The following is a 567727-nucleotide window of genomic DNA, read 5'->3' as shown; positions in this document are numbered from 1 at the left end:
GCATCACGTACGGTTAACACCAAAGCTGTGGCTATGTTTGTGATGGGGTCATAGGTAAAGTTCACTAGGTTCCACCGGGATTGGAATTCCTTTTCAAAATCAGCGGCACTGTCCCAAACTATTTTCCGAATCTCAGTAGGAAAAGTGCCTTCTTCACCTTCTCTTATAATCGAGGCAGCAACCGACTGCATCCCTAATTGAGCCTGGATACAGCTGAGAGCTAAAGAAACGTTCTTTTGTGTGGCACCGAGTGCATCAATTACCAATTTGTGATCATTTACGCTTGCTTCCTCCCAACTTGGTAATATGTTTGATAGCAAGCGCTGATGTCTTCCCAAGGCCAATAAGGACGACTGCAGTGGTTGTTGGAATTTGGTCAAATCTAGTGGTGGCAGCCAATGTGTTCATTAATACTTCTGAATCAATGCTATTTAGAATTCCCAATCCTGTTCCCACAGCACCGGTTATGTCTCTTAGCATCCGTCTTTTAGAAGGGTTCCGCTGTCGCAACCAGGTCGTCCAACCCTGAAAAGAAGTTTACAAAAAAGGTGAACAAGCTGGCTGAATTTCTGAGACCTTTTTATGCATCAGCAAAATCAGGGGTATTTAACCCCATCGTTTGGGAATTGGGGAGTGTTTGACACCCCAGGATCTGGGATTTGGAGGGTTTGATCCTAAAATTTGGGGTTCGGGGCTGGGGGGGGGGGGGGGTAGGGCTTGACATCCCAGAGTTTGGGTTTGAGGGTGTTTGACCCCCCCAGTGTTTGAACCCCCAGGATTTGGGGTCGGGGGGAGTTGACCCCAGGATCTGGGGTGTTTGACCCGCTGGGTTTGGGGTCGGGGTTGAGAGCAGAGCCATTTCCTGGAAACAGCGGCGGGACCGGGACTGGGAACAGGATCGGGATCGGGAATGGGAGTGGGATCGGGGTCGGGAATGAGATCGGGAACGGGAACAGAAATGGGAATGGGATTGGGATCGGGAACAGGATCAGGAACGGGATTGGGCTCGGGAAGGGGAGAGGCCCTGGCCCAATAATGGACCCCTCCCCCAGGGAGCGACCCTGCCCCAATCCCGGGATGGAGCAATCCCCTCAATCCCAGACCCCTCCCCAATTCCCAAACCCTCCCCAATGCCAGCCCCTGACCCAGTCCCAGACCCCTCCCCAGTCGCTGAACGGACCCTCCCTCAATCCCAGCCCGCCCCGATCCGGATCGGAGCCATCCCCGGAGCCTCCCCCATTCCCGGACCGGACCCTTCAATCCCTTTTTGGGGCGGCTCCTGCCGCTTCCAGCCCATTTTTGGGGGATCCAAACGGCTCTGGGGACCCTCCCCACTTTGGGGGTGTTGGGGTGGCCCCAGGGCCGCCCCGAGGGCCGAGGGGAGATGGAAACCCCCAAAGCCGGGGGGCTCCTGGGGGTCCCCAGTTCCCCCCGTCCCCACCCCAAAAGAGCTCCTGGCCAATCAGAGCGCGCGGCGCTGCTGGCAACTCAGTTGCCGGGCCGGCGATTTTCAGCCAATCAGCGCCTGCGATAGCGCTGCTCATCGGTTGCCAGGCAGATCAAAACGCTTCTCAATGCGCTAGCCAATCAGAGACTGCGCGGGGCCATTTCTAGCCAATCAGATCGCTTGTTCTCGATGACTCCTCAGTCGCCAGGCGGACCCGCAGCGCCCAGCGCTCCCCGGGAGCGGAATTTGGGGAGGGGGGAGGTGACCCTGGGGATGGGGATGGGGCGTGCGGGGGCAGCTGGGGCCGGACTGGTGGCACTGGTGGTGCTGAGAGCCCCCCCGGCCGCGGGGGTCGCGGTGAGAAGGGGTTGGGGGCCCCAAATTAAACCAAAGAGGGATCGGGACCCCCCCACGGAGCAGGAGGGGCCTGGAACCCCCAAAACCAAACACGGGGGAGGGGAGCGGGGATTGGGGGAACGATGGGGAAGGCGGGGGAAAGAGGGGGATGGGACACCCAAAAAGGATCAAGACAACTTGAGGTGGCCACCTTTATATGTGGATGGTAGCCAATGGTAGCCAATGCTTTTTCCCAGTCCATGGGATCCCAGTCTGTGCAATCCCAGTCGATGTGGTCCCAGTCCATATAATCTCAACCCAGTTTATCCCAGTGTGTACCGTCCTGATCCCTATGGTCCCATTCCATATGGTCCCAGTCCATAGGATCTCAGTCCAGGTGATCCCAGCCCATGTTTGATCCCAGTCTGTGTGGTTCTGCACACACTGCCAGGGTCTGAAATTCCAGTCACCAGCCAGGAAAAAATGTTCCTGCCCTTGAATGTCCTTGCTGTCCTCTCAACGAGTTATAATAAAACTAAAAATCAATAAATTTTAATTTAAATAAAATAGAATAAAAATGAAATTTAAAAATTTCAACTCTTACAACCCTCCCAGGGCTCCGCTGCCGGAATCAGCAGGAGTGGTGTTGGCCTCTTCAGGGGAGTTAGAGTGGGACCCGACCAGAGCGGGGGCCCTTAAACCCCAAAAATCCACCCTGGGGGGCAAAACATCCCCTACAGCGGCTTGGAGTGAGTCCCCCAGAAAAATGTCACTTAAAGCTGTCATGATCACCCCTGAAAAGGGGCTTGTGGGGCTGTGGCCCCACAAACACCTGAAAATGGGGAGGAAAAAACACCCTTGGAGGGGTGAGGTCCCCCCAAACATCCCTAAAAAGAGAAAAACTCCTCTTCAGAGGGGCCTGAAGACCCTTCAGGGCCCTCGAGGAGGGACAAGATCCCCTCCTCTGCTGGGGCCTCTCCGAGCCGGGAGCTCTCCCGTTGGCGGCTGCCCTCGGGGGAGCCCCGAACGACGGCGGCTCCTGGGCTGAGCCCCCCTCAGCCGGGGCTGTGGAGGGAACTGGGGGGGCTGGGACGGGGCCTGGGGGTCCTGGGGTGACCTGGGGGAGCCTCAGTGGGTCCCACCTCCCCCTGTGCCCCCTCTCCCACCCCCTTCCCAATATTGCCCCCAAACAAAAGCTTGTGGCTGTGCCAGCGCCCCCACTGACCTCCAGCCCTGGGAACCTGGAGCAAGCGGAAACCACAACTTTGCAAATGCTACCTGTGCCTGAAGCAAATGGAAAGAGAACTGGGCTGTGAAAAATAAAGCTTGTTTATTTTCAGAAAAACAGCAAAGAAAACACAGAACACATTTACATTGTAAGAATATTTGTAACAACAACTATCTATGGAACGTATATACCCAAGAACATATCTAACAACAGTCTATGAAACGTATTTACAGAAGACACAAAGAAGCCCTAAAACCTATAGCCTAAAGACAACAACAATCTCTACAACGTATGTACAAAAGGGTGGCATCTCTGTCCGGGATCTCCATCGGTCCTTGAGGAAAAGCAAGAGGCACGGTCACTCCAATCAGGCAGAGAGGGCTCTTCCATGTGCCCCCAGGCTGGCCCAGCAAGCGCAGCACAGGCTGGGGATGGCCACCAGAACCCAATGCACCGGGTCCCACATCCCTGAGCAGGGACCACCCAGCCCAGTCCCAGCCTGGCAGCAGGGGACCCGCTCTGCCTGTGGGGACCACATGCCTGTCCTGCTGCTGGTATTGCTCTTCATCCCAAGATCATGGCCTCTTCCTCATCTTTCTCATCAATGTCCATGTCCTCAAGGTACTCTTCCATTTCCACGTCCATCTCCTCTTCCACATCTACCTCCATCTCTTCTTCACCAGTCTCTTCTCCATCCACTTCCATCTCCTCCTCTGGATCCATCTGCATGTCCACCTCCATCTCTTCCTCTCCAGTCTCTTCTCCATCCACTTCCATCTTCTCATCTGTATCAATCTCCATGTCCACCTCCATCTCTTCCTCTCCAGTCTCTTCTCCATCCACTTCCATCTCCTCCTCTGGATCCATCTGCATGTCCACCTCCATCTCTTCCTCTCCACTCTCTTCTCCATCCACTTCCATCTTCTCCTCTGTATCAATCTCCATGTCCACCTCCATCGCATTGTCTCCACTCTCTTCTCCATCCACTTCCATGTCCTCCTCTCTATCAGCCTGCATGTCCACCTCCATCTCGTCCTCTCTCTCGGTGACAGCCTGCAGAGGTAGCAACACCTCAGAGTGGGGTCCCTGTCCCACCCCATCCCCACAGAACTCCAGCCCAGCCGGGCAGCTGGGGGGTGTCCACCTCCATGGAATGGCACTGTACCTTCCTCAGGACAAATGTGAGCATCCTGCAGGGACGGATGACAAAATCCAGGCAACAGAGAGCTTTCAGGACTGATGGGAGTATCAGGGCGCAGGTGACGAGAAGAGTGACAGGGAGCATGGTGAAGGGTGAGCTGGCACGAGGGCTGGCACAGGGTGGGCTGACACAAGGGCCAGTGGTTGTGTTGTGCTCTTTGCTGGACGCTGGAAGTTCCTGCTGGAACATCACATCTGTGACATCACAGTGGATCTAAAGAGCATCTTGTTCCGAGCTGAGCAATCTTCCCCAGCCCATGCTGCTCACAGCCCTGTTGCCAAGGATGGGGCATCCACAGCCTGGGCCAGTGCCTCAGCAGCCTCCGTGTAAAAGAGCAGCTCCCTCAGATCCAACTTCAATCAGCCTCCTGCAGTTGAAAGCCATCCCCCCTTGTCCTGTTGCCACGGGCCCGGCTGAACACTGTCCCCGTCTTTCCTGTGGGACCCTTCCAGTCCCGCAGAGCTGCAGTGAGGCCTCCCCAGTGTCTCCTGTTTCCAGGCTGAGCATCCCCAGCCCCACTTGGACAGCAGTCAGGTAGATCAGGGGGAGTCAAGGCTGAAGTCAAACAGCATCAGGAACTGAGAGGTGGAAGCTTTAGGCCCAGGTTTGCCTCTATAATAACAGTGGAGGGGAAGATGGTGGGACACTGGCTCTGTTCTAACCGCTGATTATTTTCGTTTTTTTTTTTTTCCCCTTCTTTTCTGTCATGCTGATGCAGGTGTTGCTGTTTGCAAGGAAGCTTGGCACATTATCCATTGTCTTCTCCATTTGTGAAACACCGAGCAGAGTCTGGGCAGGCTGATGATGCAGAGCAAAACCTGCAAATACACCGGTGATCCTGAGCCTGGAGGATGCAGCTAAACCCGGCCAAAAATAATTTCTGGAAAGTCAAGCCTGGTTTACATTTTCTTGAGTTTGGCTATTCCTGAACGGGGGGAGAGGGCATTCGGGGGAGGGGGTACCACAGGGGTTCCCCTCCCCCGTTTTTGGGGGGTCTCCCATGGTGCCCCCTCCCCAAAAAGCTCCGCGGGCCCCCTGAAGCGGCTTCTGTTCCACCGGCCGGTGCCCCCTGATCCAGGACTGCCCCCGGTGAGTCTGGGGCGCTCTGGGGGGATTTTGGGGGGATTTTGGCGGTATTTATGGGCTTTGGGGGATTTTGTTGGGAGATTAGGGGGAATTATTGGATTTTGGAGAGAATTACTGGGTTTGTGGGGTTATGGGGGTTTTGTGGGATTTGAGGATTTTGGATTTTGGGGATTTTTTAGGGGTTTGGGGTGGTTATTTTTTGGGGGGTTTATTGAAATTTTTGGGAGGTTTTTTTTTTTTTAATTTTGGTGGGTTCCACTGGGATTTTGTGGGATTCTTTGGTGTTTGGGAGTTTTTAATTGGGATTTTTGGGGGATTTTGGGGGGTTTTAGTGGAATTTTGGGGGGCTTTGGAGTTGTCCCAGGGTGTGGGGAAGGGCTGAGAGGCACCAACATCTGGTTTAAACCCCTGAAAGTCCCAATAAACCCCATGAAATCGCAATTACATTTCACAAATTCCCATTAGAATACCCTCGAATCCCAAAAAAAGCTCACAAAATCCCAATTAAACCCCACAAATCCCCCCAAAAATGTCTCCAAAACCACAACAAGTCCCACAAAATCCTCACGAGACCCAGAGAAATCTTGGCAACACCCAAAACAACCCACAAGCCCCCCCAAATCCCCAGTAAAATAACTGAAAAACTCCAATCCCCAAAGAATCCCACTAAATGCCCCAACAATTCCAATAAAATGCCTCCAAATCCCCTAAAAATCCCAATAAAACCCAGAAATAATTCCAGAGGATCCCACAAAATCCCCACAAAATCCCAGTAAAACCTTCCAAAATTCTAAAGAAAACACAAAAAAAATCAATTAACCCCCAAATACCCCCAGGAAAACAACTTCCCACTCAAAGCACCAAGAAAACCCCTCAAAATCCAAACTCCCAAAATTCCCAAACACCCCCACACCCAATAATTCTCCCCAAAAACCCCAACAATTCCCTGTAAACTCCCAACACAATTCCCAAAAGCCCAAAAAAGCCCCAGATGCCCAAACCCCTCCCGAGCCCTCCCTGGTCCCTCCCGGTCCTGCCCAGGCCCGTCCGGGGCCGCGGCCAAAACTGCCCGGAGCGGACGCGGAGGTCCCGGAGCCACCCCGGAGCCGATCCCGGGCTCGGCCTCGGGCTCGGCCCCTTTGGGGGATTTTGGGCCGAACCGGGCAGGTTTAGGGTGGGCTTCAGATCCCTTGCGGGGATCCCGAGCCTTTTCGGGTGGATTTTCAGCCCCTGTGGCTGATTTGAGGCCGAATCTGGTGGGGTTTAGGGGGGGATTTCAGACCCCTTTGGATGATTTTAGGCCCATGGGGGTGGGGCTGGGGCCCATTTGGGTGAGTTTAGGAAAAACTGGGCCCATATGGGTGAATCCTAATCCTGTGTGGGTGATTTTAGGTCCCTTTTTTTGTGTCTTTTGGGTGCATTTAAGTAGGGTTTTTTGCTGCTTTGGGCAATTTTAGGTTGAACCAAGCCTTTTTAGGGTGATTTTAGGTCTTCTTGTGTTGGTGTCAGGGACATTTTGGTGATTTTAGATACCTTTGGATGATTTTAGGCTGGACCAGATACTTTCAGGGTGGATTTTAGTCACATTTGAAAGATTTACGGGTGATCTTAAGCCATTTCTTGAGGGCTATAAAACACTTGGGGCAGTTTTAAGCCCCTTGGGTTGGATTTTAGAGCCCTCTGGATACTTTTAATCCCATTTGGTTGGTGTCAGGCCGAACCATGTGGATGTAGGCTGCATTTGATGCCCTTTTGGGTGATTTTGGGTCAAACCGGGCTTTTTTAGGACAGCGCGTCCCCCTGGCCCCGCTCCTTTCCCCTCACGGTTCCGCCCTTTCCTCGCTCCTTTCCCCTCATGGTTCAGGATCCCGGAGCGGGGGAGGAGGAGGAGGGAGGGAGGAAGAGGCGCAGCGGCAGCAGGGAGCAGCCGGAGGAGAGGAGAGAAGGAATCGCGTGGCCCTGGCGCTGCCTGAGCTCGCAGCACCCCGGGAGCATCGCCCCCATCCCGCAGGTGCCCAGGGAGGGGGAGCTCGGCCCAAATATCCTGGGGGGTGCCTGGGTTCGGGTTCTTTGGGAGTGATGTTTGGAGCTGGCAGGGCTCCAAAGCCAAGCCGCAGCTGGCCCTCGGGGGGACATCGGGGGGTCCCCGAGAGGTGTTTTCGGGGGATCCCAGTGTGGGTGGCGGCAGAGCCCCGTCGGGGGGACACCGGTTTTGGGGAGCCCCGGGAGAGCCGCGGCTGCCCTGAGCGGGAGCCCCGAGAGAGGAGAGCCCCAGAAGCCCCAGCGGGGAACCCGAGAGGGGGGGACCCCTGGCAGTGCCGGCACCCCGGCAATGGGGGGTGCTGGGGCTGGAGGGGCGGCATGGCCGGGAAAGGGGTGCGGGGCTCCCGGGGCCGCCAGGGGCTGCTCCCAGCAGGAGCCCAGTTGCTGACAGTCACTCCCCATTTTGATACAATTTGCCCCCAGCACTGTTCCCGTTGTTCCCACTTTCATCCCGTGTGTTCCCTGTTCTCCCACTTGCCCCCAGAATAGTCCCAGTCACTCCCAGTAAAACCCCAGTATGAGTCCAGTATGATCCCAGTCTCTGCCAGCAGGGCCCCAGTCACTCACCCTTGTCCCCAGTTTCCCCCAGCGTGGTCCCAGTTGCCCCCAGCACATTCCCAGTGGCTCCATATGTGTCCCAGTCCTAGTGCAATGATGGGGAATACCAAATGCACTTGAGGCATCACGTACGGTTAACACCAAAGCTGTGGCTATGTTTGTGATGGGGTCATAGGTAAAGTTCACTAGGTTCCACCGGGATTGGAATTCCTTTTCAAAATCAGCGGCACTGTCCCAAACTATTTTCCGAATCTCAGTAGGAAAAGTGCCTTCTTCACCTTCTCTTATAATCGAGGCAGCAACCGACTGCATCCCTAATTGAGCCTGGATACAGCTGAGAGCTAAAGAAACGTTCTTTTGTGTGGCACCGAGTGCATCAATTACCAATTTGTGATCATTTACGCTTGCTTCCTCCCAACTTGGTAATATGTTTGATAGCAAGCACTGATGTCTTCCCAAGGCCAATAAGGACGACTGCAGTGGTTGTTGGAATTTGGTCAAATCTAGTGGTGGCAGCCAATGTGTTCATTAATACTTCTGAATCAATGCTATTTAGAATTCCCAATCCTGTTCCCACAGCACCGGTTATGTCTCTTAGCATCCGTTTTTTAGAAGGGTTCCGCTGTCGCAACCAGGTTGTCCAACCCTGAAAAGAAGTTGACAAAAAAGGTGAACAAGCTGGCTGAATTTCTGAGACATTTTTTTGCATCAGCAAAATCAGGGGTATTTAACCCCATCGTTTGGGAATTGGGGAGTGTTTGACACCCCAGGATCTGGGATTTGGAGGGTTTGATCCTAAAATTTGGGGTTCGGGGCTGGGGGGGGGGGGGGGGGGAAGGCTTGACATCCCAGAGTTTGGGTTTGAGGGTGTTTGACCCCCCCAGTGTTTGAACCCCCAGGATTTGGGGTCGGGGGGAGTTGACCCCAGGATCTGGGGTGTTTGACCCGCTGGGTTTGGGGTCGGGGTTGAGAGCAGAGCCATTTCCTGGAAACAGCGGCGGGACCGGGACTGGGAACAGGATCGGGATCGGGAATGGGAGTGGGATCGGGGTCGGGAATGAGATCGGGAACGGGAACAGAAATGGGAATGGGATTGGGATCGGGAACAGGATCAGGAACGGGATTGGGCTCGGGAAGGGGAGAGGCCCTGGCCCAATAATGGACCCCTCCCCCAGGGAGCGACCCTGCCCCAATCCCGGGATGGAGCAATCCCCTCAATCCAAGACCCCTCCCCAATTCCCAAACCCTCCCCAATGCCAGCCCCTGACCCAGTCCCAGACCCCTGCCCAGTCGCTGAACGGACCCTCCCTCAATCCCAGCCCGCCCCGATCCGGATCGGAGCCATCCCCGGAGCCTCCCCCATTCCTGGACCGGACCCTTCAATCCCTTTTTGGGGCGGCTCCTGCCGCTTCCAGCCCATTTTTGGGGGATCCAAAGGGCTCCGGGGACCCTCCCCACTTTGGGGGTGTTGGGGTGGCCCCAGGGCCGCCCCGAGGGCCGAGGGGGGATGGAAACCCCCAAAGCCGGGGGGCTCCTGGGGGTCCCCAGTTCCCCCCGTCCCCACCCCAAAAGAGCTCCTGGCCAATCAGAGCGCGCGGCGCTGCTGACAACTCAGTTGCCGGGCCGGCGATTTTCAGCCAATCAGCGCCTGCGATAGCGCTGCTCATCGGTTGCCAGGCAGATCAAAACGCTTCTCAATGCGCTAGCCAATCAGAGACTGCGCGGGGCCATTTCTAGCCAATCAGATCGCTTGTTCTCGATGACTCCTCAGTCGCCAGGCGGACCCGCAGCGCCCAGCGCTCCCCGGGAGCGGAATTTGGGGAGGGGGGAGGTGACCCTGGGGATGGGGATGGGGCGTGCGGGGGCAGCTGGGGCCGGACTGGTGGCACTGGTGGTGCTGAGAGCCCCCCCGGCCGCGGGGGTCGCGGTGAGAAGGGGTTGGGGGCCCCAAATTAAACCAAAGAGGGATCGGGACCCCCCCACGGAGCAGGAGGGGCCTGGAACCCCCAAAACCAAACACGGGGGAGGGGAGCGGGGATTGGGGGAACGATGGGGAAGGCGGGGGAAAGAGGGGGATGGGACACCCAAAAAGGATCAAGACAACTTGAGGTGGCCACCTTTATATGTGGATGGTAGCCAATGGTAGCCAATGCTTTTTCCCAGTCCATGGGATCCCAGTCTGTGCAATCCCAGTCGATGTGGTCCCAGTCCATATAATCTCAACCCAGTTTATCCCAGTGTGTACCGTCCTGATCCCTATGGTCCCATTCCATATGGTCCCAGTCCATAGGATCTCAGTCCAGGTGATCCCAGCCCATGTTTGATCCCAGTCTGTGTGGTTCTGCACACACTGCCAGGGTCTGAAATTCCAGTCACCAGCCAGGAAAAAATGTTCCTGCCCTTGAATGTCCTTGCTGTCCTCTCAACGAGTTATAATAAAACTAAAAATCAATAAATTTTAATTTAAATAAAATAGAATAAAAATGAAATTTAAAAATTTCAACTCTTACAACCCTCCTAGGGCTCCGCTGCAGGAATCAGCAGGAGTGGTGTTGGCCTCTTCAGGGGAGTTAGAGTGGGACCCGACCAAAGCGGGGGCCCTTAAACCCCAAAAATCCACCCTGGGGGGCAAAACATCCCCGACTGCGGCTTGGAGTGAGTCCCCCAGAAAAATGTCACTTAAAGCTGTCATGATCACCCCTGAAAAGGGGCTTGTGGGGCTGTGGCCCCACAAACACCTGAAAATGGGGAGGAAAAAAACACCCTTGGAGGGGTGAGGTCCCCCCAAACATCCCTAAAAAGAGAAAAACTCCTCTTCAGAGGGGCCTGAAGACCCTTCAGGGCCCTCGAGGAGGGACAAGATCCCCTCCTCTGCTGGGGCCTCTCCGAGCCGGGAGCTCTCCCGTTGGCGGCTGCCCTCGGGGGAGCCCCGAACGACGGCGGCTCCTGGGCTGAGCCCCCCTCAGCCAGGGCTGTGGAGGGAACTGGGGGGGCTGGGACGGGGCCTGGGGGTCCTGGGGTGACCTGGGGGAGCCTCAGTGGGTCCCACCTCCCCCTGTGCCCCCTCTCCCACCCCCTTCCCAATATTGCCCCCAAACAAAAGCTTGTGGCTGTGCCAGCGCCCCCACCGACCTCCAGCCCTGGGAACCTGGAGCAAGCGGAAACCACAACTTTGCAAATGCTACCTGTGCCTGAAGCAAATGGAAAGAGAACTGGGGTGTGAAAAATAAAGCTTGTTTATTTTCAGAAAAACAGCAAAGAAAACACAGAACACATTTACATTGTAAGAATATTTGTAACAACAACTATCTATGGAACGTATATACCTAAGAACATATCTAACAAAAGTCTATGAAACGTATTTACAGAAGACACAAAGAAGCCCTAAAACCTATAGCCTAAAGACAACAACAATCTCTACAATGTATGTACAAAAGGGTGGCATCTCAGTCCGGGATCTCCATCGGTCCTTGAGGAAAAGCAAGAGGCACAGTCACTCCAATCAGGCAGAGAGGGCTCTTCCATGTGCCCCCAGGCTGGCCCAGCAAGCGCAGCACAGGCTGGGGATGGCCACCAGAACCCAATGCAGCAGGTCCCACATCCCTGAGCAGGGACCACCCAGCCCAGTCCCAGCCTGGCTGCAGGGGACCCGCTCTGCCTGTGGGGACCACATGCCTGTCCTGCTGCTGGTATTGCTCTTCATCCCAAGATCATGGCCTCTTCCTCATCTTTCTCATCAATGTCCATGTCCTCAAGGTACTCTTCCATTTCCACGTCCATCTCCTCTTCCACATCTACCTCCATCTCTTCTTCACTAGTCTCTTCTCCATCCACTTCCATCTCCTCCTCTGTATCCATCTGCATGTCCACCTCCATCTCTTCCTCTCCAGTCTCTTCTCCATCCACTTCCATCTTCTCCTCTGTATCAATCTCCATGTCCACCTCCATCTCTTCCTCTCCAGTCTCTTCTCCATCCACTTCCATCTCCTCCTCTGTATCCATCTCCATGTCCACCTCCATCTCTTCCTCTCCAGTCTCTTCTCCATCCACTTCCATCTCCTCCTCTGTATCCATCTGCATGTCCACCTCCATCTCTTCCTCTCCAGTCTCTTCTCCATCCACTTCCATCTCCTCCTCTGTATCCATCTGCATGTCCACCTCCATCTCTTCCTCTCCAGTCTCTTCTCCATCCACTTCCATCTCCTTCTCTGTATCCATCTCCATGTCCACCTCCATCGCATTGTCTCCACTCTCTTCTCCATCCACTTCCATGTCCTCCTCTCTATCAGCCTGCATGTCCACCTCCATCGCATTGTCTCCACTCTCTTCTCCATCCACTTCCATGTCCTCCTCTCTATCAGCCTGCATATCCACCTCCATCTCGTCCTCTCTCTCGGTGACAGCCTGCAGAGGTAGCAACACCTCAGAGTGGGGTCCCTGTCCCACCCCATCCCCACAGAACTCCAGCCCAGCCGGGCAGCTGGGGGGTGTCCACCTCCATGGAATGGCACTGTACCTTCCTCAGGACAAATGTGAGCATCCTGCAGGGACGGATGACAAAATCCAGGCAACAGAGAGCTTTCAGGACTGATGGGAGTATCAGGGCGCAGGTGACGAGAAGAGTGACAGGGAGCATGGTGAAGGGTGAGCTGGCACGAGGGCTGGCACAGGGTGGGCTGACACAAGGGCCAGTGGTTGTGTTGTGCTCTTTGCTGGACGCTGGAAGTTCCTGCTGGAACATCACATCTGTGACATCACAGTGGATCTAAAGAGCATCTTGTTCCGAGCTGAGCAATCTTCCCCAGCCCATGCTGCTCACAGCCCTGTTGCCAAGGATGGGGCATCCACAGCCTGGGCCAGTGCCTCAGCAGCCTCCGTGTAAAAGAGCAGCTTCCTCAGATCCAACTTCAATCAGCCTCCTGCAGTTGAAAGCCATCCCCCCTTGTCCTGTTGCCACGGGCCCGGCTGAACACTGTCCCCGTCTTTCCTGTGGGACCCTTCCAGTCCTGCAGAGCTGCAGGGAGGCCTCCCCAGTGTCTCCTGTTTCCAGGCTGAGCATCCCCAGCCCCACTTGGACGGCAGTCAGGTAGATCAGGGGGAGTCAAGGCTGAAGTCAAACAGCATCAGGAACTGAGAGGTGGAAGCTTTAGGCCCAGGTTTGCCTCTGTAATAACAGTGGAGGGGAAGATGGTGGGACACTGGCTCTGTTCTAACCGCTGATTATTTCCTTTTTTTTTTTTTTTCCCCTTCTTTTCTGTCATGCTGATGCAGGTGTTGCTGTTTGCAAGGAAGCTTGGCACATTATCCATTGTCTTCTCCATTTGTGAAACACCGAGCAGAGTCTGGGCAGGCTGATGATGCAGAGCAAAACCTGCAAATACACCGGTGATCCTGAGCCTGGAGGATGCAGCTAAACCCGGCCAAAAATAATTTCTGGAAAGTCAAGCCTGGTTCACATTTTCTTGAGTTTGGCTATTCCTGAACCGGGGGAGAGGGCATTCGGGGGAGGGGGTACCACAGGGGTTCCCCTCCCCCATTTTCGGGAGGTCTCCCATGGTGCCCCCTGCCCAAAAAGCTCCGCGGGCCCCCTGAAGTGGCTCCTGTTCCACCGGCCGGTGCCCCCTGATCCAGGACTGCCCCCGGTGAGTCTGGGGCGCTCTGGGGGGATTTTGGGGGGATTTTGGCGGCATTTATGGGCTTTGGGGGATTTTGTTGGGAGATTAGGGGGAATTATTGGATTTTGGAGAGAATTACTGGGTTTGTGGGGTTATGGGACTTTGCAGGGTTTTGTGGAATTGAGGATTTCGATGATTTTTTTAGAGTTTTGTGTTGTTTTTTTGGGGGGGTTTACTGAAATTTTTGGGAGTTTTTTTTTTTATTTTTGGTGGATTTCACTGTGATTTTGTTGGATTCTTTGGGGTTTTGGAGAGTTTTATTGGGATTTTGTGGGGGGTTTGGGGGGTTTTAGTGGAATTTCTGGGGGCTTTGGAGTTGTCCTAGGGTGTAGGGAAGGGCTGAGAGGCACCAAAGTCTCCTTTAAACCCCTGAAAGTCTCAATAAACCCCATGAAATCGCAATTAAATCTCACAAATTCCCATTAGAACACCCTCTAATCCCATAAAAGCCCACAAAATCCCAATTAAACCCCAAAAATCCCCCGCAAAAATGTCTCCAAAACCACATGAAGCCCCACAGAATCCTCACGAGACCCAAAGAAATCTTGGCAACACCCAAAAAAACCCACAAAACCCCCTGCAAAATCCCCGCTAAAATTCCTAACAAACCCAAATCCCCAAAGAATCCCACTAAATGCCCCCACAATTCCAATAAAATGCCTCCAAATCCCCTAAACATTCCAATAGAACACAGAAATAATTCCAGAGGATCCCACAAAATCCCCACAAAATCCCAGTAAAACCTTCCAAAAGTCAAAAGAAAACACAAAAAATTTCAATTAGCCCCCAAATACCCCCAGGAAAACAACTTCCCACTCAAAGCACCAATAAAACCCCTCAAACTCCAAACTCCCCAAAATCCCCCAACTCCCTCCAAACCCAATAATTCTCCCCAAAAACCCCAACAATTCCCTGTAAACCCCCAACACAATTCCCAAAAGTCCAAAAAAGCCCCAGATGCCCAAACCCCTCCCGAGCCCTCCCTGGTCCCTCCCGGTCCCGCCCAGGCCCGTCCGGGGCTGCGGCCAAAACTGCCTGGAGCGGACGCGGAGGTCCCGGAGCGACCCCGGAGCCGATCCCGGGCTCGGCCTCGGGCTCGGCCCCTTTGGGGGATTTTGGGCCGAACCGGGCAGGTTTAGGGTGGGCTTCAGATCCCTTGCGGGGATCCCGAGCCTTTTTGGGTGGATTTTCAGCCCCTGTGGCTGATTTGAGGCCGAATCTGGTGCCTCAAATCTGGTTTAGGGGGGATTTCAGATCCCTTTGGGTGATTTTAGGTCCATATGGGTGAATCTTAATCTTGTGTGCATGATTTTAGGTCCCTTTTTTGTGATTTAGGGTCCATTTAAGTAGTTTTTTTTTTGCTTCTTTGGGCAATTTTAGGTCAAACCAAGCCATTAAGGTGATTTTAGGCCAAAGCAGGTACTTTCAGGGTGTATTTTAGCTTCATTTGAGGGATTTAAGGGTGATTTTAAGCCATTTCATGTGTCCTTTAAAACATTTGAGGCAATTTTAGACCCCATTGTTTGGATTTTAGAGCCCTTTAGATACTTTTAATACCATTTGGCTGATGTCAGGCCGAACCATGTGGATGTAGGTTGCATTTAATGCCCTTTTGGGTGATTTTAAACCAAACCGGGCTTTTTTAGGACAGCGCGTCCCCTTGGCCCCACTCCTTTCCCCTCACGGTTCCGCCCTTTCCTCGCTCCTTTCCCCTCATGGTTCAGGATCCCGGAGCGGGGGAGGAGGAGGAGGGAGGGAGGAAGAGGCGCAGCGGCAGCAGGGAGCAGCCGGAGGAGAGGAGAGAAGGAATCGCGTGGCCCTGGCGCTGCCTGAGCTCGCAGCACCCCGGGAGCATCGCCCCCATCCCGCAGGTGCCCGGGGAGGGGGAGCTCGGCCCAAATATCCTGGGGCTGCCTGGGTTTGGGGTTTTTTTGGGAGGATATTTGGAGCTGGCAGGGCTCCAAAGATCAGCCGTGGCGGGCCTTAGGGGGACATCATGGGGTCTTGAGTTCGGGAGCGGCTACACCCGGTATGAGACCAGTCACTCCCAGTATGAGCCTGGTTAAGGTCTTTCAGCTCCTGCCAAAGGTCTGACAGCTCCTAGTGAAGGTCTGACAGCTTCTGCTGAAGGTGTGACACTTCCTGGTGAAGGTCTGACAGCTCCTGTGAAGGTGTGACAGCTCCTAGTGAAGGTCTGACAGCTCCTGGTGAAGTTATGAAACCTCCTAGTGAAGGTCGGACAGCTTCTGGTAAAAATCTGACAGCTCCTGCTGGAGATCTGACAGCTCTTGCAGAAGCTGTGACAGCTCCTTCTGAAGGTGTGACGGCTCATCCTGGTGGTCTGACAGCTCCTGGTGAAGGTCTGACAGCTCTTTCTGAAGGTGTGACAGCTCCTGGTGAAAGACTGAAAGCTCCTCTTGAAGGTCTGGCAGCTTCTGGTGAAGGTGTGACAGCTCCTGGTGAAGGTCTGACAGCTCCTCCTAAATTCTGACCATTCCTGCCAAAGGTCAGACCATTCCTGCTGAAGGTCTGACAGCTCCTACTGAAGGTCTGACAGCTCCTGCTGAATTTGTGACAGCTCCTGCTGAATTTGTGACAGCTCCCAGTGAAGGTGTGACAGCTCCTGGTTAAGGTGTGACAGGTGCTGCTGAAAGTGTGACAGCTCCTTCTGAAGGTCTGGCAGCTTCTGGTGAAGGTGGGACAGCTCCTGGTGAAGTTCTGACAGCTCCTGGTGAACATGTGAAAACTCCTGGTGAAGGTCTGACAGCTCCTGCTGAAGGTCTGACACCTCCTGGTGAATGTTCGACAGCTCCTGGTGAAAGTGTGACATCTCCAGGTGAATGTTTGACAGCTCCTGCTGAAGGTGTGACAGCTCCTGCTGGAGGTCTGACAGCTCCTTCTGATAATCTGACACCTCCTGCTGAAGGTGTGACAGCTCCTGGTGAAGGTGTGACAGCTCCTAGTGAAGGTCTGACAGCTCCTGCTGAAGATCGGAGAGCTCCTTTGAAGGTCTGACAGCTCCTGGTGAATGTCTGACAGCTTTTGGTGAATGTCTGACAGCTCTCAGAGCGTCAAATTTACGTGGCTAGAGGGTGGTGTGCAGAAAGGAGACAGAGGAGTCCTGTAAAAGTCCCTTGATTGGCATAAAGGGAGAGCGTGCATCAGGCGTGTGTCCAACGCAGTCTCCCAATCACTTGGATCAAGTAGCCTTCTTTTCTTCTTTCCCGGCTGCATTTTCTTTCATTCCCTTTCCCCCTTGGCTGAGCTTCTTGGAAGGTACTCGGGACTTCCCGATCTGCCCATCATGTCCCCCTCATTACGTGCCCTCTATAAAACACACGATCCACGATCATTTCAACTAGCTAAATCAATTGATATTTTTAGTGAGCTTTACTAATTGACATGGACTGCTCCTCAGCCAAGGCCATGCTAAACTCCTGAACTTAGGGAAGAAGAACAAAGACTTTATAGGGTTGTGAGAGACGAGGTGACATTTTGCTGAAGCCAAAAGATTATTCAGCTAAAGAATGAAAGCTGTTGGTTCTATGTGTTGTTGTTTGTGGTTTGGATATGTTCTGGTTGGTTTGTTGGGTGTTGCTGGAGAGGGGCGGGGTTGAAGCCCTGACTAAAAAGGAATTCAGATGATGGGGGAGTAGACAGAAAAGCAGGTGGTCAGGAGAGAATGGAAGTGCCCCAGTACCGAGCCAATGGGAAAGGGGACAGGGACTGCCCCAGCCGCGAAATGCCCGAAAATTTTCCACTTTGTTGGAAGGTGTGTGTGTTCTGCTCTCGGGAGGGACATGCAAATTCGGCTCGGCTGAATCGGTATGAATGAACAGTTGTTGCCCTCATTTTTAAAAGTGTTAAGTTTTCTTTTATAGTTCTTTTGAAAGTTTTAAAGTTCTCATAAAACTTCCTTAGCCTTCTGATAATGTTTACATATTTCTACTAAAGTTCTCATGCACTGTTCATGCAAATAATGATTGTTTTACATTCTTCTTTGTGGGAGGAGAAAATTAATAGACTGTTAGTTTGACCAGTGTGGTTACAGAAGTGGCAATTTCATCCTCCAATCTACTGCCACTTTTAGAATTCTATATATTGCAAAGTCAGAAATAAAATTAACTCTTTTTCTCTCTTGAACTCATCAAGCTTCTGTGTACTCCTTTGGTGCCAAATAGCAACAAAGTTTCTTTTTGCTTTGAAGACTTTGTCCCCATTTAATTGTGTCAAAAAGCCTGTTCATTTCTAACAGGATTATAAATATTAAGTTCTTCACCCAGGGCAGATTTAAAGCCCAAACTCCCATGTCACGTCCCCCAGACTTCCGGAACATCGCCAGAGCTCCCCCAAACCCTCCTGTCAGCCCCTGGAAACGCCCCAGAGACCTCCCAACCCCTGTTTCAACCCCACAGTTGTCTGTAACTCCCCCAAAGACCCCACCCCAGCTGCCCATAACTTCCCCAAAGCCCCCCCAAGCCCCATATCACATTCCCTGACCTCAAACAAAACCTTATTCTCCCCCCTGCCCCCCTGCAATTTCACTCACACACGGCCATGGCCTGAGGGGACACGCTGGTGGTCTTCAGGTGGGAGCTGGCCAGGGCATCCTGACCAAAGACCTGCGGAGCTTCAGCCTTTGCAGGGGAGGCTGGCAGCAGCTGCACCCCCAAAACAGCCCCTGCAGCCCCCTCAGCCATGCAGCTGCACTGCTGGATGACTGGCTCTACGTGTCTGGAGGTGCAGGGGGGGCTCGGGGCATCCTAGGGTGGGCTGGTGGGATTTTCAAGAGGCTACAGGGCCAAGGGGCCTGGAGGATCTGGAAGTGCTGGGGGAATTTGGGGAAAGGGGAGGTTGGAGGGTTTTGGAGAGCTGTGTCATGACTGGCTCTATGTGTTTGGAAGTGGGAAGGCGTATCAGGGGGTCCGGGGCAATTTCTCGGGGGGCTTTGCAGGGACTATAGTGGCTGGGGGAGCTTCAGGGCATCTTGGGGGTGTGGGAGCATTTTGGAATGAGAGGGGATACGGGAGGGCTGGGGGGCAACGTGTTCTATGTCTTTAGAAGTGGGGAGGGGACTGGGGGCTGATTTTGGAGCCTCCACTGATTACTGGGTGCCCCCCTCCAGCAAAGGGCCAAGGCTGTTTTCTCCTCCCATCTGGGAGGGGGGGTGAGCTTTGAGGATCCCATCTTCAGTTGGGGGGGTCCCTTTGTCACTGAAACTGTGTGAAAATGAAACATCTCCAACAGCAAATTCAGGGTTAGAGAATCAAAGGCGTTACTTTATACTGGTCAGGACGTGCAACAGAAATCATTGCATCTACACATTGCCCGGGTGTGCAGCCAGCAACACACGGGCAGGAGGACACAGATGGCGCTTCCTGGCTGGGAGAGGGCTTGTGGCCATCCCCAGGCACCGGTCTGACAGTGATCCCCGCAGCTCCAGCCCTGCACAGCCACTCTGTCGCCAGCACAAAGGCTTCAGCAGAACCAGCAAAGGCCAAGGGGCTACTTTTCCCTTCCCCACTGCTGGCCTGGGCCGCTTGCTGAGCACAAGGACCCGTTTTCCCCTCTACCCCTGTGCTCTGCAGACCCTGGGCAGCAAATGAAAGATCCTGGGAGTCTGTCTATTACAATATATCCTACATTTATATGCTAAGGAAAAAGGAAAATAAGGAAAGAACAATGTTGAAAAAATGAAACATTGCTTCTGGCTCAGGTGGCCCCAGCAGACAGAGCTTCTGGGATCAGCTCTCTGCAGAGCTCCAGCAGTGCAGCCAGCCGAGCCCTGACAGACGAGGCCGTGTCCTCCATGCCCTGTGGAGCTGATCATGCAGGCTGTCGAAGATGGAATATCGAGCTCTCTCTACTGCCTGGAGGACGTACAGTGTTTGAATTGCCAGGCTTCCGACGGCGACGCTGATGTCATCTGCCATGCCTTCAAGGGCTGAAAGAGAGAGGAACAGAGCCATGGTCAGTTCCCGGATCTGAGGGGACCCGAGGAGACCCCCGTTCCAGGGCCGTGCCAGCCGGCTCTAGCCATGGCCAGCAGGGAGCAGGGACCAACAGGATCAGCCCGAAGCTGCTGGCCACGAATCCCCCAGGTGGCCCTGACGTCTCTGTGTGCTCTGCCCACACCGCCCCTCGTCCGCACAGGGAGCAGAGCCCTCGGCAGCCGGGGCAGGGCTTGCAGCTCCCCCGCCAGCCCCCGCTGACAGCCCGCTGCCCTCACTCACCCTCACAGATGAGCTGGAGCTCTTCCTTCTTCCCCCTGAGGTGCTGCCCGGCCATCCCTGTGAACACAGAGCCTGTCACGGCCCAGCGGCACAGCTCCCTGCCAGCGGCGCTGCCAGCCCTGTGGCCACACGGCCTCCTGGCCCGGCAGGGCTCAGCCCGGGCCCTTGCCGCACGCTGCCGGCCCAGGGCACGGCTGCGAGAGGGCGGCAGCAGCGCCGAGGCCAGGCGGGGCTCCACGGCGCCGGGCCCGGATGGCGCTGCCGGGGCAGCAGCCGGGGCTGGGGCCGAGCTGCGGCGGGGCGGGGAGGGAAGGGGAGCTCGGGCTCACGGCTCACCGATGAACCTGATGGCCTCCTCTCGCAGGGACTGCTGCGGGCTGTCCAGGTACTGCAGGGCCCGGCGCAGGTGCTCGGCCGCTCGGCTCCTGTCGTCGGCCAGCTGCAGAGAGCGGCAGGAGGGAAGGGTTGGCGCGGGCTCAGCCCCTGTGCCGGGCGCTCCCTGCGCCCAGCCCCGGCCTCCCCTGCCCGCACAGCCCTGAGGCGCGGCCAGCAGCCGCGGGCGCCGGGCTCTGGAGGGGGCAGAGGGGCGGCTGCTGCCCCGGGAGCCGCGGCGCCGCCCCGCCCCGCGGCCCCGCCGGGCCGGGGCTCCATCGGCCCCGGCTCGGGCCCACGGGAGCCTGGAGAAGAGCCCGCGCAGCCTCTGGGTGCAGCAGCGGGCAGGGGCACAGCTGCCAGCCCACACACTGAGCACCGCGCTCAGGGGGCTTCTCCAGCCTGAGGCTGGCACTTCCAGGCCGTCCTTACCAGGCACTCGGTGAACTTCCACAGCTTCTTGTTCTTCACCAGTTTTTGAAGATCCCTCCTCTTCAGGAACTCAGCCACACAAAGCAGCGTTTCCTGAGAAACCTGGAGAGCAGCAGAGATGCGGAGATGGCCCCACAGCCCAGGGCGCAGGACCTGTGTCCCTGTGTCCCTGTGCCAAGGCCTGGAGGATGCTGCAGCCCACGAGGCGCTAGGGCAGGAGGCAGCTGAGCCCCCTCCCAGGGGGACAGCAGCAGCCCATGAGTCCTCACCTGTGCCACATGCTGATTCTCATCATGGCAGTGGAAGAAGAGTGGCAGCAGGCTCTGGCGCACGTGTGTCTTCAGGGCCTTCTCTTCCTTTTCCAGTGGAAGAGACACCAATGTTTGGAAGAGCAGTATGGAGAGCAGCTGCACATGGCTATTGTCCTGTATGAAAGGAAGAAAAAAAGACCTCAGCATCGGCTGCACGGGGCTCAGCTTGGCTCAGGCCTGCAAATCCACAGGGCACAAAGTGTCCAGGCAGCAGTCAGTGGCCGTGGCTGGGGGCAGCGAGCCTTACGTGGTCAAAGAGTGGCAGGAGCGCCTCAACCAGCTGCAGTGCGATGGGGCTGGGTATCAGCATGGCCTTGTCCCAGAAGATAAAGCTGAGGAGCCTGACTGTCATGCTGACTATCTCTCCATCTGCGTCCCACAGGAGCTCCACAAGACTTTCAGTCAGGCTCCACATTTTTTCGCTCTGTGCGGAACACAAGTTTGTGAAACACCATCCTGCTGCCGCAGGGCCTAGAGGCCAAAGGGCTGTTCCGAAGCACTTGGGCAGTTGAACCAGGAGGCAGGAGAGCTGGGAGCAGCTGCCCCAGCGCCCAAAGCCCAGCCAAGCCCAAGCGACTGCATTCCCAAGCGCAGCCTCAGCCGCTGCCCCCTTCTCACCATCAAGGGATCATCGATGAGCACAAGAAGGGCCCTGAGCGCCAGGCGACGCCTCTCCCTGCACTCGCTCCGCAGGTGCCTTGACAAGATTTGCAGGATTCTCTTAGCACCGCGTTCACTCAAGTTCAGACACTCAAGAACCTGAAAGGCACAGGGCAGTGACAGGGGACCTGGCCGGCAAGAGCCCGGAACAGCACAGGGCTGGGCCCAGGCAGCAGCGCAGGGCGCGGGCACCGTCCCAGGCAGCTGCGGCTACGAGAGGGCAGAGAGCTGGGAGGCAGCTGAGCGAGGCAGCGCTGGCCATCAGGCTCACCTCCACAAGGAACGCCAGGGCGGGCAGTTCCCAGCGTGGCTCCTGTGTGCTGAGCAGCCGGAGCAGGTCGCGAGCGATCCTTGAGCACAAGGGGATGGAGACACAGGACATCTCCCTGGCAGGAGAAAAAGAAACCAAGACTTTGGGCCGGGGGACAAACCTCTCCCAGGACTGACTCACAGAGGTCTGGCCTTTCCCCAGCATCCTGTAAGGGCCCTGGGCTATTTGGGAGGTGGCTCCTTGTGGGCCCCCTCCTCTCCCAGCCTTTTCCAGTCTGCTTGGCTGTTCCTCGGTGACAAGGCCCTCTGGCCCACGACCACGGGGACTGTGTGGGGCACCCTGGGCACTGAGCACAAATGTCAGAGGCAGTGGGGAGAAGGGGGTCTCACCTGGCCAGCAGACCCACGGCATAGTGGTGGGTGTCAGCACACAGCAGCGTGTCCCAGCCACACTTGCGTTCTATTGCCACCACCACATCCTCGTGCTGCATTTGGCAGAGCAGGGACTTCAGGGTCCGCACTGCAAACCTGCATGCAGAGCAAAGCCCAGGTCACGCTGGGAGCACTGGCTCCTGCCCTGGGCACCTGGCAGGGACAGGAGGACTGGCATGGAGCACCTGTTGGGGTTGGTGGCAAGGCCGTATTGCTGCTGGCATCCCTTCCAGAAGGTATCGACCTCCGTTGGCACATCCAACGTGCTGAAGAACACTTGGAAGAGCAGATGCACAAAGAGGCGGGGGAAATACACGGTCACTACATGTGGGACACAGGGCATCTGGAGGATCTTCCACATCACCACAGTTGCCTGCAAAGGACAGAGCAGCCCGAGACAGTGCTCAGTGCCGAGGTGTCCGTGTGGCAGGGCCCGAGCATGGGAGGGAGAGGCCCGGAGAGACACAGGGGGAGCACCGGGCCTGGTGGTCCTGAAGCTGCCCCGAGGCCAGGTTTCAGCCCAGCGCCTGAGGCAGGGAGATGCAGTGGGGGAAGGAGGATGCAGAGCTGCTGGACAGGTGGCCTTGGGGCCAGCAAAGGCCAGTGTCAGAAACTCACAGCCAGGACAAAGACACCCGTTTTGTCCCCATCGGAGGTGCACGTGCTGTGCTCTGGCCAGCTCCCCAGCACATCGAGGAGTATCAGCTGCGCCGGCTCCGCAGTCCTGGGCGAGCACATGATGCTCTTCCACATGGTCAAAGCAGCTCTGTGGGGTCAGAGCTCTGTCTCAGAGGAGTCTGGGACACAGCACCGTGGCCTGGGCGGCAGTGGGGAGCTGAGCTGGCTGCCAGCCCTGCCTCTGCCCACTGCCCCTCGCCAGCAGCACCCAGACAGCCCAGCCCTGTGGGGACAGGTCCCTGAGGGCCAGCGAGGAAGCATGGCAGAAGGCTCGGGGGCTGACGTGCCAGGGCTGGCAAAGGGAGCAGCCAGAGGGCACTGGAACTCTCTGTTGGTCAGACACCTGGGACAGGCTGTATAGGCTGATGGGCTGGGGAGCCCTGAGCCCTCTGGGCAGGTGGGCCCCATACCTGTCACAGGATGGGGCCACACGCAGGAGCGTCATTACTACGTCAGCAGGCTGCTCTTTGGTGAGATCCAGCAGGGCCCTGTTCAGCCTGTGCTCAGCAAACTGATTGGCCATGAGCCACTGGTGGATGTACCTCACCATGGCAGGCACCTGGAGAAGGCACGGGGAGACTTGGAAAGCTGCCAGAGGGAGGAATGTCCCCAGCTTCCCCAGAGAAGTGCTTCCCTTGCCACCCCACTGCCATGGCCTCAAAGGCTTCCAGTGAGCAGCAGGCGTGACTTGGGAGGCCAAGCAATTCCTGGGAGGATCAAAGCCTGGCCACAGGCTGCTTACTTGCTTTGGATTGCAAAACCCCTCCTCTACGAGCATATCCAGCAGGGCAGAACAGGTCTTGATTTTGAAGATGTGTGAATATGCTCTGAGCCCTGTGCCCATGGTGCCGGTCTCTTCCTCCCGAATCCTCTTGATGAATTTGCAAACCAGCTGTAGGAGAAGGGCAGGAAGCCAGGGATGTTCCACAGAATGCTCCAAGCGCGGTGCTCGGCTGAGCAGTGACAGCAGGCCCAGCCCAGGTGGGGATGGCTGCAGGTACCTGCGCTGTTCTGCGGAAGAGGCCACGGGTGCGTTCCTGCTCTTGTGTGCGGTCCACGGCTGCATCTGGCAAAGAGCGAGCGCAGCCTGAGCTGAGGGGCTGCGGGAGAGGCCGGAGAACACAGCCCAGCCCTGCGCTCCCCAGGCAGGAACAGCCCCGGGATGTCCCAAGGGATGGAGCACGGCTCTGGGGTGTCTGTTCTGGCCCCTATTCCGTCCTGTCCATGGGCATGTCCCCAGGGGATGGGATGGGATGGGATGGGATGGGATGGGATGGGATGGGATGGGATGGGATGGGATGCAATAGGATGCAATGGGATGGGATGGGATGGGATGCAATGGGATGCAATAGGATGCAATGGGATGGGATGTGGCCAAGCTGGCTGCAGCCACCAGCCCTGCAGCCCAGCAGCCCAGCTCTGCCACTCACCCTCCTGCAGAGGCTTGAACCGCACCACCTCTTCAGTCTCCTGTGCTGGGCCAGCTCCAGGGCCTTCTTTCTCTTCCTCCACCCAGGCCAGCTTGGGCACTCTCGGGGATCTCTGCTCCATGTCAGTGACTGGATTTGTGACGACTCACAGGAGAGATGTCTCAGAAATCTCCGAGTCAGCAAGGCCTGCAGTCGTGTCTGGAAGGCACCTTCAAGAGAGAAGCCTCAGGAAGGCTACAGGACAGCAAGTCCTGCACTCTGGTCTCGAGGGCTCCTTGCCACAAGGACAGGAGACTCCTGTCAAGGATTGTGGTCTGGCCTCGAGGGCACTGGTGGCAGGGATGGGAGATGCCTCTGGGGCACCAAGTCCCACGGTCTGCCCTCGAGGACACCTGCAGAAGAGAAGCCTTGGGAAGGCCACGGGTCACCAAGTCCTGTGGTCTGGCCTCGAGGTCAGCTGCAGGAATAGCACCTCGGAAAAGCTCTGGGTCAGACACGAACAAGTGTGCTGTGCGGGGGCTCCTCACGGCACCGCTCTGTCCCGTCCTGTCCCGTCGCATGCTCCGAGCACTGTGGTGTGGCCTTGTCACCACCAGCTCCTATGTCACCCCGTGTCACAAAGGGCCCTTGGACACGCTGTCCCGTTCCATGCCACGGTGACCGTGCTGCCCCATGTCACAAAGGGCCCCTGCACACACTGCCCCCTGCCCTGGGGCCACCCCCAGCCCACCCAAAGTGGCTCAGGTTGGAAGGAATCCCTCACCCCAAGTGTCTAAGACAGCCCGACAGGATCTTTAGGAGTGGCTGAAACCATCAGCAAACGCTGCCTTGCTCTGCGGGCTCAGGGCAGCAGAAGGAGGCCCCAGGGCTGCCGACGCAGCTGCGCTGGGAAGGGCATGGGGCCTTCCACAGAAGCTGGCACGGCCTCCTTGGGACACGTCCTGGCTGGTGGCCATCCTAAGCGTGGCCGTGTGACACAGACGAGGAACGTGTGGGCCAGGGCAGGAATGCTGCTCTGACCCCTTGCGCCCGGGGAGCGCTGACATCAGCAGATGTGGCAGGGTCCCTGCCCAAGCAGACCTGCCACCCCCGAGCCCTGGCAGCACCAGTGCCTGTCTCCTGCCTCAGAGACCTGTGCCCGTGGGGGGCTTCTGTGCCAGAGGGAGCCAAAGCCCACGTGCATTGGGGGCTGCGCTCCTGCCTGCAGGGGCTGTCGGCAGGAGCACCTGGAGCAACTGCTGGCAACACTTGGGTCTCTGTCAGAAGCTCTTACTCCATGCTGAAATTATCTTCTCATTGAAGTTATTGCCTTCAGCACAAAACCACCTCAGCGGCGAAGGCACAGAAGAATCTGGCAAGTAAGAATCCTCAGTTCAGGAAAGCTTTACTTCCCATTGCTCGACTCAAGTAGTTCCAAAAAGTCGCAAACTTCCCAAATTAATTGGGATGGCCTGAGGAGGTGAAGATTTGTAATTTTGCTTCCCATCTCAAAGCAGCAACTCATTTGCCTTAACTTCATCCACTGAGGGTCACTTTACAGAACATAACACTACACAAAAAAAGGGCAAAAAACAAGGGCCATGCTTTGGTTTTCTAGGAAGGGATGATAATATCTTAATTCTCTTAAGGAATAAAAACTCTCAAGAAATGAGAGTCCACTCAGTGGTACAAAAGTAGCCCAAAGAAATGAGTAGATGGCAAAAGGGCTAATCCTCCCCCGGTACAGATTTCTAAGTGGCCAGTAAAGTACAGCTCTCCCCTCTTGTTCCCTGCAGGAGAATCAGGACCATGAGGAGGAAAAGTCACAGATATTCTTTGTGCCCTCCCTAACCAAAGCTGTGCCAAAGCACAGATGCTGCCTTCAAACTGACTCAAATTCCAGCCTAGACCTCTCACCTTCCAGACAACTCCTTCTCCAACACCCCCCCAACACCAACCCCCCCAGACTCCCACACAGAAGCCCTCAACACCCCGCCAGGAGCCCCAGCTGTCCCCATCCCTCCGCAGAGCTTTCCCACCCTCCAGCAAACGCCCTGGTTCCCTGCAGGTGCCGTGGGATGGCACTCAGGAGGATCTGCTCCAAGGCCTTCCCCTGGAGCACGCTCAGGCTGCCAGGCCTATAGATCCTGGATCATCCTTCCCACCGAGCCTTCCCGTGCACGGCTGTTCCATTTGCACCTTTGCGCTCAGCTCGGACTTCTCCACTTCACCAGGAGTGCTGGGAAAGGATGGAGAGCAGCCGGGCAAGCTCTTTCTCCAGCTCCCTCTTTACCCTTGGGGAGGGAGAACATTCCACAGGAAAGCAACTGGTGCCACAAGGAGCGGGTGGCCTCAGGCACCTTTGGGGATGAAACAAGGCCTTTGTTTGACATAAGTAAGCACAAGCAATGCACATGAGTAAACAAGTAATTAGCACAGACATACCTAAGTACTTAGCACCAGTTAGCATAAGAAAAACCTGGTGGCCTAACTTGACATGAGAGTGACCTGACAAAAAGCTTTAGACACAGTCTACCAGAAGAACTAAGGGCAAGTGTGGAATCAGCCCTGTGCAGGGAAGCTGTGAGGAAGACTTTGTGCTGCTTTGGGGCATCGAGACCGCTCCTGGCCAGCGCCTGGAAATCAGCTTCAAGTTTGGGAATCAGACACAATGTATTTCTAACCCCCTGCCTATCAAATCACCACAGCCGTGTAAAGAAGGACGGTATGTTTGATACATTCCTACATCAACCCACTGAAATTTATATGTGGCAGAGAAACATTTTAGTGGGTGCAGACCCCTGCCCTCCCGCCAGGTCAATAAAAGGGCTTTTGGTAGACCATACATTTGTCTGCCGATTTGTTTGAACGAGGGAGACCCCTCAGGACTGCTGTATCCTGAGGGAACATCATTGGCCTTGGCCTGTAGGCACCTGCACAAGCTTAAAATCAGCTGCCTCAGCTTCCAGGACCTCTCTTGGCCAGCATCCTGACGTGGATGCAGGACTGCTGTGAGGCACTGCTGGGACCCAGCGGGACAGGACCGGCTGTCTCGTGTCCACGCAGCACCCCTCACACAGCCAGGGCCATCCCAAAACCAGACAAACTCTCACGTGTCAGCAGAGGGGAGCAAGGAGCACTGGGCTCCTCTCAGGGTATCTCAGCTGTGCTGGCTCCACAACATGCCCCCACTCTCAGGCCTGCTGATGCCCAGCTGCCAGAAATGCCTACCTTGTTCTCTCCAGGATGCACAGGGAGAGCCAATGAGCAGGACGCCTTGGGAGGCAAACCTTCCCAGCCTTTTCTGAGGCCAGGGACACACCAAGATCAGCCAAGACTCTCCACGCTGCCTGGCCCACACAGCCCAGCTCTGTGCTGGCTCTGGGCCACAGCAGCTTCCACCAAGCAAGAGGCAAATGCACATTGCCAAGAGTTGAAACCCAGCAGACAGGGAAGAGGTGAAAAGTGTGTGTGTAAAGGCCTTTTAATTCACAGCTCTCAGAGAGAGCTCTGGGGCTCACGGCTGGACAGAGATGCTCCTGCTCACGCCTCTGTTCAAAGGGGGAGCACACCCTGCTACAGGTGCCTGGGTTGGTCTCTGCAGGTCCAGGCGGATGCCAAACTCGCTCTTCACAGCCTTCTCCCTTCCCTTGCCACTCTGCCACAGAGAGCCAAAGGGGGACCCTTGCACCTACCTCACTGGGAGCTCCCTGGGAAGCACTTTCCTTGAGAAGCAAGCCCTTTTCCTCCAAAGGCATTTCCCCAAATGAAGCTTTCTTGGGCAACACCAACACACTCTTAAGAAAAGCTGGAAAGGCTTAATGACTTCAGGTCCTTTCAGGACAGGCACTCCAGCTGTAGCTCGTATTCTCCCAAGTGTGTTTCCAGGTGGAGGTTCAGAGGGGCAGCCCCAGGCCCTCTACAAACACAAGCTGCCTGCTGCCTCTTCACCTGCCTCAACTCCTGCCTGCGGTCATGGCACCAAAACCAGGCTGTTCCAGCCAGAGCCCAGAGCCCTGTTCCCGCAGGAAGCTGTTGCCAGCACCTTCCAGGACTCTCCGCTGTGCATGCAGAGCTTTTCATGCCCGCTCCCAACAGGCTTTGGAAGGCAGAGCACAGCCTGGCTGGCTCTGCCACCAACACAGCCCAAACACTGGTGGAGGAAGAAGTAGCAGGGGTTGTTTTGCGGCCATGCCCAAGAGAAACTGGAAGGGTGCCCTCCCTCTGGTCTCACTTGGTTGGCTTTCTGACTGGCTCTGAGCCTGGGGCTGCCATTGCTCAGTTGTGGGGACCAGAACCACACCTGGGATCCCGGCACTGCCTGACCGTGCTCCGGGCACTCTGTGCAGAGATAAACAGTGTGTATCAAGCTTAAAAGGGGCCTTGACCAAAAGGGCTGCTGGTAAGCTGCTCAGAGACATCTGGTGCACAGCTCAGTCCCTGTGTGAGTAAAGGTTTGGGGCTTGCAAGCAGCCGCCAGCCAAGCGTGGCCAGAGGGAGGGGGAAGGGTCCATTTGCCAATAGAGCGGCAGGAAGAAGGGATCCACTAGTGATCCTGGGGGTGGGTCAAGTGAATCTGGACCTTAATGCTGTGATTCTACTTACTGCTATTGTGCGCTTGTGGTGTCTGGACATTGTGGTTAATGTAGGTGGGTTTTTGTGATTGTGTGAGTGAGTGCCTTTGTGGGCTCAGTTATACGAAGGAGGGGGCGAGTGAGTGAGTGTACCCATGGTGCGGGGCGGGGAGGCTCTGCCCACTAGTGAGGCGGCCAAGTGAGGCCCAGGGTGCCGGCTGGGAGGCTGTGTGGGCAGATAGCGTCCTGCGGGGAGGCAGCTGGGGAGAAGCAGAGCAAGCAAAGAAGTGTGGGTGAGGACATGTGGCATGTTTGAATGTGTTTGTGTAGATTGTGCATGTTTTAACTGTGGCTAGACGAACTGAGAGGATTCCACTGCCTCAGTGGTTCGGGTTTGACCCCTGGGAGTTTGTAAATGCAGTGAATCACTGGATAGATAAAGGGGATGAACGGGTTTATTTAGAGGGACTTTATTGGACCTCAGCTAATGGTAACATAAAGGTAATTTACATCGTTTCTCTAGATTGGAAGCAACCCACTATAGAGAATTTAGAAATTCACGAAGGAGTAAGTGGAATAGCCTGCCTTTGTGGGCAATTCTTGGGAGCCTTGGGCACCTCGAGAGACTGGCACCCTCCATGGGCACTATTGCAGTGCGGAGTTTGTGAGAGGTGTTGGTATTGCTGTTCAGCAGGCGGCAGGGCATATGCTCTGAGTGTGGATGGATGTTTCCTAATTGAGCCCATTTTGAACCTCAGATTTTAAAGCTTGTGTGTGGAAAATCACATCTGGTACCTGTAACCTGGGGTTGCACATGGGAGGAGAATTGGGAAAGGACTGTGAGGCTTTGTGAAGAGAGTTTTGGGTGGAAATGAAAAGGAGAAGGAGATAATGGGAACTCACCAGAGCAAAGAAGTTCCCCGAGCTAGCTCTTTGGGGTGTATCTTAACCCACTGGAAAGAAGTCACCAGTAGGGGGGGATTGGAGAACAAGATTTAATCCAACACTGCATGCGGTGGTGGCCATTATACAGGCTGGAAGATTGAGCCAAGTGGCCACCGGCGGGAACTTTAGATTGTAATACCTTGTTGCAGTTAATGCGGTTTTTAAGACAGGAAGGAAGTAGGATGAGGTCTCTTATGCTGATATGTTTCTCACCTTACGAAATCATCTGGAATGGGAGAGGCACTGTGGGCTCAGCGCTCCCTCAGACCCACTGGTGTTAGCCCTTGAGAAGGAAAACAAAGGAAATAGAGGGCAAATTAAGCAATGTTGCTCAGCGTGCAGCATAGGACAGCCATGTACCAAATCAGATAAGGTCTACCGTGCTGCAGCTCAAGAACAAGATGCAATAGATTTGCTGAAAGTGCCTCCTAGGAGACGGGAGGATGAGGATGAGGATGAGGATGAGGATGAGGATGAGGATGAGGTGGACTTTCCAAAAAAAGAGGATGCAGGCTTGGAAGGGACATCTACTCAAATCCACTCCCCTCCTGGCAGTCCGGTTTTGTCCAGAACCAGGAGACAAGCAGTGTTACAGGCCGCTCTGCGAGAGGCAGTGGGACCAGAAGGAGGGAGACTGATGGTTAAAGTACCATTCTCCACCCCTGATCTAGAGGCGTGGGAAAGGATTGCTAAAAATTACCACAGCAACCTGACACTTATTGCGAAGCATTTACGATATGTTATCAAACAACACAACCCAGATTGGAGAGACACCCAGTTATTACTGGATACTTTCACTGAAACAGAAAAGCAGATGATCCTGAGAACAGCAGGGGCTTTGGCAGAGGATCACCGTAAAAGCCAGTGATTGGATGTAAGAGAATTTTTCCCTCTCCAAGGGACCCTAAATGGGATCCAAATATATCGGCAGAGTTTCAGAAATTAGCAGATTATCAAGATTGGATAGCACTGGGAGTGGAGAGAGCTATCCCAAACACCAAAAATTGGTCTGTCCTGTATTCTATTAAGCAGGGGCCTTCCGAGACTCCATCTGAGTTTCTAGAGTGTCTAAGGGATGCTATGCATCGCCATGCATCATTAGACCTGGGGTCTGAGATACGAATTGTGGTGCAGAGAATCACAAATGGGACATCTCGCCATGATCAATATGATCAAGTGAAGCCAATTTTATTGTGCAGAGGCCTGTATTTATAATCAATTCTGCTGTGCAAGAGTCTCTAGCTAATACATGATTGGTTAATCCTAGCTGTTTATGCGTCTAAAATTAAATGCTGGTTGGATCACCCGATTCTTCATGCGTCTTGCTTTGGTTGTCTGGCCCACCCTGAGTTCTCTTTTTTATTTTGCTGACAACTTTGCGGATTCCTCTGACTTCTTTTCCTGTCGTCAAGGATTCACTGACCCCGTTTCTAGAACTGGTTCCTTTGTTACCAGAGGCTGGACTGTGCATCTGCTGAATGTGTCCATTGTCCTGCAAAAAATCCTCAACAGGGGATGTTCTATTAGTTCCAGAAGCAGGGTGAAATCTATTAGGGTGGGATTTACAGGTGCAGTTAGACATTGGAGTACTGCCAGAGGAAGGAAAAATGGTGGTTAAACTTCTCCAATTAACAGAAGAGAATGAGGACAAAATTCATGAGATGGTGTGGGCAAAACCAAAAAATCAAGGTAAATTGAACATGAAACCTGTAGTAATAAAAACAGTTGATGAGAACCATCCAGTTCAGGTATGACAATACCCACTCTCCCTGGAAGGGAGACAAGGACTGCAGCTGGCCACCCAGGACCTACTTGAGTAGGGTGCCTTAGAACCATGTATGTCCCCCATAATACACCTGTTTTACCAGTAAAGAAGTCTGATGGGACCTACAAGCTTGTCCAAGATTTAAGAGAAGTTAACAAAAGAACAGTGAATCAGTACCCAGTAGTGCCTAAGCCCTATACACTACTGAGTAATATCCCCCCAGCACACCAGTGGTTTAGTGGGACAGACCTAAAAGATGCCTTTTGGGCATGTCCACTGGCAGGAGAAAGTAGGGATATGTTTGCCTCTGAATGGGAGGACCCCGATTCAGGGAGAAAGCAACAGCTTCGGTGGACTAGGTTACCACAAGGGTTTTCCAAATCCCCAAACCAAACAATTCTCCATCAAACCTGAGATAAAGATCATCCAGTATGGAGACGATTTGCTTCTCTCAGGACGGGAAGAAAACAAAGTTCGAGAATCCACCATAGCATTGTTAAGTTTTCTGGGGAGCCAAGGACTTTGAGTATCAAAAGGGAAACTCCAATTTGTAGAGAGGGAAGTAAAATGCCTAGGACGTGTGATTTGTCAAGGGAGCCAGTGGCTGAACCCTGAGAGAATTGCAGGGATTGCCTCACTCCCACGGCCAAAATCTAAGAGAGAAGTCAGAGGGCTTTTAGGCCTGTTGGGATAGTGTAGGCTATGGATTGAAGGATACATGCAGGCCATCAGGTTCTTGTTTGAAAAGTTAATAGAAGAAGAGATAAGGTGGGAAGAAGACGACAAGCAAATTTTGAAGCTTTAAAGAAAAAATTAGTCAGTGCAGCAGCACTGAGTCTTCCTGCCTTAGACAAACCCTTCTATCTGTGGATATAGAAAAAGGGGCAGCACATGGAGTGTTAGCACAGGACCGGGGAGGATCCAGGAAACCAGTGGCCTGTTTATCAAAACTGCAAGACCCTGCCAGCTGGGGGTGGCCAACCTGCATTCAGGCGGTGGCAGCGAGCGCCCTACTCGTAGAAGAAAGCAAAAAATTAACCTCTGGGGGAAAATTGAAAATATATACCACTCACTCAGTAAGGAGTATCCTCAGCTAAAAGGCTGAGAAATGGCTCACTGATTCCCAAGTGCTAAAATATGAAGCCATCCTAATAGACAATGGATAATTAGAGTTAATTGTGAGTAACCAACTGAACCCTGCCCAGTTTTTAGATGGAAATCCAGGTGAGGAATTAATATATAATTGCCTAGAGGTTATAAATTATCAAACTAAAGTAAGAGAGGACCTAACACATCAACCATTCCAAGGAGGGAAATGATTGTACATTGATGGATTTCCACAGGTAATCCGGGGACAATGGGTATCAGGATACATTATAGTAGATGAAGAGTTAGTGGCCCTAGAAAAAGGAAAGTTACCTTCCAACTGGTCAGCCCAAGCATGTGAGTTGTATGCCCTAAAGCAAACTCTGGAAATATTAGCACAGAAAAGAGGAACAATATATACAGACTCAAAATATGCTTTTGGAGTAGTGCATACCTATGGGAAAATCTGGGAAGAGTGTGGGCTATTAAATTCAATGGGGAAAGGAACTAAAAACTTATTTTAGAAGTGATAGAAACCTTACAAATACCAGAAGAAGTGGCAGTAGTATATGTTAAAGGACATAAAAAAGGGGTGACTCAAGAAGAACAAGGGAACCATTTAGCAGATTTAGACGCTAAGAATTCAGCCAAATCAGGGTCAGAAAAACTAATGATAGCACTAACCCCTATGGGAGAAATAGAAGAAGTTCCCGTATTCAGTGAGACAGAAGAGAAAGAATTCCTTAAAATAGGAGCTAAGAATGATAACAAAGGCAAGTGGAGATTAGCAGATGGGAGGCAAATGTTGAATAAACTCCTTGCCAGGAAAATGTTAGAAGGCATACATGGAACAACACATTGGGGTACACAAGCGCTAAGTGATCAATTTCTAAGGGACTGGGGCTGCATTGGAATTTTTTTGGGATAGCTAAGCAAGTAACTGAAAGGTGTGTGATATGCCAACAAGTGAGTCAGAAAATCATGAGGAAAACACCCAGAGGAGGGCAAGAACTAGCCTTAAGACCCTATCAAAACATCCAAGTAGACTTTACCGAGCTTCCCCATGTACAACGGTGGAAGTTTTTGCTAGTGATAGTAGGCAACTTGACTCACTGGGTAGAGGCGGTACCCACGGTTAAAGCCAATGCCAATGTTGTGAGTAAAACACTTCTAGAATCAATCATTCCCCAATATGGGATGGTGAACAGGATTGATTCAGACCAAGGAACTCATTTCACCTCTAAAATATTGCAAAAAGTTGTTCAAACCCTGGGAGTAAATGGGAATTACATACTCCATGGCATCCACAGAGTTCTGGTCACACTGAAAGGATGAATCAAACTCTTAAAAGAGCTCTAGTTGAGCTGATGACTGAAACCCGCGTCATAGATAAAATGTCTCCCTTTGTCCTTATTAAAAATTAGAAACCAACCCCGGTCAGATCTGGGGGTGTCACCCTATGAAATGACATTTTGTTACCCTTTTTGACCTCACCCCAGAGCATTGCCATCTATGAGGAAGGGGAAGCCAATGCCAAGAAATATGTTATATCTATAGGAGAAACCTTACAAGGGCTAAGACATAAAGAGGCAATTCCTCAAACTAACACCCTGGATTTCAGAATCCATAACGTTAATTCTGAGGATTGGATCAAGTAATGATCAAGTCATGTAGAGATCAGCCTCTAACTCCTCAGTGGGAAGGTCCCTTTCAGGTACTGTTCATCACCGAATCAGCCGTGTGAACTGCAGAGTGGGGATGGACTCATGCCAACAGATGGACTCATGCCAACAGTTAAAGGCCCGGTAGAAGAACCCAAAGAGTGAACTACAACATCCAGACTGGGTGAAACGAGATTGACTCTTAAGCAGAGACTGAAAGACAACCAGAAAGACACCAAGATGCCCAAAGTCAAGCTTCCACCAACCAGTTTGAGGACTGTCTTTCTGTGTTAATGGGTGAGAATTATCAGCATCTGTTGATGGGAAGTACACAAGGGTCCGTAAAAGGTGATGGGACAGCTTCTTTAAGAAAATAAGACAAAGGAAGCAGGGCAAGACCCCTTTGTTCAATATCAAGAAGACCCCATAGCCCTGCTGTGGGTAGCAACCCCGTAGGCATGGTAAGGTAGGGACAAAAGGCCATATTGGACCTCTGTAATTCCCCAACTGTCTTTGAATACAAAAGGGACTGGAGGGCGAGACCGAGCTGGCCTCTGGACCCCTAAGATACAATGACTATGGGTCGCAACCACATAGGCACGGTAGATGGGAGTCAGAGCCATACTGGACCTCTGTTAGGCCCTTTTGTCCATTCCAAATAAGTGTGTCTAAGGAAAACCTGAGATTTTTCTCCTGTTCCCACTGTCCTTGCCCACATCAACAGATGCTAGTATGACTCATTCAAGAGAGAGAGAATTTTTTTAATGTAATTGTTCAAGCAAAATGACTTACAGAAAAAGAAAAGGGGGTTTGTTATAGATGGGTAATCCTATTGTTGACTCTCACAATTAAGGGGTGAATATTAAGTATATGTTAAGAGAAGTTGTGTAGGTGTATAGTTATCTTTCCCCTCCCTCTTGCATTGTTATCACGGGATGCCCTCAGTAGTCAAGGCATTTGGGAGGGTCGGCTTGTTGCTATGGCAGCGCCTGACCTCCAGTCAAGCTGTAAGAAAGTGATCTCCACCACTGGACAGTGAAGAAGAAGTGGATTGACAAGACTTTGGGAGGGGCTAGAGGTATAAAAGATAGAGCATCCATTTTGTAGATGAGCACAGGGTGACTGAATGCTTTGCTTCTGGCACTGTATTTATTCTTTATTCACTCTTCTGTTGTATTTTGATAAGGTCGTAATAAACCATTTACATTTGTGAAAGTGAAAATAGTTTCTCACATGGGGTTAGGGAATGTGGGGCAAGGTGTCCACACTGGGTCAGACCTCAAGTTAAACTTATCTGACCTGGCCAGACCTCTTTAGGAGCGGCCCTACATCAATATCAATCACAGAATGCTGCAATCACCTCTTCTCTAATGAGAACAGTAATAAAAGACACTCTTTAAAATAGGAATACATATTTCTTAGAAGCTCTTTGAAATATTTCTCCATAACTGTATAAGGAAACCTTCTTAATGAACTACATTAGAGCAGAGGGAAATCAAGGCAGAGCCATGGTTTGTCAGAAGTTGCTTGATCCTAATGAGCCCTGTGGTGCATTTGGAGCTGAGCCCTGGAACCTCAAGGCCTGAGAGGAGATTGCACAAACCTTTCCAGGAGTCAAAGTCAGAGGAAAAACCCAAAATGTCTCAAAGCATTAATGGGTGCCACTGAGGTCCATCCCAAACACAGGCTCCTCATGGACTCCTTGGAGGAGAGAACTGGAGGCCAGGATGGTAAAAAAAAAAGTCTCAGAAACTCAGTGTGGAAAGGAAAATCCAAAGTACCTTAAACTCCTTGAGTATCTCAAAACATCAATGAGCCCCACTGAGTGTCAGTACAAAGCTCTCAAGGGACACGTTAAAGCAGATAATTGGGGCCATGATTGCACAAACCTCTCACAGAGTCTGGATGAAAAGGGAAACACCAAGTACCTTAAAAGAACTGAAGTACCTTGAAGCATTAATGAGCCCCACTGAGTGTTGTTCCTGACAAAGCCTCTCCAGGGACTAATTACAGCAGATAAATGGAGGCCATGATTGCACAAAGCTCATAGAGACTCCAAGGCAAAAGCCAAAGCCAAAGTGCTTTGAAAAACCTGCAGTCCCTGGGAGCATGAAGGAGCCCCCAGGGCCATTCCTGAGCAAGGCTCCCCAGGGACTCCTTCCAGCAGATCCTTGAGGCCACTGGGATGTGGGCTAGGGGGGGATGCTGAGGGCAGGAAAAGGGGGTGACAGTGCCCAGCCTGGCTGGGGCTGTGCCAGGAGGCCCCAGCCTCAGGACAAGGTGTCTCCTCACGGCCCTTGGTGGCACGGCCCTTGGTGGCACAGATGCTGCTGTGCCCCAGGGCACCAAGACTTGGCTTCTCTTTGTCCCCACCTGTCATCAGTGCCTCCAGTTCTCTGCTCTGCCTGGGGCCTGGGGACACTTTCTCAGTCGTGTCCCTCAGTGGAACCCATTAAAAGTCAAAGAAACTTTGGAGCTGGATTCTGTCTTGGAGTTCTGGAGAGGTTTCTGCAGCTCCCTCTCAGGGCCTGATGTTCAGGGCCTGAGCACAAAGCCCCAGAGGGTCATTAAAGTCCTTGTGCTGTGTCTGTGCTGCTGAGCTGGGCCGGGCTCCTGGCACAGAGGGTGATCCTGGTAACCAAGGAGAGCTTCAAAAGCACATTTCTCTGGATGAGCAGCTCTGCTCCCAGCCCAGCAGGGCTGGGGCACTGCCTGCAGCCAGCCCGGGCACAGCACAGAGGCACAGAGAGCTTCCATCAGTCAGGGCTGGGAAGGTGCTGAGAAGTGCCTGGGGCAGAATCAGTGCCAGCCCTTGGCACAGGAACCTCTGGCTGCAGGACAATGCAGCTGCAGCTCCTGGAGTGATTTCCTAAAGCTGGAACATCCCAAAGCCCACAGACCCTGTGAGTACATTCTCTGATCATCTCTTGTGCAGAGCAGCCGGGGGTGCCCAGGGCTGTCCTGCAGAGCAGGGTCCTGCAGCCCAGGGCGCTGTGCTGGGCCAGGGACTCTGCTGCCTGCCAGGGACAGCTCTCAGCCGGCCCGGGGAGCTGCTCCCAGCGCTGGGGGACAAAATGTGGGTGGAAGGAGACAGCTGGAAAGGCTGGAAAGTGTTCTTCTTGTGTGGTGAGGATTCTGTATTGCTCAGGATTGCTCCCAGCATGACATTTACCTCCAGAACATTTCCAAGCATATTAAACAGGGAGCACAGCCAGTCATGGGCTACAAAATGGGAAAATCCTGCATTTTTAGTGTACTGATCTGTGTTGCCTGTATGGGAAATTGCACATAGATATTCATTTCTCAGTTCACCATGAGAAATATAAAAAAATTGTCTCAGATCTGAATAAACCAGGCAGTGACAGAAACGAGCACAGGGCCCCTTAGAGGCAGCATCAGTGCTGCTTTTCCAGCCTCCTCAGGGTTGCTCTGACATTGCCATCAGAGCCTGCAGAGCCAGAGCTGCCCCTGGGCAGTGCCTGAGCTGGGAGGGGTCTGCAGGGCAGAGCTGAGCCCCCAGGGCTGGGCTGGGCTCTGGCAGCACTGGCAGGGCCCAGCCCTGGGCACAGGGGAGCAGCTGCTGGCAGGGACAGCTCCAGGCAGCAGAGCCCTGGGCAGGCAGCGGGGGGAAGTGCCCCCAAGCTGTGCTGGGATATTTAAAGTCCTCTCCAAACCCAACTATTCCATGATTACTTTTATTACAGAACCCCATGTGCAGCCACAGCCAATGTCCAACAGCAGCTCCAACAGCCACTTCCTCCTGCTGGCACTGGCAGACGCGCGGCAGCTGCAGCTCCTGCATTTCTGCCTCTTCCTGGGTCTCTCCCTGGCTGCCCTCCTGGGCAGCGGCCTCATCATCAGCGCCGTAGCCTGCGGCCACCACCTGCACTCGCCCATGTTCTTCTTCCTGCTCAACCTGGCCCTCAGCGACCTGGGCTCCATCTGCACCACTGTCCCCAAAGCCATGCACAATTCCCTCTGGGACACCAGCACCATCTCCTACATGGCATGTGCTGCACAGCTTTTTCTGATTATCTTCTTCCTTGGGACAGAGTTTTCCCTCCTGACCATCATGTGCTATGACCACTATGTGTCCATCTGCAAACTCCTGCACTACGGGACCCTCCTGGGCAGCAGAGCTTGTGCCCACATGGCAGCAGCTGCCTGGGCCAGTGCCTTTCTCAATTCGCTGCTGCACACGGCCAATACATTTTCCCTGCCCCTGTGCCATGGCACTGCCCAGGTCTTCTGTGAAATGCCCCAGATCCTCAAGCTCTCCTGCTCCAAATCCTACTTCAGGGAACTTTGGCTCATTGTGGTTAGTGGCTGTTTAGCTTTTGGCTGTTTTGTGTTCATTGTTTTCTCCTATGTGCAGATCTTAAGGGCCGTGCTGAGGATCCCCTCTGAGCAGGGACGGCACAAAGCTTTTTCCACCTGCCTCCCTCACCTGGCTGTGGTCTCCATGTTCCTCATGACTGCCACATTTGCTCACCTGAAGCCCCCCTCCATCTCCTCACCATCCCTAGATCTGGCCTTGTCAGTTCTGTACTCGGTGGTGCCTCCAGCCCTGAACCCCCTCATCTACAGCCTGAGGAACCAGGAGCTCAAGTTTGCAGTGAGGAGACTGATGACTGGATGCTTTCAGGAACATTAAACTGCTGGCCAATTTCTGCAAATCACTTGTAATAAAAGTTATCTTTGATGCTTCTTGTTGGTTTCATTTTGGAGGTTCTTTTTCTTTGTTTTACATTTTAATGTTGTCCACAAAGAAATGTCCTTGTTTGTGCCATTTCTCATTTTGTTTCTCTCCACCTTCCCTGTGGCCACAGACTGTGTCAATGAGGGGCTGTGCTCTTGGTGGATTTAAAGGAACTAAAGGGTCTGCCAGCAGAGTTTTCAGCAGAGATGCCCTTTTGTTGCCTTCTCTGGAGCTGCAGCAGCAATGTCTGTGTGCAGAGCGGGGGACAGAGTGGCTGGACAGCAGCCAGGCAGAAAGGGACCTGCAGGGACTGATGGACAGCAGGCTGGACATGAGCCAGCAGTGTGCCCAGGTGGCCAAGAAGGCCATTGGCTCCTGGCCTGGATCAGGAACGGTGTGGCCAGCAGGACCAGGGCAGTGATTCTTCCCCTGTGCTCGGCACTCGTTGGGCAGCACCTCGAGTGCCGTGTCCTGGCACTTGGACTTGTTAAACCTCACCTTGTTGGATTTGGGCCCTGGATCCAGCCTGTCCAGGTCCCTGTGCAGAGCCCTCCTCCCCTCCAGCAGATCAACACTCACAGCCAGCTTGTCATCTGCAAATTTCCTGATGGTGGACTCAGTCCCCTCATCCAGATCATGAATGCAGACATTTAAATCCAAGCTGGCTGGCTCTGACCCCTCGGCCATCCTGTGGGTGCCCTGTGATGGCACTCAGGGTGATCTGTTCCATAACCTTGCCAGGCACCAAGGTCAGGCTGACAGGCCTGGAGTTCCCCAGATCCTCCTTCCAGTTTTTCTTGGGGATGGGCTCACACTGGCTCCTCCAGTACTCTGGGACCTCCCTGCTGAGCCAGGACTGATGGTAAATGATGGAGAGCAGCTTGGCGAGTTCATCCACCAGCTCCCTCATCCCCCTAGGAAGGATCCCATCTGATCCCATACACCTGTGAGCATCTGAGTGTCTCAGCAGGTCCCCAGCTGCTCCCTCCTGGACTACAGGGGGCTGTTCTGCTCCCTGTGCCTATCTACCAGCTCAGGAGATTTCTTGTCCTGAGGACAACCTATCCTAATATTGAAAATTGATACAAACAAGGTGTTAAGTTACTCAGTCTTTTCTTTGTCTTTACTTACTATATTCTCCACTGCATCCAATAAAGATGTTCTCCTTATCCCAGATTTTGCTATTAATTTATTTACAGAAACCTTTTCAATTTTTTTCACAGAAGTGGCCAAGTTAAGCAGTAGTTGAGTTTCACCTCTCAACTTTTCTTTCTCCATGACCTAATAACATCCTTTAACACTTCCAAAGTTGCCTGACATTCTGTCCAAAGTTAATGCACCCTCTATTTTTCCTTTGAGTTCCCACAGAAGCTCCATGGGCAGTCAGGGCAGTCATTTTCCTCACCAGCTCATCTTTTGCTACACTGGCACAGGCTGCTCCTTCCCCTGTAAGATTACTTCCTTGAAATGTGTCCATCCTCCCAGGACCCCTTTGTTTTAAAGGGCTGTTTCCCTTAAAAAAATCAGTACCTGATTCGGTACTCCCCAAATCTGCATCCTAAATAGGCCAAAGTCTGCCCTTCCTAATTTCAGTGTGGAAGTTTTGTTGCTACCCCTCCTTCTTTCACAAAACATTGAAATCTTGATTATTTCATGGCCACTGTGCCCCAGGCAGCCTCCGACCCCCACATCTGCCACCAGCGCTTCTCTGTTTGTGAGCAGCAGGAGACAGAGCTTTCCTTGGGAGTGGAGTGTTACCAAAAATTCAGTAAAACAGAAAACTCCTTAACCCCAATGCAGCATTAAGAAGCAGCATTCTTTATTCAGCCGGATGCACGGGGGATAGCTCCTCCCAAAGCCGAGCGTGCTGAGTACAGGAAAGTTTCTGTTCATATTCTGTATTTTGCACACATATTCATTGATTGTCCTGGACTAAACACACATCTGATAATCATTCCCCCAGAATCATTAACGTATTTCCCCTCCCCTTTTGCATGCTCTCTTCTGTTCTGGGGGTCTCTCTGGTGGTCCCTGGTGGTCGTGGACCCCAGTGTTCCAGTGGGCCTGGCTGAGCTGGCAGGACACTGAGGCTGGTGAACTTCCAGTTCCCCTTCTGACACAATGGGCATTGTGTGGTTTCCATAGGCCTGGGGTTTTGGAGAACAAGCTCCGGTGTTAACTCACCTGGTGTAGATAATTTATCATCTGGTAACATGAGGTCACAGAGTTATGTGAGGTCATCGAGCAGCTACAGCATCATAGACTGCCTCTGTGACATCCCAGAGCCTGCTGTGACATCATAGGGCAGAGGTCTGATATCCCAGAGCAGGCTGTGACATCACAGAGGGGCTGTGTGACATCCCAGGAGGGCTCTGTGACGTCACTGGGGTGGTCACTTCGCCCCAGCTCCCCCTCACAGTTTCTCCCAACAAGTCCAATGCTGTTCATGCCCAGCGGGGTCCCTTATCCCCTGGTATCCCCCCGGTCCACCTGGAGCCACAGCCCCCACCAAAGGACATTCCACAGGATCCCCCCCAGAGCCTGACATGGGGAAAAGGGGCCAGGGCTGTGTGACCAGGACATCAAGGACGTGGATTATCCAGGTCCCTGTGGCCTGGGCTGGGTTCCCCAGGGCAGGAAAGATGTCTGGCAGCTGGAGCAGGGTTAGGGAAGGGCCTCCAAGGTAGGGCTGGAGCCCTTGGGCTGTGAGCAGAGGCTGAGGGAGCTGGGCTTGTCCAGCCCAGAGCAGGGAAGGCTGAGGGGCTCCTCATCCCAGCCTGGCAGCGCCAGCAAGGAGGGGATGGAGAACACAGAGCCAGGCTCTTCACCCTAAGACAGCTTTGTGGCTGCCCCGGCTTTGGGATGGGTCCTGGGCCTGGAGCAGGAGCAGCTCTGGAGGGCCCCAAGGCCGGGGCTCTTGTGCTGGCCTGGGCAGATGGGATGGCAGCAGGGGCTGCAGAGCTCTCAGCACCTCAGCCCGAGGGGAGCAGGGCACCCAGGGAGCCTCCTTTGGCCTTGGCCAAGCCCCTTCCCCCATGGCTGGGGCTGAGTCCTGGCTGAGCTGCAGCTGCTGCTGTGCCCTGGCCAGGGGCTGAGGCCGTGGGGCCAGTGGCCAGAGCAGCCTGGGCTGAGCAGAGCTGTGGGGCCAGAGCCGGCTGGGCTGTGCTGGGGAGAGGCCCTTGGTGCTGCACAGAGCTCAGGGCAGCTGGCAGAGCTTGCAGGGAGCTGGGCTGGGCTCAGAGAGCCTGGCACAGGAACCATCAGTGTCCATCCCAGCCTGGCTGAGCGTGCAGGGCAGGACTCAGCCCAGGCCTTGTGGGGCAGGGCCAGCGCCTGTGCAAGGCATGGAAAACAGGCAAGTGTCTGAGAGAGGAGGCTGCTCTGTGCCCTTGGGGGCATGGACACAGCAGGGAGGGGGCCCAGGACATTTGTCTCCGCCCGCCTCTGTCCCCAGCCCTTGGCAGCCCTGGCTGCTGAGCCCAGCTTTGCCCTGGGCTGAGTTTGGCTGTGGCCCAGCTCCATCCTCCTGCGGGGCTCAGGGCCTGTTCCCGGCCATGGCCAGCCCTGGCCGGCCTCTCTGCTGGCCCAGAGGCCGGCAGAGCCCGGGGCAGGGCTGTCTGTGCAGCCCCACAGGTGCCACGGGCTCTGCAGGAGCTGGCAGAGGCTGCCCAGCAGGGAGGCCATGGGGCACAGAGCCCCAAGGCTGCTGTGGGCACCACGGCACAGGGGCCGTTCCCAGCCGCAATGCTCCTGTCCTGGGCTGGGCCTGCACAGGGGCTGTGGCACCATGGCCGGGCCAGCACAGGGTCACAAAGGGGCCACGCAGCCGCTGCCGAGGCTGGCAGCAAGGCCGGGCACAGACAAGGAATTGCTGAGCATGGCCTGCGCTGGCCAGGGCTGACTGTGCCAAAGGCAGAGCTCAGCTGCCCTTGGTGGCTGCAGGAACACTCAGGAGCCCAAAGAGCCTCCATGGCTGTGCTGGAGACCAAGGCTGGAGCAGGGAAATGCAGGCTGCTGCGCCATGGGGAGGGCATTGAATTCCAGCACACACCTCAGCTCTCTGATGATCCCAGCACCATGCTGGGCCCTGTTTCAGACTGGAGCAGAGCAGATGTTGATGGCACAGGAGCCCTGCGGGGCTGGCAGGGACCTGCAGCTTGCAAGGTGCTCTGCTCTCCCTCAGCTCCTCTCTGAGAGATCCAATCCCAGTTCGGCACCTCAGGGCACAAGTGGCACCGCCTGTCCATGGGCACACAGCTGATATCTGCCTGGAAAGGGGCACAGGTTTAAATTCTTGTAAATTTCGTAATATACAAGGACATTTTTATTATCTGGGTCACTTGAGTACTTTTAAGAAATACCAAAGTCTTCCCTCCAGGAATTTCCTGGAAGTGTACTGATGGGAGAAGGAGAAGAAATACTGCTCTTCCCCTTTACTTGAGTCACCAATATTGTTTACTACATCATCTCTCTCTTCCTTCAGGTATTTCCACCTCTTCTGTTGAAATGGCCATGTCTAAGGACATCTCTTCACTAGACCAGCTGGATCTATGTCCTTCCTGTTACTCCCAGATTTCCTCCTCCAGATGCTCTCTGGTCACGCAAGGGCCTCTCAACTGACTGGTTACATGCTTTGAGCTTCAGGGAGTTGCCCAATCTTTAAGAAGTTCAAATAAATATCACATTAATCAACACCTTACTTATATTAATATCTGTCACAGTATTGCCTTTTCTTATGTCTCTGTCTTAAACTGTTCCTGTATGGAAATCCCTTGGGGATGGGGGACATGTCAGATGCTGCTGGGACATCACAGAGAGCTGAGGGAAGATCTGTGATGGTTATTAAACTGTTCAAATGTTCAACTTGTGTTTGTTGGCAAGAAACCTTTCTGTGCTTCTGAGTGTCACCAGTCCCTGAGCCCAAAGGACACAAACCTGATGAGTTGTGGTTCCCTGCAGGGGCCCTTGGACCTTGGCTCTGCCCAGGAGAGCTCTTCATCCACTTTCCCGCTTTTCCTCCCTCTGGGCATGGAAGGAGCTCGTGCCTTCAGTGTGTGACTCGTGTGTGCAAAGAGCAAATCTGGGCAGAATTGGGGCAGGGAGGGTTTGTGGGGGACCTTGGGACCTGTGCTGGGCACAGAAGGTGTTTTGCATTGCTCTGAGTCTGTCTGCTGTGCAAAGTGGATTTAATATCCAGCAGAGGAATGAGTTTTGCATTTGATGGAGCTGTGTCTTCCCTTGGCTTTGCTGGCTGACAAGAAAAGAACATCCCTCTGTGTTTGGGGCAGCTCCTTCTCCAAGGAAAGCAGGTGGGAGTTTGAGCCAAGGAGCTGAAACTTTGGCAAAAGGTTTAATAAGACATTCAATGAACACAAAACACTTCTCAAAGCTGTATATTGGTCCAGTCAACTTCACAAACTCTAAGCCATCTGAGTTTTAAGTTGCTCAACATTTTCAAGAGGTCAGAAATAAAAGAACGAGAGACAGAAATAGAGAATGATGAAAAAGATTTGGAGAAGCACACACAGAGCTACCAACTCCTGGGTTCCAGCACTGTTCAGATCGGAATTCCAAGAGGAGGTAGGGTCAAGATGTGTGCTCGCCTTGTGCTCAGCCTTAAATATCCCTTGTTCTTCCTGGGCCCTTCCCCCAGGTGGGACTTGGGGTCATTTGGTCACTCAGGAGCTGGGCTGGGGGCTCCAGAGGTGGCTGTGGAGCATTGCCTGTGCTGTGCCAGGGACTGGCAGACACTGCTGGGCTGGGATAGAGGCCCTGGGGGGATTGGGGTTCCAGGGCAGGGCAGGGCTGGGGTTCCAGGGCAGGGCAAGGCTGGACCTGCCCCTTCCTCCCCCACACACAAAATGTTTCCAGCCCACAATCTCCTCCAGTCTGTCACAACAGGCAGTGTTGGAGGTGAAATCCCAGCTGTGGCCATGGGCACCTGCAGGAAGAAGGACAGTTCTTTTCCATAGGAATGAAAGCCCCAGTTCTCGGTTTATTTCTGATTTAATTGCCTGGAATTTATTTGGTTTTGTTGTTGCTTTGTTTCCTTTTTTGTGCCTGAAGTGTCCAGTCAGGAGCAGAGTGACTCTTGCCAAGGAACTTTGTGGTGCTGTTGCTCAATATTAAATCTGGTTTTTGCTGCTCCCTTGCTGGGGATTTTTTCAGCGCTCTCAAGCCCTCGTTGGTAACAGGGTGAAGGAGCCCTGGGCCAGGCTCTGGCCCTGGGGGACACGGGGACGCTGCCGGGGGGTCCCTGTCCCCTGTCCCGCCCCCCATGGCCCTGTGTCAGGCTCGGGGGTCGATCTCGTGGAACATCCTCTGGGGGAGGCTGAGGCGCCGGGGGCGGGGGGACCCGGAGGGACAGGGGACCCCGCTGTGCACGAGCAGCGTTGGACTTCTCTGGGGGAACTGGGAGGGGGGGCTGGGGCAGAGTCACCTCCCCAGTGACCTCACACAGCCCCTGTGACGTCACACAGCCCCTGTGGTGTCACAACCCACTCTTGGATGCCACATAGCTCCCTTGTGATGTCATAGGCCCAACTCTGCGATGTCACTCTGTGATGTCACAAAGCTGTGTTGTTACAGAAGATTCTGTGATGTCAGAAATTCACCCTGTACTATGACATCACAAAGTCATCCTGTGACATCACAGTCTGTTCCATGATGTCATAGCCTGCTCTATGATGTCACACAGCCAACTCGGTGATGTCACAACCCACACTCTGATGTCACAGAGCCACTCTCTACATGACGGCAGAGTCTGCCCTATGGCCTCACACTATGATGTCACACCCTGCTGTGTGATGTCACAAGCCCCTCAGTGATGTCACAAAACCCTCCCTGTGATGTCATACTGCCACTCAGTGATGTCACAGCACACACTTTGACCTCACTGCCCGCTCTATGATGTCATACAGCCATGCCATGATGTCACAGCCTGCTCTCTGATGTCACACTGTCCCCTCTATCATGCCATAGCTGCTTGATGACCTCACACAACACGCTCTGTGATGTCATAGCCCAATCTGTGACCTCACACAACCCACGCTGTGCTGTCACACATCCCCTCTCTGACATCACAGCTGCTCTGTGCCTCCATGACACAGCCACAGAGGTGCTGCTGTGACACAGCCCCCTCTGGGACACCCCACAGCCCCTGCCAGTGCTGAGCCCCTGTGAGCTCTGTCTGCGCCCTGCTCGTGTCCCTGCGATGCCCTGGCAGTGCCCCAGCCCTGCTGGGCTGTGCACAGGAGCTGCTCCTGGCCACAGCTGTCTCTCTGCAGCGCTGCCCTTGCCAGGAGCTGCCTCTGGGCCAGGAGCCTGGCCCAGCTCAGCAGCACAGACACAGCACCAGGACGTTAATGACCCTCTGGGGCTTTGGTGCTCTTTGCATCGGACCCAGACCTCAGAGTGTGCTCAAAGAACTTCTCAAGAACTCAAAGTCAGACTCAAAGCCCAGACTTTCTTTAACTTTTAATGGGTCCCACTGAGGGACACAACTCATGTGAAAGTGTCCCCGGGTTCCAGTTAGAGCAGAACACTGGAGGCAGTGATGACAGCTGGGGACAAACAAGGCAAAGGTGTCTCTGGTGCTGAGCAAACCTGGATATCACCATGGTGTCCTTGGACCTGCATTGTCACACTGACCCACGGTTCCATGAGGTTCCCCAGCGTCACCATGGTCACTGTCAGAGGCTGGATGAGATCAGTGTCCCGAGACACCTTGGGTTGAGCTGTCAATCAGTCCCACAGCTGGGACAGCGCTAACCCGGCTCTGAACGCCCGAGCTATCACAAGTCCCAGCTGGGGGGAGGCCCACAAAGGCCCAGGGGCTTAAAACCAAGGAGCACAAGGTCAGCCCCTGCTATGGACTCTGCCTTCTCCTGGGGCTTGTGTCTCACCCACACTGGAACCCCAGGAGCTGGGAGCCACATGTGTGTCTTTCTGTGGAGCTTCTGTCTTTCTGTCTCTCTGTCTCTTTCCTCTCCTTCTAATGCTCTTTCTATGGAACATTTTTGGGTCCCTGAACAACTGAGGTGTTTGAGGCTGAGAGGTCCAGCTTGTTCTGGTGCTTTCCATGGACTGATTGAACTCTTGATTTATGAACCAATGCACTAGATGTGGAATCCTCTACACTGAACTCAGAAACAAACGCCCTCTGTCAGAGCATTTTCATCTTCTAGATCACTTTCAAGATGCCCATGGGGATGTTGCAATGATTTTCACACAGCTCTCCATTTCTGGATGCAGGCTCTGCAGATTCTTTCTCTGCATTCAGTCAGGCTTGCATTCCCTGACAATTCCTGGTAGCCCGTCATGGTTTCTTAGGGCAGAACAGTAACAATGAAAACCTTACCAATGGCACAACTGCCCAGCCCACAAGGAAAAGAAAGAACAAGCTGTCAAGTTCTTCAAACATTTCTCCTGCTGTGCTGCAAGAGTTGAGCTGCACACAAGGTGTGGAAAGCCTAGAGAAGCTGCAGTTGGTGGCACATCTTGTGACAGAAGCTGCACCTCGTTCTCCAGGAAAGGTTCTTGGAAAGAGCAAACAGGAGTGTGGAGAAGATTCTGGGAAAACTGAAACAGCTTTTAAGAAATGAAATGAAAATGGAAAGAAACAACTGAAGATGTTTTTCTCTGTTTATTTTTATGCTCCTCTTTTCCATCTTGCACTACTGCTCCATCCCCTTAATCCAAATAGATCTCATCTCTAAGATCCATTACTTGGCGAATTTTCGACACTCTAAAATACCATGAGCTACACACAGTTTGCCTTCCCCATTTTTTTTTTTTTTTTTAATCATTGCTGGAGAGGTAAGTGCAGTGCTTGGGTCAGGTACAAATTCTGCACTCAGGGAATGTGCCCCGATAGGGTTTGATCCTCAGCGGGGACAATGCATGGCAGCGACCGAGGGGATTCCTGTTCCCCTGTGTAGGAGTCCAGACTCTGGGTCTGGGCTGACCAGGGCAAAGTTCCTGTGTTTGGACAGGCTCAGGGGCTGCCCCCGGGGAGCGGGGGGCTGGGCGCGGGGGCGAGCAGGCAACGGAAAAACGGACACGGGGAAAAACGGCCCCGGAGCTTCAGTTGCAGCGGCAGCAGCAGCGGCAGCAGCGGCAGCAGCAGCAGCAGCAGCGGCAGCTAAAGCACATACTCTATTGAGTCCCTCTCGCATCTCCTCTCCCTCTCCTGCTGTCCCGCACCCTCTCCCGCTCTCCCTTTCCCGTTGTCCCCTCCTCTCCCAGTCTCCCTCTCCCCCTGCCGGGCCATGTCCCCAGCCCGTCCCCGGCCCCCGGCGGGGCTGCCCCGTCCTCATCCCCGTCCCCGTCCCCGGCCGGCCCGCCGGGGTCTCGTCTCCGCCCGGCTCTGGCCGTGCTGGCGGTGGCGATGCTGGGCGGGCATCAGTGCCTGGGGCTGGGGCGGCACCGCCGCCCTCTGGCTCCGCCTGGCCCGAGCCCGGCCCCGGCCCCGACGTGGGCTCCAGTCCCGGCCCCGGCCCCGGCTCCTCCCGGGCCCCGCGGAGGACACACGCGGCGCGGCCGCTCCCGCCGCCCCCGCTGCGGCTTCCCCGGCCCGAGCTCCGCCACTGTCCCGTTCCAGGGACAGAACGCCTGGGGAGGGCCGGCCCGGGGCGCTCGGGGGGCGCTCGGGGGCCGCTCCTGGCCCCGGGCCGAGCGCTGACAGCCCCGTCCCGCCCGCAGGGAAGGCGCAGGAGGAGGCCCTGCAGGAGCGGTACCGGCTGGGTTCGCTGCTGGGCAGCGGCGGCTTCGGCAGCGTCTTTGCGGCCACGCGGCTCTCGGACGGCGCCCCGGTGAGCGGCGGGGCCGGCGGTGGGAGCAGGAGAAGGGGGCGGAGGAGGAGGAGGATTAGCAGGAGGAGGAGGAGGAGGTGGAGGGGGCGGAGGAGGAGGAGGATGGGGCCCGGCAGGGCGGGCGGCGCGCTCAACCCACTGCTCTCTCTTGCTTGCAGGTGGCCATCAAAAGGGTGCCACGGAACCGCGTCCGGCACTGGGGCGAGCTGGTGAGTGAGCGGGGCCAGCGGCAGAAGCCGGGCTGTGCCGGGTGGCGAGGAGCCGGGGCCCGGCAGGGTGGGAGCCGCCGGGAGCCCTGCAGGGAGAGCGGGCATGGGCTGAGTGGGGCATGCAGAGCATCCCGGGCTGGCTGAGGGGTTCCCCAGCCCTGGCACGGCCTCAGCCCCACTGACGGCATCGCGCTCCTCCCGCAGCCCGACGGCACCAGCGCACCCCTGGAGGTCGTGCTGCTGGACAAGGTGTCCTCTGGCTGCACTGGTGTCATTCAGCTCCTGGAGTGGCTTGAGCTCCCTGACAGTGTCGTGCTGGTGCTGGAGCGTCCGGAGCGGTGCCAGGAGCTGTCGGGTTTCCTGGCGGAGCGGAGGTTCCTGCCAGAGGAGGAGGCGCGGGGGCTGTTCCGCCAGGTGCTGGAGGCCGTGCGGCACTGCACCAGCTGTGGGGTCCTGCACAGGGACATCAAGCCTGAGAACATCCTGCTCGACCTGGCCACCGGGCAGCTGAAACTGATTGACTTTGGCTGTGGCGCCTTCCTCCAAGACACAGCCTACACCCAGTTTGCAGGTGAGCCCTGCCTGGGGATGCTCCTGGGCATCTCATGGCCCAGCCGGGGTGCAGCTCCAGGGCTCCCCCTATTGCAGCCAGGATGGGATTAATGCTGGAGCCAAGCTGATTTGGGTGGGGGTGTGAGGGGGCCCAGCTCCAGCCCTGCCGACAGCCTTCAGCACCCACTGTGGCCTGGGCTAAGGCTGGAGCTGGGGCAGCCAGCCTGACAAAAACCCCAGTGGGGGTAGCAGAGAGGGGGGTCTGACCCTGTGCCCTGGATGGTTTGGTGTGCAGGCGAGAAGGGCTTGGACTGCTCTGCTCCCATTGTTTGCATTGACTGGTTAACATTTTTGGGGGGCCGTGCAGGCGGGGAGTAGAGCGGGCTTTCTCCACCACTGGATGAGTTTTGCTTTTGTGTGTCATGGTTGGGCCTTCCCAGGATTTCTGCTGCCCTCTTCCAACACCAGTGGCTTCTTTTCCAGCCCCAAGTCTGTACACAAGTCCCAGGTGCTGGTGAGAGGGCAGCAGTCACCCTGTGTGCCACTGGGGCAGCCCCCACATGCCATGGGGTGCTGGGGCCAGGCTCTGGGAGCCTCAGCGTCCCCCTGATGAACTCTGTCTGTGTTCCACAGGAACCCTGTCCTACAGCCCACCAGAGTGGATCCACCACCAACGCTACCACGGCGAGGCAGCGACGATCTGGTCCCTGGGCCTCCTGCTGTACCACCTGGTCATGGGGAAGCACCCGTTCAGGAGGGGCCAGGAGATCATCTGGGGGCGGATCTTGTTCCCACGACGGCTCTCTCAAGGTGGGTCCTCATCTCTGGCCATGGGGGCAATACCAGTGCTGGGAGACAGCAGCAGCTCATGAGCATCCTGCTCTGGCAGCTGCTGAGGAGGTGGCACATGTCCTGCTCTCCTGCTCTCCTCCAAACACAGAATCCATGGGGAAGTTTAGGCCCAGCTCTGGGCACACCCAGCATGGCCTGGGCATGGGAACAGGGGGGCAACTTCTCCAACTGACTGGTGATTTCTGGTTTGTTTCCCCAGAGTGCCAGGATCTCATTAAGAGGTGTTTGTCCATGCAGCCCTTGGACAGGCCATCCTTAGAAGAGCTTTTCCGTGATCCATGGGTGCAGGGTGGTCTTCTGCCCTAGAAGATGGGAGAGATCAACGTGCACAGTTGGATCCAGGGGCCTGGCAGGTAACAGCTCCACACTTGTCCTGGCAATCAGTGGCAAAGCCAACCAGACTGGTTTTGTCCTGCCTGTGTCACTGCCCAGGGGTCATCAGATGGGAACACGCAGCCCTTGTGCTGGAGCTGAGCTGCTCTGCCCAGCACTGGTGGCCACCATCTGAGCTGGTTTTGCTTGTCCTGGTTCCCTGACAGCTGGGGCCCTGGGCAGAACCTTGACAGCCTGGGCTCACCTCAGGGAAGGAGGAGGCGGCCCTGGAGAAGCTGTACCAGGTGGGGCTGCTGCTGCTGGGGACAGTGAGGACGACATCAAAAATGACAACCTCTTCCTCCACCTGGTCACCGGCAGCTGAGGATGATGGACTTTGATTCTGGCGCCTTCTCCAAAGCCAGGCTCCACAGGGAATTTGCAGGTGAGTCCACACGCAGGGGGATGCTCCCAGATTTGGGCATTGCACAGCCTGGCCGGGAACCAAAGGTTCCCCCTTTGCTGGGGAGGATGCAGCTGATCCTTCAGTCGGCTGCCAGGCTGCTTTTGGCAGGGCTAGGGGGATGGGCTGGGGTGCTGATGAAATGGGAGTGGGCTCCTGGCCCTGCCAACAGCCCCAGCACCCACCGTGCCCCGGGCTGGGGCTGGGGCAGCCAGCCCGACACAAAGAAACCCCCATGGTGGGAGCAGAGGTGGGACTCCAGAACCTGTGCAGGGGCTGCTTTGCTTTGCAGGCAAGGAAGGGCTTGGGCTGCTCCACTGCCCCTGTTTGCTTTGGGATCACCGTTATTTTGGAGGGCAGTGCAGGGGGAAGGGAGAGAGCCTGGGCTTCCCTCACCTGTGGGTGGGTTTTTCCCAGGCATGCAGGGGTTGGGCCTTCCTTAATCCCCTGACAGAGATAAGATTTTTGACCTTTTTTCTTGTTCCCATTTTTGTCTGTAATCTATTTTCAATAATTTGTTGTGTGTTTTTCTAGAGGAAGCGTTCCAGGTGGGGTCCAGTTTGGATGGGGAAATGCTTGGGAGCAGCTGTTGCGTGGATGGGCCGTGCCCTTGGAGAAGGCTGAGGACATCGTTTGGGACCAGCTTTTCTTCCAGCGGAGGATGGCGTGAGGTGGGTCCGGTCTGCTTGGCATGGTGGGATCAGAGCTTTGGGGAGATGGCAGCGAGCACAGGAGCATCCTGCTCTGGGCAGCTGCTGAGGGCTGGATGTGCCGTGGCTTGCTGCAGGCTGGGCACATGTCCTGCCCTCCTGCTCTGCTCCCAAAGGCAGCAGGGATGGGCAGCTCTGGGCACAGCTCTGGGCACGGCCAGCATGGCCTGGGCACCGCGGGCGGCTGGGACAAGGGGACAGGAGCCTTCAGCTGACGGGCGCTTTCTGGTTTCTCTCCTTGCAGCCGGGCTCTGCGGGTTCTGAGGCTGCTCTGGGCTCTGCCAGGGCTCTGCTGGAGCTCAGCACCGGGCCGCAATCAGCCAAAGAAGAAATGGGGTGACCTGCAGCACAGACCTGCTGGAGCATTTCAGCAACACAGCTCAAGGTTGCAGAGTGTACACCTCCAAGGGCAAACATGACACCACCCAAAAATTAAACTTGTTCAATAGCTTCTGAAATGAAATCAATCTGGGATGACCCCAAATGACATTTTGCAGCTTGCTCAAGCTGTAGCTCAGCCCTTCTCTGAACTGTTCTCTCCCCCACCTGCCTTTTACTTCCCAACTGCTCCCTCTTGTCCCCCAGTGAGTTCCCAGCCCATGGCAGTCTCCATCACACTGTTGCCTTCCTTGGTGCCCCTCACCATGAGGAAGGCCGAGCCCCAGGCTTAGGGACTCATCCTGTCACTGGCTGAGGAGCAGCAATGTCTCAGAGCTCCAGTGGGATTTTAGTGTCATTCAGAGCTGCTTTCCAGCCCTCAGCTGTCCTCACTGCTGAGTTCCCACTCCCTTTTCCTCGTCCTTGCAGCAGGATGAGCTCTGTGAATCCCCTTGAGCCTCCCCACTCTTCCCAGCCCACGCACCCACCTCAGTTATGCTGAAGCTGCAGCTTCTCTGTCTCCTGTGGCACACCAGTCCAGTCCCCTGTGCGGGGAGCCCCAGCCCCAGAGCACAGCACTCAGCAGTGCACTCCGGGCTGGAGCAGCTGCCCTGCAGCCATGGCTTGGCTCTTTGTGGCAAGGGAATGCTCCCTGTTTGCAGCTGTCCCTGCAGGATGGCCCCAGGGCAGAGCCCAGCCGGGCTCCCACTGCAGCCCCTGAAGCATGGGGCAGACAGTGGTCCCAGAGCTGGGGTTCACGGGGAGCACCCGGAGCTGTGGCTTTCAGTCAGTGTTGGCAAATGTTGTGTTCTCATCTCCTGCAGCCTGTGGGGAAAGCAGCCTGTGCTGCCAGGCCTGTGTGTGCCAGGGGCTCTTGGATGTCTCTGTACCCATGGACAGAAGGCTCTGTGTGTGCCAGGGGCTCTTGGATGTCTCTGTACCCATGGACAGAAGGCTCTGTGTGTGCCAGGGGCTCTTGGATGTCTCTGTACCCGTGGACAGAAGGCTCTGTGTGTGCCAGGGGCTCTTGGATGTCTCTGTACCCGTGGACAGAAGGCTCTGTGTGTGCCAGGGGCTCTTGGATGTCTCTGTACCCATGGACAGAAGGCTCTGTGTGTGCCAGGGGCTCTTGGATGTCTCTGTATCCATGGACAGAAGGCTCTGTGTGTGCCAGGGGCTCTAGGATGTCTCTACCCATGGACAGAAGGCCCTGTCTGTGCCAGGGTTTCCATAATGTCTCTGTACCCATGGGTATGGAATAGCATGGACACTGAAAGTGTCAGTCCCGTTGCTTGCACGCTCCTTCCTTTGTGCACAAGACACATCCAGGCACATCCCCATGTACAGATACATTTAAAGGACAGGGAGGGACAGAGATTTCCCACAGTACTCTAACTTTGGCATAACTCACCTTTTATCTGGTGGCCAGGGGATTTTTTTTCCCAGCTCTGTGTGAGAAGGTGTCCAGGAGCTGAAGGAGCAGCATTTAGAAGCAGTTTCAGGATTTCTAGGCAGGAAGTGGAGCTGACAACCATCCACGTAACTCGCCGTATTCATCAGGATGTGCTGCTGGTTCTTTGGGAATATGGCCCAATGGAGAGACATGAGCCTTGGAAAAATCCCAGCTCTCTGTGGGTTTGTGCAAAGGGGGAGCAGCAGAAACACTTTGTGTCTGCTTTGGGGACACAAGGTCCAAGGAGCTGCGGTGGCAGAGGGTGACCTGGGCTGGTGGCAGGTGAAGTCCTGGTTCATGGCATCCCAGAGTGGCACAGGACAAAGCTCCAAGCACTCCCAACCCCACTGATGAAGTCTTTGTGATGCTGCACATCCTATAGGAAAAGCTGCTGTCACACAATGCACTGGGATTTCTAAGTTTCATTTTAATTACTTTAGGTCCAAGTTTCAAACTGCAATGTTTTTGTTCTCAAGACACAGTCGTGCACAATCCATCTCTCATCCTCCTATTGCTTCAACACCAATTAAAAAAAATAAATCTTAATATTGGAAACAAAACCCAATGTCTTTAAAAAAAGAATGCTGGGGTCAGTCAGTAAGATGGATCCAGGCCATCAGAACAGGCACAAAGTAAATGAGTTCTCCTTTTAAAAAGATCAGTTACCTCTTAAATCCAAAGTTACAGAATATTTCATTACACATTTGTTTCTTTTTGTTTTCTCTTTCATATTTTTCTCATTTTTAAAATTTTTTTCTATTTCTTTTTAAGTAGATAACACATCATGTAAAATAGGTAAGATTTTTCAGCAAAAATCAGATTTTTCAGCAAAAATAAGATTTACAGCAAAATAAGATACATTTCTGATAAACAATGAAAATATTTACTCCTCTGTTTAATTTTCTCTGGATACCCTGCGGTAAAAAATCTAGCAGATATGAGAAGAGGTGTCAAGTGTTTGCTTTGGACTAAGCTGGAGTTCAGCACTGCTGACATCCTGATCCAGCCAAGAGTTGCAGAATTCTTTTGCACATCCCGAATGTGTTTGCAGGCACAGCACCTGCAGTGCTGACACACCAGTGCACGTGAATAACTCTGTTACTCCCTCACAGAAGTTGGGCTCTGCCCCAGAGCGAGGTGCTCCAGCCCTTTGCTCCTGGTTCCCGTGGGGAGCAGCTCCCTTCCCTCTGGCTGAGCTGCTCAGGCAGAGCCCGGCAGCTCCTGGCCCTGCAGGGCTGAGGCTTTTCCCCGTGGCTGGGCACAGACTGATGGAGCAGCACTGCTGAACACGGGCACACACAGGGACCAGCAGCAGCTGCCTTTGGCCACCTGAGGCTCCAAGGCCCAAACTCAGAGCAGACAGGGCTGGAAGAGACTCACAGGCTCCCTGCTGGCTGTGCTGCCCCACTTGTGCCCACCTGGGAGCCCCCAGGGCCAGCAGGGAATTGAGATGGCAGCCCTGGGCTCCTGGAGCTTGTGCAAGGAGCGGAGCTGGGGACTCCCTGTCCATGGGGAGCTTCCAGATGGAAAAGGCTGCTGTGCCCAGGCAGCTCCAAGGGCACAGAAAGGAGGGTCTCCACCATGGGATCTGTGCCAGTCCCACAGTCCTGGGCAGCAGCCACCGAGCCCTGGGGGAGCAGAGGGCACAGCAAGAGGGACAAAAGCAGGCAAGGTCAGAGACTGGAGAGAGCCAGACCCGGCAGCAGGAACAGCTGCTCCATTGCACTCTTGGAGAAAGCTCTTGGCTGCTTCAGAGCGCTGAAAGGCGTGCAGGGCAGAGAGGAGGCCACACCAAACACTGCTCCTCTTTCCACAGCCTCCCCTCTCCGTGTCCCAGAAGGAATTGGATGGACTGTGCTCTTCTCTCCGAGTGTCTCGTTCAGCACGAGCGGCTGAGCGCCAGGAGCTGAAGGAGCTGAAGCCTCAGGCCTCAAGAGCTGGGCCTGAGGAGACACTGTGAGCAAATGAATGCTGCTAACATGGACCTGGCTGAATGCAGCAGATGGAATCATGGAATCACAGAATCCTTTCTGTTGGAAAAGACCTCTGAGCTCATCCAGTCCAGCCGGTCACCCAGCAGTGTCGAGCCCAGCACTAAACCACGTCCCTGAAGTGCCAAGGCCTGGACAACAGCCCTGAGTGAGGCCCTGAGCCAAAGGTGGCCTCTGGATGAACCTTCCAACCAAAGGTTATCTTTATATCTGCTCACTTGTCACTGTAGAGCAGGACGGGAACGAAAATGACTCCAAATCAAAGGCAAAGAGAATGAACTCCGATCTATTTCAAATGCACCGCTCCATTTATAGAGAACATCGTGTGGACTGATTTCATTGGTCTTAGAGTAAAAACATCTCACACCACTGGTGTGCAGTGAATGACGCACGGTGGCAGAACCTATCTATAAACAATGTGAACAACAAGATAGATTAGAGAATTATTTACATTCTTTCCCAACTGTCTCCCAGGCTCTCGCCTGGTTAGAAAACCTTCTCTTTTTCTCTCTGACTGAACTGAGAATATCCACACCCTGCTTTCTGGGATTTCTGGCCCTGCCTCCTGTCCCAGAGTTTGGCAATTCCCCTTGCACAGCGTGCTGAGCTCTCCATGACCAGCTCAAGGGGTTTCTCAGCTGTTGCGTCCTGTGGCATGGCACAAGAATCTGCCTCCAATTAGCTCGGGAGTGCAGCTCCAGACACATGGGTTTGGTTGAGTAAATGCTATTTGTTTGGTGGGTAATGATGTTTTTCTAAGCTTATGCTTTATTCATAGCATGAGTGACATTTCTGCAAGAGGTAGTGATGTGTCTCTGGGTCTTAGTTCTGTTCTGGTTTTGGAAAATACACTTCAAACAGCTATAGCATTACACATTAGATAACTGGCGTATGAGTAAAATTACAGTAATAACTAGGGGCTTATGAATTAAATGAAATAAATATAGACACTAGGTTTTAAAAACAACAGGCCTTTACTATGATGAAAGGAATAATTTCGATTCAAGGGTGGAATAGATCTTGGGTTTGAATTTAATTATATCTTACAGTTTTGCAATTATCATTGTTGGATTACTCATGGGATTAAAATGCACATCTTTTAAAATGAAAGGTAGAAATATAGCTTTTTAAACATTTCATTTCAAGATCATTAGGTACATTATTACCTCAGCTACAAGACAATTTCATTTTTGCTCTGATGCTCTTTGATTTCTAACAGATAGGAAACAGCCTTCAGTAGTCTCTCTTCATTGTGTTTCTTTTTCTGTATTCCCATGTCTCATCCTAAATTGCTTCTATTGAAGATCTGCAGTGGCCCAAATGACCATATTTGAGCTCTGAATTTGTTGTATTTCTCTTCCTGTTTTTTCTTTTGGCCTGTTTTCAGATTAATAATGTGAGACTAGATAAGCTTCATGGAAAAAAAAGAGTCTATTTCATCATGTTAACCCAATAATACTATCAGGCAGCATCAAACAAAAAAGCTGTGTGTTTCTCCAGAGCCCTGAGATGAATACCTTTTTTGAAACATGGAGATTTATATTCCTGTGGGAATGTAAGTGCTATCAAGGGCAGCAGATTTTGAGTGCAGCTGTTTTTACCATTAACAGAGGTAAGTATTTGAAGGAATTTTGATATTTCAGCCATGGTTTATTATCAAGGGTCTCTTGTGTGAAATATGCCAACCAGAACATAGATGACCATTGATTGCTACATTTGGCTTCATTAAAAAAAAAAAAAAAAAAAGGAAGAAATTTCTTAAATGCATTATGTTTTTAATATTTAAGAAGTAAGTTCATGGAAACCTGGAAACTCATACTCAGGTGCTGTGAATCACAAGAGTTTCTTGTGGAACAAAGCACAGCCATCTATACTGTGTGTGTATCTGAGTGTGCATGGGTTACTTTTTTGTGAATCGTGAATCTTTTCTATCTTTAGATTGTTATTAATAGAAGAACTTTAAAATTCCTTTCACATTGATAGCCAGAATTTTGGATCAAATACATAGAAAGAAATACAGAAGTGTGGGCATTTCTGAGGTTCTAGAGTTCCCCATATGACCAAGCAGTAGAGTTTATAATCTCTGTATTTTAACTTTCCTTGTCCGGTAATATGGACTAGAAAAATAAGATTTGTATATAGAGTCTAAAAGCATAGAAGATTAATAGTTTGAAGTACTGCCTTCAGCTTTCACAAAATTCATGGAGAAGTGAAGACTAACAACATTAAGGAGGTGTTCAATAGCTCTGTGTGATTGACCAAAGCAGTTTCATTAGATTTTCTTTTCCCTCTTTTTTTTTTTTTTTAATAATTTAAGCTGTGCTTTTGCCAAATACCAGTCTCAGAACTTTGCACCCTACATTCTGACAAGAGGCAGCAGTATAAAAGAGGTGGGAAGAGAGGCTTTAGCAATATATTTTCTCCTTTTTCCATTCTCCCAAGGCAAAACCTGGAGTCTTTCTGAAGCCATTGGCCAGCATTTACTCTTTATCTCCAGCCTGTATCTACATATTAATTTTTTAAAAATTGTATTCAATGGATCATGTAAATAAGTCTGCTGTCCAGCAATTATTCATGTAAGATGCAATTCAACCAAATTGTATTGTGATTTTCCTATTGCAAAATCTTGTCCTTTTTAAAAAATTTACTAATATTTTATTTTTCTGAAGGCAGAGTGGATGCAGACAATGTACCTGCCAAAGTCAGAGAGATTGCAGACAGGGTTTCCAGCTTTTAAGTTTCCAGGGCTTTGTGTATTCAGATTCAGGCATTCTAACTTCGAACATGCAGCCATTTAATCTTGCAAAGACAAAGGTTGTATTGGCATGGAAGCAAATACAGAAATGCACTCTGTAAGGCCATGAAAGAATGTCACTGCATTACAGCAGCCTAACAAGGTATCATACATCAGCTGAAGCATTGTAATTGTCTGTCTATGCACTTGAGCTTGCCCAGAGCGAGGTAAACATCGATATGCTCCAGGGATTACTCATTAAATGAAGCATTATGGTTTAGTACTGAGAAATCTCTGCTGTCCTTCCATTATTTTCTACTTAAATGATCATTTTCTTCTGCATAACAGTAAGTTTTAATTATGCGATTTGCTGTGTGTGTGTGTTGGATGTTTTTCAGTTGCTCATGCAGACTGTAGACAAACACATACATGTGTGCACACACAACATTTTCCCTGCTATAATTTGGTATTTCTGGCACTTTGCAATAGTAGGGTCAAAGCCAAACTGTAGCTACCTCTGGAAAATCTTACAAGTAGCTGTAATTGAAAAAGGCAGTATAACTTTTCTGTTTTAAAACCTAGTGGAGACTTTTTTTTGGAAAATGGAAAGTATTTCATCATTGCTTCAATGTGAGTTTTTGATGAAGTTATGGAACTTTTGAATGTGTGTATTTTTTGAAACAATTCTGAAACTCATTAGGCAGTAACAGAAATGCCATTACATTATCGTGATCCACTGCTAACTCAAAATTTGACTTTTGATAGATGTAGTAAAAAGAATGAAATTATTCTGAATTCTAAGTAAGTAAATACAACTAGTTTGATCCTCCAGGATAATTACAGTTTATAATACTGAATTGAAAAGTTTATTGTGGTTGTAAAACAAAAGGAACTTTTTGATAGGGCTTACTGTTGTAGTTCTGTGAGATGTAATCCTTTTGGATATTTCCTACCCCTCATGATTCACTCTGTTGCTAATGAAGCTGTATTCTGACAGGCCTTTAAATTAATGCCTATGCCTGTATGAAGCACAAGTATGGAGTACATAAAGTACAATTGTTTTAAGTATTTATATTTGTCTACTGATGCACTAGAATCTAACAAACTCAAAGGAGGAATCCCTTTCACGAGCTGTAAATTTCAAAAGTTCTGACCTATTGACTTCATGAGAGTAAAAATTCTCCAGTGGGAGTAAGATGTTCATCATGCCTTAACATAAAGTCCAGGAGTCAGGGAAATGCCTGGCTGGAATAAACAAGCAGCTCATCCAGTCTGCCATTCTGGCACCAAGGGCGGGTAAGACCAGATGTTTCAACGGAAGGCATAAATCTTCACAATTTTACTGTTCTGTATTGCAAGATGATGTTTCTTACATCACTCACACCTTGAAACCTGAAGATTAAGAGAGCTTATAACTCTTACTTCCTCATAGTCAGTTTATAACATAAATCTTAAAGCACATTTCTTAAATTATTCAGTAATTTTGAAAGCAGATTTTAAAGATACATTATCAACTGGTGCAAAAGTAAAATGCTTCACCTCCATGCTGCCTTTATTAGAGTAAAAGTTGTGAATATGAGAAATCCTGGTCATTTCAGTAAACTAAAAGTGAATTTTACTGCAGCGTGAGAGAGGCAAAGGGCCTTGTCAAGGAGAGATGTGACAGATCTCCCCAGCTGCTGGGTGCTGGGATGCCTTTTCCATCCTACCTGCCTGCAGGTACTCACCAGTTCATGTGTGGGAACCCTTCTGCTACCAATCCTGAGCCACTGATGGCTGTGAAACTGAAGGGTTTGTCTTTCACTGATCTCAGCTCTGATTTTGCCCCATGTTTGCCAGCCTTGGCAAATGCTTACTCTGTTGAATTGAACTTAGTTTGTTCAAAGCTGATCCTGGATTCTCACCAAAGATTTAGTCGTGAAATATCTCGTCTTGTGCAGTGACCATAGCAAGATATTTCTCTTTGGCAGCAAACACTCATTAGAACTGATGACTACTATCACCTTCTTAACTTTCTCTTGACCAATTTTCACTTAATTTCCCACTCACTCCGTGAGACAATTATACAAAATAAATAATGAGGTAGCATGTGTAATGCAGCTAATGTTGAAACAGTTGGATGAGCATCAAACTAAATCCGAATTTTCCTTTTTTTATTGCCCAATGGGAGCTACTTTCTGGCTAATGTTATGAAGGTAGTGGTGTATGAGGGGAAATTAATACATTATCACATTGCACTATTGGTATTGGAAGTGGTTCTTCACACACTGGGTAGCAGACATATAAACTTGTTTGCCAGATGGTGTTGCAGATGCAAGAATTTTACAAGGGCTCAGAGGGATACTGGACAAGTACTTGAAAGTGATATCTACTTGGGGGTTGCAAAATAGACAGGCCACAATAGGCTCAGGAAATCTCCTGAGCTGAAAATAGATGGAGAGGAGGGGGGGCACTAAGGGTAGGGAAATATCGTATATAAATGTTCTATATTTATTCTTCTTGCTGTTGAAAAGAGACTACTAGACTGGATGAGCCTTTAGTTTTGCCATTACAAACATTTTTATTTTCTTATTTAAGTAACAAGTTGTTGTGTGAGAGGATTTTTCTGGAACAGGAAATTAATGTTGAAGGTGGAGAAAACCCAGAACTGCTTAAATGTAGAAAATCAGTAATATGTTTTGTGATCCATATTGCTAAGGAAAGAAAAATGAGAGACCACTTTAATGCTGAAAGAATATCAAATGTGAATACTTTCTCAGTTACTGACTGCCTAAGTTTGCAGTCTTGCCTTTTTAGCTTTTATATTTCACCTTATATTACCGTCAGGAATAGATCTTCATTGTTTTGTGGTGACTTCTACTGGTAGTTCACCAGGTACATATAGAAGGCATTTTCTGGTCTAGCTGTCTGTCTCCTTCATCCTACATGCTTCTTTCTGTGGTAGAACTTAAGTTCCGTAACTTGCACTACAGTACACATATACTATTGATAAAGGAAAAAACGGCTGTAGCACTATGTCTGCTAAAGATATTCTTCTTTTTCAGAAAGCAGATCCTTATGTGGAACAATTAAAGGAGACATGGTCAAGTTATAGTTCATGGGTCAGTTTAGTGACTCATGATACTGAAATTTTTTATGCACTTACTTTAATCTTGTTTTTTTCATTTGTCTCATCCTTCATTGGGGTTGGCCTTGCATGCTGAATTCTTTTCTTTTTATTGCATTATGGTTTTTAATGTCTGCACAAACTCCTCTGAAAAACAAGAGTGTGGTTGAGGTGCCTCTAAAGAAACAGAGATGCCAGGGCTTGAGTGGGCTTTTTGAATTCACTCACTCTGCATGTCCTGACTACCAGAGCTGGGTTATAACTTGTAAAAGTCACTAGAAACAGCTGACTTTCTTATCATCCATAAAATTTAAATTTGCATCTGGCAGACTTTTTGTTGCCAAAAAAGTTTAGGAAAAAAGTTACAGTTATCATTGTTACTATTGCCCTTCTTAATTTTATTAGGATTAATGATGATGGTGAAAATTATAACTGTCCTTACTCCCAGAATTGCTCTACTTGATATTAAGAAGGCCAAAACTCTGCTGCAGTGGTTTCTTTTGCCTGTTTTAATGTTTTACTGGGTAATATCAGCTACAGACTTTTATCAGCTATCTGAAGTTACTGCTTGCTGATCATTAGCATGACTACAACCCATGAGTTTATAGATATCCTGAAACCATTCAAGAATAAGTTCTGCGAGAAGGTATTTTTCCAGAAAATCTATCTGTAAGAAAAACTGCTTTTTGCATCCTGCCAGTGTATTAGTGGTGTGAGACAATAGCAATTTAACAGTCATTTTCTTGGTACAAGTTATTAGTCATCTTTGTTCTTTTGAGGAGATATTTTCAGTGGTTTGGGTTTGGGGTTTTTTGGGTTTGTTTTTTTTTGGTTTTTTTTTTTTTTTTTGGCATTAATGGCACTTCTGTCACCATCTGGCTTAGTCAATTACAGATCTCCAGAATAACAGAACTCACAGTTTGCATGTATGTCTCTGTTTTTCTTGGGGTCCGGAGAAATGTGACTATTCTGCATTTCCTAGAAAGGGAGTTGTGAGACCTCAGCCCTCATTGCACATTACACAGAAAGAATCTGTAATGAGCTCTTTCTGTGCCTCAGGAGGAGCACAAAGCAGCTGGAGCGGGACTAAGAGTCCAGACAGCTGAGCTCAGTGGGGATGGAGGATGGTCAGCACTACAGAGAAAATGTTCGATAGCTTGTCAATTCATGACCCTGAGGTCCGAGAGGCTTCCATTCCCTCGGACAAATGCTGATCCCCATTAATATGAATGGTTGAACTTCATTTGACATCAGTCAGTCCAGGGTCTGAGTGCAAGTACATTATTCCCCGTGCCATTAATGCATGTCACATACCCCAGCTAGGCAGATAAGGGAAATAGAATTTTCAGTAGTCATTGTTGTTTTGCTTTGCAGTACTGTGTGGAGGTGGTCAACTCCTCATGCTTGATTATCTTCAAGATATTTTTTGCACTTTATAAAGTTCATCGGCAAACTTGTGCTTACTTCTTAAAAGTAGTCTGCTGTGTCATGTAGCCCATTTGACTGGGTAGAAAGAAGCATGTCATGTTTAAGATAGTGACACTGATAATTAGCTGTTAGTATCTAATTCCACTTCTTTTTTTCACTTCAATTCCTCCTAGAATATCTAGTGAGTACATTTAGCATCAGTTTCCCCAGCAGAAATAGTAGGCACACATTTTCTTTACAATGACTCAATGATGTATGTACTAGTTACTGTTATATTTTAAGTTGAATGTATGAAAGGTATTATATAAGTTTTGAAAACTACCTTAATAGTGTTTTATTCTTCTCTAGGCACAGGAATTTTGATTTTGTATTGTGATTTAAATAGACAATAACTAAAAATGAAGGCTTTAGTTTCTTAATTGGTTGTCACATATCTCATTTTAGGGGTGGTTACCATTTAGTTTGGTAAAGGATCTGAAGACTCAGATTCCTTTTGAACAGCTAATATCTAGTTTTTCTGATGATTTATTCATAGCAGTTAGGTTTTTGCAATTCCTGTGAGGAAATTGCCCTTCATAGGATCTGTCTATGTAAGGTTGTTGTATAATGCATGCTCATTTGCTTAGTTGTATTTGTAAGCTCCAGCTGTGCCCATCACTTGCTAAATCTGTCATTAAAGGATTTTGTTTCAAATTCTGCCTGGCTTTGTTTTCAGATGTCTCTGAATTCCTTCCTGTGTTGAGTCACAGCTGTGAAAAGAGAAATCTCCCTCTTTAATTCAAGGGGTCAGTGGTTTTAAAGCACTAAAGCCTGGTGGGGAACAGCTTAAGGAAGGTAGTTAATCATAGTGATCCCAAGACTTCATAAACTTACACAAGGCTCATCTGACAGGCAGAGTCCTGGATATCTTCAAGCCCTGGTTTCTTTGAGGAGTAACTGTTTTGCCAGGGAGTGGAATCCTCTATGGAACAAGCACCAGTGATGGGTCTTTGCCACCTGCTCAGCTGTGGCTATAGAAACACAGCTTAATTTTCTTCACCACATTTCTTTTTCTAGCTAAGCCAGCATGGAGCCCAATTCCTTTCTAGTAGTTTTTTTTCCCTGCAATGTTGAGAAATATTTAATGTGGTAACTACAATGGCTTCCACTTCTTGGTGTCACTGGGACATAATAGACTGGCAGGAAAGAGCTGCTGATCTGGATAGAAAAGAGAGGTCAGGAGGGAACACACAGATGGTCTTGTGTGCTGGGTGAGCAGAAGTCATTGGCGTAGTTTGGGTGTCAATAATTCATCCAGTGGCATTTTTCACCCAACTTCTTCAGACTCCAGTGGGGAAATCTTGGAATAAATCCCCCTCTTGTCTCCGTGCAGGCAAAAGCCTTATTTCACATACCATGTTAATAACTGTGACACTCAGCTGTGGGCTTAGTTTTCACGGGATGGGCAAACCAGGACCATGGGGGTGAACTGTACGTGGAAGCTGTGAGATACTGAATTAAGTGATACAGCTAATGCAGTGCCTGTACCTATGCTGTGTGTACTCCACTTGTCCTATGCACACATTGCTGTTCTTGGTACAGGGGTTGATTATCTGCCTATGGATCAGTTCTTGAATTGCTTCAGCTTTTGGACAGTGTTATAAAAGACAAGTGATCCTGTTTTCAGTCAGATTTTAATAGTGAAGTAGTTAATTCGTAAGCAGCTCAGGTAGACATTGCCCTTATCAGAAGAGTCCTTGGGAAGATAAGGTCACTAGAGAGTAGAAAAAGTCATTTGATGGCTGTCAGACATCCAAGTTTAAGTGGAAGGGTGTTGGATGTTGAGCAAGACCTTCAGTGTGTGATTCAGTTCAGTTATTATTTTGTCCATTAACTGCTAAAGGAAATAGCAGAAAAATTAGGATTGAAGGAGACATGAGGAAGTCATATGATTTTATTTGTATTTCAAAGGATGGATAACTTCTGCTTTGGATTAGATTGCTTAGAGCTATGTCCAGTCAAGCTTCAAATGTCTGCAAAGATGGAGAATCCACAATTTCTCTGAGCTCCTGTTCCAGTGTTGACAATCCTTTCATTCCTTGAGGAATGAAACCTCAGAAGTCCCTCAAGATTGAGATTGCCTCATCATCTTAGGGGACAAATGACTTAGGGGAAAAGGAAATGAGAAGTGTTTTACATCCTGCCTTTTTAATGTTGGACTTCTGATTATGGAAACTAACTGGTTAACCATCTAATTTTTTCCTTTTTTTTCAGTGAAATACTGATTCATCCTTGCACACTGTGTCCTCACAAGACACAGGAAAGTTATTGTGATTTTAAACTAAAGTGGAAGTATTTCTGTGTTGAATGGAGGAGGTGATGCATGAATTCTTGGTTTCTTTTTCAGTATGGCTGTTTCAGATTCCAGGAACTGTCATGATAGCACCCCTCATAAAGCAGCTTAAAAATAGCAAAACAACTGTTGCACCAAATATAAAGTGATTCTTGCTGTGTCACAAACAGAAAGGTTTTTGAAGCTCTGAATAGATAGCAGCATGTTGTAACCCTTGAAAATGGTAAAATTGATGATCAGAGGACACAGGGCTGTTAAAGCTTTGATGACCTGCTGTCTGAACCCATACTGGCAGTGTGTTTTTCCTTACACAGCTCTGTGAAGTTCTTTATAGAAAATGAAACTGTGATTGCTTGTAATTTTCTGCAGTTTGCACAAGCACTTAAATCACAAATAAAACACTGTAAAAAGTGGTATGTGAGTCATGGATCTCCCTGCAGGAGTTCCAAGTCTGTTGTCCCTGTGGAGAAGGTTGGCTGTGTGACTAGGGGGATGTGGGTACTGGTCCTGACGGCTAGTGTGATGTTATCCAAGGGATGTCATCTCCTATGGCAGCATTAAAAGAAATCCAGCTACCTCTAACAAGGATAGAGGGTAGAGAATGGAGACATTAAAGCTTTTAAAGTGCTCAGATGCTGTGATGATGAGTACCTGAGGGAAACCCATCAAGAGGAGCAGGTCCCCATTGAGTCAATGACTTGTGTAAGCTCACAAGTGGGATTTTTTATAGAGGCTCTGCTGATTCTCTGTCACATATACTCCAAATTTAAATGAAATCAAGTGTTTAAAAAAAACAGGAAGAAAGCAAATGTGTTCAGTCTAACAATAAAATAACTGGGTTATTGGGCCAACAGATGATCACTGCTGTGCAGTGTACACGTTCATATGTGTATCAGTTTACATTTTAGCTGCACAAAATGTTGATCCAAAATTAGGTGGACAATGCATTAAAAAAACCCTTCTCCAGTAGACTTCAAGAATATAGTAATGAATTTTTAAATCAATTTGTTGAAAGTGGAAATTAAAATCCTTCTGGCATGTCTTTCCCTATAGTGTAGTTTATATATGAAATCCTGCAGACTGTGCTGCACAGAGTTCACTGACAGTGCATCAAATTATGAGGCCATACGTTGATGAAAGGAATTTTAGTAAAATATGCCATTGGATATACAGCAAACAGATTTGATCAAAGCCCAGCTGCCGTATGAAGTACACATTTTTTTAATCATTACTAAACTGCATTAGCCTGAATTATTTTGAAAGTTATGATTTGACTTCTACACAGCTGACAATAAACTAAATAGTACTGGCAGTTAAGGAAACATGCTTTCAGGATTTGTAAAATAGAAAAAATAAAAAAAAATTTATTATATTAAGATGCCAACTACAACATGCAGTTGCCTCTACTTAACATTTGTAACATTCTGTTTTTATCGGAGAGACTCACAGACTTTAGATACAGCTGTGAGTGCCTGCAAGCATTTACACAAAATTACAAACTGTTGGGCAATACATTAATGCTTACATGAGATAATATAGCTACAAATTTTAGTACAATAAAGCATTAGCTGTGAAATGAAATTTACCTTTTAAATATTTATGTAAATGTAAATCTTTGTTCCTTTATTTCCTTCTGCTTTGGGGAGGGTTTGTTTTAGTGTTGTTTTGGTTGAGTTTTTGATTTAGTAGGGTCTGCTGAGTTGTGACTGTGTGCATGATCTGCAGGTTGTGCCTGCACACACAGTTGGCTGTCTGGTGGTGCCTCAGATGTGTGTATGGCTGAAATGTGTAATCTATTGCTGTATAGTTTGCAATTAATGGAGCCATACAGCACTAGGATCTGGCTGAGGTCTGGATTGCTTGGATCAAGGACAGGAGAGCCCCACCTACTTGCATCTGTAGATGTATCCATGCAGAAACTCACAGGCTGTTCCCTTTCAGAGTATGCACTGCTATCCACCTTGCTGCTGTATCCTGCAGAGCTGTAAGTCTGGATTTGATATATCACAGATTTCACCAGAGTGCTGCACTACTGTCCCTTCAAGCTGGGTTTTTCACAAATGTACAAAAGTCATGATAGGGCAAGTTCAAGTAACTAATCTGTAGAATACCCCATTGCCACCAGTTACTGGTAATGCCCAAAAATATCAGCCAGTTCAGACTTCTGGTCCCTGCTAGAGGACCGATGCTTCACTCCTGCATATTTTGGAAGGTCTCCTATGAAAGGAAATAGCAGAGAACAGTTTTTCCACAGCAAAGCACTGGCAAGAACTCCTGGAGGGGAAAATGAGACTGTAATCCTTCCTTTGTGTTGGCCAAGGTAGGTTTATGTTTCTTCCAGCAGAAGAATGGTGGTTGCAGGGTCAGTGGTTAAGGTGGCTTGACAGTGCTGCCTGAGGGTAATTCAGGCTGCAGCAGGACAAATGCCATCTGCTAGAGTTTAAATGCTCAGGCAGATCTCCCCAAAATGAGCATTTGTTTTCTCTGATGGCCATTGTGACATTTTTCTGGCTTTCCAGTATTTTCTCAAGAGCAGGCCAAGGCTGTTCCACAGGCAGAGCTTCCTGCAAGTGTTGTCTCCTTCACTCAGAGCTGAGCCAAACCGCCCCAAGTGCTGCAGGTGGTGACAGACATTTCAGAGGAAAATTCTCTGTCTCTCTTTGAAACCCTTCAGACGTCACAGTACGTGGTTTTCCATCTAGTCTACATTTTCATTAATGTCTCTAGGAATTTTCATACTACTGCTTTTTTCTTTTCTTGGATACCAGAATTACAAAACTCATCTTAGAATCACTTTTCATAGCGTTAGTGGTTTTTTTTGGTCTGCTGGGGAAACATGCTGTACTTAAAATAATGTAACACAGGTTTGGCTTAGGGCTCCTTTTGATTCTTATGTGTTGCTAAATCGTGCCTTACACTGCCTTCTTCTTTGGCTTGTGTTTGGGTTTTGTTGTTTGGGGTTTTTTTGGTGTTTTTTTTTTTTTTTTTTTTTTTTTTTTTTTAATGATCAGACTCGTAGGGCATTCTCATGTCTTTCTAAATAAAAAGCCTATAGAAAGCTGTTATCATGGACGTAATACCTGAAGTCATAGTTCCTTCCCCAAAGGAAACAAGAGGAAATGAGGAAAAAGAATCCATAAGAGATACATATGCATCTAACTGTAGAGTGAAAGGCATGTTGATATTTCTGTGCAAAGATCCCAGCTTCACATCTGACTTGTGGGACATTTTATTTATGTCCCTACCTCCTCTTGGAAATACAATTTTCAGATGACAAATTGCTTTCCATCCTATCCTTTTTCTTGAACAATAGATACTGTGTTTGAGAAACAGCCTATAGAATGTAGAAAGCAGTGAGTCTGGTTGTTTTTTGGGGGGTTTTTTTGGGTGTTTTTTTTGGGTTGTTTTTTTGGGTTTGGTTTTTTTTTGTTTGTTTGGTTTTTTTTTTTTTTTTTTTGAGGAGACACAATATACAAATAATTAGGGTTAGAGAATAGCATTTGCTTTATCATCAGTCTTGGATTTATGTGTTACATGTCCAAAATATAGAATGCCACAAATAAAATTTCTCAGAATCACCGTTTGTAATGATACATAACATGTCTGTGTGCATGGCTGTCTATCTGTCACTTTCTGAAAAGATTACTTCTGTGTCTGTGTGAAATTTTTGAGTGCAATCCTGACCTCACTGACATTGACCTGAAAAAGATCCTGATATCTTTTGAGGATGTAGTGCTCGTTTCCTATGTGTATAATTTTAGGTGCCCAACAGTAAATTTCATGGTCAGATGAGCTCTTCAGAGCAATGTGACACAGACCATTCTGTAAGGTTTCTACCATTTCAACCAGTGTTTATCTCCAAACAGGCTACATGCCTGTTAGAAATGCTTCCACCAGCAGATTCCCTTCAGAAAGATGCTGAAAAGTATGAAAAAGTAAACAAAGTAAGGGAGTTCCTTCCTCCTTCTTCTCTCATTTCACTTCCTTAGTCACCATTTTTTACTTGAGCTTGAGTTCATCTCAACAAAAATCCAGTGTAATCCTCAAATGTATTTTCTCTCTCTATTGGAGAGCTTTATTTATTATCAGATGGTTCTCTGCAAGAAGATTTTTTTGCTGACTCTGTTCCCTCAATTGTGTCCTCATTGTCTCTCAGACCCTTCATTTTTCTTTGCTAGATTTGGTTTTTCTGAAGTGAGAGTCACAGCAGTGATTTTTCTTGCCAAGTTATTGGTGTTGAATGGATGGTGTGTAAATCCTGTGAGGAGCTCAGTAAAAGTTAAAGCCTTTATAGTTTTGCAAAACTCAGTGTAAGCTGGGTTATGCTTCTTAGGAGTCTCTGCTAATTGTTTGGGTATTTAACAATAGCGAAGACTGCTGCATGGCAAAACCTCATCTAAACCAGGTAGACTAAACCCAGTGATTTATGCAACATAAAATGAAAAAAAAAATCACTTACTGTAGGCTCACATAATGCTTTTTGATTTTACCATTATATTTTCATTCATTAATTTCTCCTGGTGTTGGGAAGTGAGGTAATGCTGATCTGGGGTTTGTGTAAAAAGCAGTATTTTTCTGAATCCTGAAAGGGAACATTTTCTGGACTATAAACAGCACAAAACCTACTTAATAAGTAGGAGAATAGTGATGAATAATACTGCTTACCAGTTCTTGGATGGAGTTAGCTTTAACTGAGATTCCACAATGAAGAGAAAAGCATCTTCTGCCAAATAATAAACAGACCATCTATCTAAGGGCTGCAAGAACATAGTTTCATTATGCTCTGGATCAATGTCATCTTTGTTATTGCAGAACTAAGTTAAGATTGTTAAGTAAGTCTGAAGGTGTAATTTTATTTTTAGTCTATTTGACTTTCTAAGTTACTAATCTAAGCCATGTATGCTTGCAGTTTTCCCTCTTACTAACAAAGGCAATTCAATATCCAGTTCATGATTATAGTACAGTTTTGAACCACACAGTAGACAACCACAGTAATTTTTCTTTTGGAATTTGTATGATAATTTCAAGGTGAGATATCTGCATAATGCATTGGACACACATATCTGTATACTTGTAGTTAAAATAACGTGCTTTAAATTTGTGTGCATATAGATTTTCTACTTGTAATAGTAGAAAATATTCTAACTAAATAAACAGATATTGATCTCTTAATAAAGAGATGATAAAGGGATAATGTACCTTTCAATAAATATGAATCGTAGGTGGGGTAATTTTTGTTTATATTGTAGCTGGTTAGTTTTAAATCTTTTAAAGCAATATATTTGTCTGAAAGGCCACTCATGCTATTTTGCTGATGTCTGGAAGGGACATTTTTTGCTCTCTTCTGACTCCATTGACCAAAATAAAATAAAACCACAAGGTGTCAAACAAGGATAGATGAGGAGAAGAAAGAAAAACTCTTGCATCAGTGATAGAAAATTACGTATTGAAGCTACGTGGCTTAGGCAACTTACTTATTAGGTTTATAATTAACTTATAAGCTTATAGTGACTAGATTTTATAGGCTATAGTGGCTGGATTTATAAGCTTGGAGTGACTAGATTTTATCTAGAGCTTGTAGCTCTAGATTTTCAGTTGTCACAATTTGCAGCATTGCTATTAGATTCACTAAAACTGAGTCACAACTCTTTATTGGAAAATAAAATTCTGAATTTTAAAATGACCTTGGAAAAATAGTGCTGGAAACAGGTTTTAAATTATCCTCCAATTCCATAAAGGCTTTTTTCACAGAATTAACCGAGAGTTTCCTGAATACAGTTTAAAAAGTGTGTGTTTGCAGATGGGTCACAGTCGTTTCAGCTCTGGACGTCTTGACGCCAGGAGAAGTCGGAAACTACACAGTATTTGTGAATGCAAGATTTTGCATTTAGATAGGTTTGGGCTGAACGATCTGAAAAAGCTCCCATAAGCACAGAGCTCCTTACTGTCTGTGTGTTTGAGAAGGCTGAAGAGCTCTGTTTATTGCCACAAAGGGCCTGGAATAAATTATGTTTAGTAAATTGGCCCCAGGTTTTCTTGTTTCAGACAGTAGCTTCGGAGCAATCTGTTTTATAGGCTCCACTAGATGTGACCAATTGCGGGGAGGTGACACCTCGTTTCGGGACGTGCCATGGCACATGTGCCAGTCAGGTCTGGCCCCTCTCTCTGTCAGGATGGCAACCCACCCGCAGCTCCACTTTCTGTCTTCTGGCAGCGTTACCCACAGCCCGGTCCCAATTTATGGGCCCCGCTGGGAGGTCCAAGCAGGATGGAGCCAGGCTGCTCAGCCCCTCTCAGCCTTGTGCCTCCCGCCCCTACATGGGGCAAATAAAAGCTCCTTTATTCCGCTGGAAATGCCCCCTTTTCAGCGAGGTGTGTGCATGGCTTCCTTCCCTGGTCGATCTTGCAGGTGATAATTAACACAGTGCAGTGCTATTTTCTAGCTGAAGCCAAGGTGGGGAAGCAGCTTTAGCCTCGGCATTTTTCTTTTCAGACTCTTTTTCCTCATTTATTTTGGATCTGTTCATGGTGAGGAAGTTTTAGAAGGTGTTGGTCCTTAGCTCAAGTATCAAAGAACTGAACAAACCAGTAATTTTTCCTTCTCTGACCAAATTCTTCTTACTTTTGAGGGGAGGAAGGAACGGGGTAGTAGAATTTGCTTTTAGGATTCATGTTTTATTTCTGCTCATGGGACTGTTTGCTTCGGATCAGTGTGACTGTGGGTCTTTTCAGCACAGGACACTGATTGACATTGCTTATGTTACAGAGAGGAAGGATATTTCCTGAAGATTAATGGCAAGTTAGTTGGCCTGAAGTTCATTAACCTGAGCTAGACTGTTGGAAGGACTCTGTGTGGAAGCTGGAATTGTATTAGAGGATCATCATAAACTAAAAATATATGTGACAATCTGGCCAGATTGCAATGAATCTAAAGACAGGGTTGGCTCGAGCCCACAGAGCAGCTGCCTCCAGTGTAAACTAACCAACCGCCTTGTGAAGGCAAATGGTTTTTCAGAGACATTATTCAAATAAAAGGGAAAAGAGGAAAAAAAAACAACCAAAAAAACCTGAAGGTTCCCATTAGCAAAAAATGCCTAAATGAAAAAGTGAGGTTGTGAGCTATGGCCAAAGGCCTGAGTTTGGTGCTGATTCTCAATCAATTCAGCAAATGACAGTGCATCGACAAAACTGGTTTTTTAGTCAAATTTAGTCTTGATTCTTCACAGTAATTTGCCTCAAGAAAATGAACCCCAAATCCTTTGGTGAATTCCCTGTTGTCTGAGGCCCAGACCTTCAGGCCATGACGTCTCAACATGCTGGCAGTGAGACTGGCTCCCACTTAATTGCTTCATTTTGAAGTATGGTTTGTCACTATCATCCTGCTGAAGATGGACAGGGCTGGTGTCTCACCTTCATATATTCTTCCCCCTCCTCCCCTCCCCCTCTGTTCCCCTTCTTCCCCCTAAATAGATTTTTAAAGGCAGTTTAACCCTACGATAGTCCAATCCACATCAGTCTTTTGTGGTGCACCCTCAAATAGATGTGTTGGCACAGAAGAAGTAAGGGCCTTCTCTTCAGATCTCATTCTGTAATAAAGGGAAGGGAAAGATGAAACAGGCATTTCATGTTTGTCTGTTTTCTCGCCATGTCATCTCATGAACATGCACTCCCCTTGGCCAAGAGTAGTACATTCAGACACTGAATGTCAGTGTTGAAGAGGGGACTGAGAAGAATGAAGCTCAGTGTTCCGCAATAGGAGCTACGCTTTGGGCATTTTACAAATTATTTCCCTCTTTCTCTTTCACCATCGTGCTCTTCTTGCACACTTCTTTGTCTTTTACTATTAACAGAAGTTCTGGAGGCTCAGAAAGCCCAAGTTTCATCTGAGAGAGATTTCCTCTGCTGGAGAAAACTGTTTCCATGCTTTCATGCCATGGTTCTGGGTGCTGCTGTAGCTCAGAGTTGCCTGACCCAGGGCTGCAGGAGCTCAAATGCTAGACCAGGGGCCACGAGCTGTGCTGCATCCCTCATGGGCTTGTAAGGAGCCTCTCCTTCGATGTCTGTGCAAGTGCTGGCTGACGTGGGCGCTAGGATTGCTCTTTTAATCAGGCAGTTCCAGTACCTTTCAGAAAATAATTTTCATGGCAAGTCATGAGCCATTAATCTCTCGACTAAGCATAACATTTCTTTACTCCTTGGTTTTACAGCATTACTCAAACACTGATATTTTTAATTTCACCAGCTGTCTCCCTTGACCTCTAGCATCATGCACTTGCAGGAAGAAGGATCTGGTCTTACAAGTATTTTCATACTCTGATCTCTGTGATTTATTAACCATCAAGTTTTGCCTTCAGAACTCAAGACACCATTTAAAATAATTTCTTGTGCAAAAGTGGAGTTATTGGGCAAAAGAGATCCTTGATAGCTGGGTACAAAGGACACCAGGATTGCTGTTGCTGTTTTCTTTTCAACTACTGTGCTGTGTGACCTTGAGGAAATAGGTTCACTGCAGCTTTATGGTTCTGTTTTTGCATAGGGAAAATAAGGACAGGGATAATTGCTTTCATTTGTAAAACACTTCAAGATTTATGGACTATGAATGACACTTATTAAGTGAAAAGTGCTGCAAAGCTGGCTTAGTTGCACACTGTGCTAACAAAATCTCATATCAGCCCATTGACCCCAGCCTGAAACACTCATTAAAGTTTGTAGGACGTTTTGGTGGATGAGTTGCAGTTATTCTGCTGGAAATATCATACTGAAAGCACTTTTAAATCCATCATCTGCACTGACTTTTTTTCTATTAAAACTAAACACAACTGCTTGTTCTACCCAATTTTCTTAGTTTATTCATGAAAGTTTTGATGGGTATGTACTCATTGTTAACGCTGCTTGTACCCCCATGGCATCTGAGACCTTACAGTTCATTCCAGTCATAGCATAAACATAAAATAGCTTTAGTACTGAGATAAAAAGTTATAAAACATTAAGATATCCAGTCAACTGGTATGAACTAACAAGTTGCGTGGTCACTTTTGAATGGCAAATATTCTTTGTGTGGATACTGTATTAATTTAATTTGTGCTTGAACTTTAGCTATGCTAGACACTGGTGTTGAAAAGTTTACATATTTTTCCAATGTCAAAATGTGTAAATTTAGTATTAAAGAAACAAAGCATTTTTACTTGTACTGGAGAAAAAAAATCCTTTTGTAGCTAAGAAATTAAATGAGCTGCTCTTTAAAGGTAGGTCTGGCTTGCTTACAGAATTATTATTTATGCAGTAATGCAGGTCTACAGATGTTTTCCTTTTTTTCTTCCAGATAAAACTTGGGTTGTTTGAAAAGTGGGGAGATAGTGCAAAAGAAGATGCAGAAGAAGAGAGCAGAATGAGAACTTTGCAAGTGCCACATGCCTGCAGCCTGCTGTCTTTAGTGATGCTGTTCCTTCCAGTCACTGGAATGTCAAAACAAAATATCCCAAGACTGAAGCTTTCCTAGAAAGGTAAACTTTTCAGTGTTTTTTTCTGATTCTGCTGCTTTTGTTTTGATGTGATGTTGCCAGCAGTTCATTTGTATTACTTACCAGGAAAACAAATCAGATATACAAAATAGAAGCCTTAAAGATGGATGAATTCTGCCTAGGGACAGTATTAAATTCTGGGGTTTTTTTTGTCATGTAGAGGCACATGTTTCTGAAATACAGCTGTCTTTTTAAACTATTATTTCTGTTTGCTCCAAGAGGATGTTAGCAGACTACATAAATTAGAGGGGATTTATACTTGAAACACTCAGAGCTGCATTGGAGATATTTCCATGTGGCTGGTGGGGATGATGTGAGACATGGAGGACATTCACGTCTTCCTAGATCATCAGAGAAAGTTGAGAGCGCTGCCTCAAGTGTTTCAAGGGGACTGACATTTATTTTTGTAATTCTTTTTCTATCACTACGTTGGTATGTTAAACTCCACATATGTGGTTTTCTTTCTCCTTGCCTCTTTGGATCACAAAATCGTGTTTCTCTGTGGAATTTCTTAGTCTTGTGTGTAGTTCTAGTTGGGAATGGTATCTGAGGAGTTTCAACACAGACACATTTATGTATTAATGGACAATTTTTTAAAGGAGATAGATTTCATGTTGCTTTGAATGTAGATTACACCTCCACAGGCACAGAGATGTGACACTGATGCTGTCTTCTTTAGCTAAAACAAATGCTCTCCAGTTAGTTATGTTTCATCTATGTCAGCACCCTGCCCTTACGGGAGCTATTTCTGCTCTGTTTTTCAAACTTATGTCTTCCTATGCATTGCAGAATTGCACTCAGGATGGTGTGATGGGACAGGCTGTAAACCCTTCATCGGGGCTTATGATACGTTTGTCATGAGTTTAACACCCAGAGGAATTTATTGAGTAAGCAGAATGACATGCTATTTATTTACAAGCTTCTCTTTTGCTAGATTTGCATGCCACTGTGCATGCTATTCCACTGTGTAGAGATGTGTTTGGATGTGTTTGTGTGAGAGAGACGGAGGAAGCAAGATCAAGGGATCTTGGCAACATTTTTATAAATTCAGGAAGCAGTTGCATTCACTGAAGCCAGTCAATACAGAAACTGAAAACCTGACATGCGTTATGAAAGTTAGCAGTAAAACCCTCCTAACATACAGCCAGTCTTCTCACAGCTAGGCCTTTTGAGATAATTCCCAAAAGCAGCATATACCATATGGCAATGGCATTTATTGTGGATTTGACACTCACGATTAGTGAATTCCTCTCAACTTCAAAAGCAGATAGCCTTTGGCAAAATCCTGATGGATGCATTTGGCAGGTAGAGAGGGAGAGAAAAAAAATTGTTGAGGTCAACACAGGAAAAAAAGAAATGTCTGAAATCTTAGTTTAGAATAGTGGCAGAGACCTGCTGGGAGTGGTTGGGAAAATGCCTGAGCTCGTTCAAAAAGACAATGAGCAGATGATTGATATTTAGGCCCTGACCCAAACTTTTATTAGCAACTTTATAAACCTTTCAGTTTGGCTTGAGAGAGACCGTTTCCTGTCCAAACTTATCCACCTCTATCCCTGTAGGGGGGCAAATCAACAACAGATACAGATGCAAAATAGCACATAAATCTTAATTTGGAGAGCTGTGATGGAACTGAAAAGCCAGAAGAAAGAGAATTACGAGAATTTATTGTGCCTTGTCTTACTTTTCTTGGGGGGGTGGAAGGTGTGTATTTTTCCACATGGATCAAGAAAAAATTCATTGCAGTTTTTCACACTTAGGTATTGTAAATGATACCAGTATGGCTTATCATAATTAAACCATATTTTTGTTGTTGATATCAGGATGTCAGATGTACTGAATATTTAATAAAGTTGTCAGAATTAAGTCCATCTTGCTTCCCCCAAGTGTTTCAGACAAAAATAATTCCAAGGTTTCTGTAAGATGTAGGAGAAATGAGCTGTCTTGCCAGTTCTCATAAGATTGTTAGTCATGTCACTGACAAGTCCTGGCATCTCTGTTCTTTGGAATTAAGACTTGAAATATCATGAGGAGGAGAATACAAGGTTCTTTCCCTTCTTTGTGGGAAACAGACGAAAACTGGCAACATCAGGCAGTTCCAGAAAGCTGGTCACATGTGTGTGTTTGAAGGGAAGTTTTCATTCTCCTCAAGGTGCAGTGTGTTTATGGCATAGATCCATCTTCCCAGAGGAGCTGAGCATTTGCTGGGGCAGGAGAGCTGAAAGTAAGCAAGATTTTGCTCCACAGTTACTGAATCTCCCAGCTGCATCAGTCAATGATGGATGGGGAAGAGGGAGAGGGTGGGGTAGTTAAAGATGTGTCTGTAACTGCAGGAGTGCTTCAAGAAACCACAGCATGTCACAGCTCCTTTGTGTTCAGACAGAAATTAAAATTTTAGACCTTCTCTTAATGGCAGTTACAGGTTTTCATCTTCCCTGGGTTTTCATCTTCAGAAGTGGGAATCTGTGCTGGAAATGTTAAGATATTCCAGCGAGTCATGTGGGGATCAATGCAATACAATGCATTTCCTTTATTGCATGCCCTACTCTAAAAATGTGTTCTAAAAAATTGTGCATGTATAAAACTAAAGCTACACACAACTCAATTGAAATGTGTTGTAATACAGAATCAAAGTCATATATTCTCCACCTCTGTTAATATAATACACTATGATCTTTAATCACATATCCTTTATTCCCACGTTTTCCCTGATCCATTAGTTGAAAAATTCTCTTCTTCACTTATACTTAACTTTTAGATACTGATTCATGTCATTACTATCCCAGAAATTGTCACTGCTTGCTCTTGTGATGTTTTTAGGGTGCTCGCTCTGCAGAGACCTTACTTAATCTATGCATCTTAGATACTTCTACAAGTTTGAGGTGCTTCTATTTTTATGTTATAGCTTTAATATATGGAGGAGCTAACAAACTGTCTTCTAGTAGAAGATTGACATCTTTAGAAAACCAGGGGATGAATTATTCCTGATTTTAATACTCTTTGTCTAGCTCTGCTTTCAGTCTAAGAGAAACTGTGTGTATTTATCATTCATTTTCGTGCACCTGGACATAGCCTGTGACCTTCATCCAAACTGCAGAACTCCTTAAGCACAGAAGTGACATTCAGCTTCCCTAAGAAGTGCATCCTCCTTGTCTGCTGCATCATTTAACGTGCTCATTCCAACGTCTAGAGCAGATGCAGAAGGTTTTCATATACCAGTCTCATTCATTAATGTCATTTTCAGGACAGCATCAGTTTTGTTAATAAAGAATGGAAGAGTCTGTGTCCTAATTCATGTATGTTTAATTCATACAGTGTAGACAGTCGTGTCTCTATCTTCTGAGTAATAATATTTTTTAATTAATTGAGAGGTACTTCCATACATATTTTCTGAGTGTATCTCTAGGTTCTACTTTATAGGGAAAAGTAGACTATAGCCAAACCAGAAGATTAATTGCCGTCTCAGGAAAAAAAAACATTTGCATTTTGCAGCTGTGCTTGCTCTGCTGGAAGAGGAAGCAAAACCAGACAAAGCCCTGCTCCTGTGGTAGTATCCGCAGCTGTAAATCTGAATGCTTATGAAAATCAAGGAAAGTGTGTTGAGTGAAGAAATGGTGTTTTCCTCTTGTTTGTTATTTAATTAATTTTTGGTGGTTTGTTATGTCTCAGAAAAATCTATCTCAGATTCCTTTGTGGAAAAACATGAAGTGTTTATGTGAGAGTGAAGATCCTACTACTGGAAGATTGTATAGTTACGCAAAAGAATTTGCCTGTTTTGTCTCAAAAATGCTTTCTGGAGGCAGTTATCATTGAGACTTATAATATACCCGAGATTGATGATGGATGGGCACTGCTGTCCATGCAAGGAAAGGCTCTCGTATGTGCATAAACTAAACATAAATGTGAAGGCATTTATAAATAGAAAAACCAGCAAATTTCTTACAGACTTTTTTTTTTCTTTTTTTAAGCTAGTGAACTTGAAGGTCAGATCCAACTATATGTTGCATTTTCTGTCATATAATTATCATATATATAATGTCCTGGAGAGCAGCTTCCAGTCACTGACATCAACAGTTTACATAGCAGATGAACTAAGAATAACCTGGGAGAACTGACCCATATCAACCTCTTAAGGGTAAACTGTAGCTCACAACAGTTTTTGTGTTTTCATGGTCACAGAAGGGCCTCGGTTGGGTAAAGGAAGAATTGTGTTCAAAAAACACAGAACTATTCTGCTGAGTGTTCACTTTATTAAATCTTGGAAAATGAGAGGAAACAAATCTGGAAGAGTGATACTTGGCAAATAATTTTTGCTCCTTTGTAAAAAGAAGGAAGGGACAACATCAAAAACAGCTTCCCTAGAAGAATGCGGGGAAGATACATGATAAGTGGCATCAGCTCGGAAGAGAGTTTAAAACTCTTTATTGGAATACTTTTACTAATGACATCTGTTAAGCAAATCCAATTCAGAGCAGTTTTAGCCATCCCAACATTATTCTGCTACACACCAAGGGGAGAGCGTGATCAGCCTGACGTCAGTGTCTGTCTAGCAGTGGCCATCTGTGGTCACGATGCAGGTACTCAAGTCACATCCTGCTTCCCTTTCCTCCCTCCCCATTTCTGCAGTTCCATTTAGAGATGAGTTCCCCAAAGAAAGGTCGAGGAGTATAATCTCTCCTGTACTCACAGTCCTTTGGAGATAAATACACAAAGACATAGCAGAAACAGACAGAAGTTCCTTTCTTAGTCAAAGAGATTGGCTAAGACTGTTTAAGGGAGACAATTTTGAAGATGGTGGGAGTGACAGAGGTACATCTTTGCACAAATTTGAAAACACAGACATTCTGCTTTCTGAACAAAATCCTGGCTATACCAGAATTTTGCACGGTGTTGAACCACAGAGTTTGAGAGCTAAGAGGTTATTGAAGGCATCAAAATTTTGTAATTAAATTATCTGGCCTTTTTAGGATCGTATTAACTCTTCCTGTGCATCATCCAGGCAACCTGGATTTCTTCCAGAAAGAAAGAAATCTCACTAAATCTGTAACAGAGCATTAGCTTACATGACATCCTACCCCAAAGTAGTAAGTATAAATACTACTAATAAAAAATGTCCCCCACCAGTATTAAATAAAAGCCTACACTTGTACACTGAGAACATCCCTGGGTCATGTCACCCAGATTTGAATTTGACAAGGGTTGTGTGTGAGGGTGCTTGTGCCTGCTCTGTCAAGGGAAGCTCTGGTGTTCCCAGGTTCCCGAGGGATGGATCTGCACTTGGTGTCTGTTGGGGCTCGGGGTGCCCAGGGCCACGATGAGTTCCCTGACCGGGCTGGGGACGGCGGGCGGGGCTGTCCTGTGCCGCGCTCTGGGTTCTGGGACATCGCAGGCGCCGTGTCACAATGGGGGCAGCTAGAAAAGGCCCCAGCGGGTGCCGCTGCCCCAGTAGAGCCTGGGCAAGCGGTGAGTGCACAGCAGTGAGGAGACGGGGCTGGGGGCTGGAGGAGGGCTGGGGGAGAAGCGCCGGTACCTGGGGCTGCCCCCGCATCCAGGGCCCAGCCCCGGCGGGAGCGCCTCGCTGAGGGCGCGCTGCTTGCTGGGGCAGCGGTGCAGGCCTTGCCAGCTGCCGGGGGCCCTCTCCTTCCTGCCGCCACATCCCTGCTGCTCCTGCCCCTCATTGTCCCTCTCCATTCCGGCCCCACTGAACCCCTTCTGTGTGTCCTCCTGCAGACCATGGCTTTACTGTCACTGCTCTTCGTGCTCGTGCAAAGCCTGATCCAGTACCCCCAGCCGGCTGGGGATGGGCTGGATGAGGCCACGCACCAGCGAATGAAGGAGCGTCAGGAGCTGCTGGCCCATGAGATGGCTCAGCTGCTGCAGGAGCTGGAGCGGGGGCCCCTGGAGCAGCAGGACGAGGGCTGGGGAGCCGTGCTCTTTGGTGCCCTGCAGCAGTGGCCGTTCTGGGTTCTTGCTGGCGTCCTGCTCTTCTTGGGCCTGTGGTTTAGCTGCAGGAGAAGGAGCTGTGACACCAGCAGCAGCAGCAAGGACCAGAGCTCCTGCAAGACCTTGGGAGATGAGAAGAACAGAGCAGAAAGAAGACAGCACTGATCCAGAGGAAGGTGGAGAAAACACTGATGTGACTGTGGAGGCAGATGACAGCAGCACTGAAAATGACAGAGAAGGCAGTCCTGTGGCTGTAGGTGAAGGAGACAATGATGATGCCATTGAAGGCAATGATGATGTGAAGGTGAAGGAAGATCTTTGAGCATCTGGCCCGAGATCCTGCTGCCCACCTAGAGGCGCTGAAAGCTTATGGTCGGCTGCGACTTCGCCTCTGGATGCTGCTCTCCAGCCACTGAGAGGAGTTCCCTGCACAGAGCTATGCTGGGGGGGTCACACCCGATGGCAGCCACGTGAACGCTGCGTAATTGTTGCATTTGTCACTGGCAATCCTGAAGCTGCTTTCCTGCTCCTGCGGAAGGAAGATGCTGCAGCACATGGATTCGTTGTGCAGACACATCTCTGAGTGGCCTTGCCCTTCACCTTCCAGTTACGACGGTGCTGTTGCCTAAGTCTATGAGGCAGAAACTGGCTCCACCTGCACATCCTCACAGAAGAACAGTGAAGTTGATGGAGGTTGCTAGAAATATCTCGAAGACAGCAACCTAGTCTGTTAGGGACTTAATGTAGTCATTTCATGAGCTGTATCTTTAATTAGACTTGTTTCTTAGCATTCCCTCCAGATGCCCTTTAGTCTTGTCAGTGTATAACTATTCTGCAAAGTTACCCTTAGTGTAGAGAAATACCCTACTGTAGTTGCTTGTCTGCTTTTAAATAATACTTGAGTATCTATGTTTGAGAAATTAATAAAAGAAAATAAGTTTCTCAAATTGCCTGAAATGTGTCATTCTTTGAATTTAACCCTCTGTATTTAGAGAATGTCCTTCCTATACCCCTATCTGAAATAAAAACTTGTTGCAAACAGAGATGTTGGATATATGAAGTATGCTGTCTCTCAAGCATTTCCATAGAAACGCTTGAAGCTTGAAGTGAAAATGCCCTGAAGTGCCTGAAATTTTGCAGCAGAGTACTCCTGAATTTTTAGGAATATTTGGAAAAGTTTTCTTCACACAGTCACTTTTATACGCTCCTGGGGAACAATTCAGTCCTAAGAGTTGAAGTCAGAGAAGTCCCTAACTGCAAAACATGTGGTTTAATACATCTTCTTTTTTGTCTTCTCATAACCAAGGTTTTGGTACAAAATTGTGACAGTAGAAAGTCATTTTTCTGTTTTTCTCTTTTCTCTATTCCTGGTTATCTGTGTCCTTTCAGAGAGGCCCTGCTGGTCTATTAATATAACCTTTTCCACCAGGCCTATATTATATTGTCTAGCAGTGAGAGCCACTTTCCATGCACAGCTTTATCCATGGTCAGATGCAGCTAAACAAAATATGATTTACTTCTTGCCATACATAGTAGAGATTCATGGTAGTTTGGAAGCATTTATTCTCTTTGCCTTTGCACCAACACATCAAAGAACAAACAGTGAGATTGCAGGGTGACATCTCAGAGTCTTCTGTGACATCACAGAGCAGCTGTCTGACATCACAGGGTGACAGCTCAGAGTTGTCTCTGTGACATCACAAGGGCTGTGTGACATCACAGGAGGTTGTATGACATCGCAGGGGCTGTGTGACATCACGGGGGCTGTGTGAGGTCACTGGGGAGGTGACTCTGCCCCAGCCCCCCCTCCCAGTTCCCCCAGAGAAGTCCAACACTGCTCGTGCACAGCGGGGTCCCCTGTCCCCCCGGGTCCCCCCGCCCCCGGCTGTCAGGGTCCGCAAATGCATGCAGGGTCCCTGATAGGTTCTTTTTGGAGATCTCAAAGCACAAAAGACACAGCAGGGGACACAACACTTTGCTTAAACAAAAATGCACTTTTATTTAGTGCCAACAACTGCGATAGTGGGAGAGAAATAAAGAGATAGAGTGAAAAATAGAGAAGGAGGGGAAGGGGATTATAGCTACCAGTCTGAAGAGACGAGGCCCTCGGAGCTTGACGAGATGCTCATAGGCTGTCTTCTCCAGGTGGGGTCCGGACCAAGTCCTCAAAACTCCTTCAGTCTTTTATAGGGTTCCTCAAAGCGGGTGGCATCAGGCCAAAGCAGCAGCTCTCCTAGCTACACGGTGGGTGTGGACTCGTTTTGGGAACCAGTTGTAATCATCGCGTCAATGCAGGACCAAGAGTACAGGACCGAGGGTACAGGACGAACTGATTAGGGCTCAGTCCACCATGACCAGTCCATTGGTCTCGCACTGAGTTCCCATGGCATCGCATACCAGTCCTTAAGGCTTGGCAGATTTTCCACCTCAGCCAGGCTAGAGCTACTTTTCAGGGTCTAGGGTCTCAGTCCTTGGAGGCAGTCGTGAGGCAAACATGAGGGATTTTCGGACAGACCCTGACACCACCCCGTGACTCACGACTGGCGACGAGAGTACTCCATCAGCAAGGTCTGCAGCGTTGTCACAAAGTATTCAGGGCTCGACTCATCAGTGCCTGGAAGCATATATCCCAGAAAAACAGAAACAGAAAAAGATATCGAAGAGGAAGAGAGAAAAAGTAAAAGAAACAAGGACAGGGATTAAGAAAAGATAGAATAGGAAATAATGATCAATATTGATTATAACAATTTTTCTTATAATTGAAACAATTTCTTTGAAAAAAAATCAAAATAAATCACAAAATTCTTTTACAAATTTCTTAAACAAAATCTCCAAACAAAAACTTAATCACAGTATAAAACAAACAATACTAATAAAAACAAACAATGAACAACTAATTAATTTGCTATTGCAGGCCTAATTTTTTACTGCTCGTGTAGTTCTTCTTGTGTCAATAACTCTAGGAATGTCTTTAACAAAAGGGGTTTTTACTGAACTGTGTGCATCTATAATTGATGTCAATCGGGTCAGCTGCCTCATCATTTTCCAATTCAAAATGTATAAAATGGCTGATAAAACAAAACCAATTAAAACCAAGATCAAAAGAACAACAATAGGATGGCACACTTTATTCAGGATGCCTGTAGTAGTAGGTGACCACCCAAAAAGCGTATCCCACCATCTGTGTTCAGCATCCTTCCTTACTCTTTCTAAAACGTGATGTATCTCCTTCACATCATGATGGACTGTTACCAGGGTCTTTTGCCCATTTCTCTTGACCTTTTCTAAAATTTCAATTAAGTCCTGGTGAAGCAACAATTGCTTAATCAAAGTTAAATTCATTCCAATAGAGGCAGGCAATATCTGGTGAATTAGTGTAAAATTGGATTGTAAAAGGTGGTAAGACATAACTGGGACAGTATAAGAAAAATCACATCCCGTAATCGTGGTAAAGTTACAGACACAAAAATTTGAATGATTCTTTGGATTCACTGCTACATTTTCTATAAACACTACATCACAAGCAGTCCTTACACACACACACCCATTACCTATGTACACTAATATTGTTACAGGAGTTTCATCAGGGTGAACTTCAAAATGGCAAATATTCTGCTCTGTGTCCAAACAAATGTCTTCAGCTATAATTGCATTACTTTCACAAATAAAACCTTGTTGCTCCCGGACAATACAAGATTCCAAATTTACAGTTTGCCATTTCTTATCAATTTGATGGGCCCATTCTCTATGCTCGGAAGGATAGAGAATAGCTCCGTCATGATTCAGTCCTAATGCAATAATAGGGAAAATCAAATGCACTGAAGCATTAGATATCGTTAACACAAAAGCTGTGGCTGTGTTTGTAAGTGAAGTTCACCAAATTCCACCAGGATTGGAATTCCTTTTCAAAATCATTTGCATTGTCCCAAATTATTTTTTGAATTTCAGTAGGGAAAATGCCTTCTTCACCTTCTCTTATAATTGAGGCAACAACTGTCTGCATCCAGAGCTGTGCCTGGATGCAGCTAAAGGCCAGTTTTCTTTATTACATATGGTCCGATTTCAAAAATTTTTGGGGTGAGCATAACTGGTGGTTGGGTGGTGGGTATAGTAGGCATTACTACATTAACATCAAGTCTTCCCCAGTATTTAAATCAATACTTTAAACTTAAAATAAAGCACTTCAGTATTTTTGGACCAAAACCAAATTACTTCTACAGTTTGTGTTAATGTGAAATTGTGCCAATAACCCTGTACGCTTGGGTGCGTACAAACCTTTTTGTGCTTAAAGAGATCCTTTCACCTTTTCAGCATGCTACCACAATTATTTCAGACCATGGCCACTCAGCTGGTTTCTGGCCATAGGGTTGTGGTAGGATGCAGAAAAGTATCACCAGTTTTATCATGGATTAGGTGGTCTTCATGTCCCTCGGAGTTCTTCTGTAAAAGTAAACACAACAGAATCCTGCCACTATAGGGCAGAAAAGGTTAGAATGATGGAATTATCCGGCGTGTTTTTATCCAGTGCCGCGGCTGCTCTTTACTTTGTCTGCCCCGGTCAGCTCCCGAATGCCCGGCTTGGGCTTCTCAGCTTTTCGTCGGGGCCGGGGCTCGCCGCAGTTTCCGGGCGCTTTTGCTGTCGCGCTCCGGGGTGGGCTGATGGCCGCGCTTTGCCGTCGGCGCGAGGGAAGAAACAAAGAGGCAGGGAATTCATCCAAATCCGTCCGCGTGGCGGCTGGATGCTTTATTGGCTGCGAGAGCTGCGATGGAAAGGCTGCAGCCGACCCCAGCTTCGCACGGACGCAAATGGCCTCGAGCATGCCGAGGAGTGGGATCAAATAGGGAAGGGACAGGGCGGACGGGGAGTCCTCCCGCCCAATGGGTACAGACATCGCGGTGATGACGTGTACTACAGCGACCAATGGGAACACGGCAGGGGCGGACACGAGACTTTGGGGTGAGTGGCACCACGAGAACGGGAACACAGGCACAGAAATCGCAGGAGTAGGGGAAAACCCGGGGGATGCACGAGGGTACAGAGAACTGGAAAACTAACAAAGGAAAAACCCATGTGAACCTAAACCTGGGATGCAACACAGTGCTCTTTTCCTAGAGCATCAGAAGCTGTCCATGCATGTTTATTCAGAGAGGGTTTTAGCACAAGTGGTACTAGCCCTATAGTAAGGGAGGTCCAGCAGAACAGGTTGGCCAGGGTAATGTGCTGGATTATTAGGATCATCTGGTACACAGCATAGGAGTCAGTGTAGTTACAGACAAGAGAGGTATTCTGTACCTTACGTTGGAAAACACTCCAAACAGCTGTCAGCTCCCCAGCCTGAGCACTGCTTTCTCCCTCAGTAATAATTAGTTCAGCAGAGGAAATGTGGGGGGCTGCTGCCCTGTATCTCCACACCTTCCCCTCTCGTTTAGCAGAGGTGTCAGTGAACCAAAAACTTGCTGATTGTTCAGGGGACAAAGGAGGGGCTACTTTGATTACAGAGGCAGGTTTGTCATGGCTGCTATCCAAGCTCTCAGTTTCTTGGATTGCTATAGTTTTTACATCTCCTTCTGTCATTGAGAAAAAGTTACAGTAATGTTCAGCCTGAGCATACCACTTTCTAACTGAGGCCCTCTGAGCCACCCCGTCAGGAGGGGGGGTTCCACTAGTGACTGTCTTAATAACCTTGAAGGGGCCCCTTAGCAAAATAGGTTGTTGACGTGCTATTTTTTCCACTTCAATGAGAGCCAACCTAACCACAAACAGCCCCTTTTCCCAGGTAGTGTATATTTTCTCAGCGTCTCTGAAACCACGAGAATAGAAGCCCACAGGCCTTGTTGGACCCTCAGGTCCCCTCTGCCATATGTGTACTGACAGCCCTGAGGCAGCAAATCCCCATTCTACCTGAAAGGGATCTGTAGGATGGATGGGACCCAATGCTTGATAAGCTGTTGCTTCAAAAATCAGCAATTGCAATGCTTTCTCCTGAGAAGGAGTCCAATCCCATTTTACCCCTTTCCTCAACAAGTCATAAAGGGGAACAAATGGGTTGTTCAGGTTACTAGGAAATCTATCTGGTCTTCCTACAGGACATACAGCTGCTGTGGTTTTTTGAATTAAAATCACTGTAGGTTTGAGTCATTCTGGAGGCCCTTGAATTAAAGGGGTCATTATTTTGGGCTTCACAGGTAATTGCATCAGGGATTCAAAACCAGGAATTAATTTCTTTTCATGAATCATTTGCAGGCAAACAGCTTTGTGCACACTTTCTAGGAGTTGGTCGGGGGTACTAATTATAGCTATGGGGTCTCCCCTGTCCAAGGGGCTCGTTCCCCCGGCCCAAAAAGCCGCACGCTGTGTCAGGGACCATGGAGCTCGAGTGTTTCCTGTTGTTAAGAAAACTCCATGTCCCCAGTAGCCACTGGCTTCTTGCTCACTTAATTTAATTTGATCTCCTCCAGTGAGCGAGACTCTAAACACATATTCTGTCTCTGATTCTTGAGGGAGACGTGAATATTCTTTCTTTAATTTGGCTAATTCAGTGGCAGTGTATGGTATTTCTTTGGTGGTAATGTGAGGATCAAAATCCTCTTCATTTATAAAATTGTATTCTGTTTTAATGAGAGGTCCCAAATTGGAACAACAAGATTCTCCACAATTTTGTATGTGTACCAATTCTTTCTGGGGGTATATGTGTTTAATGTGGTGTGCTTCTTTCTCTTCTACTTCTTTTGGTGATTCTACATGTTTTAAGTTTTTATCTCTCTCCTCTCTAAGACTTCTTTCATATTCTAGTTCTTTCTGCAAAACTTCTACTAGGGTTTGTAGGGAGCCTATTACTGCTTTTTCTTCACTCATCCGTTTCTCTCTCTCCTCTCTAAGACTCCTTTCATGTTCTAATTCTTTCTGCAAGACTTCTACTAAATTTTGCAGGGAGTCTATGATAGCATGTTCCTCACTTCTTCGCTTGAAGCGAGTTTCTACGGCTGCCATAAGACAAGCTCCCAAAACTGAGCACAAGATGGTTTTATTTTTGCCCAGTTTGAATTTTGTATCATGTTGTAAAGCACATACTCTATCAACGACATTATCCAAAGTAAACCAGTTACTTTGTGCCCATTCTTCTTCTCCCGGAGAAGGTTTGGCATTGTGCTTAGCTAGCAAAGCATAAAATCCAGCTTTAGTTTTGTCATTGAGGTTATCACTCATTTTGTGAAGGGACAAAAACCACTTTCAGGGAGGTACTCTTAAGTTACACACAAGCACAGCTAAAACTGTGTTTCCCTTCGCTTCCCTGGAGTGGGTGAGGGGACCAAAACTGCTTGGGAGGTACTCCTTAGTTACAAATAGTTGTCTCCTCAACTGCACCAAACAGCTCAAAAATACACACAAAAAATAAAACAACAAAGTCCCATCTTTTGTACAAATGAGATCTGCTTAAAAATCCTGAAGACAGGGGATGCTTTTCGCCTGGGTGTATGCAGTTTGTGGGAAATTCCACTCGCCCCCCTTGCTTTCTAGACAGCGCTCACTGGACGTGGCGTGCTAGGTGCGGCTGAAGCGAGGGTCCTTCCCCTGTTACAAACTACATACAACCCGCAACCCTTAATCTGTCTACCAAGATCCTGCCGACTACGCCAATTTAATGTCAGGGTCCGCAAATACATGCAGGGTCCCTGATAGGTTCTTTTTGGAGATCTCAAAGCACAAAAGACACAGCAGGGGACACAACACTTTGCTTAAACAAAAATGCACTTTTATTTAGTGCCAACAACTGCGATAGTGGGAGAGAAATAAAGAGATAGAGTGAAAGATAGAGAAAGAGGGGAAGGGGATTATAGCTACCAGTCTGAAGAGACGAGGCCCTCGGAGCTTGACGAGATGCTCATAGGCTGTCTTCTCCAGGTGGGGTCCGGACCAAGTCCTCAAAACTCCTTCAGTCTTTTATAGGGTTCCTCAAAGCGGGTGGCATCAGGCCAAAGCAGCAGCTCTCCTGGCTACACGGTGGGTGTGGACTCGTTTTGGGAACCAGTTGTAATCATCGCGTCAGTGCAGGACCAAGAGTACAGGACCGAAGGTACAGGACGAACTGATTAGGGCTCAGTCCACCATGACCAGTCCATTGGTCTCGCACTGAGTTCCCATGGCATCGCATACCAGTCCTTAAGGCTTGGCAGACTTTCCACCTCAGCCAGGCTAGAGCTACTTTTCAGGGTCTAGGGTCTCAGTCCTTGGAGGCAGTCGTGAGACAAACATGAGGGATTTTCGGACAGACCCTGACACTCCGCTGCCGGAATCAGCGGGAGTGGTGTTGGCCTCTTCAGGGGAGTTAGAGTGGGACCCGACCAGAGCGGGGGCCCTTAAACCCCAAAAATCCACCCTGGGGGGCAAAACTTCCCCTACAGCGGCTTGGAGTGAGTCCTCCAGAAAAATGCTACTTAAAGCCGTCATGATCACCCCTGAAAAGGGGCTTGTGGGGCTGTGGCCCCACAAACACCTGAAAATGGGGAGGAAAAAACACCCTTGGAGGGGTGAGGTCCCCCCAAACATCCCTAAAAAGAGAAAAACTCCTCTTCAGAGGGGCCTGAAGACCCTTCAGGGCCCTCGAGGAGGGACAAGATCCCCTCCTCTGCTGGGGCCTCTCCGAGCTGGGAGCTCTCCCGTTGGCGGCTGCCCTCGGGGGAGCCCCGAACGACGGCGGCTCCTGGGCTGAGCCCCCCTCAGCTGGGGCTGCGGAGGGAACTGGGGGGGCTGGGACGGGGCCTGGGGGTCCTGGGGTGACCTGGGAGATCCTCAATGGGTCCCACCTCCCCCTGTGCCCCCTCTCCCACTCCCTTCCCATTGTTTCCCCCAAACCTCCGCTCTCCCAGCTGGGTTTGGGGTGCTGCTACCAACACCCTGACCCACAGGGTGTCAGGTCGTATTCTGACTCTGTCAGCAGTTTGGTTTTTTTGTTTGTTTGTATTATTGCAGTTATCTTTTAAGTTTTTCTAGTAAAGAACTGTTATTCCTATTCCCATATCTTTGCCTGAGAGCCTTTTAATTTCAAAATTATAATAATTTGGAGGGAGGGGGTTTACATTTTCCATTTCCAGGAAGGCTCCTGCCTTCCTTAGCAGACACCTGTCTTTTCAAACCAAGACAGATTTTGGTGCCCAACCTGCAGCACGTGGGCATGGAGAGGAAAAGGGAATAACAGTTCTTGAGGAACCTAATTTTTGTGTGCTGCTCTAGAAACCTTGTTAGCTACACCAAGTGGTCCAGCTTACCCTGGTTTGGGTAGCAGCACATGGTTGTGGCTGTACCAGCCCCCCCACCGACCTCCAGCCCTGGGAACCTGGAGCAAGCGGAAACCACAACTTTGCAAGTGCTACCTGTGCCTTTAGCAAATGGAAAGAGAACTGGGGTGTGAAAAATAAAGCTTGTTTATTTTCAGAAAAACAGTAAAGAAAAAACAGAACACATTTACATTGAAGAATATTTGTAACAACAACTATCTATGGAACGTATATACCTAAGAACATATCTAACAAAAGTCTATGAAACGTATTTACAGAAGACAAAAAGAAGCCCTAAAACCTATAGCCTAAAGACAACAACAAACTCTACAAGGTATGTACAAAAGGGTGGCATCTCTGTCTGGGACCTCCATCATCCTTGAGGGAAAGCAAGAGGCACGGTCACTCCAATCAGGCAGAGAGGGCTCTTCCATGTGCCCCCAGGCTGGCCCAGCAAGCGCAGCACAGGCTGGGGATGGCCACCAGAACCCAATGCACCGGGTCCCACATCCCTGAGCAGGGACCACGCAGCCCAGTCCCAGCCTGGCAGCAGGGGACCCGCTCTGCCTGTGGGGACCACATGCCTGTCCTGCTGCTGGTATTGCTCTTCATCCCAAGATCATGGCCTCTTCCTCATCTTTCTCATCAATGTCCATGTCCTCAAGGTACTCTTCCATTTCCACGTCCATCTCCTCTTCCACATCTACCTCCATCTCTTCTTCACCAGTCTCTTCTCCATCCACTTCCATCTCCTCCTCTGTATCCATCTGCATGTCCACCTCCATCTCTTCCTCTCCACTCTCTTCTCCATCCACTTCCATCTCCTCCTCAGTATCAATCTCCATGTCCACCTGCATCTCTTCGTCTCCACTCTCTTCCCCATCCACTTCCATCTCCTCCTCGGTATCAATCTCCATGTCCACCTCCATCTCTTCGTCTCCACTCTCTTCCCCATCCACTTCCATCTCCTCCTCGGTATCAATCTCCATGTCCACCTCCATCTCTTCGTCTCCACTCTCTTCCCCATCCACTTCCATGTCCTCCTCTCTATCAGCCTGCATGTCCACCTCCATCTCGTCCTCTCTGTCTGTGACAGCCTGCAGAGATAGCAACACCTCAGAGTGGGGTCCCTGTCCCACCCCATCCCCACAGAACTCCAGCCCAGCCGGGCAGCTGGGGGGTGTCCACCTCCATGGAATGGCACCGTACCTTCCTCAGGACAAATGTGAGCATCCTGCAGGGACAGATGACAAAATCCAGGCAACAGAGAGCTTTCAGGACTGATGGGAGTATCAGGGCACAGGTGACGAGAAGAGTGACAGGGAACATGGTGAAGGGTGAGCTGGCACGAGGGCTGGCACAGGGTGGGCTGACACAAGGGCCAGTGGTTGTGTTGTGCTCTTTGCTGGACGCTGGAGGTTCCATCTGGAACATCACACCTGTGACATCACAGTGGATCTAAAGAGCATCTTGTTCCGAGCTGAGCAATCTTCCCCAGCCCATGCTGCTCACAGCCCTGTTGCCAAGGATGGGGCATCCACAGCCTGGGCCAGTGCCTCAGCAGCCTCCGTGTAAAAGAGCAGCTCCCTCAGATCCAACTTCAATCAGCCTCCTGCAGTTGAAAGCCATCCCCCCTTGTCCTGTTGCCACGGGCCCGGCTGAACACTGTCCCCGTCTTTCCTGTGGGACCCTTCCAGTCCTGCAGAGCTGCAGGGAGGCCTCCCCAGTGTCTCCTGTTTCCAGGCTGAGCATCCCCAGCCCCACTTGGACAGCAGTCAGGTAGATCACGGGGAGTCAAGGCTGAAGTCAAACAGCATCAGGAACTGAGAGGTGGAAGCTTTAGGCCCAGGTTTGCCTCTGTAATAACAGTGGAGGGGAAGATGGTGGGACACTGGCTCTGTTCTAACCGGTGAATATTTTCTTTTTTTTTTTTTTTTTCCTTCTTTTCTGTCATGCTGATGCAGGTGTTGCTGTTTGCAAGGAAGCTTGGCACAATGTCCATTGTCTTCTCCATTTGTGAAACACCGAGCAGAGTCTGGGCAGGCTGATGATGCAGAGCAAAACCTGCAAATACACCGGTGATCCTGAGCCTGGAGGATGCAGCTAAACCCGGCCAAAAATAATTTCTGGAAAGTCAAGCCTGGTTTACATTTTCTTGAATTTGGCTATTCCTGAACCGGGGGAGAGGGCTTTCTGGGGAGGGGGTGCCACAGGGTTTCCCCCCCCCCATTTTTGGGAGGTTTCCCATGGTGCCCCCTCCCCAAAAAGCACCGCGGGCCCCCTGAAGTGGCTCCTGTTCCACCGGCTGGTGCCCCCTGATCCAGGACGGCCCCCGGTGAGTCTGGGGGGCTCAGGGGGGATTTTGGGGGGATTTTGGTGGCATTTATGGGCTTTGGGGGATTTTGTTGGGAGATTAGGGGGAATTATTGGATTTTGGAGAGAATTACTGGGTTTGTGGGGTTATGGGGATTTTGTGGGATTTGATGATTTTGGATTTTGGGGATTTTTTTAGGGTTTTGGGGTGGTTATTTTTTGGGGGGTTTATTGAAATTTTTGGGAGTTGGTTTTTTTTTTTTTTTAATTTTCGTGTGTTCCGCTGGGATTTTGTGGGATTCTTTGGTGTTTAGGAGTTTTTAATTGGGATTTTTGGGGGATTTTGGGGGGGTTTTAGAGGAATTCTGGGGGCTTTGGAGTTGTCCCAGGGTGTGGGGAAGGGCCGAGAGGCACCAAAATCTGCTTTAAACCCCTGAAAGTCCCAATAAACCCCATGAAATCGCAATTAAATTTCACAAATTCCCATTAGAACCCCCCTCGAATCCCAATAAAAGCTCACAAAATCCCAATTAAACCCCACAAATCCCCCCCCCAAAATGTCTCCAAAACCACAAGAAGCCCCACAAAATCCTCACGAGACCCAAAGAAATCTTGGCAACACCCAAAACAACCCACAAGCCCCCCCAAATCCCCACTAAAATTCCTAAAAAAACCAAATCCCCAAAGAATCCCACTAAATGCCCCCACAATTCCAATAAAATGCCTCCAAATCCCCTAAAAATCCCAATAAACCCCAGAAATAATTCCAGAGGATCCCACAAAATCCCCACAAAATCCCAGTAAAACCTTCCGAACTTCAAAAGAAAACACAAAAAATTTCAATTAACCCCCAAATACCCCCAGGAAAACAACTTCCCACTCAAAGCACCAATAAAGCCCCTCAAAATCCAAACTCCCCCAAAATCCCCCAACTGCCTCCAAACCCAATAACTCTCCCCAAAAACCCCAACAATTCCCCGTAAACTCCCAACACGATTCCCAAAAGCCCAAAAAAGCCCCAGATGCCCAAACCCCTCCCGAGCCCTCCCTGGTCCCTCCCGGTCCCGCCCAGGCCCGTCCGGGGCCACGGCCAAAACTACCCGGAGCGAACGCGGAGGTCCCGGAGCGACCCCGGAGCCGATCCCGGGCTCGGCCTCGGGCTCGGCCCCTTTGGGGGATTTTGGGCCGAACCGGGCAGGTTTAGGGTGGGCTTCAGATCCCTTGCAGGGATCCCGAGCCTTTTCGGGTGGATTTTCAGCCCCTGTGGCTGATTTGAGGCCGAATCTGGTGGGGTTTAGGGGGGATTTCAGACCCCTTTGGATGATTTTAGGCCCATGGGGGTGGGGCTGTGGCCCATTTGGGTGAGTTTAGGAAAAACGGGGCCCATATGGGTGAATCCTAATCCTGTGTGGGTGATTTTAGGTCCCTTTTTTGTGTATTTTGGGCCCATTTAAGTAGGGTTTTTTGCTTCTTTGGGCAATTTTAGTTTGAACCAAGCCTTTTTAGGGTGATTTTAGGTCTTCTTGTGTTGGTGTCAGGGACATTTTGGTGATTTTAGATACCTTTGGATGATTTTAGGCTGGACCAGATACTTTCAGGGTGGATTTTAGTCACATTTGAAAGATTTATGGGTGATGTTAAGCCATTTCTTGAGGGTTATAAAACACCTAGGGCAGTTTTAAGCCCCTTTGGTTGGATTTTAGAGCCCTTTGGATACTTTTAATCCCATTTGGTTGATGTCAGGCCGAACCATGTGGATGTAGGCTGCATTTGATGCCCTTTTGGGTGATTTTGGGTCAAACCGGGCTTTTTTAGGACAGTGCGTCCCCTTGGCCCCGGCCCTTTCCCTTCACGATTCCGCCCTTTCCTCGCTCCTTTCCCCTCACGGTTCCGCCCTTTCCTCGTTCCTTTCCCCTCACGGTTCCGCCCTTTCCTTGCTCCTTTCCCCTCACGGTTCCGCCCTTTCCTCGCTCCTTTCCCCTCATGGTTCAGGATCTGGGAGCGGGGGAGGTGGAGGAGGGAGGGAGGAAGAGGCGCAGCGGCAGCAGGGAGCAGCCGGAGGAGAGGAGGGAAGGAATCGCGTGGCCCTGGCGCTGCCTGAGCTCGCAGCACCCCGGGAGCATCGCCCCCATCCCGCAGGTGCCCGGGGAGGGGGAGCTCGGCCCAAATATCCTGGGGGGTGCCTGAGTTTGGGATTTTTTTGGGGGGATGTTTGGAGCTGGCAGGGGGATGTTTGGAGCTGGCAGGGCTCCAAAGCCGAGCCGAAGATCCAGGGATCAGATCCAGGCCCTGCTGCTGCTCCCCTCGGGATCAGCCCCACTTTGGGTGTTGCTGTCAGGGCCAGCAGAAGCGGTGGCTGGAGCAGCGGGTGCTGACGGTGCCCCAAGCCCCGGGGCTGGAGGGGTCCCTGGGCTGGGGCTGGCAGGGAGCTGCTCCAGCCCGGAGTGCACAGCTGAGTGCTGTGCTCTGGGGCTGGGGCTCCCCGCACAGGGGACTGGACTGGTGTGCCACAGGAGACAGAGAAGCTGCAGCTTCAGCCTTACTGAGGTGGGTGCGTGGGCTGGGAAGAGTGGAGAGGCTCAAGGGGATTCACAGAGCTCATCCTGCTGCAAGGACAAGGAAAAGGGAGTGGGAACTCAGCAGTGAGGAGAGCTGAGGGCTGGAGAGCAGCTCTGAATGACACTAAAATCCCACTGGAGCTCTGAGACATTGCTGCTCCTCAGCCAGTGACAGGATGAGTCCCTAAGCCTGGGGCTCGGCCTTCCTCATGGTGAGGGGCACCAAGGAAGGCGACAGTGTGATGGAGACTGCCATGGGCTGGGAACTCCCTGGGGGACAAGAGGGAGCAGCTGGGAAGTAAAAGGCAGGTGGGGGAGAGAACAGTTCAGAGAAGGGCTGAGCTACAGCTTGAGCAAGCTGCAAAATGTCATTTGGGGTCATCCCAGATTGATTTCATTTCAGAAGTTATTGAACAAGTTTAATTTTTGGGTGGTGTCATGTTTGTCCTTGGAGGTGTACACTCTGCACACTTGAGCTGTGTTGCTGAAATGCTCCAGCAGGTCTGTGCTGCAGGTCACCCCATTTCTTCTTTGGCTGATTGCGGCCCGGTGCTGATCTCCAGCAGAGCCCTGGCACAGCCCAGAGCAGCCTCAGCACCCGCAGAGCCCGGCTGCAAGGAGAGAAACCAGAAAGCGCCCGTCAGCTGAAGGCTCCTGTCCCCTTGTCCCAGCCGCCCGCGGTGCCCAGGCCGTGCTGGCCGTGCCCAGAGCTGTGCCCAGAGCTGCCCATCCCTGCTGCCTGTGGAAGCAGAGCAGGAGGGCAGGACATGTGCCCAGCCTGCAGCCGGCCACGGCACATCCAGCCCTCAGCAGCTGCCCAGAGCAGGATGCTCCTGTGCTCGCTGCCATCTCCCCAAAGCTCTGATCCCACCATGCCAAGCAGACAAGACCCACATCACGCTGGAAGAAAAGCTGGTCCCAAACGATGTCCTCAGCCTTCTCCAAGGGCACGGCCCATCCACGCCACAGCTGCTCCCAAGCACTTCCCCATCCAGACTGGACCCCACCTGGAAAGCTTCCTCTAGAAAAACACACAACAAATGATTGAAAATAGATTACAGACAAAAAGGGGAACAAGAAAAAAGGTCCAAAATCTTATATCTGTCAGAGGCTTGAGGAAGGCCCAACCCCTGCATGCCAGGGAAAAACCCACCCACAGGTGAGGGAAGCCCAGGCTTTTCTCCCTTCCCCCCTGCACTGCCCCCCAAAATAACGGTGATCCCAAGCAAACAGGGGCAGTGGAGCAGCCCAAGCCCTTCCTTGCCTGCAAAGCAAAGCAGCCCCTGCACAGGTTCTGGAGTCCCACCTCTGCTCCCACCATGGGGGTTTCTTTGTGTCGGGCTGGCTGCCCCAGCCCCAGCCCCAGCCCGGGGCACGGTGGGTGCTGGGGCTGTTGGCAGGGCCAGGAGCCCACTCCCATTTCATCAGCACCCCAGCCCATCCCCCCAGCCCTGCCAAAAGCAGCCTGGCAGCGGACTGAAGGATCAGCTGCATCCGCCCCAGCAAAGGGGGGGAACCTTTGGTTCCTGGCCAGGCTGTGCAATGCCCAAATCTGGGAGCATCCCCCTGCGTGTGGACTCATCTGCACATTCCCTGTGCAGCCTGGCTTTGGAGAAGGTGCCAGAATCAAAGTCCATCATCCTCAGCTGCCGGTGACCAGGTGGAGGAAGAGGTTGTCATCCTTGATGTCATCCTCCGTGTCCCCAGCAGCAGCAGCCCCACCTGGTACAGCTTCTCCAGGGGCTCCTTCTCCTTCCCTGGGGTGAGCCCAGGCTGTCAGGGTTCTGCCCAGGGCCCCAGCTGTCAGGGAACCAGGACAAGCAAAACCAGCTCGGATGGTGGCCACCAGTGCTAGGCAGAGCAGCTGAGCTCCAGCACAAGGGCTGCGTGTTCCCATCTGATGACCCCTGGGCAGTGACACAGGCAGGACAAAATGTCTGGGTTCCTTTGCTTCTCATTGCCAAGGCATGTGTGGAGCTGTAACTTACCAGGGCCTTGCATCAAAGCGTGCCTGTGGCTCTCTCCCTTCTTCTAGGGCAGATCAATATCCTGCAGCCAGGGATCACAGAACAGCTCTTCTAAAGAGGGCCTGTCCCAGTCCAGCATGGATAAACACCGCCTGATCAGATCTTGGCACTCTGGGCAGAGAAACCAGAAACCGCCGGTCAGTTGGAGAAGGCTCCTGTTGGCTTTGCCCCACTATTCCCGTGCCCAGGCCATGCTGGATGTGCTCAGAGCTGGGCCTAAACGTCCCCATCAATTCCCTGTTTTGGAGGAGAGCAGGAGAGCAGGACATGTGCCACCTCCTCAGCAGCTGCCAGAGCGGGATGCTCACGAGCTGCTGCTGTCTCCCAGCACTGGTATTGCCCCCGTGGCCAGAGATGAGGATCCACCTTGAGAGAGCCGTTGTGGCAGCGAGAGTTGATGGTCCCAGCTGATGTTCTGGCTCCTCCTGAAAGGGTGCTCCCCGCAGACCATCTGGTGCAGCAGGATGCCCAGGGACCAGATGGTAGCTGGCTTGCCGTAGTACCAGCCAAATTGGGTCCATTCTGGTGGGCTGTATGACCGTGTTCCTATGGAATACAGATGGGGTTCATCAGGGGGACGCTGCTGCTCCCTGAGCCTGGCCCCAGCATCCCTGGGTGTGTGGGGGCTGCCCCAGTGGCACACGGGGTGACCGCTGCCCTCTCACCAGCACCTGGGACTTGTGTACAGATTCGGGGATGGAAAAGAAGCCACTGGTGCTGGAAGAGGGCAGCAGAAGTCCTGTCAAGGCCCGACCATGACGGGAAAAAACCCACTCATTGCTTGGGAAAACCATGCCCTCATCCTCCCTGCCTGCACTGCCCCAAAAACATTATGAATCCAAACCAAACCAGGTGAGTGGAGCAGTCCAAGCCCTTTGTCACCTGCACACCAAACCGGCTGGGACACAGGTTCCGGCCCCCCTCTCTGCTACCTCCACCCACGGGTGTTTTGTCAGGCTGGCTGCCCCAGCCCCAGCCCCAGTCCTGGGCAGAGTGGTGGGCAAAGGCTGCCAGCAGGGCTGGAAGCTGTCTCCCCACCCAGCCCTGCTCAAAAGCAACTCAGCTGAAATCTCAGTGCCATGAAGGGCAGCAAAAGGGAGAATCCCCGCTGCCACACCCAGCTTGGGCTGTGAGGTGTTGGGCCCTGAGATGACGGGACTGAGAGCACACCCCTGCGTGGGCTCACCTGCAAAACGAGTGTAGGCTGTGTCTTGCAGGTAGGTGCCGCAGCCAAAGTCAATCAGTTTGGCCTGCCCGGTGGCCAGGTCAACCAGGATGTTCTCTGGTTTGATGTCTCTGTGCAGGACCCCAGCAGCTGGTGCAGTGCCGCACGGCCTCCAGCACCTGGCGGAACAGCTCCCGCGCCAACTCCTCAGACAGGAACCCCCGTTCCTGAATGAAATGGTGCAGGTCCTGGCACCTCTCCGGGCGTTCCAGCACCATCAAGACATCACTGGGGAGCTCCTTCCACTCCAGCAGCTGGACGACACCGGGGAAGCCAGTGGACACCTTGGCCAGCAGCACGACCTCCAGGGGTGCGCTGGTGCCGTCGGGCTGCGGGAGGAGCGCGATGCCATCAGTGGGGCTGAGGCCGTGCCGGGGGTCGGGAACCCCTCACCCGGCCCGGGATGCTCTGCGCCTTGCGCTGGCCCCACGCCTGCTCTCCCTCGAGGTGTCCTGGTGGCTTCCAGCCTGCCGGGCCTCGGCTCATCCCCGCCCAGCTTCTGCCGCTGGCCCCGCTCACTCACCAGCTCGCCCCAGTGCCGGACGCGGTTCCTTGGCACCCTTTTGATGGCCACCTGCAAGCCAAGAGCAGCAGCGGGCTGAGCTCGCCACCTGCCCTGCCCAGCCCCCCTCCTCCCCCTCCTTCCCTCCTCCTCCACCTCCTCCTCCTCCTTCTTCCCCTCCTACCCCTCCTCCTCCTCCTCCTTTCCGTTCCTCCTTCTCCTCCTCCTCCCCCTCCTTCCCTCCTCCTCCACCTCCTCCTCCTCCTTCTTCCCCTCCTACCCCTCCTCCTCCTCCTCCTTTCCTTCCTTCTTCTCCTCCTCCCCCCCCTCCTTCCCTTCCTCCTCCACCTCCTCCTCCTCCTCCTCCTCCGCCCCCTCCTCCTGTGCCTGCCGCCGCTCACCGGGGCGCTGTCCGAGAGCCGCGTGGCTGCGAAGACGCTGCCGAAGCCGCCGCTGCCCAGCAGCGAACCCAGCCGGTACCGCTCCTGCAGGGCCTCCTCCTGCCTCTTCCCTGCGGGCGGGACGCGGCTGTCAGCGCTCGGCCCGGGGCCAGGAGCGGCCCCCGAGCGCTCCCCGAGCGCCCCGGGCCGGCCCCCCCGAGGCGTTCTGTCCCTGGAATGGGACAGCGGCGGCTCGGGGCCGACGGCCGCGGTGCCGAGCGGCGGAGCTGGGGCCGGGGAAGCCGCAGCGGGGGCGGCGGGAGCGGCCGCGCCGCGTGTGTCCTCCGCGGGGCCCGGGAGGAGCCGGGGCCGGGGCCGGGACTGGAGCCCACGTCGGGGCCGGGGCCGGGCTCGGGCCAGGCGGAGCCAGAGGGCGGCGGTGCCGCCCCAGCCCCAGGCACTGATGCCTGCCCAGCAGCGCCACCGCCAGCACGGCCAGAGCCGGGCGGAGGCGAGACCCCGGCGGGACGGCCGGGGACGGGGACGGGAACCGGGGCGGGGACGGGGCCGGTGACGGGCTGGGGACATGGCCCAGGCCAGCAGGGGAGAGGGAGACTGGGAGAGGAGGGGACACCGTGAAAGGGAGAGCAGGAGAGGGTGCGGGACTGCGGGAGAGGGAGAGGAGTGCGAGGGGGTCGATAGACTATCTGCTTTCGCTGCTGCCGCTGCTGCCGCTGCTGCTGCTGCCGCTGCTGCTGCCGCTGCAACTGAAGCTCCGGGGCCGTTTGTCCCCGTGTCCGTTTTTCCGTTGCCCGCTCGCCCCCGCGCCCAGCCCCCCGCTCCCCAGGGGCAGCCCCTGAGCCTGTCCAAACACGGGAACTTTGCCCTGTTCAGCCCAGACCCAGAGTCTGGACTCCTACACAGGGGAACAGGAATCCCCTTGAGCGCTGCTGTGCCTTGTCCCCGCTGAGGATCAAACCCTATCGGAGCACATTCCCTGAATGCAGAATTTGTACCTTACCCAGGCACTGCACTTACCTCTCCAGCAATGATTAAAAAAACAAAAAAACCCCAAAAAAAAACCCAAAAGAAAACAAAAAAAAAACCAACTAAAAAAACCAAAAAAAAAAAAACCCAAAAAAAACCCCCAAAAAAAAACAAAACGAAAATGGGGAAGGCAAACTGTGAAACTGTGTGTAGCTCATGGTATTTTACAGGGTCTAAAATTCGCCAAGTAATGAATCTTAGAGATGAGATCTATTTGGATTAAGGGGATGGAGCAGTAGTTCAAGATGGAAAAGAGGAGCATAAAAAAAACAGAGAAAAACATCTTCAGTTGTTTCTTGCCATTTTCATTTCATTTCTTAAAAGCTGTTTCAGTTTTCCCAGAATCTTCTCCACACTCCTGTTTGCTCTTTCCAAGAACCTTTCCTGGAGAACAAGGTGCAGCTTCTGTCACAAGATGTGCCACCAGCTGCAGTTTCTCTTGGCTTTCCACAACGTGTGTGCAGCTCAACTCTTGCAGCATAGCAGGGCAAATGTTTGAAGGATTTGACAGCTTGTTCTTTCTTTTCCTTGTGGGCTGGGCAGTTGTGCCATTGGTAAGGTTTTCATTGTTACTGTTTTACCCTAAGAAACCATGAGGGGGTACCAGGAATTGTCAGGGAATGCAAGCCGGACTGAATGCAGAGAAAGAATCTGCAGAGCCTGCAGCCAGAAATGGAGAGCTGTGTGATAATCATTGCAACATCCGCATGGCCATCTTGAAAGTGATCTAGAAGATGAAAATGCTCTGACAGAGGGCATTTGTTTCTGAGTTCAGTGTAGAGGATTCCACATCTAGTGCATTGGTTCATAAATCAAGAGTTCAGTCAGTTCATGGAAAGCACCAGAACAAGCACTAGGACTGGGACACACTGGGAGCCACTGGAAATGTGCTGGGGGTAACTGGGACCACGCTGGGGGCAACTGGGGACAAGGGTGAGTGACTGGGGCCCTGCTGGGAGAGACTGGGATCATACAGGACTCATACAGGGATCGTACTGGGAGTGACTGGGACTAATTTAGGGGCAACTGGGAGAACTGGGAAAACACTGGATGGCACTGGGAACAACGGGGACAGCGCTGGGGGCAAATTGTATCATAATGGGGAGTGACTGGCAGCAACTGGGCTCCTGCTGGGAGCAGCCCCTGGCGGCCCCGGGAGCCCTGCACCCCTTTCCTGGCCATGCCGGCCCTCCAGCCCCCAGAGCCCCCTTTTCCTTCACCCAGAGACCCCCTGGACCCCTATTCCTGCCTTTCCTAGCGCCCAGCCCCTCCTTTCCTCAACACCGAGGACATCCGAGACCCCTATTCCCAGCCAGCCTGGGTTTTCCCACCTTTTGCTGGGAATGGGGACACCGGGGACCCTTGCAGTCCTCTTTGCTGATGATAGTGACACAATTAAGCTCGCCCAAACTCCTCCTGGATCTCCCCTAAGCCCCCAGTGGGGATTCCTGGGAGTTCCCCTGTGTTTACCCTTTCCCAGGACTTTGGGGGTCCCCCTGACCTGTCCGTGCACCCCCAGATTTCTTCCACAGCCCCCTGTGATGGTGGGGGTGGGGGCCGAGTGCTGGTGCCCCCCTGCCTGCAGCAGATCCAACGGTGAGGGGAGTTTGGGGGGGTCCCTGAGCACTTGGGGTCCCCTGGGTTTTGGGGTGACCCCCGGGCCCCCCAGGATCTCCCTGAACACGCTGACGCTGCCCGTGCGCAGTGAGAAGGTTCATACCCGGCACGGGGTCCCAGCTCAGTCACCGGCATCGCCCAGGAACCCCCAAACCCTCCTGGGACCCCCAAACCCCCCGGGACACCTCGACCTCCCCGGGACCCCAAAACCATCCCTGGGCCGTCCAAAAACTCCCCAAGACCGCAAAAACCCCACAGAGACACCCCCCAAACCCTCCCAGGACATCAAAATTCCCACAAGACCTCCCAGCACGCCCCAGACTCCCCTGAGAAGGTTCGGTCCTGGCAGGGGTTCCCCATCTCTGTCACCAGCAGGTACCCCAAACCAGCCTTGGGTTTGCCCTGGGATTGCCCAATGCCCCCCTTTGGGAATCCCTAAAACCCCCCTGGGAATCCCCCCAAAACCCACCAGGACCCGAAAAACCCTGGAGATAGACAAAACCCCCCCAGGAATTCTTCAGGGAAGTTTATACTCAGCACGGGGTCCCCATCACCATCATTGGCATCACCCGGGTACCCCCAGATCCTCTCGGGACTCCCAAACCCTCCTGGGACCCCCAAACCCTCCCAGGTACCCCTAAATCCTCCCAGGACTCCCAACCCTCCCCGGGCTCCGCTGCCGGAATCAGCAGGAGTGGTGTTCGCCTCTTCAGGGGAGTTAGAGTGGGACCCGACCAGAGCGGGGGCCCTTAAACCCCAAAAATCCACCCTGGGGGGCAAAACATCCCCTACAGCGGCTTGGAGTGAGTCCCCCAGAAAAATGTCACTTAAAGCCATCATGATCACCCCTGAAAAGGGGCTTGTGGGGCTGTGGCCCCACAAACACCTGAAAATGGGGAGGAAAAAACACCCTTGGAGGGGTGAGGTCCCCCCAAACATCCCTAAAAAGAGAAAAACTCCTCTTCAGAGGGGCCTGAAGACCCTTCAGGGCACTCGAGGAGGGACAAGATCCCCTCCTCTGCTGGGGCCTCTCCGAGCCGGGAGCTCTCCCGTTGGCGGCTGCCCTCGGGGGAGCCTCGAACGACGGCGTCTCCTGGGCTGAGCCCCCCTCAGCCGGGGCTGTGGAGGGAACTGGGGGGGCTGGGACGGGGCCTGGGGGTCCTGGGGTGACCTGGGGGAGCCTCAGTGGGTCCCACCTCCCCCTGTGCCCCCTCTCCCACCCCCTTCCCAATATTGCCCCCAAACAAAAGGTTGTGGCTGTACCAGCGCCCCCACCGACCTCCAGCCCTGGGAACCTGGAGCAAGCGGAAACCACAACTTTACAAATGCTACCTGTGCCTTTAGCAAATGGAAAGAGAACTGGGGTGTGAAAAATAAAGCTTGTTTATTTTCAGAAAAACAGCAAAGAAAACACAGAACACATTTACATTGTAAGAATATTTGTAACAACAACTATCTATGGAACGTATATACCCAAGAACATATCTAACAAAAGTCTATGAAACGTATTTACAGAAGCCAAAAAGAAGCCCTAAAACCTATAGCCTAAAGACAACAACAAACTCCACAACGTATGTACAAAAGGGTGGCATCTCTGTCCGGGATCTCCATCATCCTTGAGGAAAAGCAAGAGGCACAGTCACTCCAATCAGGCAGAGAGGGCTCTTCCATGTGCCCCCAGGCTGGCCCAGCAAGCGCAGCACAGGCTGGGGATGGCCACCAGAACCCAATGCACCGGGTCCCACATCCCTGAGCAGGGACCACCCAGCCCAGTCCCAGCCTGGCAGCAGGGGACCCGCTCTGCCTGTGGGGACCACATGCCTGTCCTGCTGCTGGTATTGCTCTTCATCCCAAGATCATGGCCTCTTCCTCATCTTTCTCATCAATGTCCATGTCCTCAAGGTACTCTTCCATTTCCATGTCCATCTCCTCTTCCACATCTACCTCCATCTCTTCTTCACCAGTCTCTTCTCCATCCACTTCCATCTCCTCCTCTGGATCCATCTGCATGTCCACCTCCATCTCTTCCTCTCCACTCTCTTCTCCATCCACTTCCATCTCCTCCTCAGTATCAATCTCCATGTCCACCTCCATCTCTTCGTCTCCACTCTCTTCCCCATCCACTTCCATCTCCTCCTCGGTATCAATCTCCATGTCCACCTCCATCTCTTCGTCTCCACTCTCTTCCCCATCCACTTCCATCTCCTCCTCGGTATCAATCTCCATGTCCACCTCCATCTCTTCGTCTCCACTCTCTTCCCCATCCACTTCCATGTCCTCCTCTCTATCAGCCTGCATGTCCACCTCCATCTCGTCCTCTCTCTCGGTGACAGCCTGAAGAGGTAGCAACACCTCAGAGTGGGGTCCCTGTCCCACCCCATCCCCACAGAACTCCAGCCCAGCCGGGCAGCTGGGGGGTGTCCACCTCCATGGAATGGCACTGTACCTTCCTCAGGACAAATGTGAGCATCCTGCAGGGACGGATGACAAAATCCAGGCAACAGAGAGCTTTCAGGACTGATGGGAGTATCAGGGCGCAGGTGACGAGAAGAGTGACAGGGAACATGGTGAAGGGTGAGCTGGCACGAGGGCTGGCACAGGGTGGGCTGACACAAGGGCCAGTGGTTGTGTTGTGCTCTTTGCTGGACGCTGGAAGTTCCTGCTGGAACATCACATCTGTGACATCACAGTGGATCTAAAGAGCATCTTGTTCCGAGCTGAGCAATCTTCCCCAGCCCATGCTGCTCACAGCCCTGTTGCCAAGGATGGGGCATCCACAGCCTGGGCCAGTGCCTCAGCAGCCTCCGTGTAAAAGAGCAGCTCCCTCAGATCCAACTTCAATCAGCCTCCTGCAGTTGAAAGCCATCCCCCCTTGTCCTGTTGCCACGGGCCCGGCTGAACACTGTCCCCGTCTTTCCTGTGGGACCCTTCCAGTCCTGCAGAGCTGCAGTGAGGCCTCCCCAGTGTCTCCTCTTTCCAGGCTGAGCATCCCCAGCCCCACTTGGACGGCAGTCAGGTAGATCAGGGGGAGTCAAGGCTGAAGTCAAACAGCATCAGGAACTGAGAGGTGGAAGCTTTAGGCCCAGGTTTGCCTCTGTAATAACAGTGGAGGGGAAGATGGTGGGACACTGGCTCTGTTCTAACCGCTGATTATTTTCGTTTTTTTTTTTTTTTTTTCTTTTCTGTCATGCTGATGCAGGTGTTGCTGTTTGCAAGGAAGCTTGGCACATTATCCATTGTCTTCTCCATTTGTGAAACACCGAGCAGAGTCTGGGCAGGCTGATGATGCAGAGCAAAACCTGCAAATACACCGGTGATCCTGAGCCTGGAGGGTGCAGCTAAACCCGGCCAAAAATAATTTCTGGAAAGTCAAGCCTGGTTTACATTTTCTTGAGTTTGGCTATTCCTGAACCGGGGGAGAGGGCATTCTGGGGAGGGGGTACCACAGGGGTTCCCCTCCCCCGTTTTTGGGGGGTCTCCCATGGTGCCCCCTCCCCAAAAAGCTCCGCGGGCCCCCTGAAGCGGCTTCTGTTCCACCGGCCGGTGCCCCCTGATCCAGGACGGCCCCCGGTGAGTCTGGGGCGCTCTGGGGGGATTTTGGGGGGATTTTGGCGGCATGTATGGGCTTTGGGGAATTTTGTTGGGAGATTAGGGGGAATTATTGGATTTTGGAGAGAATTACTGGGTTTGTGGGGTTATGGGGGTTTTGTGGGATTTGAGGATTTTGGATTTTGGGGATTTTTTAGGGTTTTGGGGTGGTTATTTTTTGGGGGGTTTATTGAAATTTTTGGGAGGTTTTTTTTTTAAATTTTGGTGGGTTCCACTTGGATTTTGTGGGATTCTTTGGTGTTTGGGAGTTATTAATTGGGATTTTTGGGGGATTTTGGGGGGTTTTAGTGGAATTTTGGGGGGCTTTGGAGTTGTCCCAGGGTGTGGGGAAGGGCTGAGAGGCACCAACATCTGGTTTAAACCCCTGAAAGTCCCAATAAACCCCATGAAATCGCCATTAAATTTCACAAATTCCCATTAGAATACCCTCGAATCCCAAAAAAAGCTCACAAAATCCCAATTAAACCCCACAAATCCTCCCAAAAATGTCTCCAAAACCACAACAAGCCCCACAAAATCCTCACGAGACCCAAAGAAATCTTGGCAACACCCAAAAAAACCCACAAGCCCCCCCAAATCCCCACTAAAATAACTGAAAAACCCAAATCCCCAAAGAATCCCACTAAATGCCCCAACAATTCCAATAAATTGCCTCCAAATCCCCTAAAAATCCCAATAAAACCCAGAAATAATTCCAGAGGATCCCACAAAATCCCAGTAAAACCTTCCAAAATTCAAAAGAAAACACAAAAAATATCAATTAACCCCCAAATACCCCCAGGAAAAAAACTTCCCACTCAAAGCACCAATAAAACCCCTCAAAACCAAACTCCCCAAAATCCCCCAACTGCCTCCAAACCCAATAATTCTCCCCAAAAACCCCAACAATTCCCTGTAAACTCCCAACACAATTCCCAAAAGCCCAAAAAAGCCCCAGATGCCCAAACCCCTCCCGAGCCCTCCCTGGTCCCTCCCGGTCCCGCCCAGGCCCGTCCGGGGCCGCGGCCAAAACTGCCCGGAGTGAACGCGGAGGTCCCGGAGTGACCCCGGAGCCGATCCCGGGCTCGGCCTCGGGCTCGGCCCCTTTGGGGGATTTTGGGCCGAACCGGGCAGGTTTAGGGTGGGCTTCAGATCCCTTGCAGGGATCCCGAGCCTTTTTGGGTGGATTTTCAGCCCCTGTGGCTGATTTGAGGCCGAATCTGGTGGGGTTTAGGGGGGATTTCAGACCCCTTTGGATGATTTTAGGCCCATGGGGGTGGGGCTGGGGCCCATTTGGGTGAGTTTAGGAAAAACTGGGCCCATATGGGTGAATCCTAATCCTGTGTGGGTGATTTTAGGTCCCTTTTTTGTGTCTTTTGGGTGCATTTAAGTAGGGGTTTTTTTGCTGCTTTGGGCAATTTTAGGTTGAACCAAGCCTTTTTAGGGTGATTTTAGGTCTTCTTGTGTTGGTGTCAGGGACATTTTGGTGATTTTAGATACCTTTGGATGATTTTAGGCTGGACCAGATACTTTCAGGGTGGATTTTAGTCACATTTGAAAGATTTACGGGTGATCTTAAGCCATTTCTTGAGGGCTATAAAACACTTGGGGCAGTTTTAAGCCCCTTTGGTTGGATTTTAGAGCCCTCTGGATACTTTTAATCCCATTTGGTTGGTGTCAGGCCGAACCATGTGGATGTAGGCTGCATTTGATGCCCTTTTGGGTGATTTTGGGTCAAACCGGGCTTTTTTAGGACAGCGCGTCCCCTTGGCCCCGCTCCTTTCCCCTCACGGTTCTGCCCTTTCCTCGCTCCTTTCCCCTCATGGTTCAGGATCCCGGAGCGGGGCAGGAGGAGGAGGGAGGGAGGAAGAGGCGCAGCGGCAGCAGGGAGCAGCCGGAGGAGAGGAGAGAAGGAATCGCGTGGCCCTGGCGCTGCCTGAGCTCGCAGCACCCCGGGAGCATCGCCCCCATCCCGCAGGTGCCCAGGGAGGGGGAGCTCGGCCCAAATATCCTGGGGGGTGCCTGGGTTCGGGTTCTTTGGGAGTGATGTTTGGAGCTGGCAGGGCTCCAAAGCCGAGCCGCAGCTGGCCCTCGGGGGGACATCGGGGGGTCCCCGAGAGGTGTTTTCGGGGCATCCCAGTGTGGGTGGCGGCAGAGCCCCGTCGGGGGGACACCGGTTTTGGGGAGCCCCGGGAGAGCCGCGGCTGCCCTGAGCGGGAGCCCCGAGAGGAGAGCCCCAGAAGCCCCAGCGGGGAACCCGAGAGGGGGGGACCCCTGGCAGTGCCGGCACCCCGGCAATGGGGGGTGCTGGGGCTGGAGGGGCGGCATGGCCGGGAAAGGGGTGCGGGGCTCCCGGGGCCGCCAGGGGCTGCTCCCAGCAGGAGCCCAGTTGCTGCCAGTCACTCCCCATTATGATACAATTTGCCCCCAGCACTGTTCCCGTTGTTCCCACTTTCATCCCGTGTGTTCCCAGTTCTCCCACTTGCCCCCAGAATAGTCCCAGTCACTCCCAGTAAGATCCCAGTATGAGTCCAGTATGATCCCAGTCTCTGCCAGCAGGGCCCCAGTCACTCACCCTTGTCCCCAGTTGCCCCCAGCGTGGTCCCAGTTGCCCCCAGCACATTCCCAGTGGCTCCATATGTGTCCCAGTCCTAGTGCAATGATGGGGAATACCAAATGCACTTGAGGCATCACGTACGGTTAACACCAAAGCTGTGGCTATGTTTGTGATGGGGTCATAGGTAAAGTTCACTAGGTTCCACCGGGATTGGAATTCCTTTTCAAAATCAGCGGCACTGTCCCAAACTATTTTCCGAATCTCAGTAGGAAAAGTGCCTTCTTCACCTTCTCTTATAATCGAGGCAGCAACCGACTGCATCCCTAATTGAGCCTGGATACAGCTGAGAGCTAAAGAAACGTTCTTTTGTGTGGCACCGAGTGCATCAATTACCAATTTGTGATCATTTACGCTTGCTTCCTCCCAACTTGGTAATATGTTTGATAGCAAGCGCTGATGTCTTCCCAAGGCCAAGAAGGACGACTGCAGTGGTTGTTAGAATTTGGTCAAATCTAGTGGTGGCAGCCAATGTGTTCATTAATACTTCTGAATCAATGCTATTTAGAATTCCCAATCCTGTTCCCACAGCACTGGTTATGTCTCTTAGCATCCGTCTTTTAGAAGGGTTCCGTTGTCGCAACCAGGTCGTCCAACCCTGAAAAGAAGTTTACAAAAAAGGTGAACAAGCTGGCTGAATTTCTGAGACATTTTTTTGCATCAGCAAAATCAGGGGTATTTAACCCCATCGTTTGGGAATTGGGGAGTGTTTGACACCTCAGGATCTGGGATTTGGAGGGTTTGATCCTAAAATTTGGGGTTCGGGGCTGGGGGGGGGGGTAGGGCTTGACATCCCAGAGTTTGGGTTTGAGGGTGTTTGACCCCCCCAGTGTTTGAACCCCCAGGATTTGGGGTCGGGGGCAGTTGACCCCAGGATCTGGGGTGTTTGACCCGCTGGGTTTGGGGTCGGGGTTGAGAGCAGAGCCATTTCCTGGAAACAGCGGCGGGACCGGGACTGGGAACAGGATCGGGATTGGGAATGGGAGTGGGATCGGGGTCGGGAATGAGATCGGGAACGGGAACAGAAATGGGAATGGGATTGGGATCGGGAACAGGATCAGGAACGGGATTGGGCTCGGGAAGGGGAGAGGCCCTGGCCCAATAATGGACCCCTCCCCCAGGGAGCGACCCTGCCCCAATCCCGGGATGGAGCAATCCCCTCAATCCCAGACCCCTCCCCAATTCCCAAACCCTCCCCAATGCCAGCCCCTGACCCAGTCCCAGACCCCTGCCCAGTCGCTGAACGGACCCTCCCTCAATCCCAGCCCGCCCCGATCCGGATCGGAGCCATCCCCGGAGCCTCCCCCATTCCCGGACCGGACCCTTCAATCCCTTTGTGGGGCGGCTCCTGCCGCTTCCAGCCCATTTTTGGGGGATCCAAACGGCTCCGGGGACCCTCCCCACTTTGGGGGTGTTGGGGTGGCCCCAGGGCCGCCCCGAGGGCCGAGGGGGGATGGAAACCCCCAAAGCCGGGGGGCTCCTGGGGGTCCCCAGTTCCCCCCGTCCCCACCCCAAAACAGCTCCTGGCCAATCAGAGCGCGTGGCGCTGCTGACAACTCAGTTGCCGGGCCGGCGATTTTCAGGCAATCAGCGCCTGCGATAGCGCTGCTCATCGGTTGCCAGGCAGATCAAAACGCTTCTCAATGCGCTAGCCAATCAGAGACTGCGCGGGGCCATTTCTAGCCAATCAGAGCGCTTGTTCTCGATGACTCCTCAGTCGCCAGGCGGACCCGCAGCGCCCAGCGCTCCCCGGGAGCGGAATTTGGGGAGGGGGGAGGTGACCCTGGGGATGGGGATGGGGCGTGCGGGGGCAGCTGGGGCCGGACTGGTGGCACTGGTGGTGCTGAGAGCCCCCCCGGCCGCGGGGGTCGCGGTGAGAAGGGGTTGGGGGCCCCAAATTAAACCAAAGAGGGATCGGGACCCCCCCACGGAGCAGGAGGGGCCTGGAACCCCCAAAACCAAACACGGGGGAGGGGAGCGGGGATTGGGGGAACGATGGGGAAGGCGGGGGAAAGAGGGGGATGGGACACCCAAAAAGGATCAAGACAACTTGAGGTGGCCACCTTTCTATGTGGATGGTAGCCAATGGTAGCCAATGCTTTTTCCCAGTCCATGGGATCCCAGTCTGTGCAATCCCAGTCGATGTGGTCCCAGTCCATATAATCTCAACCCAGTTTATCCCAATGTGTACCGTCCTGATCCCTATGGTCCCATTCCATATGGTCCCAGTCCATAGGATTTCAGTCCAGGTGATCTCAGCCCATGTTTGATCCCAGTCTGTGTGGTTCTGCACACACTGCCAGGGTCTGAAATTCCAGTCACCAGCCAGGAAAAAATGTTCCTGCCCTTGAATGTCCTTGCTGTCCTCTCAACGAGTTATAATAAAACTAAAAATCAATAAATTTGAATTTAAATAAAATAGAATAAAAATGAAATTTAAAAATTTCAACTCTTACAACCCTCCCAGGGCTCCGCTGCCGGAATCAGCAGGAGTGGTGTTGGCCTCTTCAGGGGAGTTAGAGTGGGACCCGACCAGAGCGGGGGCCCTTAAACCCCAAAAATCCACCCTGGGGGGCAAAACATCCCCTACAGCGGCTTGGAGTGAGTCCCCCAGAAAAATGTCACTTAAAGCTGTCATGATCACCCCTGAAAAGGGGCTTGTGGGGCTGTGGCCCCACAAACACCTGAAAATGGGGAGGAAAAAACACCCTTGGAGGGGTGAGGTCCCCCCAAACATCCCTAAAAAGAGAAAAACTCCTCTTCAGAGGGGCCTGAAGACCCTTCAGGGCCCTCGAGGAGGGACAAGATCCCCTCCTCTGCTGGGGCCTCTCTGAGCCGGGAGCTCTCCCGTTGGCGGCTGCCCTCGGGGGAGCCCCGAACGACGGCGGCTCCTGGGCTGAGCCCCCCTCAGCCGGGGCTGTGGAGGGAACTGGGGGGGCTGGGACGGGGCCTGGGGGTCCTGGGGTGACCTGGGGGAGCCTCAGTGGGTCCCACCTCCCCCTGTGCCCCCTCTCCCACCCCCTTCCCAATATTGCCCCCAAACAAAAGCTTGTGGCTGTGCCCCCACCGACCTCCAGCCCTGGGAACCTGGAGCAAGCGGAAACCACAACTTTGCAAATGCTACCTGTGCCTGAAGCAAATGGAAAGAGAACTGGGGTGTGAAAAATAAAGCTTGTTTATTTTCAGAAAAACAGCAAAGAAAACACAGAACACATTTACATTGTAAGAATATTTGTAACAACAACTATCTATGGAACGTATATACCTAAGAACATATCTAACAAAAGTCTATGAAACGTATTTACAGAAGACAAAAAGAAGCCCTAAAACCTATAGCCTAAAGACAACAACAAACTCTACAACGTATGTACAAAAGGGTGGCATCTCTGTCCGGGATCTCCATCGGTCCTTGAGGAAAAGCAAGAGGCACAGTCACTCCAGTCAGGCAGAGAGGGCTCTTCCATGTGCCCCCAGGCTGGCCCAGCAAGCGCAGCACAGGCTGGGGATGGCCACCAGAACCCAATGCACCGGGTCCCACATCCCTGAGCAGGGACCACCCAGCCCAGTCCCAGCCTGGCAGCAGGGGACCCGCTCTGCCTGTGGGGACCACATGCCTGTCCTGCTGCTGGTATTGCTCTTCATCCCAAGATCATGGCCTCTTCCTCATCTTTCTCATCAATGTCCATGTCCTCAAGGTACTCTTCCATTTCCACGTCCATCTCCTCTTCCACATCTACCTCCATCTCTTCTTCACCAGTCTCTTCTCCATCCACTTCCATCTCCTCCTCTGGATCCATCTGCATGTCCACCTCCATCTCTTCCTCTCCAGTCTCTTCTCCATCCACTTCCATCTCCTCCTCTGTATCAATCTCCATGTCCACCTCCATCTCTTCCTCTCCAGTCTCTTCTCCATCTACTTCCATCTCCTCCTCTGTATCCATCTGCATGTCCACCTCCATCTCTTCCTCTCCACTCTCTTCTCCATCCACTTCCATCTTCTCCTCTGTATCAATCTCCATGTCCACCTCCATCGCATTGTCTCCACTCTCTTCGCCATCCACTTCCATGTCCTCCTCTCTATCAGCCTGCATGTCCACCTCCATCTCGTCCTCTCTCTCGGTGACAGCCTGAAGAGGTAGCAACACCTCAGAGTGGGGTCCCTGTCCCACCCCATCCCCACAGAACTCCAGCCCAGCCGGGCAGCTGGGGGGTGTCCACCTCCATGGAATGGCACTGTACCTTCCTCAGGACAAATGTGAGCATCCTGCAGGGACGGATGACAAAATCCAGGCAACAGAGAGCTTTCAGGACTGATGGGAGTATCAGGGCGCAGGTGACGAGAAGAGTGACAGGGAACATGGTGAAGGGTGAGCTGGCACGAGGGCTGGCACAGGGTGGGCTGACACAAGGGCCAGTGGTTGTGTTGTGCTCTTTGCTGGACGCTGGAAGTTCCTGCTGGAACATCACATCTGTGACATCACAGTGGATCTAAAGAGCATCTTGTTCCGAGCTGAGCAATCTTCCCCAGCCCATGCTGCTCACAGCCCTGTTGCCAAGGATGGGGCATCCACAGCCTGGGCCAGTGCCTCAGCAGCCTCCATGTAAAAGAGCAGCTCCCTCAGATCCAACTTCAATCAGCCTCCTGCAGTTGAAAGCCATCCCCCCTTGTCCTGTTGCCACGGGCCCGGCTGAACACTGTCCCCGTCTTTCCTGTGGGACCCTTCCAGTCCTGCAGAGCTGCAGGGAGGCCTCCCCAGTGTCTCCTCTTTCCAGGCTGAGCATCCCCAGCCCCACTTGGACGGCAGTCAGGTAGATCAGGGGGAGTCAAGGCTGAAGTCAAACAGCATCAGGAACTGAGAGGTGGAAGCTTTAGGCCCAGGTTTGCCTCTATAATAACAGTGGAGGGGAAGATGGTGGGACACTGGCTCTGTTCTAACCGGTGAGTATTTTCTTTTTTTTTTTTTTTTCCTTCTTTTCTGTCATGCTGATGCAGGTGTTGCTGTTTGCAAGGAAGCTTGGCACAATATCCATTGTCTTCTCCATTTGTGAAACACCGAGCAGAGTCTGGGCAGGCTGATGATGCAGAGCAAAACCTGCAAATACACCGGTGATCCTGAGCCTGGAGGGTGCAGCTAAACCCGGCCAAAAATAATTTCTGGAAAGTCAAGCCTGGTTTACATTTTCTTGAATTTGGCTATTCCTGAACCGGGGGAGAGGGCTTTCTGGGGAGGGGGTGCCACAGGGTTTCCCCCCCCCCATTTTTGGGAGGTTTCCCATGGTGTCCCCTCCCCAAAAAGCACCGCGGACCCCCTGAGGTGGCTCCTGTTCCACCGGCCGGTGCCCCCTGATCCAGGACTGCCCCCGGTGAGTCTGGGGCGCTCTGGGGGGATTTTGGGGAGATTTTGGCGGCATTTATGGGCTTTGGGGTTTTTGTTGGGAGATTAGGGGGAATTATTGGATTTTGGAGAGAATTACTGGGTTTGTGGGGTTATGGGAGTTTTGTGGGTTTTGAGGATTTTGGATTTTAGGGATTTTTTAGGGTTTTGGGGTGGTTATTTTTTGGGGGGTTTATTGAAATTTTTGGGAGGTTTTTTTTTTTTTGTTTTTTTTTTTTTTTTTTTTTTTGGTTTGTTTTTTTTTTTTTTAATTTTGGTGGGTTCCATTGGGATTTTGTGGGATTCTTTGGTGTTTAGGAGTTTTTAATTGGGATTTTTGGGGGATTTTGGGGGGTTTTAGTGGAATTTTGGGGGGCTTTGGAGTTGTCCCAGGGTGTGGGGAAGGGCTGAGAGGCACCAAAGTCTCCTTTAAACCCCTGAAAGTCCCAATAAACCCCATGAAATCGCAATTAAATTTCACAAATTCCCATTAGAACACCCTCGAATCCCAAAAAAAGCCCACAAAATCCCAATTAAACCCCACAAATCCTCCCAAAAATGTCTCCAAAACCACAACAAGCCCCACAAAATCCTCACGAGACCCAAAGAAATCTTGACAACAACCTAAAAAAACCCTACAAAACCCCCCCTAATCCCCACTAAAATTCCTAACAAACCCAAATCCCCAAAGAATCCCACTAAATGCCCCAACAATTCCCATAAATTGCCTCCAAATTCCCTAAAAATCCCAATAAAACCCAGAAATAATTCCAGAGGATCCCACAAAATCCCAGTAAAACCTTCCAAAATTCAAAAGAAAACACAAAAAAAATCAATTAACCCCCAAATACCCCCAGGAAAAAAACTTCCCACTCAAAGCACCAATAAAACCCCTCAAAACCAAACTCCCCAAAATCCCCCAACTGCCTCCAAACCCAGTAATTCTCCCCAAAAACCCCAACAATTCCCTGTAAACTCCCAACACAATTCCCAAAAGCCCAAAAAAGCCCCAGATGCCCAAACCCCTCCCGAGCCCTCCCTGGTCCCTCCCGGTCCCGCCCAGGCCCGTCCGGGGCCGCGGCCAAAACTGCCCGGAGCGGACGCGGAGGTCCCGGAGCCACCCCGGAGCCGATCCTTGGCTCGGCCTCGGGCTCGGCCCCTTTGGGGGATTTTGGGCCGAACCGGGCAGGTTTAGGGTGGGCTTCAGATCCCTTGCGGGGATCCCGAGCCTTTTTGGGTGGATTTTCAGCCCCTGTGGCTGATTTGAGGCCGAATCTGGTGGGGTTTAGGGGGGATTTCAGACCCCTTTGGATGATTTTAGGCCCATGGGGGTGGGGCTGGGGCCCATTTGGGTGAGTTTAGGAAAAACTGGGCCCATATGGGTGAATCCTAATCCTGTGTGGGTGATTTTAGGTCCCTTTTTTGTGTCTTTTGGGTGCATTTAAGTAGGGGGTTTTTTGCTGCTTTGGGCAATTTTAGGTTGAACCAAGCCTTTTTAGGGTGATTTTAGGTCTTCTTGTGTTGGTGTCAGGGACATTTTGGTGATTTTAGATACCTTTGGATGATTTTAGGCTGGACCAGATACTTTCAGGGTGGATTTTAGTCACATTTGAAAGATTTACGGGTGATCTTAAGCCATTTCTTGAGGGCTATAAAACACTTGGGGCAGTTTTAAGCCCCTTTGGTTGGATTTTAGAGCCCTCTGGATACTTTTAATCCCATTTGGTTGGTGTCAGGCCGAACCATGTGGATGTAGGCTGCATTTGATGCCCTTTTGGGTGATTTTGGGTCAAACCGGGCTTTTTTAGGACAGCGCGTCCCCTTGGCCCCGCTCCTTTCCCCTCACGGTTCCGCCCTTTCCTCGCTCCTTTCCCCTCACGGTTCTGCCCTTTCCTCGCTCCTTTCCCCTCATGGTTCAGGATCCCGGAGCGGGGCAGGAGGAGGAGGGAGGGAGGAAGAGGCGCAGCGGCAGCAGGGAGCAGCCGGAGGAGAGGAGAGAAGGAATCGCGTGGCCCTGGCGCTGCCTGAGCTCGCAGCACCCCGGGAGCATCGCCCCCATCCCGCAGGTGCCCGGGGAAGGGGAGCTCGGCCCAAATATCCTGGGGGGTGCCTGGGTTCGGGTTCTTTGGGAGGGATGTTTGGAGCTGGCAGGGCTCCAAAGCCGAGCCGCAGCTGGCCCTCGGGGGGACATCGGGGGTCCCTGAGAGGTGTTTTTGGGGGATCCCAGTGTGGGTGGCGGCAGAGCCCCGTCGGGGGGACACCGGTTTTGGGGAGCCCCGGGAGAGCCGCGGCTGCCCTGAGCGGGAGCCCCGAGAGAGGAGAGCCCCAGAAGCCCCAGCGGGGAACCCGAGAGGGGGGGACCCCTGGCAGTGCCGGCACCCCGGCAATGGGGGATGCTGGGGCTGGAGGGGCGGCATGGCCGGGAAAGGGGTGCGGGGCTCCCGGGGCCGCCAGGGGCTGCTCCCAGCAGGAGCCCAGTTGCTGCCAGTCACTCCCCATTATGATACAATTTGCCCCCAGCACTGTTCCCGTTGTTCCCAGTGCCATCCAGTGTTTTCCCAGTTCTCCCACTTGCCCCCAGAATAGTCCCAGTCACTCCCAGTAAGATCCCAGTATGAGTCCAGTATGATCCCAGTCTCTGCCAGCAGGGCCCCAGTCACTCACCCTTGTCCCCAGTTGCCCCCAGCGTGGTCCCAGTTGCCCCCAGCACATTCCCAGTGGCTCCATATGTGTCCCAGTCCTAGTGCAATGATGGGGAATACCAAACGCACTTGAGGCATCACGTACGGTTAACACCAAAGCTGTGGCTATGTTTGTGATGGGGTCATAGGTAAAGTTCACTAGGTTCCACCGGGATTGGAATTCCTTTTCAAAATCAGCGGCACTGTCCCAAACTATTTTCCGAATCTCAGTAGGAAAAGTGCCTTCTTCACCTTCTCTTATAATCGAGGCAGCAACCGACTGCATCCCTAATTGAGCCTGGATACAGCTGAGAGCTAAAGAAACGTTCTTTTGTGTGGCACCGAGTGCATCAATTACCAATTTGTGATCATTTACGCTTGCTTCCTCCCAACTTGGTAATATGTTTGATAGCAAGCGCTGATGTCTTCCCAAGGCCAAGAAGGACGACTGCAGTGGTTGTTGGAATTTGGTCAAATCTAGTGGTGGCAGCCAATGTGTTCATTAATACTTCTGAATCAATGCTATTTAGAATTCCCAATCCTGTTCCCACAGCACCGGTTATGTCTCTTAGCATCCGTCTTTTAGAAGGGTTCCGCTGTCGCAACCAGGTCGTCCAACCCTGAAAAGAAGTTGACAAAAAAGGTGAACAAGCTGGCTGAATTTCTGAGACATTTTTTTGCATCAGCAAAATCAGGGGTATTTAACCCCATCGTTTGGGAATTGGGGAGTGTTTGACACCCCAGGATCTGGGATTTGGAGGGTTTGATCCTAAAATTTGGGGTTTGGGGCTGGGGGGGGGGGTAGGGCTTGACATCCCAGAGTTTGGGTTTGAGGGTGTTTGACCCCCCCAGTGTTTGAACCCCCAGGATTTGGGGTCGGGGGCAGTTGACCCCAGGATCTGGGGTGTTTGACCCGCTGGGTTTGGGGTCGGGGTTGAGAGCAGAGCCATTTCCTGGAAACAGCGGCGGGACCGGGACTGGGAACAGGATCGGGATCGGGAATGGGAGTGGGATCGGGGTCGGGAATGAGATCGGGAACGGGAACAGAAATGGGAATGGGATTGGGATCGGGAACAGGATCAGGAACGGGATTGGGCTCGGGAAGGGGAGAGGCCCTGGCCCAATAATGGACCCCTCCCCCAGGGAGCGACCCTGCCCCAATCCCGGGATGGAGCAATCCCCTCAATCCCAGACCCCTCCCCAATTCCCAAACCCTCCCCAATGCCAGCCCCTGACCCAGTCCCAGACCCCTCCCCAGTCGCTGAACGGACCCTCCCTCAATCCCAGCCCGCCCCGATCCGGATGGGAGCCATCCCCGGAGCCTCCCCCATTCCCGGACCAGACCCTTCAATCCCTTTGTGGGGCGGCTCCTGCCGCTTCCAGCCCATTTTTGGGGGATCCAAACGGCTCCGGGGACCCTCCCCACTTTGGGGGTGTTGGGGTGGCCCCAGGGCCGCCCCGAGGGCCGAGGGGGGATGGAAACCCCCAAAGCCGGGGGGCTCCTGGGGGTCCCCAGTTCCCCCCGTCCCCACCCCAAAACAGCTCCTGGCCAATCAGAGCGCGCGGCGCTGCTGACAACTCAGTTGCCGGGCCGGCGATTTTCAGGCAATCAGCGCCTGCGATAGCGCTGCTCCTCGGTTGCCAGGCAGATCAAAACGCTTCTCAATGCGCTAGCCAATCAGAGACTGCGTGGGGCCATTTCTAGCCAATCAGAGCGCTTGTTCTCGATGACTCCTCAGTCGCCAGGCGGACCCGCAGCGCCCAGCGCTCCCCGGGAGCGGAATTTGGGCAGGGGGGAGGTGACCCTGGGGATGGGGATGGGGCGTGCGGGGGCAGCTGGGGCCGGACTGGTGGCACTGGTGGTGCTGAGAGCCCCCCCGGCCGCGGGGGTCGCGGTGAGAAGGGGTTGGGGGCCCCAAATTAAACCAAAGAGGGATCGGGACCCCCCCACGGAGCAGGAGGGGCCTGGAACCCCCAAAACCAAACACGGGGGAGGGGAGCGGGGATTGGGGGAACGATGGGGAAGGCGGGGGAAAGAGGGGGATGGGACACCCAAAAAGGATCAAGACAACTTGAGGTGGCCACCTTTCTATGTGGATGGTAGCCAATGGTAGCCAATGCTTTTTCCCAGTCCATGGGATCCCAGTCTGTGCAATCCCAGTCGATGTGGTCCCAGTCCATAGAATCTCAACCCAGTTTATCCCAGTGTGTACCGTCCTGATCCCTATGGTCCCATTCCATATGGTCCCAGTCCATAGGATCTCAGTCCAGGTGATCCCAGCCCATGTTTGATCCCAGTCTGTGTGGTTCTGCACACACTGCCAGGGTCTGAAATTCCAGTCACCAGCCAGGAAAAAATGTTCCTGCCCTTGAATGTCCTTGCTGTCCTCTCAACGAGTTATAATAAAACTAAAATTCAATAAATTTTAACTTAAATAAAATAGAATAAAAATGAAATTTAAAAATTTCAACTCTTACAACCCTCCTAGGGCTCCGCTGCCGGAATCAGCAGGAGTGGTGTTGGCCTCTTCAGGGGAGTTAGAGTGGGACCCGACCAGAGCGGGGGCCCTTAAACCCCAAAAATCCACCCTGGGGGGCAAAACATCCCCTACAGCGGCTTGGAGTGAGTCCCCCAGAAAAATGTCACTTAAAGCTGTCATGATCACCCCTGAAAAGGGGCTTGTGGGGCTGTGGCCCCACAAACACCTGAAAATGGGGAGGAAAAAACACCCTTGGAGGGGTGAGGTCCCCCCAAACATCCCTAAAAAGAGAAAAACTCCTCTTCAGAGGGGCCTGAAGACCCTTCAGGGCCCTCGAGGAGGGACAAGATCCCCTCCTCTGCTGGGGCCTCTCTGAGCCGGGAGCTCTCCCGTTGGCGGCTGCCCTCAGGGGAGCCCCGAACGACGGCGGCTCCTGGGCTGAGCCCCCCTCAGCCGGGGCTGTGGAGGGAACTGGGGGGGCTGGGACGGGGCCTGGGGGTCCTGGGGTGACCTGGGGGAGCCTCAGTGGGTCCCACCTCCCCCTGTGCCCCCTCTCCCACCCCCTTCCCAATATTGCCCCCAAACAAAAGCTTGTGGCTGTGCCCCCACCGACCTCCAGCCCTGGGAACCTGGAGCAAGCGGAAACCACAACTTTGCAAATGCTACCTGTGCCTGAAGCAAATGGAAAGAGAACTGGGGTGTGAAAAATAAAGCTTGTTTATTTTCAGAAAAACAGCAAAGAAAACACAGAACACATTTACATTGTAAGAATATTTGTAACAACAACTATCTATGGAACGTATATACCTAAGAACATATCTAACAACAGTCTATGAAACGTATTTACAGAAGACAAAAAGAAGCCCTAAAACCTATAGCCTAAAGACAACAACAAACTCTACAACGTATGTACAAAAGGGTGGCATCTCTGTCCGGGATCTCCATCGGTCCTTGAGGAAAAGCAAGAGGCACGGTCACTCCAATCAGGCAGAGAGGGCTCTTCCATGTGCCCCCAGGCTGGCCCAGCAAGCGCAGCACAGGCTGGGGATGGCCACCAGAACCCAATGCACCGGGTCCCACATCCCTGAGCAGGGACCACCCAGCCCAGTCCCAGCCTGGCAGCAGGGGACCCGCTCTGCCTGTGGGGACCACATGCCTGTCCTGCTGCTGGTATTGCTCTTCATCCCAAGATCATGGCCTCTTCCTCATCTTTCTCATCAATGTCCATGTCCTCAAGGTACTCTTCCATTTCCACGTCCATCTCCTCTTCCACATCTACCTCCATCTCTTCTTCACCAGTCTCTTCTCCATCCACTTCCATCTCCTCCTCTGGATCCATCTGCATGTCCACCTCCATCTCTTCCTCTCCAGTCTCTTCTCCATCCACTTCCATCTCCTCCTCTGTATCAATCTCCATGTCCACCTCCATCTCTTCCTCTCCAGTCTCTTCTCCATCCACTTCCATCTCCTCCTCTGTATCCATCTGCATGTCCACCTCCATCTCTTCCTCTCCACTCTCTTCTCCATCCACTTCCATCTTCTCCTCTGTATCAATCTCCATGTCCACCTCCATCTCTTCCTCTCCACTGTCTTCTCCATCCACTTCCATGTCCTCCTCTCTATCAGCCTGCATGTCCACCTCCATCTCGTCCTCTCTCTCGGTGACAGCCTGCAGAGGTAGCAACACCTCAGAGTGGGGTCCCTGTCCACACCATCCCCACCTAACTCCAGTCCAGCTGGGCAGCTGGGGGGTGTCCACCTCCATGGAATGGCACTGTGCCTTCCTCAGGACAAATGTGAGCATCCTGCAGGGACGGATGACAAAATCCAGGCAACAGAGAGCTTTCAGGACTGATGGGAGTATCAGGGCGCAGGTGACGAGAAGAGTGACAGGGAGCATGGTGAAGGGTGAGCTGGCACGAGGGCTGGCACAGGGTGGGCTGACACAAGGGCCAGTGGTTGTGTTGTGCTCTTTGCTGGACGCTGGAAGTTCCTGCTGGAACATCACATCTGTGACATCACAGTGGATCTAAAGAGCATCTTGTTCCGAGCTGAGCAATCTTCCCCAGCCCATGCTGCTCACAGCCCTGTTGCCAAGGATGGGGCATCCACAGCCTGGGCCAGTGCCTCAGCAGCCTCCGTGTAAAAGAGCAGCTCCCTCAGATCCAACTTCAATCAGCCTCCTGCAGTTGAAAGCCATCCCCCCTTGTCCTGTTGCCACGGGCCCGGCTGAACACTGTCCCCGTCTTTCCTGTGGGACCCTTCCAGTCCTGCAGAGCTGCAGGGAGGCCTCCCCAGTGTCTCCTCTTTCCAGGCTGAGCATCCCCAGCCCCACTTGGACGGCAGTCAGGTAGATCAGGGGGAGTCAAGGCTGAAGTCAAACAGCATCAGGAACTGAGAGGTGGAAGCTTTAGGCCCAGGTTTGCCTCTATAATAACAGTGGAGGGGAAGATGGTGGGACACTGGCTCTGTTCTAACCGCTGATTATTTCCTTTTTTTTTTTTTTTTCCTTCTTTTCTGTCATGCTGATGCAGGTGTTGCTGTTTGCAAGGAAGCTTGGCACAATATCCATTGTCTTCTCCATTTGTGAAACACCGAGCAGAGTCTGGGCAGGCTGATGATGCAGAGCAAAACCTGCAAATACACCGGTGATCCTGAGCCTGGAGGATGCAGCTAAACCCGGCCAAAAATAATTTCTGTAAAGTCAAGCCTGGTTTACATTTTCTTGAGTTTGGCTATTCCTGAACCGGGAGAGGGGGCATTCGGGGGAGGGGGTACCACAGGGGTTCCCCTCCCCCGTTTTTGGGGAGTCTCCCATGGTGCCCCCTCCCCAAAAAGCACCGCGGGCCCCCTGAGGTGGCTCCTGTTCCACCGGCCGGTGCCCCCTGATCCAGGACTGCCCCCGGTGAGTCTGGGGCGCTCTGGGGGGATTTTGGGGGGATTTTGGCGGCATGTATGGGCTTTGGGGAATTTTGTTGGGAGATTAGGGGGAATTATTGGATTTTGGAGAGAATTACTGGGTTTGTGGGGTTATGGGACTTTGCAGGGTTTTGTGGAATTGAGGATTTCGATTATTTTTTTAGGGTTTTGTGGGGTTTTTTTGGGGGGGTTTACTGAAATTTTTGGGAGTTTTTTTTTAATTTTCACAGTGGGTTTCACTGTGATTTTGTTGGATTCTTTGGGGTTTTGGAGGGTTTTATTGGGATTCTGGGGGGATTTCTGGGGTGTTTTAGTGGAATTTTGGGGGGCTTTGGAGTTGTCCCAGGGTGTAAGGAAGGGCTGAGAGGCACCAAAGTCTCCTTTAAACCCCTGAAAGTCTCAATAAACCTCATGAAATCACAATTAAATTTCACAAATTCCCATTAGAACACCCTCGAATCCCAATAAAAGCCCACAAAATCCCAATTAAACCCCACAAATCCCCCCCCAAAAATGTCTCCAAAACCACAACAAGCCCCACAAAATCCTCACGAGACCCAAAGAAATCTTGGCAACACCCAAAAAAACCCACAAAACCCCCCGTAAAATCCCCGCTAAAATTCCTAACAAACCCAAATCCCCAAAGAATCCCACTAAATGCCCCCACAATTCCAATAAAATGCCTCCAAATCCCCTAAACATTCCAAGAGAACACAGAAATAATTCCAGAGGATCCCACAAAATCCCCACAAAATCCCAGTAAAACCTTCCAAAAGTCAAAAGAAAACAGAAAAAATTTCAATTAGCCCCAAATACCCCCAGGAAAACAACTTCCCCCTCAAAGCACCAATAAAACCCCTCAAAATCCAAACTCCCCAAAATTCCCCAACTGCCTCCAAACCCAATAATTCTCCCCAAAAACCCCAACAATTCCCTGTAAACTCCCAACACAATTCCCCAAAGCCCAAAAAAGCCCCAGATGCCCAAACCCCTCCCGAGCCCTCCCTGGTCCGTCCCGGTCCCGCCCAGGCCCATCCGGGGCCGCGGCCAAAACTGCCCGGAGCGGACGCGGAGGTCCCGGAGCGACCCCGGAGCCGATCCTGGGCTCGGCCTCGGGCTCGGCCCCTTTGGGGGATTTTGGGCCGAACCGGGCAGGTTTAGGGTGGGCTTCAGATCCCTTGCGGGGATCCCGAGCCTTTTCAGGTGGATTTTCAGCCCCTATGGCTGATTTGAGGCCGAATCTGGTGGGGTTTAGGGGGGATTTCAGATCCCTTTGGGTGATTTTAGGTCCATATGGGTGAATCTTAATCTTGTGTGCATGATTTTAGGTCCCTTTTTTGTGATTTATGGTCCATTTAAGTAGTTTTTTTTTGCTTCTTTGGGCAATTTTAGGTCAAACCAAGCCATTAAGGTGATTTTAGGCCAAAGCAGGTACTTTCAGGGTGTATTTTAACTTCATTTGAGGGATTTAAGGGTGATTTTAAGCCATTTCATGTGTCTTTTAAAACATTTGAGGCAATTTTAGACCCCATTGTTTGGATTTTAGAGCCCTTTGGATACTTTTAATCCCATTTGGCTGATGTCAGGCCGAACCATGTGGATGTAGGTTGCATTTGATGCCCTTTTGGGTGATTTTAAACCAAACCGGGCTTTTTTAGGACAGCGCGTCCCCTTGGCCCCACTCCTTTCCCCTCACGGTTCCGCTCTTTCCTCGCCCCCTTTCCCCTCACGGTTCTGCCCTTTCCTCGCTCCTTTCCCCTCATGGTTCAGGATCCCGGAGCGGGGGAGGAGGAGGAGGGAGGGAGGAAGAGGCGCAGCGGCAGCAGGGAGCAGCCGGAGGAGAGGAGAGAAGGAATCGCGTGGCCCTGGCGCTGCCTGAGCTCGCAGCACCCCGGGAGCATCGCCCCCATCCCGCAGGTGCCCGGGGAGGGGGAGCTCGGCCCAAATATCCTGGGGCTGCCTGGGTGTGGGGTTTTTTGCGGGGGATATTTGGAGCTGGCAGGGCTCCAAAGATCAGCCGTGGCGGGCCTTAGGGGGACATCATGGAGTCTTGAGTTTGGGAGTGGCTACACCCGGTATGAGACCAGTCACTCCCAGTATGAGCCTGGTTAAGGTCTTTCAGCTCCTGCCAAAGGTCTGACAGCTCCTAGTGAAGGTCTGACAGCTTCTGCTGAAGGTGTGAAACTTCCTGGTGAAGGTGTGACAGCTCCTAGTGAAGGTCTGACAGCTCCTGGTGAAGTTATGAAACCTCCTAGTGAAGGTCGGACAGCTTCTGGTAAAAATCTGACAGCTCCTGCTGGAGGTCTGACAGCTCTTGCTGAAGCTGTGACAGCTCCTTCTGAAGGTGTGACGGCTCATCCTGGTGGTCTGACAGCTCCTGGTGAAGGTCTGACAGCTCCTACTGAAGGTCTGGCAGCTCCTGGTGAAGGTCTGACAGCTCTTTCTGAAGGTGTGACAGCTCCTGGTGAAAGACTGAAAGCTCCTCTTGAAGGTCTGGCAGCTTCTGGTGAAGGTGTGACAGCTCCTGGTGAAGGTCTGACAGCTCCTCCTAAATTCTGACCATTCCTGCCAAAGGTCAGACCATTCCTGCTGAAGGTCTGACAGCTCCTACTGAAGGTCTGACAGCTCCTGCTGAATTTGTGACAGCTCCTAGTGAAGGTGTGACAGCTCCTGGTTAAGGTGTGACAGGTCCTGCTGAAAGTGTGACAGCTCGTTCTGAAGGTCTGGCAGCTTCTGGTGAAGGTGTGACAGCTCCTGGTGAAGTTCTGACAGCTCCTGGTGAACATGTGAAAACTCCTGGTGAAGGTCTGACAGCTCCTGCTGAAGGTCTGACACCTCCTGGTGAATGTTCGACAGCTCCTGCTGAAGGTGTGACAGCTCCTGGTGAAAGTGTGACATCTCCAGGTGAATGTTTGACAGCTCCTGCTGAAGGTGTGACAGCTCCTGCTGGAGGTCTGACAGCTCCTTCTGATAATCTGACAGCTCCTGCTGAAGGTGTGACAGCTCCTGGTGAAGGTGGGACAACTCCTAGTGAAGTTGAGACAGCTCCTGCCGAAGTTCTGACAGCTCCTGCTGTCGGTCTGACAGGTCTTGTTTAGGTCTGATAGCTCCTCCTGAAGGTCAGAGAGCTCCTGGTGAAGGTGTGATAGCTTCTGGTGAAGGTCTGACATCTCCTGGTGAAGGTCTGACAGCTCCTGCTGAAGCTGTGACAGCTCCAGGTGAAGGTGTGACAGCTCCTAGTGAAGGTCTGACAGCTTCTGCTGAAGGTCGGAGAGCTCCTTTGAAGGTCTGACAGCTCCTGGTGAATGTCTGACAGCTTCTGGTGAAGGTCTGACAGCTCTCAGAGCGTCAAATTTACGTGGCTAGAGGGTGGTGTGCAGAAAGGAGACAGAGGAGTCCTGTAAAAGTCCCTTGATTGGCATAAAGGGAGAGCGTGCATCAGGCGTGTGTCCAACGCAGTCTCCCAACCACTTGGATCAAGTAGCCTTCTTTTCTTCTTTCCCGGCTGCATTTTCTTTCATTCCCTTTCCCCCTTGGCTGAGCTACTTGGAAGGTACTCGGGACTTCCCGATCTGCCCATCATGTCCCCCTCATTACGTGCCCTCTATAAAACACACGATCCACGATCATTTCAACTAGCTAAATCAATTGATATTTTTAGTGAGCTTTACTGATTGACATGGACTGCTCCTCAGCCAAGGCCATGCTAAACTCCTGAACTTAGGGAAGAAGAACAAAGACTTTATAGGGTTGTGAGAGACGAGGTGACATTTTGCTGAAGCCAAAAGATTATTAAGCTAAAGAATGAAAGCTGTTGGTTCTATGTGTTGTTGTTTGTGGTTTGGATATGTTCTGGTTGGTTTGTTGGGTGTTGCTGGAGAGGGGCGGGGTTGAAGCCCTGACTAAAAAGGAATTCAGATGATGGGGGAGTAGACAGAAAAGCAGGTGGTCAGGAGAGAATGGAAGTGCCCCAGTACCGAGCCAATGGGAAAGGGGACAGGGACTGCCCCAGCCGGGAAATGCCCGAAAATTTTCCACTTTGTTGGAAGGTGTGTGTGTTCTGCTCTCGGGAGGGACATGCAAATTCGGCTCGGCTGAATCGGTATGAATGAACAGTTGTTGCCCTCATTTTTAAAAGTGTTAAGTTTTCTTTTATAGTTCTTTTGAAAGTTTTAAAGTTCTCATAAAACTTTCTTAGCCTTCTGATAATGTTTACATATTTCTACTAAAGTTCTCATGCACTGTTCATGCAAATAATGATTGTTTTACATTCTTCTTTGTGGGAGGAGAAAATTAATAGACTGTTAGTTTGACCAGTGTGGTTACAGAAGTGACAATTTCATCCTCCAATCTACTGCCACTTTTAGAATTCTATATATTGCAAAGTCAGAAATAAAATTAACTCTTTTTCTCTCTTGAACTCATCAAGCTTCTGTGTACTCCTTTGGTACCAAATAGCAACAAAGTTTCTTTTTGCTTTGAAGACTTTGTCCCCATTTAATTGTGTCAAAAAGCCTGTTCATTTCTAACAGGATTATAAATATTAAGTTCTTCACCCAGGGCAGATTTAAAGCCCAAACTCCCATGTCACGTCCCCCAGACTTCCGGAACATCGCCAGAGCTCCCCCAAACCCTCCTGTCAGCCCCTGGAAACGCCCCAGAGACCTCCCAATCCCTGTTTCAACCCCGCAGCTGCCTGTAACTCCCCCAGACCCCACCCCAGCTGCCCATAACTTCCCCAAAGCCCCCCCAAGCCCCATATCACATTCCCTGACCTCAAACAAACCCTTATTCTCCCCCCTGCCCCCCTGCAATTTCACTCACACACGGCCATGGCCTGAGGGGACACGCTGGTGGTCTTCAGGTGGGAGCTGGCCAGGGCATCCTGACCAAAGACCTGCGGAGCTTCAGCCTTTGCAGGGGAGGCTGGCAGCAGCTGCACCCCCAAAACAGCCCCTGCAGCCCCCTCAGCCATGCAGCTGCACTGCTGGATGACTGGCTCTATGTGTCTGGAGGTGCAGGGGGGGCTCGGGGCATCCTAGGGTGGGCTGGTGGGATTTTCAAGAGGCTACAGGGCCAAGGGGCCTGGAGGATCTGGAAGTGCTGGGGGAATTTGGGGAAAGGGGAGGTTGGAGGGTTTTGGAGAGCTGTGTCATGACTGGCTCTATGTGTTTGGAAGTGGGAAGGGGTATCAGGGGGTCCGGGGCAATTTCTCGGGGGGCTTTGCAGGGACTATAGTGGCTGGGGGAGCTTCAGGGCATCTTGGGGGTGTGGGAGCATTTTGGAATGAGAGGGGATACGGGAGGGCTGGGGGGCAACGTGTTCTCTGTCTTTAGAAGTGGGGAGGGGACTGGGGGCTGATTTTGGAGCCTCCACTGATTACTGGGTGCCCCCCTCCAGCAAAGGGCCAAGGCTGTTTTCTCCTCCCATCTGGGAGGGGGGGTGAGCTTTGAGGATCCCATCTTCAGTCGGGGGGGTCCCTTTGTCACTGAAACTGTGTGAAAATGAAACATCTCCAACAGCAAATTCAGGGTTAGAGAATCAAAGGCGTTACTTTATACTGGTCAGGACGTGCAACAGAAATCATTGCATCTACACATTGCCCGGGTGTGCAGCCAGCAACACACGGGCAGGAGGACACAGATGGCGCTTCCTGGCTGGGAGAGGGCTTGTGGCCATCTCCAGGCACCGGTCTGACAGGGATCCCCGCAGCTCCAGCCCTGCACAGCCACTCTGTCGCCAGCACAAAGGCTTCAGCAGAACCAGCAAAGGCCAAGGGGCTACTTTTCCCTTCCCCACTGCTGGCCTGGGCCGCTTGCTGAGCACAAGGACCCGTTTTCCCCTCTACCCCTGTGCTCTGCAGACCCTGGGCAGCAAATGAAAGATCCTGGGAGTCTGTCTATTACAACATATCCTACATTTATATGCTAAGGAAAAAGGAAAATAAGGAAAGAACAATGTTGAACAAATCAAACATTGCTTCTGGCTCAGGTGGCCCCAGCAGACAGAGCTTCTGGGATCAGCTCTCTGCAGAGCTCCAGCAGTGCAGCCAGCCGAGCCCTGAGAGACGAGGCCGTGTCCTCCATGCCCTGTGGAGCTGATCATGCAGGCTGTCGAAGATGGAATATCGAGCTCTCTCTACTGCCTGGAGGACGTACAGTGTTTGAATTGCCAGGCTTCCGACGGCGACGCTGATGTCATCTGCCATGCCTTCAAGGGCTGAAAGAGAGAGGAACAGAGCCATGGTCAGTTCCCGGATCTGAGGGGACCCGAGGAGACCCCCGTTCCAGGGCCGTGCCAGCCGGCTCTAGCCATGGCCAGCAGGGAGCAGGGACCAACAGGATCAGCCCGAAGCTGCTGGCCACGAATCCCCCAGGTGGCCCTGACGTCTCTGTGTGCTCTGCCCACACCGCCCCTCGTCCGCACAGGGAGCAGAGCCCTCGGCAGCCGGGGCAGGGCTTGCAGCTCCCCCGCCAGCCCCCGCTGACAGCCCGCTGCCCTCACTCACCCTCACAGATGAGCTGGAGCTCTTCCTTCTTCCCCCTGAGGTGCTGCCCGGCCATCCCTGTGAACACAGAGCCTGTCACGGCCCAGCGGCACAGCTCCCTGCCAGCGGCGCTGCCAGCCCTGTGGCCACACGGCCTCCTGGCCCGGCAGGGCTCAGCCCGGGCCCTTGCCGCACGCTGCCGGCCCAGGGCACGGCTGCGAGAGGGCGGCAGCAGCGCCGAGGCCAGGCGGGGCTCCACGGCGCCGGGCCCGGATGGCGCTGCCGGGGCAGCAGCCGGGGCTGGGGCCGAGCTGCGGCGGGGCGGGGAGGGAAGGGGAGCCCGGGCTCACGGCTCACCGATGAACCTGATGGCCTCCTCTCGCAGGGACTGCTGCGGGCTGTCCAGGTACTGCAGGGCCCGGCGCAGGTGCTCGGCCGCTCGGCTCCTGTCGTCGGCCAGCTGCAGAGAGCGGCAGGAGGGAAGGGTTGGCGCGGGCTCAGCCCCTGTGCCGGGCGCTCCCTGCGCCCAGCCCCGGCCTCCCCTGCCCGCACAGCCCTGAGGCGCGGCCAGCAGCCGCGGGCGCCGGGCTCTGGAGGGGGCAGAGGGGCGGCTGCTGCCCCGGGAGCCGCGGCGCCGCCCCGCCCCGCGGCCCCGCCGGGCCGGGGCTCCATCGGCCCCGGCTCGGGCCCACGGGAGCCTGGAGAAGAGCCCGCGCAGCCTCTGGGTGCAGCAGCGGGCAGGGGCACAGCTGCCAGCCCACACACTGAGCACCGCGCTCAGGGGGCTTCTCCAGCCTGAGGCTGGCACTTCCAGGCCGTCCTTACCAGGCACTCGGCGAACTTCCACAGCTTCTTGTTCTTCACCAGTTTTTGAAGATCCCTCCTCTTCAGGAACTCAGCCACACAAAGCAGCGTTTCCTGAGAAACCTGGAGAGCAGCAGAGATGCGGAGATGGCCCCACAGCCCAGGGCGCAGGACCTGTGTCCCTGTGTCCCTGTGCCAAGGCCTGGAGGATGCTGCAGCCCACGAGGCGCTAGGGCAGGAGGCAGCTGAGCCCCCTCCCAGGGGGACAGCAGCAGCCCATGAGTCCTCACCTGTGCCACATGCTGATTCTCATCATGGCAGTGGAAGAAGAGTGGCAGCAGGCTCTGGCGCACGTGTGTCTTCAGGGCCTTCTCTTCCTTTTCCAGTGGAAGAGACACCAATGTTTGGAAGAGCAGTATGGAGAGCAGCTGCACATGGCTATTGTCCTGTATGAAAGGAAGAAAAAAAGACCTCAGCATCGGCTGCACGGGGCTCAGCTTGGCTCAGGCCTGCAAATCCACAGGGCACAAAGTGTCCAGGCAGCAGTCAGTGGCCGTGGCTGGGGGCAGCGAGCCTTACGTGGTCAAAGAGTGGCAGGAGCGCCTCAACCAGCTGCAGTGCGATGGGGCTGGGTATCAGCATGGCCTTGTCCCAGAAGATAAAGCTGAGGAGCCTGACTGTCATGCTGACTATCTCTCCATCTGCGTCCCACAGGAGCTCCACAAGACTTTCAGTCAGGCTCCACATTTTTTCGCTCTGTGCGGAACACAAGTTTGTGAAACACCATCCTGCTGCCGCAGGGCCTAGAGGCCAAAGGGCTGTTCCGAAGCACTTGGGCAGTTGAACCAGGAGGCAGGAGAGCTGGGAGCAGCTGCCCCAGCGCCCAAAGCCCAGCCAAGCCCAAGCGACTGCATTCCCAAGCGCAGCCTCAGCCGCTGCCCCCTTCTCACCATCAAGGGATCATCGATGAGCACAAGAAGGGCCCTGAGCGCCAGGCGACGCCTCTCCCTGCACTCGCTCCGCAGGTGCCTTGACAAGATTTGCAGGATTCTCTTAGCACCGCGTTCACTCAAGTTCAGACACTCAAGAACCTGAAAGGCACAGGGCAGTGACAGGGGACCTGGCCGGCAAGAGCCCGGAACAGCACAGGGCTGGGCCCAGGCAGCAGCGCAGGGCGCGGGCACCGTCCCAGGCAGCTGCGGCTACGAGAGGGCAGAGAGCTGGGAGGCAGCTGAGCGAGGCAGCGCTGGCCATCAGGCTCACCTCCACAAGGAACGCCAGGGCGGGCAGTTCCCAGCGTGGCTCCTGTGTGCTGAGCAGCCGGAGCAGGTCGCGAGCGATCCTTGAGCACAAGGGGATGGAGACACAGGACATCTCCCTGGCAGGAGAAAAAGAAACCAAGACTTTGGGCCGGGGGACAAACCTCTCCCAGGACTGACTCACAGAGGTCTGGCCTTTCCCCAGCATCCTGTAAGGGCCCTGGGCTATTTGGGAGGTGGCTCCTTGTGGGCCCCCTCCTCTCCCAGCCTTTTCCAGTCGGCTTGGCTGTTCCTCGGTGACAAGGCCCTCTGGCCCACGACCACGGGGACTGTGTGGGGCACCCTGGGCACTGAGCACAAATGTCAGAGGCAGTGGGGAGAAGGGGGTCTCACCTGGCCAGCAGACCCACGGCATAGTGGTGGGTGTCAGCACACAGCAGCGTGTCCCAGCCACACTTGCGTTCTATTGCCACCACCACATCCTCGTGCTGCATTTGGCAGAGCAGGGACTTCAGGGTCCGCACTGCAAACCTGCATGCAGAGCAAAGGCCAGGTCACGCTGGGAGCACTGGCTCCTGCCCTGGGTACCTGGCAGGGACAGGAGGACTGGCATGGAGCACCTGTTGGGGTTGGTGGCAAGGCCGTATTGCTGCTGGCATCCCTTCCAGAAGGTATCGACCTCCGCTGGCACATCCAACGTGCTGAAGAACACTTGGAAGAGCAGATGCACAAAGAGGCGGGGGAAATACACGGTCACTACATGTGGGACACAGGGCATCTGGAGGATCTTCCACATCACCACAGTTGCCTGCAAAGGACAGAGCAGCCCGAGACAGTGCTCAGTGCCGAGGTGTCCGTGTGGCAGGGCCCGAGCATGGGAGGGAGAGGCCCGGAGAGACACAGGGGGAGCACCGGGCCTGGTGGTCCTGAAGCTGCCCCGAGGCCAGGTTTCAGCCCAGCGCCTGAGGCAGGGAGATGCAGTGGGGGAAGGAGGATGCAGAGCTGCTGGACAGGTGGCCTTGGGGCCAGCAAAGGCCAGTGTCAGAAACTCACAGCCAGGACAAAGACACCCGTTTTGTCCCCATCGGAGGTGCACGTGCTGTGCTCTGGCCAGCTCCCCAGCACATCGAGGAGTATCAGCTGCGCCGGCTCCGCAGTCCTGGGCGAGCACATGATGCTCTTCCACATGGTCAAAGCAGCTCTGTGGGGTCAGAGCTCTGTCTCAGAGGAGTCTGGGACACAGCACCGTGGCCTGGGCGGCAGCGGGGAGCTGAGCTGGCTGCCAGCCCTGCCTCTGCCCACTGCCCCTCGCCAGCAGCACCCAGACAGCCCAGCCCTGTGGGGACAGGTCCCTGAGGGCCAGCGAGGAAGCATGGCAGAAGGCTCGGGGGCTGACGTGCCAGGGCTGGCAAAGGGAGCAGCCAGAGGGCCCTGGAACTCTCTGTTGGTCAGACACCTGGGACAGGCTGTATAGGCTGATGGGCTGGGGAGCCCTGAGCCCTCTGGGCAGGTGGGCCCCATACCTGTCACAGGATGGGGCCACACGCAGGAGCGTCATTACTACGTCAGCAGGCTGCTCTTTGGTGAGATCCAGCAGGGCCCTGTTCAGCCTGTGCTCAGCAAACTGATTGGCCATGAGCCACTGGTGGATGTACCTCACCATGGCAGGCACCTGGAGAAGGCACGGGGAGACTTGGAAAGCTGCCAGAGGGAGGAATGTCCCCAGCTTCCCCAGAGAAGTGCTTCCCTTGCCACCCCACTGCCATGGCCCTCAAAGCCAGGGATGTTCCACAGAATGCTCCAAGCGCGGTGCTCGGCTGAGCAGTGACAGCAGGCCCAGCCCAGGTGGGGATGGCTGCAGGTACCTGCGCTGTTCTGCGGAAGAGGCCACGGGTGCGTTCCTGCTCTTGTGTGCGCTGCACGGCTGCATCTGGCAAAGAGCGAGCGCAGCCTGAGCTGAGGGGCTGCGGGCGAGGCCGGAGAACACAGCCCAGCCCTGCGCTCCCCAGGTAGGAACAGCCCCGGGATGTCCCAAGGGATGGAGCACGGCTCTGGGGTGTCTGTCCTGGCCCCTATTCCATCCTGTCCATGGGCATGTCCCCAGGGGATGGGATGGGATGGGATGGGATGGGATGGGATGGGATGGGATGGGATGGGATGGGATGCAATAGGATGCAATGGGATGCAATAGGATGCAATGGGATGGGATGCAATAGGATGCAATGGGATGCAATAGGATGCAATGGGATGGGATGTGGCCAAGCTGGCTGCAGCCACCAGCCCTGCAGCCCAGCAGCCCAGCTCTGCCACTCACCCTCCTGCAGAGGCTTGAACCGCACCACCTCTTCAGTCTCCTGTGCTGGGCCAGCTCCAGGGCCTTCTTCCTCTTCCTCCACCCAGGCCAGCTTGGGCACTCTCGGGGATCTCTGCTCCATGTCAGTGACTGGATTTGTGACGACTCACAGGAGAGATGTCTCAGAAATCTCCGAGTCAGCAAGGCCTGCAGTCGTGCCTGGAAGGCACCTTCAAGAGAGAAGCCTCAGGAAGGCTACAGGACAGCAAGTCCTGCACTCTGGTCTCGAGGGCTCCTTGCCACAAGGACAGGAGACTCCTGTCAAGGATTGTGGTCTGGCCTCGAGGGCACTGGTGGCAGGGATGGGAGATGCCTCTGGGGCACCAAGTCCCACGGTCTGCCCTCGAGGACACCTGCAGAAGAGAAGCCTTGGGAAGGCCACGGCTCACCAAGTCCTGTGGTCTGGCCTCGAGGTCAGCTGCAGGAATAGCACCTCGGAAAAGCTCTGGGTCAGACACGAACAAGTGTGCTGTGCGGGGGCTCCTCACGGCACCGCTCTGTCCCGTCCTGTCCCGTCGTGTGCTCCGAGCACTGTGGTGTGGCCTTGTCACCACCAGCTCCTATGTCACCCCGTGTCACAAAGGGCCCTTGGACACGCTGTCCCGTTCCATGCCACGGTGACCATGCTGCACCATGTCACAAAGGGCCCCTGCACACACTGCCCCCTGCCCTGGGACCACCCCCAGCCCACCCAAAGTGGCTCAGGTTGGAAGGAATCCCTCACCCCAAGTGTCTAAGACACCCCGACAGGATCTTTAGGAACGGCTCAAACCATCAGCAAACGCTGCCCTGCTCTGCGGGCTCAGGGCAGCAGAAGGAGGCCCCAGGGCTGCCGACGCAGCTGCGCTGGGAAGGGCATGGGGCCTTCCACAGAAGCTGGCACGGCCTCCTTGGGACACGTCCTGGCTGGTGGCCATCCTAAGCGTGGCCGTGTGACACAGACGAGGAACGTGTGGGCCAGGGCAGGAATGCTGCTCTGACCCCTTGCGCCCGGGGAGCGCTGACATCAGCAGATGTGGCAGGGTCCCTGCCCAAGCAGACCTGCCACCCCCGAGCCCTGGCAGCACCAGTGCCTGTCTCCTGCCCCAGAGACCTGTGCCCGTGGGGGGCTTCTGTGCCAGAGGGAGCCAAAGCCCACGTGCATTGGGGGCTGCACTCCTGCCTGCAGGGGCTGTTGGCAGGAGCACCTGGAGCAACTGCTGGCAACACTTGGGTCTCTGTCAGAAGCTCTTACTCCATGCTGAAATTATCTTCTCATTGAAGTTATTGCCTTCAGCACAAAACCACCTCAGCGGCGAAGGCACAGAAGAATCTGGCAAGTAAGAATCCTCAGTTCAGGAATGCTTTACTTCCCATTGCTCGACTCAAGTAGTTCCAAAAAGTTGCAAACTTCCCAAATTAATTGGGATGGCCTGAGGAGGTGAAGATTTGTAATTTTGCTTCCCATCTCAAAGCAGCAACTCATTTGCCTTAACTTCATCCACTGAGGGTCACTTTACAGAACATAACACTACACAAAAAAAGGGCAAAAAACAAGGGCCATGCTTTGGTTTTCTAGGAAGGGATGATAATATCCTAATTCTCTTAAGGAATAAAAGCTCTCAAGAAATGAGAGTCCACTCAGTGGTACAAAAGTAGCCCAAAGAAATGAGTAGATTACAAAAGGGCTAATCCTCCCCCTGGTACAGATTTCTAAGTGGCCAGTAAAGTACAGCTCTCCCCTTTTGTTCCCTGCAGGAGAATCAGGACCATGAAGAGGAAAAGTCACAGATATTCTTTCTGCCCTCCCTAACCAAAACTGTGCCAAAGCACAGATGCTGCCTTCAAACTGACTCAAATTCCAGCCTAGACCTCTCACCTTCCAGACAACTCCTTCTCCAACACCCCCCCAACACCAACCCCCCCAGACTCCCACACAGAAGCCCTCAACACCCCACCAGGAGCCCCAGCTGTCCCCATCCCTCCGCAGAGCTTTCCCACCCTCCAGCAAACGCCCTGGTTCCCTGCAGGTGCCGTGGGATGGCACTCAGGAGGATCTGCTCCAAGGCCTTCCCCTGGAGCACGCTCAGGCTGCCAGGCCTATGGATCCTGGATCATCCTTCCCACCGAGCCTTCCCGTGCACGGCTGTTCCATTTGCACCTTTGCGCTCAGCTCGGACTTCTCCACTTCACCAGGAGTGCTGGGAAAGGATGGAGAGCAGCCGGGCAAGCTCTTTCTCCAGCTCCCTCTTTACCCTTGGGGAGGGAGAACATTCCACAGGAAAGCAACTGGTGCCACAAGGAGCGGGTGGCCTCAGGCACCTTTGGGGATGAAACAAGGCCTTTGTTTGACATAAGTAAGCACAAGCAATGCACATGAGTAAACAAGTAATTAGCACAGACATACCTAAGTACTTAGCACCAGTTAGCATAAGAAGAACCTGGTGGCCTAACTTGACATGAGAGTGACCTGACAAAAAGCTTTAGACATAGTCTACCAGAAGAACTAAGGGCAAGTGTGGAATCAGCCCTGTGCAGGGAAGCTGTGATGAAGACTTTGTGCTGCTTTGGGGCATCGAGACCGCTCCTGGCCAGCGCCTGGAAATCAGCTTCAAGTTTGGGAATCAGACACCATGTATTTCTAACCCCCTGCCTATCAAATCACCACAGCCGTGTAAAGAAGGACGGTATGTTTGATACATTCCTACATCAACCCACTTAAATTTATATGTGGCAGAGAAACATTTTAGTGGGTGCAGACCCCTGCCCTCCCGCCAGGTCAATAAAAGGGCTTTTGGTAGACCATACATTTGGCTGCCGATTTGTTTGAACGAGGGAGACCCCTCAGGACTGCTGTATCCTGAGGGAACACCATTGGCCTTGGCCTGTAGGCACCTGCACAAGCTTAAAATCAGCTGCCTCAGCTTCCAGGACCTCTCTTGGCCAGCATCCTGACGTGGATGCAGGACTGCTGTGAGGCACTGCTGGGACCCAGCGGGACAGGACCGGCTGTCTCGTGTCCACGCAGCACCCCTCACACAGCCAGGGCCATCCCAAAACCAGACAAACACTCACTTGTCAGCAGAGGGGAGCAAGGAGCACTGGGCTCCTCTCAGGGTATCTCAGCTGGGCTGGCTCCACAACATGCCCCCACTCTCAGGCCTGCTGATGCCCAGCTGCCAGAAATGCCTACCTTGTTCTCTCCAGGATGCACAGGGAGAGCCAATGAGCAGGACGCCTTGGGAGGCAAACCTTCCCAGCCTTTTCTGAGGCCAGGGACACACCAAGATCAGCCAAGACTCTCCACGCTGCCTGGCCCACACAGCCCAGCTCTGTGCTGGCTCTGGGCCACAGCAGCTTCCACTAAGCAAGAGGCAAATGCACATTGCCAAGAGTTGAAACACAGCAGACAGGGAAGAGGTGAAAAGTGTGTGTGTAAAGGCCTTTTAATTCACAGCTCTCAGAGAGAGCTCTGGGGCTCACGGCTGGACAGAGATGCTCCTGCTCATGCCTCTGTCCAAAGGGGGAACACACCCTGCTGCAGGTGCTTGGGTTGGTCTCTGCAGGTCCAGGCAGATGCCAAACTCGCTCTTCACAGCCTTCTCCCTTCCCTTGCCACTCTGCCACAGAGAGCCAAAGGGGGACCCTTGCACCTACCTCACTGGGAGCTCCCTGGGAAGCACTTTCCTTGAGAAGCAAGCCCTTTTCCTCCAAAGGCATTTCCCCAAATGAAGCTTTCTTGGGCAACACCAACACACTCTTAAGAAAAGCTGGAAAGGCTTAATGACTTCAGGTCCTTTCAGGACAGGCACTCCAGCTGTAGCTCATATTCTCCCAAGTGTGTTTCCAGGTGGAGGTTCAGAGGGGCAGCCCCAGGCCCTCTACAAACACAAGCTGCCTGCTGCCTCTTCACCTGCCTCAACTCCTGCCTGCGGTCACGGCACCAAAACCAGGCTGTTCCAGCCAGAGCCCAGAGCCCTGTTCCCGCAGGAAGCTGTTGCCAGCACCTTCCAGGACTCTCCGCTGTGCATGCAGAGCTTTTCATGCCCGCTCCCAACAGGCTTTGGAAGGCAGAGCACAACCTGGCTGGCTCTGCCACCAGCACAGCCCAAACACTGGTGGAGGAAGAAGTAGCAGGGGTTGTTTTGCGGCCATGCCCAAGAGAAACTGGAAGGGTGCCCTCCCTCTGGTCTCACTTGGTTGGCTTTCTGACTGGCTCTGAGCCTGGGGCTGCCATTGCTCAGTTGTGGGGACCAGAACCACACCCGGGATCCCGGCACTGCCTGACCGTGCTCCAGGCACTCTGTGCAGAGATAAACAGTGTGTATCAAGCTTAAAAGGGGCCTTGACCAAAAGGGCTGCTGGTAAGCTGCTCAGAGACATCTGGTGCACAGCTCAGTCCCTGTGTGAGTAAAGGTTTGGGGCTTGCAAGCAGTCGCCAACCAAGCATGGCCGGAGGGAGGGGGAAGGGTCCATTTGCCAATAGAGCGGCAGGAGGAAGGGATATTTACTGTTCAATTCTGTGACCACTAGTGATCCTGGGGGTGGGTCAAGTGAATCTGGACCTTAATGCTGTGATTCTACTTACTGCTATTGTGCGCTTGTGGTGTCTGGACATTGTGGTTAATGTAGGTGGGTTTTTGTGATTGTGTGAGTGAGTGCCTTTGTGGGCTCAGTTATACGAAGGAGGGGGCGAGTGAGTGAGTGTACCCATGGTGCGGGGCGGGGAGGCTCTGCCCACTAGTGAGGCGGCCAAGTGAGGCCCAGGGTGCCGGCTGGGAGGCTGTGTGGGCAGATAGCGTCCTGCGGGGAGGCAGCTGGGGAGAAGCAGAGCAAGCAAAGAAGTGTGGGTGAGGACACGTGGCATGTTTGAATGTGTTTGTGTAGATTGTGCATGTTTTAACTGTGGCTAGACGAACTGAGAGGATTCCACTGCCTCAGTGGTTCGGGTTTGACCCCTGGGAGTTTGTAAATCCAGTGAATCACTGGATAGATGAAGGGGATGAACGGGTTTATTTAGAGGGACTTTATTGGACCTCAGCTAATGGTAACATAAAGGTAATTTACATCATTTCTCTAGATTGGAAGCAACCCACTGTGGAGAATTTAGAAATTCACGAAGGAGTAAGTGGAATAGCCTGCCTTTGTGGGCAATTCTTGGGAGCCTTGGGCACCTCGAGAGACTGGCACCCTCCATGGGCACTATTGCAGTGCGGAGTTTGTGAGAAGCGTTGGTATTGCTGTTCAGCAGGCGGCGGGGCATATGCTCTGAGTGTGGATGGATGTTTCCTAATTGAGCCCATTTTGAACCTCAGATTTTAAAGCTTGTGTGTGGAAAATCACATCTGGTACCTGTAACCTGGGGTTGCACGTGGGAGGAGAATTGGGAAAGGACTGTGAGGCTTTGTGAAGAGAGTTTTGGGTGGAAGTGAGAAGGAGAAGGAGATAATGGGAACGCACCAGAGCAAAGAAGTTACCCCGAGCTAGCTCTTTAGGGTGTATCTTAACCCACTGGAAAGAAGTCACCAGTAGGGGGGGATTGGAGAACAAGATTTAATCCAACACTGCATGCGGTGGTGGCCATTATACAGGCTGGAAGATTGAGCCAAGTGGCCACCGGCAGGAACTTTAGATTGTAATACCTTGTTGCAGTTAATGCGGTTTTTAAGACAGGAAGGAAGTAGGATGAGGTCTCTTATGCTGATATGTTTCTTGCCTTACGAAATCATCTGGAATGGGAGAGGCACTGTGGGCTCAGCGCTCCCTCAGACCCACTGGTGTTAGCCCTTGAGAAGGAAAACAAAGGAAATAGAGGGCAAATTAAGCAATGTTGCTCAGCGTGCAGCATAGGACAGCCATGTACCAAATCAGATAAGGTCTACCGTGCTGCAGCTCAAGAACAAGATACAATAGATTTGCTGAAAGTGCCTCCTAGGAGACGGGAGGATGAGGATGAGGATGAGGATGAGGATGAGGTGGACTTTCCAAAAAAAGAGGATGCAGGCTTGGAAGGGACATCTACTCAAACCCACTCCCCTCCTGGCAGTCCGGTTTTGTCCAGAACCAGGAGACAAGCAGTGTTACAGGCCGCTCTGCGAGAGGCAGTGGGACCAGAAGGAGGGAGACTGATGGTTAAAGTACCATTCTCCACCCCTGATCTAGAGGCGTGGGAAAGGATTGCTAAAAATTACCACAGCAACCTGACACTTATTGCGAAGCATTTACAATATGTTATCAAACAACACAACCCAGATTGGAGAGACACCCAGGTATTACTGGATACTTTCACTGAAACAGAAAAGCAGCTGATCCTGAGAACAGCAGGGGCTTTGGCAGAGGATCACCGTAAAAGCCAGTGATTGGATGTAAGAGAATTTTTCCCTCTCCAAGGGATCCTAAATGGGATCCAAATATATCGGCAGAGTTTCAGAAATTAGCAGATTATCAAGATTGGATAGCACTGGGAGTGGAGAGAGCTATCCCAAACACCAAAAAATGGTCTGTCCTGTATTCTATTAAGCAGGGGCCTTCCGAGACTCCATCTGAGTTTCTAGAGTGTCTAAGTGATGCTATACATCGCCATGCATCATTAGACCTGGGGTCTGAGATAGGAATTGTGGTGCGGAGAATCACAAATGGGACATCTCGCCATGATCAATATGATCAAGTGAAGCCAATTTTATTGTACAGAGGCCTGTATTTAGAATCAGTTCTGCTGTGCAAGAGTCTCTAGCTAATACATGATTGGTTAATCCTAGCTGTTTATGCGTCTAAAATTAAATGCTGGTTGGATCACCCGATTCTTCATGCGTCTTGCTTTGGTTGTCTGGCCCACCCTGAGTTCTCTTTTTTATTTTGCTGACAACTTTGCGGATTCCTCTGACTTCTTCTTTTCCTGTCGTCAAGGATTCACTGACCCCGTTTCTAGAACTGGTTCCTTTGTTACCAGAAGGCTGGACTGTGCATCTGCTGAATGTGTCCATTGTCCTGCAAAAAATCCTCAACAGGGGATGTTCTATTAGTTCCAGAAGCAGGGTGAAATCTATTAGGGTGGGATTTACAGGTGCAGTTAGACATTGGAGTACTGCCAGAGGAAGGAAAAATGGTGGTTAAACTTCTCCAATTAACAGAAGAGAATGAGGACAAAATTCATGAGATGGTGCGGGCAAAACCAAAAAATTAAGGTAAATTGAACATGAAACCTGTAGTAATAAAAACAGTTGATGAGAACCATCCAGTTCAGGTATGACAATACCCACTCTCCCTGGAAGGGAGACAAGGACTGCAGCTGGCCACCCAGGACCTACTTGAGTAGGGTGCCTTAGAACCATGTATGTCCCCCATAATACACCTGTTTTACCAGTAAAGAAGTCTGATGGGACTTACAAGCTTGTCCAAGATTTAAGAGAAGTTAACAAAAGAACAGTGAATCAGTACCCAGTAGTGCCTAAGCCCTATACACTACTGAGTAATATCCCCCCAGCACACCAGTGGTTTAGTGTGACAGACCTAAAAGATGCCTTTTGGGCATGTCCACTGGCAGGAGAAAGTAGGGATATGTTTGCCTCTGAATGGGAGGACCCCGATTCAGGGAGAAAGCAACAGCTTCGGTGGACTAGGTTACCACAAGGGTTTTCCAAATCCCCAAACCAAACAATTCTCCATCAAACCTGAGATAAAGATCATCCAGTATGGAGACGATTTGCTTCTCTCAGGACGGGAAGAAAACAAAGTTCGAGAATCCACCATAGCATTGTTAAGTTTTCTGGGGAGCCAAGGACTTTGAGTATCAAAAGGGAAACTCCAATTTGTAGAGAGGGAAGTAAAATGCCTAGGACGTGTGATTTGTCAAGGGAGCCAGTGGCTGAACCCTCAGAGAATTGCAGGGATTGCCTCACTCCCACGGCCAAAATCTAAGAGAGAAGTCAGAGGGCTTTTAGGCCTGTTGGGATAGTGTAGGCTATGGATTGAAGGATACATGCAGGCCATCAGGTTCTTGTTTGAAAAGTTAATAGAAGAAGAGATAAGGTGGGAAGAAGACGACAAGCAAATTTTGAAGCTTTAAAGAAAAAATTAGTCAGTGCAGCAGCACTGAGTCTTCCTGCCTTAGACAAACCCTTCTATCTGTGGATATAGAAAAAGGGGCAGCACATGGAGTGTTAGCCCAGGACCGGGGAGGATCCAGGAAACCAGTGGCCTGTTTATCAAAACTGCAAGACCCTGCCAGCTGGGGGTGGCCAACCTGTATTCAGGCGGTGGCAGCGAGCGCCCTACTCGTAGAAGAAAGCAAAAAATTAACCTCTGGGGGAAAATTGAAAATATATACCACTCACTCAGTAAGGAGTATCCTCAGCTAAAAGGCTGAGAAATGGCTCACTGATTCCCAAGTGCTAAAATATGAAGCCATCCTAATAGACAATGGATAATTAGAGTTAATTGTGAGTAACCAACTGAACCCTGCCCAGTTTTTAGATGGAAATCCAGGTGAGGAATTAATATATAATTGCCTAGAGGTTATAAATTATCAAACTAAAGTAAGAGAGGACCTAACACATCAACCATTCCAAGGAGGGAAATGATTGTACATTGATGGATTTCCACAGGTAATCCGGGGACAATGGGTATCAGGATACATTATAGTAGATGAAGAGTTAGTGGCCCTAGAAAAAGGAAAGTTACCTTCCAACTGGTCAGCCCAAGCATGTGAGTTGTATGCCCTAAAGCAAACTCTGGAAATATTAGCACAGAAAAGAGGAACAATATATACAGACTCAAAATATGCTTTTGGAGTAGTGCATACCTATGGGAAAATCTGGGAAGAGTGTGGGCTATTAAATTCAATGGGGAAAGGAACTAAAAACTTATTTTAGAAGTGATAGAAACCTTACAAATACCAGAAGAAGTGGCAGTAGTATATGTTAAAGGACATAAAAAAGGGGTGACTCAAGAAGAACAGTGGAACCATTTAGCAGATTTAGACGCTAAGAATTCAGCCAAATCAGGGTCAGAAAAACTAATGATAGCATTAACCCCTATGGGAGAAATAGAAGAAGTTCCCGTATTCAGTGAGACAGAAGAGAAAGAATTCCTTAGAATAGGAGCTAAGAATGATAACAAAGGGAAGTGGAGATTAGCAGATGGGAGACAAATGTTGAATAAACTCCTTGCCAGGAAAATGTTAGAAGGCATACATGGAACAACACATTGGGGTACACAAGCGCTAAGTGATCAATTTCTAAGGGACTGGGGCTGAATTGGAATTTTTTTGGGATAGCTAAGCAAGTAACTGAAAGGTGTGTGATATGCCAACAAGTGAGTCAGAAAATCATGAGGAAAACACCCAGAGGAGGGCAAGAACTAGCCTTAAGACCCTGTCAAAACATCCAAGTAGACTTTACCGAGCTTCCTCATGTACAACGGTGGAAGTTTTTACTAGTGATAGTAGGCAACTTGACTCACTGGGTAGAGGCGGTACCCACGGTTAAAGCCAATGCCAATGTTGTGAGTAAAACACTTCTAGAATCAATCATTCCCCAATAAGGGATGGTGAACAGGATTGATTCAGACCAAGGAACTCATTTCACCTCTAAAATATTGCAAAAAGTTGTTCAAACCCTGGGAGTAAATGGGAATTACATACTCCATGGCATCCACAGAGTTCTGGTCACACTGAGAGGATGAATCAAACTCTTAAAAGAGCTCTAGTTGAGCTGATGACTGAAACCCACGTCATAGATAAAATGTCTCCCTTTGTCCTTATTAAAAATTAGAAACCAACCCCGGTCAGATCTGGGGGTGTCACCCTATGAAATGACATTTGGTTACCCTTTTTGACCTCACCCCAGAGCATTGCCATCTATGAGGAAGGGGAAGCCAATGCCAAGAAATATGTTATGTCTATAGGAGAAACCTTACAAGGGCTATAACATAAAGGAGCAATTCCTCAAACTAACACCCTGGATTTCAGAATCCATAATGTTAATTCTGGGGATTGGATCAAGTAATGATCAAGTCATGGAGAGATCAACCTCTAACTCCTCAGTGGGAAGGTCCCTTTCAGGCACTGTTCATCACCGAATCAGCCGTGTGAACTGCAGAGTGGGGATGGACTCATGCCAACAGATGGACTCATGCCAACAGTTAAAGGCCCGGTAGAAGAACCCAAAGAGTGAACTACAACATCCAGACTGGGTGAAACGAGATTGACTCTTAAGCAGAGACTGAAAGACAACCAGAAAGACACCAAGATGCCCAAAGTCAAGCTTCCACCAACCAGTTTGAGGACTGTCTTCCTGTGTTAATGGGTGAGAATTATCAGCATCTGTTGATGGGAAGTACACAAGGGTCTGTAAAAGGTGATGGGACAGCTTCTTTAAGAAAATAAGACAAAGGAAGCAGGGCAAGACCCCGTTTGTTCACTACCAAGAAGACCCCATAGCCCTGCTGTGGGTAGCAACCCCGTAGGCATGGTAAGGTAGGGACAAAAGGCCATATTGGACCTCTGTAATTCCCCAACTGTCTTTGAATACAAAAGGGACTGGAGGGCGAGACCGAGCTGGCCTCTGGACCCCTAAGATACAATGACTATGGATCGCAACCACATAGGCACGGTAGATGGGAGTCAGAGCCATACTGGACCTCTGTAAGGCCCTTTTGTCCATTCCAAATAAGTGTGTCTAAGGAAAACCTGAGATTTTTCTCCTGTTCCCACTGTCCTTGCCCACATCAACAGCTGCTAGTATGACTCATTCAAGAGAGAGAGAATTTTTTTAATGTAATTGTTCAAGCAAAATGACTTATAGAAAAAGAAAAGGGGGTTTGTTATAGATGGGTAATCCTATTGTTGACTCTCACAATTAAGGGGTGAATATTAAGTATATGTTAAGAGAAGTTGTGTAGGTGTATAGTTATCTTTCCCCTCCCTCTTGCATTGTTATCACGGGATGCCCTCAGTAGTCAAGGCATTTGGGAGGGTCGGCTTGTTGCTATGGCAGCGCCTGACCTCCAATCAAGCTGTAAGAAAGTGATCTCCACCACTGGACAGTGAAGAAGAAGTGGATTGACAAGACTTTGGGAGGGGCTTGAGGTATAAAAGATAGAGCATCCATTTTGTAGATGAGCACAGGGTGACTGAATGCTTTGCTTCTGGCACTGTATTTATTCTTTATTCACTCTTCTGTTGTATTTTGATAAGGTCGTAATAAACCATTTACATTTGTGAAAGTGAAAATAGTTTCTCACATGGGGTTAGGGAATGTGGGGCAAGGTGTCCACACTGGGTCAGACCTCAAGTTAAACTTCTCTGACCTGGCCAGACCTCTTTAGGAGCGGCCCTACATCAATATCAATCACAGAATGCTGCAATCACCTCTTCTCTAATGAGAACAGTAATAAAAGACACTCTTTAAAATAGGAATACATATTTCTTAGAAGCTCTTTGAAATATTTCTCCATAACTGTATAAGGAAACCTTCTTAATGAACTACATTAGAGCAGAGGGAAATCAAGGCAGAGCCATGGTTTGTCAGAAGTTGCTTGATCCTAATGAGCCCTGTGGTGCATTTGGAGCTGAGCCCTGGAACCTCAAGGCCTGAGAGGAGATTGCACAAACCTTTCCAGGAGTCAAAGTCAGAGGAAAAACCCAAAATGTCTCAAAGCATTAATGGGTGCCACTGAGGTCCATCCCAAACACAGGCTCCTCATGGACTCCTTGGAGGAGAGAACTGGAGGCCAGGATGGTAAAAAAAAAAGTCTCAGAAACTCAGTGTGGAAAGGAAAATCCAAAGTACCTTAAACTCCTTGAGTATCTCAAAACATCAATGAGCCCCACTGAGTGTCAGTACAAAGCTCTCAAGGGACACGTTAAAGCAGATAATTGGGGCCATGATTGCACAAACCTCTCACAGAGTCTGGATCAAAAGGGAAACACCAAGTACCTTAAAAGAACTGAAGTACCTTGAAGCATTAATGAGCCCCACTGAGTGTTGTTCCTGACAAAGCCTCTCCAGGGACTAATTACAGCAGATAATTGGAGGCCATGATTGCACAAAGCTCTCAGAGACTCCAAGGCAAAAGCCAAAGCCAAAGTGCTTTGAAAAACCTGCAGTCCCTGGGAGCATGAAGGAGCCCCCAGGGCCATTCCTGAGCAAGGCTCCCCAGGGACTCCTTCCAGCAGATCCTTGAGGCCACTGGGATGTGGGCTAGGGGGGGATGCTGAGGGCAGGAAAAGGGGGTGACAGTGCCCAGCCTGGCTGGGGCTGTGCCAGGAGGCCCCAGCCTCAGGACAAGGTGTCTCCTCACGGCCCTTGGTGGCACGGCCCTTGGTGGCACAGATGCTGCTGTGCCCCAGGGCACCAACACTTGGCTTCTCTTTGTCCCCACCTGTCATCAGTGCCTCCAGTTCTCTGCTCTGCCTGGGGCCTGGGGACACTTTCTCAGTCGTGTCCCTCAGTGGAACCCATTAAAAGTCAAAGAAACTTTGGAGTTGGATTCTGTCTTGGAGTTCTGGAGAGGTTTCTGCAGCTCCCTCTCAGGGCCTGATGTTCAGGGCCTGAGCACAAAGCCCCAGAGGGTCATTAAAGTCCTTGTGCTGTGTCTGTGCTGCTGAGCTGGGCCGGGCTCCTGGCACAGAGGGTGATCCTGGTAACCAAGGAGAGCTTCAAAAGCACATTTCTCTGGATGAGCAGCTCTGCTCCCAGCCCAGCAGGGCTGGGGCACTGCCTGCAGCCAGCCCGGGCACAGCACAGAGGCACAGAGAGCTTCCATCAGTCAGGGCTGGGAAGGTGCTGAGAAGTGCCTGGGGCAGAATCAGTGCCAGCCCTTGGCACAGGAACCTCTGGCTGCAGGACAATGCAGCTGCAGCTCCTGGAGTGATCTCCTACAGCTGGAACATCCCAATGCCCACAGACCCTGTGAGTACATTCTCTGATCATCTCTTGTGCAGAGCAGCCAGGGGTGCCCAGGGCTGTCCTGCAAAGCAGGGTCCTGCAGCTCAGGGCGCTGTGCTGGGCCAGGGACTCTGCTGCCTGCCAGGGACAGCTCTCAGCCGGCCCAGGGAGCTGCTCCCAGCGCTGGGGGACAAAATGTGGGTGGAAGGAGACAGCTGGAAAGGCTGGAAAGTGTTCTTCTTGTGTGGTGAGGATTCTGTATTGCTCAGGATTGCTCCCAGCATGACATTTACCTCCAGAACATTTCCAAGCATATTAAACAGGGAGCACAGCCAGTCATGGGCTACAAAATGGGAAAATCCTGCATTTTTAGTGTACTGATCTGTGTTGCCTGTATGGGAAATTGCACATAGATATTCATTTCTCAGTTCACCATGAGAAATATAAAAAAAATTGTCTCAGATCTGAATAAACCAGGCAGTGACAGAAATGAGCACAGGGCCCCTTAGAGGCAGCATCAGTGTTGCTTTTCCAGCCTCCTCAGGGTTGCTCTAACATTGCCATCAGAGCCTGCAGAGCCAGAGCTGCCCCTGGGCAGTGCCTGAGCTGGGAGGGGTCTGCAGGGCAGAGCTGAGCCCCCAGGGCTGGGCTGGGCTCTGGCAGCACTGGCAGGGCCCAGCCCTGGGCACAGGGGAGCAGCTGCTGGCAGGGACAGCTCCAGGCAGCAGAGCCCTGGGCAGACAGGGGGGAGAAGTGCCCCCAAGCTGTGCTGGGATATTTAAAGTCCTCTCCAAACCCAACTATTCCATGATTACTTTTATTACAGAACCCCATGTGCAGCCACAGCCAATGTCCAACAGCAGCTCCAACAGCCACTTCCTCCTGCTGGCACAGGCAGACGCGCGGCAGCTGCAGCTCCTGCATTTCTGCCTCTTCCTGGGCCTCTCCCTGGCTGCCCTCCTGGGCAACGGCCTCATCATCAGCGCCGTAGCCTGCGGCCACCACCTGCACTCGCCCATGTTCTTCTTCCTGCTCAACCTGGCCCTCAGCAACCTGGGCTCCATCTGCACCACTGTCCCCAAAGCCATGCACAATTCCCTCTGGGACACCAGCACCATCTCCTACATGGCATGTGCTGCACAGCTTTTTCTGATTATCTTCTTCCTTGGGACAGAGTTTTCCCTCCTGACCATCATGTGCTATGACCACTATGTGTCCATCTGCAAACTCCTGCACTACGGGACCCTCCTGGGCAGCAGAGCTTGTGCCCACATGGCAGCAGCTGCCTGGGCCAGTGCCTTTCTCAATTCGCTGCTGCACACGGCCAATACATTTTCCCTGCCCCTGTGCCATGGCACTGCCCAGGTCTTCTGTGAAATGCCCCAGATCCTCAAGCTCTCCTGCTCCAAATCCTACTTCAGGGAACTTTGGCTCATTGTGGTTAGTGGCTGTTTAGCTTTTGGCTGTTTTGTGTTCATTGTTTTCTCCTATGTGCAGATCTTAAGGGCCGTGCTGAGGATCCCCTCTGAGCAGGGACGGCACAAAGCTTTTTCCACCTGCCTCCCTCACCTGGCTGTGGTCTCCCTGTTCCTCACGACTGCCACATTTGCTCACCTGAAGCCCCCCTCCATCTCCTCACCATCCCTAGATCTGGCCTTGTCAGTTCTGTACTCGGTGGTGCCTCCAGCCCTGAACCCCCTCATCTACAGCCTGAGGAACCAGGAGCTCAAGTTTGCAGTGAGGAGACTGATGACTGGATGCTTTCAGGAACATTAAACTGCTGGCCAATTTCTGCAAATCACTTGTAATAAAAGTTATCTTTGATGCTTCTTGTTGGTTTCATTTTGGAGGTTCTTTGTTTTACATTTTAATGTTGTCCACAAAGAAATGTCCTTGTTTGTGCCATTTCTCATTTTGTTTCTCTCCACCTTCCCTGTGGCCACAGACTGTGTCAATGAGGGGCTGTGCTCTTGGTGGATTTAAAGGAACTAAAGGGTCTGCCAGCAGAATTTTCAGCAGAGATGCCCTTTTGTTGCCTTCTCTGGAGCTGCAGCAGCAATGTCTGTGTGCAGAGCGGGGGACAGAGTGGCTGGACAGCAGCCAGGCAGAAAGGGACCTGCAGGGACTGATGGACAGCAGGCTGGACATGAGCCAGCAGTGTGCCCAGGTGGCCAAGAAGGCCATTGGCTCCTGGCCTGGATCAGGAATGGTGTGGCCAGCAGGACCAGGGCAGTGATTCTTCCCCTGTGCTCGGCACTCGTTGGGCAGCACCTCGAGTGCCGTGTCCTGGCACTTGGACTTGTTAAACCTCACCTTGCTGGATTTGGGCCCTGGATCCAGCCTGTCCAGGTCCCTGTGCAGAGCCCTCCTCCCCTCCAGCAGATCAACACTCACAGCCAGCTTGTCATCTGCAAATTTCCTGATGGTGGACTCAGTCCCCTCATCCAGATCATGAATGCAGACATTTAAATCCAAGCTGGCTGGCTCTGACCCCTCGGCCATCCTGTGGGTGCCCTGTGATGGCACTCAGGGTGATCTGTTCCATAACCTTGCCAGGCACCAAGGTCAGGCTGACAGGCCTGGAGTTCCCCAGATCCTCCTTCCAGCCCTTCTTGGGGATGGGCTCACACTGGCTCCTCCAGTACTCTGGGACCTCCCTGCTGAGCCAGGACTGATGGTAAATGATGGAGAGCAGCTTGGCGAGTTCATCCACCAGCTCCCTCATCCCCCTAGGATGGATCCCATCTGATCCCATACACCTGTGAGCATCTGAGTGTCTCAGCAGGTCCCCAACTGCTCCCTCCTGGACTACAGGGGGCTGTTCTGCTCCCTGTGCCTATCTACCAGCTCAGGAGATTTCTTGTCCTGAGGACAACCTATCCTAATATTGAAAATTGATACAAACAAGGTGTTAAGTTACTCAGTCTTTTCTTTGTCTTTACTTACTATATTCTCCACTGCATCCAATAAAGATGTTCTCCTTATCCCAGATTTTGCTATTAATTTATTTACAGAAACCTTTTCAATTTTTTTTCACAGAAGTGGCCAACTTAAGCAGTAGTTGAGTTTCACCTCTCAACTTTTCTTTCTCCATGACCTAATAACATCCTTTAACACTTCCAAAGTTGCCTGACATTCTGTCCAAAGTTAATGCACCCTCTATTTTTCCTTTGAGTTCCCACAGAAGCTCCATGGGCAGTCAGGGCAGTCATTTTCCTCACCAGCTCATCTTTTGCTACACTGGCACAGGCTGCTCCTTCCCCTGTAAGATTACTTCCTTGAAATGTGTCCATCCTCCCAGGACCCCTTTGTTTTAAAGGGCTGTTTCCCTTAAAAAAATCAGTACCTTATTCGGTACTCCCCAAATCTGCATCCTAAATAGGCCAAAGTCTGCCCTTCCTAATTTCAATGTGGAAGTTTTGTTGCTACCCCTCCTTCTTTCACAAAACATTGAAATCTTGATTATTTCATGGTCACTGTGCCCCAGGCAGCCTCCGACCCCCACATCTGCCACCAGCGCTTCTCTGTTTGTGAGCAGCAGGAGACAGAGCTTTCCTTGGGAGTGGAGTGTTTCCAAAAATTCAGTAAAACAGAAAACTCCTTAACCCCAATGCAGCATTAAGAAGCAGCATTCTTTATTCAGCCGGATGCACGGGGGATAGCTCCTCCCAAAGCCGAGCGTGCTGAGTACAGGAAAGTTTCTGTTCATATTCTGTATTTTGCACACATATTCATTGATTGTCCTGGACTAAACACACATCTGATAATCATTCCCCCAGAATCATTAACGTATTTCCCCTCCCCTTTTGCATGCTCTCTTCTGTTCTGGGGGTCTCTCTGGTGGTCCCTGGTGGTCGTGGACCCCAGTGTTCCAGTGGGCCTGGCTGAGCTGGCAGGACACTGAGGCTGGTGAACTTCCAGTTCCCCTTCTGACACAATGGGCATTGTGTGGTTTCCATAGGCCTGGGGTTTTGGAGAACAAGCTCCGGTGTTAACTCACCTGGTGTAGATAATTTATCATCTGGTAACATGAGGTCACAGAGTTATGTGAGGTCATCGAGCAGCTACAGCATCATAGACTGCCTCTGTGACATCCCAGAGCCTGCTGTGACATCATAGGGCAGAGGTCTGATATCCCAGAGCAGGCTGTGACATCACAGAGGGGCTGTGTGACATCCCAGGAGGGCTCTGTGACGTCACTGGGTTGGTCACTCCGCCCCAGCTCCCCCTCACAGTTTCTCCCAACAAGTCCAATGCTGTTCATGCCCAGCGGGGTCCCTTATCCCCTGGTATCCCCCCGGTCCACCTGGAGCCACAGCCCCCACCAAAGGACATTCCACAGGATCCCCCCCAGAGCCTGACATGGGGAAAAGGGGCCAGGGCTGTGTGACCAGGACATCAAGGATGTGGATTATCCAGGTCCCTGTGGCCTGGGTTGGGTTCCCCAGGGCAGGAAAGATGTCTGGCAGCTGGAGCAGGGTTAGGGAAGGGCCTCCAAGGTGGGGCTAGAGCCCTTGGGCTGTGAGCAGAGGCTGAGGGAGCTGGGCTTGTCCAGCCCAGAGCAGGGAAGGCTGAGGGGCTCCTCATCCCAGCCTGGCAGCGCCAGCAAGGAGGGGATGGAGAACACAGAGCCAGGCTCTTCACCCTAAGACAGCTTTGTGGCTGCCCCGGCTTTGGGATGGGCCCTGGGCCTGGAGCAGGAGCAGCTCTGGAGGGCCCCAAGGCCGGGGCTCTTGTGCTGGCCTGGGCAGATGGGATGGCAGCAGGGGCTGCAGAGCTCTCAGCACCTCAGCCCGAGGGGAGCAGGGCACCCAGGGAGCCTCCTTTGGCCTTGGCCAAGCCCCTTCCCCCATGGCTGGGGCTGAGTCCTGGCTGAGCTGCAGCTGCTGCTGTGCCCTGGCCAGGGGCTGAGGCCGTGGGGCCAGTGGCCAGAGCAGCCTGGGCTGAGCAGAGCTGTGGGGCCAGAGCCGGCTGGGCTGTGCTGGGGAGAGGCCCTTGGTGCTGCACAGAGCTCAGGGCAGCTGGCAGAGCTTGCAGGGAGCTGGGCTGGGCTCAGAGAGCCTGGCACAGGAACCATCAGTGTCCATCCCAGCCTGGCTGAGCGTGCAGGGCAGGACTCAGCCCAGGCCTTGTGGGGCAGGGCCAGCGCCTGTGCAAGGCATGGAAAACAGGCAAGTGTCTGAGAGAGGAGGCTGCTGTGTGCCCTTGGGGACATGGACACAGCAGGGAGGGGGCCCAGGACATTTGTCTCCGCCCGCCTCTGTCCCCAGCCCTTGGCAGCCCTGGCTGCTGAGCCCAGCTTTGCCCTGGGCTGAGTTTGGCTGTGGCCCAGCTCCATCCTCCTGCGGGGCTCAGGGCCTGTTCCCGGCCATGGCCAGCCCTGGCCGGCCTCTCTGCTGGCCCAGAGGCCGGCAGAGCCCGGGGCAGGGCTGTCTGTGCAGCCCCACAGGTGCCACGGGCTCTGCAGGAGCTGGCAGAGGCTGCCCAGCAGGGAGGCCATGGGGCACAGAGCCCCAAGGCTGCTGTGGGCACCACGGCACAGGGGCCGTTCCCAGCCGCAATGCTCCTGTCCTGGGCTGGGCCTGCACAGGGGCTGTGGCACCATGGCCGGGCCAGCACAGGGTCACAAAGGGGCCACGCAGCCGCTGCCAGGGCTGGCAGCAAGGCCGGGCACAGACAAGGAATTGCTGAGCATGGCCTGCGCTGGCCAGGGCTGACTGTGCCAAAGGCAGAGCTCAGCTGCCCTTGGTGGCTGCAGGAACACTCAGGAGCCCAAAGAGCCTCCATGGCTGTGCTGGAGACCAAGGCTGGAGCAGGGAAATGCAGGCTGCTGCGCCATGGGGAGGGCATTGAATTCCAGCACACACCTCAGCTCTCTGATGATCCCAGCACCATGCTGGGCCCTGTTTCAGACTGGAGCAGAGCAGATGTTGATGGCACAGGAGCCCTGCGGGGCTGGCAGGGACCTGCAGCTTGCAAGGTGCTCTGCTCTCCCTCAGCTCCTCTCTGAGAGATCCAATCCCAGTTCGGCACCTCAGGGCACAAGTGGCACTGCCTGTCCATGGGCACACAACTGATATCTGCCTGGAAAGGGGCACAGGTTTAAATTCTTGTACATTTCATAATATACAAGGACATTTTTATTATCTGGGTCACTTGAGTACTTTTAAGAAATACCAAAGTCTTCCCTCCAGGAACAGGAATTTCCTGGAAGTGTATTGATGGGAGAAGGAGAAGAAATACTGATCTTCCCCTTTACTTGAGTCACCAATATTGTTTATTACATCATCTCTCTCTTCCTTCAGGTATTTCCACCTCTTCTGTTGAAATGGCCATGTCTAAGGACATCTCTTCACTAGACCAGCTGGATCTATGTCCTTCCTGTTACTCCCAGATTTCCTCCTCCAGATGCTCTCTGGTCACACAAGGGCCTCTCAACTGACTGGTTACATGCTTTGAGCTTCAGGGAGTTGCCCAGTCTTTAAGAAGTTCAAAAATAAATATCACATTAATCAACACCTTACTTATATTAATATCTGTCACAGTATTGCCTTTTCTTATGTCTCTGTCTAAAACTGTTCCTGTATGGAAATCCCTTGGGGATGGGGGACATGTCAGATGCTGCTGGGACATCACAGAGAGCTGAGGGAAGAGCTGTGATGGTTATTAAACTGTTCAAATGTTCAACTTGTGTTTGTTGGCAAGAAACCTTTCTGTGCTTCTGAGTGTCACCAGTCCCTGAGCCCAAAGGACACAAACCTGATGAGTTGTGGTTCCCTGCAGGGGCCCTTGGACCTTGGCTCTGCCCAGGAGAGATCTTCATCCACTTTCCCGCTTTTCCTCCCTCTGGGCATGGAAGGAGCTCGTGCCTTCAGTGTGTGACTCGTGTGTGCAAAGAGCAAATCTGGGCAGAATTGGGGCAGGGAGGGTTTGGGGGGACCTTGGGACCTGTGCTGGGCACAGAAGGTGTTTTCCATTGCTCTGAGACTGTCTGCTGTGCAAAGTGGATTTAATATCCAGCAGAGGAATGAGTTTTGCATTTGATGGAGCTGTGCCTTCCCTTGGCTTTGCTGACTGACAAGAAATGAACATCCCTCTAGGTCTGGGGCAGCTCCTTCTCCAAGGAAAGCAGGTGGGAGTTGGAGCCAAGGAGCTGAAACTTTGGCAAAAGGTTTAATAAGACATTCAATGAACACAAAACACTTCTCAAAGCTGTATATTGGTCCATTCAACTTCACAAACTCTAAGCCATCTGAGTTTTAAGTTGCTCAACATTTTCAAGAAGTCAGAAATAAAAGAACGAGAGACAGAAATAGAGAATGATGAAAAAGATTTGGAGAAGCACACACAGAGCTACCAACTCCTGGATTCCAGCACTGTTCAGATCGGAATTCCAAGAGGAGGTAGGGTCAAGATGTGTGCTCGCCTTGTGCTCAGCCTTAAATATCCCTTGTTCTTCCTGGGCCCTTCCCCCAGGTGGGACTTGGGGTCATTTGGTCACTCAGGAGCTGGGCTGGGGGCTCCAGAGGTGGCTGTGGAGCATTGCCTGTGCTGTGCCAGGGACTGGCAGACACTGCTGGGCTGGGATAGAGGCCCTGGGGGGATTGGGGTTCCAGGGCAGGGCAGGGCTGGGGTTCCAGGGCAGGGCAAGGCTGGACCTGCCCCTTCCTCCCCCACACACAAAATGTTTCCAGCCCACAATCTCCTCCAGTCTGTCACAACTGGCAGTGTTGGAGGTGAAATCCCAGTTGTGGCCACGGGCATCTGCAGGAAGAAGGACAGTTCTTTTCCATAGGAATGAAAGCCCCAGTTCTCGGTTTATTTCTGATTTAATTGCCTGGATTCTGTTTGGTTTTGTTGTTGCTTTGTTTCCTGTTTTGTGCCTGAAGTGTCCAGTCAGGAGCAGAGTGACTCTTGCCAAGGAACTTTGTGGTGCTGTTGCTCAATATTAAATCTGGTTTTTGCTGCTCCCTTGCTGGGGATTTTTTCAGCGCTCTCAAGCCCTCGTTGGCAACAGGGTGAAGGAGCCCTGGGCCAGGCTCTGGCCCTGGGAGACACGGGGGACGCTGCCGGGGGGTCCCTGTCCCCTGTCCCGCCCCCCATGGCCCTGTGTCAGGCTCTGGGCTCGATCTCGTGGAACATCCTCTGGGGGAGGCTGCGGCGCCGGGGGCGGGGGGACCCGGGGGGACAGGGGACCCCGCTGTGCACGAGCAGCGTTGGACTTCTCTGGGGGAACTGGGAGGGGGGGCTGGGGCAGAGTCACCTCCCCAGTGACCTCACACAGCCCCTGTGATGTCACACAGCCCCTGGGGTGTCACAACCCACTCTTGGATGCCACATAGCTCCCTTGTGATGTCATAGGCCCAACTCTGCGATGTCACTCTGTGATGTCAAAAAGCTGTGCTGTTACAGAAGATTCTGTGATGTCAGAAATTCACCCTGTACTATGACGTCACAAAGTCATCCTGTGACATCACAGTCTGTTCCATGATGTCATAGCCTGCTCTATGATGTCACACAGCCAACTCGGTGATGTCACAACCCACACTCTGATGTCCCAGAGCCACTCTCTACATGACGGCAGAGTCTGCCCTATGGCCTCACACTATGATGTCACACCCTGCTGTGTGATGTCACAAGCCCCTCAGTGATGTCACAAAACCCTCCCTGTGATGTCATACTGCCACTCAGTGATGTCACAGCACACACTTTGACCTCACTGCCCGCTCTATGATGTCATACAGCCATGCCATGATGTCACAGCCTGCTCTCTGATGTCACACTGTCCCCTCTATCATGCCATAGCTGCTTGATGACCTCACACAACACGCTCTGTGATGTCATAGCCCAGTCTGTGACCTCACACAACCCACGCTGTGCTGTCACACAGCCCCCCTCTGACATCACAGCTGCTCTGTGCCTCCGTGACACAGCCACAGAGGTGCTGCTGTGACACAGCCCCCTCTGGGACACCCCACAGCCCCTGCCAGTGCTGAGCCCCTGTGAGCTCTGTCTGCGCCCTGCTCGTGTCCCTGCGATGCCCTGGCAGTGCCCCAGCCCTGCTGGGCTGTGCACAGGAGCTGCTCCTGGCCACAGCTGTCTCTCTGCAGCGCTGCCCTTGCCAGGAGCTGCCTCTGGGCCAGGAGCCTGGCCCAGCTCAGCAGCACAGACACAGCACCAGGACGTTAATGACCCTCTGGGGCTTTGGTGCTCTTTGCATCGGACCCAGACCTCAGAGTGTGCTCAAAGAACTTCTCAAGAACTCAAAGTCAGATTCAAAGTCCAGACTTTCTTTAACTTTTAATGGGTCCCACTGAGGGACACAACTCATGTGAAAGTGTCCCCGGGTTCCAGTTAGAGCAGAACACTGGAGGCAGTGATGACAGCTGGGGGCAAACAAGGCAAAGGTGTCTCTGGTGCTGAGCAAACCTGGATATCACCATGGTGTCCTTGGACCTGCATTGTCACACTGACCCACGGTTCCATGAGGTTCCCCAGTGTCACCATGGTCACTGTCAGAGGCTGGATGAGATCAGTGTCCCGAGACACCTTGGGTTGAGCTGTCAATCAGTCCCACAGCTGGGACAGCGCTAACCCGGCTCTGAACGCCCGAGCAATCACAAATCCCAGCTGGGGGGAGGCCCACGAAGGCCCAGGGGCTTAAAACCAAGGAGCACAAGGTCAGCCCCTGCTATGGACTCTGCCTTCTCCTGGGGCTTGTGTCTCACCCACACTGGAACCCCAGGAGCTGGGAGCCACATGTGTATCTTTCTGTGGAGCTTCTGTCTCTCTGTCTCTCTGTCTCTTTCCTCTCCTTCTAATGCTCTTTCTATGGAACATTTTTGGGTCCCTGAACAACTGAAGTGTTTAAGGCTGAGAGGTCCAGCTTGTTCTGGTGCTTTCCATGAACTGATTGAACTCTTGATTTATGAACCAATGCACTAGATGTGGAATCCTCTACACTGAACTCAGAAACAAACGCCCTCTGTCAGAGCATTTTCATCTTCTAGATCACTTCCAAGATGCCCATGGGGATGTTGCAATGATTATCACACAGCTCTCCATTTCTGGATGCAGGCTCTGCAGATTCTTTCTCTGCATTCAGTCAGGCTTGGATTCCCTGACAATTCCTGGTAGCCCGTCATGGTTTCTTAGGGCAGAACAGTAACAATGAAAACCTTACCAATGGCACAACTGCCCAGCCCACAAGGAAAAGAAAGAACAAGCTGTCAAGTTCTTCAAACATTTGTCCTGCTGTGCTGCAAGAGTTGAGCTGCACACAAGGTGTGGAAAGCCTAGAGAAGCTGCAGTTGGTGCCACATCTTGTGACAGAAGCTGCACCTCGTTCTCCAGGAAAGGTTCTTGGAAAGAGCAAACAGGAGTGTGGAGAAGATTCTGGGAAAACTGAAACAGCTTTTAGGAAATGAAATGAAAATGGAAAGAAACAACTGAAGATGTTTTTCTCTGTTTATTTTTATGCTCCTCTTTTCCATCTTGCACTACTGCTCCATCCCCTTAATCCAAATAGATCTCATCTCTAAGATCCATTACTTGGCGAATTTTAGACACTCTAAAATACCATGAGCTACACACAGTTTGCCTTCCCCGTTTGTTTTTTTGGGGTTTTTTTTGTGTTGTTTTTTTTTTTTTTTTAACCATTGCTGGAGAGGTAAGTGCAGTGCTTGGGTCAGGTACAAATTCTGCACTCAGGGAATGTGCCCCGATAGGGTTTGATCCTCAGCGGGGACAATGCATGGCAGCGACCGAGGGGATTCCTGTTCCCCTGTGTAGGAGTCCAGACTCTGGGTCTGGGCTGACCAGGGCAAAGTTCCCGTGTTTGGACAGGCTCAGGGGCTGCCCCCGGGGAGCGGGGGGCTGGGCGCGGGGGCGAGCAGGCAACGGAAAAACGGACACGGGGACAAACGGCCCCGGAGCTTCAGTTGCAGCGGCAGCGGCGGCGGCGGCAGTCGCAGCAGCGGCAGCAGCAGCGAAAGCAGCAGCGAAAGCAGCAAAACCAGTCACTTTGAGGACTCCCTCACCCGCTGTCCCGCACCCTCTCCCGCTCTCCCTTTCCCGGTGTCCCCTCCTCTCCCAGTCCCCCTCTCCCCTTGCCGGGCCATGTCCCCAGCCCGCCCCCGGCCCCGGGCGGGGCGGCCCCGTCCCCGCCCCGGTTCCCGGCCCCGTCCCCGCCCCGGTTCCCGGCCCCGTCCCCGTCCCCGGCCCCGGACCCGGCCCCGGCCCCGCCCCGGTTCCCGGCCCCGTCCCCGTCCCCGTCCCGGTTCCCGGCCCCGGCCCCGTCCACGTCCCCGTCCCGGTTCCCGGCCCCGGCCCCGTCCCCGTCCCCGCCCCGGTTCCCGGTCCCGTCCCCGTCCCCGGCCCCGGCCCTGTCCCCGTCCCGGTTCCCGGCCCCGGCCCCGTCCCCGTCCCCGGCCGTCCCGCCGGGGTCTCGCCTCCGCCCGGCTCTGGCCGTGCTGGCGGTGGCGCTGCTGGGCGGGCATCAGTGCCTGGAGCTCGGGCGGCACCGCCGCCCTCTGGCTCCGCCTGGCCCGAGCCCGGCCCCGGCCCCGACGTGGGCTCCAGTCCCGGCCCCGGCCCCGGCTCCTCCCGGGCCCCGCGGAGGACACACGCGGCGCGGCCGCTCCCGCCGCCCCCGCTGCGGCTTCCCCGGCCCGAGCTCCGCCGCTCGGCAGCGCGGCCGTCGGCCCCGAGCCGCCGCTGTCCCGTTCCAGGGACAGAACGCCTGGGGAGGGCCGGCCCGGGGCGCTCGGGGGGCGCTCGGGGGCCGCTCCTGGCCCCGGGCCGAGCACTGACAGCCCCGTCCCGCCCGCAGGGAAGGCGCAGGAGGAGGCCCTGCAGGAGCGGTACCGGCTGGGTTCGCTGCTGGGCAGCGGCGGCTTCGGCAGCGTCTTCGCGGCCACGCGGCTCTCGGACGGCGCCCCGGTGAGCGGCGGGGCCGGCGGCGGGCGCAGGAGGAGGGGGCGGAGGTGGAGGAGGAGGAGGAGGAGGTGGAGGAGGAGGAGGGGGATGGGGCTGCGCAGGGCAGGCGGGCGAGCTCAACTCGCTGCTCTCCCTTGCTCGCAGGTGGCCATCAAAAGGGTGCCACGGAACCGCGTCCGGCACTGGGGCGAGCTGGTGAGTGAGCGGGGCCAGCGGCAGAAGCTGGGCAGGGATGAGCCGAGGCCCGGCAGGGTGGAAGCCACCAGGACACCTCGAGGGAGAGCGGGCGTAGGGCCAGCGCAGGGCGCAGAGCATCCCGGGCTGGGTGAGGGGTTCCCGACCCCCGGCACGGCATCAGCCCCACTGATGGCATCGCGCTCCTCCCGCAGCCCGACGGCACCAGCGCACCCCTGGAGGTCGTGCTGCTGGACAAGGTCTCCACTGGCTTTCCCGGTGTCGTCCAGCTGCTGGAATGGCTTGAGCTCCCCAACGACATCGTGATGGTGCTGGAACGCCCAGAGCACTCTCAGGACCTGCACCATTTCATTCGGGAACGGGTGGTCCTGTCCGAGGAGTTGGCGCGGGATCTGTTCCGCCAGGTGCTGGAGGCCGTGCGGCACTGCACCAGCTGCGGGGTCCTGCACAGGGACATCAAGCCCAAGAACATCCTGGTTGACCTGGCCACCGGGCAGGCCAAATTGATTGACTTTGGCTGTGGCACCTACCTGCAGGACACAGCCTACACTCGCTTTGCAGGTGAGCCCACGCAGGGGTGTGCTCTCAGTCCCGGCATCTCATGGCCCAACACCACACAGCCCAAGCTGGGTGTGGCAGCGGGGATTCTCCCTTTTGCTGCCCTTCATGGCACTGAGATTTCAGCTGAGCTGCTTTTGAGCAGGGCTGGGTGGGGAGCCAGCTTCCAGCCCTGCTGGCAGCCTTTGCCCACCACTCTGGGCAGGACTGAGGCTAGGGCTGGGCAGCCAGCCCAACAAAAACACCCCTGGGTGGGGTAGCAGAGAGGGGTGGCCAGAACCTGTGTCCCAGCCGGTTTGGGGTGCAGGTGAGAAAGGGCTTGGACTGCTCCACTCACCTGGTTTCTTTTGGCTTCATAATGGTTTTTGGGGCAGTGCAGGCAGGGAGGATGAGGGCATGGTTTTCCCAAGCACTGAGTGGGATTTTCCTCCTCATGGTCGGGCCTTGCCAGGGCTTCCACTGCTCTCTTCCAACCCCAGTGGCTTCTTTTCCATCCCCGAATCTGTACACAAGTCCCAGGTGCTGGCGAGAGGGCAGCGGTCACCCCGTGTGCCACTGGGGCAGCCCCCACACACCCAGGGATGCTGGAGCCAGGCTCAGGGAGCAGCAGCGTCCCCCTGATGAACCCCATCTGTATTCCATAGGAACACGGTCATACAGCCCCCCGGAATGGACCCAGTTTGGCTGGTACTACGGCAAGCCAGCTACCATCTGGTCCCTGGGCATCCTGCTGCACCAGATGGTCTGCGGGGAGCACCCTTTCAGGAGGGGCTGGAACATCAGCTGTGACCATGAGCTCTCGCTGCCAGGACGGCTCTCTCAAGGTGGATCCTCATCTCTGGCCACGGGGGCAATACCAGTGCTGGGAGACAGCAGCAGCTCGTGAGCATCCCGCTCTGGCAGCTGCTGAGGAGGTGGCACATGTCCTGCTCTCCTGCTCTCCTCCACAACAGGGAATTGATGGGGAAGTTTAGGCCCAGCTCTGAGCACATCCAGCATGGCCTGGGCACGGGAATAGTGGGGCAAAGCCAACAGGAGCCTTCTCCAACTGACCGGTGGTTTCTGGTTTCTCTGTCCAGAGTGCCAAGATCTGATCAGGAGGTGTTTATCCATGCTGCACTCGGACAGGCCCTCATTAGAAGAGCTGTTCCGTGATCCCTGGCTGCAGGATATTGATCTGCCCTAGAAGAAGGGAGAGAGCCACAGGCACACTTTGATGCAAGGCCCTGGTAAGTTACAGCTCCACACATGCCTTGGCAATCAGAAGCAAAGGAACGCAGACATTTTGTCCTGCCTGTGCCACTGCCCAGGGGTCATCAGATGGGAACACGCAGCCCTTGTGCTGGAGCTGAGCTGCTCTGCCCAGCACTGCTGGCCACCATCCGAACTGGTTTTGCTTGTCCTGGTTCCCTGACAGCTGGGGCCCTGGGCAGAACCCTGACAGCCTGGGCTCACCCCAGGGAAGGAGAAGAAGCCCCTGGAGAAGCTGTACCAGGTGGGGCTGTTGCTGCTGGGGACAGTGAGGACGACATCAAGGATGACAACCTCTTCCTCCACCTGGTCACCGGCAGCTGAGGATGATGGACTTTGATTCTGACACCTTCTCCAAAGCCAGGCTCCACAGGGAATTTGCAGGTGAGTCCACACGCAGGGGGATGCTCCCAGATTTGGGCATTGCACAGCCTGGCCGGGAACCAAAGGTTCCCCCATTGCTGGGGCGGATGCAGCTGATCCTTCAGTCAGCTGCCAGGCTGCTTTTGGCAGGGCTGGGGGGATGGGCTGGGGTGCTGATGAAATGGGAGTGGGCTCCTGGCCCTGCCAACAGCCCGAGCACCCACCGCGCCCCGGGCTGGGGCTGGGGCTGGGGCAGCCAGCCCGACACAAAGAAACCCCCATGGTGGGAGCAGAGGTGGGACTCCAGAACCTGTGCAGGGGCTGCTTTGCTTTGCAGGCAAGGAAGGGCTTGGGCTGCTCCACTGCCCCTGTTTGCTTTGGGATCACCGTTATTTTGGAGGGCAGTGAAGCGGGGAAGGGAGAAAACCTGGGCTTCCCTCACCTGTGGGTGGGTTTTTCCCTGGCCTGCAGGGGTTGGGCCTTCCTTAGCCCCTGACAGAGATAAGATTTTTGACCTTTTTTCTTGTTCCCCTTTTTGTCTGTAATCTATTTTCAATAATTTGTTGTGTGTTTTTCTAGAGGAAGCATTCCAGGTGGGGTCCAGTCTGGATGGGGAAGTGCTTGGGAGCAGCTGTGGCGTGGATGGGCCGTGCCCTGGGAGAAGGATGAGGACATGGTTTGGGACCAGCTTTTCTTCCAGCGAGGGATGGCGTGAGGTGGGTCCTGTCTGCTTGGCATGGTGGGATCAGAGCTTTGGGGAGATGGCAGCGAGCACAGGAGCATCCTGCTCTGGGCAGCTGCTGAGGGCTGGATGTGCCGTGGCTGGCTGCAGGCTGGGCACATGTCCTGCCCTCCTGCTCTGCTTCCACAGGCAGCAGGGATGGGCAGCTCTGGGCACAGCTCTGGGCACGGCCAGCATGGCCTGGGCACTGCGGGCGGCTGGGACAAGGGGACAGGAGCCTTCAGCTGACGGGCGCTTTCTGGTTTCTCTCCTTGCAGCCAGGCTCTGCGGGTGCTGAGGCTGCTCTGGGCTCTGCCAGGGCTCTGCTGGAGCTCAGCACCGGGCTGCAATCAGCCAAAGAAGAAATGGGGTGACCTGCAGCACAGACCTGCTTGAGCATTTCAGCATCACAGCTCAAGTTTGCAGAGTGTACACCTCCAAGGGCAAACATGACACCACCCAAAAATTAAACTTGTTCAATAGCTTCTGAAATGAAATCAATCTGGGATGACCCCAAATGATATTTTGCAACTTGCTCAAGCTGTAGCTCAGCCCTTCTCTGAACTGTTCTCTCCCCCACCTGCCTTTTACTTCCCAACTGCTCCCTCTTGTCCCCCAGTGAGTTCCCAGCCCATGGCAGTCTCCATCACACTGTTGCCTTCCTTGGTGCCCCTCACCATGAGGAAGGCCGAGCCCCAGGCTTGGGGACTCATCCTGTCACTGGATGAGGAGCAGCAATGTCTCAGAGGTCCAGTGGGATTTTAGTGTCATTCAGAGCTGCTTTCCAGCCCTCAGCTCTCCTCACTGCTGAGTTCCCACTCCCTTTTCCTCGTCCTTGCAGCAGGATGAGCTCTGTGAATCCCCTTGAGCCTCTCCACTCTTCCCAGCCCACGCACCCACCTCAGTAAGGCTGAAGCTGCAGCTTCTCTGTCTCCTGTGGCACACCAGTCCAGTCCCCTGTGCGGGGAGCCCCAGCCCCAGAGCACAGCACTCAGCAGTGCACTCCGGGCTGGAGCAGCTCCCTCCCAGCCCCAGCCCAGGGACTCCTCCGGCCCCGGGGCTTGGGGCACCGTCAGCACCCGCTGCTCCAGCCACCGCTTCTGCTGGTCCTGACAGCAGCACCCAAAGTGGGGCTGATCCCGAGGGAGCAGCAGCAGGGCCTGGATCTGATCCCTGACTCTGGGGCAGGGCTGGACAAATGACACCCAGCAGCAGCAGCAGCACATGGAGCTGACTTTCAGCACAGCCCCTGCCACTCTTGCCTCCCGTGTGCAGCGGTGTCACAGCAGCCTGAGGCACCTGGGAGCACCCTGAGCCATGCCAGGGTCAGTGCCAGGAGCATCCCCTGGCGCTGTTTAAAACCGGCTCAGCAGGAACTGGGGATGCAAACAGGATGAACCTGAGCATCTCCCACCAGCAGATACCTCAGAGCTTACACAGTAACACGGCCGTGACTCTCCCAAACTGGATTTAGGAATGGCACACCTACTGCAGCCATTGGATCATGAGCTGCCCAGATCCCTTTGGGACTCCTGCTTTTGGTGTCTCTGCCTCCTCTCCCTGCCCCAAGGAGGCTCCTCTCTTCCTCTCCCTGCCCTGACAAGACAGTCACACAAATAAAGACATGGGATTACCAGGTGCTGAGGAGCTGTAGAAGGAGCCTTCTCTAGGTTTGGCCTGTTTCCAAAACCCGCACAGTCTCCCTCAGCAAGGAACCTCCTTGTCCACCCTCTCCAAGGGTGTCAAGCTCAGGAAGGGATTCCTGACACCCTGTCCAGCTGGGAGAGCTCCCGTGTCTCCATACCAGGGGATAAAACCAAACCCAGGAACCCTGGGGGGACTGAGATTGTGGCATGGGGACATCTGTATTTATTTCCCAGTGGCAAACAAAAATGTGGAATGGTGCCAGAGCTTGTTTTGATCTACATCAGCTTTTGATAATTGTCCCTCCTCCTGACAGCGACTCCTCTGCAGCTGCACTGGGAGATCTCTGGGGCTGAGTCCACTAAGAGGAGATTTCAGTGGGGCTGAGGTGCTCGAGGGGGGCCATTTCAACGCTCTGCTGAAGTCCAAGGACATTGTGTTTCCCCGAGGAGCAATGCTCCTTTCTGGCACTCACTGCCCCGTGAGGGACATTATTCAGTTGCTGCCATTGGGTGAGTTCCAGCCACAGGGAGAGGGAGGAGGAGATGATCCCACCCATGGCTGCTGCTGGGTCCAGACTCTGGGTGAGATAAAGCCGAGACAGAGCTTCAGCATCTCCCCCAAAATCACAGAATCACAGAAGGGCTTGGCTTGGAAAAGACCTTCAAGTTCATCTCCTTCCATGCCCCCTTCCACTATCCCAGGCTGGTCAAAGCCCTGTCCAACCTGGCCTTGGACACTGCCAGGGATCCAGGGGCAGCCACAGCTTCTGTGGGCAAGTTCTGATCTCTGCCCAGGTGAGCAGGGACAAGACCCAAGGGAACGGCTGGAGCTGGGCCAGGGCAGGGCTGGGCTGGAGATCAGCAAAAGCTTCTTCCCCCAGAGGGGGCTCAGGCACTGCCCAGGCTCCACAAGGAATGGGCATAGCCCAGAGGCTGTTGGAGTTCCAGGAGCCGTTGGACCCCGCTCCCGGAGCTTCACGGGCTGCGATTGTTGGGGCGTCTGTGCAGGGCTGGGGGCTGGACTTGATGATCCCAATGGGTCCCTCCCAGCTCAGCCCCTTCTTAAATTCTCACCCTTTGGATCAGCCTTTGTGTCCCTTCGAGGCGCTGGCAGAGCTGCTGGGGACAGGGCAGGAGCGGGGCAGCCCCAGTGTTCCCCTGTCTGTGACACCCAGAAGTGACAGCCCCAGCGCTCCCCTGTCTGTGGCACCCCAGCGGTGACAGCCCCAGCGTTCCCCTATCTGTGACACCCCAGTGGTGACAGCCCCAGCGTTCCGTCCCTGGAGTCGCTCCAAGGGAAGCGTCCAGAGCCGCGTCCAGTCAATGGAACTGTCCGGCCACTGACCAGCCCGGCCTGGGCTGATGTGGATTGCTCTGCAGACAGCTCGGGGAAGGTGTAAGAGGCCGTCTGAAGCCCCCACATTTGCCTACCGGTTGCCACAAGCAAAAACCCCTTCCCCCATTACAGTACCGGCTTGGAGAGAGCGGCAGTGCAGGTGCAGTTGCTGTACCGTTACGTTAGCTGTTCCGAACAAGGCCTGGCAAGGAGTTGGCAAGGAATTGGCAAGGACTTGGCATGAAGCCACCAAGGAACGGCCTACTGCATATTTGCCCACTCTCCTCCTGAATCTGAATGAACTTTTAGGGTGACCCTAATCATCTCTCACTGAAGACCTCTCATCTGCCCCGTGACCACTGTGACAGACGGACGGAGATGGAAAACCCTCCTCCCAAGGACTGAGACTGAGACCCCTCCCACAGGGAGAGGGGAAACCACTAATGACACGACCTGTTCTTCTTCAGTAATTCCAACGGACTTATTCTTCATTGTGTTCGTCCTGCCTTGGTGGTTTCAGTGGACTCACCTGTTCCCCCACAGCAATCACAAGAGACTCTCATTGTCCAGCATGTTCCCCCCTCTTTCCTCTGTGGACTATAACTGTGAGGATCTCGCCTGTGTTGGTAGCTATTCCTATCCCCCTCTTTTCTCTCTCTCTCTCTCTCTATCCTTTTATCTCCTTTCTGATCCCCACTATCGCATTTACTGTTTTGGCCCTTAATAAAGGCGCATTTGTTGTGATTAACTGATAGTCTCTTGCTGTTTGCCGTTTTGCACTTTTGGGATTGGTGAAAAGAACCATCACGACACCCCGCACAAGCAGATCGTGACAGATGGCCAGGGTGTCAGACCCAGCCAGCAGGAGTTTAGGAGGGCTAGGTCGTGTTTGACCAACCTGGTCTCCTTTCATGACCAGGTGACCCTCCTGGTGGATGCAGGACAGGCTGTGGATGTGTCTGTTTGGACTCCAGCAAGGCCTTTGGCACTGTCCCCCACAGCACACTCCTGGAAAAGCTGCAGCCCACGGCTGGGCCAGGAGCACTCTGTGCTGGGTTCAGAACTGGCTGGATGGCCGGCCCAGAGAGTGGTGGTGAGCAGTGCTGCATCCAGCTGGGGACAGTCACCAGTGCTGTCCCTCAGGGCTCTGTGCTGGGCCAGCTCTGTTCAATATTTTTATTGACCACATGGATGAGGGCATTGAGGCTTTCGTTGGTAAATCTGCAGATGACACTAAGCTGGGAGCACGTGTCCATCTGTTGGAAGGCAGGAGGGCTCTGCAGGGACACCTGGAACAGTTGGATGGATGGGTAGAATCCAATAGGATGAAGTTTAATAAATCCAAGTGCCCAGTCCTGCATTTTGGCCACAATAACCCCCTGCACTGCTCTAGGCTGGGGTCGGCGTGGCTGGACAGTGCCCAGGCAGAAAGGGACCTGGGGCCACTGGTCGACAGCAGGCTGAACATGAGCCAGCAGTGTGCCCTGGTGGCCAAGAAGGCCAATGGCTCCTGGCCTGGATCAGGAATGGTGTGGCCAGCAGGAGCAGAGAGGTCATTCTTCCCCTGTACTTGGCACTGCTGTGCTTGGCATTCCTCCCCTGTACTGGCACCCTACCTCGAGTGCCGTGTCCAGTTCTGGGCTCCCCAATTTGGGAAGGACATGGAGGGGCTGGAGCGTGTCCAAAGAAGGACAACAAGGCTGGTGAGGGGTCTGGAACACAAGTCCTGTGAGGAATGCCTGAGGGAGCTGGGGTTGTTTAGCTTGGAGAAGACTCAGAGGTGACATTATCACTCTCTACACTCTCTGAAAGGTGGTTGCAGTCGGGTGGGGGTCGGTCTCTTTCTCCTCACAGCAACTGACTGAACAAGAGGACACAGTCTTAAGCTGCACCAAGGGAAATTTAGGTCAGAGATTAGGAAAAAAGTTTTTTATGGAAAGGGTGATAAATTACTGGACTTGTCTGTCCAGGGAGGTGGTGGAGTCACCATCATGGGATGTGTTTAAAAAAAGACTGGATGTGGCACTCGGTGCCATGGTTTAGCTGAGGTGGTGTTAGGGCATGGGTTGGACTTGATGACCTTAAAGGTCTCTTCCAACCCAGCAATTCTGTGATTCTGTCATTGTGTGACATCACAGACCAGGTTGTGGCATCATATAGTTGGCTGTGACATCTCTGGTTTATTATGCGACATCACAGAGCAGGCTGTGACATCAGAGCATGCCTGTATGACATCACAGAGCAGAGCAAGCTGTGAGGACAAAGAGTGTGCTGTGACATTATAGGGTGGCTGTGTTCCATCACTGAAGGTGTTGTGACATCACACAGTGGGTCTGTGTGACCACAGAGGTGCTGTGTGACATGTTAAGTGAGTTCTGCCATCACAGAGCAGGCTGTGACATCACAGAGCAGGCTGTGACATCACAGAGGAGGTTGTGATGTCACAAAGTTGGCTGTGACATTACAGGCTGGCTGTGTGACATCACAGAATGGGCTGTGAGGCCACAGAGAAGACTCTGCCATCATAGAAAAGGGCTCTGTGACATCACAGAGCAGCGGTGTGATGCCACAGAGAAGGCTGAGACAATAGAGAGTGGGTTGTGACATCACAGAGCTGACTGTGAAATCACAGGGCAGGCTGTGACATCACAGCGAGGCTGCATAACATCACAAAGGTAGCTGTGCCATCATAGAGCTGGCTGTGACATCACAGGGTGGCTGTGACATCACAGCCTGGGCTGTGACATCACAGGGCAGATGTTGTGACATCACAGAGCACACTGGGACCTCAAAGAGCAGGCTGTGACATCACAGGGCACCTGTATGAAATCACAGGTGGCCTGTTACATCTCCGAGTGGGCTGTGTGACATTACAGGGCAGCTGTGTGACATCACAGGGGCTGTGTGACATCAGAGGTGGCTGTGTGACATCACAGGAGGTTGTATGACACCACAGGGGCTGTGTGGCATGGGGTTCCAGGGCAGGGCAAGGCTGGACCTGCCCCTTCCTCCCCCACACACAAAATGTTTCCAGCCCACAATCTCCTCCAGTCTGTCACAACAGGCAGTGTTGGAGGTGAAATCCCAGCTGTGGCCATGGGCACCTGCAGGAAGAAGGACAGCTCTTTTCCAGAGGAATGAAAGCCCCAGTTCTCGGTTTATTTCTGATTTAATTGCCTGGAATTTATTTGGTTTTGTTGTTGCTTTGTTTCCTTTTTTGTGCCTGAAGTGTCCAGTCAGGAGCAGAGTGACGCTTGCCAAGGAACTTTGTGGTGCTGTTGCTCAATATTAAATCTGGTTTTTGCTGCTCCCTTGCTGGGGATTTTTTCAGCGCTCTCAAGCCCTCGTTGGTAACAGGGTGAAGGAGCCCTGGGCCAGGCTCTGGCCCTGGGGGACACGGGGACGCTGCCGGGGGGTCCCTGTCCCCTGTCCCGCCCCCCATGGCCCTGTGTCAGGCTCTGGGCTCGATCTCGTGGAACATCCTCTGGGGGAGGCTGTGGGGCCGGGGGCGGGGGGACCCGGGGGGACAGGGGACCCCGCTGTGCACGAGCAGCGTTGGACTTCTCTGGGGGAACTGGGAGGGGGGGCTGGGGCAGAGTCACCTCCCCAGTGACCTCACACAGCCCCTGTGATGTCACACAGCCCCTGTGGTGTCACAACCCACTCCTGGATGCCACATAGCTCCCTTGTGATGTCATAGGCCCAACTCTGCGATGTCACTCTGTGATGTCACAAAGCTGTGCTGTTACAGAAGATTCTGTGATGTCAGAAATTCACCCTGTACTATGACGTCACAAAGTCATCCTGTGACATCACAGTCTGTTCCATGATGTCATAGCCTGCTCTATGATGTCACACAGCCAACTCGGTGATGTCACAACCCACACTCTGATGTCACAGAGCCACTCTCTACATGACGGCAGAGTCTGCCCTATGGCCTCACACTATGATGTCACACCCTGCTGTGTGATGTCACAAGCCCCTCAGTGATGTCACAAAACCCTCCCTGTGATGTCATACTGCCACTCAGTGATGTCACAGCACACACTTTGACCTCACTGCCCGCTCTATGATGTCATACAGCCATGCCATGATGTCACAGCCTGCTCTCTGATGTCACACTGTCCCCTCTATCATGCCATAGCTGCTTGATGACCTCACACAACACGCTCTGTGATGTCATAGCCCAGTCTGTGACCTCACACAACCCACGCTGTGCTGTCACACAGCCCCTCTCTGACATCACAGCTGCTCTGTGCCTCCGTGACACAGCCACAGAGGCGCTGCTGTGACACAGCCCCCTCTGGGACACCCCACAGCCCCTGCCAGTGCTGAGCCCCTGTGAGCTCTGTCTGCGCCCTGCTCGTGTCCCTGCGATGCCCTGGCAGTGCCCCAGCCCTGCTGGGCTGTGCACAGGAGCTGCTCCTGGCCACAGCTGTCTCTCTGCAGCGCTGCCCTTGCCAGGAGCTGCCTCTGGGCCAGGAGCCTGGCCCAGCTCAGCAGCACAGACACAGCACCAGGACGTTAATGACCCTCTGGGGCTTTGGTGCTCTTTGCATCGGACCCAGACCTCAGAGTGTGCTCAAAGAACTTCTCAAGAACTCAAAGTCAGATTCAAAGTCCAGACTTTCTTTAACTTTTAATGGGTCCCACTGAGGGACACAACTCATGTGAAAGTGTCCCCGGGTTCCAGTTAGAGCAGAACACTGGAGGCAGTGATGACAGCTGGGGGCAAACAAGGCAAAGGTGTCTCTGGTGCTGAGCAAACCTGGATATCACCATGGTGTCCTTGGACCTGCATTGTCACACTGACCCACGGTTCCATGAGGTTCCCCAGTGTCACCATGGTCACTGTCAGAGGCTGGATGAGATCAGTGTCCCGAGACACCTTGGGTTGAGCTGTCAATCAGTCCCACAGCTGGGACAGCGCTAACCCGGCTCTGAACGCCCGAGCAATCACAAATCCCAGCTGGGGGGAGGCCCACGAAGGCCCAGGGGCTTAAAACCAAGGAGCACAAGGTCAGCCCCTGCTATGGACTCTGCCTTCTCCTGGGGCTTGTGTCTCACCCACACTGGAACCCCAGGAGCTGGGAGCCACATGTGTATCTTTCTGTGGAGCTTCTGTCTCTCTGTCTCTCTGTCTCTTTCCTCTCCTTCTAATGCTCTTTCTATGGAACATTTTTGGGTCCCTGAACAACTGAAGTGTTTAAGGCTGAGAGGTCCAGCTTGTTCTGGTGCTTTCCATGAACTGATTGAACTCTTGATTTATGAACCAATGCACTAGATGTGGAATCCTCTACACTGAACTCAGAAACACATGCCCTCTGTCAGAGCATTTTCATCTTCTAGATCACTTCCAAGATGCCCATGGCGATGTTGCAATGATTATCACACAGCTCTCCATTTCTGGATGCAGGCTCTGCAGATTCTTTCTCTGCATTCAGTCAGGCTTGCATTCCCTGACAATTCCTGGTAGCCCGTCATGGTTTCTTAGGGCAGAACAGTAACAATGAAAACCTTACCAATGGCACAACTGCCCAGCCCACAAGGAAAAGAAAGAACAAGCTGTCAAGTTCTTCAAACATTTCTCCTGCTGTGCTGCAAGAGTTGAGCTGCACACAAGGTGTGGAAAGCCTAGAGAAGCTGCAGCTGGTGGCACATCTTGTGACAGAAGCTGCACCTCGTTCTCCAGGAAAGGTTCTTGGAAAGAGCAAACAGGAGTGTGGAGAAGATTCTGGGAAAACTGAAACAGCTTTTAGGAAATGAAATGAAAATGGAAAGAAACAATCCAAGATGTTTTTCTCTGTTTATTTTTATGCTCCCCTTTTCCATGTTGCACTGCTTCTCCATCCCCTTAATCCAAATAGATCTCAGCTGTAAGATCCATGACATGGCAAGTTTTAGACACTGTAAAATACCATGAGCTACACACAGTTTTTGCCTTCCCCTGGTTTACTTGGAAAGCAGTGATGGAGACTAAGTGCAGCCCTTGGGTCAGGTACAAATTCAGCATTCAGGGAATGTGCTCCCCTAGGGTTTGATCCTCAGCGGGGACAATGCACAGCAGCGCTCAAGGGGATTCCTGTTCCCCTGTGCAGGAGTCCAGACTCTGAGTCTGGGCTGACCAGGGCAAAGTTCCCGTGTTTGGACAGGCTCAGGGGCTGCCCCCGGGGAGCGGGGGGCTGGGCGCGGGGGCGAGCGGGCAACGGAAAAACGGACACGGGGACAAACGGCCCCGGAGCTTCAGTTGCAGCGGCAGCAGCAGCAGCAGCGGCAGCGGCAGCGGCTGCAGCAGCGAAAGCAGACAAAGCAGTGATTTTGTCGCATTCCTCTTGATTCTCCTCTCCCTTTCCCGCTGTCCCCTCCTCTCCCAATCTCTCTCTCCCCATTCCCGGCCGGGCCATGTCCCCAGCCCGCCCCCAGCCCCGGGCGGGTCTGCCCCGGCCCCGTCCCAGTTCCCGGCCCCGGCCCCGTCCCTGTCCCCGGCCGTCCCGCCGGGGTCTCGTCTCCGCCCGGCTCTGGCCGTGCTGGCGGTGGCGCTGCTGGGCGGGCATCAGTGCCTGGGGCTGGGGCGGCACAGCCGCCCTCTGGCTCCGCCTGGCCCGAGCCCGGCCCCGGCCCCGACGTGGGCTCCAGTCCCGGCCCCGGCCCCGGCTCCTCCCAGGCCCCGCGGAGGACACAGGCGGCGCGGCCGCTCCCGCCGCCCCCGCTGCGGCTTCCCCGGCCCGAGCTCCGCCGCTTGGCAGCGCGGCCGTCGGCCCCGAGCTCCGCCGCTGTCCCGTTCCAGGGACAGAACGCCTGGGGAGGGCCGGCCTGGGGCGCTCGGGGGGCGCTCGGGGGCCGCTACTGGCCCCGGGCTGAGCGCTGACAGCCCCGTCCCGCCCGCAGGGAAGGCGCAGGAGGAGGGCCTGCAGGAGCGGTACCGGCTGGGTTCGCTGCCGGGCAGCGGCGGCTTCGGCAGCGTCTTCGCGGCCACGCGGCTCTCGGACGGCGCCCCGGTGAGCGGCGGGGCCGGCGGCGGGCGCAGGAGAAGGGGGCAGAGGAGGAGGAGGATTAGCAGGAGGAGGAGGGGGAAGGAGGAGGAGGAGGAGGGGGCGGAGGAGGAGGAGGATGGGGCTCGGCGGGGCGGGTGGTGCGCTCAACCCACTGCTCTCCCTTGCTAGCAGGTGGCCATCAAAAGGGTGCCACGGAACCGCGTCCGGCACTGGGGCGAGCTGGTGAGTGAGCGGGGCCAGCGGCAGAAGCCGGGCCGTGCCGGGTGGCGAGGAGCCGGGGCCCGGCAGGGTGGGAGCCGCCGGGAGCCCTGCAGGGAGAGCGGGCATGGGCTGAGCGGGGCATGCAGAGCATCCCGGGCTGGCTGAGGGGTTCCCCAGCCCTGGCACGGCCTCAGCCCCACTGACGGCATCGCGCTCCTCCCGCAGCCCGACGGCACCAGCGCACCCCTGGAGGTCGTGCTGCTGGACAAGGTGTCCTCTGGCTGCACTGGTGTCATTCAGCTCCTGGAGTGGCTTGAGCTCCCTGACAGCGTCGTGCTGGTGCTGGAGCGTCCGGAGCGGTGCCAGGAGCTGTCGGGTTTCCTGGCGGAGCGGAGGTTCCTGCCGGAGGAGGAGGCGCGGGGGCTGTTCCGCCAGGTGCTGGAGGCCGTGCGGCACTGCACCAGCTGCGGGGTCCTGCACAGGGACATCAAGCCTGAGAACATCCTGCTCGACCTGGCCACCGGGCAGCTGAAACTGATTGACTTTGGCTGTGGCGCCTTCCTCCAAGACACAGCCTACACCCAGTTTGCAGGTGAGCTCTGCCTGGGGATGCTCCTGGGCATCTCATGGCCCAGCTGGGGTGCAGCCCCGGGGCTCCCCCTATTGCAGCCAGGATGGGATTAATGCTGGAGCCAAGCTGATTTGGGTGGGGGTGTGAGGGGGGCCAGCTCCAGCCCTGCCGACAGCCTTCAGCACCCACTGTGGCCTGGGCTAAGGCTGGAGCTGGGGCAGCCAGCCTGACAAAAACCCCAGTGGGGGTAGCAGAGAGGGGCGTCTGACCCTGTGCCCTGGATGGTTTGGTGTGCAGGCGAGAAGGGCTTGGACTGCTCTGCTCCCATTGTTTGCCTTGACTGGTTAACATTTTTGGGGGGCCGTGCAGGTGGGGAGTAGAGCGGGCTTTCTCAACCACTGGATGAGTTTTGCTTTTGTGTGTCACGGTTGGGCCTTCCCAGGATTTCTGCTGCCCTCTTCCAACACCAGTGGCTTCTTTTCCAGCCCCAAGTCTGTACACAATTCCCAGGTGCTGGTGAGAGGGCAGCAGTCACCCTGTGTGCCACTGGGGCAGCCCCCACATGCCATGGGGTGCTGGGGCCAGGCTCTGGGAGCCTCAGCGTCCCCCTGATGAACTCTGTCTGTGTTCCACAGGAACCCTGTCCTACAGCCCACCAGAGTGGATCCAGCACCAACGCTACCACGGCGAGGCAGCGACGATCTGGTCCCTGGGCCTCCTGCTGTACCACCTGGTCATGGGGAAGCACCCGTTCAGGAGGGGCCAGGAGATCATCTGGGGGCGGATCTTGTTCCCACGACGGCTCTCTCAAGGTGGGTCCTCATCTCTGGCCACGGGGGCAATACCAGTGCTGGGAGACAGTAGCAGCTCATGAGCATCCTGCTCTGGCAGCTGCTGAGGAGGTGGCACATGTCCTGCTCTCCTGCTCTCCTCCAAACACAGAATCCATGGGGAAGTTTAGGCCCAGCTCTGGGCACACCCAGCATGGCCTGGGCATGGGAACAGGGGGGCAACTTCTCCAACTGACTGGTGATTTCTGGTTTGTTTCCCCAGAGTGCCAGGATCTCATTAAGAGGTGTTTGTCCATGCAGCCCTTGGACAGGCCATCCTTAGAAGAGCTTTTCCGTGATCCATGGGTGCAGGGTGGTCTTCTGCCCTAGAAGATGGGAGAGCTCCACGTGCACAGTTGGATCCAGGGGCCTGGCAGGTAACAGCTCCACACATGTCCTGGCAATCAGTGGCAAAGCCAACCAGACTGGTTTTGTCCAGCCTGTGTCACTGCCCAGGGGTCATCAGATGGGAACACGCAGCCCTTGTGCTGGAGCTGAGCTGCTCTGCCCAGCACTGGTGGCCACCATCCGAACTGGTTTTGCTTGTCCTGGTTCCCTGACAGCTGGGGCCCTGGGCAGAACCCAGACAGCCTGGGCTCACCCCAGGGAAGGAGAAGAAGCCCCTGGAGAAGCTGTACCAGGTGGGGCTGCTGCTGCTGGGGACACGGAGGATGACATCAAGGATGACAACCTCTTCCTCCACCTGGTCACCGGCAGCTGAGGATGATGGACTTTGATTCTGACACCTTCTCCAAAGCCAGGCTCCACAGGGAATTTGCAGGTGAGTCCACACGCAGGGGGATGCTCCCAGATTTGGGCATTGCACAGCCTGGCCAGGAACCAAAGGTTCCCCCTTTGCTGGGGCAGATGCAGCTGATCCTTCAGTCGGCTGCCAGGCTGCTTTTGGCAGGGCTAGGGGGATGGGCTGGGGTGCTGATGAAATGGGAGTGGGCTCCTGGCCCTGCCAACAGCCCCAGCACCCACCGTGCCCTGGGCTGGGGCTGGGGCTGGGGCAGCCAGCCCGACACAAAGAAACCCCCATGGTGGGAGCAGAGGTGGGACTCCAGAACCTGTGCAGGGGCTGCTTTGCTTTGCAGGCAAGGAAGGGCTTGGGCTGCTCCACTGCCCCTCTTTGCTTTGGGATCACCGTTATTTTGGGGGGCAGTGCAGGGGGGAAGGGAGACAGCCTGGGCTTCCCTCACCTGTGGGTGGGTTTTTCCCTGGCCTGCAGGGGTTGGGCCTTCCTTAGCCCCTGACAGAGATAAGATTTTTGACCTTTTTTCTTGTTCCCCTTTTTGTCTGTAATCTATTTTCAATAATTTGTTGTGTGTTTTTCTAGAGGAAGCGTTCCAGGTGGGGTCCAGTCTGGATGGGGAAGTGCTTGGGAGCAGCTGTGGCGTGGATGGGCCGTGCCCTTGGAGAAGGATGAGGACATCGTTTGGGACCAGCTTTTCTTCCAGCGAGGGATGGCGTGAGGTGGGTCCTGTCTGCTTGGCATGGTGGGATCAGAGCTTTGGGGAGATGGCAGCGAGCACAGGAGCATCCTGCTCTGGGCAGCTGCTGAGGGCTGGATGTGCCGTGGCCGGCTGCAGGCTGGGCACATGTCCTGCCCTCCTGCTCTGCTTCCACAGGCAGCAGGGATGGGCAGCTCTGGGCACAGCTCTGGGCACGGCCAGCATGGCCTGGGCACTGCGGGCGGCTGGGACAAGGGGCCAGGAGCCTTCAGCTGACGGGCGCTTTCTGGTTTCTCTCCTTGCAGCCGGGCTCTGCGGGTGCTGAGGCTGCTCTGGGCTCTGCCAGGGCTCTGCTGGAGATCAGCACCGGGCCGCAATCAGCCAAAGAAGAAATGGGGTGACCTGTAGCACAGACCTGCTGGAGCATTTCAGCAACACAGCTCAAGTTTGCAGAGTGTACACCTTCAAGGGCAAACATGACACCACCCAAAAATTAAACTTGTTCAATAGCTTCTGAAATGAAATCAATCTGGGATGACCCCAAATGACATTTTACAGCTTGCTCAAGCTGTAGCTCAGCCCTTCTCTGAACTGTTCTCTCCCCCACCTGCCTTTTACTTCCCAACTGCTCCCTCTTGTCCCCCAGTGAGTTCCCAGCCCATGGCAGTCTCCATCACACTGTTGCCTTCCTTGGTGCCCCTCACCATGAGGAAGGCCGAGCCCCAGGCTTAGGGACTCATCCTGTCACTGGCTGAGGAGCAGCAATGTCTCAGAGCTCCAGTGGGATTTTAGTGTCATTCAGAGCTCCTCTTCTGCCCTCAGCTGTCCTCACTGCTGAGTTCCCACTCCCTTTTCCTTGTCCTTGCAGCAGGATGAGCTCTGTGAATCCCCTTGAGCCTCCCCACTCTGCCCAGCCCACGCACCCACCTCAGTTATGCTGAAGCTGCAGCTTCTCTGTCTCCTGTGGCACACCAGTCCAGTCCCCTGTGCGGGGAGCCCCAGCCCCAGAGCACAGCACTCAGCAGTGCACTCCAGGCTGGAGCAGCTGCCCTGCAGCCATGGCTTGGCTCTTTGTGGCAAGGGAATGCTCCCTGTTTGCAGCTGTCCCTGCAGGATGGCCCCAGGGCAGAGCCCAGCCGGGCTCCCACTGCAGCCCCTGAAGCTTGGGGCAGACAGTGGTCCCAGAGCTGGGGTTCACGGGGAGCACCCGGAGCTGTGGCTTTCAGTCAGTGTTGGCAAATGTTGTGTTCTCATCTCCTGCAGCCTGTGGGGAAAGCAGCCTGTGCTGCCAGGCCTGTGTGTGCCAGGGGCTCTTGGATGTCTCTGTACCCATGGACAGAAGGCTCTGTGTGTGCCAGGGGCTCTTGGATGTCTCTGTACCCATGGACAGAAGGCTCTGTGTGTGCCAGGGGCTCTTGGATGTCTCTGTAGCCAGGGACAGAAGGCTCTGTGTGTGCCAGGGGCTCTAGGATGTCTCTACCCATGGACAGAAGGCCCTGTCTGTGCCAGGGTTTCCATAATGTCTCTGTACCCATGGGTATGGAATAGCATGGACACTGAAAGTGTCAGTCCCGTTGCTTGCACGCTCCTTCCTTTGTGCACAAGACACATCCAGGCACACCCCCATGTACAGATACATTAAAAGGACAGGGAGGGACAGAGATTTCCCACAGTACTCCAACTTTGGCATAACTCACCTTTTAGCTGGTGGCCAGGGGATTTTTTTTCCCAGCTCTGTGTGAGAAGGTGTCCAGGAGCTGAAGCAGCAGCATTTAGAAGCAGTTTCAGGATTTCTAGGCAGGAAGTGGAGCTGACAACCATCCACGTAACTTGCCGTATTCATCAGGATGTGCTGCTGGTTCTTTGGGAATATGGCCCAATGGAGAGACGAGACTTGGAAAAATCCCAGCTCTCTGTGGGTTTGTGCAAAGGGGGAGCAGCAGAAACACTTTGTGTGTGCTTTGGGGACACAAGGTCCAAGGAGCTGCGGTGGCAGAGAGTGACCTGGGCTGGTGGCAGGTGAAGTCCTGGTTCATGGCATCCCAGAGTGGCACAGGACAAAGCTCCAAGCACTCCCAACCCCACTGATGAAGTCTTTGTGATGCTGCACATCCTATAGGAAAAGCTGCTGTCACACAATGCACTGGGATTTCTAAGTTTCATTTTAATTACTTTAGGTCCAAGTTTCAAACTGCAATGTTTTTGTTCTCAAGACACAGTCGTGCACAATCCATCTCTCATCCTCCTATTGCTTCAACACCAATTAAAAAAAATAAATCTTAATATTGGAAACAAAACCCAATGTCTTTAAAAAAAGAATGCTGGGGTCAGTCAGTAAGATGGATCCAGGCCATCAGAACAGGCACAAAGTAAATGAGTTCTCCTTTTAAAAAGATCAGTTACCTCTTAAATCCAAAGTTACAGAAGATTTCATTACACATTTGTTTCTTTTTGTTTTCTCTTTCATATTTTTCTCATTTTTAAAATTTTTTTCTATTTCTTTTTAAGTAGATAACACATCATGTAAAATAGGTAAGATTTTTCAGCAAAAATCAGATTTTTCAGCAAAAATAAGATTTACAGCAAAATAAGATACATTTCTGATAAACAATGAAAATATTTACTCCTCTGTTTAATTTTCTCTGGATACCCTGCGGTAAAAAATCTAGCAGATATGAGAAGAGGTGTCAAGTGTTTGCTTTGGACTAAGCTGGAGTTCAGCACTGCTGACATCCTGATCCAGCCAAGAGTTGCAGAATTCTTTTGCACATCCCGAATGTGTTTGCAGGCACAGCACCTGCAGTGCTGACACACCAGTGCACGTGAATAACTCTGTTACTCCCTCACAGAAGTTGGGCTCTGCCCCAGAGCGAGGTGCTCCAGCCCTTTGCTCCTGGTTCCCGTGGGGAGCAGCTCCCTTCCCTCTGGCTGAGCTGCTCAGGCAGAGCCCGGCAGCTCCTGGCCCTGCAGGGCTGAGGCTTTTCCCCGTTGCTGGGCACAGACGGATGGAGCAGCACCGCTGAACACGGGCACACACAGGGACCAGCAGCAGCTGCCTTTGGCCACCTGAGGCTCCAAGGCCCAAACTCAGAGCAGACAGGGCTGGAAGAGACTCACAGGCTCCCTGCTGGCTGTGCTGCCCCACTTGTGCCCACCTGGGAGCCCCCAGGGCCAGCAGGGACTTGAGATGGCAGCCCTGGGCTCCTGGAGCTTGTGCAAGGAGCGGGGCTGGGGACTCCCTGTCCACGGGGAGCTTCCAGATGGAAAAGGCTGCTGTGCCCAGGCAGCTCCAAGGGCACAGAAAGGAGGGTCTCCACCACGGGATCTGTGCCAGTCCCACAGTCCTGGGCAGCAGCCACCGAGCCCTGGGGGAGCAGAGGGCACAGCAAGAGGGACAAAAGCAGGCAAGGTCAGAGACTGGAGAGAGCCAGACCCGGCAGCAGGAACAGCTGCTCCATTGCACTCTTGGAGAAAGCTCTTGGCTGCTTCAAAGCGCTGAAAGGCGTGCAGGGCAGAGAGGAGGCCACACCAAACACTGCTCCTGTTTCCACAGCCTCCCCTCTCCGTGTCCCAGAAGGAATTGGATGGACTGTGCTCTTCTCTCCGAGTGTCTCGTTCAGCACGAGCGGCTGAGCACCAGGAGCTGAAGGAGCTGAAGCCTCAGGCCTCAAGAGCTGGGCCTGAGGAGACTTTGTGAGCAAATGAATGCTGCTAACATGGACCTGGCTGAATGCAGCAGATGGAATCATGGAATCACAGAATCCTTTCTGTTGGAAAAGACCTCTGAGCTCATCCAGTCCAGCCGGTCACCCAGCAGTGTCGAGCCCAGCACTAAACCACGTCCCTGAAGTGCCAAGGCCTGGACAACAGCCCTGAGTGAGGCCCTGAGCCAAAGGTGGCCTCTGGATGAACCTTCCAACCAAAGGTTATCTTTGCATCTGCTCACTTGTCACTGTAGAGCAGGACGGGAACGAAAATTACTCCAAATCAAAGGCAAAGAGAATGAACTCCGATCTATTTCAAATGCACCGCTCCATTTATAGAGAACATCGTGCGGACTGATTTCATTGGTCTTAGAGTAAAAACATCTCACACCACTGGTGTGCAGTGAATGACGCACGGTGGCAGAACCCATCTATAAACAATGTGAACAACAAGATAGATTAGAGAATTATTTACATTCTTTCCCAGCTGTCTCCCAGGCTCTCGCCTGGTTAGAAAACCTTCTCTTTTTCTCTCTGACTGAACTGAGAATATCCACACCCTGCTTTCTGGGATTTCTGGCCCTGCCTCCTGTCCCAGAGTTTGGCAATTCCCCTTGCACAGCGTGCTGAGCTCTCCATGACCAGCTCAAGGGGTTTCTCAGCTGCGGCGTCCTGTGGCATGGCACAAGAATCTGCCTCCAATTAGCTCGGGAGTGCAGCTCCAGACACATGGGTTTGGTTGAGTAAATGCTATTTGTTTGGTGGGTAATGATGTTTTTCTAAGCTTATGCTTTATTCATAGCATGAGTGACATTTCTGCAAGAGGTAGTGATGTGTCTCTGGGTCTTAGTTCTGTTCTGGTTTTGGAAAATACACTTCAAACAGCTATAGCATTACACATTAGATAACTGGCGTATGAGTAAAATTACAGTAATAACTAGGGGCTTATGAATTAAATGAAATAAATATAGACACTAGGTTTTAAAAACAACAGGCCTTTACTATGATGAAAGGAATAATTTCGATTCAAGGGTGGAATAGATCTTGGGTTTGAATTTAATTATATCTTACAGTTTTGCAATTATCATTGTTGGATTACTCATGGGATTAAAATGCACATCTTTTAAAATGAAAGGTAGAAATATAGCTTTTTAAACATTTCATTTCAAGATCATTAGGTACATTATTACCTCAGCTACAAGACAATTTCATTTTTGCTCTGATGCTCTTTGATTTCTAACAGATAGGAAACAGCCTTCAGTAGTCTCTCTTCATTGTGTTTCTTTTTCTGTATTCCCATGTCTCATCCTAAATTGCTTCTATTGAAGATCTGCAGTGGCCCAAATGACCATATTTGAGCTCTGAATTTGTTGTATCTCTCTTCCTGTTTTTTCTTTTGGCCTGTTTTCAGATTAATAATGTGAGACTAGATAAGCTTCATGGAAAAAAAAGAGTCTATTTCATCATGTTAACCCAATAATACTATCAGGCAGCATCAAACAAACAAGCTGTGTGTTTCTCCAGAGCCCTGAGACGAATACCTTTTTTGAAACATGGAGATTTATATTCCTGTGGGAATGTAAGTGATATCAAGGGCAGCAGATTTTGAGTGCAGCTGTAGTTACCATTAACAGAGGTAAGTATTTGAAGGAATTTTGATATTTCAGCCATGGTTTATTATCAAGGGTCTCTTGTGTGAAATATGCCAACCAGAACATAGATGACCATTGATTGCTACATTTGGCTTCATTAAAAAAAAAAAAAAAAAGGAAGAAATTTCTTAAATGCATTATGTTTTTAATATTTAAGAAGTAAGTTCATGGAAACCTGGAAACTCATACTCAGGTGCTGTGAATCACAAGAGTTTCTTGTGGAACAAAGCACAGCCATCTATACTGTGTGTGTATCTGAGTGTGCATGGGTTACTTTTTTGTGAATCGTGAATCTTTTCTATCTTTAGATTGTTATTAATAGAAGAACTTTAAAATTCCTTTCACATTGATAGCCAGAATTTTGGATCAAATACATAGAAAGAAATACAGAAGTGTGGGCATTTCTGAGGTTCTAGAGTTCCCCATATGACCAAGCAGTAGAGTTTATAATCTCTGTATTTTAACTTTCCTTGTCCGGTAATATGGACTAGAAAAATAAGATTTGTATATAGAGTCTAAAAGCATAGAAGATTAATAGTTTGAAGTACTGCCTTCAGCTTTCACAAAATTCATGGAGAAGTGAAGACTAACAACATTAAGGAGGTGTTCAATAGCTCTGTGTGATTGACCAAAGCAGTTTCATTAGATTTTCTTTTCCCTCTTTTTTTTTTTTTAATAATTTAAGCTGTGCTTTTGCCAAATACCAGTCTCAGAACTTTGCACCCTACATTCTGACAAGAGGCAGCAGTATAAAAGAGGTGGGAAGAGAGGCTTTAGCAATATATTTTCTCCTTTTTCCATTCTCCCAAGGCAAAACCTGGAGTCTTTCTGAAGCCATTGGCCAGCATTTACTCTTTATCTCCAGCCTGTATCTACATATTAATTTTTTAAAAATTGTATTCAATGGATCATGTAAATAAGTCTGCTGTCCAGCAATTATTCATGTAAGATGCAATTCAACCAAATTGTATTGTGATTTTCCTATTGCAAAATCTTGTCCTTTTTAAAAAAATTTACTAATATTTTATTTTTCTGAAGGCAGAGTGGATGCAGACAATGTACCTGCCAAAGTCAGAGAGATTGCAGACAGGGTTTCCAGCTTTTAAGTTTCCAGGGCTTTGTGTATTCAGATTCAGGCATTCTAACTTTGAACATGCAGCCATTTAATCTTGCAAAGACAAAGGTTGTATTGACATGGAAGCAAATACAGAAATGCACTCTGTAAGGCCATGAAAGAATGTCACTGCATTACAGCAGCCTAACAAGGTATCATACATCAGCTGAAGCATTGTAATTGTCTGTCTGTGCACTTGAGCTTGCCCAGAGCGAGGTAAACATCCATATGCTCCAGGGATTACTCATTAAATGAAGCATTATGGTTTAGTACTGAGAAATCTCTGCTGTCCTTCCATTATTTTCTACTTAAATGATCATTTTCTTCTGCATAACAGTAAGTTTTAATTATGCGATTTGCTGTGTGTGTGTGTTGGATGTTTTTCAGTTGCTCATGCAGACTGTAGACAAACACATACATGTGTGCAGACACAACATTTTCCCTGCTATAATTTGGTATTTCTGGCACTTTGCAATAGTAGGGTCAAAGCCAAACTGTAGCTACCTCTGGAAAATCTTACAAGTAGCTGTAATTGAAAAAGGCAGTATAACTTTTCTGTTTTAAAACCTAGTGGAGACTTTTTTTCGGAAAATGGAAAGAATTTCATCATTGCTTCAATGTGAGTTTTTGATGAAGTCATGGAACTTTTGAATGTGTGTATTTTTTGAAACAATTCTGAAACTCATTAGGCAGTAACAGAAATGCCATTACATTATCGTGATCCACTGCTAACTCAAAATTTGACTTTTGATAGATGTAGTAAAAAGAATGAAATTATTCTGAATTCTAAGTAAGTAAATACAACTAGTTTGATCCTCCAGGATAATTACAGTTTATAATACTGAATTGAAAAGTTTATTGTGGTTGTAAAACAAAAGGAACTTTTTGATAGGGCTTACTGTTGTAGTTCTGTGAGATGTAATCCTTTTGGATATTTCCTACCCCTCATGATTCACTCTGTTGCTAATGAAGCTGTATTCTGACAGGCCTTTAAATTAATGCCTATGCTTGTATGAAGCACAAGTATGGAGTACATAAAGTACAATTGTTTTAAGTATTTATATTTGTCTACTGATGCACTAGAATCTAACAAACTCAAAGGAGGAATCCCTTTCACGAGCTGTAAATTTCAAAAGTTCTGACCTATTGACTTCATGAGAGCAAAAATTCTCCAGTGGGAGTAAGATGTTCATCATGCCTTAACATAAAGTCCAGGAGTCAGGGAAATGCCTGGCTGGAATAAACAAGCAGCTCATCCAGTCTGCCATTCTGGCACCAAGGGCGGGTAAGACCAGATGTTTCAACGGAAGGCATAAATCTTCACAATTTTACTGTTCTGTATTGCAAGATGATGTTTCTTACATCACTCACACCTTGAAACCTGAAGATTAAGAGAGCTTATAACTCTTACTTCCTCATAGTCAGTTTATAACATAAATCTTAAAGCACATTTCTTAAATTATTCAGTAATTTTGAAAGCAGATTTTGAAGATACATTATCAACTGGTGCAAAAGTAAAACGCTTCACCTCCATGCTGCCTTTATTAGAGTAAAAGTTGTGAATATGAGAAATCCTGGTCATTTCAGTAAACTAAAAGTGAATTTTACTGCAGCGTGAGAGAGGCAAAGGGCCTTGTCAAGGAGAGATGTGACAGATCTCCCCAGCTGCTGGGTGCTGGGATGCCTTTTCCATCCTACCTGCCTGCAGGTACTCACCAGTTCATGTGTGGGAACCCTTCTGCTACCAATCCTGAGCCACTGATGGCTGTGAAACTGAAGGGTTTGTCTTTCACTGATCTCAGCTCTGATTTTGCCTCATGTTTGCCAGCCTTGGCAAATGCTTACTCTGTTGAATTGAACTTAGTTTGTTCAAAGCTGATCCTGGATTCTCACCAAAGATTTAGTTGTGAAATATCTCATCTTGTGCAGTGGCCATAGCAAGATATTTCTCTTTGGCAGCAAACACTCATTAGAACTGATGACTACTATCACCTTCTTAACTTTCTCTTGACCAATTTTCACTTAATTTCCCACTCACTCTGTGAGACAATTATACAAAATAAATAATGAGGTAGCATGTGTAATGCAGCTAATGTTGAAACAGTTGGATGAGCATCAAACTAAATCCGAATTTTCCTTTTTTTATTGCCCAATGGGAGCTACTTTCTGGCTAATGTTATGAAGGTGGTGGTGTATGAGGGGAAATTAATACATTATCACATTGCACTATTGGTATTGGAAGTGGTTCTTCACACATTGGGTAGCAGACATATAAACTTGTTTGCCAGATGGTGTTGCAGATGCAAGAATTTTACAAGGGCTCAGAGGGATGCTGGACAAGTACTTGAAAGTGATATCTACTTGGGGGTTGCAAAATAGACAGGCCACAATAGGCTCAGGAAATCTCCTGAGCTGAAAATAGATGGAGAGGAGGGGGGGCACTAAGGGTAGGGAAATATCGTATATAAATGTTCTATATTTATTCTTCTTGCTGTTGAAAAGAGACTACTAGACTGGATGAGCCTTCAGTTTTGCCATTACAAACATTTTTATATTCTTATTTAAGTAACAAGTTGTTGTGTGAGAGGATTTTTCTGGAACAGGAAATTAATGTTGAAGGTGGAGAAAACCCAGAACTGCTTAAATGTAGAAAATTAGTAATATGTAATCCATATTGCTAAGGAAAGAAAAATGAGAGACCACTTTAATGCTGAAAGAATATCAAATGTGAATACTTTCTCAGTTACTGACTGCCTAAGTTTGCAGTCTTGCCTTTTTAGCTTTTATATTTCACCTTATATTACCGTCAGGAATAGATCGTCATTGTTTTGTGGTGACTTCTACTGGTAGTTCACCAGGTACATATAGAAGGCCTTTTCTGGTCTAGCTGTCTGTCTCCTACATCCTACATGCTTCTTTCTGTGGTAGAACTTAAGTGCCGTAACTTGCACTACAGTACACATATACTATTGATAAAGGAAAAAACGGCTGTAGCACTATGTCTGCTAAAGATATTCTTCTTTTTCAGAAAGCAGATCCTTATGTGGAACAATTAAAGGAGACATGGTCAAGTTATAGTTCATGGGTCAGTTTAGTGTCTCATGATACTGAAATTTTTTATGCACTTACTTTAATCTTGTTTTTTTCATTTGTCTCATCCTTCATTGGGGTTGGCCTTGCATGCTGAATTCTTTTCTTTTTATTGCTTTATGGTTTTTAATGTCTGCACAAACTCCTCTGAAAAACAAGAGTGTGGTTGAGGTGCCTCTAAAGAAACAGAGATGCCAGGGCTTGAGTGGGCTTTTTGAATTCACTCACTCTGCATGTCCTGACTACCAGAGCTGGGTTATAACTTGTAAAAGTCACTAGAAACAGCTGACTTTCTTATCATCCATAAAATTTAAATTTGCATCTGGCAGACTTTTTGTTGCCAAAAAAGTTTAGGAAAAAAGTTACGGTTATCATTTTTACTATTGCCCTTCTTAATTTTATTAGGATTAATGATGATGGTGAAAATTATAACTGTCCTTGCTCCCAGAATTGCTCTACTTGATATTAAGAAGGCCAAAACTCTGCTGCAGTGGTTTCTTTTGCATGTTTTAATGTTTTACTGGGTAATATCAGCTACAGACTTTTATCAGCTGTCTGAAGTTACTGCTTGCTGATCATTAGATTGACTACAACCCATGAGTTTATAGATATCCTGAAACCATTCAAGAATAAGTTCTGCGAGAAGGTATTTTTCCAGAAAATCTATCTGTAAGAAAAACTGCTTTTTGCATCCTGCCAGTGTATTAGTGGTGTGAGACAATAGCAATTCAACAGTCATTTTCTTGGTACAAGTTATTAGTCATCTTTGTTCTTTTGAGGAGATATTTTCAGTGGTTTGGGTTTGGGGTTTTTTTTTTGTCTTTTTTTTTTTTTTTTTTTTTTTTTTTTTTGGCATTAATGGCACTTCTGTCACCATCTGGCTTATTCAATTACAGATCTCCAGAATAACAAACCTCACAGTTTGCATGTATGTCTCTGTTTTTCTCCGGACCCCAAGAAAAACAGATCCCCATTAATATGCTGATCCCCATTAATATGAATGGTTGAACTTCATTTGACATCAGTCAGTCCAGGGGCTGAGTGCAAGTACATTATTCCCCGTGCCATTAATGCAAGTCACATACCCCAGCTAGGCAGATAAGGGAAATAGAATTTTCAGTAGTCATTGTTGTTTTGCTTTGCAGTACTGTGTGGAGGTGGTCAACTCCTCATGCTTGATTATCTTCAAGATATTTGTTGCACTTTATAAAGTTCATCGGCAAACTTGTGCTTGCTTCTTAAAAGTAGTCTGCTGTGTCATGTAGCCCATTTGACTGGGTAGAAAGAAGCATGTCATGTTTAAGATAGTGACACTGATAATTAGCTGTTAGTATCGAATTCCACTTCTTTTTTTCACTTCAATTCCTCCTAGAATATCTAGTGAGTACATTTAGCATCAGTTTCCCCAGCAGAAATAGTAGGCACACATTTTCTTTACAATGACTCAATGATGTATGTACTAGTTACTGTTATATTTTAAGTTGAATGTATGAAAGGTATTATATAAGTTTTGAAAACTACCTTAATAGTGTTTTATTCTTCTCTAGGCACAGGAATTTTGATTTTGTATTGTGATTTAAATAGACAATAACTAAAAATGAAGGCTTTAGTTTCTTAATTGGTTGTCACATATCTCATTTTAGGGGTGGTTACCATTTAGTTTGGTAAAGGATCTGAAGACTCAGATTCCTTTTGAACAGCCAATATCTAGTTTTTCTGATGATTTATTCATAGCAGTTAGGTTTTTGCAATTCCTTGTGAGGAAATTGCCCTTCACAGGATCTGTCTATGTAAGGTTGATGTATAATGCATGCTCATTTGCTTAGTTGTATTTGTAAGCTCCAGCTGTGCCCATCACTTGCTAAATCTGTCATTAAAGGATTTTGTTTTAAATTCTGCCTGGCTTTGTTTTCAGATGTCTCTGAATTCCTTCCTGTGTTGAGTCACAACTGTGAAAAGAGAAATCTCCCTCTTTAATTCAAGGGGTCAGTGGTTTAAAAGCACTAAAGCCTGGTGGGGAACAGCTTAAGGAAGGTAGTTAATCATAGTGACCCCAAGACTTCATAAACTTACACAAGGCTCATCTGACAGGCAGAGTCCTGGATATCTTCAAGCCCTGGTTTCTTTGAGGAGTAACTGTTTTGCCAGGGAGTGGAATCCTCTATGGAACAAGCACCAGTGAAGGGTCTTTGCCACCTGCTGTGGCAAAGAAGCACAACTTAATTTTCTCCACCACATTTCTTTTTCTAGCTAAGCCAGCATGGAGCCCAATTCCTTTCTAGTAGTTTTTTTTTCCCTGCAATGTTGAGAAATATTTAATGTGGTAACTACAATGGCTTCCACTTCTTGGTGTCACTGGGACATAATAGACTGGCAGGAAAGAGCTGCTGATCTGGATAGAAAAGAGAGGTCAGGAGGGAACACACAGATGGTCTTGTGTGCTGGGCGAGCAGAAGTCATTGGCGTGGTTTGGGTGTCAATAATTCATCCAGTGGCATTTTTCACCCAACTTCTTCAGACTCCAGTGGGGAAATCTTGGAATAAATCCCCCTCTTGTCTCCGTGCAGGCAAAAGCCTTATTTCACATACCATGTTAATAACTGTGACACTCAGCTGTGGGCTTAGTTTTCACGGGATGGGCAAACCAGGACCATGTGGGTGAACTGTACGTGGAAGCTGTGAGATACTGAATTAAGTGATACAGCTAATGCAGTGCCTGTACCTATGCTGTGTGTACTCCACTTGTCCTATGCACACATTGCTATTCTTGGTACAGGGGTTGATTATCTGCCTATGGATCAGTTCTTGAATTGCTTCAGCTTTTGGACAGTGTTATAAAAGAAAAGCGATCCTGTTTTCAGTCAGATTTTAATAGTGAAGTAGTTAATTCGTAAGCAGCTCAGGTAGACATTGCCCTTATCAGAAGAGTCCTTGGGAAGAGAAGGTCACTAGAGAGTAGAAAAAGTCATTTGATGGCTGTCAGACATCCAAGTTTAAGTGGAAGGGTGTTGGATGTTGAGCAAGACCTTCAGTGTGTGATTCAGTTCAGTTATTAATTTGTCCATTAACTGCTAAAGGAAATAGCAGAAAAATTAGGATTGAAGGAGACATGAGGAAGTCATATGATTTTGTTTGTATTTCAAAGGATGGATAACTTCAGCTTTGGATTAGATTGCTTAGAGCTATGTCCAGTCAAGCTTCAAATGTCTGCAAAGATGGAGAATCCACAATTTCTCTGAGCTCCTGTTCCAGTGTTGACAATCCTTTCATTCCTTGAGGAATGAAACCTCAGAAGTCCCTCAAGATTGAGATTGCCTCATCATCTTAGGGGACAAATGACTTAGGGGAAAAGGAAATGAGAAGTGTTTTACATCCTGCCTTTTTAATATTGGTCTTCTGGTTATGGAAACTAACTGGTTAACCATCTAAATTTTTCCTTTTTTTTCAGTGAAATACTGATTCATCCTTGCACACTGTGTCCTCACAAGACACAGGAAAGTTATTGTGATTTTAAACTAAAGTGGAAGTATTTCTGTGTTGAATGGAGGAGGTGATGCATGAATTCTTGGTTTCTTTTTCAGTATGGCTGTTTCAGATTCCAGGAACTGTCATGATAGCACCCCTCATAAAGCAGCTTAAAAATAGCAAAACAACTATTGCACCAAATATAAAGTGATTCCTGCTGTGTCACAAACAGAAAGGTTTTTGAAGCTCCGAATAGATAGCAGCATGTTGTAACCCTTGAAAATGGTAAAATTGATGATCAGAGGACACAGGACTGTTAAAGCTTTGATGACCTGCTGTCTGAACCCATACTGGCAGTGTGTTTTTCCTTACACAGCTCTGTGAAGTTCTTTATAGAAAATGAAACTGTGATTGTAATTTTCTGCAGTTTGCACAAGCACTTAAATCACAAATAAAACACTGTAAAAAGTGGCATGTGAGTCATGGATCTCCCTGCAGGAGTTCCAAGTCTGTTGTCCCTGTGGAGAAGGTTGGCTGTGTGACTAGGGGGATGTGGGTACTGGTCCTGACGGCTAGTGTGATGTTATCCAAGGGATGTCATCTCCTATGGCAGCATTAAAAGAAATCCAGCTACCTCTAAAAAGGATAGAGGGTAGAGAATGGAGACATTAAAGCTTTTAAAGTGCTCAGATGCTATGATGATGTGTACCTGAGGGAAACCCATCAAGAGGAGCAGGTCCCCATTGAGTCAATGACTTGTGTAAGCTCACAAGTGGGATTTTTTATAGAGGCTCTGCTGATTTTCTGTCACATATACTCCAAATTTAAATGAAATCAAATGTTAAAAAAAAACAGAAAGAAAGCAAATGTGTTCAGTCTAACAATAAAATAACTGGGTTATTGGGCCAACAGATGATCACTGCTGTGCAGTGTACACGTTCATATGTGTATCAGTTTACATTTTAGCTGCACAAAATGTTGATCCAAAATTAGGTGGACAATGCATTAAAAAAAAACCTTCTCCAGTAGACTTCAATAGTATAGTAATGAATTTTTAAATCAATTTGTTGAAAGTGGAAATTAAAATCCTTCTGGCATGTCTTTCCCTATAGTGTAGTTTATATATGAAATCCTGCAGACTGTGCTGCACAGAGTTCACTGACAGTGCAACAAATAATGAGGCCATACGTTGATGAAAGGAATTTTAGTAAAATATGCCATTGGATATACAGCAAACAGACTTGATCAAAGCCCAGCTGCCATATGAAGTACACATTTTTTTAACCATTACTAAACTGCATTAGCCTGAATTATTTTGAAAGTTATGATTTGACTTCTACACAGCTGACAATAAACTAAATAGTACTGGCAGTTAAGGAAACATGCTTTCAGGATTTGTAAAATAGAAAAAATAAAAAAAAAAAATTATTATATTAAGATGCCAACTACAACATGCAGTTGCCTCTACTTAACATTTGTAACATTCTGTTTTTATCGGAGAGTCTCACAGACTTTAGATACAGCTGTGAGTGCCTGCAAGCATTTACACAAAATTACAAACTGTTGGGCAATACATTAATGCTTACATGAGATAATATAGCTACAAATTTTAGTACAATAAAGCATTAGCTGTGAAATGAAATTTACCTTTTAAATATTTATGTAAATGTAAATCTTTGTTCCTTTATTTCCTTCTGCTTTGGGGAGGGTTTGTTTTAGGGTTGTTTTGGTTGAGTTTTTGATTCAGTAGAGTCTGCTGAGTTGTGACTGTGTGCATGATCTGCAGGTTGTGCCTGCACACAGAGTTGGCTGTCTGGTGGTGCCTCAGATGTGTGTATGGCTGAAATGTGTAATCTATTGCTGTATAGTTTGCAATTAATGGAGCCATACAGCACTAGGATCTGGCTGAGGTCTGGATTGCTTGGATCAAGGACAGGAGAGCCCCACCTACTTGCATCTGTAGATGTATCCATGCAGAAACTCACAGGCTGTTCTCTTTCAGAGTATGCACTGCTATCCACCTTGCTGCTGTATCCTGCAGAGCTGTAAGTCTGGATTTGATATATCACAGATTTCACCAGAGTGCTGCACTACTGTCCCTTCAAGCTGGGTTTTTCACAAATGTACAAAAGTCATGATAGGGCAAGTTCAAGTAACTAATCTGTAGAATACTCCATTGCCACTAGTTACTGGTAATGCCCAAAAATATCAGCCAGTTCAGACTTCTGGTCCCTGCTAGAGGACCGATGCTTCATTCCTGCATATTTTGGAAGGTCTCCTATGAAAGGAAATAGCAGAGAACGGTTTTTCCACAGCAAAGCACTGACAAGAACTCCTGGAGGCAAAAATGAGACTGTAATCCTTCCTTTGTGTTGGCCAATGTAGGTTTATGTTTCTTCCAGCAGAAGAATGGTGGTTGCAGGGTCAGTGGTTTAGGTGGCTTGACAGTGCTGCCTGAGGGTAATTCAGGCTGCGGCAGGACAAATGCCATCTGCTAGAGTTTTAAATGCTCAGGCAGATCTCCCCAAAATGAGCATTTGTTTTCTCTGATGGCTATTGTGACATTTTTCTGGCTTTCCAGTATTTTCTCAAGAGCAGGCCAAGGCTGTTCCACAGGCAGAGCTTCCTGCAAGTGTTGTCTCCTTCACTCAGAGCTGAGCCAAACCACCCCAAGTGCTGCAGGTGGTGACAGACATTTCAGAGGAAAATTCTCTGTCTCTCTTCGAAACCCTTCAGACGTCACAGTACTTGGCAGAAAGTGGTTTTCCATCTAGTCTACCTTTTCATTAATGTCTCTAGGAATTTTCATGCTACTGCTTTTTTCTTTTCTTGGATACCAGAATTACAAAACTCATCTTAGAATCACTTTTCATAGCGTTAGTGGTTTTTTTGGTCTGCTGGGGAAACATGCTGTACTTAAAATAATGTAACACTGAGGTTTGGCTTAGGGGTCCTTTTGATTCCTATGTGTTGCTAAATCGTGCCTTACACTGCTTTCTTCTTTGGCTTGTGTTTGGGTTTTTTTTGGTTTTTGCTTGTGTTTTGTTTTTTTTTTTTTTTTTTTTAATGATCAGAATGTAGGGCATTCTCATGTCTTTCTAAATAAAGAGCCTATAGAAAGCTGTTATGATGGACGTAATACCTGAAGTCATAGTTCCTTCCCCAAAGGAAACAAGAGGAGATGAGGAAAAAGAATCCATAAGAGATACATATGCATCTAACTACAGAGTGAAAGGCATGTTGATATTTCTGTGCAAAGATCCCAGCTTCACATCTGACTGGTGGGACATTTTATTTATGTCCCTACCTCCTCTTGGAAATACAATTTTCAGATGACAAATTGCTTTCCATCCTATCCTTTTTCTTGAACAATAGATACTGTGTTTGAGAAACAGCTTTTGAATGTAGAAAGCAGTGAGTCTGGTTGTTTTTTGGGGTTTTTTTTTTGGGTGGTTTTTTGGGGTTGTTTTTTTTTTTTTTTTTTTTTTTGTTTGTTTGTTTTTTGGGTTTGTTTTTTTTTTGAGGAGACACAATATACAAATAATTAGGGTTAGAGAATAGCATTTGCTTTATCATCAGTCTTGGATTTATGTGTTACATGTCCAAAATATAGAATGCCACAGAAAAAATTTCTCAGAATCACCGTTTGTAATGATACATAACATGTCTGTGTGCATGGCTGTCTATCTGTCACTTTCTGAAAAGATTACTTCTGTGTCTGTGTGAAATTTTTGAGTGCAATCCTGACCTCACTGACATTGACCTGAAAAAGATCCTGATATCTTTTGAGGATGTAGTGCTCGTTTCCTATGTGTATAATTTTAGGTGCCCAACAGTAAATTTCATGGTCAGATGAGCTCTTCAAAACAATGTGACACAGACCATTCTGTAAGGTTTCTACCATTTCAACCAGTGTTTATCACCAAACAGACTACATGCCTGTTAGAAATGATTCCACCAGCAGATTCCCTTCAGAAAGATGCTGAAAAGTATGAAAAAGTAAACAAAGTAAGGGAGTTCCTTCCTCCTTCTTCTCTCATTTCACTTCCTTAGTCACCATTTTTTACTTGAGCTTGAGTTCATCTCAACAAAAAATCCAGTGTAATCCTCAAATGTATTTTCTCTCTCTATTGGAGAGCTTTATTTATTATCAGATGGTTCTCTGCAAGAAGATTTTTTTGCTGACTCTGTTCCCTCAGTTGTGTCCTCATTGTCTCTCAGACCCTTCATTTTTCTTTGCTCTATTTGGTTTTTCTCAAGTGGGAATCACAGCGGTGATTTTTCTTGCCAAGTTATTGGTGTTGAATGGATGGTGTGTAAATCCTGTGAGGAGCTCAGTAAAAGTTAAAGCCTTTATAGTATTGCAAAACTCAATGTAAGCTGGCTTATGCTTCTTAGGAGTCTCTGCTAATTGTTTGGGTATTTAACAATAGCGAAGACTGCTGCATGGCAAAGCCTCATCTAAACCAGGTAGACTAAACCCAGTGATTTATGCAACATAAAATGAAAAAAAAATCACTTACTGCAGGCTCACATAATGCTTTTTGATTGTACCGTTGTATTTTTATTCATCAATTTCTCCTGGTGTTAGGAAGTGAGGTAATGCTGATCTGGGGTTTGTGTAAAAAGCAGTATTTTTCTGAATCCTGAAAGGGAACATTTTCTGGACTATAAACAGCACAAAACCTACTTAATAAGTAGGAGAATAGTGATGAATAATACTGCTTACCAGTTCTTGGATGGAGTTAGCTTTAACTGAGATTTCACAATGAAGAGAAAAGCATTTTCTGCCAAATAATAAACAGACCATCTATCTAAGGGCTGCAAGAACATAGTTTCATTATGCTCTGGATCAATGTCATCTTTGTTATTGCAGAACTAAGTTAAGATTGTTAAGTAAGTCTGAAGGTGTAATTTTATTTTTCGTCTATTTGACTTTCTAAGTTACTAATCTAAGCCATGTATGCTTACAGTTTTCCCTCTTACTAACAAAGGCAATTCAATATCCAGTTCATGATTATAGTACAGTTTTGAACCACACAGTAGACAACCACAGTAATTTTTCTTTTGGAATTTGTATGATAATTTCAAGGTGAGATATCTGCATAATGCATTGGACACACATATCTGTATACTTGTAGTTAAAATAACGTGCTTTAAATTTGTGTGCATATAGATTTTCTACTTGTAATAGTAGAAAATATTCTAACTAAATAAACAGATATTGATCTCTTAATAAAGAGATGATAAAGGGATAATGTACCTTTCAATAAATATGAATCGTAGGTGGGGTAATTTTTGTTTATATTGTAGCTGGTTAGTTTTAAATCTTTTAAAGCAATATATTTGTCTGAAAGGCCACTCATGCTATTTTGCTGATGTCTGGAAGGGACATTTTTTGCTCTCTTCTGACTCCATTGACCAAAATAAAATAAAACCACAAGATGTCAAACAAGGATAGATGAGGAGAAGAAAGAAAAACTCTTGCATCAGTGATAGAAAATTACGCATTGAAGCTACGTGGCTTAGGCAACTTACTTATTAGGTTTATAATTAACTTATAAGCTTATAGTGACTAGATTTTATAAGCTATAGTGGCTAGATTTATAAGCTTGGAGTGACTAGATTTTATCTAGAGCTTGTAGCTCTAGATTTTCAGTTGTCACAATTTGCAGCATTGCTATTAGAGTCACTAAAACTGAGCCACAACTCTTTATTGGAAAATAAAATTCTGAATTTTAAAATGACCTTGGAAAAATAGTGCTGGAAACAGGTTTTAAATTATCCGCCAATTCCATAAAGGCTTTTTTCACAGAATTAACCGAGAGTTTCCTGAATACAGTTCAAAAAGTGTGTGTTTGCAGATGGGTCACAGTCGTTTCAGCTCTGGACGTCTTGACGCCAGGAGAAGTCGGAAACTACACAGTATTTGTGAATGCAAGATTTTGCATTTAGATAGGTTTGGGCTGAACGATCTGAAAAAGCTCCCATAAGCACAGAGCTCCTTACTGTCTGTGTGTTTGAGAAGGCTGAAGAGCTCTGTTTATTGCCACAAAGGGCCTGGAATAAATTATGTTTAGTAAATTGGCCCCAGGTTTTCTTGTTTCAGACAGAAGCTTCGGAGCAATCTGTTTTATAGGCTCCACTAGATGTGACCAATTGCGGGGAGGTGACACCTCGTTTCGGGACGTGCCATGGCACATGTGCCAGTCAGGTCTGGCCCCTCTCTCTGTCAGGATGGCAACCCACCCGCAGCTCCACTTTCTGTCTTCTGGCAGCGTTACCCACAGCCCGGTCCCAATTTATGGGCCCCGCTGGGAGGTCCAAGCAGGATGGAGCCAGGCTGCTCAGCCCCTCTCAGCCTTGTGCCTCCCGCCCCTACATGGGGCAAATAAAAGCTCCTTTATTCCGCTGGAAATGCCCCCTTTTCAGCGAGGTGTGTGCATGGCTTCCTTCCCTGGTCGGTCTTGCAGGTGATAATTAACACAGTGCAGTGCTATTTCCTAGCTGAAGCCAAGGTGGGGAAGCAACTTTAGCCTCGGCATTTTTCTTTTCAGACTCTTTTTCCTCATTTATTTTGGATCTGTTCATGGTGAGGAAGTTTTAGAAGGTGTTGGTCCTTAGCTCAAGTATCAAAGAACTGAACAAACCAGTAATTTTTCCTTCTCTGACCAAATTCTTCTTACTTTTGAGGGGAGGAAGGAACGGGGTAGTAGAATTTGCTTTTAGGATTTATGTTTTATTTCTGCTCATGGGACTGTTTGCTTCGGATCAGTGTGACTGTGGGTCTTTTCAGCACAGGACGCTGATGGACATTGCTTATGTTAGAGAGAGGAAGGATATTTCCTGAAGATTAATGGCAAGTTAGTTGGCCTGAAGTTCATTAACCTGAGCTAGACTGTTGGAAAGACTCTGTGTGGAAGCTGGAATTGTATTAGAGGATCATCATAAACTAAAAATATATGTGACAATCTGGCCAGATTGCAATGAATCTAAAGACAGGGTTGGCTCGAGCCCACAGAGCAGCTGCCTCCAGTGTAAACTAACCAACCGCCTTGTGAAGGCAAATGGTTTTTCAGAGACATTATTCAAATAAAAGGAAAAAGAGGGAAAAAAAAAAAAAAAACAACCAAAAAAACCTGAAGGTTCCCATTAGCAAAAAATGCCTAAATGAAAAAGTGAGATTGTGAGCTATGGCCAAAGGCCTGAGTTTGGTGCTGATTCTCAATCAATTCAGCAAATGACAGTGCATTGACAAAACTGGTTTTTTAGTCAAATTTAGTCTTGATTCTTCACAGTAATTTGCCTCAAGAAAATGAACCCCAAATCCTTTGGTGAATTCCCTGTTGACTGAGGCCCAGACCTTCAGGCCATGATGTCTCAACATGCTTGCAAGTGAGACTGGCTCCCACTTAATTGCTTCTTTTTGAAGTGTGGTTTGTCACTATCATCCTGCTGAAGATGGACAGGGCTGGTGTCTCACCTTCATATATTCTTCCCCCTCCTCCCCTCCCCCTCTGTTCCCCTTCTTCCCCCTAAATAGATTTTTTTAAGGAAGTTTAACCCTACGAGAGTCCAATCCACATCAGTCTTTTGCTGTGCACCTTCAAATAGATGTGTTGGCACAGAAGAAGTAAGGGCCTTCTCTTCAGATCTCATTCTGTAATAAAGGGAAGGGAAAGATGAAACAGGCATTTCATGTTTGTCTGTTTTCTCGCCATGTCATCTCATGAACATGCACTCCCCTTGGCCAAGAGTAGTACATTCAGACACTGAATGTCAGTGTTGAAGAGGGGACTGAGAAGAATGAAGCTCAGTGTTCCGCAATAGGAGCTACGCTTTGGGCATTTTACAAATTATTTCCCTCTTTCTCTTTCACCATCGTGCTCTTCTTGCACACTTCTTTGTCTTTTACTATTAACAGAAGTTCTGGAGGCTCAGAAAGCCCAAGTTTCATCTAAGAGAGATTTTCTCTGTTGGAGAAAACTGTTTCCATGCTTTCACGCCATGGTTCTGGGTGCTGCTGTAGCTCAGAGTTGCCTGACCCCGGGCTGCAGGAGCTCGAATGCTAGACCAGGGGCCACGAGCTGTGCTGCATCCCTCATGGGCTTGTAAGGAGCCTCTCTTTTGATGTCTGTGCAAGCGCTGGCTGACGTGGGCGCTAGGATTGCTCTTTTAATCAGGCAGTTCCAGTACCTTTCAGAAAATAATTTTCATGGCAAGTCATGAGCCATTAATCTCCTGACTAAGCATAACATTTCTTTACTCCTTGGTTTTACAGCATTACTCAAACACTGATATTTTTAATTTCACCAGCTGTCTCCCTTGACCTCTAGCATCATGCACTTGCAGGAGGAAGGATCTGGTCTTACAAGTATTTTCATACTCTGATCTCTGTGATTTATTAACCATCAAGTTTTGCCTTCAGAACTCAAGACACCATTTAAAATAATTTCTTGTGCAAAAGTGGAGTTATTGGGCAAAAGAGATCCTTGATAGCTGGGTACAAAGGACACCAGGATTGCTGTTGCTGTTTTCTTTTCAACTACTGTGCTGTGTGACCTTGAGGAAATAGGTTCACTGCAGCTTTATGGTTCTGTTTTTGCATAGGGAAAATAAGGACAGGGATAATTGCTTTCATTTGTAAAACACTTCAAGATTTATGGACTATGAATGACTCTTATTAAGTGAAAAGTGCTGCAAAGCTGGCTTAGTTGCACATTGTGCTAACAAAATCTCATATCAGCCCATTGACCCCAGCCTGAAATACTCATTAAAGTTTGTAGGACGTTTTGGTGGATGAGTTGCAGTTATTCTGCTGGAAATATCATACTGAAAGCACTTTTAAATCCATCATCTGCACTGACTTTTTTTCTATTAAAACTAAACACAACTGCTTGTTCTACCCAATTTTCTTAGTTTATTTATGAAAGTTTTGATGGGTATGTACTCATTGTTAATGCTGCTTGTATCCCCATGGCATCTGAGACCTTACAGTTCATTCCAGTCATAGCATAAACATAAAATAGCTTTAGTACTGAGATAAAAAGTTATAAAACATTAAGATATCCAGTCAACTGGTATGAACTAACAAGTTGCGTGGTCACTTTTGAATGGCAAATATTCTTTGTGTGGATACTGTATTAATTTAATTTGTGCTTGAACTTTAGCTATGCTAGACACTGGTGTTGAAAAGTTTACATATTTTTCCAATGTCAAAATGTGTAAATTTAGTATTAAAGAAACAAAACATTTTTACTTGTACTGGAGAAAAAAAAATCCTTTTGTAGCAAAGAAATTAAATGAGCTGCTCTTTAAAGGTAGGTCTGGCTTGCTTACAGAATTATTATTTATGCAGTAATGCAGGTCTACAGATGTTTTCCTTTTTTTCTTCCAGATAAAACTTGGGTTGTTTGAAAAGTGGGGAGATAGTGCAAAAGAAGATGCAGAAGAAGAGAGCAGAATGAGAACTTTGCAAGTGCCACATGCCTACAGCCTGCTGTCTTTAGTGATGCTGTTCCTTCCAGTCACTGGAATGTCAAAACAAAATATCCTAAGACTGAAGCTTTCCTAGAAAGGTAAACTTTTCAGTGTTTTTTTCTGATTCTGCTGCTTTTGTTTTGATGTGATGTTGCCAGCAGTTCATTTGTATTACTTACCAGGAAAACAAATCAGACATACAAAATAGAAGCCTTAAAGATGGATGAATTCTGCCTAGGGACGGTATTAAATTCTGTTTTTTTTTTTTTTGTCATGTAGAGGCACATGTTTCTGAAATACAGCTGTCTTTTTAAACTATTATTTCTGTTTGCTCCAAGAGGATGTTAACAGACTACATAAATTAGAGGGGAGTTATACTTGAAACACTCCAAGCTGCATTGGAGATATTTCCATGTGGCTGGTGGGGATGATGTGAGACATGGAGGACATTCACGTCTTCCTAGATCATCAGAGAAAGTTGAGAGAGCTGCCTAAAGTGTTTCAAGGGGCCTGACATTTATTTTTGTAATTCTTTTTCTATCACTACGTTGGTATGTTAAACTCCACATATGTGGTTTTCTTTCTCCTTGCCTGTTTGGATCACAAAACCGTGTTTCTCTGTTCAATTTCTTAGTCTTGTGTGTAGTTCTAGTTGGGAATGGTATCTGAGGAGTTTCAACACAGACACATTTATGTATTAATGGACAATTTTTTAAAGGAGATAGATTTCATGTTGCTTTGAATGTAGATTACACCTCCACATGCACAGAGATGTGACACTGATGCTGTCTTCTTTAGCTAAAACAAATGCTCTCCAGTTAGTTATGTTTCATCTATGTCAGCACCCTGCCCTTACGGGAGCTATTTCTGCTCTGTTTTTCAAACTTATGTCTTCCTATGCATTGCAGAATTGCACTCAGGATGGTGTGATGGGACAGGCTGTAAACCCTTCATCGGGGCTTATGATACGTTTGTCATGAGTTTAACACCCAGAGGAATTTATTGAGTAAGCAGAATGACATGCTATTTATTTACAAGCTTCTCTTTTGCTAGATTTGCATGCCACTGTGCATGCTATTCCACTGTGTAGAGATGTGTTTGGATGTGTTTGTGTGAGAGAGACGGAGGAAGCAAGATCAAGGGATCTTGACAACATTTTTATAAATTCCGGAAACAGTTGCACTCACTGAAGCCAATGAATACAGAAACTGAAAACCTGACATGCGTTATGAAAGTTAGCAGTAAAACCCTCCTAACATACAGCCAGCCTTCTCACAGCTAGGCCTTTTGAGATAATTCCCAAAAGCAGCATATACCATATGGCAATGGCATTTATTGTGGATTTGACACTCACGATTAGTGAATTCCTCTCAACTTCAAAAGCAGATAGCCTTTGGCAAAATCCTGATGGATGCATTTGGCAGGTAGAGAGGGGGAGAAAAAAAAATATTGAAGTCAACACAGGAAAAAAAGAAATGTCTGAAATCTTAGTTTAGAATAGTGCCAGAGAGCTGCTGGAAGTGGTTGGGAAAATGCCTGAGCTCGTTTAAAAAGACAATGAGCAGATGATTGATATTTAGGCCCTGACCCAAACTTTTATTAGCAACTTTATAAACCTTTCAGTTTGGCTTGAGGGATACCGTTTCCTGTCCAAACTTATCCACCTCTATCCCTGTAGGGGGGCAAATCAACAACAGATACAGATGCAAAATAGCACATAAATCTTAATTTGGAGAGCTGTGATGGAACTGAAAAGCCAGAAGAAAGAGAATTACGAGAATTTATTGTGCCTTGTCTTACTTTTCTTGGGGGGGTGGAAGGTGTGTATTTTTCCACATGGATCAAGAAAAAATTCATTGCAGTTTTTCACACTTAGGTATTGTAAATGATACCAGTATGGCTTATCATAATTAAACCATATTTTTGTTGTTGATATCAGGATGTCAGATGTACTGAATATTTAATAAAGTTGTCAGAATTAAGTCCATCTTGCTTCCCCCAAGTGTTTCAGACAAAAATAATTCCAAGGTTTCTGTAAGATGTAGGAGAAATGAGCTGTCTTGCCAGTTCTCATAAGATTGTTAGTCATGTCACTGACAAGTCCTGGCATCTCTGTTATTTGGAATTATGACTTGAAATATCATGAGGAGGAGAATACAAGGTTCTTTCCCTTCTTTGTGGGAAACAGACGAAAACTGGCAACATCAGGCAGTTCCAGAAAGCTGGTCACATGTGTGTGTTTGAAGGGAAGTTTTCATTCTCCTCAAGGTGCAGTGTGTTTATGGCATAGGTCCATCTTCCCAGAGGAGCTGAGCATTTGCTGGGGCAGGAGAGCTGAAAGTAAGCAAGATTTTGCTCCACAGTTACTGAATCTCCCAGCTGCATCAGTCAATGGTGGATGGGGAAGAGGGAGAGGGTGGGGTAGTTAAAGATGTGTCTGTAACTGCAGGAGTGCTTCAAGAAACCACAGCATGTCACAGCTCCTTTGTGTTCAGACAGAAATTAAAATTTTAGACCTTCTCTTAATGGCAGTTACAGGTTTTCATCTTCTCTGGGTTTTCATCTTCAGAAGTGGGAATCTGTGCTGGAAATGTTAAGATATTCCAGCGAGTCATGTGGGGATCAATGCAATACAATGCATTTCCTTTATTGCATGCCCTACTCTAAAAATGTGTTCTAAAAAATTGTGCATGTATAAAACTAAAGCTACACACAACTCAATTGAAATGTGTTGTAATACAGAATCAAAGTCATATATTCTCCACCTCTGTTAATATAATACACTATGATCTTTAATCACATATCCTTTATTCCCACGTTTTCCCTGATCCATTAGTTGAAAAATTCTCTTCTTCACTTATACTTAACTTTTAGATACTGATTCATGTCATTACTATCCCAGAAATTGTCACTGCTTGCTCTTGTGATGTTTTTAGGGTGCTCGCTCTGCATAGACATTACTTAATCTATGCATCTTAGATACTTCTACAAGTTTGAGGTGCTTCTATTTTTATGTTATAGCTTTAATATGCGGAGGAGCTAACAAACTGTCTTCTAGTAGAAGATTGACATCTTTAGAAAACCAGGGGATGAATTATTCCTGATTTTCATACTCTTTGTCTAGCTCTGCTTTCAGTCTAAGAGAAACTGTGTGTATTTATCATTCATTTTCGTGCACCTGGACATAGCCTGTGACCTTCATCCAAACTGCAGAACTCCTTAAGCACAGAAGTGACATTCAGCTTCCCTAAGAAGTGCATCCTCCTTGTCTGCTGCATCATTTAACATGCTCATTCCAACGTCTAGAGCAGATGCAGAAGGTTTTCATATACCAGTCTCATTCATTAATGTCATTTTCAGGACAGCATCAGTTTTGTTACTAAAGAATGGAAGAGTCTGTGTCCTAATTCATGTATGTTTAATTCATACAGTGTAGACAGTCGTGTCTCTATCTTCTGAGTAATAATATTTTTTAATTAATTGAGAGGTACTTCCATACATATTTTCTGAGTGTATCTCTAGGTTCTACTTTATAGGGGAAAGTAGACTATAGCCAAACGAGAAGATTGATTGCCGTCTCAGGAAAAAAACCCAAAAATTAAATATTTTCCACTTTGTGGCTATCCTAAAATTTCCCTGCAGAAATGCAGATTCCTAACTGCAAATGTAACCCTATTGATTTGATTTACTTTGCTGATTTTCATGGACATCTTAGTTAGTGTAGTCTTTTTTTCTCAGTGAATGCAGTTATTTTACAGAAGTGTGCACCCTGGTTTATTGGCTGAGGGAGATGCCCCAGCCCAGATTTGGATGTTGTCTCCAGTGACATTCACAAACATATATCATTCCCATGTGGGAATGTGCCCACGCCCCAGAGCATGCCATGCTTGCTGTGAGCAGTGGTGACTTGGTCACAGAACCAGGAATCCTCCACTGTGACACAGTACATAGGAAAAAGCACAACTGAAGGTAACCTTTGGCTTTTAAAAGAGGATTTACTTAGCACTGTTAAAAACAACTATGGTAGTAATATCAATCTAATCAACAAGAGCATTATTCTCAGCTGATTTGTTTTTCTCCACATTGAATGAGCTAAGATGCAGTCTCACTCCCACTGAAGTCATGGCAAGTGTTTGGCTACTGAAGTAAATTGAAGCAAGATCAAATTCACACTCCTCACTTTCTTTCTTCATCTTGCATAAGTAAACTGAAGACAGGCAGTTCTTTCTCCTCTGCTGAAGGATGACAGTGCTAAATCATCTGCTCCACATGGAAATTAGCCACGTTTAAAGCATTGTTTAGTTTCATGCAGTGTTTTGCACACAGGATTTTTCTTTCCCCTAAGAGTGATCCATTCTTTTACCATGGTGAAAAAGCAAACAGAGAACATTTTGGTGCCAGGAATTCTTTTGAAAATTTGACTGGATGAGTACACTTGCCTAAAGTTCAGAAATGGTCCTTTGAACATGCTACTTTACAATGTCATGCATTCTGTTCTCTATTGTTTTTGCTTTAAACCTGTTTCATTTTATAACTGATGAGATGCTTGACTGTTGCATCAGAGCAGTTAGTTTGTTCAGTTTCAGTACAGCTGGCTTATCTCCATGTCACGCATCATTTAATTATCCATACAAAACATAGGTAAAACTATGTACAGCTCCTTGAGCCTCACTTAAACTGTCTGTGACACTGCAGTAATCCCAGTTCCCTGACGGGGTGTTGCACAACTATGACTGGTTGGAACGTGTTAAACTGGTGATGTAGAAGAGAGCCTAGAAATGAGTTTGCATTTTGCAGCTGTGCTTGCTCTGCTGGAAGAGGAAGCAAAACCAGACAAAGCCCTGCTCCTGTGGTAGTATCCGCAGCTGTAAATCTGAATGCTTATGAAAAACAAGGAAAGTGTGTTGAGTGAAGAAATGGTGTTTTCCTCTTGTTTGTTATTTAATTAATTTTTGGTGGTTTGTTATCTCTCAGAAAAATCTATCTCAGATTCCTTTGCGGAAAAACATGAAGTGTTTATGTGAGAGTGAAGATCCTGCTACTGGAAGATTGTATAGTTACGCAAAAGAATTTGCCTGTTTTGTCTCAAAAATGCTTTCTGGAGGCAGTTATCATTGAGACTTATAATATACCCGAGATTGATGATGGATGGGCACTGCTGTCCATGCAAGGAAAGGCTCTCGTATGTGCATAAACTAAATATAAATGTGAAGGCATTTATAAATAGAAAAACCAGCAAATTTCTTACAGACTTTTTTTTTTCTTTTTTTAAGCTAGTGAACTTGAAGGTCAGATCCAACTATATGTTGCATTTTCTGTCATATAATTATCATATATATAATGTCCTGGAGAGCAGCTTCCAGTCACTGACATCAACAGTTTATATAGCAGTTGAACTAAGAATAACCTGGGAGAACTGACCCATATCAACCTCTTAAGTGTAAACTGTAGCTCACAACAGTTTTTGTGTTTTCATGGTCACAGAAGGGCCTCAATTGGGTAAAGGAAGAATTGTGTTCAAAAAACACAGAACTATTCTGCTGAGTGTTCACTTTATTAAATCTTGGAAAATGAGAGGAAACAAATCTGGAAGAGTGATACTTGGCAAATAATTTTTGCTCCTTTGTAAAAAGAAGGAAGGGACAACATCAAAAACAGCTTCCCTAGAAGAATGCGGGGAAGATACATGATAAGTGGCATCAGCTCGGAAGAGAGTTTAAAACTCTTTATTGGAATACTTTTACTAATGACATCTGTTAAGCAAATCCAATTCAGAGCAGTTTTAGCCATCCCAACATTATTCTGCTACACACCAAGGGGAGAGCGTGATCAGCCTGACGTCAGTGTCTGTCTAGCAGTGGCCATCTGTGGTCACGATGCAGGTACTCAAGTCACATCCTGCTTCCCTTTCCTCCCTCCCCATTTCTGCAGTTCCATTTAGAGATGAGTTCCCCAAAGAAAGGTCGAGGAGTATAATCTCTCCTGTACTCACAGTCCTTTGGAGATAAATACACAAAGACATAGCAGAAACAGACAGAAGTTCCTTTCTCAGTCAAAGAGATTGGCTAACACTGTTTAAGGGAGACAATTCTGAAGATGGTGGGAGTGACAGAGGTACATCTTTGCACAAATTTGAAAACACAGACATTCTGCTTTCTGAACAAAATCCTGGCTATACCAGAATTTTGCACGGTGTTGAACCACAGAGTTTGAGAGCTAAGAGGTTATTGAAGGCATCAAAATTTTGTAATTAAATTATCTGGCCTTTTTAGGATGGTATTAACTCTTCCTGTGCATCATCCAGGCAACCTGGATTTCTTTCAGAAAGAAAGAAATCTCACTAAATCTGTAACAGAGCATTAGCTTACATGACATCCTACCCCAAAGTAGTAAGTTTAAATACTACTAATAAAAAATGTCCCCCACCAGTATTAAATAAAAGCCTGCAATTGTACACTGAGAACATCCCTGGGTCATGTCACCCAGATTTGAATTTGACAAGGGTTGTGTGTGAGGGTGCTTGTGCCTGCTCTGTCAAGGGAAGCTCTGGTGTTCCCAGGTTCCCGAGTGATGGATCTGCACTTGGTGTCTGTTGGGGCTCGGGGTGCCCAGGGCCACGATGAGTTCCCTGACCGGGCTGGGGACGGCGGGCGGGGCTGTCCTGTGCCGCGCTCTGGGTTCTGTGACATCGCAGGCGCCGTGTCACAATGGGGGCAGCTAGAAAAGGCCCCAGCGGGTGCCGCTGCCCCAGTAGAGCCTGGGCAAGCGGTGAGTGCACAGCAGTGAGGAGACGGGGCTGGGGGCTGGAGGAGGGCTGGGGGAGAAGCGCCGGTACCTGGGGCTGCCCCCGCATCCAGGGCCCAGCCCCGGCGGGAGCGCCTCGCTGAGGGCGCGCTGCTTGCTGGGGCAGCGGTGCGGGCCTTGCCAGCTGCCGGGGGCCCTCTCCTTCCTGCCGCCACATCCCTGCTGCTCCTGCCCCTCATTGTCCGTCTCCATTCCGGCCCCACTGAACCCCTTCTGTGTGTCCTCCTGCAGACCATGGCTTTACTGTCACTGCTCTTCGTGCTCGTGCAAAGCCTGATCCAGTACCCCCAGCCGGCTGGGGATGGGCTGGATGAGGCCACGCACCAGCGAATGAAGGAGCGTCAGGAGCTGCTGGCCCGTGAGATGGCTCAGCTGCTGCAGGAGCTGGAGCGGGGGCCCCTGGAGCAGCAGGACGAGGGCTGGGGAGCCGTGCTCTTTGGTGCCCTGCAGCAGTGGCCGTTCTGGGTTCTTGCTGGCGTCCTGCTCTTCTTGGGCCTGTGGTTTAGCTGCAGGAGAAGGAGCTGTGACACCAGCAGCAGCAGCAAGGACCAGAGCTCCTGCAAGACCTTGGGAGATGAGAAGAACAGAGCAGAAAGAAGACGGCACTGATCCAGAGGAAGGTGGAGAAAACACTGATGTGACTGTGGAGGCAGATGACAGCAGCACTGAAAATGACAGAGAAGGCAGTCCTGTGGCTGTAGGTGAAGGAGACAATGATGATGCCATTGAAGGCAATGATGATGTGAAGGTGAAGGAAGATCTTTGAGCATTTGGCCCGAGATCCTGCTGCCCACCTAGAGGCGCTGAAAGCTTATGGTCGGCTGCGACTTCGCCTCTGGATGTTGCTCTCCAGCCACTGAGAGGAGTTCCCTGCACAGAGCTGTGCTGGGGGGGGTCACACCCGATGGCAGCCACGTGAACGCTGCGTAATTGTTGCATTTGTCACTGGCAATCCTGAAGCTGCTTTCCTGCTCCTGTGGAAGGAAGATGCTGCAGCACATGGATTCGTTGTGCAGACACATCTCTGAGTGGCCTTGCTCTTCACCTTCCAGTTACGACGGTGCTGTTGCCTAAGTCTATGAGGCAGAAACTGGCTCCACCTGCACATCCTCACAGAAGAACAGTGAAGTTGATGGAGGTTGCTAGAAATATCTCAAAGACAGCAACCTAGTCTGTTAGGGACTTAATGTAGTCATTTCATGAGCTGTATCTTTAATTAGACTTGTTTCTTAGCATTCCCTCCAGATGCCCTTTAGTCTTGTCAGTGTATAACTATTCTGCAAAGTTACCCTTAGTGTAGAGAAATACCCTACTGTAGTTGCTTGTCTGCTTTTAAAAATTATTTGAATATCTATGTTTGAGAAATTAATGAAAGAAAATAAGTTTCTCAAATTGCCTGAAATGGGTCATTCATTGAATTTAACCCTCTGTATTTAGAGAATGTCCTTCCTATACCCCTATCTGAAATAAAAACTTGTTGCAAACAGAGATGTTGGATATATGAAGTATGCTGTCTCTCAAGCATTTCCATAGAAACGCTTGAAGCTTGAAGTGAAAATGCCCTGAAGTGCCTGAAATTTTGCAGCAGAGTACTCCTGAATTTTTAGGAATATTTGGAAAAGTTTTCTTCACACAGTCACTTTTATACGCTCCTGGGGAACAATTCAGTCCTAAGAGTTGAAGTCAGAGAAGTCCCTAACTGCAAAACATGTGGTTTAATACATCTTCTTTTTTGTCTTCTCATAACCAAGGTTTTGGTACAAAATTGTGACAGTGGAAAGTCATTTTTCTGTTTTTCTCTTTTCTCTATTCCTGGTTATCTGTGTCCTTTCGGAGAGGCCCTGCTGGTCTATTAATATAACCTTTTCCACCAGGCCTATATTATATTGTCTAGCAGTGAGAGCCACTTTCCATGCACAGCTTTATCCATGGTCAGATGCAGCTAAACAAAATATGATTTACTTCTTGCCATACATAGTAGAGATTCATGGTAGTTTGGAAGCATTTATTCTCTTTGCCTTTGCACCAACACATCAAAGAACAAACAGTGAGATTGCAGGGTGACATCTCAGAGTCTTCTGTGACATCACAGAGCAGCTGTCTGACATCACAGGGTGACAGCTCAGAGTTGTCTCTGTGACATCACAAGGGCTGTGTGACATCACAGGAGGTTGTATGACATCGCAGGGGCTGTGTGACATCACAGGGGTTGTGTGAGGTCACTGGGGAGGTGACTCTGCCCCAGCCCCCCCTCCCAGTTCCCCCAGAGAAGTCCAACACTGCTCGTGCACAGCGGGGTCCCCTGTCCCCCCGGGTCCCCCCGCCCCCGGCTGTCAGGGTCCGCAAATGCATGCAGGGTCCCTGATAGGTTCTTTTTGGAGATCTCAAAGCACAAAAGACACAGCAGGGGACACAACACTTTGCTTAAACAAAAATGCACTTTTATTTAGTGCCAACAACTGCGATAGTGGGAGAGAAATAAAGAGATAGAGTGAAAAATAGAGAAGGAGGGGAAGGGGATTATAGCTACCAGTCTGAAGAGACGAGGCCCTCGGAGCTTGACGAGATGCTCATAGGCTGTCTTCTCCAGGTGGGGTCCGGACCAAGTCCTCAAAACTCCTTCAGTCTTTTATAGGGTTCCTCAAAGCGGGTGGCATCAGGCCAAAGCAGCAGCTCTCCTGGCTACACGGTGGGTGTGGACTCGTTTTGGGAACCAGTTGTAATCATCGCGTCAATGCAGGACCAAGAGTACAGGGCCGAAGGTACAGGACGAACTGATTAGGGCTCAGTCCACCATGACCAGTCCATTGTTCTCGCACTGAGTTTCCATGGCATTGCATACCAGTCCTTAAGACTTGGCAGATTTTCCACCTCAGCCAGGCTAGAGCTACTTTTCAGGGTCTAGGGTCTCAGTCTTTGGAGGCAGTCGTGAGGCAAACATGAGGGATTTTCGGACAGACCCTGACACCACCCCGTGACTCACGACTGGCGACGAGAGTACTCCATCAGCAAGGTCTGCAGCGTTGTCACAAAGTCTTCAGGGCTCGACTCATCAGTGCCTGGCAGCATATATCCCAGAAAAACAGAAACAGAAAAAGATATCGAAGAGGAAGAGAGAAAAAGTAAAAGAAACAAGGACAGGGATTAAGAAAAGATAGAATAGGAAATAATGATCAATATTGATTATAACAATTTTTCTTATAATTGAAACAATTTCTTTGAAAAAAATCAAAATAAATCACAAAATTCTTTTACAAATTTCTTAAACAAAATCTCCAAACAAAAACTTAATCACAGTATAAAACAAACAATACTAATCAAAACAAACAATGAACAACTAATTAATTTGCTATTGCAGGCCTAATTTTTTACTGCTCGTGTAGTTCTTCTTGTGTCAATAACTCTAGGAATGTCTTTAACAAAAGGGGTTTTTACTGAACTGTGTGCATCTATAATTGATGTCAATCGGGTCAGCTGCCTCATCATTTTCCAATTCAAAATGTATAAAATGGCTGATAAAACAAAACCAATTAAAACCAAGATCAAAAGAACAACAATAGGATGGCACACTTTATTCAGGATGCCTGTAGTAGTAGGTGACCACCCAAAAAGAGTATCCCACCATCTGTGTTCAGCATCCTTCCTTACTCTTTCTAAAACGTGATGTATCTCCTTCACATCATGATGGACTGTTACCAGGGTCTTTTGCCCATTTCTCTTGACCTTTTCTAAAATTTCAATTAAGTCCTGGTGAAGCAACAATTGCTTAATCAAAGTTAAATTCATTCCAATAGAGGCAGGCAATATCTGGTGAATTAGTGTAAAATTGGATTGTAAAAGGTGGTAAGACATAACTGGGACAGTATAAGAAAAATCACATCCCGTAATCGTGGTAAAGTTACAGACACAAAAATTTGAATGATTCTTTGGATTCACTGCTACATTTTCTATAAACACTACATCACAAGCAGTCCTTACACACACACACCCATTACCTATGTACACTAATATTGTTACAGGAGTTTCATCAGGGTGAACTTCAAAATGGCAAATATTCTGCTCTGTGTCCAAACAAATGTCTTCAGCTATAATTGCATTACTTTCACAAATAAAACCTTGTTGCTCCCGGACAATACAAGATTCCAAATTTACAGTTTGCCATTTCTTATCAATTTGACGGGCCCATTCTCTATGCTCGGAAGGATAGAGAATAGCTCCGTCATGATTCAGTCCTAATGCAATGATAGGGAAAATCAAATGCACTGAAGCATTAGATATCGTTAACACAAAAGCTGTGGCTGTGTTTGTTCTTGGGTTGTAAGTGAAGTTCACCAAATTCCACCAGGATTGGAATTCCTTTTCAAAATCATTTGCATTGTCCCAAATTATTTTTTGAATTTCAGTAGGGAAAATGCCTTCTTCACCTTCTCTTATAATTGAGGCAACAACTGTCTGCATCCAGAGCTGTGCCTGGATGCAGCTAAGGGCCAGTTTTCTTTATTACATATGGTCCGATTTCAAAAATTTTTGGGGTGAGCATAACTGGTGGTTGGGTGGTGGGTATAGTAGGCATTACTACATTAACATCAAGTCTTCCCCAGTATTTAAATCAATACTTTAAACTTAAAATAAAGCACTTCAGTATTTTTGGACCAAAACCAAATTACTTCTACAGTTTGTGTTAATGTGAAATTGTGCCAATAACCCTGTACGCTTGGGTGCGTACAAACCTTTTTGTGCTTAAAGAGATCCTTTCACCTTTTCAGCATGCTACCACAATTATTTCAGACCATGGCCACTCAGCTGGTTTCTGGCCATAGGATTGTGGTAGGATGCAGAAAAGTATCACCAGTTTTAGCATGGATTAGGTGGTCTTCATGTCCCTCGGAGTTCTTCTGTAAAAGTAAACACAGAAAAATCTGCCATCTAAAGGCAGAACTTTTAAAAAGAGGGAATTATCCAGCGGGTACTTATCCGGTGTTCTTTACCTAGAGCATCAGATGCTACCCAAGCAAATTTATTCAAAGGGGTTTTCAGTACTAGTGGTACCTCCCCTACAGTGGGAAGGTCAACTAGGACTGGTTGTCCGGGATAATGAGCTGGATTTTTGGGATCATTTGGCCCCTTTAGTGCCGGAATTATGGTTGGAGCTTTCGGGCAAAAGGCGGTGATTTTCGGACATCCGTTTGCCCCCCATCTTTCATTCACACTTTGTACAGCTTTATACAGTCGACCATCCCAGCCTCCTTCTTGTGGTTTCAAAAGTCTTTTTAGGAGACCATTGGTTCTTTCTACAATTCCGTTGGCTTGTGGGTAATAGGGGGTGTGAAATGTCCATTTTATTCCTTCACCTTTTGCCCATTCCTGCACTACTTTGGCAGTAAAGTGGGACCCATTATCAGATTGTATTTCCTGTGGTTTTGGAAAGGTCCCAAACCATATCTGCAATGCTTTGACAGTGCTTTCTCCTGTAGCCCTTTTGAAGGCCTCAGCTTGAGCTAATCCAGATATTATCTCAACTCCCACTAACACAAAATGCTTACCTCCTGATTGCTTAAAAGGACCAATATAATCTACCTGCCATGCATCCCATAAGCCTTTACCTTTTCTTAAGTGTAGTGGGTCATCCTCTAGGGGATGTCTTTCTAGCCGTTTACGACACTGCTCACAGGCTGACACACAAGTTTTGCACATTTCCCTGGTAACTGGCCAACCCCGAGCATGAGCTTCTTTATACAAATCTTTTGCACCTGTGTGTTGTCTTTTTACATGCAACCATTCTAACAAATGTTCCCAATCTTCAGTAATTTCATCCTTTTTTAGGGGGCTCAACTTAGCTAATTCATCAGCTCTGTTATTCCATTCTCCTGCTAGATTCCCGTCTGTCTGGTGAGAAGCTACCCACCCCACAGCAAAATTCCCTCGACTTGCAATTTGTAGGATTTCTTGCCACTTTTCTTTCTGCCATACTGGGATTCTATTAACTTCCCAATCATTCTGTTGCCAGAAAGGCAACCATTCAGTACAGCCTTTGTATACAGCATAGGAATCGGTGTAAATGCAAACAAGAGAGGTGTTCTGTGCTTCCCTCTGGAAAACACTCCAAACAGCTATCAACTCCCCAACTTGAGCGCTGCCCTCCCCCTCTGTGATAATTTGTTCGCCCGAGGAAGTATGGAGGGCCACGGCCTTGAATTTCCACGCTTTTCCTTCTCTCTTAGATGAAGCATCTGTAAACCATGAGTTAGGTGACTGCTCAGGGGAAAAGGGAGGGGCTACCTTAATCACTGAAACAGGTTTGTCTTCACTATTACTCAGATTTTCTGTTTCTTGTATTGACAAAATTTTCACAGCTCCTTCAGTGATTGAGAAAATGTGGCAGTAGTGCTCTATTTGTGCATACCATTTTCTCACGGAGGCCCGCTGAGCTACTCCTTCAGGAGGAGGAGTCCCGGTAGTAACTATTTTGATTACTTTGAAAGGACCTCTTAATACAATTGGTTGCTGTCTTGTAATTTTTTCTACTTCAACGAGAGCCATGCTAACAACAAATAGCCCCTTCTCCCAAATGGTATACCTTTTTTCTGCATCTTTAAAACCACGGGAGTAAAAGCTAACGGGTCTGGTCGGGCCTTCAGGACCCCTCTGCCATATATGTACAGACAATCCTGAGGATGCAAATCCCCATTCTACTTGAAAAGGATCTGTAGGATGGATGGGACCCAATGCTTGATAAGCTGTTGCTTCAAAAATCAGCAGTTGCAATGCTTCTTCCTGCGAGGGGCTCCAGTCCCATTTTACTCCCTTTCTCAACAGGTCATAAAGAGGCCTAGCAATAATTGAAAAATCTGGAATATGTTTCCTCCAAAACACTAACAATCCTAAAGCTTGTTGCAGTTCTTTCCTGGATTCTGGCATTTTAATCTGATCTAAGGAGGTTAAAGTATCGGGGGGAATACATGTCATACCTCCTTTCCACCATATTCCTAAAAATTTCACTTCTTGTGAAGGTTTTTGTATTTTCTCTGAAGGGATCTGTAAACCTAGGCTTTCTAAACGAGAGATTATTTTCTCTTGAGTATCCCCCACTACTTCTTTTTCTTCTCCTCCCACAAGGATATCATCAATGTACTGATAAACAGCTACAGTGTCAGGTTTAGATATGGTTTCTAACTCCTGGGCTAAAGCATGGTGGGCTAAAGTAGGTGAATGCTTGCACCCTTGGGGCAAACGTGTAAAGGTATATTGCTGTCCTTCCCACACAAAAGCAAAACAGTCCATGTCTTCTGGCTGTATAGGTATCATAAAAAACATGTCTTTAACGTCTATTGTTGCCATAAAAGAGTGGGCTTTTTCTTGAATTGCTATTATTAACTCAGCTAAATTTGGGACAGCTGCTGTAAGAGGGTCTGTGTTAGCATTAAGACGGCGGTAGTCTACTGTCAGTCTCCACTTCCCATTAGGTTTTTTAACTGGCCATATTGGGGAGTTAAACGGACTATGAGTGTTAATAATAACTCCCTGATCTTTCAATTCTTGAATAACTGGCTTGATGCCATCTTTAGCACCAGAGGGCAAGGGATACTGTTTTACAGAAGTGATTTTACTAAATGGTAGTGATGGAGCTATTTTAAGCAGCCTGATGTCAAGGTGTGGCGCGCCAAAAGACCACAAAAGACCCTCTGAGTCTTCCCACTGTTTCCCAGCAAGTATATCCATCCCTAACAGACTGTCCAGAATATTTCCAATTACCATTTTGACAACTATTAAGTTGTCTTCCCCGGGCAATGTGATTTTTACTAAAGCGATACCCATAGGCTCTGTAGTTCCTAGGGCATTTAAGACACAACACCGTTTCTTGCTAGGAACAACTCCACATTTTTGAGCATCTTCATTTTTCAGTGCACTAATCTGGGCTCCGGTGTCTACCACAAAGGTTACTAAAGCTCGTTTGGGACCGACTATTGCTGTAATCAATAAGTCACCTGTTCTTGGGTTTTTTGTGAGCTTTCTCAAAAACAGCCATTCTCCGTCTCTTTGCTCACTAACAAGAGACGGAGTTTCTAGTTTAAAGCAGGCTGGTTTGTTTCACTGCCTTGGAGCTGTAGGGAAGGTTTTTGTAACCCATTGTCTAAAACTCGTGTAGGAGAATGGTTTGGCTTTTTATCAAGAGTTTGTAAAGGGGGTTGTTTCGGCTTATAGCTTGAAGCTTGTGGAGGAGGGGGTGCGCTAGGTTGTACATCAGGTGAATTCAGTATCATGGATTTGGGACTGCGCCAGTTTGAAATTATTTTAACTAATTTTTCATATGGTAAGCCATCCATCACTTCTCGTGGCACTCCCCTTTTTAGTCCCATTAGCCACAACTGTTGGCGACTAGAGATCTGTTTCCCCTTTTCTGGTTTTTCATTTGGAGAAACAATGTGCCTGACCCCTCTGGTTTTTTCAGGCTTATCATCTGGGAGATTCACTGATCCATATTTTCTGCTGTAACTAATTAACTCTTCTGCAACTTGGCTCCACGTCCACACTTTATGGCTATTATCAGATTGTACGCTTAAAGGTTGGGCTGGAGTTGTAAGAGACGTGAAGCTTGGGCTAGTGGAACCAGTTTGGTCAGTAGGATTGCCAAGAAATCTATCTAGCCTGTCTACAGGGGTGATAGATGCAATGGTTTTCTGAAGGAGGATTGCAGTTGGTTTAAGGGACTCAGGGAGACCTCGAATTAGAGGTGGCATTATTTCAGGTTTTACTGGCAATTGCATAGGTGATTCATAGCCAGAAATCAGTGTTCTTTCATGTATCATTTGCAAGCAGGCAGCTTTGTGAATGTTTTCTAAAAGTTGATCTGGCGTGCCGGTAATGGCTAGAGGGTCCCCTCTTTCAAGGGGGCTAAGTCCCCCTGCCCAGTAAGCTGCGCGGTGTGTCAGGGACCATGGAGCTCGAGTATTTCCTGTTGTTAAGAAAACTCCATGTCCCCAATAGCCACTGGCTTCTTGCTCACTTAATTTAATTTGGTCTCCTCCAGTGAGTGAGACTCTAAACACATATTCTGTCTCTGATTCTTGAGGGAGACATGAATATTCTTTCTTTAATTTGGCTAATTCAGTGGCAGTGCATGGTATTTCTTTTGTGGTAATGTGAGGGTCAAAATCCTCTTCATTTATAAAATTGTATTCTGTTTTAATGAGAGGTCTCAAATTGGAACAACAAGATTCTCCACAATTTTGTATGTGTACCAATTCTTTCTGGGGGTATATGTGTTTAATGTGGCGTGCTTCTTTCTCTTCTACTTCTTTTGGTGATTCTACATGTTTTAAGTTTTTATCTCTCCCTTCTCTAAGACTTCTTTCATATTCTAATTCTTTCTGCAAAACTTCTACTAGGGTTTGTAGGGAGTCTATTACTGCTTTTTTCTTTGCTCACCCGTTTCTCCCTCTCTTCTCTAAGACTCCTTTCATGTTCTAATTCCTTCTGCAAAACTTCTACCAAATTTTGCAAGGAGTCTATGACTGCCTTCTCTTCAGTCACCCGTTTAAAACGGGTTTCAATGGCTGCCGATAGGCAAGCACCCAAAACTGAGCAGAGAATTGTTTTATTTCTGCCCAGCTTATATCTGGCATCATGTTGCAAAGAATATATTCTATCTACGACGTGTTCAAAGCTAAACCAATTATCCTGTGCCCATCCCTCTCCAGCTGGAGAGGGTCTAGCACCATATTTCGCTAGCAAAGCAAAAAATGTATCTTTATCTTTTTCAGTCATTTTGTGAAGGGACACAAACCACTTTCAGGGAGGTACTCTTAAGTTACACACAAGCACAGCTAAAACTGTGTTTCCCTTCGCTTCCCTGGAGTGGGTGAGGGGACCAAAACTGTTTGGGAGGTACTCCTTAGTTACAAATAGTTGTCTCCTCAACTGCAACAAACAGCTCAAAGACACACACAAAAAATAAAACAACAAAGTCCCATCTTTTGTACAAATGAGATCTTTTAAAAATCCTGAAGACAGGGGATGCTTTTCGCCTGGGTGTATGCAGTTTGCGGGAAATTCCACTCGCCCCCCCCTTGCTTTCTAGACAGCGCTCACTGGATGTGGCGTGCTAGGTGCGGCTGAAGCGAGGGTCCTTCCCCTGTTACAAACTACATACAACCCGCAACCCTTAATCTGTCTATCAAGATCCTGCCGACTACGCCAATTTAATGTCAGGGTCCGCAAATGCATGCAGGGTCCCTGATAGGTTCTTTTTGGAGATCTCAAAGCACAAAAGACACAGCAGGGGACACAACACTTTGCTTAAACAAAAATGCACTTTTATTTAGTGCCAACAACTGCGATAGTGGGAGAGAAATAAAGAGATAGAGTGAAAAATAGAGAAGGAGGGGAAGGGGATTATAGCTACCAGTCTGAAGAGACGAGGCCCTCGGAGCTTGACGAGATGCTCATAGGCTGTCTTCTCCAGGTGGGGTCCGGACCAAGTCCTCAAAACTCCTTCAGTCTTTTATAGGGTTCCTCAAAGCGGGTGGCATCAGGCCAAAGCAGCAGCTCTCCTGGCTACACGGTGGGTGTGGACTCGTTTTGGGAACCAGTTGTAATCATCGCGTCAATGCAGGACCAAGAGTACAGGGCCGAAGGTACAGGACGAACTGATTAGGGCTCAGTCCACCATGACCAGTCCATTGTTCTCGCACTGAGTTCCCATGGCATCGCATACCAGTCCTTAAGACTTGGCAGATTTTCCACCTCAGCCAGGCTAGAGCTACTTTTCAGGGTCTAGGGTCTCAGTCTTTGGAGGCAGTCGTGAGGCAAACATGAGGGATTTTCGGACAGACCCTGACACCGGCGCCGCAGCCTCCCCCAGAGGATGTTCCACGAGATCGAGCCCAGAGCCTGACACAGGGCCATGGGGGGCGGGACAGGGGACAGGGACCCCCCAGCAGCGTCCCCGTGTCCGCCAGGGCCAGAGCCTGGCCCAGGGCTCCTTCACCCTGTTACCAACGAGGGCTTGAGAGCGCTGAAAAAATCCCCAGCAAGGGAGCAGCAAAAACCAGATTTAATATTGAGCAACAGCACCACAAAGTTCCTTGGCAAGAGTCACTCTGCTCCTGACTGGACACTTCAGGCACACCAAGGAAACAAAGCAACAACAAAACCAAACAGAATCCAGGCAATCAAACCAGAAATGAACCGAGAACTGTCCCTGTGTGTGTGTGAGACACAAGGAAATGAGGGCAAGGATAAAAGGAATACAGGCCCAAGAGCTTACAGAGCTCAAACTTAACAGGACTTAACTTAAACCTTAACCTTAACTTCCACCTTCAACTTCACAATTTAGCAAAAGAACAGCACTTTACAGTATTTAACCGAACTTATAACCTATGACTTTGCAATTTAACTGAGAAATAACATTTAACAATATTCAACTTGGCTTATATTTTAAACGTAACAACTTAGCAAAGAACAACTCTTAGCACAAATTAACTTAGCTTAGACCTTGTGATTTAACCCTACTGACAGGCCTGACTGGCTCAGCTCTCCAAGGCACTCAGACCCCTCAGAGAGCAGCATTTCTTCCACATTTCCCAAGCACAGGCACTCCTGTGTGCACACAGACACAAAGAGTCAGTGCAAGGCACCTGTGAGAAATTCCCCTGAGGGCAGGGAAATGCTCCCTGCCGATGCTTTGGCATCTCCCCAGCAGGGGAAGGGTTGAGCCTGGAGGAGTGGGGGGATCGGCACAGGCTCCCTCGTTGTTGGGGATCCCCGAGGGCAGCAAACAGGAGAGTTCCCGGCTCGGAGAGGCCCCACTCCGAGGGAGTCGCTGGCCCAGGAGAGCTCCAAGGGGCTCCTTTTGGAGCGCTGTCTGTAGGGCCCCAAGAGAGGGGCTTCAGTGCCAGCAATGTTTCATCCTGGCTGCACTTGGCATCCACAGCTTTCTTTGGCAGGGTGAGAACAGGGATGTTGTGCCACCGAGGGAACAAAAACACTTCCCGGGGCTGCTCCTAAAGCCACCAGGAGCTGGTTGGGCAGCAGCAGTGCCTGGAGCAGACAGTGTTTGTGATGAGCTCCAAGGAGCTGAGCCCAGGGGCTGTTGGCCAAGGCCGAGGCCCAGCGAGTATTTCTCAGCTGGCAGGGCGGCTGGAGAAGGTGGAGGCGGGGGAATAATTCACGCCCTCAGTGTGCTCCCAGTCGCTCCCAGTGTTTCCATGTCCGTGCTCCAAGTGCTGCTCCCAGCCCTGATCCCTGGGGATGGGAATGTCCCGCTCCCTTGCCGGGGCAGGGTCACACCTGAGCCAGGTGTGCAGGGCAGGCCCTTGCCCTGACCCCCAGCACTGTCCCAGCTGCAGGATCTGCTTCCCACTGGCCTCTTCCTCCTGCGGCCCCGAGCCCAGCTTGGTGCTGAACAAAGGGGCTGGGCCGGGGCCATTCCCCGGCGGGGGCTGCACACCCCCCTGCCCCCGCCCCAAATTCCCTCTGGGGGAGACGGAGCTGGGGCTGGAGCTCTGTGGGGAGGAACAAGGGGGTGATAATGGGATGGGGGGTGTCACACATGCTCTGGGGGGACACACACGGCCCCGGGGACCCCCCCATATCTTCTGCAGAGCCAGGACGATGAACCCCACCATGGAGCCACTGACCTCTGGCAGTATCTTGAGGGTCGGGTCTGGTGGCAGCTTTGGGAGGCTGGGGGAGTCACAACCACCCAAAAATGCCCTCCCAGCCCCACAGCCACTCCCAGACTCCTCAAACCACCCCACAGCTCCCAGCCAGGACCCCCCCCCCAACTACTCCCTGCAAGATAAATGACCCCAAGAACCACCAAAACCCGTTTCTATCTCCCCCAGGACCCACCCAAATTCTCTGCAAGCCACACAGCCCTGTCAGGGACCCAAATCTCCCTCACAGACCCTGCCAAGCCCCCTCCCAGCACCACAAATGCCCACAGGATTGACAGAAGCCCTTCCCAGTCCCCCCAGGAGCCCCTAAACTCCCACCTCCCATGGCACTGACCAGGAGAGGTTGGTGGACAGGAGCATTTACAGCCAGGATCAGCTCGGGTGCTTCAGCAGTGATTTGGGCACTTTGGGGGAACATCCCAGATAGGGAGACCCAGGCCAGGCACTGGGACAGACAATTAGAATTCTTGGAGAACAGGCGGGCTCAGGTGGAAACCTTTTGCCAGCACACCTATGAGATTGTGGACATGTCCCCTGCCTTTGATAGCTTCAGAACACCCAAATCCTCCCTAATATTCTATTGAACCTACCCCAAATTCACCCCCAAATCTAGGTAAATGGTGCAGCTTTAGATCTCTTTGCTCAATTTTTTATTTTCACCCCAGTTCTGGTTGTTTAGACAGGGTGAAGAAAGAAATTATTGAAATGGAAAAGACCTCCAAGATCATGCAGCACTGCTTGATGCCACCAGAAGAAATAACTGGACAGAGCGGGTGAGATTTATTTGGGGTGTAAAGTCAACAAATCGTTTTCTGCCAGTGAATTTCCAGTTTAGATCAGAGTCCTGATGGGTGTTCTTGCCCCTGTGTTCATCCAGGTGCCTATGGGGAACCAGGAGGACGTGGAGACCACCTTCCAGGTGTCTTCTCAGCAGGGATCACTGGGAATGTGGGTCACCAGGGCTCTGACCAAAGTGGATCCTCCCATGGGGGATGGAGTTGGAGCAGGGCACGAAACTCTTCCCACAGCTGAGGCATTTGCAGGGCTTCCCTTACCGGTGCCTCCGTTGGTGTTGGGTCAAGGTAGAGCTCCTGGAGAAGCTCTTCCCACACTGGGGACACTCGTAGGGCCTCTCCCCAGTGTGGATGCGCTGGTGGGTGACGAGGTGGGACTTTTGTTTAAAGACCGTCCTAAAGTTGGGGCAGCGGAAGGGCCTCTCCTCGTGTGAATCCGCTGATGTACAAGGAGATGGGAGCTGGTCTGAAACCTCTTCTGACACTGGGCACACTCATAGGGCCGCTCCACAGTGTGGATCATTTGGTGGATGATCAGCTGGGACTTTTGGCTGAAGGTCATCCCACATTCCCCACACTTGTATTGTCTTCCCCAGTGTGGATCCTCTGGTGGCTGATCAAGGGGGACCTCTGGCTGAAGCTCTTCCCACATTCCCCACACTCATAGGGCTGTTCCCCAGTGTGGATCCTCTGGTGGCAGATCAAGTGGGATCTGCAGCTGAAGCTCATCCCACATTCCCCACACTCGTAGGGCCTCTCCCAGGTGTGGATGCGCTGGTGGGTGACGAGGTGGGACTTTTGTTTGAAGCCCTTCCCACAGTTAGGGCAGCGGAAAGGCCTCTCCTCCGTGTGAATCCACTGGTGCCTGAGGAGACTGGAGCTGGTCTGAAACCTCTTCTGACACTCGGGACACTCGTAGGGCCTCTCCCCAGTGTGCATGCCTTGGTGGGTGACGAGGTGGGAGCTGCAGCTGAAGCCCTTCCCACACTCCCCACACTCATAGGGCCATTCCCCGGTGTGGATCATCTGGTGCTGGATCAGGTGGGAGCTCTGCGTGAAGCTCTTCCCACACTCCAAGCACTTGTAGGGCTTCTCCCCATGGTGAACCTGCTCGTGGCCCACCAGCTCCGAGCTCTGGCTGAAGCTGTGTCCACCTTCCTGGCACAGGATGCCAGGGCTTTTTGGGCTCCCGGGGTCCCTTCTCCCCTCCTTCTCTGCTTTGGGCTGCAGGGGCTCCAAGGAGTCCCCCTTGCCCCTCTCCAGGCTGTTGAGGGTCCCGCCAATGACGGCGCTCCCCCCTCTCTGGGCTCCCCACTTTGGGCTCCTGGGGGACACAGGGCTCTGCTCCTCCCGGCTGCCTCTGCTGTCAGCTGCCACCGGGACCCCCCAGTGTCCCCCCAAGGGGCCTTTTCTGCTCAGCTTTGCAATTCTTCATTCTCCAAACATCCCCCCCAAAAACCCAACCCAGGGACCCCCCCAGGATATCTGGGCCGAGCTCCCCATCCCTGGTCACTTGTGGGATGGGGGGTGATGGTCACAGGGGGGCTGCAAATTCAGGGAGGGCTCCACCTCATGATTCCTTTTTCTTTACCTGATCCTCCTTTGTCCCTTCTCTTCCTCTTCCTCCCATGCCTCCTCTTCCCTCCCTCCTCCTCCCCCAGGAGCAGTGACACCCTCGGTGCCCCGTTCCCGCAGCCCTGGCAGCCCGCGGCAGGAGCGGGGATGGAGCCGGAACAGGTCGGGATGGGCAGCGCGGGGCTCTCGGCTGCTCCCACCCGCTGGGGGCGGGGGGAACCCGGCCCGGGCAAAAGGAGAGGCACACTGGGAAAACTGGGGGCTGCGCATCCAAACTGGGCCTTGCTGGGGACCCTGCCAGGGGACTGCCAGCCCTTGGGGCTCCTCTCGGGAGATCTGGGAGGGGGGAATGCAGAGAGGGCTGGGGGATCCCAGGAATGGCAGCACTGGGAGTGACTTTTTTATACTGGGATCGTACTGGGATCATACTGGGAGTAGCTGGGCCCATGTGGGGCAGACTGCGGTCACACTGAGGGAGACTGGGATCATATTGGGATCATACTGGGATCACACTGGGACAGAGTAAGAGCCTGCAGCGGGCAATTGAGACCATGCTGGCGTAAATAGGATACACTGGGAGTGACTGGGATCATTCTGAGTTTGACTGGGAGCAACTGTGAGCAACTGGGATCATGCTATGAGCAAGTTGGAGGAACTGGGAGTCACTGGGTGCATGCTGGGGGTGACTGGAAACAACTGGGCTTCTACTGGGATCAACTGGGATCATGCTGGAGGTGACAGGGATCATATTGGCAGTGAGTGCAACTACACTGAGGCTGACTGGGAGTGGTTGTGAACAAATGGGATCATGCTGGAAGGAACTGGGAGTGACTGGGAGTATGCTGGAAGGAACTGGGGTACACTGGGAGAGACTGGGAGTGACTGGAACAAAAGTGAGGGTGAAAGGGAGCAACTGGAACCATGTGGGGCACAACTGGTTCATACTGGCAGTGACTGGGAGCACACTGGGCTCATCTCTGGACCATACTGGGAAGGACTGGACTAATACTGGGAGTGTCTGAGACTGACTGGGAACACACCAGGCACATCATTCCCCATACTGGGTGTGACTGGGAGCAACTGGGAACACACTGGATGAAAGTGGGAGCAACAGGGACTGTGCTGGGGCAAATTGTATCATAACGGGGAATGACTGTCAGCAACTGGGCTCCTGCTGGGAGCAGCCCCTGGCGGCCCCGGGAGCCCCGCACCCCTTTCCCGGCCATGCCGCCCCTCCAGCCCCAGCACCCCCCATTGCCGGGGTGCCGGCACTGCCAGGGGTCCCCCCATCTCGGGGTCCCCGCTGGGGCTTCTGGGGCTCTCCTCTCTCTGGGCTCCCGCTCAGGGCAGCCGCGGCTCTCCTGGGGCTCCCCAAAACCGGTGTCCCCCCGCCGGGGCTCTGCCGCCACCCACACTGGGATCCCCCAAAAACACCTCCCGGGGACCCCCCCGATGTCCCCCCGAGGGCCAGCTGCGGCTCGGCTTTGGAGCCCTGCCAGCTCCAAACATCCCCCCAAAAACCCCAAACCCAGGGAGCCCCGGGATATTTGGGCCGAGCTCCCCCTCCCTGGGCACCTGCGGGATGGGGGCGATGCTCCCGGGGTGCTGCGAGCTCAGGCAGCGCCAGGGCCACGCGATTCCTTCTCTCCTCTCCTCCGGCTGCTCCCTGCTGCCGCTGCGCCTCTTCCTCCCTCCCTCCTCCTCCTCCCCCGCTCCGGGATCCTGAACCATGAGGGGAAAGGAGCGAGGAAAGGGCAGAACCGTGAGGGGAAAGGAGCGAGGAAAGGGCGGAACCGTGAGGGGAAAGGAGCGAGGAAAGGGCAGAACCGTGAGGGGAAAGGGCCGGGGCCAAGGGGATGCGCTGTCCTAAAAAAGCCCGGTTTGACCCAAAATCACCCAAAAGGGCATCAAATGCAGCCTACATCCACATGGTTGGGCCTGACACCAACCAAATGGGATTAAAAGTATCCAGAGGGCTCTAAAATCCAAACAAAGGGGCTTAAAACTGCCCCAAGTGTTTTATAGCCCTCAAGAAATGGCTTAACATCACCCGTAAATCTTTCAAATGTGACTAAAATCCACCCTGAAAGTATCTGGTCCAGCCTAAAATCATCCAAAGGTATCTAAAATCACCAAAATGTCCCTGACACCAACACAAGAAGACCTAAAATCACCCTAAAAAGGCTTGGTTCAACCAAAAATTGCCCAAAGAAGCAAACAACCCTACTTAAATGCACCCAAAATACACAAAAAAGGGACCTAAAATCACCCACACAGGATTAGGATTCACCCATATGGGCCCAGTTTTTCCTAAACTCACCCAAATGGGCCCCAGCCCCACCCACATGGGCCTAAAATCATCCAAAGGGGTCTGAAATCCCCCCTAAACCCCACCAGATTCGGCCTCAAATCAGCCACAGGGGCTGAAAATCCACCCGAAAAGGCTCGGGATCCCCGCAAGGGATCTGAAGCCCACCCTAAACCTGCCCGGTTCGGCCCAAAATCCCCCAAAGGGGCCGAGCCCGAGGCCGAGCCCGGGATCGGCTCCGGGGTCGCTCCGGGACCTCCGCGTTCGCTCCGGGCAGTTTTGGCCGCGGCCCCGGACGGGCCTGGGCGGGACCGGGAGGGACCAGGGAGGGCTCGGGAGGGGTTTGGGCATTTGGGGCTTTTTTGGGCTTTGGGGAATTGTGTTGGGAGTTTATGGGGAATTGTTGGGGTTTTTGGGGAGAGTTATTGGGTTTGGAGGCAGTTGGGGGATTTTGGGGAGTTTGGATTTTGAGGGGTTTTCTTGGTGCTTTGAGTGGGAAGTTGTTTTCCTGGGGGTATTTGGGGGTTAATTGAATTTTTTTGTGTTTTCTTTTGAATTTTGGAAGGTTTTACTGGGATTTTGTGGGGATTTTGTGGGATCCTCTGGAATTATTTCTGGGTTTTATTGGGATTTTTAGGGGATTTGGAGGCAATTTATTGGAATTGTGGGGGCATTTAGTGGGATTCTTTGGGGATTTGGTTTTTTTAGGAATTTTAGTGGGGATTTGGGGGGGTTTTGTGGGTTGTTTTTGGGTGTTGCCAAGATTTCTTTGGGTCTCGTGAGGATTTTGTGGGGCTTCTTGTGGTTTTGGAGACATTTTTGGGGGCGATTTGTGGGGTTTAATTGGGATTTTGTGAGCTTTTTTTGGGATTCGAGGTTGTTCTAATGGGAATTTGTGCAATTTAGTTGCGATTTCATAGGGTTTATTGGGACTTTCAGGGGTTTAAAGCAGATTTTGGTGCCTCTCGGCCCTTCCCCACACCCTGGGACAACTCCAAAGCCCCCCAAAATTCCACTAAAACCCCCCAAAATCCCCCAAAAATCCCAATAAAAAACTCCTAAACACCAAAGAATCCCACAAAATCCCAGTGGAACCCACCAAAATTAAAAAAAAAAAAAACGCCCAAAAATTTCAATAAACCCCCCAAAAAATAACCACCCCAAAACCCTAAAAAAATCCCCAAAATCCAAAATCATCAAATCCCACAAAACCCCCATAACCCCACAAACCAAGTAATTCTCTCCAAAATCCAATAATTCCCCCTAATCTCCCAACAAAATCCCCCAAAGCCCATACATGCCACCAAAATCCCCCCAAAATCCCCCCATAGCCCCCCAGACTCACCGGGGACGTCCTGGATCAGGGGGCACCGGCCGGTGGAACAGAAGCCGCTTCAGGGGGCCCGCGGAGCTTTTTGGGGAGGGGGCACCATGGGCGACCCCCCAAAAACGGGGGAGGGGAACCCCTGTGGTACCCCCTCCCCAGAAAGCCCCCTCCCCCGGTTCAGGGATAGCCAAACTCAAGAAAATGTAAACCAGGCTTGACTTTCCAGAAATTATTTTTGGCCGGGTTTAGCTGCATCCTCCAGGCTCAGGATCACCGGTGTATTTGCAGGTTTTGCTCTGCATCATCAGCCTGCCCAGACTCTGCTCGGTGTTTCACAAATGGAGAAGACAATGGACATTGTGCCAAGCTTCCTTGCAAACAGCAACACCTGCATCAGCATGACAGAAAAGAAGGGGAAAAAAAAAAAAAAAGAAAATAATCAGCGGTTAGAACAGAGCCAGTGTCCCACCATCTTCCCCTCCACTGTTATTATAGAGGCAAACCTGGGCCTAAAGCTTCCACCTCTCAGTTCCTGATGCTGTTTGACTTCAGCCTTGACTCCCCCTGATCTACCTGACTGCCGTCCAAGTGGGGCTGGGGATGCTCAGCCTGGAAAGAGGAGACACTGGGGAGGCCTCAGTGCAGCTCTGCAGGACTGGAAGGGTCCCACAGGAAAGACGGGGACAGTGTTCAGCCGGGCCCGTGGCAACAGGACAAGGGGGGATGGCTTTCAACTGCAGGAGGCTGATTGAAGTTGGATCTGAGGGAGCTGCTCTTTTACACGGAGGCTGCTGAGGCACTGGCCCAGGCTGTGGATGCCCCATCCTTGGCAACAGGGCTGTGAGCAGCATGGGCTGGGGAAGATTGCTCAGCTCGGAACAAGATGCTCTTTAGATCCACTGTGATGTCACAGATGTGATGTTCCAGCAGGAACTTCCAGCGTCCAGCAAAGAGCACAACACAACCACTGGCCCTTGTGTCAGCCCACCCTGTGCCAGCCCTCGTGCCAGCTCACCCTTCACCATGTTCCCTGTCACTCTTCTCGTCACCTGCGCCCTGATACTCCCATCAGTCCTGAAAGCTCTCTGTTGCCTGGATTTTGTCATCCGTCCCTGCAGGATGCTCACATTTGTCCTGAGGAAGGTACAGTGCCATTCCATGGAGGTGGACACCCCCCAGCTGCCCGGCTGGGCTGGAGTTCTGTGGGGATGGGGTGGGACAGGGACCCCACTCTGAGGTGTTGCTACCTCTGCAGGCTGTCACCGAGAGAGAGGACGAGATGGAGGTGGACATGCAGGCTGATAGAGAGGAGGACATGGAAGTGGATGGAGAAGAGAGTGGAGACAATGCGATGGAGGTGGACATGGAGATTGATACAGAGGAGAAGATGGAAGTGGATGGAGAAGAGAGTGGAGAGGAAGAGATGGAGGTGGACATGGAGATGGATACAGAGGAGGAGATGGAAGTGGATGGAGAAGAGAGTGGAGAGGAAGAGATGGAGGTGGACATGGAGATTGATACAGAGGAGGAGATGGAAGTGGATGGAGAAGAGAGTGGAGAGGAAGAGATGGAGGTGGACATGCAGATGGATCCAGAGGAGGAGATGGAAGTGGATGGAGAAGAGACTGGTGAAGAAGAGATGGAGGTAGATGTGGAAGAGGAGATGGACGTGGAAATGGAAGAGTACCTTGAGGACATGGACATTGATGAGAAAGATGAGGAAGAGGCCATGATCTTGGGATGAAGAGCAATACCAGCAGCAGGACAGGCATGTGGTCCCCACAGGCAGAGCGGGTCCCCTGCTGCCAGGCTGGGACTGGGCTGGGTGGTCCCTGCTCAGGGATGTGGGACCCGGTGCATTGGGTTCTGGTGGCCATCCCCAGCCTGTGCTGCGCTTGCTGGGCCAGCCTGGGGGCACATGGAAGAGCCCTCTCTGCCTGATTGGAGTGACCGTGCCTCTTGCTTTTCCTCAAGGACCGATGGAGATCCCGGACAGAGATGCCACCCTTTTGTACATACGTTGTAGAGTTTGTTGTTGTCTTTAGGCTATAGGTTTTAGGGCTTCTTTTTGTCTTCTGTAAATACGTTTCATAGACTTTTGTTAGATATGTTCTTAGGTATATACGTTCCATAGATAGTTGTTGTTACAAATATTCTTACAATGTAAATGTGTTCTGTGTTTTCTTTGCTGTTTTTCTGAAAATAAACAAGCTTTATTTTTCACACCCCAGTTCTCTTTCCATTTGCTTCAGGCACAGGTAGCATTTGCAAAGTTGTGGTTTCCGCTTGCTCCAGGTTCCCAGGGCTGGAGGTCAGTGGGGGCGCTGGCACAGCCACAAGCTTTTGTTTGGGGGCAATATTGGGAAGGGGGTGGGAGAGGGGGCACAGGGGGAGGTGGGACCCACTGAGGCTCCCCCAGGTCACCCCAGGACCCCCAGGCCCCGTCCCAGCCCCCCCAGTTCCCTCCACAGCCCCGGCTGAGGGGGGCTCAGCCCAGGAGCCGCCGTCGTTCGGGGCTCCCCCGAGGGCAGCCGCCAACGGGAGAGCTCCCGGCTCGGAGAGGCCCCAGCAGAGGAGGGGATCTTGTCCCTCCTCGAGTGCCCTGAAGGGTCTTCAGGCCCCTCTGAAGAGGAGTTTTTCTCTTTTTAGGGATGTTTGGGGGGACCTCACCCCTCCAAGGGTGTTTTTTCCTCCCCATTTTCAGGTGTTTGTGGGGCCACAGCCCCACAAGCCCCTTTTCAGGGGTGATCATGACAGCTTTAAGTGACATTTTTCTGGGGGACTCGCTCCAAGCCGCTGTAGGGGATGTTTTGCCCCCCAGGGTGGATTTTTGGGGTTTAAGGGCCCCCGCTCTGGTCGGGTCCCACTCTAACTCCCCTGAAGAGGCCAACACCACTCCTGCTGATTCCGGCAGCGGAGCCCTGGGAGGGTTGTAAGAGTTGAAATTTTTAAATTTCATTTTTATTCTATTTTATTTAAATTCAAATTTATTGATTTTTAGTTTTATTATAACTCGTTGAGAGGACAGCAAGGACATTCAAGGGCAGGAACATTTTTTCCTGGCTGGTGACTGGAATTTCAGACCCTGGCAGTGTGTGCAGCACCACACAGACTGGGATCAAACATGGGCTGGGATCACCTGGACTGAGATCCTATGGACTGGGACCATATGGAATGGGACCATAGGGATCAGGACGGTACACACTGGGATAAACTGGGTTGAGATTCTATGGACTGGGACCACATCGACTGGGATTGCACAGACTGGGATCCCATGGACTGGGAAAAAGCATTGGCTACCATTGGCTACCATCCACATAGAAAGGTGGCCACCTCAAGTTGTCTTGATCCTTTTTGGGTGTCCCATCCCCCTCTTTCCCCCGCCTTCCCCATCGTTCCCCCAGTCCCCGCTCCCCTACCCCGTGTTTGGTTTTGGGGGTTCCAGGCCCCTCCTGCTCCGTGGGGGGGTCCCGATCCCTCTTTGGTTTAATTTGGGGCCCCCAACCCCTTCTCACCGCGACCCCCGCGGCCGGGGGGGCTCTCAGCACCACCAGTGCCACCAGTCCGGCCCCAGCTGCCCCCGCACGCCCCATCCCCATCCCCAGGGTCACCTCCCCCCTCCCCAAATTCCGCTCCCGGGGAGCGCTGGGCTCTGCGGCTCCGCCTGGCGACTGAGGAGTCATCGAGAACAAGCGATCTGATTGGCTAGAAATGGCCCCGCGCACTCTCTGATTGGCTAGCGCATTGAGAAGCGCTGTGATCTGCCTGGCAACCGATGAGCTGCGCTATCGCAGGCGCTGATTGCCTGAAAATCGCCGGCCCGGCAACTGAGTTGTCAGCAGCGCCGCGCGCTCTGATTGGCCAGGAGCTCTTTTGGGGTGGGGACGGGGGGAACTGGGGACCCCCAGGAGCCCCCCGGCTTTGGGGGTTTCCATCCCCCCTCGGCCCTCGGGGCGGCCCTGGGGCCACCCCAACACCCCCAAAGTGGGGAGGGTCCCCGGAGCCGTTTGGATCCCCCAAAAATGGGCTGGAAGCGGCAGGAGCCGCCCCAAAAAGGGATTGAAGGCTCCGGTCCGGGAATGGGGGAGGCTCCGGGGATGGCTCCGATCCGGATCGGGGCAGGCTGGGATTGAGGGAGGGTCCGTTCAGCGACTGGGGAGGGGTCTGGGACTGGGTCAGGGGCTGGCATTGGGGAGGGTTTGGGAATTGGGGAGGGGTCTAGGATTGAGGGGATTGCTCCATCCCGGGATTGGGGCAGGGTCGCTCCCTGGGGGAGGGGTCCATTATTGGGCCAGGGCCTCTCCCCTTCCCGAGCCCAATCCCGTTCCTGATCCTGTTCCCGATCCCAATCCCATTCCCATTTCTGTTCCCGTTCCCGATCTCATTCCCGACCCCGATCCCACTCCCATTCCCGATCCCGATCCTGTTCCCAGTCCCGGTCCCGCCGCTGTTTCCAGGAAATGGCTCTGCTCTCAACCCCGACCCCAAACCCAGCGGGTCAAACACCCCAGATCCTGGGGTCAACTCTCCCCGACCCCAAATCCTAGGGGTTCAAACACTGGGGGGGTCAAACACCCTCAAACCCAAACTCTGGGATGTCAAGCCCTACCCCCCCCCCCCAGCCCCGATCCCCAAATTTTAGGATCAAACCCTCCAAATCCCAGATCCTGTGGTGTCAAACACTCCCCAATTCCCAAACGATGGGGTTAAATACCCCTGATTTTGCTGATGCAAAGAAAACTTCTTTTCAGGGTTGGACGACCTGGTTGCGACAGCGGAACCCTTCTAAAAGACGGATGCTAAGAGACATAACCGGTGCTGTGGGAACAGGATTGGGAATTCTAAATAGCATTGATTCAGAAGTATTAATGAACACATTGGCTGCCACCACTAGATTTGACCAAATTCCAACAACCACTGCAGTCGTCCTTCTTGGCCTTGGGAAGACATCAGCGCTTGCTATCAAACATATTACCAAGTTGGGAGGAAGCAAGCGTAAATGATCACAAATTGGTAATTGATGCACTCGGTGCCACACAAAAGAACGTTTCTTTAGCTCTCAGCTGTATCCAGGCTCAATTAGGGATGCAGTCGGTTGCTGCCTCGATTATAAGAGAAGGTGAAGAAGGCACTTTTCCTACTGAGATTCGGAAAATAGTTTGGGACAGTGCCGCTGATTTTGAAAACGAATTCCAATCCCGGTGGAACCTAGTGAACTTTACCTACGACCCCATCACAAACATAGCCACAGCTTTGGTGTTAACCGTACGTGATGCCTCAAGTGCGTTTGGTATTCCCCATCATTGCACTAGGACTGGGACACATATGGAGCCACTGGGAATGTGCTGGGGGCAACTGGGACCACGCTGGGGGCAACTGGGGACAAGGGTGAGTGACTGGGGCCCTGCTGGGAGAGTCTGGGATCATACTGGACTCATACTGGGATCTTACTGGGAGTGACTGGGACTATTCTGGGGGCAAGTGGGAGAACTGGGAAAACACTGGATGGCACTGGGAACAACGGGAACAGTGCTGGGGGCAAATTGTATCATAACGGGGACTGACTGGCAGCAACTGGGCTCCTGCTGGGAGCAGCCCCTGGCGGCCCCGGGAGCCCCGCACCCCTTTCCCAGCCATGCCGCCCCTCCAGCCCCAGCACCCCCCATTGCCGGGGTGCCGGCACTGCCAGGGGTCCCCCCCTCTCGGGTTCCCCGCTGGGGCTTCTGGGGCTCTCCTCTCTCGGGGCTCCCGCTCAGGGCAGCCGCGGCTCTCCCGGGGCTCCCCAAAACCGGTGTCCCCCCGACGGGGCTCTGCCGCCACCCACACTGGGATGCCCCGAAAACACCTCTCGGGGACCCCCCGATGTCCCCCCGAGGGCCAGCTGCGGCTCGGCTTTGGAGCCCTGCCAGCTCCAAACATCCCTCCCAAAGAACCCGAACCCAGGCACCCCCCAGGATATTTGGGCCGAGCTCCCCCTCCCTGGGCACCTGCGGGATGGGGGCGATGCTCCCGGGGTGCTGCGAGCTCAGGCAGCACCAGGGCCACGCGATTCCTTCTCTCCTCTCCTCCGGCTGCTCCCTGCTGCCGCTGCGCCTCTTCCTCCCTCCCTCCTCCTCCTCCCCCGCTCCGGGATCCTGAACCATGAAGGAAAGGAGCGAGGAAAGGGCAGAACCATGAGGGGAAAGGAGCGAGGAAAGGGCGGAACTGTGAGGGGAAAGGAGCGGGGCCAGGGGGACGCGCTGTCCTAAAAAAGCCCGGTTTGACCCAAAATCACCCAAAAGGGCATCAAATGCAGCCTACATCCACATGGTTCGGCCTGACACCAACCAAATGGGATTAAAAGTATCCAGAGGGCTCTAAAATCCAAACAAAGGGGCTTAAAACTGCCCCAAGTGTTTTATAGCCCTCAAGAAATGGCTTAAGATCACCCGTAAATCTTTCAAATGTGACTAAAATCCACCCTGAAAGTATCTGGTCCAGCCTAAAATCATCCAAAGGTATCTAAAATCACCAAAATGTCCCTGACACCAACACAAGAAGACCTAAAATCACCCTAAAAAGGCTTGGTTCAACCTAAAATTGCCCAAAGCAGCAAAAAACCCTACTTAAATGCACCCAAAATACACAAAAAAGGGACCTAAAATCACCCACACAGGATTAGGATTCACCCATATGGGCCCAGTTTTTCCTAAACTCACCCAAATGGGCCCCAGCCCCACCCACATGGGCCTAAAATCATCCAAAGGGGTCTGAAATCCCCCCTAAACCCCACCAGATTCGGCCTCAAATCAGCCACAGGGGCTGAAAATCCACCCGAAAAGGCTCGGGATCCCCGCAAGGGATCTGAAGCCCACCCTAAACCTGCCCGGTTCGGCCCAAAATCCCCCAAAGGGGCCGAGCCCGAGGCCGAGCCCGGGATCGGCTCCGGGGTCGCTCCGGGACCTCAGCGTTCGCTCCGGGCAGTTTTGGCCGCGGCCCCCGGACGGGCCTGGGCGGGACCGGGAGGGACCAGGGAGGGCTCGGGAGGGGTTTGGGCATCTGGGGCTTTTTTGGGCTTTGGGGAATTGTGTTGGGAGTTTATGGGGAATTGTTGGGGTTTTTGGGGAGAATTATTGGGTTTGGAGGCAGTTGGGGGATTTTGGGGAGTTTGGTTTTGAGGGGTTTTATTGGTGCTTTGAGGGGGAAGTTGTTTTCCTGGGGGTATTTGGGGGTTAATTGAAATTTTTTGTGTTTTCTTTAGAATTTTGGAAGGTTTTACTGGGATTTTGTGGGGATTTTGTGGGATCCTCTGGAATTATTTCTGGGTTTTATTGGGATTTTTAGGGGATTTGGAGGCAATTTATTGGAATTGTGGGGGCATTTAGTGGGATTCTTTGGGGATTTGGGTTTGTTAGGAATTTTAGTGGGGATTTGGGGGGGTTTTGTAGGTTTTTTCTAGGTTGTTGTCAAGATTTCTTTGGACTCGTGAGTATTTTGTGGGGCTTGTTGTGGTTTTGGAGACATTTTTGGGAGGATTTGTGGGGTTTAATTGGGATTTTGTGGGCTTTTATTGGGATTCGAGGGTGTTCTAATGGGAATTTGTGAAATTTAATTGCGATTTCATGGGGTTTATTGGGACTTTCAGGGGTTTAAAGGAGACTTTGGTGCCTCTCAGCCCTTCCCCACACCCTGGGACAACTCCAAAGCCCCCCAAAATTCCACTAAAACCCCCCAAAATCCCCCAAAAATCCCAATTAAAAACTCCTAAACACCAAAGAATCCCACAAAATCCCAATGGAACCCACCAAAATTAAAAAAAAAAAAAAAAAAAAAAACAAACCAAAAAAAACGCCCAAAAATTTCAATAAACCCCCCAAAAAATAACCACCCCAAAACCCTAAAAAATCCCTAAAATCCAAAATCCTCAAAACCCACAAAACCCCCATAACCCCACAAACCCAGTAATTCTCTCCAAAATCCAATAATTCCCCCTAATCTCCCAACAAAATCCCCCAAAGCCCATACATGCCACCAAAATCTCCCCAAAATCCCCCCAGAGCGCCCCAGACTCACCGGGGGCCGTCCTGGATCAGGGGGCACCGGCCGGTGGAACAGGAGCCACCTCAGGGGGCCCGCGGTGCTTTTTGGGGAGGGGGCACCATGGGAAACCCCCTAAAAATGGGGGGGGGGAACCCCTGTGGCACCCCCTCCCCAGAAAGCCCTCTCCCCCGGTTCAGGAATAGCCAAACTCAAGAAAATGTAAACCAGGCTTGACTTTCCAGAAATTATTTTTGGCCGGGTTTAGCTGCATCCTCCAGGCTCAGGATCACCGGTGTATTTGCAGGTTTTGCTCTGCATCATCAGCCTGCCCAGACTCTGCTCGGTGTTTCACAAATGGAGAAGACAATGGATATTGTGCCAAGCTTCCTTGCAAACAGCAACACCTGCATCAGCATGACAGAAAAGAAGGGAAAAAAAAAAAAAAAGGAAATAATCAGCGGTTAGAACAGAGCCAGTGTCCCACCATCTTCCCCTCCACTGTTATTACAGAGGCAAACCTGGGCCTAAAGCTTCCACCTCTCAGTTCCTGATGCTGTTTGACTTCAGCCTTGACTCCCCCTGATCTACCTGACTGCCGTCCAAGTGGGGCTGGGGATGCTCAGCCTGGAAAGAGGAGACACTGGGGAGGCCTCCCTGCAGCTCTGCAGGACTGGAAGGGTCCCACAGGAAAGACGGGGACAGTGTTCAGCCGGGCCCGTGGCAACAGGACAAGGGGGGATGGCTTTCAACTGCAGGAGGCTGATTGAAGTTGGATCTGAGGGAGCTGCTCTTTTACACGGAGGCTGCTGAGGCACTGGCCCAGGCTGTGGATGCCCCATCCTTGGCAACAGGGCTGTGAGCAGCATGGGCTGGGGAAGATTGCTCAGCTCGGAACAAGATGCTCTTTAGATCCACTGTGATGTCACAGATGTGATGTTCCAGCAGGAACTTCCAGCGTCCAGCAAAGAGCACAACACAACCACTGGCCCTTGTGTCAGCCCACCCTGTGCCAGCCCTCGTGCCAGCTCACCCTTCACCATGTTCCCTGTCACTCTTCTCGTCACCTGCGCCCTGATACTCCCATCAGTCCTGAAAGCTCTCTGTTGCCTGGATTTTGTCATCCGTCCCTGCAGGATGCTCACATTTGTCCTGAGGAAGGTACAGTGCCATTCCATGGAGGTGGACACCCCCCAGCTGCCCGGCTGGGCTGGAGTTCTGTGGGGATGGGGTGGGACAGGGACCCCACTCTGAGGTGTTGCTACCTCTGCAGGCTGTCACCGAGAGAGAGGACGTGATGGAGGTGGACATGCAGGCTGATAGAGAGGAGGACATGGAAGTGGATGGAGAAGAGAGTGGAGACAATGCGATGGAGGTGGACATGGAGATTGATACAGAGGAGGAGATGGAAGTGGATGGAGAAGAGAGTGGAGAGGAAGAGATGGAGGTGGACATGCAGATGGATACAGAGGAGGAGATGGAAGTGGATGGAGAAGAGACTGGAGAGGAAGAGATGGAGGTGGACATGGAGATTGATACAGAGGAGGAGATGGAAGTGGATGGAGAAGAGAGTGGAGAGGAAGAGATGGAGGTGGACATGCAGATGGATACAGAGGAGGAGATGGAAGTGGATGGAGAAGAGACTGGTGAAGAAGAGATGGAGGTAGATGTGGAAGAGGAGATGGACGTGGAAATGGAAGAGTACCTTGAGGACATGGACATTGATGAGAAAGATGAGGAAGAGGCCATGATCTTGGGATGAAGAGCAATACCAGCAGCAGGACAGGCATGTGGTCCCCACAGGCAGAGCGGGTCCCCTGCTGCCAGGCTGGGACTGGGCTGGGTGGTCCCTGCTCAGGGATGTGGGACCCGGTGCATTGGGTTCTGGTGGCCATCCCCAGCCTGTGCTGCGCTTGCTGGGCCAGCCTGGGGGCACATGGAAGAGCCCTCTCTGCCTGATTGGAGTGACCGTGCCTCTTGCTTTTCCTCAAGGACCGATGGAGATCCCGGACAGAGATGCCACCCTTTTGTACATACGTTGTAGAGTTTGTTGTTGTCTTTAGGCTATAGGTTTTAGGGCTTCTTTTTGTCTTCTGTAAATACGTTTCATAGACTTTTGTTAGATATGTTCTTAGGTATATACGTTCCATAGATAGTTGTTGTTACAAATATTCTTACAATGTAAATGTGTTCTGTGTTTTCTTTGCTGTTTTTCTGAAAATAAACAAGCTTTATTTTTCACACCCCAGTTCTCTTTCCATTTGCTTCAGGCACAGGTAGCATTTGCAAAGTTGTGGTTTCCGCTTGCTCCAGGTTCCCAGGGCTGGAGGTCAGTGGGGGCGCTGGCACAGCCACAAGCTTTTGTTTGGGGGCAATATTGGGAAGGGGGTGGGAGAGGGGGCACAGGGGGAGGTGGGACCCACTGAGGCTCCCCCAGGTCACCCCAGGACCCCCAGGCCCCGTCCCAGCCCCCCCAGTTCCCTCCACAGCCCCGGCTGAGGGGGGCTCAGCCCAGGAGCCGCCGTCGTTCGGGGCTCCCCCGAGGGCAGCCGCCAACGGGAGAGCTCCCGGCTCGGAGAGGCCCCAGCAGAGGAGGGGATCTTGTCCCTCCTCGAGTGCCCTGAAGGGTCTTCAGGCCCCTCTGAAGAGGAGTTTTTCTCTTTTTAGGGATGTTTGGGGGGACCTCACCCCTCCAAGGGTGTTTTTTCCTCCCCATTTTCAGGTGTTTGTGGGGCCACAGCCCCACAAGCCCCTTTTCAGGGGTGATCATGACAGCTTTAAGTGACATTTTTCTGGGGGACTCGCTCCAAGCCGCTGTAGGGGATGTTTTGCCCCCCAGGGTGGATTTTTGGGGTTTAAGGGCCCCCGCTCTGGTCGGGTCCCACTCTAACTCCCCTGAAGAGGCCAACACCACTCCTGCTGATTCCGGCAGCGGAGCCCTAGGAGGGTTGTAAGAGTTGAAATTTTTAAATTTCATTTTTATTCTATTTTATTTAAATTCAAATTTATTGATTTTTAGTTTTATTATAACTCGTTGAGAGGACAGCAAGGACATTCAAGGGCAGGAACATTTTTTCCTGGCTGGTGACTGGAATTTCAGACCCTGGCAGTGTGTGCAGAACCACACAGACTGGGATCAAACATGGGCTGAGATCACCTGGACTGAGATCCTATGGACTGGGACCATATGGAATGGGACCATAGGGATCAGGACGGTACACACTGGGATAAACTGGGTTGAGATTCTATGGACTGGGACCACATGGACTGGGATTGCACAGACTGGGATCCCATGGACTGGGAAAAAGCATTGGCTACCATTGGCTACCATCCACATAGAAAGGTGGCCACCTCAAGTTGTCTTGATCCTTTTTGGGTGTCCCATCCCCCTCTTTCCCCCGCCTTCCCCATCATTCCCCCAATCCCCGCTCCCCTCCCCCGTGTTTGGTTTTGGGGGTTCCAGGCCCCTCCTGCTCCGTGGGGGGGTCCCGATCCCTCTTTGGTTTAATTTGGGGCCCCCAACCCCTTCTCACCGCGACCCCCGCGGCTGGGGGGGCTCTCAGCACCACCAGTGCCACCAGTCCGGCCCCAGCTGCCCCCGCACGCCCCATCCCCATCCCCAGGGTCACCTCCCCCCTCCCCAAATTCCGCTCCCGGGGAGCGCTGGGCGCTGCGGGTCCGCCTGGCGACTGAGGAGTCATCGAGAACAAGCGCTCTGATTGGCTAGAAATGGCCCCGCGCAGTCTCTGATTGGCTAGCGCATTGAGAAGCGTTTTGATCTGCCTGGCAACCGATGAGCATCGCTATCGCAGGCGCTGATTGCCTGAAAATCGCCGGCCCGGCAACTGAGTTGTCAGCAGCGCCGCGCGCTCTGATTGGCCAGGAGCTGTTTTGGGGTGGGGCCGGGGGGAACTGGGGACCCCCAGGAGCCCCCCGGCTTTGGGGGTTTCCATCCCCCCTCGGCCCTCGGGGCGGCCCTGGGGCCACCCCAACACCCCCAAAGTGGGGAGGGTCCCCGGAGCCGTTTGGATCCCCCCAAAAATGGGCTGGAAGCGGCAGGAGCCGCCCCAAAAAGGGATTGAAGGGTCCGGTCCGGGAATGGGGGAGGCTCCGGGGATGGCTCCGATCCGGATCGGGGCGGGCTGGGATTGAGGGAGGGTCCGTTCAGCAACTGGGGAGGGGTCTGGGACTGGGTCAGGGGCTGGCATTGGGGAGGGTTTGGGAATTGGGGAGGGGTCTGGGATTGAGGGGATTGCTCCATCCCGGGATTGGGGCAGGGTCGCTCCCTGGGGGAGGGGTCCATTATTGGGCCAGGGCCTCTCCCCTTCCCGAGCCCAATCCCGTTCCTGATCCTGTTCCCGATCCCAATCCCATTCCCATTTCTGTTCCCGTTCCCGATCTCATTCCCGACCCCGATCCCACTCCCATTCCCGATCCCGATCCTGTTCCCAGTCCCGGTCCCGCCGCTGTTTCCAGGAAATGGCTCTGCTCTCAACCCCGACCCCAAACCCAGCGGGTCAAACACCCCAGATCCTGGGGTCAACTCCCCCCGACCCCAAATCCTGGGGGTTCAAACACTGGGGGGGTCAAACACCCTCAAACCAAAACTCTGGGATGTCAAGCCCTACCCCCCCCACCCCCCCAGCCCCGAACCCCAAATTTTAGGATCAAACCCTCCAAATCCCAGATCCTGTGGTGTCAAACACTCCCCAATTCCCAAACGATGGGGTTAAATACCCCTGATTTTGCTGATGCAAAAAAATGTCTCAGAAATTCAGCCAGCTTGTTCACCTTTTTTGTCAACTTCTTTTCAGGGTTGGACGACCTGGTTGCGACAGCGGAACCCTTCTAAAAGACGGATGCTAAGAGACATAACCGGTGCTGTGGGAACAGGATTGGGAATTCTAAATAGCATTGATTCAGAAGTATTAATGAACACATTGGCTGCCACCACTAGATTTGACCAAATTCCAACAACCACTGCAGTCGTCCTTCTTGGCCTTGGGAAGACATCAGCGCTTGCTATCAAACATATTACCAAGTTGGGAGGAAGCAAGCGTAAATGATCACAAATTGGTAATTGATGCACTCGGTGCCACACAAAAGAACGTTTCTTTAGCTCTCAGCTGTATCCAGGCTCAATTAGGGATGCAGTCGGTTGCTGCCTCGATTATAAGAGAAGGTGAAGAAGGCACTTTTCCTACTGAGATTCGGAAAATAGTTTGGGACAGTGCCGCTGATTTTGAAAAGGAATTCCAATCCCGGTGGAACCTAGTGAACTTTACCTATGACCCCATCACAAACATAGCCACAGCTTTGGTGTTAACCGTACGTGATGCCTCAAGTGCGTTTGGTATTCCCCATCATTGCACTAGGACTGGGACACATATGGAGCCACTGGGAATGTGCTGGGGGCAACTGGGACCACGCTGGGGGCAACTGGGGACAAGGGTGAGTGACTGGGGCCCTGCTGGGAGAGACTGGGGTCATACTGGACTCATACTGGGATCTTACTGGGAGTGACTGGGACTATTCTGGGGGCAAGTGGGAGAACTGGGAACACACGGGATGAAAGTGGGAGCAACGGCAACAGTGCTGGGGGCAAATTGTATCATAACGGGGACTGACTGGCAGCAACTGGGCTCCTGCTGGGAGCAGCCCCTGGCTGCCCCGGGAGCCCCGCACCCCTTTCCCGGCCATGCCGCCCCTCCAGCCCCAGCACCCCCCATTGCCGGGGTGCCGGCACTGCCAGGGGTCCCCCCCTCTCGGGTTCCCCGCTGGGGCTTCTGGGGCTCTCCTCTCTCGGGGCTCCCGCTCAGGGCAGCCGCGGCTCTCCCGGGGCTCCCCAAAACCGGTGTCCCCCCGACGGGGCTCTGCCGCCACCCACACTGGGATCCCCCGAAAACACCTCTCGGGGACCCCCCGATGTCCCCCCGAGGGCCAGCTGCGGCTCGGCTTTGGAGCCCTGCCAGCTCCAAACATCCCTCCCAAAGAACCCGAACCCAGGCACCCCCCAGGATATTTGGGCCGAGCTCCCCCTCCCTGGGCACCTGCGGGATGGGGGCGATGCTCCCGGGGTGCTGCGAGCTCAGGCAGCGCCAGGGCCACGCGATTCCTTCTCTCCTCTCCTCCGGCTGCTCCCTGCTGCCGCTGCGCCTCTTCCTCCCTCCCTCCTCCTCCTGCCCCGCTCTGGGATCCTGAACCATGAGGGGAAAGGAGCGAGGAAAGGGCAGAACCGTGAGGGGAAAGGAGCGAGGAAAGGGCGGAACTGTGAGGGGAAAGGAGCGGGGCCAAGGGGACGCGCTGTCCTAAAAAAGCCCGGTTTGACCCAAAATCACCCAAAAGGGCATCAAATGCAGCCTACATCCACATGGTTCGGCCTGACACCAACCAAATGGGATTAAAAGTATCCAGAGGGCTCTAAAATCCAACCAAAGGGGCTTAAAACTGCCCCAAGTGTTTTATAGCCCTCAAGAAATGGCTTAAGATCACCCGTAAATCCTTCAAATGTGACTAAAATCCACCGTGAAAGTATCTGGTCCAGCCTAAAATCATCCAAAGGTATCTAAAATCACCAAAATGTCCCTGACACCAACACAAGAAGACCTAAAATCACCCTAAAAAGGCTTGGTTCAACCTAAAATTGCCCAAAGCAGCAAAAAACCTTACTTAAATGGGCCCAAAATACCCAAAATAGGGACCTAAAATCACCCACACAGGATTAGGATTCACCCATATGGGCCCCGTTTTTCCTAAACTCACCCAAATGGGCCCCAGCCCCACCCACATGGGCCTAAAATCATCCAAAGGGGTCTGAAATCCCCCCTAAACCCCACCAGATTCGGCCTCAAATCAGCCACAGGGGCTGAAAATCCACCCGAAAAGGCTCGGGATCCCCGCAAGGGATCTGAAGCCCACCCTAAACCTGCCCGGTTCGGCCCAAAATCCCCCAAAGGGGCCGAGCCCGAGGCCGAGCCCGGGATCGGCTCCGGGGTCACTCCGGGACCTCCGCGTCCGCTCCGGGCAGTTTTGGCCGCGGCCCCGGACGGGCCTGGGCGGGACCGGGAGGGACCAGGGAGGGCTCGGGAGGGGTTTGGGCATCTGGGGCTTTTTTGGGCTTTTGGGAATTGTGTTGGGAGTTTACAGGGAATTGTTGGGGTTTTTGGGGAGAATTATTGGGTGTGGGGGTGTTTGGGAATTTTGGGAGTTTGGATTTTGAGGGCTTTTCTTGGTGCTTTGAGTGGGAAGTTGTTTTCCTGGGGGTATTTGGGGGTTAATTGATTTTTTTTGTGTTTTCTTTTGAATTTTGGAAGGTTTTACTGGGATTTTGTGGGGATTTTGTGGGATCCTCTGGAATTATTTCTGGGTTTTATTGGGATTTTTAGGGGATTTGGAGGCATTTTATTGGAATTGTTGGGGCATTTAGTGGGATTCTTTGGGGATTTGGGTTTTTTAGTTATTTTAGTGGGGATTTGGGGGGGCTTGTGGGTTGTTTTGGGTGTTGCCAAGATTTCTTTGGGTCTCGTGAGGATTTTGTGGGGCTTGTTGTGGTTTTGGAGACATTTTTGGGGGGATTTGTGGGGTTTAATTGGGATTTTGTGAGCTTTTTTTGGGATTCGAGGGTATTCTAATGGGAATTTGTGAAATTTAATTGCGATTTCATGGGGTTTATTGGGACTTTCAGGGGTTTAAACCAGATGTTGGTGCCTCTCAGCCCTTCCCCACACCCTGGGACAACTCCAAAGCCCCCCAAAATTCCACTAAAACCCCCCAAAATCCCCCAAAAATCCCAATTAAAAACTACTAAACACCAAAGAATCCCACAAAATCCCAGTCGAACCCACCAAAATTAAAAAAAAAAAACCTCCCAAAAATTTCAATAAACCCCCCAAAAAATAACCACCCCAAAACCCTAAAAAATCCCCAAAATCCAAAATCCTCAAATCCCACAAAACCCCCATAACCCCACAAACCCAGTAATTCTCTCCAAAATCCAATAATTCCCCCTAATCTCCCAACAAAATCCCCCAAAGCCCATACATGCCGCCAAAATCCCCCCAAAATCCCCCCAGAGCGCCCCAGACTCACCGGGGGCAGTCCTGGATCAGGGGGCACCGGCCGGTGGAACAGGAGCCACCTCAGGGGGCCCGCGGTGCTTTTTGGGGAGGGGGCACCATGGGAAACCCCCCAAAAACAGGGGAGGGGAACCCCTGTGGTACCCCCTCCCCCGAATGCCCTCTCCCCCGGTTCAGGAATAGCCAAATTCAAGAAAATGTAAACCAGGCTTGACTTTCCAGAAATTATTTTTGGCCGGGTTTAGCTGCACCCTCCAGGCTCAGGATCACCGGTGTATTTGCAGGTTTTGCTCTGCATCATCAGCCTGCCCAGACTCTGCTCGGTGTTTCACAAATGGAGAAGACAATGGATAATGTGCCAAGCTTCCTTGCAAACAGCAACACCTGCATCAGCATGACAGAAAAGAAGGGAAAAAAAAAAAAAAAAAAGAAAATATTCACCGGTTAGAACAGAGCCAGTGTCCCACCATCTTCCCCTCCACTGTTATTACAGAGGCAAACCTGGGCCTAAAGCTTCCACCTCTCAGTTCCTGATGCTGTTTGACTTCAGCCTTGACTCCCCCTGATCTACCTGACTGCCGTCCAAGTGGGGCTGGGGATGCTCAGCCTGGAAAGAGGAGACACTGGGGAGGCCTCAGTGCAGCTCTGCAGGACTGGAAGGGTCCCACAGGAAAGACGGGGACAGTGTTCAGCCGGGCCCGTGGCAACAGGACAAGGGGGGATGGCTTTCAACTGCAGGAGGCTGATTGAAGTTGGATCTGAGGGAGCTGCTCTTTTACACGGAGGCTGCTGAGGCACTGGCCCAGGCTGTGGATGCCCCATCCTTGGCAACAGGGCTGTGAGCAGCATGGGCTGGGGAAGATTGCTCAGCTCGGAACAAGATGCTCTTTAGATCCACTGTGATGTCACAGATGTGATGTTCCAGCAGGAACTTCCAGCGTCCAGCAAAGAGCACAACACAACCACTGGCCCTTGTGTCAGCCCACCCTGTGCCAGCCCTCGTGCCAGCTCACCCTTCACCATGCTCCCTGTCACTCTTCTCGTCACCTGCGCCCTGATACTCCCATCAGTCCTGAAAGCTCTCTGTTGCCTGGATTTTGTCATCCGTCCCTGCAGGATGCTCACATTTGTCCTGAGGAAGGTACGGTGCCATTCCATGGAGGTGGACACCCCCCAGCTGCCCGGCTGGGCTGGAGTTCTGTGGGGATGGGGTGGGACAGGGACCCCACTCTGAGGTGTTGCTACCTCTGCAGGCTGTCACCGACAGAGAGGACGAGATGGAGGTGGACATGCAGGCTGATAGAGAGGAGGACATGGAAGTGGATGGAGAAGAGAGTGGAGACAATGCGATGGAGGTGGACATGGAGATTGATACAGAGGAGAAGATGGAAGTGGATGGAGAAGAGAGTGGAGAGGAAGAGATGGAGGTGGACATGGAGATTGATACAGAGGAGAAGATGGAAGTGGATGGAGAAGAGAGTGGAGAGGAAGAGATGGAGGTGGACATGCAGATGGATACAGAGGAGGAGATGGAAGTGGATGGAGAAGAGACTGGTGAAGAAGAGATGGAGGTAGATGTGGAAGAGGAGATGGACGTGGAAATGGAAGAGTACCTTGAGGACATGGACATTGATGAGAAAGATGAGGAAGAGGCCATGATCTTGGGATGAAGAGCAATACCAGCAGCAGGACAGGCATGTGGTCCCCACAGGCAGAGCGGGTCCCCTGCTGCCAGGCTGGGACTGGGCTGGGTGGTCCCTGCTCAGGGATGTGGGACCCGGTGCATTGGGTTCTGGTGGCCATCCCCAGCCTGTGCTGCGCTTGCTGGGCCAGCCTGGGGGCACATGGAAGAGCCCTCTCTGCCTGATTGGAGTGACCGTGCCTCTTGCTTTTCCTCAAGGACCGATGGAGATCCCGGACAGAGATGCCACCCTTTTGTACATACCTTGTAGAGTTTGTTGTTGTCTTTAGGCTATAGGTTTTAGGGCTTCTTTTTGTCTTCTGTAAATACGTTTCATAGACTTTTGTTAGATATGTTCTTAGGTATATACGTTCCATAGATAGTTGTTGTTACAAATATTCTTACAATGTAAATGTGTTCTGTGTTTTCTTTGCTGTTTTTCTGAAAATAAACAAGCTTTATTTTTCACACCCCAGTTCTCTTTCCATTTGCTTCAGGCACAGGTAGCATTTGCAAAGTTGTGGTTTCCGCTTGCTCCAGGTTCCCAGGGCTGGAGGTCAGTGGGGGCGCTGGCACAGCCACAAGCTTTTGTTTGGGGGCAATATTGGGAAGGGGGTGGGAGAGGGGGCACAGGGGGAGGTGGGACCCACTGAGGCTCCCCCAGGTCACCCCAGGACCCCCAGGCCCCGTCCCAGCCCCCCCAGTTCCCTCCACAGCCCCGGCTGAGGGGGGCTCAGCCCAGGAGCCGCCGTCGTTCGGGGCTCCCCCGAGGGCAGCCGCCAACGGGAGAGCTCCCGGCTCGGAGAGGCCCCAGCAGAGGAGGGGATCTTGTCCCTCCTCGAGGGCCCTGAAGGGTCTTCAGGCCCCTCTGAAGAGGAGTTTTTCTCTTTTTAGGGATGTTTGGGGGGACCTCACCACTCCAAGGGTGTTTTTTCCTCCCCATTTTCCGGTGTTTGTGGGGGCCGCAGCACCACAAGCCCTTTTTCAGGGGTGATCATGACGGCTTTAAGTGGCATTTTTCTGGAGGACTCACTCCAAGCCGCTGTAGGGGATGTTTTGCCCCCCAGGGTGGATTTTTGGGGTTTAAGGGCCCCCGCTCTGGTTGGGTCCCACTCTAACTCCCCTGAAGAGGCCAACACAACTCCCGCTGATTCCGGCAGCGGAGTCCGGGTAGGGTTGGGACTTCTGGGAGGATTTAGGGGTACCTGGGAGGGTTTGGTGGTCCCAGGAGGGTTTGGGAGTCCCGAGAGGATCTGGGGGCACCCGGGTGATGCCGATGATGGTGATGTGGACCCCGTGCTGGGTATAAACTTTCATGAAGAATTCCTGGGGGGGGTTTTGTCTATCTCGAGGGTTTTTGGGGTCCCGGTGGATTTTTGGGGGGTTCCCAGGGGGGTTTTCAGGATTCCTGAAGGGGGGGATTGGGCAATCCCAGGGAGAAACCAAGTCTGGTTTGGGGTACCTGTCAGTGACTGAGATGGGGACATCCTGCCAGGTACGAACCTTCTCAGGGGGGTCTGGGGCATGCTGGCAGGTCTTGTGGGAATTTTGATGTCCTGGGAGGGTTTGGGGGGGTCTGTGTGGGGTTTTTGCGGTCTTGGGGAGTTTTTGGAGGGCCCAGGGATGGTTTTGGGGGTCCCGGGGAGGTCGGGGTGTCACTGGGTGTTTGGGGGTTCCCGGGAGGGTTTGGGGGTTCCTGGGCGATGCCGGTGATAGAGCTGGGACCCCATGCCGGGTATGAACCTTCCCACTGCGCACAGGGAGCGTCAGCGTGTTCAGGGAGATCGTGGGGGGCCCGGGGGTCACCCCAAAACCCAGGGGACCCCAAATGCTCAGGGACCCCCCCAAACTCCCCTCACCGCTGGATCTGCTGCAGGCAGGGGGGCGCCAGCACTCGGCCCCCACCCCTCACCATCACAGGGGGCTGTGGAAGAAATCTGGGGGTGCACGGACAGGTCGGGGGGACCCCCAAAGTCCTGGGAAAGGGGGAACACAGGGGAACTCCCAGGAATCCCCACAGGGGGCTTAGGGGAGATCCAGGAGGAGTTTGGGTGAGCTTAATTGTGTCACTATCGTCAGCAAAGGGGACTCCAAGGGTCCCCGGTGTCCCCATTCCCAGCAAAACGTGGGAAAACCGGGGTAGCTGGTAATAGGGGTCCCGGGTGTCCTCGGTGTTGAGGAAAGGAGGGTCTGGGCGCTGGGAAAAGTAGGAATGGGGGTCCAGGGGGTCTCTGGGTGAAGGAAAAGTGGGCTCTGGGGGCTGGGAGAGCCGGCATGGCAGGGAAAGGGGTGCGGGGGTTGCCGGTGCCGGATAAGGGGGTGCGGGGTGGAATCCAGGCCGGGAATGAGGTTGTGGGGGGATGGCGGCGCCCGGGAATGGGGGTTCAGGGGCCCCTCGGTGCTCCGGAATGGGCGACCAAAGAGTCACGGCGCCGGGGGTCCCCCTCACCTATCGCTGTCCCCCGGGGTCCCAGGAGCGCCCCCAGCCCCAGCGCTGGAGCCATCGCGCTGCTCCTCCTCACTCCCAGTACGATCCCAGTATGATCCCAGTAGAACTCGGTCACCCAGGAGCCGCTCCCAGTATGATTCCAGGACAGCCCAGGCACTGCCACTCCTGGCATCCCACCCAGCCCTCTCTGCGTTCCGACCTGTCCCGGCTCCATCCCCGCCCCTCCCGCGGCTGCGGGGGCTTCGGGAGCGGGGGAGGAGGAGGAGGGAGGGAGGAAGAGGCGCAGCGGCAGCAGGGAGAGCCGGAGGAGAGGAGAGAAGGAATCGCGTGGCCCTGGCGCTGCCTGAGCTCGCAGCACCCCGGGAGCATCGCCCCCATCCCGCAGGTGCCCGGGGAGGGGGAGCTCGGCCCAAATATCCCGGGGCTCCCTGGATTTGGGGATTTTGGGGGGATGTTTGGAGCTGGCAGGGCTCCAAAGCCGAGCCGGAGCTGGTCCTCGGGTGGACATCGGTGGATCCCTGGGAGGTGTTTTTCGGGGGTCCCGTTGGGCGGTGAGGGCAGCAGAGCCCCGTCGGGGGGACACCGGTTTTGGAGAGCCCCGGGAGAGCCGCGGCTGCCCTGAGCGGGAGCCCCGAGAGAGGAGAGCCCCAGAAGCCCCAGCGGGGAACCCGAGAGGGGGGGACCCCTGGCAGTGCCGGCACCCCGGCAATGGGGGGTGCTGGGGCTGGAGGGGCGGCATGGCCGGGAAAGGGGTGCGGGGCTCCCGGGGCAGCCAGGGGCTGCTCCCAGCAGGAGCCCAGTTGCTGCCAGTCACTCCCCATTATGATACAATTTGCCTCCAGCACTGTTCCCTGTTGCTCCCACTTTCATCCAGTGTGTTCCCAGTTGCTCCCAGTCACACCCAGTATGGGGGATGATGTGCCTGGTGTGTTCCCAGTCACTCTCAGACACTCCCAATATTAGTCCAGTCCTTCCCAGTATGGTCTAGAGATGAGCCCAGTGTGCTCCCAGTCACTGCCAGTTTGAACCAGTTGTGCCCCACATGGTTCCAGTTGCTTCCTTTCACCCTCACTTTTGTTCCAGTCTCTCCCAGTCTCTCCCAGTGTTCCTTCCAGCATACTCCCAGTCACTCCCAGTTCCTTCCAGCATGATCCCACTTGTTCTCCACCACTCCCACTCAGCCTCAGTGTAGTTGCACTCACTGCCAATATGATCCCTGTCACCTCCAGCATGATCCCAGTTGATCCCAGTAAAAGCCCAGTTGTTTCCAGTCACCCCCAGCAAGCACCCAGTGACTCCCAGTTCCTCCCACTTGCTCATAGCATGATCCCAGTTGCTCACAGTTGCTCCCAGTCAAACTCAGAATGATCCCAGTCACTCCCAGTGTATCCTATTTGCGCCAGCATGGTCTCAATTGCCCGCTGCAGGCTCCTACTCTGTCCCAGTGTGATCCCAGTATGATCCCAATATGATCCCAGTCTCCCTCAGTGTGACCGCAGTCTGCCCCAGCATGGGCCCAGCTGCTCCCAGTATGATCCCAGTACGATCCCAGTATAAAAATGTCACTCCCAGTGCTGCCATTCCTGGGATCCCCCAGCCCTCTCTGCGTTCCCCTCTCCCAGATCTCCCGAGAGGAGCCCCAAGGGCTGGCAGTCCCCTGGCAGGGTCCCCAGCAAGGCCCAGTTTGGATATGCAGCACCCAGTTTTCCCAGGTTGCTTCTCCTTTTGCCTGGGCCGGGTTCTCCCTGCCCCCAGCGGGTGGGAGCAGCCAAGAGCCCTGCGCTGCCCATCCCGACCTGTTCCGGCTCCATCCCTGCTCCTGCCGCGGGCTGCCAGGGCTGCGGGAACGGGGCACCGAGGGTGTCACTGCTCCTGGGGGAGGAGGAGGAGGGAGGGATGAGGAAGCATGGGACGAAGAGGAAGAGGAGGGACAAAGGAGGATCAGGGAAAGAAAAAGGAATCATGAGGTGAAGCCCTCCCTGAATTCGCAGCCCCCCTGGGACCATCACCCCCTCATCCCATCGGTGACCAGGGAGGGGAAGCTCGGCCCAGATATCCTGGGGGGTCCCTGGGTTGGGTTTTTGGGGGGATGTTTGGAGAATGAATAACTGCAAAGCTGAGCAGAAAAGGCCCCTTGGGGGGACACTGGAGGGTCCCGGTGGCAGCTGCTGGCAGAGGCAGCCTGGAGGAGCAGAGCCCTGTGTCCCCCAGGAGCCCAAAGTGGGGAGCCCAGAGCTTGGAGCTGGTGGGCCATGAGCAGGTTCACCATGGGGAGAAGCCCTACAGGTGCTTGGAGTGTGGGAAGAGCTTCAGGCAGAGCTCCCACCTGATCCAGCACCAGATGATCCACACCGGGGAATGGCCCTAGGAGTGTGGGGAGTGTGGGAAGGGCTTCAGCTGCAGCTCCCACCTCGTCACCCACCAAGGCATGCACACTGGGGAGAGGCCCTACGAGTGTCCCGAGTGTCAGAAGAGGTTTCAGACCAGCTCCAGTCTCCTCAGGCACCAGCGGATTCACACGGAGGAGAGGCCTTTCCGCTGCCCTAACTGTGGGAAGGGCTTCAAACAAAAGTCCCACCTCATCACCCACCGGCGCATCCACACTGGGGAGAGGCCCTATGAGTGTCCCCAGTTGGAGAAGAGCTTCTCCAGGAGCTCTACCTTGACCCAACACCAACAGAGGCACCGGTAAGTGAAACCCTGCAAATGCCTCAGCTGTGGGAAGAGCTTCGTGCCCTGCTCCAACTCCATCCCCCATGGGAGGACCCACTTTGGTCAGAGCCCTGGTGACCCACATTCCCAGTGATCCCTGCTGAGAAGACACCTGGAAGGTGGTCTCCACGTCCTCCTGGATCCCCATAGGCACCTGGATGAACACAGGGGCAGGAAGATCCATCAGGACTCTGATGTAAACTGGAAATTCACTGGCAGAAAGCGATTTGTTGACTTTACACCCCAAAAAATCTCACTCGCTCTGTCCAGTTATTTCTTCTGGTGGCATCAAGCAGTGCTGCATGATCTTGGAGGTCTTTTCCATTTCAATAATTTCTTTCTTCACCCTGTCTAAACAACCAAAACTGGGGTGAAAATAAAGAAATTGAGCAAAGAGATCTAAAGCTGCACCATTTACCTGGATTTGGGGGTGAATTTGGGGTTGGTTCAATAGAACATTTGGGAGGATTTGGGTGTTCTGAAGCTATCAAAGGCAGGGGACATGTCCACAATCTCATAGGTGTGCCGGCAAAAGGTGTCCACCTGAGCCCGCCTGTTCTCCAAGAATTCTAATTGTCTGTCCCAGTCCCTGGCCTGGCTCTCCCTATCCGGGATGTTCCCCCAAAGTGCCCAAATCACTGCTGAAGCACCCGAGCTGATCCTGGCTGAAAATGTTCCTGTCCACCAACCTCTCCTGGCCAGTGCCATGGGAGGTGGGAGTTTAGGGGCTCCTGGGCGGACTGGGAAGGGCTTCTGTCAATCCTGTGGGCATTTGTGGTGCTGGGAGGGGGCTTGGCAGGGTCTGTGAGGGAGATTTGGGTCCCTGACAGGGCTGTGTGTCTTGCAGAGAATTTGGGTGGGTCCTGAGGGAGATGGAAACGGGTTTTGGTGGTTCTTGGGGTCATTTATCTTTCAGGGAGTAGTTGGTGGTGGGGGGTCCTGGCTGGGAGCTGTGGGGTGGTTGGAGGAGTCTGGCAGTGGCTGTGGGGCTGGGAGGGTGTTTTTGGGTGGTTGTGACTCCCCCAGACTCCCAAAGCTGCCACCAGACCCCACCCTCAAGATACTGCCAGAGGTCAGTGGCTCCATGCTGGGGTTCATTGTCCTGGCTCTGCAGAAGATATGGGGGGGTCCCCGGGGCCGTGTGTGTCCACCCAGAGCATGTGTGACACCCCCCATCCCATTGTCACCCCCTTGTCCCTCCCCACAGGGCTCCAGCCCCAGCTCCTGCTCCCCCAGAGGGAATTTGGGGAGGGGGCAGGAGGGTGTGCAGCCCCCGCCGGGGGATGGCCCCGGCCCAGCCCCTTTGTTCAGCACCAAGCTGGGCTCGGGGACGCAGGAGGAAGAGGCCGGTGGGAAGCAGATCCTGCAGCTGGGACAGTGCTGGGGGTCAGGGCAAGGGCCTGCCCTGCACACCTGGCTCAGGTGTGACCCTGCCCCGGCAAGGGAGCGAGACATTCCCATCCCCACGGATCAGGGCTGGGAGCAGCACTTGGGGCACGGACATGGAAATACTGGGAGCGACTGGGAGCACACTGAGGGCGTGAATTATTCCCCTGCCTCCACCTTCTCCGGCCGCCCTGCCAGCTGAGAAATGCTCGCTGGGCCTCGGCCTTGGCCAACAGCCCCTGGGCTCAGCTCCTTGGAGCTCATCACAAACACTGTCTGCACCAGGCACTGCTGCTGCCCTGCCAGCTCCTGGCTGCTTTAGGAGCAGCCCCGGGAAGTGTTTTTGTTCCCTCGGTGGCACAACAGCCCTGTTCTCACCCTGCCAAAGAAAGCTGTGGATGCCAAGTGCGGCCAGGATGAAACATTGCTGGCACTGAAGCCCCTCTCTTGGGGCCCTACAGACAGCGCTCCAAAAGGAGCCCCTTGGAGCTCTCCTGGGCCAGCGACTCCCTCGGAGTGGGGCCTCTCCGAGCCGGGAACTCTCCCGTTTGCTGCACTCGGGGATCCCCAACAACGAGGGAGCCTGGGCCGATCCCCCCACTCCTCCAGGCTCAACCCTTCCCCCGCTGGGGAGATGCCAAAGCATGGGCAGGGAGCATTTCCCTGCCCTCAGGGGAATTTCTCACAGGTGCCTTGCACTGACTCTTTGTGTCTGTGTGCACACAGGAGTGCCTGTGCTCAGGAAATGTGGCAGAAATGCTGCTCTCTGAGGGGTCTGAGTGCCTTGGATAGCTGAGCCAGTCAGGCCTGTCAGTAAGGTTAAATCACAAGGTCTAAGCTAAGTTAATTTGTGCTGAGAGTTGTTCTTTGCTAAGTTGTTACGTTTAAAATGTAAGCCAAGTTCAATATTGTTACATGTTATTTCTCAGTGAAATTGCAAAGTCATAGATCATAAGTTCGGTTAAATACTGTAGAGTGCTGTTCTTTTGCTAAATTGTGAAGTTGAAGGTGGAAGTTAAGGTTAAGGTATAAGTTAAGTCCTGTTAAGTTTGAGCTCTGTAAGCTCTTGGGCCTGTATTCCTTTTATCCTTGCCCTCATTTCCTTGTGTCTCACACTCACACAGGGACAGTTCTTGGTTCATTTCTGGTTTGATTGCCTGGAATTTATTTGGTTTTGTTGTTGCTTTGTTTCCTTTTTTGTGCCTGAAGTGTCCAGTCAGGAGCAGAGTGACTCTTGCCAAGGAACTTTGTGGTGCTGTTGCTCAATATTAAATCTGGTTTTTGCTGCTCCCTTGCTGGGGATTTTTTCAGCGCTCTCAAGCCCTCGTTGGTAACAGGGTGAAGGAGCCCTGGGCCAGGCTCTGGCCCTGGGGGACACGGGGACGCTGCCGGGGGGTCCCTGTCCCCTGTCCCGCCCCCCATGGCCCTGTGTCAGGCTCTGGGATCGATCTCGTGGAACATCCTCTGGGGGAGGCTGCGGCGCCGGGGGTGGGGGGACCCGGGGGGACAGGGGACCCCGCTGTGCACGAGCAGCGTTGGACTTCTCTGGGGGAACTGGGGGGGGGGCTGGGGCAGAGTCACCTCCCCAGTGACCTCACACAGCCCCTGTGATGTCACACAGCCCCTGCGATGTCATACAACCTCCTGTGATGTCACACAGCCCCTGTGATGTCACACAGCTCCCTTGTGATGTCACAGAGACAACTCTGAGATGTCACCCTGTGATGTCAGACAGCTGCTCTGTGATGTCACAGAAGACTCTGAGATGTCACCCTGCAATGTCACTGTTTGTTCTTTGATGTATTGGTACAAAGGCAAAGAGAATAAATGTTTTCAAACTACCATGAATCTCTACTATGTATGGCAAGAAGTAAATCATGTTTTATTTAGCTGCATCTCACCATGGATAAAGCTGTGCATGGAAAGTGTCTCTCACTGCTAGACAATATTATATAGGCCTGGTGGAAAAGGTTATATTAATAGACCAGCAGGGCCTCTCCGAAAGGACACAGATAACCAGGAATAGAGAAAAGAGAAAAACAGAAAAATGACTTTCTACTGTCACAATTTTGTGCCAAAACCTTGGTTATGAGAAGACAAAAAAAAGATGTATTAAACCACATATTTTGCAGTTAGGGACTTCTCTGACTTCAACTTTTAGGACTGAATTGTTCCCCAGGAGCGTATAAAAGTGACTGTGTGAAGAAAACTTTTCCAAATATTCCTAAAAAATTCAGGAGTACTCTGCTGCAAAATTTCAGGCACTTCAGGGCATTTTCACTTCAAGCTTCAAGCGTTTCTATGGAAATGCTTGAGAGACAGCATACTTCATATATCCAACATCTCTGTTTGCAACAAGTTTTTATTTCAGATAGGGGTATAGGAAGGACATTCTCTAAATACAGAGGGTTAAATTCAATGAATGACCCATTTCAGGCAATTTGAGAAACTTATTTTCTTTTCTTAATTTCTCAAACACAGATATTCAAATATTATTTAAAAGCAGACAAGCAACTACAGTAGGGTATTTCTCTACACTAAGGGTAACTTTGCAGAATAGTTATACACTGACAAGACTAAAGGGCATCTGGAGGGAATGCTAAGAAACAAGTCTAATTAAAGCTACAGCTCATTAAATGACTACATTAAGTCCCTAACAGACTAGGTTGCTGTCTTTGAGATATTTCTAGCAACCTCCATCAACTTCACTGTTCTTCTGTGAGGATGTGCAGGTGGAGCCAGTTTCTGCCTCATAGACTTAGGCAACAGCACCGTCGTAACTGGAAGGTGAAGAGCAAGGCCACTCAGAGATGTGTCTGCACAACGAATCCATGTGCTGCAGCATCTTCCTTCCGCAGGAGCAGGAAAGCAGCTTCAGGATTGCCAGTGACAAATGCAACAATTACGCAGCGTTCACGTGGCTGCCATCGGGTGTGACCCCCCCAGCACAGCTCTGTGCAGGGAACTCCTCTCAGTGGCTGGAGAGCAGTGTCCGGAGGCGAAGTCGCAGCCGACCATAAGCTTTCAGCGCCTCTAGGTGGGCAGCAGGATCTCGGGCCAGGTGCTCAAAGATCTTCCTTCACCTTCACATCGTCATTGCCTTCAATGGCATCATCATTGTCTCCTTCACCTACAGCCACAGGACTGCCTTCTCTGTCATTTTCAGTGCTGCTGTCATCTGCCTCCACAGTCACATCAGTGTTTTCTCCACCTTCCTCTGGATCAGTGCTGTCTTATTTCTGTTCTGTTCCTCTCATCTCCCAAGGTCTTGCAGGAGCTCTGGTCCTTGCTGCTGCTGCTGGTGTCACAGCTCCTTCTCCTGCAGCTAAACCACAGGCCCAAGAAGAGCAGGACGCCAGCAAGAACCCAGAACGGCCACTGCTGCAGGGCACCAAAGAGCACGGCTCCCCAGCCCTCGTCCTGCTGCTCCAGGGGCCCCCGCTCCAGCTCCTGCAGCAGCTGAGCCATCTCATGGGCCAGCAGCTCCTGACGCTCCTTCATTCGCTGTTGCGTGGCCTCATCCAGCCCATCCCCAGCCGGCTGGGGGTACTGGATCAGGCTTTGCACGAGCACGAAGAGCAGTGACAGTAAAGCCATGGTCTGCAGGAGGACACACAGAAGGGGTTCAGTGGGGCCGGAATGGAGACGGACAATGAGGGGCAGGAGCAGCAGGGATGTGGCGGCAGGAAGGAGAGGGCCCCCGGCAGCTGGCAAGGCCTGCACCGCTGCCCCAGCAAGCAGCGCGCCCTCAGCGAGGCGCTCCCGCCGGGGCTGGGCCCTGGATGCGGGGGCAGCCCCAGGTACCGGCGCTTCTCCCCCAGCCCTCCTCCAGCCCCCAGCCCCGTCTCCTCACTGCTGTGCACTCACCGCTTGCCCAGGCTCTACTGGGGCAGCGGCACCCGCTGGGGCCTTTTCTAGCTGCCCCCATTGTGACACGGCGCCTGCGATGTCCCAGAACCCAGAACGCGGCACAGGCCAGCCCCGCCCGCCGTCCCCAGCCCGGTCAGGGAACTCATCGTGGCCCTGGGCACCCCGAGCCCCAACAGACACCAAGTGCAGATCCATCCCTCGGGAACCTGGGAACACCAGAGCTTCCCTTGACAGAGCAGGCACAAGCACCCTCACACACAACCCTTGTCAAATTCAAATCTGGGTGACATGACCCAGGGATGTTCTCAGTGTACAAGTGCAGGCTTTTATTTAATACTGGTGGGGGACATTTTTTATTAGTAGTATTTATACTTACTACTTTGGGGTAGGATGTCATGTAAGCTAATGCTCTGTTACAGATTTAGTGAGATTTCTTTCTTTCTGGAAGAAATCCAGGTTGCTTGGATGATGCACAGGAAGAGTTAATACCGTCCTAAAAAGGCCAAATAATTTAATTACAAAATGTTGATGCCTTCAATAACCTCTTAGCTCTCAAACTCTGTGGTTCAACACCGTGCAAAATTCTGGTATGGCCAGGATTTTGTTCAGAAAGTAGAATGTCTGTGTTTTCAAATTTGTGCAAAGATGTACCTCTGTCACTCCCACCATCTTCAGAATTGTCTCCCTTAAACAATGTTAGCCAATCTCTTTGACTGAGAAAGGAACTTCTGTCTGTTTCTGCCATCTCTTTGTGTATTTATCTCCAAAGGACTGTGAGTACAGGAGAGATTACACTCCTCGACCTTTCTTTGGGGAACTCATCTCTAAATGGAACTGCAGAAATGGGGAGGGAGGAAAGGGAAACAGGATGTGACTTGAGTACCTGCATCGTGACCACAGATGGCCACTGCTAGACAGACACTGACGTCAGGCTGATCACGCTCGCCCATTGGTGTGTAGCAGAATAATGTTGGGATTGCTAAAACTGCTCTTTAAATTGGGTTAGTGTGGGATGTTTCACTTAAATCTTCAGATTTTTTTTTTCCAGCTGAAGCTTTTGCATGTCTTCCCTGCAGAATCTTGCACAACAGCACAACAGCATTGCTTCTTTGTTGGTTTTGGGTTTTTTTTTTTTAATCTGGTGTTGGCAGCTGCTGGCAAAGGGGTGATTTTAAATGGGCTGATGTGTTATAAGAGGCATAAAGAGGCACCTCATATCCTCTAGCACCTCTAGCACCTCATATCCTGCACTTACCATCTCAAGGGGGCTGGGAGTCTCTGGGATGACCAAGAATTACAACAGCACTTAGCAGTGACTGACTCTTGGCTTCTTTCAGAGGTAATTTCTCCCATTGCAATTGATTTTTTTTAATGTTTCTGCCCCTCCTTTCCCCCATTCATTCCAACTTCTTTAACTTGTGAAAGTGAAACACAGCTTGGCTTTCTTCTTGTGAAGATCTGCCAACACCCACATTAACCCACAAATACCTTCTTTCTAGCCAGTAATTTGGCAGGAGACCTTCTGTCTTCCTAGTGCATAGTTCCTTCTTGAGAGTAGAACTTGCACTGCAGTTCATAGTTCTACTTGAAACATTTTCAAATGTGTGCCTTGAGGTCAGAAGGGTTTTTTGGGTTTCCTGCGTGATTTGCCGTGGGATGTGAAAGGAAATCTGCCCTCAGATCCTTTTGGATCCTTTTGGCAGTTTCACTGAGGGTGTGCTTGAGTCACTCTGGTTCTGAGTGAGATCTAGTCCCTGGTGTGTGTGCAGTGCAGGCAGAGAGGATGGCCACTGGTGTTGGTGAATGATGGGAGAGCATCCCCACTGCCCCCTGCCCACCTGCTGCACCAGCACTGCTGCTGCTGGTGCCACAGGACAAAGGATACCACCAGCCTTTGTGTAAGGAAATGCCACAGTGCCTTCCCAGAAGGTGAAGGTGGTGGAGCTGTCACTGTAGCAGGGTTAAGGCATGGCAGTTGCGTGGGATGGTATCTTCTGCTGCATTCCTGCTGAGATACCAGGCTTTCCTTGTGATTCTCCTCAGGTTGGTTGCTGTCTTGTTCAAGGCGGGGCTTGGAACTTGTCCTGCCTTTTAATCCACTTCAGCATCCCCCTAACTTTCTAAATTAATTGGAACTATTCACTTTGGAATAGAAAACCAGTATTTTAAGGTATGTGGGAGAAGTGCTTATTCTCAGCTCAGCCTCATCAGAAACAAAATGTTCCAGCATTCCCATCCATTATGTAAAGGGTGAACATGAGGGGAACAATGTAGAAGTTTTGACAAGAATTTTCCAGTTGATGGTATCCACTGCCCCTGAGCAGTGTTTGCCTAGGTGTGTCTTTAAGCAGAACGTGGGTCTGTTCACACAGCCACAGCTACCTGCAACCTGCTTTTGACACCACTCCTGTTCCCTCACACAGAAGATAAATTGTAGCCAGGGTGAGAGTTTTTTGCTAATTATAAAACATGAAATGATCTTAATCTACCTTCTCCCCAATGAACAAAGCAATTGATTTATCTTTAGAGTTGTACAGAACCTTTGCTAGCAATGGAGCCATTTGTATTAAATTCAGGCTTAGTTTTCCTATTCCATGAAGTCCCATCATTGTGTTGATTGTACTTTGAAGTCATAGCAGGTTTCCCTCTCCTGCTATGCACCTAAATTATTTCAGCCCCGACACACATCTCCTAAATTCTTGTTGAATTTTTTTCTGAACAAAAGGACTAAAAGTCGGTGTGTCTTAAATGAAAGACATGAGGCAGTTATGGTTCCCTTCATTTCCTCATATCTATCTGCTGCATCTAGAGAGCTATTGTCATGTGTGCACTACTGGGAAATAATAATAATACTAATAAAAATAATAATTCTAGGATTTGCTGTCAATAGAAACAATCTATAGAGAACTTAAACCTAGAGAGTGAGTGATTAAAGTTTAGCAGCAGAACTGAAAAATACTTTCTGAATGCAGAAAGAAGCTACAGAGGACAGACAGGATCTAGAGGGATCTGCTTGGTCTCTGAAGCCAGTATGAGCTAGAACGCTGCTATGAAGGGGCGGGAACTTGTGTGAGAACTTTGCCTCCTCATGGCTCTCCTGTCTTTCTCCTCTTTCCCCAGGAAACCTTTTCTGGCTTGGGGGCATACAACAGTTGGAATTTTGTCCCTTTCTTAAGCAGGGCTGGAGGAGCAATTTAAGAGCTTAGAGAGAAGTTTGAGTGAACTCAGTGTGTGTGAAAGGATTTATAAAGCTGTGACTGTGACTCTGGGCACTGTGTGTGGATGATACTGAGTGTACAGTAGGTTGTTACTGCTGCCTTTATTCTTCCCAGATATCACAGATTTGACTGGCTTCGGGGAACTGACCTTCCCCAAAGGAAAAAAAATTATAAGTCTTGTAGGCACCCAATTTGAGACAGATCAGGGTCAGCACTGTACTTGGCCTCGTAGGAATTGTGCTTGTCTGGGTGAAGTGAGAAAATTTCTTTCGACCTAGATGAATGAAGAGCCACAGAATCCCAGGTTCACCAAAGAAGCCTGGTTATTTAAATTGTTCTGTCTCTGTTAGTTTCCTCTCAGAGTGCCAAAGAGCTGGTAAAGTGTGATTAGTTTCCTTTCACTGATAAGAGCAGATTAACACTGGCTAAAATTGCACCCATATTCTCTTGGTAAATGAACCATAAGACACACTGTCAAAAGAGAGCCTTCCATAATGTCTGTGGTTAATATTTCAGAGCTTAAACTCAAGCATGAGAGAATCAGCAACAGATGCTGTACATTAGCTTGATTTCTATTCACTTGCAGCTCGAGAGTATTCTTCTCTTCCCTCATGCTAATTTCAGAGTTCTGTAGAGCAAGGGATTTGCATCTGATTTCGTACTCAGGGATGTATGTATTTTTTATTGGGGAAGCTGTACTGTAGGCAGAAGTGAGGCAGGATAGTTCATGTGCTTGTGGTTCTAAGCTGAGGCTCAGGAAATCTCAACTCCCTCCTCTCCTGCAGAGTTCCTGTGCTTAGCAGAGAATCCCTGTGCCTCATGTCAACTCAGTTCCTTGAATCATAGCGTGAGCGTGAAAATGCTTTCCTTGCTCCTCGTGGAATCCATCAGTTCTTGGGTTCTGCAGAGGTTGTGGTGCACTAAAATACCCTCTTAAGATGCAAAGTTAGATGGGGAAGATCTCCTGGGGCTCACTGATTGAGCTGTGCAAATACAAATTCCTGTGTTACGAGGGGTACCACATGTACCAAGGCACACACCCCGTCTGGGTCTGCTGGTCTTCCTTTTAACCCCTCAGTATGTTTGTGCTCAGCACATTCATGTGGGGCAGTGAAGATCTGCTCTCTGTGAATCTCCAGACTGCTCCTTCTGAGATGCCAGGCAGAGGGTGACTTTAGTCTCATCTCTTGCTCCCTTGCTGTCTGTTTTCTGCAGAGAGGCTCTCTGGCCAGATTGCTTGGGCGCTGTCTGTGAGTGCTGCTTCCTCTGCAGGGAACGTGCTTGGCTGGACGCAGTTTTCATTTGCTTTGTGTTCCACAGGGATGTTTTCTGCCTGATTCCTGCTCTCACTTTCCTGGAAGAAAGCATTAAATTTCAGACCATGGCACCTCTGCTGTTAAAACCATATCCGTGTCTGACTGCCTGAGTCTCCCATTACTTTCTAGTCCTAAGGCATAAACCAGTGCAGCCAAGTAAACTACACAGTGCTTAAAAATTACTTGACCCTGTCTTTCATTCCTCTCGTCTGCTTGAAAGCAGCGCTGCTTGGGATCTGGGACATGTGAGTAGCCTTTTTGGCTGACAAAGCCAGAAGTGAGAAAATACAGCAGGAATGTTATGGTTTTAGGACAGGCACTTGGGAATGTAGATTGTGACCAACTGTGCAGAGAATGTAGGGTAATGGTCTAGCCTAGGATGAGAAGTTGTAGGACAAATACAACAGCTCTGGTGTGCTAAAATCAAAAATAAGATGGTTGTATGCAGCCAAGGTAATAATTTTCCTAAGAGCTCTTGAAACAACTGAAATTGTTAACATTGCAATTATTCTCAATAATTTAATATAATTATAATTTTAATTATTCTCAGTAATTTTATTCTACTCGCAAATTCTGTTTTCTTGCTTTTTATTTTTTTTGTGTGAATTACAGAAGTTAATTTCTTTCTTAATTACCCAGTTCTCAAGCCCTGATGTAGATTTCTAACCCTTTGAGGCATATTTAAGCAGATCTTTGTTTATGCATTTGGGGGAAAAACAAACAAGGAAATTTGGAAAATGGTTTTAACCCCAGCCGTCCTTTGTGAAAACATGCTGTTGATTGATAACCATAATGCTAAGCAACTGTTGTTGCTAGAACAACGGTGTTGTATTCATTCCAGAGGAGTGACAGGAGATGGAAGCTGCTGTTCCCACTGTTTTGCCTTGATAACCCAGTTCACTTTTCCTCAAAAGCCTTTACCAGCTTCGCACTTTTCATCCTTGCTCACACGAGGAAAAGGGTGCTGCAAAGACTCGGGAAAGGTTTGAGGAACTTTACACTTACAGGAAAGAGATGAGAAAGCACTGCTGGGGTGAGCCAGGATTCTCATTTCTCATCTTTATTATGGGAATCCCTAGGGGTCCTTCTGGGACTCTGCAGTTTGCTTTCTCTGCCCCATTTCACAGCTCTCACTGCAGCATTGCCACAAAAGAAACTCACCTTTTTATTTATGAATATGTGAGAGAGAAATTATTAGCACCATCTATGGGAGAAATAGAGATACTGGTTTCTTCACAGGTCTGAATCTGCAGTGAGAATGTGCCTAGACAAGCTGCTTGTCTTTTAACTTACAGCAGCCTGGAGTCTGTGCTTGGGAGATTGTGCCTTGTTTCAAAATGTGCCTTAAAGAAATGCAGTGAGCCATTTAAAAGAGGGCAAGCAAAGATTCAGATGTCAAAATGGTACCTTGGCTGTGGCAAGATAGGCCTGTCTAGAGCCTAGAGTCAATCTGGGCTAGCATGTCTGAGAAGTTTGGGTGAAGAATGGGATATTTGACCTTCTTGATCTTGATAGGATGAGGAAGACTCATATCACTTGAAGAAAAAGCAGAGGAAGCACTGTTATTAGCAGAAGACTGACTTCAAGGCACATCTCCAAGCTGGAGAGTATTCATGATCTGGAGTAGTTTCAGGACAAACACGATTTGATGGCTGTGACTCCTGACCAGAGCAGTGTCCTCTGTCCCATGTTTCAGGTCACTTGTCCATCTAGACCCTGTTGAGCTCCTAACTTTCACTTCCTGTGCTGCCTTATGGACCTCTCTCTATTTCTCTAGTGCTCTTGCCTGTTGAAGTTTTGTGCTGTTCCTGTAGCTTTGGTTGTCCCTGGCTCCTCCTTCAGTAACAACTGATGTCTTGATGGGAGCACCATGCTGGCAGGCCAAGGCTCAAATCCGACTGTTGATAAGGAATGCCACGACAAGAACAGAGCAGGTAATGGTCTCTTTAAGTCAAAAAGGTCTGATGTGTGCTACTGTGGGAAACATGTAGCCCTGCACTGATAGACCAAGAGCTGCCATACTGCTGGTTCTAAATTGTTTGCCCTACCATATTTGTTGGAGAGGACTTCAAGTGTCTGATGTGTCCATTGAAAAATGTTTCCTCAATACTCAGTGCAATTTTATTAAGATCTTGTTTATCCATTTGCTGTTCTCACAGCACAGTCTTTTAATTTTCACTCTGTGGTATTTACACAGTAGAAACAAAAGTCCTATTGTTTTGTATCCTCTGTTCTGCTTGGTAAACAAGCAAAGGTCTTTTTTGTTACATTCACATGATTGCAGCTAATCATTTTGATGTTTTTAAGAAGCTGTGGTCTAGCAGGTAACTCAGTAAAAGTTTAGCTTTCAAAGAATTGGATAATTATTATTTCTGACTCTCTGGATAGCTGTTGGAGAGACCTCAGTACTTTCAATCAAAACTTCCTATTTCACAAGCTCGCTCTATCAGTGCTAGCTGATAAGATAGCTAGATTTCAGATAATTAAGATCCCAAAATTCAATGACAATAAATGCCATTCTGGGAGTAAGGGAGGATTAAATACAAGAGAAGGGTAAAGAGAGCTGTGCAAAGGTTGTTCCTGCCTTGGGAGGTGGTGTAAGCTGGGCAGTTTCAGCCTTGATGCCATTGGCTACACGGAATTGCAGTGCTGGTGAAATGCATACTGCAGGATTTCTTATGCAGTGGCAACCTCCGGAGCTCCTTCACTCCAGTTTTAAGTGATCCTAGTGACAGGTTTCCCTGCATGCTTCCATTGAGAGCTGTGTGCTTGGTCTAATTGATTGACCCATTAGCAAAGCAAATTTCTCTTGCTATTCAGCCAGCATTTTCCTTCTGCTTCATTTCAGCCCATCACTCCTAGTTATGCCCCTGCAAAACCTGCCTGAACTGCCTTTGCCACACTATAGCTTTATTGATCCTGGTTCAATGTAAGTAATTCTTAACTGATTGAACTTATTATTGGCTGTACCAGGGCAGTGAAGGCACTGGTGAGAGCTGGTTTTCATGGCCTGTGAGGCTGGAAGAGAGGAATGCAGGGAAGGAGTCTGGTGGTGTTCACTGAACTTTCTGAATGGCTGCCTGGAGTGGTGGAAAATGGTTTCTGAGTTTTCCCCCAGTCCTCAAATCTATGAGTTTGCACATCTATGTGTGTGATATGTGTGGATATCCAGGCCACTGGATGTCATAGCAAGTAGCCCTGTAATCAGGAGTTAACTCATGAGTATTTGGCCTCTGGGAGGCTTTTCAAGGGTAATTTTTGGGTTCTTGTCAAGGAATGTGTGTTGTAGGTACAGGAAATGGATAATGTCTGAGGGAAGTTCTTACCTGAAAGTGTTTGGCTGAGGAAACCTGTTGTGAGATAGGCATCGTGAGAACTGACTCCCAAACTTCATATCCTATGATCCTTCCCTTTCAATGTCTGTTCTAGGCTATATACTCCAGAAGCATTGAGCATGCTAAAGTACCCACAAATTGAGGGGGATAATCACCCTGTGGCTTGCTCAGACCCTGTTTAGAACTACCTAGATAGATATGTGTCTCACCATGAGCTTTGTGCTGGTGAGTTTATTCTGCCTCTAGGGTGTTGCTCATCTGAGTGGGCAAGCAGGAAAATTCTCCTTGATTCTCAAATTTCCATGCCCTTACCCCTTCTGTGACCCAGTTTACTCCTGGATGTAGCAAGATCTCTTTCCCAAGGGTGCTGGAGTGGAAAGGGGGAGAATGGTATTTCTATTGTTGGGATTCAATTTGAAGACCATTTACAAGCCAGTTTGGGCAGCCTGCTCATGCTATTGTGGAAGCTGTTGGTATGTGCTTCTCTGAGCTTACAGATCAATAGGATAGTTAGAGGGGCACTATTATGAAGCATTTGAAAGCCACTGATCGTTTCCTGTCTAGGGAAAAGCAGAGAGGCATGTGTGGGGCAGCAGGTGGTGGGAACACAGCCAGGCTGTGGATAAAACAGCAAATGCTCGACTGTACTGGTCCTGCTCCCACGGAGTTCAACACAAGCACAACATTGTAGTTATCAAGCCTTAGGCACTCCATAGTATTTACAAGCTCAGGGATCCAGCTCCTTGTTTTAGGATACTAGGCCCCTATTAGTGCAAGAAGAGCTAAGCACAGGAAATTGCTGCAGCCTGCTGCTGAGATGCCAGTGGACACTGAGCCTCCCACGTTCTGTTGTGTGTTCCTGGAGGCTGGTTCTGCAAAAGTGATTAATAAATGGGAGCTGTGCACCTTTCTGCTGTGGCTGCAGAAGCAAAGCCAAGACAATTATTTGCCCATCAGAGCTGGGTTACGGTGTTCCTCCTCCCATCTCCTCTATCCACTCTTTTGTTTTTGTATTGTTTTGCTGAGAGTGTAAATGCAGAGATGATTAATTGCCTTGCTGACCTGATTCTGTAGCTACATGGGATCTGCTTATCTCAAAAAGCTCCAGCCCAAATGACTAGAGTATGCCAAAGTCAGGTGATTAAAGAATTATAAAATACTTTCTGAACGTCCCATTCTCAACTCATTGTGACTTCGGACAGAAGCCCAGGCAAGAGGGGGAGAGAAGGGTGAAAAAGAAATAATTTAAAAAAAGAAAATAAAAATAGTAAATTCACTGAGAGAGACTTCTGCAATATTTTGCTCTCATTTTATTGAGAAGATTGATAACAAACATTAGTGAGGCAAAATTACAGTGATTTGTATAGATTCCCAGGTGAACAAGTTTAACATAATAAAATATTATAGCCTTCTCTATCACGGAGCTATTGTACTGATCATAAAATGAAAGGGCTTTATATATATATGTAGGCAGGGGAGTGTGTGTGCTCTTACAGCATGGATGGAGGCATCTCATTTTCAGCTAATAGACTAAAATCTGTGCTGGGCTGGAATAGTGAAGTGTTTAACTCTGCTAATGCTATGGACGATTACTACTCTGGGAGAGGATGCACCTGGCAAACTCTTATTTCAGATGCCAAAGCAAACCCAGTGGACCTTGCTGAAATGCCCCCTAAGCCACCAGTTCCTTAAACCCAGCTCAGATGCCCTGTTAGTTTCTGCTGAGGTTGGCAGCAAGCTGAGCACCCCGTGGCTCTCGTAGGTGTGAGTGTGGCACAGCACATCGGCGTTGACAGGTTAAGTGCTTTCTCCCTGCTGCTCCAGAGTTTGTGGCAGGAGCTGAGCAAAACTGAAGGACATTCAAATAGAAATAAACACTTCAGGATGAGAATGTTGTGTGTGGTGTTTTTGAGATAAGTGGTTGTGGAGTTTCTGTGTTGCCTGGTTTTGTTTTATTACAGATGATGCTGAGGGATAGGCTGGGTAGCACTGCCTTGTGCTGGCTTCTCAGCAACAGTCACTGATGGCAGCTGTGGTGGAGGAAGGAGCTGATGTTCCCTCCCAGTCCTGGGGCATTTTTCTGGTGGTTGCTCTAGCTTACAACAAATACCTCCTGGTTTTGTGGCCCTAAAATGGTAGGAAGATTAGAGATTAATTTCACCATGATGCAACACCATCACTTGCCATTCTGAAGTGAATCTACTTCCATGCCCTCCAGTGTGCTCCTTAAATATTCCAAGTTGAGGAGATTAACTTACTACCAAGGTAAAAGAGGACACAAATTTGTGGTGATAATACTTGTACAATAAATTCCTATTTGCTTCATGTTTCACTTTCCAATGTGATAAACTAATGTGGCATAGTGGACATCTGCTTTCCTTTAAACCACGCAGAACTGATGATTTGTTGTTTTAATTATTTCTAGGGTTTTAAAGAAGATGGAATTATTTTTTTTCTTCGGTAAAAAATATTTCAAATGCTAATGTTCTTTGGAAGTGAAGATAACATCTCCTGCAAAAACGTGTTTGCTTTGACAGCATTGTATGTTTTAGCCAAATTAAATGAAGGAAAAAGTGTTTAATTCCTGGTTCCAATCAAAAGCCAGCATCATCCCAACTCTGTCATTCATTTTTAATTTTGGCCCCTAGTAGCTTTTCTACTGTAAATACATGAGACAGAAAGTGCAAAAGTAGTCATCCCTATTCCCTTTTCTTCTGCTCTCCACCTGTGCTTTAAATGCTGTTTGGAAATGAAATGTAAAGAAACACTATTTTTACAAACAATGTCAAAGGAAACCTCAGTCTAGAAATCAAATCAAAGTTCAATCCAGAAATATCACAGACTGTTTTCAGAGAAGATTATTTTTTTCTGATGTGTTTTCTTGCCAAAGAAAGCCATAGGTTTTCTGACCAACTCTTTTTACTAATAACAAAGGAGTTATCAGAAAGATAACCTGTCTCTTAAACTAGAGTTTACAGCTCACTATGTGTTCTCTTTTGCTTTGAATTCCCTTTAATATATGGGTGTCTTTTTCATGGACCAAAGAAGGTCAGCTGAGAAAGGACATTGAAGGATTGTGTGTATGTGTACACTTGCAGCTTTTCCTGAGCATGAGCTGTGGGTTGCAGTGTTCAGAGAGTAGAAAGGGATGTTCTGTCCTGCCCGTGCCCTGGGTTGGACAGGGTCTAAGAAACTGTTGAAGAAAATCTACAGGAGCATTTGGATTGAAAACAATCTGAATTACACCCTTCAGGTCTTTTATCTACCGGGTAGATATTTTGTATTCTAGCAGATGAAGTGGTGGTGGATTTCAGATGCCTGTACGCTGGGGAACTGATCCATCTTGAATGGAAACTGAGGATGGAATTGGGGCACCTGGTTGGGTTCCTAGTTTGCTAATCCTGACGGGCAGCCTTTTTCAATTTGTTCCACTGGTGTCTATTTGCAGTGCCAGTTCTTTGAGGCAGAAGCTGTCCACAGGATGAGTAGGTTTCTGTCAGAGTCTCTGAGTCAGGTTTCTGCATGCCCTGCTGATCAGTAGGTAAAAATGCAGAGCATAGCATACTCTGATTGGGTGAGTCTTTTCTTTCCTCCCAAGGAAGGCATGACAGCTTCATGTACACCCTTCTTCTGCACACCAGTCTCCAGGAACCAGAAGCTGGGTACCACTGCTATAGATGCTGCTGCTAGACATCTACCATCCCCAATTTTAAGACCACTATCCATGTACTTCCTTTAAGAAGAGGAGCTGTGGTGGGAGATGAGCTCTGGGAAGTCATTATTTCCCCCTGGAAGGAAAGATGATTACTGCATAGCCTGTGTTGTTGGCTAGGCAGTTTTAGAACAGCAGTGCTAAAAGGGAAGCAATGGGTTGTCACTTCTAAACTACTGGTGCTGTAAAGACAAGGACAGAAAGGAATGGAAGGTGTTTATCTCCATGTTTCTACCAAGTTTTAGTGCATCAATCACTCATGCTATCCAAGACCTGTTGAGGAGAGATAATAAGATTTATTGGTGGCTGTTGGAATAACCCACATAGTGGATGAATCTGTTAGTAACACTCCAGGGAGTCTTGGTCTATCAAAATGAAATAGGCAGGGAGGAGCACAGGCTCCCAGCTGTGGAGCAGCTGAGCTCTTGGAGGGAGGTCAGTTCTTCACAATCAACATGAATTGCACAAAGCTTCTGATGGCTTTTTGTGTTTTGTTTATTTATTTATTTCCTCTCGCAACATTCAGCGAAAGTCTGAGAAATGGAAATCAGACACTTGCAGTGGAGGAGGAGTAAGAGGCTAGGAATACAGTACAGTTTTCCATCCTCCTGTGTTAGGTCATCAGTGTGACCTTGATGGACTTGCCACAGGCTGCTTGGTTGTGGCAGAGAAAAGACTCAAATGAAGAACTGTGTTAACTTATGAGCAGTTAAGTTAGAAGGAGAAAATGTGACTTTGGTTATTTATTACTCCAATGCTTACTCCTGCCCTCCAGTACACATGGGGTACTTGCCATAGTACCAGCTACACTGCTATGGGAAAAAGCATCAATGCTTTTTTTCAAGCTTCCCCTCCTGCTGTGTGGAATCAAATGCATGCATGCCACATGTTCAGGCAAATAAAACTGCATCCCAAAAGTCCATGAGTTAAACCACCAGTCTGCATGTCCAGTCCTGAGAGAAACCCCTGGGGTTTTGTGTTTGTGCTCACACATTTGAATGTGAACACCCTGAATGGGAGAGACCTCAGGGCATCTCTAGTACAATCTCCTACTCAAAGCAGGGATAGTTTGAGGTCCAGTCAGGTGAATAAGAGCTCTTTGAGCTATTCCCTCTTGGATCTTGAAAACTTCTTCAGCTGTAATCTGTGTGACCCCTCTGGGCAGCCTGTCCCACTGCCTGACTTTCCCAGGGGAAATGTTTTCACTTGCATCCATGCTGAGACCCTTGTATTTCAGCTTGCACCTGCTCTCTCATTGCCCACTGTGACAAGCCTGCCTCTTCTTGATGGGCTCTGGCTGGCAACGCTGGAGCCCCTCAAAGCCATCTCCTCTTGAGGATGAGCAGAGCCTGCTGGTGTTGGCTTTCTGCAGAGGTGTTCCCCACTGTCCAGACACTGCTGCCCTGAGCAAGCTCCACTTTATTCAAGGCTCTCTGCACTGGGAGTGCAGAAAACTGTAGGTGATGTCTAACAAGTGCTGAGGAGAAGGAATAATCCCTTCACTTGATCACTGGTTGGGCTCATGTTCCTGCTCCGTGCCTGCCAGGACCCGTGTGCCTCCTCAGAGAGCTGTTCCCCAGCCAGGCAGACCCCTGCCCCTGATGAGAATTTTGGCTCTTGTTGCAAGAAGCAGAACATAAGCAGAGAATAGTTCCTGCACTTGCCTGTGTTTCACACGTTGGAAGATGAGTTTGCCTTCAGGCATCCTGATGAAGATGATTATGTTCTCTGAGCACTTAGCTTGCCACTGTTTGAACCTTGCATGGTTTAATAAAAACCAAAAAGCACCCCTTAAAACATTTTACCCAGGGCTGTTATGCTCAGAGTAAGTTCCAGTCTAGGGAGTTTTCTCTTTACCCCTTTTCCTCCCCTTGAACAGGATGCCTTTTAGAACACATTTGATAATCCAGGAGATGTCTCAGAGTTCGAAACAGCAGCTGCACAATGTGGTTTGTGTTTCCTTCAGCATCATCAGAAATTCTCCTTTGCATCCACCAGTTACTGACATTGCTTGGAAGTGACACAGTGTGTGCTTCCTTCCTTTTATCAGTTAGAATTTTACAGTCTCTGAGAAGTTACAAAGCAGTCTTCCACTTAACTTCTGGAAAACTGAGTTAGATGAGGAATAGCTGCAGAAAAATCAGCATTCCTTAAGTTTAATTGAACTGCTGTATCAGACTGAACAAATTTCACTTCAGTAAAGTTAAAGTGGCATGGGTGTGTTAACTAGTGCTTATCCAGCTGTGGGTTTATTACTTTGTAATTAATTGTTAGTAGTGCTTTAATTAAAATAAATACCCATACAAAGCTGAGCATGGGTTTAATGTGTTTTGGGCTTTTTTTAAACACTGGCATACTGCAGTTGCATCATTAGCATCAGAAGAGTCCTGCAGACTGTCACAGGACCAGATAATGAAGCTGACGTACTTTATCTTTGGGTGAGTGGACATCTCTCTAGCTCCAGCTCTGTGTGCAGGGTGGGAGCCCAGCAGTTAATTTCTCTGTGGGCTGTAGAGGCTGTGTGGCCCCACAGACCACAAATATGGAAATTGCTCAACAAGAGCCTGTTTTCTGCTGTCAGACATCCCATAGTTTGCCTGGTCCAGCTGTAGATGATTCTGTTTCCAGTGACAAATTTATGCAGCCTAATAGAATCAAAATATATTTCTCCACCTATGTTTTTTGTTCTGTTTAATCTTTATAATTTGTCATACTTAAATATTTACTCCATGCACACAGACTCTTTCTTTTCTTTGATTTAATCCTTCTGCTGTTTGTATCTCATGCTGTTTTATTTGCTAAAACCATATTTAGCCATAATGATGTTACAGTGGTACTGTTTTAATGAATGATAGATTTCAAGGCTGGAGTTTGTCATTCTAGGGTTCTGATTTCTCACGGGAACTGAAATTATTCCATGCAAGACATTTCTGATGTCTTTAGTTACCAAAACTCAGCTCTCCAGCTGCTGGAAGAAGCAGATTGTGATGAACATTTAACATCTTTTATAGCAATGGGAGATAGAAAATTAGGAATGTGAGGATCTGTTTTATTTTTTCATACTCTTATATTTTAATTTTTGGTCTCAGAGGGGCTATCTGCCTACCTCTAGCCAGCTGGGAAGCAATGCTCTGACCTTGGGTAAATCTCAGCTTTGAGTGCTTTGGCCCTGAAGAAAAATCTCAAGGTTAAAAGCTGGGGAAAAAAAAATCAACCTAACCCCCAATTTGGCAATAAATAGACCTGATATGATGGAATTACTTAAAGCAAAAATTAAATCTTAATTATTATGGACAGCTGATGGAAACATGGACAAGCTTTTATTACCAGTGCCTTGGGAATCTACAGGAGGAACTCCATCTGCTCTGAGTTCTGGGACTGCATCCAAGGCCAGAGTGGCTGCCCATGGGCACAGGGCTGGCCCTGCAGGGTGGTTTCCAGAGCCTGTGCCCAGGATGGCTGAAGCCCCCTGGCAGGCAGAGGTTTCACAGGCACAGGTGGGAGCTGCTTGTTGCCCAGCATTGCCTGCTGCTCTTGTCCCCAGCTTTAAGGCCTCTCCTGGACATGGCTGTGGTTCTTTGTGCAGAACCAGAGCAGAGGTACAGCTGAGCAGATCTGCTGAGTGGTGTGGCAGTCTTTAGATTGGGCTAAGTGGGAAGAGGCTCAGGAGAAGTCAGGACTTGCCGGGTCATTGCAGTGTTCTGGCCTCCTGTGCAGAAGGGGCTGCCTGGGTCTTGTGTTGAGGGACTGCTGTAAAGACCTGCAAATGTGAACCAAGTGGAGTGCCTTTATTAGTTGGAGAAAAAGACCAGAAAGGCAGGACTCATGGGTTCCTGTGTGGTCAGGGGGAACTCAATTAACTGCTCTGTGCTTCAGTGCAAGCCATCAGTAACATAAGCATCATGCCACTTACCTGCCTCTGAGGGCCATTGGCTTAATTAAATTGCTGAGATCTTCAAATACGAGATGCTTTAAATAAGTAGTTCTGTGTGGGGTAGAAGTAATGGAGCTTGGTTTCCAATGGCTTTGTCTTGTGCTTCCTTGCCAGCTCTGATTGAAACTTTCCCCTGGGCCAAGACTTCATGAGGTTTTTTGTTTGGTTTGGTTTGGGTTTTTTTGTGTGGGTTTTTTTTTCCTTCTTTTGAATTGTTTCTTTTGCATGTGGACATGTAAGGAAAGTGTGGTTTATGGATTTTCCTCAGTGCTTAAGGCCAAGGAGACCCTGTCAACACCAGTCAGCTGATCCCAAATCCCTTGTGTTGATAGCTCTGTGGCAGCTCCCCTTGTTGTAATTCATTCCTGCTGGCAGGCTGTCCAGCTGGGGAGAGTTTTTTAGGGTTTTTCAGCTGTTGCAGTTTTTGTGCACCCTGCCTTCTTGGTCTCCCACAAACAGACCAGAGATGAGGCAGGTACACCTTGGCACTCCACTTCAATTAGACTGGTGAACACATTGCAAGTCTAGGAGAGCAGGTGGGGAATTACTCATGACAAAGAAGGGTCCAGAAGAAAGGGTTGATTTTGGGGTTCAGGGAATGGGGAGCACAGCTGGTGACCTCTGTTTGAATGTGAGTCTGTGTGAATATATGTAGTACCACATCTGCACCTCCTAGGCAGTGCTTCTGCTGGGGTTGCTACAAGGTCAGCTCAGGAGTTCACACTTTCTGCCTGTTTCTCTGGGTGAAGTACAGATAGAAACTCTCTCCTCTGAGCTACCTTTCTGCTTCCTTGGGTTCTGCTGGGCTGGAGCTGGGAATAAACTGGCTGAAGGAAGGGTGCAAATGCAGAGAAACATCACTCACAGGTGGAGGGATCTGTGGGTGCAGGGATTGCACTGCAGATAAAGTCAGGCTCTTGGGCCTGCAGCTGCAGAGAAGATGAGCAGTGAATTGGCAGTTAATTGAAAGCTAAAGTAGCTGTTTACTAACAGTATAGTCTTGCCTTTTCTCCTCTGTTAAATTTGTGTGAGATCACTCAAAATCAGCATCTTTGACCCAACTTGTTTCTAATATTTATTTGTTTTCCCTTTTCCAGTTGAATTCATAGGCCAAGCTTTTTATCCTTTCTTCCTTTTTTTTTTTTTTTTTTTTGAAGCCAGCGTGTTGTATTGCTGATCCTCACTGCTAAACTGCTGCTATGCATCAGCTGAAAAACTGATTCTCTCAGTGAGCCAGTTAAATTCTGCTGATCTTCACTCTGCAAGTAATTGGAACTTCAGAGAATAGGGATGCAAGGACTCCTTGGATAAAGAAGGGTTTACCGGTCTGGGAAAAAGGAGTTTTAAGATTCTTTTGGGATACGTAGAGTAAACGTTGGGTCAGGAAAAGAAGTAAATATTTGTGGGTTCTCATTGATTGAATGAAGCTGTTTAAGTCTGGCTTAAATTCTTTACAGGGCTGAGGGATTCATTCCTTGAAAGAATAATGTGGTTAATAATAATGCTCCTACTGGGTGAGTTGCTGACTGGTAGTTTGTACCTGCTCAGCTTTTTCCTGTTCAAATACACTGTCTTATGACTATGTAGTGTCAATACATTCATTTAGAAAATCACATTGGTCAAAAGGGTAGAACAGGAAAGCATTTTACTGAGAAGATTAGGTTTTCTCATGTGGGAGATGATAGAAAATAGCACAATAACACTTCAGTATTCTGATGTTCTAGCTGTTAGAGTCTCTGACTCTCAGAGCTCCCTCTAAGCTAATGTGAAATGTGGTTACCAAGCACAGTCCCTGGCAATTGGTTGGTTTGTGGGTGCAGTATTTACAATATTCTAAACAAAGCCAAGATGGGAACTGCTTGGGATTAGTTGTCATTAGAGCTGGCTGGCATTGTTTTCATTAATATTAAAATAATTAGGAGTATGTTACAAAGTTTGGTGTTTTGTTTTTTCCTAAGGGTTTTAAAAACTCAGGAAGAACTGGAATGAAATACAGCTCTCTTGCTGCTTACTTAGCTGCTTCATGCCCCATTCCCAATTTATTTACAGATATAAATGTGAGACCAGGAGGAGCTTTCCAACCCAGTTGCCAGAAATGGAGGCAGTCAGGGCCATCTCCACCGAGATCCATGAGTACACTTAAAAGTAAAGGAGGTTGTACAGCTGAGAAGGAGAAACTGGGGCATTCTGCTTTCATCAGTCTGCTTGGATGTCTCTTGTCAGATTCAGTAGGCAGGTATTGGTTTGATTTTTCTTTTTCCCCCCCATCCCCTCTCCACTGGTACAAAATCCCTTTTAGATGCAGAAATGAGAGAAGAAAGAGGATCTGAAAAGAATCTATAGAAAATTCATTTTAAGAATCTTTCTACCTGCAAATTATTCTGACAGAAAATTCCCAGTTAGTCATTTTCTTCAAATATTTGAAGAGGAGTCAATCACAAAAAGTGTCTTATGAAAGGATTTGGCTTTATTATATTTAATGAAGCTGAAAGGACACTGCTTAATATCTGGGCACCACGCTAATGAACACTTAGAAATGCTAGAAGGATTGGTATCTATATTGAAAAAATGTCCAGAACTTAGCACAAGGGCCCAGTGTGGGAGGTGCTGGACAGGGGATGATAGTTGGAAGGTACACCTGAGTAAAGCCATGAAGGATGTGAAGGGAAGTGAACTGGGAGCTCATGTGGGCAGGATGATCAAGATGTGCTGGGAACATGGACCTGGCTGGCGAGCCTCGGCAATCCTGAGTGATGCAGGGTAAAATCCCAAGGAAAGTGGAGAGGTGAGGCAGTGTTAAAATGCTCACCAAATCGGTGGAAACCTGACAGCAAACCAAGACAGAGATGGGCTATTTAGAGTAGTTCAGAAAGTGGATCCAGGGATGTTTATGGCAGCAATTTCATTGCTTGGAAACACTGGTTTTGAATACCTTTGCTTTGTGTAATATATGCAGTTACATCTCCAGGGAATTAAAGCAGCAAGAATTGTTTGAATTGTCTGCAGATATTTGTATTGTTGTTCAGAAGCTGAATCTCCTTTTGTTTGTGTTGTTTTCATTAGTTTCCTGGATTGAAGCTGCACATGAAAAATGCTTCAAACCATTAAAGGGGCAGGATTCTATTTGGTTAGGATTGTTTTGCAAGTGGTTATTAAATCCATTTGCAGTCTTAGAACTGAGCCTCCCTTTGGCTCTGCAGGCTGAGCAGCTGGATTGGAGAGTGCCCGATTAGTGTGGCCCATCAGATGTTCACCCATAAAGATGGTCCTTGCAAGGAGGGCAGAAGGAAAAGCAGTTTAAGGAAGCATTGTATTGGACCATCAGGGCCAGAAGCCAGAGACTTCACACTGTGGAGAGCTCTGCTGGGAGGGAGATGGCTGTGGGAAACATCACTGAGTAGCAAACACTGCATCACCTGTGCCTCTGTCTGGGCAGCCATGCAAGGTTAATATGAGTGCTAACCAGCCCCAGCCTAAAGAGCTAGGATCTGGGGGTTTGGCTTGAAAATCTGCCCATATCTTCTTCAGTTCCAGTTCTTCCAAATCAAAACCTTGCTTGTTCCAACTAAACCTTTGAATTGTAGATTCTAAGCTGCTACAAATTCTTCCTCTACTGATGGGGGAAGCTGCCTCAGCTCTGGCAGGTTTGGCCTTAGTTTTGGATTTGTTCACGCATGTGCAGCATTAACAGCTTCAATCAGTGGAGTAGCTGAGAGCAAAGGTTGCCATTTCAGCTGCCTTGCAAATCCCATATCCCAAGCATGAAATGTGGTGTTCCAGCAGGTTTTGTGCATGGTTGGATTTTTCACCTGGAAAGCGCAGCCCACTTCACAAAATGTTACCAACAAATCAGCTGCTTAGAAAATTGGCCTTTAAGTACCACCTACTGAGTGTGACAAGGGACATGTGGGTCCTGGCTGCCATGTCTGCACTTCTCCTGCAAAAAATGGGAGCTCAGCTGGCTGCAGGTGAGCTGCTGTAGTCCTTGAAGAGGGAGTCATGGTTGTGTTCCCACTGCACAGAAAATTTCTGCTCGATTGACAATCTCCCCTGGCACAACTGCTCACAAAGAAGAAAGTTTGGAGCTGAAGGGATATCTGGCCCAGGTCTGTGCAGGAGACAAAGGGATTGCCAAGGGGACGTGTCCAGGGGGCATTCAGAAGAGGGAAGAGGATATTTGGGCAGAGGTCTGGAAGAATGAGGAAAATGGGTGAAATCTCAAATAATAGGAGGGATCGAAACCATGGGATTTCTATGGATTGATGAAAGATAGTTTGTGCTGTACTTCAAGGGTTGGCTCTGAACTCCTTGGTGATGGGAGCCAGAGCAGACAACTGGGACAATTCCTTTGGATGATGAAGATCTACAGACGAGACAATGTGTCTCAGAGGAGTTCTATGCAGTTGAGACCAAGAGCAATGCAGGGTGGGGTGAGTGATGCACCCAGCTCCCTGACTCTCTCATTCTGCTCACAGTCCAGACAATTGTTTGAATTCACCACTTCACTGAATGCTCTTCCTGAACTTTGGCAAAACAAAGCTAAAAATGAAAATCTCTTTTGCCATTTCAAAAGAAAATAACAGTCATGCTTCTGAGTGTCTTCACATTTATTTTCCAAAGATACGAGTGGCCTGTCTGTTTGAAAACAGAATAACACTCCCCTCCTCCCACAGTTTCTTCTTTTTTAAAGGCAAACCAAATAGCAGTGCAATACAAATCCAGGAGCAGTTCACAGTAAGGAAAGGCAGCTCAGCACGAGGGGCTGAATAGCACTAAAACTGCAAATAAGTGAACTGACAACAGTAAACCCAGAGAATGCATTACACGTTGGACTCTGATTATGTGGGGAAATGTACAAAAAAGATATTTGTGCCCATTTCAGGAGTGCCACTCAGGCCTGTTCAATATTGGAACTGGAGGGAACTAAGTGCAGTGATGAAGGGACCCTGAATGGATGTTTTAAAAAGCCATTTTTAACTACGTTTTGTTCTTCTAGTATGTGTGAAAAGCACTAACTTTCCAAAGGAAAAATGTAGCACTTGATAAAAAAATCCAAGAAAACAAAAGGAGAGGGAAAGCCCCAAAACATAACTATGGATAAATGTCCTTTTGTAAAAAAATAAATTTTCAATTTAAAAGACCACCAAGATATCTTGTGATATTTGTTCTTGTGCCTTAATGTCCCTTTCTTTTGCCATCCCCCACTTGGATGGGCTTGTGAGCTGGGCTGTGTCCATGTTGAATTCTACATAACTCCACCACCTTCCATCCTCCGCTGCAGTGTGGGACTCTCCTCTCTATGGCACTTGACTACTCCACCTTATGGAGAGAGCAGCATTTTTAAAGACAGTTATTTCTTTTGCCACGATACTTATGCCAAGTATTAGATGCAGTTGTTTTTCCACAAGGTATCTGAAGTTGGACTGAGGAAGAAACACCCTTTGAAATCCAGTACTCACTGAGGACCATGAACCTTACTGTTGGTGCTGATGGGGAGATGTTTTTCCCCTTGCTAGTCTGAAAGTATGGCACAAAAAAATAATTACTTCTTTCTCAAAGAGCCTGATATGAAGCTCACAGTCATTTTGGAACAGTTCTTGTCTCCTAATGACCTGTAGATTGGGCCTTCATTAGTTTAAGAGGGTGAAGGAAACATTGCTGAGTCTGCTTTTCAGTTGAAACTCTGTTTTGAAATACAATAGCAAGTTCCTCAAACTTCTATTTGTTAAAAAGAAGATGGACACAACCCAGGCAACTTCCTGAAATTTATCACTGGCATTGCATGCTAAGTTCTGGGTGGGATGGCTAAATTACCTTTGGTTACAGTAAAGGTTTTTTTCAGTTTTGATTAAATATAAATGGCAGTTTTTTCTTTTGTAATTATTCCTGGGGGAAATTATTTTAGAGTAGATACATTTAATAAAAAAGTTTTTAAGGAATTCAGTCTTGGCAGAGACAGGAGGTATGGGAGCAAAGTGGGACAAAAAGTAATTTTATCACTTGATAATAAAAAAGCTCCAAAGCCTCGTTTATTGAGGTGGCAGGCCAATAGGAAATCACATGGATTATGTGAGGGGCATTTCAGGGCATTCTCAGCTGGCGATAAGGAGGAAATATATCTGGAGTATGCTTCACGTTTTCATTGATTAGTTTTGTTGGTCTCAGAGGCAGGTAGGAACAGAAAAGAATTGCTGTATATTAAAATGCCTGCAGCAGTATTGTGCTTTTTGTCAGTAGTGAGGCACAGCTTTTGTTTTGTAGGCTGGATTAGAATGTCTCTTTTGCAAATGCCTTGTGCCAACAAAATGTTTACCAGCCACTAAAATGCTGGGGGAGAATACTTTTCCATTATGATTTAAATTTTTTTTAGCTGTAATTTAAGTTTTTAAAAGCAAAGACTGGAAGCAGTGAAGCAAATATCTTGAAGCCATGTGACTTTGCTGGAGTAAGAGCACCTGCCCTATGCAAGCCTAGTTCTTTTCAGGACTTCATGAGCTGGGTAACCAGAATCACTAAAGACTTAAGAATCCTAAATCTATGAGTCTTGAACTGTGCAAATGTGGATCCTGTGGTACTGAAGAGCTCAGTTGACCACTCTAGCACCTGGGTTGTTGTAGTTCTTTTGTTTTGAGTAAAAATTAAAAGGTTAAATCAGTTCTGTTCATCTGAAATGAGGCAATGGTGCTGAAGATAGTTCAGAGGATGCTCTCTTCTTGGAGTCTGGTCTGAATTCACACCAGATTGCAGCAGTATCTTTTTGGTTTCGTGAAGATGGACCCTAAAGCTCTTAAGCTTCCAAGGGTTTGACTGGAAGAGTTGAAGGGGAGAAGGGATAATGTGTCTGATCTACAAGGAGTTGAATCAAAGTTCTTTATAATCAGAATTACCAGCCCGAAACATACATAGGCTTTCATAAAAGTATTAGATTCCAATGTATTTGTTATCAGAGGCAAGCTACAACATATCACTCTTTTTGTGAGATCCTGTTAGCCTGATCTCAGTGTGACTGTGTTTTTTTTTTTTCCAATCATCTTTGTCTCTCCCAGTTTTTTTTCTCAGCTGACAGTTCTGTCCACCAATTCAGTAATTACTGTCTGTCATTTTAAGTGATGTGCTAAGGGCCAATATTTAAGGTCAGGGCCATGAACATCTGACTTCCCTTGAGAGTAGAACTGGTTGAGTAGGAAGAATATTGATTCACTGAATAGATCAACCGAAAATAAAGAAATTTTTCAAATGCTTTTGACCTAATAGCATTCAACCTTCTCTGCTTGAGACAAGTTAATGAAGGGGTAAATGAAATATTGTATGAATCATGCATCAAAATACATAATGAGAAAGACTGAAAAAAAGCAGCCCAGAGACTTGCTGCTGATAGCTGGGAATGTGTAATAGGCAGGGTTCAGAACAGAGTTCTAAATTTCTAGGTTTATAGAAAATGCAGAAATGGATGAATTTGACCCCTAAGTGAGGGTGCAAACTAATTCACCTCTGTGGCTACTTTGGTGGATTTGCATCTTAAAGAGGAAGATAGAAGCAATAGCAGATTTCACTGTTTTACCTAAAAATGTATGAGGCAATTGACAGAAAGGGTGAACCTGTAACGTACTGTTCCCTCGAATGGTGTCTTTTGATTTAGGAAGAAAGTTCTCTTAGTTCAATTCCAATGATTTCTTACTTTCCCCTATATGTGTAACCCTGAGCAATTCTACTTTTTACTATTGGGTAACAGCATCAATTACAGAGCATGAAGAATATGCCTGGCTACTCAATGAGCACTGCAGATGATGAAAGAACATCCCTAAAACACAAACCCAAAGACAGTTCCATCATGGGTGGTGTGACTGGCATTGAAAGAAGGTTCTGAGTTCAGGTGCCCATTTCCCATTTGGTGCAAGTCATAGTTTGGAATCTGTGGTGGCTGATAATCTGAAACCCCTGAATTCTGTATTTTGTGCTTCTGGTCTGAACTAATGATGTGGAAATATAAAAGAAGCTTTTTGATAACAGCAATAGGGAGAGCAGCAAAATAGTGATCCAAAAAGGCCTTTAGATCTCTTGGCTGAGTTTAACTTTCTTGGCAAATTTGAGCTCCAAATAACAGAAACAGCTTGTCCTGCAGAAGGAGAAAAGTGGCATGCAAGAAAATGTCCTAATCTTCTGGGTCATCCACTCCGATCCTTTTACCCTTGAACGTGAATAATTTATGCTCAGGAAGTTGGTTTCACTGTGACAGACAAGCATTTGTTGAGAAATCTCAGTGTTGGTCTTTCAGAGCTATCCGGGGGGCTCCTGGGGGTCCCCAGTTCCCCCCGTCCCCACCCCAAAACAGCTCCTGGCCAATCAGAGCGCGCGGCGCTGCTGGCAACTCAGTTGCCGGGCCGGCGATTTTCAGCCAATCAGCGCCCGGGTAGCTGTGACTCATCGGTTGCCAGGCAGATCACAGCGCTTCTCAAGGCGCTAGCCAATCAGAGACTGCGCGGGGCCATTTCTAGCCAATCAGATCGCTTGTTCTCGATGACTCCTCAGTCGCCAGGCGGACCCGCAGCGCCCAGCGCTCCCCGGGAGCGGAATTTGGGGAGGGGGGAGGTGACCCTGGGGATGGGGATGGGGCGTGCGGGGGCAGCTGGGGCCGGACTGGTGGCACTGGTGGTGCTGAGAGCCCCCCCGGCCGCGGGGGTCGCGGTGAGAAGGGGTTGGGGGCCCCAAATTAAACCAAAGAGGGATCGGGACCCCCCCACGGAGCAGGAGGGGCCTGGAACCCCCAAAACCAAACACGGGGGAGGGGAGCGGGGATTGGGGGAACGATGGGGAGGGCGGGGGAAAGAGGGGGATGGGACACCCAAAAAGGATCAAGACAACTTGAGGTGGCCACCTTTCTATGTGGATGGTAGCCAATGGTAGCCAATGCTTTTTCCCAGTCCATGGGATCCCAGTCTGTGCAATCCCAGTCGATGTGGTCCCAGTCCATAGAATCTCAACCCAGTTTATCCCAGTGTGTACCGTCCTGATCCCTATGGTCCCATTCCATATGGTCCCAGTCCATAGGATCTCAGTCCAGGTGATCCCAGCCCATGTTTGATCCCAGTCTGTGTGGTTCTGCACACACTGCCAGGGTCTGAAATTCCAGTCACCAGCCAGGAAAAAATGTTCCTGCCCTTGAATGTCCTTGCTGTCCTCTCAACGAGTTATAATAAAACTAAAAATCAATAAATTTGAATTTAAATAAAATAGAATAAAAATGAAATTTAAAAATTTCAACTCTTACTTACAGTACTCCAATAATGATTTAACCCAAAACCACCTTTTGCTGGGAATGGAGACACCGGGGACCCTTGGAGTCCCCTTTCCTGACGATAGTGACACAATTAAGCTCGCCCAAACTCCTCCTGGATCTCCCCTAAGCCCCCAGTGGGGATTCCTGGGAGTTCCCCTGTGTTCCCCCTTTCCCAGGACTCTGGGGGTCCCCCCGACCTGTCCATGCACCCCCAGATTTCTTCCACAGCCCCCTGTGATGGTGGGGGTGGGGGCCGAGTGCTGCAGCAGATCCAGCAGTGAGGGGAGTTTGGGGGGATCCCTGAGCATTTGGGGTCCCCTGGGTTTTGGGGTGACCCCCGGGCCCCCCAGGATCTCCCTGGACACGCTGACGCTGCCCGTGCGTAGTGAGAAGGTTCATACCCGGCACGGGGTCCCAGCTCTGTCACCGGCATTGCCCAGGAAGCCCCAAACCCTCCTGGGAACCCCCAAACCCCCCAGGACACCCAGACCTCCCCGAGACCCCAAAACCATCCCTGGGCCCTCCAAAAACTCCCCAAGACCACAAAAACCCCACACAGACACCCCCCAAACCCTCCCAGGACATCAAAATTCCCACAAGACCTCCCAGCACGCCCCAGACCCCCCTGAGAAGGTTCATACCTGGCAGGGGGTCCCCATCTCTGTCACCGGCAGGTACCCCAAACCAGCCTTGGGTTCCCCCTAGGATTGCCCAATCCCCCCCTTTGAGAATCCTGAAAACCCCCTGGGGAACCCCCCAAAAATCCACCGCGACCCCAAAAACCCTGGAGATAGACAAAACCCCCCCAGGAATTCATCATGAAATTTATACCCAGCAAGGGATCCCCATCACCATCATCGGCATCACCCGGATACCCCCAGATCCTCTCGGGATCTTGTGCCTGAAGTAAATGGAAAGAGAACTGGGGTGTGAAAAATAAAGTTTGTTTATTTTCAGAAAAACAGCAATGAAAACACAGAACACATTTACATTGTAAGAATATTTGTAACAACAACAATCTATAGAACGTATATACCTAAGAACATATGTTATGGTTTGACGCTGGCGCGATGCCAGCGCTCCCATGAAAATGCACTTTTAAAAATAATTGCTGTGAGATGTGATCAGGAACAGAGCAGAGCAGGCTCAAGCTTAATAACAAAGAAAATAACTTTATTAAACTACTACTACTATAAAAACACAGACAGTCAATCCTGGACAAAGACCTTCCAAAACACTCTTCCTCCTCCCAACTAATTCCCACCTAATTTCCAAATGGAACCACAGTGAGACACCACCTGGGATCCTGATCAAGTTGCCACCCTTCAGATAATCAAATACTCAATCTTTCAAGGGAGACAGGAGTCTCTCCTGTGCCACAGACTCCCCAGGAAACACAATTGCCACCCTTGTGTTTCCATGTCACACATGGCAACTGCCCAGAGAAAATCTGCCGTGGTGACACTCTCCTTTCCATGTCACAGTGCTCTCACCACCGTGCATGGACAGACTGCTCATAGGGCTCCTTTAAGGATGCTTTGCCATGGACCAAAAGAGACAACAGTTCAGTTTCTCATTGCGGGACTACAGTCACCCCCATTGTCCCCTGGGGCTGAGGGTCCAACAACAGAGGTCTTCTTCTCCTCTTCTTCTTCCTTGAAGACAGAGGGCTTCTCCCCACCTTTTTCAACTCTCCTCTGTTCTCTCTACTCCTCTGCTGGTAATCCCTGAAACAGGTCTCTTGGCTCACCAAACCACCCCCCTAAGTGCAGCTTCTGTCAGGAGAATTTGGTTCAGTCTATGGCTAACAAGAAAAGTCCAGCCACAAGCCACTCCATCATCTCCTTCCAACTCAAGAATTTCTTCTTCCATCATCTCGGATCCCAGACTGTCTCTCTTCTACTTCAAATCAAGGAGGAGTAATATTTTACAAAGCCTTCATTTCTCAGGAAAGGGTTAAAAGCTCAGACTCCCTGGACGGCTGATATCTCTGCCCAGCACCGATTCCCAAGGCCAAGGCTGGGTGCATTGCCCCCCCCTCTCCTTCTCCTCCGCGCCAACAAAGTTACAGGTGCTGTCCGCACTTTCTGCCTCTTCCCCCTGGGGGGGATGACAAAGACATCTCCACTTCTCTCCACCCTTCTGTCCACAGGAGCTGGCTCGGTTCCAGTCCTTCAGCCCCCTCGGCTCACCTCGACCAGGCCACATGGCTTCCCCTCCCCCACCCAGCCCCATGGCAGGGCAGGGGAGATCTGCACTGCACCCTGACCGGAACCAAAGAGAGCGAGCTCTTGGGAGTTCCTGCTTTTAACCCCCTGTGTTCTCAGAGGCGTATCCACACCTTTAGTGGCCACTTTAGGTGCCAATATCCAAACTTGACCACTGATTGGTTTGACCAAACTTCCTGAAAGAATTCACTTCCATGTCAAACCACAACAGTATATCCAACAAAAGTCAATGAAACGTATTTACAGAAGACAAAAAGAAGCCCTGAAACCTATAGCCTAAAGACAACAACAAACTCTACAACGTATGTACAAAAGGGTGGCGTCTCTGTCCGGGATCTCCATCGGTCCTTGAGGAAAAGCAAGAGGCACAGTCACTCCAATCAGGCAGAGAGGGCTCTTCCATGTGCCCCCAGGCTGGCCCAGCAAGCGCAGCACAGGCTGGGGATGGCCACCAGAACCCAATGCACCGGGTCCCACATCCCTGAGCAGGGACCACCCAGCCCAGTCCCAGCCTGGCAGCAGGGGACCCACTCTGCCTGTGGGGACCACATGCCTGTCCTGCTGCTGGTATTGCTCTTCATCCCAAGATCATGGCCTCTTCCTCATCTTTCTCATCAATGTCCATGTCCTCAAGGTACTCTTCCATTTCCACATCCATCTCCTCTTCCACATCTACCTCCATCTCTTCCTCTCCAGTCTCTTCTCCATCCACTTCCATCTCCTCCTCTGTATCAGCCTGCATGTCCACCTCCATCTCTTCCTCTCCACTCTCTTCTCCATCCACTTCCATCTCCTCCTCTGTATCAATCTCCATGTCCACCTCCATCGCATTGTCTCCACTCTCTTCTCCATCCACTTCCATGTCCTCCTCTCTATCAGCCTGCATGTCCACCTCCATCTCGTCCTCTCTCTCTGTGACAGCCTGCAGAGGTAGCAACACCTCAGAGTGGGGTCCCTGTCCCACCCCATCCCCACAGAACTCCAGCCCAGCCGGGCAGCTGGGGGGGGTCCACCTCCATGGAATGGCACTGTACCTTCCTCAGGACAAATGTGAGCATCCTGCAGGGACGGATGACAAAATCCAGGCAACAGAGAGCTTTCAGGACTGATGGGAGTATCAGGGCGCAGGTGACGAGAAGAGTGACAGGGAGCATGGTGAAGGGTGAGCTGGCACGAGGGCTGGCACAGGGTGGGCTGACACAAGGGCCAGTGGTTGTGTTGTGCTCTTTGCTGGACGCTGGAAGTTCCTGCTGGAACATCACATCTGTGACATCACAGTGGATCTAAAGAGCATCTTGTTCCAAGCTGAGCAATCTTCCCCAGCCCATGCTGCTCACAGCCCTGTTGCCAAGGATGGGGCATCCACAGCCTGGGCCAGTGCCTCAGCAGCCTCCGTGTAAAAGAGCAGCTTCCTCATATCCAACTTCAATCAGCCTCCTGCAGCTGAAAGCCATCCCCCCTTGTCCTGTTGCCACGGGCCCGGCTGAACACTGTCCCCGTCTTTCCTGTGGGACCCTTCCAGTCCTGCAGAGCTGCAGGGAGGCCTCCCCAGTGTCTCCTCTTTCCAGGCTGAGCATCCCCAGCCCCACTTGGACGGCAGTCAGGTAGATCAGGGGGAGTCAAGGCTGAAGTCAAACAGCATCAGGAACTGAGAGGTGGAAGCTTTAGGCCCAGGTTTGCCTCTATAATAACAGTGGAGGGGAAGATGGTGGGACACTGGCTCTGTTCTAACCGGTGAATATTTTCTTTTTTTTTTTTTTTTCCCTTCTTTTCTGTCATGCTGATGCAGGTGTTGCTGTTTGCAAGGAAGCTTGGCACATTATCCATTGTCTTCTCCATTTGTGAAACACGGAGCAGTGTCTGGGCAGGCTGATGATGCAGAGCAAAACCTGCAAATACACCGGTGATCCTGAGCCTGGAGGGTGCAGCTAAACCCGGCCAAAAATAATTTCTGGAAAGTCAAGCCTGGTTTACATTTTCTTGAGTTTGGCTATTCCTGAACCGGGGGAGAGGGCATTCGGGGGAGGGGGTACCACAGGGGTTCCCCTCCCCCGTTTTTGGGAGGTTTCCCATGGTGCCCCCTCCCCAAAAAGCACCGTGGGCCCCCTGAGGTGGCTCCTGTTCCACCGGCCGGTGCCCCCTGATCCAGGACTGCCCCCGGTGAGTCTGGGGCGCTCTGGGGGGATTTTGGGGAGATTTTGGCGGCATGTATGGGCTTTGGGGGATTTTGTTGGGAGATTAGGGGGAATTATTGGATTTTGGAGAGAATTACTGGGTTTGTGGGGTTATGGGGGTTTTGTGGGATTTGAGGATTTTGGATTTTGGGGATTTTTTAGCGTTTTGGGGTGGTTATTTTTTGGGGGGGTTTATTGAAATTTTGGGGAGGTTTTTTTTTTTTTTAATTTTGGTGGGTTCCATTGGGATTTTGTGGGATTCTTTGGTGTTTAGGAGTTTTTAATTGGGATTTTTGGGGGATTTTGGGGGGTTTTAGTGGAATTTTGGGGGGCTTTGGAGTTGTCCCAGGGTGTGGGGAAGGGCTGAGAGGCACCAAAGTCTCCTTTAAACCCCTGAAAGTCCCAATAAACCCCATGAAATCGCAATTAAATTTCACAAATTCCCATTAGAACACCCTTGAATCCCAATAAAAGCCCACAAAATCCCAATTAAACCCCACAAATCCTCCCAAAAATGTCTCCAAAACCACAACAAGCCCCACAAAATACTCACGAGTCCAAAGAAATCTTGACAACAACCTAGAAAAAACCTACAAAACCCCCCCTAATCCCCACTAAAATTCCTAACAAACCCAAATCCCCAAAGAATCCCACTAAATGCCCCCACAATTCCAATAAATTGCCTCCAAATCCCCTAAAAATCCCAATAAAACCCAGAAATAATTCCAGAGGATCCCACAAAATCCCCACAAAATCCCAGTAAAACCTTCCAAAATTCTAAAGAAAACACAAAAAAAATCAATTAACCCCCAAATACCCCCAGGAAAAAAACTTCCCCCTCAAAGCACCAATAAAACCCCTCAAAACCAAACTCCCCAAAATCCCCCAACTGCCTCCAAACCCAATAATTCTCCCCAAAAACCCCAACAATTCCCCATAAACTCCCAACACAATTCCCCAAAGCCCAAAAAAGCCCCAGATGCCCAAACCCCTCCCGAGCCCTCCCTGGTCCCTCCCGGTCCCGCCCAGGCCCGTCCGGGGCCGCGGCCAAAACTGCTCGGAGCGAACGCGGAGGTCCCGGAGCGACCCCGGAGCCGATCCCGGGCTCGGCCTCGGGCTCGGCCCCTTTGGGGGATTTTGGGCCGAACCGGGCAGGTTTAGGGTGGGCTTCAGATCCCTTGCGGGGATCCCGAGCCTTTTCGGGTGGATTTTCAGCCCCTGTGGCTGATTTGAGGCCGAATCTGGTGGGGTTTAGGGGGGATTTCAGACCCCTTTGGATGATTTTAGGCCCATGTGGGTGGGGCTGGGGCCCATTTGAGTGAGTTTAGGAAAAACTGGGCCCATATGGGTGAATCCTAATCCTGTGTGGGTGATTTTAGGTCCCTTTTTTGTGTATTTTGGGTGCATTTAAGTAGGGTTTTTTGCTGCTTTGGGCAATTTTAGGTTGAACCAAGCCTTTTTAGGGTGGTTTTAGGTCTTCTTGTGTTGGTGTCAGGGACATTTTGGTGATTTTAGATACCTTTGGATGATTTTAGGCTGGACCAGATACTTTCAGGCTGGATTTTAGTCACATTTGAAAGATTTACGGGTGATCTTAAGCCATTTCTTGAGGGCTATAAAACACTTGGGGCAGTTTTAAGCCCCTTGGGTTGGATTTTAGAGCCCTCTGGATACTTTTAATCCCATTTGGTTGGTGTCAGGCCGAACCATGTGGATGTAGGCTGCATTTGATGCCCTTTTGGGTGATTTTGGGTCAAACCGGGCTTTTTTAGGACAGCGCGTCCCCCTGGCCCTGCTCCTTTCCCCTCACGGTTCCGCCCTTTCCTCGCTCCTTTCCCCTCACGGTTCTGCCCTTTCCTCGCTCCTTTCCCCTCACGGTTCTGCCCTTTCCTCGCTCCTTTCCCCTCACGGTTCCGCCCTTTCCTCGCTCCTTTCCCCTCATGGTTCAGGATCCCGGAGCGGGGGAGGAGGAGGAGGGAGGGAGGAAGAGGCGCAGCGGCAGCAGGGAGCAGCCGGAGGAGAGGAGAGAAGGAATCGCGTGGCCCTGGCGCTGCCTGAGCTCGCAGCACCCCGGGAGCATCGCCCCCATCCCGCAGGTGCCCAGGGAGGGGGAGCTCGGCCCAAATATCCTGGGGGGTGCCTGGGTTCGGGTTCTTTGGGAGGGATGTTTGGAGCTGGCAGGGCTCCAAAGCCGAGCTGCAGCTGGCCCTCGGGGGGACATCGGGGGGTCCCCAAGAGGTGTTTTCGGGGGATCCCAGTGTGGGTGGCGGCAGAGCCCCGTCGGGGGGACACCGGTTTTGGGGAGCCCCGGGAGAGCCGCGGCTGCCCTGAGCGGGAGCCCCGAGAGAGGAGAGCCCCAGAAGCCCCAGCGGGGAACCCGAGATGGGGGGACCCCTGGCAGTGCCGGCACCCCGGCAATGGGGGGTGCTGGGGCTGGAGGGGCGGCATGGCCGGGAAAGGGGTGCGGGGCTCCCGGGGCCGCCAGGGGCTGCTCCCAGCAGGAGCCCAGTTGCTGCCAGTCACTCCCCATTATGATACAATTTGCCCCCAGCACTGTTCCCGTTGTTCCCAGTGCCATCCAGTGTTTTCCCAGTTCTCCCACTTGCCCCCAGAATAGTCCCAGTCACTCCCAGTAAGATCCCAGTATGAGTCCAGTATGATCCCAGTCTCTCCCAGCAGGGCCCCAGTCACTCACCCTTGTCCCCAGTTGCCCCCAGCGTGGTCCCAGTTGCCCCCAGCACATTCCCAGTGGCTCCATATGTGTCCCAGTCCTAGTGCAATGATGGGGAATACCAAATGCCCTTGAGGCATCACGTACGGTTAACACCAAAGCTGTGGCTATGTTTGTGATGGGGTCATAGGTAAAGTTCACTAGGTTCCACCGGGATTGGAATTCCTTTTCAAAATCAGCGGCACTGTCCCAAACTATTTTCCCAATCTCAGTAGGAAAAGTGCCTTCTTCACCTTCTCTTATAATCGAGGCAGCAACCGACTGCATCCCTAATTGAGCCTGGATACAGCTGAGAGCTAAAGAAACGTTCTTTTGTGTGGCACCGAGTGCATCAATTACCAATTTGTGATCATTTACGCTTGCTTCCTCCCAACTTGGTAATATGTTTGATAGCAAGCGCTGATGTCTTCCCAAGGCCAAGAAGGACGGCTGCAGTGGTTGTTGGAATTTGGTCAAATCTAGTGGTGGCAGCCAATGTGTTCATTAATACTTCTGAATCAATGCTATTTAGAATTCCCAATCCTGTTCCCACAGCACCGGTTATGTCTCTTAGCATCCGTCTTTTAGAAGGGTTCCGCTGTCGCAACCAGGTCGTCCAACCCTGAAAAGAAGTTGACAAAAAAGGTGAACAAGCTGGCTGAATTTCTGAGACATTTTTTTGCATCAGCAAAATCAGGGGTATTTAACCCCATCGTTTGGGAATTGGGGAGTGTTTGACACCCCAGGATCTGGGATTTGGAGGGTTTGATCCTAAAATTTGGGGTTCGGGGCTGGGGGGTGGGGGGGTAGGGCTTGACATCCCAGAGTTTGGGTTTGAGGGTGTTTGACCCCCCCAGTGTTTGAACCCCCAGGATTTGGGGTCGGGGGGAGTTGACCCCAGGATCTGGGGTGTTTGACCCGCTGGGTTTGGGGTCGGGGTTGAGAGCAGAGCCATTTCCTGGAAACAGCGGCGGGACCGGGACTGGGAACAGGATCGGGATCGGGAATGGGAGTGGGATCGGGGTCGGGAATGAGATCGGGAACGGGAACAGAAATGGGAATGGGATTGGGATCGGGAACAGGATCAGGAACAGGATTGGGCTCGGGAAGGGGAGAGGCCCTGGCCCAATAATGGACCCCTCCCCCAGGGAGCGACCCTGCCCCAATCCCGGGATGGAGCAATCCCCTCAATCCCAGACCCCTCCCCAATTCCCAAACCCTCCCCAATGCCAGCCCCTGACCCAGTCCCAGACCCCTCCCCAGTCGCTGAACGGACCCTCCCTCAATCCCAGCCCGCCCCGATCCAGATGGGAGCCATCCCCGGAGCCTCCCCCATTCCCGGACCGGAGCCTTCAATCCCTTTTTGGGGCGGCTCCTGCCGCTTCCAGCCCATTTTTGGGGGATCCAAACGGCTCCGGGGACCCTCCCCACTTTGGGGGTGTTGGGGTGGCCCCAGGGCCGCCCCGAGGGCCGAGGGGGGATGGAAACCCCCAAAGCCGGGGGGCTCCTGGGGGTCCCCAGTTCCCCCCGTCCCCACCCCAAAACAGCTCCTGGCCAATCAGAGCGCGCGGCGCTGCTGACAACTCAGTTGCCGGGCCGGCGATTTTCAGGCAATCAGCGCCTGCGATAGCGCTGCTCATCGGTTGCCAGGCAGATCACAGCGCTTCTCAATGCGCTAGCCAATCAGAGAGTGCGCGGGGCCATTTCTAGCCAATCAGATCGCTTGTTCTCGATGACTCCTCAGTCGCCAGGCGGAGCCGCAGAGCCCAGCGCTCCCCGGGAGCGGAATTTGGGGAGGGGGGAGGTGACCCTGGGGATGGGGATGGGGCGTGCGGGGGCAGCTGGGGCCGGACTGGTGGCACTGGTGGTGCTGAGAGCCCCCCCGGCCGCGGGGGTCGCGGTGAGAAGGGGTTGGGGGCCCCAAATTAAACCAAAGAGGGATCGGGACCCCCCCACGGAGCAGGAGGGGCCTGGAACCCCCAAAACCAAACACGGGGGAGGGGAGCGGGGATTGGGGGAACGATGGGGAGGGCGGGGGAAAGAGGGGGATGGGACACCCAAAAAGGATCAAGACAACTTGAGGTGGCCACCTTTCTATGTGGATGGTAGCCAATGGTAGCCAATGCTTTTTCCCAGTCCATGGGATCCCAGTCTGTGCAATCCCAGTCGATGTGGTCCCAGTCCATAGAATCTCAACCCAGTTTATCCCAGTGTGTACCGTCCTGATCCCTATGGTCCCATTCCATATGGTCCCAGTCCATAGGATCTCAGTCCAGGTGATCCCAGCCCATGTTTGATCCCAGTCTGTGTGGTTCTGCACACACTGCCAGGGTCTGAAATTCCAGTCACCAGCCAGGAAAAAATGTTCCTGCCCTTGAATGTCCTTGCTGTCCTCTCAACGAGTTATAATAAAACTAAAAATCAATAAATTTGAATTTAAATAAAATAGAATAAAAATGAAATTTAAAAATTTCAACTCTTACAACCCTCCTAGGGCTCCGCTGCCGGAATCAGCAGGAGTGGTGTTGGCCTCTTCAGGGGAGTTAGAGTGGGACCCGACCAGAGCGGGGGCCCTTAAACCCCAAAAATCCACCCTGGGGGGCAAAACATCCCCTACAGCGGCTTGGAGTGAGTCCCCCAGAAAAATGTCACTTAAAGCTGTCATGATCGCCCCTGAAAAGGGGCTTGTGGGGCTGTGGCCCCACAAACACCTGAAAATGGGGAGGAAAAAACACCCTTGGAGGGGTGAGGTCCCCCCAGACATCCCTAAAAAGAGAAAAACTCCTCTTCAGAGGGGCCTGAAGACCCTTCAGGGCACTCGAGGAGGGACAAGATCCCCTCCTCTGCTGGGGCCTCTCCGAGCCGGGAGCTCTCCCGTTGGCGGCTGCCCTCGGGGGAGCCCCGAACGACGGCGGCTCCTGGGCTGAGCCCCCCTCAGCCGGGGCTGTGGAGGGAACTGGGGGGGCTGGGACGGGGCCTGGGGGTCCTGGGGTGACCTGGGGGAGCCTCAGTGGGTCCCACCTCCCCCTGTGCCCCCTCTCCCACCCCCTTCCCAATATTGCCCCCAAACAAAAGCTTGTGGCTGTGCCAGCGCCCCCACTGACCTCCAGCCCTGGGAACCTGGAGCAAGCGGAAACCACAACTTTGCAAATGCTACCTGTGCCTGAAGCAAATGGAAAGAGAACTGGGGTGTGAAAAATAAAGCTTGTTTATTTTCAGAAAAACAGCAAAGAAAACACAGAACACATTTACATTGTAAGAATATTTGTAACAACAACTATCTATGGAACGTATATACCTAAGAACATATCTAACAAAAGTCTATGAAACGTATTTACAGAAGACAAAAAGAAGCCCTAAAACCTATAGCCTAAAGACAACAACAAACTCTACAAGGTATGTACAAAAGGGTGGCATCTCTGTCCGGGATCTCCATCGGTCCTTGAGGAAAAGCAAGAGGCACGGTCACTCCAATCAGGCAGAGAGGGCTCTTCCATGTGCCCCCAGGCTGGCCCAGCAAGCGCAGCACAGGCTGGGGATGGCCACCAGAACCCAATGCACCGGGTCCCACATCCCTGAGCAGGGACCACCCAGCCCAGTCCCAGCCTGGCAGCAGGGGACCCGCTCTGCCTGTGGGGACCACATGCCTGTCCTGCTGCTGGTATTGCTCTTCATCCCAAGATCATGGCCTCTTCCTCATCTTTCTCATCAATGTCCATGTCCTCAAGGTACTCTTCCATTTCCACGTCCATCTCCTCTTCCACATCTACCTCCATCTCTTCTTCACCAGTCTCTTCTCCATCCACTTCCATCTCCTCCTCTGGATCCATCTGCATGTCCACCTCCATCTCTTCCTCTCCAGTCTCTTCTCCATCCACTTCCATCTCCTCCTCTGGATCCATCTGCATGTCCACCTCCATCTCTTCCTCTCCACTCTCTTCTCCATCCACTTCCATCTCCTCCTCTGTATCAATCTCCATGTCCACCTCCATCGCATTGTCTCCACTCTCTTCTCCATCCACTTCCATGTCCTCCTCTCTATCAGCCTGCATGTCCACCTCCATCTCGTCCTCTCTCTCGGTGACAGCCTGCAGAGGTAGCAACACCTCAGAGTGGGGTCCCTGTCCCACCCCATCCCCACAGAACTCCAGCCCAGCCGGGCAGCTGGGGGGTGTCCACCTCCATGGAATGGCACTGTACCTTCCTCAGGACAAATGTGAGCATCCTGCAGGGACGGATGACAAAATCCAGGCAACAGAGAGCTTTCAGGACTGATGGGAGTATCAGGGCGCAGGTGACGAGAAGAGTGACAGGGAACATGGTGAAGGGTGAGCTGGCACGAGGGCTGGCACAGGGTGGGCTGACACAAGGGCCAGTGGTTGTGTTGTGCTCTTTGCTGGACGCTGGAAGTTCCTGCTGGAACATCACATCTGTGACATCACAGTGGATCTAAAGAGCATCTTGTTCCGAGCTGAGCAATCTTCCCCAGCCCATGCTGCTCACAGCCCTGTTGCCAAGGATGGGGCATCCACAGCCTGGGCCAGTGCCTCAGCAGCCTCCGTGTAAAAGAGCAGCTCCCTCAGATCCAACTTCAATCAGCCTCCTGCAGTTGAAAGCCATCCCCCCTTGTCCTGTTGCCACGGGCCCGGCTGAACACTGTCCCCGTCTTTCCTGTGGGACCCTTCCAGTCCTGCAGAGCTGCACTGAGGCCTCCCCAGTGTCTCCTCTTTCCAGGCTGAGCATCCCCAGCCCCACTTGGACGGCAGTCAGGTAGATCAAGGGGAGTCAAGGCTGAAGTCAAACAGCATCAGGAACTGAGAGGTGGAAGCTTTAGGCCCAGGTTTGCCTCTATAATAACAGTGGAGGGGAAGATGGTGGGACACTGGCTCTGTTCTAACCGCTGATTATTTTCTTTTTTTTTTTTTTTTCCTTCTTTTCTGTCATGCTGATGCAGGTGTTGCTGTTTGCAAGGAAGCTTGGCACAATATCCATTGTCTTCTCCATTTGTGAAACACCGAGCAGAGTCTGGGCAGGCTGATGATGCAGAGCAAAACCTGCAAATACACCGGTGATCCTGAGCCTGGAGGGTGCAGCTAAACCCGGCCAAAAATAATTTCTGGAAAGTCAAGCCTGGTTTACATTTTCTTGAGTTTGGCTATTCCTGAACCGGGGGAGAGGGCTTTCTGGGGAGGGGGTGCCACAGGGTTCCCCCCCCCCCCCCATTTTTGGGGGGTTTCCCATGGTGCCCCCTCCCCAAAAAGCACCGCGGACCCCCTGAGGTGGCTCCTGTTCCACCGGCCGGTGCCCCCTGATCCAGGACTGCCCCCGGTGAGTCTGGGGCGCTCTGGGGGGATTTTGGGGAGATTTTGGCGGCATGTATGGGCTTTGGGGGATTTTGTTGGGAGATTAGGGGGAATTATTGGATTTTGGAGAGAATTACTGGGTTTTGGGGGGTTACGAGACTTTGCAGGGTTTTGTGGATTTGAGGATTTTGGATTTTGGGGAATTTTTTTAGGGTTTTGGGAGGTTATTTTTTGGGGGGTTTATTGAAATTTTTGGGAGTTTTTTTTTTAATTTTGGTGGGTTTCACTGGGATTTTCTGGGATTCTTTGGGGTTTTGGAGGGTTTTATTGTGAGTTTTGGGGGATTTTGGGGGTTTTAGTGGAATTTTGGGGGGCTTTGGAGTTGTCCCAGGGTGTAGGGAAGGGTTGAGAGGCACCAAAATCTCCTTTAAACCCCTGAAAGTACCAATAAATCCCACAAAGTTGCAATTAAATCTCACAAAATCCCATTAGAACACCCTCAAATCCCAATAAAAGCCCACAAAATCCCAATTAAGCCCCACAAATCCCCCCCAAAATGTCTCCAAAACCACAAGAAGCCCCACAACCCCCCCCAAAACCCCACTAAAATTCCTAAAAAACCCAAATCCCCAAAGAATCCCACTAAATGCCCCCACAAGTCCAATAAAATGCTTCCAAATCCCCTAAAAATCCCAATAAAACCCAAAAATTATTCCAGAGAATCCCACAAAATCCCAGTTAAACCCCCTAAATTAAAAAAAAACTAAAAAATTTCAGTTAATCCCCAAATACCCCCAGAAAAACAACTTCCACCTTAAAGCACCAATAAAACCGCTCAAAATCCAAACTCCCCAAAATTCCCCAACTCCCCCCAAACCAAATAATTCTCCTCAGAAACCCCAACAATTCCCCGTAAACTCCCAACACAATTCCCCAAAGCCCAAAAAAGCCCCAAATGCCCTGAGCCCTCCTGAGCCCTCCCTGGTCCCTCCCGGTCCCGCCCAGGCCCGTCCGGGGCCGCGGCCAAAACTGCCCGGAGCGGACGCGGAGGTCCCGGAGCGACCCCGGAGCCGATCCCGGGCTCGGCCTCGGGCTCGGCCCCTTTGGGGGATTTTGGGCCGAACCGGGCAGGTTTAGGGTGGGCTTCAGATCCCTTGCGGGGATCCCGAGCCTTTTCGGGTGGATTTTCAGCCCCTGTGGCTGATTTGAGGCCGAATCTGGTGGGGTTTAGGGGGGATTTCAGACCCCTTTGGATGATTTTAGGTCCATATGGGTGACTCTTAATCCTGTATGGGGGGTTTTAGGTATGTTTTTTGTGATTTTGGGCCCATTTGAGTAGGTTTTTTGCTTCTTTGGGCAATTTTAGATCAAACCAAGCCATTTAGGGTGATTTTAGGCCAAACCAGGTACTTTCAGGGTGGATTTTAGGTGCATTTGAGAGATTTAAGGGTGATTTGAAGCCATTTCATGCATCTTTTAAAACATTTGAGGCAATTTTAGTCTCCATTGTTTGGATTTTAGAGCCCTTTGGGTACTTTTAATCCCATTTGGCTGATTTCAGGCCAAACCATGTGGATGTAGGCTTCATGTGATGCCCTTTTGGGTGATTTTAGGCCAAACCGGGCTTTTTTAGGACCGCGCGTCCCCTTGGCCCCGCCCCTTTCCCCTCACGGTTCCGCCCTATCCTCGCCCCCTTTCCCCTCACAGTTCCGCCCTTTCCTCGCCCCCTTTCCCCTCACGGTTCCGCCCTTTCCTCGCCCCTTTCCCCTCACGGTTCCGCCCTTTCCTCGCCCCCTTTCCCCTCACGGTTCCGCCCTTTCCTCGCCCCCTTTCCCCTCACGGTTCATTCATCTCCTGAGAGGTCCAGCTTGTTCTGGTGCTTTCCATGAACTGACTGAACTCTTGATTTATGAATCAATGCACTAGATGTGGAATCCTCTACACTGAACTCAGAAACAAATGCCCTCTGTCTGAGCATTTTCATCTTCTAGATCACTTTCAAGATGCCCATGGGGATGTTGCAATGATTATCCCACAGCTCTCCATTTCTGGCTGCAGGCTCTGCAGATTCTTTCTCTGCATTCAGTCAGGCTTGCATTCCCTGACAATTCCCGGTAGCCCGTCATGGTTTCTTAGGGCAGAACAGTAACAATGGAAACCTTACCAATGGCACAACTGCCCAGCCCACAAGGAAAAGAAAGAACAAGCTGTCAAGTTCTTCAAACATTTGTCCTGCTGTGCTGCAAGAGTTGAGCTGTACACACGGTGTGGAAAGCCAAGAGAAGCTGCAGTTGGTGGCACATCTTGTGACAGGAGCTGCACCTCGTTCTGCAGGAAAGGTTCTTGGAAAGAGCAAACAGGACTGTGGAGAAGATTCTGGGAAAACTGAAACAGCTTTTAAGAAATGAAATGCAAATGGAAAGAAAAAACTGAAGATGTTTTTCTCTGTTTATTTGTATGCTCCTCTTTTCCATCTTGAACTACTGCTCCATCCCCTTAATCCAAATAGATCTCATCTCTAAGATCCATGACTTGGCGAATTTTAGACACTCTAAAATACCATGAGCTACACACAGTTTGCCTTCCCCGTTTTTTTTTTCTTTTTTTTTTTTCTTTTTTTTTTTTTTTAATCATTGCTGGAGAGGTAAATGCAGTGCTTGGGTCAGGTACAAATTCTGCACTCAGGGAATGTGCCCCGATAGGGTTTGATCCTCAGCAGGGACAATGCACAGCAGCGACCAAGGGGATTCCTCTTCCCCCGTGCAGGAGTCCAGACTCTGGGTCTGGGCTGAACAGGGCAAAGTTCCCGTGTTTGGACAGGCTCAGGGGCTGCCCCCGGGGAGCGGGGGGCTGGGCGTGGGGGTGAGCAGGCAACGGAAAAACGGACACGGGGACAAACGGCCCCAGAGCTTCAGTTGCAGCGACAGCAGCGGCAACAGCAGCAGCAGCTAAAGCAGCAGCAGCTCACGCAGATACTCTATCGAGTCCCTCTCGCATCTCCTCTCCCTCTCCCGCTCTCCCTTTCCCGGTGGCCCCTCCTCTCCCAGTCTCCCTCTCCCCCTGCGGGGCCATGTCCCCAGCCTGCCCCCGGCCCCGGGCGGGGCTGCCCCGTCCTCATCCCCATCCCTGTCCCCGTCCCCGTCCCCGTCCCCGTCCCCTCCCCCGGTCGTCCCGCCGGGGTCTTGCCTCCGCCCGGCTCTGGTCGTGCTGGCGGTGGCGATGCTGGGCGGGCATCAGTGCCTGGGGCTGGGGCGGCATCGCCGTCCTTTGGCTCCGCCTGGCCCGAGCCCGGCCCCGGCGCCGGCCCCGACGTGGGCTCCAGTCCCGGCCCCGGCCCAGGCCCCGGCTCCTCCCGGGCCCCGCGGAGGACACACGCGGCGCGGCCGCTCCCGCCGCCTCCGCTGCGGCTTCCCCGGCCCGAGCTCCGCCGCTCGGCACCGCGGCCGCCGGACCCGAGCCGCCGCTGTCCCGTTCCGGGGAGAGAACGCCTGGGGAGGGCCGGCCCGGGGCGGCCGGGGGGCGGTCGGGGGCCGCTCCTGGCCCCGGGCCGAGCGCTGACAGCCGCATCCCGCCCGCAGGGAAGGCGCAGGAGGCCCTGCAGGAGCCGTACCGGCTGGGTTCGCTGCTGGGCAGCGGCGGCTTCGGCAGCGTCTTCGCGGCCACGCGGCTCTCGGACGGCGCCCCGGTGAGCGGCGGGGCCGGCGGCGGGCGCAGGAGGAGGGGGCGGAGGAGGAGGAGGAGGAGGGGAAGCAGGATGGGGCTCGGCGGGGCGGGCGGCGAGTTCAACCCGCTGCTCTCCTTTGCTCGCAGGTGGCCATCAAAAGGGTGCCACGGAACCGCGTCTGGCACTGGGGCGAGCTGGTGAGTGAGCGGGGCCAGCGGCAGAAGCTGGGCCGTGCCGGGCGGCGAGGAGCCGGGGCCCGGCAGGGTGGGAGCCGCTGGGAGCCCTGCAGGGAGAGCGGGCATGGGCTGAGCGGGGCATGCAGAGCATCCCGGGCTGGCTGAGGGGTTCCCCAGCCCCGGCACGGCCTCAGCCCCACTGACGGCATCGCGCTCCTCCCGCAGCCCGACGGCACCAGCGCGCCCCTGGAGGTCCTGCTGCTGGCCAAGGTGTCCTCTGGCTGTGCTGGTGTCATTCAGCTCCTGGAGTGGCTTGAGCTCCCCGACAGCGTCGTGCTGGTGCTGGAGCGTCCGGAGCGGTGCCAGGAGCTGTCGGGTTTCCTGGTGGAGCGGAGGTTCCTGCCGGAGGAGGAGGCGCGGGGGCTGTTCCGCCAGGTGCTGGAGGCCATGCGGCACTGCACCAGCTGCGGGGTCCTGCACAGGGACATCAAGCCTGAGAACATCCTGCTCGACCTGGCCACCGGGCAGCTGAAGCTGATTGACTTTGGCTGTGGTGCCTTCCTCCAAGACACAGCCTACACCCAGTTTGCAGGTGAGCCCTGCCAGGGGATGCTCCTGGGCATCTCATGGCCCAGCCGGGGTGCAGCCCCAGGGCTCTCCCTATTGCAGCCGGGATGGGATTAATGCTGGAGCCTGGTTGATTTGGGAGGGGGTGTGAGGGGGGCCAGCTCCAGCCCTGCCGACAGCCTTCAGCACCCACTGTGGCCTGGGCTGGGGCTGGAGCTGGGGCAGCTAGCCTGACAAAAACCCCAGTGGGGGTAGCAGAGAGGGGGGTCTGACCCCCTGCCCTGGATGGTTTGGTGTGCCGGCGAGAAGGGCTTGGACTGCTCTGCTCCCATTGTTTGCCTTGGCTTGTTAACATTTTTGGGGGGCTGTGCAGGCGGGGAGTAGAGCAGGCTTTCTCCATCACTGGATGAGTTTTTCTTTTGTGTGTCATGGTTGGGCCTTCCCAGGGTTTCTGCTGTCCTCTTCCAGCACCAGTGGCTTCTTTTCCAGCCCCGAGTTTGTACACAAGCCCTGGTGCTGGCGAGAGGGCAGTGGTCCCCCCGTGTGCCACTGGGGCAGCCCCCACATGCCATGGGGTGCTGGGGCCAGGCTCTGGGAGCAGCAGCATCCCCCTGCTGAACTCTGTCTGTGTTCCACAGGAACCCTGTCCTACAGCCCACCAGAGTGGATCCAGCACCAATGCTACCACGGCGAGGCAGCGACGATCTGGTCCCTGGGCCTCCTGCTGTGCCACCTGGTCATGGGGAAGCACCCGTTCAGGAGGGGCCAGGAGATCATCTGGGGGCGGATCTTGTTCCCTCGACGCCTCTCTCAAGGTGGATCCTCATCTCTGGGCACGGGGGCAATACCAGTGCTGGGAGACAGCAGCAGCTCGTGGGCATCCTGCTCTGGCAGCTGCTGAGGAGGTGGCACGTGTCCTGCTCTCCTCCAAACAGAGAATCCATGGGGAGGTTTAGGCCCAGCTCTGGGCACACCCAGCATGGCCTGGGCATGGGAACAGGGGGGCAACTTCTCTAACTGACTGGTGATTCCTGGTTTCTCTCCCCAGAGTGCCAGGATGTCATTAGGAGGTGTTTGTCCATGCAGCCCTTGGACAGGCCCTCATTAGAAGAGCTTTTCAATGATCCTTGGGTGCAGGGTGTTCCTCTGCCCTAGAGGATGGCAGAGATCCACGTGCACAGTTGGATCCAGGGGCCTGGCAGGTAACAGCTGCACACATCTCTTGGCAATCAGTGGCAAAGCCAACCAGACTGGTTTTGTCCTGCCTGTAGCTCTAAGCAGGGGTCAGCAGAAGGGAACACGCAGCTCTTGGGCTGGAGCTGAGCTGGACACCTGGTGTGGCAAGCACTGGTGGCCACCATCCAAGCTGGTTATGCTTGTCTGGTTCCCTGACAGCTGAGGCCCTGGGCGGAACCCTGACAGCCTGGTCTGGCCCCAGGGAAGGAGAAGGAGCCCCTGGAGGAGCTGTACCAGGTGGGGCTGCTGCTGCTGGGGACAGCGAGGATGACATCAAGGATGACAACCTCTTCCTCCACCTGGTCACCAGCAAGCTGAAGATAATGGAGTTTGATTCTGGCACCTTCTCCAAAGCCAGGCTCCACAGGGAATTTGCAGATGAGTCCAGACACAGGGGGATGCTCCCAGATTTGGGCATTGCACAGCCTGGCCAGGAACCAAAGGTTCCCCCTTTGCTGGGGCAGATGCAGCTGATCCTTCAGTCGGCTGCCAGGCTGCTTTGGGCAGGGCTGGGGGGTGGGCTGGGGTGGTGATGAAATGGGAGTGGGCTCCTGGCCCTACCAACAGCCCCAGCACCCACCGTGCCCCGGGCTGGGGCTGGGGCTGGGGCAGCCAGCCTGACACAAACAAAGCCCCATGGTGGGAGCAGAGGTGGGACTCCAGAACCTGTGCAGGGGCTGCTTTGCTTTGCAGGCAAGGAAGGGCTTGGGCTGCTCCACTGCCCCTGTTTGCTTTGGGGTCACCGTTATTTTGGGGGGCAGTGCAGGGGGGAAGGGAGATAGCCTGGGCTTCCCTCACCTGTGGGTGGGTTTTTCCCTGGCATGCAGGGGCTGGGCCTTCCTTAAGCCCCTGACAGAGATAAGAGTTTTCACCTTTTTTCTTGTTCCCCTTTTTGTCTGTAATCTCTTTTCAATAATTTGTTGTGTGTTTTCCTGGAGGAAGCGTTCCAGGTGGGGTCCAGTCTGGATGGGGAAGTGCTTGGGAGCAGCTGTGGCATGGATGGGCCGTGCCCTTGGAGAAGGCCGAGGACATCTTTTGGGACCAGCTTTTCTTCCAGCGGGGGATGGCGTGAGGTGGGTCCTGTCTGCTTGGCATGGTGGGATCAGAGCTTTGGGGAGATGGCAGCGAGCACAGGAGCATCCTGCTCTGGGCAGCTGCTGAGGGCTGGATGTGCCGTGGCCGGCTGCAGGCTGGGCACATGTCCTGCCCTCCTGCTCTGCTCCCACAGGCAGCAGGGATGGGCAGCTCTGGGCACAGCTCTGGGCACGGCCAGCATGGCCTGGGCACCGCGGACGGCTGGGACAAGGGGACAGGAGCCTTCAGCTGACGGGCGCTTTCTGGTTTCTCTCCTTGCAGCCGGGCTCTGCAGGTGCTGAGGCTGCTCTGGGCTCTGCCAGGGCTCTGCTGGAGCTCAGCACCAGGCCGCAATCAGCCAAAGAAGAAATGGGGTGACCTGCAGCACAGACCTGCTGGAGTATTTCAGCAACACAGCTCAAGGTTGCAGAGTGTACACCTCCCAGGGAAAACATGCCACCACCCAAAAAATAAACTTGTTCAATAGCTTCTGAAATGAAATCAATCTGGGATGACCCCAAATGACATTTTGCAGCTTGCTCAAGCTGTATCTCAGCCCTTCTCTGAACAGTTCTCTCTCCCACCTGCCTTGTACTTCCCAACTGCTCCCTCTTTTCCCCCAGTGAGTTCCCAGCCCATGGCAGTCCCCATCACACTGTTGCCTTCCTTGGTGCCCCTCACCACGAGGAAGGCCGAGCCCCAGGCTTAGGGACTCATCCTGTCACTGGCTGAGGAGCAGCAATGTCTCAGAGGTGCAGTGGGATTTTAGTGTCATTCAGAGCTGCTCTCCAGCCCTCAGCTCTCCTCACTGCTGAGTTCCCACTCCCTTTTCCTCGTCCTTGCAGCAGGATGAGCTCTGTGAATCCCCTTGAGCCTCCCCACTCTTCCCAGCCCACGCACCCCCCTCAGTTATGCTGAAGCTGCAGCTTCTCTGTCTCCTGTGGCACACCAGTCCAGTCCCCTGTGCGGGGAGCCCCAGCCCCAGAGCACAGCACTCAGCAGTGCACTCCGGGCTGGAGCAGCTGCCCTGCAGCCATGGCTTGGCTCTTTGTGGCAAGGGAATGCTCCCTGTTTGCAGCTGTCCCTGCAGGATGGCCCCAGGGCAGAGCCCGGCCGGGCTCCCACTGCAGTCCCTGGAGCTTGGGGCAGAGAGTGGTCCCAGAGCTGAGGTTCATGGGGAGCACCCGGAGCTGTGGCTTGCAGTCAGTGTTGGCAAATGTTGTGTTCTCATCTCCTGCAGCCTGTGGGGAAATCAACCTGTGCTGCCAGGCCTGTGTGTGCCAGGGGCTCTTGGATGTCTCTGTACCCATGGACAGAAGGCTCTGTGTGTGCCAGGGGCTCTTGGATGTCTCTGTACCCATGGACAGAAGGCTCTGTGTGTGTCAGGGGCTCTTGGATGTCTCTGTACCCATGGACAGAAGGCTCTGTGTGTGCCAGGGGCTCTTGGATGTCTCTGTACCCATGGACAGAAGGCCCTGTCTGTGCCAGGGTTTCCATAATGTCTCTGTACCCATGGGTATGGAATAGCATGGACACTGAATGTGTCAGTCCTGTTGCTTGCACGCTCCTTCCTTTGTACACAAGACACATCCATGCACACCCCCATGTACAGATACATTAAAACGTCAGGGAGGGAGAGTGATTTCCCACAGAGCTCTAACTTGGGCATAACTCACCTTTTAGCCGGTGGCCAGGAGATTTTTTTTCCCATCTCTGTGTGAGAAGGTGTCCAGGAGCTGAAGGAGCAGCATTTAGAAGCAATTTCAGGATTTCTAGGCAGGAAGTGGAGCTGACAACCATCCACGTAACTCGCCGTATTCATCAGGATGTGCTGCTGGTTCTTTGGGAATATGGCCCAATGGAGACACGAGGCTTGGAAAAATCCCAGCGCTCTGTGGATTTGTGCAAAGGGGGAGCAGCAGAAACACTTTGTGTCTGCTCTGGGGACACAAGGCCCAAGGAGCTGCGGTGGCAGAGGGTGACCTGGGCTGGTGGCAGGTGAAGTCCTGGTTCATGACATCCCAGAGTGGCACAGGACAAAGCTCCAAGCACTCCCAACCCCACTGATGAAGTCTTTGTGATGCTGCACATCCTATAGGAAAAGCTGCTGTCACACAATGCACTGGGATTTGTAAGTTTCATTTTCAATACTTTAGGTCCAAGTTTCAAACTGCAATATTTTTGTTCTCAAGACACAGTTGTGCACAATCCATCTCTCATCCTCCTATTGCTTCAACTCCAATTTAAAAAAAAATCTTAATATAGGGAACAAAACCCAAAGTCTTTAAAAAAAAGATGCTGAGGTCAGTCCATAAGATGGATCCAGGCCATCAGAACATGCACAAAGTAAATGAGTTCTCCTTTTAAATAGATCAGTTACCTCTTAATCCAAATTACAAAAGATTTTCACTACACATTTGTTTCTTTTTTTTCTCTTTCATATTTTTCTCTTTTTTTTTCTTTTTTCTTTTTCTTTTTAAGCAGATAACACATCCTGAAAAAGAAATGTTCAGCAAAATGAGATACATTTCTGATAAACAATGAAAATATTTACTCCTCTGTTTACTTTTCTCTGGATACCCTGAGGTAAAAAATCTAGCAGATATGAGAAGAGGTGTCAGGTGTTTGCTTTGGACTAAGCTGGAGTTCAGCACTGCTGACATCCTGGTCCAGCCAAGAGTTGCAGAATTCTTTTGCACATCTCGAACCATGTGTGTGCAGGCACAGCACCTGCAGAGCTGACACACCCGTGCACGTGAATAACTCTGTTACTCCCTCACAGAATTTGGGCTCTGCCCCAGAACAAGGTGCTCCAGCCCTTGGCTCCTGGTTCCCGTGGGGAGCAGCTCCCTTCCCTCTGGCTGAGCTGCTCAGGCAGAGCCCGGCAGCTCCTGGCCCTGCAGGGCTGAGGCTTTTCCCCGTTGCTGGGCACAGACGGATGGAGCAGCACCGCTGAACACGGGCACACACAGGGACCAGCAGCAGCTGCCTTTGGCCACCTGAGGCTCCAAGGCCCAAACTCTGAGCAGACAGGGCTGGAAGAGACTCGCAGGCTCCCTGCTGGCTGTGCTGCCCCACTTGTGCCCACCTGGGAGCCCCCAGGGCCAGCAGGGACTTGAGATGGCAGCCCTGGGCTCCTGGAGCTTGTGCAAGGAACGGAGCTGGGGACTCCCTGTCCATGGGGAGCTTCCAGATGGAAAAGGCAGCTCCAAGGGCAGAGAAAGGAGGGTCTCCGCCACGGGATCTGTGCCAGTCCCACAGTCCTGGGCAGCAGCCACCGAGCCCTGGGGGAGCAGAGGGCACAGCAAGAGGGACAAAAGCAGGCAAGGTCAGAGACTGGAGAGAGCCAGACCCGGCAGCAGGAACAGCTGCTCCATTGCACTCTTGGAGAAAGCTCTTGGCTGCTTCAAAGCGCTGAAAGGCGTGCAGGGCAGAGAGGAGGCCACACCAAACACTGCTCCTGTTTGCACAGCCTCCCCTCTCCGTGTCCCAGAAGGAATTGGACGGACTGTGTTCTTCTCTCCGAGTCGTCCGGTTCAGCACCAGCAGCTGAGCACCAGGAGCTGAAGGAGCTGAAGCCTCAGGCCTCAAGAGCTGGGCCTGAGGAGACTTTGTGAGCAAATGAATGCTGCTAACATGGACCTGGCTGAATGCAGCAGATAGACTCATGGAATTGTTATGTATATTTTAGATAATTCGTGCTTGTGAGAAATAGATGTATGAAATATGTTATATTGGTAAGAAATATTCTGTAAGTTTTTTTAAGCACCCCACCTAGGACGGGAAGGTTGCTTCACAGTATTTCAAACCAGCAGCTGGCAGCAGGGAGAAAAGGACCTAATTTGCAAACGAATGGACGTGGCCGGCTCGGAGATGGGTGCTTTTCAGCACTGGTGGGTTCCTTTGTCTCCCTGGTGCTACACTGCAGCTCCTGGAATGTAGATGTTACCAAAAAGGATTCTCTGTGAGGAAAGATCTAATACTCAGATCCTTTGGCATTCATCATTTTTCAAGTATCTTATGTTACATTTTACATATTTGTCGTGGTTTGACATGGAAGTGAATTTTTTCAGGAAGTTGGGTCAAACCAATCAGTGGTCAGGTTTGGATATTGGCACACTATTTTGAATACTTCTGATGAAAAGCACCTACTTGGCTGCAGGCTCTTTACTGCCAAGCTCTCAGCAGGGTGGCTGGCTGGAGGTTTGCTTTGTCCCTCATCAGCTTCAAGGAGAAACCACCACAGTGACTGCTCAATGTCCCAGTGCAGAATTTTTAAAACACCGGGCTTCTGTTCCCCTCCTATTCTCCAGCATTAGCCAAGGTATTTCAGAATGTTTGTACCGATTTGATGAATCCCTCTGGACATTTAGAAAGGAAAACATTACTGAACTGCTTTGCTGGCTGCTTTTGTTTTATTGGTAGTTGCACATTTGAGCTGGTAAAACGGTTTGCTGTTGCTATTCCAAAATTTGTTCACTAACCTACCATGCTATTCTATATGCTAAACTTTTTGTTTCTCTCTTCATTCTCTTTCCCTCATGCATCTCCATTCTTGTCTTTTTCTCATTTTATGGGCTAATTCCCTTTCTCTAATTCCCTTTTTCTGCGTCAAATCCCATATATAACAAAGTGTCTGAGATTTTACTCTGCAAGTTGTTGTATGTAATAAACTTCTGTATATCTTATCCAGCTGAACACAATGGCACCACTTACACGCCCTAAGTGACATGTACATGTTTGGAACGCCCAACGAGAAACACGCTATAAGTAGTTGAGAGTGAGATAACCAGAACCATCAGGGAGATACATCTGAATACCGAACTCCAGGAGCAGGATCGATCGGACGGGTTCTGTTCAACTTGCCACAGTGAAGGAACTCCACATGAATAGGTGCAGCCCAGAAAAGAAGAAAGAGACTTTGCCTCAGGCAAGAAAAACCATCTATAAATCACTTGGACAGAACAGTCGGGGTGAACATAGGGGACCCTATGCTGCAGTGGTCAAACCTGTGTCTCACCAGCGCCAATCCCGGGCTCGGCACTGACCTTTTTTTGATAGTGGCTTTTCGTTGTTATTCTCTAAATTTATATTTGGACAATTTATTAATTTTCTTTAATTAATGTGAAAAATGCATATTTTATGATTGGCTTTTCGCAAATATTAAATTGAATACTATATGTATTATGTTATATTGATTAGAAGTGCTGTATTAACATTTTAATAGTATGGTAAATGTAGTTTTGTAGTTGAAATAGAGCCTATGTATGTGGGTTTTTTTTTTTTTTTTTACTAGCTCAAGCAAGAGATGAGATAATGAAGAAACTCTTCACACAGAGATGACAATGATGGGGGCCCATAAAGAATTACTGCCTCCTTATCGGAAAAGACAAACATTCTTCCACCTTCTCTCCGTCTTTATGGAACCACCAGGATTAAGGGGAAGAAGTTGACAAAAACCAGAAAAGTTCTTAATTTGCAAGGAATTTATGCATCATGTATGAGATGTATGAATATGCAACAGGCTACTGCTTTTAAAGGTTATTCCTTTGTTCACAAGGCATGCTTATTGGGCTTAGGTGCCCGAGAGCATCCGGACGTCCGTAATTCTTTGCTTTTTATTGTCTTGTAATTGTCCTAACTCTAAATTTTCATTACTCTAATTGTATTACTATTTTATAACCATTTTATTATTATTAAACTTAAAATTTTAAAAACCAAGTGACTGGCGTTTATAAAAATTAATAAATTGGAGCATTCATTTATAACAATCTTGAATCCATCTATAACATACTAAAAATCCTAAAGCCTTAATTTCTTACCCATGTGACATACTAAACTCCTCTCTACAATCTCTACAATCTATTTCACACTTTTGTGTTTCTAGTTTACCTTGAGGCTTTGGAAGTTTTCTCCAAGAATGAGGGTCAAAGTCAGTGCTCCCCTGGGGGTCAGGACACCCCAGAGCAGACAGAGAAATACTCCTGGTGTCCTGGGTTTCCACAGCATCCCTTCCTCCTTTATTCATTATACACAATTCACAAAGTTCTATTGTGACATTTGGGTCTTGGCCAGTCCTTTTCTGTAGGGTATTCAGTGTCACAGTGAGCAGCCAAAGGTGACATATTAGCATTGTCAGCCTTATTTCACATTATCAATTTTTAATTCTATCTGAAAAAAATGTATAATCATGTTCTATTTTTATATAACTGTCATTAATGATGATAATAATAATATTATATTTCACTTGCACAAACGAACCTGAGCTCAAGTTTTAACCTTCCTCTGTCCCTCCATGTGGGAGCATTCCAAAAGCAATTCTTCCTTCTGTTGGTGCTGTTTCCAGTGTGCCATTTACAAACTTCACCCACATATTCCCAAACCCACATTTCTTTTCCTTCTTCCACATGCAAGTTTTGGATGCATTTGAAGACATCCAGGGGTTCAGCCTCTTTTAACAGAGTGCCCCACTGCTCACAGGGTGCTCTGACCTCAGCCCACTCCAGAGCCAGGGAACTCCAGGGAAGGGCTTCCCATCTGGGAATTTCTGATGGGACTGATTCCTCACATTTACATTTAAAAAGTGACATTTTGTTGTGATCTGGCCAGACTGTGCCAGTTTTGTTTCCCCAGTGGGCAGGGTCAGCACCAAAGACACAGACACCAACTGAAGGACTCAGTGTCATTGACTGTAGCTCAAAGCAGCAAAGAATCACAAAAGGAGCAGCTCGGCAATGCACCCAGCCATCAGCACCAAAGATTGCAGCAGTGATTAAGAAAGATCCAGCCCCAGTTACCCTCAGGCTTTACCATGCCCCAGATCCACACAGCAGCTGGGGAAGCTGTCACAGCCAAGGGCTGCAGAGCCACTCCTGGACACTGGGAATTCCTGCAGGTGCCTCCAGCCACAGGTGGGGCTCCAGCCTCGCTGGGAGAGGGCCCAGCTCTGACAGTGCTGAATGAACAAACTGACAGCGCTGCTGGTGCGGGAACATCTGGTTTCATCCTCCTCCTGGGTTCCTCCCAAAGCCTGGCCAGGGCCCAAGAGGAACCAAGGGAGGCGACTTTGACCATTCAGCCCCAGACAAGGCCAGATGTCAGATTTCATGGCCTTGCCTGGCTTCTAAACACAGAAAGGTCAATCCATGTTTCACTAATGAGTGGATACATCTATCACAGCGCTAATGACCATGCATATTTCATTAGTGAGCAGATACAAAGATAACCTTTGGTTGGAAGGTTCATCCCGAGGCCACCTTTGGCTCAGGGCCTCACTCAGGGCTGTTGTCCAGGCCTTGGCACTTCAGGGAAGTGGTTTAGTGCTGGGCTCGACACTGCTGGGTGACCGGCTGGACTGGATGAGCTCAGAGGTCTTTTCCAACAGAAAGGATTCTGTGTTTCCATGATTCCATCTGCTGCATTCAGCCAGGTCCATGTTAGCAGCATTCATTTGCTCACAAAGTCTCCTCAGGCCCAGCTCTTGAGGCCTGAGGCTTCAGCTCCTTCAGCTCCTGGTGCTCAGCTGCTCGTGCTGAACCAGACGACTCGGGGAGAAGAACACAGTCCATCCAATTCCTTCTGGGACACGGAGAGGGGAGGCTGTGGAAACAGGAGCAGTGTTTGGTGTGGCCTCCTCTCTGCCCAGCACGCCTTTCAGCGCTTTGAACCAGCCAAGAGCTTTCTCCAAGAGTGCAATGGAGCAGCTGTTCCTGCTGCCGGGTCTGGCTCTCTCCAGTCTCTGACCTTGCCTGCTTTTGTCCCTCTTGCTGTGCCCTCTGCTCCCCCAGGGCTCGGTGGCTGCTGCCCAGGACTGTGGGACTGGCACAGATCCAGGGGTCGAGACCCTCCTTTCTCTGCCCTTGGAGCTGCCTTTTCCATCTGGAAGCTCCCCATGGACAGGGAGTCCCCAGCTCCGTTCCTTGCACAAGCTCCAGGAGCCCAGGGCTGCCATCTCAAGTCCCTGCTGGCCCTGGGGGCTCCCAGGTGCCTCAGGCTGCTGTGACACCGCTGCACACGGGAGGGAAGAGTGGCAGGGGCTGTGCTGAAAGTCAGCTCCATGTGCTGCTGCTGCTGGGGGTCATTTGTCCAGCCCTGGCCCAGAGTCAGGGATCAGATCCAGGCCCTGCTGCTGCTCCCTCGGGATCAGCCCCAGTTTGGGTGTTGCTGTCAGGGCCAGCAGAAGCGGTGGCTGGAGCAGCGGGTGCTGACAGTGCCCCGAGCCCTGGGGCTGGAGGGGTCCCTGGGCTGGGGCTGGGAGGGAGCTGCTCCAGCCCGGAGTGCACTGCTGAGTGCTGTGCTCTGGGGCTGGGGCTCCCCGCACAGGGGACTGGACTGGTGTGCCACAGGAGACAGAGAAGCTGCAGCTTCAGCCTAACTGAGGGGGGTGCGTGGGCTGGGAAGAGTGGGGAAGCTCAAGGGGATTCACAGAGCTCATCCTGCTGCAAGGACGAGGAAAAGGGAGTGGGAACTCAGCAGTGAGGAGAGCTGAGGGCTGGAGAGCAGCTCTGAATGACACTAAAATCCCACTGCACCTCTGAGACATTGCTGCTCCTCAGCCAGTGACAGGATGAGTCCCTAAGCCTGGGGCTCGGCCTTCCTCGTGGTGAGGGGCACCAAGGAAGGCAACAGTGTGATGGGGACTGCCATGGGCTGGGAACTCACTGGGGGAAAAGAGGGAGCAGTTGGGAAGTACAAGGCAGGTGGGAGAGAGAACTGTTCAGAGAAGGGCTGAGATACAGCTTGAGCAAGCTGCAAAATGTCATTTGGGGTCATCCCAGATTGATTTCATTTCAGAAGCTATTGAACAAGTTTATTTTTTGGGTGGTGGCATGTTTTCCCTGGGAGGTGTACACTCTGCAACCTTGAGCTGTGTTGCTGAAATGCTCCAGCAGGTCTGTGCTGCAGGTCACCCCATTTCTTCTTTGGCTGATTGCGGCCCGGTGCTGAGCTCCAGCAGAGCCCTGGCAGAGCCCAGAGCAGCCTCAGCACCCGCAGAGCCCGGCTGCAAGGAGAGAAACCAGAAAGCGCCCGTCAGCTGAAGGCTCCTGTCCCCTTGTCCCAGCCGCCCGCAGTGCCCAGGCCATGCTGGCCGTGCCCAGAGCTGTGCCCAGAGCTGCCCATCCCTGCTGCCTTTGGGAGCAGAGCAGGAGGGCAGGACATGTGCCCAGCCTGCAGCCAGCCACGGCACATCCAGCCCTCAGCAGCTGCCCAGAGCAGGATGCTCCTGTGCTCGCTGCCATCTCCCCAAAGCTCTGATCCCACCATGCCAAGCAGACGGGACCCACCTGACGCCATCCCCCGCTGGAAGAAAAGCTGGTCCTAAACGATGTCCTCTGTGGATATTCTCAGTTCAGTCAGAGAGAAAAAGAGAATGTTTTCTAACCAGGCGAGAGCCTGGGAGACAGTTGGGAGAGAATGTAAATAATTCTCTAATCTATCTTGTTGTTCACATGGTTGATAGATATGTTCTGCCACAGTGCGTCATTCACTGCACACCAATGGTGTGAGATGTTTTTACTCTAGGACCAATGAAATTAGTCCGCACGATGTTCTCTATAAGTAGAGTGGTGCATTTGAAATAAATCAGAGTTCATTCTCTTTGCCTTTGATTTGGAGTCATTTTCGTTCCTGTCCTGCTCTACGGCGACACTGCACTACCAAGATTGTGGCCCCCAAATCCATCAATATTTATGTCTCCAGCTGCTTGCACCAATGGCAGGGAACGTCCTCAACAGTGCTGGGGCACCAAGTTACCTTCCACAGGTCATCTGACAGGGACTTTTTCTCCCTGTGCTTCCTGTCTTTCTCCTTATCTTCTACTTGGAATTTTGACAGGATTTATTCTTATTTTCTCTTGATCAGTGCTAAATGCATGTTTCTCTTCCAAGTTTCAGTTTGTTTAGTGATCCTGTCAAGCCTTTTCTCAGAAGCTTTTTTAATGAAATTGAGAGTCAATTTCAGCAATTTTGGTGATTCCCTGTGTGCTTTACACAAATCTCCTGTTAATTAGGGCACCACTTAGGAAGGTACAAAGAGAAAAAGGATGTTTCTGTATGTCAGTTCAGTAGTGGAATATTCATGGATAGAGTGATTAGCTGAATTTTACATGTACTCCTAACCTGAAAGTGCAACAGCTAACTTGGGGAGCAATTAGAGCCAGATCTCTTCTTCTACCAGCCGGAATTCAAATGTAAAGGAAATACAGCAGGGTGAGAATGTTAGTGCTCAGCTCCTCAAGTGCCTTGTTAAGGTGTTGTTAGAGTAATGGAGATAAACATCTGGGTTCCCATTCCTAATTGTCAGTTTCATTGACTCTGAAAACAGCAGAGATGTGCACATCACACTTATCAATCCATTTGGGGATGTTTTAGGTTTGTAATGTAATAGCTTTTTAGATCTCTAGACAATGCTTCCAGGAGTCTAAATGACTGAACGACTTTCTCCTTTTCTCCTCAGTCTTTGCATTCCTGTGCACCAGAGATCTTCAGTGAATGAGTTCCACTCTACTCCAGGCTGAATCTCTCAGCTGTGTTTACAGTGGTTGTCTGTGGGTCTCTTCTGCACAGCGCAATTTTACAATCTTCATTCCTTTTAATCTCTGTTTTCCCGCTCTCTGTGTTATCACACTTGTTCAGCAAGTTTTCTTTCTAAGAATACTAATCACAATATCCCAAAGGAATAAAAAATGGTTGGGTATTTGTTCTCCAAGTATTTACAAAGGAACGATTTAAAAAACCTGTATAAATGCTGGATGTAAATTGCAAATAAAAATAAACTTGAGAGTTCTCCCAAAAACCTTAAGAAAAATACCCCATGTATTCAATAAAAACCAGATAATTCATCTGCAGAATACGAAAAGGGGCATGTTCTAGAAGAGAAAATTTGGACACCAGTGCTGCACAGAATTAGATGCTTTCAAGCTTTTTGCTCTTCAGGGGCAGTGTCATTCTCTGAACTGCAATGCTCTGCGCATGTTCTGCTCACCATGGCAGCTTTCTGCTCTCCCCTGGTACAGATCATCCTCCCAGCAAAGGGTGAGTGCAGCCACCACAACTCCCAGCACCTTCCCACCCAGCAGGAACCTGAAGGAGAGAGATGGCTTTCACCAACTGCTGCGTGTTCTAATACTGCCACCTCTCAGCTGCTGAAAGCCTGAATTTCTGTGCCTTTTTCTCCTTCCCCAAATGTTACATTTTGCACCCCAAACCTGAAAACCATTCCTCTCATCAAAGAGGAATGTCTACCTCACCTGTATTTCTATGCCACCACTTGGCTCAGCCTCCTTTCCTTAGACCTACAACTTTTTTTCCCAGTGTGTGAAATGCCTGCTCTTTAGAAAGGCATATTCCAGAATTTAGCAGAACAGCAGGGGTGATGCATGGATTGAGAGCAGCCCTGTGGGGAAGGACTGGGAGATCCTTGAGAAGGAAACATTGGCTATGAGCTGTGTTCTTGTAGCCCTGAAAGCCCTCTGTGGCTGTGTCTAAAGAGGGATGTCCAACAGGTCAAGGGAGGGAGTTCTGCCCCTCTGCTCGAGGGAAAGCCAGGAACAGGATGCCCATGGCTGTTGTGGATGTGCCCTCATTGGGAGTGTTGAGGGTCAGGTTGGATGAGGGTCTGAGGAGCGAGGTCTAGTGAAGAGTGGCCCCGAGCATAGCGGGGGTCTTGGACTAGATGATCTCTAAAGGTCCCTTCCATCCCCACCCTTTCTGTCATTTCATCATTTCAGGGCCCACGGGACAGGAGAGAAAAAGAAATTAAATGGGATCATGGCAGCAAGTTAATGGGGGGATATTCTGGGCCACAGATGTGCAAGGAAGTCAACATCAAATCAGCACCTTGGCCAAGAGTCCTCTTGAAGCATGAAATGCACCTCCTGGGGTGCATTAGTTACCCCAGGAAAAAGGGAATATTTTGGTACTCTGAAATTCCAGCGTCTGCCTGCACATTTAGACCGTTAAAAGTCCAATTCCAAATGAAATGGAATATAACTGCATATTTTAGGAGGCAGTTTCTCAAGCAAGGAGATACACCCTCCCCATAACAAGACAAAGAAGTCCTGATGAACAAACTTCCGTCTTTTTCCTTGTGTATTGTTAAGCACCAAAGTATGGCAATGGACATCCTCCATTTGCACAGGTTTGAAGAGAGATCTCTGCACCCTGAGGCAGAGCCACATGGTGGTTGCACACAGCATCCTTGCCTCACACCAGCCAAGCCTCAAACCAGGAGAAGTTAGTTCCAAGTGAAGAAAGAACTGCTTGGGCTGATGACTCTCAGGGATGACAATAGCCAGAGGCAGGAAGGGATGATGGCACAGCATGGCCCACGCGGTGATGGGTCCTGGGCTCTCCAGAGTCACGACAGGGTTCCTCTGGCCCTTGTACCCCACTCTGCTGGGACAGCAACTCCAGGTCCTTCCTGAGGCTCTGGAAAGGAGCACAAAGGCACTGAACTCCAGAAACACAGAAACTTGGTAAGTGGAGAGGGACCCGGCACTGTGGGCAAGTGCCAGCGGGAGTGGATGGGGCTGGAGCAAAACATTCCTTCCTGCTTCTCCCTGAAGCAGGGACACAACCCTGTCCCACGGGGTGGGGGACACTCTCACCCCGGGCTGGCCACCAGCACCCAGGTTCTCCAAATCCCGACACTGCCACAGAAAGGCAGTGACAGGAGGAGACATCATCCAGCCACAGGCCGTTCATGCTGGCAGCTCCCACCACTCCGCTCCTCACAGAAAACCTTGGCAAGGTGTCAGGAGCAGGGATGAGACACGGCCATGGACACATGACACAGGTGGCCAAGGCAGAGCAATATGGAAGTGCAGAAGTTTTCTTCTTTCTCCTATCAACATGCATTGGCATGGACATGGCCTCCTGATGGAGGGTGACCCGCGGAGCCAGACTCTAAAACTCAGAGACAGAGTGAGTTTTAAAGAAGGTATGTTTATTCGGCCGGACGCATGTGGGACATTTCCCAAATACATGCGTGCCCCTTGCTTACACATGTGTTCTTTTATCCCCTGGAGTGTTACATATGCATTAAGTTTCCCCATGGGTCATTTCCTGGCTCCCCTCCCTCTCCGCTCTCTATGCTAATCAGCTTGTCGGTCCTCTGCGCCTGCGCAGCTGTCTCTGGTGGTCGTCCCAGGCTTCGGGGGTCGTAAGAGGGATGAAGTAAGAATGGTCTTCTTCAGGCTGACTTTTCGACCCAACTGCTTTGCACATGCCCATTGATTCCTTGGCCACGGTCCAAGCCAGGGGCCAGGATCCATCTGTTTCCAGAACATAAGGGGCCCCATTTTCAGTTGTCTTTACACCCTGTATCCTCTTTTCCATATACATTCCTTCTCCTTATCAGGTCTCTCCTTGCTGCTCTGCACGTAGTCTCTTCCTTTCCCATAGGCCAGGATACGGTATATTCTCATGTAACATAAGGATGTGGCCCTAAGCAATATCCATTATTTTATATGCCTATTACTATTCAATACCTTCTAATTTCTATGATTAATATCTTCTAGTTCTAACCCCATGTTTCAGGGTGACATCACCGAGCGCAGGATTGTGACATGTCCCCCCTCGCTGCTTAAATACAGACGTGGGCAGAGCCGGTGCCAGCCTGGCTCTGGCCTGAACTCCTACCGAGCCTGACTGCAAGGTGTGGAGGGTCAAGCCAGGTTTCTCTGGTGCTGAGTGGTGCCTGTTCTTGGCAGGTCCCAGTGCCAGTCCCAGAGCAACCAGCAGGGTTTCCCCAGCCCTGCCTGGCTGGGGCAGAGCGTACCTGCAGCACTGACAGGAAACGTCCCCTGGTCAGACGTGGGCAGGTGACAGGGCTTTAGGGAGGTGGGAGGGTGTCCTTCTCCTTCCTCCCCTCTCCTGCAGGGTGTGACACCGGCAACAGAGAGCAGCTCCTGATCCTCAGCCCTCCCCAACGTGCTGCAGCAGCCAAATATGGCCACAGAGACAGATGGCAACTGTGCCATCTGCCAGGACACCTGGGATGATGTGGCTTCTACTCTGCCCTGTGGCCACCAGTTCTGCCGGGGCTGCATCCTGCGGTGGGCACAGACAAATCCATCATGCCCACTGTGCAGAGGAGCAATAGAGACTGTCAGGTTTTCTGATGATGCCGGTGACTCTCTAGAGATTGTCATCACAGCCCCTGAGCAGCTGCCAGCAGCCACGAGCTCATCAGAGCGAGCTCCCGGCGGCCAGGACGAGATCAGCCCCCATGGCCCTGTGCCGGCCCATCCCTCTTCTCCTCAGGAGACACCAGCCAGAGCTGTCGGCGGTGTCCTGCCCAAGGTCTGGACAGGACTTTTCCGTCGATGACGGGAACTTCTGGACCCTGTGCGGACTTGGCTGAACCAGAGGATGGAGGCCATCCAAAGGAAGCAGTGGTGGATGGCAAGGAGCACAGAGTGCCATCCTGTATGTTCTCTGTGTGTGTGGGCCAGACCAGGAGGACATGATCCAGAGTCTGCAGGGCTTCCTGGAGGAACACACAGTGCCACTGGTCCAGGGCACCATCGACATCACTGTGAGACACTGCAGCTCAGGGGCCCAGAGTCTGCTGCACTCCCACGCTGCCGCAGATGAGGATGACAGCCCAGCAGCCAGCAGCTGCTCCAGCAGCTCCAGTTCCATCTTCTCCAGCTCCCCCAGCCTCTCCAGACCCAACAGCCACAGTTCCCCCAGCTTCTCCAGCCCAAACAACCCCAACTCCTCCAGCCCTAAAAGCCCCAGACCCAGCTCTTGGACTCTACCCAGCAGCCCTCAAGTCCCCACAGAGGAAGAAGAGGAAGCTGCCACAACGGAGGCCACCCCCAGCAGGGGTCAAAGCCATCCCCCAGTTGTGCTGGTGTCCCCAGAGCAGGACCAGCCCCAGGATGAGGCAGGTCCCTCTGATCCATCTGTCCAGAGCACCAGCCTCAGACCCTCTGGTCCCACCCAAGGCAGGCACTGCTTGCCTGGGTGGCCCCAGCGGTCCCTAAAGAGAAAGGCCTCCAACTCTCCCCACCCCTGCAAGAGGCCCCCCTGCCAGTAGAACTAGCAAGGCTCTTCAACTCCTTCTTTTTAGAAAAATAAATTGTTGTTATTTCTTCCAAACAGTCTCTGGGCTCTGCTTCCTCAGCCTTCCCCTTGTGCCCCACCATGGGTGGCACCCATGTCCTGTGGGGCACCAGCCTTGCGCCCAGGGCCATATGGGCAGCTTAATTGTCTACAAGGCCATTCTTGCCTAAGAAGAAGTTTCCTGGACTTTCATTCGTCTCAATGTCAATTCCACTCTTGGAGTTTTTCCCAGCTTTGTCCTTCCCAAGGCCGTTTGTGCTAAAATATCTCAATACTCCATCCTGGATCTAATGAACATCTGCGAACAGCTGTTTTGTGATGCTAATTACATATCACTTTCCCCTATTACTTTTTAACAAATATTTTCTAAAATATCGATATAGTTACAATTATTGGCACAAATCATATTCATTTATCACATCTCTATCTGGCTTTGTTTGAAGGTGTAGGCTCAAAGCAAACTCCCCTAGTTCCTCCCTGAGCCCTGGCCAAGAGGAGGATGAAACCAGATCTCCCCGCACTAGAAGTTATGGTAGCTTGTTTATTCAACAGTATAAAATCTGGGCCCTCTCACTTGGTGCAAAGTTGGCGGCCTCGCCTGAGGGTGGGCAAACCACATAGGAATTCCCAGTGACTGGAAGTGCTTCTCCAATCCCTTGGTGTGACAGGGCATCCCCAGCTGACGTGTGTGTCAGGACAATGGTCAAGTGTGAGGGTAACTGGTGATGTATCTTTCTGAATCCCTACAGGCAATCTTTTCTAGTAATGATCAGGTGCATTGCTTAGCTTATCCTTTTGTACTTCTGTGCTGCTTTGCCCTACAGTCAATGACACTTCTTCCTTAAGCTGGGGTGGGTGTCTTTGGTGCTGACCCTGCCAGCAAGCCATTCCCTTCAGAATTGGACTCGGTGGATCCCTTCCAACACAGAACATTCTGTGATTCTGTGATCACTTCTACAAAGTTTGCTCAGAATGAGTTTCAGCTCAAACACTTGGAATTCTTTGCTGAAATTAGAGTTGGTAGATGGAACTCTTGTTGGTAAACAATGGAGGGAGAGAACAGCTTCATGTGGTTTTTGGGGCATTGCCCCAATTTTGTGGGTTCCTCCCTCCATTTTGGGATTTCACACCTCTGTTTTGGGGATCTCCACCCAGCGATTTTGGCTTCCACTCCTTCCACTTTGGGGTCCCCCTTTAATTTTGTGCACCCCATCCCCATGTTCCACACATGCCCAGCGGCCCCAGTGTGCACTGAACGGCCAGCAAGGGACTGGGGAATGCTGGGACCCACAGTGATGTCAGTCATCCCTCCTGGTTACACACAGGACTCCTCGGCCCTTTTTGGGGTGCCCTGGAGTGCCAAGGCCACGGGGAGGAAATGTCTTTGCTGCCATGCTGGGCAGGATCTTGCTTGGCCATTATGGCCTCATGTCCCCTGTCTCTCATTGTCCTCTGACAGCCCCTGTGTCCCTGCACCCCTCTCAAGAGCAGGACTTTGATGCCAACACCCCAAGGCTCCAAATCCACGCGTTGGCTCTGTCCCTATGGTATCCCCACACGTACTTGATGGACGAGAACACCCCTTAATTAATCTCATAATTGATACCTGGGCAACAAGATAATGACCCATCACCCTCACTGGTTTGCCCCCTCTTCCCTTCCTTCTTTTGGATGCCGAGGCAATGAGATTGTGCTTGAGCTATGCTGAAAGCTGTAGCTGTGCAGAAAGAAGTAGTTACTTTGTACCAGGGGATGGGAATGAAGCACTTTCTAGAAATCAGCAAATTTAGCAGAACAAGCTAACTGCAAAAGGCTAATTAACCACTGGCTATTTGAGCAGACAATCTTGTAGAGCATGTGCAGAAACAGAGGTAAAAAAGTTGAAGACACAGGAAGCCTTGTGAGCCTTCATCCAAAACGACCACCAGAGGCTGACAACTGTCACCATTAAGTCCTGAGTGACACAAGCTCACCAGAGACTGAATTGCAGAAGAAGAAAGTTGAATACAAGTGCTCTCTCTGTTATAGACAGGTTTGACACATTCTACTTGATTGGCTAATTAACAAAAACATCTTTCTCACAAACAGTCCTTGAGAAGAACAGAAAAACAGAATAGACAATTGCACCTGCAAGTTGTTTATACTAACAAAGTTACCATCATTTGTACAACTCCCTAAAAGGTCTCACAAGCTGCTGGGAGAAACGAATGTCGTTTCTCTCTCTCTGACCAGGCTGTCACCCACAGATGACCACCTCGTGAAGAAACTGTACATGTGCTACCAGGGCTTACATAATCATGTCATTAGAAAATATGTTGCAATATGAAGGTTAGGAAAGTACCATGTGTACATTAAGTTGAAAAAGTTTAAAAGCTTGTACTGTGCAAGGAATGGACAAGTGAGTTTGTGGTGGAGCTATTGCCCTCACTCTGCTGTCAACTAAACCAAATACCTGCTCTACAGGCCCTACACTATGGAGTACTGTTTTCTGGCCTACTTTTTGGGGCATCATAATCACAGTATGTCTCTATTCTCTTCTTAGAACCTTATAAGAGTAAAGTGAGTAAGACAGCAAGTTGTGTATTGACAAGGCCGAAGCAGGGTAAGTCAGGCCAGAAGAAACATTTCCAAGTGCCCTCCTGGGAAAGGAAAAGTTGGGAAACAGTTCTGGGGAAGGGCGTCCCTCCCAGAGCCCTCAGCGCTGCCACCACGCACAGGATGGCGGCCGGGGCTGAGGCAGCCACGCACAGGATGGCGGCCGGGGCTGAGGCAGCCTCTGAGCGAGCTCTGCGGCCCTGGTGGCCCAGCCCCGGCCCCCGAGCAGCACAGAGCTGGCAGAGTCCCCCCTTTCCGCCGTCAGTCGAAATGGACATTAACAGAGAGCCGGGGCACGGACACAATGTGGCACCTTTGGTCTGTGCACACAAACATACACCAGCCAGGCTGTAATGTCCGGGGGCAGTGTTTTGATGTCAAGGCAGTTCAAGTAGGTGAAAGTAGGAAGAAACTCCAGGGTTTGAATGTTTTAAAATAAAATATTTTATTTGCCAAAAAAAGGACCAAAAGCAGAAAGCAGCATCGCAGCCTGTCTCTTCCATGCAGGAGTCATAGCCACTGTGAGGTGATGAAGATGGAGATGAGATCTATGAGATCTACTTGGAGCTGTGCAGTGGGTGCTCGCCTGGAATGTGTACCCCTCAGGGTACCTATTTATTTAGAGCACTATGAAGACTGCCTAGGAAGGGGAAAACAACCCAAAGTGCAGCAGGAAGTCCGTTGGGGTTTTAGTGAGATTCTTCAAGTTGAGCACAGACTTTCTGTTCAGCAGATGCACAGGCAGGGGCTTCTTGGGCCACTACTTTGGCAGCCATAATTTTGAGTAGGGGATTGCAGGAAAAAAAGAAGAGAAGCCCATCAACTACTGAAGAGAAACAGCCACTGACAGGAACCGGTGGGTGAAGAAATGTAAGGGGAAAAAAGGCAGAAAACAGGAGATGACAAGTTGTCTTGGTTTAGGGTAAATTTGGAAGAGAACTTTTGAAGGGGTTTTTTTAGAAAGCAGATTTAATTAGTGGCAGTTTTTGTTAAAGGTTTTAGGACAGATTTTGGCTCCCGGCTGTAGAGTAGAGTACGTTTTTCACATTTGGTCTTGTTTTGATTGGGTTGAGGGTTATTGTCTGTTTAGCTGCAGGCGTAGATTCACTGTTTGGTTTAGCTAGAACCTGAGTAGCTGGGGTGTTGGCTGCAGCCTGAGTTACTGGGGCAGCTTTTGATTTGTCTCCCTGCCCCCTGCTTCTATCTGCTGTTCTACAGTATTCAGCAGTGTGCGATAAGCAAAGGCTAGGGCCTGGCTTTTTGCAAGGATCTTTTTCTCTGTAAAGTCATCACGGTAGCTCTCTTCTAGATATTTCCCCACCTCATCTGGGTTCTGAATTTGTTCACATGAAGATTCCTAGGCTGGGGGATCAGAAAATTCTTTCAGGGTTTGACTCATTCTCTCTTATTTTCTACGCTACTCAGAATTCTCCCCGTTTGGGTCGACTTCTGGGTTAGGGGTCTCATCAGCTCCTCTGGACAACTCAGCCCTCAGTCTAGAGTAGCTGTAGACTGTATAGAGGAAGCTTACTAGATTAAATGTGAGGAAAGTGGTCTCTTTAACATTCGGGGAAGCCAAACATTTTCAAAAAGGGACGCAACAGATTCAAAGGAGAAGAAGGAAAGGAAAGGCTGGAAAGCTTCATCCCTTGTTTTTCCTCTAATAAACTGGGTGTAGTTTCTAATAAACCCCCAAAATATGCTATTGCAACTGGGGCGTAGGGTAGGATGAAGAAACTATAAACCAAATACATCTTGAACAGCCCTCAGTCCTTTTGTAAACTCCCTATAAATTATTATTACTGAGCCTAGCACAATAGCTATTCAAACCCATGCCCCTCTACTGTAAAAGCTATGTGTTAGAACAATAGTGGAGCTAGTTTTAGATAAGAAAATAATCCTAGTGACTAGAAAGGTATTAAAACTTCAAACAAGCCTTGGGACTAGAAACACATGAAGGCCCCCACCCGAGAGTCATTACCACTTCAAGTAACATGGTTACTGACTGCTTTGTGCCACTGCACAGTAAGCACAACCAAAATGCAATCAGTACAGGTTTTTCTTCTTTCTTGGGCCTCACATTGGGTGCCAAAAATGGTTGGTTTAGGGTAAACTTGGGAGAGAACTTTTGAAGTGGTTTTTTCAGAAAGCAGATTTAGTTGGCCCATCCCCCAACCGGTATGGGAAAAAATACTTCTTTAGGGAGAAGTGACAACAAGAGAGGGAGTTAACGATAATGCAACTTCTTTATTGCTAAAGTTCAATACTGAATGCTGTACTCTTAGGCTAACTAATCCTATGTTTTGGACAAATAATCATCTACTCAATCCTAACTGGAAGAATCCTCAAAACTTAATCTTCTTTTAAAATCCAACAGCCCGAGTTCATAGATGTTTCCTTGCTGAAGCAGACAACTGGTGCCAGGACTGCACTTGCTGCTTGCCAAATTCAGATACTCCTTGCTGAATGGGGGACAGCTTTTTGTGGAGGTACTGGCACCTGCTCTTCATCTCAGAGTAGCTGGGGCTACCCTATGAAGGAGAAATCAAAAGAAAATTAGGGCATGTCAACATTTCTGCAGAGCTTAGAATTTCATGACCTTTTCTTTAAAATAGCCTTGAGGCTGACTCAGAGGTTACCAAGCCAGGCCAGTCTAGTTTTATTCATGTAAACCAGTAAAAATACTCTCAGTTTGACTTTGGAGGCATTTTTCTCTGTGAGCCACCATCCTTCTGGGAAGTTTGCAAACTGAGGCTGTTGTATTACAGACCTAAAAACAAACTCTGGACAAGTCTGAAACCACAACAACAACAACCCCAAGCACAGCAGCTCCTAAAGAGGGCAAAACTCATTAATGCTTGAAGCCACTGAAGGCAGTGAAACCTTCTTCAATCCCTTCTCCCTCCAATCAACAGGTTTGAGGTTTATCAAGCTCATGATACAAATCCAAGATGAAGTGGCAATGAGAAGAATAGATGCCACATCCCAACACTGTCACACCAAAGCTTCTGCTCCTCTGGGCCTGAAGATCTGGTTCTCTTTGGAATGACAAAAACTCATTCCACATGGGAATAAACACTTCATACCATCCTGAGATAAATACTTACAAGCAATAAATCTTTAACAAGTTAAAATTCAGTACAAGGACAGAAAACAACATATGCCAGGGATGCATCCCAGGCCAGATGCACCTGACTGCTGTGCAGGATAAGTTTGAAAAGAAAACCACAGATGCCTTTCAACATTTTGAGAGGTTCTCGAGAAGCGGGAGCTTGGACTACTGGCCCCCGCCCAGTGACATTTGCTAGCAAGAGCCCTAGCACAGGCCTCACTCCAGTGCTCCCCTGCAGGGCCAGGCTTGCCCTCAGCCTTCCACGGAGCATCCCTGGCTGTATCCAGTGTGACCCAGGGCCCTGCCGCGCCTGCTCCAAAGGCCACGGCTGCCCCAGAGCCCCAGAGCTGCAGGAGGCCTGACTGCCCTTGCCAACATCACTGCTCTGACACAAGCTGGCAGCAGTTTCCAGTGTTTTATACCACACACACACACACACACACACACACACACACACACACACAATTCTCCCTCCCCTCCTGCCCTGCAAATACGATGAGGGGATGCAGCACCACTGCTGCAGCTGAGCCTGTGCAACTGCACTGCAGGAAGGGAGGGCCCGTCCGGGCACAACCCACCTCGGTGTTCATCTCAGCACTTCTCCCCACCTGGCCCATCTCCTCCTTTAGCTTTCTGTCTCCCTAGTTCACATTTACTATTAAATAATGTCTGTGCTATTGACTCTGGCATATGGTCTTTCTTGCACCTGAATTCATGCAGAGGCTTCTCTTAATCATCAAATCTTTACTCCATCATTATCCACACTGGAGTTAGGAAAAGCTGCACATTGATACCTTCATTGAGATCCAAGGGACACAAGTGCTTCAGCCTCCCGAATTCTCTTCACATCTTTTTTGACATGGCAGTCTTCAGCACATGAGTGCTGTCATTGTAGAACTCAGAAATTTGTGTCTTTCTTGAACCTAAAGGGTGCAGGGGAAATGGAGCCGACATTTGGAGACAGGCAGGAAGTAGAATGGGATGTCAAAGCCAGCACCCAGGAAGAAGAGTGGCCACCAGGTGCTGGCTGGAGGTAACTGAGCTACTGCTCAGTCCTCTGCTTCTTGCTCATCGCAGGACTGGTCAAGCCAGAAGCCCAAGGCCGTTTCTAGAACAATAACAAAACAATTCATTAATCTCTGACCCGGATCAGGTTTTGCTCCTGTTCTAAAGAAGCAGGATTTGTGAACTGGCAAAGGTTGAAAACACATGTTTTTTAAATAAAAATAGCTGTCAAACATGGAAGACCTCCAGGTAAATATCGGCTCTATTGCATTCCTAGTTTCTCATCTTAGCACATAGCAAGTCCTTCTCCAAGTCTACTGCTAAAAGGCTTTGGGAGGTAGACACTCCCTTCAGCAGCTCCAGCAAAGCCTCCCCCAAAGGGGAGGTCCAGTAAGTTTTGTCTAGGTCCCAGTTTCTGCTTGCACACACCAGGAAAAGACTCAGCTTTTGCTGTCAAACACCCACATGATTTACTGAAGAGGCACCTGGCTGTTTTAGAGTCTCATGTGTTAGAAACGAGATTAGTGCTTCACTATTAGAACCCAGGAGTACAGGGTGTGATGGTTGGTTGTGAATTCTCATCAAGATTAACAAAGACAGCAGCCACACGTCAAGAAACTCTTGTGCTTCTAGGTACAGTTGTCTTAAATCCAGCAAGAGTACAGGGTGTGATGGTTGGTTGTGAATTCTCATCAGGATGAACAAAGCAGCCACATGTCCAGAAACTCTTGTGCTTTTAGGTGCAGTTGTCTTAAATGCAGCAGGCTACCTGCTGTGCAGACTCAAAAGCTGTTGGCTAACAAGCCCTTACATTTGTACAAGAGAGTTTCACAAGAGGTCACCAAGAAGCCCTCACTGTTGCTCAGTGCCCTTCAATCATCTCTCAGCTCCTCCCAAGGACCTTCTCAAAGCTGCTGACTCACAAGCCACAACACATAGCCACAAGCTCCCCACACCCCCAGCAAACTTCCCAGCTGAGGATGGAGTAGAACAGGACAGCCGTGTGTGCCCTGGCAGAGTGAGGGAGGAGAGAAAGAGAGGCAGAGGAGGGACTGAGGGAGTATCACCATTCTGCAGATCCTGTGTTGGTGCAGCCACGTGGATAGTGCAGAGCTGGAGTCAGCAATGAGAGTGACAGAGAGACAGGGACAAGAGAGCGAGAGGGCCCCATCTGCCCCGCCCTGGTGCAGCCTCTTATGGACAGGAGATTTTTCCTGCAGAGCCAGCCCTTTGAGGCCTTCTCCAGGGAATGGGTTGAGGGGGGGGACTGAGCTCAAGTCTTCAGGCAGAGCAGAAATTTGGCTCAGGACAGTGCTGCTCCACCCCTGCAGGATCCTCTCATCACAGCCTTCCTGTCACAGCACTCAGAAAGTCTGAGGCAAAACACGCTTAGGCCTGGTCCTGCACATTCACATCACAGCTTTTATACCACCAGCAAGTCTGCTGAAACTTCATACAGAGTACAGAATGTTAAAAATGCACAAAATACCTGAGCAGGTCTTGCTGGGGCATCTCTCTCAGAAGGCCCTGGAGATGTCGCTTGGCTGCTGCTGGTGGGGTTCTGAGATGGAGCAGTTTTTCTGTAAGGATGGTCCGATACTTCAAGTTACAAGGCTGAAATATCAACTGCCATAGTCCTTTCCTTGCAGACCTTCAGTGCCAGGACTCAAGGAAGCAGCATGAAGCTGAGTTGAGGGAGCTTTTGGCAGGATATCAGGAAAACATTTGTGCCCCAGAGGGTGCTTGAGCACTGCAACAGGCTCCCCAGGCCAGTGGCCACTGCAGCAAGGCTTCAGGAAGTGTTTGGACAGCACTCTTGGGCACCTGGTGTGATTCTTGTGGTGTCCTGTGCAGGGCCAGGGTCCTGGCAGGTCCCTGCTATCTCAGCATATTCTAAGAACCTAGGCTTCATTTCCCAGGGCTTTCTTCGGAAAAGGCTCTTTTCCTTCCCCAGAAGACTGAACTTACCTAGAAAGTATTAACTTCAAATTCGCTCGATCGGTTTTACTGTAGCCAGGCCAATCAGTCTGAAGGGCTTGAAACAGATGTTCCTTCAGACTGAAGGAATTATCCTTTGCATTCAGGTCGGCAACCTACAGGCAGACATTTCGGAGAACAAATGTTCATTACGCCTCTATGCAAACTACAGAAATCTAAACGGGCTACTTCAGTTGGGATGGCAAAACATGGCTCTCATTATATTGTGAATGTCTTCAGGGTGAAAAAATCCCTGCCACTGCCCTGGGCAAACACAGCAACAAACTTCACAGGGTCAGGCAATCAGTTCCTTAAAGCCACTGTAGGATCAACTGAAAGTGTATCCATGTGGAATTGGAGTCCTTTGACTAGGTTCCAAAATGCTTTTCCCTAGCTAAAGAGGAAATATTCCTATTTGATATATTAATGCTTGCATTATTCAGCAAAAGCCTATGTGGATGGGGAATATTTAGAAAGGAAGGAAGGATCGACTGCATCTTTCAATGGGTGAGCATTGTACGAAAGCCTATGAGAAGGAAATCCCAGTGGAACTTAACTCAAAGGAGTTATTGCAAAAGTCTCTAATTTAAACAGGTGAGGAAGCAGTAAAATGATGAACAGCAGAATAGCATGATGGAAGAGGTGCTGGCACAAGTTCTACGATCTCACCTCCTGAAGGATTTTGCCAAGGGAATCCTTGTCCTTTTGCCTGACTCCATCTCTCTGCAGCCGAGCAAGTAACTCTGGCTCCTTGTAATCCCTCAGAGCAAGTAAATGAATCACCCTGTCCCTGTAGGGTCGGCCGTAAACAGCAGCGCAACCGCTCCAGTCAATGTCTGCAAGTCTCACAGACATGATCCTCTTCTTCTCAGGCACAGGACCTGAATGGCTTTGTTGGGCTCCTCTGACCTCTGCTTTTCCTCCTAAAATGAGGGAAAACCAGAAACCAATAGTTCAAATTGGAGGTTTGGAGAAGGCAAGCAAGTAGATTCAAAAGGATGTACCAAGACTTTTGAGCCTCTATTTGTTCGGCATTTACAGATCTCCAAGAATCCAAGCAGTAAAGCATTAAAAAGAAACAGTCATTAAAAGCTGGTAAAGGAGTGATGCTGGATGGGAAGGTTTTATGAAAAATTATTTTTATGCATGATGCTTTTATATGATTTCCCCAGTTTGTAAGCTCAAGCACTGAGCTATGTCTAGAATGACACAGACAGTGGGATTAAGTGCACCCTCAGCAAGCTTGCCTAATCCAGAGGCACGGGATGCCATCCGGAAGGACCAGGAAGTGGGGCCCTTGCAACCTCATCAGATTCAACAAGGCCAAGTGCAAAGTGCTGCATCTTTGGGGTTGGGGCATTCCCTGGCACCAAGACAGGCTTGGGGATGAAGGTGGGGAGGACTTGGAGGTGCCGGTGGATGGGAGGTTAGATATGTCTAAAAAACCATACAGATATCCAGTAAAAAATGAAATGGAAGCATATCTAAAAGTGGTCCATCGCTTTAATACCCTTTGCACTTGGACTGTGTGACTCCTCTTCTGCTTGGGTCCTGCACTCTCTGCTCATCTCTTTGGCTTTGCTCATGGCAAGCGAATTCCAAAGGATGGAGTTTTTTCACTCTGTCTAACTCTGTTTTCTCACCTTTGGAGTTGGGAGTCTTCCCCTGCACCCTGACAGGCACTGGGATTCCAGACGGAGTCCGAATTTTATCTTTCTCTTGTAGCTCATGGGTGGAGGTGGAAATGGAGCTGACACTTGCAGACATGTTCAAAGGTGAGCAGGATGTGGAAGGCAGGTCCAAGGAAGAAGGAGAGCGGCCACCAGCTGCTGGCTGGATATCACTGGGCTCTTGGTCAATCCTCTGCTTCTTGGTCCTCACAGGACTGATAAAGGCAGAAGCCAGAGGCTGTTTCTGCAAAGATGATCCCAATTATTTTTGCTCTGAAAAAGCAGCATTTCTGACCTGGCAATGGTTGAACACACACCTGTCTTACCTAAAACGGCCTGTCATACAAGGAGGTGCTGCAGCTAAATATGTTCGCTATTTCATTCCTACTTTCTCACCTGAGTATTCAGCAAGTCCTCCTCCAACTCTGTAGTTAAATGGCTTTGGGAGAAAGACATTCCCTTCAGCACCTCTATCAAAGGCTTCCCAAAATATGAGGAGCTCAGGTTGGCTTTATCTTGCTCCCTATTTCTGCTTAGACACACCAGGAACACACTCAACTCTTGCTGTCACACACCCACACGATTCACTAAAGCAGCCCCAAGAAGCCGCCGGTGCGGTGCTGATCACAGCGTGTCCAGTGCAGAGATGATAACAACAGAGAGAAGCCCCAGTCTGGCTGCAGGTCTCATTCCTGCTGCTCTCCAGAGGAAACCCTGGGTCACAGCCTCTTCCCTACCAAGCACACGCTGCTCCCACCCGTGCACATCAGCAGCTCAGAGCAGGACTGCCAGACACGGCTCTGTGCCAGCCCGCTGACAGAAATGCTGTGGGCATGGAGGTAGGACATAAGAGGATGCTGGGCCCTGCAGCATTTCCTGCTCTGGCTGGGAAAAGAGCTAGGGAAAACCAGAGCTGTGTCCTCCCTCCTGTTTAAAGAGAATTCTTTTAAGGTATAGAAAATATGCCTTTCATGCAGTGTTTTCCAAGATTCTTTCAAACCTTTTTCCTTGCCCTCTTGTACTGGCCATCTCTTGATTTTAAGCCTGACAAGTCCAAGTTATTCCGTGATGATTCAGAGTCCCCTCCTCACACATGGGATAGCCTGAATCAAAATGGGAGCCTAAATGCTGCTTAGGACAGAAAAACAAGTTTCCTACAAATGCCTCAGTACTGGAATTTGTCCTCATGCTAGACTTCCCTAAGATTTCTCTTCAAACAGTAGCACTGGCATTACCGTGCATGATTTAGGTACTAGAGCTGCCATATCATCAACAACCCTGCACAGACACAGCTAGGTACCAAAAACATGTCCACATCTTGTCCTTAGCAGAGTTCCCTATGCACCATAAGAAACAAGTCATGTGTGCAAGCTTGTTGCAGGCTTTGACATTGTAAGCATCTTGAAAAGTATTACAGGAATCCCATTAGAAGTACACACTTCAGGTTTATAGGATATAAAGACAACACTACTGCTTCATATCACAGCTTGGACCCCAAGAGCAAGTGGGATAAAACATCATCTAGGGTAGAGAATGTTTAAAAATTCACAAAATACCTGAGCCGTCCTCGGTGGAGCATTTCTTTCAGAAGGTCCCAGAGACGGTGACTGGCTGGTGCTGGTGGCATTTGGAGATGGAGCTGTTTTTCTGTAAGGATGGTCCAACATTTCAGGTTACAAGGCAAAAATATCAGCAGTCATCGCTCTTTCCTCACAGCGAGAACAGACCTTCATTTCCCAGAGGGTTTTTTTGAAATGGCTGTTGTCCTGACTGAACTTACTGAAAAAGGGTCACCTCCAATGTCTTTCTATCTCTTTCACTGTAGCCAGGCCAATCAACCTGAATGTCTTTGAAGAAATGTTCCTTCAGGCTGAAAGAATTCTCATTTGCATCCAGGCTGGCTACCTACGGGCAGACATTTAAAAGGTCAATATTCATTACACCTAAAGGCAGACTACAGATGTAAAACTGGTAGCGCAAAGCTAAAGCAAAGCTGAAAAGAAAATCATGCACCAGTTTTCCAGGACTTTTGTTTGATGTGAAGAACAAAGCAGCTGTCATGTAAGACATGTAAACAAGATTAAACAGGTGTGGTCCATTTGGGCTGTAGAAACTTGGATGTAAGAAAAGGCCAAAGTGCTGCAAGCATGGAAGAAAAGGGACGTACTGAAAACCTCTCCCTGCACCAGGGATCCAGGTTTTTTGGTCTTTAACGCAGCTTTGAGAATCAAGGTACACTATGCCAGAGCTCTCAGTCTTCACCATTTGAAATACATGGAGAGGCCAGGTTTTTCCTTTCTGTTTTCCTTTTCTTTTGAGTAGGACCTGGAGAACATCATCTCCATGAGCAAGTCCATATTTTTCCACCCTCAGGAGGACTCCTGCTGCCCTCTTGTTTCACCCAGCTACATTGCCATGGCAGAGCACAGCCTGGACCTGTAACGGGGCATGTTTTCATCATCCCATGAAGCACCACAGGATGCTGGCATTTGTCTCTGCAAACAGAACTGCTTTTCTTTCTCAAGTGTCAGCTCAGAGGAAACTACAGCTTCCTATGGAACTCTTACAGGAGATAACCTACCTAGAGCTACACTTCAACAGCTTAAAAGTAACAAAGATACCCAGAATCAGGAATTCACTTCTTAAAAGCAGAACTAAGGCTGTGTTGGAAGAGAAGGAAGGCTGTGAGTATAAGAGCTCAGCAAGTTCTCCCTACTAGTTTTTCATGCATAGGAAAAATAACACAACCTCCCTATGAAGTTAAGAAAAATGTGAATAACCGTTTTCAGGATGTAGTGCTGTTCACAAAGCCCTTTCAGAATGCAAACCAGTATCTTGAGGCAGCTCACACTGCAAACAAGAAACTACTCTTTCAAAATCTCCTTAAACATTAACAAGAAGAAACAGAAGGAGAATTTTCTTTCATCTCTTACCCTCTAAGGAGCTGAGCTTTGAAATCTTACCATTGCTTTTTTCCTAGCTAAAAAGGAAATATTGCTACTTGATACGTTAATGCTTGCATAATTCAGCAACAGCCTACACTGACGGGGACTATTGAACAAGGAAGGAAACAGCCACTGCATCCTTCAGTCAATGTGAATCGTATGAATGGCTGTAATAAAGAAATACCAGTGGCACTCAAAGGACAACTGGAAAATTCTGAGAAATAATAGGTGCCAAGGAAGTTGAAGACTCAATCCACACAAGAGCAAAGAAACTCTGTGCTCAAAGTTGGGCCACCACCTTTCTCATGTAGGATTTGCCTGGAACACCCTTCCCTGGAAGGCAACCCCCACAGACCCCAGTAGAAGCAAATACCATTGAGAGGCCACCAAGTCCGTTCAAATGAAATACTGCCCTCTGCAGCTACCAAAATTCTCTCCTCTGAAACTTGTCCCAGGGTATTTTAAGGACCTCAGCTAAGTGTTTCACCCAGTTGAGAGTTTCACCCTGTGAAGTTACTTCATCAAGCAGTTTAACAGTGCAAGGAAAAGAGGGAGGGTTCAAATAAGGCATGAGAAGCAACAACATTACAAAGAATTTATCACTGCCAGCTATTCTAGAAAAACAACAAGTTTTGAGGATTTCTTTCTTTTTGTCACATGGACTTGCAGTTGGGAGGAAACTGGGTAAAATTGATGGGAAAATGTAAACAAGGAGCATTTCCTAAGCCTCTCATTAGATTCTAATTGAAACCTGAAGTAAGGCTGCTAAGAGTTAGCATTGCAGGCAGCAGCTCCAGGATCTCACCTCCTGAAGGATCTTTCCAAGGGATTCCTTGTCCTTTTCCACAACTCCCTCTCTCTCTAAGCAGGCAAGTAGCTCTGACTTCTTGTAATTCTTCAGAGCCAGTAAATGAATCACCCTGTCTCTGATGGGTCGTTGAGAAACAGTACTGAAAGGTCTCTGGAAGAATTTTGCAGGGTTCGTGGGCATCGTTCTCTTTCTCTCAGGCACAAAATCTGGAGAGCTGTGTGGGGCCCTCCTGAGCTCTGGTATTTTCACTTCAGTAAAGAAAAAACAGAAAACAAATTGTCAAATGGGGAGTGGGAGGAAGCAAGGTAGTTGACTCAAAAGGATGTACCAAGACTGTTGAAACTCTATTTGTTCAGAATTTATAGACCAGTACGAATCCAGACAGTAAAGCATTTGGAAGGAAGAGTCATTAAAAATACCATGTAAAGGAGTGATACTGGAGGGGAGGTATTTATGAAAAACTCTTTATATGCATGGTGGTTTTCATATGATTGCATATGATGTCCATAAGAATGATATGGACAGTGGGATTAAATGCACCTTTGGCAAGTTTGACAACACCAGAGGCCTGGGATGCCATCCAGAGGGACATGGAGAACCTTGGCAAGTAGGGCCCTGGGAACCTCATCAGATTCAACAAGGCCAAGGGCAAAGTGCTGCATCTTTGGGGTTGGGACATGGCCTGTCCCTGCTGGGCAGGGATGCTGCGATGGGATGGGGCGGCTGGGATGAAGGTGGGGAGGACTTGGGGGTGCTGGTGGATGAGAGGCTGGGCATGAGCTGGCAACGTGTGCTGGCAGCCCAGAAAGGCAACCGTGTCCTGGGCTGCATCAGGTGAAGCGTGGCCAGCAGGTCAAGGGAGGGGATATGACGCAGCAGGCGCTGCTTTGAAACCAGGAACTCCTGTTTAGTGGCTGATGGAGACTTCATGCGTATTGGTGAGAAATCCGGGAGCTTTGTCCCTGCCATCACACACACGGAGACTGACCTTTCTTTACACGCTCCTTCAGTCTTTCAATGTAGGTCAAATTTTTAATGCCTTTCTCCACTTCCTGTTCCTTGGACCATGCCTCTCTGGTATTTGTCTGCAAACCTAATTGCACAAACATCACACACTTCAATTATTGAGAACACTGTAAACATGCCAGTTGTCGAGTGAAGACACTACTAATGTTTGAGAAGTTCAATCCAATGTGGATAGAGAAACTTCCCACAGCATTCAAACAAAACACCTCCTAAAACCATACCCCTGAAGGACTTCTAAAGAAAATTACCTGAAACCATAACCAAGCATTAAGATGAAAATTAGGTAAGAGCGCTTCACCCAGAGGGTGATCAGGCATTGGGACAGGCTCCCCACAAGGCTGCTCATGGTACCAAGTCCACCAGAGCTCAGAAAACATTTGGACAAGTTCCACAGGCACCTGGTGGGATTCTTGGGGACAGAGCTGCACTTGCATGTCCTTGTGGATCCCTTCCAACTCTGATTCTGATTCTCTGATTCTGTGACAAAACCCAGTCCCTAACTGGTACTGCATTTAGCATGTTGCAAAGGCACCCTGTACCCTACCAGCAACCAGACCTGTCTCACCTGAGTTTCTCTGTGCCAGCCTAAAGCCAAAGCGGCACCAAGTTCCACAATTGTCTCACTACTGCCAGTCCTCACACCCCAGTTACTGAATGTTAAGTATTCCCTTAGGATCTGTGTAGACCACCACCAAGAATCACACAAATCATCATCCACATGTGAAACAGAACGTCCCCAGGGAGAAATCTGAAGTTTAGCTTTGTCTCTCCGGAAAGCCACCATGATGCTAGTTTAAAATGCTCTGCGCTAGGCTAAGGCAGAGCAAGAGCTGCACTTGCAGTGGCAGGGAAGTCCCTGCAGGCAGGTGACTGCAGCCACAGCCAGGTGAGAGCCTGCTTTTCTCAGGGCAGCTGGCTGTACCTGGCTCAGCTCACTGCTGCAGGCAGCACCACTGAGTGCCTGTACGGGGAATGTGCACCTCGAGTCTGCCTGGAGCCAGGCTCCTTGGGGAAACAGCACTGAGAGCAGATCAATAACAAATGACATCACCCAAGCACGTTGTGCTTTGTGGGAAATGATGGAATCCGTGGGGAAGATGACATCAGTATCTTCCTTTCCATTTCCTTGAAAAGAACCCAGCACAGTGTTGTGGCAACACTCGCTTATCAACGACCAGGACAAAAAATTAAATCAAGCAAAGTTTCCCATGCTGACCTTGTGAAATTCTCTAGGCAACTTCCTCAAGGTCATTTTCTTTCAATTTCCCAATTAAATTTAAAGGATAATGACAGTGCCTAGATACTCCAAAATCAAAAGCTTAGCTACCAAGGCAGTGAATTTAGGTGCTTGGAGCGGTCCAAACCTTGACCTCAATGCTCCAAATTGCACCCCATCAAGCAGTATGGGAACAAGGAAGGACTGGCAGGCTTTCTCAGGGGAAAACAAACCAGTGGCTACATGCAGTGACAAGAGACTGCAAGCTTGACCTGAGGGCATACCACCTCCAGTTGAGATCTCTGAACACAAGAGATCCCCTGTCCCGAGAATATGCTGTAAAAATGAATTACCAAGTTGAAAGTCTTACAGATATTGAGCAAAATGTGAAAGGCAACCATACCTCCAAGTAGGTTATACAATTGGACATTCTGCGCACTTCCATTGTGCAATGCCTCGCTGGCATTTGGCTAAAAGGAAAAAGATATTTTCTGTAAAAACTTCAGCCTACTCTCCATCACTGCTGATTAACTAGGCCCTTCACTTTAAACAAGAGCTGTATTTGCGAAGGCTTGCTGTCGCATCACTAAAAAGGGCTGCTTTGACACAGTTCCCCCTCTGCAAGCAGCCGGCTACAAAACTGCCCTGAGAGAGCAGCCCTCCCTTAGCCTCTAATGCAGCCAAACATTCAAGTAGCAAGTGATCCTTTCCCAATTGCTGGAATTTATAGGCACAGGCTTCCCTTGGAATCAAGTGCCTGAGTACAACTGAACTGGCCAGTGTTCAGCTAAGAATCCAGGTGAGAGTGGTTGACAAAAATACAAGAATTTTGGACACGACCTGATGCTGGGATTGATTTGGTACTAAGGAAGCACATCCTGGAGTCAGCTCCAAGAAGAATTTCACCTGCATAAGGTGAATTTTGACTCTCAACAGGCATGAGAACCCTTTCTCTTGTCCTCAGCTCTAGATGCAATTCTTTGCAGGTGTGAAATGGAAGCAGTTTATCCTAGGTTAATCAGATATTACAAAATTTGGGTTGCTTGGCTGATCTCATCATTTAGTACAGAGTGCATTGCATTCCGCTGGAGGTTAAAATGTTCATCAGCCTAAGTACATTTTTTAATGAAAACAACTACTGCCATCCAACTGCTTCATTCCGTAGGCAAAATTGCCTGAGAAAAAATCTGAAAAGCTATGATAAATGGACTGAAAGATGTGCACTAATTACCATGTGAAGGGAGACATCAATACCGAAGATAGAATATTACTTAATTGAAGAAATGATGTAATTTAGAAGCAATGAAGATTCATGTCTTTGGCTGCTAAAAATGCTAAAATTTCTTTGTTTGGAAAAGCTTTGAAAATGGTGTGCATGTAGCTGGAGCTCTCCACTATGCATCACAGCTGAGAATAAAGAAATGGCTACTCCTAATAGTAAAAAATACTGTTAGAGCGTTTCCTTTCTCCTGACATGTTCGGTGAGTGCAGGGCAAAGACAGAACAATGAGAAATCTATGCATTTTGACCAAGAGCCATGCCCAGAGCATGAATTTCCTGAGTGTCCCAGCATGGAGAACATCTGACTTTCACTGGCACCTCCTCAGTGGCATCCCTGGGAACCCCTTCCATCAGAGAACTTCCCACTTCCGCTGGCACCTCCTCCGTGTCATCCCTGTGAGTCGTTTCCACCGGGGCAGCTGCCTCAAAGGGGCCCTTGGAGCACCAGTGGGGCCCCAGCCCTGCCCGACAGGTCCCGCGGGCTCAGCAGCACCTGACACCAACACCACGGCCAAGCCCCCACCCGCTGGCAACCCGCAGAGCCCGACAGCTGCCCCTCACCTGTTGGTCCTGGGACCCCTGGGTCACCCTGACGGGCATCGCAGTGCTGTTGGGGGCCCTGCGGGACGCCGTGCGGGTTGGGGCCCTGCGGAACGCTCTGGATCGTGCCCAGGCCCACAGCTCCGCCATCCCGCTCTGCCTCGGGTGCTCTGGCTCCCACACAGCCACTGATCCTGCTGAAAAATCTGCAAAATGCAAAATATTTGTCAGGAAAATGTGTTCTTTGATGTTTCTCCCTTGTGGTTTTCAAGGCTCATCAACAAGGAGGGAGATTATTCCATGAAACAAGAAGTAGCCAACAAGCTCTCAGTGATGGCCAGGCCTTTGAAAGGCAGGTTGCTTCTGGGCTGAATGGCCTTGTGGAGGTGCAGGGCTTGACAGGCTTCAGTTTCCTCAGACACAGGGGAGGTTAGCAAGGCTTGGGAAGAAGGATGTACCACTGATGGTGGACACAAAGAATGGAGAATTTCTGGGCACAAGGACATTTGGCAGAATCCCCAAGGAAAGGAACAAACTGATAAAGCCAATGCAGAAACTGTGCTGAATCACCTCCTGCGAGGTAAAAGGCCATTCCAGCAGGGGCAGACCACGGCTATCCACTCAAGGAGCCTCTCACTAAGAAGAAGGGAGAGTCTGAGCATGCAGACTATTGAGCATGAGAAGTGAGAGGATCATTACCCAACAGCAGACAGAATACTAATTATGAAGACAACTAGGGAACTTGCAGTCAGTGAACACTAATTCCTTTCTTTGCCAAAATGTAGAAATACAAAGACACTCTGGTTCTTTGTGTGCTGGCTTTGTGAATTTGTCCCTGAGCCCCCCCCGTTTCTGCACAGAACTGTAAATAATTACCTCCACTCAGTGTGTGGATCGGCCTCTTGAACAGCGTGTGCTCGAACCAACCAAGCTGGAGCAACACTCGCTATCGCTCTGACACCTCCGCTCTCAACGCAGCCGCCAAAGGGTCTGACCTGTCCTGCTGTGTGCTGGTGACAATGGCCACGTGTCCTTGGAAACGGGGAGTTCCGTGTTCCAGGCTGGGTGGGATGTCACTGAGGAGCAGGACGCGACACAGTCGGGGCACAGGGAATTCACAATGGGCACACGTGGGGAATGCCCTGCCTTGTCCCATGACTGACTCAGCTCATTTCCAAGTGCAGTAAGGGGTGCTCTGGCCACACCAGTTGCTGCAGTAGCTTTGCAGACCAGGGCTAATGAAGTGTTTCTGCACACAAGTGCTGCACTTGGCCCTCTCTGAGGCAAAGGAGCAGCTTAACACCCCTAACCAGGGCAGCAAGGTGCAGCCCCCTCCTCCCCCAGCACTGGGTGATCCTGTCGTGGGCCAGTCAGTCTGTGAGGCTTCCAGCACATACACGGTCACTCAAATATTATCTCTTTGACAAAACCCCCCAGCCTTTCCTCATCCCAGTCTCCGAAAAGGAAACAAGCCAGCAGCAAGCCCAGGCCCCCATGTGCTGTGCAGGAGGAGCTGACGTGGAAAGGCCCACGCTGGCCCTGAGCACAATTACAGGCTGATTATTGTGCTGACTGCAGCTGGCCGTTGGAGTTACTGACACATGTGGATAAACATTTTATACTCAGTTTATGATGGTTTCATTGTCATTTCCCCCCTACCCAAGATTATTCCTGATTTAAGTCAGCTGGCACCAAAAATAAGTGTTGTCCAGTCATTACAGGGAGAGGGAATAAGAGCATGCAGTTGAGAATGTGTTGAATATTACCATCCAAAGCACATTTTCAATGACATCTTGTATTTGTTTTCAAGACCATGTCTATACCTACCCATGTCTGATTTCCTGGCTGTCCCACTCACAAGGACAGTGCAGTTTGGGGAAAGAAAGGGAGGAAGCAATTTGTCAAACACCAGAGCCCACAGCTGTGTCCCTTTTTGGGAATGACTGGATGGTGTTGATTATGGATCCCCCGTTAGGAACTATTGGAAAAGCCTGTGTAGGAATCATTAGAGGAATCCATGGAGGTGTTACACTGGACTCCAGAGTGTCCAACAGCCTTTCTATATCTTTTAAAGGTTATTGGTGACAACCCCTGCTCTGCAGTTACCAGATTTGACTGACCCCTTTGCACTGCTCATACGTGAGTGCCTTTGCCTTGCACAGTAACTCCATATTTAGCTCCAAGCATGAAGGAATGAAGGAAGTAACCCTGTGGCATTTTGAGCCTATTTCTCAAAAAACATCTAAACAATGTACTAGAGGGATGGCCAATGCACCTCAGAGCAGGAGCCACCATGGTCCTGATTGAGAGAATGTACTTGAAAATAAATGGGGAAAAAAAGTGACAGTTTATGTGCCACACATGGTTTGTCTGGTGTAGAGCAAAAAGGAGGTCACTGGTTATCCCTGAGCAGAATCTGAAAGTAACAGGTGGTACTCCTGGAACAAAAGACCTTGAGACCCAGGCCCCTCAAAAACTTTCTTTGTCCTTGCTGCCTAGAGTGTGCCTGGAGTGACATGTGGGTCACCTTCCTGCCAGTTCAGTATGTGCAGGGGCAGAGGGGGGAATGTCAATAAGTGATCGGTTGTCCTGAAGTCCCTTTTGCCGGGGCAGATGCCATGGGGGTCTCTCAGCCAGAGAAAGAGCCAGGACCCGCAGGGCAGATCCTGTGTCCTGGATCCGGCCAGGACAGGGGTAATTTTTGCAGCAGCCAGGAGGAGCACGGCCAGGACCTTGGGGTAACTGGCTATCACCTGCCACGTGGCAGGGGGAAATGGAAGGGGTTTGTTCTTTTCTTTCTTTCCTTTCTTTTCCTTTTCTTTTTTTAAACAAAGTCTTTTCCCATTCTTTCTATTAGAAACCATTAACATTTTGCAATAGCCTTTCCTTGCAACCATAACCATTCCAGTATTCTGCATTTCCTTGCTTTTTAAAAGTTACTTTCTCCAAGCAGAATCTTTGCAAGCTCACTTTGAATCCAAAACTGGTGGTACACCTCCTGCTCCAGCTCCTGTTCCTGCTGCTGAGGGTAAGTCTGCTTTTCAAGCAATTGCAGTCACTGGGATGTGGGTCCCCAGCCAGCGTCTCCCTTCACGCTGCACGGCTTCTGTAGGCAAACAATACTTAAATATAAACATCAGGCGAAGGAATGTGCCCCCTGTTGACGGAATAAACAAGTTACCCTTTGTCTCCTTAAAAAGGAAAAAAGCCCAGAAGGTTCTCTCCTCAGTTTGGTTAAAAGACACCTCATAGGACCTTGGGGACTTCACCTCAAACTTAAGGATAGCTAATTGGACAGGAGCCAAAAAGTCCCACCTAAGCAATTCCCTAGAAAAAGAAGAGAACAAAAGAGGTCATCGCTTTTGTGAAGTGTTTTAGCAGGAGCAAGAACCTCTTGCCCTGGCTCGGGTTTTCTCGGTAAAGAGCTTTTTTATTTTGCCCGTTATTAAAACTTTTTGTTTCCAACACTGTCACAGGAGCCATCCTGCTTCTTTATGCCACCTGAGGTAGCTGAGCTACCAAGGGTATAATGCTTATCTCTGAGAGCTTAGGAGACCTGGCTTGAAGAGAAAAAGCATTAATAAGGGAACATTAAAAGTAGTGCTAAGAGAAATGTTTTCTGAGACTTTTTTCAGAACAGAAAGGGGATGGTGAAAGCTAGCACAGGGCTTAAAATTACTACAGTAATGTTTGGTTTTTTTTTTTCTATTTGTACCTATTTCCTTGGATATATTTGGTTTTAGTTTGGGTTTGGTACCTTGGTTGGTTGAATTCTTTTTGTTTTGGGGACTGATGGTGGTGGATGGGTGCATGTTTGGTTTATGGTTGTTTTTTGGTTTTTTTTTTATTTTACTATTTCATATATCTTTCTTTGTTAGTTTTTTTTTTAACCAAAGATTTTTCCTTCCTTTATGTCATAAACCAATATTTGTAACAGCCTTTCCTTGCAACTACAACCATTTCAGTGTTGTGCAGTTCCTTGTTTCTTCAAATGAAAACATTTTTTAGATTGAAAATTACTTTCTCAGGATAGAATCATTTTGGGGTCGAATTGGACACCAAGTAGCCAGAGCACCTCCTGCACATGCTCATGACAGTGATGGTAAGTCTCCTTTTCAAGCAATCGTGGTCCCGTGGATGTGGTTCCAAGACAGCATCTCCCTCCATGCTGCACGGCTTCTGTAGGCAAATACAGCAGTACTTACATGTCAACATAATGGAGCAATTCAGAAGCAAACAGAAGCATTCTAAGCCATTTTTCAGAAGAGAAAGGGGATGGTGAAAGTTAACACAGGGATTAAAACACAGTGATTTCTATGCAACAGGGTTGATAAAGGACTGACCCAAATTTGTAGAGAGCGCGGGACTCCAGGACGGTTTGGATGGATGAGAGATCTCTGAAGTCAGGTCTTAGAAGATGTGGTTTATTAAAAGGGGGGAAAGGCCCTGCTTGGAGTTGCCAGGCGCAACTCGTGGCAGGCCCAGGGAGAGAGGGAGAGGGAGAGAGAGGGAGCGAGGGTTCCAGGTGAGGGTCCCAGGGGAAGGTCCAAGAGAGCGTCCGGTCCCTCGGGCACACCTTATCAGGGGGCTTCAAGGTGGGCTGGAACAGGACTTGGGCCAATGGGGTCACAGATACCTGATACTTCAGGGGAGGGTCACAGGTGTGGGATGAACCAGACATTGTGGGTGAGACAGAGCATTCCATTTGACCTTTGGACCTATCTGCAGGTGAAGGGCATTGTTTAATCAGAAGGGGGGATTGCTTTCAACCTGGCTATACTATTGCTTTCTAGTTATTCAGTAGTCAAGGTTTGTTATTTCAAATCTAGTTCTCATCTCAATGGCTGTATTTTCCAAATCTTTTGCCAGGCAATCATATTTATAAGGTTTTCCTATTTCATCTTCCCCAGCACAAATTAACAAGAGGGATATTTGTTAGAGCTACCATTACTCATCACACACTTAGGGCAACCCGTACCATCAAGCCCAAAGGTAATATGGCTCCGTGTTAAATATTCCTGATGGGATTACACATCCTTGCGTGAAGATGGAATTAGGATTTAAAGCCAGTATTGATGCATATACAAGCATTGTGCAAGAACATTGCAGATTCCAAATGGAAACTAAATATCACCTGTGCAGCATAAACACTGCAATAACATGAGTACACTTCTCCCATCAGGTTCACAGGCAGCTTAACCAATTCTGTGCTTGCAAATAATCTCTTCTGGCATCTTTTGGGGCCCTGAACCAGCAAAGTCACACCTAAAGACTGTGGGACCATGAAAATTCCTCCAGATACAAACCAGTCTCCAGGTGACACAAGTGACTATGGCAGCCTCCAGTAATGTAGCGGGACCCAGGTTTGCTGTGTTCTCTTTGTCATCGTGGGTTTGTAATTCAGACTCACAGAGGGGCTTGAGTTGGAAGGGACCTTAAAGACCCTCTAGATCCATCCCCGTCTGCCACGGGCAGGGACGCCTTCCACTGGAGCAGGTGACTCAGAGCCCCTCCAAGCTGTGGCAAATACCCAAGGACCCCTTCTTCTCTGTTTTGCAAGGTCAGCTTTCCATGCTCACATTCACAGATGGCTCCAGTCTCACACAGAGCATTGCTGGCTGGTCACTCTTATCTCCACAGCCCAGTAGAGATCCTATTTTGGATGGCTCTCACTGCTCCCAAGGCCCCAGGGAGCAGCCACTGCCTCTCCTCTGTCACCCGAGGACACAAGGAAAAACGTTGCACTCAGCTTTGGTCACAATGAAGAGACTAATTTAGGAGGGAGCAGTTTGAAACACAACTCCTTCAGAGATTAAAGCTCCCTTTATCAAATGAACACGCACCAACCTGTCCCAAAGGGAAAGCAGGCAGGAAAGATAAGCTCCTCTCCCACAACAGCAAACTGTGCTTCCTTCTGTTCCAGTTGGAGGATGGAGGCCATGGGCTGTTCCTCAGTTTGGGAAGGAACCCTGGGAATTGGCCTGATCTGGGAGGGCAGCAAAGGGAAGTCCCCCAGAGAGAAGGCAAAGATTCTCTAGAATCAATACATTTTGAAAAGATTTCTGCAGGAAAAAAAAATTGAAGCATTTGAAAAATTCCCAGATGGGAATTTGTGCCCCAATTTGACAGCCCCTAAGTCTCTGTGGTGTGTCAGGAAGCTCAGGAATGAACCTGCAAGGCTTGGATAAACATCGTTGGTGTCCATCCCCCAGAGCACAAGCAGCTCCCCAGCAAGACTTCAAGACTAAAGGACAAAGCTTCCCCCTCCAGCTCTCCACAGCAGCTCTAGGGAGTCTCTTTCCTTCTCCGTGAGAACAAATGCCCAAACCAGGACAGAGTAGTGAGACGCAAAGGACTAACACTGTAATAAACCTGCACACTGCAACCACAAAAGCTTTCAGAGGCTTTGAAGGACTCAGATTTTCCTGACTTGCAGCTGAGTAATTTCATAACTGAAAAAAAGTTTGGGGGAAGAAGACATTCAGGGTTCTGTTCTAGCCTCTGCTATGGTTCAATGACAAAAATGTGGTCATGTACATTAATGATTTGTGCTTTGCAAGAAAACATAATTCCAGGAATGAAGGAATAATATTTCTACATAACATGTAACAGCAGTCTTATATTTTTCCAGTAGGATGGCTCACAGGAGAGGTCTGCACACACAAGAGCAGGCTCTGATGTGGTATTAACTCTCCTTTCTCTGTTCAGGGTCCATGGGGGGAACAGCCAGCATGCGGTGTGGAACACAGCCAACCTGGGCAACTGCCACCGAAAAAAATACATCTGCACCCATGAGGGGCAAAATGAGGTGACAATCCATCAGCACCAGGACCTCCCCCTGCCACAGGGGAAGAGAGAGACTCCACCATCCTTAACCACCAACGGGAAAGCAGAGTCCCTCAACACTGCGAGGACCTCAGTGCTGCAAGAGCTGACAGAGCTGGAGAAGCAGATTGAAATCATCAAGCAGGAGCTGCAACTCGCCATGGACAGGAAATCAGAGCTGGAACAGTATGCACGGACAAACAGAACTGCAGAGCCCTAGGCCAGCATACCTGTGTCCTTCCCCTTTTCTCCCTTTCTCCCCTTCCTCTGTAAAATTTGCAACACGCTTTTGTAATGCCAGAAAGGGGTGCAAAAATAAACCAGGCAATAAGCTCTTCAGGAGAGCAGAATTGCAGCAGCCCACAGCCACTGCCACCCTCCTGAGTTCTCCTTCTTTCACAGCAAGTTTCTTATTCTCCTGGAAAACACCAGCCATTCCCAAGGGACTGGAGAGACAAGGAGCATCCCAATGAGAGTTCCTCGTTTCTTCACCTGACAGTACAGTGAGATTCTGCTTTTTTAGCCCTTTCTGTGCATTAATTTAAAAAAAAGAAAAAAGATACCAAAAAAAGGTTTAAACCCTTGCCAATGCCAAGGGACATTGTCAGTACGTCCCTTTGTTGGTACATTTTTGTTGTGTTCTGTGTGCGTCTAGTCTCTGTTCATGGGAAGGCTCCTCACGGATGCCTCTTTACAGCAGGTGCTGTTCTGTGTTGGCAGTCCCTTCCCTCCTGGCACAGGCTCACCAGACAAATTCCTGGTGGCAAACCCAGCACACACCATTCCTCAGCTCTGTCAGCACAAACGGAGGAGTGGCTGCTCAGAGGCTGTAGTGAAGGAACTCACCCAGCTTAAAATAACTTGGCAAAAACCAAACTACCACTTCTGTCTGCCTATAAGCCTAGGCTGGGCTTCCACTCCCTCCCAGAGAGAAGCCGTGCAAACACTGCACTGACAGGTGAAGGGATGGATTCACAGTGGCCCAGGACAAGGATGGGAAGGGAGAGGGGGCACTATTAGAAATCAGTGTTTACCTCAAAAAGTGAAATATTTGCCAGTGTGAAACTACTCCCTTAATATTCTCTGTCTTAAGATGACAATAAGGTCCTTTCTCACAGGTGAGGTGACTTAAGGGGCTCTGGACCATGATTTATTCAGATACCAAGGTCCCATCCAAACCAAAAGGAGTCACCAAAACCACCCCCTGGGTGAAGAATGAGAATTGTGATTTCAGCAGCAATGTACTGAATGGGTGAGGAGGGGAAGGAAGTGTAAGCTGTTCAGCATCTGAATAAACACTGCATCAACCCAACTGACTGTGTTTTTAAAATACGTTTTCTACCAATTTTTAAAAACCATTTCCCAACACATCCTGTATTACAGAGAAAAAGAAAGTTTGCAACGCTGTCTCTTAACCCTGATCTCCCAGATAAGTCACCAAAGTAATTTTTCCCCTCCCTGTATCTCCTGCCACCTGCAGAAATGTTGCCTGGGGTGTTCTTGTTAGGTGTAGTTCAAAGGCTGCAGGCGGATTGAGGAAGACATTCTACCTATTTGCATCTCTAACCTTTGAAAAGCCCTTGTGTATGAAAAGCTCTGCATCAGCACCAAAAGCTGATCACAGTGAGACCCAGACGAATTAGCCTCAAGAGCTGCTGTGTGTTCCCTGCTCAGAGCTTGTTCTCTGATTTTGTGTGTCTGCTCCTTCCAGTGCAGGAACACGGGGAAGAGAAATTAGGATGTAAAACCAAGAAGTGGGATCCACGGGCCTGCACCTTGGTAGGTGTAATAGATCTGGGATGTCCCCACATTCCTGACAAACGTGATGGGCAGGGCACTGAGGTTACTTTGGTTGCCTTTCCTTCCCCTGCCTCCCCCCTTCAGATAATCAGTTTTCTAAAAAGAGCTTTTTCTTTGTGTCGCATCTGGTACCTCACAACCTCCAACATGACTTGTTTAGAACACGTGAATATTGCTCTTTTCATCAAAACACTAGGAAAGAAGTATTTCAGGCCAATTTTGTAAGTATTTTTATCAAGGCTTTTATGTCCTTATCTCTACACATGAGCCCAGAAACATTATAAAAAAATGTAAAATGTCAATCATATCTTAAACAAAAATGTTTTGCTTCAAAGCTCCAAACACCAAATCCTTCAACAAATCAGACTTCATCTAAAAGCAAAAATATAAATGGAAAACTGTCAACCACCTAATAACTACTATTAAGCAAGTATTATTTCTGGTGGCTGTCTGAGGAGTTTCTCCCATGTCAAATGCAAAATACGGATTGCTCTGAATTAGTGCATCACCAATTGTGCCTTTTCCCAGATGACTCAACTTACTGCCGCCCAACAAAGACATGCTATTTTCTCCTTCAGCCACTGCTCCAGCCTGATCCCCTGGGGACAAGAGATTGCTGTGGGTTTCTGTGGGAAGGGGAGTGGCACAGGCACATCAGTGCCTGCAGACTGTGGCAGAGGGGAGGATCTGCTGTGACAGCAGGTGCACGGGACACTGGAGATGAGGTTTCTTCTTTCTTGTCTAAGACACTGAATTTAGAGAATGTTTTCATAAAGAATACTGTCACCGCTTTACTCTTTTTACCCCAATACTTACTGGTCCTGATAAATGTTAATTATTTCCATACATTCTGTTTCTCGGTGGTTTAATTAAAAGCACAGAGACACTCAGTTCTTTCAGAAATGAGCTTGAAATAAGCTGTTACTTTAGAACAAACCCAAAATGTTCATTGTTTCTAAGTGTTAAAATTATGTCCACCGACAGAAACTCAGTCACTTCCAAAATGAGCTTGAAATAAGCTTTTGTTTTAAAACAAAACCAAGACTCTTTTCTTGCTAAGGGAGAACAGGAGTTTCCCAAACTCCTCCGTGGAACTAATACAAATTGTTTGAAGTATCCATTTCCTGCCAGGAGCAGAGGGATGCCAACCTGGGCAGAGTTCACACAAAGCTCATTTCAGTAGAAAGGTGATACAAGAGTGACTGGGGACGGACAGAGGGGCTTTGCAGCTCTGCTGGGGCTGCAAAGTTCAGGCTGCTGTTCACAGCTGTAAAAGGAACTCCTGCTGCTGTAGCCAAGGTGTTTGAAGATGCAGACAGTTTATTCATGAGCCAGGTCCTGGTGCGATGAAGAAGCATCTGTACCCCAAAATCTATCAGCAGCATTACCACATCATTCCTTAGCCAACTTGCTGCCAGATCCTGTAACCCCGGGAGCAATTTCCAGGGAAAGGGGAGCAGGTTCTACTCTCATTCCTTCTAACAGCTTACACCATGGTAGGAACTCTCAGCAGCCCAGGTTCCCCTTGGAAAGGCAGGATGCAGTGCTCCTTCTCACTTTTCAGGATTCCTCATCATTTACAAGGCTTTACTCATATATTCTGAATGTTTTCCCCAAGATAATGAATAGTGTAAGAGCCTGTGATGAACTCCTTTTACTTTGTATCTGGTATTTCCTGCAGGGAGGGGATGGAGGAAGGCAGGAGACTCCATGCTTCAGGGAAGGGACACCCATGAGACAAACCTCTGAGAGGTGCACCTTCCAGGCAAATTAAGTTTACTTAAACACTACATCCCAGGAAGAAATGTCAAAAATCAACAAGTTTCCGTTTTGATTTTAGGAACAGGCTTCAAACGCTCCAAGCACAGGGAGCACCGAGACTCTAAGCCACACCACATCCCTGCCAAAATTCCCAGCAGCCATGACAAAATGGCTGCAGAAATAATGCAGCATCCTGGCCCTCCTGTTGTGTCAGGAATAAGCTACTGGGGATAGAGCCAAAGGGACAAAAGTTGTTCTAGCTGAGCATATCTTGAAAGGAGAAGAAGGAAGAGATCAAGTGTCTCTACTGTAGAAGTTTAAAGCTTGTGAGAAATGTTTCCAAGAACTGGACAGAGGATGGGAGAGCAGACAGAACCAGAGGCAGGAGAACCAGAAAAATAAACCAAAGAACAGCTTTAAGAAGAATTTGTACATAACAAGGTCAATCTTGGTGGTAAAGCTGCAGCAAAGGAACCACTACAAGCCCTTTTCTGAGAAGGACAATGGCAGCAATGCTTCAGCCTAGGGGAAGGTGAGCACATCAACCAGGGCTTGTCAGTGGAATGCTGTTTTCTAAGGGTCTCCAAGGTCTCTCCTTTCTCCTCTGGTGGATATTCAGACGTGTTTGTTTGGGGTAGGGTTTCCTAGTGCACCAGCCCTCGAGGGTTCTTGCCCTGACTCAGGAAGGTGCACAGGTACCTAAGGAATTGCTCCACTGAGTCTACAGATTAATTTCCTTGGTCTCTATTGGGCCTGTTAATTGGGAAACACTTCCCTCCCAGGAGCAGTGCCATTCCTTGATGGGACTTAATTAGCATCCAAAGCAGAGCCCTCAAATAAAGCTCTCACTAATCTCTGCTGCAGCTCAGCTTCCATCCCACCAAGGCAGCACTTCAGCTGCACCTTCCCGCCTTGGCAGTGTGAAAGAAAGGGATGGGAAACTTCCTCTCAGGCACAAAGAGCACACAAAACCTGAGAGCATGACCAAAGGGACAGGGCCAAGGAAGGAAGCAAGATCAAGAGTGTATTTCTTTGGAGACCCTGAAGGCTCCTCCCAGAAGACACTGCAGCTCAGGCAGCAGAAGCTGAGAGGGAGGGAAGGAGGCTGGCCCAGCACCAGCAGGGGCTCTGAGAGGGCTTCAGCCGATGTAGATCCTGTGGGAGTCGCTGGCCCCGAAGGCCGCGTTGCACTTGGGGCACTCGCGCTGCCGTGTGTCGTAGCGCGTCTTCACACACTCGAAGCAGAAGACGTGGAAGCACCTGGTGAGCACCGCGTCTTTCTTGCGCATGTTGCAGCACGGGCACGTCAGGCAGGCCTGCAACACACAGACACAGACACACACACACACACACAGACACACACACAGACACACAGACACAGACACAGACCCACACAGACACACACACACAAACACACACAGACACACACACAGACACACAGACACACACAGACACACACACAGACACACACACACACACACAGACACACACACACACACACACACACAGACACACACACACACGCACAGACACACACAGACACACACACAGACACACAGACACACACACAGACACAGACACAGACACACACACACGCACAGACACACACAGACACACACAGACCCACAGACACACAGACACAGACACAGACACACAGACACACACAGACACAGACACACACAGACACACACAGACACACACACAGACACACAGACACACACACAGACACACAGACACACACACACACACACAGACACAGACACACACACAGACACACACACACACACAGACACACACAGACACACACAGACACAGACACACAGACACACAGACACACAGACACAGACACACACACACAGAGACACACAGACACACACAGACACACACAGACACAGACACACACACACACACACACAGACACACACAGACACACACACACACAGACACACACACACACACACACACACACACACACACAGACACACACACACACACAGACACACACACACAGACACACAGACACACAGACACACACACAGAGCTGTGAGCGGCCCTGCAGTCCAGCTGCTGTGCTCAGAGATGTCTCAACATGTCGGTACTTCCATTCCTCAGAAGGACAAGGTGGTTTCTCCAGTGCCAGAGTACAGACGAGAGATGTCAGACACTGAAAGTGTGCCTACACACCTTCTGACTAAAGTAAAAATGGAAGCTCACGGACACAGACACTCACCTTGTAATCCTTGATTTCCTCCATCAGGATCTCATCACAGCTGGGAACCATGTCAGCCTTCTTTGTGGTCTCCAGCTTCCTGCGCAACCTAGAAATATCTTCCTGCAGAAAAACAGGAGACCAAGTGAAGGAGCAGTACATTCTCTGTCAGCTTCTTCAGGGACCAAAGAGAACGTGCACCTGCCTAAGTCATGCCAGCCATAGTTTCATCCCCTATAATCCAAGAGACAACATGATCATCTGATGCCACAAGTATTGCCAGTTATCAGGGGACAAAATCTGAAAGAGCCAAGACCCGATGAAGCCAAAGTCAAAGTGAAACTGGATACCAAGAGCAGTTCAGCTGAAACCCTCTGCAAGCTCAGTGTACAAGGAGAAGGACACTAAAGCAGACAGATCTTGAAGGATTGTGCATAGGGTATATACCTCAGCCCTTTTGAGGTTGAACATCTCCTTCTCTCTAGTTGCTCTGTTTTCCACAATCTCCTCCTGAAAATCATGTAACTTCTTCTGAGCCAGCTCTAGCTGGGCCTTCAGATCATCTGCAAGCTGGGCTGCATCCATGGCCTGAGAAAGAAAACCAGTATTTAAGGACCAAACACAGAAGAACAGCTCTAGTGGTCTCTAGTCCCTTGTTCTTACCTTATTATCAACAAGTTCTAATCATTTAGCTTCAAGATTCCTTTGGGCAGAGCCAAACCTTGGCACACTGCAACACAAATCTCTTACAAAAACACCAATGATCATCCAATTCTCTTCTTAACCTATTTTCAGCCTTCCAGCTTCCATGTCTTCTCTATTAAAGTGTTCAGAGGCAGTTCTATCGCTGTCCTAGACAGAACTGCACGATACCTATTTCTAACAATCTCTCTTCACCAGTTCTCTTCTGACTTTATAACCAAGTGCCCTTAATACCACAAATTGTCGTATTAAACACAGGTCACTGCTGAATTCTCCCCAGCTCCACTTCACAGGGATATTCCTGCTTTCCTTTCTGCCTGTTTTAATGTAATTTCTGCATTTCTACTAAAACTTAACAACAAAGGCAGCAGCAGCTACAAACTTAGACTTATTTTACTGGTAATGCACCTACTTTACTCGTCTTAGGCATTTGTTGAAAGTGTTCACATTCCCCAGCTGTATTTCCTTTTGCTAATCCCATCTTTGCTACAAAAGCTTTGACCCCAGTCCATCTGGCTGCTGTCTCTCTCTTCACCACAGGTTACACAGAAAAACATATGACCTGCTTCTCCTTATCAAAGGAAAACATCAGTCTCCAGTACTTTAATCATAATTCTCTCCAGGGCTCCTCAGCCTTCTGATATACTCATCCAAAAGCAGGGAATACCAGGTTCTCTAATCCCAGTGAGAGCTCAGAGCCTTCCATGCCTCCCACAAGGCAGCAGCTCCACCTCACAACCCAAGAGGAAATGAAGGCATCACTCACCTTGCGTTTGCTCATCTCCAGGGCCTGTGTTCGCAGACCCAGCTCCTTCTCTCCTGTTCCAATGCTGCTCTGCAGTAAGTGTTCCTTCTCCTCCAGCTTACGTACAACCTGCAGCTGGGCATCCACCTTGGGAAGGGAGACAGGGGGAACAGAAGGAATTAATGTATGCTCTGTGGGTCTTCAGAGCTGTCATTCAAGCTGCAGGCTAAAACTACTCCTGCTTCCCCATCACCAGGGAGCACACATTCAGCTTGCCTTTTTCTCTCTGAACAGCTGTGCCTGTATCCAAAGAGCTGTACCCAGATCTCTATGGTCAACACTTTAAAGCTTAGCAGTCAAATATTTGCAACAAAGATTTCTTAATTTTTGGACAGCAGCTTAAAGACTTGCTGCAAGGCAGTGAACAGTTCCACAGTGGTTCCAAGGACGACAGGATACAGAGTCATAGAATGGCCTGGATTGGAAGGGACCTTAAAGATCATCTAGTCCCAGCCTCCCTGGGATAACTTCCTCTAGGGCACGTTTCTCAAAGCCCCATCCAAGCCTGGCCTTGAACATTCCAGGGATGGGGCATCCACAACTTCTTTGGGCAACTTCCAGCAGTGCCTCACCACCCTCTGAGTGAAGAATTTCTTCCCAACATCTAATATAAGCCTGCCCTCTTTCAGTTTAAAGCCATTGCCTCTTGTCCTGTCAATGTATGCTCATATAAAAAGTTCCTCTCCCTCAGTTTTCTAAGCCCCCTTCAGCTACTGGAAGGCTGCAATGAAGGCTCCCCTGAGTCTTCTCTTCTCCATGCTGAACAGGCACAGCTCTCTCAGCCTGTTCTTGTAGCAGAGGTGCTCATTTCTTCTCATCATCTTTATAGGCTCCACTGGACTCCCTCCAACAGGTCCGTGTGTCTTTCTTGTGCTGAGGACCCCGCAGCTGGATGCAGCACTGCAGCTGGGGTCTCGCAAGCGCAGAGCAGAGGGGCAGAATCCCCTCTCTCAGCCTGCTGCCCACGCTGCTTTGGATGCAGCCCAGGATGCAGTTGGCTTTCTGGGCTCCCAGCGTGCACTGCTGGGTCAGGTCCAGCCTCTCATCCACCAGAATCCACAAGTCCTTCTCTGTTCCAGTGTTCTCAGTGATTTCCTCTCCCAGCCTGTGCCCTTGTAGGAGGTAGTTCAGGCTGAACCATGGTTTCCAACTCCTCCTGCTTGTTACCAATACATATAGCTACAGGTAGAATATACAGGCAGAAGTACCATTCCAACAGGAAAAGGATTTACCACTTTTCCTCACCCACAGGACATTTTAAGGCTCATAAAGCAGTCTCAGTTTTTTACAAAGACAGTCTCCTTTGAAGCCTGATGCATTCCTAGGCTGGTGAGAGGAACACTCCATCCTGGACTGATTCTGGTGAGGACAGGTAATTCTCTTCAGAGCAGCTCACATGTTGCCGTGTTTTGCATTTTGAAGCAAAAGCCTTGTCAGTAACACAGCACTATTTTAGCTGCTGCTGAGCAGTACTTACACAGCACCAAGACCTTCTGTGACTCATGCTGCCCACCAGCAGGTAGGCAGAGGATGCCCAGGAAGCTGGGATGCCACACAGCCAGGACAACTGATCCCGCTGGCCCAAGGGGTGTTACATACCCTACAGTGCTGTGCTCAGCAATAACAGCTGCTGGAAAGGAGGACTGGGAGGATGTTCAGAGCTGCAGCCTTTATTAAATAACAATAAGGCGTGATGAAGCCCTGCCTTCCTGGAGATGGCTCAACTCCTACCTGCCCCAGGAAGTAACCAATTAATTCATTTCTTGTTTGGCTTGCATGGACATCTTTGCTTTAGCTGTTAAACTCCCTTCATTTCATCTCATCTGTTTGTGCACTTTGTCCCTTCTGGTTCTTTCCCCTTTCCCTCAGTGGGGGAGCAAGCAAACAGTTCCGCTGTGTGCAGCTGCCTAAAACAGGTAACTCACACCTCCACCTCCCCACCAGCTCTCTTGTCCTCTTTCACTTTACCCTATTACCTGTGTTTTCAGTGTCAAAACTTGGTCTGCCAGCTCCTCCTTTCCCTCTTTCAGCAGCTTATGGATCTGGTTGGACTTGATACATTCTGACATCAGTTTGAAGTTGGCATCATCCTTCTCCCGCAGCTGCTGCATCAGGCGGATGTCCTGCTCTTGCATGTCTTCAGAGGCTTGGCCTGTGACATCCATTTCTGACAGCAGGGCCTCTTCCTCCTGCAAAAGACTCACAGGCTCTGGCCAAACTGTGCCCTGGACCCCTGTCGTGGTTTGACATGGAAGTGAATTTTTTTTCAGGAAGTTGGGTCAAACCAATCAGTGGTCAGGTTTAGATATTAGCACCTGGAGTGACCACTGAAAGGCACAGGCACGCCTCTGAGAACACAGAGGGTTAAAAGCAACAGCTCCCAAGAGCTCACTCTCTTTGGTTCCAGTCAGAGTGCAGTGCAGACCTCCCCTGCCCAGCCATGTGCTGGGTGGGGGAAGGGAAGCCATGCGGCCTGGTCGAAGTAAACCAAAAGAGCTAAAGAACTGGAACCGAGCCAGCTCCTGTGGACAGGTCCAAAAATTCTACATGTGGACAGCTTCCAACTAACAGGCTGCCAAGCTCCTTAAACTCACTTTGACCACTTCAACATTGAAAAGGTAGAGCAGTTCTGCTCTACAATAACAAGAATCTGAATTCCAAAAAAGTACATGTCAATTCATTGGCTTGCCTCTACCCTGCTGAGGTGGTCCTGCTCTCTCATTGGATTGAGCCTTTTTTAGCAGATGGTATGTACCACTTCCATGCAAACATATTCACTAGATGAACTGAGGAGGTAATAATTCTTAAAAAGAAATTGTAATCTCTTCCCCTAATGGCTGATGAAGGCAATTCTCCTCTGTGCACTTCACCGAGGCCACATGTTTAATTGTTTTTTTGATGTTTAATTGTTATTTAAAATTTCCCACCATGGCCTGCCTGCGATATCCTGGAGCTGAGGGTGGAGGGGGTTATTTTTTTGGTGGTTCTTTTGCTTGCTCAGTTTTCTTCCCCTTTGGTAAACAAGCACTAAACTCCCATCTCTGGCCCATACAGATATAAATTCCTTCTCTCTTCCTGGACGTAACCTGAAGGCAGCTCATTCAGTTGCCCCAGCCAAAAGAGAACTCATCAGGAATTTCTCACCCGCTTAGCCATGGCAAGTTTCTTCTGTAAATATTCAATCTGTTCCTCCACTGCTCGGATCTTGCGGAGGGCATCCTCATCAGCCACCTTCTTACTCTCCTTTTTTTCCTTGTCTTCCAATTCTTTCACCCTCTGCCTCAGTTCTTCAAGCTACAAGAACCAACCAAAAATGACACTAAGCACAGGGATATGCCCTGAGCATTGTTAAGAGCCTGCTTTCTCCAAAATTCTCTGAAACGCTCAGGACTGCCTTCAAAGCACGGCAAAAAACCCCAGGCTGTTTTGACAAGAGTATTACAGGCAGATGTACCATTGAGGTGGGCTGTAAGCCCAAGATCTTGACTTCCACACCTTTGAAAATATCACATCATCTTTTATCAGAGTAGGAACATCAGTCTCCTGCAATTGTACATGTATGGGTATGTGCTCAGAGAGCATCTGCTCCTTTAAGGGCATCTGGTCAAAGACCTTCTTCCATACAAGAAGGAAATAATAGGAAAAGGAGGAGGTAAAATAAAACATACAGAGATACAAACTTGGCAGACAAATGGTAAGGGAGGCAGTGATAAGAACGAAACTTGGTCAGTCCCACTAACTGATGAGAGCACATGGGAGTGTGAAAATGTTTATTCCATCAAGGTTATCTGAGTGTGCGAGAAGGAGAAAACCCAAACCAAAATAGACAGAGACACAAACCTGACAAAACAAGCACCGAGACACAGAGAGGAAGCAAACCTCTCCAGTCACAACAGCTTCCAGGAAACTACAGGAACAACCTCCAGGAAGATCAGCTTAGACTTTGTAATTGATGACACTGTAAAGCAGGAATGGCTCCTGAAGTGGGACAGCTGTGGGAATCAAGAGCCGCTCAAATCCAGGAGCAATGTGCAGGGAAACGGAGACCAAGGATGAACAAATTGGGGTTCGACAGAGAAGGGCATAAAAGGAACCAGTCCTATGGAAAATATGGACAGTCAGTACACATTTGTCTGGCTCGGCCTTGCCCGTGATCATCACAACCTGTCCTGTCCTATTTTCTTGTATCTTTTCATTACACATTTTCTGAAGTATCACCGTGCAATCTAACTCTTTACCCCACGTATGTGTGCTGCACAGAGGAAGTGCTGCCTATAGGTGAGACCTGCTTGTGAAGAAGGTAAGAGGGGCTTGGAACCACAGGGGTCCCAAACAGAGGGACATGCTGGAACTCCAGGGATCTGCAAATGGGTCTGTGCTTATGAACCTAGAGATTGTTGTGTGTGTGTGCCTGCACCAGCAACTAGTCCCCGTTTATCTGCAGACCATTCCAATCTCCAAGTGACAAAGCTGAGAAGACAAACAATCCTCAGTTCTGAGGAGAGAAACAACACAGTTCTGCTGCAGAGTAGCTGAAAAGAAGTTTAAGTAACACATTAAAAAGAAAAGAGGAAGAGAAATTAGGAATACCTCAGCTTTTGCTTTCTTCTCAGCTGCCATGAGCCAGGAGTCTTCCTTACTCTCTTCTCCCTTGTCTTCCCAGATCCATGCTTCCATGCCCCCTTTCCACGGAGCAACTACACAGCCACAAAGAAAAAGCATTCATTTAGTCAAAGGAAGCAGCAGAGTGCAGAGCTCCACAGAAAATTTCACTGCAACCTGCACAGTTGATCAGAAAGGCTGATACTCCTGGCAAGAGTGACAGCATTCCCCCCTCTCCTAAGCACTTTCCCCTCTTTGCTGGCATTTCCTGCTGTGTTCCCTTGCTCAGGTCAGACTGGGCCTCTCTCAGTTTGCGCTTGTATCTCAGCACCTCTCCCTTCAGCTGGTGGTTGTGATTCTGGAGGCTGCTGATGAGGTGACGCATCTCCCGATTAATGGGGCCTGCAAAAACAGAAACACCTTGGTAACAAACCACACTTCTGTCAACCTTCTTGCATGGAGATGGAGAACAAGCTAAGTGACAATGACAAATAAAACAAGATTATCACCATTCTGCTACGTAACAGAGCAACACAAAACACTTGCAGAAAAAAAGTCATACCAGTTTCATATACAACCACAAATCCTTGCAAATTCACAGTCCTAAGCTCCCACTTAGCATTCTTTTTATGCCCATGATCCTAAGGGAAACACGTCATGTTACAAAAGAAATCGGATTTAAACGCCACTTCAGAACTAATTTATTTCCTCTGATGAAATTTAAGAATTACTGCTTTGCTATCTAGATTGTCCTTACAGACTTGGAAATGAATCCTCCCGCCCCAAGAAATTTTTAATAATTCAAAATATCCTACCATAAACCAAATTGTTAGCAAAATGGATCTATTATGCAGCATCTAGAAAGAAGTGGAGCTGGCCTCCCAATAAAACAGGTGAAAAGCTTTGTTTTGAGGTGAAGAGACCTGAACAAGTATTTAACAGCAACAAAGAATCAACCCAAGTGTTCTTGTGCACTGTAGCCCCTAATGAGCATTGGTGGATAGGTGGTTGTTTTCAGGCACAGCAGAACAACACCATACCTGCTTGCTCATTGGCAGCAAGTGTCTGTTCAAACTCTGTCCTCAGCATCTCATATTCTTTGCGGACTTGTGCCAGGGTGTCCTCCAGCTGAATCAGCTCAGTGCGTAGCTTCTTGTGAAGGCTGACCTCATCCCTCTGAGGAACAAAAAGGAAACAGAACTCGGTGCTTTGAACCTGGAGCATCTCTCACCTCATCAATATCAGGTACCACAAGAGCCTGGATTATTGCCAGAAACGTCAATTCCCTGAGCGTTTGCAGAGGCACGCAGACCCAGCAGTGATGGTGCTGGCATGACAGAGCTCCCAGGCTGAGGGAGCAGAGCTGTTACCTCCATCAGCTCCACCTGGCGCTGGTGCGTGCTGCAGGTGCCACGGAGCAGCGTGCGGGCCTCGTCAAGGTGTGCCTTCAGCTGGAGACTCTCGTTATACAAAACAGAAAACTGGGACTGCATGCAGCGATATTCCGGGGTCTCCTTTGCAGCCTCTTCCACTGCCCGTCGCAGCTCAACCTGGTTGGGACACAAGAAAATGCCACAAAAAGAGAAATTATCCCCTTGCCTTTGGTTTCTGTCTCTCAAGACAGGAGAACAGTGAATCAAGCTGCCACAAGCAAAGACAAAAGTAGAACTTGAATAGCATTGCTGTGAAGTAGGTCCAAGTGATAGGATTCAGTACCAATTTTAAAAAATCTCTGTGCTCTCTGCATGCATTAGGCTGCTTCTCTTGCACAACCACATGACAGAAGTTTTTGACTCTTGGGTCAAAAGAGACAAAGACAGAAGTTTTTGACTCCTGAAATAGTTTCTCTCAAAGATGTGACCATGGAAAACATAATAAAGCATAATCACTCAGATCAATAAAGATGGACACATAGAAAAGTATGAGAGAACAGATAAAAGGCACATGCAAGTAGGCATTATGTTAGCATTCTGCCAGTAAACCATAATGACTGACAGAGAGAGAAATTAATAAAAACCCAGAGAACTGAACTAGAAAAAAAAGTTAGCAAATGATTGTGACTAGCAGCAGTGAAACAGACACATATATACATGCATTCAGCTTAAAACTAATTAGGGAGGGAAAAGGAAAGCTGTAAGCTAAAGACCACTTCTCTCAAAACAAACTCATGTGGATAAGCAGAATTCAGAGGTGCCTCAAGACAGTTCCCAGCATCAGATCTCTGGATTTAGGTTATCAAGACAGACATTTTGTATAACTGGCACTGACCACTAAGATGAAATTTGGGTTATTCTCTCCATGATATACTTATCTACCACAGAGCCACAGCTTCTTGTGTTACCACCTTTAAAACATCACAAACTCATAGGCTGTTTCCTATCTAGCCATCCCCCACAGTGGGAAAGACAGAAATTCAATGACTCTTTCAAGAGCCTCTCTCCCCACACAAGTTCCCTGATTGTTTCTGTTCTCTGGTTCCACTTGCACAGGACGTGGGGAAGGTGGAGGAGGGATCACTACTTGTAAAGAGGTGAAAACAGTTTGAACCAGACATGGTTAAAATGGACTAAAAGAGCAGAACGGGAACGGGCAGGAAACCAGTACAGTTTCCCACGGTGGCCACACGCTGTCACCAACGCGCTGAGCTGCAAGCGGAGCCACAGACTCGCTGAGTTGTACCTGGAGCAAAGTGTAACACTGCGAAAGAGCAGGCTCAGAACTGCTGATGAGGTTTTCTGCAGACACATCACTGCAAAGCTGAGGGCAGCCCATCCCACAGAACACCTTCACCCTCACACGGCTACAGATGTCTCACCTTGAGCTTTTCATTCTGTGTTGGTACTTCCTCAAGATCCTGACGTAGTTCCTCCAGCTTATTAAGGCGATTCCCAGCAAGCTCTTTATTCTCTTCCAGCTCTGCATTCATCTCCTCAAACTGTTGGGATAAACTGCTTGTAAATCCTACTGTTATTGTGTCTCCTGAGAATGCTACTGAACTATCTGTTCATGCAGTAACAGCAATTACAGACTGAGCAGTCAGGTCACTTGACCAAGCCAGTCTAATTCCACCAGGTGTTTTTTAAGTAGAAAACTCTTACACAGACAAAATGGCTTGCCCAGAGTCACCCAGCTTTGCGGCACAGGATCTAAAAATGATCTAAAATAAGTATCTAAATTCTGTTCAAATTGTGGCCCTTGTTCTCCTTGACTGTATTCTTGCCCTTGCCCACAGCCAAGCTCCTGACCTCACCTTGCAGGCACTGATGGTGATTGTTCCCCCATAGAGGCTGCTGGTCCCAGCTCCATACACCTTGTAGCCTATGGAATTTACCTGCAAAAAATGCAAGAGATTTCCTCAAGACCCAGTGAAATACCGACAAGAGTGATGGAGCAGATCCAAGACCAAAGAAGGTACACAGCAGGGTCTCAGCTCTCCCAGCAAAGTCCCAGAGAGGATGTCACATGCCCACCCAACACCACCCCCCTTCCCAGCTTTCCTGGCCAGCGCTTACTCGTTCCAGGACGTCGGCCAGGTGGAGGTTGAGCCTCTGGCATTGACAGTCAAACTAGTGGTTATGAACTGAACCTTCCAGTTCCTACCTGCTTGAATGGAGCAGTTCTGCTGAAAGCAACAAGGCCATTGCCTTTTGTAGATGAAGCTGGCACACTGCTTTGGCAAATCTCAGCATTTCACAGGCATCTCAGCTTGGCAGTGCCCTTCATCCTATGCAAAACAGTATAAAGATTATTTCTACGTGAGTTATTGAAACAGCACATACGGGGATCCTGTGAGGTATCTTTTAAGAGAAACATTAAATTACACCTCAAATTTAAAAAGACAACTGTCATGGAACCATTTTCCTTCTCTTAGCAGCAGCACTGACTTTAGCTGGAATTCCAAACTCAAGTTAGCTTGGTGGGAGAATGTTTACAGATTCCAAGTATGCGCGTGGGTTTTACAGGCTTTTGGAAAGCTGGGAGGAAAGCTGAGAGGGAGTGAGGTTTAGGTTAACTTGCAGGAAAAAACCTTCCCTCCTCAAAGCTCAATTACTCACTTGTTGGAGGTGGTGAATTTGCCTGAGGAGGTAGAAATAAGAGCAGTTAAAGGACATCAGGCAGGGTTTTCAGAAGAGACAACAGGTAATCAACTGCTCAGTGGAGATGTTCAGAAGGCAGGCTTCTGCCAGAGGTCTCTGGGATCCTCCCTTTGCTCCAGGTGACCCAGCTGTTGCCGGCGGGGAGGGGGGAGGTGGTGGTGCTGGTGCTGTCTTTTCCACCAGAGGAGTGGGAGATTATTAAAGGTAGTGAGGCACAAGAAAGAAGCAGAACTGATTAACAAAGGGCAGTAAACAGTGGATGCCAGGAGCTTTGACCCTGGCAAAGGGTGTTGGGACAGCTCCATGGGGTGAGTCATTGGGACTTTTGAGGATTGGCAGAGACATTCTTCAAGATGTACTGCCATGGGTCTTTTTGTTTTAGAAAAACGAGCTAATGAGGGGTGCCTGGCTAAAATTAATAGCCTGACTACAAATGAGATTGCAAAGCAGGGAAATTACCTTGGGCTCTCTGTCCTTGCCTGGGATGTTTGGTGTATTTTACTGAAATGCCCTGGGCAAGAGGGCTTAGATATCCTCTGGTAGAGGTACGCTGGCTGGCAGGGTGGCCAGAGGAGTTTCTAGCAGCCTCAGCAACTATTGGGTCAGTGTGAGAAACGAGGCTCACCCTTTAAAATTTTTTAAAGGTGTAACAAGGGATAAAGCAAAAGTAACAGGACTGGGTGCATAGCCACATGTGTCGCTGCTGAGGCAGGGATGGAAATGAAGAGACTCCATCTTCAGAAGGCAAAGAATAATCTTTATTAACAAGTAGCATTCCTCTTTGATAACCAGCATCGCTAAGGTGAAATATGATTGGTTTCAAAGTGAAAACCTTTCACACCATTGGTGCACTCTGACTAGCCCACTGTGGTAGAACATATCTATGTAATAAACGCCAATCACTTGATTTTTAAAATTTATAAAGGTTTAATAAAAATAAAATGGAAAAAAAAATTAATACAAGTATAGTAATAAAGATTAAACAATTAGAGTTAGGACAATTAAAGAGACAATAACAGCAAAAAGTTACAGCCCGGGCTGGGTACCTCTCTCTGGACAAAAGTGAGCCAGGAGAAGGACCCCGATAAAAGAGAATTCCCTCTTTAAGAGGGGTAACCTGTTGCATACACAAATCACTTCATGAATATGCATATTTTTTATTTAAAACAAAAAATTCGTCCGGTACTTGTTGAGGAATTCCTGTTAATCCCAGGCGCCTTGAAGTCTAAGTCGAGTTTGGAGAAGTTCGGTTTTTTTGTTAAAATGGAAAGCCATAAATTCCTCTCCTCTGGAAGATTTAGGGGTTTCTGTAATTGTTATCTCTGTGTGAAGAATTTCTTGATTATCTTCTCCTTCTCTTGAGCAAAAAGAATACCACACACACATATTTTCTATTTTAACTACTAAAGCTTAATTTCAATTACAAAACTACATTTACTATATTATTAAAATGTTACTACAGCATAACTTTCCAACCTAGCATAATACATGTAGTAAATATCTGCGTAGAGCCATATAATAGGCATTTTTCACACTACTATTAAAGAATGAAGTTTCAGGTTTTTAGCTGCAGACCATAAATATTTTATAATTGAATAAATACTAAGTGTATTCCCATTTAAAAAGAAGACAGACTTCATCTGTCAGATCAGAACATCTATACGTAATCAGAAATTGTTCCACAAGGTGCCGTCTTCTTAACATATTTTATGTATTTAATAAATGTAGGAGATAATAATCATTAAAACCTGCATGCACTGCAAGAAAACCACAAGCTCATTATTGGTTTTCAGTACTTACTAACAGAGCCATACTCAGAGCAAGCAACATGACTCAAAGAGCAAGAGATCAGCAACAATTAAAATCACTTTTTTAAATGCAACTCAGCTCTTGGGACAACCTGTGCCAGTTGCCAGTGTGGCACCATGCTCCAAGTGAACAAGTTCTTCCTTAGACCTAATCTGACTCAATCCCCATTATATATTCTAAATATTATCCCATGTCCTATTGCAACTGAGCCTGTGAAAAAAGGCCTTTCCTACTTCCTGAGAATCCCCTTTGAAGTACTGGAACTCAGCAATGAAGTCGCCCTGGGGCCTCTTCTCCTCCAGGCTGAATAACTCCAGGTCTCTCAGCCTGCCCTCAGAGGAGAGGCGCTCTGTCCTCTGTTTCTGTCGCCCTGTTCTGTAATTTGGTGGGGTGTTCAGTTTTATCTAATGGCAAAAGAATTGAAGTAGAGCAATGCAGGGTACAGAGCCATGAAATGGTGGTGGAGGAACCCAAGGATGCCAGTCCTGGCAGAGCAGTCTGGAGAGATTTGGCTGTGGGCAGGAGGGGCTGTGAGGGGCTCACTGTGAGCCTCTGGTTTGTGCCCCCCACCCCACCCTTAGAGGTTTCTGGCACACAAACAGGGACAGCTGAGAGGGACTTGTCCCAGCCCCATCTGCTGCCTGGCACGCTCAGGCAGAGGGGAACTGGCCCAGGCTTACTGCCAGGTCGTGTGGCAGAGAGGGAACTGCAGGAGCCAGCGCCACTGGGCTGGCCCTGCTGGGAAGGAAGGTGCCATCCAGCACAGGAGGGGCAGGGCATGGAAAGGTAGACACTGCTCTGTCTCCCTGTGGAAATTAGCACGGTGCCTGTCTTTCAAAGACAGGGACCTATGGGAGTCACTGGAGTTTCCTGAAAGGAAGAAACCCCAGGGACAGAAAGCACCACTTCTAGAGCACTGGCAGGGCAAAAATCCCAGCAAGATGGAGAAACCAGAATAAACGGATGAGTGGGATTCTGGGCCAGGTTTGCCTGTGATGGCAAGGTCCTGCACATAAAGATGGGGTGCAGATGGTCCCATTGGTCCTCTTTCCGCATCTTTCTAGGAGCCAGAGGAATCCTGTGAAATACTGAGCTTGGAAACTCATGGTTCATTGCTTTTTGTTGATTTTTTTTCCTTTGGGCAGCATCCATTTGTGACATTTGCTGAGCCTGCGTCCAGCCTGGTGCCACTGATTGTTTCAGTGAAGAAGAGGAAGGAGACAAGAATGTGATAATCACATCAGGACGATTACCATTTACTTCGACTAGGATTGTAGGTTAGGGTTAGGGTTAGGGTTAGTGTTAGGATAGGATTGTCTAATAGAACAGGGAACAGTAGGATTGGAAATGAATAAAGTTTGAAACCACAACTCACCTTGAAGATTCCCTTCTTTCTCACTCCGTGAATAACCTCAAGATTTCCTTCTGAATTGCCTGTTGCTCCTTAAAGGTGCAAAGTGACACTTAGGGAGTCTTTGGCACGGTGTGAAAGTGGGGAAGGCTCTTCTTCATTCATCCTCTTCAGACCACACTGCCTTTGGAATACGACCCACTGGACTGTTTTTGCCCTGCTGTGGTACTTCAGTTTGAGGCAGAAAGGGCAATGACATTTGCAGGAAAAACCAAAGGAGGAGTGGGGCAGTCCAAACACCCTGTGCTGATGCAGCCCTTCAGCTGTGACTCGAGAGCATTGGGGCGCCTGCCACTTGGACTTGTATCCCTAAGTGCAATGTCTTGGGCTGGAGGAGAGCCTTGCTCAGCTGAGAAAGCAGAAAGATCAGAGAGGGTGCTCTGAAAGGTCTCCTCCGGTGCAGAGCTGTCAGCGACTGTGAGGTGCGAGCCGGCCCGGCCTTGCCCGGGGTGGAGCCGCAGCAGAGCCCCGGCAGAGCCCGGAGCAGCCTGAGCCTCGGCACGGGCAGGCGGCCAGGAGGCCCTTGTAGCTGCAGGAGGCAGCAGCCCGGCCCTGCGTGCCTCTTCCTGGCACCGGGCGCATCCTCCGCTCTCAGAGCCCAAGCGGCAGCTGGCTGCTCCCGAGGGGAAGCGGAGCCCTGCTGGGCACAGCCCGGACCGGAGGCATTGGCCGTCTGGAGTCTGCCCCGGGGGAGAGGAAGGCCAAGGTTAGCCGAGGGCCGGTGGCCTGGCTGAGCATTCCTACTCTTCTGCCGGCTGCCCTGTGGCTCCTGGGAAAGGAAAGGTCAGCAGCGTGTGCAGCACTCCGGGCACCGGGGCAGGGAGCCGGGCTGCTGGGCAGGCTGGAGCACAGGGCAGCGTCCTTCAGGCACGGCAGTTCTGCCGGGGGACCCGCGGCCAGCGGGAGGCGGTGGCAGCTTGTCAGGTCCCGTCTGCAGGAGCCAGTGCCTCGCACAGCTCTGGGAGGAAGCGCCTGCAGTCCTGCAGTTCTGCACTGAGCCAGAGCAAAGGTGTGCAATGCAGAGCGTTTGGCAGAAATATTCAGGGCCAGCAGGCCAGCAGCTTTGTGCTCTCTGGCACACAGCAAGCGCTTGAGTAGCAAACTCATTTGGAAGAGAGCAGAATAATTGCAGTAGGCAATCTGTATTTTCTTCATTAATTTTCTGAAAGAAAGTCACAATGTGTTGCACACAGGTAGGGGCATTGTGAAAGAAAGGCCTTAGAAAATCAGGCCTTGCTCTGCTAAAAATGACCAGCTGGCCTGTTATGTCTTCTACGTGCAGCTAGCTAACTTCCCATGTGAAAAATCGTAAGAATGACTGCAGTTATTACAGTGTGCATCTGAAATAAACAAGAAATCTGTCCTATGAGAGTCCACAAAGGAAAAATGTAAACACCTGAGTAAAAGAGAGAGTCTTAGCACGTCCACACAAAACCACCTTCTAAGCAATGAATTGTTTGGCAAGAAAGCGACCAGGCAATTGGAGTTGAACACGAGGTCTGTGAAAACGGTATAAAAATGAGTTATGTGAATAAAGAGTTGGCTTTCCCTGCATGAAGAAACTGAGTCCTGGCTGCTTTATTGACACAGCAATTTGGCTTCACTCAGCAAGAGCACTCGCAGGGTGTATGGATGAAATGCTTGTGTTTGATTCCCAGAAGAGGAAGGAGAGGCGTTAAGTGTAACAAATAGGGCTCAGTCTTGTGAATTCCTTTAGCTTTAACAGGCGTGGCTGAACCCTGTATTGCCCCACTGCAGTGCTTAATGTGTGCAAGTGGCTATTTTAGCCTTGAGAATAAAGAGAGTGGTCCTGCTAAGAAGGTCGCTGGAATGCATTCAAAGGGAAGAAAGTGTTTTTAGGAGGCTCTTGACCAGCAAAGGAGAATTTGAGGAATGGAGTATTTCCCAAACGACTGTGTCAGGAACCTGAGTCGTGTCTGAGGCCCTGCCATATTTGATCCATGGTTGAGCAGGTTGACAAGACAATGAAGAAAAGTGTATTGTTTAATGGGTGGGTGACCCTTGAAAGAGAAACAAGGCATTGGTCAGTCGGTGGTCAGTTAAGGTTTGAAAGGGGAACAATGCATAATGGAGCTCTTGTTGGCATGGAGTCGGTATTGTGAGCCATCGTTTCCACAGCCTCCCCTCTCCGTGTCCCAGAAGGAATTGGATGGACTGTGCTCTTCTCTCCGAGTGTCTCGTTCAGCATGAGCGGCTGAGCACCAGGAGCTGAAGGAGCTGAAGCCTCAGGCCTCAAGAGCTGGGCCTGAGGAGACTTTGTGAGCAAATGAATGCTGCTAACATGGACCTGGCTGAATGCAGCAGATGGAATCATGGAATCACAGAACCCTTTCTGTTGGAAAAGACCTCTGAGCTCATCCAGTCCAGCCGGTCACCCAGCAGTGTCGAGCCCAGCACTAAACCACTTCCCTGAAGTGCCAAGGCCTGGACAACAGCCCTGAGTGAGGCCCTGAGCCAAAGGTGGCCTCTGGATGAACCTTCCAACCAAAGGTTATCTTTATATCTGCTCACTAATGAAATATGCATGGTCATTAGCACTGTGATAGATGTATCCACTCATTAGTGAAACATGGATTGACCTTTCTGTGTTTAGAAGCCAGGCAAGGCCATGAAATCTGACATCTGGCCTTGTCTGGGGCTGAATGGTCAAAGTCACCTCCCTTGGTTCCTCTTGGGCCCTGGCCAGGCTTTGGGAGGAACCCAGGAGGAGGATGAAACCAGATGTTCCCGCACCAGCAGCGCTGTCAGTTTGTTCATTCAGCACTGTCAGAGCTGGGCCCTCTCCCAGCGAGGCTGGAGCCCCACCTGTGGCTGGAGGCACCTGCAGGAATTCCCAGTGTCCAGGAGTGGCTCTGCAGCCCTTGGCTGTGACAGCTTCCCCAGCTGCTGTGTGGATCTGGGGCATGGTAAAGCCTGAGGGTAACTGCTGCTGGATCTTTCTTAATCACTGCTGCAATCTTTGGTGCTGATGGCTGGGTGCATTGCTGAGCTGTTCCTTTTGTGATTCTTTGCTGCTTTGAGCTACAGTCAATGACACTGAGTCCTTCAGTTGGTGTCTGTGTCTTTGGTGCTGACCCTGCCCACTGGGGAAACAAAACTGGCACAGTCTGGCCAGATAACAACAAAATGTCCCTTTTTAAATGTAAATGTGAGAAATCGGTCCCATCAGAAATTCCCAGATGGGAAGCCCTTCCCTGGAGTTCCCTGGCTCTGGAGTGGGCTGAGGTCAGAGCACCCTGTGAGCAGTGGGGCACTCTGTTAAAAGAGGCTGAACCCCTGGATGTCTTCAAATGCATCCAAAAATTGCATGTGGAAGAAGGAAAAGAAATGTGGGTTTGGGAATATGTGGGTGAAGTTTGTAAATGGCACATTGGAAACAGCACCAACAGAAGGAAGAATTGCTTTTGGAATGCTCCCACATGGGGGGACAGAGGAAGGTTAAAACTTGAGCTCAGGTTCGTTTGTGCAAGTGAAATATAATATTATTATTATCATCATTAATAACAGTTACATAAAAATAGAACATGATTATACATTTTTTTCAGATAGAATTAAAAATTGATACTGTGAAATAAGGCTGACAGTGCTAATATGTCACCTTTGGCTGCTCACTGTGACACTGAATACCCTACAGAAAAGGACTGGCCAAGACCCAAATGTCACAATAGAACTTTGTGAATTTTGCAAAATGAATAAAGGAGGAAGGGATGATGTGGAAACCCAGGACACCGGGAGTATTTCTCTGTCTGCTCTGGGGTGTCCTGACCCCCAGGGGAGCACTGACTTTGACCCTCATTCATGGAGAAAACTTCCAAAGCCTCAAGGTAAACTACAAACCACAAAAGTGTGAAATAGATTGTAGAGATTGTAGAGAGGAGTTTAGTATGTCACATGGGTAAGAAATTTAAGCTTTAGGATTTTTAGTATGTTATAGATGGATTCAAGATTGTTATAAATGAATGCTCCAATTTATTAATTGTTATAAATGCCAATCACTTGGTTTTTAAAATTTTAAGTTTAATAATAATAAAATGGTTATAAAAATAGTAATACAATTAGAGTAATGAAAATTTAGAGTTAGGACAATTACAAGACAATAAAAAGCAAAGAATTACGGACGTCCGGATGCTCTCGGGCACCTAAGCCCAATAAGCATGCCTTGTGAACAAAGGAATGATCTTTAAAAGCAGTAGCCTGTTGCATATTCATACATCTCATACATGATGCATAAATTCCTTGCAAATTAAGAACTTTTCTGGTTTTTGTCAACTTCTTCCCCTTAATCCTGGTGGTTCCATAAAGACGGAGAGAAGGTGGAAGAATGTTTGTCTTTTCCGATAAGGAGGCAGTAATTCTTTAAGGGCCCCCTTCATTGTCATCTCTGTGTGAAGAGTTTCTTCATTATCTCATCTCTTGCTTGAGCTAGTAAAAAAAAAAAAAACCCACATTCATAGGCTCTATTTTAACTACAAAACTACAAATACCATACTATTAAAATGTTAATACAGCACTTCTAATCAATATAACATAATACATATAGTATTCAATTTAATATTTGCGAAAAGCCAATCATAAAATATGCATTTTTCACATTAATTAAAGAAAATTAATAAATTGTCCAAATATAAATTTAGAGAATAACAACGAAAAGCCACTATCAATAAAGGTCAGTGCCGAGCCCGGGATCGGCGCTGGTGAGACACAGGTTTGACCACTGCAGCATAGGGTCCCCTATGTTCACCCCGACTGTTCTGTCCAAGTGTTTTATAGATGGTTTTTCTTGCCTGAGGCAAAGTCTCTTTCTTCTTTTCTGGGCTGCACCTATTCATGTGGAGTTCCTTCACTGTGGCAAGTTGAACAGAACCCGTCCGATCGATCCTGCTCCTGGAGTTCGGTATTCAGATGTATCTCCCTGATGGTTCTGGTTATCTCACTCTCAACTACTTACAGCGTGTTTCTCGTTGGGCGTTCCAAACATGTACATGTCACTTAGGGCGTGTAAGTGGTGCCATTGTGTTCAGCTGGATAAGATATACAGAAGTTTATTACATACAACAACTTGCAGAGTAAAATCTCAGACACTTTATTATATATGGGATTTGACGCAGAAAAAGGGAATTAGAGAAAGGGAATTAGCTCATAAAATGAGAAAAAGACGAGAATGGAGATGCGTGAGGGAAAGAGAATGAAGAGAGAAACAAAAAGATTAGCATATAGAATAGCATGGTAGGTTAGTGAACAAATTTTGGAATAGCAACAGCAAACCGTTTTACCAGCTCAAATGTGCAGCTACCAATAAAACAAAAGCAGCCAGCAAAGCAGTTCAGTAATGTTTTACTTTCTAAATGTCCAGAGGGATTCAGCAAATCGGTACAAACATTCTGAAATACCTTGGCTAATGCTGGAGAATAGGAGGGGAACAGAAGCCCCGTGTTTTAAAAATTCTGCACTGGGACATTGAGCAGTCACTGTGGTGGTGAGATGGTTTCTCCTTGAAGCTGATGAGGGACAAAGCAAACCTCCAGCCAGCCACCCTGCTGAGAGCTTGGCAGTAAAGAGCCTGCAGCCAAGTAGGTGCTTTTCATCAGAAGTATTCAAAATAGTGTGCCAATATCCAAACCTGACCACTGATTGGTTTGACCCAACTTCCTGAAAAAATTCACTTCCATGTCAAACCACGACAAATATGTAAAATGTAACATAAGATACTTGAAAAATGATGAATGCCAAAGGATCTGAGTATTAGATCTTTCCTCACAGAGAATCCTTTTTGCTAACATCTACATGCCAGGAGCTGCAGTGTAGCACCAGGGAGACAAAGGAACCCACCAGTGCTGAAAAGCACCCATCTCCGAGCCGGCCACGTCCATTCGTTTGCAAATTAGGTCCTTTTCTCCCTGCTGCCAGCTGCTGGTTTGAAATACTGTGAAGCAACCTTCCCGTCCTAGGTGGGGTGCTTAAAAAAACTTACAGAATATTTCTTACCAATATAACATATTTCATACGTCTATTTCTCACAAGCACGAATTATCTGAAATACACATAACAATTCCATGAGTCTATCTGCATTCAGCCAGGTCCATGTTAGCAGCATTCATTTGCTCACAAAGTCTCCTCAGGCCCAGCTCTTGAGGCCTGAGGCTTCAGCTCCTTCAGCTCCTGGTGCTCAGCTGCTGGTGCTGAACCAGACGACTCAGAGAGAACACAGTCCGTCCAATTCCTTCTGGGACACGGAGAGGGGAGGCTGTGGAAACAGGAGCAGTGTTTGGTGTGGCCTCCTCTCTGCCCTGTACGCCTTTCAGCGCTTTGAACCAGCCAAGAGCTTTCTCCAAGAGTGCAATGGAGCAGCTGTTCCTGCTGCCGGGTCTGGCTCTCTCCAGTCTCTGACCTTGCCTGCTTTTGTCCCTCTTGCTTTGCCCTCTGCTCCCCCAGGGCTCGGTGGCTGCTGCCCAGGACTGTGGGACTGGCACTGATCCAGGGGTCGAGACCCTCCTTTCTCTGCCCTTGGAGCTGCCTTTTCCATCTGGAAGCTCCCCATGGACAGGGAGTCCCCAGCTCCGTTCCTTGCACAAGCTCCAGGAGCCCAGGGCTGCCATCTCAAGTCCCTGCTGGCCCTGGGGGCTCCCAGGTGGGCACAAGTGGGGCAGCAGAGCCAGCAGGGAGCCTGTGAGTCTCTTCCAGTCCTGTCTGCTCTGAGTTTGGGCCTTGGAGCCTCAGGTGGCCAAAGGCAGCTGCTGCTGGTCCCTGTGTGTGCCCGTGTTCAGCAGTGCTGCTCCATCAGTCTGTGCCCAGCAACGGGGAAAAGCCTCAGCCCTGCAGGGCCAGGAGCTGCCGGGCTCTGCCTGAGCAGCTCAGCCAGAGGGAAGGGAGCTGCTCCCCACGGGAACCAGGAGCCAAGGGCTGGAGCACCTCGTTCTGGGGCAGAGCCCAAATTCTGTGAGGGAGTAACAGAGTTATTCACGTGCACTGGTGTGTCAGCACTGCAGGTGCTGTGCCTGCAAACACATTCGGGATGTGCAAAAGAATTCTGCAACTCTTGGCTGGACCAGGATGTCAGCAGTGCTGAACTCCAGCTTAGTCCAAAGCAAACACTTGACACCTCTGCTCATATCTGCTAGATTTTTTACCTCAGGGTATCCAGAGAAAAGTAAAAGGAGGAGTAAATATTTTCATTGTTTATCAGAAATGTATCTCATTTTGCTGAACATTTCTTTTTCAGGATGTGTTATCTGCTTAAAAAGAAAAAGAAAAAAGAAAAAAAAAAAGAGAAAAATATGAAAGAGAAAAAAAAGAAACAAATGTGTAGTGAAAATCTTTTGTAATTTGGATTAAGAGGTAACTGATCTATTTAAAAGGAGAACTCATTTACTTTGTGCATGTTCTGATGGCCTGGATCCATCTTACGGACTGACCTCAGCATCTGTTTTTTTTGAAGACTTTGGGTTTTGTTCCCTATATTAAGATTTTTTTTTTAAATTGGAGTTGAAGCAATAGGAAGATGAGAGATGGATTGTGCACAACTGTGTCTTGAGAACAAAAATATTGCAGTTTGAAACTTGGACCTAAAGTATTGAAAATGAAACTTACAAATCCCAGTGCATTGTGTGACAGCAGCTTTTCCTATAGGATGTGCAGCATCACAAAGACTTCATCAGTGGGGTTGGGAGTGCTTGAAGCTTTGTCCTGTGCCACTCTGGGATGTCATGAACCAGAACTTCACCTGCCACCAGCCCAGGTCACCCTCTGCCACTGCAGCTCCTTGGGCCTTGTGTCCCCAGAGCAGACACAAAGTGTTTCTGCTGCTCCCCCTTTGCACAAATCCACAGAACACTGGGATTTTTCCAAGCCTCGTGTCTCCATTGGGCCATATTCCCAAAGAACCAGCAGCACATCCTGATGAATACGGCGAGTTACGTGGATGGTTGTCAGCTCCACTTCCTGCCTAGAAATCCTGAAATTGCTTCTAAATGCTGCTCCTTCAGCTCCTGGACACCTTCTCACACAGAGATGGGAAAAAAATCTCCTGGCCACCGGCTAAAAGGTGAGTTATGCCTAAGTTAGAGCTCTGTGGGAAATCTGTCCCTCCCTGATGTTTGAATGTATCTGCACATGGGGGTGTGCCTGGATGTGTCTTGTATACAAAGGAAGGAGCGTGCAAGCAACAGGACTGACACTTTCAGGGCCCATGCTATTCCATACCCATGGGCACAGAGACATTATGGAAACCCTGGCACAGACAGGGCCTTCTGTCCATGGGTACAGAGACATCCAAGAGCCCCTGGCACACACAGAGCCTTCTGTCCATGGGTACAGAGACATCCAAGAGCCCCTGGCACACACAGAGCCTTCTGTCCATGGGTACAGAGACATCCAAGAGCCCCTGGCACACACAGAGCCTTCTGTCCATGGGTACAGAGACACCCAAGAGCCCCTGGCACACACAGGCCTGGCAGCACAGGTTGATTTCCCCACAGGCTGCAGGAGATTAGAACACAACATTTGCCAACACTGACTGCAAGCCACAGCTCTGGGTGCTCCCCGTGAACCCCAGCTCTGGGACCACTGTCTGATCCAAGCTTCAGGGGCTGCAGTGGGAGCCTGGCTGGGCTCTGCCCTGGGGCCATCCTGCAGGGACAGCTGCAAACAGGGAGCATTCCCTTGCCACAAACAGCCAAGCCATGGCTGCAGGGCAGCTGCTCCAGCCCGGAGTGCACTGCTGAGTGCTGTGCTCTGGGGCTGGGGCTCCCCGCACAGGGGACTGGACTGGTGTGCCACAGGAGACAGAGAAGCTGCAGCTTCAGCATAACTGAGGTGGGTGCGTGGGCTGGGAAGAGTGGGGAGGCTCAAGGGGATTCACAGAGCTCATCCTGCTGCAAGGACGAGGAAAAGGGAGTGGGAACTCAGCAGTGAGGACAGATGAGGGCTGGAAAGCAGCTCTGAATGACACTAAAATCCCACTGGACCTCTGAGACATTGCTGCTCCTCAACCAGTGACAGGATGAGTCCCTAAGCCTGGGGCTCGGCCTTCCTCATGGTGAGGGGCACCAAGGAAGGCGACAGTGTGATGGAGACTGCCATGGGCTGGGAACTCACTGGGGGACAAGAGGGAGCAGTTGGGAAGTAAAAGGCAGGTGGGGGAGAGAACTGTTCAGAGAAGGGCTGAGCTACAGCTTGAGCAAGCTGCAAAATGTCATTTGGGGTCATCCCAGATTGATTTCATTTCAGAAGCTATTGAACAAGTTTAATTTTTGGGTGGTGTCATGTTTGCCCTTGGAGGTGTACACTCTGCAAACTTGAGCTGTGTTGCTGAAATGCTCAAGCAGGTCTGTGCTGCAGGTCACCCCATTTCTTCTTTGGCTGATTGCGGCCCGGTGCTGAGCTCCAGCAGAGCCCTGGCACAGCCCAGAGCAGCCTCAGCACCCGCAGAGCCCGGCTGCAAGGAGAGAAACCAGAAAGCGCCCGTCAGCTGAAGGCTCCTGTCCCCTTGTCCCAGCCGCCCGCAGTGCCCAGGCCATGCTGGCCGTGCCCAGAGCTGTGCCCAGAGCTGCCCATCCCTGCTGCCTCTGGGAGCAGAGCAGGAGGGCAGGACATGTGCCCAGCCTGCAGCCGGCCACGGCACATCCAGCCCTCAGCAGCTGCCCAGAGCAGGATGCTCCTGTGCTCGCTGCCATCTCCCCAAAGCTCTGATCCCACCATGCCAAGCAGACAGGACCCACCTCACGCCATCCCCCGCTGGAAGAAAAGCTGGTCCCAAACGATGTCCTCATCCTTCTCCAAGGGCACGGCCCATCCACGCCACAGCTGCTCCCAAGCATTTCCCCATCCAAACTGGACCCCACCTGGAACGCTTCCTCTAGAAAAACACACAACAAATTATTGAAAATAGATTACAGACAAAAAGGGGAACAAGAAAAAAGGTCAAAAATCTTATCTCTGTCAGGGGATTAAGGAAGGCCCAACCCCTGCAGGCCAGGGAAAAACCCACCCACAGGTGAGGGAAGCCCAGGCTGTCTCCCTTCCCCCCTGCACTGCCCCCCAAAATAACGGTGATCCCAAAGCAAACAGGGGCAGTGGAGCAGCCCAAGCCCTTCCTTGCCTGCAAAGCAAAGCAGCCCCTGCACAGGTTCTGGAGTCCCACCTCTGCTCCCACCATGGGGGTGTCTTTGTGTCGGGCTGGCTGCCCCAGCCCCAGCCCCAGCCCGGGGCACGGTGGGTGCTGGGGCTGTTGGCAGGGCCAGGAGCCCACTCCCATTTCATCAGCACCCCAGCCCATCCCCCCAGCCTTGCCAAAAGCAGCCTGGCAGCCGACTGAAGGATCAGCTGCATCCTCCCCAGCAAAGGGGGAAGCTTTGGTTCCCGGCCAGGCTGTGCAATGCCCAAATCTGGGAGCATCCCCCTGCGTGTGGACTCACCTGCAAATTCCCTGTGGAGCCTGGCTTTGGAGAAGGCGCCAGAATCAAAGTCCATCATCTTCAGCTGCCGGTGACCAGGTGGAGGAAGAGGTTGTCATTTTTGATGTCGTCCTCACTGTCCCCAGCAGCAGCAGCCCCACCTGGTACAGCTTCTCCAGGGCCGCCTCCTCCTTCCCTGAGGTGAGCCCAGGCTGTCAAGGTTCTGCCCAGGGCCCCAGCTGTCAGGGAACCAGGACAAGCAAAACCAGCTCAGATGGTGGCCACCAGTGCTGGGCAGAGCAGCTCAGCTCCAGCACAAGGGCTGCGTGTTCCCATCTGATGACCCCTGGGCAGTGACACAGGCAGGACAAAACCAGTCTGGTTGGCTTTGCCACTGATTGCCAGGACAAGTGTGGAGCTGTTACCTGCCAGGCCCCTGGATCCAACTGTGCACGTGGATCTCTCCCATCTTCTAGGGCAGAAGACCACCCTGCACCCATGGATCACGGAAAAGCTCTTCTAAGGATGGCCTGTCCAAGGGCTGCATGGACAAACACCTCTTAATGAGATCCTGGCACTCTGGGGAAACAAACCAGAAATCACCAGTCAGTTGGAGAAGTTGCCCCCCTGTTCCCATGCCCAGGCCATGCTGGGTGTGCCCAGAGCTGGGCCTAAACTTCCCCATGGATTCTGTGTTTGGAGGAGAGCAGGAGAGCAGGACATGTGCCACCTCCTCAGCAGCTGCCAGAGCAGGATGCTCATGAGCTGCTGCTGTCTCCCAGCACTGGTATTGCCCCCATGGCCAGAGATGAGGACCCACCATGAGAGAGCCGTCGTGGGAACAAGATCCGCCCCCAGATGATCTCCTGGCCCCTCCTGAACGGGTGCTTCCCCATGACCAGGTGGCACAGCAGGAGGCCCAGGGACCAGATCGTCGCTGCCTCGCCGTGGTAGCGTTGGTGCTGGATCCACTCTGGTGGGCTGTAGGACAGGGTTCCTGTGGAACACAGACAGAGTTCATCAGGGGGACGCTGCTGCTCCCAGAGCCTGACCCCAGCACCCCATGGCCTGTGGGGGCTGCCCCAGTGGCACACAGGGTGACTGCTGCCCTCTCACCAGCACCTGGGACTTGTGTACAGACTTGGGGCTGGAAAAGAAGCCACTGGTGTTGGAAGAGGGCAGCAGAAATCCTGGGAAGGCCCAACCATGACACACAAAAGCAAAACTCATCCAGTGGTGGAGAAAGCCCGCTCTACTCCCCGCCTGCACGGCCCCCCAAAAATGTTAACCAGTCAATGCAAACAATGGGAGCAGAGCAGTCCAAGCCCTTCTCGCCTGCACACCAAACCATCCAGGGCACAGGGTCAGACCCCCCTCTCTGCTACTCCCACTGGGGTTTTTGTCAGGCTGGCTGCCCCAGCTCCAGCCTTAGCCCAGGCCACAGTGGGTGCTGAAGGCTGTCGGCAGGGCTGGAGCTGGCCCCCCTCACACCCCCACCCAAATCAGCTTGGCTCCAGCATTAATCCCATCCTGGCTGCAATAGGGGGAGCCCTGGGGCTGCACCCCGGCTGGGCCATGAGATGCCCAGGAGCATCCCCCGGCAGAGCTCACCTGCAAACTGGGTGTAGGCTGTGTCTTGGAGGAAGGCGCCACAGCCAAAGTCAATCAGTTTCAGCTGCCCGGTGGCCAGGTCGAGCAGGATGTTCTCAGGCTTGATGTCCCTGTGCAGGACCCCGCAGCTGGTGCAGTGCCGCACGGCCTCCAGCACCTGGCGGAACAGCCCCCGCGCCTCCTCCTCTGGCAGGAACCTCCGCTCCGCCAGGAAACCCGACAGCTCCTGGCACCGCTCCGGACGCTCCAGCACCAGCACGACGCTGTCAGGGAGCTCAAGCCACTCCAGGAGCTGAATGACACCAGTGCAGCCAGAGGACACCTTGTCCAGCAGCACGACCTCCAGGGGTGCGCTGGTGCCGTCGGGCTGCGGGAGGAACGCGATGCCGTCAGTGGGGCTGAGGCCGTGCCAGGGCTGGGGAACCCCTCAGCCAGCCCGGGATGCTCTGCATGCCCCGCTCAGCCCATGCCCGCTCTCCCTGCAGGGCTCCCGGCAGCTCCCACCCTGCCGGGCCCCGGCTCCTCGCCACCCGGCACGGCCCGGCTTCTGCCGCTGGCCCCGCTCACTCACCAGCTCGCCCCTGTGCCGGACGCGGTTCCGTGGCACCCTTTTGATGGCCACCTGCAAGCAAGGGAGAGCAGTGGGTTGAGCGCGCCGCCCGCCCCGCCGGGCCCCATCCTCCTCCTCCTCCGCCCCCTCCACCTCCTCCTCCTCCTCCTCCTCCTCCTCCTCCTCCTCCGCCCCCTTCTCCTACGCCCGCCGCCGGCCCCGCCGCTCACCGGGGCGCCGTCCGAGAGCCGCGTGGCTGCGAAGACGCTGCCGAAGCCGCCGCTGCCCAGCAGCGAACCCAGCCGGTACCGCTCCTGCAGGGCCTCCTCCTGCGCCTTCCCTGCGGGCGGGACGGGGCTGTCAGCGCTCGGCCCGGGGCCAGGAGCGGCCCCCGAGCGCCCCCCGAGCGCCCCGGGCCGGCCCTCCCCAGGCGTTCTGTCCCTGGAACGGGACAGCGGCGGCTCGGGGCCGACGGCCGCGCTGCCGAGCGGCGGAGCTCGGGCCGGGGAAGCCGCAGCGGGGGCGGCGGCAGCGGCCGCGCCGCGTGTGTCCTCCGCGGGGCCCGGGAGGAGCCGGGGCCGGGGCCGGGACTGGAGCCCACGTCGGGGCCGGGGCCGGGCTCGGGCCAGGCGGAGCCAGAGGGCGGCGGTGCCGCCCCAGCCCCAGGCACTGATGCCCGCCCAGCAGCGCCACCGCCAGCACGACCAGAGCCGGGCGGAGGCGAGACCCCGGCGGGACGGCCGGGGACGGGGACGGGGATGAGGACGGGGCAGCCCCGCCGGGGGCCGGGGGCGGGCTGGGGACATGGCCCGGCAGGGGGAGAGGGAGACTGGGAGAGGAGGGGACAACGGGAAAGGGAGAGCGGGAGAGGGTGCGGGACAGCAGGAGAGGGAGAGGAGATGCGAGAGGGACTCAATAGAGTATGTGCTTTAGCTGCCGCTGCTGCTGCTGCCGCTGCTGCCGCTGCTGCCGCTGCCGCTGCAACTGAAGCTCCGGGGCCGTTTGTCCCCGTGTCCGTTTTTCCGTTGCCCGCTCCCCCCCGCGCCCAGCCCCCCGCTCCCCGGGGGCAGCCCCTGAGCCTGTCCAAACACGGGAACTTTGCCCTGGTCAGCCCAGACCCAGAGTCTGGACTCCTACACAGGGGAAGAGGAATCCCCTCGGTCGCTGCCATGCATTGTCCCCGCTGAGGATCAAACCCTATTGGGGCACATTCCCTGAGTGCAGAATTTGTACCTGACCCAAGCACTGCACTTACCTCTCCAGCAATGATTAAAAAATAAAAATCTAAAGTCTGTGAGACTCTCCGATAAAAACAGAATGTTACAAATGTTGAGTAGAGGCAACTGCACGCTGTAGTTGGCATCTTAATATAATAAAAATTTTTTTTATTTTTTCTATTTTACAAATCCTGAAAGCATGTTTCCTTAACTGCCAGTACTATTTAGTTTATTGTCAGCTGTGTAGAAGTCAAATCATAACTTTCAAAATAATTCAGGCTAATGCAGTTTAGTAATGGTTAAAAAATGTGTACTTCATACGGCAGCTGGGCTTTGATCAAATCTGTTTGCTGTATATCCAATGGCATATTTTACTAAAATTCCTTTCATCCTTTCATCAACGTATGGCCTCATAATTTGATGCACTGTCAGTGAACTCTGTGCAGCACAGTCTGCAGGATTTCATATATAAACTACACTATAGGGAAAGACATGCCGGAAGGATTTTAATTTCCACTTTCAACAAATTGATTTAAAAAATCATTACTATATTCTTGAAGTCTACTGGAGACGGGTTTTTTTAATGCATTGTCCACCTAATTTTGGATCAACATTTTGTGCAGCTAAAATGTAAAGTGATACACATATGAACGTGTACACTGCACAGCAGTGATCATCTGTTGGCCCAATAACCCAGTTATTTTATTGTTAGACTGAACACATTTCCTTTCTTCCTGTTTTTTTTAAACACTTGATTTCATTTAAATTTGGAGTATATGTGACAGAGAATCAGCAGAGTCTCTATAAAAAATCCCACTTGTGAGCTTACACAAGTCATTGACTCAATGGGGACCTGCTCCTCTTGATGGGTTTCCCTCAGGTACTCATCATCACAGCATCTGAGCACTTTAAAAGCTTTAATGTCTCCATTCTCTACCCTCTATCCTTGTTAGAGGTAGCTGGATTTCTTTTAATGCTGCCATAGGAGATGACATCCCTTGGATAACATCACACTAGCCGTCAGGACCAGTACCCACATCCCCCTAGTCACACAGCCAACCTTCTCCACAGGGACAACAGACTTGGAACTCCTGCAGGGAGATCCATGACTCACATACCACTTTTTACAGTGTTTTATTTGTGATTTAAGTGCTTGTGCAAACTGCAGAAAATTACAAGCAATCACAGTTTCATTTTCTATAAAGAACTTCACAGAGCTGTGTAAGGAAAAACACACTGCCAGTATGGGTTCAGACAGCAGGTCATCAAAGCTTTAACAGCCCTGTGTCCTCTGATCATCAATTTTACCATTTTCAAGGGTTACAACATGCTGCTATCTATTCGGAGCTTCAAAAACCTTTCTGTTTGTGACACAGCAGGAATCACTTTATATTTGGTGCAACAGTTGTTTTGCTATTTTTAAGCTGCTTTATGAGGGGTGCTATCATGACAGTTCCTGGAATCTGAAACAGCCCTACTGAAAAAGAAACCAAGAATTCATGCATCACCTCCTCCATTCAACACAGAAATACTTCCACTTTAGTTTAAAATCACAATAACTTTCCTGTGTCTTGTGAGGACACAGTGTGCAAGGATGAATCAGTATTTCACTGAAAAAAAGGAAAAAATTTAGATGGTTAACCAGTTAGTTTCCATAACCAGAAGTCCAACATTAAAAAGGCAGGATGTAAAACACTTCTCATTTCCTTTTCCCCTAAGTCATTTGTCCCCTAAGATGATGAGGCAATCTCAATCTTGAGGGACTTCTGAGGTTTCATTCCTCAGGGAATGAAAGGATTGTCAACACTGGAACAGGAGCTCAGAGAAATTGTGGATTCTCCATCTTTGCAGACATTTGAAGCTTGACTGGACATAGCTCTAAGCAATCTAATCCAAAGCTGAAGTTATCCATCCTTCGAAATACAAATAAAATCATATGACTTCCTCATGTCTCCTTCAATCCTAATTTTTCTACTATTTCCTTTAGCAGTTAATGGACAAATTAATAACTGAACTGAATCACACACTGAAGGTCTTGCTCAACATCCAACACCCTTCCACTTAAACTTGGATGTCTGACAGCCATCAAATGACTTTTTCTACTCTCTAGTGACCTTCTCTTCCCAAGGACTCTTCTGATAAGGGCAATGTCTACCTGAGCTGCTTACGAATTAACTACTTCACTATTAAAATCTGACTGAAAACAGGATCACTTGTCTTTTATAACACTGTCCAAAAGCTGAAGCAATTCAAGAACTGATCCATAGGCAGATAATCAACCCCTGTACCAAGAATAGCAATGTGTGCATAGGACAAGTGGAGTACACACAGCATAGGTACAGGCACTGCATTAGCTGTATCACTTAATTCAGTATCTCACAGCTTCCACGTACAGTTCACCCACATGGTCCTGGTTTGCCCATCCCGTGAAAACTAAGCCCACAGCTGAGTGTCACAGTTATTAACATGGTATGTGAAATAAGGCTTTTGCCTGCACGGAGACAAGAGGGGGATTTATTCCAAGATTTCCCCACTGGAGTCTGAAGAAGTTGGGTGAAAAATGCCACTGGATGAATTATTGACACCCAAACCACGCCAATGACTTCTGCTCGCCCAGCACACAAGACCATCTGTGTGTTCCCTCCTGACCTCTCTTTTCTATCCAGATCAGCAGCTCTTTCCTGCCAGTCTATTATGTCCCAGTGACACCAGGAAGTGGAAGCCATTGTAGTTACCACATTAAATATTTCTCAACATTGCAGGGGAAAAAAAACTACTAGAAAGGAATTGGGCTGCATGCTGGCTTAGCTAGAAAAAGAAATGTGGTGGAGAAGATTAAGCTGTGTTTCTATAGCCACAGCTGAGCAGGTGGCAAAGACCCATCACTGGTGCTTGCTCCATAGAGGATTCCACTCCCTGGCAAAACAGTTACTCCTCAAAGAAACCAGGGCTTGAAGATATCCAGGACTCTGCCTGTCAGATGAGCCTTGTGTAAGTTTATGAAGTCTTGGGGTCACTATGATTAACTACCTTCCTTAAGCTGTTCCCCACCAGGCTTTAGTGCTTTTAAACCACTGACCCCTTGAATTAAAGAGGAAGATTTCTCTTTTCACAGCTGTGACTCAACACAGGAAGGAATTCAGAGACATCTGAAAACAAAGCCAGGCAGAATTAAAAACAAAATCCTTTAATGACAGATTTAGCAAGTGATGGGCACAGCTGGAGCTTACAAATACAACTAAGCAAATGAGCATGCATTATACAACAACCTTACATAGACAGATCCTATGAAGGGCAATTTCCTCACAAGGAATTGCAAAAACCTAACTGCTATGAATAAATCATCAGAAAAAATAGATATTGGCTGTTCAAAAGGAATCTGAGTCTTCGGATCCTTTACCAAACTAAATGGTAACCACCCCTAAAATATGTGACAACCAATTAAGAAACTAAAGCCTTCATTTTTAGTTATTGTCTATCTAAATCACAATACAAAATCAAAATTCCTGTGCCTAGAGAAGAATAAAACACTATTAAGGTAGTTTTCAAAACTTATATAATACCTTTCGTACATTCAACTTAAAATATAACAGTAACTAGTACATACATCATGGAGTCATTGTAAAGAAAATGTGTGCCTACTATTTCTGCTGGGGAAACTGATGCTAAATGTACTCACTAGATATTCTAGGAGGAATTGAAGTGAAAAAAAGAAGTGGAATTAGATAGTAACAGCTAATTATCAGTGTCACTATCTTAAACATGACATGCTTCTTTCTACCCAGTCAAATGGGCTACATGACACAGCAGACTACTTTTAAGAAGCAAGCACAAGTTTGCCGATGAACTTTATAAAGTGCAACAAATATCTTGAAGATAATCAAGCATGAGGAGTTGACCACCTCCACACAGTACTGCAAAGCAAAACAACAATGACTACTGAAAATTCTATTTCCCTTATCTGCCTAGCTGGGGTATGTGACTTGCATTAATGGCACGGGGAATAATGTACTTGCACTCAGACCCTGGACTGACTGATGTCAAATGAAGTTCAACCATTCATATTAATGGGGATCAGCATTTGTCCGAGGGAATGGAAGCCTCTCGGACCTCAGGGTCATGAATTGACAAGCTATCGAACATTTTCTCTGTAGTGCTGACCATCCTCCATCCCCACTGAGCTCAGCTGTCTGGACTCTTAGTCCCGCTCCAGCTGCTTTGTGCTCCTCCTGAGGCACAGAAAGAGCTCATTACAGATTCTTTCTGTGTAATGTGCAATGAGGGCTGAGGTCTCACAACTCCCTTTCTAGGAAATGCAGAATAGTCACATTTCTCCGGACCCCAAGAAAAAACAGAGACATACATGCAAACTGTGAGTTTTGTTATTCTGGAGATCTGTAATTGACTAAGCCAGATAGTGACAGAAGTGCCATTAATGCCAAAAAAAAAAAAAAAACAAACAAAAAAAAAAACCCAAACCCAAACCACTGAAAACATCTCCTCAAAAGAACAAAGATGACTAATAACTTGTACCAAGAAAATGACTGTTAAATTGCTATTGTCTCACACCACTAATACACTGGCAGGATGCAAAAAGCCGTTTTCCTTACAGATAGATTTTCTGGAAAAATACCTTCTCGCAGAACTTATTCTTGAATGGTCTCAGGATATCTATAAACTCATGGGTTGTAGTCAATCTAATGATCAGCAAGCAGTAACTTCAGACAGCTGATAAAAGTCTGTAGCTGATATTACCCATTAAAACATTAAAACATGCAAAAGAAACCACTGCAGCAGAGTTTTGGTCTTCTTAATATCAAGTAGAGCAATTCTGGGAGTAAGGACAGTTATAATTTTCACCATCATCATTAATCCTAATAAAATTAAGAAGGGCAATAGTAACAATGATAACCGTAACTTTTTTCCTAAACTTTTTTGGCAACAAAAAGTCTGCCAGATGCAAATTTAAATTTTATGGATGATAAGAAAGTCAGCTGTTTCTAGTGACTTTTACAAGTTATAACCCAGCTCTGGTAGTCAGGACATGCAGAGTGAGTGAATTCAAAAAGCCCACTCAAGCCCTGGCATCTCTGTTTCTTTAGAGGCACCTCAACCACACTCTTGTTTTTCAGAGGAGTTTGTGCAGACATTAAAAACCATAAAGCAATAAAAAGAAAAGAATTCAGCATGCAAGGCCAACCCCAATGAAGGATGAGACAAATGAAAAAAACAGGATTAAAGTAAGTGCATAAAAAATTTCAGTATCATGAGTCACTAAACTGACCCATGAACTATAACTTGACCATGTCTCCTTTAATTGTTCCACATAAGGATCTGCTTTCTGAAAAAGAAGAATATCTTTAGCAGACATAGTGCTACAGCCGTTTTTTCCTTTATCAATAGTATATGCGTACTGTAGTGCAAGTTACGGCACTTAAGTTCTTCCACAGAAAGAAGCATGTAGGATGTAGGAGACAGACAGCTAGACCAGAAAATGCCTTCTATATGTGAAGGCATATATATGTACCTGGTGAACTACCAGTAGAAGTCACCACAAAACAATGACGATCTATTCCTGACGGTAATATAAGGTGAAATATAAAAGCTAAAAAGGCAAGACTGCAAACTTAGGCAGTCAGTAACTGAGAAAGTATTCACATTTGATATTCTTTCAGCATTAAAGTGGTCTCTCATTTTTCTTTCCTTAGCAATATGGATCACAAAAGATATTACTAATTTTCTACATTTAAGCAGTTCTGGGTTTTCTCCACCTTCAACATTAATTTCCTGTTCCAGAAAAATCCTCTCACACAACAACTTGTTACTTAAATAAGAATACAAAAATGTTTGTAATGGCAAAACTGAAGGCTCATCCAGTCTAGTGGTCTCTTTTCAACAGCAAGAAGAAAAAATATAGAACATTTATATACGATATTTCCCTACCCTTAGTGCCCCCCCTCCTCTCCATCTATTTTCAGCTCAGGAGATTTCCTGAGCCTATTGTGGCCTGTCTATTTTGCAACCCCCAAGTAGATATCACTTTCAAGTACTTGTCCAGCATCCCTCTGAGCCCTTGTAAAATTCTTGCATCTGCAACACCATCTGGCAAACAAGTTTATATGTCTGCTACCCAATGTGTGAAGAACCACTTCCAATACCAATAGTGCAACGTGATAATGTATTAATTTCCCCTCATACACCACCACCTTCATAACATTAGCCAGAAAGTAGCTCCCATTGGGCAATAAAAAAAGGAAAATTCGGATTTAGTTTGATGCTCATCCAACTGTTTCAACATTAGCTGCATTACACATGCTACCTCATTATTTATTTTGTATAATTGTCTCACGGAGTGAGTGGGAAATTAAGTGAAAATTGGTCAAGAGAAAGTTAAGAAGGTGATAGTAGTCATCAGTTCTAATGAGTGTTTGCTGCCAAAGAGAAATATCTTGCTATGGTCACTGCACAAGATGAGATATTTCACAACTAAATCTTTGGTGAGAATCCAGGATCAGCTTTGAACAAACTAAGTTCAATTCAACAGAGTAAGCATTTGCCAAGGCTGGCAAACATGGGGCAAAATCAGAGCTGAGATCAGTGAAAGACAAACCCTTCAGTTTCACAGCCATCAGTGGCTCAGGATTGGTAGCAGAAGGGTTCCCACACATGAACTGGTGAGTACCTGCAGGCAGGTAGGATGGAAAAGGCATCCCAGCACCCAGCAGCTGGGGAGATCTGTCACATCTCTCCTTGACAAGGCCCTTTGCCTCTCTCACGCTGCAGTAAAATTCACTTTTAGTTTACTGAAATGACCAGGATTTCTCATATTCACAACTTTTACTCTAATAAAGGCAGCATGGAGGTGAAGCGTTTTACTTTTGCACCAGTTGATAATGTATCTTCAAAATCTGCTTTCAAAATTACTGAATAATTTAAGAAATGTGCTTTACGATTTATGTTATAAACTGACTATGAGGAAGTAAGAGTTATAAGCTCTCTTAATCTTCAGGTTTCAAGGTGTGAGTGATGTAAGAAACATCATCTTGCAATACAGAACAGTAAAATTGTGAAGATTTATGCCTTCCGTTGAAACATCTGGTCTTACCTGCCCTTGGTGCCAGAATGGCAGACTGGATGAGCTGCTTGTTTATTCCAGCCAGGCATTTCCCAGACTCCTGGACTTTATGTTAAGGCATGATGAACATCTTACTCCCACTGGAGAATTTTTGCTCTCATTAAGTCAATAGGTCAGAACTTTTGAAATTTACAGCTCGTGAAAGGGATTCCTCCTTTGAGTTTGTTAGATTCTAGTGCATCAGTAGACAAATATAAATACTTAAAACAATTGTACTTTATGTACTCCATACTTGTGCTTCATACAGGCATAGGCATTAATTTAAAGGCCTGTCAGAATACAGCTTCATTAGCAACAGAGTGAATCATGAGGGGTAGGAAATATCCAAAAGGATTACATCTCACAGAACTACAACAGTAAGCCCTATCAAAAAGTTCCTTTTGTTTTACAACCACAATAAACTTTTCAATTCAGTATTATAAACTGTAATTTTCCTGGAGGATCAAATTAGTTGTATTTACTTACTTAGAATTCAGAATAATTTCATTCTTTTTACTACATCTATCAAAAGTCAAATTTTGAGTTAGCAGTGGATCACAATAATGTAAAGGCATTTCTGTTACTGCCTAATGAGTTTCAGAATTGTTTCAAAAAATACACACATTCAAAAGTTCCATGACTTCATCAAAAACTCACATTGAAGGAATGATGAAAAGCATTCAATTTTCCAAAAAAAAGTCTCCACTAGGTTTTAAAACAGAAAAGTTATACTGCCTTTTTCAATTACAGCTACTTTTAAGATTTTTCCAGAGGTAGCTACAGTTTGGCTTTGACCCTACTATTGCAAAGTGTCAGAAATACCAAATTATAGCAGGGAAAATGTTGTGTGTGCACACATGTATGTGTTTGTCTACAGTCTGCATGAGCAACTGAAAAACATCCAACATACACACACAGCAAATCGCGTAATTAAAACTTACTGTTATGCAGAAGAAAATGATCATTTAAGTAGAAAATAATGGAAGGACAGCAGAGATTTCTCAGTACTAAACCATAATGCTTCATTTAATGAGTAATCCCTGGAGCATATGGATGTTTACCTCGCTCTGGGCAAGCTCAAGTGCATAGACAGACAATTACAATGCTTCAGCTGATGTATGATACCTTGTTAGGCTGCTGTAATGCAGTGACATTCTTTCATGGCCTTACAGAGTGCATTTCTGTATTTGCTTCCATGCCAATACAACCTTTGTCTTTGCAAGATTAAATGGCTGCATGTTCAAAGTTAGAATGCCTGAATCTGAATACACAAAGCCCTGGAAACTTAAAAACTGGAAACTCTGTCTGCAATCTCTCTGACTTTGGCAGGTACATTGTCTGCATCCACTCTGCCTTCAGAAAAATAAAATATTAGTAAATTTTTTAAAAAGGACAAGATTTTGCAAAAGGAAAATCACAATACAATTTGGTTGCATTGCATCTTACATGAATAATTGCTGGACAGAAGACTTATTTACATGATCCATTGAATACAATTTTTAAAATTAATATGTAGATACAGGCTGGAGATTAAGAGTAAATGCTGGCCAATGGCTTCAGAAAGACTCCAGGTTTTGCCTTGGGAGAATGGCAAAAGGAGAAAATATATTGCTAAAGCCTCTCTTCCCACCTCTTTTATACTGCTGCCTCTTGTCAGAATGTAGGGTGCAAAGTTCTGAGACTGGTATTTGGCAAAAGCACAGCTTAAATTAGTTAAAAAAAAAAAAAAGAGGGAAAAGAAAATCTAATGAAACTGCTTTGGTCAATCACACAGAGCTATTGAACACCTCCTTAATGTTGTTAGTCTTCACTTCTCCATGAAATTTGTGAAAGCTGAAGGCAGTACTTCAAACTATCAATCTTCTATGCTTTTAGACTCTATATACAAATCTTATTTTTCTAGTCCATATTACCGGACAAGGAAAGTTAAAATACAGAGATTATAAACTCTACTGCTTGGTCATATGGGGAACTCTAGAACCTCAGAAATGCCCACACTTCTGTATTTCTTTCTATGTTTTTGATCCAAAATTCTGGCTATCAATGTGAAAGGAATTTTAAAGTTCTTCTATTAATAACAATCTAAAGATAGAAAAGATTCACGATTCTCAAAAAAGTAACCCATGCACACTCAGATACACACACAGTATAGATGGCTGTGCTTTGTTCCACAAGAAACTCTTGTGATTCACAGCACCTGAGTATGAGTTTCCAGGTTTCCATGAACTTACTTCTTAAATGTTAAAAACATAATGCATTTAAGAAATTTCTTCCTTTTTTTTCTTTTTCTTTTTTTTTTTTTTAATGAAGCCAAATGTAGCAATCAATGGTCATCTATGTTCTGGTTGGCATATTTCACACAAGAGACCCTTGATAATAAACCATGGCTGAAATATCAAAATTCCTTCAAATACTTACCTCTGTTAATGGTAACTACAGCTGCACTCAAAATCTGCTGCCCTTGATATCACTTACATTTCCACAGGAATATAAATCTCCATGTTTCAAAAAAGGTATTCGTCTCAGGGCTCTGGAGAAACACACAGCTTGTTTGTTTGATGCTGCCTGATAGTATTATTGGGTTAACATGATGAAATAGACTCTTTTTTTTCCATGAAGCTTATCTAGTCTCACATTATTAATCTGAAAACAGGCCAAAAGAAAAAACAGGAAGAGAGATACAACAAATTCAGAGCTCAAATATGGTCATTTGGGCCACTGCAGATCTTCAATAGAAGCAATTTAGTCCAAGACATGGGAATACAGAAAAAGAAACACTATGAAGAGAGACTACTGAAGGCTGTTTCCTGTCTGTTAGAAATCAAAGAGGATCAGAGCAAAAATGAAATTGTCTTGTAGCTGAGGTAATAATGTACCTAATGATCTTGAAATGAAATGTTTAAAAAGCTGCATTTCTACCTTTCATTTTAAAAGATGTGCATTTTAATCCCATGAGTAATCCAACAATGATAATTGCAAAACTGTAACATATAATTAAATTCAAACCCAAGATCTATTCCACCCTTGAATCGAAATTATTCCTTTCATCATAGTAAATTGTTTTTAAAACCTAGTGTCTATATTTATTTCATTTAATTCATAAGCCCCTAGTTATTACTGTAATTTTACTCATACGCCGGTTATCTAATGTGTAATGCTATAGCTGTTTGAAGTGTATTTTCCAAAACCAGAACAGAACTAAGACCCAGAGACACATCACTACCTCTTGCAGAAATGTCACTCATGCTATGAATAAAGCATAAGCTGAGAAAAACATCATTACCCACCAAACAAATAGCATTTACTCAACCAAACCCATGTGTCTGGAGCTGCGCTCCCGAGCTAATTGGAGGCAGATTCTTGTGCCGTGCCACAGGACGCCGCAGCTGAGAAACCCCTTGAGCTGGTCATGGAGAGCTCAGCACGCTGTGCAAGGGGAATTGCCAAACTCTGGGACAGGAGGCAGGGCCAGAAATCCCAGAAAGCAGGGTGTGGATATTCTCAGTTCAGTCAGAGAGAAAAAGAGAAGGTTTTCTAACCAGGCGAGAGCCTGGGAGACAGTTGGGAAAGAATGTAAATAATTCTCTAATCTATCTTGTTGTTCACATTGTTTATAGATGGGTTCTGCCACCGTGCGTCATTCACTGCACACCAGTGGTGTGAGATGTTTTTACTCTAAGACCAATGAAATCAGTCCACACGATGTTCTCTATAAATGGAGCGGTGCATTTGAAATAGATCGGAGTTCCTTCTCTTTGCCTTTGATTTGGAGTCATTTTCATTCCCGTCCTGCTCTACAGTGACAAGTGAGCAGATGCAAAGATAACCTTTGGTTGGAAGGTTCATCCAGAGGCCACCTTTGGCTCAGGGCCTCACTCAGGGCTGTTGTCCAGGCCTTGGCACTTCAGGGACGTGGTTTAGTGCTGGGCTCGACACTGCTGGGTGACCGGCTGGACTGGATGAGCTCAGAGGTCTTTTCCAACAGAAAGGATTCTGTGATTCCATGATTCCATCTGCTGCATTCAGCCAGGTCCATGTTAGCAGCATTCATTTGCTCACAAAGTCTCCTCAGGCCCAGCTCTTGAGGCCTGAGGCTTCAGCTCCTTCAGCTCCTGGCGCTCAGCTGCTCGTGCTGAACGAGACACTCGGAGAGAAGAGCACAGTCCATCCAATTCCTTCTGGGACACGGAGAGGGGAGGCTGTGCAAACAGGAGCAGTGTTTGGTGTGGCCTCCTCTCTGCCCTGCACGCCTTTCAGCGCTTTGAACCAGCCAAGAGCTTTCTCCAAGAGTGCAATGGAGCAGCTGTTCCTGCTGCCGGGTCTGGCTCTCTCCAGTCTCTGACCTTGCCTGCTTTTGTCCCTCTTGCTGTGCCCTCTGCTCCCCGAGGGCTCGGTGGCTGCTGCCCAGGACTGTGGGACTGGCACAGATCCCGTGGTGGAGACCCTCCTTTCTGTGCCCTTGGAGCTGCCTGGGCACAGCAGCCTTTTCCATCTGGAAGCTCCCCATGGACAGGGAGTCCCCAGCTCCGCTCCTTGCACAAGCTCCAGGAGCCCAGGGCTGCCATCTCAAGTCCCTGCTGGCCCTGGGGGCTCCCAGGTGGGCACAAGTGGGGCAGCACAGCCAGCAGGGAGCCTGTGAGTCTCTTCCAGCCCTGTCTGCTCTGAGTTTGGGCCTTGGAGCCTCAGGTGGCCAAAGGCAGCTGCTGCTGGTCCCTGTGTGTGCCCGTGTTCAGCAGTGCTGCTCCATCAGTCTGTGCCCAGCCACGGGGAAAAGCCTCAGCCCTGCAGGGCCAGGAGCTGCCGGGCTCTGCCTGAGCAGCTCAGCCAGAGGGAAGGGAGCTGCTCCCCACGGGAACCAGGAGCAAAGGGCTGGAGCACCTCGCTCTGGGGCAGAGCCCAAATTCTGTGAGGGAGTAACAGAGTTATTCACGTGCACTGGTGTGTCAGCACTGCAGGTGCTGTGCCTGCAAACACATTCGGGATGTGCAAAAGAATTCTGCAACTCTTGGCTGGATCAGGATGTCAGCAGTGCTGAACTCCAGCTTAGTCCAAAGCAAACACTTGACACCTCTTCTCATATCTGCTAGATTTTTTACCGCAGGGTATCCAGAGAAAAGTAAACAGAGGAGTAAATATTTTCATTGTTTATCAGAAATGTATCTTATTTTGCTGTAAATCTTATTTTTGCTGAAAAATCTGATTTTTGCTGAAAAATCTTACCTATTTTACATGATGTGTTATCTACTTAAAAAGAAATAGAAAAAAATTTTAAAAATGAGAAAAATATGAAAGAGAAAACAAAAAGAAACAAATGTGTAATGAAATCTTCTGTAACTTTGGATTTAAGAGGTAACTGATCTTTTTAAAAGGAGAACTCATTTACTTTGTGCCTGTTCTGATGGCCTGGATCCATCTTACTGACTGACCCCAGCATTCTTTTTTTAAAGACATTGGGTTTTGTTTCCAATATTAAGATTTATTTTTTTAATTGGTGTTGAAGCAATAGGAGGATGAGAGATGGATTGTGCACGACTGTGTCTTGAGAACAAAAACATTGCAGTATGAAACTTGGACCTAAAGTAATTAAAATGAAACTTAGAAATCCCAGTGCATTGTGTGACAGCAGCTTTTCCTATAGGATGTGCAGCATCACAAAGACTTCATCAGTGGGGTTGGGAGTGCTTGGAGCTTTGTCCTGTGCCACTCTGGGATGCCATGAACCAGGACTTCACCTGCCACCAGCCCAGGTCACCCTCTGCCACCGCAGCTCCTTGGACCTTGTGTCCCCAAAGCAGACACAAAGTGTTTCTGCTGCTCCCCCTTTGCACAAACCCACAGAGAGCTGGGATTTTTCCAAGTCTCTTCTCTCCATTGGGCCATATTCCCAAAGAACCAGCAGCACATCCTGATGAATACGGCAAGTTACGTGGATGGTTGTCAGCTCCACTTCCTGCCTAGAAATCCTGAAACTGCTTCTAAATGCTGCTGCTTCAGCTCCTGGACACCTTCTCACACAGAGCTGGGAAAAAAAATCCCCTGGCCACCAGCTAAAAGGTGAGTTATGCCAAAGTTAGAGTACTGTGGGAAATCTCTGTCCCTCCCTGTCCTTTAAATGTATCTGTACATGGGGGTGTGCCTGGATGTGTCTTGTGTACAAAGGAAGGAGCGTGCAAGCAACGGGACTGACACTTTCAGTGTCCATGCTATTCCATACCCATGGGTACAGAGACATTATGGAAACCCTGGCACAGACAGGGCCTTCTGTCCATGGGTAGAGACATCCTAGAGCCCCTGGCACACACAGAGCCTTCTGTCCATGGATACAGAGACATCCAAGAGCCCCTGGCACACACAGAGCCTTCTGTCCATGGGTACAGAGACATCCAAGAGCCCCTGGCACACACAGAGCCTTCTGTCCATGGGTAAAGAGACATCCAGGAGCCCCTGGCACACACAGAGCCTTCTGTCCATGGATACAGAGACATCCTAGAGCCCCTGGCACACACAGAGCCTTCTGTCCACGGGTACAGAGACATCCAAGAGCCCCTGGCACACACAGAGCCTTCTGTCCATGGCTACAGAGACATCCAAGAGCCCCTGGCACACACAGGCCTGGCACACACAGGCCTGGCAGCACAGGCTGCTTTCCCCACAGGCTGCAGGAGATGAGAACACAACATTTGCCAACACTGACTGAAAGCCACAGCTCCGGGTGCTCCCCGTGAACCCCAGCTCTGGGACCACTGTCTGCCCCATGCTTCAGGGGCTGCAGTGGGAGCCCGGCTGGGCTCTGCCCTGGGGCCATCCTGCAGGGACAGCTGCAAACAGGGAGCATTCCCTTGCCACAAAGAGCCAAGCCATGGCTGCAGGGCAGCTGCTCCAGCCCGGAGTGCACTGCTGAGTGCTGTGCTCTGGGGCTGGGGCTCCCCGCACAGGGGACTGGACTGGTGTGCCACAGGAGACAGAGAAGCTGCAGCTTCAGCATAACTGAGGTGGGTGCGTGGGCTGGGAAGAGTGGGGAGGCTCAAGGGGATTCACAGAGCTCATCCTGCTGCAAGGACGAGGAAAAGGGAGTGGGAACTCAGCAGTGAGGACAGATGAGGGCAGAAGAGGAGCTCTGAATGACACTAAAATCCCACTGGAGCTCTGAGACATTGCTGCTCCTCAGCCAGTGACAGGATGAGTCCCTAAGCCTGGGGCTCGGCCTTCCTCATGGTGAGGGGCACCAAGGAAGGCAACAGTGTGATGGAGACTGCCATGGGCTGGGAACTCACTGGGGGAAAAGAGGGAGCAGTTGGGAAGTAAAAGGCAGGTGGGGGAGAGAACAGTTCAGAGAAGGGCTGAGCTACAGCTTGAGCAAGCTGCAAAATGTCATTTGGGGTCATCCCAGATTGATTTCATTTCAGAAGCTATTGAACAAGTTTAATTTTTGGGTGGTGGCATGTTTGCCCTTGGAGGTGTACACTCTGCAAACTTGAGCTGTGATGCTGAAATGCTCAAGCAGGTCTGTGCTGCAGGTCACCCCATTTCTTCTTTGGCTGATTGCGGCCCGGTGCTGAGCTCCAGCAGAGCCCTGGCAGAGCCCAGAGCAGCCTCAGCACCTGCAGAGCCCGGCTGCAAGGAGAGAAACCAGAAAGCGCCCATCAGCTGAAGGCTCCTGTCCCCTTGTCCTAGTCGCCTGCGGTGCCCAGGCCATGCTGGCCGTGCCCAGAGCTGTGCTCAGAGCTGCCCATCCCTGCTGCCTTTGGGAGCAGAGCAGGAGGGCAGGACATGTGCCCAGCCTGCAGCCGGCCACGGCACATGCAGCCCTCAGCAGCTGCCCAGAGCAGGATGCTCCTGTGCTCGCTGCCATCTCCCCAAAGCTCTGATCCCACCATGCCAAGCAGACCGGACCCACCTCACGCCATCCTCCGCTGGAAGAAAAGCTGGTCCCAAACGATGTCCTCAGCCTTCTCCAAGGGCACGGCCCATCCACGCAACAGCTGCTCCCAAGCACTTCCCCATTCAGACTGGACCCCACCTGGAACGCTTCCTCTAGAAAAACACACAACAAATTATTGAAAATAGATTACAGACAAAAAGGGGAACAAGAAAAAAGGTCAAAAATCTTATCTCTGTCAGGGGCTTAAGGAAGGCCCAACCCCTGCATGCCAGGGAAAAAACCCACCCACAGGTGAGGGAAGCCCAGGCTGTCTCCCTTCCCCCCTGCACTGCCCCCCAAAATAACGGTGATCCCAAAGCAAAGAGGGGCAGTGGAGCAGCCCAAGCCCTTCCTTGCCTGCAAAGCAAAGCAGCCCCTGCACAGGTTCTGGAGTCCCACCTCTGCTCCCACCATGGGGGTTTCTTTGTGTCGGGCTGGCTGCCCCAGCCCCAGCCCGGGGCACGGTGGGTGCTGGGGCTGTTGGCAGGGCCAGGAGCCCACTCCCATTTCATCAGCACCCCAGCTCATCCCCCAGCCCTGCCAAAAGCAGCCTGGCAGCCGACTGAAGGATCAGCTGCATCCGCCCCAGCAAAGGGGGAACCTTTGGTTCCAGGCCAGGCTGTGCAATGCCCAAATCTGGGAGCATCCCCCTGTGTGTGGACTCACCTGCAAATTCCCTGTGGAGCCTGGCTTTGGAGAAGGTGCCAGAATCAAAGTCCATCATCCTCAGCTGCCGGTGACCAGGTGGAGGAAGAGGTTGTCATCCTTGATGTCGTCCTCACTGTCCCCAGCAGCAACAGCCCCACCTGGTACAGCTTCTCCGGGCTCTGCGGGTGCTGAGGCTGCTCTGGGCTCTGCCAGCTTCTCTCCTTCCCTGGGGAGAGCCCAGGCTGTCAGGGTTCTGCCCAGGGCCCCAGCTGTCAGGGAACCAGGACAAGCAAAATCAGCTCGGATGGTGGCCACCAGTGCTGGGCAGAGCAGCTCAGCTCCAGCACAAGGGCTGCATGTTCCCATCTGATGCCCCCTGGGCTGTGACACAGGCTGGACAAAATGTCCGTGTTCCTTTGCTTCTGATTGCCAAGGCATGTGTGGAGCTGTAACTTACCAGGGCCTTGCATCAAAGTGTGCCTGTGGCTCTCTCCCTTCTTCTAGGGCAGATCAATATCCTGCAGCCAGGGATCACGGAACAGCTCTTCTAATGAGGGCCTGTCCGAGTGCAGCATGGATAAACACCGCCTGATCAGATCTTGGCACTCTGGACAGAGAAACCAGAAACCACCGGTCAGTTGGAGAAGGCTCCTGTTGGCTTTGCCCCACTATTCCCGTGCCCAGGCCATGCTGGATGTGCTCAGAGCTGGGCCTAAACTTCCCCATCAATTCCCTGTTTTGGAGGAGAGCAGGAGAGCAGGACATGTGCCACCTCCTCAGCAGCTGCCAGAGAGGGATGCTCACGAGCTGCTGCTGTCTCCCAGCACTGGTATTGCCCCCGTGGCCAGAGATGAGGATCCACCTTGAGAGAGCCGTCCTGGCAGCGAGAGCTCATGGTCACAGCTGATGTTCCAGCCCCTCCTGAAAGGGTGCTCCCCGCAGACCATCTGGTGCAGCAGGATGCCCAGGGACCAGATGGTAGCTGGCTTGCCGTAGTACCAGCCAAACTGGGTCCATTCCGGGGGGCTGTATGACCGTGTTCCTATGGAATACAGATGGGGTTCATCAGGGGGACGCTGCTGCTCCCTGAGCCTGGCTCCAGCATCCCTGGGTGTGTGGGGGCCGCCCCAGTGGCACACGGGGTGACCGCTGCCCTCTCGCCAGCACCTGGGACTTGTGTACAGACTCGGGGATGGAAAAGAAGCCACTGGGGTTGGAAGAGAGCAGTGGAAGCCCTGGCAAGGCCCGACCATGAGGAGGAAAATCCCACTCAGTGCTTGGGAAAACCATGCCCTCATCCTCCCTGCCTGCACTGCCCCAAAAACCATTATGAAGCCAAAAGAAACCAGGTGAGTGGAGCAGTCCAAGCCCTTTCTCACCTGCACCCCAAACCGGCTGGGACACAGGTTCTGGCCACCCCTTTCTGCTACCCCACCCATGGGTGTTTTTGTTGGGCTGGCTGCCCAGCCCTAGCCTCAGTCCTGCCCAGAGTGGTGGGCAAAGGCTGCCAGCAGGGCTGGAAGCTGGCTCCCCACCCAGCCCTGCTCAAAAGCAGCTCAGCTGAAATCTCAGTGCCATGAAGGGCAGCAAAAGGGAGAATCCCCGCTGCCACACCCAGCTTGGGCTGTGAGGTGTTGGGCCATGAGATGCCGGGACTGAGAGCACACCCCTGTGTGGGCTCACCTGCAAAGCGAGTGTAGGCTGTGTCCTGCAGGTAGGTGCCACAGCCAAAGTCAATCAATTTGGCCTGCCCGGTGGCCAGGTCAACCAGGATGTTCTTGGGCTTGATGTCCCTGTGCAGGACCCCGCAGCTGGTGCAGTGCCGCACGGCCTCCAGAACCTGGCGGAACAGATCCCGCGCCAACTCCTCGGACAGGACCACCCGTTCCCGAATGAATTGGTGCAGGTCCTGAGAGTGCTCTGGGCGTTCCAGCACCATCACGATGTCGTTGGGGAGCTCAAGCCATTCCAGCAGCTGGACGACACCGGGAAAGCCAGTGGAGACCTTGTCCAGCAGCACGACCTCCAGGGGTGCGCTGGTGCTGTCGGGCTGCGGGAGGAGCGCGATGCCATCAGTGGGGCTGATGCCGTGCCGGGGGTCGGGAACCCCTCACCCAGCCCGGGATGCTCTGCGCCCTGCGCTGGCCCTACGCCCGCTCTCCCTCGAGGTGTCCTGGTGGCTTCCACCCTGCCGGGCCTCGGCTCATCCCTGCCCAGCTTCTGCCGCTGGCCCCGCTCACTCACCAGCTCGCCCCAGTGCTGTACGCGGTTCCTTGGCACCCTTTTGATGGCCACCTGCGAGCAAGGGAGAGCAGCGAGTTGAGCTCGCCCGCCTGCCCTGCGCAGCCCCATCCCCCTCCTCCTCCTCCACCTCCTCCTCCTCCTCCACCTCCGCCCCCTCCTCCTGCGCCCGCCGCCGGCCCCGCCGCTCACCGGGGCGCCGTCCGAGAGCCGCGTGGCTGCGAAGACGCTGCCGAAGCCGCCGCTGCCCAGCAGCGAACCCAGCCGGTACCGCTCCTGCAGGGCCTCCTCCTGCGCCTTCCCTGCGGGCGGGACGGGGCTGTCAGTGCTCGGCCCGGGGCCAGGAGCGGCCCCCGAGCGCTCCCCGAGCGCCCCGGGCCGGCCCTCCCCAGGCGTTCTGTCCCTGGAACGGGACAGCGGCGGCTCGGGGCCGACGGCCGCGCTGCCGAGCGGCGGAGCTCGGGCCGGGGAAGCCGCAGCGGGGGCGGCGGCAGCGGCCGCGCCGCGTGTGTCCTCCGCGGGGCCCGGGAGGAGCCGGGGCCGGGGCCGGGACTGGAGCCCACGTCGGGGCCGGGGCCGGGCTCGGGCCAGGCGGAGCCAGAGGGCGGCGGTGCCGCCCGAGCTCCAGGCACTGATGCCCGCCCAGCATCGCCACCGCCAGCACGGCCAGAGCCGGGCGGAGGCGAGACCCCGGCGGGACGGCCGGGGACGGGGACGGGGCCGGGGCCGGGAACCGGGACGGGGACAGGGCCGGGGCCGGGGACGGGGACGGGACCGGGAACCGGGGCGGGGACGGGGACGGGGCCGGGGCCGGGAACCGGGACGGGGACGGGGCCGGGGATGGGGACGGGGCCGGGAACCGGGGCGGGGACGGGGACGGGGCCGGGGCCGGGAACCGGGGCGGGGCCGGGGCCGGGGCCGGGGCCGGGGACGGGGACGGGGCCGGGGCCGGGGACGGGGACGGGGCCGGGAACCGGGGCGGGGACGGGGCCGCCCCGCCCGGGGCCGGCGGCGGGCTGGGGACATGGCTCGGCAAGGGGAGAGGGGGACTGGGAGAGGAGGGGACACCGGGAAAGGGAGAGCAGGAGAGGGTGCGGGACAGCGGGCGAGGGAGTCCTCAAAGTGACTGGTTTTGCTGCTTTCGCTGCTGCTTTCGCTGCTGCTGCTGCTGCTGCGACTGCCGCGCCGCCGCTGCCGCTGCAACTGAAGCTCCGGGGCCGTTTGTCCCCGTGTCCGTTTTTCCGTTGCCCGCTCCCCCCCGCGCCCAGCCCCCCGCTCCCCGGGGGCAGCCCCTGAGCCTGTCCAAACACGGGAACTTTGCCCTGGTCAGCCCAGACCCAGAGTCTGGACTCCTACACAGGGGAACAGGAATCCCCTCGGTCGCTGCCATGCATTGTCCCCGCTGAGGATCAAACCCTATTGGGGCACATTCCCTGAATGCAGAATTTGTACCTGACCCAGGCACTGCATTTACATCTCCAGCAATGGTTAAAAAAAAAAAAAAAAAAAAACAAACACAAAAAAACCCAAAAAAACAAACGGGGAAGGCAAACTGTGTGTAGCTCATGGTATTTTAGAGTGTCTAAAATTCGCCAAGTCATGGATCTTAGAGATGAGATCTATTTGGATTAAGGGGATGGAGCAGTAGTGCAAGATGGAAAAGAGGAGCATAAAAATAAATAGAGAAAAACATCTTCAGTTGTTTCTTTCCATTTTCATTTCATTTCTTAAAAGCTGTTTCAGTTTTCCCAGAATCTTCTCCACACTCCTGTTTGCTATTTCCAGGAACCTTTCCTGGAGAACGAGGTGCAGCTTCTTTCACAAGATGTGGCACCAACTGCAGCTTCTCTAGGCTTTCCACACCTTGTGTGCAGCTCAACTCTTGCAGCACAGCAGGACAAATGTTTGAAGAACTTGACAGCTTGTTCTTTCTTTTCCTTGTGGGCTGGGCAGTTGTGCCATTGGTAAGGTTTTCATTGTTACTGTTCTGCCCTAAGAAACCATGACGGGCTACCAGGAATTGTCAGGGAAGTCAAGCCTGACTGAATGCAGAGAAAGAATCTGCAGAGCCTGCATCCAGAAATGGAGAGCTGTGTGATAATCATTGCAACATCGCCATGGGCATCTTGAAAGTGATCTAGAAGATGAAAATGCTCTGACAGAGGGCGTTTGTTTCTGAGTTCAGTGTGGAGGATTCCACATCTAGTGCATTGGTTCATAAATCAAGAGTTCAATCAGTTCATGGAAAGCACCAGAACAAGCTGGACCTCTCAGCCTTAAACACTTCAGTTGTTCAGGGACCCAAAAATGTTCCATAGAAAGAGCATTAGAAGGAGAGGAAAGAGACAGAGAGACAGAGAGACAGAAGCTCCACAGAAAGATACACATGTGGCTCCCAGCTCCTGGGGTTCCAGTGTGGGTGAGACACAAGCCCCAGGAGAAGGCAGAGTCCATAGCAGGGGCTGACCTTGTGCTCCTTGGTTTTAAGCCCCTGGGCCTTCGTGGGCCTCCCCCCAGCTGGGACTTGTGATAGCTCGGGCGTTCAGAGCCGGGTTAGCGCTGTCCCAGCTGTGGGACTGATTGACAGCTCAACCCAAGGTGTCTCGGGACACTGATCTCATCCAGCCTCTGACAGTGACCATGGTGACACTGGGGAACCTCATGGAACCGTGGGTCAGTGTGACAATGCAGGTCCAAGGACACCATGGTGATATCCAGGTTTGCTCAGCACCAGAGACACCTTTGCCTTGTTTGTCCCCAGCTGTCATCACTGCCTCCAGTGTTCTGCTCTAACTGGAACCCGGGGACACTTTCACATGAGTTGTGTCCCTCAGTGGGACCCATTAAAAGTTAAAGAAAGTCTGGACTTTGAATCTGACTTTGAGTTCTTGAGAAGTTCTTTGAGCACACTCTGAGGTCTGGGTCCGATGCAAAGAGCACCAAAGCCCCAGAGGGTCATTAACGTCCTGGTGCTGTGTCTGTGCTGCTGAGCTGGGCCAGGCTCCTGGCCCAGAGGCAGCTCCTGGCAAGGGCAGCGCTGCAGAGAGACAGCTGTGGCCAGGAGCAGCTCCTGTGCACAGCCCAGCAGGGCTGGGGCACTGCCAGGGCATCGCAGGGACACGAGCAGGGCGCAGACAGAGCTCACAGGGGCTCAGCACTGGCAGGGGCTGTGGGGTGTCCCAGAGGGGGCTGTGTCACAGCAGCGCCTCTGTGGCTGTGTCACGGAGGCACAGAGCAGCTGTGATGTCAGAGAGGGGCTGTGTGACAGCACAGCGTGGGTTGTGTGAGGTCACAGACTGGGCTATGACATCACAGAGCGTGTTGTGTGAGGTCATCAAGCAGCTATGGCATGATAGAGGGGACAGTGTGACATCAGAGAGCAGGCTGTGACATCATGGCATGGCTGTATGACATCATAGAGCGGGCAGTGAGGTCAAAGTGTGTGCTGTGACATCACTGAGTGGCAGTATGACATCACAGGGAGGGTTTTGTGACATCACTGAGGGGCTTGTGACATAGCACAGCAGGGTGTGACATCATAGTGTGAGGCCATAGGGCAGACTCTGCCGTCATGTAGAGAGTGGCTCTGTGACATCAGAGTGTGGGTTGTGACATCACCGAGTTGGCTGTGTGACATCATAGAGCAGGCTATGACATCATGGAACAGACTGTGATGTCACAGGATGACTTTGTGATGTCATAGTACAGGGTGAATTTCTGACATCACAGAATCTTCTGTAACCGCACAGCTTTGTGACATCACAGAGTGACATCGCAGAGTTGGGCCTATGACATCACAAGGGAGCTATGTGGCATCCAAGAGTGGGTTGTGACACCCCAGGGGCTGTGTGACATCACAGGGGCTGTGTGAGGTCACTGGGGAGGTGACTCTGCCCCAGCCCCCCCTCCCAGTTCCCCCAGAGAAGTCCAACGCTGCTCGTGCACAGCGGGGTCCCCTGTCCCCCCGGGTCCCCCCGCCCCCGGTGCCGCAGCCTCCCCCAGAGGATGTTCCACGAGATCGACCCCCGAGCCTGACACAGGGCCATGGGGGGCGGGACAGGGGACAGGGACCCCCCGGCAGCGTCCCCGTGTGCCCCAGGGCCAGAGCCTGGCCCAGGGCTCCTTCACCCTGTTGCCAACGAGGGCTTGAGAGCGCTGAAAAAATCCCTGGCAAGGGAGCAGCAAAAACCAGATTTAATATTGAGCAACAGCACCACAAAGTTCCTTGGCAAGAGTCACTCTGCTCTTGACTGGACACTTCAGGCACAAAACAGGAAACAAAGCAACAACAAAACCAAATAAATTCCAGGCAATTAAATCAGAAATAAACCGAGAACTGGGGCTTTCATTCCTATGGAAAAGAGCTGTCCTTCTTCCTGCAGATGCCCGTGGCCACAACTGGGATTTCACCTCCAACACTGCCTGTTGTGACAGACTGGAGGAGATTGTGGGCTGGAAACATTTTGTGTGTGGGGGAGGAAGGGGCAGGTCCAGCCTTGCCCTGCCCTGGAACCCCAGCCCTGCCCTGCCCTGGAACCCCAATCCCCCCAGGGCCTCTATCCCAGCCCAGCAGTGTCTGCCAGTCCCTGGCACAGCACAGGCAATGCTCCACAGCCACCTCTGGAGCCCCCAGCCCAGCTCCTGAGTGACCAAATGACCCCAAGTCCCACCTGGGGGAAGGGCCCAGGAAGACCAAGGGGTATTTAAGGCTGAGCACAAGGCGAGCACACATCTTGACCCTACCTCCTCTTGGAATTTCTATCTAAACAGTGCTGGAACCCAGGAGTTGGTAGCTCTGTGTGTGCTTCTCCAAATCTTTTTCATCATTCTCTATTTCTGTCTCTCGTTCTTTTATTTCTGACTTCTTGAAAATGTTGAGCAACTTAAAACTCAGATGGCTTAGAGTTTGTGAAGTTGAATGGACCAATATACAGCTTTGAGAAGTGTTTTGTGTTCATTGAATGTCTTATTAAACCTTTTGCCAAAGTTTCAGCTCCTTGGCTCCAACTCCCACCTGCTTTCCTTGGAGAAGGAGCTGCCCGAGACACAGAGGGATGTTCATTTCTTGTCAGTCAGCAAAGCCAAGGGAAGGCACAGCTCCATCAAATGCAAAACTCATTCCTCTGCTGGATATTAAATCCACTTTGCACAGCAGACAGTCTCAGAGCAATGGAAAACACCTTCTGTGCCCAGCACAGGTCCCAAGGTCCCCCCAAACCCTCCCTGCCCCAATTCTGCCCAGATTTGCTCTTTGCACACATGAGTCACACACTGAAGGCACGAGCTCCTTCCATGCCCAGAGGGAGGAAAAGCGGGAAAGTGGATGAAGAGCTCTCCTGGGCAGAGCCAAGGTCCAAGGGCCCCTGCAGGGAACCACAACTCATCAGGTTTGTGTCCTTTGGGCTCAGGGACTGGTGACACTCAGAAGCACAGAAAGGTTTCTTGCCAACAAACACAAGTTGAACATTTGAACAGTTTAATAACCATCACAGCTCTTCCCTCAGCTCTCTGTGATGTCCCAGCAGCATCTGACATGTCCCCCATCCCCAAGGGATTTCCATACAGGAACAGTTTTAGACAGAGACATAAGAAAAGGCAATACTGTGACAGATATTAATATAAGTAAGGTGTTGATTAATGTGATATTTATTTTTGAACTTCTTAAAGACTGGGCAACTCCCTGAAGCTCAAAGCACGTAACCAGTCAGTTGAGAGGCCCTTGTGTGACCAGAGAGCATCTGGAGGAGGAAATCTGGGAGTAACAGGAAGGACATAGATCCAGCTGGTCTAGTGAAGAGATGTCCTTAGACATGGCCATTTCAACAGAAGAGGTGGAAATACCTGAAGGAAGAGAGAGATGATGTAGTAAACAATATTGGTGACTCAAGTAAAGGGGAAGATCAGTATTTCTTCTCCTTCTCCCATCAATACACTTCCAGGAAATTCCTGTTCCTGGAGGGAAGACTTTGGTATTTCTTAAAAGTACTCAAGTGACCCAGATAATAAAAATGTCCTTGTATATTATGAAATGTACAAGAATTTAAACCTGTGCCCCTTTCCAGGCAGATATCAGTTGTGTGCCCATGGACAGGCAGTGCCACTTTTGCCCTGAGGTGCCGAACTGGGATTGGATCTCTCAGAGAGGAGCTGAGGGAGAGCAGAGCACCTTGCAAGCTGCAGGTCCCTGCCAGCCCCGCAGGGCTCCTGTGCCATCAACATCTGCTCTGCTCCAGTCTGAAACAGGGCCCAGCATGGTGCCGGGATCATCAGAGAGCTGAGGTGTGTGCTGGAATTCAATGCCCTCCCCATGGCGCAGCAGCCCTGCATTTCCCTGCTCCAGCCTTGGTCTCCAGCACAGCCATGGAGGCTCTTTGGGCTCCTGAGTGTTCCTGCAGCCACCAAGGGCAGCTGAGCTCTGCCTTTGGCACAGTCAGCCCTGGCCAGCGCAGGCCATGCTCAGCAATTCCTTGTCTGTGCCCGGCCTTGCTGCCAGCCCCGGCAGCGGCTGCGTGGCCCCTTTGTGACCCTGTGCTGGCCCAGCCATGGTGCCACAGCCCCTGTGCAGGCCCAGCCCAGGACAGGAGCATTGCGGCTGGGAACGGCCCCTGTGCCGTGGTGCCCACAGCAGCCTTGGGGCTCTGTGCCCCATGGCCTCCCTGCTGGGCAGCCTCTGCCAGCTCCTGCAGAGCCCGTGGCACCTGTGGGGCTGCACAGACAGCCCTGCCCCGGGCTCTGCCGGCCTCTGGGCCAGCAGAGAGGCCGGCCAGGGCTGGACATGGCCGGGAACAGGCCCTGAGACCCGCAGGAGGATGGAGCTGGGCCACAGCCAAACTCAGCCCAGGGCAAAGCTGGGCTCAGCAGCCAGGGCTGCCAAGGGCTGGGGACAGAGGCGGGCGGAGACAAATGTCCTGGGCCCCCTCCCTGCTGTGTCCATGCCCCCAAGGTCACAGAGCAGCCTCCTCTCTCAGACACTTGCCTGTTTTCCATGCCTTGCACAGGCGCTGGCCCTGCCCCACAAGGCCTGGGCTGAGTCCTGCCCTGCACGCTCAGCCAGGCTGGGATGGACACTGATGGTTCCTGTGCCAGGCTCTCTGAGCCCAGCCCAGCTCCCTGCAAGCTCTGCCAGCTGCCCTGAGCTCTGTGCAGCACCAAGGGCCTCTCCCCAGCACAGCCCAGCCGGCTCTGGCCCCACAGCTCTGCTCAGCCCAGGCTGCTCTGGCCACTGGCCCCACGGCCTCAGCCCCTGGCCAGGGCACAGCAGCAGCTGCAGCTCAGCCAGGACTCAGCCCCAGCCATGGGGGAAGGGGCTTGGCCAAGGCCAAAGGAGGCTCCCTGGGTGCCCTGCTCCCCTCGGGCTGAGGTGCTGAGAGCTCTGCAGCCCCTGCTGCCATCCCATCTGCCCAGGCCAGCACAAGAGCCCCGGCCTTGGGGCCCTCCAGAGCTGCTCCTGCTCCAGGCCCAGGACCCATCCCAAAGCCGGGGCAGCCACAAAGCTGTCTTAGGGTGAAGAGCCTGGCTCTGTGTTCTCCATCCCCTCCTTGCTGGCGCTGCCAGGCTGGGATGAGGAGCCCCTCAGCCTTCCCTGCTCTGGGCTGGACAAGCCCAGCTCCCTCAGCCTCTGCTCACAGCCCGAGGGCTCCCGCCTTACCTTGGAGGCCCTTCCCTAACCCTGCTCCAGCTGCCAGACATCTTTCCTGCCCTGGGGAACCCAGCCCAGGCCACAGGGACCTGGATAATCCACGTCCTTGATGTCCTGGTCACACAGCCCTGGCCCCTTTTCCCCATGTCAGGCTCTGGGGGGGATCCTGTGGAATGTCCTTTGGTGGGGGCTGTGGCTCCAGGTGGACCGGGGGGATACCAGGGGATAAGGGACCCCGCTGGGCATGAACAGCATTGGACTTGTTGGGAGAAACTGTGAGGGGGAGCTGGGGCGGAGTGACCAACCCAGTGACGTCACAGAGCCCTCCTGGGATGTCACACAGCCCCTCTGTGATGTCACAGCCTGCTCTGGGATATCAGACCTCTGCCCTATGATGTCACAGCAGGCTCTGGGATGTCACAGAGGCAGTCTATGATGCTGTAGCTGCTCGATGACCTCACATAACTCTGTGACCTCATGTTACCAGATGATAAATTATCTACACCAGGTGAGTTAACACCGGAGCTTGTTCTCCAAAACCCCAGGCCTATGGAAACCACACAATGCCCATTGTGTCAGAAGGGGAACTGGAAGTTCACCAGCCTCAGTGTCCTGCCAGCTCAGCCAGGCCCACTGGAACACTGGGGTCCACGACCACCAGGGACCACCAGAGAGACCCCCAGAACAGAAGAGAGCATCCAAAAGGGGAGGGGAAATACGTTAATGATTCTGGGGGAATGATTATCAGATGTGTGTTTAGTCCAGGACAATCAATGAATATGTGTGCAAAATACAGAATATGAACAGAAACTTTCCTGTACTCAGCACGCTCGGCTTTGGGAGGAGCTATCCCCCGTGCATCCGGCTGAATAAAGAATGCTGCTTCTTAATGCTGCATTGGGGTTAAGGAGTTTTCTGTTTTACTGAATTTTTGGAAACACTCCACTCCCAAGGAAAGCTCTGTCTCCTGCTGCTCACAAACAGAGAAGCGCTGGTGGCAGATGTGGGGGTCGGAGGCTGCCTGGGGCACAGTGACCATGAAATAATCAAGATTTCAATGTTTTGTGAAAGAAGGAGGGGTAGCAACAAAACTTCCACATTGAAATTAGGAAGGGCAGACTTTGGCCTATTTAGGATGCAGATTTGGGGAGTACCGAATAAGGTACTGATTTTTTTAAGGGAAACAGCCCTTTAAAACAAAGGGGTCCTGGGAGGATGGACACATTTCAAGGAAGTAATCTTACAGGGGAAGGAGCAGCCTGTGCCAGTGTAGCAAAAGATGAGCTGGTGAGGAAAATGACTGCCCTGACTGCCCCTGGAGCTTCTGTGGGAACTCAAAGGAAAAATAGAGGGTGCATTAACTTTGGACAGAATGTCAGGCAACTTTGGAAGTGTTAAAGGATGTTATTAGGTCATGGAGAAAGAAAAGTTGAGAGGTGAAACTCAACTACTGCTTAAGTTGGCCACTTCTGTGAAAAAAAATTGAAAAGGTTTCTGTAAATAAATTAATAGCAAAATCTGGGATAAGGAGAACATCTTTATTGGATGCAGTGGAGAATATAGTAAGTAAAGACAAAGAAAAGACTGAGTAACTTAACACCTTGTTTGTATCAATTTTCAATATTAGGATAGGTTGTCCTCAGGACAAGAAATCTCCTGAGCTGGTAGATAGGCACAGGGAGCAGAACAGCCCCCTGTAGTCCAGGAGGGAGCAGTTGGGGACCTGCTGAGACACTCAGATGCTCACAGGTGTATGGGATCAGATGGGATCCATCCTAGGGGGATGAGGGAGCTGGTGGATGAACTCGCCAAGCTGCTCTCCATCATTTACCATCAGTCCTGGCTCAGCAGGGAGGTCCCAGAGTACTGGAGGAGCCAGTGTGAGCCCATCCCCAAGAAAAACTGGAAGGAGGATCTGGGGAACTCCAGGCCTGTCAGCCTGACCTTGGTGCCTGGCAAGGTTATGGAACAGATCACCCTGAGTGCCATCACAGGGCACCCACAGGATGGCCGAGGGGTCAGAGCCAGCCAGCTTGGATTTAAATGTCTGCATTCATGATCTGGATGAGGGGACTGAGTCCACCATCAGGAAATTTGCAGATGACAAGCTGGCTGTGAGTGTTGATCTGCTGGAGGGGAGGAGGGCTCTGCACAGGGACCTGGACAGGCTGGATCCAGGGCCCAAATCCAGCAAGGTGAGGTTTAACAAGTCCAAGTGCCAGGACACGGCACTCGAGGTGCTGCCCAACGAGTGCCGAGCACAGGGGAAGAATCACTGCCCTGGTCCTGCTGGCCACACCGTTCCTGATCCAGGCCAGGAGCCAATGGCCTTCTTGGCCACCTGGGCACACTGCTGGCTCATGTCCAGCCTGCTGTCCATCAGTCCCTGCAGGTCCCTTTCTGCCTGGCTGCTGTCCAGCCACTCTGTCCCCCGCTCTGCACACAGACATTGCTGCTGCAGCTCCAGAGAAGGCAACAAAAGGGCATCTCTGCAGAAAACTCTGCTGGCAGACCCTTTAGTTCCTTTAAATCCACCAAGAGCACAGCCCCTCATTGACACAGTCTGTGGCCACAGGGAAGGTGGAGAGAAACAAAATGAGAAATGGCACAAACAAGGACATTTCTTTGTGGACAACATTAAAATGTAAAACAAAGAAAAAGAACCTCCAAAATGAAACCAACAAGAAGCATCAAAGATAACTTTTATTACAAGTGATTTGCAGAAATTGGCCAGCAGTTTAATGTTCCTGAAAGCATCCAGTCATCAGTCTCCTCACTGCAAACTTGAGCTCCTGGTTCCTCAGGCTGTAGATGAGGGGGTTCAGGGCTGGAGGCACCACCGAGTACAGAACTGACAAGGCCAGATCTAGGGATGGTGAGGAGATGGAGGGGGGCTTCAGGTGAGCAAATGTGGCAGTCGTGAGGAACAGGGAGACCACAGCCAGGTGAGGGAGGCAGGTGGAAAAAGCTTTGTGCCGTCCCTGCTCAGAGGGGATCCTCAGCACGGCCCTTAAGATCTGCACATAGGAGAAAACAATGAACACAAAACAGCCAAAAGCTAAACAGCCACTAACCACAATGAGCCAAAGTTCCCTGAAGTAGGATTTGGAGCAGGAGAGCTTGAGGATCTGGGGGATTTCACAGAAGACCTGGCCCAGGGCAGTGCCATGGCACAGGGGCAGGGAAAATGTATTGGCCGTGTGCAGCAGCGAATTGAGAAAGGCACTGGCCCAGGCAGCTGCTGCCATGTGGGCACAAGCTCTGCTGCCCAGGAGGGTCCCGTAGTGCAGGAGTTTGCAGATGGACACATAGTGGTCATAGCACATGATGGTCAGGAGGGAAAACTCTGTCCCAAGGAAGAAGATAATCAGAAAAAGCTGTGCAGCACATGCCATGTAGGAGATGGTGCTGGTGTCCCAGAGGGAATTGTGCATGGCTTTGGGGACAGTGGTGCAGATGGAGCCCAGGTTGCTGAGGGCCAGGTTGAGCAGGAAGAAGAACATGGGCGAGTGCAGGTGGTGGCCGCAGGCTACGGCGCTGATGATGAGGCCGTTGCCCAGGAGGGCAGCCAGGGAGAGGCCCAGGAAGAGGCAGAAATGCAGGAGCTGCAGCTGCCGCGCGTCTGCCAGTGCCAGCAGGAGGAAGTGGCTGTTGGAGCTGCTGTTGGACATTGGCTGTGGCTGCACATGGGGTTCTGTAATAAAAGTAATCATGGAATAGTTGGGTTTGGAGAGGACTTTAAATATCCCAGCACAGCTTGGGGGCACTTCCCCCCCCTGCCTGCCCAGGGCTCTGCTGCCTGGAGCTGTCCCTGCCAGCAGCTGCTCCCCTGTGCCCAGGGCTGGGCCCTGCCAGTGCTGCCAGAGCCCAGCCCAGCCCTGGGGGCTCAGCTCTGCCCTGCAGACCCCTCCCAGCTCAGGCACTGCCCAGGGGCAGCTCTGGCTCTGCAGGCTCTGATGGCAATGTCAGAGCAACCCTGAGGAGGCTGGAAAAGCAGCACTGATGCTGCCTCTAAGGGGCCCTGTGCTCATTTCTGTCACTGCCTGGTTTATTCAGATCTGAGACAATTTTTTTATATTTCTCATGGTGAACTGAGAAATGAATATCTATGTGCAATTTCCCATACAGGCAACACAGATCAGTACACTAAAAATGCAGGATTTTCCCATTTTGTAGCCCATGACTGGCTGTGCTCCCTGTTTAATATGCTTGGAAATGTTCTGGAGGTAAATGTCATGCTGGGAGCAATCCTGAGCAATACAGAATCCTCACCACACAAGAAGAACACTTTCCAGCCTTTCCAGCTGTCTCCTTCCACCCACATTTTGTCCCCCCGCGCTGGGAGCAGCTCCCCGGGCCGGCTGAGAGCTGTCCCTGGCAGGCAGCAGAGTCCCTGGCCCAGCACAGCACCCTGAGCTGCAGGACCCTGCTTTGCAGGACAGCCCTGGGCACCCCTGGCTGCTCTGCACAAGAGATGATCAGAGAATGTACTCACAGGGTCTGTGGGCATTGGGATGTTCCAGCTGTAGGAGATCACTCCAGGAGCTGCAGCTGCATTGTCCTGCAGCCAGAGGTTCCTGTGCCAAGGGCTGGCACTGATTCTGCCCCAGGCACTTCTCAGCACCTTCCCAGCCCTGACTGATGGAAGCTCTCTGTGCCTCTGTGCTGTGCCCGGGCTGGCTGCAGGCAGTGCCCCAGCCCTGCTGGGCTGGGAGAAGAGCTGCTCATCCAGAGAAATGTGCTTTTGAAGCTCTCCTTGGTTACCAGGATCACCCTCTGTGCCAGGAGCCCAGCTCAGCAGCACAGACACAGCACAAGGACTTTAATGACCCTCTGGGGCTTTGTGCTCAGGCCCTGAACATCAGGCCCTGAGAGGGAGCTGCAGAAACCTCTCCAGAACTCCAAGACAGAATCCAGCTCCAAAGTTTCTTTGACTTTTAATGGGTTCCACTGAGGGACACGACTGAGAAAGTGTCCCCAGGCCCCAGGCAGAGCAGAGAACTGGAGGCACTGATGACAGGTGGGGACAAAGAGAAGCCAAGTCTTGGTGCCCTGGGGCACAGCAGCATCTGTGCCACCAAGGGCCGTGCCACCAAGGGCCGTGAGGAGACACCTTGTCCTGAGGCTGGGGCCTCCTGGCACAGCCCCAGCCAGTCTGGGCACTGTCACCCCCTTTTCCTGCCCTCAGCATCCCCCCCTAGCCCACATCCCAGTGGCCTCAAGGATCTGCTGGAAGGAGTCCCTGGGGAGCCTTGCTCAGGAATGGCCCTGGGGGCTCCTTCATGCTCCCAGGGACTGCAGGTTTTTCAAAGGACTTTGGCTTTGGCTTTTGCCTTGGAGTCTCTGAGAGCTTTGTGCAATCATGGCCTCCAATTATCTGCTGTAATTAGTCCCTGGAGAGGCTTTGTCAGGAACAACACTCAGTGGGGCTCATTAATGCTTCAAGGTACTTCAGTTCTTTTAAGGTACTTGGTGTTTCCCTTTTGATCCAGACTCTGTGAGAGGTTTGTGCAATCATGGCCCCAATTATCTGCTTTAACGTGTCCCTTGAGAGCTTTGTACTGACACTCAGTGGGGCTCATTGATGCTTTGAGATACTCAAGGAGTTTAAGGTACTTTGGATTTTCCTTTCCACACTGAGTTTCTGAGACTTTTTTTTTTACCATCCTGGCCTCCAGTTCTCTCCTCCAAGGAGTCCATGAGGAGCCTGTGTTTGGGATGGACCTCAGTGGCACCCATTAATGCTTTGAGACATTTTGGGTTTTTCCTCTGACTTTGACTCCTGGAAAGGTTTGTGCAATCTCCTCTCAGGCCTTGAGGTTCCAGGGCTCAGCTCCAAATGCACCACAGGGCTCATTAGGATCAAGCAACTTCTGACAAACCATGGCTCTGCCTTGATTTCCCTCTGCTCTAATGTAGTTCATTAAGAAGGTTTCCTTATACAGTTATGGAGAAATATTTCAAAGAGCTTCTAAGAAATATGTATTCCTATTTTAAAGAGTGTCTTTTATTACTGTTCTCATTAGAGAAGAGGTGATTGCAGCATTCTGTGATTGATATTGATGTAGGGCCGCTCCTAAATAGGTCTGGCCAGGTCAGAGAAGTTTAACTTGAGGTCTGACCCAGTGTGGACACCTTGCCCCACATTCCCTAACCCCATGTGAGAAACTATTTTCACTTTCACAAATGTAAATGGTTTATTACGACCTTATCAAAATACAACAGAAGAGTGAATAAAGAATAAATATAGTGCCAGAAGCAAAGCATTCAGTCACCCTGTGCTCATCTACAAAATGGATGCTCTGTCTTTGATACCTCTAGCCCCTCCCAAAGTCTTGTCAATCCACTTCTTCTTCGCTGTCCAGTGGTGGAGATCACTTTCTTACAGCTTGATTGGAGGTCAGGCGCTGCCATAGCAACAAGCCGACCCTCCCAAATGCCTTGACTACTGAGGGCATCCCGTGATAACAATGCAAGAGGGAGGGGAAAGATAACTATACACCTACACAACTTCTCTTAACATATACTTAATATTCACCCCTTAATTGTGAGAGTCAACAATAGGATTACCCATCTATAACAAACCCCCTTTTCTTTTTCTATAAGTCATTTTGCTTGAACAATTACATTAAAAAAATTCTCTCTCTCTTGAATGAGTCATACTAGCAGCTGTTGATGTGGGCAAGGACAGTGGGAACAGGAGAAAAATCTCAGGTTTTCCTTAGACACACTTATTTGGAATGGACAAAAGGGCCTTACAGAGGTCCAGTATGGCTCTGACTCCCATCTACCGTGCCTATGTGGTTGCGACCCATAGTCATTGTATCTTAGGGGTCCAGAGGCCAGCTCGGTCTCGCCCTCCAGTCCCTTTTGTATTCAAAGACAGTTGGGGAATTACAGAGGTCCAATATGGCCTTTTGTCCCTACCTTACCATGCCTACGGGGTTGCTACCCACAGCAGGGCTATGGGGTCTTCTTGGTAGTGAACAAAGGGGTCTTGCCCTGCTTCCTTTGTCTTATTTTCTTAAAGAAGCTGTCCCATCACCTTTTACGGACCCTTGTGTACTTCCCATCAACAGATGCTGATAATTCTCACCCATTAACACAGGAAGACAGTCCTCAAACTGGTTGGTGGAAGCTTGACTTTGGGCATCTTGGTGTCTTTCTGGTTGTCTTTCCGTCTCTGCTTAAGAGTCAATCTCGTTTCACCCAGTCTGGATGTTGTAGTTCACTCTTTGGGTTCTTCTACCGGGCCTTTAACTGTTGGCATGAGTCCATCTGTTGGCATGAGTCCATCCCCACTCTGCAGTTCACACGGCTGATTCGGTGATGAACAGTGCCTGAAAGGGACCTTCCCACTGAGGAGTTAGAGGTTGATCTCTCCATGACTTGATCATTACTTGATCCAATCCCCAGAATTAACATTATGGATTCTGAAATCCAGGGTGTTAGTTTGAGGAATTGCTCCTTTATGTCTTAGCCCTTGTAAGGTTTCTCCTATAGACATAACATATTTCTTGGCATTGGCTTCCCCTTCCTCATAGATGGCAATGCTCTGGGGTGAGGTCAAAAAGGGTAACCAAATGTCATTTCATAGGGTGACACCCCCAGATCTGACCGGGGTTGGTTTCTAATTTTTAATAAGGACAAAGGGAGACATTTTATCTATGACGTGGGTTTCAGTCATCAGCTCAACTAGAGCTCTTTTAAGAGTTTGATTCATCCTCTCAGTGTGACCAGAACTCTGTGGATGCCATGGATTATGTAATTCCCATTTACTCCCAGGGTTTGAACAACTTTTTGCAATATTTTAGAGGTGAAATGAGTTCCTTGGTCTGAATCAATCCTGTTCACCATCCCATATTGGGGAATGATTGATTCTAGAAGTGTTTTACTCACAACATTGGCATTGGCTTTAACCGTGGGTACCGCCTCTACCCAGTGAGTCAAGTTGCCTACTATCACTAGTAAAAACTTCCACCGTTGTACATGGGGAAGCTCGGTAAAGTCTACTTGGATGTTTTGACAGGGTCTTAAGGCTAGTTCTTGCCCTCCTCTGGGTGTTTTCCTCATGATTTTCTGACTCACTTGTTGGCATATCACACACCTTTCAGTTACTTGCTTAGCTATCCCAAAAAAATTCCAATGCAGCCCCAGTCCCTTAGAAATTGATCACTTAGCGCTTGTGTACCCCAATGTGTTGTTCCATGTATGCCTTCTAACATTTTCCTGGCAAGGAGTTTATTCAACATTTGTCTCCCATCTGCTAATCTCCACTTCCCTTTGTTATCATTCTTAGCTCCTATTCTAAGGAATTCTTTCTCTTCTGTCTCACTGAATACGGGAACTTCTTCTATTTCTCCCATAGGGGTTAATGCTATCATTAGTTTTTCTGACCCTGATTTGGCTGAATTCTTAGCGTCTAAATCTGCTAAATGGTTCCCTTGTTCTTCTTGAGTCACCCCTTTTTTATGTCCTTTAACATATACTACTGCCAATTCTTCTGGTATTTGTAAGGTTTCTATCACTTCTAAAATAAGTTTTTAGTTCCTTTCCCCATTGAATTTAATAGCCCACACTCTTCCCAGATTTTCCCATAGGCATGCACTACTCCAAAAGCATATTTTGAGTCTGTATATATTGTTCCTCTTTTCTGTGCTAATATTTCCAGAGTTTGCTTTAGGGCATACAACTCACATGCTTGGGCTGACCAGTTGGAAGGTAACTTTTCTTTTTCTAGGGCCACTAACTCTTCATCTACTATAATGTATCCTGATACCCATTGTCCCCGGATTACCTGTGGAAATCCATCAATGTACAATCATTTCCCTCCTTGGAATGGTTGATGTGTTAGGTCCTCTCTTACTTTAGTTTGATAATTTATAACCTCTAGGCAATTATATATTAATTCCTCACCTGGATTTCCATCTAAAAACTCGGCAGGGTTCAGTTGGTTACTCACAATTAACTCTAATTATCCATTGTCTATTAGGATGGCTTCATATTTTAGCACTTGGGAATCAGTGAGCCATTTCTCAGCCTTTTAGCTGAGGATACTCCTTACTGAGTGAGTGGTATATATTTTCAATTTTCCCCCAGAGGTTAATTTTTTGCTTTCTTCTACGAGTAGGGTGCTCGCTGCCACCGCCTGAATGCAGGTTGGCCACCCCCAGCTGGCAGGGTCTTGCAGTTTTGATAAACAGGCCACTGGTTTCCTGGATCCTCCCCGGTCCTGGGCTAACACTCCATGTGCTGCCCCTTTTTCTATATCCACAAACAGATAGAAGGGTTTGTCTAAGGCAGGAAGACTCAATGCTGCTGCACTGACTAATTTTCTCTTTAAAGCTTCAAAATTTGCTTGTCGTCTTCTTCCCACCTTATCTCTTCTTCTATTAACTTTTCAAACAAGAACCTGATGGCCTGCATGTATCCTTCAATCCATAGCCTACACTATCCCAACAGGCCTAAAAGCCCTCTGACTTCTCTCTTAGATTTTGGCCGTGGGAGTGAGGCAATCCCTGCACTTCTCTCAGGGTTCAGCCACTGGCTCCCTTGACAAATCACACGTCCTAGGCATTTTACTTCCCTCTCTACAAATTGGAGTTTCCCTTTTGATACTCAAAGTCCTTGGTTCCCCAGAAAACTTAACAATGCTATGGTGGATTCTCGAACTTTGTTTTCTTCCCGTCCTGAGAGAAGCAAATCATCTCCATACTGGATGATCTTTATCACAGGTTTGATGGAGAATTGTTTGGTTTGGGGATTTGGAAAACCCTTGTGGTAACCTAGTCCACCGAAGCTGTTGCTTTCTCCCTGAATCGGGGTCCTCCCATTCAGAGGCAAACATATCCCTACTTTCTCCTGCCAGTGGACATGCCCAAAAGGCATCTTTTAGGTCTGTCACACTAAACCACTGGTGTGCTGGGGGGATATTACTCAGTAGTGTATAGGGCTTAGGCACTACTGGGTACTGATTCACTGTTCTTTTGTTAACTTCTCTTAAATCTTGGACAAGCTTGTAAGTCCCATCAGACTTCTTTACTGGTAAAACAGGTGTATTATGGGGGACATACATGGTTCTAAGGCACCCTACTCAAGTAGGTCCTGGGTGGCCAGCTGCAGTCCTTGTCTCCCTTCCAGGGAGAGTGGGTATTGTCATACCTGAACTGGATGGTTCTCATCAACTGTTTTTATTACTACAGGTTTCATGTTCAATTTACCTTGATTTTTTGGTTTTGCCCACACCATCTCATGAATTTTGTCCTCATTCTCTTCTGTTAATTGGAGAAGTTTAACCACCATTTTTCCTTCCTCTGGCAGTACTCCAATGTCTAACTGCACCTGTAAATCCCACCCTAATAGATTTCACCCTGCTTCTGGAACTAATAGAACATCCCCTGTTGAGGATTTTTTGCAGGACAATGGACACATTCAGCAGATGCACAGTCCAGCCTTCTGGTAACAAAGGAACCAGTTCTAGAAACGGGGTCAGTGAATCCTTGACGACAGGAAAAGAAGAAGTCAGAGGAATCCGCAAAGTTGTCAGCAAAATAAAAAAGAGAACTCAGGGTGGGCCAGACAACCAAAGCAAGACGCATGAAGAATCGGGTGATCCAACCAGCATTTAATTTTAGACGCATAAACAGCTAGGATTAACCAATCATGTATTAGCTAGAGACTCTTGCACAGCAGAACTGATTATAAATACAGGCCTCTGTACAATAAAATTGGCTTCACTTGATCATATTGATCATGGCGAGATGTCCCATTTGTGATTCTCCGCACCACAATTCCTATCTCAGACCCCAGGTCTAATGATGCATGGCAATGCATAGCATCCCTTAGACACTCTAGAAACTCAGATGGAGTCTCGGAAGGCCCCTGCTTAATAGAATACAGGACAGACCATTTTTTGGTGTTTGGGATAGCTCTCTCCACTCCCAGTGCTATCCAATCTTGATAATCTACTAATCTCTGTAACTCTGCCGATATATTTGGATCCCATTTAGGATCCCTTGGAGAGGGAAAAATTCTCTTACATCCAATCACTGGCTTTTACGGTGATCCTCTGCCAAAGCCCCTGCTGTTCTCAGGATCAGCTGCTTTTCTGTTTCAGTGAAAGTATCCAGTAATACCTGGGTGTCTCTCCAATCTGGGTTGTGTTGTTTGATAACATATTGTAAATGGTTCACAATAAGTGTCAGGTTGCTGTGGTAATTTTTAGCAATCCTTTCCCACGCCTCTAGATCAGGGGTGGAGAATGGTACTTTAACCATCAGTCTCCCTCCTTCTGGTCCCACTGCCTCTCGCAGAGCGGCCTGTAACACTGCTTGTCTCCTGGTTCTGGACAAAACCGGACTGCCAGGAGGGGAGTGGGTTTGAGTAGATGTCCCTTCCAAGCCTGCATCCTCTTTTTTTGGAAAGTCCACCTCATCCTCATCCTCATCCTCATCCTCCCGTCTCCTAGGAGGCACTTTCAGCAAATCTATTGTATCTTGTTCTTGAGCTGCAGCACGGTAGACCTTATCTGATTTGGTACATGGCTGTCCTATGCTGCACGCTGAGCAACATTGCTTAATTTGCCCTCTATTTCCTTTGTTTTCCTTCTCAAGGGCTAACACCAGTGGGTCTGAGGGAGCGCTGAGCCCACAGTGCCTCTCCCATTCCAGATGATTTCGTAAGGCAAGAAACATATCAGCATAAGAGACCTCATCCTACTTCCTTCCTGTCTTAAAAACCGCATTAACTGCAACAAGGTATTACAATCTAAAGTTCCTGCCGGTGGCCACTTGGCTCAATCTTCCAGCCTGTATAATGGCCACCACCGCATGCAGTGTTGGATTAAATCTTGTTCTCCAATCCCCCCCTACTGGTGACTTCTTTCCAGTGGGTTAAGATACACCCCAAAGAGCTAGCTTGGGGTAACTTCTTTGCTCTGCTGAGTTCCCATTATCTCCTTCTCCTTCTCACTTTCACCCAAAACTCTCTTCACAAAGCCTCACAGTCCTTTCCCAATTCTCCTCCCACGTGCAACCCCAGGTTACAGGTACCAGATGTGATTTTCCACACACAAGCTTTAAAATCTGAGGTTCAAAATGGGCTCAATTAGGAAACATCCATCCACACTCAGAGCATATGCCCCGCCGCCTGCTGAACAGCAATACCAACGCCTCTCACAAACTCCGCACTGCAATAGTGCCCATGGAGGGTGCCAGTCTCTCGAGGTGCCCAAGGCTCCCAAGAATTGCCCACAAAGGCAGGCTATTCCACTTACTCCTTCATGAATTTCTAAATTCTCCACAGTGGGTTGCTTCCAATCTAGAGAAACGATGTAAATTACCTTTATGTTACCATTAGCTGAGGTCCAATAAAGTCCCTCTAAATAAACCTGTTCATCCCCTTTATCTATCCAGTGATTCACTGGATTTACAAACTCCCAGGGGTCAAACCCGAACCACTGAGGCAGTGGAATCCTCTCAGTTCGTCTAGCCACAGTTAAAACATGCACAATCTACACAAACACATTCAAACATGCCACGTGTCCTCACCCACACTTCTTTGCTTGCTCTGCTTCTCCCCAGCTGCCTCCCCGTGGGATGCTATCTGCCCACACAGCCTCCCAGCCAGCACCCTGGGCCTCACTTGGCCGCCTCACTAGTGGGCAGAGCCTCCCCGCCCCGCACCATGGGTACACTCACTCACTCGCCCCCTCCTTCCTATAACTGAGCCCACAAAGGCACTCACTCACACAATCACAAAAACCCACCTACATTAACCACAATGTCCAGACACCACAAGCGCACAATAGCAGTAAGTAGAATCACAGCATTAAGGTCCAGATTCACTTGACCCACCCCCAGGATCACTAGTGGATCCCTTCTTCCTGCCGCTCTATTGGCAAATGGACCCTTCCCCCTCCCTCTGGCCACGCTTGGCTGGCGGCTGCTTGCAAGCCCCAAACCTTTACTCACACAGGGACTGAGCTGTGCACCAGATGTCTCTGAGCAGCTTACCAGCAGCCCTTTTGGTCAAGGCCCCTTTTAAGCTTGATACACACTGTTTATCTCTGCACAGAGTGCCTGGAGCACGGTCAGGCAGTGCCGGGATCCCGGGTGTGGTTCTGGTCCCCACAACTGAGCAATGGCAGCCCCAGGCTCAGAGCCAGTCAGAAAGCCAACCAAGTGAGACCAGAGGGAGGGCACCCTTCCAGTTTCTCTTGGGCATGGCCGCAAAACAACCCCTGCTGCTTCTTCCTCCACCAGTGTTTGGGCTGTGCTGGTGGCAGAGCCAGCCAGGCTGTGCTCTGCCTTCCAAAGCCTGTTGGGAGCGGGCATGAAAAGCTCTGCATGCACAGCGGAGAGTCCTGGAAGGTGCTGGCAACAGCTTCCTGCGGGAACAGGGCTCTGGGCTCTGGCTGGAACAGCCTGGTTTTGGTGCCGTGACCGCAGGCAGGAGTTGAGGCAGGTGAAGAGGCAGCGGGCAGCTTGTGTTTGTAGAGGGCCTGGGGCTGCCCCTCTGAACCTCCACCTGGAAACACACTTGGGAGAATATGAGCTACAGCTGGAGTGCCTGTCCTGAAAGGACCTGAAGTCATTAAGCCTTTCCAGCTTTTCTTAAGAGTGTGTTGGTGTTGCCCAAGAAAGCTTCATTTGGGGAAATGCCTTTGGAGGAAAAGGGCTTGCTTCTCAAGGAAAGTGCTTCCCAGGGAGCTCCCAGTGAGGTAGGTGCAAGGGTCCCCCTTTGGCTCTCTGTGGCAGAGTGGCAAGGGAAGGGAGAAGGCTGTGAAGAGCGGGTTTGGCATCTGCCTGGACCTGCAGAGACCAACCCAAGCACCTGCAGCAGGGTGTGTTCCCCCTTTGGACAGAGGCATGAGCAGGAGCATCTCTGTCCAGCCGTGAGCCCCAGAGCTCTCTCTGAGAGCTGTGAATTAAAAGGCCTTTACACACACACTTTTCACCTCTTCCCTGTCTGCTGTGTTTCAACTCTTGGCAATGTGCATTTGCCTCTTGCTTGGTGGAAGCTGCTGTGGCCCAGGGCCAGCACAGAGCTGGGCTGTGTGGGCCAGGCAGCGTGGAGAGTCTTGGCTGATCTTGGTGTGTCCCTGGCCTCAGAAAAGGCTGGGAAGGTTTGCCTCCCAAGGCGTCCTGCTCATTGGCTCTCCCTGTACATCCTGGAGAGAACAAGGTAGGCATTTCTGGCAGCTGGGCATCAGCAGGCCTGAGAGTGGGGGTGTGTTGTGGAGCCAGCCCAGCTGAGATACCCTGAGAGGAGCCCAGTGCTCCTTGCTCCCCTCTGCTGACACGTGAGTGTTTGTCTGGTTTTGGGATGGCCCTGGCTGTGTGAGGGGTGCTGCGTGGACACGAGACAGCCGGTCCTGTCCCGCTGGGTCCCAGCAGTGCCTCACAGCAGTCCTGCATCCACGTCAGGATGCTGGCCAAGAGAGGTCCTGGAAGCTGAGGCAGCTGATTTTAAGCTTGTGCAGGTGCCTACAGGCCAAGGCCAATGGTGTTCCCTCAGGATACAGCAGTCCTGAGGGGTCTCCCTCGTTCAAACAAATCGGCAGCCAAATGTATGGTCTACCAAAAGCCCTTTTATTGACCTGGCGGGAGGGCAGGGGTCTGCACCCACTAAAATGTTTCTCTGCCACATATAAATTTCAGTGGGTTGATGTAGGAATGTATCAAACATACCGTCCTTCTTTACACGGCTGTGGTGATTTGATAGGCGGGGGTTAGAAATACATGGTGTCTGATTCCCAAACTTGAAGCTGATTTCCAGGCGCTGGCCAGGAGCGGTCTCGATGCCCCAAAGCAGCACAAAGTCTTCATCACAGCTTCCCTGCACAGGGCTGATTCCACACTTGCCCTTAGTTCTTCTGGTAGACTATGTCTAAAGCTTTTTGTCAGGTCACTCTTATGTCAAGTTAGGCCACCAGGTTCTTCTTATGCTAACTGGTGCTAAGTACTTAGGTATGTCTGTGCTAATTACTTGTTTACTCATGTGAATTCCTTGTGCTTACTTATGTCAAACAAAGGCCTTGTTTCATCCCCAAAGGTGCCTGAGGCCACCCGCTCCTTGTGGCACCAGTTGCTTTCCTGTGGAATGTTCTCCCTCCCCAAGGGTAAAGAGGGAGCTGGAGAAAGAGCTTGCCCGGCTGCTCTCCATCCTTTCCCAGCACTCCTGGTGAAGTGGAGAAGTCCGAGCTGAGCGCAAAGGTGCAAATGGAACAGCCGTGCACGGGAAGGCTCGGTGGGAAGGATGATCCAGGATCCATAGGCCTGGCAGCCTGAGCGTGCTCCAGGGGAAGGCCTTGGAGCAGATCCTCCTGAGTGCCATCCCACGGCACCTGCAGGGAACCAGGGCGTTTGCTGGAGGGTGGGAAAGCTCTGCGGAGGGATGGGGACAGCTGGGGCTCCTGGCGGGGTGTTGAGGGCTTCTGTGTGGGAGTCTGGGGGGGTTGGTGTTGGGGGGGTGTTGGAAAAGGAGTTGTCTGGAAGGTGAGAGGTCTAGGCTGGAATTTGAGTCAGTTTGAAGGCAGCATCTGTGCTTTGGCACAGCTTTGGTTAGGGAGGGCAGAAAGAATATCTGTGACTTTTCCTCTTCATGGTCCTGATTCTCCTGCAGGGAACAAGAGGGGAGAGCTGTACTTTACTGGCCACTTAGAAATCTGTACCAGGGGGAGGATTAGCCCTTTTGTAATCTACTCATTTCTTTGGGCTACTTTTGTACCACTGAGTGGACTCTCATTTCTTGAGAGTTTTTATTCCTTAAGAGAATTAGGATATTATCATCCCTTCCTAGAAAACCAAAGAATGGCCCTTGTTTTTTGCCCTTTTTTTGTGTAGTGTTATGTTCTGTAAAGTGACCTTCAGTGGATGAAGTTAAGGCAAATGAGTTGCTGCTTTGAGATGGGAAGCAAAATTACAAATCTTCACCTCCTCAGGCCATCCCAATTAATTTGGGAAGTTTGCAACTTTTTGGAACTACTTGAGTCGAGCAATGGGAAGTAAAGCATTCCTGAACTGAGGATTCTTACTTGCCAGATTCTTCTGTGCCTTCGCCGCTGAGGTGGTTTTGTGCTGAAGGCAATAACTTCAATGAGAAGATAATTTCAGCATGGAGTAAGAGCTTCTGACAGAGACCCAAGTGTTGCCAGCAGTTGCTCCAGGTGCTCCTGCCAACAGCCCCTGCAGGCAGGAGCGCAGCCCCCAGTGCACGTGGGCTTTGGCTCCCTCTGGCACAGAAGCCCCCCACGGGCACAGGTCTCTGGGGCAGGAGACAGGCACTGGTGCTGCCAGGGCTCGGGGGTGGCAGGTCTGCTTGGGCAGGGACCCTGCCACATCTGCTGATGTCAGCGCTCCCCGGGCGCAAGGGGTCAGAGCAGCATTCCTGCCCTGGCCCACACGTTCCTCGTCTGTGTCACACGGCCACGCTTAGGATGGCCACCAGCCAGGACGTGTCCCAAGGAGGCCGTGCCAGCTTCTGTGGAAGGCCCCATGCCCTTCCCAGCGCAGCTGCGTCGGCAGCCCTGGGGCCTCCTTCTGCTGCCCTGAGCCCGCAGAGCAGGGCAGCGTTTGCTGATGGTTTCAGCCGCTCCTAAAGATCCTGTCGGGCTGTCTTAGACACTTGGGGTGAGGGATTCCTTCCAACCTGAGCCACTTTGGGTGGGCTGGGGGTGGTCCCAGGGCAGGGGGCAGTGTGTGCAGGGGCCCTTTGTGACATGGTGCAGCATGGTCACCGTGGCATGGAACGGGACAGCGTGTCCAAGGGCCCTTTGTGACACGGGGTGACATAGGAGCTGGCGGTGACAAGGCCACACCACAGTGCTCGGAGCACGCGACGGGACAGGACGGGACAGAGCGGTGCTGTGAGGGGCCCCCGCACAGCACACTTGTTCGTGTCTGACCCAGAGTTTTCCGAGGTGCTATTCCTGCAGCTGACCTCGAGGCCAGACCACAGGACTTGGTGACCCGTAGCCTTCCCAAGGCTTCTCTTCTGCAGGTGTCCTCGAGGGCAGACCGTGGGACTTGGTGCCCCAGAGGCATCTCCCATCCCTGCCACCAGTGCCCTCGAGGCCAGACCACAATCCTTGACAGGAGTCTCCTGTCCTTGTGGCAAGGAGCCCTCGAGACCAGAGTACAGGACTTGCTGTCCTGTAGCCTTCCTGAGGCTTCTCTCTTGAAGGTGCCTTCCAGGCACGACTGCAGGCCTTGCTGACTCGGAGATTTCTGAGACATCTCTCCTGTGAGTCGTCACAAATCCAGTCACTGACATGGAGCAGAGATCCCCGAGAGTGCCCAAGCTGGCCTGGGTGGAGGAAGAGGAAGAAGGCCCTGGAGCTGGCCCAGCACAGGAGACTGAAGAGGTGGTGCGGTTCAAGCCTCTGCAGGAGGGTGAGTGGCAGAGCTGGGCTGCTGGGCTGCAGGGCTGGTGGCTGCAGCCAGCTTGGCCACATCCCATCCCATTGCATCCTATTGCATCCTATTGCATCCCATCCCATCCCATCCCATTGCATCCCATTGCATCCCATCCCATTGCATCCCATCCCATCCCATCCCATCCCATCCCATCCCATCCCATCCCATCCCATCCCATCCCATCCCATCCCATCCCCTGGGGACATGCCCATGGACAGGACGGAATAGGGGCCAGAACAGACACCCCAGAGCCGTGCTCCATCCCTTGGGACATCCCGGGGCTGTTCCTACCTGGGGAGCGCAGGGCTGGGCTGTGTTCTCCGGCCTCTCCCGCAGCCCCTCAGCTCAGGCTGCGCTCGCTCTTTGCCAGATGCAGCCGTGGACCGCACACAAGAGCAGGAACGCACCCGTGGCCTCTTCCGCAGAACAGCGCAGGTACCTGCAGCCATCCCCACCTGGGCTGGGCCTGCTGTCACTGCTCAGCCGAGCACCGCGCTTGGAGCATTCTGTGGAACATCCCTGGCTTCCTGCCCTTCTCCTACAGCTGGTTTGCAAATTCATCAAGAGGATTCGGGAGGAAGAGACCGGCACTGTGGGCACAGGGCTCAGAGCATATTCACACATCTTCAAAACCAAGACCTGTTCTGCCCTGCTGGATATGCTCGTAGAGGAGGGGTTTTGCAATCCAAAGCAAGTAAGCAGCCTGTGGCCAGGCTTTGATCCTCCCAGGAATTGCTTGGCCTCCCAAGTCACGCCTGCTGCTCACTGGAAGCCTTTGAGGCCATGGCAGTGGGGTGGCAAGGGAAGCACTTCTCTGGGGAAGCTGGGGACATTCCTCCCTCTGGCAGCTTTCCAAGTCTCCCCGTGCCTTCTCCAGGTGCCTGCCATGGTGAGGTACATCCACCAGTGGCTCATGGCCAATCAGTTTGCTGAGCACAGGCTGAACAGGGCCCTGCTGGATCTCACCAAAGAGCAGCCTGCTGACGTAGTAATGACGCTCCTGCGTGTGGCCCCATCCTGTGACAGGTATGGGGCCCACCTGCCCAGAGGGCTCAGGGCTCCCCAGCCCATCAGCCTGTACAGCCTGTCCCAGGTGTCTGACCAACAGAGAGTTCCAGGGCCCTCTGGCTGCTCCCTTTGCCAGCCCTGGCACGTCAGCCCCGAGCCTTCTGCCATGCTTCCTCGCTGGCCCTCAGGGACCTGTCCCCACAGGGCTGGGCTGTCTGGGTGCTGCTGGCGAGGGGCAGTGGGCAGAGGCAGGGCTGGCAGCCAGCTCAGCTCCCCGCTGCCGCCCAGGCCACGGTGCTGTGTCCCAGACTCCTCTGAGACAGAGCTCTGACCCCACAGAGCTGCTTTGACCATGTGGAAGAGCATCATGTGCTCGCCCAGGACTGCGGAGCCGGCGCAGCTGATACTCCTCGATGTGCTGGGGAGCTGGCCAGAGCACAGCACGTGCACCTCCGATGGGGACAAAACGGGTGTCTTTGTCCTGGCTGTGAGTTTCTGACACTGGCCTTTGCTGGCCCCAAGGCCACCTGTCCAGCAGCTCTGCATCCTCCTTCCCCCACTGCACCTCCCTGCCTCAGGCGCTGGGCTGAAACCTGGCCTCGGGGCAGCTTCAGGGCCACCAGGCCCGGTGCTCCCCCTGTGTCTCTCCGGGCCTCTCCCTCCCATGCTCGGGCCCTGCCACACGGACACCTCGGCACTGAGCACTGTCTCGGGCTGCTCTGTCCTTTGCAGGCAACTGTGGTGATGTGGAAGATCCTCCAGATGCCCTGTGTCCCACATGTAGTGACCGTGTATTTCCCCCGCCTCTTTGTGCATCTGCTCTTCCAAGTGTTCTTCAGCACGTTGGATGTGCCAGCGGAGGTCGATACCTTCTGGAAGGGATGCCAGCAGCAATACGGCCTTGCCACCAACCCCAACAGGTGCTCCATGCCAGTCCTCCTGTCCCTGCCAGGTGCCCAGGGCAGGAGCCAGTGCTCCCAGCGTGACCTGGGCTTTGCTCTGCATGCAGGTTTGCAGTGCGGACCCTGAAGTCCCTGCTCTGCCAAATGCAGCACGAGGATGTGGTGGTGGCAATAGAACGCAAGTGTGGCTGGGACACGCTGCTGTGTGCTGACACCCACCACTATGCCGTGGGTCTGCTGGCCAGGTGAGACCCCCTTCTCCCCACTGCCTCTGACATTTGTGCTCAGTGCCCAGGGTGCCCCACACAGTCCCCGTGGTCGTGGGCCAGAGGGCCTTGTCACCGAGGAACAGCCAAGCCGACTGGAAAAGGCTGGGAGAGGAGGGGGCCCACAAGGAGCCACCTCCCAAATAGCCCAGGGCCCTTACAGGATGCTGGGGAAAGGCCAGACCTCTGTGAGTCAGTCCTGGGAGAGGTTTGTCCCCCGGCCCAAAGTCTTGGTTTCTTTTTCTCCTGCCAGGGAGATGTCCTGTGTCTCCATCCCCTTGTGCTCAAGGATCGCTCGCAACCTGCTCCGGCTGCTCAGCACACAGGAGCCACGCTGGGAACTGCCCGCCCTGGCGTTCCTTGTGGAGGTGAGCCTGATGGCCAGCGCTGCCTCGCTCAGCTGCCTCCCAGCTCTCTGCCCTCTCGTAGCCGCAGCTGCCTGGGACGGTGCCCGCGCCCTGCGCTGCTGCCTGGGCCCAGCCCTGTGCTGTTCCGGGCTCCTGCCGGCCAGGTCCCCTGTCACTGCCCTGTGCCTTTCAGGTTCTTGAGTGCCTGAACTTGAGTGAACGCGGTGCTAAGAGAATCCTGCAAATCTTGTCAAGGCACCTGCGGAGCGAGTGCAGGGAGAGGCGTCGCCTGGCGCTCAGGGCCCTTCTTGTGCTCATCGATGATCCCTTGATGGTGAGAAGGGGGCAGCGGCTGAGGCTGCGCTTGGGAATGCAGTCGCTTGGGCTTGGCTGGGCTTTGGGCGCTGGGGCAGCTGCTCCCAGCTCTCCTGCCTCCTGGTTAAACTGTCCAAGTGCTTCGGAACAGCCCTTTGGCCTCTAGGCCCTGCGGCAGCAGGATGGCATTTCACAAACTTGTGTTCCGCACAGAGCGAAAAAATGTGGAGCCTGACTGAAAGTCTTGTGGAGCTCCTGTGGGACGCAGATGGAGAGATAGTCAGCATGACAGTCAGGCTCCTCAGCTTTATCTTCTGGGACAAGGCCATGCTGATACCCAGCCCCATCGCACTGCAGCTGGTTGAGGCGCTCCTGCCACTCTTTGACCACGTAAGGCTCGCTGCCCCCAGCCACGGCCACTGACTGCTGCCTGGACACTTTGTGCCCTGTGGATTTGCAGGCCTGAGCCAAGCTGAGCCCCGTGCAGCCGATGCTGAGGTCTTTTTTTCTTCCTTTCATACAGGACAATAGCCATGTGCAGCTGCTCTCCATACTGCTCTTCCAAACATTGGTGTCTCTTCCACTGGAAAAGGAAGAAAAGGCCCTGAAGACACACGTGCGCCAGAGCCTGCTGCCACTCTTCTTCCACTGCCATGATGAGAATCAGCATGTGGCACAGGTGAGGACTCATGGGCTGCTGCTGTCCCCCTGGGAGGGGGCTCAGCTGCCTCCTGCCCTAGCGCCTCGTGGGCTGCAGCCTCCTCCAGGCCTTGGCACAGAGACACAGGGACACAGGTCCTGCGCCCTGGGCTGTGGGGCCATCTCCGCATCTCTGCTGCTCTCCAGGTTTCTCAGGAAACGCTGCTTTGTGTGGCTGAGTTCCTGAAGAGGAGGGATCTTCAAAAACTGGTGAAGAACAAGAAGCTGTGGAAGTTCACCGAGTGCCTGGTAAGGACGGCCTGGAAGTGCCAGCCTCAGGCTGGAGAAGCCCCCTGAGCGCGGTGCTCAGTGTGTGGGCTGGCAGCTGTGCCCCTGCCCGCTGCTGCACCCAGAGGCTGCGCGGGCTCTTCTCCAGGCTCCCGTGGGCCCGAGCCGGGGCCGATGGAGCCCCGGCCCGGCGGGGCCGCGGGGCGGGGCGGCGCCGCGGCTCCCGGGGCAGCAGCCGCCCCTCTGCCCCCTCCAGAGCCCGGCGCCCGCGGCTGCTGGCCGCGCCTCAGGGCTGTGCGGGCAGGGGAGGCCGGGGCTGGGCGCAGGGAGCGCCCGGCACAGGGGCTGAGCCCGCGCCAACCCTTCCCTCCTGCCGCTCTCTGCAGCTGGCCGACGACAGGAGCCGAGCGGCCGAGCACCTGCGCCGGGCCCTGCAGTACCTGGACAGCCCGCAGCAGTCCCTGCGAGAGGAGGCCATCAGGTTCATCGGTGAGCCGTGAGCCCGGGCTCCCCTTCCCTCCCCGCCCCGCCGCAGCTCGGCCCCAGCCCCGGCTGCTGCCCCGGCAGCGCCATCCGGGCCCGGCGCCGTGGAGCCCCGCCTGGCCTCGGCGCTGCTGCCGCCCTCTCGCAGCCGTGCCCTGGGCCGGCAGCGTGCGGCAAGGGCCCGGGCTGAGCCCTGCCGGGCCAGGAGGCCGTGTGGCCACAGGGCTGGCAGCGCCGCTGGCAGGGAGCTGTGCCGCTGGGCCGTGACAGGCTCTGTGTTCACAGGGATGGCCGGGCAGCACCTCAGGGGGAAGAAGGAAGAGCTCCAGCTCATCTGTGAGGGTGAGTGAGGGCAGCGGGCTGTCAGCGGGGGCTGGCGGGGGAGCTGCAAGCCCTGCCCCGGCTGCCGAGGGCTCTGCTCCCTGTGCGGACGAGGGGCGGTGTGGGCAGAGCACACAGAGACGTCAGGGCCACCTGGGGGATTCGTGGCCAGCAGCTTCGGGCTGATCCTGTTGGTCCCTGCTCCCTGCTGGCCATGGCTAGAGCCGGCTGGCACGGCCCTGGAACGGGGGTCTCCTCGGGTCCCCTCAGATCCGGGAACTGACCATGGCTCTGTTCCTCTCTCTTTCAGCCCTTGAAGGCATGGCAGATGACATCAGCGTCGCCGTCGGAAGCCTGGCAATTCAAACACTGTACGTCCTCCAGGCAGTAGAGAGAGCTCGATATTCCATCTTCGACAGCCTGCATGATCAGCTCCACAGGGCATGGAGGACACGGCCTCGTCTCTCAGGGCTCAGCTGGCTGCACTGCTGGAGCTCTGCAGAGAGCTGATCCCAGAAGCTCTGTCTGCTGGGGCCACCTGAGCCAGAAGCAATGTTTCATTTGTTCAACATTGTTCTTTCCTTATTTTCCTTTTTCCTTAGCATAAAAATGTAGGATATGTTGTAATAGACAGACTCCCAGGATCTTTCATTTGCTGCCCAGGGTCTGCAGAGCACAGGGGTAGAGGGGAAAACGGGTCCTTGTGCTCAGCAAGCGGCCCAGGCCAGCAGTGGGGAAGGGAAAAGTAGCCCCTTGGCCTTTGCTGGTTCTGCTGAAGCCTTTGTGCTGGCGACAGAGTGGCTGTGCAGGGCCGGAGCTGCGGGGATCCCTGTCAGACCGGTGCCTGGAGATGGCCACAAGCCCTCTCCCAGCCAGGAAGCGCCATCTGTGTCCTCCTGCCCGTGTGTTGCTGGCTGCACACCCGGGCAATGTGTAGATGCAATGATTTCTGTTGCACGTCCTGACCAGTATAAAGTAACGCCTTTGATTCTCTAACCCTGAATTTGCTGTTGGAGATGTTTCATTTTCAAACAGTTTCAGTGACAAAGGGACCCCCCCGACTGAAGATGGGATCCTCAAAGCTCACCCCCCCTCCCAGATGGGAGGAGAAAACAGCCTTGGCCCTTTGCTGGAGGGGGGCACCCAGTAATCAGTGGAGGCTCCAAAATCAGCCCCCAGTCCCCTCCCCACTTCTAAAGACATAGAACACGTTGCCCCCCAGCCCTCCCGTATACCCTCTCATTCCAAAATGCTCCCACACCCCCAAGATGCCCTGAAGCTCCCCCAGCCACTATAGTCCCTGCAAAGCCCCCCGAGAAATTGCCCCGGACCCCCTGATACCCCTTCCCACTTCCAAACACAAGGAGCCAGTCATGACACAGCTCCCCAAATCCCTCCAACCTCCCCTTTCCCCAAATTCCCCCAGCACTTCCAGATCCTCCAGGCCCCTTGGCCCTGTAGCCTCTTGAAAATCCCACCAGCCCACCGTAGGATGCCCCGAGCCCCCCCTGCACCTCCAGACACGTAGAGCCAGTCATCCAGCAGTGCAGCTGCATGGCTGAGGGGGCTGCAGGGGCTGTTTTGGGGGTGCAGCTGCTGCCAGCCTCCCCTGCAAAGGCTGAAGCTCCGCAGGTCTTTGGTCAGGATGCCCTGGCCAGCTCCCACCTGAAGACCACCAGCGTGTCCCCTCAGGCCATGGCCGTGTGTGAGTGAAATTGCAGGGGGGCAGGGGGGAGAATAAGGGTTTGTTTGAGGTCAGGGAATGTGATATGGGGCTTGGGGGGGCTTTGGGGAAGTTATGGGCAGCTGGGGTGGGGTCTTTGGGGGAGTTACAGGCAGCTGCGGGGTTGAAACAGGGGTTGGGAGGTCTCTGGGGCGTTTCTAGGGGCTGACAGGAGGGTTTGGGGGAGCTCTGGCGATGTTCCGGAAGTCTGGGGGACGTGACATGGGAGTTTGGGCTTTAAATCTGCCCTGGGTGAAGAACTTAATATTTATAATCCTGTTAGAAATGAACAGGCTTTTTGACACAATTAAATGGGGACAAAGTCTTCAAAGCAAAAAGAAACTTTGTTGCTATTTGGCACCAAAGGAGTACACAGAAGCTTGATGAGTTCAAGAGAGAAAAAGAGTTAATTTTATTTCTGACTTTGCAATATATAGAATTCTAAAAGTGGCAGTAGATTGGAGGATGAAATTGCCACTTCTGTAACCACACTGGTCAAACTAACAGTCTATTAATTTTCTCCTCCCACAAAGAAGAATGTAAAACAATTATTATTTGCATGAACAGTGCATGAGAACTTTAGTAGAAATATGTAAACATTATCAGAAGGCTAAGGAAGTTTTATGAGAACTTTAAAACTTTCAAAAGAACTATAAAAGAAAACTTAACACTTTTAAAAATGAGGGCAACAACTGTTCATTCATACCGATTCAGCCGAGCCGAATTTGCATGTCCCTCCCGAGAGCAGAACACACACACCTTCCAACAAAGTGGAAAATTTTCGGGCATTTCCCGGCTGGGGCAGTCCCTGTCCCCTTTCCCATTGGCTCGGTACTGGGGCACTTCCATTCTCTCCTGACCACCTGCTTTTCTGTCTACTCCCCCATCATCTGAATTCCTTTTTAGTCAGGGCTTCAACCCCGCCCCTCTCCAGCAACACCCAACAAACCAACCAGAACATATCCAAACCACAAACAACAACACATAGAACCAACAGCTTTCATTCTTTAGCTGAATAATCTTTTGGCTTCAGCAAAATGTCACCTCGTCTCTCACAATCCTATAAAGTCTTTGTTCTTCTTCCCTAAGTTCAGGAGTTTAGCATGGCCTTGGCTGAGGAGCAGTCCATGTCAATCAGTAAAGCTCACTAAAAATATCAATTGATTTAGCTAGTTGAAATGATCGTGGATCGTGTGTTTTATAGAGGGCACGTAATGAGGGGGACATGATGGGCAGATCGGGAAGTCCCGAGTACCTTCCAAGTAGCTCAGCCAAGGGGGAAAGGGAATGAAAGAAAATGCAGTCGGGAAAGAAGAAAAGAAGGCTACTTGATCCAAGTGATTGGGAGACTGCGTTGGACACACGCCTGATGCACGCTCTCCCTTTATGCCAATCAAGGGACTTTTACAGGACTCCTCTGTCTCCTTTCTGCACACCACCCTCTAGCCACGTAAATTTGACGCTCTGAGAGCTGTCAGACCTTCACCAGAAGCTGTCAGACATTCACCAGGAGCTGTCAGACCTTCAAAGGAGCTCTCCGACCTTCAGCAGGAGCTGTCAGACCTTCACTAGGAGCTGTCACACCTTCACCTGGAGCTGTCACAGCTTCAGCAGGAGCTGTCAGACCTTCACCAAGACCTGTCACACCTCCAGCAGGGGCTGTCACGCCTTCACCAGGAGATGTCAGACCTTCACCAGAAGCTATCACACCTTCAGCAGGAGCTCTCTGACCTTCAGGAGGAGCTATCAGACCTAAACAAGACCTGTCAGACTGACAGCAGGAGCTGTCAGAACTTCGGCAGGAGCTGTCTCAACCTCACTAGGAGTTGTCCCACCTTCACCAGGAGCTGTCACACCTTCAGCAGGAGCTGTCAGATTATCAGAAGGAGCTGTCAGACCTCCAGCAGGAGCTGTCACACCTTCAGCAGGAGCTGTCAAACATTCACCTGGAGATGTCACACTTTCACCAGGAGCTGTCACACCTTCAGCAGGAGCTGTCGAACATTCACCAGGAGGTGTCAGACCTTCAGCAGGAGCTGTCAGACCTTCACCAGGAGTTTTCACATGTTCACCAGGAGCCGTCAGAACTTCACCAGGAGCTGTCACACCTTCACCAGAAGCTGCCAGACCTTCAGAAGGAGCTGTCACACTTTCAGCAGGACCTGTCACACCTTAACCAGGAGCTGTCACACCTTCACTAGGAGCTGTCACAAATTCAGCAGGAGCTGTCAGACCTTCAGTAGGAGCTGTCAGACCTTCAGCAGGAGTTGTCAGACCTTTGGCAGGAATGGTCAGAATTTAGGAGGAGCTGTCAGACCTTCACCAGGAGCTGTCACACCTTCACCAGAAGCTGCCAGACCTTCAAGAGGAGCTTTCAGTCTTTCACCAGGAGCTGTCACACCTTCAGAAAGAGCTGTCAGACCTTCAGCAGGAGCTGTCAGACCTTCAGTAGGAGCTGCCAGACCTTCACCAGGAGCTGTCAGACCACCAGGATGAGCCGTCACACCTTCAGAAGGAGCTGTCACAGCTTCAGCAAGAGCTGTCAGACCTCCAGCAGGAGCTGTCAGATTTTTACCAGAAGCTGTCCAACCTTCACTAGGAGGTTTCATAACTTCACCAGGAGCTGTCAGACCTTCACTAGGAGCTGTCACACCTTCACCAGGAAGTGTCACACCTTCAGCAGAAGCTGTCAGACCTTCACTAGGAGCTGTCAGACCTTTGGCAGGAGCTGAAAGACCTTAACCAGGCTCATACTGGGAGTGACTGGTCTCATACCGGGTGTAGCCGCTCCCGACCTCAAGACCCCATGATGTCCCCCTAAGGCCCGCCACGGTGGATCTTTGGAGCCCTGCCAGCTCCAAATATCCCCCGCAAAAAACCCCAAACCCAGGCAGCCCCAGGATATTTGGGCCGAGCTCCCCCTCCCCGGGCACCTGCGGGATGGGGGCGATGCTCCCGGGGTGCTGCGAGCTCAGGCAGCGCCAGGGCCACGCGATTCCTTCTCTCCTCTCCTCCGGCTGCTCCCTGCTGCCGCTGCGCCTCTTCCTCCCTCCCTCCTCCTCCTCCCCCGCTCCGGGATCCTGAACCATGAGGGGAAAGGAGCGAGGAAAGGGCAGAACCGTGAGGGGAAAGGAGCGAGGAAAGGGCGGAACCGTGAGGGGAAAGGAGCGAGGAAAGAGCGGAACCGTGAGGGGAAAGGAGTGGGGCCAAGGGGACGCGCTGTCCTAAAAAAGCCCGGTTTGGTTTAAAATCACCCAAAAGGGCATCAAATGCAACCTACATCCACATGGTTCGGCCTGACATCAGCCAAATGGGATTAAAAGTATCCAAAGGGCTCTAAAATCCAAACAATGGGGTCTAAAATTGCCTCAAATGTTTTAAAAGACACATGAAATGGCTTAAAATCACCCTTAAATCCCTCAAATGAAGTTAAAATACACCCTGAAAGTACCTGCTTTGGCCTAAAATCACCTTAATGGCTTGGTTTGACCTAAAATTGCCCAAAGAAGCAAAAAAAAACTACTTAAATGGACCATAAATCACAAAAAAGGGACCTAAAATCATGCACACAAGATTAAGATTCACCCATATGGACCTAAAATCACCCAAAGGGATCTGAAATCCCCCGTAAACCCCACCAGATTCGGCCTCAAATCAGCCATAGGGGCTGAAAATCCACCTGAAAAGGCTCGGGATCCCCGCAAGGGATCTGAAGCCCACCCTAAACCTGCCCGGTTCGGCCCAAAATCCCCCAAAGGGGCCGAGCCCGAGGCCGAGCCCAGGATCGGCTCCGGGGTCGCTCCGGGACCTCCGCGTCCGCTCCGGGCAGTTTTGGCCGCGGCCCCGGATGGGCCTGGGCGGGACCGGGAGGGACCAGGGAGGGCTCGGGAGGGGTTTGGGCATTTGGGGCTTTTTTGGGCTTTTGGGAATTGTGTTGGGAGTTTACAGGGAATTGTTGGGGTTTTTGGGGAGAATTATTGGGTTTGGAGGCAGTTGGGGAATTTTGGGGAGTTTGGATTTTGAGGGGTTTTATTGGTGCTTTGAGGGGGAAGTTGTTTTCCTGGGGGTATTTGGGGCTAATTGAAATTTTTTCTGTTTTCTTTTGACTTTTGGAAGGTTTTACTGGGATTTTGTGGGGATTTTGTGGGATCCTCTGGAATTATTTCTGTGTTCTCTTGGAATGTTTAGGGGATTTGGAGGCATTTTATTGGAATTGTGGGGGCATTTAGTGGGATTCTTTGGGGATTTGGGTTTGTTAGGAATTTTAGCGGGGATTTTACGGGGGGTTTTGTGGGTTTTTTTGGGTGTTGCCAAGATTTCTTTGGGTCTCGTGAGGATTTTGTGGGGCTTGTTGTGGTTTTGGAGACATTTTTGGGGGGGGATTTGTGGGGTTTAATTGGGATTTTGTGGGTATTTATTGGGATTCGAGGGTGTTCTAATGGGAATTTGTGAAATTTAATTGTGATTTCATGAGGTTTATTGAGACTTTCAGGGGTTTAAAGGAGACTTTGGTGCCTCTCAGCCCTTCCTTACACCCTGGGACAACTCCAAAGCCCCCCAAAATTCCACTAAAACACCCCAGAAATCCCCCCAGAATCCCAATAAAACCCTCCAAAACCCCAAAGAATCCAACAAAATCACAGTGAAACCCACTGTGAAAATTAAAAAAAAACTCCCAAAAATTTCAGTAAACCCCCCCAAAAAAACCCCACAAAACCCTAAAAAAATAATCGAAATCCTCAATTCCACAAAACCCTGCAAAGTCCCATAACCCCACAAAGCCAGTAATTCTCTCTAAAATCCAGTAATTCCCCCTAAGCTACCAACAAAATCCCCCAACGCCCAAAAATGCTGCCAAAATCCCCCCAAAATCCCCCCAGAGCGCCCCAGACTCACCGGGGGCAGTCCTGGATCAGGGGGCACCGGCCGGTGGAACAGGAGCCACCTCAGGGGGCCCGCGGAGCTTTTTGGGGAGGGGGCACCATGGGAAACCCCCCAAAAATGGGGGGGGGGGGGGAACCCTGTGGCACCCCCTCCCCAGAAAGCCCTCTCCCCCGGTTCAGGAATAGCCAAATTCAAGAAAATGTAAACCAGGCTTGACTTTCCAGAAATTATTTTTGGCCGGGTTTAGCTGCACCCTCCAGGCTCAGGATCACCGGTGTATTTGCAGGTTTTGCTCTGCATCATCAGCCTGCCCAGACTCTGCTCGGTGTTTCACAAATGGAGAAGACAATGGATATTGTGCCAAGCTTCCTTGCAAACAGCAACACCTGCATCAGCATGACAGAAAAGAAGGAAAAAAAAAAAAAAAAGAAAATACTCACCGGTTAGAACAGAGCCAGTGTCCCACCATCTTCCCCTCCACTGTTATTATAGAGGCAAACCTGGGCCTAAAGCTTCCACCTCTCAGTTCCTGATGCTGTTTGACTTCAGCCTTGACTCCCCCTGATCTACCTGACTGCCGTCCAAGTGGGGCTGGGGATCCTCAGCCTGGAAAGAGGAGACACTGGGGAGGCCTCAGTGCAGCTCTGCAGGACTGGAAGGGTCCCACAGGAAAGACGGGGACAGTGTTCAGCCGGGCCCGTGGCAACAGGACAAGGGGGGATGGCTTTCAGCTGCAGGAGGCTGATTGAAGTTGGATCTGAGGGAGCTGCTCTTTTACACGGAGGCTGCTGAGGCACTGGCCCAGGCTGTGGATGCCCCATCCTTGGCAACAGGGCTGTGAGCAGCATGGGCTGGGGAAGATTGCTCAGCTCGGAACAAGATGCTCTTTAGATCCACTGTGATGTCACAGATGTGATGTTCCAGCAGGAACTTCCAGCGTCCAGCAAAGAGCACAACACAACCACTGGCCCTTGTGTCAGCCCACCCTGTGCCAGCCCTCGTGCCAGCTCACCCTTCACCATGTTCCCTGTCACTCTTCTCGTCACCTGCGCCCTGATACTCCCATCAGTCCTGAAAGCTCTCTGTTGCCTGGATTTTGTCATCCGTCCCTGCAGGATGCTCACATTTGTCCTGAGGAAGGTACAGTGCCATTCCATGGAGGTGGACACCCCCCAGCTGCCCGGCTGGGCTGGAGTTCTGTGGGGATGGGGTGGGACAGGGACCCCACTCTGAGGTGTTGCTACCTCTGCAGGCTGTCACCGAGAGAGAGGACGAGATGGAGGTGGACATGCAGGCTGATAGAGAGGAGGACATGGAAGTGGATGGAGAAGAGAGTGGAGACAATGCGATGGAGGTGGACATGGAGATTGATACAGAGGAGAAGATGGAAGTGGATGGAGAAGAGAGTGGAGAGGAAGAGATGGAGGTGGACATGCAGATGGATACAGAGGAGGAGATGGAAGTGGATGGAGAAGAGAGTGGAGAGGAAGAGATGGAGGTGGACATGGAGATTAATACAGAGGAGGAGATGGAAGTGGATGGAGAGGAGACTGGAGAGGAAGAGATGGAGGTGGACATGCAGATGGATAGAGAGGAGGAGATGGAAGTGGATGGAGAAGAGACTGGTGAAGAAGAGATGGAGGTAGATGTGGAAGAGGAGATGGACGTGGAAATGGAAGAGTACCTTGAGGACATGGACATTGATGAGAAAGATGAGGAAGAGGCCATGATCTTGGGATGAAGAGCAATACCAGCAGCAGGACAGGCATGTGGTCCCCACAGGCAGAGCGGGTCCCCTGCTGCCAGGCTGGGACTGGGCTGGGTGGTCCCTGCTCAGGGATGTGGGACCCGGTGCATTGGGTTCTGGTGGCCATCCCCAGCCTGTGCTGCGCTTGCTGGGCCAGCCTGGGGGCACATGGAAGAGCCCTCTCTGCCTGATTGGAGTGACTGTGCCTCTTGCTTTTCCTCAAGGACCGATGGAGATCCCGGACAGAGATGCCACCCTTTTGTACATACGTTGTAGAGTTTGTTGTTGTCTTTAGGCTATAGGTTTTAGGGCTTCTTTTTGTCTTCTGTAAATACGCCTCATAGACTTTTGTTAGATATGTTCTTGGGTATATACGTTCCATAGATAGTTGTTGTTACAAATATTCTTACAATGTAAATGTGTTCTGTGTTTTCTTTGCTGTTTTTCTGAAAATAAACAAGCTTTATTTTTCACACCCCAGTTCTCTTTCCATTTGCTTCAGGCACAGGTAGCATTTGCAAAGTTGTGGTTTCCGCTTGCTCCAGGTTCCCAGGGCTGGAGGTCGGTGGGGGCACAGCCACAAGCTTTTGTTTGGGGGCAATATTGGGAAGGGGGTGGGAGAGGGGGCACAGGGGGAGGTGGGACCCACTGAGGCTCCCCCAGGTCACCCCAGGACCCCCAGGCCCCGTCCCAGCCCCCCCAGTTCCCTCCACAGCCCCGGCTGAGGGGGGCTCAGCCCAGGAGCTGCCGTCGTTCGGGGCTCCCCCGAGGGCAGCCGCCAACGGGAGAGCTCCCGGCTCGGAGAGGCCCCAGCAGAGGAGGGGATCTTGTCCCTCCTCGAGGGCCCTGAAGGGTCTTCAGGCCCCTCTGAAGAGGAGTTTTTCTCTTTTTAGGGATGTTTGGGGGGACCTCACCCCTCCAAGGGTGTTTTTTCCTCCCCATTTTCAGGTGTTTGTGGGGCCACAGCCCCACAAGCCCCTTTTCAGGGGTGATCATGACAGCTTTAAGTGACATTTTTCTGGGGGACTCACTCCAAGCCGCTGTAGGGGATGTTTTGCCCCCCAGGGTGGATTTTTGGGGTTTAAGGGCCCCCGCTCTGGTCGGGTCCCACTCTAACTCCCCTGAAGAGGCCAACACCACTCCTGCTGATTCTGGCAGCGGAGCCCTGGGAGGGTTGTAAGAGTTGAAATTTTTAAATTTCATTTTTATTCTATTTTATTTAAATTCAAATTTATTGATTTTTAGTTTTATTATAACTCGTTGAGAGGACAGCAAGGACATTCAAGGGCAGGAACATTTTTTCCTGGCTGGTGACTGGAATTTCAGACCCTGGCAGTGTGTGCAGCACCACACAGACTGGGATCAAACATGGGCTGAGATCACCTGGACTGAGATCCTATGGACTGGGACCATATGGAATGGGACCATAGGGATCAGGACGGTACACACTGGGATAAACTGGGTTGAGATTCTATGGACTGGGACCACATCGACTGGGATTGCACAGACTGGGATCCCATGGACTGGGAAAAAGCATTGGCTACCATTGGCTACCATCCACATAGAAAGGTGGCCACCTCAAGTTGTCTTGATCCTTTTTGGGTGTCCCATCCCCCTCTTTCCCCCGCCTTCCCCATCGTTCCCCCAATCCCCGCTCCCCTCCCCCGTGTTTGGTTTTGGGGGTTCCAGGCCCCTCCTGCTCCGTGGGGGGGTCCCAATCCCTCTTTGGTTTAATTTGGGGCCCCCAACCCCTTCTCACCGCGACCCCCGCGGCCGGGGGGGCTCTCAGCACCACCAGTGCCACCAGTCCGGCCCCAGCTGCCCCCGCACGCCCCATCCCCATCCCCAGGGTCACCTCCCCCCTCCCCAAATTCCGCTCCCGGGGAGCGCTGGGCGCTGCGGGTCCGCCTGGCGACTGAGGAGTCATCGAGAACAAGCGCTCTGATTGGCTAGAAATGGCCCCGCGCAGTCTCTGATTGGCTAGCGCATTGAGAAGCGTTTTGATCTGCCTGGCAACCGATGAGCAGCGCTATCGCAGGCGCTGATTGCCTGAAAATCGCCGGCCCGGCAACTGAGTTGTCAGCAGCGCCGCGCGCTCTGATTGGCCAGGAGCTGTTTTGGGGTGGGGACGGGGGGAACTGGTGACCCCCAGGAGCCCCCCGGCTTTGGGGGTTTCCATCCCCCCTCGGCCCTCGGGGCGGCCCTGGGGCCACCCCAACACCCCCAAAGTGGGGAGGGTCCCCGGAGCCGTTTGGATCCCCCAAAAATGGGCTGGAAGCGGCAGGAGCCGCCCCACAAAGGGATTGAAGGGTCCGGTCCGGGAATGGGGGAGGCTCCGGGGATGGCTCCCATCCGGATCGGGGCGGGCTGGGATTGAGGGAGGGTCCGTTCAGCGACTGGGGAGGGGTCTGGGACTGGGTCAGGGGCTGGCATTGGGGAGGGTTTGGGAATTGGGGAGGGTCTGGGATTGAGGGGATTGCTCCATCCCGGGATTGGGGCAGGGTCGCTCCCTGGGGGAGGGGTCCATTATTGGGCCAGGGCCTCTCCCCTTCCCGAGCCCAATCCCGTTCCTGATCCTGTTCCCGATCCCAATCCCATTCCCATTTCTGTTCCCGTTCCCGATCTCATTCCCGACCCCGATCCCACTCCCATTCCCGATCCCGATCCTGTTCCCAGTCCCGGTCCCGCCGCTGTTTCCAGGAAATGGCTCTGCTCTCAACCCCGACCCCAAACCCAGCGGGTCAAACACCCCAGATCCTGGGGTCAACTCTCCCCGACCCCAAATCCTGGGGGTTCAAACACTGGGGGGGGTCAAACACCCTCAAACCCAAACTCTGGGATGTCAAGCCCTACCCCCCCCCCCAGCCCCAAACCCCAAATTTTAGGATCAAACCCTCCAAATCCCAGATCCTGGGGTGTCAAACACTCCCCAATTCCCAAACGATGGGGTTAAATACCCCTGATTTTGCTGATGCAAAAAAATGTCTCAGAAATTCAGCCAGCTTGTTCACCTTTTTTGTCAACTTCTTTTCAGGGTTGGACGACCTGGTTGCGACAGCGGAACCCTTCTAAAAGACGGATGCTAAGAGACATAACCGGTGCTGTGGGAACAGGATTGGGAATTCTAAATAGCATTGATTCAGAAGTATTAATGAACACATTGGCTGCCACCACTAGATTTGACCAAATTCCAACAACCACTGCAGTCGTCCTTCTTGGCCTTGGGAAGACATCAGCGCTTGCTATCAAACATATTACCAAGTTGGGAGGAAGCAAGCGTAAATGATCACAAATTGGTAATTGATGCACTCGGTGCCACACAAAAGAACGTTTCTTTAGCTCTCAGCTGTATCCAGGCTCAATTAGGGATGCAGTCGGTTGCTGCCTCGATTATAAGAGAAGGTGAAGAAGGCACTTTTCCTACTGAGATTCGGAAAATAGTTTGGGACAGCGCCGCTGATTTTAAAAAGGAATTCCAATCCCGGTGGAACCTAGTGAACTTTACCTATGACCCCATCACAAACATAGCCACAGCTTTGGTGTTAACCGTACGTGATGCCTCAAGTGCGTTTGGTATTCCCCATCATTGCACTAGGACTGGGACACATATGGAGCCACTGGGAATGTGCTGGGGGCAACTGGGACCACGCTGGGGGCAACTGGGGACAAGGGTGAGTGACTGGGGCCCTGCTGGCAGAGACTGGGATCATACTGGACTCATACTGGGATCTTACTGGGAGTGACTGGGACTATTCTGGGGGCAAGTGGGAGAACTGGGAAAACACTGGATGGCACTGGGAACAACGGGAACAGTGCTGGGGGCAAATTGTATCATAACGGGGAATGACTGTCAGCAACTGGGCTCCTGCTGGGAGCAGCCCCTGGCGGCCCCGGGAGCCCCGCACCCCTTTCCCGGCCATGCCGCCCCTCCAGCCCCAGCACCCCCCATTGCTGGGGTGCCGGCACTGCCAGGGGTCCCCCCCCTCTCGGGTTCCCCGCTGGGGCTTCTGGGGCTCTCCTCTCTCGGGGCTCCCGCTCAGGGCAGCCGCGGCTCTCCCGGGGCTCCCCAAAACCGGTGTCCCCCCGACGGGGCTCTGCCGCCACCCACACTGGGATCCCCCAAAAACACCTCTCGGGGACCCCCGATGTCCCCCCGAGGGCCAGCTGCGGCTCGGCTTTGGAGCCCTGCCAGCTCCAAACATCCCTCCCAAAGAACCCGAACCCAGGCACCCCCCAGGATATTTGGGCCGAGCTCCCCTTCCCCGGGCACCTGCGGGATGGGGGCGATGCTCCCGGGGTGCTGCGAGCTCAGGCAGCGCCAGGGCCACGCGATTCCTTCTCTCCTCTCCTCCGGCTGCTCCCTGCTGCCGCTGCGCCTCTTCCTCCCTCCCTCCTCCTCCTCCCCCGCTCCGGGATCCTGAACCATGAGGGGAAAGGAGCGAGGAAAGGGCAGAACCGTGAGGGGAAAGGAGCGAGGAAAGGGCGGAACCGTGAGGGGAAAGGAGCGGGGCCAAGGGGACGCGCTGTCCTAAAAAAGCCCGGTTTGACCCAAAATCACCCAAAAGGGCATCAAATGCAGCCTACATCCACATGGTTCGGCCTGACACCAACCAAATGGGATTAAAAGTATCCAGAGGGCTCTAAAATCCAACCAAAGGGGCTTAAAACTGCCCCAAGTGTTTTATAGCCCTCAAGAAATGGCTTAAGATCACCCGTAAATCTTTCAAATGTGACTAAAATCCACCCTGAAAGTATCTGGTCCAGCCTAAAATCATCCAAAGGTATCTAAAATCACCAAAATGTCCCTGACACCAACACAAGAAGACCTAAAATCACCCTAAAAAGGCTTGGTTCAACCTAAAATTGCCCAAAGCAGCAAAAAACCCCCTACTTAAATGCACCCAAAATACCCAAAAAAGGGACCTAAAATCACCCACACAGGATTAGGATTCACCCATATGGGCCCAGTTTTTCCTAAACTCACCCAAATGGGCCCCAGCCCCACCCCCATGGGCCTAAAATCATCCAAAGGGGTCTGAAATCCCCCCTAAACCCCACCAGATTCGGCCTCAAATCAGCCACAGGGGCTGAAAATCCACCCAAAAAGGCTCGGGATCCCTGCAAGGGATCTGAAGCCCACCCTAAACCTGCCCGGTTCGGCCCAAAATCCCCCAAAGGGGCCGAGCCCGAGGCCGAGCCCAGGATCGGCTCCGGGGTGGCTCCGGGACCTCCGCGTCCGCTCCGGGCAGTTTTGGCCGCGGCCCCGGAGGGGCCTGGGCGGGACCGGGAGGGACCAGGGAGGGCTCGGGAGGGGTTTGGGCATCTGGGGCTTTTTTGGGCTTTTGGGAATTGTGTTGGGAGTTTACAGGGAATTGTTGGGGTTTTTGGGGAGAATTATTGGGTTTGGAGGCAGTTGGGGGATTTTGGGGAGTTTGGTTTTGAGGGGTTTTATTGGTGCTTTGAGTGGGAAGTTTTTTTCCTGGGGGTATTTGGGGGTTAATTGATTTTTTTTGTGTTTTCTTTTGAATTTTGGAAGGTTTTACTGGGATTTTGTGGGATCCTCTGGAATTATTTCTGGGTTTTATTGGGATTTTTAGGGGATTTGGAGGCAATTTATGGGAATTGTTGGGGCATTTAGTGGGATTCTTTGGGGATTTGGGTTTGTTAGGAATTTTAGTGGGGATTAGGGGGGGTTTTGTAGGTTTTTTTTAGGTTGTTGTCAAGATTTCTTTGGGTCTCGTGAGGATTTTGTGGGGCTTGTTGTGGTTTTGGAGACATTTTTGGGAGGATTTGTGGGGTTTAATTGGGATTTTGTGGGCTTTTTTTGGGATTCGAGGGTGTTCTAATGGGAATTTGTGAAATTTAATTGCGATTTCATGGGGTTTATTGGGACTTTCAGGGGTTTAAAGGAGACTTTGGTGCCTCTCAGCCCTTCCCCACACCCTGGGACAACTCCAAAGCCCCCCAAAATTCCACTAAAACCCCCCAAAATCCCCCAAAAATCCCAATTAAAAACTCCTAAACACCAAAGAATCCCACAAAATCCCAATGGAACCCACCAAAATTAAAAAAAAAAAAACCAAACCAAAAAAAAAAAAAAAAACAAACAAAAAAAAAACCGACCTAAAATTTCAATAAACCCCCCAAAAAATAACCACCCCAAAACCCTAAAAAATCCCTAAAATCCAAAATCCTCAAAACCCACAAAACCCCCATAACCCCACAAACCCAGTAATTCTCTCCAAAATCCAATAATTCCCCCTAATCTCCCAACAAAATCCCCCAAAGCCCATACATGCCGCCAAAATCTCCCCAAAATCCCCCCTGAGCCCCCCAGACTCACCGGGGGCCGTCCTGGATCAGGGGGCACCGGCCGGTGGAACAGGAGCCACCTCAGGGGGCCCGCGGTGCTTTTTGGGGAGGGGGCACCATGGGAGACCCCCCAAAAACGGGGGAGGGGAACCCCTGTGGCACCCCCTCCCCAGAAAGCCCTCTCCCCCAGTTCAGGAATAGCCAAATTCAAGAAAATGTAAACCAGGCTTGACTTTCCAGAAATTATTTTTGGCCGGGTTTAGCTGCACCCTCCAGGCTCAGGATCACCGGTGTATTTGCAGGTTTTGCTCTGCATCATCAGCCTGCCCAGACTCTGCTCGGTGTTTCACAAATGGAGAAGACAATGGATAATGTGCCAAGCTTCCTTGCAAACAGCAACACCTGCATCAGCATGACAGAAAAGAAGGGAAAAAAAAAAAAAGGAAATAATCAGCGGTTAGAACAGAGCCAGTGTCCCACCATCTTCCCCTCCACTGTTATTACAGAGGCAAACCTGGGCCTAAAGCTTCCACCTCTCAGTTCCTGATGCTGTTTGACTTCAGCCTTGACTCCCCCGATCTACCTGACTGCCGTCCAAGTGGGGCTGGGGATGCTCAGCCTGGAAACAGGAGACACTGGGGAGGCCTCCCTGCAGCTCTGCAGGACTGGAAGGGTCCCACAGGAAAGACGGGGACAGTGTTCAGCCGGGCCCGTGGCAACAGGACAAGGGGGGATGGCTTTCAACTGCAGGAGGCTGATTGAAGTTGGATCTGAGGGAGCTGCTCTTTTACACAGAGGCTGCTGAGGCACTGGCCCAGGCTGTGGATGCCCCATCCTTGGCAACAGGGCTGTGAGCAGCATGGGCTGGGGAAGATTGCTCAGCTCGGAACAAGATGCTCTTTAGATCCACTGTGATGTCACAGATGCGATGTTCCAGCAGGAACTTCCAGCGTCCAGCAAAGAGCACAACACAACCACTGGCCCTTGTGTCAGCCCACCCTGTGCCAGCCCTCGTGCCAGCTCACCCTTCACCATGTTCCCTGTCACTCTTCTCGTCACCTGCGCCCTGATACTCCCATCAGTCCTGAAAGCTCTCTGTTGCCTGGATTTTGTCATCCGTCCCTGCAGGATGCTCACATTTGTCCTGAGGAAGGTACAGTGCCATTCCATGGAGGTGGACACCCCCCAGCTGCCCGGCTGGGCTGGAGTTCTGTGGGGATGGGGTGGGACAGGGACCCCACTCTGAGGTGTTGCTACCTCTGCAGGCTGTCACCGAGAGAGAGGACGAGATGGAGGTGGACATGCAGGCTGATAGAGAGGAGGACATGGAAGTGGATGGCGAAGAGAGTGGAGACAATGCGATGGAGGTGGACATGGAGATTGATACAGAGGAGAAGATGGAAGTGGATGGAGAAGAGAGTGGAGAGGAAGAGATGGAGGTGGACATGCAGATGGATACAGAGGAGGAGATGGAAGTGGATGGAGAAGAGACTGGAGAGGAAGAGATGGAGGTGGACATGGAGATTGATACAGAGGAGGAGATGGAAGTGGATGGAGAAGAGACTGGAGAGGAAGAGATGGAGGTGGACATGCAGATGGATCCAGAGGAGGAGATGGAAGTGGATGGAGAAGAGAGTGGTGAAGAAGAGATGGAGGTAGATGTGGAAGAGGAGATGGACGTGGAAATGGAAGAGTACCTTGAGGACATGGACATTGATGAGAAAGATGAGGAAGAGGCCATGATCTTGGGATGAAGAGCAATACCAGCAGCAGGACAGGCATGTGGTCCCCACAGGCAGAGCGGGTCCCCTGCTGCCAGGCTGGGACTGGGCTGGGTGGTCCCTGCTCAGGGATGTGGGACCCGGTGCATTGGGTTCTGGTGGCCATCCCCAGCCTGTGCTGCGCTTGCTGGGCCAGCCTGGGGGCACATGGAAGAGCCCTCTCTGCCTGATTGGAGTGACTGTGCCTCTTGCTTTTCCTCAAGGACCGATGGAGATCCCGGACAGAGATGCCACCCTTTTGTACATACGTTGTAGAGTTTGTTGTTGTCTTTAGGCTATAGGTTTTAGGGCTTCTTTTTGTCTTCTGTAAATACGTTTCATAGACTTTTGTTAGATATGTTCTTAGGTATATACGTTCCATAGATAGTTGTTGTTACAAATATTCTTACAATGTAAATGTGTTCTGTGTTTTCTTTGCTGTTTTTCTGAAAATAAACAAGCTTTATTTTTCACACCCCAGTTCTCTTTCCATTTGCTTCAGGCACAGGTAGCATTTGCAAAGTTGTGGTTTCCGCTTGCTCCAGGTTCCCAGGGCTGGAGGTCGGTGGGGGCGCTGGCACAGCCACAACCTTTTGTTTGGGGGCAATATTGGGAAGGGGGTGGGAGAGGGGGCACAGGGGGAGGTGGGACCCACTGAGGCTCCCCCAGGTCACCCCAGGACCCCCAGGCCCCGTCCCAGCCCCCCCAGTTCCCTCCACAGCCCCGGCTGAGGGGGGCTCAGCCCAGGAGCCGCCGTCGTTCGGGGCTCCCCCGAGGGCAGCCGCCAACGGGAGAGCTCCCGGCTCGGAGAGGCCCCAGCAGAGGAGGGGATCTTGTCCCTCCTCGAGGGCCCTGAAGGGTCTTCAGGCCCCTCTGAAGAGGAGTTTTTCTCTTTTTAGGGATGTTTGGGGGGACCTCACCCCTCCAAGGGTGTTTTTTCCTCCCCATTTTCAGGTGTTTGTGGGGCCACAGCCCCACAAGCCCCTTTTCAGGGGTGATCATGACAGCTTTAAGTGACATTTTTCTGGGGGACTCACTCCAAGCCGCTGTAGGGGATGTTTTGCCCCCCAGGGTGGATTTTTGGGGTTTAAGGGCCCCCGCTCTGGTCGGGTCCCACTCTAACTCCCCTGAAGAGGCCAACACCACTCCTGCTGATTCTGGCAGCGGAGCCCTGGGAGGGTTGTAAGAGTTTAAATTTTTAAATTTCATTTTTATTCTATTTTATTTAAATTCAAATTTATTGATTTTTAGTTTTATTATAACTCGTTGAGAGGACAGCAAGGACATTCAAGGGCAGGAACATTTTTTCCTGGCTGGTGACTGGAATTTCAGACCCTGGCAGTGTGTGCAGCACCACACAGACTGGGATCAAACATGGGCTGAGATCACCTGGACTGAGATCCTATGGACTGGGACCATATGGAATGGGACCATAGGGATCAGGACGGTACACACTGGGATAAACTGGGTTGAGATTCTATGGACTGGGACCACATCGACTGGGATTGCACAGACTGGGATCCCATGGACTGGGAAAAAGCATTGGCTACCATTGGCTACCATCCACATAGAAAGGTGGCCACCTCAAGTTGTCTTGATCCTTTTTGGGTGTCCCATCCCCCTCTTTCCCCCGCCTTCCCCATCGTTCCCCCAATCCCCGCTCCCCTCCCCCGTGTTTGGTTTTGGGGGTTCCAGGCCCCTCCTGCTCCGTGGGGGGGTCCCGATCCCTCTTTGGTTTAATTTGGGGCCCCCAACCCCTTCTCACCGCGACCCCTGCGGCCGGGGGGGCTCTCAGCACCACCAGTGCCACCAGTCCGGCCCCAGCTGCCCCCGCACGCCCCATCCCCATCCCCAGGGTCACCTCCCCCCTCCCCAAATTCCGCTCCCGGGGAGCGCTGGGCGCTGCGGGTCCGCCTGGCGACTGAGGAGTCATCGAGAACAAGCGCTCTGATTGGCTAGAAATGGCCCCGCGCAGTCTCTGATTGGCTAGCGCATTGAGAAGCGTTTTGATCTGCCTGGCAACCGATGAGCATCGCTATCGCAGGCGCTGATTGCCTGAAAATCGCCGGCCCGGCAACTGAGTTGTCAGCAGCGCCGCGCGCTCTGATTGGCCAGGAGCTGTTTTGGGGTGGGGACGGGGGGAACTGGGGACCCCCAGGAGCCCCCCGGCTTTGGGGGTTTCCATCCCCCCTCGGCCCTCGGGGCGGCCCTGGGGCCACCCCAACACCCCCAAAGTGGGGAGGGTCCCCGGAGCCCTTTGGATCCCCCAAAAATGGGCTGGAAGCGGCAGGAGCCGCCCCACAAAGGGATTGAAGGGTCCGGTCCGGGAATGGGGGAGGCTCCGGGGATGGCTCCCATCCGGATCGGGGCGGGCTGGGATTGAGGGAGGGTCCGTTCAGCGACTGGGGAGGGGTCTGGGACTGGGTCAGGGGCTGGCATTGGGGAGGGTTTGGGAATTGGGGAGGGTCTGGGATTGAGGGGATTGCTCCATCCCGGGATTGGGGCAGGGTCGCTCCCTGGGGGAGGGGTCCATTATTGGGCCAGGGCCTCTCCCCTTCCCGAGCCCAATCCCGTTCCTGATCCTGTTCCCGATCCCAATCCCATTCCCATTTCTGTTCCCGTTCCCGATCTCATTCCCGACCCCGATCCCACTCCCATTCCCGATCCCGATCCTGTTCCCAGTCCCGGTCCCGCCGCTGTTTCCAGGAAATGGCTCTGCTCTCAACCCCGACCCCAAACCCAGCGGGTCAAACACCCCAGATCCTGGGGTAAACTCTCCCCGACCCCAAATCCTGGGGGTTCAAACACTGGGGGGGGTCAAACACCCTCAAACCCAAACTCTGGGATGTCAAGCCCTACCCCCCCCCCCCAGCCCCAAACCCCAAATTTTAGGATCAAACCCTCCAAATCCCAGATCCTGGGGTGTCAAACACTCCCCAATTCCCAAACGATGGGGTTAAATACCCCTGATTTTGCTGATGCAAAAAAATGTCTCAGAAATTCAGCCAGCTTGTTCACCTTTTTTGTCAACTTCTTTTCAGGGTTGGACGACCTGGTTGCGACAGCGGAACCCTTCTAAAAGACGGATGCTAAGAGACATAACCGGTGCTGTGGGAACAGGATTGGGAATTCTAAATAGCATTGATTCAGAAGTATTAATGAACACATTGGCTGCCACCACTAGATTTGACCAAATTCCAACAACCACTGCAGTCGTCCTTCTTGGCCTTGGGAAGACATCAGCGCTTGCTATCAAACATATTACCAAGTTGGGAGGAAGCAAGCGTAAATGATCACAAATTGGTAATTGATGCACTCGGTGCCACACAAAAGAACGTTTCTTTAGCTCTCAGCTGTATCCAGGCTCAATTAGGGATGCAGTCGGTTGCTGCCTCGATTATAAGAGAAGGTGAAGAAGGCACTTTTCCTACTGAGATTCGGAAAATAGTTTGGGACAGCGCCGCTGATTTTAAAAAGGAATTCCAATCCCGGTGGAACCTAGTGAACTTTACCTATGACCCCATCACAAACATAGCCACAGCTTTGGTGTTAACCGTACGTGATGCCTCAAGTGCGTTTGGTATTCCCCATCATTGCACTAGGACTGGGACACATATGGAGCCACTGGGAATGTGCTGGGGGCAACTGGGACCACGCTGGGGGCAACTGGGGACAAGGGTGAGTGACTGGGGCCCTGCTGGCAGAGACTGGGATCATACTGGACTCATACTGGGATCTTACTGGGAGTGACTGGGACTATTCTGGGGGCAAGTGGGAGAACTGGGAAAACACTGGATGGCACTGGGAACAACGGGAACAGTGCTGGGGGCAAATTGTATCATAACGGGGAATGACTGTCAGCAACTGGGCTCCTGCTGGGAGCAGCCCCTGGCGGCCCCGGGAGCCCCGCACCCCTTTCCCGGCCATGCCGCCCCTCCAGCCCCAGCACCCCCCATTGCCGGGGTGCCGGCACTGCCAGGGGTCCCCCCCTCTCGGGTTCCCCGCTGGGGCTTCTGGGGCTCTCCTCTCTCGGGGCTCCCGCTCAGGGCAGCCGCGGCTCTCCCGGGGCTCCCCAAAACCGGTGTCCCCCCGACGGGGCTCTGCCGCCACCCACACTGGGATCCCCCAAAAACACCTCTCGGGGACCCCCGATGTCCCCCCGAGGGCCAGCTGCGGCTCGGCTTTGGAGCCCTGCCAGCTCCAAACATCCCTCCCAAAGAACCCGAACCCAGGCACCCCCCAGGATATTTGGGCCGAGCTCCCCTTCCCCGGGCACCTGCGGGATGGGGGCGATGCTCCCGGGGTGCTGCGAGCTCAGGCAGCGCCAGGGCCACGCGATTCCTTCTCTCCTCTCCTCCGGCTGCTCCCTGCTGCCGCTGCGCCTCTTCCTCCCTCCCTCCTCCTCCTCCCCCGCTCCGGGATCCTGAACCATGAGGGGAAAGGAGCGAGGAAAGGGCAGAACCGTGAGGGGAAAGGAGCGGGGCCAAGGGGACGCGCTGTCCTAAAAAAGCCCGGTTTGACCCAAAATCACCCAAAAGGGCATCAAATGCAGCCTACATCCACATGGTTCGGCCTGACACCAACCAAATGGGATTAAAAGTATCCAGAGGGCTCTAAAATCCAACCAAAGGGGCTTAAAACTGCCCCAAGTGTTTTATAGCCCTCAAGAAATGGCTTAAGATCACCCGTAAATCTTTCAAATGTGACTAAAATCCAGCCTGAAAGTATCTGGTCCAGCCTAAAATCATCCAAAGGTATCTAAAATCACCAAAATGTCCCTGACACCAACACAAGAAGACCTAAAATCACCCTAAAAAGGCTTGGTTCAACCTAAAATTGCCCAAAGCAGCAAAAAAACCCCTACTTAAATGCACCCAAAATACCCAAAAAAGGGACCTAAAATCACCCACACAGGATTAGGATTCACCCATATGGGCCCAGTTTTTCCTAAACTCACCCAAATGGGCCCCAGCCCCACCCCCATGGGCCTAAAATCATCCAAAGGGGTCTGAAATCCCCCCTAAACCCCACCAGATTCGGCCTCAAATCAGCCACAGGGGCTGAAAATCCACCCAAAAAGGCTCGGGATCCCCGCAAGGGATCTGAAGCCCACCCTAAACCTGCCCGGTTCGGCCCAAAATCCCCCAAAGGGGCCGAGCCCGAGGCCGAGCCCGGGATCGGCTCCGGGGTGGCTCCGGGACCTCCGCGTCCGCTCCGGGCAGTTTTGGCCGCGGCCCCGGACGGGCCTGGGCGGGACCGGGAGGGACCAGGGAGGGCTCGGGAGGGGTTTGGGCATCTGGGGCTTTTTTGGGCTTTTGGGAATTGTGTTGGGAGTTTACAGGGAATTGTTGGGGTTTTTGGGGAGAATTATTGGGTTTGGAGGCAGTTGGGGGATTTTGGGGAGTTTGGTTTTGAGGGGTTTTATTGGTGCTTTGAGTGGGAAGTTTTTTTCCTGGGGGTATTTGGGGGTTAATTGATTTTTTTTGTGTTTTCTTTTGAATTTTGGAAGGTTTTACTGGGATTTTGTGGGATCCTCTGGAATTATTTCTGGGTTTTATTGGGATTTTTAGGGGATTTGGAGGCAATTTATTGGAATTGTTGGGGCATTTAGTGGGATTCTTTGGGGATTTGGGTTTTTCAGTTATTTTAGTGGGGATTTGGGGGGGCTTGTGGGTTTTTTTGGGTGTAGCCAAGATTTCTTTGGGTCTCGTGAGGATTTTGTGGGGCTTGTTGTGGTTTTGGAGACATTTTTGGCGGGATTTGTGGGGTTTAATTGGGATTTTGTGAGCTTTTTTTGGGATTCGAGGGTATTCTAATGGGAATTTGTGAAATTTAATTGTGATTTCATGGGGTTTATTGAGACTTTCAGGGGTTTAAACCAGATGTTGGTGCCTCTCAGCCCTTCCCCACACCCTGGGACAACTCCAAAGCCCCCCAAAATTCCACTAAAACCCCCCAAAATCCCCCAAAAATCCCAATTAATAACTCCCAAACACCAAAGAATCCCACAAAATCCCAGTGGAACCCACCAAAATTTAAAAAAAAAAACCGACCTAAAATTTCAATAAACCCCCCAAAAAATAACCACCCCAAAACCCTAAAAAATCCCCAAAATCCAAAATCCTCAAATCCCACAAAACCCCCATAACCCCACAAACCCAGTAATTCTCTCCAAAATCCAATAATTCCCCCTAATCTCCCAACAAAATCCCCCAAAGCCACTACATGCCGCCAAAATCCCCCCAAAATCCCCCCAGAGCGCCCCAGACTCACCGGGGGCTGTCCTGGATCAGGGGGCACCGGCCGGTGGAACAGGAGCCACCTCAGGGGGCCTGCGGTGCTTTTTGGGGAGGGGGCACAATGGGAGACCCCCCAAAAACGGGGGAGGGGAACCCCTGTGGTACCCCCTCCCCAGAATGCCCTCTCCCCCGGTTCAGGAATAGCCAAACTCAAGAAAATGTAAACCAGGCTTGACTTTCCAGAAATTATTTTTGGCCGGGTTTAGCTGCACCCTCCAGGCTCAGGATCACCGGTGTATTTGCAGGTTTTGCTCTGCATCATCAGCCTGCCCAGACTCTGCTCGGTGTTTCACAAATGGAGAAGACAATGGATATTGTGCCAAGCTTCCTTGCAAACAGCAACACCTGCATCAGCATGACAGAAAAGAAAAAAAAAAAAAAAAAAACGAAAATAATCAGCGGTTAGAACAGAGCCAGTGTCCCACCATCTTCCCCTCCACTGTTATTACAGAGGCAAACCTGGGCCTAAAGCTTCCACCTCTCAGTTCCTGATGCTGTTTGACTTCAGCCTTGACTCCCCCTGATCTACCTGACTGCCGTCCAAGTGGGGCTGGGGATGCTCAGCCTGGAAACAGGAGACACTGGGGAGGCCTCCCTGCAGCTCTGCAGGACTGGAAGGGTCCCACAGGAAAGACGGGGACAGTGTTCAGCCGGGCCCGTGGCAACAGGACAAGGGGGGATGGCTTTCAACTGCAGGAGGCTGATTGAAGTTGGATCTGAGGGAGCTGCTCTTTTACACGGAGGCTGCTGAGGCACTGGCCCAGGCTGTGGATGCCCCATCCTTGGCAACAGGGCTGTGAGCAGCATGGGCTGGGGAAGATTGCTCAGCTCGGAACAAGATGCTCTTTAGATCCACTGTGATGTCACAGATGTGATGTTCCAGCAGGAACTTCCAGCGTCCAGCAAAGAGCACAACACAACCACTGGCCCTTGTGTCAGCCCACCCTGTGCCAGCCCTCGTGCCAGCTCACCCTTCACCATGTTCCCTGTCACTCTTCTCGTCACCTGCGCCCTGATACTCCCATCAGTCCTGAAAGCTCTCTGTTGCCTGGATTTTGTCATCCGTCCCTGCAGGATGCTCACATTTGTCCTGAGGAAGGTACAGTGCCATTCCATGGAGGTGGACACCCCCCAGCTGCCCGGCTGGGCTGGAGTTCTGTGGGGATGGGGTGGGACAGGGACCCCACTCTGAGGTGTTGCTACCTCTGCAGGCTGTCACCGAGAGAGAGGACGAGATGGAGGTGGACATGCAGGCTGATAGAGAGGAGGACATGGAAGTGGATGGCGAAGAGAGTGGAGACAATGCGATGGAGGTGGACATGGAGATTGATACAGAGGAGGAGATGGAAGTGGATGGAGAAGAGAGTGGAGAGGAAGAGATGGAGGTGGACATGCAGATGGATACAGAGGAGGAGATGGAAGTGGATGGAGAAGAGACTGGAGAGGAAGAGATGGAGGTGGACATGGAGATTGATACAGAGGAGAAGATGGAAGTGGATGGAGAAGAGACTGGAGAGGAAGAGATGGAGGTGGACATGCAGATGGATCCAGAGGAGGAGATGGAAGTGGATGGAGAAGAGACTGGTGAAGAAGAGATGGAGGTAGATGTGGAAGAGGAGATGGACGTGGAAATGGAAGAGTACCTTGAGGACATGGACATTGATGAGAAAGATGAGGAAGAGGCCATGATCTTGGGATGAAGAGCAATACCAGCAGCAGGACAGGCATGTGGTCCCCACAGGCAGAGTGGGTCCCCTGCTGCCAGGCTGGGACTGGGCTGGGTGGTCCCTGCTCAGGGATGTGGGACCCGGTGCATTGGGTTCTGGTGGCCATCCCCAGCCTGTGCTGCGCTTGCTGGGCCAGCCTGGGGGCACATGGAAGAGCCCTCTCTGCCTGATTGGAGTGACTGTGCCTCTTGCTTTTCCTCAAGGACCGATGGAGATCCCGGACAGAGATGCCACCCTTTTGTACATACGTTGTAGAGTTTGTTGTTGTCTTTAGGCTATAGGTTTTAGGGCTTCTTTTTGTCTTCTGTAAATACGTTTCATAGACTTTTGTTAGATATGTTCTTAGGTATATACGTTCCATAGATAGTTGTTGTTACAAATATTCTTACAATGTAAATGTGTTCTGTGTTTTCTTTGCTGTTTTTCTGAAAATAAACAAGCTTTATTTTTCACACCCCAGTTCTCTTTCCATTTGCTTCAGGCACAGGTAGCATTTGCAAAGTTGTGGTTTCCGCTTGCTCCAGGTTCCCAGGGCTGGAGGTCGGTGGGGGCACTGGCACAAGCTTTTGCTTGGGGGCAATATTGGGAAGGGGGTGGGAGAGGGGGCACAGGGGGAGGTGGGACCCACTGAGGCTCCCCCAGGTCACCCCAGGACCCCCAGGCCCCGTCCCAGCCCCCCCAGTTCCCTCCACAACCCCGGCTGAGGGGGGCTCAGCCCAGGAGCCGCCGTCGTTCGGGGCTCCCCCGAGGGCAGCCGCCAACGGGAGAGCTCCCGGCTCGGAGAGGCCCCAGCAGAGGAGGGGATCTTGTCCCTCCTCGAGTGCCCTGAAGGGTCTTCAGGCCCCTCTGAAGAGGAGTTTTTCTCTTTTTAGGGATGTTTGGGGGGACCTCACCCCTCCAAGGGTGTTTTTTCCTCCCCATTTTCAGGTGTTTGTGGGGCCACAGCCCCACAAGCCCCTTTTCAGGGGTGATCATGACAGCTTTAAGTGACATTTTTCTGGGGGACTCACTCCAAGCCGCTGTAGGGGATGTTTTGCCCCCCAGGGTGGATTTTTGGGGTTTAAGGGCCCCCGCTCTGGTCGGGTCCCACTCTAACTCCCCTGAAGAGGCCAACACCACTCCTGCTGATTCTGGCAGCGGAGCCCTAGGAGGGTTGTAAGAGTTGAAATTTTTAAATTTCATTTTTATTCTATTTTATTTAAATTCAAATTTATTGATTTTTAGTTTTATTATAACTCGTTGAGAGGACAGCAAGGACATTCAAGGGCAGGAACATTTTTTCCTGGCTGGTGACTGGAATTTCAGACCCTGGCAGTGTGTGCAGCACCACACAGACTGGGATCAAACATGGGCTGGGATCACCTGGACTGAGATCCTATGGACTGGGACCATATGGAATGGGACCATAGGGATCAGGACGGTACACACTGGGATAAACTGGGTTGAGATTATATGGACTGGGACCACATCGACTGGGATTGCACAGACTGGGATCCCATGGACTGGGAAAAAGCATTGGCTACCATTGGCTACCATCCACATAGAAAGGTGGCCACCTCAAGTTGTCTTGATCCTTTTTGGGTGTCCCATCCCCCTCTTTCCCCCGCCTTCCCCATCGTTCCCCCAGTCCCCGCTCCCCTCCCCCGTGTTTGGTTTTGGGGGTTCCAGGCCCCTCCTGCTCCGTGGGGGGGTCCCGATCCCTCTTTGGTTTAATTTGGGGCCCCCAACCCCTTCTCACCGTGACCCCCGCGGCCGGGGGGGCTCTCAGCACCACCAGTGCCACCAGTCCGGCCCCAGCTGCCCCCGCACGCCCCATCCCCATCCCCAGGGTCACCTCCCCCCTCCCCAAATTCCGCTCCCGGGGAGCGCTGGGCGCTGCGGGTCCGCCTGGCGACTGAGGAGTCATCGAGAACAAGCGCTCTGATTGGCTAGAAATGGCCCCGCGCAGTCTCTGATTGGCTAGCGCATTGAGAAGCGCTGTGATCTGCCTGGCAACCGATGAGCAGCGCTATCGCAGGCGCTGATTGCCTGAAAATCGCCGGCCCGGCAACTGAGTTGTCAGCAGCGCCGCGCGCTCTGATTGGCCAGGAGCTGTTTTGGGGTGGGGACGGGGGGAACTGGGGACCCCCAGGAGCCCCCCGGCTTTGGGGGTTTCCATCCCCCCTCGGCCCTCGGGGCGGCCCTGGGGCCACCCCAACACCCCCAAAGTGGGGAGGGTCCCCGGAGCCGTTTGGATCCCCAAAAAATGGGCTGGAAGCGGCAGGAGCCGCCCCAAAAAGGGATTGAAGGGTCCGGTCCGGGAATGGGGGAGGCTCCGGGGATGGCTCCGATCCGGATCGGGGCGGGCTGGGATTGAGGGAGGGTCCGTTCAGCGACTGGGCAGGGGTCTGGGACTGGGTCAGGGGCTGGCATTGGGGAGGGTTTGGGAATTGGGGAGGGGTCTGGGATTGAGGGGATTGGTCCATCTCGGGATTGGGGCAAGGTCGCTCCCTGGGGGAGGGGTCCATTATTGGGCCAGGGCCTCTCCCCTTCCCGAGCCCAATCCCGTTCCTGATCCTGTTCCCGATCCCAATCCCATTCCCATTTCTGTTCCCGTTCCCGATCTCATTCCCGACCCCGATCCCACTCCCATTCCCGATCCCGATCCTGTTCCCAGTCCCGGTCCCGCCGCTGTTTCCAGGAAATGGCTCTGCTCTCAACCCCGACCCCAAACCCAGCGGGTCAAACACCCCAGATCCTGGGGTCAACTCCCCCCGACCCCAAATCCTGGGGGTTCAAACACTGGGGGGGTCAAACACCCTCAAACCCAAACTCTGGGATGTCAAGCCCTACCCCCCCCCCCCAGCCCCGAACCCCAAATTTTAGGGTCAAACCCTCCAAATCCCAGATCCTGGGGTGTCAAACACTCCCCAATTCCCAAACGATGGGGTTAAATACCCCTGATTTTGCTGATGGAAAAAAAACTTCTTTTCAGGGTTGGACGACCTGGTTGCGACAGCGGAACCCTTCTAAAAGACGGATGCTAAGAGACATAACCGGTGCTGTGGGAACAGGATTGGGAATTCTAAATAGCATTGATTCAGAAGTATTAATGAACACATTGGCTGCCACCACTAGATTTGACCAAATTCCAACAACCACTGCAGTCGTCCTTATTGGCCTTGGGAAGACATCAGCGCTTGCTATCAAACATATTACCAAGTTGGGAGGAAGCAAGCGTAAATGATCACAAATTGGTAATTGATGCACTCGGTGCCACACAAAAGAACGTTTCTTTAGCTCTCAGCTGTATCCAGGCTCAATTAGGGATGCAGTCGGTTGCTGCCTCGATTATAAGAGAAGGTGAAGAAGGCACTTTTCCTACTGAGATTCGGAAAATAGTTTGGGACAGTGCCGCTGATTTTGAAAAGGAATTCCAATCCCGGTGGAACCTAGTGAACTTTACCTATGACCCCATCACAAACATAGCCACAGCTTTGGTGTTAACCGTACGTGATGCCTCAAGTGCGTTTGGTATTCCCCATCATTGCACTAGGACTGGGACACATATGGAGCCACTGGGAATGTGCTGGGGGCAACTGGGACCACGCTGGGGGCAACTGGGGACAAGGGTGAGTGACTGGGGCCCTGCTGGCAGAGACTGGGATCATACTGGACTCATACTGGGATCTTACTGGGAGTGACTGGGACTATTCTGGGGGCAAGTGGGAGAACTGGGAAAACACTGGATGGCACTGGGAACAACGGGAACAGTGCTGGGGGCAAATTGTATCATAACGGGGAATGACTGTCAGCAACTGGGCTCCTGCTGGGAGCAGCCCCTGGCGGCCCCGGGAGCCCCGCACCCCTTTCCCGGCCATGCCGCCCCTCCAGCCCCAGCACCCCCCATTGCCGGGGTGCCGGCACTGCCAGGGGTCCCCCCCTCTCGGGTTCCCCGCTGGGGCTTCTGGGGCTCTCCTCTCTCGGGGCTCCCGCTCAGGGCAGCCGCGGCTCTCCCGGGGCTCCCCAAAACCGGTGTCCCCCCGACGGGGCTCTGCTGCCCCCCACACTGGGATGCCCCGAAAACACCTCTCGGGGACCCCCCGATGTCCCCCCGAGGGCCAGCTGCGGCTCGGCTTTGGAGCCCTGCCAGCTCCAAACATCCCTCCCAAAGAACCCGAACCCAGGCACCCCCCAGGATATTTGGGCCGAGCTCCCCTTCCCCGGGCACCTGCGGGATGGGGGCGATGCTCCCGGGGTGCTGCGAGCTCAGGCAGCGCCAGGGCCACGCGATTCCTTCTCTCCTCTCCTCCGGCTGCTCCCTGCTGCCGCTGCGCCTCTTCCTCCCTCCCTCCTCCTCCTCCCCCGCTCCGGGATCCTGAACCATGAGGGGAAAGGAGCGAGGAAAGGGCAGAACCGTGAGGGGAAAGGAGCGAGGAAAGGGCGGAACCGTGAGGGGAAAGGAGCGGGGCCAGGGGGACGCGCTGTCCTAAAAAAGCCCGCTTTGACCCAAAATCACCCAAAAGGGCATCAAATGCAGCCTACATCCACATGGTTCGGCCTGACACCAACCAAATGGGATTAAAAGTATCCAGAGGGCTCTAAAATCCAACCAAAGGGGCTTAAAACTGCCCCAAGTGTTTTATAGCCCTCAAGAAATGGCTTAAGATCACCCGTAAATCTTTCAAATGTGACTAAAATCCAGCCTGAAAGTATCTGGTCCAGCCTAAAATCATCCAAAGGTATCTAAAATCACCAAAATGTCCCTGACACCAACACAAGAAGACCTAAAATCACCCTAAAAAGGCTTGGTTCAACCTAAAATTGCCCAAAGCAGCAAAAAACCCTACTTAAATGCACCCAAAAGACACACAAAAGGGACCTAAAATCACCCACACAGGATTAGGATTCACCCATATGGGCCCAGTTTTTCCTAAACTCACTCAAATGGGCCCCAGCCCCACCCACATGGGCCTAAAATCATCCAAAGGGGTCTGAAATCCCCCCTAAACCCCACCAGATTCGGCCTCAAATCAGCCACAGGGGCTGAAAATCCACCCGAAAAGGCTCGGGATCCCCGCAAGGGATCTGAAGCCCACCCTAAACCTGCCCGCTTCGGCCCAAAATCCCCCAAAGGGGCCGAGCCCGAGGCCGAGCCCGGGATCGGCTCCGGGGTCGCTCCGGGACCTCCGCGTTCGCTCCGGGCAGTTTTGGCCGCGGCCCCGGACGGGCCTGGGCGGGACCGGGAGGGACCAGGGAGGGCTCGGGAGGGGTTTGGGCATCTGGGGCTTTTTTGGGCTTTGGGGAATTGTGTTGGGAGTTTACAGGGAATTGTTGGGGTTTTTGGGGAGAGTTATTGGGTTTGGAGGCAGTTGGGGGATTTTGGGGAGTTTGGTTTTGAGGGGTTTTATTGGTGCTTTGAGTGGGAAGTTTTTTTCCTGGGGGTATTTGGGGGTTAATTGAAATTTTTTGTGTTTTCTTTAGAATTTTGGATGGTTTTACTGGGATTTTGTGGGGATTTTGTGGGATCCTCTGGAATTATTTCTGGGTTTTATTGGGATTTTTAGGGGATTTGGAGGCAATTTATTGGAATTGTGGGGGCATTTAGTGGGATTCTTTGGGGATTTGGGTTTGTTAGGAATTTTAGTGGGGATTAGGGGGGGTTTTGTAGGTTTTTTCTAGGTTGTTGTCAAGATTTCTTTGGACTCGTGAGTATTTTGTGGGGCTTGTTGTGGTTTTGGAGACATTTTTGGGAGGATTTGTGGGGTTTAATTGGGATTTTGTGGGCTTTTATTGGGATTCGAGGGTGTTCTAATGGGAATTTGTGAAATTTAATGGCGATTTCATGGGGTTTATTGGGACTTTCAGGGGTTTAAACCAGATGTTGGTGCCTCTCAGCCCTTCCCCACACCCTGGGACAACTCCAAAGCCCCCCAAAATTCCACTAAAACCCCCCAAAATCCCCCAAAAATCCCAATTAAAAACTCCTAAACACCAAAGAATCCCACAAAATCCCAATGGAACCCACCAAAATTAAAAAAAAAAAAAAAAAAAAAAAAAAAAAAAAAAGAAAAAAACGCCCAAAAATTTCAATAAACCCCCCAAAAAATAACCACCCCAAAACCCTAAAAAATCCCTAAAATCCAAAATCCTCAAAACCCACAAAACCCCCATAACCCCACAAACCCAGTAATTCTCTCCAAAATCCAATAATTCCCCCTAATCTCCCAACAAAATCCCCCAAAGCCCATAAATGCCGCCAAAATCCCCCCAAAATCCCCCCAGAGCGCCCCAGACTCACCGGGGGCAGTCCTGGATCAGGGGGCACCGGCCGGTGGAACAGGAGCCACCTCAGGGGGCCCGCGGTGCTTTTTGGGGAGGGGGCACCATGGGAAACCCCCCAAAAAAGGGGGGGGGGGAACCCCTGTGGCACCCCCTCCCCAGAAAGCCCTCTCCCCCGGTTCAGGAATAGCCAAATTCAAGAAAATGTAAACCAGGCTTGACTTTCCAGAAATTATTTTTGGCCGGGTTTAGCTGCACCCTCCAGGCTCAGGATCACCGGTGTATTTGCAGGTTTTGCTCTGCATCACCAGCCTGCCCAGACTCTGCTCGGTGTTTCACAAATGGAGAAGACAATGGATATTGTGCCAAGCTTCCTTGCAAACAGCAACACCTGCATCAGCATGACAGAAAAGAAGGAAAAAAAAAAAAAAAAGAAAATAATCAGCGGTTAGAACAGAGCCAGTGTCCCACCATCTTCCCCTCCACTGTTATTATAGAGGCAAACCTGGGCCTAAAGCTTCCACCTCTCAGTTCCTGATGCTGTTTGACTTCAGCCTTGACTCCCCCTGATCTACCTGACTGCCGTCCAAGTGGGGCTGGGGATGCTCAGCCTGGAAACAGGAGACACTGGGGAGGCCTCCCTGCAGCTCTGCAGGACTGGAAGGGTCCCACAGGAAAGACGGGGACAGTGTTCAGCCGGGCCCGTGGCAACAGGACAAGGGGGGATGGCTTTCAACTGCAGGAGGCTGATTGAAGTTGGATCTGAGGGAGCTGCTCTTTTACACGGAGGCTACTGAGGCACTGGCCCAGGCTGTGGATGCCCCATCCTTGGCAACAGGGCTGTGAGCAGCATGGGCTGGGGAAGATTGCTCAGCTCGGAACAAGATGCTCTTTAGATCCACTGTGATGTCACAGATGTGATGTTCCAGCAGGAACTTCCAGCGTCCAGCAAAGAGCACAACACAACCACTGGCCCTTGTGTCAGCCCACCCTGTGCCAGCCCTCGTGCCAGCTCACCCTTCACCATGCTCCCTGTCACTCTTCTCGTCACCTGCGCCCTGATACTCCCATCAGTCCTGAAAGCTCTCTGTTGCCTGGATTTTGTCATCCGTCCCTGCAGGATGCTCACATTTGTCCTGAGGAAGGTACAGTGCCATTCCATGGAGGTGGACACCCCCCAGCTGCCCGGCTGGGCTGGAGTTCTGTGGGGATGGGGTGGGACAGGGACCCCACTCTGAGGTGTTGCTACCTCTGCAGGCTGTCACCGAGAGAGAGGACGAGATGGAGGTGGACATGCAGGCTGATAGAGAGGAGGACATGGAAGTGGATGGCGAAGAGAGTGGAGACAATGCGATGGAGGTGGACATGGAGATTGATACAGAGGAGGAGATGGAAGTGGATGGAGAAGAGAGTGGAGAGGAAGAGATGGAGGTGGACATGCAGATGGATACAGAGGAGGAGATGGAAGTGGATGGAGAAGAGAGTGGAGAGGAAGAGATGGAGGTGGACATGGAGATTGATACAGAGGAGGAGATGGAAGTGGATGGAGAAGAGACTGGAGAGGAAGAGATGGAGGTGGACATGCAGATGGATCCAGAGGAGGAGATGGAAGTGGATGGAGAAGAGACTGGTGAAGAAGAGATGGAGGTAGATGTGGAAGAGGAGATGGACGTGGAAATGGAAGAGTACCTTGAGGACATGGACATTGATGAGAAAGATGAGGAAGAGGCCATGATCTTGGGATGAAGAGCAATACCAGCAGCAGGACAGGCATGTGGTCCCCACAGGCAGAGCGGGTCCCCTGCTGCCAGGCTGGGACTGGGCTGGGTGGTCCCTGCTCAGGGATGTGGGACCCGGTGCATTGGGTTCTGGTGGCCATCCCCAGCCTGTGCTGCGCTTGCTGGGCCAGCCTGGGGGCACATGGAAGAGCCCTCTCTGCCTGATTGGAGTGACCGTGCCTCTTGCTTTTCCTCAAGGACCGATGGAGATCCCGGACAGAGATGCCACCCTTTTGTACATACGTTGTAGAGTTTGTTGTTGTCTTTAGGCTATAGGTTTTAGGGCTTCTTTTTGTCTTCTGTAAATACGTTTCATAGACTTTTGTTAGATATGTTCTTAGGTATATACGTTCCATAGATAGTTGTTGTTACAAATATTCTTACAATGTAAATGTGTTCTGTGTTTTCTTTGCTGTTTTTCTGAAAATAAACAAGCTTTATTTTTCACACCCCAGTTCTCTTTCCATTTGCTTCAGGCACAGGTAGCATTTGCAAAGTTGTGGTTTCCGCTTGCTCCAGGTTCCCAGGGCTGGAGGTCAGTGGGGGCGCTGGCACAGCCACAAGCTTTTGTTTGGGGGCAATATTGGGAAGGGGGTGGGAGAGGGGGCACAGGGGGAGGTGGGACCCACTGAGGCTCCCCCAGGTCACCCCAGGACCCCCAGGCCCCGTCCCAGCCCCCCCAGTTCCCTCCACAGCCCCGGCTGAGGGGGGCTCAGCCCAGGAGCCGCCGTCGTTCGGGGCTCCCCCGAGGGCAGCCGCCAACGGGAGAGCTCCCGGCTCGGAGAGGCCCCAGCAGAGGAGGGGATCTTGTCCCTCCTCGAGTGCCCTGAAGGGTCTTCAGGCCCCTCTGAAGAGGAGTTTTTCTCTTTTTAGGGATGTTTGGGGGGACCTCACCCCTCCAAGGGTGTTTTTTCCTCCCCATTTTCAGGTGTTTGTGGGGCCACAGCCCCACAAGCCCCTTTTCAGGGGTGATCATGACAGCTTTAAGTGACATTTTTCTGGGGGACTCACTCCAAGCCGCTGTAGGGGATGTTTTGCCCCCCAGGGTGGATTTTTGGGGTTTAAGGGCCCCCGCTCTGGTCGGGTCCCACTCTAACTCCCCTGAAGAGGCCAACACCACTCCTGCTGATTCTGGCAGCGGAGCCCTAGGAGGGTTGTAAGAGTTGAAATTTTTAAATTTCATTTTTATTCTATTTTATTTAAATTCAAATTTATTGATTTTTAGTTTTATTATAACTCGTTGAGAGGACAGCAAGGACATTCAAGGGCAGGAACATTTTTTCCTGGCTGGTGACTGGAATTTCAGACCCTGGCAGTGTGTGCAGCACCACACAGACTGGGATCAAACATGGGCTGGGATCACCTGGACTGAGATCCTATGGACTGGGACCATATGGAATGGGACCATAGGGATCAGGACGGTACACACTGGGATAAACTGGGTTGAGATTATATGGACTGGGACCACATCGACTGGGATTGCACAGACTGGGATCCCATGGACTGGGAAAAAGCATTGGCTACCATTGGCTACCATCCACATAGAAAGGTGGCCACCTCAAGTTGTCTTGATCCTTTTTGGGTGTCCCATCCCCCTCTTTCCCCCGCCTTCCCCATCGTTCCCCCAATCCCCGCTCCCCTCCCCCGTGTTTGGTTTTGGGGGTTCCAGGCCCCTCCTGCTCCGTGGGGGGGTCCCGATCCCTCTTTGGTTTAATTTGGGGCCCCCAACCCCTTCTCACCGCGACCCCCGCGGCCGGGGGGGCTCTCAGCACCACCAGTGCCACCAGTCCGGCCCCAGCTGCCCCCGCACGCCCCATCCCCATCCCCAGGGTCACCTCCCCCCTCCCCAAATTCCGCTCCCGGGGAGCGCTGGGCGCTGCGGGTCCGCCTGGCGACTGAGGAGTCATCGAGAACAAGCGCTCTGATTGGCTAGAAATGGCCCCGCGCAGTCTCTGATTGGCTAGCGCATTGAGAAGCGCTGTGATCTGCCTGGCAACCGATGAGCAGCGCTATCGCAGGCGCTGATTGCCTGAAAATCGCCGGCCCGGCAACTGAGTTGTCAGCAGCGCCGCGCGCTCTGATTGGCCAGGAGCTGTTTTGGGGTGGGGATGGGGGGAACTGGGGACCCCCAGGAGCCCCCCGGCTTTGGGGGTTTCCATCCCCCCTCGGCCCTCGGGGCGGCCCTGGGGCCACCCCAACACCCCCAAAGTGGGGAGGGTCCCCGGAGCCCTTTGGATCCCCCAAAAATGGGCTGGAAGCGGCAGGAGCCGCCCCAAAAAGGGATTGAAGGGTCCGGTCCGGGAATGGGGGAGGCTCCGGGGATGGCTCCGATCCGGATCGGGGCGGGCTGGGATTGAGGGAGGGTCCGTTCAGCGACTGGGCAGGGGTCTGGGACTGGGTCAGGGGCTGGCATTGGGGAGGGTTTGGGAATTGGGGAGGGGTCTGGGATTGAGGGGATTGGTCCATCTCGGGATTGGGGCAGGGTCGCTCCCTGGGGGAGGGGTCCATTATTGGGCCAGGGCCTCTCCCCTTCCCGAGCCCAATCCCGTTCCTGATCCTGTTCCCGATCCCAATCCCATTCCCATTTCTGTTCCCGTTCCCGATCTCATTCCCGACCCCGATCCCACTCCCATTCCCGATCCCGATCCTGTTCCCAGTCCCGGTCCCGCCGCTGTTTCCAGGAAATGGCTCTGCTCTCAACCCCGACCCCAAACCCAGCGGGTCAAACACCCCAGATCCTGGGGTCAACTCCCCCCGACCCCAAATCCTGGGGGTTCAAACACTGGGGGGGTCAAACACCCTCAAACCCAAACTCTGGGATGTCAAGCCCTACCCCCCCCCCCCCAGCCCAGAACCCCAAATTTTAGGATCAAACCCTCCAAATCCCAGATCCTGGGGTGTCAAACACTCCCCAATTCCCAAACGATGGGGTTAAATACCCCTGATTTTGCTGATGCAAAAAAATGTCTCAGAAATTCAGCCAGCTTGTTCACCTTTTTTGTCAACTTCTTTTCAGGGCTGGACGACCTGGTTGCGACAGCGGAACCCTTCTAAAAGACGGATGCTAAGAGACATAACCGGTGCTGTGGGAACAGGATTGGGAATTCTAAATAGCATTGATTCAGAAGTATTAATGAACACATTGGCTGCCACCACTAGATTTGACCAAATTCCAACAACCACTGCAGTCGTCCTTATTGGCCTTGGGAAGACATCAGCGCTTGCTATCAAACATATTACCAAGTTGGGAGGAAGCAAGCGTAAATGATCACAAATTGGTAATTGATGCACTCGGTGCCACACAAAAGAACGTTTCTTTAGCTCTCAGCTGTATCCAGGCTCAATTAGAGATGCAGTCGGTTGCTGCCTCGATTATAAGAGAAGGTGAAGAAGGCACTTTTCCTACTGAGATTCGGAAAATAGTTTGGGACAGTGCCGCTGATTTTGAAAAGGAATTCCAATCCCGGTGGAACCTAGTGAACTTTACCTATGACCCCATCACAAACATAGCCACAGCTTTGGTGTTAACCGTACGTGATGCCTCAAGTGCGTTTGGTATTCCCCATCATTGCACTAGGACTGGAACACATATGGAGCCACTGGGAATGTGCTGGGGGCAACTGGGACCACGCTGGGGGCAACTGGGGACAAGGGTGAGTGACTGGGGCCCTGCTGGCAGAGACTGGGATCATACTGGACTCATACTGGGATCTTACTGGGAGTGACTGGGACTATTCTGGGGGCAAGTGGGAGAACTGGGAACACACGGGATGAAAGTGGGAACAACGGGAACAGTGCTGGGGGCAAATTGTATCATAATGGGGAGTGACTGGCAGCAACTGGGCTCCTGCTGGGAGCAGCCCCTGGCGGCCCCGGGAGCCCCGCACCCCTTTCCCGGCCATGCCGCCCCTCCAGCCCCAGCACCCCCCATTGCCGGGGTGCCGGCACTGCCAGGGGTCCCCCCCTCTCAGGTTCCCCGCTGGGGCTTCTGGGGCTCTCCTCTCTCGGGGCTCCCGCTCAGGGCAGCCGCGGCTCTCCCAGGGCTCCCCAAAACCGGTGTCCCCCCGATGGGGCTCTGCCGCAACCCACACTGGGATCCCCCAAAAACACCTCTCGGGGACCCCCCGATGTCCCCCCGAGGGCCAGCTGCGGCTCAGCTTTGGAGCCCTGCCAGCTCCAAACATCCCCCCCAAAAAAATCCCAAACCCAGGCACCCCCCAGGATATTTGGGCCGAGCTCCCCCTCCCTGGGCACCTGCGGGATGGGGGCGATGCTCCCGGGGTGCTGCGAGCTCAGGCAGTGCCAGGGCCACGCGATTCCTTCTCTCCTCTCCTCCGGCTGCTCCCTGCTGCCGCTGCGCCTCTTCCTCCCTCCCTCCTCCCCCTCCCCCGCTCCGGGATCCTGAACCATGAGGGGTGTCCTGGGGTGACAGGACATTTTCATGCTTTGTATCCCAATCGTGTATTCCTGTTCCCGTGCTCTCAGTTTGTTTTGTCTATAGCTGTGTCCCTCCCCCGGCTGCTTGCTATGGCTTGCTGCTGCTAGCTTTAGGCCTGCTTCGCTTGCTCTGCTCGCTTGCTTTTTTTTTGTTTTTTTCTTTGCTTGCCTTATTTTGCCATTTTTCTATTTTTGTTTTTCCCTTCCTTCCTCCCCTTCCCTGAAGACATCGGACCTGCTTCGGACCTTGATTCGGGAACGTCAAGGAACTCCTCCGGAGTCTGCACTACAGAGAAGCTCAGCACCCTCCTCAGCAGACTGCCCAAGCCGTTCGGTCTCTCTCGGACTGGTGAAAACGTTTGTTGTCATCTCGGGCTGTTTTTTCTTGTGTTGGGGAGTGTTTTTTTGTTCTTGCTTAATAAACAAGTTTTTTCCACTTATCCTCCGAGGAAATTCCTCCCGAACCCGGTAGTGGGGAGGAGGGAGGAGTTGTGGAGGTTTGTTTCCTTTAAGGGGCTCCTTCGGAGATTTTCCCCTAATTTGTCCTAAACCAGGACAATATATTCTTTGGTGGCCTGTATGGGGAAATCGACCAGACAAAGTGGAAAAAAACTTCATTCTAAATAATATTTTGGTCTCAATTGTTTCGTGGGTACATTGGTATGTCTGTTTTTGAAGTTATAATGTCATTTGGATTGAAAGCCTGCCTCTATTTCTGGTCATTAGGGTTTTTTGAAGTTTTAATACCTTTGTGGTCCCTAGGTTTATTTTCTTATCCAGAAATAGCTCCGGTATTGTCCCTAATGCGTAGCTTTTGTAGCAGAGGGGCACTAACCAGAATATTTATCGGGTTGGGCTTGGTTGTGATGATTTGCAAGAGGTTTATAAAAATGTTGTTATCGGTTCCAGGAATGTATGGTTCGTGGTTGTGGCTGTGTACTCAGTTTGTTAGGGGAGAAGCAGGGGAGGAGGCTTTTCAGCCTTTGCTTTCCTTCTTCTCCTCTGAATTATTTACATCTCTATTAGAAAATGTTTGGTTCTCCCTGACTGCCAAGGACACCATCTTTCTGGCATTTAATTTAGTAAGCTTTCTTTATACTGTCTGCAGTTTATATAAGATGAAGGCTGAAATTTCTAGAGGGGCTGGTGAGACTCCTGATTTAGGAGTAAAACCAAGGGTGAGGAGTCCTGAGTGGTGTGGGAAATGGGAGGATATGGGCCAAATTTTAAAGGAGTTTTCTGATCCTATAGTCTGGGACTTTCCATCTGAACAAATTCAGAACCCAGCTGAGGTGGTAAAGTACCTGAAAGAGAGGTGCCATGGTAACACTAAGGAGGAAAAGATCATTGCAGTGAGCTGGGCCCTGGCACATGCTTATCGCACCCTGCTAGACACTGTAGGGCAGCAGACAGAGGAAAGGGAACAGGGAGATAAGTTAGTTACTATCCCAGTCACTCAGGCTGCAGCCAACATCCCAGGCTCCAGGCCAGTAGTTAAACCAGAGAGTAAGCCTCAACCAGTGGCTGTTGCTGCTAATACAAGAGGTGGAAAGTGCAAAAGCAAGACTGACCGAAGGGTGGAGGATGATGATGATGATCCAAGAGAAGGACCATCACCAAAATCAGAAACCACACCAAATGGCACAGATTCCGGAGCCAATATTGATTCCTTCTCCCTGAAGGACCTTCGAGGCTTAAGGAAGGATTATAGGCGACAGCCCGATGAATCTATAATTAGTTGGCTAGTCCGCCTTTGGGATGCAGCAGGGGAGGCTACCATTCTGGATGGCACTGAAGCGAGGCATTTGGGATCCCTGTCACACGATCCTGTGATCGACCAAGGCATGATGAGAGGGGCTAGCCCTCACAGCCTCTGGGAACGGGTCCTGGACAGCGTAGCACAAAGATACCTGTGTGCAGATGACCTCTATATTCAGCAGACACGGTGGAAGACCATAGAACAGGGGATCCAACGCCTGAGGGAGATGGCAGTGGTAGAGGTCATTTTTTCAGATGACATAACAACTAGGAATCCAGACTTCGTACCGTGTACACCTGTAATGTAGAAGAAACTTGTGCGACTTGGGCCACCTGAATACGCTTCTGCTCTAGCAATAATGAAGCGGGATGAGGTATATGAGACTGTACTCGATATGGCGAAGAAGCTTCGAGCATATGCGGATGCTGTACATGGCCCGACTCATGCCAGAATTGCAGCTGTGGAAACACGACTGCAGAAATTAGAAGACAAAATAGAGGAAAGTCGTGAGAAACTCAGGGAAGAGATTAAGGAGGACCTCCTCCAAATCTCAGCTGTACAAATTAGACGCCCTGGTATCCAACGCAAACGTTCCATTGTTGGGGAGAGAAGGTACACCCCACGAGCTGAGTTGTGGTTCTTCTTACGTGAGTCTGGAGAAAACATGAGGAGATGGGATGGGAAGTCTACTGCTGCTCTGGCACAACGGGTGCGTGAATTGAAGGAAGGTAAGAAAAGGGAAGCAGCTCCAGTTGCCCGTAGTCGAATTGTCAGGCATAATGATGACGATGATTTGTCGGATCCCCTGGAAGGAACCTCCAAGACATATGTCTCTGGAAAGAAGGATAACCAGGCTTAGAGGGGCCCTGCCTCTAGCCAGGTAGAGGTTAGGGAAAATCGAATCTTTTGGACGGTGTGGGTTCTATGGCCTGGCACATCAGAGCCACAGAAATACAGAGCTTTGGTTGATACTGGTTCGCAGTGTACCTTAATGCCTTCAGGACATGTGGGAACAGAACGTATTTCCATTGCCGGGGTGACGGGGGGATCACAAGAATTGACTCTGATGGAAGCTGAAGTAAGCCTGACCGGGAAGGAGTGGCACAAACATCCAATTGTGACTGGCCCCGAGGCTCCGTGTATTCTGGGCATAGACTATCTCAGGAGTGGCTACTACAAAGACCCTAAGGGACTCAGGTGGGCTTTTGGAATAGCTGCTGTGGAGGCAGAGGGCATTAAGAAATTGAACACCTTGCCTGGATTGTCAGAGAACCCATCTGCAGTAGGACTCCTGAAGGTAGAAGAGCAACAAGTACCTGTTGCCACCTCGACAGTGCATCGCCGGCAGTATCGAACAAATCGAGATGCTGTGATCCCCATTCACAAGATGATTCGAGAGTTAGAGAGCCAAGGGGTGGTTAGTAAAACCCACTCACCTTTCAACAGTCCCATTTGGCCTGTACGTAAATCTGAAGGAGAATGGAGATTGACCGTGGATTACCGTGCATTGAATGAAGTGACACCACCACTGAGCGCTGCTGTGCCGGATATGCTGGAACTCCAGTACGAGCTGGAATCCAAGGCAGCAAAGTGGTACGCCACAATCGATATTGCCAATGCATTTTTCTCCATCCCCCTGGCTACAGAATGCAGGCCTCAGTTTGCTTTCACCTGGAGGGGCGTGCAGTACACCTGGAACCGACTGCCCCAGGGGTGGAAGCACAGTCCCACCATCTGTCATGGACTGATCCAGACTACACTAGAAAAGGGTGAGGCTCCAGAACATCTACAGTACATTGATGATATCATTGTGTGGGGAAACACAGCAGCAGAAGTGTTCGAGAAAGGAGAGAAAATCATCCAAATTCTCCTGGAAGCCGGCTTTGCCATTAAGAAAAGTAAAGTTAAGGGACCAGCTCGGGAGATCCAGTTCCTGGGGGTGAAGTGGCAAGATGGGCGGCGCCAGATTCCTACCGATGTCATCAACAAAATCACAGCTATGTCCCCACCAACCAATAAGAAGGAAACACAAGCTTTCTTAGGTGCTATAGGTTTCTGGAGGATGCATATTCCTGAGTATAGTCAGATTGTGAGCCCTCTTTACTTGATTACTCGTAAGAAGAACGATTTCCATTGGGGCCCTGAGCAGCAACAAGCTTTTGCCCAGATCAAGCAGGAAATTGCCCATGCAGTAGCCCTTGGCCCAGTCAGGACGGGACCAGATGTGAAGAACATGCTCTATTCTGCAGCCGGGAACCATGGCCTGTCCTGGAGCCTTTGGCAGAAGGTGCCTGAGGAGACCCGAGGCCGACCACTGGGATTCTGGAGTCGGAGCTACAGAGGGTCTGAAAGTAACTACACCCCAACGGAGAAGGAAATCTTGGCTGCTTATGAAGGAGTCCAAGCTGCTTCAGAGGTGATTGGTACTGAAGTACAACTCTTCCTGGCACCTCGACTACCCGTGCTGGGGTGGATGTTTAGAGGAAAGGTTCCCTCCACCCACCATGCCACCAGTGCTACATGGAGCAAGTGGATTGCCCTCATCACACAGCGTGCCCAAATTGGGAAACTAAATCGTCCTGGGATTTTGGAGGTAATTACAAATTGGCCTGAGGGTGAAAACTTCAGGCTCACTGGTGAAGAGGGAGAAGAGCAAGTGACCCGTGCCGAAGAAGCTCCACCGTATAACCAACTGCCGGCAGAAGACATACATTACGCTCTTTTTACTGATGGTTCCTGTCGCCTCGTAGGAATGAACCGGAAGTGGAAAGCAGCCGTATGGAGCCCCACACGACAGGTTGCACAAGCTATAGAAGGAGAAGGTGGATCGAGTCAACTTGCGGAACTCAAAGCTGTTCAATTGGCCCTGGACATTGCTGAAGCAGAGAAGTGGCCAAAACTTTACCTTTATACTGATTCCTGGATGGTAGCCAATGCTCTGTGGGGATGGCTGAAGAGATGGAAGAAGGCGAACTGGCAGCGCAGAGGAAAACCAATTTGGGCTGCTGAAGAATGGAAAGACATCGCTACCCGGCTAGAGAAACTACCTGTGAAGGTTCGCCATGTAGATGCCCATGTCCCCAGAAGCAGGGCTAATGAGGAGCAGCAAAACAATCAGCAGGTAGATCAGGCCGCAAAGATAGGGGAGTTGAAGATAGATCTTGACTGGGAGCACAAAGGAGAGCTGTTCCTAGCACGATGGGCCCATGATGCCTCAGGCCACCAGGGTAGAGATGCCACCTATAAGTGGGCACGAGACCGAGGGGTGGATCTAACCATGGACAGCATTTCTCAGGTTATCCATGACTGTGAGACGTGTGCCGCCATTAAGCAGGCTAAGCGGGTGAAGCCCCTCTGGTATGGGGGGCGGTGGTCCAAGTACAAGTATGGGGAGGCTTGGCAAATTGATTACATCACACTGCCTCAAACCCGCCAAGGCAAGCGCCACGTACTAACCATGGTAGAAGCCACTACGGGATGGTTGGAAACCTACCCCGTGTCTCATGCTACAGCCCGCAACACCATTCTGGGCCTTGAAAAGCAGGTCCTTTGGAGGCATGGTACTCCTGAAAGGATTGAGTCAGACAATGGGACTCATTTTAAAAATAATCTTATTAACACCTGGGCTAGGGAACATGGCATTGAGTGGGTGTACCACATCCCCTACCATGCACCAGCTGCAGGTAAAGTGGAGAGATACAATGGATTGTTAAAAACCACTTTGAAAGCATTGGGTGGGGAGTCTTTCAAGAACTGGGAGCAGTATTTAGCAAGGGCCACCTGGTTAGTTAACACTCGGGGTTCCACCAACAGAGCAGGTCCTGCCCAGTCTGAGCCCCTTAATATAGTCGATGGAGATAAAGTCCCAGTGGCCCATATCAGAGGTTTGTTGGGGAAGACGGTATGGATTAATCCTGCTTCGAGTACAGGCAAACCCATTCGTGGGATTGTCTTTGCCCAAGGACCAGGTTATACCTGGTGGATAATGCAGAAAGATGGGACAACCCGTTGTGTACCTCAGGGAGATCTGATTGTGGGATGATATCATTATTTGCTGAACGTTACCACCATTGTCTGTACGTTAGATCATACAGACATGAGACAGAAAGAAACGTGAAAGTGTCAAAGGTCTGAGCAAGTAAGATGGAAGGAAATGTGTTAAGTGTGGAAGGTTTGAGCACGTGAGATGAAAGGTTTTACATTGTGTTCATTAACATGTTCACGATATGGGATAAGGGGTGGAATGTCCTGGGGTGACAGGACATTTTCATGCTTTGTATCCCAATCGTGTATTCCTGTTCCCGTGCTCTCAGTTTGTTTTGTCTATAGCCGTGTCCCTCCCCCGGCTGCTTGCTATGGCTTGCTGCTGCTAGCTTTAGGCCTGCTTCGCTTGCTCTGCTCGCTTGCTTTTTTTTTGTTTTTTTCTTTGCTTGCCTTATTTTGCCATTTTTCTATTTTTGTTTTTCCCTTCCTTCCTCCCCTTCCCTGAAGACATCGGACCTGCTTCGGACCTTGATTCGGGAACGTCAAGGAACTCCTCCGGAGTCTGCACTACAGAGAAGCTCAGCACCCTCCTCAGCAGACTGCCCAAGCCGTTCGGTCTCTCTCGGACTGGTGAAAACGTTTGTTGTCATCTCGGGCTGTTTTTTCTTGTGTTGGGGAGTGTTTTTTTGTTCTTGCTTAATAAACAAGTTTTTTCCATTTATCCTCCGAGGAAATTCCTCCCGAACCCGGTAGTGGGGAGGGGGGACGAGTTGTGGAGGTTTGTTTCCTTTAAGGGGCTCCTTCCGAGATTTTCCCCTAATTTGTCCTAAACCAGGACAAGGGGAAAGGAGCGAGGAAAGGGCAGAACCGTGAGGGGAAAGGAGCGGGGCCAAGGGGACGCGCTGTCCTAAAAAAGCCCGGTTTGACCCAAAATCACCCAAAAGGGCATCAAATGCAGCCTACATCCACATGGTTCGGCCTGACATCAACCAAATGGGATTAAAAGTATCCAGAGGGCTCTAAAAATCCAACCAAAGGGGCTTAAAACTGCCCCAAGTGTTTTATAGCCCTCAAGAAATGGCTTAAGATCACCTGTAAATCTTTCAAATGTGACTAAAATCCACCCTGAAAGTATCTGGTCCAGCCTAAAATCATCCAAAGGTATCTAAAATCACCAAAATGTCCCTGACACCAACACAAGAAGACCTAAAATCACCCTAAAAAGGCTTGGTTCAACCTAAAATTGCCCAAAGCAGCAAAAAAACCCTACTTAAATGCACCCAAAATACACAAAAAAGGGACCTAAAATCACCCACACAGGATTAGGATTCACCCATATGGGCCCAGTTTTTCCTAAACTCACCCAAATGGGCCCCAGCCCCACCCCCATGGGCCTAAAATCATCCAAAGGGGTCTGAAATCCCCCCTAAACCCCACCAGATTCGGCCTCAAATCAGCCACAGGGGCTGAAAATCCACCCGAAAAGGCTCGGGATCCCCGCAAGGGATCTGAAGCCCACCCTAAACCTGCCCGCTTCGGCCCAAAATCCCCCAAAGGGGCCGAGCCCGAGGCCGAGCCCGGGATCGGCTCCGGGGTGGCTCCGGGACCTCTGCGTCCGCTCCGGGCAGTTTTGGCCGCGGCCCCGGACGGGCCTGGGCGGGACCGGGAGGGACCAGGGAGGGCTCGGGAGGGGTTTGGGCATCTGGGGCTTTTTTGGGCTTTGGGGAATTGTGTTGGGAGTTTACAGGGAATTGTTGGGGTTTTTGGGGAGAATTATTGGGTGTGGGGGTGTTTGGGAATTTTGGGAGTTTGGATTTTGAGGGGTTTTCTTGGTGCTTTGAGGGGGAAGTTGTTTTCCTGGGGGTATTTGGGGGTTAATTGAAATTTTTTGTGTTTTCTTTAGAATTTTGGAAGGTTTTACTGGGATTTTGTGGGGATTTTGTGGGATCCTCTGGAATTATTTCTGGGTTTTATTGGGATTTTTAGGGGATTTGGAGGCATTTTATTGGAATTGTTGGGGCATTTAGTGGGATTCTTTGGGGATTTGGGTTTTTTAGTTATTTTAGTGGGGATTTGGGGGGGCTTGTGGGTTTTTTTGGGTGTTGCCAAGATTTCTTTGGGTCTCGTGAGGATTTTGTGGGGCTTGTTGTGGTTTTGGAGACATTTTTGGGAGGATTTGTGGGGTTTAATTGGGATTTTGTGAGCTTTTTTGGGGATTCGAGGGTATTCTAATGGGAATTTGTGAAATTTAATTGCGATTTCATGGGGTTTATTGGGACTTTCAGGGGTTTAAACCAGATGTTGGTGCCTCTCAGCCCTTCCCCACACCCTGGGACAACTCCAAAGCCCCCCAAAATTCCACTAAAACCCCCCAAAATCCCCCAAAAATCCCAATTAATAACTCCTAAACACCAAAGAATCCCACAAAATCCCAGTGGAACCCACCAAAATTAAAAAAAAAAACACCTCCCAAAAATTTCAATAAACCCCCCAAAAAATAACAACCCCAAAACCCTAAAAATCCCCAAAATCCAAAATCCTCAAATCCCACAAAACCCCCATAACCCCACAAACCCAGTAATTTTCTCCAAAATCCAATAATTCCCCCTAATCTCCCAACAAAATCCCCCAAAGCCCATACATGCCGCCAAAATCCCCCCAAAATCCCCCCAGAGCGCCCCAGACTCACCGGGGGCAGTCCTGGATCAGGGGGCACCGGCCGGTGGAACAGGAGCCACCTCAGGGGGCCCGCGGTGCTTTTTGGGGAGGGGGCACCATGGGAGACCCCCCAAAAACGGGGGAGGGGAACCCCTGTGGTACCCCCTCCCCCGAATGCCCTCTCCCCCAGTTCAGGGATAGCCAAACTCAAGAAAATGTAAACCAGGCTTGACTTTCCAGAAATTATTTTTGGCCGGGTTTAGCTGCATCCTCCAGGCTCAGGATCACCGGTGTATTTGCAGGTTTTGCTCTGCATCATCAGCCTGCCCAGACTCTGCTCGGTGTTTCACAAATGGAGAAGACAATGGATAATGTGCCAAGCTTCCTTGCAAACAGCAACACCTGCATCAGCATGACAGAAAAGAAGGGAAAAAAAAAAAAAAAGAAAATAATCAGCGGTTAGAACAGAGCCAGTGTCCCACCATCTTCCCCTCCACTGTTATTATAGAGGCAAACCTGGGCCTAAAGCTTCCACCTCTCAGTTCCTGATGCTGTTTGACTTCAGCCTTGACTCCCCCTGATCTACCTGACTGCCGTCCAAGTGGGGCTGGGGATGCTCAGCCTGGAAAGAGGAGACACTGGGGAGGCCTCCCTGCAGCTCTGCAGGACTGGAAGGGTCCCACAGGAAAGACGGGGACAGTGTTCAGCCGGGCCCGTGGCAACAGGACAAGGGGGGATGGCTTTCAGCTGCAGGAGGCTGATTGAAGTTGGATCTGAGGGAGCTGCTCTTTTACACGGAGGCTGCTGAGGCACTGGCCCAGGCTGTGGATGCCCCATCCTTGGCAACAGGGCTGTGAGCAGCATGGGCTGGGGAAGATTGCTCAGCTCGGAACAAGATGCTCTTTAGATCCACTGTGATGTCACAGATGTGATGTTCCAGCAGGAACTTCCAGCGTCCAGCAAAGAGCACAACACAACCACTGGCCCTTGTGTCAGCCCACCCTGTGCCAGCCCTCGTGCCAGCTCACCCTTCACCATGCTCCCTGTCACTCTTCTCGTCACCTGCGCCCTGATACTCCCATCAGTCCTGAAAGCTCTCTGTTGCCTGGATTTTGTCATCCGTCCCTGCAGGATGCTCACATTTGTCCTGAGGAAGGTACAGTGCCATTCCATGGAGGTGGACACCCCCCAGCTGCCCGGCTGGGCTGGAGTTCTGTGGGGATGGGGTGGGACAGGGACCCCACTCTGAGGTGTTGCTACCTCTGCAGGCTGTCACCGAGAGAGAGGACGAGATGGAGGTGGACATGCAGGCTGATAGAGAGGAGGACATGGAAGTGGATGGAGAAGAGAGTGGAGACAATGCGATGGAGGTGGACATGGAGATTGATACAGAGGAGAAGATGGAAGTGGATGGAGAAGAGAGTGGAGAGGAAGAGATGGAGGTGGACATGCAGATGGATACAGAGGAGGAGATGGAAGTGGATGGAGAGGAGACTGGAGAGGAAGAGATGGAGGTGGACATGGAGATTGTTACAGAGGAGGAGATGGAAGTGGATGGAGAAGAGACTGGAGAGGAAGAGATGGAGGTGGACATGCAGATGGGTACAGAGGAGGAGATGGAAGTGGATGGAGAAGAGACTGGTGAAGAAGAGATGGAGGTAGATGTGGAAGAGGAGATGGACGTGGAAATGGAAGAGTACCTTGAGGACATGGACATTGAAGAGAAAGATGAGGAAGAGGCCATGATCTTGGGATGAAGAGCAATACCAGCAGCAGGACAGGCATGTGGTCCCCACAGGCAGAGCGGGTCCCCTGCTGCCAGGCTGGGACTGGGCTGGGTGGTCCCTGCTCAGGGATGTGGGACCCGGTGCATTGGGTTCTGGTGGCCATCCCCAGCCTGTGCTGCGCTTGCTGGGCCAGCCTGGGGGCACATGGAAGAGCCCTCTCTGCCTGATTGGAGTGACCGTGCCTCTTGCTTTTCCTCAAGGACCGATGGAGATCCCGGACAGAGATGCCACCCTTTTGTACATACGTTGTAGAGTTTGTTGTTGTCTTTAGGCTATAGGTTTTAGGGCTTCTTTTTGTCTTCTGTAAATACGTTTCATAGACTTTTGTTAGATATGTTCTTAGGTCTATATGTTCCATAGATAGTTGTTGTTACAAATATTCTTACAATGTAAATGTGTTCTGTGTTTTCTTTGCTGTTTTTCTGAAAATAAACAAGCTTTATTTTTCACACCCCAGTTCTCTTTCCATTTGCTTCAGGCACAGGTAGCATTTGCAAAGTTGTGGTTTCCGCTTGCTCCAGGTTCCCAGGGCTGGAGGTCGGTGGGGGCACAGCCACAAGCTTTTGTTTGGGGGCAATATTGGGAAGGGGGTGGGAGAGGGGGCACAGGGGGAGGTGGGACCCACTGAGGCTCCCCCAGGTCACCCCAGGACCCCCAGGCCCCGTCCCAGCCCCCCCAGTTCCCTCCACAGCCCCGGCTGAGGGGGGCTCAGCCCAGGAGCTGCCGTCGTTCGGGGCTCCCCCGAGGGCAGCCGCCAACGGGAGAGCTCCCGGCTCGGAGAGGCCCCAGCAGAGGAGGGGATCTTGTCCCTCCTTGAGCGCCCTGAAGGGTCTTCAGGCCCCTCTGAAGAGGAGTTTTTCTCTTTTTAGGGATGTTTGGGGGGACCTCACCCCTCCAAGGGTGTTTTTTCCTCCCCATTTTCAGGTGTTTGTGGGGCCACAGCCCCACAAGCCCCTTTTCAGGGGTGATCATGACAGCTTTAAGTGACATTTTTCTGGGGGACTCACTCCAAGCCGCTGTAGGGGATGTTTTGCCCCCCAGGGTGGATTTTTGGGGTTTAAGGGCCCCCGCTCTGGTCGGGTCCCACTCTAACTCCCCTGAAGAGGCCAACACCACTCCTGCTGATTCCGGCAGCGGAGCCCTAGGAGGGTTGTAAGAGTTGAAATTTTTAAATTTCATTTTTATTCTATTTTATTTAAATTCAAATTTATTGATTTTTAGTTTTATTCTAACTCGTTGAGAGGACAGCAAGGACATTCAAGGGCAGGAACATTTTTTCCTGGCTGGTGACTGGAATTTCAGACCCTGGCAGTGTGTGCAGAACCACACAGACTGGGATCAAACATGGGCTGAGATCACCTGGACTGAGATCCTATGGACTGGGACCATATGGAATGGGACCATAGGGATCAGGACGGTACACACTGGGATAAACTGGGTTGAGATTCTATGGACTGGGACCACATCGACTGGGATTGCACAGACTGGGATCCCATGGACTGGGAAAAAGCATTGGCTACCATTGGCTACCATCCACATAGAAAGGTGGCCACCTCAAGTTGTCTTGATCCTTTTTGGGTGTCCCATCCCCCTCTTTCCCCCGCCTTCCCCATCGTTCCCGCAGTCCCCGCTCCCCTCCCCCGTGTTTGGTTTTGGGGGTTCCAGGCCCCTCCTGCTCCGTGGCGGGGGGTCCCGATCCCTCTTTGGTTTAATTTGGGGCCCCCAACCCCTTCTCACCGCGACCCCCACGGCCGGGGGGGCTCTCAGCACCACCAGTGCCACCAGTCCGGCCCCAGCTGCCCCCGCACGCCCCATCCCCATCCCCAGGGTCACCTCCCCCCTCCCCAAATTCCGCTCCCGGGGAGCGCTGGGCGCTGCGGGTCCGCCTGGCGACTGAGGAGTCATCGAGAACAAGCGCTCTGATTGGCTAGAAATGGCCCCGCGCAGTCTCTGATTGGCTAGCGCATTGAGAAGCGCTGTGATCTGCCTGGCAACCGATGAGCAGCGCTATCGCAGGCGCTGATTGCCTGAAAATCGCCGGCCCGGCAACTGAGTTGTCAGCAGCGCCGCGCGCTCTGATTGGCCAGGAGCTGTTTTGGGGTGGGGACGGGGGGAACTGGGGACCCCCAGGAGCCCCCCGGCTTTGGGGGTTTCCATCCCCCCTCGGCCCTCGGGGCGGCCCTGGGGCCACCCCAACACCCCCAAAGTGGGGAGGGTCCCCGGAGCCCTTTGGATCCCCCAAAAATGGGCTGGAAGCGGCAGGAGCCGCCCCAAAAAGGGATTGAAGGCTCCGGTCCGGGAATGGGGGAGGCTCCGGGGATGGCTCCGATCCGGATCGGGGCGGGCTGGGATTGAGGGAGGGTCCGTTCAGCGACTGGGGAGGGGTCTGGGATTGAGGGGATTGGTCCATCTCGGGATTGGGGCAGGGTCGCTCCCTGGGGGAGGGGTCCATTATTGGGCCAGGGCCTCTCCCCTTCCCGAGCCCAATCCCGTTCCTGATCCTGTTCCCGATCCCAATCCCATTCCCATTTCTGTTCCCGTTCCCGATCTCATTCCCGACCCCGATCCCACTCCCATTCCCGATCCCGATCCTGTTCCCAGTCCCGGTCCCGCCGCTGTTTCCAGGAAATGGCTCTGCTCTCAACCCCGACCCCAAACCCAGCGGGTCAAACACCCCAGATCCTGGGGTCAACTCTCCCCGACCCCAAATCCTGGGGGTTCAAACACTGGGGGGGTCAAACACCCTCAAACCCAAACTCTGGGATGTCAAGCCCTACCCCCCCCCCCCCCAGCCCCAAACCCCAAATTTTAGGATCAAACCCTCCAAATCCCAGATCCTGGGGTGTCAAACACTCCCCAGTTCCCAAACGATGGGGTTAAATACCCCTGATTTTGCTGATGCAAAAAAATGTCTCAGAAATTCAGCCAGCTTGTTCACGTTTTTGTAAACTTCTTTTCAGGGTTGGACGACCTGGTTGCGACAGCGGAACCCTTCTAAAAGACGGATGCTAAGAGACATAACCGGTGCTGTGGGAACAGGATTGGGAATTCTAAATAGCATTGATTCAGAAGTATTAATGAACACATTGGCTGCCACCACTAGATTTGACCAAATTCCAACAACCACTGCAGTCGTCCTTCTTGGCCTTGGGAAGACATCAGCGCTTGCTATCAAACATATTACCAAGTTGGGAGGAAGCAAGCGTAAATGATCACAAATTGGTAATTGATGCACTCGGTGCCACACAAAAGAACGTTTCTTTAGCTCTCAGCTGTATCCAGGCTCAATTAGGGATGCAGTCGGTTGCTGCCTCGATTATAAGAGAAGGTGAAGAAGGCATTTTTCCTACTGAGATTCGGAAAATAGTTTGGGACAGTGCCGCTGATTTTGAAAAGGAATTCCAATCCCGGTGGAACCTAGTGAACTTTACCTATGACCCCATCACAAACATAGCCACAGCTTTGGTGTTAACCGTACGTGATGCCTCAAGTGCATTTGGTATTCCCCATCATTGCACTAGGACTGGAACACATATGGAGCCACTGGGAATGTGCTGGGGGCAACTGGGACCACGCTGGGGGCAACTGGGGACAAGGGTGAGTGACTGGGGCCCTGCTGGCAGAGACTGGGATCATACTGGACTCATACTGGGATCTTACTGGGAGTGACTGGGACTATTCTGGGGGCAAGTGGGAGAACTGGGAACACACGGGATGAAAGTGGGAACAACGGGAACAGTGCTGGGGGCAAATTGTATCATAATGGGGAGTGACTGGCAGCAACTGGGCTCCTGCTGGGAGCAGCCCCTGGCGGCCCCGGGAGCCCCGCACCCCTTTCCCGGCCATGCCGCCCCTCCAGCCCCAGCACCCCCCATTGCCGGGGTGCCGGCACTGCCAGGGGTCCCCCCCTCTCGGGTTCCCCGCTGGGGCTTCTGGGGCTCTCCTCTCTCGGGGCTCCCGCTCAGGGCAGCCGCGGCTCTCCCGGGGCTCCCCAAAACCGGTGTCCCCCCGACGGGGCTCTGCCGCCACCCACACTGGGATCCCCCGAAAACACCTCTCGGGGACCCCCCGATGTCCCCCCGAGGGCCAGCTGCGGCTCGGCTTTGGAGCCCTGCCAGCTCCAAACATCCCTCCCAAAGAACCCGAACCCAGGCACCCCCCAGGATATTTGGGCCGAGCTCCCCCTCCCTGGGCACCTGCGGGATGGGGGCGATGCTCCCGGGGTGCTGCGAGCTCAGGCAGCGCCAGGGCCACGCGATTCCTTCTCTCCTCTCCTCCGGCTGCTCCCTGCTGCCGCTGCGCCTCTTCCTCCCTCCCTCCTCCTCCTCCCCCGCTCCGGGATCCTGAACCATGAGGGGAAAGGAGCGAGGAAAGGGCAGAACCGTGAGGGGAAAGGAGCGAGGAAAGGGCGGAACCGTGAGGGGAAAGGAGCGGGGCCAGGGGGACGCGCTGTCCTAAAAAAGCCCGCTTTGACCCAAAATCACCCAAAAGGGCATCAAATGCAGCCTACATCCACATGGTTCGGCCTGACACCAACCAAATGGGATTAAAAGTATCCAGAGGGCTCTAAAATCCAACCAAAGGGGCTTAAAACTGCCCCAAGTGTTTTATAGCCCTCAAGAAATGGCTTAAGATCACCCGTAAATCTTTCAAATGTGACTAAAATCCACCCTGAAAGTATCTGGTCCAGCCTAAAATCATCCAAAGGTATCTAAAATCACCAAAATGTCCCTGACACCAACACAAGAAGACCTAAAATCACCCTAAAAAGGCTTGGTTCAACCTAAAATTGCCCAAAGCAGCAAAAAAACCCCTACTTAAATGCACCCAAAAGACACAAAAAAGGGACCTAAAATCACCCACACAGGATTAGGATTCACCCATATGGGCCCAGTTTTTCCTAAACTCACCCAAATGGGCCCCAGCCCCACCCACATGGGCCTAAAATCATCCAAAGGGGTCTGAAATCCCCCCTAAACCCCACCAGATTCGGCCTCAAATCAGCCACAGGGGCTGAAAATCCACCCGAAAAGGCTCGGGATCCCCGCAAGGGATCTGAAGCCCACCCTAAACCTGCCCGGTTCGGCCCAAAATCCCCCAAAGGGGCCGAGCCCGAGGCCGAGCCCGGGATTGGCTCCGGGGTCACTCCGGGACCTCTGCGTCCGCTCCGGGCAGTTTTGGCCGCGGCCCCGGACGGGCCTGGGCGGGACCGGGAGGGACCAGGGAGGGCTCGGGAGGGGTTTGGGCATCTGGGGCTTTTTTGGGCTTTTGGGAATTGTGTTGGGAGTTTACAGGGAATTGTTGGGGTTTTTGGGGAGAATTATTGGGTGTGGGGGTGTTTGGGAATTTTGGGAGTTTGGATTTTGAGGGGTTTTCTTGGTGCTTTGAGTGGGAAGTTGTTTTCCTGGGGGTATTTGGGGGTTAATTGATTTTTTTTGTGTTTTCTTTTGAATTTTGGAAGGTTTTACTGGGATTTTGTGGGGATTTTGTGGAATTATTTCTGGGTTTTATTGGGATTTTTAGGGGATTTGGAGGCATTTTATTGGAATTGTTGGGGCATTTAGTGGGATTCTTTGGGGATTTGGGTTTTTTAGTTATTTTAGTGGGGATTTGGGGGGGCTTGTGGGTTTTTTTGGGTGTTGCCAAGATTTCTTTGGGTCTCGTGAGGATTTTGTGGGGCTTGTTGTGGTTTTGGAGACATTTTTGGGGGGATTTGTGGGGTTTAATTGGGATTTTGTGAGCTTTTTTTGGGATTCGAGGGTATTCTAATGGGAATTTGTGAAATTTAATTGCGATTTCATGGGGTTTATTGGGACTTTCAGGGGTTTAAACCAGATGTTGGTGCCTCTCAGCCCTTCCCCACACCCTGGGACAACTCCAAAGCCCCCCAAAATTCCACTAAAACCCCCCAAAATCCCCCCAAAATCCCAATTAAAAACTCCTAAACACCAAAGAATCCCACAAAATCCCAGTGGAACCCAACAAAATTAAAAAAAAAAAAAACCTCCCAAAAATTTCAATAAACCCCCCAAAAAATAACCACCCCAAAACCCTAAAAAATCCCCAAAATCCAAAATCCTCAAATCCCACAAAACCCCCATAACCCCACAAACCCAGTAATTCTCTCCAAAATCCAATAATTCCCCCTAATCTCCCAACAAAATCCCCCAAAGCCCATACATGCTGCCAAAATCCCCCCAAAATCCCCCCAGAGCGCCCCAGACGCACCGGGGGCAGTCCTGGATCAGGGGGCACCGGCCGGTGGAACAGAAGCCGCTTCAGGGGGCCCGCGGAGCTTTTTGGGGAGGGGGCACCATGGGAGACCCCCCAAAAACGGGGAAGGGGAACCCCTGTGGTACCCCCTCCCCCGAATGCCCTCTCCCCCGGTTCAGGAATAGCCAAACTCAAGAAAATGTAAACCAGGCTTGACTTTCCAGAAATTTTTTTTGGCCGGGTTTAGCTGCATCCTCCAGGCTCAGGATCACCGGTGTATTTGCAGGTTTTGCTCTGCATCATCAGCCTGCCCAGACTCTGCTCGGTGTTTCACAAATGGAGAAGACAATGGATAATGTGCCAAGCTTCCTTGCAAACAGCAACACCTGCATCAGCATGACAGAAAAGAAGGGAAAAAAAAAAAAAAGAAAATAATCAGCGGTTAGAACAGAGCCAGTGTCCCACCATCTTCCCCTCCACTGTTATTACAGAGGCAAACCTGGGCCTAAAGCTTCCACCTCTCAGTTCCTGATGCTGTTTGACTTCAGCCTTGACTCCCCCTGATCTACCTGACTGCCGTCCAAGTGGGGCTGGGGATGCTCAGCCTGGAAAGAGGAGACACTGGGGAGGCCTCCCTGCAGCTCTGCAGGACTGGAAGGGTCCCACAGGAAAGACGGGGACAGTGTTCAGCCGGGCCCGTGGCAACAGGACAAGGGGGGATGGCTTTCAACTGCAGGAGGCTGATTGAAGTTGGATCTGAGGGAGCTGCTCTTTTACACGGAGGCTGCTGAGGCACTGGCCCAGGCTGTGGATGCCCCATCCTTGGCAACAGGGCTGTGAGCAGCATGGGCTGGGGAAGATTGCTCAGCTCGGAACAAGATGCTCTTTAGATCCACTGTGATGTCACAGATGTGATGTTCCAGCAGGAACTTCCAGCGTCCAGCAAAGAGCACAATACAACCACTGGCCTTTGTGTCAGCCCACCCTGTGCCAGCCCTCGTGCCAGCTCACCCTTCACCATGTTCCCTGTCACTCTTCTCGTCACCTGCGCCCTGATACTCCCATCAGTCCTGAAAGCTCTCTGTTGCCTGGATTTTGTCATCCGTCCCTGCAGGATGCTCACATTTGTCCTGAGGAAGGTACGGTGCCATTCCATGGAGGTGGACACCCCCCAGCTGCCCGGCTGGGCTGGAGTTCTGTGGGGATGGGGTGGGACAGGGACCCCACTCTAAAGTGTTGCTACCTCTGCAGGCTGTCACAGAGAGAGAGGACGAGATGGAGGTGGACATGCAGGCTGATAGAGAGGAGAAGATGGAAGTGGATGGGGAAGAGACTGGAGACGATGCCATGGAAGTGGACATGGAGATTGATACCGAGGAGGAGATGGAAGTGGATGGAGAAGAGAGTGGAGAGGAAGAGATGGAGGTGGACATGCAGATGGATCCAGAGGAGGAGATGGAAGTGGATGGAGAAGAGACTGGTGAAGAAGAGATGGAGGTAGATGTGGAAGAGGAGATGGACGTGGAAATGGAAGAGTACCTTGAGGACATGGACATTGATGAGAAAGATGAGGAAGAGGCCATGATCTTGGGATGAAGAGCAATACCAGCAGCAGGACAGGCATGTGGTCCCCACAGGCAGAGCGGGTCCCCTGCTGTCAGGCTGGGACTGGGCTGGGTGGTCCCTGCTCAGGGATGTGGGACCCGGTGCATTGGGTTCTGGTGGCCATCCCCAGCCTGTGCTGCACTTGCTGGGCCAGCCTGGGGGCACATGGAAGAGCCCTCTCTGCCTGATTGGAGTGACTGTGCCTCTTGCTTTTCCTCAAGGACCGATGGAGATCCCGGACAGAGACGCCACCCTTTTGTACATACGTTGTAGAGTTTGTTGTTGTCTTTAGGCCATAGGTTTTAGGGCTTCTTTTTGTCTTCTGTAAATACGTTTCATTGACTTTTGTTGGATATGCTGTTGTGGTTTGACATGGAAGTGAATTCTTTCAGGAAGTTGGGTCAAACCAATCAGTAGTCAAGTTTGGATATTGGCACCTTAAGTGGCCACTAAAGGTGTGGATACGCCTCTGAGAACACAGGGGGTTAAAAGCAGGAACTCCCAAGAGCTCGCTCTCTTTGGTTCCGGTCAGGGTGCAGTGCAGATCTCCCCTGCTCAGCCATGGGGCTGGGTGGGGGAGGGGAAGCCATGTGGCCTGGTCGAGGTGAGCTGAGGGGTAGAAAGACTGGAACCGAGCCAGCTCCTGTGGATGGAAGGGTGGAGAGAAGTGGAGATGTCTTTGTCATCCCCCCCAGCGGGAAGAGGCAGAAAGTGCGGATGGCACCTGTAACTTTGTCGGCGCGGAGGAGAAGGAGAGGGGGGGGAATGCACCCAGCCTTGGCCTTGGGAATCGGCTGCTGGGCAGAGATATCAGCCATCCAGGGAGTCTGAACTTTTAACCCTTTCCTGAGAAATGAAGGCTTTGTAAAATATTAGTCCTCCTTGATTTGAAGTAGAAGAGAGACAGTCTGGGATCCGAGATGATGGAAGAAGAAATTCTTGAGTTGGAAGGAGATGATGGAGTGGCTTGTGGCTGGACTTTTCTTGTTAGCCATAGACTGAACCAAATTCTCCTGACAGAAGCTGCACTTAGGGGGGTGCGTTGGTGAGCCAAGAGACTTGTATTAGTGATTACCAGCAGAGGAGTAGAGAGAACAGAGGAGAGTTGGAGAAAGTGTGGAGAAGCCCTCTATCTTCAAGGAAGAAGAAGAGGAGAAGAAGACCTCTGTTCTTGGACCCTCAGCCCCAGGGGAAAATGGGGGGGACTGTAGTCCCGCAATGAGAAACTGAACTGTTGTCTCTTTTGGTCCATGGCAAAGCATCCTTAAAGGAGCCCTATGAGCAGTCTGTCCATGCATGGTGGTGAGAGCACTGTGACATGGAGAGGAGAGTTTCATCACGGCAGATTTTCTCTGGGCAGTTGCCATGTGTGACATGGAAACACAAGGGTGGCAATTGTGTTTCCTGGGGGGTCTGTGGCACAGGGGAGACTCCTGTCTCCCTTGAAAGATTGAGTATTTGAATATCTGAAGGGTGGAAACTTGATCAGGATCCCGGGTGGTGTCTCACTGTGGTTCCATTTGGAAATTAGGTGGGAATTAGTTGGGAGGAGGAAGAGTGTTCTGGAAGGTCTTCGTCCAGGATTGAGTGTCTGTGTTTTTATAGTAGTAGTAGTTTAATAAAGTTCTTTTCTTTGTTATTAAGCTTGAGCCTGCTCTGCTCTGTTCCTGATCACATCTCACAGCAATTATTTTAAAAAGTGCATTTTCATGGGAGCGCTGGCATCGCGCCAGCGTCAAACCATAACATATGTTCTTAGGTATATACGTTCTATAGATAGTTGTTGTTACAAATATTCTTACAATGTAAATGTGTTCTGTGTTTTCTTTGCTGTTTTTCTGAAAATAAACAAGCTTTATTTTTCACACCCCAGTTCTCTTTCCATTTGCTTCAGGCACAGGTAGCATTTGCAAAGTTGTGGTTTCCGCTTGCTCCAGGTTCCCAGGGCTGGAGGTCGGTGGGGGAGCTGGCACAGCCACAACCATGTGCTGCTACCCAAACCAGGGTAAGCTGGACCGCATGGTGTCGCTTAACGAGGTTTCTAGAGCAGCACACAAAAATTAGATTACTCAAGAACTGTTATTCCCTTTTCCTCTCGATGCCCTCGTGCTGCAGGTTGGGCACCAAAATCTGTCTTGGTTTGAAAAGACAGGTGTCTGCTAAGGAAGGCAGGAGCCTTCCTGGAAATGGAAAATGTAAACCCCCTCCCTCCAAATTATTATAATTTTGAAATTAAAAGGCTCTCAGGCAAAGATATGGGAATGGGAATAACAGCTCTTTGCTAGGACAATTTAAAAGATAACTGCAAAAATACAAACAAACAAAAAACCCCAAACTGCTGACAGAGTCAGAACACGACCTGACACGCTGTGGGTCAGGGTGTTGGGAGCAGCACCCCCAAACCCAGCTGGGGGAGCGGAGGCTTGGGGGGAACAATGGGAAGGGGGTGGGAGAGGGGGCACAGGGGGAGGTGGGACCCACTGAAGCTCCCCCAGGTCACCCCAGGACCCCCAGGCCCCGTCCCAGCCCCCCCAGTTCCCTCCACAGCCCCGGCTGAGGGGGGCTCAGCCCAGGAGCCGCCGTCGTTCGGGGCTCCCCCGAGGGCAGCCAACGGGAGAGCTCCCGGCTCGGAGAGGCCCCAGCAGAGGAGGGGATCTTGTCCCTCCTCGAGGGCCCTGAAGGGTCTTCAGGCCCCTCTGAAGAGGAGTTTTTCTCTTTGTAGGGGTTTTTGGGGGGACCTCACCACTCCAAGGGTGCTTTTTCCTCCCCATTTTCAGGTGTTTGTGGGGCCACAGCCCCACAAGCCCCTTTTCAGGGGTGATCATGATGGCTTTAAGTGACATTTTTCTGGGGGACTCACTCCAAGCCGCTGTAGGGGATGTTTTGCCCCCCAGGGTGGATTTTTGGGGTTTAAGGGCCCCCGCTCTGGTCCGGTCCCACTCTAACTCCCCTGAAGAGGCCAACACCACCCCTGCTGATTCTGGCAACGGAGCCCTGGGAGGGTTGGGAGTCCTGGGAAGATTTAGGGATACCTGGGAGGGTTTGGGGGTCCCAGGAGGGTTTGGGAGTCCCGAGAGGATCTGGGGGTACCCGGGTGATGCCGATGATGGTGATGGGGACCCCGTGTTGGGTATAAATTTCATTATGAATTCCTTCCTGGGGGGGTTTTGTCTATCTCCAGGGTTTTTGGGGTCCTGGTGGATCTTTGGGGGGTTCCCAGGGGGGTTTTCAGGATTCCCAAAGGGGGGGATTGGGCAATCCCAGGGCAAACTCAAGGCTGGTTTGGGGTACCTGTCGGTGACTGAGATGGGGAGCCCCTGCCAGGTATGAACCTTCTCATGGGGGTCTGGGGGGTGCTGGGAGGTCTTGTGGGAATTTCGATGTCCTGGGAGGGTTTGGGGGGTATCTGTGTGGGGTTTTTGCAGTCTTGGGGAGTTTCTGGAAGGCCCAGAAATGGTTTTGGGGTCCCGGGGAGGTCGGGGTATTGGGGTTTGGGGGTTCCCGGGAGAGTTTGGGGGTTCCTGGGCAATGCCGGTGACAGAGCTGGGACCCCGTGCCGGGTATGAACCTTCTCACTGCGCACTGGCAGCGTCAGCGTGTCCAGGGAGATCCTGTAGGGCCCGGGGGTCACCCCAAAACCCAGGGGACCCGAAATGCTCAGGGATCCCCCCAAACTCCCCTCACCGCTCGATCTGCTGCAGGCAGGGGGGCACCAGCACTCGGCCCCCACCCCCACCATCACAGGGGGCTGTGGAAGAAATCTGGGGGTGCACGGACAGGTCGGGGGGACCCCCAAAGTCCTGGGAAAGGGGGAACACAGGGGAACTCCCAGGAATCCCCACTGGGGGCTTAGGGGAGATCCAGGAGGAGTTTGGGCGAGCTTAATTGTGTCACTATCGTCAGCAAAGGGGACTCCAAAGGTCCCCGGTGTCCTCATTCCCAGCAAAAGGTGGTTTTGGGTTAAATCATTATTGGAGTACTGTAAGTAAGAGTTGAAATTTTTTAATTTCATTTTTATTCTATTTTATTTAAATTAAAATTTATTGATTTTTAGTTTTATTATAACTCGTTGAGAGGACAGCAAGGACATTCAAGGGCAGGAACATTTTTTCCTGGCTGGTGACTGGAATTTCAGACCCTGGCAGTGTGTGCAGCACCACACAGACTGGGATCTAACATGGGCTGGGATCACCTGGACTGAGATCCTATGGACTGGGACCATATGGAATGGGACCATAGGGATCAGGACGGTACACACTGGGATAAACTGGGTTGAGATTATATGAACTGGGACCACATGGACTGGGATTGCACAGACTGGGATCCCATGGACTGGGAAAAAGCATTGGCTACCATTGGCTACCATCCACATAGAAAGGTGGCCACCTCAAGTTGTCTTGATCCTTTTTGGGTGTCCCATCCCCCTCTTTCCCCCGCCTTCCCCATCGTTCCCCCAGTCCCCGCTCCCCTCCCCCGTGTTTGGTTTTGGGGGTTCCAGGCCCCTCCTGCTCCGTGGGGGGGTCCCGATCCCTCTTTGGTTTAATTTGGGGCCCCCAACCCCTTCTCACCGCGACCCCCCGCGGCCGGGGGGGCTCTCAGCACCACCAGTGCCACCAGTCCGGCCCCAGCTGCCCCCGCACGCCCCATCCCCATCCCCAGGGTCACCTCCCCCCTCCCCAAATTCCGCTCCCGGGGAGCGCTGGGCGCTGCGGGTCCGCCTGGCGACTGAGGAGTCATCGAGAACAAGCGCTCTGATTGGCTAGAAATGGCCCCGCGCAGTCTCTGATTGGCTAGCGCATTGAGAAGCGCTGTGATCTGCCTGGCAACCGATGAGCAGCGCTATCGCAGGCGCTGATTGCCTGAAAATCGCCGGCCCGGCAACTGAGTTGTCAGCAGCGCCGCGCGCTCTGATTGGCCAGGAGCTGTTTTGGGGTGGGGCCGGGGGGAACTGGGGACCCCCAGGAGCCCCCCGGCTTTGGGGGTTTCCATCCCCCCTCGGCCCTCGGGGCGGCCCTGGGGCCACCCCAACACCCCCAAAGTGGGGAGGGTCCCCGGAGCCCTTTGGATCCCCCAAAACTGGGCTGGAAGCGGCAGGAGCCGCCCCAAAAAGGGATTGAAGGGTCCGGTCCGGGAATGGGGGAGGCTCCGGGGATGGCTCCGATCCGGATCGGGGCGGGCTGGGATTGAGGGAGGGTCCGTTCAGCGACTGGGCAGGGGTCTGGGACTGGGTCAGGGGCTGGCATTGGGGAGGGTTTGGGAATTGGGGAGGGGTCTGGGATTGAGGGCATTGCTCCATCCCGGGATTGGGGCAGGGTCGCTCCCTGGGGGAGGGGTCCATTATTGGGCCAGGGCCTCTCCCCTTCCCGAGCCCAATCCCGTTCCTGATCCTGTTCCCGATCCCAATCCCATTCCCATTTCTGTTCCCGTTCCCGATCTCATTCCCGACCCCGATCCCACTCCCATTCCCGATCCCGATCCTGTTCCCAGTCCCGGTCCCGCCGCTGTTTCCAGGAAATGGCTCTGCTCTCAACCCCGACCCCAAACCCAGCGGGTCAAACACCCCAGATCCTGGGGTCAACTCCCCCCGACCCCAAATCCTGGGGGTTCAAACACTGGGGGGGTCAAACACCCTCAAACCCAAACTCTGGGATGTCAAGCCCTACCCCCCCCCCCCCCAGCCCCGAACCCCAAATTTTAGGATCAAACCCTCCAAATCCCAGATCCTGGGGTGTCAAACACTCCCCAATTCCCAAACGATGGGGTTAAATCCCCCTGACCCCAAATCCTGGGGTTTGAAACATCTGGGGTGCCCAACCGTCCTGATCCCAAAGTCTGGGGGTCAAACCCCCTGATCCCCAAATCCTGGGGTCAAAAACCCCAAATCCCAAACCCTGGTTTCAAACCCCCCCCAAACCCCAAATTTTAGGATCAAACACCCCCAATCCCCAAAGTTTGGGGTCATGACCCCCCCAGTCCCCAATCCCCCACCCCCCCCAAAACCCACTCCAGCCTGGGGGGCACAGTGGGGTTTGGGTTTATTTGGGGTCTGTTTGGGGTTATTTGGGTTTATTTGGAGTTTGTTTGGGTTGGTTTGGGGTTTTTTTTGGGTTTATTTGGGGTCTGTTTGGATTATTTGAGGTTTGTTTGGGGTTATTTGGGGTTTATTTGGGGTTTGTTTGGCTTTATTTGGGGTTTGTTGGTGTTTATTTGGGGTTTGTTTGGGCTTATTTGGGGTTTATTTGGGGTTTGTTTGGGTTTATTTGGGGTCTGTTTGGACTATTTGAGGTTTGTTGGTGTTTATTTGGGGTTTGTTTGGGTTGTTTGGGGTTTGTTTAGAGTTTGTTGGGTTTATTTGGTGTTTGTTTGGGGCAGCTCCAGGTGCAATGACTGCAGAGAGACCCTGGGTCCAACGCTGGGGAAAAAAGGGGGATTGGGTTGGGAATTGGGGGATTCAGGATGGGGAAAGATCCTGGGTGGGAAAAGGGGATTTGGGGTGGACAGGGAAGGATTTGGGGTGGTTTTGAGGGATTTTCAGGTGTTTCTATGGGATTTGGGAAGACTTCTATGGCATTTTGTGTGTTTCTACAAGATTTTGGGGTGGTTTTCAGGGATTTCAGGGTATTTCTATGGGATATTGGGCTGGTCTGGAGGGTCTTTAGGGTGTTTCTATGGGATTTTGGGGCAGCTTGAAGGATTTGGGGCAGCTTTAGGGTATTCAGGGGCAGTTTTGAGGGGTTTTGGGGTGGTTTGGTGGGATTTCAGGACATTTCTATGGGATTTGGGGGTGGTTTGGTGGGATTTGGGGTGCTTGGGGCGGTTTTTGGCTATTTAGGGGTGGGTTTGATGTGTTTTTTTTGGGATTTTTGGGTATTTCAGGCCCTTTTTTTTTTAGTTTGGGGTTATTTTTGAGGGGTTTGGGCATTTTGGGTAACTTTTTGGTGAAGATCTCCATGGCGTTGCTCTGGGTGATGCTGAAGCCCTGCAGGGCCTCGCGGGCGGCGCCTGCCTGCACCCCGGTGTCCAACTGCATCAAGGCGATGTCGCGGCGCCCGGGCACCAGCACAGCTCCTGAACCCGGGAACCTGGGATGGGAACGGGGTCAGGAGAGCCCGAAAACACCCGGGAACCTTCCCCCAGACAGCTGGGAACCTTCCCCCAGACACCCGGGAATGTTCCCCACAAATCCAGAAATGCTCTCAAAAAAAAAAAAAAAAAAAAAAAAAAAAAAAAAAAAAAAAAAAAAAAATTCCTGAAATATTCCCCCAGATATTCAGAAATTTTCCCCAAAGAAATCCAGAAATGATGCTCCAAAAAATCCTGGAACATTCCCAACAAACTAGGAAAATCCTCCAGAAAATCGAGAAATATTCCCCCCCCAAAAAATCCAAACCAAACCCCGTTCCCCATCCAGAAACATTCCCAAAAAAATCCAGAAATTCCCCCTCAAAAAAATCTAGAAATACCTCCCCAAAAACTAGTAACTCCCCCCCAAAACGTTAGAAATTCCCCCCTAAGAAGTCCAGTATTTCCCCCCCCCCTCAAATCTGGTATTTTCCCCCCAAAATCCAGAAATTCCCCCCTAAGAACCCAGTTATTCCCCCCTCCCCGCCCAAATCTGGTATTTTCCCCCCAAAATCCAGAAATTCCCCTCTAAAAACCAGATATTCCCCCCAAAAATCCCGATATTTTCCCAAAACATCCAGCCCCAAGCCCCCCTCATCCTCTCTCCCCCCCGAGCCCCAAAATCCCCAAGTGCCCTAAAGCCCGGCCGGAATCCCCGGAATGCCCGGAATGCTGGGACTGCCCCAGACCTCACTGGCTGAGGAGCACGGAGAGCATCAGCTCCTGGGGCTGCTCAGGGAGCTCGGGCAGGAACAGGATGTGCTTCGGGGCTTCCCACAGCTGGGGGAAACGGGAGAAAAACCCCAAAATCAGCCCCAAAGCTGCCCCAATCAGGCCCAAAATCTGCCCAAAGTCACTCTGGATACACACCAAAAAAATCTGTCCAAAATCCCCCAAAATCCTAAAAAAAACACCCACAAAAATCGCCCAAAATCCCCAAAAAAACCACAAAAATCACCCCAAAATCCCACAAAAGTCTTTCCCAAACCCCACAGAAACCCCACCTAAATCCAATAAAAATCTCCTCAAAATCCTCACCAAAAATCCCATCAAAAATCCCACTAAAAAATTCACAACAAAATTCCACAAAAATCCCCTCAAATGCCCGCAAAACTTTCACAAAGAATCCTCAAAAATCCCACAAAATCCACCCAAAATTCCAGGTAAAGCCCCACCAAAATTCCACAAAAGTGCCCCAAAATCCCCCATAGAATCCTCCCACTAAAAATCCCCACAAGAATCGCCCCAAAGCCCACACAAATCCTTCAAAATCCCAACAAAAATCACACCCAAAATCCCCCCTAAATCCCACAGAAAAATCTCTCAAAAAGTCCCACTAAATCCCCGTGAAAATCCCACAGAATCCACACAGAAAAATCTGCACAAAAATCCCCCCAAAAATCTCCAAAGCACACAAAATCCACACATAACATCCCTCCAAATCACCCAAAATATCCCACAAAAATTTCCCCAGAAACCCCCCAAACTCCACCAAAAATCCACTCAAAAAATCTGCACCAAAATCCCACCAAACCCCTCTCAAATCCCCCAAAAATGCTCCCAAGTCCCTTCAAATCCCACCCAAAGTCTGAGAAAATCCAACCAAAAAATCCCTACAAAAACTTCCCTCAAAATCCCACCAAACCCCAACAAAATCTCACAAAATCCACCCCAAAAATCCCACAAAGATCACTCAAAAAAATTCCTGCAAAAATCCTCCAAAATCCTCCTCACAATCCCCAATAAACCCTCCCAAAAATTCCAGTGAAAACCTCCCATAAATATTCCGCCCATAAAATCCCATATGTCTGGACTCAAGGGCTCTGACGGGAATTGGTCCCTAATCCCAATCCCTTAAATCCCATTAAAATCCCATCAGAACCCCAAAAAATCCCATCAAACCTCATTAAAATCCCATAAGATCCCATTGAAATCCCTTAAGTTCTCACTAAAATCCCATAAAACCTCTCTGAAATCCCACAAGTCCCCTCAGTCCCTCAGGTTTTGGGGTCACTTGTTGGGGAAGATGAAATAGGAAAACCTTATAAATATGATTGCCTGGCAAAAGATTTGGAAAATAAAGACATTGAGATGAGAACTAGATTTGAAATAACAAACCTTGACTACTGAATAACTAGAAAATAATAGTATAGCCAGGCTGAAAGCAACCCCCCCTTCTGATTAAACAACGCCCTTTACCTGCAGATAGGTCCAAAGGTCAAATGGAATGCTCTGTCTCACCCCCAATGTATGGTTCATCCCACACCTGTGACCCTCCCCTGAAGTATCAGGTATCTGTGACCCCATTGGCCCAAGTCCTGCTCCAGCCCACCTTGAAGCCCCCTGATAAGGTGTGCCTGAGGGACTGGATGCTCTCTTGGACCTTCCCCTGGGACCCTCACCTGGAACCCTCGCTCTCTCCCTCTCCCTCTCTCCCTGGGCCTGCCACGAGTTGGGCCTGGCAACTCCAAGCAGGGCCTTTGACCCCTTTTAATAAACCACATCTTCCAAGACCTGACTTCAGAGAACTCTCATCCATCCAAACCGTCCTGGAGTCCCGCGCTCTCTGCAGAGATGAAGATGGTCAGAGTAACAAGAAGACAGAGTGGCAGTGCTACAGATGCCCTGAGGAATTCAGTCTATGTTTGGCATCCTTTAAGGGAGATGAACAAAATGAACTCTTGCTTTTTTCTTCACTGGCAATGGAACAAAGCTATTTAATTTTAGAACAAAGCCATTACATGTCTTTCTTCTAAGGACAAGCAAAGGAAGGTTGGAAAGCCACAAATCCACAGGCAAAGCCATGGCTGTGTCACTGCTCATCACCAAGGAGTGGGGACAGGTGACAGGTCTGGAGTTGAATCCACCTCCACCATGCCAGATATATCCCCAGTGTGATGGCACTCTCAGGCTTGCTCCCTTGGCCAACATGATCCTAAAACTGCCAGAACAGGCAGCCAGGGGGGAGCTTTGCTCTGGTGCACCCTTGACTTACTGCACACACATCAGTCAGTGAGGAATGACTTTGCACTCGAGTTCAGATTCCTGTTGAAACTCCTGCTTTGGACACAAAGCCATGTAACTGTCTCCAGATGCAAGGGTCACAGCTGTACAGTCATGCTGCCAGATGTCTACCATGGCCAGTTACCAACCACTGATTGATTCTCTTAATTCAAGTGCCAGATCCCTCCTATTACAGCTCCTCTCCCCCTTGATGCCTTGCATCACAGCCAGCAGACTATCCTTCATCCTGAGGATCTAGGGTGCTCTTTGCCAGCTGCATCCAATCTTGCATCTATTCTTCATCTCCATTGCCACTACCAAATTACTGTGAGATAGCTCTTCATGCAGATGAAGGCTGAATGTTAATTAATAGTGTTAATATCTGCCAATGTGTTTCCTTATCATCTCCACCAAGCTCTTTTACCAAGACATAATCAGCCTGTTTTACTTCTATCCTGGCTCTGATCCTCTGTCTGCATCTCTTGTTACCAGCCAGTGCTTCTACATCAGGTAAGTCCAAAATCCCCAATAGAACAAAACCAACATTCTTTCTCAAAAAGATCATGTTTCTCTCTTTGCATGAAATCAATTCAGCTATTTGCATCTAAAAGAGTGAAATGTTCTTTTTCTTCTAGAGTGACTTTTTAGCCAGTCCTGGATCTTAAACCACTATTAAAACCTATTATTTGGATTGTACTGCCCCAATGCACAAACCTCACCTCCTCCCACATTTCCCCCTGCCTGCTCCTTCATTTCTCTAGGCCATGTCCCAAAAACTTAGCTTTCTAACACAATCATATTATTCTTCTCCAACAGCAACTTCCATTTGCTGCCCCATCCCTGTATTTTCCAATCAACATCTCAGCACACAGTTTTCCAGCCTTATCCCCTCCCAGTTTTACTAGGTCTTCTCTCATTCTCCACATTGCCCCACAAAGAGAAAAGCTTCCTACCTGGTTAGAGCACATTTCTACCCCAGTACTGGTTCTTCAGTGGTAGAAAACATTTCAGACCACAGCAGATTTTCTTTCAATTGAGATAGCTCAACATCAGCTTCTCAAAGCTTACCAACAACCAAGGTTCAGCTTCTCTGCTGCAAGAAACTCAGCAGACTACTTAAAGCTTCACAAACTTCTACAAAAGACCCTCAGCTATCTACACATCCCTCATATCCCTTCCTGGTCATTAATCACTCCTTCCACCTGAGAGGGCAGGAAATTGCAGACAGATGGGTCCCTTTCAAGGGCCTCTTGACACCCTGAGAGCTTCCCTCATCTTCCTTCAAATTGCCTTCTTCTGCTTCTCCCCATACCCTAAAATCAGTGCTCATCTCCTGTGTTTGTGCCCATCTGTATCTTCTTCAACCTTTATTTTTTTTCTTCCTTTCAAAGGTAAATTGTCTAAATCACAAAAACCTTTACTTGGCTGAATGGAGTGATCGCATAATCAATGGATCTGTAAACCCCGTGTTTCTGCTGCTCCTTATTGCCTGTTCACACCTTTAAAACAGCAGCAAACATCCACCCTACCTCCTCCCTGAGCGGGGCCACTGCAATCCCGTTATCTGACTCCTACATAAAGCACTCCAGAGCATTCCTTGAGACACCTTCTGCCTCCCAGGTCATGGCTGAAACAGTTCTTTAAACCAGGAATCAAACATTTCTCTTTAAAGCATTTCAGTGCTTGATAGAGAAACATTGTACATCGATTGCAATTAACAGGGAGGAGACATCTCCTTGCTCCACACGAAAACGTTGTCAGCCATTAACATCTTCAGGAGGCTCTGCTTGAGTGGAAATCGTGCACCTTGGGATCTCGGCTATCAATCTGCTCAGCAGGGGAAGGGGTCAGAGTGGTGAAAAAACAGCTATTTGGGCCTTCAAAACAGTTTCTCTTGCAAGTCATTCTCCCCTTGAGTTTCTGGTCTAGTTAACAAATGGTGAAGCTGCCACACTTCTGATTTTCCACAGAGCTATCCTCAGTAAAAGCTGTCATGTCAGTGTTTCCACGACATACCCCTGGGTGCTGCGGGGCAGCGGCGTCTCCCGTTCCCGAGCCTGCGCAGCCTGCTGGGCGTGCGGCGGCACTGGGAGCCGCCGGAGCCGGGGCGCTGGCCGCTGTTCCGTCGGGCCCCGGCCCAGCAGGCGGGCAGCCCGCCCCGCTCCGCCCGGCGGGGGCGGTGCCCGCTGCGCGGCTCCGCGGCACGGCTCCGCCGCTCCTCGGGCCGTGCCGGGCTCCCTCGTGTCGGCCCGCGGTGCCGCGGCTCCGCACACCGCGTCTCTCTCTGCGCCCCATCCCTGCCCCGCGCCGGGGGCGGGGGGCGCCGCGCCGGGTCTGCGTTCCGCGCCGGCGCCTGTGTCCGCCGCGGTGCCCTCTGCCAGCGCTGCGGCGGGCGGCACCGCCGAGCTGCCGGCTGCTTCGGCCCCGCTCCCCGCCTGCCGCGGGGGCTGAGGCTGCGGCGGGGCGCGGGGCTGTTTACCTTGAGCGCGGCTGCTGACGCGGCCGGCGGGAGGCCGGTGGGTTCCCGTGGCCGCGGACCCTCCCCGTCGGCTTTGTGGACCCTCCCCGCCTGCCAGGTGACCGTGCGTCCGAGGGACCGCGGGCGGTTTTGGCAGGAGGTCCTGGATAAGGCTGAGGAGATGTGCGACTCTGCCTCCTCGCAGCGCCTGCAGGATCGCGGAGGAGGCTCCTCTGGCTCTGCTGATGCTGCGGGGAGCGTGGTGTCAAGTGATGCTGCGCTGCCCCGCAGTCTGGCGGCTGCTGCTGTCCCTGTGGAGCCCACGGGACGGGACACGGCAGGTGATGCGACCTTGCCAGGGGGTCCCCAGGCTTTCCCTGTGCTTAGGGGCGTTACTCACAGCACCCATCAGCCTTTATCGTTTAAGATAGTGAAAGAAATCCGTGACACCGTTGCCCAGCATGGTGTCGGGTCTGCTGAAGTTATGCAGACGATCGGAATGCTCGTTGCTGAGTTGCTGACACCTTCCGACAACCGTTCTGTGGCACATGCTCTTTTTGACTCTGTTCAGTTTGTGGTTTTTGAGGCCAAGTGGGCTCGTTTGGCGGCCAGCGCAGTGCAAAGGAATGCTATGCTCGGGCCGCAGGATCCCCTCGTGAGGATGACCTCATGCAACAAGCTCTGTGATGTCACAGCCCAATCTGTGACCTCACACAACCCACGCTGTGCTGTCACACAGCCCCTCTCTGACATCACAGCTGCTCTGTGCCTCCATGACACAGCCACAGAGGTGCTGCTGTCACAGATTGGGCTATGGCATCACAGAGTTTGTTGTGTGAGGTCATCAAGCAGCTAAGGCGTGATAGAGGGGACAGTGTGACACCACAGAGCAGGCTGTGACATCATGGCATGGCTGTATGACATCATAGAGTGGGCTGTGAGGTCAAAGTGTGTGCTGTGACATCACAGAGTGGCAGTATGACATCACAGGGAGGGTTTTGTGACATCAGAGAGTGGACTGTGACATCATAGAGTCGAGTATGAGGCCATAGAGCAGATTCTGCCCAAGAGCTTACAGAGCTCAAACTTAACAGGACTTAAATTATACCTTAACCTTAACTTCCACCTTCAACTTCACAATTTAGCAAAAGAGCAGCACTCTACAGTATTTAACCTAACTTATAACCTATGACTTTGCAATTTAATTGAGAAATAACATTTAACAATATTCAACCTGACTTATATTTTAAAAGTAAAAACTCAGCAAAGAACAACTCCTAGCACAAATTAACTTAGCTTAGACCTTGTGATTTAACCCTACTGACAGGCCTGACTGGCTCAGCTATCCAAGGCACTCAGACCCCTCAGAGAGCAGCATTTCTGCCACATTTCCTGAGCACAGGCACTCCTGTGTGCACACAGACACAAAGAGTCAGTGCAAGGCACCTGTGAGAAATTCCCCTGAGGGCAGGGAAATGCTCCCTGCCCATGCTTTGGCATCTCCCCAGCGGGGGAAGGGTTGAGCCTGGAGGAGTGGGGGGATCGGCCCAGGCTCCCTCGTTGTTGGGGATCCCCGAGTGCAGCAAACGGGAGAGTTCCCGGCTCGGAGAGGCCCCACTCCGAGGGAGTCGCTGGCCCAGGAGAGCTCCAAGGGGCTCCTTTTGGAGCGCTGTCTGTAGGGCCCCAAGAGAGGGGCTTCAGTGCCAGCAATGTTTCATCCTGGCCGCACTTGGCATCCACAGCTTTCTTTGGCAGGGTGAGAACAGGGCTGTTGTGCCACCGAGGGAACAAAAACACTTCCCGGGGCTGCTCCTAAAGCAGCCAGGAGCTGGCAGGGCAGCAGCAGTGCCTGGAGCAGACAGTGTTTGTGATGAGCTCCAAGGAGCTGAGCCCAGGGGCTGTTGGCCAAGGCCGAGGCCCAGCGAGCATTTCTCAGCTGTCAGGGCGGCCGGAGAAGGTGGAGGCGGGGGAATAATTCACGCCCTCAGTGTGCTCCCAGTCGCTCCCAGTATTTCCATGTCCGTGCCCCAAGTGCTGCTCCCAGCCCTGATCCGTGGGGATGGGAATGTCCCGCTCCCTTGCCGGGGCAGGGTCACACCTGAGCCAGGTGTGCAGGGCAGGCCCTTGCCCTGACCCCCAGCACTGTCCCAGCTGCAGGATCTGCTTCCCACCGGCCTCTTCCTCCTGCGGCCCCGAGCCCAGCTTGGTGCTGAACAAAGGGGCTGGGCCGGGGCCATCCCCCGGCGGGGGCTGCACACCCCCCTGCCCCCTCCCCAAATTCCCTCTGGGGGAGCAGGAGCTGGGGCTGGAGCCCTGTGGGGAGGGACAAGGGGGTGACAATGGGATGGGGGGTGTCACACACGCTCTGGGAGGACACACACGGCCCCGGGGACCCCCCCATATCTTCTGCAGAGCCAGGACAATGAACCCCAGCATGGAGCCACTGACCTCTGGCAGTATCTTGAGGGTGGGGTCTGGTGGAAGCTTTGGGAGTCTGGGGGAGTCACAACCACCCAAAAACGCCCTCCCAGCCCCACAGCCACTCCCAGACTCCTCAAACCACCCCACAGCTCCCAGCCAGGACCCCCCCCCCCCCAACTACTCCCTGCAAGATAAATGACCCCAAGAACCACCAAAACCCGTTTCTATCTCCCCCAGGACCCACCCAAATTCTCTGCAAGCCACACAGCCCTGTCAGGGACCCAAATCTCCCTCACAGAACCTGCCAAGCCCCCTCCCAGCACCACAAATGCCCACAGGATTGACAGAAGCCCTTCCCAGTCCCCCCAAGAGCCCCTAAACTCCCACCTCCCATGGCACTGACCAGGAGAGGTTGGTGGACAGGAACATTTACAGCCAGGATCAGCTCGGGTGCTTCAGCAGTGATTTGGGCACTTTGGGGGAACATCCCGGCTAGGGAGACCCAGGCCAGGCACTGGGACAGACAATTAGAATTCTTGGAGAACAGGCGGGCTCAGGTGGACACCTTTTGCCGGCACACCTATGAGATTGTGGACATGTCCCCTGCCTTTGATAGCTTCAGAACACCCAAATCCTCCCAAATATTCTATTGAACCAACCCCAAATTCACCCCCAAATCCTGGTAAATGGTGCAGCTTTAGATCTCTTTGCTCAATTTCTTTATTTTCACCCCAGTTTTGGTTGTTTAGAGAGGGTGAAGAAAGAAATTATTGAAATGGAAAAGACCTCCAAGATCATGCAGCACTGCTTGATGCCACCAGAAGAAATAACTGGACAGAGCGGGTGAGATTTTTTGGGGTGTAAAGTCAACAAATCGCTTTCTGCCAGTGAATTTCCAGTTTAGATCAGAGTCCTGATGGATCTTCCTGCCCCTGTGTTCATCCAGGTGCCTATGGGGATCCAGGAGGACGAGGAGACCACCTTCCAGGTGTCTTCTCAGCAGGGATCACTGGGAATGTGGGTCACCAGGGCTCTGACCAAAGTGGGTCCTCCCATGGGGGATGGAGTTGGAGCAGGGCACGAAGCTCTTCCCACAGCTGAGGCATTTGCAGGGCTTCCCTTACCGGTGCCTCCGTTGGTGTTGGGTCAAGGTAGAGCTCCTGGAGAAGCTCTTCCCACACTGGGGACACTCGTAGGGCCTCTCTCCAGTGTGGATGCGCCGGTGGGTGATGAGGTGGGACTTTTGTTTGAAGCCCTTTCCACAGTTAGGGCAGCGGAAAGGCCTCTCCTCCGTGTGAATCCGCTGGTGCCTGAGGAGACTGGAGCTGGTCTGAAACCTCTTCTGACACTCGGGACACTCGTAGGGCCTCTCCCCAGTGTGCATGCGTTGGTGGTTGACGAGGTGGGAGCTGCAGCTGAAGCCCTTCCCACACTCCCCACACTCATAGGGCCATTCCCCGGTGTGGATCATCTGGTGCTGGATCAGGTGGGAGCTCTGCCTGAAGCTCTTCCCACACTCCAAGCACTTGTAGGGCTTCTCCCCATGGTGAACCTGCTCATGGCCCACCAGCTCCGAGCTCTGGCTGAAGCTCTGTCCACCTTCCTGGCACAGGATGCCAGGGCTTTTTGGGCTCCCGGGGTCCCTTCTCCCCTCCTTCTCTGCTTTGGGCTGCAGGGGCTCCAAGGAGTCCCCCCTGCCCCTCTCCAGGCTGTTGAGGGTCCCGCCAATGACGGCGCTCCCCCCTCTCTGGGCTCCCCACTTTGGGCTCCTGGGGGACACAGGGCTCTGCTCCTCCAGGCTGCCTCTGCTGTCAGCCGCCACATGGACCCCCCATTTTCCCCCCCAAGGGGCCTTTTCCACTCAGCTTTGCAGTTCTTCATTCTACAAACATCCCCCCAAAAACCCAACCCAGGGACCCCCCCAGGATATCTGGGCCGAGCTCCCCATCCCTGGTCACCCATGGGATGGGGGCTGATGGTCCCAGCGGGGCTGTGAATTCAGGAAGGGCTCGACCTCCTGGGTCCTTTTTTCTTTCCCTGATCCTCCTTTGTCCCTCCTCTTCCTCTTCGTCCCAGTCCTCCTCTTCCATCCCTCCTCCTCCTCCCTAAGCCCACCTCCTTCTCCTACTTCCATCCCTTCTGGCTGTCCTCCTCCATCCCTCTTCTTCCCTCCCTCCTCCTCCTCCCCCAGGAGCAGCGACACCCTCGGTGCCCCGTTCCCGCAGCCCTGACAGCCTGCAGCAGGAGCGGGGATGGAGCCGGGACAGGTTGGGATGGGCAGCGCGGGGCTCTCGGCTGCTCCCACCCGCTGGGGGCGGGGGGAACCCAGCCTGGGCAAAAGGAGAGGCACACTGGGAAAACTGGGGGCTGCACATCCAAACTGGGCCTTGTTGGGGACCCTGCCAGGGGACTGCCAGCACTTGGGGCTCCTCTCGGGAGATCTGGGAGGGGGGAATGCAGAGAAGGCTGGGGGAACCCAGGAATGGCAGCAGTGGGAGTCACTTTTTTATACTGGGATTGTACTGGGATCATACTGGGAGCAGCTGGGCCCATGCTGGGGCAGACTGCGGTCACACCGAGGGAGACTGGGATCATATTGGGATCATACTGGGATCACACTGGGACAGAGTAGGAGCCTGCAGCGGACAATTGAGACCATGCAGGCGCAAATAGGATACACTGGGAGTGACTGGGATCATTCTGAGTTTGACTGGGAGCAACTGTGAGCAACTGGGATCATGCTATGAGCAAGTGGGAGGAACTGGGAGTCACTGGGTGCATGCTGGGGGTGACTGGAAACAACTGGGCTTCTACTGGGATCAACTGGGATCATGCTGGAGGTGACAGGGATCATATTGGCAGTGAGTGCAACTACACTGAGGCTGAGTGGGAGTGGTTGTGAACAAATGGGATCATGCTGGAAGGAACTGGGAGTGACTGGGAGTATGCTGGAAGGAACACTGGGAGAGACTGGGAGTGACTGGAACAAAAGTGAGGGTGAAAGGGAGCAACTGGAACCATGTGGGGCACAACTAGTTCAAACTGGCAGTGACTGGGAGCACACTGGGCTCATCTCTGGACCATACTGAAAGGACTGTACTAATACTGGGAGTGTCTGAGAGTGACTGGGAACACACCAGGCACATCATCCCCCATACTGGGTGTGACTGGGAGCAACTGGGCTCCTGCTGGGAGCAGCCCCTGGAGGCCCCGGGAGCCCCGCACCCCTTTCCCGGCCATGCCGCCCCTCCAGCCCCAGCACCCCCCATTGCCGGGGTGCCGGCACTGCCAGGGGTCCCCCCCTCTCGGGGTCCCCGCTGGGGCTTCTGGGGCTCTCCTCTCTCTGGGCTTCCGCTCAGGGCAGCCGCGGCTCACCCGGGGCTCCCCAAAACCGGTGTCCCCCCGACGGGGCTCTGCCGCCACCCACACTGGGATCCCCCAAAAACACCTCCCGGGGTCCCCCCGATGTCCCCCCGAGGACCAGCTGCGGCTCGGCTTTGGAGCCCTACCAGCTCCAAACATCCCTCCCAAAAACCCCAAACCCAGGGAGCCCCGGGATATTTGGGCCGAGCTCCCCCTCCCTGGGCACCTGCGGGATGGGGGCGATGCTCCCGGGGTGCTGCGAGCTCAGGCAGCGCCAGGGCCACGCGATTCCTTCTCTCCTCTCCTCCGGCTGCTCCCTGCTGCCGCTGCGCCTCTTCCTCCCTCCCTCCTCCTCCTCCCCCGTTCCCGAAGCCTCCACAGCCGCGGGAGGGGCGGGGATGGAGCCGGGACAGGTCGGAACGCAGAGGGCTGGGGGGGATGCCAGGAGTGGCAGTGACTGGGCTGTACTGGGATCATACTGGGATCGTACTGGGAGTGAGGAGGAGTAGCGCGATGGCTCCAGCGCTGGGGCTGGGGGCGCTCCTGGGGCCCCGGGGGGACAGCGAGAGGTGAGGGGGACCCACGGCGCCGTGACTCTTTGGTCGCCCATTCCGGAGCACCGAGGGGCCCCTGAACCACCATTCCCGGGCGCCGCCATTCCCCGCACCCCCATTCCCGGCCTGGATTCCACCCCGCACCCCCTTATCCGGCACCGGCAACCCCCGCACCCCTTTCCCGGCCATGCCGCCCCTCCAGCCCCCAGAGCCCACTTTTCCTTCACCCAGAGACCCCCTGGACCCCTATTCCTGCCTTTCCCGGCGCCCAGCCCCTCCTTTCCTCAACACCGAGGACACCTGGGACCCCTATTCCCAGCCAGCCCGGGTTTTCCCACCTTTTGCAGGGAATGGGGACACCGGGGACCCTTGGAGTCCCCTTTCCTGACGATAGTGACACAATTAAGCGTGCCCAAACGCCTCCTGGATCTCCCCTAAGCCCCCAGTGGGCATTCCTGGGAGTTCCCCTGTGTTCCCCCTTTCCCAGGACTTTGGGGGTTCCCCCGACCTATCTGTGCACCCCCAGATTTCTTCCACAGCCGCCTGTGATGGTGGGGGTGGGGGCCGAGTGCTGGCGCCCCCCTGCCTGCAGCAGATCCAGCGGTGAGGGGAGTTTGGGGGGGTAGCTGAGCATTTGGGGTCCCTTGGGTTTTGGGATGACCCCCGGGCCCCCCAGGATCTCCCTGAACACGCTGACGCTGCCCGTGCACTGTGAGAAGGTTCATACCCGGCACGGGGTCCCAGCTCTGTCACCGGCATCGCCCAGTAACCCCCAAACTCTCCCGGGAACCCCCAAACCCCCCGGGACACCCCGACCTCCCCGGGACACGAAAACCATCCCTGGGCCCTCCAAAAACTCCCCAAGACCGCAAAAACCCCACACAGACACCCCCCAAACCCTCCCAGGACATCAAATTCCCACAAGACCTCCCAGCACGCCCCAGACCCCCATGAGAAGGTTCATACCTGGCAGGGGGTCCGCATCTCTGTCACCGGCAGGTACCCCAAACCAGCCTTGGGTTCCCCCTAGGATTGCCCAATCCCCCCCTTTGGGAATCCCTAAAACCCCCCTGGGAACCCCCAAAAATCCACCAGGACCCAAAAAACCCTGGAGATAGACAAAACCCCCCCAGGAATTCTTCATGAAAGTTTATGCCCAGCACGGGGTCCCCATCACCATCATCGGCATCACCCGGGTACCCCCAGATCCTCTCAGGACTCCCAAACCCTCCTGGGACCCCCAAACCCTCCCAGGTACCCCTAAATCCTCCCAGGAGTCCCAACCCTCCCCGGGCTCCGTTGCCGGAATCAGCAGGAGTGGTGTTGGCCTCTTCAGGGGAGTTAGAGTGGGACCCGACCAGAGTGGGGGCCCTTAAACCCCAAAAATCCACCCTGGGGGGCAAAACATCCCCTACAGCGGTTTGGAGTGAGTCCCCCAGAAAAATGTCACTTAAAGCTGTCATGATCACCCCTGAAAAGGGGCTTGTGGGGCTGTGGCCCCACAAACACCTGAAAATGGGGAGGAAAAAAAACCCTTGGAGGGGTGAGGTCCCCCCAAACATCCCTAAAAAGAGAAAAACTCCTCTTCAGAGGGGCCTGAAGACCCTTCAGGGCACTCGAGGAGGGACAAGATCCCCTCCTCTGCTGGGGCCTCTCCGAGCCGGGAGCTCTCCCGTTGGCGGCTGCCCTCGGGGGAGCCCCGAACGACGGCGGCTCCTGGGCTGAGCCCCCCTCAGCCGGGGCTGTGGAGGGAACTGGGGGGGCTGGGACGGGGCCTGGGGGTCCTGGGGTGACCTGGGGGAGCCTCAGTGAGTCCCACCTCCCCCTGTGCCCCCTCTCCCACTCCCTTCCCATTGTTCCCCCCAAACCTCTGCTCCCCCAGCTGGGTTTGCGGGTGCTGCTACCAACACCCTGACCCACAGGGTGTTAGGTCGTGTTCTGACTCTGTCAGCAGTTTGGTTTTTTTGTTTGTTTGTATTATTGCAGTTATCTTTTAAATTTTCCTAGTAAAGAACTGTTATACCTATTCCCATATCTTTGCCTGAGAGCCTTTTGATTTCAAAATTATAATAATTTGGAGGGAGGGGGTTTGCATTTTCCATTTCCAGGAAGGCTCCTGCCTTCCTTAGCAGACACCTGTCTTTTCAAACCAAGACAGATTTTGGTGCCCAACCTGCAGCACGAGGGCATCGAGAGGAAAAGGGAATAACAGTTCTTGAGTAATCTAATTTTTGTGTGCTGCTCTAGAAACCTCGTTAAGCGACACCATGCGGTCCAGCTTACCCTGGTTTGGGTAGCAGCACATGGTTGTGGCTGTGCCAGCTCCCCCACCGACCTCCAGCCCTGGGAACCTGGAGCAAGCGGAAACCACAACTTTGCAAATGCTACCTGTGCCTGAAGCAAATGGAAAGAGAACTGGGGTGTGAAAAATAAAGCTTGTTTATTTTCAGAAAAACAGCAAAGAAAACACAGAACACATTTACATTGTAAGAATATTTGTAACAACAACTATCTATGGAACGTATATACCCAAGAACATATCTAACAAAAGTCTATGAAACGTATTTACAGAAGACAAAAAGAAGCCCTAAAACCTATAGCCTAAAGACAACAACAAACTCTATGACGTACATGCAAAAGGGTGGCATCTCTGTCCGGGATCTCCATCATCCTTGAGGAAAAGCAAGAGGCACAGTCACTCCAATCAGGCAGAGACGGCTCTTCCATGTGCCCCCAGGCTGGCCCAGCAAGCGCAGCACAGGCTGGGGATGGCCACCAGAACCCAATGCACCGGGTCCCACATCCCTGAGCAGGGACCACCCAGCCCAGTCCCAGCCTGGCAGCAGGGGACCCGCTCTGCCTGTGGGGACCACATGCCTGTCCTGCTGCTGGTATTGCTCTTCATCCCAAGATCATGGCCTCTTCCTCATCTTTCTCATCAATGTCCATGTCCTCAAGGTACTCTTCCATTTCCACATCCATCTCCTCTTCCACATCTACCTCCATCTCTTCCTCTCCAGTCTTTTCTCCATCCACTTCCATCTCCTCCTCTGTATCAGCCTGCATGTCCACCTCCATCTCTTCCTCTCCAGTCTCTTCTCCATCCACTTCCATCTCCTCCTCTGTATCAATCTCCATGTCCACCTCCATCTCTTCCTCTCCAGTCTCTTCTCCATCCACTTCCATCTCCTCCTCTGTATCCATCTGCATGTCCACCTCCATCTCTTCCTCTCCAGTCTCTTCTCCATCCACTTCCATCTCTTCCTCTGTATCAATCTCCATGTCCACCTCCATCTCTTCCTCTCCAGTCTCTTCTCCATCCACTTCCATCTCCTCCTCTGTATCAATCTCCATGTCCACCTCCATCGCATTGTCTCCACTCTCTTCTCCATCCACTTCCATGTCCTCCTCTCTATCAGCCTGCATGTCCACCTCCATCTCGTCCTCTCTCTCGGTGACAGCCTGCAGAGGTAGCAACACCTCAGAGTGGGGTCCCTGTCCCACCCCATCCCCACAGAACTCCAGCCCAGCCGGGCAGCTGGGGGGTGTCCACCTCCATGGAATGGCACTGTACCTTCCTCAGGACAAATGTGAGCATCCTGCAGGGACGGATGACAAAATCCAGGCAACAGAGAGCTTTCAGGACTGATGGGAGTATCAGGGCGCAGGTGACGAGAAGAGTGACAGGGAACATGGTGAAGGGTGAGCTGGCACGAGGGCTGGCACAGGGTGGGCTGACACAAGGGCCAGTGGTTGTGTTGTGCTCTTTGCTGGACGCTGGAAGTTCCTGCTGGAACATCACATCTGTGACATCACAGTGGATCTAAAGAGCATCTTGTTCCGAGCTGAGCAATCTTCCCCAGCCCATGCTGCTCACAGCCCTGTTGCCAAGGATGGGGCATCCACAGCCTGGGCCAGTGCCTCAGCAGCCTCCGTGTAAAAGAGCAGCTCCCTCAGATCCAACTTCAATCAGCCTCCTGCAGTTGAAAGCCATCCCCCCTTGTCCTGTTGCCACGGGCCCGGCTGAACACTGTCCCCGTCTTTCCTGTGGGACCCTTCCAGTCCTGCAGAGCTGCAGGGAGGCCTCCCCAGTGTCTCCTCTTTCCAGGCTGAGCATCCCCAGCCCCACTTGGACGGCAGTCAGGTAGATCAGGGGGAGTCAAGGCTGAAGTCAAACAGCATCAGGAACTGAGAGATGGAAGCTTTAGGCCCAGGATTGCCTCTATAATAACAGTGGAGGGGAAGATGGTGGGACACTGGCTCTGTTCTAACCGCTGATTATTTTCCTTTTTTTTTTTTTTTTCTTTTCTGTCATGCTGATGCAGGTGTTGCTGTTTGCAAGGAAGCTTGGCACATTATCCATTGTCTTCTCCATTTGTGAAACACCGAGCAGAGTCTGGATGATGCAGAGCAAAACCTGCAAATACACCGGTGATCCTGAGCCTGGAGGATGCAGCTAAACCCGGCCAAAAATAATTTCTGGAAAGTCAAGCCTGGTTTACATTTTCTTGAGTTTGGCTATCCCTGAACCGGGGGAGAGGGCATTCGGGGGAGGGGGTACCACAGGGGTTCCCCTCCCCCATTTTTGGGGGGTCTCCCATGGTGCCCCCTCCCCAAAAAGCACCGCGGGCCCCCTGAAGTGGCTCCTGTTCCACCGGCCGGTGCCCCCTGATCCAGGACGGCCCCCGGTGAGTCTGGGGCGCTCTGGGGGGATTTTGGGGGGATTTTGGCGGCATTTATGGGCTTTGGGGGATTTTGTTGGGAGATTAGGGGGAATTATTGGATTTTGGAGAGAATTACTGGGTTTGTGGGGTTATGGGGGTTTTGTGGGATTTGAGGATTTTGGATTTTGGGGATTTTTTAGGGTTTTGGGGTGGTTATTTTTTGGGGGGTTTATTGAAATTTTTGGGAGGTTTTTTTTTTTTTAATTTTGGTGGGTTCCACTGGGATTTTGTGGGATTTTTTGGTGTTTAGGAGTTTTTAAATGGGATTTTGGGGGGATTTTGGGGGGTTTTAGTGGAATTTTGGGGGGCTTTGGAGTTGTCCCAGGGTGTGGGGAAGGGCTGAGAGGCACCAACATCTGGTTTAAACCCCTGAAAGTCCCAATAAACCCCATGAAATCGCAATTAAATTTCACAAATTCCCATTAGAATACCCTCGAATCCCCAAAAAAGCTCACAAAATCCCAATTAAACCCCACAAATCCCCCCAAAAATGTCTCCAAAACCACAACAAGCCCCACAAAATCCTCACGAGACCCAAAGAAATCTTGGCAACACCCAAAAAAACCCACAAGCCCCCCCAAATCCCCACTAAAATAACTAAAAAACCCAAATCCCCAAAGAATCCCACTAAATGCCCCAACAATTCCAATAAAATGCCTCCAAATCCCCTAAAAATCCCAATAAAACACAGAAATAATTCCAGAGGATCCCACAAAATCCCCACAAAATCCCAGTAAAACCTTCCAAAATTCAAAAGAAAACACAAAAAAAATCAATTAACCCCCAAATACCCCCAGGAAAAAAACTTCTCACTCAAAGCACCAAGAAAACCCCTCAAAATCCAAACTCCCAAAATTCCCAAACACCCCCACACCCAATAATTCTCCCCAAAAACCCCAACAATTCCCTGTAAACTCCCAACACAATTCCCAAAAGCCCAAAAAAGCCCCAGATGCCCAAACCCCTCCCGAGCCCTCCCTGGTCCCTCCCGGTCCCGCCCAGGCCCGTCCGGGGCCGCGGCCAAAACTGCCCGGAGCGAACGCGGAGGTCCCGGAGCCACCCCAGAGCCGATCCCGGGCTCGGCCCCTTTGGGGGATTTTGGGCCGAACCGGGCAGGTTTAGGGTGGGCTTCAGATCCCTTGCGGGGATCCCGAGCCTTTTCAGGTGGATTTTCAGCCCCTGTGGCTGATTTGAGGCTGAATCTGGTGGGGTTTAGGGGGATTTCAGATCCCTTTGGGTGATTTTAGGTCCATATGGGTGAATCTTAATCTTGTGTGCATGATTTTAGGTCCCTTTTTTGTGATTTAGTGTCCATTTAAGTAGTTTTTTTTTGCTTCTTTGGGCAATTTTAGGTCAAACCAAGCCATTAAGGTGATTTTAGGCCAAAGCAGGTACTTTCAGGGTGGATTTTAGCTGCATTTGAGGGATTTAAGGGTGATTTTAAGCCATTTCATGTGTCTTTTAAAACATTTGAGGCAATTTTAGACCCCATTGTTTGGATTTTAGAGCCCTTTGGATACTTTTAATCCCATTTGGCTGATGTCAGGCCGAACCATGTGGATGTAGGTTGCATTTGATGCCCTTTTGGGTGATTTTAAACCAAACCGGGCTTTTTTAGGACAGCGCGTCCCCTTGGCCCCGCTCCTTTCCCCTCACGGTTCTGCCCTTTCCTCGCCCCCTTTCCCCTCATGGTTCAGGATCCCGGAGCGGGGGAGGAGGAGGAGGGAGGGAGGAAGAGGCGCAGCGGCAGCAGGGAGCAGCCGGAGGAGAGGAGAGAAGGAATCGCGTGGCCCTGGCGCTGCCTGAGCTCGCAGCACCCCGGGAGCATCGCCCCCATCCCGCAGGTGCCCGGGGAGGGGGAGCTCGGCCCAAATATCCTGGGGGGTGCCTGGGTGTGGGGTTTTTTGCGGGGGATATTTGGAGCTGGCAGGGCTCCAGAGATCAGCCGTGGCGGGCCTTAGGGGGACATCATGGGGTCTTGAGTTCGGGAGCGGCTACACCCGGTATGAGACCAGTCACTCCCAGTATGAGCCTGGTTAAGGTCTTTCAGCTCCTGCCAAAGGTCTGACAGCTCCTAGTGAAGGTCTGACAGCTTCTGCTGAAGGTGTGACACTTCCTGGTGAAGGTCTGACAGCTCCTAGTGAAGGTGTGACAGCTCCTAGTGAAGGTCTGACAGCTCCTGGTGAAGTTATGAAACCTCCTAGTGAAGGTCGGACAGCTTCTGGTAAAAATCTGACAGCTCCTGCTGGAGATCTGACAGCTCTTGCTGAAGCTGTGACAGCTCCTTCTGAAGGTGTGACGGCTCATCCTGGTGGTCTGACAGGTCCTGGTGAAGGTCTGACAGCTCTTTCTGAAGGTGTGACAGCTCCTGGTGAAAGACTGAAAGCTCCTCTTGAAGGTCTGGCAGCTTCTGGTGAAGGTGTGACAGCTCCTGGTGAAGGTCTGACAGCTCCTCCTAAATTCTGACCATTCCTGCCAAAGGTCTGACAACTCCTGCTGAAGGTCTGACAGCTCCTACTGAAGGTCTGACAGCTCCTGCTGAATTTGTGACAGCTCCTAGTGAAGGTGTGACAGCTCCTGGTTAAGGTGTGACAGGTCCTGCTGAAAGTGTGACAGCTCCTTCTGAAGGTCTGGCAGCTTCTGGTGAAGGTGTGACAGCTCCTGGTGAAGTTCTGACAGCTCCTGGTGAACATGTGAAAACTCCTGGTGAAGGTCTGACAGCTCCTGCTGAAGGTCTGACAGCTCCTTCTGAAGGTCTGACACCTCCTGGTGAATGTTCGACAGCTCCTGCTGAAGGTGTGACAGCTCCTGGTGAAAGTGTGACATCTCCAGGTGAATGTTTGACAGCTCCTGCTGAAGGTGTGACAGCTCCTGCTGGAGGTCTGACAGCTCCTTCTGATAATCTGACAGCTCCTGCTGAAGGTGTGACAGCTCCTGGTGAAGGTGGGACAACTCCTAGTGAAGTTGAGACAGCTCCTGCCGAAGTTCTGACAGCTCCTGCTGTCGGTCTGACAGGTCTTGTTTAGGTCTGATAGCTCCTCCTGAAGGTCAGAGAGCTCCTGGTGAAGGTGTGATAGCTTCTGGTGAAGGTCTGACATCTCCTGGTGAAGGTGTGACAGCTCCAGGTGAAGGTGTGACAGCTCCTAGTGAAGGTCTGACAGCTCCTGCTGAAGGTCGGAGAGCTCCTTTGAAGGTCTGACAGCTCGTGAATGTCTGACAGCTTCTGGTGAAGGTCTGACAGCTCTCAGAGTGTCAAATTTACGTGGCTAGAGGGTGGTGTGCAGAAAGGAGACAGAGGAGTCCTGTAAAAGTCCCTTGATTGGCATAAAGGGAGAGCGTGCATCAGGCGTGTGTCCAACGCAGTCTCCCAATCACTTGGATCAAGTAGCCTTCTTTTCTTCTTTCCCGGCTGCATTTTCTTTCATTCCCTTTCCCCCTTGGCTGAGCTACTTGGAAGGTACTCGGGACTTCCCGATCTGCCCATCATGTCCCCCTCATTACGTGCCCTCTATAAAACACACGATCCACGATCATTTCAACTAGCTAAATCAATTGATATTTTTAGTGAGCTTTACTGATTGACATGGACTGCTCCTCAGCCAAGGCCATGCTAAACTCCTGAACTTAGGGAAGAAGAACAAAGACTTTATAGGGTTGTGAGAGACGAGGTGACATTTTGCTGAAGCCAAAAGATTATTCAGCTAAAGAATGAAAGCTGTTGGTTCTATGTGTTGTTGTTTGTGGTTTGGATATGTTCTGGTTGGTTTGTTGGGTGTTGCTGGAGAGGGGCGGGGTTGAAGCCCTGACTAAAAAGGAATTCAGATGATGGGGGAGTAGACAGAAAAGCAGGTGGTCAGGAGAGAATGGAAGTGCCCCAGTACCGAGCCAATGGGAAAGGGGACAGGGACTGCCCCAGCCGGGAAATGCCCGAAAATTTTCCACTTTGTTGGAAGGTGTGTGTGTTCTGCTCTCGGGAGGGACATGCAAATTCGGCTCGGCTGAATCGGTATGAATGAACAGTTGTTGCCCTCATTTTTAAAAGTGTTAAGTTTTCTTTTATAGTTCTTTTGAAAGTTTTAAAGTTCTCATAAAACTTTCTTAGCCTTCTGATAATGTTTACATATTTCTACTAAAGTTCTCATGCACTGTTCATGCAAATAATGATTGTTTTACATTCTTCTTTGTGGGAGGAGAAAATTAATAGACTGTTAGTTTGACCAGTGTGGTTACAGAAGTGGCAATTTCATCCTCCAATCTACTGCCACTTTTAGAATTCTATATATTGCAAAGTCAGAAATAAAATTAACTCTTTTTCTCTCTTGAACTCATCAAGCTTCTGTGTACTCCTTTGGTGCCAAATAGCAACAAAGTTTCTTTTTGCTTTGAAGACTTTGTCCCCATTTAATTGTGTCAAAAAGCCTGTTCATTTCTAACAGGATTATAAATATTAAGTTCTTCACCCAGGGCAGATTTAAAGCCCAAACTCCCATGTCACGTCCCCCAGACTTCCGGAACATCGCCAGAGCTCCCCCAAACCCTCCTGTCAGCCCCTGGAAACGCCCCAGAGACCTCCCAATCCCTGTTTCAACCCCGCAGCTGCCTGTAACTCCCCCAGACCCCACCCCAGCTGCCCATAACTTCCCCAAAGCCCCCCCAAGCCCCATATCACATTCCCTGACCTCAAACAAACCCTTATTCTCCCCCCTGCCCCCCTGCAATTTCACTCACACACGGCCATGGCCTGAGGGGACACGCTGGTGGTCTTCAGGTGGGAGCTGGCCAGGGCATCCTGACCAAAGACCTGCGGAGCTTCAGCCTTTGCAGGGGAGGCTGGCAGCAGCTGCACCCCCAAAACAGCCCCTGCAGCCCCCTCAGCCATGCAGCTGCACTGCTGGATGACTGGCTCTACGTGTCTGGAGGTGCAGGGGGGGCTCGGGGCATCCTAGGGTGGGCTGGTGGGATTTTCAAGAGGCTACAGGGCCAAGGGGCCTGGAGGATCTGGAAGTGCTGGGGGAATTTGGGGAAAGGGGAGGTTGGAGGGTTTTGGAAAGCTGTGTCATGACTGGCTCTATGTGTTTGGAAGTGGGAAGGGGTATCAGGGGGTCCGGGGCAATTTCTCGGGGGGCTTTGCAGGGACTATAGTGGCTGGGGGAGCTTCAGGGCATCTTGGGGGTGTGGGAGCATTTTGGAATGAGAGGGTATACGGGAGGGCTGGGGGGAAACGTGTTCTATGTCTTTAGAAGTGGGGAGGGGACTGGGGGCCGATTTTGGAGCCTCCACTGATTACTGGGTGCCCCCCTCCAGCAAAGGGCCAAGGCTGTTTTCTCCTCCCATCTGGGAGGGGGGGTGAGCTTTGAGGATCCCATCTTCAGTCGGGGGGGTCCCTTTGTCACTGAAACTGTGTGAAAATGAAACATCTCCAACAGCAAATTCAGGGTTAGAGAATCAAAGGCGTTACTTTATACTGGTCAGGACGTGCAACAGAAATCATTGCATCTACACATTGCCCGGGTGTGCAGCCAGCAACACACGGGCAGGAGGACACAGATGGCGCTTCCTGGCTGGGAGAGGGCTTGTGGCCATCTCCAGGCACCGGTCTGACAGGGATCCCCACAGCTCCGGCCCTGCACAGCCACTCTGTCGCCAGCACAAAGGCTTCAGCAGAACCAGCAAAGGCCAAGGGGCTACTTTTCCCTTCCCCACTGCTGGCCTGGGCCGCTTGCTGAGCACAAGGACCCGTTTTCCCCTCTACCCCTGTGCTCTGCAGACCCTGGGCAGCAAATGAAAGATCCTGGGAGTCTGTCTATTACAACATATCCTACATTTTTATGCTAAGGAAAAAGGAAAATAAGGAAAGAACAATGTTGAACAAATGAAACATTGCTTCTGGCTCAGGTGACCCCAGCAGACAGAGCTTCTGGGATCAGCTCTCTGCAGAGCTCCAGCAGTGCAGCCAGCCGAGCCCTGAGAGACGAGGCCGTGTCCTCCATGCCCTGTGGAGCTGATCACGCAGGCTGTCGAAGATGGAATATCGAGCTCTCTCTACTGCCTGGAGGACGTACAGTGTTTGAATTGCCAGGCTTCCGACGGCGACGCTGATGTCATCTGCCATGCCTTCAAGGGCTGAAAGAGAGAGGAACAGAGCCATGGTCAGTTCCCGGATCTGAGGGGACCCGAGGAGACCCCCGTTCCAGGGCCGTGCCAGCCGGCTCTAGCCATGGCCAGCAGGGAGCAGGGACCAACAGGATCAGCCCGAAGCTGCTGGCCACGAATCCCCCAGGTGGCCCTGACGTCTCTGTGTGCTCTGCCCACACCGCCCCTCGTCCGCACAGGGAGCAGAGCCCTCGGCAGCCGGGGCAGGGCTTGCAGCTCCCCCGCCAGCCCCCGCTGACAGCCCGCTGCCCTCACTCACCCTCACAGATGAGCTGGAGCTCTTCCTTCTTCCCCCTGAGGTGCTGCCCGGCCATCCCTGTGAACACAGAGCCTGTCACGGCCCAGCGGCACAGCTCCCTGCCAGCGGCGCTGCCAGCCCTGTGGCCACACGGCCTCCTGGCCCGGCAGGGCTCAGCCCGGGCCCTTGCCGCACGCTGCCGGCCCAGGGCACGGCTGCGAGAGGGCGGCAGCAGCGCCGAGGCCAGGCGGGGCTCCACGGCGCCGGGCCCGGATGGCGCTGCCGGGGCAGCAGCCGGGGCTGGGGCCGAGCTGCGGCGGGGCGGGGAGGGAAGGGGAGCCCGGGCTCACGGCTCACCGATGAACCTGATGGCCTCCTCTCGCAGGGACTGCTGCGGGCTGTCCAGGTACTGCAGGGCCCGGCGCAGGTGCTCGGCCGCTCGGCTCCTGTCGTCGGCCAGCTGCAGAGAGCGGCAGGAGGGAAGGGTTGGCGCGGGCTCAGCCCCTGTGCCGGGCGCTCCCTGCGCCCAGCCCCGGCCTCCCCTGCCCGCACAGCCCTGAGGCGCGGCCAGCAGCCGCGGGCGCCGGGCTCTGGAGGGGGCAGAGGGGCGGCTGCTGCCCCGGGAGCCGCGGCGCCGCCCCGCCCCGCGGCCCCGCCGGGCCGGGGCTCCATCGGCTCCGGCTCGGGCCCACGGGAGCCTGGAGAAGAGCCCGCGCAGCCTCTGGGTGCAGCAGCGGGCAGGGGCACAGCTGCCAGCCCACACACTGAGCACCGCGCTCAGGGGGCTTCTCCAGCCTGAGGCTGGCACTTCCAGGCCGTCCTTACCAGGCACTCGGTGAACTTCCACAGCTTCTTGTTCTTCACCAGTTTTTGAAGATCCCTCCTCTTCAGGAACTCAGCCACACAAAGCAGCGTTTCCTGAGAAACCTGGAGAGCAGCAGAGATGCGGAGATGGCCCCACAGCCCAGGGCGCAGGACCTGTGTCCCTGTGTCCCTGTGCCAAGGCCTGGAGGAGGCTGCAGCCCACGAGGCGCTAGGGCAGGAGGCAGCTGAGCCCCCTCCCAGGGGGACAGCAGCAGCCCATGAGTCCTCACCTGTGCCACATGCTGATTCTCATCATGGCAGTGGAAGAAGAGTGGCAGCAGGCTCTGGCGCACGTGTGTCTTCAGGGCCTTCTCTTCCTTTTCCAGTGGAAGAGACATCAATGTTTGGAAGAGCAGTATGGAGAGCAGCTGCACATGGCTATTGTCCTGTATGAAAGGAAGAAAAAAAGACCTCAGCATCGGCTGCACGGGGCTCAGCTTGGCTCAGGCCTGCAAATCCACAGGGCACAAAGTGTCCAGGCAGCAGTCAGTGGCCGTGGCTGGGGGCAGCGAGCCTTACGTGGTCAAAGAGTGGCAGGAGCGCCTCAACCAGCTGCAGTGCGATGGGGCTGGGTATCAGCATGGCCTTGTCCCAGAAGATAAAGCTGAGGAGCCTGACTGTCATGCTGACTATCTCTCCATCTGCGTCCCACAGGAGCTCCACAAGACTTTCAGTCAGGCTCCACATTTTTTCGCTCTGTGCAGAACACAAGTTTGTGAAACGCCATCCTGCTGCCGCAGGGCCTAGGGGCCAAAGGGCTGTTCCGAAGCACTTGGGCAGTTGAACCAGGAGGCAGGAGAGCTGGGAGCAGCTGCCCCAGCGCCCAAAGCCCAGCCAAGCCCAAGCGACTGCATTCCCAAGCGCAGCCTCAGCCGCTGCCCCCTTCTCACCATCAAGGGATCATCGATGAGCACAAGAAGGGCCCTGAGCGCCAGGCGACGCCTCTCCCTGCACTCGCTCCGCAGGTGCCTTGACAAGATTTGCAGGATTCTCTTAGCACCGCGTTCACTCAAGTTCAGGCACTCAAGAACCTGAAAGGCACAGGGCAGTGACAGGGGACCTGGCCGGCAAGAGCCCGGAACAGCACAGGGCTGGGCCCAGGCAGCAGCGCAGGGCGCGGGCACCGTCCCAGGCAGCTGCGGCTACGAGAGGGCAGAGAGCTGGGAGGCAGCTGAGCGAGGCAGTGCTGGCCATCAGGCTCACCTCCACAAGGAACGCCAGGGCGGGCAGTTCCCAGCGTGGCTCCTGTGTGCTGAGCAGCCGGAGCAGGTCGCGAGCGATCCTTGAGCACAAGGGGATGGAGACACAGGACATCTCCCTGGCAGGAGAAAAAGAAACCAAGACTTTGGGCCGGGGGACAAACCTCTCCCAGGACTGACTCACAGAGGTCTGGCCTTTCCCCAGCATCCTGTAAGGGCCCTGGGCTATTTGGGAGGTGGCTCCTTGTGGGCTCCCTCCTCTCCCAGCCTTTTCCAGTCGGCTTGGCTGTTCCTCGGTGACAAGGCCCTCTGGCCCACGACCACGGGGACTGTGTGGGGCACCCTGGGCACTGAGCACAAATGTCAGAGGCAGTGGGGAGAAGGGGGTCTCACCTGGCCAGCAGACCCACGGCATAGTGGTGGGTGTCAGCACACAGCAGCGTGTCCCAGCCACACTTGCGTTCTATTGCCACCACCACATCCTCGTGCTGCATTTGGCAGAGCAGGGACTTCAGGGTCCGCACTGCAAACCTGCATGCAGAGCAAAGGCCAGGTCACGCTGGGAGCACTGGCTCCTGCCCTGGGCACCTGGCAGGGACAGGAGGACTGGCATGGAGCACCTGTTGGGGTTGGTGGCAAGGCCGTATTGCTGCTGGCATCCCTTCCAGAAGGTATCGACCTCCGCTGGCACATCCAACGTGCTGAAGAACACTTGGAAGAGCAGATGCACAAAGAGGCGGGGGAAATACACGGTCACTACATGTGGGACACAGGGCATCTGGAGGATCTTCCACATCACCACAGTTGCCTGCAAAGGACAGAGCAGCCCGAGACAGTGCTCAGTGCCGAGGTGTCCGTGTGGCAGGGCCCGAGCATGGGAGGGAGAGGCCCGGAGAGACACAGGGGGAGCACCGGGCCTGGTGGCCCTGAAGCTGCCCCGAGGCCAGGTTTCAGCCCAGCGCCTGAGGCAGGGAGATGCAGTGGGGGAAGGAGGATGCAGAGCTGCTGGACAGGTGGCCTTGGGGCCAGCAAAGGCCAGTGTCAGAAACTCACAGCCAGGACAAAGACACCCGTTTTGTCCCCATCGGAGGTGCACGTGCTGTGCTCTGGCCAGCTCCCCAGCACATCGAGGAGTATCAGCTGCGCCGGCTCCGCAGTCCTGGGCGAGCACATGATGCTCTTCCACATGGTCAAAGCAGCTCTGTGGGGTCAGAGCTCTGTCTCAGAGGAGTCTGGGACACAGCACCGTGGCCTGGGCGGCAGCGGGGAGCTGAGCTGGCTGCCAGCCCTGCCTCTGCCCACTGCCCCTCGCCAGCAGCACCCAGACAGCCCAGCCCTGTGGGGACAGGTCCCTGAGGGCCAGCGAGGAAGCATGGCAGAAGGCTCGGGGGCTGACGTGCCAGGGCTGGCAAAGGGAGCAGCCAGAGGGCCCTGGAACTCTCTGTTGGTCAGACACCTGGGACAGGCTGTATAGGCTGATGGGCTGGGGAGCCCTGAGCCCTCTGGGCAGGTGGGCCCCATACCTGTCACAGGATGGGGCCACACGCAGGAGCGTCATTACTACGTCAGCAGGCTGCTCTTTGGTGAGATCCAGCAGGGCCCTGTTCAGCCTGTGCTCAGCAAACTGATTGGCCATGAGCCACTGGTGGATGTACCTCACCATGGCAGGCACCTGGAGAAGGCACGGGGAGACTTGGAAAGCTGCCAGAGGGAGGAATGTCCCCAGCTTCCCCAGAGAAGTGCTTCCCTTGCCACCCCACTGCCATGGCCCTCAAAGCCAGGGATGTTCCACAGAATGCTCCAAGCGCGGTGCTCGGCTGAGCAGTGACAGCAGGCCCAGCCCAGGTGGGGATGGCTGCAGGTACCTGCGCTGTTCTGCGGAAGAGGCCACGGGTGCGTTCCTGCTCTTGTGTGCGCTGCACGGCTGCATCTGGCAAAGAGCGAGCGCAGCCTGAGCTGAGGGGCTGCGGGCGAGGCCGGAGAACACAGCCCAGCCCTGCGCTCCCCAGGTAGGAACAGCCCCGGGATGTCCCAAGGGATGGAGCACGGCTCTGGGGTGTCTGTCCTGGCCCCTATTCCGTCCTGTCCATGGGCATGTCCCCAGGGGATGGGATGGGATGGGATGGGATGGGATGGGATGGGATGCAATGGGATGCAATGGGATGCAATGGGATGCAATGGGATGCAATGGGATGCAATGGGATGCAATGGGATGGGATGTGGCCACGCTGTCTGCAGCCACCAGCCCTGCAGCCCAGCAGCCCAGCTCTGCCACTCACCCTCCTGCAGAGGCTTGAACCGCACCACCTCTTCAGTCTCCTGTGCTGGGCCAGCTCCAGGGCCTTCTTCCTCTTCCTCCACCCAGGCCAGCTTGGGCACTCTCGGGGATCTCTGCTCCATGTCAGTGACTGGATTTGTGACGACTCACAGGAGAGATGTCTCAGAAATCTCCGAGTCAGCAAGGCCTGCAGTCGTGCCTGGAAGGCACCTTCAAGAGAGAAGCCTCAGGAAGGCTACAGGACAGCAAGTCCTGCACTCTGGTCTCGAGGGCTCCTTGCCACAAGGACAGGAGACTCCTGTCAAGGATTGTGGTCTGGCCTCGAGGGCACTGGTGGCAGGGATGGGAGATGCCTCTGGGGCACCAAGTCCCACGGTCTGCCCTCGAGGACACCTGCAGAAGAGAAGCCTTGGGAAGGCCACAGGTCACCAAGTCCTGTGGTCTGGCCTCGAGGTCAGCTGCAGGAATAGCACCTCGGAAAAGCTCTGGGTCAGACACGAACAAGTGTGCTGTGCGGGGGCTCCTCACGGCACCGCTCTGTCCCGTCCTGTCCCGTCGCGTGCTCCGAGCACTGTGGTGTGGCCTTGTCACCACCAGCTCCTATGTCACCCCGTGTCACAAAGGGCCCTTGGACACGCTGTCCCGTTCCATGCCACGGTGACCATGCTGCACCATGTCACAAAGGGCCCCTGCACACACTGCCCCCTGCCCTGGGACCACCCCCAGCCCACCCAAAGTGGCTCAGGTTGGAAGGAATCCCTCACCCCAAGTGTCTAAGACACCCCGACAGGATCTTTAGGAACGGCTCAAACCATCAGCAAACGCTGCCCTGCTCTGCGGGCTCAGGGCAGCAGAAGGAGGCCCCAGGGCTGCTGACGCAGCTGCGCTGGGAAGGGCATGGGGCCTTCCACAGAAGCTGGCACGGCCTCCTTGGGACACGTCCTGGCTGGTGGCCATCCTAAGCGTGGCCGTGTGACACAGACGAGGAACGTGTGGGCCAGGGCAGGAATGCTGCTCTGACCCCTTGCGCCCGGGGAGCGCTGACATCAGCAGATGTGGCAGGGTCCCTGCCCAAGCAGACCTGCCACCCCCGAGCCCTGGCAGCACCAGTGCCTGTCTCCTGCCCCAGAGACCTGTGCCCGTGGGGGGCTTCTGTGCCAGAGGGAGCCAAAGCCCACGTGCATTGGGGGCTGCACTCCTGCCTGCAGGGGCTGTTGGCAGGAGCACCTGGAGCAACTGCTGGCAACACTTGGGTCTCTGTCAGAAGCTCTTACTCCATGCTGAAATTATCTTCTCATTGAAGTTATTGCCTTCAGCACAAAACCACCTCAGCGGCGAAGGCACAGAAGAATCTGGCAAGTAAGAATCCTCAGTTCAGGAATGCTTTACTTCCCATTGCTCGACTCAAGTAGTTCCAAAAAGTTGCAAACTTCCCAAATTAATTGGGATGGCCTGAGGAGGTGAAGATTTGTAATTTTGCTTCCCATCTCAAAGCAGCAACTCATTTGCCTTAACTTCATCCACTGAGGGTCACTTTACAGAACATAACACTACACAAAAAAAGGGCAAAAAACAAGGGCCATGCTTTGGTTTTCTAGGAAGGGATGATAATATCCTAATTCTCTTAAGGAATAAAAGCTCTCAAGAAATGAGAGTCCACTCAGTGGTACAAAAGTAGCCCAAAGAAATGAGTAGATTACAAAAGGGCTAATCCTCCCCCTGGTACAGATTTCTAAGTGGCCAGTAAAGTACAGCTCTCCCCTCTTGTTCCCTGCAGGAGAATCAGGACCATGAAGAGGAAAAGTCACAGATATTCTTTCTGCCCTCCATAACCAAAACTGTGCCAAAGCACAGATGCTGCCTTCAAACTGACTCAAATTCCAGCCTAGACCTCTCACCTTCCAGACAACTCCTTCTCCAACACCCCCCCAACACCAACCCCCCCAGACTCCCACACAGAAGCCCTCAACACCCCGCCAGGAGCCCCAGCTGTCCCCGTCCCTCCGCAGAGCTTTCCCACCCTCCAGCAAACGCCCTGGTTCCCTGCAGGTGCCGTGGGATGGCACTCAGGAGGATCTGCTCCAAGGCCTTCCCCTGGAGCACGCTCAGGCTGCCAGGCCTATGGATCCTGGATCATCCTTCCCACCGAGCCTTCCCGTGCACGGCTGTTCCATTTGCACCTTTGCGCTCAGCTCGGACTTCTCCACTTCACCAGGAGTGCTGGGAAAGGATGGAGAGCAGCCGGGCAAGCTCTTTCTCCAGCTCCCTCTTTACCCTTGGGGAGGGAGAACATTCCACAGGAAAGCAACTGGTGCCACAAGGAGCGGGTGGCCTCAGGCACCTTTGGGGATGAAACAAGGCCTTTGTTTGACATAAGTAAGCACAAGCAATGCACATGAGTAAACAAGTAATTAGCACAGACATACCTAAGTACTTAGCACCAGTTAGCATAAGAAGAACCTGGTGGCCTAACTTGACATGAGAGTGACCTGACAAAAAGCTTTAGACATAGTCTACCAGAAGAACTAAGGGCAAGTGTGGAATCAGCCCTGTGCAGGGAAGCTGTGATGAAGACTTTGTGCTGCTTTGGGGCATCGAGACCCCTCCTGGCCAGCGCCTGGAAATCAGCTTCAAGTTTGGGAATCAGACACAATGTATTTCTAACCCCCTGCCTATCAAATCACCACAGCCGTGTAAAGAAGGACGGTATGTTTGATACATTCCTACATCAACCCACTTAAATTTATATGTGGCAGAGAAACATTTTAGTGGGTGCAGACCCCTGCCCTCCCGCCAGGTCAATAAAAGGGCTTTTGGTAGACCATACATTTGGCTGCCGATTTGTTTGAACGAGGGAGACCCCTCAGGACTGCTGTATCCTGAGGGAACACCATTGGCCTTGGCCTGTAGGCACCTGCACAAGCTTAAAATCAGCTGCCTCAGCTTCCAGGACCTCTCTTGGCCAGCATCCTGACGTGGATGCAGGACTGCTGTGAGGCACTGCTGGGACCCAGCGGGACAGGACCGGCTGTCTCGTGTCCACGCAGCACCCCTCACACAGCCAGGGCCATCCCAAAACCAGACAAACACTCACTTGTCAGCAGAGGGGAGCAAGGAGCACTGGGCTCCTCTCAGGGTATCTCAGCTGGGCTGGCTCCACAACATGCCCCCACTCTCAGGCCTGCTGATGCCCAGCTGCCAGAAATGCCTACCTTGTTCTCTCCAGGATGTACAGGGAGAGCCAATGAGCCGGACGCCTTGGGAGGCAAACCTTCCCAGCCTTTTCTGAGGCCAGGGACACACCAAGATCAGCCAAGACTCTCCACGCTGCCTGGCCCACACAGCCCAGCTCTGTGCTGGCTCTGGGCCACAGCAGCTTCCACTAAGCAAGAGGCAAATGCACATTGCCAAGAGTTGAAACACAGCAGACAGGGAAGAGGTGAAAAGTGTGTGTGTAAAGGCCTTTTAATTCACAGCTCTCAGAGAGAGCTCTGGGGCTCACGGCTGGACAGAGATGCTCCTGCTCATGCCTCTGTCCAAAGGGGGAACACACCCTGCTGCAGGTGCTTGGGTTGGTCTCTGCAGGTCCAGGCAGATGCCAAACCCGCTCTTCACAGCCTTCTCCCTTCCCTTGCCACTCTGCCACAGAGAGCCAAAGGGGGACCCTTGCACCTACCTCACTGGGAGCTCCCTGGGAAGCACTTTCCTTGAGAAGCAAGCCCTTTTCCTCCAAAGGCATTTCCCCAAATGAAGCTTTCTTGGGCAACACCAACACACTCTTAAGAAAAGCTGGAAAGGCTTAATGACTTCAGGTCCTTTCAGGACAGGCACTCCAGCTGTAGCTCATATTCTCCCAAGTGTGTTTCCAGGTGGAGGTTCAGAGGGGCAGCCCCAGGCCCTCTACAAATACAAGCTGCCTGCTGCCTCTTCACCTGCCTCAACTCCTGCCTGCGGTCACGGCACCAAAACCAGGCTGTTCCAGCCAGAGCCCAGAGCCCTGTTCCCGCAGGAAGCTGTTGCCAGCACCTTCCAGGACTCTCCGCTGTGCATGCAGAGCTTTTCATGCCTGCTCCCAACAGGCTTTGGAAGGCAGAGCACAGCCTGGCTGGCTCTGCCACCAGCACAGCCCAAACACTGGTGGAGGAAGAAGTAGCAGGGGTTGTTTTGCGGCCATGCCCAAGAGAAACTGGAAGGGTGCCCTCCCTCTGGTCTCACTTGGTTGGCTTTCTGACTGGCTCTGAGCCTGGGGCTGCCATTGCTCAGTTGTGGGGACCAGAACCACACCCGGGATCCCGGCACTGCCTGACCGTGCTCCAGGCACTCTGTGCAGAGATAAACAGTGTGTATCAAGCTTAAAAGGGGCCTTGACCAAAAGGGCTGCTGGTAAGCTGCTCAGAGACATCTGGTGCACAGCTCAGTCCCTGTGTGAGTAAAGGTTTGGGGCTTGCAAGCAGTCGCCAACCAAGCATGGCCGGAGGGAGGGGGAAGGGTCCATTTGCCAATAGAGCGGCAGGAGGAAGGGATATTTACTGTTCAATTCTGTGACCACTAGTGATCCTGGGGGTGGGTCAAGTGAATCTGGACCTTAATGCTGTGATTCTACTTACTGCTATTGTGCGCTTATGGTGTCTGGACATTGTGGTTAATGTAGGTGGGTTTTTGTGATTGTGTGAGTGAGTGCCTTTGTGGGCTCAGTTATACGAAGGAGGGGGCGAGTGAGTGAGTGTACCCATGGTGCGGGGCGGGGAGGCTCTGCCCACTAGTGAGGCGGCCAAGTGAGGCCCAGGGTGCCGGCTGGGAGGCTGTGTGGGCAGATAGCGTCCTGCGGGGAGGCAGCTGGGGAGAAGCAGAGCAAGCAAAGAAGTGTGGGTGAGGACACGTGGCATGTTTGAATGTGTTTGTGTAGATTGTGCATGTTTTAACTGTGGCTAGACGAACTGAGAGGATTCCACTGCCTCAGTGGTTCGGGTTTGACCCCTGGGAGTTTGTAAATCCAGTGAATCACTGGATAGATAAAGGGGATGAATGGGTTTATTTAGAGGGACTTTATTGGACCTCAGCTAATGGTAACATAAAGGTAATTTACATCGTTTCTCTAGATTGGAAGCAACCCACTGTGGAGAATTTAGAAATTCACGAAGGAGTAAGTGGAATAGCCTGCCTTTGTGGGCAATTCTTGGGAGCCTTGGGCACCTCGAGAGACTGGCACCCTCCATGGGCACTATTGCAGTGCGGAGTTTGTGAGAAGCGTTGGTATTGCTGTTCAGCAGGCGGCGGGGCATATGCTCTGAGTGTGGATGGATGTTTCCTAATTGAGCCCATTTTGAACCTCAGATTTTAAAGCTTGTGTGTGGAAAATCACATCTGGTACCTGTAACCTGGGGTTGCACGTGGGAGGAGAATTGGGAAAGGACTGTGAGGCTTTGTGAAGAGAGTTTTGGGTGGAAGTGAGAAGGAGAAGGAGATAATGGGAACGCACCAGAGCAAAGAAGTTACCCCGAGCTAGCTCTTTAGGGTGTATCTTAACCCACTGGAAAGAAGTCACCAGTAGGGGGGGATTGGAGAACAAGATTTAATCCAACACTGCATGCGGTGGTGGCCATTATACAGGCTGGAAGATTGAGCCAAGTGGCCACCGGCAGGAACTTTAGATTGTAATACCTTGTTGCAGTTAATGCGGTTTTTAAGACAGGAAGGAAGTAGGATGAGGTCTCTTATGCTGATATGTTTCTTGCCTTACGAAATCATCTGGAATGGGAGAGGCACTGTGGGCTCAGCGCTCCCTCAGACCCACTGGTGTTAGCCCTTGAGAAGGAAAACAAAGGAAATAGAGGGCAAATTAAGCAATGTTGCTCAGCGTGCAGCATAGGACAGCCATGTACCAAATCAGATAAGGTCTACCGTGCTGCAGCTCAAGAACAAGATGCAATAGATTTGCTGAAAGTGCCTCCTAGGAGACGGGAGGATGAGGATGAGGATGAGGATGAGGATGAGGATGAGGATGAGGATGAGGATGAGGATGAGGTGGACTTTCCAAAAAAAGAGGATGCAGGCTTGGAAGGGACATCTACTCAAACCCACTCCCCTCCTGGCAGTCCGGTTTTGTCCAGAACCAGGAGACAAGCAGTGTTACAGGCCGCTCTGCGAGAGGCAGTGGGACCAGAAGGAGGGAGACTGATGGTTAAAGTACCATTCTCCACCCCTGATCTAGAGGCGTGGGAAAGGATTGCTAAAAATTACCACAGCAACTCGACACTTATAGCGAAGCATTTACAATATGGTATCAAACAACACAACCCAGATTGGAGAGACACCCAGGTATTACTGGATACTTTCACTGAAACAGAAAAGCAGCTGATCCTGAAAACAGCAGGGGCTTTGGCAGAGGATCACCGTAAAAGCCAGTGATTGGATGTAAGAGAATTTTTCCCTCTCCAAGGGATCCTAAATGGGATCCAAATATATCGGCAGAGTTTCAGAAATTAGCAGATTATCAAGATTGGATAGCACTGGGAGTGGAGAGAGCTATCCCAAACACCAAAAAATGGTCTGTCCTGTATTCTATTAAGCAGGGGCCTTCCGAGACTCCATCTGAGTTTCTAGAGTGTCTAAGGGATTCTATGCATCGCCATGCATCATTAGACCTGGGGTCTGAGATAGGAATTGTGGTGCGGAGAATCACAAATGGGACATCTCACCATGATCAATATGATCAAGTGAAGCCAATTTTATTCTACAGAGGCCTGTATTTAGAATCAGTTCTGCTGTGCAAGAGTCTCTATCTAATACATGATTGGTTAATCCTAGCTGTTTATGCGTCTAAAATTAAATGCTGGTTGGATCACCCGATTCTTCATGCGTCTTGCTTTGGTTGTCTGGCCCACCCTGAGTTCTCTTTTTTATTTTGCTGACAACTTTGCGGATTCCTCTGACTTCTTCTTTTCCTGTCGTCAAGGATTCACTGACCCCGTTTCTAGAACTGGTTCCTTTGTTACCAGAAGGCTGGACTGTGCATCTGCTGAATGTGTCCATTGTCCTGCAAAAAATCCTCAACAGGGGATGTTCTATTAGTTCCAGAAGCAGGGTGAAATCTATTAGGGTGGGATTTACAGGTGCAGTTAGACATTGGAGTACTGCCAGAGGAAGGAAAAATGGTGGTTAAACTTCTCCAATTAACAGAAGAGAATGAGGACAAAATTCATGAGATGGTGCGGGCAAAACCAAAAAATTAAGGTAAATTGAACATGAAACCTGTAGTAATAAAAACAGTTGATGAGAACCATCCAGTTCAGGTATGACAATACCCACTCTCCCTGGAAGGGAGACAAGGACTGCAGCTGGCCACCCAGGACCTACTTGAGTAGGGTGCCTTAGAACCATGTATGTCCCACTCGCGGCTTCTCTTTCCTTTGTCTGCCCCGGTCAGCTCCCGAATGCCCGGCTTGGGCTTCTCAGCTTTTCGTCGGGGCCGGGGCTCGCCGCAGTTTCCGGGCGCTTTTGCTGTCGCGCTCCGGGGTGGGCTGATGGCCGCGCTTTGCCGTCGGCGCGAGGGAAGAAACAAAGAGGCAGGGAATTCGTCCAAATCCGTCCGCGTGGCGGCTGGATGCTTTATTGGCTGCGAGAGCCGCGATGGAAAGGCTGCAGCCGACCCCAGCTTCGCACGGACGCAAATGGCCTCGAGCATGCCGAGGAGTGGGATCAAATAGGGAAGGGACAGGGCGGATGGGGAGCCCTCCCGCCCAATGGGTACAGACATCGCGGTGATGACGTGTACTACAGCGACCAATGGGAACACGGCAGGGGCGGACACGAGACTTTGGGGTGAGTGGCACCACGAGACCGGGAACACAGGCACGGAAATCGCAGGAGTAGGGGAAAACCCGGGGGATGCACGAGGGTGCAGAGAACTGGAAAACTAACAAAGGAAAAACCCATGTGAACCTAAACCTGGGATGCAACAATTCCCCGCTTTAAATAATATAAAAAAGACAGTTGTCTCTGTTGGGATTCTTTCGCAGTGGCCTCTTCTCTTAGCTTCTTCTGCTGCTGTGACCGCTTTGTAGATGGAAAGGGCTTGGGGATGGTACTGCAGCTGCTTCTTCCCTGGGTGTTTGGGGATAGGGGAACTGGGACAACAACTTTATTATACATGATTTGGAGACATACATGGTCTGAGGTAGATGTGGGAAAAGTGTTTTTTAGGGAGATGTTGAGTCTCTCCCTTTTCTGCGGCGCCTGCGATTGGATGCAACCCCTTGGTTGGTGGGATCATTGGTTGCATCTACTGGCACTGTATCGTTCCGACTCACTGACTGTCCTGGTGTGTAAGGTTTGACATGCCTCCTGGGGATCCACTTGACTCCTGAGGGCGTGGATACGCAGGCATATCCCCGTCCCCAAGTCAAGAGTGGGAATGGACCCTGGATTTCTTTAGAGTCTGGATCCCTCACTAATACTGGAGGCCTGTCTTCTGGCTGGAGCTCCTGATGTTGTTTGAAATGTCTCAGGGCTGGCGGTTCTTGCCTGTCAAAAGAGCAGTTTAGGAAATTGATAGTAAACAAGGCCTTGCAGAGTCTCTCGTGCGGTGACAGCACTCGCACATCTCCCCGCTGTTTCCGGAGGACTTGTTTCAGCGTCTGGTGAGTCCTCTCTATTATGGCCTGGCCGGTGGGGGAGTGAGGAATCCCAGTATTATGCTGGACCCCCCATTCCTGCAGGAAGTTACTGAGCACCCTGGAAGTATATGCTGGACCATTATCAGTTTTTATTGTGGCTGGGACCCCTAAAGTAGCAAAGGCGTGTATGAGGTGTTTTTTCACGTCTGTGGCTCTTTCTCCTATGTGGGCTGAGGCGAAAACTGCTCCCGAGAAGGTGTCCACGGTTACATGGACATTCTTGAGTTTCCCAAATTCGGGGACTTTGGTGACGTCCATCTGCCATACCTCACAACTGCGGAGACCTCTGGGATTCACACCTGCTCCCAGTGTTGGTAAAGTTGCCTCCTGACAGTTGGGGCATGAGGCCACAATTTCCCTGGCTTGGTCACGCCGCAGATGGAATTGGCGTACCAGACCTGGGGCATTTTGATGGAACTGCTGATGGCTGAGTTTGGCCTGCTCGACTATGTTTGGCTGGCCTCCCAGCTGTACTGGGGCTGCCAAGGCGTCTGCTCTGCGGTTCCCTTCGGTAATAAAGCCTGGGAGATCCGTGTGTGACCTCACATGTACCACATAAAAGGGATGCTCACGGTTAGAAACCAAGTGTACTAATTCTGTGAGCAACCTGAAGATGACTTGATTTGGGACCTCTTTTACAATTGCATGTTCAGCTCTAGACACTGCTCCTGCCACATATGCCGAATCTGTGACTAGATTGAAAGGTTGATCGAATTTTTTAAAAGCCCTCACAACAGCATCCAACTCAGCTACTTGTGGGGAACCTTCCACTACCTTAACGTCTGATTCCCACAACTGAGTCTCTGGGTCTTTCCACGTCACTACTGACTTGTGGGACTTCCCTGACCCATCTGTGAACACTGTCAGTGCTTTAAGTGGTTTTTTACTTTGCAATTCTCTCGGCAACAATTTGAATTCTGTATTGAACAGATGATGGCCAGGATGCCCAATTTGAATTTGGCCTGAGAAGCTGTCTAGAGCAAACTGCAAATTTTCATTTTGTCTGAGAAGGTGTTCAAAGGTCTCCTTGGTCATTTTCCCCGTGGATGTTTTGATGGGGAGGTGGATACATGTGAAGTCACAACCCGCTAGTACTTGCAGACGAGCCCTGGCCCGTATTATGAGCTGCGCCATCAGCTCTTGTGGCTTGGTGATACTTTTGGACTGTCTGTGGCCAAGGAACACCCACTCAATTATCAAGAGGGGGTCCTGTTGGCCCTTGTCCCACTGGAATATCATACCGTATAAATGGGGTAACTCACCTAAGATGATGAAGCGGAAAGGCAGCCCTGGTTGACAGCGATGGGCTTGCCTACTCGCGATGGTGGTTTGGACCTTCTCGAGTGTGGCTCTGGCCTCCCGGGTAAGGACTCTTGGGGAACTTAAACCCTCATCCCCCTCCCTTTCTACTAACAAGTCAAAAAGAGGGGATAGTTCTCTCGTGGTGAGTCCCAGCCATGGCCTGATCCAATTTAGTGATCCACACAAGCGCTGGATGTCATTCAGCGTCTTGGGGTTGTTACTTATCTGAATTTGTTGAGGCCTAATTGTTCGGTTATTAATTTCTAGGCCCAGGTACTTCCAGGGTGGCAGTAACTGTACCTTCTCTTTTTGTAGCTCGAATCCGGCCACCGACAAGGCCTTAACAGTGTCCTCCAGAGCTGCTTGTAGGACCTCGCTGTCAGGGGCACAAATCAGCACGTCATCCATGTAATGATAGAAAATACAGGATGTCCACTTGGCACGCATTGGGGACAGAACTCTGGCGACATACCACTGGCATATAGTGGGGGAACATTTTAGCCCCTGAGGTAGTACTGTCCAGTGGTAGCGCTTCATAGGGGCTTCCCTGTTGATGGAGGGTACAGAGAAGGCAAAACGGGGAGCATCATCCGGATGGAGCGGGATTTGAAAGAAGCAATCCTTAATGTCAATTACAGCCAAATTATAATTTTGGGGTAGCATAGATGGAGATGGCATACCCGGTTGGAGAGAGCCCAGATTTTCTATGGCTTCATTAATTTTCCTTAGGTCATGGAGGAGTCGCCACCTGTCCTTCCCTTGTTTTTTAATTACAAACACCGGAGAGTTCCAGGGGCTGTTAGTTTCGACTATATGTCCCTTTGCCAATTCCTCCTCCACTAGTTTTGTGAGCGCCTGTAGTTTTTGTTTACTCAGCGGCCACTGCTCCACCCAGACAGGCTTATCTGTGAGCCATGTTAATTTCTGTGTGGGGCGCTCCTCAGTGGCCGCACCTAAAAATGTTGGGGGGCCGGAAATTCCAATTTGGCTCCCCACTGGGACATGGCGTCTCTCCCCCAAAGTGTAAATTTACAATCGATCACGAACGGACGTACTGAGGCTAGCAGTCCGTTCGGACCCTTAATTTGGATAATATTTTTTGATTGCTTTGCTGGCTGGGGCCCGCCTAGTCCTAAGACTGGCGTGGCCACATTTTGCAGCTCCCAGTGTGACGGCCACTTATGTGGTGGGATGACCGTCACATCTGCCCCTGTGTCCAACATCCCCTGAAGGTATGCAGAATGCCCCTCGCTCTTGAGTTTACACCATACGAGGGGTTTTTCCTCTCCCAACTTCCCAGCATAAAAGACTGAGAGTTCCAGGTCATTACACAGAGCACGAGGAATAGGAATTGCCTGTGCAATAACCTGGCCCTTAGGCAGGAAGAGGGGGGGATGGACACAGCGTGCCACGAGATAGAAGAGCCTCGGATTAAGGGTGGAAATTACCGGAGGAACCTCTATCTCCAGTGGGGTGCTTTTTGTGTCTCCGACCACGAGGTACCTGCAGTTCAGAAGGTCCTCCTTCCTCCTGGTTTCACAGCGGCAGATGTGTGATAGAAGCTCTGCATGTGCTATGAAGAAATGCCAGTCCTGGGAATGAAAGTGGACAGAATTGGTGAGTCGGAGCCGATAAGGCTCCCTGATGTCAGTAGTTGAGAGGCAGCCGCTTACAGATGGGACTAGATGGTGTATCACGGCTCCTCTCGCGGCACCACGACTTGCCTCATTTTTGTCAGCACGCGAGGCAAGTGCGCGTTCCTTTCCTAGTTTTTTGGGATTGTGGGGCTCCCATCCCTCCTCCCTCCTCCCGCAGCCCTGGGTGGTATAGTCCTTAGAAGTGGGCAGCGATCCTGAAAATGTCCCTCCTGATGGCAGTGGAAGCACCGGCGTGTGGATGGAAGTCGTTTCGGAGCTGAGTTCCTTGGAGGAGCAACAGCAGATGCGACCAGCTTGTCTTTAGGTCTCTTTGGGGCTTCCTCCTCTATCAGGTGTGATTTCAGGGTGCACTCCTCGATGATCTGGTCGAGGGTCGGCGCTGGTGAGGCCGGCAGCGACAGGATGATTCTTTTGCACATGGTGTTGGCATTCATGTGCACCACTTCTAGGACTAGTCCGTCTCGGTGTTCAGGTCTCTCCACCCGTCTCTCGACTGCCGCCCGGACCCGGTCTACGAAATCTACAAAAGGCTCTGCGACACCTTGTTTAATCGCTGTATAGGGAACCATCGGGTCCTTGGTGGGCATGCCCAGGAACGCACGCTCTGCTGCACCCCTGGACATGTCCAGCACGGCCGTTGGAATTCCCCGAGCTTGAAGTTGCCCTTCACTCCATTCTCCTTCACCCACAAGATGGTCCAAAGTGATCGGTTCTTCCGCGAAATCCAGGCTGTAAGGCCCTTCTAGGATTTCGGGAAGCAGGTCTGCTGCCAGTTTCTTCCACCTCCTCTCCCACAGGCTGTATTCTGATGGGAGAAGTAGGCAGCTAAACAGACACTTAAGGTCTGCTGGCACTACGGTTCTAGACGTTAAAGTCGCTTTTAAAATGCCTTTAAAAAAGGGGCTTTTTTGTCCAAAATCGCGTGATGTTTTGCAGACCTCTTTTATGGATTCATAGGGAAGGGGTGTCCATGTAGGGTTTTCCCCTCCCCTGGCGTAGGAGGCTGGAGTGCGGAGCGACTGCTCGACTTCATAGATTGGGCCCCGTCCCCTCCCCTCTCCCCTACTCCCCCCTCCCCCCCTGGGTATCCGAGGAGCGGGAGGACGTGGGGGCGCGGTACGTGGGACAGGGCAGGGAGAATCTTCTCCCTGGGACAGCGGGGCGGAGGTGACAGAGCCCTCCCTGTTGGGGGAGGGTGGGGCTGATGTTGCGGCAGGCAGGACATGGAAGAAGGGGACGCCCACCCGAGGGGGAACAGGGGGAGGGGTGGCAACCCGATGCCTGGAGTGGGCGGTGCCCACACCCACAGGGAAACAGGAAGGGGTGGGGTCAAAGGTGGGGATACAGGGAACAAAGGGGACAAAGGGATTATGGGGAGAAGAAACCTCTCCACGTGGCCGCCCTCCATCTTGGGAAGACAGAGGCCCTAGCCACGTGGCTGCGGCTTCCTCAGGGGGACAAAGAAAGGGATTCAGGGGAGCAGAGCAGCGCGGGGTAGCGCCAGAACTAGGATTTCTAACTGGGAAAAAGGGATTGGAAAAGGGGTTTGGGGTTAGTTCCTCAGCAGAGTAGCTAATTCCACCAAGGCGGGGGTGCCGGGACAGCTCGGGGGAGCCAGGAGCACGGTCCACGTCTGTGGAGCTGCCCTGCGCCTCAGAGCGGCGGAGTACTCCCCTCTGCCTACCCGGTTTAGGGGAAAAAGGGGTAGGAGAGGATGGGGAAATGGATTCGGGGGAAACAAGAGTTTTGCCCGATGGCTCTTTCCTTTCCTCGGCTGCTTCTCGCGCGGACCCTGCTTTTACAGCCTCCGAGATCAGCAAATGGAGCTTTGGGAAACAATCTTTCACAGAGGGATCCCTGTCCATTCCCTCTGCTAACCTGGCTCCTACTTGCTCCCAGAACTCTGTTCTGTGAGCATCCTCCGCGGTTACACGTGGAAAGGAAAAGCAGAGCCATCGTACAAACTGCTTGACTGAATTTTTGGGGTAGGGATGTTTTACTGATAAAATCCCCTTAATTTGGGTATAGAATTCCCTTTGTTGGGCAGATAGCGTGGTCCCCATGCTATTTCTACCCAAAGCCTCACCCCTGGTGCAGAAAAGGCGAAAGAAAAAAAGCAAAAAACGCGAAAGACCCCGGCGGCCCGCCGCACACGCTGCGCGCTGCGTGATCCGTACCGCCGGAAACGCGGCAGAGCCCACCCACGTGAAGTATCAGCCGGGTACCCCCCGCGGCTAATCACTCACCAAACCGGAATCTTCGCAAATAAAAGCTGCTACCAGGGTCTTCTTTCCCGGGAAGCGTCCGTTCTTCGGCTTTCCGTAGCCGTGAATGGTTGCGCTTCCAGTCCCACGCGGGAAAACACAGCGTGTTTTCCTGTGGGTGGCGGAGACGTCACTGACTTACTTCGGGGGGGCACTTGCTCCCGTTTTCAGTCCGGCACGGAGCACTTTTCCGTCGTGGACCGCGACCCTGCGGTGGCGGTGGCGGTTTTCCGCGCGGATCGCGCTCGCTCGTCTCGGCAGCGGCGCTCGCTGGTCGGCGGCGCGGCTTCGCGGCGGCGGCGCTCTCTGTGCGCGGCTCCCGGGTGCTCTGTGGTGACTCTCTGCCTGCTCCGCGGCTTTGCGCTGGCCGTGGCCCGGACGTTGGGCGTCACTCGCGGCTGCTCTTTACTTTGTCTGCCCCGGTCAGCTCCCGAATGCCCGGCTTGGGCTTCTCAGCTTTTCGTCGGGGCCGGGGCTCGCCGCAGTTTCCGGGCGCTTTTGCTGTCGCGCTCCGGGTGGGCTGTTGGCCGCGCTTTGCCGTCGGCGCGAGGGAAGAAACAAAGAGGCAGGGAATTCGTCCAAATCCGTCCGCGTGGCGGCTGGATGCTTTATTGGCTGCGAGAGCTGCGATGGAAAGGCTGCAGCCGACCCCAGCTTCGCACGGACGCAAATGGCCTCGAGCATGCCGAGGAGTGGGATCAAATAGGGAAGGGACAGGGCGGACGGGGAGTCCTCCCGCCCAATGGGTACAGACATCGCGGTGATGACGTGTACTACAGCGACCAATGGGAACACGGCAGGGGCGGACACGAGACTTTGGGGTGAGTGGCACCACGAGACCGGGAACACAGGCACGGAAATCGCAGGAGTAGGGGAAAACCCGGGGGATGCACGAGGGTGCAGAGAACTGGAAAACTAACAAAGGAAAAACCCATGTGAACCTAAACCTGGGATGCAACATGTCCCCCATAATACACCTGTTTTACCAGTAAAGAAGTCTGATGGGACTTACAAGCTTGTCCAAGATTTAAGAGAAGTTAACAAAAGAACAGTGAATCAGTACCCAGTAGTGCCTAAGCCCTATACACTACTGAGTAATATCCCCCCAGCACACCAGTGGTTTAGTGTGACAGACCTAAAAGATGCCTTTTGGGCATGTCCACTGGCAGGAGAAAGTAGGGATATGTTTGCCTCTGAATGGGAGGACCCCGATTCAGGGAGAAAGCAACAGCTTCGGTGGACTAGGTTACCACAAGGGTTTTCCAAATCCCCAAACCAAACAATTCTCCATCAAACCTGAGATAAAGATCATCCAGTATGGAGACGATTTGCTTCTCTCAGGACGGGAAGAAAACAAAGTTCAAGAATCCACCATAGCATTGTTAAGTTTTCTGGGGAGCCAAGGACTTTGAGTATCAAAAGGGAAACTCCAATTTGTAGAGAGGGAAGTAAAATGCCTAGGACGTGTGATTTGTCAAGGGAGCCAGTGGCTGAACCCTCAGAGAATTGCAGGGATTGCCTCACTCCCACGGCCAAAATCTAAGAGAGAAGTCAGAGGGCTTTTAGGCCTGTTGGGATAGTGTAGGCTATGGATTGAAGGATACATGCAGGCCATCAGGTTCTTGTTTGAAAAGTTAATAGAAGAAGAGATAAGGTGGGAAGAAGACGACAAGCAAATTTTGAAGCTTTAAAGAAAAAATTAGTCAGTGCAGCAGCACTGAGTCTTTCTGCCTTAGACAAACCCTTCTATCTGTTTGTGGATATAGAAAAAGGGGCAGCACATGGAGTGTTAGCCCAGGACCGGGGAGGATCCAGGAAACCAGTGGCCTGTTTATCAAAACTGCAAGACCCTGCCAGCTGGGGGTGGCCAACCTGTATTCAGGCGGTGGCAGCGAGCGCCCTACTCGTAGAAGAAAGCAAAAAATTAACCTCTGGGGGAAAATTGAAAATATATACCACTCACTCAGTAAGGAGTATCCTCAGCTAAAAGGCTGAGAAATGGCTCACTGATTCCCAAGTGCTAAAATATGAAGCCATCCTAATAGACAATGGATAACTAGAGTTAATTGTGAGTAACCAACTGAACCCTGCCCAGTTTTTAGATGGAAATCCAGGTGAGGAATTAATATATAATTGCCTAGAGGTTATAAATTATCAAACTAAAGTAAGAGAGGACCTAACACATCAACCATTCCAAGGAGGGAAATGATTGTACATTGATGGATTTCCACAGGTAATCCGGGGACAATGGGTATCAGGATACATTATAGTAGATGAAGAGTTAGTGGCCCTAGAAAAAGGAAAGTTACCTTCCAACTGGTCAGCCCAAGCATGTGAGTTGTATGCCCTAAAGCAAACTCTGGAAATATTAGCACAGAAAAGAGGAACAATATATACAGACTCAAAATATGCTTTTGGAGTAGTGCATACCTATGGGAAAATCTGGGAAGAGTGTGGGCTATTAAATTCAATGGGGAAAGGAACTAAAAACTTATTTTAGAAGTGATAGAAACCTTACAAATACCAGAAGAAGTGGCAGTAGTATATGTTAAAGGACATAAAAAAGGGGTGACTCAAGAAGAACAGTGGAACCATTTAGCAGATTTAGACGCTAAGAATTCAGCCAAATCAGGGTCAGAAAAACTAATGATAGCATTAACCCCTATGGGAGAAATAGAAGAAGTTCCCATATTCAGTGAGACAGAAGAGAAAGAATTCCTTAGAATAGGAGCTAAGAATGATAACAAAGGGAAGTGGAGATTAGCAGATGGGAGACAAATGTTGAATAAACTCCTTGCCAGGAAAATGTTAGAAGGCATACATGGAACAACACATTGGGGTACACAAGCGCTAAGTGATCAATTTCTAAGGGACTGGGGCTGCATTGGAATTTTTTTGGGATAGCTAAGCAAGTAACTGAAAGGTGTGTGATATGCCAACAAGTGAGTCAGAAAATCATGAGGAAAACACCCAGAGGAGGGCAAGAACTAGCCTTAAGACCCTGTCAAAACATCCAAGTAGACTTTACCGAGCTTCCCCATGTACAACGGTGGAAGTTTTTACTAGTGATAGTAGGCAACTTGACTCACTGGGTAGAGGCGGTACCCACGGTTAAAGCCAATGCCAATGTTGTGAGTAAAACACTTCTAGAATCAATCATTCCCCAATATGGGATGGTGAACAGGATTGATTCAGACCAAGGAACTCATTTCACCTCTAAAATATTGCAAAAAGTTGTTCAAACCCTGGGAGTAAATGGGAATTACATACTCCATGGCATCCACAGAGTTCTGGTCACACTGAGAGGATGAATCAAACTCTTAAAAGAGCTCTAGTTGAGCTGATGACTGAAACCCACGTCATAGATAAAATGTCTCCCTTTGTCCTTATTAAAAATTAGAAACCAACCCCGGTCAGATCTGGGGGTGTCACCCTATGAAATGACATTTGGTTACCCTTTTTGACCTCACCCCAGAGCATTGCCATCTATGAGGAAGGGGAAGCCAATGCCAAGAAATATGTTATGTCTATAGGAGAAACCTTACAAGGGCTATAACATAAAGGAGCAATTCCTCAAACTAACACCCTGGATTTCAGAATCCATAATGTTAATTCTGGGGATTGGATCAAGTAATGATCAAGTCATGGAGAGATCAACCTCTAACTCCTCAGTGGGAAGGTCCCTTTCAGGCACTGTTCATCACCGAATCAGCCGTGTGAACTGCAGAGTGGGGATGGACTCATGCCAACAGATGGACTCATGCCAACAGTTAAAGGCCCGGTAGAAGAACCCAAAGAGTGAACTACAACATCCAGACTGGGTGAAACGAGATTGACTCTTAAGCAGAGACTGAAAGACAACCAGAAAGACACCAAGATGCCCAAAGTCAAGCTTCCACCAACCAGTTTGAGGACTGTCTTCCTGTGTTAATGGGTGAGAATTATCAGCATCTGTTGATGGGAAGTACACAAGGGTCTGTAAAAGGTGATGGGACAGCTTCTTTAAGAAAATAAGACAAAGGAAGCAGGGCAAGACCCCTTTGTTCACTACCAAGAAGACCCTTGCTTACCCATAGCCCTGCTGTGGGTAGCAACCCCGTAGGCATGGTAAGGTAGGGACAAAAGGCCATACTGGACCTCTGTAATTCCCCAACTGTCTTTGAATACAAAAGGGACTGGAGGGCGAGACCGAGCTGGCCTCTGGACCCCTAAGATACAATGACTATGGATCGCAACCACATAGGCACGGTAGATGGGAGTCAGAGCCATACTGGACCTCTGTAAGGCCCTTTTGTCCATTCCAAATAAGTGTGTCTAAGGAAAACCTGAGATTTTTCTCCTGTTCCCACTGTCCTTGCCCACATCAACAGCTGCTAGTATGACTCATTCAAGAGAGAGAGAATTTTTTTAATGTAATTGTTCAAGCAAAATGACTTATAGAAAAAGAAAAGGGGGTTTGTTATAGATGGGTAATCCTATTGTTGACTCTCACAATTAAGGGGTGAATATTAAGTATATGTTAAGAGAAGTTGTGTAGGTGTATAGTTATCTTTCCCCTCCCTCTTGCATTGTTATCACGGGATGCCCTCAGTAGTCAAGGCATTTGGGAGGGTCGGCTTGTTGCTATGGCAGCGCCTGACCTCCAATCAAGCTGTAAGAAAGTGATCTCCACCACTGGACAGTGAAGAAGAAGTGGATTGACAAGACTTTGGGAGGGGCTAGAGGTATAAAAGATAGAGCATCCATTTTGTAGATGAGCACAGGGTGACTGAATGCTTTGCTTCTGGCACTGTATTTATTCTTTATTCACTCTTCTGTTGTATTTTGATAAGGTCGTAATAAACCATTTACATTTGTGAAAGTGAAAATAGTTTCTCACATGGGGTTAGGGAATGTGGGGCAAGGTGTCCACACTGGGTCAGACCTCAAGTTAAACTTCTCTGACCTGGCCAGACCTCTTTAGGAGCGGCCCTACATCAATATCAATCACAGAATGCTGCAATCACCTCTTCTCTAATGAGAACAGTAATAAAAGACACTCTTTAAAATAGGAATACATATTTCTTAGAAGCTCTTTGAAATATTTCTCCATAACTGTATAAGGAAACCTTCTTAATGAACTACATTAGAACAGAGGGAAATCAAGGCAGAGCCATGGTTTGTCAGAAGTTGCTTGATCCTAATGAGCCCTGTGGTGCATTTGGAGCTGAGCCCTGGAACCTCAAGGCCTGAGAGGAGATTGCACAAACCTTTCCAGGAGTCAAAGTCAGAGGAAAAACCCAAAATGTCTCAAAGCATTAATGGGTGCCACTGAGGTCCATCCCAAACACAGGCTCCTCATGGACTCCTTGGAGGAGAGAACTGGAGGCCAGGATGGTAAAAAAAAAAGTCTCAGAAACTCAGTGTGGAAAGGAAAATCCAAAGTACCTTAAACTCCTTGAGTATCTCAAAACATCAATGAGCCCCACTGAGTGTCAGTACAAAGCTCTCAAGGGACACGTTAAAGCAGATAATTGGGGCCATGATTGCACAAACCTCTCACAGAGTCTGGATCAAAAGGGAAACACCAAGTACCTTAAAAGAACTGAAGTACCTTGAAGCATTAATGAGCCCCACTGAGTGTTGTTCCTGACAAAGCCTCTCCAGGGACTAATTACAGCAGATAATTGGAGGCCATGATTGCACAAAGCTCTCAGAGACTCCAAGGCAAAAGCCAAAGCCAAAGTGCTTTGAAAAACCTGCAGTCCCTGGGAGCATGAAGGAGCCCCCAGGGCCATTCCTGAGCAAGGCTCCCCAGGGACTCCTTCCAGCAGATCCTTGAGGCCACTGGGATGTGGGCTAGGGGGGGATGCTGAGGGCAGGAAAAGGGGGTGACAGTGCCCAGCCTGGCTGGGGCTGTGCCAGGAGGCCCCAGCCTCAGGACAAGGTGTCTCCTCACGGCCCTTGGTGGCACTGATGCTGCTGTGCCCCAGGGCACCAACACTTGGCTTCTCTTTGTCCCCACCTGTCATCAGTGCCTCCAGTTCTCTGCTCTGCCTGGGGCCTGGGGACACTTTCTCAGTCGTGTCCCTCAGTGGAACCCATTAAAAGTCAAAGAAACTTTGGAGTTGGATTCTGTCTTGGAGTTCTGGAGAGGTTTCTGCAGCTCCCTCTCAGGGCCTGATGTTCAGGGCCTGAGCACAAAGCCCCAGAGGGTCATTAAAGTCCTTGTGCTGTGTCTGTGCTGCTGAGCTGGGCCGGGCTCCTGGCACAGAGGGTGATCCTGGTAACCAAGGAGAGCTTCAAAAGCACATTTCTCTGGATGAGCAGCTCTGCTCCCAGCCCAGCAGGGCTGGGGCACTGCCTGCAGCCAGCCCGGGCACAGCACAGAGGCACAGAGAGCTTCCATCAGTCAGGGCTGGGAAGGTGCTGAGAAGTGCCTGGGGCAGAATCAGTGCCAGCCCTTGGCACAGGAACCTCTGGCTGCAGGACAATGCAGCTGCAGCTCCTGGAGTGATCTCCTACAGCTGGAACATCCCAATGCCCACAGACCCTGTGAGTACATTCTCTGATCATCTCTTATGCAGAGCAGCCAGGGGTGCCCAGGGCTGTCCTGCAAAGCAGGGTCCTGCAGCTCAGGGCGCTGTGCTGGGCCAGGGACTCTGCTGCCTGCCAGGGACAGCTCTCAGCCGGCCCAGGGAGCTGCTCCCAGTGCGGGGGGACAAAATGTGGGTGGAAGGAGACAGCTGGAAAGGCTGGAAAGTGTTCTTCTTGTGTGGTGAGGATTCTGTATTGCTCAGGATTGCTCCCAGCATGACATTTACCTCCAGAACATTTCCAAGCATATTAAACAGGGAGCACAGCCAGTCATGGGCTACAAAATGGGAAAATCCTGCATTTTTAGTGTACTGATCTGTGTTGCCTGTATGGGAAATTGCACATAGATATTCATTTCTCAGTTCACCATGAGAAATATAAAAAAAATTGTCTCAGATCTGAATAAACCAGGCAGTGACAGAAACGAGCACAGGGCCCCTTAGAGGCAGCATCAGTGTTGCTTTTCCAGCCTCCTCAGGGTTGCTCTAACATTGCCATCAGAGCCTGCAGAGCCAGAGCTGCCCCTGGGCAGTGCCTGAGCTGGGAGGGGTCTGCAGGGCAGAGCTGAGCCCCCAGGGCTGGGCTGGGCTCTGGCAGCACTGGCAGGGCCCAGCCCTGGGCACAGGGGAGCAGCTGCTGGCAGGGACAGCTCCAGGCAGCAGAGCCCTGGGCAGGCAGGGGGGGGAAGTGCCCCCAAGCTGTGCTGGGATATTTAAAGTCCTCTCCAAACCCAACTATTCCATGATTACTTTTATTACAGAACCCCATGTGCAGCCACAGCCAATGTCCAACAGCAGCTCCAACAGCCACTTCCTCCTGCTGGCACTGGCAGACGCGCGGCAGCTGCAGCTCCTGCATTTCTGCCTCTTCCTGGGCCTCTCCCTGGCTGCCCTCCTGGGCAACGGCCTCATCATCAGCGCCGTAGCCTGCGGCCACCACCTGCACTCGCCCATGTTCTTCTTCCTGCTCAACCTGGCCCTCAGCGACCTGGGCTCCATCTGCACCACTGTCCCCAAAGCCATGCACAATTCCCTCTGGGACACCAGCACCATCTCCTACATGGCATGTGCTGCACAGCTTTTTCTGATTATCTTCTTCCTTGGGACAGAGTTTTCCCTCCTGACCATCATGTGCTATGACCACTATGTGTCCATCTGCAAACTCCTGCACTACGGGACCCTCCTGGGCAGCAGAGCTTGTGCCCACATGGCAGCAGCTGCCTGGGCCAGTGCCTTTCTCAATTCGCGGCTGCACACGGCCAATACATTTTCCCTGCCCCTGTGCCATGGCACTGCCCAGGTCTTCTGTGAAATCCCCCAGATCCTCAAGCTCTCCTGCTCCAAATCCTACTTCAGGGAACTTTGGCTCATTGTGGTTAGTGGCTGTTTAGCTTTTGGCTGTTTTGTGTTCATTGTTTTCTCCTATGTGCAGATCTTAAGGGCCGTGCTGAGGATCCCCTCTGAGCAGGGACGGCACAAAGCTTTTTCCACCTGCCTCCCTCACCTGGCTGTGGTCTCCCTGTTCCTCACGACTGCCACATTTGCTCACCTGAAGCCCCCCTCCATCTCCTCACCATCCCTAGATCTGGCCTTGTCAGTTCTGTACTCGGTGGTGCCTCCAGCCCTGAACCCCCTCATCTACAGCCTGAGGAACCAGGAGCTCAAGTTTGCAGTGAGGAGACTGATGACTGGATGCTTTCAGGAACATTAAACTGCTGGCCAATTTCTGCAAATCACTTGTAATAAAAGTTATCTTTGATGCTTCTTGTTGGTTTCATTTTGGAGGTTCTTTTTCTTTGTTTTACATTTTAATGTTGTCCACAAAGAAATGTCCTTGTTTGTGCCATTTCTCATTTTGTTTCTCTCCACCTTCCCTGTGGCCACAGACTGTGTCAATGAGGGGCTGTGCTCTTGGTGGATTTAAAGGAACTAAAGGGTCTGCCAGCAGAATTTTCAGCAGAGATGCCCTTTTGTTGCCTTCTCTGGAGCTGCAGCAGCAATGTCTGTGTGCAGAGCGGGGGACAGAGTGGCTGGACAGCAGCCAGGCAGAAAGGGACCTGCAGGGACTGATGGACAGCAGGCTGGACATGAGCCAGCAGCGTGCCCAGGTGGCCAAGAAGGCCATTGGCTCCTGGCCTGGATCAGGAACGGTGTGGCCAGCAGGACCAGGGCAGTGATTCTTCCCCTGTGCTCGGCACTCGTTGGGCAGCACCTCGAGTGCCGTGTCCTGGCACTTGGACTTGTTAAACCTCACCTTGCTGGATTTGGGCCCTGGATCCAGCCTGTCCAGGTCCCTGTGCAGAGCCCTCCTCCCCTCCAGCAGATCAACACTCACAGGCAGCTTGTCATCTGCAAATTTCCTGATGGTGGACTCAGTCCCCTCATCCAGATCATGAATGCAGACATTTAAATCCAAGCTGGCTGGCTCTGACCCCTCGGCCATCCTGTGGGTGCCCTGTGATGGCACTCAGGGTGATCTGTTCCATAACCTTGCCAGGCACCAAGGTCAGGCTGACAGGCCTGGAGTTCCCCAGATCCTCCTTCCAGTTTTTCTTGGGGATGGGCTCACACTGGCTCCTCCAGTACTCTGGGACCTCCCTGCTGAGCCAGGACTGATGGTAAATGATGGAGAGCAGCTTGGCGAGTTCATCCACCAGCTCCCTCATCCCCCTAGGATGGATCCCATCTGATCCCATACACCTGTGAGCATCTGAGTGTCTCAGCAGGTCCCCAACTGCTCCCTCCTGGACTACAGGGGGCTGTTCTGCTCCCTGTGCCTATCTACCAGCTCAGGAGATTTCTTGTCCTGAGGACAACCTATCCTAATATTGAAAATTGATACAAACAAGGTGTTAAGTTACTCAGTCTTTTCTTTGTCTTTACTTACTATATTCTCCACTGCATCCAATAAAGATGTTCTCCTTATCCCAGATTTTGCTATTAATTTATTTACAGAAACCTTTTCAATTTTTTTTCACAGAAGTGGCCAACTTAAGCAGTAGTTGAGTTTCACCTCTCAACTTTTCTTTCTCCATGACCTAATAACATCCTTTAACACTTCCAAAGTTGCCTGACATTCTGTCCAAAGTTAATGCACCCTCTATTTTTCCTTTGAGTTCCCACAGAAGCTCCATGGGCAGTCAGGGCAGTCATTTTCCTCACCAGCTCATCTTTTGCTACACTGGCACAGGCTGCTCCTTCCCCTGTAAGATTACTTCCTTGAAATGTGTCCATCCTCCCAGGACGCCTTTGTTTTAAAGGGCTGTTTCCCTTAAAAAAATCAGTACCTTATTCGGTACTCCCCAAATCTGCATCCTAAATAGGCCAAAGTCTGCCCTTCCTAATTTCAATGTGGAAGTTTTGTTGCTACCCCTCCTTCTTTCACAAAACATTGAAATCTTGATTATTTCATGGTCACTGTGCCCCAGGCAGCCTCCGACCCCCACATCTGCCACCAGCGCTTCTCTGTTTGTGAGCAGCAGGAGACAGAGCTTTCCTTGGGAGTGGAGTGTTTCCAAAAATTCAGTAAAACAGAAAACTCCTTAACCCCAATGCAGCATTAAGAAGCAGCATTCTTTATTCAGCCGGATGCACGGGGGATAGCTCCTCCCAAAGCCGAGCGTGCTGAGTACAGGAAAGTTTCTGTTCATATTCTGTATTTTGCACACATATTCATTGATTGTCCTGGACTAAACACACATCTGATAATCATTCCCCCAGAATCATTAACGTATTTCCCCTCCCCTTTTGCATGCTCTCTTCTGTTCTGGGGGTCTCTCTGGTGGTCCCTGGTGGTCGTGGACCCCAGTGTTCCAGTGGGCCTGGCTGAGCTGGCAGGACACTGAGGCTGGTGAACTTCCAGTTCCCCTTCTGACACAATGAGCATTGTGTGGTTTCCATAGGCCTGGGGTTTTGGAGAACAAGCTCCGGTGTTAACTCACCTGGTGTAGATAATTTATCATCTGGTAACATGAGGTCACAGAGTTATGTGAGGTCATCGAGCAGCTACAGCATCATAGACTGCCTCTGTGACATCCCAGAGCCTGCTGTGACATCATAGGGCAGAGGTCTGATATCCCAGAGCAGGCTGTGACATCACAGAGGGGCTGTGTGACATCCCAGGAGGGCTCTGTGACGTCACTGGGGTGGTCACTCCGCCCCAGCTCCCCCTCACAGTTTCTCCCAACAAGTCCAATGCTGTTCATGCCCAGCGGGGTCCCTTATCCCCTGGTATCCCCCCGGTCCACCTGGAGCCACAGCCCCCACCAAAGGACATTCCACAGGATCCCCCCCAGAGCCTGACATGGGGAAAAGGGGCCAGGGCTGTGTGACCAGGACATCAAGGATGTGGATTATCCAGGTCCCTGTGGCCTGGGTTGGGTTCCCCAGGGCAGGAAAGATGTCTGGCAGCTGGAGCAGGGTTAGGGAAGGGCCTCCAAGGTGGGGCTAGAGCCCTTGGGCTGTGAGCAGAGGCTGAGGGAGCTGGGCTTGTCCAGCCCAGAGCAGGGAAGGCTGAGGGGCTCCTCATCCCAGCCTGGCAGCGCCAGCAAGGAGGGGATGGAGAACACAGAGCCAGGCTCTTCACCCTAAGACAGCTTTGTGGCTGCCCCGGCTTTGGGATGGGCCCTGGGCCTGGAGCAGGAGCAGCTCTGGAGGGCCCCAAGGCCGGGGCTCTTGTGCTGGCCTGGGCAGATGGGATGGCAGCAGGGGCTGCAGAGCTCTCAGCACCTCAGCCCGAGGGGAGCAGGGCACCCAGGGAGCCTCCTTTGGCCTTGGCCAAGCCCCTTCCCCCATGGCTGGGGCTGAGTCCTGGCTGAGCTGCAGCTGCTGCTGTGCCCTGGCCAGGGGCTGAGGCCGTGGGGCCAGTGGCCAGAGCAGCCTGGGCTGAGCAGAGCTGTGGGGCCAGAGCCGGCTGGGCTGTGCTGGGGAGAGGCCCTTGGTGCTGCACAGAGCTCAGGGCAGCTGGCAGAGCTTGCAGGGAGCTGGGCTGGGCTCAGAGAGCCTGGCACAGGAACCATCAGTGTCCATCCCAGCCTGGCTGAGCGTGCAGGGCAGGACTCAGCCCAGGCCTTGTGGGGCAGGGCCAGCGCCTGTGCAAGGCATGGAAAACAGGCAAGTGTCTGAGAGAGGAGGCTGCTCTGTGCCCTTGGGGGCATGGACACAGCAGGGAGGGGGCCCAGGACATTTGTCTCCGCCCGCCTCTGTCCCCAGCCCTTGGCAGCCCTGGCTGCTGAGCCCAGCTTTGCCCTGGGCTGAGTTTGGCTGTGGCCCAGCTCCATCCTCCTGCGGGGCTCAGGGCCTGTTCCCGGCCATGTCCAGCCCTGGCCGGCCTCTCTGCTGGCCCAGAGGCCGGCAGAGCCCGGGGCAGGGCTGTCTGTGCAGCCCCACAGGTGCCACGGGCTCTGCAGGAGCTGGCAGAGGCTGCCCAGCAGGGAGGCCATGGGGCACAGAGCCCCAAGGCTGCTGTGGGCACCACGGCACAGGGGCCGTTCCCAGCCGCAATGCTCCTGTCCTGGGCTGGGCCTGCACAGGGGCTGTGGCACCATGGCCGGGCCAGCACAGGGTCACAAAGGGGCCACGCAGCCGCTGCCGGGGCTGGCAGCAAGGCCGGGCACAGACAAGGAATTGCTGAGCATGGCCTGCGCTGGCCAGGGCTGACTGTGCCAAAGGCAGAGCTCAGCTGCCCTTGGTGGCTGCAGGAACACTCAGGAGCCCAAAGAGCCTCCATGGCTGTGCTGGAGACCAAGGCTGGAGCAGGGAAATGCAGGGCTGCTGCGCCATGGGGAGGGCATTGAATTCCAGCACACACCTCAGCTCTCTGATGATCCCGGCACCATGCTGGGCCCTGTTTCAGACTGGAGCAGAGCAGATGTTGATGGCACAGGAGCCCTGCGGGGCTGGCAGGGACCTGCAGCTTGCAAGGTGCTCTGCTCTCCCTCAGCTCCTCTCTGAGAGATCCAATCCCAGTTCGGCACCTCAGGGCAAAAGTGGCACTGCCTGTCCATGGGCACACAACTGATATCTGCCTGGAAAGGGGCACAGGTTTAAATTCTTGTACATTTCATAATATACAAGGACATTTTTATTATCTGGGTCACTTGAGTACTTTTAAGAAATACCAAAGTCTTCCCTCCAGGAACAGGAATTTCCTGGAAGTGTATTGATGGGAGAAGGAGAAGAAATACTGATCTTCCCCTTTACTTGAGTCACCAATATTGTTTACTACATCATCTCTCTCTTCCTTCAGGTATTTCCACCTCTTCTGTTGAAATGGCCATGTCTAAGGACATCTCTTCACTAGACCAGCTGGATCTATGTCCTTCCTGTTACTCCCAGATTTCCTCCTCCAGATGCTCTCTGGTCACACAAGGGCCTCTCAACTGACTGGTTACATGCTTTGAGCTTCAGGGAGTTGCCCAGTCTTTAAGAAGTTCAAAAATAAATATCACATTAATCAACACCTTACTTATATTAATATCTGTCACAGTATTGCCTTTTCTTATGTCTCTGTCTTAAACTGTTCCTGTATGGAAATCCCTTGGGGATGGGGGACATGTCAGATGCTGCTGGGACATCACAGAGAGCTGAGGGAAGAGCTGTGATGGTTATTAAACTGTTCAAATGTTCAACTTGTGTTTGTTGGCAAGAAACCTTTCTGTGCTTCTGAGTGTCACCAGTCCCTGAGCCCAAAGGACACAAACCTGATGAGTTGTGGTTCCCTGCAGGGGCCCTTGGACCTTGGCTCTGCCCAGGAGAGCTCTTCATCCACTTTCCCGCTTTTCCTCCCTCTGGGCATGGAAGGAGCTCGTGCCTTCAGTGTGCGACTCATGTGTGCAAAGAGCAAATCTGGGCAGAATTGGGGCAGGGAGGGTTTGGGGGGACCTTGGGACCTGTGCTGGGCACAGAAGGTGTTTTCCATTGCTCTGAGACTGTCTGCTGTGCAAAGTGGATTTAATATCCAGCAGAGGAATGAGTTTTGCATTTGATGGAGCTGTGCCTTCCCTTGGCTTTGCTGACTGACAAGAAATGAACATCCCTCTAGGTCTGGGGCAGCTCCTTCTCCAAGGAAAGCAGGTGGGAGTTGGAGCCAAGGAGCTGAAACTTTGGCAAAAGGTTTAATAAGACATTCAATGAACACAAAACACTTCTCAAAGCTGTATATTGGTCCATTCAACTTCACAAACTCTAAGCCATCTGAGTTTTAAGTTGCTCAACATTTTCAAAAGGTCAGAAATAAAAGAAGAAGAGACAGAAAAAGAGAATGATGAAAAAGATTTAGAGAAGCACATACAGAGCTACCAACTCCTGGGTTCCAGCACTGTTTAGATAGAAATTCCAAGAGGAGGTAGGGTCAAGATGTGTGCTCGCCTTGTGCTCAGCCTTAAATACCCCTTGGTCTTCCTGGGCCCTTCCCCCAGGTGGGACTTGGGGTCATTTGGTCACTCAGGAGCTGGGCTGGGGGCTCCAGAGGTGGCTGTGGAGCATTGCCTGTGCTGTGCCAGGGACTGGCAGACACTGCTGGGCTGGGATAGAGGCCCTGGGGGGATTGGGGTTCCAGGGCAGGGCAGGGCTGGGGTTCCAGGGCAGGGCAAGGCTGGACCTGCCCCTTCCTCCCCCACACACAAAATGTTTCCAGCCCACAATCTCCTCCAGTCTGTCACAACTGGCAGTGTTGGAGGTGAAATCCCAGTTGTGGCTACGGGCATCTGCAGGAAGAAGGACAGTTCTTTTCCATAGGAATGAAAGCCACAGTTCTCGGTTTATTTCTGATTTAATTGCCTGGAATTTATTTGGTTTTGTTGTTGCTTTGTTTCCTGTTTTGTGCCTGAAGTGTCCAGTCAAGAGCAGAGTGACTCTTGCCAAGGAACTTTGTGGTGCTGTTGCTCAATATTAAATCTGGTTTTTGCTGCTCCCTTGCTGGGGATTTTTTCAGCGCTCTCAAGCCCTCGTTGGCAACAGGGTGAAGGAGCCCTGGGCCAGGCTCTGGCCCTGGGGGACACGGGGACGCTGCCGGGGGGTCCCTGTCCCCTGTCCCGCCCCCCATGGCCCTGTGTCAGGCTCTGGGCTCGATCTCGTGGAACATCCTCTGGGGGAGGCTGCGGCGCCGGGGGCGGGGGGACCCGGGGGGACAGGGGACCCCGCTGTGCACGAGCAGCGTTGGACTTCTCTGGGGGAACTGGGAGGGGGGGCTGGGGCAGAGTCACCTCCCCACTGACCTCACACAGCCCCTGTGATGTCACACAGCCCCTGTGGTGTCACAACCCACTCTTGGATGCCACATAGCTCCCTTGTGATGTCATAGGCCCAACTCTGCGATGTCACTCTGTGATGTCACAAAGCTGTGCTGTTACAGAAGATTCTGTGATGTCAGAAATTCACCCTGTACTATGACATCGCAAAGTCATCCTGTGACATCACAGTCTGTTCCATGATGTCATAGCCTGCTCTATGATGTCACACAGCCAACTCGGTGATGTCACAACCCACACTCTGATGTCACAGAGCCACTCTCTACATGACGGCAGAGTCTGCCCTATGGCCTCACACTATGATGTCACACCCTGCTGTGCTATGTCACAAGCCCCTCAGTGATGTCACAAAACCCTCCCTGTGATGTCATACTGCCACTCTGTAATGTCACAGCACACACTTTGACCTCACTGCCCGCTCTATGATGTCATACAGCCATGCCATGATGTCACAGCCTGCTCTCTGATGTCACACTGTCCCCTCTATCATGCCATAGCTGCTTGATGACCTCACACAACACGCTCTGTGATGTCATAGCCCAGTCTGTGACCTCACACAACCCACGCTGTGCTGTCACACAGCCCCTCTCTGACATCACAGCTGCTCTGTGCCTCCGTGACACAGCCACAGAGGTGCTGCTGTGACACAGCCCCCTCTGGGACACCCCACAGCCCCTGCCAGTGCTGAGCCCCTGTGAGCTCTGTCTGCGCCCTGCTCGTGTCCCTGCGATGCCCTGGCAGTGCCCCAGCCCTGCTGGGCTGTGCACAGGAGCTGCTCCTGGCCACAGCTGTCTCTCTGCAGCGCTGCCCTTGCCAGGAGCTGCCTCTGGGCCAGGAGCCTGGCCCAGCTCAGCAGCACAGACACAGCACCAGGACGTTAATGACCCTCTGGGGCTTTGGTGCTCTTTGCATCAGACCCAGACCTCAGAGTGTGCTCAAAGAACTTCTCAAGAACTCAAAGTCAGATTCAAAGTCCAGACTTTCTTTAACTTTTAATGGGTCCCACTGAGGGACACAACTCATGTGAAAGTGTCCCCGGGTTCCAGTTAGAGCAGAACACTGGAGGCAGTGATGACAGCTGGGGACAAACAAGGCAAAGGTGTCTCTGGTGCTGAGCAAACCTGGATATCACCATGGTGTCCTTGGACCTGCATTGTCACACTGACCCACTGTTCCATGAGGTTCCCCAGTGTCACCATGGTCACTGTCAGAGGCTGGATGAGATCAGTGTCCCGAGACACCTTGGGTTGAGCTGTCAATCAGTCCCACAGCTGGGACAGCGCTAACCCGGCTCTGAACGCCCGAGCAATCACAAATCCCAGCTGGGGGGAGGCCCACGAAGGCCCAGGGGCTTAAAACCAAGGAGCACAAGGTCAGCCCCTGCTATGGACTCTGCCTTCTCCTGGGGCTTGTGTCTCACCCACACTGGAACCCCAGGAGCTGGGAGCCACATGTGTATCTTTCTGTGGAGCTTCTGTCTCTCTGTCTCTCTGTCTCTTTCCTCTCCTTCTAATGCTCTTTCTATGGAACATTTTTGGGTCCCTGAACAACTGAAGTGTTTAAGGCTGAGAGGTCCAGCTTGTTCTGGTGCTTTCCATGAACTGATTGAACTCTTGATTTATGAACCAATGCACTAGATGTGGAATCCTCCACACTGAACTCAGAAACAAACGCCCTCTGTCAGAGCATTTTCATCTTCTAGATCACTTTCAAGATGCCCATGGCGATGTTGCAATGATTATCACACAGCTCTCCATTTCTGGATGCAGGCTCTGCAGATTCTTTCTCTGCATTCAGTCAGGCTTGCATTCCCTGACAATTCCTGGTAGCCCGTCATGGTTTCTTAGGGCAGAACAGTAACAATGAAAACCTTACCAATGGCACAACTGCCCAGCCCACAAGGAAAAGAAAGAACAAGCTGTCAAGTTCTTCAAACATTTGTCCTGCTGTGCTGCAAGAGTTGAGCTGCACACAAGGTGTGGAAAGCCTAGAGAAGCTGCAGTTGGTGCCACATCTTGTGACAGAAGCTGCACCTCCTTTTCCAGGAAAGGTTCTTGGAAAGAGCAAACAGGAGTGTGGAGAAGATTCTGGGAAAACTGAAACAGCTTTTAAGAAATGAAATGAAAATGGAAAGAAACAACTGAAGATGTTTTTCTCTGTTTATTTTTATGCTCCTCTTTTCCATCTTGCACTACTGCTCCATCCCCTTAATCCAAATAGATCTCATCTCTAAGATCCATGACTTGGCGAATTTTAGACACTCTAAAATACCATGAGCTACACACAGTTTGCCATCCCCGTTTGTTTTTTTGGGTTTTTTTGTGGTTTTTTTTTTTTTTTTTAACCATTGCTGGAGATGTAAATGCAGTGCCTGGGTCAGATACAAATTCTGCATTCAGGGAATGTGCCCCGATAGGGTTTGATCCTCAGCAGGGACAATGCATGGCAGCGACCGAGGGGATTCCTGTTCCCCTGTGTAGGAGTCCAGACTCTGGGTCTGGGCTGACCAGGGCAAAGTTCCCGTGTTTGGACAGGCTCAGGGGCTGCCCCCGGGGAGCGGGGGGCTGGGCGCGGGGGCGAGCGGGCAACGGAAAAACGGACACGGGGACAAACGGCCCCGGAGCTTCAGTTGCAGCGGCAGCAGCGGCGGCGGCAGTCGCAGCAGCAGCAGCAGCAGCGAAAGCAGCAGCGAAAGCAGCAAAACCAGTCACTTTGAGGACTCCCTCGCCGGCTGTCCCGCACCCTCTCCCGCTCTCCCTTTCCCGGTGTCCTCTCCTCTCCCAGTCCCCCTCGCCCCTTGCTGGGCCATGTCCCCAGCCCGCCCCCGGCCCCGGGCGGGGCGGCCCCGTCCCCGCCCCGGTTCCCGGCCCCGTCCCCGCCCCGGTTCCCGGCCCCGTCCCCGTCCCCGGCCGCGGCCCCGGCCCCGTCCCCGTCCCCGCCCCGGTTCCCGGCCCCGGCCCCGTCCACGTCCCCGTCCCGGTTCCCGGCCCCGGCCCCGTCCCCGTCCCCGCCCCGGTTCCCGGTCCCGTCCCCGTCCCCGGCCCCGGCCCTGTCCCCGTCCCGGTTCCCGGCCCCGGCCCCGTCCCCGTCCCCGGCCGTCCCGCCGGGGTCTCGCCTCCGCCCGGCTCTGGCCGTGCTGGCGGTGGCGCTGCTGGGCGGGCATCAGTGCCTGGAGCTCGGGCGGCACCGCCGCCCTCTGGCTCCGCCTGGCCCGAGCCCGGCCCCGGCCCCGACGTGGGCTCCAGTCCCGGCCCCGGCCCCGGCTCCTCCCGGGCCCCGCGGAGGACACACGCGGCGCGGCCGCTCCCGCCGCCCCCGCTGCGGCTTCCCCGGCCCGAGCTCCGCCGCTCGGCAGCGCGGCCGTCGGCCCCGAGCCGCCGCTGTCCCGTTCCAGGGACAGAACGCCTGGGGAGGGCCGGCCCGGGGCGCTCGGGGAGCGCTCGGGGGCCGCTCCTGGCCCCGGGCCGAGCGCTGACAGCCCCGTCCCGCCCGCAGGGAAGGCGCAGGAGGAGGCCCTGCAGGAGCGGTACCGGCTGGGTTCGCTGCTGGGCAGCGGCGGCTTCGGCAGCGTCTTCGCAGCCACGCGGCTCTCGGACGGCGCCCCGGTGAGCGGCGGGGCCGGCGGCGGGCGCAGGAGGAGGTGGCGGAGGTGGAGGAGGAGGAGGAGGAGGTGGAGGAGGAGGAGGGGGATGGGGCTGCGCAGGGCAGGCGGGCGAGCTCAACTCGCTGCTCTCCCTTGCTCGCAGGTGGCCATCAAAAGGGTGCCAAGGAACCGCGTACAGCACTGGGGCGAGCTGGTGAGTGAGCGGGGCCAGCGGCAGAAGCTGGGCAGGGATGAGCCGAGGCCCGGCAGGGTGGAAGCCACCAGGACACCTCGAGGGAGAGCGGGCGTGGGGCCAGCGCAGGGCGCAGAGCATCCCGGGCTGGGTGAGGGGTTCCCGACCCCCGGCACGGCATCAGCCCCACTGATGGCATCGCGCTCCTCCCGCAGCCCGACGGCACCAGCGCACCCCTGGAGGTCGTGCTGCTGGACAAGGTCTCCACTGGCTTTCCCGGTGTCATCCAGCTGCTGGAATGGCTTGAGCTCCCCAACGACATCGTGATGGTGCTGGAACGCCCAGAGCACTCTCAGGACCTGCACCATTTCATTCGGGAACGGGTGGTCCTGTCCGAGGAGTTGGCGCGGGATCTGTTCCGCCAGGTGCTGGAGGCCGTGCGGCACTGCACCAGCTGCGGGGTCCTGCACAGGGACATCAAGCCCAAGAACATCCTGGTTGACCTGGCCACCGGGCAGGCCAAATTGATTGACTTTGGCTGTGGCACCTACCTGCAGGACACAGCCTACACTCGCTTTGCAGGTGAGCCCACACAGGGGTGTGCTCTCAATCCCGTCATCTCATGGCCCAACACCTCACAGCCCAAGCTGGGTGTGGCAGCGGGGATTCTCCCTTTTGCTGCCCTTCATGGCACTGAGATTTCAGCTGAGCTGCTTTTGAGCAGGGCTGGGTGGGGAGCCAGCTTCCAGCCCTGCTGGCAGCCTTTGCCCACCACTCTGGGCAGGACTGAGGCTAGGGCTGGGCAGCCAGCCCAACAAAAACACCCATGGGTGGGGTAGCAGAAAGGGGTGGCCAGAACCTGTGTCCCAGCCGGTTTGGGGTGCAGGTGAGAAAGGGCTTGGACTGCTCCACTCACCTGGTTTCTTTTGGCTTCATAATGGTTTTTGGGGCAGTGCAGGCAGGGAGGATGAGGGCATGGTTTTCCCAAGCACTGAGTGGGATTTTCCTCCTCATGGTCGGGCCTTGCCAGGGCTTCCACTGCTCTCTTCCAACCCCAGTGGCTTCTTTTCCATCCCCGAGTCTGTACACCTGTACACAAGTCCCAGGTGCTGGCGAGAGGGCAGCGGTCACCCCGTGTGCCACTGGGGCAGCCCCCACACACCCAGGGATGCTGGAGCCAGGCTCAGGGAGCAGCAGCGTCCCCCTGATGAACCCCATCTGTATTCCATAGGAACACGGTCATACAGCCCCCCGGAATGGACCCAGTTTGGCTGGTACTACGGCAAGCCAGCTACCATCTGGTCCCTGGGCATCCTGCTGCACCAGATGGTCTGCGGGGAGCACCCTTTCAGGAGGGGCTGGAACATCAGCTGTGACCATGAGCTCTCGCTGCCAGGACGGCTCTCTCAAGGTGGATCCTCATCTCTGGCCACGGGGGCAATACCAGTGCTGGGAGACAGCAGCAGCTCGTGAGCATCCCTCTCTGGCAGCTGCTGAGGAGGTGGCACATGTCCTGCTCTCCTGCTCTCCTCCAAAACAGGGAATTGATGGGGAAGTTTAGGCCCAGCTCTGAGCACATCCAGCATGGCCTGGGCACGGGAATAGTGGGGCAAAGCCAACAGGAGCCTTCTCCAACTGACCGGTGGTTTCTGGTTTCTCTGTCCAGAGTGCCAAAATCTGATCAGGCGGTGTTTATCCATGCTGCACTCGGACAGGCCCTCATTAGAAGAGCTGTTCCGTGATCCCTGGCTGCAGGATATTGATCTGCCCTAGAAGAAGGGAGAGAGCCACAGGCACACTTTGATGCAAGGCCCTGGTAAGTTACAGCTCCACACATGCCTTGGCAATCAGAAGCAAAGGAACCCGGACATTTTGTCCTGCCTGTGTCACTGCCCAGGGGTCATCAGATGGGAACATGCAGCCCTTGTGCTGGAGCTGAGCTGCTCTGCCCAGCACTGGTGGCCACCATCCGAGCTGGTTTTGCTTGTCCTGGTTCCCTGACAGCTGGGGCCCTGGGCAGAACCCTGACAGCCTGGGCTCACCCCAGGGAAGGAGAGAAGCTGGCAGAGCCCAGAGCAGCCTCAGCACCCACAGAGCCCGGAGAAGCTGTACCAGGTGGGGCTGTTGCTGCTGGGGACAGTGAGGACGACATCAAGGATGACAACCTCTTCCTCCACCTGGTCACCGGCAGCTGAGGATGATGGACTTTGATTCTGGCACCTTCTCCAAAGCCAGTCTCCACAGGGAATTTGCAGGTGAGTCCACACACAGGGGGATGCTCCCAGATTTGGGCATTGCACAGCCTGGCCAGGAACCAAAGGTTCCCCCTTTGCTGGGGAGGATGCAGCTGATCCTTCAGTCGGCTGCCAGGCTGCTTTTGGCAGGGCTGGGGGGATGGGCTGGGGTGCTGATGAAATGGGAGTGGGCTCCTGGCCCTGCCAACAGCCCCAGCACCCACCGTGCCCCGGGCTGGGGCTGGGGCTGGGGCAGCCAGCCCGACACAAAGAAACCCCCATGGTGGGAGCAGAGGTGGGACTCCAGAACCTGTGCAGGGGCTGCTTTGCTTTGCAGGCAAGGAAGGGCTTGGGCTGCTCCACTGCCCCTCTTTGCTTTGGGATCACCGTTATTTTGGGGGGCAGTGCAGGGGGGAAGGGAGACAGCCTGGGCTTCCCTCACCTGTGGGTGGGTTTTTCCCTGGCCTGCAGGGGTTGGGCCTTCCTTAGCCCCTGACAGAGATAAGATTTTTGACCTTTTTTCTTGTTCCCCTTTTTGTCTGTAATCTATTTTCAATAATTTGTTGTGTGTTTTTCTAGAGGAAGCGTTCCAGGTGGGGTCCAGTCTGGATGGGGAAGTGCTTGGGAGCAGCTGTGGCGTGGATGGGCCGTGCCCTGGGAGAAGGATGAGGACATCGTTTGGGACCAGCTTTTCTTCCAGCGAGGGATGGCGTGAGGTGGGTCCTGTCTGCTTGGCATGGTGGGATCAGAGCTTTGGGGAGATGGCAGCGAGCACAGGAGCATCCTGCTCTGGGCAGCTGCTGAGGGCTGGATGTGCCGTGGCCGGCTGCAGGCTGGGCACATGTCCTGCCCTCCTGCTCTGCTCCCAAAGGCAGCAGGGATGGGCAGCTCTGGGCACAGCTCTGGGCACGGCCATCATGGCCTGGGCACTGCGGGCGGCTGGGACAAGGGGACAGGAGCCTTCAGCTGACGGGCGCTTTCTGGTTTCTCTCCTTGCAGCCAGGCTCTGCGCGTGCTGAGGCTGCTCTGGGCTCTGCCAGGGCTCTGCTGGAGCTCAGCACCGGGCTGCAATCAGCCAAAGAAGAAATGGGGTGACCTGCAGCACAGACCTGCTGGAGCATTTCAGCATCACAGCTCAAGTTTGCAGAGTGTACACCTCCAAGGGCAAACATGACACCACCCAAAAATTAAACTTGTTCAATAGCTTCTGAAATGAAATCAATCTGGGATGACCCCAAATGATATTTTGCAACTTGCTCAAGCTGTAGCTCAGCCCTTCTCTGAACTGTTCTCTCCCCCACCTGCCTTTTACTTCCCAACTGCTCCCTCTTGTCCCCCAGTGAGTTCCCAGCCCATGGCAGTCTCCATCACACTGTTGCCTTCCTTGGTGCCCCTCACCATGAGGAAGGCCGAGCCCCAGGCTTGGGGACTCATCCTGTCACTGGATGAGGAGCAGCAATGTCTCAGAGGTCCAGTGGGATTTTAGTGTCATTCAGAGCTGCTTTCCAGCCCTCAGCTGTCCTCACTGCTGAGTTCCCACTCCCTTTTCCTCGTCCTTGCAGCAGAATGAGCTCAGTGAATCCCCTTGAGCCTCCCCACTCTGCCCAGCCCACACACCCACCTCAGTTATGCTGAAGCTGCAGCTTCTCTGTCTCCTGTGGCACACCAGTCCAGTCCCCTGTGCGGGGAGCCCCAGCCCCAGAGCACAGCACTCAGCTGTGCACTCCGGGCTGGAGCAGCTCCCTCCCAGCCCCAGCCCAGGGACTCCTCCGGCCCCGGGGCTTGGGGCACCGTCAGCACCCGCTGCTCCAGCCACCGCTTCTGCTGGTCCTGACAGCAGCACCCAAAGTGGGGCTGATCCCGAGGGAGCAGCAGCAGGGCCTGGATCTGATCCCTGACTCTGGGGCAGGGCTGGACAAATGACACCCAGCAGCAGCAGCAGCACATGGAGCTGACTTTCAGCACAGCCCCTGCCACTCTTGCCTCCCGTGTGCAGCGGTGTCACAGCAGCCTGAGGCACCTGGGAGCACCCTGAGCCATGCCAGGGTCAGTGCCAGGAGCATCCCCTGGCGCTGTTTAAAACCGGCTCAGCAGGAACTGGGGATGCAAACAGGATGAACCTGAGCATCTCCCACCAGCAGATACCTCAGAGCTTACACAGTAACACGGCCGTGACTCTCCCAAACTGGATTTAGGAATGGCACACCTACTGCAGCCATTGGATCATGAGCTGCCCAGATCCCTTTGGGACTCCTGCTTTTGGTGTCTCTGCCTCCTCTCCCTGCCCCAAGGAGGCTCCTCTCTTCCTCTCCCTGCCCTGACAAGACAGTCACACAAATAAAGACATGGGATTACCAGGTGCTGAGGAGCTGTAGAAGGAGCCTTCTCTAGGTCTGGCCTGTTTCCAAAACCCGCACAGTCTCCCTCAGCAAGGAACCTCCTTGTCCACCCTCTCCAAGGGTGTCAAGCTCAGGAAGGGATTCCTGACACCCTGTCCAGCTGGGAGAGCTCCCGTGTCTCCATACCAGGGGATAAAACCAAACCCAGGAACCCTGGGGGGACTGAGATTGTGGCATGGGGACATCTGTATTTATTTCCCAGTGGCAAACAAAAATGTGGAATGGTGCCAGAGCTTGTTTTGATCTACATCAGCTTTTGATAATTGTCCCTCCTCCTGACAGCGACTCCTCTGCAGCTGCACTGGGAGATCTCTGGGGCTGAGTCCACTAAGAGGAGATTTCAGTGGGGCTGAGGTGCTCGAGGGGGCCCATTTCAATGCTCTGCTGAAGTCCAAGGACATTGTGTTTCCCCGAGGAGCAATGCTCCTTTCTGGCACTCACTGCCCCGTGAGGGACATTATTCAGTTGCTGCCATTGGGTGAGTTCCAGCCACAGGGAGAGGGAGGAGGAGATGATCCCACCCATGGCTGCTGCTGGGTCCAGACTCTGGGTGAGATAAAGCCGAGACAGAGCTTCAGCATCTCCCCCAAAATCACAGAATCACAGAAGGGCATGGCTTGGAAAAGACCTTCAAGTTCATCTCCTTCCATGCCCCCTTCCACTATCCCAGGCTGCTCCAAGCCCTGCCCAACCTGGCCTTGGACACTGCCAGGGATCCAGGGGCAGCCACAGCTTCTGTGGGCAAGCTCTGATCTCTGCCCAGGTGAGCAGGGACAAGACCCAAGGGAACGGCTGGAGCTGGGCCAGGGCAGGGCTGGGCTGGAGATCAGCAAAAGCTTCTTCCCCCAGAGGGGGCTCAGGCACTGCCCAGACTCCACAAGGAATGGGCATAGCCCAGAGGCTGTTGGAGTTCCAGGAGCCGTTGGATCCCGCTCCCGGGGCTTCACGGGCTGCGATTGTTGGGGTGTCTGTGCAGGGCTGGGGGCTGGACTTGATGATCCCAATGGGTCCCTCCAAGCTCAGCCCCTTCTGCAATTCTCACCCTTTGGATCAGCCTTTGTGTCCCCTCGAGGCGCTGGCAGAGCTGCTGGGGACAGGGCAGGAGCGGGGCAGCCCCAGTGTTCCCCTGTCTGTGACACCCAGAAGTGAGAGCCCCAGCGCTCCCCTGTCTGTGACACCCCAGGGTGACAGCCCCAGTGTTCCCCTGCCTGTGACACCCCAGCGGTGACAGCCCCAGCTCTCCCCTGTCTGTGACACCCCAGGGTGACAGCCCCAGCGTTCCCCTGTCTGTGACATTCCAGTGGTGATAGCCCCAGCGTTCCCCTGCCTGTGACACCCCAGTGGTGACAGCCCCAGCGTTCCCCTGTCTGTGGCACCCCAGCGGTGACAGCCCCAGCGTTCCCCTGCCTGTGACACCCCAGTGGTGACAGCCCCAGCGTTCCCCTGTCTGTGATACCCCAGAGTGACAGCCCCAGCGTTCCCCTGTCTGTGGCACCCCAGTGGTGACAGCCCCAGCGTTCCCTCCCTGGAGTCGCTCCAAGGGAAGCGTCCAGAGCCGCGTCCAGTCAATGGAACTGACCGGCCACTGACCAGCCCAGCCTGGGCTGATGTGGATTGCTCTGCAGACAGCTCGGGGAAGGTGTAAGAGGCCGTCTGAAGCCCCCACATTTGCCTACCGATTGCCACAAGCAGAAACCCCTACCCCCATTACAGCACCGGCTTGGAGAGAGCGGCAGTGCAGGTGCAGTTGCTGTACCGTTACGTTAGCTGTTCCGAACAAGGCCTGGCAAGGAGTTGGCAAGGAATTGGCAAGGACTTGGCATGAACCCACCAAGGAACGGCCTACTGCATATTTGCCCACTCTCCTCCTGAATCTGAATGAACTTTTAGGGTGACCCTAATCATCTCTCACGGAAGACCTCTCATCTGCCCCGTGACCACTGTGACAGACGGACGGAGATGGAAAACCCTCCTCCCAAGGACTGAGACTGAGACCCCTCCCACAAGGAGAGGGGAAACCACTAATGACACGACCTGTTCTTCTTCAGTAATTCCAACGGACTTATTCGTCTTTGTGTTCGTCCTGCCTTGGTGGTTTCAGTGGACTCACCTGTTCCCCCACAGCAATCACAATAGACTCTCATTGTCCTGCATGTTCCCCCCTCTTTCCTCTGTGGACTATAACTGTGAGGATCTCGCCTGTGTTGGTAGCTATTCCCATCCCCCTCTTCTCTCTATCTCTCTCTCTATCCTTTTATCTCCTTTCTGATCCCCACTATCGCATTTACTGTTTTGGCCCTTAATAAAGGCGCATTTGTTGTGATTAACTGATAGTCTCTTGCTGTTTGCCGTTTTGCACTTTTGGGATTGGTGAAAAGAACCATCACGACACCCCGCACAAGCAGATCGTGACAGATGGCCAGGGTGTCAGACCCAGCCAGCAGGAGTTTAGGAGGGCTAGGTCGTGTTTGACCAACCTGGTCTCCTTTCATGACCAGGTGACCCTCCTGGTGGATGCAGGACAGGCTGTGGATGTGTCTGTTTGGACTCCAGCAAGGCCTTTGGCACTGTCCCCCACAGCACACTCCTGGAAAAGCTGCAGCCCACGGCTGGGCCAGGAGCACTCTGTGCTGGGTTCAGAACTGGCTGGATGGCCGGCCCAGAGAGTGGTGGTGAGCGGTGCTGCATCCAGCTGGGGACAGTCACCAGTGCTGTCCCTCAGGGCTCTGTGCTGGGCCAGCTCTGTTCAATATTTTTATTGACCACATGGATGAGGGCATTGAGGCTTTCATTGGTAAATCTGCAGATGACACTAAGCTGGGAGCACGTGTCCATCTGTTGGAAGGCAGGAGGGCTCTGCAGGGACACCTGGAACAGTTGGATGGATGGGTAGAATCCAATAGGATGAAGTTTAATAAATCCAAGTGCCCAGTCCTGCATTTTGGCCACAATAACCCCCTGCACTGCTCTAGGCTGGGGTCGGCGTGGCTGGACAGTGCCCAGGCAGAAAGGGACCTGGGGCCACTGGTCGACAGCAGGCTGAACACGAGCCAGCAGTGTGCCCTGGTGGCCAAGAAGGCCAATGGCTCCTGGCCTGGATCAGGAATGGTGTGGCCAGCAGGAGCAGAGAGGTCATTCTTCCCCTGTACTTGGCACTGCTGTGCTTGGCATTCCTCCCCTGTACTGGCACCCTACCTCGAGTGCCGTGTCCAGTTCTGGGCTCCCCAATTTGGGAAGGACATGGAGGGGCTGGAGCGTGTCCAAAGAAGGACAACAAGGCTGGTGAGGGGTCTGGAACACAAGTCCTGTGAGGAATGCCTGAGGGAGCTGGGGTTGTTTAGCTTGGAGAAGACTCAGAGGTGACATTATCACTCTCTACACTCTCTGAAAGGTGGTTGCAGTCGGGTGGGGGTCGGTCTCTTTCTCCTCACAGCAACTGACTGAACAAGAGGACACAGTCTTAAGCTGCACCAAGGGAAATTTAGGTCAGAGATTAGGAAAAAAGTTTTTTATGGAAAGGGTGATAAATTACTGGACTTGTCTGTCCAGGGAGGTGGTGGAGTCACCATCATGGGATGTGTTTAAAAAAAGACTGGATGTGGCACTCGGTGCCATGGTTTAGCTGAGGTGGTGTTAGGGCATGGGTTGGACTTGATGACCTTAAAGGTCTCTTCCAACCCAGCAATTCTGTGATTCTGTCATTGTGTGACATCACAGACCAGGTTGTGGCATCATATAGTTGGCTGTGACATCACTGGTTTATTATGCGACATCACAGAGCAGGCTGTGACATCAGAGCATGCCTGTATGACATCACAGAGCAGAGCAAGCTGTGAGGACAAAGAGTGTGCTGTGACATTATAGGGTGGCTGTGTTCCATCACTGAAGGTGTTGTGACATCACACAGTGGGTCTGTGTGACCACAGAGGTGCTGTGTGACATGTTAAGTGAGTTCTGCCATCACAGAGCAGGCTGTGACATCACAGAGGAGGTTGTGATGTCACAAAGTTGGCTGTGACATTACAGGCTGGCTGTGTGACATCACAGAATGGGCTGTGAGGCCACAGAGAAGACTCTGCCATCATAGAAAAGGGCTCTGTGACATCACAGAGCAGCGGTGTGATGCCACAGAGAAGGCTGAGACAATACAGAGTGGGTTGTGCCATCACAGAGCTGACTGTGAAATCACAGGGCAGGCTGTGACATCACAGCGAGGCTGCATAACATCACAAAGGTAGCTGTGCCATCATAGAGCTGGCTGTGACATCACAGGGTGGCTGTGACATCACAGCCTGGGCTGTGACATCACAGGGCAGATGTTGTGACATCACAGAGCACACTGGGACCTCAAAGAGCAGGCTGTGACATCACAGGGCACCTGTATGAAATCACAGGTGGCCTGTTACATCTCCGAGTGGGCTGTGTGACATTACAGGGCAGCTGTGTGACATCACAGGGGCTGTGTGACATCAGAGGGGCTGTGTGACATCACAGGAGGTTGTATGACACCACAGGGGCTGTGTGACATGGGGTTCCAGGGCAGGGCAAGGCTGGACCTGCCCCTTCCTCCCCCACACACAAAATGTTTCCAGCCCACAATCTCCTCCAGTCTGTCACAACAGGCAGTGTGGGAGGTGAAATCCCCGCTGTGGCCATGGGCACCTGCAGGAAGAAGGACAGCTCTTTTCCAGAGGAATGAAAGCCCCAGTTCTCGGTTTATTTCTGATTTAATTGCCTGGAATTTATTTGGTTTTGTTGTTGCTTTGTTTCCTTTTTTGTGCCTGAAGTGTCCAGTCAGGAGCAGAGTGACGCTTGCCAAGGAACTTTGTGGTGCTGTTGCTCAATATTAAATCTGGTTTTTGCTGCTCCCTTGCTGGGGATTTTTTCAGCGCTCTCAAGCCCTCGTTGGCAACAGGGTGAAGGAGCCCTGGGCCAGGCTCTGGCCCTGGGGGACACGGGGACGCTGCCGGGGGGTCCCTGTCCCCTGTCCCGCCCCCCATGGCCCTGTGTCAGGCTCTGGGCTCGATCTCGTGGAACATCCTCTGGGGGAGGCTGCGGCACCGGGGGCGGGGGGACCCGGGGGGACAGGGGACCCCGCTGTGCACGAGCAGCGTTGGACTTCTCTGGGGGAACTGGGAGGGGGGGCTGGGGCAGAGTCACCTCCCCAGTGACCTCACACAGCCCCTGTGATGTCACACAGCCCCTGTGGTGTCACAACCCACTCCTGGATGCCACATAGCTCCCTTGTGATGTCATAGGTCCAACTCTGCGATGTCACTCTGTGATGTCACAAAGCTGTGCTGTTACAGAAGATTCTGTGATGTCAGAAATTCACCCTGTACTATGACGTCACAAAGTCATCCTGTGACATCACAGTCTGTTCCATGATGTCATAGCCTGCTCTATGATGTCACACAGCCAACTCGGTGATGTCACAACCCACACTCTGATGTCACAGAGCCACTCTCTACATGACGGCAGAGTCTGCCCTATGGCCTCACACTATGATGTCACACCCTGCTGTGTGATGTCACAAGCCCCTCAGTGATGTCACAAAACCCTCCCTGTGATGTCATACTGCCACTCAGTGATGTCACAGCACACACTTTGACCTCACTGCCCGCTCTATGATGTCATACAGCCATGCCATGATGTCACAGCCTGCTCTCTGATGTCACACTGTCCCCTCTATCATGCCATAGCTGCTTGATGACCTCACACAACACGCTCTGTGATGTCATAGCCCAGTCTGTGACCTCACACAACCCACGCTGTGCTGTCACACAGCCCCTCTCTGACATCACAGCTGCTCTGTGCCTCCGTGACACAGCCACAGAGGTGCTGCTGTGACACAGCCCCCTCTGGGACACCCCACAGCCCCTGCCAGTGCTGAGCCCCTGTGAGCTCTGTCTGCGCCCTGCTCGTGTCCCTGCGATGCCCTGGCAGTGCCCCAGCCCTGCTGGGCTGTGCACAGGAGCTGCTCCTGGCCACAGCTGTCTCTCTGCAGCGCTGCCCTTGCCAGGAGCTGCCTCTGGGCCAGGAGCCTGGCCCAGCTCAGCAGCACAGACACAGCACCAGGACGTTAATGACCCTCTGGGGCTTTGGTGCTCTTTGCATCAGACCCAGACCTCAGAGTGTGCTCAAAGAACTTCTCAAGAACTCAAAGTCAGATTCAAAGTCCAGACTTTCTTTAACTTTTAATGGGTCCCACTGAGGGACACAACTCATGTGAAAGTGTCCCCGGGTTCCAGTTAGAGCAGAACACTGGAGGCAGTGATGACAGCTGGGGACAAACAAGGCAAAGGTGTCTCTGGTGCTGAGCAAACCTGGATATCACCATGGTGTCCTTGGACCTGCATTGTCACACTGACCCACTGTTCCATGAGGTTCCCCAGTGTCACCATGGTCACTGTCAGAGGCTGGATGAGATCAGTGTCCCGAGACACCTTGGGTTGAGCTGTCAATCAGTCCCACAGCTGGGACAGCGCTAACCCGGCTCTGAACGCCCGAGCAATCACAAATCCCAGCTGGGGGGAGGCCCACGAAGGCCCAGGGGCTTAAAACCAAGGAGCACAAGGTCAGCCCCTGCTATGGACTCTGCCTTCTCCTGGGGCTTGTGTCTCACCCACACTGGAACCCCAGGAGCTGGGAGCCACATGTGTATCTTTCTGTGGAGCTTCTGTCTCTCTGTCTCTCTGTCTCTTTCCTCTCCTTCTAATGCTCTTTCTATGGAACATTTTTGGGTCCCTGAACAACTGAAGTGTTTAAGGCTGAGAGGTCCAGCTTGTTCTGGTGCTTTCCATGAACTGATTGAACTCTTGATTTATGAACCAATGCACTAGATGTGGAATCCTCTACACTGAACTCAGAAACAAACGCCCTCTGTCAGAGCATTTTCATCTTCTAGATCACTTCCAAGATGCCCATGGGGATGTTGCAATGATTATCACACAGCTCTCCATTTCTGGATGCAGGCTCTGCAGATTCTTTCTCTGCATTCAGTCAGGCTTGGATTCCCTGACAATTCCTGGTAGCCCGTCATGGTTTCTTAGGGCAGAACAGTAACAATGAAAACCTTACCAATGGCACAACTGCCCAGCCCACAAGGAAAAGAAAGAACAAGCTGTCAAGTTCTTCAAACATTTGTCCTGCTGTGCTGCAAGAGTTGAGCTGCACACAAGGTGTGGAAAGCCTAGAGAAGCTGCAGCTGGTGGCACATCTTGTGACAGAAGCTGCACCTCGTTCTCCAGGAAAGGTTCTTGGAAAGAGCAAACAGGAGTGTGGAGAAGATTCTGGGAAAACTGAAACAGCTTTTAGGAAATGAAATGAAAATGGAAAGAAACAATCCAAGATGTTTTTCTCTGTTTATTTTTATGCTCCCCTTTTCCATGTTGCACTGCTTCTCCATCCCCTTAATCCAAATAGATCTCAGCTGTAAGATCCATGACATGGCAAGTTTTAGACACTGTAAAATACCATGAGCTACACACAGTTTTTGCCTTCCCCTGGTTTACTTGGAAAGCAGTGATGGAGACTAAGTGCAGCCCTTGGGTCAGGTACAAATTCAGCATTCAGGGAATGTGCTCCCCTAGGGTTTGATCCTCAGCGGGGACAATGCACAGCAGCGCTCAAGGGGATTCCTGTTCCCCTGTGCAGGAGTCCAGACTCTGAGTCTGGGCTGACCAGGGCAAAGTTCCCGTGTTTGGACAGGCTCAGGGGCTGCCCCTGGGGAGCGGGGGGCTGGGCGCGGGGGCGAGCGGGCAACGGAAAAACGGACACGGGGACAAACGGCCCCGGAGCTTCAGTTGCAGCGGCAGCAGCAGCAGCAGCGGCAGCGGCAGCGGCTGCAGCAGCGAAAGCAGACAAAGCAGCGATTTTGTCGCATTCCCTCTTGATTCTCCTCTCCCTTTCCCGCTGTCCCCTCCTCTCCCAATCTCTCTCTCCCCATTCCCGGCCGGGCCATGTCCCCAGCCCGCCCCCAGCCCCGGGCGGGTCTGCCCCGGCCCCGTCCCAGTTCCCGGCCCCGGCCCCGTCCCTGTCCCCGGCCGTCCCGCCGGGGTCTCGTCTCCGCCCGGCTCTGGCCGTGCTGGCGGTGGCGCTGCTGGGCGGGCATCAGTGCCTGGGGCTGGGGCGGCACCGCCGCCCTCTGGCTCCGCCTGGCCCGAGCCCGGCCCCGGCCCCGACGTGGGCTCCAGTCCCGGCCCCGGCCCCGGCTCCTCCCAGGCCCCGCGGAGGACACAGGCGGCGCGGCCGCTCCCGCCGCCCGCGCTGCGGCTTCCCCGGCCCGAGCTCCGCCGCTCGGCAGCGCGGCCGTCGGCCCCGAGCTCCGCCGCTGTCCCGTTCCAGGGACAGAACGCCTGGGGAGGGCCGGCCCGGGGCGCTCGGGGGGCGCTCGGGGGCCGCTACTGGCCCCGGGCTGAGCGCTGACAGCCCCGTCCCGCCCGCAGGGAAGGCGCAGGAGGAGGCCCTGCAGGAGTGGTACCGGCTGGGTTCGCTGCCGGGCAGCGGCGGCTTCGGCAGCGTCTTCGCGGCCACGCGGCTCTCGGACGGCGCCCCGGTGAGCGGCGGGGCCGGCGGCGGGCGCAGGAGAAGGGGGCAGAGGAGGAGGAGGATTAGCAGGAGGAGGAGGGGGAAGGAGGAGGAGGTGGAGGGGGCGGAGGAGGAGGGGGATGGGGCTCGGCGGGGCGGGTGGTGCGCTCAACCCACTGCTCTCCCTTGCTCGCAGGTGGCCATCAAAAGGGTGCCACGGAACCGCGTCCGGCACTGGGGCGAGCTGGTGAGTGAGCGGGGCCAGCGGCAGAAGCCGGGCCGTGCCGGGTGGCGAGGAGCCGGGGCCCGGCAGGGTGGGAGCCGCCGGGAGCCCTGCAGGGAGAGCGGGCATGGGCTGAGCGGGGCATGCAGAGCATCCCGGGCTGGCTGAGGGGTTCCCCAGCCCTGGCACGGCCTCAGCCCCACTGACGGCATCGCGTTCCTCCCGCAGCCCGACGGCACCAGCGCACCCCTGGAGGTCGTGCTGCTGGACAAGGTGTCCTCTGGCTGCACTGGTGTCATTCAGCTCCTGGAGTGGCTTGAGCTCCCTGACAGCGTCGTGCTGGTGCTGGAGCGTCCGGAGCGGTGCCAGGAGCTGTCAGGTTTCCTGGCGGAGCGGAGGTTCCTGCCGGAGGAGGAGGCGCGGGGGCTGTTCCGCCAGGTGCTGGAGGCCGTGCGGCACTGCACCAGCTGCGGGGTCCTGCACAGGGACATCAAGCCTGAGAACATCCTGCTCGACCTGGCCACCGGGCAGCTGAAACTGATTGACTTTGGCTGTGGCGCCTTCCTCCAAGACACAGCCTACACCCAGTTTGCAGGTGAGCCCTGCCGGGGGATGCTCCTGGGCATCTCATGGCCCAGCCGGGGTGCAGCCCCGGGGCTCCCCCTATTGCAGCCGGGATGGGATTAATGCTGGAGCCAAGCTGATTTGGGTGGGGGTGTGAGGGGGGCCAGCTCCAGCCCTGCCGACAGCCTTCAGCACCCACTGTGGCCTGGGCTAAGGCTGGAGCTGGGGCAGCCAGCCTGACAAAAACCCCAGTGGGGGTAGCAGAGAGGGGCGTCTGACCCTGTGCCCTGGATGGTTTGGTGTGCAGGCGAGAAGGGCTTGGACTGCTCTGCTCCCATTGTTTGCCTTGACTGGTTAACATTTTTGGGGGGCCGTGCAGGTGGGGAGTAGAGCGGGCTTTCTCAACCACTGGATGAGTTTTGCTTTTGTGTGTCACGGTTGGGCCTTCCCAGGATTTCTGCTGCCCTCTTCCAACACCAGTGGCTTCTTTTCCAGCCCCAAGTCTGTACACAAGTCCCAGGTGCTGGTGAGAGGGCAGCAGTCACCCTGTGTGCCACTGGGGCAGCCCCCACAGGCCATGGGGTGCTGGGGCCAGGCTCTGGGAGCAGCAGCGTCCCCCTGATGAACTCTGTCTGTGTTCCACAGGAACCCTGTCCTACAGCCCACCAGAGTGGATCCAGCACCAACGCTACCACGGCGAGGCAGCGACGATCTGGTCCCTGGGCCTCCTGCTGTACCACCTGGTCATGGGGAAGCACCCGTTCAGGAGGGGCCAGGAGATCATCTGGGGGCGGATCTTGTTCCCACGACGGCTCTCTCAAGGTGGGTCCTCATCTCTGGCCACGGGGGCAATACCAGTGCTGGGAGACAGCAGCAGCTCATGAGCATCCTGCTCTGGCAGCTGCTGAGGAGGTGGCACATGTCCTGCTCTCCTGCTCTCCTCCAAACACAGAATCCATGGGGAAGTTTAGGCCCAGCTCTGGGCACACCCAGCATGGCCTGGGCATGGGAACAGGGGGGCAACTTCTCCAACTGACTGGTGATTTCTGGTTTGTTTCCCCAGAGTGCCAGGATCTCATTAAGAGGTGTTTGTCCATGCAGCCCTTGGACAGGCCATCCTTAGAAGAGCTTTTCCGTGATCCATGGGTGCAGGGTGGTCTTCTGCCCTAGAAGATGGGAGAGCTCCACGTGCACAGTTGGATCCAGGGGCCTGGCAGGTAACAGCTCCACACATGTCCTGGCAATCAGTGGCAAAGCCAACCAGACTGGTTTTGTCCTGCCTGTGTCACTGCCCAGGGGTCATCAGATGGGAACACGCAGCCCTTGTGCTGGAGCTGAGCTGCTCTGCCCAGCACTGGTGGCCACCATCCGAACTGGTTTTGCTTGTCCTGGTTCCCTGACAGCTGGGGCCCTGGGCAGAACCCAGACAGCCTGGGCTCACCCCAGGGAAGGAGAAGGAGCCCCTGGAGAAGCTGTACCAGGTGGGGCTGCTGCTGCTGGGGACACGGAGGATGACATCAAGGATGACAACCTCTTCCTCCACCTGGTCACCGGCAGCTGAGGATGATGGACCTTGATTCTGACACCTTCTCCAAAGCCAGGCTCCACAGGGAATTTGCAGGTGAGTCCACACGCAGGGGGATGCTCCCAGATTTGGGCATTGCACAGCCTGGCCGGGAACCAAAGGTTCCCCCATTGCTGGGGCAGATGCAGCTGATCCTTCAGTCGGCTGCCAGGCTGCTTTTGGCAGGGCTAGGGGGATGGGCTGGGGTGCTGATGAAATGGGAGTGGGCTCCTGGCCCTGCCAACAGCCCCAGCACCCACCGTGCCCCGGGCTGGGGCTGGGGCAGCCAGCCCGACACAAAGAAACCCCCATGGTGGGAGCAGAGGTGGGACTCCAGAACCTGTGCAGGGGCTGCTTTGCTTTGCAGGCAAGGAAGGGCTTGGGCTGCTCCACTGCCCCTGTTTGCTTTGGGATCACTGTTATTTTGGGGGGCAGTGCAGGGGGGAAGGGAGACAGCCTGGGCTTCCCTCACCTGTGGGTGGGTTTTTCCCTGGCCTGCAGGGGTTGGGCCTTCCTTAGCCCCTGACAGAGATAAGATTTTTGACCTTTTTTCTTGTTCCCCTTTTTGTCTGTAATCTATTTTCAATAATTTGTTGTGTGTTTTTCTAGAGGAAGCGTTCCAGGTGGGGTCCAGTCTGGATGGGGAAGTGCTTGGGAGCAGCTGGGGCGTGGATGGGCCGTGCCCTTGGAGAAGGATGAGGACATCGTTTGGGACCAGCTTTTCTTCCAGCGAGGGATGGCGTGAGGTGGGTCCTGTCTGCTTGGCATGGTGGGATCAGAGCTTTGGGGAGATGGCAGCGAGCACAGGAGCATCCTGCTCTGGGCAGCTGCTGAGGGCTGGATGTGCCGTGGCCGGCTGCAGGCTGGGCACATGCCCTGCCCTCCTGCTCTGCTCCCAAAGGCAGCAGGGATGGGCAGCTCTGGGCACAGCTCTGGGCACGGCCAGCATGGCCTGGGCACTGCGGGCGGCTGGGACAAGGGGACAGGAGCCTTCAGCTGACGGGCGCTTTCTGGTTTCTCTCCTTGCAGCCGGGCTCTGCGGGTGCTGAGGCTGCTCTGGGCTCTGCCAGGGCTCTGCTGGAGCTCAGCACCGGGCCGCAATCAGCCAAAGAAGAAATGGGGTGACCTGCAGCACAGACCTGCTGGAGCATTTCAGCAACACAGCTCAAGTTTGCAGAGTGTACACCTTCAAGGGCAAACATGACACCACCCAAAAATTAAACTTGTTCAATAGCTTCTGAAATGAAATCAATCTGGGATGACCCCAAATGACATTTTACAGCTTGCTCAAGCTGTAGCTCAGCCCTTCTCTGAACTGTTCTCTCCCCCACCTGCCTTTTACTTCCCAACTGCTCCCTCTTGTCCCCCAGTGAGTTCCCAGCCCATGGCAGTCTCCATCACACTGTTGCCTTCCTTGGTGCCCCTCACCATGAGGCAGGCCGAGCCCCAGGCTTAGGGACTCATCCTGTCACTGGCTGAGGAGCAGCAATGTCTCAGAGCTCCAGTGGGATTTTAGTGTCATTCAGAGCTCCTCTTCTGCCCTCAGCTGTCCTCACTGCTGAGTTCCCACTCCCTTTTCCTCGTCCTTGCAGCAGGATGAGCTCTGTGAATCCCCTTGAGCCTCCCCACTCTTCCCAGCCCACGCACCCACCTCAGTTATGCTGAAGCTGCAGCTTCTCTGTCTCCTGTGGCACACCAGTCCAGTCCCCTGTGCGGGGAGCCCCAGCCCCAGAGCACAGCACTCAGCAGTGCACTCCGGGCTGGAGCAGCTGCCCTGCAGCCCTGGCTTGGCTCTTTGTGGCAAGGGAATGCTCCCTGTTTGCAGCTGTCCCTGCAGGATGGCCCCAGGGCAGAGCCCAGCCGGGCTCCCACTGCAGCCCCTGAAGCTTGGGGCAGACAGTGGTCCCAGAGCTGGGGTTCACGGGGAGCACCCGGAGCTGTGGCTTTCAGTCAGTGTTGGCAAATGTTGTGTTCTCATCTCCTGCAGCCTGTGGGGAAAGCAGCCTGTGCTGCCAGGCCTGTGTGTGCCAGGGGCTCTTGGATGTCTCTGTACCCATGGACAGAAGGCTCTGTGTGTGCCAGGGGCTCTTGGATGTCTCTGTACCCGTGGACAGAAGGCTCTGTGTGTGCCAGGGGCTCTAAGATGTCTCTACCCATGGACAGAAGGCCCTGTCTGTGCCAGGGTTTCCATAATGTCTCTGTACCCATGGGTATGGAATAGCATGGACACTGAAAGTGTCAGTCCCGTTGCTTGCACGCTCCTTCCTTTGTGCACAAGACACATCCAGGCACACCCCCATGTACAGATACATTAAAAGGACAGGGAGGGACAGAGATTTCCCACAGTACTCCAACTTTGGCATAACTCACCTTTTAGCTGGTGGCCAGGGGATTTTTTTTCCCAGCTCTGTGTGAGAAGGTGTCCAGGAGCTGAAGGAGCAGCATTTAGAAGCAGTTTCAGGATTTCTAGGCAGGAAGTGGAGCTGACAACCATCCACGTAACTTGCCGTATTCATCAGGATGTGCTGCTGGTTCTTTGGGAATATGGCCCAATGGAGAGACGAGACTTGGAAAAATCCCAGCTCTCTGTGGGTTTGTGCAAAGGGGGAGCAGCAGAAACACTTTGTGTCTGCTTTGGGGACACAAGGTCCAAGGAGCTGCGGTAGCAGAGGGTGACCTGGGCTGGTGGCAGGTGAAGTCCTGGTTCATGGCATCCCAGAGTGGCACAGGACAAAGCTCCAAGCACTCCCAACCCCACTGATGAAGTCTTTGTGATGCTGCACATCCTATAGGAAAAGCTGCTGTCACACAATGCACTGGGATTTCTAAGTTTCATTTTAATTACTTTAGGTCCAAGTTTCAAACTGCAATGTTTTTGTTCTCAAGACACAGTCGTGCACAATCCATCTCTCATCCTCCTATTGCTTCAACAACAATTTAAAAAAATAAATCTTAATATTGGAAACAAAACCCAGTGTCTTTAAAAAAAGAATGCTGGGGTCAGTCAGTAAGATGGATCCAGGCCATCAGAACAGGCACAAAGTAAATGAGTTCTCCTTTTAAAAAGATCAGTTACCTCTTAAATACAAAGTTACAGAAGATTTCATTACACATTTGTTTCTTTTTGTTTTCTCTTTCATATTTTTCTCATTTTTAAAATTTTTTTCTATTTCTTTTTAAGTAGATAACACATCATGTAAAATAGGTAAGATTTTTCAGCAAAAATCAGATTTTTCAGCAAAAATAAGATTTACAGCAAAATAAGATACATTTCTGATAAACAATGAAAATATTTACTCCTCTGTTTAATTTTCTCTGGATACCCTGCGGTAAAAAATCTAGCAGATATGAGAAGAGGTGTCAAGTGTTTGCTTTGGACTAAGCTGGAGTTCAGCACTGCTGACATCCTGATCCAGCCAAGAGTTGCAGAATTCTTTTGCACATCCCGAATGTGTTTGCAGGCACAGCACCTGCAGTGCTGACACACCAGTGCACGTGAATAACTCTGTTACTCCCTCACAGAATTTGGGCTCTGCCCCAGAGCGAGGTGCTCCAGCCCTTTGCTCCTGGTTCCCGTGGGGAGCAGCTCCCTTCCCTCTGGCTGAGCTGCTCAGGCAGAGCCCGGCAGCTCCTGGCCCTGCAGGGCTGAGGCTTTTCCCCGTTGCTGGGCACAGACTGATGGAGCAGCACCGCTGAACACGGGCACACACAGGGACCAGCAGCAGCTGCCTTTGGCCACCTGAGGCTCCAAGGCCCAAACTCAGAGCAGACAGGGCTGGAAGAGACTCACAGGCTCCCTGCTGGCTGTGCTGCCCCACTTGTGCCCACCTGGGAGCCCCCAGGGCCAGCAGGGACTTGAGATGGCAGCCCTGGGCTCCTGGAGGTTGTGCAAGGAGCGGAGCTGGGGACTCCCTGTCCATGGGGAGCTTCCAGATGGAAAAGGCTGCTGTGCCCAGGCAGCTCCAAGGGCACAGAAAGGAGGGTCTCCACCACGGGATCTGTGCCAGTCCCACAGTCCTGGGCAGCAGCCACCGAGCCCTGGGGGAGCAGAGGGCACAGCAAGAGGGACAAAAGCAGGCAAGGTCAGAGACTGGAGAGAGCCAGACCCGGCAGCAGGAACAGCTGCTCCATTGCACTCTTGGAGAAAGCTCTTGGCTGCTTCAAAGCGCTGAAAGGCGTGCAGGGCAGAGAGGAGGCCACACCAAACACTGCTCCTGTTTCCACAGCCTCCCCTCTCCGTGTCCCAGAAGGAATTGGATGGACTGTGCTCTTCTCTCCGAGTGTCTCGTTCAGCACGAGCGGCTGAGCGCCAGGAGCTGAAGGAGCTGAAGCCTCAGGCCTCAAGAGCTGGGCCTGAGGAGACTTTCTGAGCAAATGAATGCTGCTAACATGGACCTGGCTGAATGCAGCAGATGGAATCATGGAATCACAGAATCCTTTCTGTTGGAAAAGACCTCTGAGCTCATCCAGTCCAACCGGTCACCCAGCAGTGTCGAGCCCAGCACTAAACCACGTCCGTGAAGTGCCAAGGCCTGGACAACAGCCCTGAGTGAGGCCCTGAGCCAAAGGTGGCCTCTGGATGAACCTTCCAACCAAAGGTTATCTTTGCATCTGCTCACTTGTCACTGTAGAGCAGGACGGGAACGAAAATGACTCCAAATCAAAGGCAAAGAGAATGAACTCCGATCTATTTCAAATGCACCGCTCCATTTATAGAGAACATCGTGCGGACTGATTTCATTGGTCTTAGAGTAAAAACATCTCACACCACTGGTGTGCAGTGAATGACGCACGGTGGCAGAACCTATCTATAAACAATGTGAACAACAAGATAGATTAGAGAATTATTTACATTCTTTCCCAACTGTCTCCCAGGCTCTCGCCTGGTTAGAAAACCTTCTCTTTTTCTCTCTGACTGAACTGAGAATATCCACACCCTGCTTTCTGGGATTTCTGGCCCTGCCTCCTGTCCCAGAGTTTGGCAATTCCCCTTGCACAGCGTGCTGAGCTCTCCATGACCAGCTCGAGAGGTTTCTCAGCTGTTGCGTCCTGTGGCATGGCACAAGAATCTGCCTCCAATTAGCTCGGGAGCGCAGCTCCAGACACATGGGTTTGGTTGAGTAAATGCTATTTGTTTGGTGGGTAATGATGTTTTTCTAAGCTTATGCTTTATTCATAGCATGAGTGACATTTCTGCAAGAGGTAGTGATGTGTCTCTGGGTCTTAGTTCTGTTCTGGTTTTGGAAAATACACTTCAAACAGCTATAGCATTACACATTAGATAACCGGCGTATGAGTAAAATTACAGTAATAACTAGGGGCTTTTGAAATAAATATAGACACTAGGTTTTAAAAACAACAGGCCTTTACTATGATGAAAGGAATAATTTCGATTCAAGGGTGGAATAGATCTTGGGTTTGAATTTAATTATATGTTACAGTTTTGCAATTATCATTGTTGGATTACTCATGGGATTAAAATGCACATCTTTTAAAATGAAAGGTAGAAATATAGCTTTTTAAACATTTCATTTCAAGATCATTAGGTACATTATTACCTCAGCTACAAGACAATTTCATTTTTGCTCTGATCCTCTTTGATTTCTAACAGATAGGAAACAGCCTTCAGTAGTCTCTCTTCATTGTGTTTCTTTTTCTGTATTCCCATGTCTCATCCTAAATTGCTTCTATTGAAGATCTGCAGTGGCCCAAATGACCATATTTGAGCTCTGAATTTGTTGTATCTCTCTTCCTGTTTTTTCTTTTGGCCTGTTTTCAGATTAATAATGTGAGACTAGATAAGCTTCATGGAAAAAAAAGAGTCTATTTCATCATGTTAATCCAATAATACTATCAGGCAGCATCAAACAAAAAAGCTGTGTGTTTCTCCAGAGCCCTGAGATGAATACCTTTTTTGAAACATGGAGATTTATACTCCTGTGGGAATGTAAGTGATATCAAGGGCAGCAGATTTTGAGTGCAGCTGTTTTTACCATTAACAGAGGTAAGTATTTGAAGGAATTTTGATATTTCAGCCATGGTTTATTATCAAGGGTCTCTTGTGTGAAATATGCCAACCAGAACATAGATGACCATTGATTGCTACATTTGGCTTCATTAAAAAAAAAAAAAAAAGGAAGAAATTTCTTAAATGCATTATGTTTTTAATATTTAAGAAGTAAGTTCATGGAAACCTGGAAACTCATACTCAGGTGCTGTGAATCACAAGAGTTTCTTGTGGAACAAAGCACAGCCATCTATACTGTGTGTGTATCTGAGTGTGCGTGGGTTACTTTTTTGTGAATCGTGAATCTTTTCTATCTTTAGATTGTTATTAATAGAAGAACTTTAAAATTCCTTTCACATTGATAGCCAGAATTTTGGATCAAATACATAGAAAGAAATACAGAAGTGTGGGCATTTCTGAGGTTCTAGAGTTCCCCATATGACCAAGCAGTAGAGTTTATAATCTCTGTATTTTAACTTTCCTTGTCCGGTAATATGGACTAGAAAAATAAGATTTGTATATAGAGTCTAAAAGCATAGAAGATTAATAGTTTGAAGTACTGCCTTCAGCTTTCACAAAATTCATGGAGAAGTGAAGACTAACAACATTAAGGAGGTGTTCAATAGCTCTGTGTGATTGACCAAAGCAGTTTCATTAGATTTTCTTTTCCCTCTTTTTTTTTTTTTTTAATAATTTAAGCTGTGCTTTTGCCAAATACCAGTCTCAGAACTTTGCACCCTACATTCTGACAAGAGGCAGCAGTATAAAAGAGGTGGGAAGAGAGGCTTTAGCAATATATTTTCTCCTTTTTCCATTCTCCCAAGGCAAAACCTGGAGTCTTTCTGAAGCCATTGGCCAGCATTTACTCTTTATCTCCAGCCTGTATCTACATATTAATTTTTTAAAAATTGTATTCAATGGATCATGTAAATAAGTCTGCTGTCCAGCAATTATTCATGTAAGATGCAATTCAACCAAATTGTATTGTGATTTTCCTATTGCAAAATCTTGTCCTTTTTAAAAAATTTACTAATATTTTATTTTTCTGAAGGCAGAGTGGATGCAGACAATGTACCTGCCAAAGTCAGAGAGATTGCAGACAGGGTTTCCAGCTTTTAAGTTTCCAGGGCTTTGTGTATTCAGATTCAGGCATTCTAACTTTGAACATGCAGCCATTTAATCTTGCAAAGACAAAGGTTGTATTGGCATGGAAGCAAATACAGAAATGCACTCTGTAAGGCCATGAAAGAATGTCACTGCATTACAGCAGCCTAACAAGGTATCATACATCAGCTGAAGCATTGTAATTGTCTGTCTGTGCACTTGAGCTTGCCCAGAGCGAGGTAAACATCCATATGCTCCAGGGATTACTCATTAAATGAAGCATTATGGTTTAGTACTGAGAAATCTCTGCTGTCCTTCCATTATTTTCTACTTAAATGATCATTTTCTTCTGCATAACAGTAAGTTTTAATTATGCGATTTGCTGTGTGTGTGTGTTGGATGTTTTTCAGTTGCTCATGCAGACTGTAGACAAACACATACATGTGTGCAGACACAACATTTTCCCTGCTATAATTTGGTATTTCTGGCACTTTGCAATAGTAGGGTCAAAGCCAAACTGTAGCTACCTCTGGAAAATCTTACAAGTAGCTGTAATTGAAAAAGGCAGTATAACTTTTCTGTTTTAAAACCTAGTGGAGACTTTTTTTCGGAAAATGGAAAGTATTTCATCATTGCTTCAATGTGAGTTTTTGATGAAGTCATGGAACTTTTGAATGTGTGTATTTTTTGAAACAATTCTGAAACTCATTAGGCAGTAACAGAAATGCCATTACATTATCGTGATCCACTGCTAACTCAAAATTTGACTTTTGATAGATGTAGTAAAAAGAATGAAATTATTCTGAATTCTAAGTAAGTAAATACAACTAGTTTGATCCTCCAGGATAATTACAGTTTATAATACTGAATTGAAAAGTTTATTGTGGTTGTAAAACAAAAGGAACTTTTTGATAGGGCTTACTGTTGTAGTTCTGTGAGATGCAATCCTTTTGGATATTTCCTACCCCTCATGATTCACTCTGTTGCTAATGAAGCTGTATTCTGACAGGCCTTTAAATTAATGCCTATGCCTGTATGAAGCACAAGTATGGAGTACATAAAGTACAATTGTTTTAAGTATTTATATTTGTCTACTGATGCACTAGAATCTAACAAACTCAAAGGAGGAATCCCTTTCACGAGCTGTAAATTTCAAAAGTTCTGACCTATTGACTTCATGAGAGTAAAAATTCTCCAGTGGGAGTAAGATGTTCATCATGCCTTAACATAAAGTCCAGGAGTCAGGGAAATGCCTGGCTGGAATAAACAAGCAGCTCATCCAGTCTGCCATTCTGGCACCAAGGGCAGGTAAGACCAGATGTTTCAACGGAAGGCATAAATCTTCACAATTTTACTGTTCTGTATTGCAAGATGATGTTTCTTACATCACTCACACCTTGAAACCTGAAGATTAAGAGAGCTTATAACTCTTACTTCCTCATAGTCAGTTTATAACATAAATCTTAAAGCACATTTCTTAAATTATTCAGTAATTTTGAAAGCAGATTTTGAAGATACATTATCAACTGGTGCAAAAGTAAAACGCTTCACCTCCATGCTGCCTTTATTAGAGTAAAAGTTGTGAATATGAGAAATCCTGGTCATTTCAGTAAACTAAAAGTGAATTTTACTGCAGCGTGAGAGAGGCAAAGGGCCTTGTCAAGGAGAGATGTGACAGATCTCCCCAGCTGCTGGGTGCTGGGATGCCTTTTCCATCCTACCTGCCTGCAGGTACTCACCAGTTCATGTGTGGGAACCCTTCTGCTACCAATCCTGAGCCACTGATGGCTGTGAAACTGAAGGGTTTGTCTTTCACTGATCTCAGCTCTGATTTTGCCCCATGTTTGCCAGCCTTGGCAAATGCTTACTCTGTTGAATTGAACTTAGTTTGTTCAAAGCTGATCCTGGATTCTCACCAAAGATTTAGTTGTGAAATATCTCGTCTTGTGCAGTGACCATAGCAAGATATTTCTCTTTGGCAGCAAACACTCATTAGAACTGATGACTACTATCACCTTCTTAACTTTCTCTTGACCAATTTTCACTTAATTTCCCACTCACTCCGTGAGACAATTATACAAAATAAATAATGAGGTAGCATGTGTCATGCAGCTAATGTTGAAACAGTTGGATGAGCATCAAACTAAATCCGAATTTTCCTTTTTTTATTGCCCAATGGGAGCTACTTTCTGGCTAATGTTATGAAGGTGGTGGTGTATGAGGGGAAATTAATACATTATCACATTGCACTATTGGTATTGGAAGTGGTTCTTCACACACTGGGTAGCAGACATATAAACTTGTTTGCCAGATGGTGTTGAGATGCAAGAATTTTACAAGGGCTCAGAGGGATGCTGGACAAGTACTTGAAAGTGATATCTACTTGGGGGTTGCAAAATAGACAGGCCACAATAGGCTCAGGAAATCTCCTGAGCTGAAAATAGATGGAGAGGAGGGGGGGCACTAAGGGTAGGGAAATATCGTATATAAATGTTCTATATTTATTCTTCTTGCTGTTGAAAAGAGACCACTAGACTGGATGAGCCTTCAGTTTTGCCATTACAAACATTTTTATATTCTTATTTAAGTAACAAGTTGTTGTGTGAGAGGATTTTTCTGGAACAGGAAATTAATGTTGAAGGTGGAGAAAACCCAGAACTGCTTAAATGTAGAAAATTAGTAATATCTTTTGTGATCCGTATTGCTAAGGAAAGAAAAAGAGAGACAACTTTAATACTGAAAGAATATCAAATGTGAATACTTTCTCAGTTACTGACTGCCTAAGTTTGCAGTCTTGCCTTTTTAGCTTTTATATTTCACCTTATATTACCGTCAGGAATAGATCTTCATTGTTTTGTGGTGACTTCTACTGGTAGTTCACCAGGTACATATAGAAGGCATTTTCTGGTCTAGCTGTCTGTCTCCTACATCCTACATGCTTCTTTCTGTGGTAGAACTTAAGTTCCGTAACTTGCACTACAGTACGCATATACTATTGATAAAGGAAAAAACGGCTGTAGCACTATGTCTGCTAAAGATATTCTTCTTTTTCAGAAAGCAGATCCTTATGTGGAACAATTAAAGGAGACATGGTCAAGTTATAGTTCATGGGTCAGTTTAGTGTCTCATGATACTGAAATTTTTTATGCACTTACTTTAATCTTGTTTTTTTTCATTTGTCTCATCCTTCATTGGGGTTGGCCTTGCATGCTGAATTCTTTTCTTTTTATTGCTTTATGGTTTTTAATGTCTGCACAAACTCCTCTGAAAAACAAGAGTGTGGTTGAGGTGCCTCTAAAGAAACAGAGATGCCAGGGCTTGAGTGGGCTTTTTGAATTCACTCACTCTGCATGTCCTGACTACCAGAGCTGGGTTATAACTTGTAAAAGTCACTAGAAACAGCTGACTTTCTTATCATCCATAAAATTTAAATTTGCATCTGGCAGACTTTTTGTTGCCAAAAAAGTTTAGGAAAAAAGTTACAGTTATCATTGTTACTATTGCCCTTCTTAATTTTATTAGGATTAATGATGATGGTGAAAATTATAACTGTCCTTACTCCCAGAATTGCTCTACTTGATATTAAGAAGACCAAAACTCTGCTGCAGTGGTTTCTTTTGCCTGTTTTAATGTTTTAATGGGTAATATCAGCTACAGACTTTTATCAGCTATCTGAAGTTACTGCTTGCTGATCATTAGCATGACTACAACCCATGAGTTTATAGATATCCTGAAACCATTCAAGAATAAGTTCTGCGAGAAGGTATTTTTCCAGAAAATCTATCTGTAAGAAAAATTGCTTTTTGCATCCTGCCAGTGTATTAGTGGTGTGAGACAATAGCAATTATACAGTCATTTTCTTGGTACAAGTTATTAGTCATCTTTGTTCTTTTGAGGAGATATTTTCAGTGGTTTGGTTTTTTTTTTTTTTTTTTTTTTTTTTTTTTTTTTTTTGGCATTAATGGCACTTCTGTCACCATCTGGCTTAGTCAATTACAGATCTCCAGAATAACAAAACTCACAGTTTGCATGTATGTCTCTGTTTTTCTTGGGGTCCGGAGAAATGTGACTATTCTGCATTTCCTAGAAAGGGAGTTGTGAGACCTCAGCCCTCATTGCACATTACACAGAAAGAATCTGTAATGAGCTCTTTCTGTGCCTCAGGAGGAGCACAAAGCAGCTGGAGCGGGACTAAGAGTCCAGACAGCTGAGCTCAGTGGGGATGGAGGATGGTCAGCACTAGAGAGAAAATGTTCGATAGCTTGTCAATTCATGACCCTGAGGTCCGAGAGGCTTCCATTCCCTCGGACAAATGCTGATCCCCATTAATATGAATGGTTGAACTTCATTTGACATCAGTCAGTCCAGGGTCTGAGTGCAAGTACATTATTCCCCGTGCCATTAATGCAAGTCACATACCCCAGCTAGGCAGATAAGGGAAATAGAATTTTCAGTAGTCATTGTTGTTTTGCTTTGCAGTACTGTGTGGAGGTGGTCAACTCCTCATGCTTGATTATCTTCAAGATATTTGTTGCACTTTATAAAGTTCATCGGCAAACTTGTGCTTGCTTCTTAAAAGTAGTCTGCTGTGTCATGTAGCCCATTTGACTGGGTAGAAAGAAGCATGTCATGTTTAAGATAGTGACACTGATAATTAGCTGTTACTATCTAATTCCACTTCTTTTTTTCACTTCAATTCCTCCTAGAATATCTAGTGAGTACATTTAGCATCAGTTTCCCCAGCAGAAATAGTAGGCACACATTTTCTTTACAATGACTCAATGATGTATGTACTAGTTACTGTTATATTTTAAGTTGAATGTACGAAAGGTATTATATAAGTTTTGAAAACTACCTTAATAGTGTTTTATTCTTCTCTAGGCACAGGAATTTTGATTTTGTATTGTCATTTAAATAGACAATAACTAAAAATGAAGGCTTTAGTTTCTTAATTGGTTGTCACATATCTCATTTATGGGTGGTTACCATTTAGTTTGGTAAAGGATCCGAAGACTCAGATTCCTTTTGAACAGCCAATATCTAGTTTTTCTGATGATTTATTCATAGCAGTTAGGTTTTTGCAATTCCTTGTGAGGAAATTGCCCTTCATAGGATCTGTCTATGTAAGGTTGTTGTATAATGCATGCTCATTTGCTTAGTTGTATTTGTAAGCTCCAGCTGTGCCCATCACTTGCTAGATCTGTCATTAAAGGATTTTGTTTCAAATTCTGCCTGGCTTTGTTTTCAGATGTCTCTGAATTCCTTCCTGAGTTGAGTCACAACTGTGAAAAGAGAAATCTCCCTCTTTAATTCAAGGGGTCAGTGGTTTAAAAGCACTAAAGCCTTGTGGGGAACAGCTTAAGGAAGGTAGTTAATCATAGTGACCCCAAGTCTTCATAAACTTACACAAGGCTCATCTGACAGGCAGAGTCCTGGATATCTTCAAGCCCTGGTTTCTTTGAGGAGTAGCTGTTTTGCCAGGGAGTGGAATCCTCTATGAACAAGCACCTGTGATGGGTCTTTGCCACCTGCTCAGCTGTGGCTATAGAAACACAGCTTAATCTTCTCCACCACATTTCTTTTTCTAGCTAAGCCAGCATGCAGCCCAATTCCTTTCTAGTAGTTTTTTTTCCCCTGCAATGTTGAGAAATATTTAATGTGGTAACTACAATGGCTTCCACTTCCTGGTGTCACTGGGACATAATAGACTGGCAGGAAAGAGCTGCTGATCTGGATAGAAAAGAGAGGTCAGGAGGGAACACACAGATGGTCTTGTGTGCTGGGCGAGCAGAAGTCATTGGCGTGGTTTGGGTGTCAATAATTCATCCAGTGGCATTTTTCACCCAACTTCTTCAGACTCCAGTGGGGAAATCTTGGAATAAATCCCCCTCTTGTCTCCGTGCAGGCAAAAGCCTTATTTCACATACCATGTTAATAACTGTGACACTCAGCTGTGGGCTTAGTTTTCACGGGATGGGCAAACCAGGACCATGTGGGTGAACTGTACGTGGAAGCTGTGAGATACTGAATTAAGTGATACAGCTAATGCAGTGCCTGTACCTATGCTGTGTGTACTCCACTTGTCCTATGCACACATTGCTATTCTTGGTACAGGGGTTGATTATCTGCCTATGGATCAGTTCTTGAATTGCTTCAGCTTTTGGACAGTTCTATAAAAGAAAAGTGATCCTGTTTTCAGTCAGATTTTAATAGTGAAGTAGTTAATTCGTAAGCAGCTCAGGTAGACATTGCCCTTATCAGAAGAGTCCTTGGGAAGATAAGGTCACTAGAGAGTAGAAAAAGTCATTTGATGGCTGTCAGACATCCAAGTTTAAGTGGAAGGGTGTTGGATGTTGAGCAAGACCTTCAGTGTGTGATTCAGTTCAGTTATTAATTTGTCCATTAACTGCTAAAGGAAATAGCAGAAAAATTAGGATTGAAGGAGACATGAGGAAGTCATATGATTTTATTTGTATTTCAAAGGATGGATAACTTCAGCTTTGGATTAGATTGCTTAGAGCTATGTCCAGTCAAGCTTCAAATGTCTGCAAAGATGGAGAATCCACAATTTCTCTGAGCTCCTGTTCCAGTGTTGACAATCCTTTCATTCCTTGAGGAATGAAACCTCAGAAGTCCCTCAAGATTGAGATTGCCTCATCATCTTAGGGGACAAATGACTTAGGGGAAAAGGAAATGAGAAGTGTTTTACATCCTGCCTTTTTAATATTGGTCTTATGGTTATGGAAACTAACTGGTTAACCATCTAAATTTTTCCTTTTTTTCAGTGAAATACTGATTCATCCTTGCACACTGTGTCCTCACAAGACACAGGAAAGTTATTGTGATTTTAAACTAAAGTGGAAGTATTTCTGTGTTGAATGGAGGAGGTGATGCATGAATTCTTGGTTTCTTTTTCAGTATGGCTGTTTCAGATTCCAGGAACTGTCATGATAGCACCCCTCATAAAGCAGCTTAAAAATAGCAAAACAACTGTTGCACCAAATATAAAGTGATTCCTGCTGTGTCACAAACAGAAAGGTTTTTGAAGCTCTGAATAGATAGCAGCATGTTGTAACCCTTGAAAATGGTAAAATTGATGATCAGAGGACACAGGACTGTTAAAGCTTTGATGACCTGCTGTCTGAACCCATACTGGCAGTGTGTTTTTCCTTACACAGCTCTGTGAAGTTCTTTATAGAAAATGAAACTGTGATTGCTTGTAATTTTCTGCAGTTTGCACAAGCACTTAAATCACAAATAAAACACTGTAAAAAGTGGCATGTGAGTCATGGATCTCCCTGCAGGAGTTCCAAGTCTGTTGTCCCTGTGGAGAAGGTTGGCTGTGTGACTAGGGGGATGTGGGTACTGGTCCTGACGGCTAGTGTGATGTTATCCAAGGGATGTCATCTCCGATGGCAGCATTAAAAGAAATCCAGCTACCTCTAACAAGGATAGAGGGTAGAGGATGGAGACATTAAAGCTTTTAAAGTGCTCAGATGCTGTGATGATGAGTACCTGAGGGAAACCCATCAAGAGGAGCAGGTCCCCATTGAGTCAATGACTTGTGTAAGCTCACAAGTGGGATTTTTTATAGAGACTCTGCTGATTCTCTGTCACATATACTCCAAATTTAAATGAAATCAAGTGTTTAAAAAAAACAGGAAGAAAGCAAATGTGTTCAGTCTAACAATAAAATAACTGGGTTATTGGGCCAACAGATGATCACTGCTGTGCAGTGTACACGTTCATATGTGTATCAGTTTACATTTTAGCTGCACAAAATGTTGATCCAAAATTAGGGGGACAATGCATTAAAAAAAACCCTTCTCCAGTAGACTTCAAGAATATAGTAATGAATTTTTAAATCAATTTGTTGAAAGTGGAAATTAAAATCCTTCCGGCATGTCTTTCCCTATAGTGTAGTTTTTATAGGAAACCCTGCAGACTGTGCTGCACAGAGTTCACTGACAGTGCATCAAATAATGAGGCCATACGTTGATGAAAGGAATTTTAGTAAAATATGCCATTGGATATACAGCAAACAGATTTGATCAAAGCCCAGCTGCCGTATGAAGTACACATTTTTTTAACCATTACTAAACTGCATTAGCCTGAATTATTTTGAAAGTTATGATTTGACTTCTACACAGCTGACAATAAACTAAATAGTACTGGCAGTTAAGGAAACATGCTTTCAGGATTTGTAAAATAGAAAAAATAAAAAAAATATTTTATTATATTAAGATGCCAACTACAACATGCAGTTGCCTCTACTTAACATTTGTAACATTTTGTTTTTATCGGAGAGTCTCACAGACTTTAGATACAGCTGTGAGTGCCTGCAAGCATTTACACAAAATTACAAACTGTTGGGCAATACATTAATGCTTACATGAGATAATATAGCTACAAATTTTAGTACAATAAAGCATTAGCTGTGAAATGAAATTTACCTTTTAAATATTTATGTAAATGTAAATCTTTGTTCCTTTATTTCCTTCTGCTTTGGGGAGGGTTTGTTTTAGTGTTGTTTTGGTTGAGTTTTTGATTTAGTAGGGTCTGCTGAGTTGTGACTGTGTGCATGATCTGCAGGTTGTGCCTGCACACAGAGTTGGCTGTCTGGTGGTGCCTCAGATGTGTGTATGGCTGAAATGTGTAATCTATTGCTGTATAGTGTGCAATTAATGGAGCCATACAGCACTAGGATCTGGCTGAGGTCTGGATTGCTTGGATCAAGGACAGGAGAGCCCCACCTACTTGCATCTGTAGATGTATCCATGCAGAAACTCACAGGCTGTTCTCTTTCAGAGTATGCACTGCTGTCCACCTTACTGCTGTATCCTGCAGAGCTGTAAGTCTGGATTTGATATATCACAGATTTCACCATAGTGCTGCACTACTGTCCCTTCAAGCTGGGTTTTTCACAAATGTACAAAAGTCATGATAGGGCAAGTTCAAGTAACTAATCTGTAGAATACCCCATTGCCACTAGTTACTGGTTATGCCCAAAAATATCAGCCAGTTCAGACTTCTGGTCCCTGCTAGAGGACCGATGCTTCACTCCTGCATATCTTGGAAGGTCTCCTATGAAAGGAAATAGCAGAGAACAGTTTTTCCACAGCAAAGCACTGGCAAGAACTCCTGGAGGCGAAAATGAGACTGTAATCCTTCCTTTGTGTTGGCCAATGTAGGTTTATGTTTCTTCCAGCAGAAGAATGGTGGTTGCAGGGTCAGTGGTTTAGGTGGCTTGACAGTGCT

At 51.3% G+C, this 567727-nt stretch overlaps 10 protein-coding genes, 3 long non-coding RNA genes and 1 pseudogene across 16 annotated transcripts; 7 read left to right on the top strand and 7 right to left on the bottom strand.

Moving 5' to 3' along the window:
- Positions 1-22911: 22911 nt before the first annotated feature.
- LOC137467057 (uncharacterized) lies at positions 22912-24143 on the bottom strand. Of its 2 annotated transcripts, XR_010995394.1 has the most exons (4): positions 23964-24143; positions 23705-23854; positions 23373-23521; positions 22912-23050 (listed from the first exon to the last, which is right to left on the bottom strand). It is a non-coding gene; the product is annotated as an uncharacterized lncRNA (long non-coding RNA). The 2 variants fall into 2 exon arrangements; XR_010995393.1 differs by having other exon boundaries at positions 23705-24143.
- Positions 24144-34398: 10255 nt separating this feature from the next.
- On the top strand, positions 34399-76549 carry LOC137467046 (serine/threonine-protein kinase pim-1-like). The gene is made up of 8 exons (XM_068178604.1): positions 34399-34455; positions 48190-48214; positions 48822-48913; positions 49072-49122; positions 49327-49693; positions 50308-50484; positions 50726-50808; positions 76514-76549. The coding sequence occupies exons 1-8, from the start codon at positions 34399-34401 to the stop codon at positions 76547-76549; spliced, it is 888 nt and encodes a 295-aa protein (XP_068034705.1).
- A 20085-nt stretch (positions 76550-96634) lies between these two features.
- Positions 96635-97628, bottom strand: LOC137467052 (uncharacterized). Its single transcript, XR_010995391.1, has 3 exons — positions 97435-97628; positions 97030-97179; positions 96635-96841 (listed from the first exon to the last, which is right to left on the bottom strand). It is a non-coding gene; the product is annotated as an uncharacterized lncRNA (long non-coding RNA).
- A 59485-nt stretch (positions 97629-157113) lies between these two features.
- Positions 157114-292861, top strand: LOC137467049 (serine/threonine-protein kinase pim-1-like). The gene is made up of 6 exons (XM_068178607.1): positions 157114-157205; positions 157347-157397; positions 157592-157958; positions 158600-158779; positions 159035-159184; positions 292512-292861. The coding sequence occupies exons 3-5, from the start codon at positions 157703-157705 to the stop codon at positions 159139-159141; spliced, it is 543 nt and encodes a 180-aa protein (XP_068034708.1). The 5' UTR covers positions 157114-157205; positions 157347-157397; positions 157592-157702; the 3' UTR covers positions 159142-159184; positions 292512-292861.
- On the top strand, positions 164460-197542 carry LOC137467044 (serine/threonine-protein kinase pim-1-like). The gene is made up of 7 exons (XM_068178603.1): positions 164460-164487; positions 170161-170270; positions 170439-170489; positions 170694-171060; positions 171675-171851; positions 172093-172175; positions 197507-197542. Exons 1-7 carry the CDS (start codon positions 164460-164462, stop codon positions 197540-197542), a joined length of 852 nt encoding a protein of 283 aa, XP_068034704.1.
- On the bottom strand, positions 205612-212397 carry LOC137467043 (uncharacterized). The gene is made up of 3 exons (XM_068178602.1): positions 212085-212397; positions 210905-212038; positions 205612-205691 (listed from the first exon to the last, which is right to left on the bottom strand). The coding sequence occupies exons 1-3, from the start codon at positions 212395-212397 to the stop codon at positions 205612-205614; spliced, it is 1527 nt and encodes a 508-aa protein (XP_068034703.1).
- LOC137467050 (zinc finger protein 551-like) lies at positions 216409-217243 on the bottom strand (annotated as a pseudogene).
- Positions 289906-551560, top strand: LOC137467048 (serine/threonine-protein kinase pim-1-like; the record flags this gene model as incomplete). The annotated part of the gene is made up of 6 exons (XM_068178606.1): positions 289906-290394; positions 290520-290570; positions 290775-291141; positions 537077-537256; positions 537512-537661; positions 551241-551560. Coding segments are annotated over 5 exons (1194 nt in total), but the record flags the coding sequence as incomplete, so codon positions are not given.
- On the bottom strand, positions 318896-326851 carry LOC137467055 (RNA polymerase II elongation factor ELL2-like). Of its 3 annotated transcripts, none has more exons than XM_068178612.1 (6): positions 326697-326851; positions 325258-325324; positions 323601-323705; positions 322607-322860; positions 320637-320761; positions 318896-319100 (listed from the first exon to the last, which is right to left on the bottom strand). In XM_068178612.1, exons 1-6 carry the CDS (start codon positions 326823-326825, stop codon positions 319064-319066), a joined length of 717 nt encoding a protein of 238 aa, XP_068034713.1. In that variant the 5' UTR covers positions 326826-326851; the 3' UTR covers positions 318896-319063. The 3 variants fall into 3 exon arrangements, with proteins under 3 accessions (XP_068034713.1, XP_068034714.1, XP_068034712.1); XM_068178613.1 differs by lacking the exon at positions 318896-319100 and adding an exon at positions 320290-320503 and having other exon boundaries at positions 322721-322860; XM_068178611.1 differs by lacking the exon at positions 318896-319100 and adding an exon at positions 320295-320503.
- On the bottom strand, positions 338201-360116 carry LOC137467042 (E3 ubiquitin-protein ligase BRE1A-like). Its single transcript, XM_068178601.1, has 13 exons — positions 360087-360116; positions 351519-351689; positions 348630-348710; positions 348195-348314; positions 346750-346929; positions 346420-346555; positions 345665-345781; positions 345368-345474; positions 342754-342966; positions 340739-340864; positions 339718-339858; positions 339292-339393; positions 338201-338377 (listed from the first exon to the last, which is right to left on the bottom strand). Exons 1-13 carry the CDS (start codon positions 360114-360116, stop codon positions 338201-338203), a joined length of 1701 nt encoding a protein of 566 aa, XP_068034702.1.
- Positions 381320-384217, bottom strand: LOC137467058 (serine/threonine-protein kinase pim-1-like). Its single transcript, XM_068178615.1, has 3 exons — positions 383853-384217; positions 383032-383211; positions 381320-381342 (listed from the first exon to the last, which is right to left on the bottom strand). Exons 1-3 carry the CDS (start codon positions 384106-384108, stop codon positions 381320-381322), a joined length of 459 nt encoding a protein of 152 aa, XP_068034716.1. The 5' UTR covers positions 384109-384217.
- On the top strand, positions 410065-411616 carry LOC137467054 (maestro heat-like repeat-containing protein family member 9). The gene is made up of 4 exons (XM_068178610.1): positions 410065-410160; positions 410344-410492; positions 410814-410961; positions 411207-411616. The coding sequence occupies exons 1-4, from the start codon at positions 410125-410127 to the stop codon at positions 411501-411503; spliced, it is 630 nt and encodes a 209-aa protein (XP_068034711.1). The 5' UTR covers positions 410065-410124; the 3' UTR covers positions 411504-411616.
- Positions 412422-414566, top strand: LOC137467051 (uncharacterized). Its single transcript, XM_068178608.1, has 6 exons — positions 412422-412694; positions 412828-412983; positions 413151-413252; positions 413618-413720; positions 414000-414056; positions 414346-414566. Exons 1-6 carry the CDS (start codon positions 412527-412529, stop codon positions 414543-414545), a joined length of 786 nt encoding a protein of 261 aa, XP_068034709.1. The 5' UTR covers positions 412422-412526; the 3' UTR covers positions 414546-414566.
- Positions 551561-551991: 431 nt separating the features above from the next.
- On the top strand, positions 551992-552606 carry LOC137467041 (uncharacterized). The gene is made up of 2 exons (XR_010995389.1): positions 551992-552104; positions 552388-552606. It is a non-coding gene; the product is annotated as an uncharacterized lncRNA (long non-coding RNA).
- The last annotated feature ends 15121 nt before the right edge of the window (positions 552607-567727 follow it).

The sequence above is a fragment of the Anomalospiza imberbis genome, unplaced genomic scaffold (assembly GCF_031753505.1).
Source record: "Anomalospiza imberbis isolate Cuckoo-Finch-1a 21T00152 unplaced genomic scaffold, ASM3175350v1 scaffold_51, whole genome shotgun sequence".
NCBI classification, from domain to species: Eukaryota; Metazoa; Chordata; class Aves; order Passeriformes; family Viduidae; genus Anomalospiza; species Anomalospiza imberbis.
The sequence above is the reverse complement of the archived record's forward strand: the minus strand, read 5'-3'. Positions and strand labels throughout refer to the sequence as shown.

Coding starts and splice junctions, on each gene's coding strand:
- LOC137467046 (XM_068178604.1), top strand. CDS start 34,399: ATGATCAAGTCATGTAGAGATCAGCCTCTAACTCCTCAGTGGGAAGGT. Junction 34,456..48,189: donor AGTGGGAAGGTCCCTTTCAG/GTACTGTTCATC, acceptor CCGGAGCTTCAG/TTGCAGCGGCAGCAGCAGCG. Junction 49,694..50,307: donor AGCCTACACCCAGTTTGCAG/GTGAGCCCTGCC, acceptor TGTGTTCCACAG/GAACCCTGTCCTACAGCCCA.
- LOC137467049 (XM_068178607.1), top strand. CDS start 157,703: ATGGTGCTGGAACGCCCAGAGCACTCTCAGGACCTGCACCATTTCATT. Junction 157,959..158,599: donor AGCCTACACTCGCTTTGCAG/GTGAGCCCACGC, acceptor TGTATTCCATAG/GAACACGGTCATACAGCCCC. Junction 158,780..159,034: donor GCCAGGACGGCTCTCTCAAG/GTGGATCCTCAT, acceptor TTCTCTGTCCAG/AGTGCCAAGATCTGATCAGG.
- LOC137467044 (XM_068178603.1), top strand. CDS start 164,460: ATGGATGAGGGCATTGAGGCTTTCGTTG. Junction 164,488..170,160: donor GGGCATTGAGGCTTTCGTTG/GTAAATCTGCAG, acceptor TCCCGCCCGCAG/GGAAGGCGCAGGAGGAGGGC. Junction 172,176..197,506: donor AGCTTTTCCGTGATCCATGG/GTGCAGGGTGGT, acceptor CTATCCCTGTAG/GGGGGCAAATCAACAACAGA.
- LOC137467043 (XM_068178602.1), bottom strand. CDS start 212,397: ATGACTGAAAAAGATAAAGATACATTTTTTGCTTTGCTAGCGAAATAT. Junction 212,039..212,084: donor GGAATTAGAACATGAAAGGA/GTCTTAGAGAAG, acceptor AGAAAAAAGCAG/TAATAGACTCCCTACAAACC. Junction 205,692..210,904: donor AATAATTTCAAACTGGCGCA/GTCCCAAATCCA, acceptor ATATGCTGCCAG/GCACTGATGAGTCGAGCCCT.
- LOC137467055 (XM_068178611.1), bottom strand. CDS start 326,825: ATGGCGGAGCTGTGGGCCTGGGCACGATCCAGAGCGTTCCGCAGGGCC. Junction 325,325..326,696: donor AGGGGTCCCAGGACCAACAG/GTGAGGGGCAGC, acceptor TTTTCCTTTTAG/CCAAATGCCAGCGAGGCATT. Junction 323,706..325,257: donor ATTGTATAACCTACTTGGAG/GTATGGTTGCCT, acceptor TTGTGCAATTAG/GTTTGCAGACAAATACCAGA.
- LOC137467042 (XM_068178601.1), bottom strand. CDS start 360,116: ATGGATCCAGGCCATCAGAACATGCACAAA. Junction 345,782..346,419: donor TGCTGCCAATGAGCAAGCAG/GTATGGTGTTGT, acceptor CTGTTTTTGCAG/GCCCCATTAATCGGGAGATG. Junction 345,475..345,664: donor AGAGGCCCAGTCTGACCTGA/GCAAGGGAACAC, acceptor GTGGCTGTGTAG/TTGCTCCGTGGAAAGGGGGC.
- LOC137467058 (XM_068178615.1), bottom strand. CDS start 384,108: ATGGTGCTGGAACGCCCAGAGCACTCTCAGGACCTGCACCAATTCATT. Junction 383,212..383,852: donor AGCCTACACTCGCTTTGCAG/GTGAGCCCACAC, acceptor TGTATTCCATAG/GAACACGGTCATACAGCCCC. Junction 381,343..383,031: donor GCCAGGACGGCTCTCTCAAG/GTGGATCCTCAT, acceptor CTGCTCCCAAAG/GCAGCAGGGATGGGCAGCTC.
- LOC137467054 (XM_068178610.1), top strand. CDS start 410,125: ATGCTCGTAGAGGAGGGGTTTTGCAATCCAAAGCAA. Junction 410,493..410,813: donor GTGGCCCCATCCTGTGACAG/GTATGGGGCCCA, acceptor CTGACCCCACAG/AGCTGCTTTGACCATGTGGA. Junction 410,962..411,206: donor CGGGTGTCTTTGTCCTGGCT/GTGAGTTTCTGA, acceptor TGTCCTTTGCAG/GCAACTGTGGTGATGTGGAA.
- LOC137467051 (XM_068178608.1), top strand. CDS start 412,527: ATGTGGAGCCTGACTGAAAGTCTTGTGGAGCTCCTGTGGGACGCAGAT. Junction 412,695..412,827: donor TCCTGCCACTCTTTGACCAC/GTAAGGCTCGCT, acceptor CCTTTCATACAG/GACAATAGCCATGTGCAGCT. Junction 412,984..413,150: donor AGAATCAGCATGTGGCACAG/GTGAGGACTCAT, acceptor GCTGCTCTCCAG/GTTTCTCAGGAAACGCTGCT.